Genomic DNA, 576,716 nt, shown 5'->3' on the forward strand with positions numbered 1-576,716 from the left:
ATAGAAAAATAAAACAGTACGTGCTGAATTTGGGGACATGCATTGAAAAAGCAAACTTCCTCATATAAGGATCTCAGTTGACGGCAGAGGCACAACTAAACAGATAGAAAATGTTGAGGCCAGAACTCGACTAAAACATACATATAGGTACAACTGGTAGTGTTCACCTGGGAGAGACTTGTCAGAGAAGTAGATGCTCTTAAGACCCCACCAAAATCCCCTTTACCAACAAGCTGGTATACCCGGCCACTGGCTGCTAACTGCTGGCTAATGACAGTTTGTAGCTCCCCTGTTCTCCAGAAAACTACTTTATCCAGAAGGGACCTGCCTCCTTAATATATTCTGCATATTTCCCAGATCTTAGCCAATAACTGATTGGCACTAGCAAACGTCTAACCTCATTGGCTCAATATATAACACACTCTGGGGTCCCATCTGTGTTCCAAACTGTCCCCAAAAGATCAGAATAGAAGCCACTCCCCAACTGATACTCTCTCTGCCCGTGTCCCCTCCTGCTTTACTGACTCCCCTTCTCCTGTGAGTGTTCCCTTAATAATTCCCTTGACAGGACTTCTTACCTCAAGGGAATCTCATCAGACCAAGCTAAGAGTTAAGGTACATGCATTGCTTTCATATCTGACAATACATTCAGTTACAGGGATGAAATCTTTTTCTCATCAACATTTCTCCCTTCATTTTGTATAAAGGTAAATAATGCCTAGACTACAATGCATTAAAAGTCACTTATTTCTTTGATATAAACTTGGTCTTTTTTCCCCCTATAGTATTTCAGCATGGAAAGTTGACTTAGTTCTCTTTACTTAATTTTCCTTTTTGGCCCCAGCTTCTAGATTTAATCTCAATTAGATGATGTCTCTTAAACAGTCAGGAGATCAAGCATACTCCTGTCAAAGAGGCTTCCTTCTTCTACTCCAGGAGCTCTTGATCTTTATGGCACTAAGTAATTGAAGAGCATCACCAAATGATACTTTGGATGTAGTCTGGAGCCCTAGATAATTGGCGGAGTTCTGCTGACACTCCCAGAAGCTACTCTGAAGAGCATGGAAAGTAGATACTGTTTGCTTTCTCCCCAGAACACCAGCTCTCTGTTCTCCCATCAAAAGAGAGAAGAAACTGGAACAAATTCCCACCACGTGCTTGAACCCCCATCTTGACCTGGTCATTCAAACTATGCATGAAGATTCCTGGGTCAGCCTGACCAGGTGGTGACACAGTGGATAGAGCATCAGACTGGGATGCAGAGGACCCAGGTTCCAAACCCCGAGGTCACTGGCCTGAGTGCAGGCTCATCCGGCTTGAGCACAGGCTCACCAGATAGGGCACGGGGTCGCTGGCTTGAGCGTGGGACCACGGACATGACCCCATGGTTGCCGGCTTGAGCCCAAAGATCATTGGCTTGAAGACCAAGGTCACTGGTTTGAGCAAGGGGTCACTCACTCTGCTGGAGCCCCTAGGTCAAGGCATATATGAGAAAGTAATCAGTGAACAACTAAGGAGACTAAGCAGCCTCAACAGAGAATAATTGATGTTTCTCATATCTCTCCCTTCCTGTCTATCTGTCCCTATCTGTCTCTCTCTCTCTCTGTCTCACACACACACACACACACACACACACACACACACACACTCACAAAAAGAAAGAAAAGAAAAAGAAAAAGATTCCCGTCAAGAAACTCTCTCACCCTGGCCGGTTGGCTCAGTGGTAGAGCGTCAGCCTCGCGTGCAGAAGTCCTGGGTTCGATTCCCGGTCAGGGCACATAGGAGAAGCGCCCATCTGCTTCTCCACCTCTCTCCCTCTCCTTCCTCTCTGTCTCTCTCTTCTCCCGCAGCGAGGCTCCATTGGAGCAAAAATGGCCTGGGCACTGGGGATGGCTCCTTGGCCTCTGCCCCAGGTGCTAGAGTGGCTCTGGTAGCAACAGAGTGACGCCCCGGAGGGGCAGAGCGTCGCCCCCTGGTGGGCAGAGCGTCGGCCCTGGTGGGAGTGCCAGGTGGATCCCGGTCGGGCGCATGCGGGAATCTGTCTCTCCCCGTTTCTAGCTTCAGAAAAAAAAAAAAAAAGAAACTCTCTCAATATAATTCTTTCACTGTAAAATTTCAGAATATTTTACAATAGTGAATGCTAGAGACTGACAAAGCCAGGTTCTTCGTTTCACTGGATGAGAAGTTAAGCTCAGAGATTAGAAATTTCTCCACTGATATATAGACATTACTTAATGATTTTCACGGGGCGGGGGGCTGCCACCAGATAATCATTTCCTGGCTTTCTGGCTTCCTGGCTTTGGTCTGTCTTGCTCAAAGAAACAAACACATGAAAAACAAAACAAAACAAAAACTGACAAATTCATTGTAGGAGAGGACAAGCAAGAAACCTGGTAGCAAAGCTCATGAATGCTGGAGCTCATATACTGTCAGTGAAGATTAAGAATACAAGCCAAGTATACTAGGCACCTGCCCATGCTGTGAAGCTTCATTTCCGCTAGAAGACGGAAGCTCTCATCATGAACTCGCCTCACCTGATACTCAAGAGATAGCCAAATAAAATGGTCAGTTTTTATCTCAGGCTGGTTGTCAAGAATATCTATTCGAAGTTGTAAATCTTACAATTTTAAGGTCAACAATGGAACTTCTGTTCTCCTATAATGTGTCTAACTAAGGAAATAGCATCCCATTTCACATTTTTAATGCACAGCCCTTAAAATATATTTATTCACTCATTCAACACATGTTTTAAGTGAAAGAAAGGGAGATAGTGAGATAGAAAGAAAGGGAGATGTGCCCTGACTGGGATCTACCCAGCAACCCCTGTCTGGGCTGATGCCTGAATCAATCGAGTTATCCTCAGAGCCCAGGGTTAACGCTAGGATCAACAAAAGGGAATAGAAAGAGAAGGGAGAGAGGGAGGGAAAGGGAAGCAGATGGTCACCTCTTATCTGTGTCCTGACCAGAGATCAAACGTGGGCCATCTGCAGGTTAGGCCGGTGCTCTATCCACTGATCCAACCAGCCAAGTCCTCATTCAACACACATTAATGCGTACTTATTCATTATTGAGCACTGTGCCAAGTCCTGGGATTCAGGAATAAAGTTGCTCCCAATGTAGGAGGAGAGTTGACGAATAAATAGCTACAGTACTTGGTGCATATATAGGCTATTATGGAGGCATGCACAGGGGTTCCAGGCACTGCTGCCTCAAGATGATTGATCCCTCTCACTGTACGATGTACGCATATATATGAGTGGCAAGTTCAAAAATTAATTGCATTGACAGTGGGCTAAGTGAAAAGGAGCCAGTCATCAAGGATGCTTGAGTGGGCTTCACAGAGGATGAATACTCCAAACAAGTCTCAAAGAGCACAAAGGAAAGTCACAAGCATAACAGGAATAACTCTGATTTTTTTTTTTGCTATGCAAATTTACAGCTAAATTATGATACACTTATGTAATGTCTTAAGCACCATCAAGCAGTTAAAACAAATGAACTGGAAATGTATTTAACAACATGAAAAAATCTCAAAAACCTAACGTTGAACAACAAAAGTACAGTGTAAAGTGATACATATATGTAATACCAATCATGTAAAGTTTTAAAACATGCCTATTATTAGCAGGTAGGATACATAACTATGTAACTATAGCAATAAAAACATCCCCTAACTTTTGTGAGCAGTATATTTTCAGCAACATGCGTAGGAATGAAAAATACCAAAAATTCATACTTCCACAACATCAGCTACCATTAAGTGACTGTAATATTTTTTCGAGAATGGGATCACTGCCATGCAATTCTACCATTTAACCACAACAACCTTATCAGATAGAAACCATTGTTGTTTCAAGTTTATAGATAAGGAAACTGAGGCACAGAGAGATTAAGTCATTTGTCTTTGTTATGTTACAACTTGATAAAACTAAGTAGGGGACACAATGGTTCATTAGATTACTCTCTTTAACTGGCTATATATTTATATTAGAAGGAAAGGAGGAGGAGATGGTACAGGAGAGGAAGGAAGGATAAGAAAGAAGAGGCAGAAGAAGGGGAGAGGGGAGGAGAAGTCCCCCACCCTCAGTAGCAGGGTAAGAAATGTAGTGAGATGAGGCCTAACTAGAAGCAAGAGAGCAAGCAGGAGGTTCTTTTTCAGCCACAAGATTACAAATATAATCAAGACACTGACTGCCACTTGGTGACGATATACTTAAAATGACTCCAACTATTTTATTCATGAAAAATCTGAGTAACACGCATTAGAATTTACAAAATTCATATATACCCTTTAAACAGTCCCCATAACCCTGGAAAGCACGTAGATTATTATCCCCACTGAAACCCGAGGCTTAAAGGAGCATAACTTGTCCAAACCCCTGTAGCTAAGAGGTGATGACATTACGACTTGGACCCATCCTCTGACTTGAAACCCTTCTGCCTCTCCAACACGAATAGTTCAAAGAGTTTCACTGCAGCCATGCCTACGCTAATTTAAGCTACTTAACTTAAAAAAATGAATTTACATGGCATTAGTCACAGTCGTACTCTTCAAACCTAAAAACCTTCATCTCAGACATCATTTTCTGTCATCCAGATTCTCAGTATTCGCGCTTACAAAAACATCAATATTCACTCCAGCTTTAAAGTGGGAGCTGGTAGGAGCCTTCATTTCATACTCATTTGCCATAACTTTTTGACTTTGAAGTTGACATAATTACCAAATACTCACTTGGGTCCTCTTTCGCTAGATGCAGCCATTCCTGGCCAGCTGAAATCGTAAGTAATATTATTCCTCCTTGAAATACAGTGAAGAAAGAAGTTGGGTAGAGGCGGGAAGTCTCAGTAATAATGTTTGCATCCCCCTGGGTCACAAAGAGGTGGTTTGCACTATGAGCGTATTGACTGTTTATAGCTTCCCCACATGTGGGGGGAAAACCTGCTTGGGTTCAAGCATAATTTCCTCTTCTGAAGTTGTCAAGGTTCCAATGTGACATCATTCTAAAAAAGGTCACAGATCCTTGAACCACAGCAACTTCCTTGGAGCAGAGTCAATAGATAGAACACCCACCTCTGCACAGAGAAAATTCTGCACGATGACTTTGCTTTATGAAAAGACTGCCCTTTAAAAAAAGATCTATGTGAATGTCTTAATAGCCGAAGTTTTGCAAGAAAATTCAATATGTGATTGGATTGATCAAAATTTGGTTATTCCTCAATTTGCCACAATTTGTGAATATTACTGAAACAAGCCACACCTGGGCAGATCCAGCTGGGCTTTCTGTTCTTTTTTTTTTCTTAATATCTGTATTATTCTTAACATTTTGGAAAGATCTAGTATTTTTAGGGGAGGCACTGCTTTATGCCTCCTCTGCCTGGACATGGCCAGGAGCTCCCAACCCTCTCACCATTCAGACCCCAACAAACCAGGAGCACGGTCATTCTTGTATTGGGAGAAAAACTAATCTTAATTTCTAAACATTTAAATTATGGAACATATATTTTAAATACAGTTGTATTACTTCCTTTTTATGCATAAGCTGCCCCATATTTTTCTGTATGTTTACTTAGACATTAAAGATGGAGTTGGGTCAGGAACAGTTTGGGATTCTACCCTGCCATTCTCTTCACTGCCATGACTGCTTTGGGTCAATGAGGAGGATTGGAAGATTCTGATGTGAAAAATACAACCAACTCATTTAACAGAGGTAGAAACTGAATGAACACTTTGGTTGATTTAACTCTCTCAGTGCCTTGTCTTCCAAAATCTGAGATCATCACAGGAACTTCCCAAGTTGCCAACAATAAAGGTTTCTAACTAGAAAGTGAGAGAAAAATACTCTTCTTTCTCCCTAATGTCCTATAAAAACTATGGTTTCCAGGGTGCAGAAAGCAGGAACCACAATAAGAACAAGGCATTAGGTGGAGATTACAAAAACACAATTAGACAGTGGTGAAAAGACTAGCCCAAATGGACTAGGCCATTTACTGGGGGACCCAGAGGAAGTAAGGTCAGTGAAATGAATAATTGAGGGCCAGACAATGAATATAACCATATGCCAGAATCTGAATCTGTATTGTCTAAAACAGGGAGCCATTGAGATAGTCTATATTTTATTCATGATGAGGATAATGATCAAAAGGAATAAATACATATGAAAGGAATTATAAAGACATATTCAATAGAACTTGGCAACTAATTATATACCTGAATTATAGGATAGGAAGGGAATTAACATTGGTTAAATGGCTATGTTTTACGACACTTTTGTTCCAAGTACTACTTTAAAAAATACTACCTGATTTATCTAACTTTGATGATACTCATAAAGTTGGAAGAATTATTTGCCTTTAATATAAATATGATAGATAATGAGCCTGCAGTTTGGGTAGGTTAACTAGTTTGCCAGAATTTACACAGCATGAAAATGATTTTCACGCAAGTTGAACTAGATAATTCCCACGTGATCTTTCCAACTCACTAAGGGGTCTTCCAAGGTGGCTTTCAGCCTTGACAGTTCGTATAACAGAATGGTTAGCCGCAAGGTTGTGTCGGGAGTAAGACTGGGTAGTTTTCTATTTCAGCACCACCACCTAATACCCACTGTACATGGGGCACAGCACTTCAACCTAAATGTCATTTGTAAAGTCAGGATAAAAATAGTGCCTACCTCCAAGGGCTATGGAGAGAATTAAGCCCTAGGACAGCGCCTGGGGAAGAGCCTGCATTCGAAAACTCACTGTTCTCATGATCACTGACTGCTTAGTTTGAACTAAGAATGGTGCTGTTAGAGCCAGGGAGTCACTCTCTACTGTGCTACACAAAACTCAAATCCTTTTAGGCCCATTGAGGGACACACACAAAAAATCAGATTTTCATCTTTTAAGTTGATATGATCTTTGATTCCCTGTTAAAGACAATGAGAAAATAAATTAGATCATTCCCTACTAAACACAATGCAAAACTGTATTTTGCATCACTTTGACTCCCTAATTGAAGTTGAAAACTCCATAGTCCTGGACTACCAGAATCCCAAAAGGCAGATGAACAAAGGGAGACTCATACGGCCTGCATCTGAGACTCTGCAGAAATTTCGATCAACTCCAAAGGTTGTTGTAATCCTCTTTTAGTCTTCTCAGGGACAAAAGAAAAAAATCATCTTTAGATAAAAGCTATTCCCATTAGATCCTAGAAAAACCAATATGTAAACAGCAAAGTCTCTAAACAAATAATTTCAATAAAGTAATCTATGAGTTATATTTACCTCTCGCAGTGAAAACATGCAAACATCACATAGGGATAGGGCTGTGTCAGTGTTTTGATATCTCGTTTAGGAACAGTACACATAATTTCAATATCCTCCATTCCTAGACAGAAAGAAGGGGAAAATGTCGTATGACTGGTGTCAGACACAGTGGAGCAACCTTAACAAAAATGTCCTCTATAACAACAATACCGCAAACTGTCAAGAAGCAGAAATAAAGGAATACAGTCTATACAAGAGATAATATTGTCAGTATAAAGAGTTTGAAGTCTTTGATATTTCCAGAGGCAAAAATAAGAATCATGACCAGCAGCCAGAGATAGACCCTTGAAGAATACTTAGTTAAATTGTATGAAGAACACTATAGTCAACAAAAGAAGACGCTAAGATGATAAAGGAATAATAGCAACATGTTGCTTGTAAGAGGGTAAGGTGGCAACAACTTCAAGGACTCAGGAGAAAAGTCCAGAAAAATAACTGAAAAAAGATTAATAAAAGTATACATAAGAATTCTAGAAAATGGCCTTCTTGAGCAGAGTTTCAATAGATATTATGGGAACAGAAAGTACTTTTCAGGAAACTAAGAGGGAAATTGGTAATAAAAAAAAAATTAAGATAGTGAAAAAAACGTGCTTTTTTAAGAAGACTGGCAAGGCAACTAAGGAAATGCCACAGAATTGCCAATACAGTTAAAGAAAAATGTATTTAGACGTTGCAAATGCAAAAGCATTTTCTGCCAGCTCGTCTTCACATGCAGCCAAATATTGATTTCTACCCACCTGTTCTCAAAATGTTCAAAAGAGTAAATTAGTGAAGTGTTAATTAGTGAGTTTTTAAAAATTTATATTTTGATGATTACCATCCAGATTCTATTTTATCTAGGCAAATTGTCAAGAATCCTGCAACATAATGTTTTACAGATTCAGAGAGTAACAATAATGGTGGGGGCATTATGACAATTGGCACCAGTTTGATTTTTTTAAACCAAGTTGCAAGATGTGGTATTTTCAGATAATAATTGGTATTGCTCTGGGTCCTAAATTTGCTGCTAAAAGAGTCTTTGCAAACTGAAGTCACATAAATCTAATTATAATTTAGTGCCAAGAAAGCCTGCTATTTAGAGCAAACATATTTTTTTTTCTGGCTACATCAAAATTTAACGTTAATTTTAAATAAATCTGTATTTTCTCATACATATTTAGAAGCAAGCAGCTGTCGATATGTATGCAACATTTATAAATGCAACTAGTATAGTACTTTCTTTAAACAACTGGTGTTACAGGCAGTATCACATAAAGTGGAACTAACTCACCTTGACCTCCGTGTTTACCTTTCCCATTAGGGCAGGGGTAGTCAACCTTTTAATACCTACTGCCCACTTTTGTATCTCTGTTAGTAGTAAAATTTTCTAACCGCCCACCGGTTCCATAGTCATGGTGATTTATAAAGTAGGGAAGTAACTTTACTTTATAAAATTTATAAAGCAGAGTTACAGCAAGTTAAAGCATATAATAGATAATAACTACTTACCAAGTACTTTATATCGGACTTTCGCTAAGTTTGGTAGAATAACTCTTTATAAAACAACTTACTATAGTTAAATCTATCTTTTTATTTATACTTTGGTTGCTCTGCTACCGTCCACCATGAAAGCTGGAGCGCCCCCTAGTGGGTGGTAAGGACCAGGTTGACTATCATTGCATTAGGGTAACAGCTTTCCTCTCTTGCGTTATTTTGTAGGAGAGAGAAGTCCAACAATAAATGTGCTTCAGAATTTTCTGATATGTTTTGCTAGTTTGCCCTTGCAGCCTTGCTGTCTTCAGAATGCGGAAGCACTTCCATGAAGCCAGACTAGTGCTGGTTCGCTCCTAACAGTGGTTGCAAATGACGACTGTGGTAAGCATATTGCAAAACTCAGAGGTCCGACCTGCGGGCCTGGTTTTGTAGATAAAGTTTTATTGGAACACAGCCAGACTCATTTCATCTATGCATTCTCTATTTCCATTTTTCTGCTACAACAGCTGAGTTGAGTTGTGGAAACAACGACCACATGTCTCCCAAAGCCAAAAATACGTATCGTGTGACCCCTGACCTAAACGACTGGCCAGGCATAAACAATAGCAAACCGCAGGCACGGCGGCGAGTCTATAAGGTGCACTACGGCCGAAGCACCTCGCAATTATTATCAGGTAGGAAACATTTGAAAAAGCCAGAAATTCAGATTTTATACGAAAATTTTGATTTTTAAATGTTAGCTACTAATCCATTTTTTAAAAAATGAGTAATCACTGTAAGACAAACAAAATTAATCTGTTTGGATCTACCCTTTACAACTTCTGAAATAGCCCTTAGTAGCTACATAGTATTTGATAAGTGTGTGTGTGTGTGTGTGTGTGTGTGTGAGAGAGAGAGAGAGTTTCCCATTTAAAGCTGTTGACTTCCAGCTCTCCAAAAACACCAACAAAATAAACTGTTGATTAAACAGAGGTGAATTTTTGCTTCCCTTCAGTACTGCAAGCAAAGACAGAGTCACAGTTTAGGATTACACAATTTAGGATTGGTTGCCACAGTAAGGGGAGGCTTCAGAAACAAGTCTTAAAGAGTAAGCAGTTGTTTGGTGAGCCTGGTTGAAGGATCTATTGTCTTCAAGAAGGGGTATGTCCTCGAATGAGGGTTGGTTGAGTAGTCTATTATTTAGATAACTGGATTTGCAGTGAGTTCTTAAAATAAACAATTAAATTTGTTTAATCTTCCTGGACCAGATTTTCCTGGGATGGTAATGCCATATTACTACAGTTGGTTCTGTCATTGTAGATGGTTCCAGTTCTTAGAATCCCTTGTGGTCACTCTTTGGGCTACACAGAAAGTCATACCATTAAATATGGGAACAGGAGGGATTCAAGTTTTCACAGTTAGGTGAGTTGTCATGGTTAAACTTCACTAAAACATGAAGTTTTAGTGTATGGCCATTTCACCTTCTGGAAAGTATCAGGTTTTCCTGTATTCCTTTGTGGGAACATCTAAGTGGGACAGTGGCCAGGGGCTAGCCTGGCCAGGGGCATCAGCATTTAAGACTGTGGAGATCAGAGAAGTGAGCATCGCAAATGAATGCTAAGGTAATTCTTCCGATCGGAGTTTATACATAGTACATTTCTCAACCAGGAGCCAAGAATGTTCAGAGGAAGCCAGGAGGCCATATCCCAGCCCCAGTCTGATTCTGGACTTTCCTGTATATGGAATAAGGGGGATTCTCTCCTGCCTCAGGGAGAAGGCTGGAATGCTCTCTTCCTTTCTCCACAGTCTTCTGCCCTTCATTCCTTCAAACTTCAGTAAAATTTAATTTTCAAGGAAGTCTTCATACACCAAATTGGGTCGTGGCCCACACACACACCTCCCAGATGGTGCTCAAATACCTGTGACTGTTCACTTGTGTCTTTCTCACCCTGTAAGATTCATGAAAGTGGGGGGAAATCCTGTCCTGGAGATTACCATATTCCTAGCACCTGTTATATATACTTCCTGGGATGCAGTAAGCCTTGGGGGGGGGGGGGTGGAAGAACAAGAGAAGAGGGGGAGGAGCAGGAAGCATCAACTCGTAGTCATTGCTTCCCATATGTGCCTTAACTGGGCAAGCCCTGGGTTTAGAAATAGCGACCTCAGCATTCCAGGGCAACGCTTTATCCACTGCACCACCACAGGCCAGGCATTAAATCTTAATAAATACTTATTAACTACAGGAGAACAAGCTGAAGCAACTGAGATGATTAGATAGATGATGCACACGTTTCATTTATTTATTTCTGGCTGTATTGTTTCCTCTTTTTATTATATATAAAAATAATGGGCTAGTCACCCCAACACACACAAGACCCATTTGGTCACATCGCAAAAGCAATCTCCTCTACTCTAAATTAGACAATTACCGCAGATATCAGAAGCACCTATAATTATAATTTTCTTTTACTCTTGGCTCTTTCCTTCCCGTAAAACACTCAAATAGACTCCTGGGTAATTCTGGGTGTTGTCTAATAATTTCAACCTTGCACATGTCCTGGTTTACATCAGTTGTGTCTTCTTATAAGAGACCTGCACCTCTTACAGCTGATCTTTGGCAGTCGTGTACAATTAGTTGAGCATATTTTCAAATAAACACCTTAGTCAAAAATTGCTATTTCAAAGAAATAGAGTTCTAATTTTAAGCTATTTTATTGAGTGTAGAAATGCAATAGCAACATTTCCACCCTTGTCTCATTGAAAAGTAAAAAGGAAATTAACTGAAATGTAGATAAAGTATGAAAGAGCATACACTTTTTATTATTATTATTCTTATTAAGTGAAGAAAACGCAGAGAAATGTGAGATGAGCTTATTTATCGAAATGTCAAAAATAACTTTCAACACTTGCTGAAAAACCCATTTCTTTGCAACTACTTCAGCTGCCTTTATACTGTGGTTTGACACTTTCCCCAAAACCTTTCTCTATTTTGGATATAAACAGAGTAGAATAGAATACATATCCTTTTTAAGAAATAGATGGTATGGTATATAACCATCCATTGTCATAGGCCATGGAATCCGCAGTCTGTGGCGTTTAAAGGCTTAATGCCCTTCACTAGTTTCCAAGCTTCCCAGAATCCTAGGGGACTGACTTGACAATGTCCCAAAGTCATTAAATAATAAAAACTAAGTTTAATTTTTAAAGTATAGGCATTTTAATATATGTTAGGCTTGAGAGTTCTAGGAGACTAAGCTGTCATGTTCACCTAGTCAAAAAATCCTTTACTGATTATAGCTGTGGCTTTCAAGTGGTGATTTTCTAACGTCCTAGAAGTGTACCAGAAGCCTCCGCAGCTGGAATACATATTGAAGGGGTTAAGGCTTCAACACATGAATTTCGGGGGACACATTCAGTCTATCTACCCTCGTTGGAATAGCTGGATATGCAAATCAGATGTTGGGGGGGGGGCTGCCCCTGCATTGCTGGGGGTAGGTTTTACTCCAAGGTCCTGCACTCTCTCGTGGATCCCAAACAACCTGCCCACGCCTTTGTTAAAAAAAAGTCCTTTTATTAAATATTACCTTGAATTATTCTAACTGAGTGTGCTGTTTCCTGCTAAAACCACAACAAACATATTTAGCATAGAAAGATAAAAAGACTTGGTAATAGATTGGAGTAGAATGTGAGAGAAAGAGAAGTAAATCAAATATCTATATGCTGTTTCATCCTAATCTTCACGAGGAAATGGGGAGAGAATAGCCTCACATAATATCAAATCATTTAACATAATTATCAAAATTATATATAGTTATACATATATATCATTCTTCCCATTTTAATTATTAGAATCTTATACACTTGCAAAGCAATCAGTGATCAAAGTTGATAGACTAAAAGCTAATAAACGCAGGGTACCCTAAAATGCTATAAAAGTGTCATTGAGACATCACTGTTGTGAATAGCCCACCTAACTGGCGAATTAAAGCATGGCAATAAATTCAGCTCTCCAAAAATTATTATTCTACTGGAGCTATTAATAACACTTGCAATGGATGATATGATACTAAATACAACTGGGAAATCTTTAAATGTGTGGGTTTTTAAAAATTTACTGATTGATTTTACAGAGAGGAAGGGGGGAATAGAGGGAGAGAGGGAGAGAGAGAAACACTGATTTGTTGTTCCACTTCGCTGTGCATTCATTGGTAGCTTCTTCCATGTGTCCAACCCAGAGAGATCAAACCTGTAACCTTGGCCTATCTGGACGACACTCTAACCAACTGAGTTATCCAACCAGGGCCCCAAACTGAGAGCTCTTTAGAAGAAAGTGAGCTGATCCAATTTTTGGAAACAGCGAACAATATAAAATGGCAGAAATGAAAGAGAGGAAGCAGTATCTCTATGAACATAAAAATTAATGGTAATTCCTAGAAGGCTCCATTAACCTTAAAAGTAAAACCAAATAATGGTAAAGAGAGGAAATCTGTGGACATATAATATAATGCCTTCAGGATGCCTGAGTTCTGTTTCCCATTTAACTAGACTCCTATATCTTTTCAAATTTATTACTTACTATCTCCAACCTTTCATTGCCTCTTTCATTATTTTTACAATGGGTATATGCTATTTAATTCAGAACCGTTTTGAGTATTACAGAATAGAGTGCATTTCAAGTACTGAGAAACTTAAAACAAGTCAGAATGTATCCTACAAGTGTTGTACTTATTACTAAAATAATTTCTACATAGTTTGTATTGATGTCTTTTCAGTGTATAATTATACAGTATACATCATTAGGGATTGAGACTTCAACATACGGATTTGGGGAGCACGTAATTCAGTCCATATCAGGGAGGTATCTAGCAGCTGAAACCCAGAACACATGCCTGGGAATTGAATACTAAGGAATCTAATGAAACCGAAAAGATTAAATATGGCAGGAAACCCCCACATAAAGTCATGTTGTTCAAAGAATCCTGGATAGAGAGACTGTATAACAAGTGTCCATTGCAAGTGGGAAACAGAATTCTGGAAAACCAGACATGGAACCACCATCTGACACTAAGTTCTACATTGGCAAAACATAACCACATAACCTGCATAGCTGCTGCTTCAATGCTCCATAAATGAGAACTAGGAAAATATCAAGACGATGAAAACGCCTTGAATTTATAAACCATAGAGTAATGTTGAAGAATACACCAAGGGAAGGAGGGAGGGAGAGAAAGAGAGAGAGAGAACACCTAGCTTAGGGAGAAATGTAGATACATTTTCTCCCTTGTAACAAATACTTTTGCCAAAGAATTTAGAAAAATTTTTGAAAAGTATTAATTGGCATGGTGCAATGGAGCCCTTTCAGATTCCATATAAATCTTTATTCAAGGAATGTTTCTTGATGATCAGAAAATATGTGAAGTCAGGCATAAAAATTTATGCAGTATTTTAAGAACTAGGTTCTTTCTTATCTGAAATAGTGGCTCAGAACTCACAGTTTGGGTTTGTCCATTTTCAGAATTCCAGATGAAATAAATTTATCAGTGTACATAATGGAGGGGGGTTAAATTACCACTGGGAACTAGAAATAGAACCTATCTACTTATCTGAAAATTGGAGAGTCTCAACAGGAAGTCATTTATAACAAAGTGAGAAGAACGCTAATGTTGCAATTCCTGAAACCTACCACTTAGGAAATGGTGCCAGTGGCTTGATTGGATCCCCGTGAGCCACTCTCTCCTGAGAATGAGCCAATCACAAACAACTGGATGTATGAAAAGACCCAGGAGTTCCAGCACAGACCACTCGGAGTAAATAGAGCAATGGCATCCTGTAAAACAGAGACCTTGTGGGAAACCAGCACACTCACCCCCGGCTTTCTGCACTGTGGACGGTGGGCAAATGCTGTCTTTTGATCCAATTTACCAAAATGTCAGACTGTACAGCTAATTTTCTTTCCCTGGCACATCTCAAACAACATGTCATTAAAACCTGTTATTATTATTATTATCATTATTATTATTATTTTAGTAGCCATAGAAGCAGAACAAAACTCTCCTAATTTAGTTGAGATCACTTTTTTTTCTACTTCAGATCACAGCAGGAAATGAAATAACAGCTGCACTTTTGCAGCCTTTTGGCAGAATGGAAGTCATGAGACTTCATTTGTATCAATTATAACGGTAACCTCTACCAACTTTTTCCTTTTGTTTTGAATCTACCCTTTCTAGTCTTCATTCTGCCTGTCCTTGATAGAGGAGCTGCACAGCCCCAGGGGCACTTTCCTTGGGAGCAAATAAAAACATGTTCTTATTAAAAGTGAGTGATAATGACCTGGTCAGATAGCTTTGTTGATTAGAGCCTCCTCCTGAAATGCAGAGGTTGCGGGTTCTTTCCCCACACAAGAACAGATTGATGTTTCTCTATCTATCTATCTATCTATCTGAAATCAATTTTTTTTTAAATGGTAAAAGTGACTGATAGTGAAGGACTTCCTTTTTAGGTAGACTAAAGGTTGTAACCAAGAAATCACTTTGCATTCTTTGGGGCCTGAACTTCCCTACTGTTAGATATCCAAATTAATTCAACTGTACTTTACTATGGATAAGGACAGGCCCACCATGAAAACAACACCAACTCACCTGAGCCAAAGAGATCTAACTTTTATCCAGGTGCATTTTAGTGGTTCTTGACTCGGGCATCTGTTGCTGTTGTTTGATTTGGTTTGGTTTCTAAGATTGCTGCATTGTCTAAGTCCTCACTATTCCTGGTGTGATCCGAGAACTAGAAGCACTGATCTCACTCAGGAACTTGTTACAGTGCAGGATCTGAGGCCACACGCTAGAGCAATACATCAAAATCTGTTTTTAAACAAGATCTTCAGGTGATCTGAAGCTTGCCATCATCTGAGAAGTACTGGTCAGTACACCTGTGTACAAAGCACAGAGGGCACTCACTCTCACTTATGCAACACTAGCTGAGGATACAACCTTGGCTGAGAAGATCAGTGTGAATATATAATAACAGTAAATGATCAAGTTAAAGTGATTCACTCAATCAATCAATCAATCAATAAAACACTCCGTATAGGATTTTTGGCTTAAGGACAAACATTCTAATTTGGAATATGAATAATTCTGGTTTGGTCTTGACTCAGTTAAAATTAAGCAACATCTAAATCTGCACATCACCTTATACACATAGCATGAGTGATAAGGATTGGGCTAGTTATAAAATGCGTTACAGGTATACCTCTTCCTGTCGGCCAATAATTATTGACTGCCGACTGTTCAAGGCATTGTTTGGCTTGTGGTACTCCAACTGTGTATAAGCTTCTCAACTGCAATGTGCCAGATATCTGCAAACGCTTGGACTCAACTATGCCTACTTAACACCAAACAACTGACTCAAAACTAAAAAGTGAATTAAAAGGTATAACTGTTTTTTGCATGTCTTTAAGAAGCCTTCTTAAAGACACTGATTGGAAACATTCCAGTGCTGATTGTCTAGATCAAACACAAAAACCAAGATAAAAAAATAAAGACAGCACCCAAGTGTTCTAATGGGCAGTGTCACTTAGCAAAAAACAAAGGGAAACTACTCTTTGTTAGCTCTACTTGAACACTACTTGATTAGAATAGTAAGATTTCTTCATTCCTTTCATAAGGGACACTGGACCAACGCTTATTGTGCTCTGACATCGAAGATCAAGAAATACATTGTGTTAAAATATAAATGCTTGTTTGCAAATTTCCATTACACTTTGTTCTTTCTGTGAAAACACACATTTCTGAATACCAACTAAGTTTTCTTCCCAGCCAATCAGTAGGTGTGTCACTAAGACTGTGTTCCCGGGAAGGAAGGCTGCATCAACAGCTTGTACTTCACTCTTTGATTGAGAACTGAACTATTTAATTAGGGAATCAGGAGTGAGGCAGAAGAGTTTGAAAGAGGAGAAAGAATAAATATTAGGAAGGATAATTGAGTTGGCCACGGATTATCATCAAGTGCAAGAACTTCCTTTATCTGGTGGGTCCATCTTCCAAGTGCTCATAAGAAATCCTGAAATGCGGGACTCTCCTCTCCACCTCTCTCCACCTGCTCCCATCCCCCATTGGTCAAATGCTTGCTCTATGCATGTTAGCCTCCTCACACTTCCGGGTCACGCACATGTAGTGGGAGCAGGTCCCACTGCATGTCACCACCCAGCAGGAGCAAGGGTGTCCCATAGGAGACAGATGCTGTCAAGATGTGCCTGCATGAAGTTGATCACCTCAGCAGGAGTTAGGTAAAGCCCACACAGAACTGGTCACTGTGGCTAGCTGGCAGTTGGACTAGGAATTCCTTGACTCATCCATCCATCCATTCATATTCCAGATTCTGTTCTCAGTCTGGGAACACAAAGACTACAAGGCAAAGTTCCTGCCCTAAAAGAAATTGCATTGTAGTATGGAAACACACATTTAAAAGCTCGTGTTAAAACGTGTTGAGTATTAAAAAAGAAAATATATACAAATAAAAGAAACTCCTAAGCCTGTCTGCTGGAATCTAGATATTCATTAAGCAGAGCCAGAACTGAACTAGTAAGGATTAACCGGGCATGTAGGCTGGAGGGAGATGGAGACTGAGTCTGAGAGAGGGATTATGGCATTGACACAGCCAATGAGAACCCAATGTTGTTGGAGCTTCAAATATGATGAGAGGATGGGAGATAAGGCCAGGCAGGTTCCCAGAGACCAGATAATCATTAATATTCCATGTCCGATGAAGAATGTGCAATTTATGCTCAGGGTAATGGGGAACCATTTAAAAATATAATTGAACAGGAATAGAATTGGTGAAATGTACACGTTGAAGAGAGTTATCTTACTGAAGTGTGGAGAAACCCAGTGTAAGTGGACCAGAAAAAAACGACTAATAAAATTCTTGGGCCTCTATGCTCCCAGCTTTATATAATTGTTGAAAAGATTGAATGAGACCGTGGATGTGGATGTCAGAGGAAACTATAAAACATCAGACAAACGGGATGGAGGATGAGATTGAGGTGGTAACAATGTTGTACTGTATGTTTCTGCTGTCCTTCTGCCATGGACAGTCTTCACGCTATACCTGTTGGTCCCCCATCTCCAGCAGATTGGGGCGGGTCATTCATAAGTATGGAAGCGCCCCAACTGATTCTGATAAATGCTATTTATTTCTTTGACGATCCGACACTCTTTACACACCAGCACAAACATAGCCACTGCGTGTTTCTTCGTGGTACTGAAAAATGATTTAGTCTGGAGGTTATCCAGGGTGCAGTACTCTATTAATTCCCTAATGCAGGATGAGATCTCCAAAATCCAGCACATGTGGTCACCGTAAGCCTGGCAGTACTCAGCTGAGGGCTCAACAAGAAAAGACGACAACAGGTTGATTTGCAGAACATGCACCTTTCCTTTGGGGTCTGGTTAAAAGTATTCCACCCAAGTTTTCCGGCAGTTGTAGTTTAAAATCTTCCAAGTCTGCTGAGACATCATGTCATGTTCCTCAAACCAGATGGATTCTGCTCCTGAGAGGCTTGCACGATTTTTTATTTTCTTCAAAGGCTCAGAGGAATCAAGACTGGCAGGAAATAAGCAATTAGTGTTCACATTTCCACTCAGGTGCGTTCATTCACCTGAGAGGAACCCCGGGCGCGCTGTGCGGGAGAGCCAGATGGACTTCCACCTGATTTCATTTCACTGGACTGCTTTTTCTGTTCGGGGACTACACTGTGATTTTCCACATTTGTCTGGTTAGGCTCCAACAGTTTTGGGGTCTAAACAGAAAGCATCGGTCTCTGAATAGCAATTTGGTAATTCAAACTTAAGCAAAACAAAATGTGGAGATATGTGAGTATTTTAATATTTTTAATTATTATTTAAAGGTTCAGAGCAAGAGGTTTGTTGAAATCTATGAAATCTCTTTCAGCAAGCAAAATCATGCATAAATAAAACACCAGAAGAAGCAAATTTCACAAATACTGAACAACATATGGTGTAGCTCCATAATAATTTCAAGCCCTTTGTTTTAATAAATCTTCATCAAATTATGCAGATCTCTTGGGAAGGGGTGATTGTGCTGGGCCCTGAGCTAGGCCACGGGTCCATTTCAGAACCGCAGCAACTGAAACTTAGTAGAAAACTATTAGCTTGGGTCAGACCACGCATTTTCTATGTCTAACGTAATCTCCACATCTCTGACAAGTAGACCCATGTACAAAAGCCTCTATAAGCAACGGATGAATAAGAATTTCTACTAAACTGGCTCAGAAACATATGTGCCTTTATCTCCTATTTGTTACCCACTTTTACCAAAAAAACAAAAAAACTCAATTAAAAGAAAGAAATGGTTAGAGTAATTAGAAGTTGAAATAGACACATTGCAGTATAATGCAAAATCCTAGCCTGGAAGTCAGAGTATGTGGTTCCCACCTTGGTTTACAGGACCTGTGGGGAGAGAGACGCTTTCTGCCCGAGAGGCTGCCATTAAGTCTCGGTAAACTTCACAGGTGTGAATCTAAGCCTTTAAGCAAGGACACATTAAATTCCATTTTTAACATTTTCTCTGCAGCAGCTTAATTTGGACCTTAACCTCCTGTTTCACCAGATTGGCGAGAAGCAATTTCAGACAATCTGGGGGTGACCCTGAGTATGCAGTTCTTGGGTCTGGAATGGCAGTTTCCAGAAGTGTGGGATTAGTCAGCCATCCACATGGGCTGGCCCTGTTCTGAGAAGCCCCTTCCTGCCATTTCGTTTTGAAAATCTCCATTTTGATTCCAGCCCACTCTTGAGACAAAGCAGTTTTTGATTTTTATTTTTTCCCCACTTGCTTGTGATCTCTCCCTACTGGGGCCATTTTTATTTTCTCAGGGACCTTCCTCTATTCCCTCTTTCTTTTCAAGATGCCGGGGAGAGGCTTGTCTGTCAGCCGGCATTTAGTGGGGAGGGAACTCTCTCCCATGTGCTGCTGCTCCCTGAGCCCTTGCTGGCTTTCTCTGAGATGTCTCACATCCCGCCTGGTCACTCGGCATCCAGGGCTGGTGTCCACTCAGGCGTGGCTGTTCCCCTGTGGTCATTTGAGCATCTGCTGGCACCAGCTGCTGATCCATGCCCTCCCTGACAAAGCCTCCAGTGTTTACGCCCCCCCCCCCAATGTTGCCTTTCTGTGCCAACCCCAAGCCTCTGCCAAACCACTAGTTCTCTGGAAATGTCCACAATTCGTTTGGGACATGGGCACTCTGCCTGCTTTCTTCAGACCTTGCTGGGAATCAGCCTTCGGGTCCACACATCTAGGCACCTTTTTGATCAGAAAGCAGATGACCATAAAAGAAAATATTTCTAGGAGGGTTTGTAAAATATTACCCCTGTTATAGTCATATCTGAAAATGTTACTCACACATATACTTACCTTATCTGAGCCTCAGTTTCCCCCTTGATAAAAGGAAAGGTTTGTATACACATACTTTTGAGATTCCTATTATTTATTATATTCTCTATTCATAAATCCTATGCCTAGGTGGGATCTGGGATGAAGTCCAACAAACAGATATGTCGAGAAAGGTCCAGACAGAAACAGACAACAGGTGGAAACAGAGAAGAGCAATTGGTGTTAGGGACAGTGGAAGTAACCAAGGCTACTTGCAGAAAAGCTTTCAGGAAAGGCAGCAGGTACAAGATGAATAGATGCTACCTTGAAACTAACTGTTGGATCAAGAGGGCTTGTCAGGAGTAACTAAGAGCTCAAATACCAGACCAGGACTTAGATACATAATGTCCATAGCTGGGGAGTAAGGGGGAATGGAGCAGAAAAAGCCAGGTTACCCTGCTACAAAGAATAAAGTAAGTGACAGGTCACTACTCAGGACTTTAGCACAGTAAACAAGACAGAAGTCAAGTTTTCAGAATTGGGACACATGATCGGAGCCAGAATAGCAGCAGCAGGAATAAAGAGATTCTGAATTCCAAATGTTAGGTTAAAGCTCCTTAACTCCTTCCCGCTGAGGAATTAGTTCGAGAGGCTCTGATGGTCTGTCACCGGGAAGCAAGGTCAAGTAACCCAGGTAGGATGAGACTTAATTCACAATATATTTGGGGGATCCCACTGTTAATTCTAATCCAAGATTTTTAAAAAACCTGTGCCTTTTTAAAACAGAGAAACATGTGTCAGGCATCTAGAAGACACTCTTCATTGCCTCATATCACAATGATAGTCCACATACATGTGGAATAAACTGGAAATTTTTGTTTTGAAAAATATAAGATTTTTCATGGTATTGTTACTTATAAACTTTCAAAATTTCAGTGAGATATATGGAAAATTGCATGAATCATCAAATTGAATTATTGCAATGTAAACACACCTACATCAGCCTTACCCGGGTCAAGAATAGAATGCAACCAGTTACTCAGAAGCTCTCCTTGTGCCTTATCCTAATCATTTAAAATGTGGTTTTGAAAATGTATGTCGGGAAAGGGACTTGTTCCCATTAAGAATCAGAAACAGCACGAGGGACCTACCAAGAGAAGCCACCTTCGCACCAGAACCATGAAGAAGGCAGCCCAAGCTATCAACGAGAAACACCACACCTGGGTGACAACTTCCGCACCCACATGCACGTGTGCAAGGAGACGGCCATCATCCCCAGCAAAAAGCTCCAAAACAAGATAGTGGGCTACGTCACACATCTGATGATCTGATTCAGAGGGCCGTGAGAGGCACCGCCACCAAGCTGCAGGAAGAGGGGAGAGAGAGGAGAGAAAATGACATGCCCAAGGTCTCAGCCCCGTGTCAGGAGGTCACTAAAGCTGATCCTGACATGAAGGAAATGCTGACGTGCTTGGACCTTGGGCATCTCTCCAACCTGCAGGTCACTCAGCCTACCATTGGGATGAACACCACGTGGAGCCGTTTGACTCTTCCTGCTGCACTATATAGTATTATTAACAAACTGTGGATGACCAAAAATAAATAGATAAAAGAATCAGAAGCAAGTCTGAACATGCTTGAAGAGTACAGGAATCAGGGATGAAGGGCCATTCCGAACTAACTGCTCTACCAAAGCCAGGCTTCTAAGGGTACGCAGCTGGAAGGCAGAGTGGACTGATGTGGATGAAAGATAATCTCTTCACGAAAAAGTGTCCTTCTGTCAAACTTGCTCTTTGGTTTATGATGTGCAGGATAGACGAGCAAGATGGCATCATTGGAAATTGGATTTAGGTTAATTAAAAATTTATACTGTACCCTTTTAGAATAACCATGAAAAATTTAAAAAGTAGTACAATTGACACATTAAAAGGAAAGATAAAGTGAAATCATATAAAATGTTCAATTAAAACCAGAGAAGTTAGGGAGAAAACAAAAACAAACAATAATACAATGAATGCAATAGTTAAAAACATGGTGAATATTAATCCAACTCTATTAGTAATCTCTGTAAGTGTAAATGGTCTAGACCAGGGGTAGTCCACCTTTTTATACCTACCGCCCACTTTTGTATCTCTATTACTAGTAAAATTTTCTAACTGCCCACCAGTTCCACAGTAATGATGATTTATAAAGTAGAGAAGTAACTTTATTTTATAAAATTTATAAAGCAGAGTTAAGGCAAGTTAAAGCATATAATAATAATTACTTACCAAGTACTTTATGTCAGATTTTCGCTAAGTTTGGCAGAATAAATCTTTATAAAACAATTTACTCTAGTTAAATCTATCTTTTTATTTATACTTTGGTTGCTCCACTACCACCCACCATGAAAGCTGGAACTCCCACTAGTGGGCAGTAGGGACCAGGTTGACTTACCACTGGTCTAAACAGACCAATTAAAAGACATAGATTGTCAGACTGAATTTAAAAAAATGAACTCTACATTGTTTCTAAGAATCCCATTATAATGCAATAATTCAAGTGCTCTAGAGTTCAGTTCTTCTATATCCTTGCTAGTTCTCAGTCTATTGGTCCAACTATTAACACATAGATGTTGACATATCCAACTGTAATTGTAGATTTGTCTAATTTTCCTTTGTTCTGTCATTTTGGCTCCATGATTTTTGAGGTTCTGTTGTTTGATATTCATAAATTTTGGGTTGTTATCCAAATCTTGTTCAACTACCCTTTTATAATTATTTGATGTACCTCTTTGTCCTAGTAATTATCTTTAGTCTGACATCAAGGTTGTAGTATATTAGTATAGTGACTGTAACTTTCCTTTGGTTAGTGTTTACATCATGCTTTTTCCCTCCATTTTTTTAAAGTTTAACCTACCTACATAATTACATTTGAAGTCAATTTCTTTTTTGGGGGAAGAGGTGGTTAATGTATGCATTTTAGGAGAGAGTTAATTGTCACTGAAATCAATGTCTTAAAGGTAGCATATGATTGGGTCACATATTTTCAGGTGAGATATAATGAACATATAACATATTGGTTTCAGGTGCACAACATAATGACTTGATATTTGGGTATGTTGTGAAATGATTACCTCAGTCAGTCTTATTAACATTCGTCACCATATATAGTTACAATTTTTACTTGTGATGAGAACTTTAAAGATACACTCTTAGCAACTTTCACCTATACAGTGCAGTATTATTAACTATAGTATCATCAAATCCCTAGAGCCTGATTATTTTATAACTGGAAGTTTGTATCTTTTTTTAACCAATTCTACCAATCTCTGTCCTCTTCAGCCGGCTAGGGAGCTGTCCAGTGAGTTTTTATTTCATGTATTATATACAGGTATTTCAGGTCTAAAATTTCTATGTTAGCAGTGAACCCTTCTGTTCCAGTTGTGCCTTCAGATAACACAATTCCCAGCCAACATCCTGAGTGAAGCTTCGGAGCGACCATGAGCTATAACCACTCATCTAAGTCATTCTGGACTCCAAGTCTGTGAGACAGTATGTTCATTGTTTTGAGCCACTGACTTATGGTATAACTTGTCATGCATCAGTAGATAATCAATATATCCTTTATGCTGCCTATGCTAGATTTTACACAACATATATTAGGAGGAAGGACATCAGGGATTTATTTCATTGTACCACTTATATCAAACAAATCAATCTTCAAAAAGATTATGCCCAAATTGTATAAAAATTATATCAATTCACACTAGCCTAAGAATTATTTTGCCCTTTTCTGATAGAGGAAGCCTATATACCCAAAATACTTGTCAGAGATAAGGTATGAGTTAAGAACTTAAATTTGTTTATGCAATGACCTATATTATTAGATCATCTTGGAAATATTCCCAAAATGTCAATACATTTCCTTGGCCAGAACCACTAGATAACACCTGTAACTCAGGGATGGACCCCTGGCTTTTTAATATCTCTGGGTTTAAACAACCTGTAGCTACAATGTCTCCTTCTTACTTCAAGAAACTGGTATCCAAAGGCTTCTATGGGAAAGCAATAGATTTTTTATTTAAGGGACATGGGAATACAGCTTATCAGTGATACTGTCATCTGCTTCAGGTCCCTATCCACTTGGAAAATTACCAAGGCTTTGGAACAACAACAAAAAGTGCCAAATAGCCAATGTTTTTTTCAGATTGAGCTCTTAACCCCCAGTCCTTAAGGGACACCTGCGACTGTAAACGTGAGGACTCATTTCACTGAACAGTTAAAATAGCCAACTCATATCACAAATAATTACAGTCGCTTTTTCTACCACAGCCCACCTGTCCAGGCAGAGAACATTAATAACAAAATGGTCAAATGTGCAGGCCACCAAAAACTGTTTTGAGAAAGCTCTGAGGAATCTGGAAATCAGGACTTCTAGTCTGAAGTGTTCAAAAGCACCTGTTCCTAGCATAAACTGTCCAGATGTAAGGTGATCTTATAGTTCATCGTGTGACTGAAGAGATGATATCTGATTATTCTATATCTATGAAGTCCTGGTGCTGCTTCTGTCATTCAAAGTCATACAAAGGAAATATAATTGGTGTGTATCCATGCACTGCTGAGACAGGTGGAAGCACAGCAGGGAGGTAAATACTGACATTCTCTCCCATGAATACCTTCAAAACAAAGGTCAAAGAGAAGGTGCTAAGTGAAGTGAATGCAGATTAGGCAGAAAATCTGTTTCAATACAATAATGAAAGAAATACGCATTGTTTTTTCAAGTATAATTTTTTCTTCCAATTTATATATGAGCATCTGCTTAATTCCCTATTCCTTGCAGCCTACCCTACCACATTAGCTTTCTAATGAAACTTAATAGCTTGATAAAGCATAATTGGCCACAAGGAATAATTTGTGGTTTCTCTTTTTGTTATCAGAAATTACTAATCTTGCAATCATAAAGGAAATTAATAACATCTTTGGAGATGGCCTAACCCAGTTTAGAAGGAAGACACTTTAAGAAAAGCAACATTTAAAATATGAAGTTATTCTTGCAAATTTACAAGAGCTAACTAGAATTTCCATGGGTTGAGTCATGAGTTTTAATAAAATCTTCTGGTTGACAAAAGAGGAGACTATTTTGCAAAGAATAAAGAAGTCAATATGATTTTATCTTAGTTTATACCATTCTCTTTCTTTTATGCAACATACAATATTTCTCACTTCCTTCCTAAATCACTTCACCACCCCAACATTTATAACAGAGAATAATCTTGGTTCTTTCACTCACCCCTACTATGTTCCTTCTCTTCCATCAAATACAACCTCCTTTATCTTAGCATTATCTTCCAACTAGTACTTCCACAGACTCTGATTAGCCTGATTTAGGTGAGGTCCAGACCCAGACTTACTTCTTTATATATCTTGTAATCCTTTTTTTTATTTATTTATTCATTTTTTAGAGAGGAGAGAGAGAGGGACAGAGAGAGAAGGGGGGAGGAGCAGGAAGCATCAACTCCCATATGTGCCTTGACCAGGCAAGCCCAGGGTTTCGAACCGGCGACCTCAGCATTTCCAAGTCGACGCTTTATCCACTGCGCCACCACAGGTCAGGCCATATATCTTGTAATCTTTTATTGTATTCTAGACATTGTATATAAAAGGACAGTGAAGAATGAAATATAATATTGTTTTGTTTTCAGAAAATGAAAGTTTTTTCCTATGCCTGAAGGTTATGATAGAGGAAGTTTGAGTGTTCACATTATTCCAGGAGTTGAGTTGAGTTTGGTCTGAGCTGCAGGTCTAATTAGAGTAAGTTCACAAGCCCAACCTCCAACTTCCTGCAACAGCTATCAGAAATCAATCTCTTTAATCTTGACAGTATTTGAAATGAGAGTGGTACTGGGCCATATTTTTAGATTTTTTTTTTTTTTTGGTTCATCACAATTCAAATGCAGAAGTCATTATCTGAAAATGTGTAAGCCAATGCAAAAATAAAATATCAGCTTTCTAGCATCTCCTCTATACATTCTTGGAAAAATTGTTTTGTGAGAAAAAGATATAGTAAAGGAATGCTATTTGCAGACTCGGTCTGATTACATACAGATTCCATTTTATGCCACCACATGGCCACTAAAAGGTTCACCTTCATCCCTGAAAAATCTCATGTAACGTCAGATTAATTGCTCCATTTGGGCATATCAGAACCAAGCACTTTCCCTTGGGTATGAATCTCCCTGTTCTTCTGGAAGGGACTTCTCTCTCTCAAGAATTCAGTTCATCAAGGTTTCATTGTTTACCTCATAACCTGATAAAGCCTGATTTTCATCTTCTATGTTTTTACTTCTTACCCCCGTGGAACAAAAGCCTTTTTCAACTAGAAGTAGCAATCATCCTAGAGATGTTGATTTACCAGCCTGTGTAAACCTTACTCTGGGAAATCTGCTAGGAAATTGTTTGTACCATAGACCACATTTAAAGAAATCTGTTTAAAGTCGTAACTAAGAGATTGTCTTATATTATCTTATATTAGTTACAGGCTGAAGTATGCATGCAAGCCAAGTAACCAGCCACGAGGAGTCCTTTATAAAACATCCCTTCTTGGTTTAGATGGACTTTATCTCAAATGTTATCAATGCTCACTCAGAGCTTATTTCTTTTCTTATTTCTATTGAAAACATTGAAAGAACCCTTGTTCTAAAATAAAATTTAAAAATGCATACTAAAGGAGTCTTCTATTATCCCTTTAAGAGGTAAATGGCTGTTTTTAAAAAAATTAATTAATACATTTTGTCTGTATTATATCCAACAAGAAATAGGCACTGTCTGTCACTGTCTAGCACTGAGTGGATGCTCAGTGAATATTTATAATGAATAAATGGTACTGCTACTCTTGTTCCTTCCCTTTGTCTTTATTCTAATTCTTCTCTTACCTCCCAAGTTTATTTTTCCAAGTTCTAGCCAGAATAATATTTCTATTTCTTTCAATATTTTATTAAAAAAACCTTTCATAGTTTTTTTTCCAATTTAATCAAGTTAAATTCCCAATGTGACTATCAAGGTTTTCTACAACAGAGCCTCCAGTTATACTTCAAACTTACTTCTTAGCATGGATCTTGGATGTCAACAAAACTGAAACAATGTTCTCTGGGTTTCCTTTACTTTCCTACTTCTACATGATTACGTCTGTACCCAACAGAAAAAATTTTTTTTTTGTATTTTTCCAAAGTTAGGAGCAGGGAGGCAGTTAGACAGACTCCAGCATGCACCCAACCAGGATCCACCCAGCATACCCACCAGGGGGCGATGCTCTGCCCATCTGGGGAGTAGCTCCGTTGCCGCTGGAGCCATTCTAGTGCCTGAGGCATTTGCCATGGAGCCTTCCTCAATGCCCGGGCCAACTTGGTTCCAATGGAGCCTTGGCTACAGGAGGGGAAGAGAGAGACAGAGAGAAAGGAGGGTGGAGAAGCAGATGGGCACCTCTCCTGTGTGCCCTGGCCTGGAATCAAACCCAGGACTTCCATAAGCCCGGCCGATGTCCTACCACTGAGCCAACTGGCCAGGGCCATAAACTTTTTTTTATTGCTCTCTTTACTTGTCAAAATCCTAGGTATCCTTTAGTACTCATCTCAAATGCTACCATCACCTGATTCAGGAAACTGGTTATGATCCACCTCTCTTTCCTTAGCCTTCTTATATTATATAGCTTGTATATAGCTAAAATATTTGCTTAATTTCATACTACGGTAATAAAATGTTTGTTTCTGAAACCAGAGTGTGAGGTGCTTGAAGGCAGGGGCTGGGCTCACTCATGTCTGTATTGCGCAACACCACATCCCAACCAGCAACAATTACAGTGCACTTTGTTTGGCACGTTTTACACAAATATTTCTGTAAGATATGAAAATCCTATACCTGGGGTGATATGGGTCTCAATGAGTTTTCATGTTCTCAACTTACTCATTTCATAGACAAGATGAATGAGGCTCCAGAAAGTTTAATGAATTGAGTTGAATTTCACCAGATGCAAACCAACCTGAACATGAACTATTAAATTGATATTTACTTGAGTCTATGTTAGATAAGACTAAGTATCACTTAAGTAAAAAATCACACCCCACAATTTTTTACTATTTTCCATGTGGTATTTAGATTCACCAAGTAGACTATGCCACTTAAATTTTACTCTGAATTAGACAGTCCTAGCAGAGTCAATCAAGACAAACTTTTATTCTTGTCAATGGGTCTTCTGGGTAAAATTGCAAAGTTTATAGAGCACTGATTTGACTAAGACATTTCAGGACATGCATTATTACCCAATTATACATCTCGCAGTAGTAGGCAGTTTTATATATTCTCCTTCTAAGCCTTTTAAAGAGTTTTTAAAACATGAATTCGTTCATTAAATTTAACACCAAATTTTAATTCTGAACATATTGTGTCATATTTTGACCCGCATAACACTGCCTCCTCGCCAGCAGTTGAAAGATATTGTTAATGCCATAAAACTTGGTGTTTACATACCTTTGTGTCTTTCTTCAAGAAATATCAGTGCCTCTGGGCTGGGTACTCAGGAGAAAGGCGATGTGTGAAGAGGATGGAAGGACTGGTGAGTGACTAGCTGTGAAACAACAGAGAGTATAGTTCTTACCTGTGCCATACACCTCTACACAGGCTCGCTTCAGAAGCAGGCAGCCTTATGAACAAACTCATAAATGATTCATCTTCCACTCTATTTTGAATTCAGTTTCAGCTGCTCTAAAGTTGTTCTTTTATTTGGTGGTGGAGCAGCCTGGAACTCATCAGAGACAACCAAGGTCAGCACTGAAAAAAAAATCCACGTGCCTCTAGGTACCCACTCCTGTCACCTCCAGCTCTGCTGGGTATCGCCACACTGACTTTCTAACAAGTGGAGTCGCACATGAGCCATCTGTTTACATGTGGGTCTGAGGCCAGATGTTGCCCAGTGGAACCAGAACAGTTTGGACTCACTCTTCGGCATATGAAGTCAGTGTGAATCTGCACCCTCAGACTCCTGAGCAGTTACTCACAGGGAATCACAATCAGCCTCTTGGAATCTGGACAGAAACTTCTTCCAAATCAGGACTCTCAATAGAAGGGCAATTTTGAAATACTGTATATATAAATGTATATATTCTTGTTAGTCTGGCAATTATGGGGGGCATATATATCATTCGTTTTCAGACAAAATTCTGAGAAAACTGGAAATTACATTTGGTACTGGTCAATAACCAAGTATCTTCCCAAAATTAAAATTAAAAAAAAAAATTCTTTGCACTGTGACCCATAAATATTAATGGATTCATTACTTGACTTCCCAAACGTTATTCAGCATGGTATAATTAAAAGATCAATAGTTGGGGAATCGAAAGAAGTAATCAGAAAACACAGCTCCAGAAACACTTAAAGATGAGAAGAAGGAGGAGGAGTGAACAGTGGACACTGAGCTTGAGTGGCAAGAAGTACTGGAGCAAAGCAGAGAGCTGTATCCTGGAAACCAGGCAGAGAAAATACTTCAAGTGAAATATTATCAAGGTGAGGTCGTTGGGATAAAAAATATAAACTGCACAATGGATGCAACATTTAAGTCTCTGGAGGCCTTCACATAACCAATTTGAGCAGAGGGGTGAAAATAAAAGGGTGATTGAAGTGGACTAAGAAGAGATAGGAAAGTGAAGAACACAGAGTTTTAAAGAATGGGGCAATGAGACGGGAGCTGAATGGATGCATAGAACTTAGGGAGGGTCTGGTCAAGAAATGAGATGTTCAAGCATGGCTGCATGGTCTACTAGTTACCTACTGCTGCATAATAAATTATCTCAAAGTATAGCTGTTTAAAACAATGGATATAGCGTCCCAGCTTTCTGTGAGTCAGAAATCTGGGAGCAGCTTAGCTGGGTAGTTCCAGGTGATGAGGTTGCAGTCACAATGTGGGCCAGCAGCTGGGAGAGGGGTTGGGGGACTGGGTGAAAAAGGTGAAGGGATTGTTATAAAGTAATCCTGGAGAAGTAGTACAGCCCAGGGAAGATAGTCAATAATATTGCAATAACTATGTATGGTGCCAGGTGGGTACTGGATTTATTGGAGTGATCACTTTGTTAGTTATATAAATGTCTGATCACACCATTGTACACCTGAAACTAATATAATATTGTATGTTAACTGTGATTAAGAAAGAAAAAATGTGAATGGATTAAAAGTATCTAGCTCTTTAAAAACTGCTGGCCAGGAATACAGTCATTAGAACGTTTGGGATAGAGGACTGCTTCCAACTTACGCATGCTGCTGTGGACCAGAGCTTCAGTTCCTTGCCAGGTGACATACAGAGTGACAAGACAGCTGGATTCTTCCAGAGCGAGTGATGAAAGGGGGTGGAACCTAAGACAGACTTCTGAGTGTCTTTCAGGACGAATTTGAGAAGTAACATCATCTTCCATCTGCCATGTTCTATGGGCCACAGAGACGAATGCCTGTTCAACTCAGAAGGGGACCTTACACAGGTGTGAACACCAGGAGACAGGAAGGTGGGATAGTCACTTAGTCTCAGAGATGAACTAAAAATGTGCCTACTTATTTTTTGTTCATTAAAAATTTCTTGAATTTATCATTGGACTTTGATGTTATGATGAAATCTTTTTTTACTTTGCAACTTGTGGAATAGAAAGACCCAGGCCCTGGCCAGTTGGCTCAGCGGTAGAGCGTCAGCCTGGCTTGTAGAAATCCTCGGTTCAATTCCCGATCAGAGCACACAGGAGAAGCGCCCATCTGCTTCTCCACCCTTCCCCCTCTCCTTCCTCTTTATCTCTCTCTTCCCCTCCTAAAGCCAAGGCTCCACTGGAGCAAAGTTGACCCAGGCAATGAGGACGGCTCCATGGCCTCCACCTCAGGCGCTAGAATGGCTCCGGCTGCAATGGAGCAAAGGCCCAGATGAGCAGAGCATCGCCCCCTAGTGGGCATGCTGGTGGATCCCGGTTTGGCACATATGGGAGTCTCTCTGACTGCCTCCTCACTTTTTTTGTGTGTGTGTATGTGTGTATGTGTGTGTGTGTGTGTGTGTTTTGTGTCTTGAATATTTTTTTTTATAATTTTATTTTTTTAATGGGGTGACATCAATAAATCAGGATACATATATTCAAAGATAACATGTCCAGGTTATCTTGTCATACAATTATGTTGCATACCCATCACCCAAAGTCAGATTGTCCTCTGTCACCTTCTATCTAGTTTTCTTTGTGCCCCTCCCCCTCCCCCTTTCCCTTTCCCTCTCCCCCCTCCCCCCGTAACCACCACACTCTTATCAATGTCTCTTAGTCTCACTTTTATGTCCCACCTACGTATGGAATAATGCAGTTTCTGGTTTTTTCTGATTTACTTATTTCACTTCGTATAATGTTATCAAGATCATACCATTTTGCTGTAAATGATCCGATGTCATCATTTCTTATGGCTGAGTAGTATTCCACAGTGTATATGTGCCACATCTTCTTTATCCAGTCATCTATTGATGGGCTTTTTGGTTGTTCCCATGTCCTGGCCACTGTGAACAATGCTGCAATGAACATGGGGCTGCATGTGCCTTTGCATATCAATGTTTCTGAGTTTTGGGGGTATATACCCAGTAGAGGGATTGCTGAGTCATAAGGTAGTTCTATTTTCAGTTTTTTGAGGAACCACCATACTTTCTTCCATAATGGTTGTACTACTTTACATTCCCACCAACAGTGTATGAGGGTTCCTTTTTCTCCACAGCCGCTCCAACATTTGCTATTACCTGTCTTGTTAATAATAGCTAATCTAACAGGTGTGAGGTGGTATCTCATTGCAGTTTTGATGTGTATTTTCTAATAACTTAAGAAGATGAGCATCTTTTCATATGTCTGTTGGCCATTTGTATTTCTTCCTGGGAGAAGTGTCTGTTCATGTCCTCTTCCCATTTTTTTATTGGATTGTTTGTTTGTTTGTTGTTGAGTTTTATGAGTTCTTTGTATATTTTGGATATTAGGCCCTTATCTGAGCTGTTATTTGAAAATATCATTTCCCATTTAGTTGGCTGTCTGTTTATTTTGTTATCAGTTTCTCTTGCTGAGCAAAAACTTCTTAGTCTGATGTAGTCCCATTCATTAATTTTTGCCTTCACTTCTCTTGCCTGTTTAGTCAAATTCATAAAATGCTCTTTAAAACCCAGGTCCATGAGTTGAGTACCTATGTCTTCTTCTATGTACTTAATTGTTTCAGGTCTTATGTTTAGATCTTTGATCCATTTTGAGTTAATTTTAGTACAGGGGGACAAACTGTAGTCCAGTTTCATTCTTTTGCATGTGGCTTTCCAGTTTTTCCAGCACCATTTATTGAAGAGGCTTTCTTTTCTCCATTGTGTGTTGTTGGCCCCTTTATCAAAAATTATTTGACTATATATATATATATGCGGTTTTATTTCTGGGTTTTCTATTCTGTTCCATTGGTCTGAGTGTCTATTTTTCTGACAGTACCATACTGTTTTGATTGTGGCTCTATAATATAGTTTGAAGTCAGGTATTGTAATGCCCCCAGCTTCATTCTTTTTCTTTAGGATTGCTTTGGCTATTCGGGGTTTTTATAGTTTCATATAAATCTGATGATTTTTTGCTCCATTTCTTTAAAAAATGTCATTGGAATTTTGATGGGAATTGCATAAAATTTGTATATTGCTTTGGGTAATATGGCCATCTTGATTATATTTTTTCTTCCTAACCAAGAACAAGGAATATTCTTCCATCTCATTATATCTTTTTCGATTTCCCTTAACAATGGTTTATAGTTTTCATTATATAAGTCCTTTACATTCTTTGTTATGTTTATTCCTAGGTATTTTATTTTTTTTGTTGCAATCGTGAAGGGGATTATTCTTTTGAGTTCGTTCTCAAATGTTTCATTATTGGCATATAGAAAGGCTATTGACTTCTGTATGTTAATTTTGTATCCTGCGACCTTACTGTATTGGCTTATTGTTTCTAGTAGTCTTTTTGTGGAGTCCTTCGGGTTTTCGATGTATAGGATCATATCATCTGCAAAAAGTGATACCTTTACTTCTTCTTTTCCGATATGGATGCCTTTTATTTCTTTGTCTTGTCTGATTGCTCTGGCTAGAACCTCTAGTACCACATTAAATAAGAGTGGAGAGAGTGGACAACCCTGTCTTGTTCTTGATTTAAGGTGCCTCCCCACTTCTAACTTCAAAAAATTAAAGAAAAAAAAAAAAGAAAGAAAGAAAGACCCAGCTGAAACCAACCTGAAATGTCTTTAGAAAATGAGGAGAAACAAACCTTAACTCTTTTAAGGAGCTAAGAAGGTAGAAGGAATATTAATTTTTCCAGCATTCAGACAGAATTTTCAAAGTGAAAAAATATGGAATTTTCAAAAGTTAAGTATTACATTTCTTTTATATTCGGCTCCTAGTCACATTTTGGAGTACAATCAGAACTTGAAAGTTGTAATTTTAACTTTAAGATGGGACTTAAGTCTTCTCTGGTTTTTTTTTTCTCTCCCCCTTCCTTCTTAGTCCTTCTAGAACAATTCATTCCAAACGCTACTGAGTGGAGTTCAACAGGTAGGCCTTCTGTTGCCTGGAGAATGCGGTAGAACCTAGTGCGGGGGTCAAAGCCAGTGTGAGGTAAAGAAGGAATCCACAGCCTGACCAGGCGGTGGCTCAGTGGATAGAGCGTTGGAATGGGACGCGGAGGACCCAAGTTTGAGACCCCGAGGTCACCAGCTTGAGCACGGGCTCATCTAGCTTGAGCAAAGCTCACCAGCTTGGACCTAAGGTCACTGGCTCAAGCAAGGGGTTACTCAGTCTGCTGAAGGCCCGCGGTCAAGGCACATGATTGATGCTTCTCATCTCTCTCCATTCCTGTCTGTCTGTCCCTATCTCTCTCTCTGGGAGGACAAGCAGCCATGGCCCAGCGTTCCTGGGCCCTGGTAAGAAGAGGACCAGCCACACCTGGTAGAACCCAAAGCGTAGTGGCAAACCTCTGGTTCTGCCCTTGGTTTTGCACCAATTCATGCCATGCCATGAGGTAAGTCACTGCATCACTACAGCTTCTGCAGATTCTATCTCATCATGTGTAAAATGAGAGAGGGTTAAGGGAGACAATCCCTAGTGTTCCTGTTAGACATCTGAATCAATGATATTTGTTTTCTCATTTTTTTTCCAACAATTTAAAAAGCCATGGAGGCTATAAGTCCGTGAATCCTTCCTGTTCAGTTCTTGGCTTCCCTTTGGCTGTGGACCCAGAGCTGATAAAATATAGGTCTCTGCAATCTGGTCTGAGGATGAGCCTCAGCCTCCCTGACCCACTCCTCACCTCCTCCTGATTCCCAAGTAAACACATTTTTTCTTTTCAATGTTACTGCTCAGGGCACGCCTTCCTCTTCAACACTCTATGTTATCTTTAAACCATTTCCAAACCCACACTTACAGACATCATGACATTTATAATCAGCACTTAAGCACCCCTGGCACTTCCTTCATGTGGGCTTTGGGGACAAAAAATAAATCGCTAGATGCCTACTGGGGAGTCATCCACATGGAGTGTCACACTCTCCTCTGCAGCAGCTTTTCTGGAAGACTGAAGAGAATCCCTCGACCTCCCTCTGCTTCGTCTTAATAATTTAAACACTGAGGAATAGTCCAACCTTCAGGAAGCACTTCGAGGTCCTTGGATAAATGAAAATGCATTTGGTACTGAAGATGATTAGGATCCATTTGCGAAAGAGACCCTTTACTCTCTGTCTGTAAGTGAGCTTCTGCCTGCCCTGAATTTCAGCCTGTCTACAAGCTGGCTCTGCCCGACAGAAAGAACTTCCTGTCATCTGTGCTTGTTAGAGATTAGTTTGCAGACATTTTGTGAAAAGCATGCATAATACATACTGCTAAATACAATATTTATCATAAAACAGCTCCAGTGATTAAAGAGCATTACCCAACATCATTCTCTATTGTGTGACTTCCCTCTCCATCAATGTCCTCAGAGTAGGCTGCACAGCCCTAACCACTGAGTCATATCTAGTCTAACTGCAAAGCCAAGAACGGGAGTTGGCTCAATTTTACAAGCACATCACGGTGTTCTCTGAACAGATTTGTGTGATAAGCCATAAGGAAAAACAGAGGAGACAAAAATATATATTTTATTATTTATTTTTTCCCCATCAAAGAACACCCTGCTGCCCACTGCAATCGCAAGTCAACTCCTGTCTCATGGCCTTGAGTTAGAAGCAGGGGAAGAGATATGCTTAGTTATAAGGAACATTAACCAGAACCTCATCTTCCTTTTCCTAATATACATGCTCCCAGGATAATGAGATTTTGAACAAATTACCCTCCTTATTTCATGAGTGCCATGAATTCTGGCAGGGTTTATTTTGACAGCTATTTTATCAGCACCGTTAACTCTAAAACCTGTCAGAACAAGTTCTGTCTCCCTTCCACTAGTGACATTCCGCCAAGAGTCAAAGGAGCTTTGAGCAGAGGGGAGGAGATACTGGAACCAAACCAGCCAGAGGAGCTAGAGAGCCCTCATCCAAGGGACTGATTCCTCTTCTGGACAGCATGTTGTTTCTCTCTCTCCATGCTCCTGGAGAAAAGACCTTTCAGACCAGTTTGTCCTTGAGCAAATGCCTCCCTCCATGTTCTGTTCAACACACAAATGACAAGTACATACTAACTCCTTTCTCTACCTTGACTTCAAGTATCATTTTCTTCTTTAACAATATTGTTGTTAAAGTCAGGTCTTTTCCTATATAACCCCTCTGTTGAGGCCAGCATGTGACAGCAGCAATATTATATTGGAGAAATAATGTGGTCTCCAAATGGGGACAATACCTCAAAAGAGATTGGCACAAAGGTATAGACCAGGTGGCAGGGGAGACACAGGATGGAAAACATAGGAGAGAATGCAAGACAAAAGCCCCCTTCCTAAAACGTTACTAGAAAGTGACTCTAGAAAGAAAGTGATGGGAAAGATAGGAATATATATATATATATATATATATATATATATATATATATTATTACTACATACTATCATAACTATATTATTATTTATATACCTATTATATATATATATTTCTAAAGTGATTTATAGCCTGTTTGTGCCATTCTTCAACCTACAAACAATATATAATGGGAATATTTCCACATTAAGTCACAAATATCTACTTCATTTGGTTTGACAGTTTACTAATAGTCAATCGTATAAATCTGCCATAACTAATTGATTGACCCAATCTGGATCATGTAGGCTATTTCTAGTTTTTACTACTGTAAATAATCCTACATGTAATTACTTGGTTCCTTAGGGCAGTGGCCCCCAACCCTTTTTGGGCCACGGACTGGTTTAATGTCAGAAAATATTTTCACGGGCCGGCCTTTAAGGTGGGACGGATAAATGTATCACGTGACTGAGACAAGCGTCAAGAGTGAGTCTTAGACGGATGTCACAGAGGGAATCTGGTCATTTTTAAAAAATAAAACATCATTTAGACGTCACGGAAATGGCGCCGTGAGAAGCGCGTCCGACAGCTCTCCCCTAAATCACAACAAATTTATCAACTAGAAACAGAAAAATTTATCCTCGGAGCATTCCGGAGTTCCACACAAACTGAAAGCAAAAGGACTGTTATCACTTGAATCTGAGAGACGAGGGTGTGGAGGAATCTACCACAGCGACGCTCATTCAAGCCGCCAGGAAGTGCGCCTGCGTGCTATCAATAAGACTACCCTCAGATGCCGATAAGAAAGAGGAAATCGAATATTATGGATACAAAAGAAAGAGAGGTAACACAAATAGATGTGGAAAAATCTATGGAGAAAAGACTTAACATATTGGAAGCCTTGGAGCTAAATGACAGAGAATTTAAAATAGAAATGTTAAAAATACTCAGAGATATACAAGAAAACACAGAAAGGCAATATAGGGAGATCAGAAAACAACTCAATGAACACAAAGAATATATTACCAAGGAAATTGAAACTATAAAAACAAATCAAACAGAAATGAAAAACTCAATTCACGAGCTGAAAAACGAGGTAACAAGCTTAGCTAACAGAACAGCCCAGATTGAAGATAGGATTAGTGAAATAGAAGACAAACAACTTGAGGCACAACAGAGAGAAGAAGAAAGAGACTCAAAAATAATAAAAAATGAGAAAGCCCTACAGGAATTGTCTGACTCCATCAGAAAGAATAACATAAGAATAATAGGTATATCAGAGGGAGAAGAGAAAGAAAATGGAATGGAGAATATACTCAAACAAATAATAGATGAGAACTTCCCAAGCCTGTGGAAGGAACTAAAGCCTCAAATTCAAGAAGCAAACAGAACACCAAGTTTTCTTAACCCCAACAAACCCACTCCAAGGCACATCATAATAAAGATGACACAAACCAATGACAAAGAAAAAATTCTCAAGGCAGCCAGGGAAAAGAAGAGTACAACATATAAAGGAAGGCCTATTAGATTATCATCAGATTTCTCAGCAGAAACTCTACAAGCTAGAAGAGAGTGGACCCCAATATTTAAAGTCCTGAAAGAGAGGAACTTTCAGCCAAGAATACTATACCCATCAAAGCTATCCTTCAAGTATGAAGGAGATATAAAAACATTCACAAATACAGAAAAGATGAGAGAATTTATCAACAGAAAGCCCCCACTCCAGGAAATACTAAGGGGGGTTTTCCAACCAGATTCAAAGAACAAAAGAAAACAACACCACAAGTAACAGCTCCACCAAGAACACAATAAAACCAAACTTAAACTGTGACAACAAAGGAAAAAATGGGGGGAGAGGATGGAGATTAAGTGCAGAAATACTTATAAGATAGGGTACTACAATGAATATGGTAGGTACCCTTTTCATTACTTAATGGTAACCACCCTTAAAAAAACCACCACAAAAACACTTGACTTAAAAAAAGTAGCAACAGAGGAAAGAAGTATGGAACACAAACAAACAAAAACAAATGATAGAAAAACAAAAGAGAAGAATCAAACTAGATACAAAACTAACAGAAAGCAATTTATAAAATGGCAGTAGGGAACCCACAAGTATCAATAATTACACTAAATGTAAATGGATTAAACTTACCAATAAAAAGACACAGAGTAGCAGAATGGATTAAAAAAGAAAATCCAACTATATGCTGCCTACAAGAAACACATCTAAGCAACAAGGATAAAAACATATTCAAAGTGAAAGGCTGGAAAACAATACTCCAAGCAAACAACACCCAAAAAAAAGCAGGTGTAGCAATACTCATATCTAATAATGCTGACTACAAGACAGAAAAAGTACTCAGAGACAAAAATGGTCATTTCATAATGATTAAGGGGAAGTTGAATCAAGAAGACATAACAATCCTTAATATATATGCACCAAACCAAGGAGCACCAAAATATATAAGACAGCTACTTATTGACCTTAAAACAAAAACTAACAAAAATACAATCATACTTGGAGACCTCAATACACCGCTGACGGCTCTAGATCGGTCATCCAAACAGAGAATCAATAAAGATATAGTGGCCTTAAACGAAATACTAGAACACCTGGATATGATAGACATCTACAGGACACTTCATCCCAAAGCGACAGAGTATACATTTTTCTCTAGTGTACATGGAACATTCTCAAGAATTGACCATATGTTGGGCCACAAAGACAATATCAGCAAATTTAGAAAAATTGAAATTGTACCAAGCATATTTTCTGATCATAAAGCCTTGAAACTAGAATTCAACTGCAAAAAAGAGGGGGAAAAACCCACAAAAATGTGGAAACTAAACAACATACTTCTAAAAAATGAATGGGTCAAAGAAGAAATAAGTGCAGAAATCAAAAGATATATACAGAAAAATGAAAATGAAAATACGACATATCAGAATCTCTGGGACGCAGCAAAAGCAGTAATAAGAGGGAAGTTCATATCACTTCAGGCCTATATGAACAAACAAGAGAGAGCCGAAGTAAACCACTTAATTTCACACCTTAAGGAACTAGAGAAAGAAGAACAAAGACAACCCAAAACCAGCCGAAGAAAGGAGATAATAAAAATCAGAGCAGAAATAAATGAAATAGAGAACAGAAAAACTATAGAAAAAATCAATAAAACAAGGAGCTGGTTCTTTGAAAAGATCAACAAAATTGACAAACCCTTAGCAAGACTCACCAAGGAAAAAAGACACAGGACTCAAATAAATAAAATCCAAAATGAAAGAGGAGAGATCACCACAGACATCATAGAAATACAAAGAATTATTGTAGAATACTATGAAAAATTATATGCCACCAAATACAACAATCTAGAAGAAATGGATAAATTCCTAGAACAATACAACCTTCCTAGACTGAGTCATGAAGAAGCAGAAAGCCTAAACAGACCAATCAGCAGGGAGGAAATAGAAAAAACTATTAAAAACCTCCCCAAAAATAAAAGTCCAGGCCCAGACGGTTATACTAGTGAATTCTATCAAACATTCAAAGAAGACTTGGTTCCTATTCTACTCAAAGTCTTCCAAAAAATTGAAGAAGAAGCAATACTTCCAAACACATTTTATGAAGCCAACATAACCCTCATACCAAAACCTGGCAAGGATGGCACAAAGAAAGAAAACTACAGACCAATATCTCTAATGAATACAGATGCTAAAATACTAAACAAAATACTGGCAAACCGAATACAACAACATATTAAAAAAATAATACATCATGATCAAGTGGGATTCATCCCAGAATCTCAAGGATGGTTCAACATACGCAAAACGGTTAATGTAATACACCATATCAACAAAACAAAGAACAAAAACCACATGATCTTATCAATAGATGCAGAAAAGGCTTTTGATAAAATACAACACAATTTTATGTTTAAGACTCTCAACAAAATGGGTATAGAAGGAAAATATCTCAACATGATAAAGGCCATATATGATAAACCATCAGCCAACATCCTATTAAACGGCATAAAACTGAGGACTTTCTATCTTAAATCAGGAACAAGACAGGGTTGTCCACTCTCTCCACTCTTATTCAACGTGGTGCTAGAAGTTCTGGCCAGAGCAATCAGACAAGACAAAGAAATAAAAGGCATCCATATCGGAAAAGAAGAAGTAAAGCTATCACTTTTTGCTGATGATATGATCCTATACATCGAAAACCCGAAGGACTCCACAAAAAGATTATTAGAAACAATAAACCAATACAGTAAGGTCGCAGGATACAAAATTAACATACAAAAGTCCATAGCCTTTCTATATGCCAACAATGAAATATTAGAAAACGAACTCAAAAAAATAATCCCCTTCACGATTGCAACAAAAAAAATAAAATACCTAGGAATAAACATAACAAAGAACGTAAAGGACCTATATAATGAAAATTACAAAGCATTGTTAAGGGAAATCGAAAAAGATACAATGAGATGGAAAAATATTCCTTGTTCCTGGATAGGAAGAATAAATATAATCAAAATGGCCATATTACCCAAAGCAATATACAAATTTAATGCAATTCCCATCAAAATCCCTATGAGATTTTTTAAAGAAATGGAAGAAAAAATCATCAGATTTATATGGAACTATAAAAAACCCCGAATAGCCAAAACAATCCTAAGGAAAAAGAATGAAGCTGGGGGCATTACAATACCTGACTTTAAACTATATTATAGGGCCACGATAATCAAAACAGCATGGTATTGGCAAAAAAATAGACACTCAGACCAATGGAACAGAATAGAAAGCCCAGAAATAAAACCACATATATATGGTCAAATAATCTTTGATAAAGGGGCCAACAACACGCAATGGAGAAAAGAAAGCCTCTTCAACAAATGGTGTTGGGAAAACTGGAAAGCCACATGCAAAGAATGAAACTCGACTACAGCCTGTCCCCGTGTACTAAAATTAATTCAAAATGGATCAAAGACCTAAATATAAGACCTGAAACAATAAAGTACATAGAAGAAGACATAGGTACTAAAATCATGGACCTGGGTTTTAAAGAACATTTTATGAACTTGACTCCAATGGCAAGAGAAGTGAAGGCAAAGATAAATGAATGGGACTACATCAGAATTAAAAGTTTTTGCTCAGCAAGAGAAACTGATATCAAAATAAACAGACAGCCAACTATATGGGAACTGATATTTTCAAACGACAGCTCAGATAAGGGCCTAATATCCAAAATTTACAAAGAACTCATAAAACTCAACAACAAACAAACAAACAATCCAATAAAAAAATGGGAAGAGGACATGAACAGACACTTCTCCCAGGAAGAGATACAAATGGCCAACAGATATATGAAAAGATGCTCAGCTTCATTAGTTATTAGAGAAATGCAAATCAAAACTACAATGAGATACCACCTCACTCCTGTTAGATTAGCTATTATCAACAAGACGGGTAATAGCAAATGTTGGAGAGGCTGTGGAGAAAAAGGAACCCTCATTCACTGTTGGTGGGACTGTAAAGTAGTACAACCATTATGGAGGAAAGTATGGTGGTTCCTCAAAAAACTGCAAATAGAACTACCTTATGACTCAGCAATCCCTCTACTGGGTATATACCCCAAAACCTCAGAAACATTGATACGTGAAGACACATGTAGCCCCATGTTCATTGCAGCACTGTTCACAGTGGCCAAGACATGGAAACAACCAAAAAGCCCTTCAATAGAAGACTGGATAAAGAAGATGTGGCACATATACACTATGGAATACTACTCAGCCATAAGAAATGATGACATCAGATCATTTACAGTAAAATGGTGGGATCTTGATAACATTATAAGGAGTGAAATAAGCAAATCAGAAAAAAACAAGAACTACATGATTCCATACATTGGTGGAACATAAAAATGAGACTAAGAGACATGAACAAGAGTGTGGTGGTTACCAAGGGTGGGGGGGGGAGGGAGGACATGGGAGGGAGGGAGGGAGAGAGTTAGGGGGAGGGGGAGGGGCACAGAGAACTAGATAGAGGGTGACGGAGGACAATCTGACTTTGGGCGAGGGGTGTGCAACATAATTTGATGAGAAAATAACCTAGACATGTTTTCTTTGAATATATGTACCCTGATTTATTAATGTCATCCCATTACCATTAATAAAAATTTATTTAAAAAATAAAAAAATAAAAAATAAAACATCGTTCAGACTTAAATATAAATAAAACATAAATAATGTAAGTTATTTATTCTTTCTTTGCGGACCAGTACCAAATGGCCCACAGCCGGTACCGGTCTGCGGCCCGGGGATTGGGGACCACTGCCTTAAGGCACATGTGCATCTGATAGAAATAAAACTGATAGAAAAAAGCATAGGCACAAATCACCCTCCAAAAATATTAAAGACTTTCAACCAGTTCCAAATAATGCATGGGATGCTAACTTCCTAACATTCGTGTCAGCAATGAGCATTATTCATTTGTAATCTTTAGTTTTTTGTTTTTTTTAAATTTTTTATTTATTTATTCATTTTATAGAGGAGAGGGAGAGAGAGAGAGAGAGAGAGAGGAGAGACAAAGAGAGAGAAGGGGGGAGGAGCTAGAAGCATCAACTCCCATATGTGCCTTGACCAGGCAAGCCCAGGGTTTCGAACCGGCGACCTCAGCATTTCCAGGTCGACGCTTTATCCACTGCGCCACCACAGGTCAGGCCTAGTTTTAAAACATAGCATTCATCATTGTTTATATTTCTCTGGTAATAAATCAGAGTAAACATTTTATCCCATGTTTGTTGGTTAATAGCATTTTTGTATGTGGGTGTGTGTGAAATACTTGTTCTTGTTTTTTTTTTAACCAATTTTCCCACTAAGGTATTGATTCTTTTCTTTGTTATTTATAAGCATTTTTCTCTACTAAAAAAAGTAACCAAAGTTACATATTATTCAATTATTTTTCCCAGTTTGTCAATTATTGTTTAACTTCGTTATGATGGCTTTGCCGTGCAGTCTTTAAAAAAATTATATAGTAAAATCTCATAGTTTATTTATTAATGGTTTCTAATTTTTTTTCCCAACTAAAGTTATAGAGAGCCCTTGACTTTCTAATTTTCAGACAAGCTGGAATTCCCTATGTTTCACTGTAGCCCCCAAACCATCCTGCCAATGATGAACTCAGACATTCAGTGTTTACGACATTAACTCATAAACATTTCATTTAATTATTATGTGGTTTGCATTCCCTATGAGCCAAGGTCAGCTTGAACAGCATAGCTATCTTCAAACTTGCAGGAGTGTTTATGCAGTTAATGACTATTTCACACTGTTTTGGTTTACAAAGATTGGTCCGATAAGACAACATTTTTCCACCCAATTAGAATGGAGATCCCCACCCCACCCCCAGATTATTAGGTTATCTAATGCTACCGGCTATTGCAAACAACCCTGAAACATCAGTGGCTTACCACCATGAAATTTGACTTCCCCTTCATGTCCCAGAACTATACATTTTTACCCAATGATTCTGCTGTGAGCGGTTGCTCACTGGGTAGCTTTGCCTTCCCAGACTCCCTTGCAGGCAGACGGACAGGAGAATGAGCGAGTGTGGAAGACCTCACCAAGATTCTTCGACCAAGCCTTCAGATAGTCTGTATTTTTTCCCCCAGGTCCCATCCAGATACAAAGGGACCTGAGAAACTTAGTCTTCCGGCATTTCCAAGAAAAGGCAACGAGACTGGCAAGGCCTACTAGTTCTCATCACACCCTCTGACTATATATACACATGCCTATTGTTTTACTTTTCTATACTTGGTTGTATAAATATTTCATACACATAGATTATTTATGAAAGAATGGAACTATAAGAATAAAAATATTTACTTGCTCATCTCTATTACTTTTATGGTTCTGCTTTTAATATTAGATATTGACTTAATCTGGAAATTGTTTTTGTATATGGATATATTTACAATGTAAAATACATACTTAAATCTACTTTAATTTTTTTAAAAAAATATTTATTAAATAATTTATTTAATTCATTGATTTGAAATGTTTCACTTATTGATTATTAAAATTTTTAAAGCTCGAACAGATTCAATTAAATGCCCACTCTACCTCAGGTACTTTTATGAACGCTTTGAAAAGTTAAGCTATTTTATTCTCAAACAGCCCTCTGAAGTATTCCTACTACTATTCTTATTATAAAAACCAGAAAACTGCCTGACCAGGCGGTGGCACAGTGGATAGAGCATCGGACTGGGGTGCAGAGGACCCAGGTTCGAGTCCTCAAGGTCACCAGTGTGGTGGAGCGCAGAGCGCATTCCTAGCAACTGCAGCTGATGCAATGCTGTGAGAATACTCCAGCTCCCAGAAGCCTCCTGGGCACACCCAGGAAGGAAGCTCCTCTGCTATAAGGAAGTGACTCAGTGCCAACCACACAGCTCCCCGATCTTTTCAGCCATTGGCTTCAAGGAACACGCTGTAACATCCTATTGGCTGAACCCATGTATATAAGCTAGTTTACTTCCTGAATAAAGTGGATCTGCGTCACTGAACCTGGTCCCTGGAATCGAGTCTTTGCGTCTCCATCATCCTCACCCCCAGCAGGACTTGTCTACACACCAGCTTGAGCAGGCTCATCTGGTTTGAGCAAAAAGCTCACCAGCTTGGACCCAAGGTTGCTGGCTTGAGCAAGGGGTTACTCAGTCTGCTGTAGCCTCCTGGTCAAGGCACATATGAGAAAGCAATCAATGAACAACTAAAGTGCCACAACAAAAAACTGATGATTGATGCTTCTCATCTCTCTTTATTCCTGTCTGTCTGTCCCTATCTCTCTCTCTCTCTCTCTCTCTGACTCTATCTCTGTTAAAAAAAAAAAAAAGACCAGAAAACTACAAACTATAAAGGTTAATGAATCACCCAAAATAATGGAATTAGAAAATGGTAGAGCTGGATCTGAACCCAACACCTGGCTCCACGACAAGTTCTTAACCACTCTGTAGTGACTGCTCTCCAGACGTGGGTGTTTAACTGGACTCCTGTTGTCGTCACTTCATAGGTGGGACAGACCCCCCCTACACACCCACAACCTAATTCAGGAGTTGAGACTGATGATAACACACACACACACACACACACACACACACACACACACCACTTCCCAAGAGGACAGGAAAATATTTATTTACAAAGTAAGGTTTTCTGGAGAGAGCATAACAAGCTCCAAACAGATCCAAGAATGGCTGGAGAGGACAGGGAAAGAAGGCTGGCTCTAGGTCTGTATTAGTTCGCTGAGTCTGCTCTCACGGAGCATGACAAACTGGGTGGATTAAACTCAGAGACTCATCATCTCACAGTTCCAGAGGCCAGAAGTCTGAGGCCACAATATTGGCAGAGCTGGGGGCTTTGAAGGGAAGAACCTGTTTCCAGTCTCTCTCCGTGGCTTGTAGCTGGCTGTCTTCATGGTCACACGGCTTCCTCTCTGTATGGCTGTCTACAACCAAATATCCCCTTCTTATAAGGGGCCAGTCATTCTGGGATAAGGGCCCGCTCTCCTAACCTCATTCCCACTGACTGCCTCTGTAAGAGTGGAAGAGCTGCTCCTGTCACCAGTCCAGCATAAACACGAAGTCTCATTTTTTTTATTACAACAATTAATTTTCACTAAATGATTAAACCATTCCTGATCCAGCACCACTACATTGTTTTGTCTACTATAACCTAAAAACAAAAAAACTGAACAGTTTAATGGAACAAATCCTACTTAATTATCCCTTTTCTCAAAATTCAAAAACTACCTTATAGGTCTAATGCATTTATTTTTCAAGATGAATTAATAAAACCATCTGGTCAACATCTTTGATCAACAAATAGGTGATTGATTAGATTGGTATAGCATTCCATTTACATTTAAATATAAGGATAATTGACATTTTTAAGAGTATTGGTCTGCCCTGGCCGGACAGCTTCGTTAATAAGAGTGTGGTCCCGAAGCACAGAGGTTGCTGATTCAATCCCTGGTCAGGGCACATACAGGAACAGATCAATGTTCCTGTCTCTTTCTCTCTCTATCTCCCTTTCTCACTAAAATCAATCAATAAAAAAAGTTTCATCCAGACATATTGTACTTTTCTTAATTTTTTCAGCTCTTCCTTAGGAGCAGATAGCCTGCAGGGTGGTCTCCAGTGAGCTGCACCTCCTGATATTAATGCTCCGCTGTAGTCTTCTCCTGTATTCCATCAGAGCCCTTCTGAGCTATCCCAGAACATAGCACAGGTGACAGCGTGCAACTTGGAAGACTTTGTCCTTGCTCTCTCTTGGGTTACTCATTCTGAAGGGAAACCAGTCACTATGCTGTAAGGATATACCAACAGTCCTACGGAGAGACCTAGTTAAGAAGGGACTGTGGCCTCCTGTCAACACCCAACACCAACTTGCCAGCCACATTAAGTGAGCCATTCTTGATATCAGATCCTTTAGCCCCAGACAAGCCTTCCAATAATTATCACCCTAGCCAACATCTTACTTGCAGCCTCATAAGAAACTTTGAGCCAGAAATTATCCAGCTGAGCTTCTCCCAAATTCCTAACCCTCGGAAAGTGTTAGATAATAATTGTGACAGATTTAAGTTTCTAAGTTTTGTGATCATATTTTTATACAGAAACAGATAACGAATACAGTACTTTAGTTTTATAGTTTCCTCAGAAATGTCATCTACACATCTTAGTGAATTCATTCTTTGATATATGACTTTTTATTTGCAATACCCTGAAAAGATAGAATGTAACTATGTCATGTCATTTAGAAAAATCACTCTATTATACTACTTTTCAGATACTACTCTATACAGGGTGGGTAGCAGTAGGCTTACAGTTGTCAGTACATCAAGCAGAGTTTATTCTTGTATGATTGTTTGTTAATTATTTTATTATTTTTCATATAAACAACTGTAAACCTACTTTTGTCCTACCCTGTATTTGTTGTGATGCTCAGTTTTCATGACAAGTTACATGACTTGAGTCACCTACTTGTCAAAATTTAGGATAAACAGTAAAGACAGAGAATTCTCTGTATTTTAGATTCATAAGAGTGTCTGCCTGTTTAATGGAAGTAGATGACGGGATACATAGGTTCAGGTTGAAAGAAAAGAATAAAGTATATTTATTCCAACAGCTTTCTCAATCCCCAGTTCACTACCTTGTAGCCATGATGTACCCATTCATTCCATAAAAGGCAGCAGGAGCATTGGCCAGAAAAGGTAACAAGCACAAACCTAGAAAGAAACATTACCCTTGGCATCCTATCCAGTGTTTCCTTTAAAAGAAAACACACCTCTTCATGATAGGTTCTTAACATCTAATAATATACTGCTCACAAAAATGAGATCAGGGATCAGGGAACGTGCAGCTACTCCAGTATTTTCAGCCTTTTGTAGAGTGCATTTTCACCAAGGAAATAAAAGTTGGTTTTGTATCTCATTCGCATAATTGAACAACTTTCTTTGATTTGTCATTTGCTTTTCTGATGTTCTTGTTTAATAATAAAAAAAAAATCAGCCTGACCAGGCAGTGGCACAGTGGATAGAGCACTGGACTGGGATGTGGAGGACCCAGGTTCAAGACCCCGAGGTTGCCAGCTTGAGCGTGAGCTCATCTGGTTTAAGCAAAAGCTCACCAGCTTGAGCCCAAGGCTCGAGCAAGGGGTCACTCGGTCTGCTGTAGCCCCCCCGGTCAAGGCATAATCAATGAACAACTAAGGAACCACAATGAAGAGAAATTAATCAATGAACAACTAAGGAACCTCAACAAAGAATGTTTCTCATCTCTCTCTCTTCCTGTCTGTCCCCATCTGTCCCTCTTTCTGACTCTCTCTGTCTCTCCCACAAGAAAAAAAATCAAATTTTTTTTATCGTTTCATATTCATTTTGAAATATTCCCTAATTTTTGTTAGCAGTATACATGACACCCACACTTGAGCATCAAAGGTACTGCTACTACACCCAGCTTGTCCTGGCTTCTCGGTGACAAGGATGTCATTTAGAACTGGTCACATGTGCTTTTCCCAATATCCTAAGTGCATCCTAAAGTCCTTGCTCAGACCACTGTAGTCACGGAAGAAAATTCTAGAAGCACTCCATGTCTGTCAGTGTCCTTAAGGAGACAGAAACTACATGAGAAATATGATCTAGTGAAAGGCGGTGAACTATTTAGAGGGGTAAAGAGAACTCTTAATAAATGCCTTTGAATAGCAAAGGCAGGGAACAGCCACCACCTCTAGGGCTGAGAGAGTGCTGAAGAAAAGAACAAACTTCGAAACATCTTTCCTCCCTCAAGACTGGGATTCAGATCTCTCTGTGGCTGTGACGCACTGAACTGGAAAGGTGTTTGTTGCACTGCCAATCAGTGTTAGCAAGGCGGAAATGCTTGCTAGATTACCAGCAAGATTCCCTGGGATGCCACGGTGGTGGTAGTGGCAGGGGTGAGATTCACCCTCAAGCTGCCCACCCCACCACTAGAGGAGTGATGGCATGCCATTGGAGCAGGAAAAACCCCACCAGAATCAGGCAAAACCTGGCCCTCTTGCAGCGTTCCTCCAGCGCCCTCTACTGACAAGGGCTAGCAATGTTCTAGCTAGAAAAGGAAAACTGCAGTTCAGCCCCAGCTCCAGTTATCACTAAGAAGGACAAACAAAGGTGGATTGGAATTGAGAGGCAATAAGTTGACGATTGGCATTCACGCTAAAGCACAATGAAATGCAGAACGTTAAAGAGCAATAAAAAAATAAAAACTGCCCTGGCCGGTTGGCTCAGTGGTAGAGCCTTGGCCTAGTGCAGCGGTTCTCACCCTGTGGGTCGTGACCCCGGCGGGGGTCGAATGACCAAAACACAGGGGTCGCCTAAAACCATCGGAAAATACATTATCTTATTTAAAAATGTATTGTATAATAAATAAATATGTATTTTCCGATGGCTTTAGGCAACCCCTGTGTTTTGGTCGTTCGACCCCCGCCGGGGTTGCGACCCACAGGTTGAGAACCGCTGGCCTAGTGTGTGGAAGTCCCGGGTTTGATTCCCAGTCAGGGCACACAGAAGAGGTGTTCATCTGCTTCTCCACGCTTCCCCCTCTCCTTTCTCTCTCTCTTTTTCTCTCTCTTCTCCTCCTGCAGCCAAGGCTCAATTGGAGCAAGGTGGCCCTGGGTGCTGAGGATGGCTCCATGGCTATGGCCTCAGCCTCAGGTGCTAAGAAGAGCCTGGTTGCTGAGCAACAAAGCAACACCCCAGATATGCAGAGCATCTCCCCCTAGTGGGCTTGCTGGGTGGATCCCGGTTGGGGCACATGTGGGAGTCTGTCTCTCTGCTTCCCCTCCTCTCCCTGAATAAAAATAAATAAATATAAAAGAAGAACTTTTGGAAAAACAACAGAACTCAGAGCATAGCTGGCCCTGGACTCTACGTTACGACTGGGAATTCAAATAGCTCATCTTAATTCTCTATTATAATCCTCCTTCACGAGCTTTTCAACCCTAATATTTTCATTTTATGGGCAAGGTGTCGGACTCTGTGCACAAGATATTTCCTCTCTCTGCCTTCAAAGTCACATTCTCGGAGAGAGAAGCAGTGAAGTTCGGGGTTCCTGGGAGACTCCAATTCCCTGAAAATAAAGCTCTCATGAAATACCAAATTATTTTTATCACAATTTCTATTTTCCTTTCATCTCCTTTCATTCTGCAAAATTAAATACATCAGCACGGATGCCACAGAAAAGGGACTAATAATGAATTTTTGACCCATGGGAAGCAACCTAGAGCCCATCCACCCTCACTCTGCAGTTGCTGACACGTTGAGGGTGGGCGGGGCCACTGCAGTTCCTGCTCGCGCTTGGAGAAAGCACTCAGGATATATATTTTACCTGGAGGGCATAAGTCTATGATCAGAACTGCTCTGGGGAACAAATTCTTGCTTCTTTCTTACTTCTCTTTGAGTCTTCAGCATAATAAGCAATTTAATCAGCTCAGCTCCATTCCCATGCTTCAGATATTTGCATATTAGCGCCACTTCCCTCCCTTCTGCCTTATTGAAATTGGCATCTACCAGGTCTCAAGGCGGAAAGGCAGAGCCAAGCACCCTGGGCCAATGACGGCGCAAATCCGGCGGCCAGCTCCATAGCCTAAGTTTGGTCTCTGACATCTGTCCTTCAGATCTGCACTTTACCGGCTGTAGAACATCCGTGCCGATTCTCTGGCATCCAAGACAAATCTGGTGGTAGATGTGCTTTAGTATTGTTCATGAAATGGCTTAAATAAAATTTCTTTAACGTAAGTATCTTTCCTGCATAATAAAGCATTTGACAGGCCAGGGAAGAAGGTGAGAACATCACAAATAATTGCAGTAGTGATGTGATACTTGCAGAGTTTATGTTACTATGTTTGTACACTGTATTCAGACAGTGAGAAATTGTGCCTAGCAATAAGGTAGACACTAGATTAGAAGTACCACTAAAATAAAAGTAAAGAGATCAGGCAGCAGTATATTTGCAGAAAGAAACCAAACAGTCTAAAGGGCTTAGCGATCATGCAGTGATCTATCTCCCTTAGCAACTTCTAGAAGTGTCAACTCAGAATTACTGTGAAAATATTGAACGATATTATTGACTTTAAAGATCTCCTGAGTAAAACATACGAGAGACTGTTCTCTGGTCACAAAATTCATTCTCTCACACAGACTGCTGATACCAAGGTGTGGCCATGAGAGTAATTCTCATCAAAGGAATGTGATAAGAAGCCATTACCTTTCAGAGGAGGCTTTTTGAAAGTGGGTGTGCCTGCTTCCCACCCTACTGCTCCTTCCATCAGCTGAACACAGGTGACAACGTGGCCGTAGACCCGTAGACTGGGCAGGTCACCCCTGGGCGGGAGCCTGGGTCCCTGCCCCAGGGAGAATGTCAGACTCCTCCTGACCAAACATACCTAAACTTGTCTCTCATGGGGGAAAAAATAACTTTAACTATAGATTTGGGGGTCTCTGAATATTATGTATTTCTTTATATATTACCAAAAATAGAAGAATCATTGTTAGGTCAGTTAAAAGGCCTGGAATTCTGATCTTATCTTCCCAAACGCTATTTGATCCTTGTCAAGACAGCTAATCTTTCTAGCCCTAATTTTATCTGCCAAGAGTGTAAATTTGTTAGATATGCCCACAGAAAACGTCTTTAGAAACATTTAAAGTGCATGTCTAAAGTATGGCCAAAAATTTTGTCATATCAAAGAAAATAAATAATGCATGTTTGAGGCAGTTTTAGGATTCAACAGATGACACTTAGAATTTTGATCACATTTGGGCTTTTGGCACATGCCAGCAACTTCCCACTGACATTTATTCAAAGTGACTAGTGACCTACAAAGCCACCAAAATATCCATCAAGGCAACTGAAACATCACGCTTCATACTATAAACACTGTATGGCCACGTGAATGATGCTTTCAAAATTCAGTGTTCTCCATAGCACGAAGTACTGGGCTCCATGCTCAGCACATATTGATTGAATTTAATTGGCCAATTAGTAAGTAGCAAGTAGCATCCATTTCTCTTAACCTAGATTCAGTTGGTTAAAATCATAGATTTTACATTCCTGTCTGTACTCAATGCCATTTAACTTGGTTGTATAAGTAATAACCTTGTAGCTTTACTAGTATTAAATCCAATGGCTTTTCTTTAACCATTTTCTTTTTTCCCCTTATTTTAATATTTGTTTTTGAACCTGCAGAGCATCTCTTTCCAAACTTATATATTTTTTATGGTTACAGCAATTCTGCATAAGAGTAGCATACCTCTGACTATTTGTACCTATTTTTCTCTTTCGGTCATTGTCCCCTCTTTCTTTTCTATGGACTTTCCTGTGAGATTGCCTTTTTCCCCTCTCCTCCACTCTTTTATCACTGAGATGGTGATACCCACATTTTTATCTCTAGTTATGGCAATATTCCTGACATCTCAAATCCTCAGTTGTTTAGAGAACGCCCATTTTTTCCTCGCCATCAATCAATTTCTACGTGCCAACATCTTTTCTTCCTTCAATCTGGATGGATACTCTCTACAGATCCTTTTCAATGAGTCAGTGACATCAAATGCTGCCAATTTTAAAGCAATCATTGAATTAGCCTTCTTCTTAATTATCCTCATTAATTTTTTTGCCAAGACTTTTCAGGATTCTCTGTAAAGTGCCTATAGAATTCATCTCCTTTTATTGCTGTGATCAGAATCTCAGCCCGGATGCTCAGTCTTCAAGCGTAGGCTTGACTATTCCAGCCTCATTGACTGCAATGCCAGGGGTCCCTCACCCCAACCCAAAATATAGTTTATCAGTGGTTCCCAAACCTTGCCGCCCACTGAAATCCTTGAAGAGTTTTTAAGAACACACCTGCATCAGAGTTCTCCCTTAGAAGTTCCAATTCACTTTGTCTGGGGCACAGTTTGCATATTAGGATTTTTAATTATACCAAATGATATTAAGATGCAGCCAGTATTGAGAACCACTGAGGTATCCCATTTCTAGGCTATTTTTATTTTGAGAAAATTTCTTTGGTCCTGTGGTTTTAGCAAATCAGATCTGTTCTGTCATTTTATTTTTCTAACTATTAATTTCTGCCCATCTATGTATAGGTAAACATCTTAATAAATTTTCATCTCTCAGAGAGGGTTGTGAGGTCAAGGGCATGTTATGATATTAACACTGATTTGTTCACATGTACATGGATTGATTTCAGTAAAGAGGGTGTCACATGACACAGGAAAGAGAAGGGTTAACTATAGGACTAGAGTCTTCTAAGAGGATAGAGGGAATTAGAGAAATTCAGATTACAAAGGGAAGAGCTAGACTCTTCCAAGAGCAAAATGTTTCGGACTGAATGAATTTTTAATTGTTTCTGGCTGCGAGACTGAGACAGCATTCTGAGCAGAACCCCATGCGTCGGGGCTTACATTGGAATCATAGATCAGTTTCTAGCTGCTACATCCATTATTGGCAAGTGCCCTCCTAGCTGGAGAATGTGTAGCTATTTCTTAATTTTATTGCAGAAATTACTGTTTATTTCAGGCTGTGAAGGCTAAAGATAGAGAAGAAAAAAAAAATGCCATCTATTTTCTGCAATATTTGCCCAGAAATTGTTTAAGGTAACAGCAATGGCACAATTATTTAGCTTCCTATCTTTCTTCAGAAACTCAACCTTGAGCACCACTATCATGCAGGCAGCATGGGTGATGAATATAAAACTAAAAATCCTACCTCTTTCCCTCTCCTGCTTTCTCTCTCTCCCTCTCCTTCTCTCTCTCTCTCTCCCTCCCTCCCTCCAAATCAACATAGCTTAAATAATATTGACTTGAAAACCAAACAGAAAGTGTTTCCCTCCTCTCAGTGTTTTCTCTAAGGGAAACCTAGGATAAGACTTAATTAGAAAATATAATAGCTTAAATGTTTAATTTTTTAACTAGGTCCAAAATGGTATGACTGTATTGGAGTAATTTATTTCTGACCAGCACTTCCAAGCTCATTTTCCTATTAGTAAAACTGAGTTGAGATATTATTGACTAATTAAAGAAATTAACTTATTGTTTTCATAATAGTATTACACAATCATCAACCACACTTGAATATGGATTAGGAATTTTATGTTGGTTTATTAATAGGCAGTAGAGGATGCTTTGTTGGATGATGTATAAAGCCCAGAGAACAACATGGCTGCCAGGTGTATGCATTCCTTGGCCAATTAAAAAGCCTGACTTTTTAATCTGAACAAAAGGACTGTATTTTCCCCCCTCAGAACTGTTCCTTAAAATCCAAGGGACAGCTTGTTTCTCTCATAATATTTATCCAAATTCTACAATGGAACATTGGAGAAATAACAATATAAAATTATTAAACCTGATCTTGCATATTAAACCTGGCCCTTAAGAGTGTGAAACCATGAAATAATTATCAATTCATCAATTTTAAATTATCTCTAAAATTTTTGCCTCACTAAAGAATTGTGAGGTTTAAATAAGTCTACATTTATGAAAGCATTTTAAGCAAAGCTATATTAAAAAAATAATATTTGTTGTATTTGTCAACATCATCATCATCATCATCATCTTTATCATCATCCTCATTATTTGGACATCTCCCAAGGCTTGAATCCTCGTTTATGATCATTAAAAAGAATGTGAGATGGGAGGGTCTGTAGCGGGGTGTCGAGGGTCTTCTATTGAGTGGGACACTTGAAACCATGTCAACACAATAAATTAAAAATAAAAATATAAAAAATAAAAATAATGTGAGAGGAATGGCAGCATGAAAGATACCCTTGATCTCTCCCCTTGAAATTTCAACAAATTAAACAGCTATAACTCAGCAAAGGAACCTCATAGGCTTGCCTGAAAAGATCCGTGCATCAAATGGACTAAAGACGGGAAGGGTAAAAATAAAGGGTGGAAGATAAGAAGCACTCGGAGGGGCTCCAGAAAAGGGAAAGGCCCAGAGCATCTGGATTTTCACCTGCTGGGGCTCCAAAGAGGGGAGAAACCCAGAGTGATTGGTTCTGCCAGGAGGGGAGGAGAGACTGGGGGACAAGTTGGAGAAATACCGGACCAAGCAGCAGTGGAGCAAGGGATTACCGCCAGTGATCAATGGGTCAAAGACCTATATACTGAAAACTACAAGGCATTACTTTAAAAAATTAAAAAAGACACAATGAAATGGAAAAGTTTTCTATGTTCATAGTTTGGAAGAATCAAGATAGTTAAAATGGCCCTATTACTCAAAGCAATATACAAATTTTATACAATTCCCATTCAAATCACAATGCCATCTTTTAAAGAAATAGAGCAAAAAACTCACCAGGTTTGAATGGAACCACAAAAGATCCCAAATAGCCAAAGCAATCCTAAGTAAAAAGGAATAAAACCAGAGGTACCATACAACCTGACTGCAGATTATATTACCAAGCCAGGAGAGTACAGCATGACATCAGCAGAAAACAGACACAAAGACCAAGGAAACAGATTGGAGAGCCCAGAAATAAAACCACATATAGATGGATGAATAATCTTTGACAAAAAAATGAAAAATACACAACGGAGAAAAGAAAGTCTCTTCAATAAATGGTGCTGGGAAAAGTGGAAAGCCACATGCAAAAGAATGAAACGTGACTTCAGTTTGTCCTCCTGCACAAAAATTAATTCAAAATGGATCAACGACCTAAACATAAGATCTGAAACAATAAAGTACATAGAAGAAGACATAGAAACGAAACTTATGAATCTTGGCCATAGAGAACATTTTATGCATTTGATCTCAAAGACAAAGGAAGTAAAGGTAAAAGTAAATGAATGGGACTGTAGCAAACTACAAAGCTTCTGCACAGCAAAAGAAACAGAAAACAAAATAAGATGGCAGCCAAGCAAATGGAAGTTGATATTCACAAACAACAGCTCTGACAAGGGATTAATATCCAAAATATATAAACAACTCACAAAGCTCAACAACATAAAAGCAATAGATCCAATTTAAAAAATGGGGAGAGGACTTGAGCAGACACTTCAAACAATAAATAGATATGTGAAAAGATGCTTATCTTTGCTAGCTATCAGAGAAATGCAAATCAAAGCTACAATGAGATATTCCTCACATCTGTTAGATTGACTGTTATCAACAAGACAGGTAATAACAAACGTTGGAGAGGCTGCAGAGAAAAAGGAACCCTCATTCACTGCTCTTGGGAATGTACTCTGATACAGCCATTATGGAAGACAGTATGGCAATTCCTCAAAAAATTTAGAGACTGACCAGGTGGTGGTGCAGTGGATAGAGCATCAGACTGGGAGGTGGAAGGACCCAGGTTTGAGACCCCCAAGGTCGCCAGCTTGAGTGTGGGCTCATCTGGTTTGAGCAAATGCTCACCAGCTTGGACCCAAGGTCGCTGGCTCGAGCAAGGTTACTCAGTCTGCTGAAGGCCCGCAGTCAAGGCACATATGAGAAAGCAATCAATGAACAACTAAGGTGTCGCAACGAAAAACTGATGATTGATGCTTCTTATCTCTCTCCGTTCCTGTCTGTCTGTCCCTATCTATCCCTCTCTCTGACTCTTTCTCTCTGTCCCTGTAAAAAAAAAAAAAATTAGAATAGAGCCATATGACCCAGCAATTCCCCTACTGGTTATCTACCCAAAAATACTCGAAAACATTGCTACACAAAGACACATGCACCCCCAAGTTCATTGTAGCATTATTCACAGTGGCCAAACATGGAAACAACTGAAGTATCCTTTAATAGAGGATTGGATAGAGAAGATGTGGTACATACATGCAATAGAATACCACTCAACCACAAGGTATGATGATGTATTGTCATTAACAACAACTTGGATGGGCCTTGAGAATATTATACCAAGAGGAATGAGTATTCAATAAATCAGAAAAAGCTAAAAACTATATGATCTCACACATAAGTGGGACATAAAACTGAGACCCATGGACATAGATGAAAATGAAGTGGTTTCCAGGAGGAAGGGAGTAAAGAGGGACAAATATACAGTGATGGAAAATGATTTGACTTTGGGTGATGGCACACAAAAATCAACTGTTCAAATGCTATAGAAATGTTTACCTGAAACCTCTGTACTCTTATTGATCAATGTCACCCATTAAATTAAATTTCTAAGCTAAAAAAATAATGCCTAGTATAACATTTATATACATTTTTATAAAACTGGATAGTAAGCAACTTGACAGTAAGTTAAAAACAGCCCTTATTTTTTATTTTTACTCTCCTCTACATGTACTTTCCCATGAATGTGTATTGAAATGTTTATTAAATGTTTTATAACTTTGTTCCTGCATTTTAAAAATGCTTCCTATCAGCACAGCCCTCAATTTTAAAGTCGCTCCCACTTCCTGAGCTGTTACTCTGAGCTAGAAACCATCCTGAGCATTTTAAATGCAAAGGCTCATTTAATCATCCCAATAGCTCTATAAGGTACGTGATAACCTCTTCCTTTAAAATGAGACCTTCCTATGATAGATAGATAGTTTCTGATTCTGAAAAGACTGTGCTTTCCTTTAAACATTGGAAGGACAATGAATGGCTCGTGGCCCCACTCCTGGGGGAGGTGTCCTATGAAGCGATTTCTATTGGGACATCTTCCCCATCAGTTACCTTTAACACTGCAAACTTCAACTTCCTTCCTTAGCATGCTGTGTGACGTTTTCACGAACCTCTTAAGAAAAAGCTGAGCTGTGAAGTTGGATCATTTCAAACATAAAAGGATGATTTTATCAGCTTCAACCCAAAGCAGCCTGATGCGGACATGAGTTTACACCAACATGCACTTTGGAGAAAATGGTTCCGGGAACCAGAATCCGGATCTCCAACAGAGCCTAACACAGTGTGAAAGAACAGGCTCTTGATTAACATCCACTGAATTGAAATGAATCAAGATTGCTAAAGTAGATAATAGCAGAAAAGTCAAAGCAACAACTGACAAGCAGGTCATTGGAGAAATGAAGACAGAAAGTAAATTGCCCTCCATTGCAGAACGAGTAAGTGTATTAAATTGCCATGGGTTATGCTCTGCAAATGTGCTTAATGATGAATAATTTGAGTTGTTTCATCACTTACCAAGAGAAGAAAAAGATGAAACAGTACTCAGAATAATTTTGAACAGAAAAGCCTTTTTAACAAACCATATCATGCTTTGTTAAGGGGGAAAGTTGGGTGAAAACACACAGAAGTTTTAAAATATTCATCAAATGTAAAACATTAATAGAATAGTTGACAGCATTTGTCCTCTCTTCTTTGGCCAACCATTCCTTCCCTTAAATGACAAGACGATGTCGGTGGGGTTGGTGAGCAAAACATGCGATTTCAAGTCAGATCAAAAGTTCAAATGTTCTGTTCCCCTGACCTTGAGAATCAAGTTACTTACCCTCTCTGATGGTGCTTTTCAAATTTGAGGGTGCACAGAATCAACCTGGGATACTTGTTAAAATGTGATTTCGGACATTTGTCCACAGATATTGATTAGTGAGTATAGGATAAATTCCTGGAACCTGATTTTTTATTAGGAACCTCAAGGTATTATAACACTGATGACCCAGAACTCTTACTTAAAGAATCAGTGCTCTAAGAATAGATCATTCTTGATGTCTAAGGAGGAAATGACCTGTATGATGATGGAATTTTGGACGGGTAGGAGGGGAAAGGGGACTGCAAATGAAATAACATATGTAAAGTTATCTGGTACTTTTGAGGGGCTAATAAATGTTGTCAAGAGCAGTAAAGTAGCAAAATATAAAATTAATGTCCAGAAATCAGTTGCATTTTTATATACCAATAATGAACTATCAAAAGGGAAATTAAGAAAATAATCTCATTTAAAATTTCATCCAAAAAATACTTAGGAATAAATTTCATGGATTCAATAATGTCATCTCATAAATCTATATTCAGATTTCCCCAAATGTCCGTTATATCTGGTTTTTTTCCCCATCAGTCCATATTCCAATCAAAGTGTATGCATTGCATTCAGTTATATTTTTTAGTTCCCTTTAAACCAATTAATCTCCTTTAATCTAGAACAATCTTTTATGAAATTGACATTTTTAATAATTTAAGTCAGTTGACTATTAGATTGCCCATATTCTGGATTTGTCTGATTACTGATTAAATTAAGATTAAACATTTTTGGCAATAATATTACATAGGGGATATTGCGTAATTTCTTTTGAATCATATTAGAAGACACACGCTGTCAATTTGTTCCACTAATTGGGTGCTAAATCCTACTATTTGATCAAGATGGCATCTGTCAGATCTTTAGATTATGAAAGTACTCTGCCCTATGTCATTTATTTTTTTCCATGTCATTTAATAGGCAATCAGTTAAGGTGATATTTTGAGACTATAAAAATATCCTGTTCCCTAACAATCTAAGTAATTTTAGATCCATTAATGAGTCTTGTCTGAATTATTATATTTGTCATACCAAAATGGTCATATGCTAACACTATCATTTCTTCAACATCTATCAGATGAAATTCTTCTATAAAAAACTGTATTTCAATCTTCCCTTCCCATTTTTTTGGTATCATTATGGATTCGTGTATGTTTTTTAATCATATTGTACCTCATTTCTATTGTTATTTTTCATGTATAAATTGCCCCAAATGTGACCAGTAGAAGATTTATCCATTTGATGTATTATTAATGGTTTTTGAACACTTCCTTACTTTCAGGCACCAAAACATTCCGGGGTTCACCTTGAACTTTCTCTGCCTCAATCCTGGAAGTACCCATGTCTCAAAGGAGCCCCACTCCCTTTTATTAGGTATTTAGGGACCCATTTTTTTTAATGAAGTCATTTAATTCAAGCTTTTCAAACCTAATTTTAAGAACAATTTGCTAGTGGGCCACTTTATTATTTTAATATAATTTCAAGATGGTATTGATTTGACACTCAAACACTGATTGAACTGTTTCAAGAAGAGTGGTCAATGTTGTCTAATTTTTCCGGTCTGTTCTATAAAAGGTTAGCAGCCAAAATATAGGGTGGAAAAGATGAATTTGTTTATTACCTGAGAATAAATTATGAGTTTATACCTCTCTACTGATGAGCTTCTTCAATTTATGCCATAATGTGCAGCATTATATAAATACAGTGTTTTACTGGTCCATCAGTTTTCTTTTTCCCTAAATACCTCTAGTATCTTCTCAAATTGTGCTCAGATTATTCTATTAGCTCAGTATACTGTTCTAAGCAAGGGATTGGCAAATTGAAAATGAAAATTAAATTTAAACAAATACATTTATCGACATGTTACACATTTATCATATTTAAACTTTCCATCAATTAATTTTGGTTGACTTTCCATAGTTAAGTCTTGTTTTAATGTCTCTCAGAAGAGTATAGATTTACTTGATAGAGATACCATATATTCTGGGTTAAGATTATTGCTATGTTTTCATCTTCTTTAGTGTAATTGTTAAACAAAAAATTTTAAACCCATTACATTCTGCAAATGGTTAAGTTGTTCAGAGTAACTACTGACTTTGTGCATTCGCTTTGTATCTAGCTGAATTTTCACATTCATTCTAGTAGTACAGAAGAGTACACTTATGGAATTGTGTTCCATCGAGATACTTTTAGCATTTTTTTCGAAAGGCATTTCTGTAATGATAGAAATATATAGAGAAGGCCCTTCACGGCCTATTTATAAAAATGTAATATTTTATGATCTGCGTGTATTGGGTTTTATTCCTGTCTTCATTTGACACTGTCTTCTCATTCCACTCTGCTAACTTCCTGTTGTTTCCTGTATTCTTGTAGGTCACCCTAAATAATTCAAGAGCAAGCAAGAATTAATTTCTTAATTATGATATTGCTTTTTATCATCAGAAGTAGATTTTTATCCTTTTTAAATATGCAAACAAAATAGAAGATAGCTATCTCCTGTTTAATACAATCCCAATAGTAAAATGGACTTTTCACCTTTACAAACTATATTCCAATGCAATGCATGACATTTTTCTCCAGTTTGTTGATATTCTGATTTTGTTTATAATTTTTTGATGAATGTAGGTTTATTCTTTATGAGTCAATCAATGTATATTCTATCAGTTTATTTTTACTGCTTCATTGGCTTCAGCCTTATAAGATCCTCTCCTGGACAGTGAAGGTTTAACTCTTAGACCAAATCTCAGTTCTATAACTTACTCTGTGAACTTGGGCAAGTTGTTTAACCCCTTTATGTCTCAGTGTCATGATATATAAAATGGGGTCGTAAAATCATTGTTAAAGTTAAGATGGCATAGTGTACTATGCATGCTATAGATTCACATTATTTCTTAATTTCTTCATTGTTAGGCTCTTTATTTTATAGTCATCATAAAGCACAGATACTGCCTATCCCTACATAAAAGGAAAAAGTTAGGAGTGCCAAGGCTTATAACCATTCACTGGAGGGACCAGGATTAACCACCCTATTTTATTAAAACTAAAATGTAAAAAATTCTTTATGCACTATTAAAGAAAAAGAAAAATACGTACTATTAATCTTCGATATGCTTTCAATTAAGAGATATATTTCCAGTTCAAAGTTGTTAAACTGGGGGGGGGGGCTGCATCTTAGGATCTACAATACTCAGTAAGTTCAATGCCCCTTCTTACCTGTCAGGCCCAGAGCTAGGGCTCTACAGGTGCTATTCTGCTAAACCTCTCAGGAATGGCACCATTATACCCATTTCACAGTTGAAGAAACTTAGGTTTTCCAAGGTTAATTTAACATCTTCGTTCAGGAATTATCACTTAAAAACTTTGCAGATACAATGACTGTGCTAGATGCTGATATATAGTGATGGAAGTAAATAGCAAAATCTTTACCCTCATTTAGGAAGGACGCATACCACTGAAGGGAGCGGCGGAGGCCCGTAATTGGAGCAGGAAGATGTAACCTAGACTTGGCCCTCAGGGAGGTCTTTCAGAAAACATGCTGTTTAGCTGAGACCCAGTGGTTGAGTAGCTATCCTCCAGAAGAATGTAGCAAGAAAGGAACTGGAAAATAATCAGGTAATTATTAGGGGTAAATAATACGGGTAATTCGCTCAAGGAAGCCAAGAGTGGAGCAAAGTCAGTCAAGTCCGACTGACTCCAAACCACGTGCAAGTTCACTTACCAACTTTAAAAGCAAAGCACGCTGCTCACCTCTGCACCCTTCTGTCTGCCCTTTGCCCAGCATATTCATACAGTTAAGTCGATTAGCATCTAAGCCTGACTTCATGGTGAAAGGTACAGGGCAAAAGGCAAAGATTAAGAGCTGGCATAGCTTTCTTTTTTCTTTTTCTTTTTTTTTTTTTTTTTGTTTTTTGTTTTTTGTATTTTTCTGAAGCTGGAAACGAGGAGGCAGTCAGACAGACTCCTGCATGCACCCGACCGGGATCCACCTGGCACGCCCACCAGGGGGCGATGCTCTGCCCATCTGGGGCGCTGCTCCATTGCGACCAGAGCCACTCTAGCGCCTGAGGCAAAGGCCATAGAGCCATCCCCAGTGCCCGGGCCATCCCTGCTCCAATGGAGCCTCAGCTGCGGGAGGGGAAGAGAGAGACAGAGAGAAAGGAGAGGGAGAGGGGTGGAGAAGCAGATGGGCACCTCTCCTGTGTGCCCTAGCCAGGAATTGAACCCGGGACTTCCGCGCACCAGGCCAATGCTCTACCACTGAGCCAACTGGCCAGGGCCTTTCTTTTTCTTTAGGTAAGAGTCAAGAGTGTTACCTACCTCTTCCCCTGCCACCACTAGCACTTCTGCAGTCTTAATTGCTGCCAAACTATCCAAGGACTACCAATGTGCAGCACCCAGAACAAGCCATCCAACTTGTTGACCAAGAGATAGCCGTGGAAAGGGCATTCATCAGGTTTGTATGTGCTGCATCCCTTCAGAATTTACTAGAGGCCCCTGGGTCCCCACACAAAGCCCGAAAGGAGGCATAACCTGAGAGGATTCAAAGCGACTGCAAGAACTAGAATAGAGACTATTCCTGCCTCAGGGGCTAGTCTCCCAGATGAGTGGGCACTCCTAGGAGGAAGAAGGACCCAGTGAGTCCTGAAGAACTAAACCAGCTCTTTAAACATCAACCGTGCCTTTGGCGGTGGCACATCATGGAAACGTTATCCTGTGCTTTTGTAATTAAAAGAACAAGAGAATCAGGCAATATATGCAGACACATTCACACATGTACCGGCAGTACTTTTTTATATATAAAAAAGTAAGATGTTGGCATTCATAACTTGGTCTGATTTTAAATGCCTTTCCCATTTCTTTCCTATTCCTGTCCACCTTTCCCCCTCCTCTGAGAATTTGCTATTTCCTACAGAGGGGGCACATGACAAAGGATGCCAAGTATAAGCCTACAGATGTTGTGGAAGAAAAACAAGAAGAAAAAACAAAGGCTTACCACTTCTCAAAAACATATACACATTTTCGCCTGACCAGGCGGTGGTGCAGTGGATAGAGCATCGGACTGGGATGCGGAGGACCCAGGTTTGAGACCCCAAGGTCACCAGCTTGAGTGTGGGCTCATCTGGTTTGAGCAAAGCTCACCAGCTTGGACCCAAGGTCGCTGGCTCAAGCAAGGGATTACTTGGTCTGCTGAAGGCCCACGGTCAAGGCACATATGAGAAAACAATCAATGAACAACTAAGGTGTTGCAATGCACAACAAAAAAACTAATGATTGATGCTTCTCATCTGTCTGTCCCTGTCTATCCCTCTCTCTGATTCTTTCTCTGTCTCTGTAAAAACAAACAAACAAACAAAATATACAGATTTTCAGTAGATTGGGTCATGTGCATCAAGCTACACATTTATACTTATTTGCATTTATTTTTACAACACTGCTCAATGGTGATGAATCTGTTTTTTTTTTTTTGCCAACAATGAAGGGAACATTAAGATATTTGATCAGATGTATCAATGGAGGTTATTGAAGGCACCTGTGGTGGCAAAGAAAGCCCTGGACATTAGTAGTGTCATCAGTCTTTGAGAAGGCAAGCAGTGTGATGGGTAGTAGTTAAGAGAACGGGGGGGGGGGGGGCAGGCAGGCTCCTGTGGTATCAAATACCCTCAAGAAGACAGATCTATAGGGACTTGGGTGACTTGCATTGTCCATGTAAGACAAAGATAATTTTGACTTACTCTCCTATTTCCATCTGATTCCACACTTCAGTTTAGTCTAAATGAGATCTTTTGTGACCATGAGTTTCTCTTTGTGCATGATACTGGCTGAAAACACCAGGGACATATTTCTTTGAGGTATCATTTAGGTTACTTTGAAAGTTATAATATGTAAATTACATGGTAGTTTTTTTTTCTGACAGTTGTCCTGCCACAGAAATGACCAGTGATAGAGTTACTAACTAGGATATGTTAAAACCTATCTAGGTCAGCCTAAGCAGGTGGTGACACAGTGGCTAGAGCATCAGACTGGGATGCAGAGGACCCAGGTTTGAAACCCAAGGTTGCTGACTTGAGAACAGGCTCACCAGCTTGAGTGCAGGGTCGCCAGCTTGAGCATGGGATCATAGACATAACCTCATGGTTGCTAGCTTGAGTCCAAAGGTCACTGGCTTGAGCCCAAGGTCTCTGGCTTGAGCAAGGAGTCACTTGTTCTGCTGTAGCCCCACTAGTCAAGGCACATACGAGAAAGCAATCAATGAACAACTAAGGTGCCACAATGAAGAATTGATGCTTCTCATCTCTCTCCCTTCCTGTCTGTCTGTCCCTATTATCCCTTTCTCTGACTTTCGCTCTGAAAAAAAAAAAAAAAACTACCTAGGTTGAAAAAATAAAAATAACTATAGATAAAACACAATAAGTGGATTCCCAGTAGCTGATTCAACAGGCACAGCCAGGTCTGCCACCAACGGCGGAAATGCCATTCTCTCAAATCAACAGCTAATTGAACTTATGCCAAATAGATTTCATTCTAAGCAATTGTGAAACAAATGCATCTTGATCCTTTTAATTAGTTCAGTAGCATCTTTTTCTTAGTTTCAGAGTGAAATACAATTCATTTCTTTGTGTAAAAGCTAAGAGATAAGGGTTTCTTCCCCCCTCTAATTCCTTCCTAATAATCAGAGTTGCATAAAAACGTAAGTGAAGTAGAACTGCTTGCTTTGAACATCTGGGTTATGTGAAAATGTCATAGAGTTTCTATATCTAAAGATGCTTAAAGTAGAAATACCACCTGGCCTAGATTGTCTGAGCCCATAAAATAGGTGCTATATTCTATTCATCATGAAATGTCCCCATCATTATTATCAGGGGCTTCTACATGATAGAAGCATAATACATGTTTTCTGGATGCAGAATATGGAATTCTAAAGGCAGGGAACTAGATAAAATGATCCCTAGTATTAACTTTGACTTCTACAGTTTTAAAACAGTAACAAGGAGAGTAATTTTTCACATTCAAACAAAACAATCATTAAAAATAAATTTGTGACTTGATTAAACTTTGTCCAGCTTATCACATAAAAAATCACAAATGTGGTCCACTTTTGTCTGGGTAAACATTCTGACCAATGGGAATTTTAATCTTCTTTCTGTCACCTTTACAGGCTCAGTATCTTTGGACTGACACCTGAAGGCGGCAGGGACCGCATACAAAAAGACCTCTGAAACTCAGTGGGCACGTTGTTCTGTTTTGATTGTGAAAAACAATGGACATCATTCAAACACTTGCATTCATTATGCAGAAAGACATTGCTGGAAAGAAAACATTAAAACCACTTCCATCAAAACTGGTATTTGTTGAGGGAATCATGGCACAAAATCAACAATAGTTTCCTTTGATTTATTCGCTGCAGATGTGCAGAGCTTTAAACTTAGTCCAAACGGCACTTTTACTGCCATTGTGGTGCAGTCATTATTCTCAGTATAACAGTGCACTCTGCAGGATTTCGTTTCTAAATGCAAGATGTGCTAATTACGCCTTTGCGACAGAGAAAGGTGGAAGAACAGCAGAAGAGGGAAAGAGAGTAACGATGAAGAAAGAGAGAGAGCTTGAGGAAAAGAAGGCACAATCAGAAAAGGATTTGTGGAACAGGGGTAAAGAATCCCTGAATATTACCTTGCCTAGCTTGCCAAGATAATAAATACCACTTCTGTGGGAGAAGAAAAGGAAGAGTTCTTTCGACTGCAAAGTACCTGTGTCGTTTATGTTAGGAATCTGAGGTGGGCAGGTTCCCTACAAAGAAAATGGTCAGTGATCTCTGAAGACAGCTATATAGGATAGAAGCTTAACAAATGAAAAGATTCTACAGATCTCGTGCAGGGATTTCAAATGGTTTCCATTTGGATTTTGTTGTTGTTGTTGTTGTTCAGCTTTACTGAAGTGTAACTGACAAATAAAATTATAAGCTATTTAAAGTGTGAATCGTGATGATTTGATATCCGTATACACAGTAAGAGGACTCCTCCCATCTAGTTAACACATCCATTGTTATATGTGAGAACATTTCATTTCAATTATATAAAACAGTATTTTCAACTCTAGTCACCAGGCTATGCATAGATCCTCAGACCTTCTCCATCTCACAGCTGAAAGTTGGTACCTTTTTACCAATCTCTCCCTATTTACCCCGCCCCCTAGTTCCTGCCAACCATTTTTCTACTTTCTCTTTCTTTGAGTTTGATTTTTTTCTTTTATGATTATTCCACGTAAAACTGATACCAGGTGGCATTTGTCTTTCTCTGTCTGGCTTCTTTCACTCAGCATATTGCCCTCAGTGTCCGTTCACGTTGTCACAAATAGCAGAATTTCCTTCTCTCTTATGGCTGAGTAATATTCAGTTGTATAGATACTGACACTTAGGTCGCTTCCACGTCTTCGCTGTTGTGAGTAATGCTGCAGTGAACGAGGAAGCGCAGATATCTCTGAGAGATAATGATTTCATTTCCTTTGGATATATACCTAAGAAGTAGGATTGCTGGATCATATGAAGTTCCAGTTTTAATTTTTCAGGAACTTCCACTTTGTTTTCCATAGTGGCTTCACCAATTTATAATCTCACCAACAGGGCATGCGTGTTCCCATTACTCCACATCCTCACCATCATTTGTTATTTGTGGGTTTATTGATGATAGCTATTCTAACAGGTGTGAGGTGACAGACATCTCATTGTGGTTTGGATTTGCATTTTCCTAATGATTAGTGAGGTAACGCACGTTTTATGTACCCATTGGCCACTTGTATATCTTCTTTGGACAAAATGCCTATTCAGTTTCTCTGTCTGTTTTTAATTTAATTCTTTGTGTGTGCGTTGGGCGGTTCTTTTGTTTTGCCACTGAGTTGTGTGAGTTCTTTGTATATTTTGGATATTAAGCCCCTCTCAGATAGTTTGAAGCTATTTTCTCCCATTCAGTAGGTTGCCTTTTCCTCTTGCTGACGCTTTCCCTTGCTGTGCAGAGCTTTTCAGTTTGATGTAGTCCCACTTGTTTATTTACGCTTTTGTTGCCTTTGTTTCATGTCAAATCCAAAATCTTTGCCGAGATGTCAAGGAGCTTATCCCCCTATGTTTTCCTCTAGGGTTTTTCGGTTTCAAGTCTTACATTTTAGTCTTTGATCCACTTCAAACTAATTTTTGTGACCAGTGAAAGATAGGGCTCCGATTTAATTCTTTTGCTTGTGAATACCCAGTTTTCACAACACCGTTTCTTGAAGAAACGAGCCTGTTCCCCAAACAGGTTTCGTCTTGAGTGTTAACTTCCGTCGGTTAGCGTTACCTGCCGGAGACGTGGGAGAAAGGCGGTGGCAGCACGTGGGCCGAGCACTTGCTGTCCTTGGAGATGGTGAACGAGTAATGCATTGATAGAGGATTACTGTTCAGCTTCCAATCCTATTATTTTACCGTGTCCTGGGGCAGTGTCTTATACTTCATAAATACATGCTAGAATAAAACTCAGTACACAGAGCGGAGGGAACGCGGACTTGGAAAGACAGTCAGGTTTGCAGAGTGTATCCCCAGCATCGATCTCGCCCAATCACTATAGAGTAGAGGAGCCTCCAGTAGCGTGGCGGAGAGGAAAGAGAACCAATGAGACGGTCATTCACGTCTGGCTTCTCCATGTAGTTCCCTCACCTTTAAACGGAGGTTTATAATAATCATGATGCCTAGTGACTACAACAGTGCCCACCTTGGAATGTGGCTTCGCTGCTCCTCTGTCTGGACTGGCCTCGTGATTCACTCTGGCCAATAGGAAGGCAGCAAAAGGAATACTTATGACAGTGAAACTAAGCTTTAAGGTACCTTGCACTTTCTTCCTTCACTGCCTTGCAATCCTGAGTCCCGTCTACTTCTACCGTGAAGGTCAAGCTAGCCTACTAATTGACCTTAAGAGTCCACAGACAGGAAAGCCAAAGTGTGTCAACTGGCTTCAGCTGCTGTGTGTGTGGCTGAGAAGCTCTTGAAAACCCTAGCCCCAGTGGAGACATCAAATGACAGTGACCACATGAGTGATTCATAGTAAAGCCAGAAAAAGAACCATGCAGATTACACATCCGCAGAATTGTCAGAAATAATAAACTGTTATTGTTTTATGCCACTAGGTTTTACAGTGTTTTGTTACACAGCAATAGATAACTGGTACAGGACAATGCCTACTTTCTAAGATTGTAATAAGAACTGAATAAGATAAGGTATTGTATAAAATGACAAAAGCCAGGAGATACTCAATAAAGAGTGGGTAGCATTATCAGCTTCCTCTTACGGATGTGAAATATCAGGCTTACCACAGCTGAGTGAATTATTCAAGGTCACATAGCCTTTAATTATGAGGCAATGTAATACAGAAATTAAAAGCAAGAGCTTCCTCAAAAAATGAAGAATAGAATAACCACATGACCCAGCAACCCCTCTACTGGGTATCTACCCCCAAAATTTGAAAACATTGGTACATGAAGACACATGCACCCCTATGTTTATTGCAGCATTATTCACAGTGGCCAAGACATGGAAACAACCAGTGTCCCTTATTAGAGGACTGGATAAAGAAGATGTGATACATATATACAATGGAACCATAAGAAATGATGACAAGCCCTGGCCGGTTGGCTCAGCGGTAGAGCGTCGGCCTAGCGTGCGGAGGACCCGGGTTCGATTCCCGGCCAGGGCACATAGGAGAAGCGCCCATTTGCTTCTCCACCCCTCCGCCGCGCTTTCCTCTCTGTCTCTCTCTTCCCCTCCCGCAGCCAAGGCTCCATGGGAGCAAAGATGGCCCGGGCGCTGGGCATGGCTCTGTGGCCTCTGCCTCAGGCGCTAGAGTGGCTCTGGTCGCAATATGGCGACGCCCAGGATGGGCAGAGCATCGCCCCCTGGTGGGCAGAGCACCGCCCCTGGTGGGCGTGCCGGGTGGATCCCGGTCGGGCGCATGCGGGAGTCTGTCTGACTGTCTCTCCCTGTTTCCAGCTTCAGAAAAATGAAAAAAAAAAAAAAAAAAAAAAAAAAAAAAAAAAGAAATGATGACATATTGCCATTTATAACAACATGGATGGACCTTGAGAACATTATACTGAGTGATATAAGTAAATCAAAAAAAGCTAAGGACTGTATAATTTCACACATAGGTGGGACATAAAACTGAGACTCATGGACATAGATAAAAGTGAAGTGGTTTATCAGGGGAAGGAGATATGTGTGTAGGAGATGTGGGGAAGGGGGTCATGTAAGAGGGTGGGGGAAAGGGCATAAAAAAGGGACAAATATAAGGTTATGGAAAATGATTTGACTTTGGGAGATGGATATACAACATAATCAACAGTTCAAATACTATAGATATGTTCATCTGAAACTTATATACTCTTATTGATCAATGTCACCCTGTTAAAGTTGTCTAAATAAAACTTAAAAATTAAAAAAAAACAAGAGCAAAACTACAGTGACATATCCTGGCTCTCTCATTAGTATGAGACCTCTGGTAAACTGTTTATCTGTAAAATGGGGCAATAACTATACTTGGCTGATAGGACCGATATGAGGATTGATGGAAATAATGCATGTATATCAATTAGCATAGTGCCTGGAACATAAGATGCACATAATAAAGTGATATTTACATTTTAGTGAAGATTTTCATTTTAAAATATAAACTATCAAAGAAGTTTTTAATTGCTCCTTTAACAAATGGTACCACCGAGTAGATTCTGTGGGCCTTGAGGCCAGCCTAGGGTTTCCTCCCAGTGTAGTACAGAGACAGGCACAGGAGCACATGACAACCTGTAGTTACAAAGTCCACATCACACAAAGGGGAAGTTAGGGTTATTATACACAGTGACCAAACGATCCAACAGGCAGGCATGGGCAAATACAGTTTTCTAGAATACAGCTATGTCTCAGGGATTGGTGTTTAAACGGGTAAAAAGCAACAAATAAAGAAATGAGCTTAAACCAAGAAAGTGGGAATTAATCACTCAATGAGTTACCAATAGTCTATCTGAGGTAGAAAAAACTTACGGGCTTCATACCTTCTTCACAAATGCAATTCTGGGCATGTACTATTAAGAGTTAAGTCCTGTGTTAATTCAGGTTGTCTATGAATCTTAGATGCCAAGATGAGATAAAGTCTGCAAGAAGTTATTAGGGAAATACCTGTGTGAGAGGGAATGCTTGGAGAGCCCTCAGACAATGACGCAAGTCAAACCCCAAGGGATATATATATAGAGAGAGAGAGAGAAAAGTTTCAGTAGAAGCATTCTAGACTGCCATGCTCTTTAAGGAAGGCTTGTCAAGGTCTTTAGTGATTCCTTGAGCCAAAATTATTATCAGAGAAATCCAACTTCTCCCAGGAATGGGTCTGCCTTAGTACCCCTGCCAAGCTCAGTCATTGGCCAGAAGCAGCCAAGCATGACCTCGGTACAGATGTGGCAGTAGATTTCAGATCACAGCAGCTGATACTCTTACCTCCAGTTATTACACCGTCCATAACTGGAGGTTCTTGAGGAGCAGTCTCATGACTGCCACAAGCCCACTAGAGAAAAGCTGGGCTGAGCAGGTGCTATGGCCACCAGGAAGTCACTGACATTCTAGCACAGCAATTGTGCTTCAACTACAAGTGTAAGGATGACAAACAAGTGATCAAGCTACTTGGAAATCTGTTCTTAGTCTCACTGGAGGAGAGAAAGTGTCAGGGACTAGAAGTGATTTGTCTCTTCTGAGATATTGGTTTTACTTCCACTGACATATCTTTTTGCATAATTGATAGACAAAGATCTGCCCAGGGTTGGTTGAGTACAGTGTGAAAATGGTGTCAGTAAAATTCAAATGGATCCTCTGACATCTCTGCTAACGAGAATAACTGCTGCTCCACAGAGAGAGGTAAAAAGAGGCTGAATAGATGTCTGAAATCAAAGAATCTTTATCATCATCCATATTTCAAAGAACGCAATTTCATTATGATATGTACGGGGATTTATATCTCTGAAAGTAATCAAAACGTGGCTGAGCTCCGCAAATGAAATTAGATGGTATTTTAATATTGACAATGCAAACCCATTTGCAATTTAATTCATCAATTTAGTATACTTGTTTGCCTCAATCACACCCTCTTAATTTTCTTTTTTTTTTTTCCATTTTTCTGAAGCTGGAAACAGGGAGAGACAGTCAGACAGACTCCCGCATGCACCCGACCGGGATCCACCCGGCACGCCCACCATGGGGCGACTGCTCTGCCCACCAGGGGGCGATGCTCTGCCCATCCTGGGCGTCGCCATGTTGCGACCAGAGCCACTCTAGCGCCTGAGGCAGAGGCCACAGAGCCATCCCCAGCGCCCGGGCCATCTTTGCTCCAATGGAGCCTTGGCAGCGGGAGGGGAAGAGAGAGACAGAGAGGAAAGCGCGGCGGAGGGGTGGAGAAGCAAATGGGCGCTTCTCCTGTGTGCCCTGGCCGGGAATCGAACCCGGGTCCTCCGCACGCTAGGCTGACGCTCTACCGCTGAGCCAACCGGCCAGGGCCTTAATTTTCTTTTTTAAAGGAAGTCGATGACTTCCTTTAGTCCCAGTGAAAACTTAAGTTAACAACCAGATAAAAGCTGGTGAAAACGCATATGCTGATTTCCAGATTATACTATCCTGTTATTTCTACCAAGTTGGACATTTAATTCTTTAAGTATTTATTAAGAATCTACTATATTTAAGCCCTTTCTCAAGGTATATGTGGAAATAAAGAAGACCAAACCAGAGTCTTTCTCCTCAGGAAATTACCAATAGTAATGACGCCCCTTGAGGGCAGAGGAGACGCCTTCCGTCGCTAGAACTGTCATATACTGTGCTGCAGGTTGTTCTCTGCCCAGAGGTGTGCAGCCACAGGAGGTGAGTAGAGGTCTGAAATCGTCCATGCTCTGCTCATCAAGTTATACAACATGACACAGAAATGTCTTCCAAGAGAAAGGGTGCATTTTTCTAATCAACACAGTTTCCATATGACTAATGGAACCCTGAAAATAGTTTGGAATCATAAGTGTGTTCAGTCTGCAGCACCAAATAGAAATACAATATTGAGTGAGTGAATTATTTATGCATCAGAAAATGCATTATTGTCTTAATACATGCTATAGAAAATAGTTTCTCTTAGAGATCCAAATATGGAGAGACTGCCATAAGTGATATCATTCTTGGAAAGACTATCTTTGCAGAATCAGTCTCAAATATACACAAGGATGATTCACAATAGAGATTATTGCAAAGGTCAGAACAAAAGACACTGTGGACTTTGAATGGAATTTGGATGATTTCTGAGACTCAGCAAAATTACCGTCGGAGTGCATTTCGCTCATTGTCATATTCAAGCAGATCTGTATTGCTCTAATATTCATTGATTAGCAACCAGAAAGGCAAGTAAGTCCTAAGTTAGGAAGATAAGGTCTAATTGAGGAGAAATGCTTGTCAAAAATCCATCTACTATGAAGTAGATCACCGGCTAATAATCACCTATAGTAAAATAGAAAAGAAAAATGCATTCTCCAGAAGTCCAGGGGAAGGCTGCTGGCTAAATGAGGCTCTCTCCAAAAGAGAAGCAGTTAGGGCTGGAAACTGGGTGGGATGAGTCTCACGGTGGGAAAGAGAAAGACAGCAAAGCATGAGATGCAGCGTTAATGATGGTAGATGTGTTTGTGGAGGGAATTTCTAATCGAGGATCTCGGAAATAAACCCCCCTCAATGTGATTGCTCATCACATTTATTGCTGCATGTACAATCAAATTAAGTATACATGAGGGGTCTTGTGGGACATTGTAGGGACTTTGGCTTTTATTGTGAATGAGATTGGAAGCCATCAGAGGGGTTTGAGCAGAAGAGTGTAATAAAGTGACCTTAGAATATATATATATGGCTGATTCAATAATCCAGGTGAGAGATGGTGACGATCAAGACAAAGGGCTACATATAAATGTGGTATGTTAGGCACAAAGCCCATATCAATGCATTGAGTTAAAAAAAATCATATTTGAAATGACTTTATATGCAACTGTAGTTCTAAACCCATCCATCCACCCATCTCTCTTCTACCCTGACCTTCAAAACCGCAGACTATTGTCCTCACCTGAGAACTTAACTTACTTGAGCCCTTAAAAGTGATCACTTCAAGACTTTTGTTAGATATTTCACACCTAAGAAACCAGACAATGTAAAGTCACCTTTTCCATTTTTTTTTTCAACAGGGCAAAAGAGGCATAATTTGGAGAGGGTCAAGTGTAAGGAACAAATGGAAGGAAACAAACACGGCCCTGCATTATGACATATTGTCCAAACCAAGACCCTTCTGAGGGATAAAAATTGTGTAACTTTTGACATAATTCATTGACTATCAGATTGGTTTTATTATGTTGCTGAACCTTTAAAATAATCCTATTCAAAATTATTTTTAAAATATAAATCTTTCTTAAAATTAAAATAATATATATCCATGTAAATGCATTATATTATTATAAAACTTTATTATATTGATAGTTGACATTTTAAGTAAAAAACAAAGTAACATAAGTTGAATAATAATTTTGGCATGGATTAATTTATTTGAATCAGAAAAGAAAAATTTTAATACCATCTTCATTAAAAAATAGTTACAATTAATTTATTCTAAGTAGTATATACATTTTGTTATTTTCATATCTACAGCTTCCATTTTGATTGGTAAAACAGCATATTTTGTTTAGATGCAATTATAAATGATGTATGCACCACAATCAATTCCGAGTACATTTCTGCTCTATGGCCTCTTAATTTAACAATTAAGCATTATGCTGTCCTCCAATAAAATCTGTGTTAATATTTTCTCCACAAAACAAATATTTTACAGATGTTGACATATTTAACTATGTAAATTTATTATAGCATTCACAATATTGTCAGATGTTGTGACTTTGACAGCATAATTTTGATTCCATTAATTATGATGTAAAAATAAACTACTACTAAATTTACCTAAATCCATTTTATACTTGAAGTATTTATTGACACTGAGGAAGAAAATCTGATACCATTTAAATCTTTGCAAAGTTCTTCTGCTAATGAAGATAGTATTAACGATCATTAATATGCTTTTAATGTGTTCACAGGAAAAGTGGGAATAAACAATAAAATAAATTAATTTAGAACCATCATTTCATCTAAATGAAAAGTCATGTTTCACAGAATAAAGCATACGTGTACTTTCTTTTTCTTTTTTTTTTTTAATAATTTTATTTTTTTAATGGGGCGACATCAATAAATCAGGATACATATATTCAAAGATAACAAATCCAGGTTATCTTGTCGTTCAATTATGTTGCATACCCATCACCCAAAGTCAGATTGTCCTCTGTCACCTTCTATCTAGTTTTCTTTGTGCCCTTCCCCTTCCCCCTTTCCCTCTCCCTTTCCCCCCTCCCCCCGTAACCACCACACTCTTATCAATGTCTCTTAGTTTCACTTTTATGTCCCACCTACGTATGGAATAATGCATGGTTTTTTCTGATTTACTTATTTCACTTAGTATCATGTTATCAAGATCCCACCATTTTGCTGTAAATGATCCAATGTCATCATTTCTTATGGCTGAGTAGTATTCCATAGCGTATATGTGCCACATCTTCTTTATCCAGTCATCTATTTACAGGCTTTTTGGTTGTTTCCATGTCCTGGCCACTGTGAACAATTACTTTCTGCAGCTGAATATTTTCAATAATTGTATTTTTGAAGAAGATGTGGATGCTTCTTGAGCTTATTTTTGACTCCTGGTTTTTATGAGCTCATCAGTATTGTGATAACCCCATAAGTGAATAACAGTTGGCAACAAAATTTTATAAAAATTTTATATACCTTAAAAAATTTAAAGATCATATTTAATTCTTATTAAATATACACATTTTGCTTCAGTTCATTGCAGCCAAGAATTTATTGTAAAATAAAAAAGCATAGTGAAACAGTAAAATAAATTTTTATAGAATTACACATAAAGTAAATGACAAAAATCACTGTAGAAACAGCATGCTAACAACTTTCTGTTTTCCATACATATTTCACATATCTATCCTATAATTTTGTAAGCTTCCCAATTGTATCTGCAACTGGTGGCCTTGTGCCTTATGTATCTTGCACCCTGAGTCAGAGCCACAGCAATCCACCAAGAAGCCAGCAGAAATAGCAGCAATAAACAGTCCCATCACCAATGGAAAGTTAGTGTTAACCGTCTCTAGCTTCTCCTAAAAGAGTGTACTTTCATATACCAACAAGAACACTTCCTGCTGTCATTCAAAGAAAGGAGTTAGGATGTTAGTTTGGGAAGAGCCAGAACTAAAAAATAGATCATCACTGGTCCATCATTCATATTTAACTACGTGTTAAAGTAAGAACTCTGTTCCCTGCACCTACATCTCACACTTGATATGGCAGAAGCTATATCAAATAACCAAATGCACACTGGTTATTTTAATGCAGCCATCAGTAATAATGCTATGCTTGAAAAATGAAAAATCTAGAACAAATGCTAAATGAAACTGGATACCATGATTATAGCCACGAAATAAGACTGCCTCAGGCAAAACATGACGGACAGTCATTCTAATTATAATGTGAAGTATTATGCCTACTGTAAGAAAAATCATCTCTCACTGTACTAGTTAGAAAAATGTTTCTCTTGTGCCTTAAATATTCAGATGGAATGCAGTATCTTTGCTTATAGGACAAATTTGTCCTGCAGACATTTTGTCGGCTTATACCGAGTTGTTCTTAATTTAAATTTCTTGAAAAAAAAATAAATTGGGAGATTTCACATAGAATTGTGGTTTCTTTTAAAGAGAGAGGAAGGAAAGGAGAGGGGGGGGAGAGAAGGAGGAAGAAAGATCTGATAACTCTAAGCTTGAACTTACACAAACTCAAAATCAGATGTAATGTACAGGGCCATGTTTTCTAACAGTCTCAAAGAGCAGCCCTTACTTTGTAATGGAATTGTGCCTACGGTGATATAAATGTGCTACCCCTTGTAAATGAGCAGCTACTGAGGGTCTAATACCTACGAATGACACTTTTAGAAAAAATGAAGTCTTGGGTTTGCCACAATCCTGATCTGACTGACCCAATCAATCTATTTCAATATTTGGACAGATAAACAATTGAGTTTCTTACCTCTGGTTCAGACTACACTCTTCCTCAGAGTTATTTCTTCTTGTAAGGTAAGTATTTCTCTCTGTCTGAGTTTTATTTCTAACTATTGGATGACCAAAATAATGAAGAGAGAAATCTGCAACTTCCACTGGCAGATACTACTCAGGGGCATGACGTCATACCACCGTGCCTGGTTGTGTGGGTTGTGAGTAATAAAAGCACCCAAACGCCATTACCCTTTACCACACTATTCAGTAGGATCAAAGAGACAAGGCCCATGGGTTTTGCCCTGCTAGAGACCTTAGAGCCCTTATTCTAAGTACTATTTTAAGCCAAACAATTTAAATGTTGGCACATATGCTTCTTGTGGGTAGGCAAGAGCACAGTTGGTCTGAGCACAGCAGATATTAGAAGAAAGTGGTGGTCCGAGAAAGAGAAGTGTCCAGAACAGGGACACAGAGTGAGGAACAGAAAGCATTCCAAAGAAACTCCTCACTCAGAATAATCCCTCATCCCTCAAAATTCCTTGAATGCTTTCCACTACAGGAATGGTACTTCACCTCGACTGCTTTTTATCCCCCTTGGACTATCATTTCCTGTAGTTAGTACAGCCTTTGAGTACAGTTGGGTACACCCAGGAAGGCTTGCGTAGTGGTGTTTTGAACAACAAAGGGAAGGAGGAGTACAAGCTAGTGTGATATTCTGGTGCCTGGGGGGAGTGCCAAGAATACTGTTGAAGGGGTTGTGTCAGGGAGATCCGAGTGGTGTTCAGCGAGGTGACACTGGGGACACCTGACATTGAATAACAGCATCTTATGAATAACTCATGACTCAAAAAAAAATGAACTAAATGTAAGAGGAGACTCATAAATAGATCAGCAGAAATATATATATAGATATATATATATGTACACATATTCATAATATAAATATATAAATATATAGAGAGAGTTTGCCTTGCCAGGAACTTCTTCTGTAAAATAAAACTCATTATCAGGTGTTGGAGCCTTTATATCTTTTTTTTGTGAAGTTCCTGGGCACTAAAACGTTGTGCCTTGCATTTTCCCAACACCTACATAGTCAATGAGTTACACTATGTGCTCAAGTTCGACGCCATAAGCGTTAGACTAGGCATTCTCTTCGCCAGTTTAAAAGTACACCCTTGTCTGAATGGCTGGAATGCATCTTGGCAGATCAGGTATATTGAATAATGTCAATACACAGCTTGTTAAAGCAGACAATGGATGCTCAGAAGGTGTCAAACAAGAGCAGAACTCAGCCTTTCTCCTGACCCAGGTCGCTTAAAGCTGAAGCGTGATAGATTGGGCATGTCCAAAGTGGAGCTGTCAAGCTTAGAAGGTTTAATATTGAATCTTTCCTTACAGATCTCAAACAAACTAATAAATCCAGGCACTTGCATTCTCTTGGGTTATAAAGTGCTTGAAAAATAATACTTATTAAGCTACTAAAAAATGCCCTCTGAGGTAAGGGAGCAAGTGAAATTATTACCTGATCATTTATTTTTTTCTACAAATGCCCGTGCAATTGAATAGAGTTTGTTTCCATGGTTTTATTCTAAGGATGCAAATAAATTTCCCTTTGACGATTATCTTCCCTTGCTTAGCTATGGATGTGTCCAGCATTGTGTTAAGAAGTAGTCGAGGCCATTTCAAGGCTAAAAGTAGAGTATTACAATCCAGTCTGGCTAGGGAGGAATGGGATGAAAACGACAACACAGACGGCGGGGTTGGCTGTGAACGGGACTTCCGAGTATGGCGCAGGTCTGTGGCATCCGTCTCTTTGGGGTCATGTTCACTGTAGTGGATGACTTTGCAAGCTGAGCGCGAAGGTACTGGGGGATGTTCCAACTAAGACAGAGCAGTAGCTAGGCCTTTCAATGCAGAAACATTTGCTCCAGAGAAAAAGGAATGTGAAGACTACGTAACTAATTTGAAAACAAAAAAAAACACACTTAAATAGCATTTCTGAGGTCTACCTGAAAAGACATTTCCATCTAAGAATGGTTTATATCTTTTTTCTTTCAACCTGCAGACCATTTTTATTGTAGACTTTGCAACCCACTCGGGATCACACTGTGTACTTAGAAAAACGGCCTCACTTTGTTCTGAGCAAGTAGTTCAAGATCTCAGTTCTAGTTTTCATGTGAGTGGAAGGATGTTTAGGAGTTTAGTTAGGAAATGAGTAGTCAACACTAGCCTCCTGAACACCTAAGCCAGTGGTTCTCAAAGTGTGCGCCAGGGCACACTGGGGCACCCTAGAAGATTTCCAGGTGCGCCCTATGGTATTCCAGAGAAATATGTGCCTGTTGGGGACCAAAAAACCAACAGGGTTTTTTGAGTTTAGATTTTTGGGTGGACAGAGGTGTGAGGAATTGGCTGTAAACTGACAGTCTGCCCAACCCCCCACCTCACTTGCCTGATTAGGTTGCGAAAGGCTGTTAAACTATGGTGCTGGATTGTTTACACTACCCCCCATGTTCCCTGGAAAGACTGGAGGCAAGTTTCTTCTATCTTTTCTTTGGTGTCAAGTTAAGATGATATGTATGGTGGGGTTTTGCTACACTCAACACAATTAAGAGTAAAAAGAGAGGAATTCTCAATGTATTGATGAGGAAATGAGAGTTTGCCTTTCAAATAGATGCCCAAACATTGAAGAAATTGCTAGGACACATCAGGCTCATGTTTCTCATAAACACAAGAATGAAAAAACTTAACACATTCATGTGAGGACCTGCCGAATTTACTAAATCTTACTAAGAATGTATCTATATATATAAAAAGATAACTTTTTTGTCATTTTTTTATTTTGTAACCCCTCTTTTTTACGAATTCTAAAAAGCATAACTCAAAAAAATGTAACATAAAAATGTTTTTTATTTGTCAGAGTAAATTTAATTTTGTCATATTTATTTTGTTTAATTACCATAAAAGCATGCTTGGACTTTATATTTTTTTCTTTAATATTTGACCTAATTATTATAATATATTTCTCAGAAATTAGTATATAATGCACCTACAATTATTTGTAGGATTTTAAATGCACCCCAACTTCAAAAAGTTTGAAAACCACTGACCTAAGCAAACAGTGAACTCCACCTCCAAAAATGACAGATTGAGCCCTGGATCAAAGAAAAAGTGTGTGTTTTCACATGTGTAATAGAGGAAGCTAGGGAAAGATGAGAAATGAGTTGGGGAAAACTGGATTTCTTTTAATGGGTTCTGTGCTTGTTTCTTGACAGATGCCATCTTGATGGAAGAGGCTACATGGTTTTGGAAGGTATACTATTTCATTCTTCAGTGAGGCATGATCTTATGTCTGCAGTCCACCTAGCCCAAATAACACACACACACACACACACACACACACACACACACACACACACAGAAATATGTATTCCTGCTATTCCATGCAGCTTTGGTGGCCTCTGGCTTTCTCTTTGCAGACTCTCTAGATGAATAGATGGCCTGCCAGCAGCCAGTGATTGACTTGTTAAATAACTCAAGTCCCCCTGCCCTGGCTGCCCAAGAGCCTGTGCCACCTGATTACCTTCACCCTTCTCGGTAGAGCCCCATAACCTCCCCCACTCACCTCCCTGGGCTCTTTCTGCATTTTCCTGATGGTCCTTTGATCTGGAGGACTTCCTGTTTGTTTTCTCATCTTCCCCCTTGTTGCTCTAAAACCAGCCTCACTGGGTCAAACCCCTCACTTGGGAGGGAGTTAGTTCAAGTTCTTGAGAAACTGCACCAGCCTGTCCTGCAGCCTGCATTTGGTTCACCATAGGAAGCCAACACCAGTTCGTTGACACAGCCATTCCAGTGGTGTCATGGGTGTTTCCGCAGCCTAGGACTGGCGACTACTAACAAGTCCTGCTCAACGCCACCCATCAGTTCCCAAGACCTTGCTCTCAACATCGACATGGTCATCTTTGGTACAGCCATCACTGTCTTCAGGCTCAGCCTCATCACCTGCTGTCACTTCATCAGCAAAGTGCAGGACCAGGCACAGAGGGAACCACATGGGTATAAGGAGGTGGTGCTTAAAGGTGATGCCAGGAAGTTACAGTCACACGGGCAGACCTGCGCAGTCTGTCTCCGCAAGACTTCAGGGGAAAGATGAGTTGGACGTGCTCCCTTGCCAATGTGCTTTCATCAGATGTGTCTGGTGGAGTGGCAAGAAGTACACTGTGTCTATGTGTGATAAGCCTGTGGCTGCTCCCTCAGAGGAAGCATCCGGTTCCTACTGGATGAGCTGATGTGAGTGCTACCTTTAAATCAGGGCCTGGAGAAGACCTCTTGCCTCGGGGGTGCCGTGCCCCTCTGCACAGTTGCAATGAACAAGGCTGTTGGGGGGTAGTGGTCATGCTTCCCAGAAGGGGACATAGTACAGGGCTGGTCTCCCACCATCAGGGTAAGACCAGACTTGCCCCATCGTCCTGCCTCCTGAAGTCTTCTTCCCTGCTCCTCGGTCCTGAAAGCATTACCCATCGAGACCAATGTATCCTGGTACTGGAAGATCTTCCTGCCTTGTCCTTTCTGTGGGGAAAGAAATCCACCCCTCTCTGGCCAAGAACTTGGAGCACACGGTAGAGATAGAGACGAAACTGTATGACTCATAAGACCCTAGAAGGCATGAGATGGGCTCTATCTTCCTCTCCACTCCACTCCTTCCATAGGAAGGTTAGAAAGGAAGTAAGGAAGAGAAGATCAAGGAACCAAGTGCCTCCAGTGGAAGTAAGGGAGGTCGCATTGGAAAGTAGGAAGAGCAGAGACATATAAAAGCAAACTCAGTGTTTACATGGGACCTACGGAAACAAAGGCTGGCTGGCCAGTCTGCTGGCTACAGGGTGACAGAGGGCCAGTCCCCTCTACCTGCCAAGATCTGAGGTGCTATCCATTTGCTCTTCTTCCTCAGTTCAACTCAGAGCTTCCTGTTCCGTGGTGGGGTCTGAGTGCCCCTCCAGAGGAAGGGCTTATTCTATGCTCAAGTGGATTTCCAGGGTTTTTTCTAATAAAGCAAAAGGGGCCTGGGGGTAGGGGTGTCTGAAGGTTAAGGTTGCAACAGATACCTTCTTCCCCTTTGTAAATGGTATTTTTACATTTCATCCTCACCATCTCAGGACTTGTATATAGAATGGGGGGAGGGGCTTCCTGTGGAAGTTAGAATTTTCTCGATTAACACCCATGTGGTAGGTTATCCCACCAACATTTCCAGGCTCTGATGGTGTTACAAACTGCCGCCCCACCTCTCCCCCACGATGCAACCATGATGGGACAGTCCTGTGGGATGAAGGAAAGAGAAGGACTAAAACAGTGTATCACAAATGCCAGTAATTTCCAAGCCTCTTGTCAGCATTGGTACCAAAGACATGCACCATTGGAATAACTATTCATACAGTACTAGCCTTGAAATTGATTCACTGTGTTTACTTGGCCTGCTAAGCAGATAAGCATCATAGTATAAAGTTAAGGCATAAATAACATTTTAAAGGATTATTCAAAACCATAACTGATGCAATGATATAATAATCCACACGCAACCTAAAAATCGCCGGAGTCACACTTCAGCACTTTGGAAAACAATGTGACTGAAAGGAATCCCAGCTGAGAGCTGCTAGGATTTTAGACAGAGCCCCAAATACCTAAGCCTGGGCTGAATGAAAAGGCAGAAGGAAAGAATTCCCATTGCCGACTCACTCTTCTCATGTAAATAGGCATCATTTCTCTCTACCTCGTCACATCCTTGTTACTAGCAAATATTATTCCAGAATTGGCAGCTGTTAGAAGAAACCCAGGTTGGGAAGAAATAAAGAAGAAAGCAGATACCTGATAGCTGGACAGGAATTGCCTGGTTTTCTGCTCTTCCTGTACTTCTGGGTTGAAAGGCTAATATCAAAATTTGTAGTTATAAAAATATCCTAATTATAGGATCTTAAATTGTATTTGTCGCCACTCCAAGCCTTCGCTTTTGTCTTTCTTTTAATCTCCTTAATGTATCATAATTATGTCTTCAGCGTGGGTCAATTATCTCTGAACTAAGAAAACAAATTACCATCATTACCTCTGATTATTCTTTCCCTTTCTTTGATCCTGTTTTGTGCAGCAACCAAAATTTTGTGTTTATTCAGCCTTTCTCCTCCCCGGTTGCCTGGTTGGCAGAGCTGAGGTGCAGACGAAAATCGTTCCCCTGCCAATTCCAATCTGATCCTTTCCTTTAATCCCCCTCTTCAAAAGCTCCTGGCACTTGCGCATTACCAAAATATGTCCAGATGATCTTATCATCAGTGTAGCTCTTGGCTAACACCGCCTTTTAGTCATCGTGCCCCTGTAATGTTTTCCTTCCCTGCCCTGAGTCCTTTACTGAATCCAAATTAGTACACAAAGGCCCATTCAACGTGCTGTACACTAATGTCTTAAAAAGCTACTGCATTCTAGTGTCAATAATCCTGAGATTAATGGCTCCCAAGACTTATGTGACACAGGAAATTAACAAGGCTGGATAAGAGCAATGATCCATAAATTATGAAGGACCTCTCCACTGTGGTTAGAAAAATAAATATAAATGAAATTAGCATTTCCTTTGGTTGAAAAAGGAAGAAAGCAAGAAAGGGGATGAGAGACATTATTGGATGAAGTAACAGGCCCTAGCGGGGTTCCTCAGTGCATAGAGCATGGTCCCAGCATGCCACAGTTGTGGGTTCAGTCCCAATCAGGTTACGGAGAAGCAGTCAATGAGTGCACAACTAAATGTAATAACTAAGTGGAACAATGAGTTGATGCTTCTCTCTCTCTCTCTCTCAAATCAATGGGAAAAACTTTTTTTGAACCTGCGTGTGACAGAGACAGAGAGAGAGAGACAGAGAGAAGGACAGATAGGAACAGACAGACAAAAAGGGAGAGATGAGAAATACCAATTCTTCGCTGCGGCACCTCAGTTGTTTATCGATTGCTTTCTCATATATGCCTTGCCGGGGGGGGGGGGGGACGGGGGCTGCTGCTCCAGCAGAGTCAGTGACCTCATGCTCAAGCCAGCAACCTTGGGCTTCAAGCCAGTGACCTTTAGGCTCAAGCCAGCGACCATGGAGTCATGTCTATGATTCCCACACTCAAGCCAGCGACCTTGGGCTTCAAGCCAGTGACCTTTAGGCTCAAGCCAGCGACCATGGAGTCATGTCTATGATTCCCACACTCAAGCTAGCGACCTCACACTCAAGCTGGTGAGCCTGTGCTCAAGCCGGATGAGCCCACAATCAAGCTGGCAACCTTTAGGGTTTTGAACCTGGGTCATCAACATTCGAGGCCAATGCTCTAAGCACTGCTCCACTGCCGCACCACTGGTCAGGCTAGAAGTACATTATTAATGCCAGGGCATAGATGCTTGGTATTCAGCTTTGTCATGCAGCAAGGTGCAAGTGGGAAAAGGGGTTTTACAGCAGCAACTGTCTCTAATTTCTGCTGGCTGGAGCCCTGTGTGTGTCATATCCGTCATTCCCACCACATCTTGAAGTCTGCTCTGCTTTTTATGAGGTGCTTTTCCTGTGCTGATTATTCCCCTTCATTTCTTATTGCCCTGAATCAACAATCAGGGGAAAAGTAAAAAACAAAAACTATAGCCTACTAGGACACCTACCCAAATAAGTACAACTATATGTGTTTGCAGGCAACAGGGTGGACAGAGTCTGCTAAGTGTTTGTTTATATAACTGTTACGTTTGGAGCCAGGGATGGGATAACTATTGTGCTGGAACAGAACTGAAATGATTTATATTTGAGAAGACTATCATTATTCTCCAAAGGAATCTTATTTTAATGATTAAAGCTATGATGGTGGGAATAGAGCATAATCAGAGATCAAGAACCCAAGTTAGAATTCTCAAATTCCTTGCTCCACATAAGAAAGTTTGAGATCTCAGGAGTGCTGTGAGTCTGAGGGTTCTGACTCCAGCTGCATTGGGGGTTTCTGTGAGGATGCCCTGAAATAAATAAATAAATAAATAAATAAATAGTGGTATAGATTTGACCAAGGAAAAGTAGCTTCTTGGGGGTAAAAGAGAAGGTCCATTGGTCTTCCTTTGGTAATAAGATCAAGCGTAGCAAAGTACTGAAGGAACTGTGAATGCCACTGCTGATCTGGCCCTAGCCCCTGCCTCCTGGAACACGGAAACATTTACAAGCTGGGTTAGGGGTCCAACCAGTAGTTTAGAACGGCAACTTTCTCCGCTCCACAGAGAATAAGTGACTTTGCTAGCAGCATTTTCTAACCCGGGAAACTAGCTAACTGAAAAGAAATTTGAACAATAGAACTCTTCACACTGACTCTACAGAGGTATTCTGCCAAATCAAAAACTTCAAAGTTCAATACATTAATGAGCTCCTAGAGCCTCCAGAGACCCCTTGCTGGTCAGAAAGAAGATCTATCAAAGTACCTTCTCTTTAATTTAAAGTGAAAATTGATGTTATGGCTCTCTAATATAATCACGTTAATTTACTGGGAAATATGAAGAGATTGCCAAGAGTAGGAGTGATCCAATTATAGGTTTACGGGAGTCTGCATTTCCTTGTTTTTGTGAATTTGATTCATGAAACACCTTCACTTTCCTACAATTGAGATATTTATATAGGTTTGGGCCTTATAAATGTAGCTAAAAAGGCCCAGAGGTGAAATTAGAGTCCTTTTCTGGGAAACAGTAAAATTGATATACTAAAAATCTAATTTAAATGTTAGCATTTGAGTTACAGCTACTTCTAATAAATACCAAAAGTGTGAATCACTTGGGACAGAATAACCCAAGAGAATGCTACTCAAACACAGCCCTCTCCTTGAAGGGCTTCTGGCTCTATTTTTTTTTTCTGAATCTGCTAAGGTAAAAAATATCCTTATCTCATGTTTTGTTCGATGGCATAAATGAGTTATATAGCTTCACTAAGCTCCTATCAAGTAGAGAACATTAAAGTCATTTGGGAGCCTGGTTTATTGTCTCAACCTGGGCACCAAAGGTGTATTGAAAATGCTCTGCTGCCTTATGCTTCCAGGACAGATATGAATATAATTAGGAGAGGACTCTAAAAAGTTGGGCCCTTCGTCTTAGAGGAAAAGGAGACAGTAACATGCCTTGCCTTATAGTTACTGCTCTTGTTCTAAGAGAGACAGTATTGTGAGGTGTTTTAAAATAGTCTTTGACACCAGGAGAGCATTTCTGAATATCCATTCTGCATTCGCCTCTTCTGTGACTTCAGGAAAGTTACTCAACCTTTCTAAACCTCCTATCTTCATATAAAGAAGAGACAAAAATAGCCAATATTGCATAAGGCTATTGTGATGGTTAAATGTAAAGAATACAACACATTCCCTAGCACAAAGTAGCCACATTAATTGTTATTATTATTTATCTGAATACTAAAAGCAGGGCTACAGTTAAGTGCTAAAAATTTCACACCTTTCAGTGCAAGCCAAATATCCCTTGATTAAATCTCAGACCCAATCACCCCAAACAAATAAGACTTTGGTGAAAGGCCAACTCCGTAGAAAGTGTGACGAGAAGTTTTTGTTCTCTTATTAGTAAGAGTGAGAAAGTTGTTTTTATTCATTTTTGTGATCGGGCTGAGTATCCAAGAGCCCCAGGGCATCTGGCACAAAGAACTAAAAGTTATTATTGAAAGCTGAAAATTTTTGATGAAGCTAATAGCCAAAGGCAGATCAAGTCCACATAGCATGAAGCCTAAAAGTAGGGCACTGAGAAAAGCAGGCCTCAGATAATATTCAAGCCTCAAACCTCTGGCAATAAATAATGGAGTGGGTCACAGTGAGTGGGGAAGAAAGCAAGCCACCCAAAATGCTGATCTGGGCCCCTATTTCGGAGAAAATGTCTATCAGTGGTCACTGATTCTGAGGTCATTCCTGTCACTGGGAAGTCAGAAGCCAATTGCATTTGATTGAAGAGCCCACCTAAATGGGCAGCTTGCATTCATTCATTCCTTTAGCCAATTTTTGAATTCAAATTGAATATCAATTCAGTTCATTGGTGTTACTTGAATGCCTACTCTTGTCCTGTGGTGGGGGGTGGGATACAAGGGAAATTAGGCGGTTATTATAACAACCCAAGTGAATGACAATATCTTTTTAGATAAAATACAACAGATAGTACAGGAGGTCTTGAGAAGTGATCGGATTAGGAATCTATCTTAAAGGTACCACTGAAACAATTTTCTAATAGACTAAATGTGAGATATAAGAGAGAGCAGGAACTCAAGACGCCTCCAAGGGAGTTGGCCTGGCACAATGGTAGGATGGAGCTGCCAGGCATTGAATCAGTCCTGTGGGAGAAGCAGCTTGGGAGCTCAGAAACCAAGAGCTCTGTGTCTTCAGCCATATGAAGTCTGAGATGACTTTACACATAAGGTAGTTGGAGGCATGAGAATGATTTTAAGAGAGAGGTCTGGCCTGTAGATAAAAACTTCTGAGCTGTCAGAGTTCAGATGGCTTTGAAAACCCTGCAACTGAGAGAAGTAACCTAGGCCAGTGGTCAGCAAACTCATTAGTCAACAGAGCCAAACATCAACAGTACAACGACTGAAATTTCTTTCGAGAGCCAAATTTTTTAAACTTAAACTATATAGGTAGGTGCATTCCTTATCGAGGTAGCGCCCGCACGTGGTATTTTGTGGAAGAGCCACACTCAAGGGGCCAAAAAGCCGCATGTGGCTCGTGAGCCACGGTTTGCAGACCAGGGATAGGGAGTGAGTATGGAATCAGAGGACAGAGAGAGGATAACACCTGCACCACAGGAGTAACATCTGCACCACAGGATTCAGGAAGAAGAGGATCAGTAAACAGAGAAGACTGAGAAAGGATGCTAAGAAAAGTAGAAGGAAAACTATGAAAAGGATAGGTCCTGGAAGCAAAGTGGAAAAAAATGTTTCAAGAAGAACAGATCCACTCTTTTTAATGTTGTGGATAAATCTAATATGATGAGGAATAATCATCGTACACCGGATTGGGCATCACGATGATCATGAAGGACTATGGCAACACTCCGTGAAGAAGAGAATAAACCAGCTATTAATGAGCATGCAAGAGTGACTGATAATCGAGGAAATGGAGATAGCAAATATATATATATTTCTTTTTGAAGTATTTTTTTAGAAAGAGGAGAAAACCCTGACAAAGAGATCAAACCACTGGTTAGTTTCCCTAAAAAGTACAAATGATTCAGGATCCTATTGGATTCCAGAGTAAAACCAAGTTCACAACAATTGAAAGACCAGCTGTTGCCCTGGGATGGTGGAAAAGGACAGAGATATATGAAGACCAGATCTCAGAAAATTTTTATTGAAGCAGGGTGGAAAATTATGATGTCAGGGTCAGAAAAACAACAACACATAATTGCATTTAATCCTGGAAATAATCATATTACCTCAATATAACAGATCCTATGCATCTTTCCATTTAACACTGGGGGATTGTTGAATATTTATAGAAGTCCTGCTGAAGGTTCAAGATGTGTGGCCATTTGCATTTTTGCTAAAGAGAAGACTAAATGTGTCTGCTGCTGTCAGTGTGGTGGGAGGGAAGGACCGCTGAGTCCCACCATCCAGCTTCTGCATCTCACTCGGCCTTGTGTTATCAGCTGTCATATGAATAATGTGTGTCAAGTCACAAGTAAGTCCCTTAATAGTCTCTGTCATAGTTTATAGAAAAGGAAAAAAGCATTATATTTCCTGATAGAGTAACAGTATATTGAATGGAAGCCCTAATGTTGAAAACTATAAAACATTCCCTTATTTATTTCTCTCTACATGGCTAAAAATCTGAGCACCATCATTAATGATCCAATAATTATCTGGATTAGAAAATAAATGAATTGACTGGCCTGGCTTGTGGTGGTGCAGTGGATAGAGCATCGACCTGGAACACTGAGCTTGCCAGTTCGAAACCCTGGGCTTTGCCCTATCAAGGCACGTATGACAAGCAATCAATGAACAACTGAAGTAAAGCAACTATGAGTTGATACTTCCTGTCCCTCCCCCCATCTCTCTGTAAAATAAATAAATGAAATATTTTTTTAAAACGATGAATTGACTGATTCAGGAGAGACAAGTGGTAATAGACATCATTCAAGCTCATAGGGCAACTCCTAATTTATACACAAAAATATCAAGCCACGAGTTACTGTTTTGTTTTTTGTGTGTTTTTTTTTTTCAGAATCAGAACCACTTTGTTGGTGGCAAAACAACAGATTTTCAATTAAATCCAAACACAGACTTATAAGACATGTTTGTGAGAAAAGAAAAAGAATCCAAGCACACAGCAAACACAAAAACATAAGAAGGCACAAGAATAAGAACATGATGAAGAGAACCAGGGCGACAGCAGAGATGAATGTGGGATGGGGTTTTGGAGTTCAGAATAATTGAAGAGGCTGGAATGGCTTGATCTATAGTGACTGCACATATTTTTCAACAGAGAATTAGTACAAAGAAGATGACTCCGTGCTGCACTAAAAGATAAAAACAGTGAAGGGGTTAAGGACAGATAGGTAGTTACAGAATAGTTACGGGGATGTCAAGTCCAGCATAGGGAATAGAGTCGATAATATTGTCATAACCATGTATGGGGCCAGGTGGGCCCTGGAAATATCAAAGGGGAGTGTTTTGCAAAGCATGTGATTTTTCTAACCACTATGCTGTACATCTGAAACCAATACAAAATAATAGTGAATGTAAATTATAACTGAAAAACAAAACTTTTAAAAAAAAATAAATAAAAGATAAAAGGGACAATGTAATCACTGTAAAACCTTCCATCACCTTCTGCTTCTGGTCTAGATAAGGCTAGAAATGTAAGTGGTTATTGAATGGAATAGGTCAGAGAATTTTCATACAAGTGAACATTTCTTTCCCTTTCTCCTCCCATCCCCCTTAGGAACAGGTTTAGAAGGGTGGTCCCATCCCTCTCTCACGCTAGCTAAGAGACAGAAAATAAGCGAGGTCAATACTGGTTTAATGCTCCTGAGCGAGGAAAATTCAAGGGCCTGCCTGCCCTATGCTTAGACAGGGCCAGAGTGAAGCCGGGGAGAGGGAGACCCGAAGAGTGTGCTATACCTCTCCAGAAGTCTGGGGACACAAAGAAGCACACGTGAGAGTCACTGAGGAAGCCACTGATAGGAGGCTGGCTGGATCAGCCTTTGTCTATACAGTCAAGAGAGGGATATTTGAATTTGGACAAACTGCTCTTCCATGATTTGACAAGATGAGATGATGAGTGCCCTAAGGACCAAGTAACCGTGCCTGGGTTGTCTTGATGGGATTTCAACAAGGAGGACACCCCATTAAAATAGGAGAAGCAAGCAGTAACAAGAATTCTGCTGCAAGCAAATGCTGATAGGGGTGTCAGGAGGTGAACCAGAGAGTGCATCTCTACCAAGGACCTGTGCCTGAGAGGTGTCCCCATAGGGGCCCTTTGAAGAACCCTTTCCTATATCCACAGGAGAGCCAGTATCTGGGTGTCTGCTGTAAGTCAGTACATGTACGGTCACAAGAACAATACAAACAACTGAACAGAAAGACTTCTCTCCTACCATCTGAACTGTTCTTGTTCTGACCTCAGAGGAACCAGAGGGAGCAGGAGCTAAGTTTCAGGAGACGAGTGACAACACAGCTCCTGCCACCTTTCTCCCTTGGCAGCCCTGCTCTAAGATAGATACTCCCTCCTTATGAGAAAATATTGCACGTCATGAGAGAGGCAGACAGGAAGCTTGAGAATGCAGAGGGGATATTGCAAGTTACTTGTCCTTTACCGGCGACCTCTTCTGTGATTTGAATAGAAGTGCTGAAAAACAAATGGTGAAGAAACATGACCCTGTGTTCAACATCCAGTCCCCATCAGATGAAAGGTAATGTAATTGGAAAAGCAGGTTTTGCACACTGGGGCAGTGGAGGAAGGCTCAGTCAATTCTAAGCAGATGCTCATAACTCTGGATATTGACCTTAGATTACAAAAACGTTGATCAATTGCACCACACTTCTGGCTTTATTGAGTGTTTCCAAAAGGGTCTGGAGAAATGAGAAGTCAGTGACAACCATTATACAATATTTCGAAGGGGCCAACCACATTGTCATTAACTGCCATGGCAGCATCTATTATTCTACAAATCCATCCACACCCAGGTGGCTATTTTTCTTCCGATTGCTGCTATTCAGTGAGGCTAAACAAGAAGACTAGTTCACTTTTCTGGAACTTTAAACTTCCAGCTGTAGAGGAGGACCTGTTTGTGATTTTCAGTGAATACTGGTGGTGATTATGTTGTATGTCTACCACCAATTAGATATCCATTCATTCCTTAAGTGCGTGTCATCCAAAAACATCCATTCACCAAGCAGCATTTATTAAGAACTACATTACTCTTTACTTCAGCCTACAACTCCCCAGTAAATTGTAAGCACAGTACATCATATTAACTTGTATATAGAGATATGTACCCAATTCCCAATGTTTATTAACTACTTATTATGAGTCTGTGAGGCAGTAGTACATCAACGTATTTATCAGAGATTCATGTTTCCCTTCTGTAGGTGGGAAGAAACTGCCCATGCGGGTCTCACATTTCCCAGCCATAATCAAATACGTGAAGGGCAAAAGTAGGTTTACAGTGGGGCCACGTGATCCGGTCAATGGAAAGAGAGCGTAAGTGACATACATCACATCCAGGTCTGGACTGTAAAATCCGTTCTGATATTCTCCATTAACCTTTCCCCTTCCCTCTCAAGCATCTATCCCACCTGTGGATGGATGGATAGATAGATTAGATAGATGATAGATAGATAGATAGATAGATAGATAGATAGATAGATAGATAGATGATAGATAGATAGATAGATGATAGAGTTAGAGATCGATCAACCAGGAGAAATGAAAGTAACACATGTTGATGATGGCAGACGCTTCATCAGCCTGGGCCCATGAATTACTGTGTGGAGCAGAACCCAACCTCTTTTACAGAGTGGAAAATAAACTTCTATGTTGTAAAACAATTGAGATTTGGGTTTTCTTCAGTTAAAGAAGCTCCTGTTACCATTATTAATACACCAAAATGCACTCATTCTAAATGCTCAATGTGATTAATCTTTAAGCCACAACAACTTTATGAAATAGACACTGTAATTATCCATATTTTACCAATGAGGAAACCAAGGACCAGAGAGAAGATGCCATTTGCTCAAGGTTACAGAGCTACTGAGTAGTGAAGGCACTTTATTATTGAATAATAATAAAGAGTGGAATCATTTCAGGCCCTGACCTTGAAAAAGTTTCAATTTCAAGATACAAATGAAATAAATGTGCAAATTACTAAATATAAAAATTAAAACCCTGCCTGACCAGGCGGTGGCACAGTGGATAGAGCATCGGATGGGATGCAGAGGACTCAGGTTGAAGACCCCGAGGTCGCCGGCTTGAGTGCGGGCTCAGCTAATTTGAGCAAAACTCACCAGCTTGGAACCAATGTTGCTGGCTTGAGCAAGGGGTCAGTCGGTCTGCTGTAGTCCCACAGTCAAAGCACATAGGAGAAAGCAATCAATGAACAACTAAGATGTCGCAACAAAAAACTGATGATTGATGCTTCTCATCTCTCTCCGTTTCTGTCTGTCTGTCCCTATCTATCCCTGTCTCTGACTCTCTCTCAGTCTCTGTAAAAAAAAAAAAATTAAAACCCTAAACAAGAAACAAATTCACATATGCATGTTTCCAAAACAAATCTCCCCAAGTAAGAAAAAAATGCAATGATAATTCAATGATCAAAAAGTTAAAATAATTTTAAAATACTATGACTTGGGAAAAAAATTAATTCAGAAGCAATTAAATGGTAGAAAAAATATATTTGAATTAACAGAATATAAATTTTAAAACAATATCATTTTAATGCTTTCTAAGAGTTGAATAAACATCAAAAGTGTTTTTATAATCTTTTAAATTCAGTTTTATTCTAATAAAAGTAATTTAAGCTAATTAAACCAAGTATTGAATATTAAAAGTTTTGTTTTGTTATATATTCACTTGCTAATAGATGTTTATCTGCTTCATTTTTAAAAGGGGAGAAATTTGAGTCAGCTTACAGAGAAGTAAGCAATTGTATAATATAAAACCTTAAAACGTGAGATAATGGGTATAAAAAAGAAGTGAACCAAAAAAAATAAGTCAAGACATGATTGATACCAAATTTATATTATCCCATCTAACACATTTTCACAAATGGAGGTACACATTTACATTTGATTTCCCTAGGCAGAAAAAAATAAAATATTATGATTAATTACTTAATTTACAATATTACTGAGGGGATACCCAGCCTTGCTGGGCTTGGAACAGGCTCCGCCTCTTTAAAAAAACAAAAACCCACTGTTCTCAGTACATAAGGAAAACGAAAGCATTACCTCTGGATGGAGTGACCAGGTGTGACTTCAAGTTGCCATCCCATTGAGAAAGGGATGAGCAAGTCACTGTACACAAGTGTGCGGCATCAGGAAAGGGCATCCTTGGAGATGCAGAATGAAGGGCACTGAACGACCTAGAAGGTAGGAGGTAGAATAAGCCCAGGACAAGAAGCCTCAAAAAATAAAAAACATGCCTACAAAGTAATATGTGCAGGATGATTACTCTATGGAAAATAGAGGTATATGTGGAAAACAGGATATTGAAAAGTATGAGTGATGGGTTTTATACAATATTTTTATTTTTCAAAAAATACTGTAATAGTGTTTCATATTTTTGTACCAAAAATTAGACCAAAACAGTATGTGTGGAAGTACTAGCTATCATTCAGAAAAAAATGAGGAGATTAAGTGGAAAAACCCTATGTACCTGTGGACCAGAGTATTGAGGATATAAAATAGGAAGAGAAGAGAGTCACAGTTCTTGAAGGAAGCTGTTTATAAGACGTATACAACCTGAAAACTCTTCACTTCCCTTCTCACCTACTTACCGTGCATTAGCCCAGATCAGAGAGGGAAAACAGCGCAGACTCCTGGGACAGATGTTGAGTACTGACTGTATCAGCTTTGTGCTTGGACCTGCAGATACATACAGCAGTGAACAAGCAAACATTCTCCTTTCTCATACAGCGCTTCCAGAAGTTGTTTCTATGCTATGTATAGACGACAAATTCTCAACTAAAGTCTGAACTTGATTTGACTTGGGGTGATGGGTGTATAATATAATCAACAGTTCAAATGCTATAGAAACGCTCACTTGAAACCTATATACTCCTATTGATCAATGTCACCCTGTTAAATTTAATTTTCTAAATAAATTTTTTAAAAAATAAAATAAAGTCTAAACTTTCTGCAATGACAGAAAAAAAATTAGATTAAGAAATGCAGGAAGAAAGAACTAATAAAGATATGATATAAAGAGAATACAAACCCCAAAAGTAGAATACAGAAAGGAATGCAATCATCCTGTTATATTTTCAACAGTTGACTACAGTCTATAATTCTGTGCTTATCTATTTTAAAATTGCAATAAAATGGGCAATTTTCTAAGAATACAAAAGCAACCAAAACTGTCCCAAGAAGGACAGAAAACGTAATAAATAATGAATGTAGAAGGAAATGAGAAATGTTCAAAATATAATTCTAGTTCCAAAGATTGTTATAAGTGATTCTTTGCAAATCTTTAATTAGCAGAAAATCCAAATGCCACTTAAACTATTGTTGTACAAATAAAGATGTAACTCTGCACTTCATTATACAAAGCTAGCAGAACCTTGACAGCAAAATGTAAGAGAGCACAAAAACAGCGAAAGTTTAGACAGTTATTATCTAAAAATGCAGATAGGAACATTCTAAATAGTAAACTGAATCAATAAAAATAATATGACCCCATTGACTTGATTATATAATGCAAAAGCAGCTTAGTAAGAAAATCTGTTAACAAAGTTTATTATATCAGTAGGTAAAATAGGTAAATCATGGAACTCTATTGATACTGATATAATATTTGATAATGTTCAATATCCATTTCTTTTTTTTTTTTTTTCTGAAGCTGGAAACGGGGAGAGACAGTCAGACAGACTCCCGCATGGGCCCGACCAGGATTCACCCGGCACGCCCACCAGGGCCGAAGCTCTGCCCACCAGGGGGCGATGCTCTGCCCCTCCAGGGCATTGCTCTGCCGCAACCAGAGCCACTCTAGCACCTGGGGCAGAGGCCAAGGAGCCATCCCCAGCGCCCGGGCCATCTTTACTCCAATGGAGCCTCCGCTGCGGGAGGGGAAGAGAGAGACAGAGAGGAAGGGGGGGTGGAGAAGCAAATGGGTGCTTCTCCTATGTGCCCTGGCCGGGAATCGAACCCGGGTCCCCTGCATGCCAGGCCGACGCTCTACCGCTGAGCCAACCAGCCAGGGCCCAATATCCATTTCTGATCATCTTAATACTTTAATCATGTAAAGAATGAGACCTATACGAGTGGATAAGTGTCATTTTTAGTTGTAAAAGTCTAGTCATCCTCTTTATAATGGAAAGACAATGTTGCATGTGGTTATTACTACTATTTGAAACTATTGTTTTCTAAACAGAAAAATAATATTTATTTATATGAAAAATAAACATAGATGTGAGAAAGAACAAGATCAAAGCAAATTATTGCCTTCAATATTATTATCCACCTGGAAAATTTAAAAGACTCTATTACCTATGCAAACTAAAAGGAGTTGTCAGGTACAAAATAAATGAAAAATAGGCAATTAGAAAAATACCTTGTTTATAATGCAACAAGAAATATAAAGTACCTAGGAATTAATTAAAAACTAGAGAAATATCGATCGAATATGGCTAAAGCTAGAGCTCTTCCCTGGCAGATATAAAGGAAGTCTTGAATATCTGGAGACAGAAACGATGCTTATGAATAGGAAGGCTTACTATTAGACGTCAGTTCTCCTCTTCCCTCCCTATCACCCTGAAATTGTTATGGCCATATTAACCAAAATTCCAATGGCGTTTGGGAAGAGAACGTCAAATACCTTTTAAAGTTCATCATTGCACACATTGTTTTAAATCTTCCTGTGAGAGAATGTCTAGTGATCATCCATATGTGGATCTTCCCTCCTGTTAGGCACATGGCAAGATTACACTTCTCCACCATTCACAGTTAAGCCAAAGTCATGTGACCAGTTCTGGCCAATGAGTGTGAGAGACAATAACCGGTGTCACCTCTGGACAGAAGAACTTAACTGTCAATGTGACACCTTCCAACTTTCTTTCCCCACCACAGGCATTCTGGAGGAGCTTTGTACTGAAAATTCAGAGCAGCCTAGACTGCGGAAGGGTGGCGTAGAGGACAGCTTTCCTGAAGAGGCCTCTGAACCCACAACAGATTCCCTGTGAAAAAAATTAATTGTTCTGCCTTAAGCCATAGAGATTGGAGGTTGTTAATACAGGATAACCAAGCCTATGCTAATACAACTGTCATAAAAGAATAGAAAAGTGGACCACAAGTTGCCATGAGATCATAAAAATGTACAAAGGCTGTTATAACAGCAATTTAAAAGAAAAACATAGAACGACCAATAAATATATGAAAAATACATACCATATGTCACTACCAATTGAGAAAGTATAGATTTAGAATGTTATACCATTTCACATATTTATTTAATGGATAGAATTAATAAGACTTATGAAATTAAGTTTTGGTAATTCTGTGAGAAAATAGAAACATTGTTTTTACAATCATACAATTTAATTTTTCTATAGCCAATAAAGTTGAAAATTAATATAACCTCAACCCAGCAATTCCACTATAAGCGCTGTAAAAAATTTTACGTGTTCAAGGAGATATGTACATGCATTATCATTGCAAAACTATTGGTGTTAGGAAAAAGGGAGAACAATCTATTCCTTAACATGAATCTTTTTTTAAAAAGTGTTCTGTTCTTTAAATGGATCTCTATATGTATATGCCATTATAATGTCACCAATCTAACATTGAGTGAAAAAGTACATACACATGCATACACGCTTCCTATTATTAAAGACAAAGCAATGAACTAATGCAGACAGATCTGTTACTGTGGCAACAGCAAACCCACGTGTTTTGTCTTAACTCAACAAACAATAGAAAATCCTTGAAATTTATTCCTCATCATCTTTATTGAAAGCATTTCCTGAGCTCTAATAAATCACGAACAGCACTGTTTCATTGCTATAGGGTGCAGAGTATGGAGACAGCAATTTGTTTTTGTCCTTCTGAGGTTATGAGTTAAATAAGAATGTCAAGACCAGCTGAGGGATAATGATGGGCCTAATATATGGCAATATATCGATTGAGTGAACAAAATACCAAGAAGAAAGTAATGAAGGTATATACACTAAGACATTACAGATGTAGGTTTAGAGAAATTTTAGATATGTACACAAATACAAATTGTGTGTGTGTGTGTGTGTGTGTGTATAAATAGGCATATCTGTTGTTTACAGAAGCTAGTATTTGGAACAATTGATCTTGACACTCTCCACAAACAAACAAAAAAACGTATGAACATAGTATGCCCACAGCCCAGAATTTGAGAGAAGAGACTTGCCTTAGAGATATTCTGGTCTAGTCTTTCTCAAAGTACACTACGTATAACAAATTACAAGACAGACTTTTAATTGACATATTAAGCTCACCAGCTTGAGCGTGGGGTTGCTGGTTTGGGCGTGGGATCATAGACAGGATTCCATGGCTTCTGGCTTGAGCCCAAAGGTCACTGGCTTGAGCAAGGGGTCACTGGCTCAGCTCATGCCCCCTGGTCAAGGCACATTTGAGAAGCAATCAATGAAAGACTAAAGTGCCGCAGCTATGAGTTGATGCTTCTCATCTCTCTCCTTTCCTGTCTGTCCCTGTTGTCCTTCTCTTTACTCTTTCTCTCTCTCCTTAACTTAAAAAAAAATGTTTTAGTTTAAGAATGGGTTGATCTATACTATCTGGCTCAATTTCTCTGTAATCTAAAACTGTACTGAAAATACTTAATTAAAAATGGTTTGGTTAAGAGTAAAATATTGATTCAGTAAAATTATATGTGACCCACAGTATGACACACATCATAAGGTAAAATACAAAGTACCACAGATTGAATGACTAGTACGGGTTCTGTAGTCGGCAGTTGTCGCTGCGGTCAGTATTTGTGACGTTGCCTTTTAAGACAAACCTCTACACCAGGGGTCCCCAAACTTTTTACACAGGGGGCCAGTTCACTGTCCCTCAGACTGTTGGAGGGCCGGACTATAAAAAAATTATGAACAAATCCCTATGCACACTGCACATATCTTATTTTAAAGTAAAAAAACAAAACGGGAACAAATACAATATTTAAAATAAAGAACAAGTAAATTTAAATTAACAAACTGACCAGTATTTCAGTGGAAACTATGCTTTTCTCACTGACCACCAATGAAAGAGGTGCCCCTTCCGGAAGTGCGGCGGGGGCGGATAAATGACTTCAGGGGGCCACAGTTTGGGGACCCCTGCTCTACACCATTCCGTCTCGCTGCCCAGCAGACAGGATCATCTGCTTTCTGTCTCCCAGGAGCCTCACAACCACGCCTCCGCATCAGATAAGGTCAAGTCAGGAGGCAGAAACCACGGCAGCAATTTAACCAGGAATTTAACATCAAGAATGAGTAAGGAGCAAAGAGTGGTCAACCACTAGAAGGAGTTCAAGAGGGTTCTAGGGCACAGTTGCACTTGAAGGAGCAATTGCAGGAAGGAGCTACATGTCCTGGAGAACAAATAAGGAAGCCATTTTGAAACTGACATGAGTCCCTTCCACAGGCTGAGATACAGGCCTCCGAGGAAAGGTGTGGCCAGCACAGGAACAGGAAGCCCATTTGCGGGAAATCAGACTGACCAAGGACCCCACTAAAGCTGTACCACAGGAGTGCCCAGCAGCTAATTGGAGGGAAACTGTGCAGAGGGTGACGACTGCAGATAAACCACGAAGGGGGCAGAGTGGGCGTAACCCCAACTATTCCCTGCGCATGCGCGCACGCGCACGCACACCCCGCTTCCCGGTACACTGGCTGCCACAGCACACTGGAAGAAGAAAATAACTCCTTTCTTCCTGCTTCGGGCTGGCAGAATCACTCCAGCATGCTTGATTGTCAAAGTCCCAAGGCTGTGCCATCTGGCAAAAGGAAATAAATGGGCCCAGCTCTATTACCACAAAGCGCAAAGAGGAAGGGTAAATTTCAAGCTAAGAGGCAACAAATAACTGGAACAGTCCATTTAAAGATGTGATTCATGAAGACCCACTTCCCCTTCAAAAAATGAGAATAGGCTATGAGAAAATTCTTCGTGCACAATGAAAATGTAGCCTAAAGCTTTGTAAAAGTCTGACTGGGTTCTCTGAAATGAGAAAAACATAAGCATTTGTATGTAAAATCTACTATTTATAATATTCACTCCTTGTCAAAGTTTTCTTAGGGAACGCTGGAAACCAGAAGAAGTTCTAAAAATCATTTAATTCCATAAAATTTTCATGGCAAACGTTACTTAACACAAAATCAAAAGATTAAAAGATAGACTTGAAAAATGCAAACTATTTGCAATACTTATGAGACAAAAAGTAATTATCATTAATTTACAAAGCACTCCTTAAAACTGATAAAAATGGGCAAAATTTTTAAGAGGCAGTCACAGAAAATGAAATACAAGTGGCCAATAAAGACATAAAATATACTCAAACAGAATAGTTGATTTAAAAAATACAAAAATTTTTAAAGGTGATATTTTTCCCTCCAACTGAAAAATTTTAATATCTCATAATGCCAGGTAGAAAATAAGTCTATTCATGCATTGTTGAAAGGTATAACTTTCAACAATTTTTGAGTAGCCTTCTGGCAGTACGAATTAAAATTTATAATGCAGACTTCCTTTGACCAAGTAGTTCTACCTCTGGAAGTGTATTGTTAAGTAAAAATAAAAGATAGAGACATATGAATGTTTATGAAAGCTTTATTAGCAAGGAAATAGAATATTTGTAACATCTCTCAATATGAGAAGGGTTGGCTAAATTATGACACATTCTGGGCATGGATTATAATGTACTCATTTTTAAAAACTGAGTTCTATTTTTGAGTGTTGGCTGGAAACTGCATACATAAAATAGAGTGAAGTGAAAAAATATTAGAACAACTCACATTGTGATCCTGCTTCCATAATAAAAATATATATGTCTTTGATACAATCTGGCATAGGCAAACAAAAATATATAGAATGATAAGCCTGACATTTTTTTTAACAGTGAATATACTGGAGAGGGTAAAATTGGAGAGAGAGAAAACACAATGAAATTCTAACCTAAATAATTTCTATATGCTGAAATTATTAAACCAAGCAAATGTTACCTTTGTTTAAACAACTGATATTTAGATATACACACTAGCATTGATGCTGGCCTATGAAACTTTAACCCTCTTTTTCCTTATGGCTAAGGAAAAATGAGCCAATTTAATCTGAAGAATAATAATTTAAAAATCGAGCTTGGTGATGCACGAGGTCCCGAGTCCTCCCATATTATATAAGGTGTGTGGGAGGCGTGCTGTCAGATGGAGGCAGGGAGGGCGGCCGGCTTCGGGAGGAGGAGACGTGGGCTGTGTAAGGCTCTATAGGATGGACACAGATGGGCAAAGCTGAAGGACAGTTTTCTAAGCAGAAGTGGAGTAGGCAGGGAGTTCTATTTTCATGTTCTTCATTCACAAGAAATAGTATCATCAAGAAAGAAAAAAAAATGCAAGCCACCTTCATCCTTCGAGTACAGCGGAAGGAGCAGAGGATGCCATCTGCCTCATGCACTGTCACAGGAAATTAATTTCTGAAGATGTTTGCAAGCTCAGATTTCTCCTTCGAACTATGCTCTTGAAAATCAGAGGCAATTTTTAATAATTTTTAATAGAGTGGGTCAAGGTAACAACAGAGAATACGAGTAAAGCCCAACTAAGTTATAAAAAGCAATGACAAAGTCAGCCCAAAGAGGAGAGGACCCTTCTGGACATTATATAAGGCAATCAAAATGAGATTGACAGGTTACAGTGATATTTGAGGTGGGAGATTCCTTTGGAAACAGCAGAGTGGGGAGAGGGGTGCACGGGGAAGGCACATTGACTGGGTACTGTGTATACCAGATGGTGAACTAAAGCTCTTTAAACACACACAACTTTACAATGAGTATTATTAGCCCTCTATTTTAGAGATGAGAATGAGTATTATCGCACCTCTATTTTAGAGATGAGAAGCTTGGCGGGGGGGGAGGGGGGAATGGGGGTGTTGACTTGCACTTTTTGTAGTAAATGGCAAAGCCAAAAACCACACCCAGTTCAGATACCAACCTCTATGGTCTTTCTGTTCCAGTGGCTCCCAGACTAGTTTACTGTCACAGAAGGACGTTAGCGAAACGGATGCTTCAAATTCTGCAAATCGCTTGCATGCCAACTATGTGTCAAGAATCATCCTATTTGCTATGGAGAATCTGAAAGAAACACGTGGCAAGGAGGTTGCCTTGAGGAAGTTTACCATGATTTATTTAGGATTTTTGACCCATATACGTGGCTGGCTTCCAGCAGTATGCCTACAGGATGCAACCAGCTAATACAAATAAAAACAAGTGAGGCCAGCATAGACTGTCGAATTAATATGGCCCAATGTAAATTAAAACTAAGCTTTCCAAGACCCATCGTACAAGACCCATTTGAATAAGAAATTATTATCCCCACTACTGCTACACTGAACAGCTTAATTTGACCTATTCTTAAGGTTGGCAGGAATAAATGGTATTTTACAGTAGATTACCTGAAATTTAATGCCATGTTTCCACTGTTAGGGCATATTATTGAAATTACAGACTCCATCTAACTGTGAACTGGTACAGACTCACCATTATAGATTTGGCTATGTTCTGGTTAGTGCCTTTTTCAACAGACCTTCAACTGTAGTCCTTTCACTTTTGAAGGGACATAATATACCTAACTCCAGTTACCATGGGGTACCCCTACAGCTCTTAATCACACATAATCTGTGCAGGCAACATCTAATATGGGTCACCACACAGAGGCAAGGTTTATGGTGAGACTGTGCTTCAGCGCCCCCTACCTGCCTGGGTGTGCATTTTTTGTCGTTTGCCTGACATGCTGGAGTTGCTCAGCTAGCTCTGGGAGTGTTTCAAAGAAAATTGTTTCGTATGCAGCTGTAGGGTCAGTGTGTCCATGGCAGGAGGGAAGTTTAGGACCGTCCTGTCCTCTGAGTCCATGTGGAACCAGAACTGAGCATTCGGAATCAGTGTAGTGTTCACGCTCCAGCCCCGGTTCAATTTCTCGTGGTCTTAGGGACACCCTCATGAAATGTACAGTGCTTTGTCTCCTTCCGTTTGTATTACAGGTTTCAGGGGATTCAGTCTTCATTCCGGGGATTAAGTGTTCAGTTATCATATAGACTTAAGGACTGAGTCTGAATCAAATTATTTCCAGAGGAAGTGTTCTTTTCTTCCAAAATGACCTGCAAAATGCTGGGTGTGGCTTTATGAGGCCGCTGGTATGTCTCCGCAGTCTGGGCACTGAACTGGGGCTTTTTGTGAAGGGAACTTCCCACTGAAGGATTTGGGTTTCCTGTATGCTTAGGCCACAGCTCTAGGAAATGTTAACAGGAAATTAAACAGAATGTGGACTTTCTATTTTATATTAACATGACACTTCCCCCGGGCAACATGCTAAGGAGGTAACTCTTAAATCACATCATAACCAGTACCTGTAGAATACACGTAAGTCCTCTGGGAGGTCTTGAGAGGGACACAATAAATGCAAGTTCATTTCACCTGCCTTCAAGTAGCTTATCATCTATTCCTCCATTCCGTCAATGCATTCAAAACTGTTTTAAATTATCATTGAACTGTTGATAAATTACCATGTGCTCAGCTCTCAACTAGCTAGGGAAACAGGTCACAGAGAAAACTTTCTCTACCAGGCAAAAAAAAAAAAATTTATATTTATATATATATATATATATATATATATATATATATATATATATATATATATAATTGCAATATTAACACCAGCATTTTATTACTAAAGTTTGTGTCAAATAAGTGATCAAGGTCAGAAGGATGATGAGAGTTCATAGGCAAGAACAGTCACAAGCAACTGGTCAGCGAAGGATTCCTTGGGAAAGACACCATTTCCACTAGTACACAAAGAGGAATTCTATTGAGTATCATGATTTTTTTTGGCATCTGCTCCTTCCCAACCCAAATCTTTAAGTAAACTCCTTTCATCCTGGAAGATCACTACACTGCACGCATACCTCTTTCTATTGTGCTGTGCTGATACTGTGAGGGTTTTTACAAATTGAAGACAAGACTTTCCACCAGGAAAACGATAATTTTTTGAAGGCTCAGATGATGCTTAACGTTTGGGCAATAAAGTAATTTTCATTAAAGTATATACATTTTTTTAGACATAGTGCTACTGTACATTTATAGACTACAGTATAGTGTAGACATAACTTTTAGAGGCACTGGAAAACCAAATAATTTATGACTCTATTGCAATATTTACTTTGTTGCATTATAGCCTTGTTGCACATTCACTTTATTGTGATATTTGCTTTATTGGGGTGGTTTAGACCCCAAGTACAATATGAACAAGGTATGTCTGTGTATGTTTCTCCATGTTGATTTCACCTCCTACCAGGAATCCTGACTGCCAGGAATACCATCCACAGAATTTTAGACTCGGAAGAGATCGTTTGAACATGGAAGAGATTTTTTAAAAAAAATCTATTCTTGGCATTGAAGCAGAAACAGGGGCCCAGAGGCTGGTCCACTCAGCTCCCCCTCCTTACCCTACAGCAAGAATCATGACACCTTCAAAGAACTTTACCACTTCCTTTACAACCACTGATCTCGGCCAACTCCCTAACCAAGAGTTTATAGCAGAGAAGTTAAATGGCCAACTGCTGTTGGCTAGACCACGAATTAGCTATGCCTGTTAAGTGAGATTTTCCAGTCCAGTGCTTCTGATGATGTGGTAGGCAGTGAGAAAGGCATGAGCAGAGCCAGGACATGGGTCAGGTACAGGTCACCAGGGCAGGAAGCCCCGGGTGCCTAGCAACAGGCAAAGTTGGAAAAACAAGGGCCTCCTCTCAGGGTAACCTTTCCTCCCCTAGCAGATCACTGGCCAAGTGGTTTAGACCCCCTGACCTTTCACAGCACTGGGCATGCAGTTCAGACCCTTCCCTGACCTCTCCCGTTCTGGCATGGTGCTAGTCATGCAGGTTAGACCCTCTTAGAAAGGAACAGACAAGGGGACCAGACAACACTCCTTAAGCATAAAGCCCCCAGGACAATGAGGTTCTGTCCTACATCAAATACATCTAGGCCCAGAAAAGCAACAAAACCAGACAAGTGATACCATGTCTGACATCAGGACCAGCTGCATTGACTAAAGACCCCTGTCCTGGCACCGACCAACCAGTAAAGACCAAGACCCTGAAAGGACACACCTGGAAACCTGATGAATATTCTATTGGGAACCTCCCCCAGCACCTCCAGAGGACAACCCAGCTGGCTCTCTCTGTGGAGCAAGCCTCCTCCCCCCCCCACCCTTCCCTCAGGCACATTTCCCTTGTCTCTCTCTCTCACTCCCCTAAGCTCCAAGGGCCCTTCTTTTGCCTCCCTAACTTGTATCCTACTCCCATTTCTTCTATGACTCTTCTACCTCTGTGCCTTTCTAAATAAGTTTTCTCTTCTAGTTTGAGTCTTGACCCTGAATTCTTTCCTAGCCAGAACGCATATACCGAGGTTGCTGCACCGAGAGCTGGTGTGACCTCACTGATCTAACACCTGGTGCTGCCAATAGGACCACTCCTAGTTTATCATCAAAATAAATATCATTTCTAATTTACCCGCAGGAACAACTATATAATTTGCAACTAGTGTTAAGAGTGTTAAGAAGAGGACAGAAGATCATTAAACAAATCAGAAGGTCCTCCTGGGGATGGAGCTCTGGGTGACCACATAGATTGCATGCCCACAAAGCCAGCCTGCTCTCCCTTTTTATTTTGATCCTAAAGATGGAGGCAGAAAATAGGGAACTAGACAATGCCATGTTTAAGTAATTTCTAATTTCATTCACTGTTTGCATTCTAGGAAATGTGGGTGAGTCATTCGGGCTGTGCTCTCTGGGGAAGAGGCTGGTGGCATGGCTTCACTAGAGTAGATTTGACAGCATAGTTCCTGAAAGTTCAATTTCAGCCCTCAAGGAGAAAAAAAAAGACAACTGTCCATCACTGACCCATATTCTCCCTCCTTTGCTGTTATTAAGCTTTAGTTTTATAGATACTGTTCTCAACTATTTTATGGGAACTGAAGTCCTGTAGTCAGAGGCAAGGTAAAATATTGCAGCAGCCAGGAGAGGTTAGCCTGATTTTTTTTTAGGTGAAACAGATTGGCAATGAAGGGCTTTCAGAGTTCTCTCTTTCTCTTACTGCCTTTCTGAAGTCTTCTCTAAGTGCAGTGAGCACACTAAACCCTAGAGACTTATTTGGATGCAGGTAAACAAAGCTCTCCCCTTTTCCCAGCTCTTCCTACCCTTCCACTCTTTCTGGGCCTCAGAGTTACCAATCCAACAAAAAATCTCCAACACCTTCAAACAGCAGAAGGGGTAAGGTGTCTAGATCCCACATGCAATATCAAAGTCTATAACTTGTAACCCTTTGTTTCTGATGTTTCATAGATTCCATTGCTTCTGGAGACATTTCATTGAAATATACATCTAGTCTCAAGCAACAGGTATCCCATATTTAAGCTAGAATACTAGAAGACATAGGTTTCCATTCATTCAATTCTCATAAGGAATGGAACACCTAGACCAAATTTGATGAGAAACAACCCAGTGTATTGAGCTTTTAAATCTCTTGTATGCTAGAAATTTGAATGACCCTAAATGACTTCCATAAAGAAAGTACTGCTGAAAGCCTATAAAGTTCCTGGAATTTGAGATAAGACTTATGTGCCCTGTGTTCTTGCTGAATAAAAAATATCAGGAGTTGCATTCTTAATAAGGAACTTCCATTATTCTTAAGAGTGTTTCTTAAAGCAAGCTGATTGCCAAAGAGAAAATAAGATGGACCAGGTCATACAGCAAAGGGCTAGTCCAATTCCAAAGAGTATAAGAATGATAATTTGGATCTAGTGCAAGGTAGCTACCACTTCAGTTTGTTACCACATTAGTAAACAATCCCTGTAAAAGTATACCTTGTGGACAAGTCCTGCTGGGGGTGAGGATGACAGAGACGCAAAGATCCGACTCCGGAGACCAGGTTCAGTGATGCAGATCCACTTTATTCAGGAAGTAAACTAGCTTATATACACAGGTTCAGCCTATAGGGTGTTACAGCGTGTCCTTCATAGCCAATGGCTGAGAAGATCAGGGAGCTGTGTGTTTGGCGCTGAGTCACTTCCTTATAGAGGGTGAGCTTCCTTCCTGGGTATGCCCAGGAGGCTTCTGGGAGCTGGAGTGTTCTCACAGCATTGCATCAGCCACAGCTGCTAGGAATGCACTCTGCACTCCACCCACAGCTCCCCCTTCTCTTTTAATTAAGGCCAATTGGACTTGATGAATGACAGCTTGCTGTTGTTGTAGCTTCTGAATGCTATGCATTATGCAATGGAACCCTAGTAGAACTAAAACAACTATAATACCTATTATACTATATGCTAATAGATTAGCTGGATTAAACAATGAGGCAAGCTTCTGTAATGTTTGACTAGTTAGGAAATAGAATGGGGGTCTTAGACAGGGGATTCCTCCTAGGGGTCAGGATGTCATTTCCTTCCCATTGTGTTACAGAGACCTTCTAGGTGCCATTAAACACAGATTCATTTTTCTTGTAAAAAAATGAACATAGGTCCATGCATGCCCCCTTCCCACAGAGGTCCCAGTGTCCAAACATGGAAAGGATGGCTTGCCATGGGCTGTGTACTGCATATGGTTGCATTTCATCTCTCAGCCTACGATGTCAAACTCTGAGGTTGATGATCTGCGCATTCGGGCCAGAGGCAATGAGGAAGTCTCTCCAGGGAATTCCTTCTCTTGGAGTGTTCTTAGATGTTCATGATACAGGAATGGACAATGAGGCGACCCTGGGAAGGCAAGGTTAGCGGGGTGGGCACAGCTGTTGGTCGCTAGGGGAAGGAGGGCTTGTAGGTCAAGTACTGAGTACTCTTTTCAGCAAAGTCCCCCGTAGTATGATTTCAAAGGAGGACCCATCCCTCCGAGGGGATGGTGTTATTATTCAGAGTAAACTTAAGTAGCATTGGGTCACTGAGGTTACCCCATATAGTGCTGTTCCACTGTTGGGATTCCCAGTCACTATTGTCACAAGGGAGACTAAGGGAGCAGTTACTGGAATATACTGCTGGAAACTGTGGGCTATTAACTTTAACAGGCATAATTATGCCAGGGTGGGGAACAGCAGCCCAGACATGGGGGTCCACTCGCGTCTGGGAGTCAGCAGTCACTATAGCACACACAAGCAAGAACAGAACACCAGGGCCTGGGGGCCCATCAGGGGTGATTCTCTGGGCCTGCCCCGCCAAAGCCTCCACATCCTCCCAGGTGATGGGGAGTGCCTGCCTGCCACAACGTCTTCTTCTGGAGCGCTAAGGACCTCTTCCCCTCAGGCGTAGTCGGTGTGGAGAAGGCCAGGACTGTGGCTTTGGACAGGTGAAGACTGAACCACTTAGTGGGTGCCCAAGAAACCCTGTCAAGCAGGTTGGGGGGTTCCTGAGATCCAAATTGGCTGAAAAACACAAGCATAACCTCTCCCTTGCATTAGAAGAGGGTGTGGTCCCCGCCACTGTGCCATGGCTGGGTCCTTCCAGCTTCATTTCAAAGAGAAGGGCAGGGGAGAGAGAGAGCGAGAGATACAAGACAGACAGACAGAAAGAAAAAAGACACATGGGGGCATATAGGCTGGCCCATGGGTCTGCAGCAGCAATTAAAGCTGGGGTTGAAAATGACATCTTAGAGGCTGGGGTGGGGCACTGAGCCCCAGCAGGAAATGTGGAAGTAGCGACTTCTGCTTTTTCCTGTGGCAGAGCTGATGGCGCAGTTAGCAACTCGGTTGGTTTTGTTTCTGCGTGCTCAGCCACGATTTTGTCAAACTCAGAGGCTAAACTACTTTACTCCTCAGTGGAGGGGGGCAAATAGGAAGGTAGGGGCTCCTCTGAGAGAGAGGCAGCCTGCAATATCTTTGGCACTGGTGGAGGGTCCCCAGGAGGAGCACTGGTCAGGCAGGTATGTATCGCTAGCAGGGCAGGAATGAGGCCAAGAGGGAAGGTTTGTCCCCCATGTACTTCGGCCAAATGGACACACTGGAAAGCTCGGGCCCAAGTATCGGGGTCCCAAAGAGGCGCATCCCGGAGCCAAGGATTGAAATCTGAGAGGATTTCCCAATAGGTACAAAGATCCTTTTCACTAACTTTAACTTGCCTACTCTGCAATAGGGCATAGAGGGCTCGAGCCTGTGGGGCTTGAGAGTGGGGGCAAAGGTTTCCCATTGCAGATGGTCACTCACCCATCCCTTGAATGCCAGTTAGGTCCCTGCCCCACGTTGGACACCAGTTGTGGACAAGTCCTGCCGGGGGTGAGGATGACAGAGACGCAAAGACCCAACTCCGGGGACCAGGTTCAGTGACGCAGATCCACTTTATTCAGGAAGTAAACTAGCTTATATACATGGGTTCAGCCAATAGGATGTTACAGCATGTTCTTCATAGCCAATGGCTGAAAAGATCGGGGAGCTGCGTGGTTGGCACTAAGTTACTTCCTTATAGCAGGCGAGCTTCCTGGGTGTGTCCAGAAGGCTTCTGGGACGTGGAGTATTCTCACAGCATTACATCAGCCACAGCTGCTAGAAATGCACTCTGTGCTCCACCCACAATACATGAAATTAAAATGCGAGAAAGTGGAGGCAGCTTAACAATGCTTTCTTCTTCTTCTTCTTCTTGTTCTTCTTCTTCTTCTTCTTCTTCTGGGAACCAGCAAAGCTTTGTGATCTAGGAACACATAAAGTTTAAAGAACTCAGAACTAGGAGCTTCAGATCAACTACATATAGGGAAATTCCTTGCTATGCCACAATAACTTATTTCCCTATTCCTTTCATTTCTGGTTCATCATTCAGATGTCATAACTAGAAAAGTGTCTTCAGCATTCAAAATGTATACCTAGATAGACTGCAGACAGTTTCTTTAATAAACATTATTGAAAAGATTTAGGATAGCCAAAATAATCAGTGGAGAACTAGGCTCTAAGAAGTTCTTGATAGTAGGACTACACTAAGATCACCAATCAAAATGCTCACATCAGTATGATGCTCTTGGCCTTGGCTGGTTGGCTCAGCAATGGAGCATCAGCCCGTTGTGTGGAAGTCTGGGTTTGATTTCCAGTCAGGGCACACAGAAGAAGTAACCATCTGCTTCTCCACCCCTCCCCCTCTGCCTTCTCACTCTCTTTTCATATCTCTCTCTCTCTCTCTCTCTCTCTCTCTCTCTCTTTACCCCTCCCACAGCCATGGCTCGAATGAGGATGGCCCTGGGCACTGAGGATGGCTCCATGGCCTCACCTCAGGCACTATAGTAGCTTGGTTGCCAAGCAATGGAGCAACTGCTCCAGGTGGGCAGAACATCAGCCCCAGATGGGGGTTGCTGAGTGGATCCCTATCAATGAGCATGCGGGAGTCTGTCTCTCTGCCTCCTTGCCTCTTACTTGATTTAAAAAAAAAAAAAAAAGTATGAAGAAGCTCCAAAGGTTTTTCCATGTTTCCATAGCACCACCAGTCTCACAAGAGAGAAATTCAGTTAGCCAGCATCAGAACCTACGCCCACTCCTGGGATGGGGAACAAAAACAACATTGATGTACAGTACCACCAGAATGACAAACAATCAGAGAGCAGTTGTTATTGAAAGGTTACTTTAATGCCACTATAAAACAAACAGATATTGGGCTGGGTAACATGCTGAGTTGCTGACCAAGCACCAAACGTCTACTACCCAGTCAGTGCAGTACATTATTATTAACTTTCTTCCTCATTGTGTTTCTGCTCAAATGCTCCTGTGATGGTCACGCAGCCCACCAGGAGGCGCCACCCCACTTACAAGGACAATGAGACAACGTACTAATGTAGCTACGTGACTTGCTCTGCCTTTATGACTGTGACCCCAAAGAAAACCCACTGGGTGACCACTGACTTGTCCCTGGAAATAAATCCAGTGCTTGTCCATTTTCACCCATGTTTTAGCTGAAGAGTTTCAAGAGTCGCTCATCTCAAAGGCTTGCCTACCTCACTAGAGAGCCTTCCAGAAAGAAAAAAGGTCTTTAACCTCAACTATCTACAAATATCTCCCACTAGCTATGCCAACTTCTCCCTGGGCTGTCTCTTGAAATTTAACACAACCAGTTTAAACCTGCCTTGAGAGTATAAAAGATAAAGAAAGAGACAGAGGAAAGGCTGAAACAAAGGGGGGGAGGGCGCACACGTTGTGCACATCTGGGGCACAGTTATCTCACCTGCATCGACGCAACCACCACAAAGCGAAAACATTAGCTAAGACACAGTATGCCAGGGGCCGATGCGACTGATCCCTTTAAGTGAAATGAATGAACTAATTAGTGTTCTATTGACCGGGCTGGGAATATTTACTGGAATATGATAGAAAGATTATGGCCTTTGAAAAAAATCAGACTGAGATTTATATCCCTGCTCCTTTATTAACTAGACAAAGGAACATAACCCCTCTGAACCTTATCTGATAGCTAGAAAATGACTTTATTTTGTCCCTATTCAATGACAGGATATATGTAAAGTGCCTGGTGCATAATAGTTGCTCAGTAACAATCATTCTCTTTTCTGTGTCTGCTGTAATTAAAGGGATAGTATCTGGTGCACACATAAAAGTTGACTTCTCTACACTTCTTCCCTCATGAAATGAGCATTTATTTTTCAAATATGGACTATGCCAGATACTGTTCTGTAATGGCAAACAAGACAAAGTCCTTTTCCTCGTGAAGATTACATACTGGGGGAAAAGACAGTGACAAGTAAACAAATTAATACAAAACATAGAGAAAAACAGTGATGAGTGCCATGAAAATCAGCGGGTAGGATGGTAACTAGCTACCGAAATGGGATAGTCAAGAATGGCCTCTCTGGGCCCTGGCCGGTTGGCTCAGCGGTAGAGCGTCAGCCTGGCATGCAGGGGACCCGGATTCGATTCCCAGGGCACATAGGAGAAGCACCCATTTGCTTCTCCACCCCCCCTTCCTTCCTCTCTGTCTCTCTCTCTTCCCCTCCTGCAGCCAAGGCTCCATTGGAGCAAAGACGGCCCGGGCGCTGGGGATGACTCCTTGGCCTCTGCCCCAGGTGCTAGAGTAGCTCTGGTCGCCACAGGGCGACGCCCCGGAGGGGCAGAGCATCGCCCCCTGGTGGGAAGAGCGTGGCCCCTGGTGGGCGTGCCGGGTGGATCCCGGTCAGGCGCATGCGGGAATCTGTCTGACTGTCTCTCCCCATTTCCAGCTTCAGAAAAAAAAAATACAAAAAAAAAAGAATGGCCTCTCTGAAGAGGTGATATCAGATAATACTATGAACGTATCTTTAAGAAGCTGACCTTGGATGGATACAGAGAAAGGTCATCCAGGGTAGGGACCAGCGAGGGTTAAGGCCCTTAGGTAGCAGTGAGCCTAATGTTTTTGAAGAACAACCACAGGTCGGCATATGTGACACTTACAGAGAGTGGGCCGGGCTGTTGGTAGAGAAAATGAAAAAGCTGCCTCTTATCAGGACTAGGTAGCCTCTGGCATGGAGCTTCAATTTTATTCCAGTACAGGGGATTGAGTTATGACAGTCTTGACCTACGACGTTTTGAGTTTACAATGCTCACTCCTATAAAAACTTTAAAAAATTGAGACGTGAGTGGTTTGGCTTACGCCATTAACGTCATACTTACGAACTATGTGGGTGAACTAGTTTGTGCACGTGGCGGAAGAATACACAGTACAGTACAGTATATTGACGTCCTTTTTCTTTTTCTGTGGCTTAGTTGTGTTCTTATGTTCTAGATTATGATTTTACAACTGTGTTAGGATAGGTAAGTGACTTAGGCTAGGATGTGTTTCGACTGACACCGTAATTATGGTTATGTCACTGTCACAGGAACAGAACGTGTCATAACCCAAGGACCTCCTGTATAATGAACAACAATGGGAGGGTCTTAAGAGAGTCACTGCAATGACTTAATTTCTGACTTAAAAGAATCACTCTGACTGCTACGTGGGGAATAAATTCTTGAAGACCATTATCATTTGCCAGTCTGTACATATTTCCATTCTAATCACAATCCTCTGGCTACAGCCTAGGTGACCCGTGAATTTCTTCAAATGTATATTGGACATAAAATCTGGAATGTGATCTCACCAGTCTCAAACAGCGTGAAACTATTTACCTCAGTTGCTCTGTACAAGGTAAGTCTAACTAATCTAAGGTCACTGTCATTTTTAAAAATAACAGCTCAATGAAAAGATAAGTAAGAGTAAATATATGGACTTTTGCTTGAAGTAATTTTAAATCTGGGAAAAATATATAAAACATAGATTTTCAAGATACTGTGTGTTAGAACAGGATAATGATTCCTAAGAAAAAGAAAACGAGGAAAGTGAGCCCTGTGATTGTTCCAGATTACTGCCTGCGGTCTCCAGACCACTGAGACAGGGCCAGAAGTCAAGGTGACAAGAGTTCTCAGACCAAAGTGCCAGAGAAGAGAGGAGAGCTGCACACAAATAAAGCTCTGGAGAGGTGTAGCGCCCCCTTGAGGCTTCCACTGAGAACTCATCCATGCATGCAGATGAGGAAACTGTCCCAAACCAGAGAAAGACCCATTCAAGAGGACTAGAGGGAGCTGTCTCCAGAGCTCCCATGAGGCCACGACGTGTCTGCATCCCCACCAATCAGAATGGAAGAAGCTTATAACGCGCTGGACATTAGGTAGAGCATTGAGAAGGGTATTGGTCAGTAGTGGAGAAAAATAAGTCATAGACTAAAGGATGCTCTGAGTCTACCTTAAAATTTTTAAAGCAAACACAAATGAATTAAAAATTATACCTATTTTTGTCAGATCGGCAAAAACTATATATATTTTGGTGCACCATGAGTTGAAAAAGTTTGAAAATTGCCGGTTTAGAGGTTTTCCCTAAAATTCTACTTACTTAAAATCAAAAGTTAATCGTCATTCCTATACATTTTCTGAAGAGTCCAAAACTGTGGAGTGCCCAGATTTTAACATGCCTCCCAAGGTAAGTGTTATTTCTGTCCAGTATTTTAGTTCCATTCAGTTCATATACATTCATCCCCTCATTACAGATTATTTAGATGAAGACACATCTTTACTGATTCCTTTGATCAGTATTTATTCTATAAACTTACTATTTGTGGGTTCCATTTCCTTTTTCCTAACATACATCTCTTGGAAGTTCTTTCAGCGAGGATGAGCGAATGGTGAAATCCTTTAGCTTCTGTTTTCTGAGAATAACAACCGTGCCTTCACCACAGGCGCAGGGGGGCTGTATAACACCTTATTCTCTCAGTAACACCAGCAGTAGGTAATATCCTTAGGTTACATGTAAGAACATATCACTCAGAAAGGTTCTCTTAACTTTTCCACCAGCAAATAACAGATAATCCAAGACTCGAAGTAGATCAATCTAATTCTAAAGTTCACCCTGGTTTCCCCATGTACTGGGAAAGGAAGTCGGAGTTGGCATCAGGATGGGCAAGGGTGGAAAGTGAATGCAGGAGTCTCCTAGCACTGTGGCTGCAAGCACGAGCATGTTACAGGGTAGGCATTGTCCCTGGAACGGACTTAGAAAACTTCCTGGGCCTTGATTCAAGTGTTTTGTTGTTGTTTTAAAAGAGAAAATTGGAAAAGAAGCAGGCTGTGTTTTTAAATTCACACTTTCCCAGATTCAGCTCGCTCTTGGGCTATCCTACAATCTCACATTAAAACACACAGTTCTAGCTTCCAAATGACTCCTCCAGCGGATGATAATACCCAAAGCCTTTTTGGTAATTAAACAGCCATCAAGCACTTGCTCCCACCTTGCCTAGTTTTCCCTATCTTGTACCACCGGGAACAATTCATTTGCTCTGCTTAGAGACTTCCTTCTGGTTTTCCCAACACATTGGCATTCTCTGGCATGCCTTTTGCGTGTCCGGATGAATGTCACAGACTATGAAGTCATACGCCTCTTAACAATGGGGATACATTCTGAGAAGTGTGTCCTCATTGTGTGGACATCATAGAATGAGTGTATTTTCACAAACCTAGGTGGTATAACTTACTAGAGTAACTGTATGTGCTATATTTGTATATGACAGACAGCGTTATGGGTTTGTCCACACCAGCAGCACCACAACCACGTGAATAACTCACAGCCTGGCATTACGACAGCTACAACATCACTAGGCAATAGGAATTTTCCAGCTCCATTAAATGATCTGGGATCGCTGTCATCCGTGCTCTCTGCCACTGCCTGAACCATCAGTATGCGGGCTAGAACTGAAGTGTAATTTGCGGAGGGATGAAGCAAGAGGTCTGGGACAGGAAAGTAGCCCCAAGGCTGGAGCCACGTGTTCCCGGTTCTCTATTAACTAACATGCATCCTTTGCAAACAGCGGACATGGGCCGTTTGTATTCCCAGGTCCCGAGCTTCCGCTCGCACAATCCTACCCACCAAATCCTTTCAGCCTGCCGGAGTCAACGCCACGCAACTCTCAGGGGAACCCAATTCTGTCCTCACCTCCAAGCTAGCTTTCCTCCTCGGAGTCACGCGACCCCTCCCACCTCGGCACAAATCCAGCTCAAAGTACTGTCTGTCTACTGTTCCGAGCTTTATCTCTTCTTCCCACCAGGCTCCCAGCTCCTCGTGGGCAGTGAACATTTCTTTTTAAACCCTCGTGGTTAGCGGCACAAAATGGACAGCCTGGCGGGAGCTCGCATGAACTCATGCTAAGCGACGCTATGTCCTTGTGCATGAGCTACAGGTGCTCACCTGCTGTGGCTCGGCCTCCTCATCAGGATATGTGAGCATGTGCAGTAGAGACAACAGGACTTTGAAATCAAATGGAAGTAGGATCCCGTCTCAGGCTATTTATTGCTCAGGTACCCTGCAATCCTGGGCTATCACCTCACCCCTCTGACTCTCAGCGTCTTCATTCATAAGACGAAGCTTCAAGGATCGCTGAGGTTTAAATAAAATGATGAGTGCGAAAGCGCCCCGCTTTGGGCTGGTGCACAGGAGACGCCGCCAACGTGTCCGTGTTTCTCGTGTCTCCAGGAGAAAGTTTTCTTGGCAAATACCCTCTCATCACCCCAGGTTTCTAAAAGACAATAACCTCCTAGAAAGCGCTTTATGCAAAGGCATGCTCAGTTTCCATCCCAGATCTTACTGTGATCCTGTTCCCTGAAATGCAAAGCAAGGAACTATGAGAGGGCTTGTTCAAATCTCTGCATCGGGTGATTCTAATCAAAACGGAAACTTGAGAACCATGGCTATGAAATGAACTTACATCGAGCCCATTTTATTACAGTCAAGATGCTGGTGTTTTAACTGGGCAAAATGACTTCCTGTTCAACGTGATCTTGAAAAGTGATTCTTTCTTCCCGGTTGTGCTGCCTGTCACAAAACACGCTGCATTTGTCCCGCAGCTGTGAATTGCAGGTCATCAAGCTCTTAAACCATTTTGGGAAAGGAAGAGCAAAAGGTTGGAAATATTCAAAATGTGCCCCAGTCGGGGAAAAACCAGTTCTTTGTATAATCCCAGAATATACTATAATTCAATACTTAATGTGAATTAACTAGATCTGCACGTATCCATCAACGTGGATCACTCTTAAATGAGTCAGAGCATTTCAGAACACTTACATAGATTAAAAAACAAACAAACAGAAAACAGTATTACATATATAAGGTTTTTTGTAGGTGACAAAAATAAAAATGCCAGGAGTGGAAGGAGTCGTGCAAAATTTACAGTAAGGAAGACTAGGCTTGGTGAGATACAGAGAGATGTCAATTTAAAAGACAGAGTGGAAGTAAAAAGCTTATCAGTTTTGCCTTTATGAATTTTCTACAGCAGGGACATGGGCATTAGGAATATTATGCTCCATGCATCTTGCTGTTTAGGTTTTTTCCCCAAATTAAAAATATATATATTATTTGAAATTTCATGTCCCAAAACATTACGAGGGTCATGTAACAGCCATAAAGCAACTAGTGACAGAAAAAATAAAGCAACATAAAACAGCAGAGGAAAAAATATGAGTCAGCTGTGATTTCTGTAATTACACTGATTGAATTTTGTGGTTATTTGGGGACAGGAGGCTCCATTTCCATATGTGACAGTGTCACAAAACAGCAGCTTGAGGTTTCAAGGGCACCTTGCTTTTGATAGAAACGTCTCTGAAAGGATTTCTGGGGAATAATCTTCCCAAGGCTTGTTCCAACACCTAAAACTTTCAATCAAATCACATCCCAGCAGGACCGCCTACACTTCACAGTTATCCTGTCTTATGACCCTCGAGACACAATCACCAGTCACCCTCATTATTGATGAGTGACACTTCGTATTGCTGGGAACAGCAAACTGTGAGTGATCTAGCGATGAGCCCCTTGAGCCTAGGACGTGGCCTTTATTTGCCCTGAGTTTTATGGACGTTATTTTAGCTCATTCTCACTGCACTGCTGCAAACAGGGTAATCTGAGGTGTGTGTGCTCCCACCTGTATTACAGGTGAGGAAACGGAGACTTACAAGATTAAGACCCATCCTCAACATGGAGCAGTTGCAAAAACGAGGCTCCTTGGGTCTTCATATGAACAGCACAAACAATTCCTCCCCTTTCTCCAGCTAACAGAAAGTGCACAGGGTTTGGTAAGAGCAAAACAAACCATTTCAGAAAGCAAGAGAGCAGTTATTTGTGTCTTAAGGGGGAGTGAGGTTACCAAGAAGTAGGAAGCAGATCGCCTTTGGGGGACAGTGTAGTTCCTATTGTTCTTAATGACTACAGACATTCAACACGTCTGACACGACTCTAACATTGGCTGGAAGCTGAACACAGGGTACTGCCTTGACTGAACTCGCCCTCTTAGCCTGCAGTCTGCCAGCCCTAGAAATCCCCCCCAGCCAGGCCTCAGGCAAGAGCTTGCTGGGGTTCCAAACAGCCTCCCCCATGCACCTGCGATTTCAGCTCGTATTTGAGGCCAGCCACACAGCTAGGGAGGGGAGAGGCAGAGATGTGATGTGAACGCCAATCTTCCAGCCCTCTGATGCCCACCGTCCTCCCTGCATACCAACCGACCTGTCCTCCTTAGACACTGGCAGGCACAAAAGGACCTCAACATGGGCCTGTAGCCAGAAACTTTAAGGAATAATCATCGGGGATTAATCATAAACCTACTCCCTTTTATCTCCTTCTAATTCTCTGTGGGATACTTGGAATTGATGGGACTTCTGTAACGTTCGTTAAGAAAGCGCGCCCCTCCCCCCGCACCCCGTTTCCCCAGTCTCCGCATCTGTGCATGCCTGACCCGCTCACTTCCCGGAGACGGGAGACAGCGGGCCCTTTGGTTGGGACTCCACGGGTGCGCTCATTTCCTGATAAAATCTCAGCGAAATAAAGACAGAGGGGAAACTGGGACGCAGAAGCTCGGGGGAGTCGGCTAGGCAGGCGGCTTTCCCACCGGCCCTTGAAGGCTTTGGAGAAGGAGGCCTAAACGGAACTCGCCCATCTGCAAACGCTGCCAGTCATGCGGCCTGAGTTAGGGGTTCCAAGTCCTGCAAGAAAGCCCTGCCGCGAAGTTTGTCAATTAATTCCTCGAGCCCAAAGGGGATCTGAGAAAAGATTAAGCCATATGTTCCCCGTTTGTTCACACTTAATTCAGCAATATGGTGTTCAGAAAGTCAGAGTTGGGGGGGGGCGGAGAAAAAGCAGAAAGAAACCTTGGAGTGCCTTTTTACTATCATGAAAGATTGATCTGCTCTATACTGGTCCAGTAGAGATTATTTTCCCGAATGGAATTCAGGTCTAAGCTCCCTTCACACCTTAAACGCAAGGGTAAGTAAGTGGTGGGAAGCAGCGGGCTTCTGGCTGGCTCTGGACACAGCTCACGCTTAGGGGGCCGGGACACTGAGATCTCTGCACTGGGGGCTCCAAGCACTCCCCCTGCCGTTGGAAAGAGAACCTACAGGCTAAGCGTTTAGGTCAGGGCTGATGACATCACATGTACTGCTCACTTTCTCTAGTGCCCCCCACCCCAGTTCTAGGTGGGAGTTATTCTGTTTCACCTGATGTTTCCAGCTTGTTAGATCGACAGTATTGGCCTGATCTGTGGGGGTGCCGCGGATAACGCATCGACCTGGAATGCTGAGGTCGCTGGTTTGAAACCCCGGGCTTGCCCAGTCAAGGCACATATGAGAAGCAACAGCTATGACTTGATGCTTTCTGCTCCTCCATGCTTCTCTCTCTCTCTCTCTTTCTCCTCTCTCTAAAATCAATAAATAATTCTTTTTTAAAAATAAAATAATAAAGAAAAGATCGAATGTATTGGGCAAAAGACAACATGGACAAGGAACTTTTCAGCGCACTGCTCTTATAAGAGGTAACGTGCGGGACTTGAACCCAGTGCCGGTGCCGCCCCATGATTTTCCTTCACCTCACCTGTCCCCCAGCTCCATCCCTCCACATCCCTGACAGTCCTTACGTTTCTGAAGGCTTGACAGGAACCACTGACAGAGAGTTCTGTCTCTATAAGAAATTGAGTCAAGGGAAGAAACCCTGTATTTCTCCACGTTAGAAAGTCTAATACTTCCTTTTGCAAATTTCCAAGATACGAAGTTTCATGTAGAGGGTACTAAAATGGGAAATTTTTAGAAAGACTCTGGCTCCACTGACTAACTTCCTGGAGGTTGACTGTGAGGAGGGCGGAGGTGGCACATCACACGTCTTTTTCCTAAATTTATATACATCCTCCCTTTGAAGTCGAGAGGCTCTGAGGAAGCCTCAGAAACACACAAAAAGGAGTGAGACTACAATACATGGATGGAATACTGGGACAGTAGTGAGGGGCATGATTATGTACTGGTATGGTTCTCCCTGAACCTCCCCTGCCCCATTCAATAGCAGAACAAAATCACACTGATCACATCACAACAAAACTGCATATCCCCACGAACCCTAAAATATAAACAGGTAGGGAGGGATGGCTTCAAGGCAGAAGGCCTTGTGATATCAGCACCCGTGCAGGATGAAGCAGAGGAAACCCACTGGGCACCTGAGGACCAGAGAGTCCCAGGGCTGTCAGCAGGAACTCGGCAGACAACACGCAGTGCTGGCAGCTGTCCCCAGTCAAGGGGGTGGGACAGTTCCTTGTAAGTCATCTGGGTACAAGGATGAGGTGGCAAGGTCTGAAAATGCTGAAAATAATACGGGCACTATGAACTCTCAAAACTAATAAAGCCCCCTTCCTGGACAGAGCCCCACAAGGGTGAGAAGCCGCTGGAAGGACAGTCCCATTGAACAGGGCAGGGCCACCAGGGGCACAGGAAGAAGGAAACACGCTGATAAAGGTGGGGAAGCCACACAGAGGAGGCTGTGCTCAGAATGAAGACCCACTTTCAGTCTGAGAAAAAGGAATCGAAAAAGGAGCTCTAGAGAGATGGGATTCCAAAGGCTACCTCAACCCAGCCCTTCCTCCTCAACACTGAGAAAAACCAATTTCACAAAAATGTGAGCAACCCAAAAGCATGGAGGTAGAGTGTCAGACAAAGTTGTCCTAAGCACAACAGAGAAGAGGGGGAAAAGAATATTCCTACAAATAATAAAAATGCATGAGAAAGATACATTTGCAAACTAAGCTAAAGACATTAAGAATATAAGACACAGAGTATAACATAAATAAAAATAGGTAAACAAAGATGACAGAACTCAAGAAAAATGTTAAAATAAATCGCAGAAAACCATCTCAGAAATGAAGACTACACTGACTAAATTGGTATGACCATAGGAGTGAAGAATCACTAATGACAATGGCAGGTGAAAAAGAAAAAAGTAACAGATAGGAAACAAAATATTTTAAAAGAAGAACCAACACACCTATGCTAGCTTTCTATTGGGATGTATCAAAAAGACCCTAAACCTGGAGGCTTTAAACAATAATAACCGTTTATTATCTTAAGGTCAGACACAACATAAGTAGGATAGATTGTTTCTGCTCCATGGCATCTGGGGTCTCAGGTGACACTGGAAGCCTAGCAGCTGGGGTCATCTAAACACTTGTTCACTCACATGCTTGGCAGTCAATGCTGGTTATTGCTTAATTGGGACTATTGGCCCAGCCAACATACAGTCTCTCCAGGTAGCTTGGACTTCTCTACATGGGGCTGGCTTCCAAGGGTAGGCATTCCAACACAGAGCCATAGAAAGCTGCATTGTTTTTATGACCTAGCCTCAGAAGTCATGTACTATCACTCTTTTGTAATCCATCAGTCAGGGTTGTAACAAGGCATGGCCCAGATTTAAGGAGAAGGAACAGAGACTCCACCTCTGGCTGAGAAGCATGTGAGCTATAATGTGTGTAGAGCATGTGAGATGGAATAAATATGCAGGTGTGACCATCTTTAGAAATATACAATACAACACAAAGGTCTCATGGACTCCCTAAAGAAGTAAACCAGAGCAATAGAATAAAACAGATATTACTAACTTGAACTGAAGAAAACTTTTTTAAAAGTATAAATAGGCCCTGGCCGGTTGGCTCAGCGGTAGAGCGTCGACCTGGCGTGCGGGGGACCTGGGTTCGATTCCCGGCCAGGGCACATAGGAGAGGCACCCATTTGCTTCTCCACCCCCCCCCCTTCCTCTCTGTCTCTCTCTTCCCCTCCCGCAGCCAAGGCTCCATTGGAGCAAGGATGGCCCGGGCGCTGGGGATGGCTCCTTGACCTCTGCCCCAGGCGCTAGAGTGGCTCTGGTCACGGCAGAGCGATGCCCTGGAAGGGCAGAGCATCGCCCCCTGGTAGGCAGAGCGTCGCCCCTGGTGGGCGTGCCGGGTGGATCCTGGTCGGGCGCATGCGGGATTCTGTCTGACTGTCTCTCCCCGTTTCCAGCTTCAGAAAAATACAAAAAAAAAAAAAGTATAAATAAAAGAGTGGATAATATTATAATATATTCGATAAAGGTACACAACCCACTTGAGAAAATCAGTCTAGAAGGACCCAAAGTGAGACATATTCTAGTAAAGCTACCAGACTAGTAAGAAAAAGAAAATGGTTTGGACATTTATGCAAATCAATCAATTCACCTATAAGTTAAATAAAATTAAAATGTAATAATATTTTTTATACCAATGCATTATTCCAGATAAGGGAAAGTTATTTTAAGTTGCAAAGGAAAGAAAATGTGAGCCAAGAAGTTTACACACAAATAGACTGAATTTTAAGTATAAAGCTCACGGCTAAAATTGTTAGGAGAATGCTAGAATTTAGGTTCAAAGATTCCTTGTGTCTTTCCTGGAGAATTACTAAAGAATACGACATCCTAAATGATCCAAAAGACATTGACATAAAGACTGTGGACTGATACAGAAGAAATAGTCTGTAAAACACAGATAATGGTTGTACATTTGCCAGTCTATCACAGAATTAACTACAGTATTAATTGGTGGAACTGTTACCTTTAAAAACCAACTTCTATGGCTTCCAAAAATGAACTGAAGATTGCTCCTCCGCCCTTGAACTTTGCAACCTGAAAAGAATCTGAAATTCCAGCAATGAGAGCTTATGTTCTATTTAACACAATTGTTACTAACTTAGATCATGTGGTTAAGATTCTAAAGCTAATATTCTCTACTTGATTCACCTTTCTAACTAAAATGAGTGGTGCTTTTATAGGTATCCTAAGGATTCCAAATTGTATAGGTCATAGTGTGACATCTTAATGTGGTGCAGAGGTTTTGTCAATAAACTCAAATTGACATGAGCAACTAATTAATGTTACTAAAGATAGGAACACAACAGTGACCATTTTTCAACTGACTCTCAATAAAACTTTTATTTTTCTATCCTTACTTGAAATATATATAGTCCCCATTTCTTAAAATTATACCAATATTATAATAAAAGGTACCGTTATGCATATTTTAAAATATTCTAGAAATATACTTTAACATTTTTTAAAAAAAAATTTAAGATGTTTGTAGCAAAATGCCCAATTTCAATTTGATATGCAAGAAAATGAACAACAGTGTTTATTTAAGTTCCCTCTGTCTTAGATACTCTTCCCTCAGATTTACACATAGCTCACTGTCCCTCCTCTTCAAAGTCTTTGCTCCTAAGGGGGAACTTCTAGATCACCCTACTTAAAACTGAATTCTCCATCCCCTCCCTCTGTTTATTTGTCTTCATACTATTTGTCACTGTAACTCAACATACATTTGCCTGTTTTTCTCATTGCTTCATACCCAGTGCCTAAAAAAGATCCTGGCATATAGAAAGCGCCCAATAAATATATTTCAATGAAAGAAAAAATATATATATAAAAGATACAAAAGGTTCTACATGATCTTTGCAACTAAAAGTTAATCAAGCCCTGGCCAGTTATCTCAGTGGTAGAAGTGTCAGCTTGGTGTGTGGATGTCCTGGGTGAGATTCCTGGTCTGAGCACACTGGAGAAGCAATCTTTTGCTTCTCCACCCCTCCCTCTCCCCTTTCTCTCTCTCTTACTCTCTTTTTTTCCCCTTCCCACAGCCATGGCTCAATTTGTTCAAGGGCATCACCTCAGGCACTGAGGATGGCTCCACAGAGCCTCTGTCTCAGGCACTAAAAATGGCTTGATTGTGAACACTGGCACCAAATGGGGTTTGCCAGGTAAATCATAGTCAGGGCGCATGCAGGTGTCTGTCTCTCTTATCTCCCCTCCTCTCACTTAGGAAAAGAGAAAAAAAAGTCAAATATCATATTGCAAAACACTTTTTGCCTTCAAAGACCTAGAACCCTATTCTAGTAGTTGGCAAACCGCAGCTCGCGAGCCACATGCAGCTCTTTGGCCCCTTGAGTGTGGCTCTTCCACAAAATACCATGTGCGGGCATTACCTCGATAAGGAATATACCTACCTATATAGTTTAAGTTTAAAAATTTTGGCTCTCAAAAGAAATTTCAATCATTGTACTGTTAATATTTGGCTCTGTTGACTAATGAGTTTGCCGACCACTGCCCTATTCCAAAACTAGAAAGGATTCTCTTCTCTTTGTTGTACAGATGAAGAAACAGATATTCTTTTTTTTTTTTTTTTTTTTTTTTGTATTTTTCCAAAGCCAGAAACAGGGAGGCAGTCAGACAGACTCCAGTATGCGCTCGACCAGGATCCACCTGGCACACCCACCAGGGGCGATACTTTGCCCATCTTGGGGCGTCGCTCTGCCACAATCAGAGCCATTCTAGCACCCGAGGCAGAGGCCACAGAGCCATCCTCAGCACCCGGGCAAACTTTGCTCCAATGGAGCCTTGGCTGTGGGAGGGGAACAGAGAGACAGAGAGGAAGGAGAGGGGGAGGGGTGGAGAAGCAGATGGGCACTTCCCCTGTGTACCCTGGCCGGAAATCGAACCCGGGACTCCTGCACACCAGCCAACGCTCTACCACTGAGCCAACCAGCCAGGGCCAGGAAACAGATATTCAAAGATGCTACACTGTTCACTCTGTGTAAGTGGGAGACTTACTACGAGTCAGTCTTTAGCTACCAAATCCAGTGCTCTTGCCACTGTAATAGTTCATTTCTAGTGATACATTTAGTCAGTGGAGTCCCATGATGTCACAATGAACTTTATAAAATAAGGTTCAGGTAAAAATTAAAAATAAAATAATTTTGAGAAAAAGAAAAAATAAAGAACAAGTGAGGCAATGTTGGCCCCCAGGGGACATTTGGCAATGACTGGACTCTTCCTTGTTGTCACAAATGGGAGAGCACCACTGGCCTCGAGTGGGGAGACGATTAGGAGGCTAAACCCCCCACAATGCACGCAACAGCTCCCACAACAAAGAATTTTCAGGTTCAACATGTCAATAGAACTGAGGTTGAGAAACTCTAGTAACCTGACACTTGATTAGTCTTTCGTCCACGGAGCAAGACTAATGCACCATGAAAACCAGTATAAAGGGATAGAACCATTCTTATCACATTACCTTAAATCATTTAGTTCATTGTTTTAGCTCCAAACATTATTTAACCAATGTACTTTGCTTACAGATAAAACCCTTTAATTGGTATTTAATTACTATTCAATTCTTTTTCTTGTAATTAACTCATTAAATGACTAAGTAAAAACGACACTAAGCAAATGAGCTAATTAGTGTCTCATTATCGGTTACTAAAGATTACTACACATGACTTACAAATGGCTAGCTTCTTTACTACCGCTGGGAATTTCAATAGCTACCCTTACATAATTGACTGCAATTTATATAGCAGGGTGTATCCATAAACTTCATGACTGTTAGAGCTGAAGCAAGAAACTTCCACCGCTTCTTGGGGAATGAAGTGCATTAGCAAAATGTCCGTTACCACAAGCCTCCATCCTGTCACCGAGCCAGGGATGAGGACCGGCATGTTAGAGAAAAAGCAGATGGCAGAAGCACTACACTAAGTAGGCAGGGAGGCTTGGGCTTATTCAGCCCTGGAACGCTTGAAGGGACACCCTAACACATCAGAGGTCAGGAGCCAGAGTCCAACAACTCCAGAAGGTAGGTTTCTTTAGTATAAACTTTCACTTATTATCATCAACTGTTTTTCAGGTTGAAGTTACTGGGTACAGAGAGGTTCTGCCAAACACACACGGCAAGTGAACGGGAATTGAAACCAGCAGGCTAGCACCACAGTTGGTCTCTCCATCACTAGGAAACGATGCCTTGTCTCAACTGTACCGCAAACTCATTAGACAACGCCTGCCAGTGCATTTGAAAGGGATATATTTATTTCATTGCTGAATTTATCTGAACTTGTAATTCCAAAATGTGGTCGGTTACATAGGCACACCCCTGGCTTCAGACAGGCTTTACATCGGAGAGATACTTTAGAGCCAGCCAGGTCTGGGTCTGGGTTTCCACTCTGCAGATTACTCTTTTAGTAAGATACTTAATCACTCTCAACCTCCGTTTTCTCATCTGTAAAATGGGGATAATGCTTATCCTAAAAGATTGTTATGGTGATGAAATAAAATCTTACCAAACATTTACACTAGGACTCGGTATGTATGTAGTAGGTGTTTCCAGTCACTTTCATTGCTCTAGCAAATAGCAATCTGAAAAAATTCTACTGTCACTTTTTTCATTACCATGCCCAAATTAAGAGTGCCATAGCCTCTAAGTCCAAGGCTACACAAGAGAAGTTTCTTGCTTCTATACAGAAGTTTCCTTTACATTTCATACTTGGGTGGGTGGCACTCTTTGTAACTGAGAGAGTGGGGGAAAAAGTGATAAAAAATAAAGGGCACAGCCATCTTTATGGAAGCTGACCTGCTCCTTCTTCCTGTGGGCTCCAAGACAGAGCCCATAACCCACTACTTGTTTACCACCCAGCACAACTGGGGGTTCAGTTACTCTTTAGAAATATTGAACATTTTTAAACAAATGGAAGTAGTTTATGGTAGGAGACAATGAAGGTTTTCTTCCCATTCCACAAATATTTACAGAGCACTAGGCAGAAGAAAGCAGGAGACCTTGGAGACCCCAGCCTCCCCTGGGACTCAGCATGAGCAATGCTGTGTGATGCGCTCCGCCCGGGACAGGATGAAAGAGCAGGCGCACAGCGCCCTCTTCAGATCGGGGCGTCACAGGCACTCCCTCCGGAGTGCTCCCTCGGCTGAATGGTGACGTGAGTGCTTCCCGGAACCTAGAGGCAGGAGAGCACGGTGGTGAAGAGCATGGGGCGTGGAAGCCCAGACCTCACCCTTACTCCCTGTGTGACCTTAACTGCTCTGTGCTGCGGCCTCCTCCTTTTTATAGGGAGGCTCGAAGACGTGCCGAGCTCAGGCCACTGCTGAGAGTGCTGAACGCTTCAGTAAATGTGGAATCCTCCGAGGTATACCCGGCTCATAATTAAGTGCCCGGTACATTGTAGCTATCATTTCTCATCCTTCCAGTTTACACTCAAAAGAGCAGGGAATGAATGGCATGTACAAAGGCTGTGAGACATGAGAACACGGAACCATCTGGAAGACTGGAGCACAGCATTTCTACGCAGATAGAGCCCGTATTACGGGGGAGGAGCCTGAGCACTACTCTAACAATGACATTTTATCACGATGACCGTGGCGTATAGATACAGAAAGACGTTTAAGCATGGGAGCGATTGGAACTGATTCCTACAGTATTTCAGCAAGATGAGTCTGTCAACAATGCGGAAAGCAGGAGAGCTGGGGGCAAAACTGGCGGCGAAAACACCAGTTACAGTGCTCGTGCCCTTACTTTCCTAGGTGAGGATGTCAAGGGCAGGGCCATGAGGATGGGCAACTTAAAAGTCTCGTATGACCTTCCATAAGATGGACCTTAAATATCTTAACCAAATATTGGGCTTCAAAGTGCAAAAAGAAATGTGTTTGAGCATTTTTTCCTCAGGGTTGGACAATGTCACCATTGTCACTCTCTGTTCCTTCCTGTTCCTCAATAGACATTTCTTTTCCGAATGGTCTTGGAGATGAGGCATTCTAAGTGCTTGTGGATGTAGAGAGAGAAGAGTGCAGAAGAATCATTTGTCTCCGCAGCCAGGCTGCCGTCTACTTCCACCCAGACCCCTGAGTAAGACGCCAGGGGAAAAAAGACATCCATTCATCCATTGACTCAAATCTCAAGCGTGTCATATTGCCAAGTCCTCCTCTCACACGTCATAATATCTCCATGTACCGTAGTTTTTGACAAGGGGTAGGAGCAAACTTCCTCTTTATCTCATCCTTTCCACTGAATCATGCCTTTTTGAAACATGCATCTCAAATTACCCACAGTGTGGATTAGTCCTATTTGCACAATGCGTGCTACTAATGAGTTAGGTTATCCCTTATTTCAGAGAAAGAACTAATTCATCAAGGTTGAGCCGCTTTCGAACCCCCTAAAAAGTAAAGATGAATGTGATTTCAGAGTCATGTATCTTTAATGTGCAAAGCTAAATTTGTTGGCATAATTCCTCTGGTATTCTTGGTGAATGACTCCAGGTGTGATGATTAAGGCCAATTATGATGGTGTCACTGTCAAGATTTCTTTTTCCTTATAAAAACTAAGGGATACCTGACCAGGTGGTGGCACAGTGAATAGAGCATCAGACTGGGATGCGGAGGACCCAGGTTCGAGACCCCAAGGTCGGCAGCTTGAGCGCGGGCTCACCAGCTGGAACGCAGGGTCACTGTCTTGAGCATTGGATCATAGACATGACCCCATGGTCACCAGCTTGAGCCCAAAGGTCACTGGCTTGAAGCCCAAGGTTGCTGGCTTGAGTCCAAGGTCGCTGGCTTGAGCAAGGGGTCACTCTGTCTGCTATAGCCCCCTGTCAAGGCACATATGAGAAAGCAATCAGTGAACAACTAAGGAGCCACAATGAAGAATTGAGGCTTCTCATCTCCCTTCCTATCTGTCTGTCTCTATCTATCCCTCTCTCTGACTCTCTCTCTCTCTCTGTTTCTGTCCAAAAAAAAAAAAAAAACCCTAAGGGAGGATTACATGTCTCTTCCCCTAGAGGTCCCTAATGAAGCTTGTCCTAACTGCAGCTGTTAAGGCAAAAGTCATCTCTAAGAAAATGTGTGCTTATCAAAGTTTCAGTGGTAGACTTAAGAAAATCAGATCCTCATGATCTATAAAGTTATAAAATTAGGGCCCAGGGAGACAGTTGCATAGCTTATTCTCTATTCCCTTAGCTCTAGATGAGACACTAAGTAAAATGGCGCCGTTCCCTTTGGTGGGAAGGTCATCTGTCTGTAACACGTCTCCTCCGCGGGCCTGGGTTATTCCAGCTGACAGGGCAGAAAAGAAGCTACTTTCCTCTTTTTCTCACCATTCCACCTGGGCACCTGCCAAAAATGCACATTTGGTCAAGAAGCGCAGCCTTTCAAACCAAAGGACCGTTTATCTTATCAAGGGTATTCAAGGAGCTGCACCTTCCGGCTGCACGTTCTAAATAAGTTTCCTTAGGGCCAGTGGGACGATGACACAGGACAATGAATTTGCCAAGACTGCCTCTCTCTAAACACCTGTTTCAGAGATTGATGGCCCTCAGAGTTCAGAATGTGAAAACAATCTGAATATGTATGCCAGAAGGACTTTAAAAATCTCTTTTTTTTTTTTGGAAAGAGAGAGGAGGTGAGAGCGGGAAAGAGAAGCATCAACTCGTTGTTCCCTAAGTTGTGCCATTGATTGCCAACACTCTCTTCACTGTGCCACTGGCCAGCGCTCCATTTTTCCCACTTAACAAACCCAGTGACATGAAATGACTCCCACGGGTCATACAGCTAGATAAAGGCAGACCAAGGATTAGAACTCAATGACTGCCCATTGTCCAAATAACCTCAGTGTCTTATTGTTCTGAAATATACTCATCCTTCCAGCTCTCCTTTGAGAAGATGATGATTTGCATTTTCTTCTTTGATATTAAGGGGCAGGGGATACTTGAAGTATTTAACTTCTGACTTGCAGGATTGTTGAGACTTGAGCTATACAGGACAGGAGTTTACAAGTGGCTGAGTCACTACTGAATTGTTTTATTGCTGCAGATGATGCGGCCAAATGCCCCAAAGATGGACATTTCCTGTTTAAAGGAAGAATCTCAGCCATACAAAGGAAACGGCACCGAGTCCCCCACGCTCCTGGGGAGCGTGCTGGGGAGCATGAACCTGGGCCTTTTCCACAACTCTTCAGGAGACTGGAGGAGCAACAAGGGAGAAGAGCATCTACAGATTCAAACTCCTGTGCCTCCTTCTCCCAATCTTCTAAAATAACCAGATGTACTTACCGGTCCTCTCCTAGCTCGGCATGGTATTTAGGTTAGCGGGGATTTGTGCTAAGGGCCGCGTGCTTAAAAGGACTTACAAGCAGACCGTTTGGAGAAAACTTGATCGTTTCGGGATCTCAGTCAACTCCAGCCCACTAAAGAGAATGTTCTTTCCCTGTTGGAATCTCAATTCCTGCAACAAGGAAAAACTCTGTGAAAGTCAGAACTGCTTTCCCCAAAGGGGCTCTTTGTGTCCTCTGCCTATTTCTGTCGGGACCATGCATCACGGTCATTGGAAGCGGGCCAGGGTGGGCTTGGGGAATGAGAGGTGAGCAGTGCAAGCTCAGTGATTTAAAGTCTCTGAAAAGCCACTTGGAGATTTCTGCTGCTGTTGGCAGGGAGTTAGGGAGATTCCTGAAGCTAACCAAGTAGCCAAGAAGTGGCTTTTTACATTTCTGTTGAGAGTACTTTAAAATGAAACAATAGCGAACCCATAGTCTGAGAAATGTCTGTTAGACCTCATTGTTTTTTGAATATAAATAATGGAATCTAGGTTATCACCAAATCTGATGAACTTTCAAATAATAGCTATTTCATTTAAAAAAAAATAAGCTTTCTATAAGTAAAAAATCAAGACGGAAAGAATTCTCCTTGCCACCCTAGAACACTAGCCAGAATGGGGAAGACCAGAGATATCAAATTACTGATGCAAGGACCTGAGAGAAAATATTTTAGGGTTTGAGGACTTGAACTGTCACAACTACTCTATTCTGCCACTGTGGTATATCCAGACAGTACATAGGCAAATGAGCTTGTTATCCTCCAATAAAACTTTACTGATTAAAGCAGGCAGTGAGTTGAAGTTAGCGTGTTGACTGGCCATAGTTTACCAATGCCGGGTATAGACCTTGATGCCCAAGTTTGGCTAGTTAGAATCCTAGGGCATCAAATTTCAAAATGAAACCTCCAAAGGAAAAGAAGTGGGTAAAATGAGGATAACTTCCTACCATATGCCATAGAAAACTTTAGGAAATTCCTTGACTTTTTCTTGACCTTCTGGACTTTCTCCAATAAAATTCAAGGATTTATGGGTGAAGGGGCTGCTTTTGATCTAGTCTACTTTAAAGCAGTGGTCCCCAACCCCCGGGCCATGGACCGGTACTGGTCCGTGGGCCATTTGGTATCAGTCCGCAGAGAAAGAATAAATAACTTACATTATTTTCGTTTTATTTATATTTAAGTCTGAATGATGTTTTATTTTTTAAAAATGACCAGATTCCCTCTGTTACATCCGTCTAAGGCTCACTCTTTTTTTTTTTTTTTTTTTTTTTTTTTTTGCTTGCATTTTTCTGAAGCTGGAAACAGGGAGAGACAGTCAGACTCCTGCATGCGCCCGACCGGGATCCACCCGGCACGCCCACCATGGGGCAATGCTCTGCCCACCAGGGGGCGATGCTCTGCCCATCCTGGGCGTCGCCATGTTGCGACCAGAGCCACTCTAGCGCCTGAGGCAGAGACCACAGAGCCATCCCCAGCGCCCGGGCCATCTTTGCTCCAATGGAGCCTTGGCTGCGGGAGGGGAAGAGAGAGACAGAGAGGAAAGCGCGGCGGAGGGGTGGAGAAGCAAATGGGCGCTTCTCCTGTGTGCCCTGGCCGGGAATCGAACCTGGGTCCTCCGCACGCTAGGCCGACGCTCTACCGCTGAGCCAACCGGCCAGGGCTAAGGCTCACTCTTGACGCTTGTCTCGGTCATGTGATACATTTATTCGTCCCACCCTAAAGGCCTGTCCATGAAAATATTTTCTAACATTAAATCAGTCCGTGGCCCAAAAAAGGTTGGGGACCACTGCTCTAGAGCATCTTAATTTAAGTGTCAACAATAAAAATGGGATATCAGAAATGCAGGGGATGGCAAACCAATGATAAGTCCAATCCATCTTCATCTCCCAAAGGAAAATCACAATGCGTGTTATCAGTGTGTATCACGGAAATGGTGATGATGTAAGACTGTCTTTGGAATGAGAGACTAACACATCTACTACCATTCCTCAATCCTCTCCCGTGAATCGCTTTGTAAATTTAAAATGAGGGCATCCTCAGCAATTCTCAGATGTTTTAACCCCCCAAGTCTTCGAGTTTTTATTGAAGGAATTATGTCTTTAAAATCCACCCATCATTTATCACTTTGTTTTATGCAGGGGAAAAGAGCTGCCTAATGTCCATATGTGTTGTCATTTGTTAAAGGCTTTCCTTAAGTGTGACGATAAATCAGTCTCCAGCTGTGTGTCAGCAACACTGTCACATGGAGAAAAGCAGGCTTGGCTGCTCTTCATACTTTGCTTTTCTCTTAAAGTGGACTCATAGATTCATAAACCTCCGAGGGAGCCTTGTACGTAGCGGGCTTCCTTTTGCCGCTATAAAGGAACTTCTCTGCTGCCGTGGTTTCCCTTAGCAAGAAAACCCTCCACTGCTTTGTTCGCCTTCGCTAGTTATAATGCTGCTAGCTGACTTATTCTAAAGAACATCAAGGGTTTTTTTTCCTATAGGTGTAGTATTTAAATACTTTTTTAAATACAGGTTTAAAATTTTTTCAATGGACAGAATAGTCCCATGCAAAAGAATGCAGTTAGTTTTCTCTATTTGTTAGAGAAGATACAAGTTTGGGTGGGTTCCTATATTACAGGGGAAAAAATAGCCTTTCTTTGCCCCATTTCTGATCATTTCATCATCAGCTTATTCTGGATCCTTCCATCACAGCCAATTTCCCTGTGTTTGCCCTGTAAACAGATTTCTCTTCTTGCCTGTCTGGTCCCCCTTTAAGGTAATCCTTTGACAGACATGCGCCCCACCACCCTCCCACAAAAGGCCATGCAGGGTATAGGTCTGTGCTAAGAGGACACAAAAGCGACCCCCTTTTCTACCGCAGCCAGGAGACATCTGAGAAAGGGATGGGATTCAGAGCTAGCAGGCCTTGATTCAGACACAGCTCTGGCTGCGAACATTTGATTCTGAGCCTCATCTGGAAAGAAGAATCGTCGTAACATCTATGTCCGAGTTGTGAGGATATAAGAAGATAAAATGTAGAAAGGCTCTGTAGACTGTCCAGTGTGGATCTGTGATTGTTAACCTGATAGCCTTCCTTTGCTGGACTGGGAAAGTTATCTCCTGGATATAACCTACTCCTCTTTGAGCCAGATTGCCTAGGATAGGATCAGACATCAGAGAGGTGGATCATCCTCAACATCTTCTGGTAAGTTTCCTGCTTCCCACAGCACTGCCTGATTGATGAGCAAATCCCACTTTGAATCCTGAAGTCAATCATATGTATTCCCTGAGGACATTGCCCTTGTTGGGACAGACCAGACTTTTTAAACACAACTTGATTGAAATTAACTAATCAACAGTACATAAACAAAAAGACGCACAAATGTAAAATCAAAGTCATCACACTTAATAATCATGGGTTATGAATCCCATTGCAGTGAATACTAGGCATAGTACTAAACAGAATATTTTTTAAAACTAATCAGAACAGAGTAAAAATTCCGGCTATGTTATTAGCTATACAATATTGAAAAAGTTCAGCCTGACCTGTGGTGGCGCAGTGGATAAAGCATCAACCTGGAAACACTGAGGTTGCCGGTTCAAAACCCTGGCTTGCCTGGTCAAGGCACATATGGAGGTGATGCTTCCTGCTCCTCCCCCTTCTCTCTCTCTCTCTCTCTCGCCCCCTCCCTCTAAAATGAATAAATAAATAAAAAAGTTCATTTTCGTGAAATCATTTCCTCATCTTGAAAAAGAGGTAATAGTATTTTTTTTCATGTTGTATTACATGGTTCTATCTCCCCAAAACAGCCAAAAGATTCACAGGTTTAGATTTAATCAAGATGGGCTAATCCAATGCTTCCTTCTGAGAATTTGGAAATTTTTAATTGAGAGACAAAGATTTAATGTCTTTGGAGTGGAGTAATATTGATACTGCTGCTCTAAAGAAAAGACCACAATGCTCTTGCTTCTGAGATACTAGGGACTGTTTCTTCCCGTGCTCCCCTCCAGGCGTGCTTAGTTCTGCCTTTGATCCTGTGAGATACATAAGGATCCTTCCAATAATTATCTGTGAATTTGTTTTTTTTTAATGTGTGGCCTTAGTAGCACCCATAAGTTACTTTGTGTTTCTTGTAATCAAAATAATTTGAATCAAAAATAAATAGGTATTAGGAAGGAGAATGCTATAAGTAAAAAATTCTGAAGTAAGAAACTGGTACAGTAGGAGCAATGGCCCTCCCATGATCCTCGACTGTGAAGCCTACTGTGCAATGTCACAGCAGTTGACTCAACAATTCTTGGTTACCCTAGTTCATGTAGCTTGGGCGGCATGTGATCCTGGCAGGCACTTGGATCATCAGATTTTAGAGACTCAATGGAATTGATTAATTCAGGATAGGCTCATGACCTAAGCTGATTCAATAAATCAACTCTAGGGTTTTTATTGGAATTGTCATAAAGACTCATTCTCTCTGTCGGTTAATGAGGAGAGGGAACATCCCTTCTTGACACCCTAAGCAAAGTACCTGCCTAAGAAGGTAGCAACACAGAGGAAAACATAGCCAAGAACTGAGAAGAATAACATGCTTCAGAATTTGGATCCAACTTGGCCTGACTATTACCTTGATACAAGTCCTTTGATATTCTAGATAGTTCTATAACAGTATTAAAAACTTTTGGCCACTGATACAACACTGGTTGGTGCAACTTGATGATACCTTAGCAATCTGAGTGTAGGTACAACTGCTATGTTTGAAATGAGAGTGTGTGGTGATTTTTATACTATATATTTGGTATGGAGAGATGCATGGCAATTCGGCTCTCATATGCCATACAGAACTCAATCACATTGCCATACCTAACGACAAAAGGAGCTGGAAATGGTAAGCTTGTTGGTACTTAGGAAGAGCAGACAGTGGAAGTTGTGAGTGCTAATCTCACACTCTCTTATTAACTACAAAATTCATCATCTTATATTATATGAAGAGATCCCCCCCCCATCTACGTACTTGCATGGCTTCTGGGTTATAAACCCACTATAAAACCTAATTAAATAATCTATAATCTACTTAAGTACAGGACCCTGTTGTCCTCTGAATCAGAGCCCTTATTTGTCATTCATGTGGGACTTTCTAACACACTATATCTTGGATTAGTGTCATCTTTCAGATCATCAAATAACTCTTCATCTGGGGAGGGCTCTTCTTTATTCGTACAATGCTTAAATACAATGGGTGCTCAATGTGTGCCAGTTGAATCAATAGAGCTCGTCAGGTGCCCAATTCCATCTAACTTAAAGCATTCTAGTCCAGAATCAGTGGTGGTTTCTTAAACATCTCCCAAGGTGCTGCCAGTAAAGTGTAGCCTAGCCAGAAGAGTTATTCTAAATCTTTTCTCCTTTCCTCGTTCCAATCCAGAGACTCCCACTGACTAATACAGAGCTTAGCATATAGAAAGCACTAATTACAGATGTAGAAAGATGACTGAATAATTTATTGAACTAATAGGCTACAGACCAGGGAATTTGATAAATCAAGTACATTTGCTCTTTGGATCATTCAAGCATTTGGAAATCAGTAACTTCAGTTTTCTTTTATTCCCTTATTCTCTTACAGGTTCTTGGCCCTGACCATAAATGGGTCTAACTGACTCACAATGGTCTGTCCTATCTAACAGTGGAACAGGTAACCTTGTAGATGAAAGTCCTCAGCTTTAGTCCCAGATTGAACATTAACTCGCTCTGTAATTTTTTTTAGCAACTCCATAGATCCTAAGGCTGCCTCAGTCCCTCCTTTGAATCACAGCTCTTTTTTGTCATCCATTTGGGACTTTCTCACACACCATCTCTACCAGCTTGCTATCTTGTATGAGTGTCATCCTTCAGACTGTCATATAACTCTTCATCTGGGGAGGGCTTTGCTCCTCAAATTGCTTGTAAACAGCACAAGAATGCAGCCCATGTGTGATTTTCTTTGTGTTTCGCACTGTCTAACAAAGTCACCTTTGCCATACTCAAAGGAGGAGTATGATAAATGGTCCTGAGATTCACTGATGTATCCGTGCTACACTCAGCAGACCTGAGACCTGGCCATGTGCCCGGGTAACACTGAGCTACACTAAGTCACAGTCTTTGCCATCTGGGAGCAGCACCTAGTGAGAAAAGGAAGAGATTAAACCAATATCTAAAATGCAGCACCATAAGCATCATAAAAGTGGAAAAAGGGATCAAGGAGTGCAGAAGAGACCTGGCTAGCTGGCTCAACAGTAGAGCGTCAGCCCAGCATGCGGAGGTCCTGGTTTCAATTCCCGGTCAGGGCACATAGAAGTGACAATCTGCTTCTCGCCCTTCCCCCCATCTCCTCTCTCTCTCTCTCTCTCTCTCTCTCTTTCTCTCTCTCTTCTCCTCCCACAGCCATGGCTCTAATGGTTTAAGCAAAGTTGGCCCAGGCACTGAAGATGGCTCCATGGACTCGCCTCAGGTGCTAAAATAGCTCGGTTGCTGGGTAACTGAGCAGCGGCTCCAGATAGAGAATTGCCTGGTAGGGGCTTGCCAAATGGTTCCTGGTTGGGGTACATGCAGTTGCAGGAGTCTGTCTCTGCCTCCCTGCCTCTCACTGAATAATAATAATAATAATAATAATAATAATAATAATAATAATAAAAAGGAGTACAGAAGAGAGGTGAAGAAAATTAACTGCCTCGGTTTTTTTAAAAATGCCAGCTTCACCACTTATTACCTGGGTGACTTTGGCCAAACTACTGACCCTCTCTGACCCTCAGTTTCCTCATCTGTAAAATTTTCACAACATCAGTATCCATCTCACAAGGTGGTAAAGAGAATTAAATGTGTTAACATACGTAAAATGCTTAGAACCACGCCTGCTCACGATCAACATTCTAATAAATGGCATCCATTACACTCATTATTGTTACTTCTTGTCCTTGTTCCTTGTAAAACACAATGGTATAGTAAATATGCCTACACTGGAATATTTAGATCAGGATTTTTTAAATACTTTTTAAAAGTGAGATGGTTTTAGAAGTGTTTTTAAAGGCACTGTATAAGTCCAAGTACTATTATTTATTACAGAATGGTAATTCTGTTGTTCTATTCTTATAGCCCGGGTGAATCGCGTATATACAGTACTTACCAGGGCTGCCTGTCCTGACCAAGTACCTTGCATTCATCCATCATTGGAATGGATCTAATGAGTATCAGAACCACTCCTTTCCACGCTATTATTGCAGCACGCTGACTCCTGAGATCTTCCAGGTGCCAGCAGGGCTTGACTGCTGTTCCTTTGGGTCGCGGAGACTCTCAAGTCACACTCAAAGCTGTGCTGTTTATAGAACTGGCAGGCCAGTGACATGGCCCTATCTATTCACACAATTTTATGGTATAGAATTAAAGCTGGGGGAAGAATTTAACACACAGAGACAAGTCAAAGACACAGGGGGGAATTAGATTTGAGAGAGAATTGCTTGGCATCTGTCTCCCTGCTGGCCAGAGGGACCGGTTTCAAAATACTTTATAAAGATAGAAAATAAATCCTGAAGCTACAAAGGAAGGTCTATTGAAGGATGTGTGAAATTCTGGGAACAAACTGTGCTTTTGCAGGACACCAAGCCCATCTCCAACCCCGTGTTCTGCTGCCATAAACCCAGGATGCCTTGCGTTCCCTCCACCAGGGATGACAGCTAGCCCTGTGCAGCCGTGTTTCGTGTCGGAGCGGGTGGCTACAGAGCCACAGTCAGGAGCCGTGATGAGAATGCATGTGGACAGAGCAGAGCGGGAGCACACATGTGCATGAGCCCAAAGCCTGAGGACTCCCGGGGAACTAGGGGAGGCTCTGAAAGGGATTCTAGTTCTGTAACATGGGAGTGAACGGTCTGCATGTCCCGGGAGCCAACAATCTCTGCAGAAGCCACATTCCGACTCTCTAGTGAGAACGGGAGTGCGTTTCAGATCCGCCGCTCTCTGTCCCAGAACCATCCCTTCTGCAGACTGTCTTACTGCCCACTCTCTTCACATGCAGGCCTCTACCACCATAATAGCTACTTACGGGCCAAGAATCAACAGAAAAGAAGGAAACTGTAGACCTTCGTATCCCTCTAAATCACTACAGGGTCCTGTAATTCTGCTGTGTTCTGTAGCACACGCATACAAACACGTACTCACACTTCCCCCCAACACACACACACACACACACACACACACACACACACAGCTCTTCCTTTATGTCAGATAAAGTGTGTGCTTAATCAGGTAACATTTAGTAAAAATAAAAACAGAAAGGATCATTAACCAATGTCACCCCAACAAACTTAATACAATTTTTAAAATAAAATAAAAAAACAAAAGATCATGGCCGTGGCGCCTGCGCACTTGGCGAAGAGCAAGGCCAGGGAGTGAGCCGCAGGATGACCACAACGACCGAGACCGACCGAGGTGGGGAACAGAGCCCCGTCACGGCCTCCGCGCGCCTCTCCCAGTCGGAATCCCTCCATCCCCAAACGCTAGGCAGGCTTAATTAAATCCATATTTTTCAAGCACTCCAATCTTTTTTAATGTCATGATTTTTCATCTTTTGCATCTGGGCAAATACTCCCACTTTGGCACAAGAAGGAGAAGGCAGGTTCCAGAAACGCTTCTGCTGCTGAGGGGCGACCTCGCCGCCTGAAAAGGAGGGTTTCACAAGTTGGTGAGGCCACCTCCTTGCCCTCCCTCTTAGTGGCACGTGGCATTTCCTCAAGCGGTTTCATCCCTTCCACCCTTCCCCCCCCCTGCCCCGCCCAGTCCAGACCAGATTGTTCAGAGCTCTCTCTCTGGACCATCCAACGCCTGGAACGTGGTTCGTTCAATGTGCCTTGGAAGCATCCGGGACGGTTGCTGCGACTCGAGCAGATTTTTAAATAGAAGGCCTTTAGTTATTCGCATCAGCATCCCCCAGTGACCTGGGCAACTTTGCTGCTAAGAGCGATTTCTCTGCTTTATCCAGCAGTGCGCTTTTATGCTGACTACCCACACTGTGAGCAAAAAGAGTCCTTCCAAGCACAGCCCCAAACAGTGGATAACAAAGGATTTAGCTGTGGTCTTACAAGATTAAGAACTTCTAGACACTCAGCTTTAATTTGGAATTGTGTCTTTATTGGACACAAGAGAATTTCTTTAAGTTCTTGATTATTAAAGGTTTGGCCTCTCTCCACCTGGGCCCAAGATATTCCAGGAAGGATTGAAATTGACCACTGTACTGAATGAGTTCTTTTTCTCTCCTCTCGGTTCCTGCAACATTTCATTCACGTTTACCTCTAATTTTATATTTACTCGGTGTCATAATTGTTTATGTCTTTCTTTTCCTCTAGCCAGTGAGTATCTTAAAAACAATGTATTTCAGTCATTGTTTTTTTATCCCCAAAGCCTAACCAAGTATCTGGCAAGTACCTAATATGTACTCTTTCTCTCTTTATATATAGATATGTTGTTGGACTGGGGTTTTATGTGTCCATGACAACCATTTTAATGCCCTCAGGCACTGGTTGTACTACATGGTCTTATTTCTTCTCCGTTTATACCTTATGTCCACCTGCTCTTTACTCCGTGCACTACCACAGCCCCGCCACATAGCTCTGCCTGAAACCACAAGGGGACGATCGTTCTAAAAAGGGGGACAAGGAGAAATGTTTAGAAGGAGTTTGTAAATACGGTATCAAGGTTTCTCTACTTCATTACCCATACTACCCATGTTTATTCAAGCTCAAACTCTATCCTACTTGTACTAATCAAGAAAAACCATATCATATACCATACATAATTCAAAATAGCAGGTCATCTAAATAACTCCCTTGTCCTTTGGGGGAAAATGTCATCCAGAAGCAAGAGCCCTAAATTTAGAGACATAAGGCTAAAGTCACACTCCTTAACATATAAGCTGGTTCTAGATAAGTCACTCAACCTTCCTGAGACTCAGTTTCTTTACCTGCAACACTTGACCTTTCTAACCATAGGACTGGTGTCTGGGTCATTCGAGTTGTTCCATATTCTGCAGATCATAAAACAAGAATTACCTCTGAGATCAGGTCAATATTACATTTGGAATGAAGTCTCTGATGGTAAGAAGCAGTAAATTGGCATCAGAATAATAGTTGGTGCTCTGCCAAGGAAATATTAAAATAAGTTGACAGTTCCCAAGACTAAAGCAAGTGACCATGCGTGCGAGGAGGCAGCCTAGCCACATCTTAGGTATGGGTCTCACTGCCTGGGGTTACAGAAGAGCCGCGGCTGATCTGCCGCGCGGCTGGCCCCTCTGCAGATAATCAGGAGTTGACTGAATGACAGGAAGGGCACAAGACGCCACCTTGCACTGCCGTTACCCATATGGCTGAAAACGAAGATTGCTTGTGCCAAATGCAGATCCAATTAAAACTTGGAAAGGTTGCTCCATGATCAGATTTGCAGCCACAATTAAATATGTGAACTGTGAAGAGCTGCCAGGCTTGCGTCCCTGTTTCTGAAGGTGGGACATCTGTTAACATTAGTGTGGACACGAAGCATGCGGGGGGGGGGGGGGGTCACAACAATTCTGCTTCAAAATGAACATTCCAAATAAACTGGACTTTATTTTAACACTCTGAATACCAAGCCTGCTATAGTTTAATGTGCCTCGGTTTCCTTGGACCTCTCTTATTTTTTTTTAAATATAAATGACTTTCCCCTGGACATTCTAATTTCCAGAGTCAAAGCTTTTAAACATTAGAATTCATATGTGACTATAATTTAAACAAGGAAGGTGACTCATAATTAGAATTAAGAAGCTTTAAGGAGGACCCTTGATACTTCCTATGGAGCTCGCAGACAACGCTGGAATTCTGTGTGCAGTGATTCGATCACCTCAATATGGGGCAGTAAAGATACAGGACTCTGAAGCATGCAATTAAGTAATAATTTAATGTATTTGCATAATATGTTACAGACAACGTGAACTTTCACAGCTTCTAATTGTTTTAAACCACATGGCAATCTTATGTATTCCCATTTTGCAGAAAGTAAATTAAAATTCTGAAGTATTAAGTGAAATGTTGATAATCTCACAACCAGATTGTAGAGAAAGAAGGAATAGAAGCCACGTTTCCTAAATCCTACTTCACATATATGTAATTAATTAAAAGCTACATAAATTTACGTCACTAGATCCATCAAGAGCTACATGTTTTCATCTAAACAATTCTGTCAAGATTATGAGACTTAAAGAGTAAATTAGAATCCATGTTCCACCCTATTAGAATGACACCCTAAATTGAACAGTTTGAATCAGAAGCAATGCATTGACGTGGATTTGCAACACCCTATGGGTTCCAAGTGTACAACTCAATACAACGTCACCTGCACAGGGCATTGTGTGCCCACTGCCCCAAGCAAAGGGTCCTTCCATCCCCACTCGCCCCTACTTTGTCCACATCCACATACCCGTCAGCACCCTTTCTGTCTGGCTGTCACCACACTGTTGTGTCCCTGTGTTACAAACATTGACAAATTCTGCATCGGACTATGAAGAAAGCCAGAAAGCACCAGCACGCTGAAATTTACAATACCAAAAACGAAGAGGAGTGCCGTGCAAAGAGCTCTAAGAGGAAAGGTCTGAGCCAGAGCCCTTGTGACACAACACTAGTCAAAGCTTTTCATTCATTTTAGCAGCATTTCCACAACAGGAAGAAAAGATGCTGCTGAAGTAGAATCACCTTAAGGTCCTTTCAGGGTTCCCATGAAGGACATGGAACGGGAATCGCTAGCTTGTTCTTTCCTGAGGGATCGTCAGGTCAGAGTTTAAAGGACTCTCAACTCAGGCAGGGTTCACACTTACCAACATTTTCCCTCTAGTAATTCAGCCCCAGACATTTTCTCGAAGTAAGCCCTAAATGATAACAAACTTAGGCAAAGAAGCAAACAAATTAGCCCCAGAATTAATGCCATGATAGCAAGAGAGACCTCAGGACAGCAATGTATGCAAGAGGATTCTCAGAAGAGAACGCAGACTGCTAGGGCTGAACGGCTGATCATCTGTAGTACTCCAGCCTGCTTTTTCAAAACTTTACCTGCTTGCTCCCATAATTCGCAATCTAAGGTTCCCTCATCAGGGCACCGTGGCCAGTGCTCTTGTACAGCAGCGTGGAGCAAGTGTTGTAAATTTCTAACGTAAATGCGCTGCTGCTAAGTGAGCTCCTGACCCACAAGGAAACCTTTCTCTGACCTACATGCGTCAGTCCCTTCCTCAAGGCAAGTAGGGGCTGTTCCTTATCTTAAGGTGACCAATCATCCTCCTTCAGGGAGGACAGTCCTTTTGTAAGTTCCATCCTCCCTCGAAAAGTGTCCTCCTACATAGGTCTTCTATTTTGATATTGGAAGACTAATCTGTAAATGTCCGTATTCGATCAATGCAGAGTTGATCCATTGCGTGTGATGTGATGTATTTGTATTTGATATGACAATTCGTCAAGGATCAGTACAGTGCGGCAAGATGCGATTATGAGACGCATGCTCTCCGCAGGGGAGACCTTGCGAGAGCGCGATATACCGAGCGCACAAATGCCTTTGTGTACCTCTTACTGAAACTTGACACAGCACATACGACATTGTAGACTCACAATTATTTCTTTCTCAGTGAATATGCAATCATAGACAGGTAAGCACAATTCACTTAAAATTCAATATGAAGGATATTTCTTGTTCAGATATTTCCAATACAGCGGTACCTTGAGATACAAATTTAATTCATTCAGTAACCGAGCTTGTAAGTCAGTCAACTCGTATATCAAACTGCTGATACTGGACCCATGTGTCAACACGCCAACTAGCGGCAGCTTCCCAAATCACAACTCATATCTCAGAATTTCGCTTGGATCTCGAACAAAAATATGGACCGAGTTACAGCTCGTATCTTAAAAAAAAATTCATATGTTGGTCTGTTCATATCTCAAGGTACCACTGTATATTGTTACAAGATGATATATTGACAAAAAATATTCATTCAATGGATATTTTCTTACAATTATTATTAAAAATTAATAGGCATGTAAGCATAATTACAATATAAAATATTACAAATGTTTTTATTATGCATTTATCATATTATAGTGTTATTGTTACAATGAATAAAATGTTTTTTTATTTATGATATTGTTTTTCTTCAATTTATTTTTGTCCTCCTTTTAATTATAAAAATGTTGGTGACCTTACTTATCGGGATTCTTCGTAAGATGTAGCAGCCAAACTATACTTCACGCCCGGATTCCACACGATCACGTCAGGGATCACCACTTGTAGTACTCCAGCCCACTGGGAACTTCTGGTGTTGTGTGGAAAAAAAACCTACTCAAGACACAAACTTATGTCAAGAGGAAGAGAGAGAGAGGCCTGTGGAGAGAGGCAAAGAGAGACCTCCTGAATTTTTTGCTCCCTTAGCTTTTTTTTTTTTCTTATTTTTATTAATTTTAATGCAGTGACATTGATAAATTAGGGTACATATGTTCTGAGAAAACATCTCCAGATTATTTGACATTTGATTATGTTGCATACCCCTCACCCAAAGTCAAACTGTCTTCCGTCACCTTCTATCTGGTTTTCTTTGTGCCCCTCCCTTCCCCCCACCGCCTCTCTCTCCTTCCTCGCCCCCTCCCCACCCCTCCACCCCACTCCCTGTTACCATCACATTCTTGTCCATGTCTCTGAGTCTCATTTTTATGTCCCATCTATGTATAGGTTCATATAGTTCTTAGTTTTTTCTGATTTACTTATTTCACTCCGTATAATGTTATCAAGTTCCATCCATGTTGTTGTAGATGATCCGATGTCATCATTTCTTATGGCTGAGTAGTATTCCATAGTATATAAAGCTTTTTAATCCACTCGTCCTCTGATGGACACTTGGGCTATTTCCAGATCTTTGCTATTGTGAAAGGCATTCAAGTTAGAAAAGAAGAAGTAAAACTATCATTATTTGCAGATGATATGATATTGTATATAGAAAACCCTAAAGTCTCAGTCAAAAAACTACTGGACTTGATAAATGAATTCAGCAAAGTGGCAGGATATAAAATTAATACTCCCTTAGCTTTTATTATCAGAAGCAGAACAGAGGTAACAGGATTGCGAGGGAGGGAGAGCAGGTGACAAGGGGAAGAATGATTAATGGTTGTTTTGCTGACATGGAGAAAGGGCTAAATTGACCAGACCATTCTTTTCTTTTGCTAATTAACAAACACAAAGGAAGGGGCAATCCAGAACCTCTAGGCTAATTTTCTAAAGCCCTTTCACATGCGTTCCTTTGTGTCTGCACAAATGTTGCTCACTTACACTTTCTTAGTGTTTGCATCCAGAGATATTCACTCAGGGCTTTTAACTAAAGTTCCCCAATCCAAGTCATAGAGCAGGGATCCCCAAACTACGGCCTGCGGGCCACATGCGGCCCCCTGAGGCCATTTATCCGGCCCCCGCCGCACTTCCAGAAGGGGCACCTCTTTCATTGGTGGTCAGTGAGAGGAGCATAGTTCCCATTGAAATACTGGTCAGTTGGTTGATTTAAATTTACTTGTTCTTTATTTTAAATATTGTATTTGTTCCCGTTTTGTTTTTGTTTTTTTACTTTAAAATAAGATCTGTGCAGTGTGCATAGGGATTTGTTCATAGTTTTTTTTATAGTCTGGCCCTCCAGTGGTCTGAGGGACAGTGAACTGGCCCCCTGTGTAAAAAGTTTGGGGACCCCTGTCATAGAGGGTTCAAGGTTAGATGGGTGATTCCCTACAATCATTAAGTAGTCATTTATTATTTTTTTAATTTTATTTATTGGTTTTTGGAGAGAGGGGTGGGGAGAGAGAGAGAAAGAGAGGAAGAGTAAGAAAAAGGGGGGAGAAGCAGGAAGCATCTACTCATAGAAGTTGCTTCCTGTATGTGCCTAGACCCGGTAAGCTCAGGGATTCGAACTGGCAACTGTTCCAGGTTGAAGCTTCATCCACTGCGCCACCACAGAACAGGCAGTGATCATTTAATTTTATATGAACGGTGGCTTAAAAGTAAGAAGGTGGAAAACTGAAAATTGAGAGCACTGTAGAATAGTTTGAAAAGTCAGAATTTTCCAGAGAGGGCTTTTGGTATTTCCTAACCCCAAAGCAGAATGTTATAAAAGTCTGTGGTCTATAAAGGACCTTTGTACACATGACTCTGTTTGATCCTAACTGAAGCTTTGTAAAAGAAAGGGTGTAGCTCTGGCTGGTTGGCTCAGTGGTAGAGCATCGGCCTGGTGTGCAGGAGTCCCAGGTTTGATTCCCAGCCAGGGCACACAGGAGAAATGCCCATCTGCTTCTCCACTCCTCCCCCTCTCCTTCCTCTCTGTCTCTCTCTTCCCCTCCCGCAGCCAAGGCTCCATTGGAGCAAAGTTGGCCCTGGGCGCTGAGGATGGCTCTGTGGCCTCTGCCTCAGGTGCTAGAATGGCTCTGGTTGCAACAGAGCAACGCCCCCTGGTGGGCGTGCCGGGTGGATCCCCGTTGGGCGCATGCGGGAGTCTGACTGCCTCCCTGTTTCCAACTTCAGAAAAAAATAAATAAATAAAATTAAAAATAAAAAAAAGGGGGGTGTTATTTCCCCCCATTTACTAGATGAAGTGGAGGTGGGAGAGTAAGGGTTTGCCCGGTCAGACATTGAGGAAGTCTTTTATGCATTTGAAGCCACCAGAGCACATGTTAAAAGTCCACAAAATACACTGCTCACAAAAATTAGGGGATCAGGAACATGCAGATACTCTGGTACTTTCAGCCTTTTGTGTAGTGCATTTTCACCAATGAAATAAAAGTTGGTTTTGCATCTCATGTGCATAATCGAACAACTTTCTTTGACTTGTCATTTGCTTTTCTGATGTTCTTGTTTAATTAAAAAAATGAAATACTTCTTTTTTTGTATCGCTTCATATTCATTTTGAATTATGCCCTAATTTTTCTGAGCAGTATATATAACTGTTGGACAGATAAAATATATTATGCTCACTTTGTAAAGATGGCGCTGCCCACGTAGAAGCCTGTCTCCCAGGTGATGATATTAGTTGCCCTTCTTGCTTGGAATGGGTGTGATTGTATTAATGTGTGTTGGGGGAGGGCTTTTGCACCTAAAGGTTTTAAAAGAAAGAGAGATCATGTTGTTCTGGGAGAAGAGTGATTACATGCTAGGAGAAACCCATGCTGTTGGAGAGCAAAGAAAGGCCTTGTGGAGGAGGCCAAGAGAAGCAGCCAAGATGGCAGAATGCTGAAGGAGAAGCCAGTTTGTGCAGAGTTTGTGCAGAGAGAAGGAGATGGGGAACAGAGGTGAATAAGGCTAGTGAGCTAGAAACCTTTGATTCTAGGAAACTCAGATAAGTCAGTAGCTTTGTGAGCACTGAATGAGTGGGTTTTGGAGCCCAGTGTGTGTGTTTTACTTGCCCGCTGGTGCAAGCTAGGATTAAAGGTAATGGTCCACCAGTTCTTGGCTCCGTTGTTTCATTACCATCTGTCCGAATCAGATGCAAACCTGCACAGGCCAGGCGGCTGTGATGGTGATCGTGGCTACTGGCTTTATATCATAATAACTATCTTCATATGCTTGTTTCAGATAACCACCTGTAAAGCCAGTAGCCACGGCCACCATCACAGCCACCTGGCCTGTGCAGTGCAGGTTCACATTTGATTCGCACAGATGGTAATGAAACAATGGAGCCAAGAACTGGTGGACCATTACCTTTAATCCTAGTTCGCACCCAGCAGGCAAGAAATACACAGAGTGGGAAACCACTTCCCTTTTCAATCAGGGCTCCCAAAGCCACTGACTCATCCGAGTTTCCTACAATCAAAGGTTTCTACCTCACCAGCCTTATTCACCTCTGTTCCCCATCTCCATTTCTCTGCACAAACTCTGCACAAACTGGCTTCTCCTTCAGCAGTCCGCCATCTTGGCTGCCTCTCCTCTCCAATACTAATTTCAGGAACTGAGAGAGCAAGTTCCCAGTCTACCCCATTTTATAGTGTAGAAATCCAATCCTTTAAGCCAATATACAAATAAGCAAGTCTGATACAAAGTCACTTAGTCTGAGGCATAAATGGGATTCCTCATAAGAATGCACCACCCCACATCATGCAACAGTCAAGGGTGTGGTGAAAAGCTTAATGTTGAGAAGATCTTAGTATCAAAAGGGTGGGAAAGGCTTAGTCTTAAAACTAAGCCTTAGGCTATAAGGACCCTGCCTGCTTACAGCCTGTCCCCCACACCCAATGCAAACTGTAAGCAAGCAAACATATACATCATATATGCAAACTTATTTGACCCACACCACCAAAATTTAGTAATTCAAATCTCCTAGACTCCACCCTGAAAGGCAACCAGATTAAAGACCTAAACATTCAAGAGCATATGTGTCCATAGAGATAGTGTTCAGTCTTCCCAAGCCTCTTGCAAGTAGCATGTTGGTCAGAGTTTAGTTTATGACAGATAAATTGTTGTTTCAGCTATAATATGACATAACCAAACTGTAAATGACTAAATGAATTATTGGGGGGGGGCATTTTCTTCTGAGTTTATTTACTGTAAGTAACCTATTACAGTCAGGTGCAATTTATAAAGAAAAATTTCTCTAATATTATATGAACTTTCTATTTCACGTCTTGTGATATATCATTTGTTAGCCTTTCTATGTTTTTCTTCACTAACTCTTACAAGGCATCAAAACTCAACTCAGTTCTGGAATAATTTTCCAATCTAAAAATCTGTGTTTCTATCACAAATTGTAAATTATTGATAATTTTCTGTTTAAGCCACTGGACTCAAAAGTCCTGAAGGTCAGAGGACTATCTGTCTTTGAGTCTTGTTCTTCTGTCACTTACAGGTGCTTCCTAAGTGAGGATGAATGAACAGGTAAAAGCCTGAATTGGATAATATAATCCAGGTAACTTACTGGCGAATATACATTTAACACTGTATTATTACTTTTTGAGTTGTTTGGCCAATATTGTAGAATGTTCAACTACATTCTACATACAGTAAAGAGTCTATACTTTATGTTTAAATTAAACACAGACTGCTTTCTTAGGGAACAGAGACTCAAAATCAGGTGTTGGACAGGATCTCCAAGAACCATCTGGTCCAACTCATGTCTGCAGACAAGTGAGTGTCTCAATAATGCAAGGGATTTCCTGTTTTATTTCAAGCTTTGGGTTTCTTCCCCCTTAAAACATAAGAAGAATTTCTGGTTTCCATCCAGGAGAATACCGCTCCTTTGCCCTGACTCTTCCGAGAACAGGCTCCAAGAATTCCCGGAAAACAGCCACTTACATAAATGTGCCCCTACATTCATACTGGCTCCTTCATTCTTACACAGGCATAATCTCTTCCCCTCTCACACACACTGTCAATGACAGGATAGAAGGGCCATTTCACACTGTTCAAAATCCCTGCCTCATTTTTCAGTGCTGAAACGATACCATGCCCTACAGCTTTTCAGACACTCATTCTTTTAAAAGCACTGGCTGAGCCAAGTTCACTGACTGTAGGTTTAATAAACTCTCTCCCGGTGCTGGTATCTTTCAGCCTGTCAACTTTAAAATCCCGTTTTGAGCAGCATAGATCACTGCGGAGACAGACGTGCACTCACAAAGAGAGACAGTAGGAAAATACTGGAATGCAAAGACTGCAAATGAATGGCTCAAAGGCTGTCGCTGATGAAGATAATTAATAGCACCGTTATAAATAAGATCACTTTATGCATGCCAAATGAGATGCCACCATTAGGAAGAGATTGCTTACATTCTGATACCTTCAAGGGCAACAAATGCAATCAATGTACATTAAAAATTTCACAAGATGTCCGTTTAAAAATTCTTAGATTTCCTACCAAAGCACTCAACCCTTGCCTACAACTCGCAAGATATAAACAGCTCTATCAGTGAGTGGTCTTGTTCCTTGTTTACTTATTTTTATTTTATTGTCACATAAAAATCAGGACCAGTCTTAAGTCCAATCCTCCTGAGAGACGGCATATTTCCTTCTTTCTCTCTTAAATTTGATCGCATTCTCTATTTATATAACATACTTTGCAACCTGCCCACATACTGTCATGAATTGCCTCCTAATTGTATTTGTTTAAATGTCTTGTCTCAGCCAATGAGATTATAAACTACTTGAGGGTAGAAATAATGACTTATATTTCTCTTGTCTAAGCCACAATAGCTGGCATAGTGAAACCACAACACAGGTGCTGCCGATAAATTCTTTGATATGAATAAAACAAGATACTTGGAGACCGAGAAAGTTTGATTCTGCCATGCCTTCTGGACTTAACAGAAATGCTATCTCGGAGCTTTCTTGACTCATGCATTATTGATTTTTACAGGTGGCACCTTTCACTAAGGAGATACGGGGCACTAACAGCCAACCACAGTGTGTTACTTTCATCAGCAACAATTTCGGTCTTATCCTAATCAGAAACCATTGTGCAGTTCAGATGGGTCCCCTAAATGACAATCATCTCCCCATTGTTAAATGGTGAATGCACTATAATATCATCAAAGCAGAAAACGGTCCCAAAGTTGTTATCGTAAGTCATCGTGCAAAAAGATCAAGCCAAATTACCTGCTGGTGCCTAATCTTTCATCAGAAAAGAACTTCGCAGAGACTTGAAGTTGAGTAAATCACCATGAGGAACTGTAAGAACAAATCACCCAGGGCGATTTGATAGCCTTCTGTCTTCACACACATGAAAAAAGATCATTTTACAGTCATGATTTTTATATCAAAATCTGGGCTCTGTGGTTCTGTTAGTTTGAGTAATATTCTCCATCTCCCATCAAAAAGAGTGTCTCTAAATTGATTCAGGCCGAGGTTTTCCCAGAAGTACAAGATATGTAGGGATATCGATCATAGGGGTAGATATTACATGTTCTCTGTACCTTCCTCTATGTTTTTCTGTGAACCTAAAATTGCTTTAAAACACTAATGTCTAATTTATTTAAATACACACACATAATACCAGTGCTTAAAATTCCAGTGGTCCTTTTCTCTTATGTCATTGTCACCCCTTGTCCCCTTCACAGATACACATCCTGTAAGGAGTGGCAGCACATCACATCCCCAATGAAGGTCTCCAATGAAAGCAAGAGAGAAGATCACAACGAGAGAAGGGGAGACTGCAGGAGAGCAGACAGCACCAGTGAGAGGATCAACTTCTCCAAGGTTTTCCTGAGACGGCAGGAAAAGATCTCCTTTGTTAGATGAAATCCTAGCCATTGCTGAGGTTGTGGGGCGATGGGTCCCTCAGATCATTGCTCCCAGGCCTGGAAATGAATAAATTGTTTTGGAAACACATACTAGCCAAAAACTAGAACTTAACCCTTTGGGTAGTACAAACGTTCATGTATGTCCTTGTGCCTCCTGACCGTCCAGAGTACGATTGTACAAAAGTTTTTATTTTAAAAATGTGTAAGGCAACATGTAAAAAAGGCAAATGTATGTTCTTCTTGTTTCCATAAGTTGGTTATCAAACCAAACATGATTTTAAGTTAATAAAACTGTAACTGTAACTAATTTCATTTTTTGAAAAAAAACTCACTCCCTGGGTGTCGGCGAACATGAAAAATACTCACTCCTCAAAGGGTTAAACAAATGCCTATCACCAGGGGAGTGCATTAATGCATTTGGCATAATAAAGGATATTATAAGGTAATAAAAAAAAATGAGCAATTGCTATGTGCAACAACCTAAAAGTCTGTGACAAGCATAATAATGAATGAAAAAAGATAGACACAAGAGAGTCCATTTATATAAAGCTCAAAACTAGGAAAACCTATTGCACAGATCAAGTCAGGAGAATGGTTGATTTCAGAAGGGCGGTAGTGGCTGACAAGCATGAAGAGGACTTCCAGGCGCTGGTAAGATTCTACATCTTAATCTGGGTGGTGATTACAAGACTGTGTTCACTTTTTGAAATGCATCAAGCTATACATTTATGATTTGTGTTCTGTTCTTTTTCTTTTTTTACAGTGAAAAAAATAATTATTTAGAATTAGCGAGCTGGACTCAGTTTAGATGATCCCAATTTTGTTGGCATCATGCAGGGGTCCCCAAACTTTTTACACAGGGGGCCAGTTCACTGTCCCTCAGACCGTTGGAGGGCCACCAAATACAGTGCTCCTCTCACTGACCACCAATGAAAGAGGTGCTCCTTCCGGAAGTGTGGCAGGGGGCCAGATAAGTGGCCTCGGGGGGCCACATACGGCCTGCGGGCCATAGTTTGGGGATGCCTGATAGAGCATCATAGTTGGGAGCCAGTCGAACATCTGCCTTCTTCTTTCCATCAGGGCTGATCGGGGTGTTGACCTTGGCCACGTCAATGTCACAGAGCTTCTTCACAGCCTGTGTGATCCGGCGCTTGTTGGCCTTGACAACCACAATAAATACAAGTATATATATATATATTTTTTTCTTTTCATTTTTCTGAAGCTGGAAACAGGGAGAGACAGTCAGACAGACTCCCACATGCGCCCGACCGGGATCCACCCGGCACGCCCACCAGGGGCGAAGCTCTGCCCACCAGGGGGCGATGCTCTGCCCATCCTGGGCGTCGCCATGTTGCGACCAGAGCCACTCTAGCGCCTGAGGCAGAGGCCACAGAGCCATCCCCAGCGCCCGGGCCATCTTTGCTCCAATGGAGCCTCGGCTGCGGGAGGGGAAGAGAGAGACAGAGAGGAAAGCGCGGCGGAGGGGTGGAGAAGCAAATGCGCGCTTCTCCTGTGTGCCCTGGCCGGGAATCGAACCCGGGTCCTCCGCACGCTAGGCCGACGCTCTACCGCTGAGCCAACCGGCCAGGGCTATACAAGTATATATTGTCTTCTATCTTCCTCATGGCTGACTCGGCAGTCAGGAGGAACTTGATGGCGTAGTGCTCAAACTTGTTTTTCTTGGGTGTACTCTTCCAAGGATATTTAGGCTGCCTTCTAGAGCTGCAGTGTCTTTGGCCATTGGAACGTGGGTTACCTGCAGACTTTTATTTTTTGTGTGGCTGTGGACATGATTTGACACTGTTTTCTTTGCCTTCAAACCCGATATTTTGGCTTTGGCTTTGGCTCTGGGAGGGGCATGGGCTCCCTTCCTCAGCATCATCTTCAAGGAAAGTCAGTGTTCTTTTATGTGTGTTCTATTTTAGGAGTTGCTTACAAACTGTATAGGAGTTGAGCATCAGGGCCGACTTTCAGCACAAGATGTCAGAAAATGCTCCCTGAGGTGACATACAACCCAAGATTCGAAGGATTTCATTGTTTCATTTAAGTTCTACCCATTTCAATATTGATTTTGACCTACAACAGAATTAAAATTTCATGTTGAAAAAGGGAGAAGAAACATATTTCTATTCCACAAAGAAGCTTCAATAAATCGATCCTGTTTTCAAACTGGTAGAATCACCTTTTTCAATATTAAGTGAATAAATCACTTGGTTAAGGAATGTCCTGAAGACCCAGAGCTGAGGCTAAAATAAGATGTAAGAACAAGGCTAGTCCAAATTGAACAGGTTTGGGAATTGGGAAGAATGGATTTGGGTCACAAATGAAAGATATCAGACTAAAGGGAAGAAGGTCACTAAATAGCTCATTACATGGGAGATAAAGCCTAGAACCTGAAAAATAGAGCCAGGGTCTCTGAGAGGAACCCTCCCCTCACACTCTGGCTATTGGCTTGCAAAAGATTTTATATGATCCAGCAAAATGTAGGGAAGAGATGAAAAATAAACTCCCACAGCCTTCCTCCAAACCTCCTCAACACCCCCCCCGCCACTGCGTGCATGCACACGCGCACACTCATACACACACACACACACACACACACACACACATCCCATATTTCCACTGATTGGTAGCAGTTGCCTAGAATACAGCACCCAGAAGATTCTGAGACCATATGCAGGCTCAGCAGAATAGAGTGCCAGGATGACCCATTTGTATTTATTACAGGGATTTGAGGTGACCAATTCAAGAACCTCCTAATTTTATCACTGAAAAGTCCTACATTCTAACATTACAAGCAAACCAGGATGTTTCACCCTCTACCAAGACATGGTTACCTGATTTGCCTTCTATGGCCTAGTTCAAAAAGCCTAGTACCGGGAGAAAATTCACCTGGCTTGGTTATCTCTTTGTACAACCAAATTATTATATACCTTGGAAAAACCACTTTTTCATTCAGAATCTCAGGTTTCTCTTAAAGTGCAGAAAGAAAGATAGGGTTAGAGCGAGTACTGAAGGAAACACTAGTTATAAAATAAAGAACACTGCAAGTCCATATACAGAAGCAACCTAAGTGCCCATCAATAGACAATTGGATAAATAAGATGTGGTCCATACATGTAATGGAATATTACTAAGCCATAAAAAGAATAAAACCTTAGCATTTGTAACAACATGGATGGACCTAGACGGTATTATGCTAAGTGAAATAAGTCACAACAAGAAATACAAATACCATATGATTTCACTTATCTGTGGAGTCTAAAGAACAAGATAAATGAACAAACAAAACAGAAACCGACTCAAATACAGAGAACCAAATGATGGACTCTCAGTTAATACTATTAGTTCACTGTTCTTTCTGGAACAGCGAGTTTTAAGCAGGGCCACAACGAGCACCCTTAACATGGCCAAGCTCCTGTCAATGCAGCAAGAGGATGTGGACAACCCTATCCGAGTCATGTTTTCAAATACTGTTCTGTGACGCCTTATTAACACACATCAAAAAAGGGCTCCAGGACAAAATCCTTTCCAGACACTCTGGATTAAACCAAATTAAACAGGCTCTTTCACGTGAGTCTTTTCAGGGTCTTCGATGTGCCTACATGTGATAAAACCATTTTAGAGAGGGGTGTCGGGAGCAGCTCTCAAATGTATTTAACCAGGAAATACCCCACCCCGAAGATGATCTCTTAAGCACTCTTTTGAATACATCTAATAAAGGCAGACCCATCCTCATGAAAGGAAAAGTAGTGCAAAGATCATGTCTGATGATCAATGCGTCCACAAACATTTCCTCCTCAGGATGGGAAATTGTGGATGAGCAACGATCTGAGAGTCAGGACCTGGGATCAGGCTCACATTGGGATCCTTACTGGGCATTGCGACCCTGCCCCCTCCTGTACAAGGCAGGGAATGAACGAGGATGTCTCCGCATCCCCTCCCAATATTCATACTTTTTGAAATTATTCCCTCGGAGGCCACATTATTCAAATACATTGATGTGGGAAGTTAACTACAGAATACCTTCACCATTTTGCTTTTTGGCTCCCTTGGTTATTTTTATTTCATTGTCATCTTCATTTCCTTTTAAAATGCTTCTCCAGTACAGTACCCGTGTCATAAAAGTATGCATAAATTATGCCACCGGTTTCTGTTGCTGACTCTACTTTCTGCTCCTGTGAACAGGGTCCCACGTTTCTACGTCCCGTGAGGGGCCTTCCCCAGCCGAGAACAGTTCCCATAAAGCACCTCCACTGATGGCCTGAGCAAGGACACAAACCTCCCAGCACCAGGGACCAGTGGTTCCCAGCGACCGTGCACATAATGCACTCCTAGATCCTATTTCTTCCTAATAAAATTGCAATGAGGGCAAAAAAAATACAATAAAAGCATGATGTGAATCAATTCTTATGACAGTAATTGTAATGAGGAGGGGAAATGGTACAATTTAGACATTTGACACCCAAAGCTCCACTTGGTAAAAATCTAATCTATTTTTCATTAGCGTTTTTTCTCAGGAGCTCCCATGGGACAGGCCAGAAGCCCCCTCTCCACACGCAATCAGATTAGTCCATCTGGCCTGCTGCTATCTCTAAGTGCTGTCCTCTCAACAACAGTCACACACAGACAGACACTCGAGTGACATTTTTTAGGTTTATCCAGGAAAGAAAATATAGTCCATTGTGCTGAAATGGCATGTTAACAGGGCAGGCAGAAAAGGGATTGCTTTCATAAAAACTACGGGGTGAGTTTTTGATGGTATCTAGTTAGAGGACCTAAGAAATCCCAAATCGTGCCCTATGACCTTCTTACCAAGCAAGATTTAAAAGAGCTCAACTCAGAAGGAATTATAGCATGCGCTTAATAAAATTTATCTCGTTTTCAACTGAGCCTCACCCAACATTTCTGATGTACAGAAAAGTGCTGGTGATATTGGGTTAAAACACAGAGCTCAGGTTCAAGGCCTGGTCGGGGTCATCTGCTTCTTACACGTAAAACTGGATCAAATTTGTATCCTCCCTCCCCTGGTTCAGGGCAATGGCCAATATTCAGGTGGGAAAAGAAAAAGAAAGATGGCCGATAATATCAATTGACCCTTCTCGGTATACGCGTTTCAAGGACTGGAGAGGTGGTGACCAAATTAAGCAATCTGTCCTTACCTGCACAGGGACCCTGCCCATTAGTGAATCTCATTCAATCAGTATCTTGGGCTTGAAGTCATTGGTCAGCAAACTAGAGGGTGAAGGCCCAATCTAGCCCACTATGTATTTTTTTAAATAAAGTTTCATTTGAACAAAACCATTGCCATTCACTTGCATATTGTCTGTGTCTCCTTTCACTCCAGTTAAGAGTTTTCACAAAGCACATATCCTGCAAAACCCAAAATAATTATTTCCTGGCATTTTACAAAAAAAAAAAAGGTCTGTTAATCGCTGCTCCAAGCAGTCAGATTTACAAATTACCCTCTGGTGGAAAAGCAAGAAAGAGGCCACGAAGTAGCAGAGCAGAAGGGGCACTTTCTTCCTACTCAACTCTCACTTCCGTTTCTGTGGCCGCATTGGATTTGATATTCAAGTCTATATCCAGTCAGGGATGTGGCCCCTCCCTCAGACTCCTCCATGAAAATACAGTGCTGCCTTGACATACGAGCACTTTATTTTTTTTTTTTTTTATTTATTCATTTTAGAGAGGAGACAGAGAGGGACAGAGAGAGACAGAGAGAGACAGAGACAGGAGGGAGGAGCTGGAAGCATCAACTCCCATATGTGCCTTGACCAGGCAAGCCCAGGGTTTCGAACCAGCGACCTCAGCATTTCCAGGTCGATGCTTTATCCACTGCGCTACCACAGGTCAGGCAACATACGAGCACTTTAAATCACAAGCAATTTGAGAGACGAGCAGTCACTCGCGGGATTTTCTGCCTTAAGTCACGAGCGGATATTTGAATTACAAGTGTTGGGCAAATGAGTTTATAAAATTTGTGATTTTTGAGTTTGCTCACTTTTATTGTTAAATATGGCACTGGGTAGCTGTCTGTGAAATTGCTAATTACCTCCCTGCTTAGGAAGGGTCATTGTTATGCTAATGTCCCCTCCCCCTCCACCAGCATATTTGCCTGACCTTGAAGGTAAATACACTTCATAAACCAGTTTATTTCTTTACATTCTCTCTTATTGTGTGTGGGTGTGTGGGTGTGGGTGGGTATATATATATATATATATATATATACCCACCCACACACATATATATATATATTTGTTATTTATAAAGTACATTTTCTTATTTAAAAGTATACATAAGAAAATATTTGTGTGGTATTTAGGGGTCGGAACAGATTAATTGCATTCTCATTCACTTAAATGGGGAAATTCTATTTGACACACGAGCAAATTGAGTCACGAACTCGGCCATGAAACTAATTAAACTCGTGTGACCAGGTCCCACTGTACAGCATACCTGGGTCTATTTACTCTCTCTTCCTCACCAAATGATGTTAGTGAGACCACAGATTGTTTTTACTTCTGTAAACTACCCTCAGAACATAGGCGAAGACTGTATTGTAAAATTATTTACAATAACGGACAATGCTTTGGGGGAAAACCTATATAGAAAACCATTGGGAAAGGGCAGACCCACGTGACAGAGCGTGGCATATTTTCAAAGAGTATATATTATTTATAGTAAAAGTCCAAATAAAAAGTGGGATACAAAATGATCTAATCAGTGTTTTCAAAACTTTAAAAGCAGTCACATGTGGCCACGTCTGCATCACAGGTTAAAGGTAGTTTTAGTGTGATGAGATTTCTTTCTTTCTTTGCACTTTCTCAATTTTCCATAATAAGCATGAATTGCCTTTAACATATTCGAATGGATTTGAGGCACTGGTCCAAGTAGCTCCTTGAAGGGTCCAGAGTGCAGTGAAGCAGGGGGGCATTAACTCTCCATCACTCCTCCATCAGTCCCACCAAATATCTGTAAACTTTAATTTTAACAAAGGGCTCCAGAGCTAAGAAGAAAGAAGAAAAAAGCTGCTTGATCAGGAAGTGGCGCAGTGGACAGAGCATCAACCTGGAATGCTGAGGTCCCAGGTTCAAAACCCCAAGGTTGCTGACTTGAGCACGGGATCACCAGCTTGAGCACAGGATTGCCGGCTTGAGCAAGGGAACATCAACATGACCCCATGGTTGCTGGCTTAAGCCCAAGGTAACTGGTCGCTGGCTCAGCTGGGCTCCCCTCAGTCAAGGCACATATGAGAAAATAATCAATGAACAACTAAGGTGCTGCAACAATGAGTTGATGCTTCTCATCTCTCTCCATTCCTGTCTGCCTGTCCTTGTCTGTCCTTCTTTCTCTCTCTCTCTTTTTCCAAAAAAAGAAAAAAAAAAAAGCTGAACTGTATCATTGTTTAAAAGTCTTCTTGAAGCCCTCGCCGGTTGGCTCAGTGGTAGAGCGTCGGCCTGGCGTGCAGAAGTCCCGGGTTCGATTCCTGGCCAGGGCATACAGGAGAAGCGCCCATCTGCTCCTCCACCCCTCCCCCTCTCCTTCCTCTCTGTCTCTCTCTTCCCCTCCCGCAGCCGAGGCTCCATTGGAGCAAAGATGGCCCGGGCACTGGGGATGGCTCCTTGGCCTCTGCCCCAGGTGCTAAAGTGGCTCTGGTCACGGCAGAGCGATGCCCCGGAGGGGCAGAGCATCGCCCCCTGGTGGGCAGAGCGTCGCCCCTGGTGGGCATGCCGGGTGGATCCCGGTCGGGCGCATGTGGGAGTCTGTCTGACTGTCTCTCCCCGTTTCCAGCTTCAGGAAAAAAAAAAAAAAGTCTTCTTGAAAATTCTCTCTAGTAGTTTCCAAAGCCTTCTCTGCTAGTGCATGGGTGGACAGGAATGTATTTGTTTCTGGAGTCTTGGATTAATGATAAAGGGGAGTGCTGTGAGAGTTCAGACCCTGGTGCTCCAGTGCTTTAATCCTGAGGGAATGGAGCCGGACTGGTATAGAATTCAGAAATGCTGGTGTCTTAAAATGGTAGAGTGAGATCACAAGAATACCTTTCCTTCCTAGGCATCTCAAGAGGGAAATACGAGGAAAGTGACGAGCAAAATTCATCACTTCTTGACCCTTGAATCCCTTCCCAAGACAAAGTAATGATCACTGCCCTGGGCTGTTAATATCTAGCAATTGTTATATCTGGAAAATGGACTGTCCTGATAACTTGCTTGTCAGCTTCCTTTTTTTTTCCTTTTTGCTAATTCTTACCAACATTTTCCTATTGTACTTTTTCACTTTACGCTTTTTAATTCCCTCTATGACAAAAGAAAAATATGTTCGAGATACAAATAAATAAGACCCTCAAGCAGAGGTCCCCAAACTTTTTACACAGGGGGCCAGTTCACTGTCCCTCAGACCGTTGGAGGGCCGCCACATACAGTGCTCCTCTCACTGACCACCAATGAAAGAGGTGTCCCTTCCGGGAGTGCGGCGGGGGGCCGGATAAATGGCCTCAGGGGGCCTCATGCGACCCACGGGGGGATGCCTGCAAGTGTTGCTTTGATTAGGTAGATTTGCTTCAATGAGCTGTCCAGGCTAATCCTCAGCAAAGCCACAGATAACGAAATGCTTCCTCTGGGTTGACAAGTCAGTGTCACCTAGAATTGAGAAGCAATTTACCTCCACCAGTCCCCTCTGTAGGTAACTGTCGCCTTGGGAACATGCCAGCTATGCTAAATGCCATTTCCCTGCACTGGGCTCATAGCCGACTTCAGAAAGTGGCACTGCGGCAGTCTAGGAAGGGAGGTCCTCCGGTTTCATGCAGAAAGCAAACGAGATGTTGACCATCAAGCCATGCCAACTATTTTCCCAGGGCTCCCATTGGTCAGTCATGATGAATACTATCTGCATACAGATACGCACGCACGCACGCACATGCACACTTAACTTTAGACTCCCTTCCCCCATTCAAGTTTTAACACTTATTCTTACCGTGAGTACTCAGTGCTGATACATCAGGATTTCTCAATAAGGGTCACCTCTCTATTCTAAGACCCTAGCACACAAAGGGAAGTTCAATAAACATTTGTCCAAACAACTCAGAGATAGATTAGCTCAAGAGGTTTGGTCTGGCTGACAAACATCCTTTAGTAGAGCCTGCTATCTCCATTCAGGTCCAACGTTAGTATCTTAAATGAGCTTGCCCACAAGTGAACGAGAAAAGAATCCAAGTGGGCGAGAAAGAATCCAAGGCAGACGGTACTCTTGAGTGCAAACATTCGGGTAGAATTAGGATGATTCATCTAAGAATACAAGCAAGGCTGCAGCTACGGGACAAAGGTTCAGAGGCAGGACTCTGGTTCCTAAGATGACCACTCAGGTCAAAGATGAGCCCCTCCTCCTAGATGGTTTACAGGAAAGGGACTTGAAAAAAAATGAAGACAGGTGTGGAACCTCGGTCCTTTGCCTCCATACCTAGAAGACATTACCCTGGTCCTGTGGGAACAGAGCTGGTTATTCCCTCTGCCTCTTGACCAGAAGGTCAGGTTTCTTCTGGTGTTAGAGGGGACTGAATCAACAAAAAGGAATCAAGTATTATAGACCCAGAAAGGAGAGGATGCAGAAGTTAATAAAACAGGCAAGTGTGACGCTTGCTCCATTAATATGGACTACACTGACATTTAGTTGAAAACTGTTGAGTATTCTTGAAGATAATCAATATCCCCCTTATTTACCATAGCTCAGTGGATTAATTCCATTAATCCCTTTTTATGGACCACTTCACTTCCCGTACCTATTTTTCTCAAGAAATAGACATATACCATAAGACCTTGGCTTCTCAGAAAAAGTCCAGAAACTAATAGGTAAATGGACTCCGAGTCTCATCAATTCACTTACTTCAACATTTGACCTACTTTCCCGTGTTATTCTAATGTCACAACAAAACATTAAAGTAGGTATGTTATTCCCACTGCTACTGATGAAGAAATTTAAGTTTAAAATGTGTGTAGGGAACAGCTGTAGAGCTTGGATCTGAACCCAGAAAGATCTCTTAGAAGCCAAAATCTACTTCTCTAAAACTGTTGGAGTCTGATTAACTGGCCACTTGGAACGTTAAATACTTTCAACTGAAAATTAGAATAATTTAAAATACGTGCAGGGAAGCAAGCAAGGAGTCATACGGAAAAGAAGTCAATATGAACCCAAGGGTTTCCACAGCCTCACAATGGATGAAAGTAATTCACTGAATAAACCACACAGGTTTCTCTCCCCCACTCCAGCCTCACCTCCTCTTTGCAATTTTGGTAGGATGAAGCTACCTCAAGGCATAGTTAATACAATTTATATTAATAAAATAGCATCATAGTATGCGAATTGTTATTTTTATGATAAGCACCTGAGATTCTGTGTTTGCATTCCCTGTTTATGTATTTATTTTTTAAAATATTTTATTTTGCAATTCAATTGAATGGGATGACACTGATCAACAAGAGGCATGGATAGGGCTTCGGGGAACTTCTCTATAGCCTTCAAGCTGTGAACTAGGCTGCGTGCCCGCCGCCCGAAGTCAAAGCATTTCCGTCACCATATATTCGTCCCTCTTGTCTCCCCTTCCCTACCCTCTCCCCCAGGTAACCATTTCATTTTTATTTATGTCCATGAGTGTCAGTTTTATATCCCACCTATGTGGGATATACATTAGTCCCTCTTTATTTACCTAACCCCTTCCTTTTGGTAACCACTTATTGTGTTTTAATCAAATTGAATGGGCTGATGGGGATGAATAGGATCATATAGGTTTCAGGTATACATCTCTAGGATACACGATCTGTATATATTATCTTTAAAAAATAAATTTATTCTTTGTTCATTATTTCTTTAAATGTTATATGGTATTTCATTCTAATGGGAACACGACTCTTGCAGAAACCAGCTCTGAAATGTCCTCTTGCTAATATCACTTGCATTAGAAACTCAAATAGAGAGTTTTTGCTGAAGTTGCTAAGGGGATCATCATATGAAAATTCCAGTAAACACCTGAATTTCAAGCCAATGGTAGAAAGCTGTACTGAGAAGTGTGAAAGTTACCTCCTGTTTAAAAATATCTCAATGTTTTTATAATTAACTTTAAGAAATGAAGAAGAAAGAGCATGGAGAAAAAACAGATATAGGGGGAATTTCCTTCTCTCAAAAGTGTAGCTTGACCAGGCGGTGGCACAGTGAATAGAGTGCTGACCTGGGACTCTGAAGACCCAGGCTCGAAACCCCAGGGTCACCGGTTTGAGCACAGGCTCACCAACTTGAGGGTGGGCTTGCAGGCTTGAGCACAGGATCACAGACGTGACCTCATGGTCGCTGGCTTGAGCCCAAAGGTCGCTGGCTTAAACCCAAGGTCAATGGCTTGAGCAAGGGCTCACTGGCTTGGCTGGAGCCACCCCCAGTTAAGGCACATATGAGAAAGCAATCAATGAATAACTAAGGTGCCACAACGAAGAATTGACTATTCTCATCTCTTTTCCTTCCTGTCTGTCCCTGTCTCTCCCTCACTGAAAAAATGTATAAATTCATAAAGGCAAATCTAACAGCTCTATAGGTCCCTCACAGTGTTCAACATACAATGAGAGCTCAGTAAATATAAAATAAATGTATGAACAAATCATAGCAGTTCTTAAGTAGAAAATGCTAGTACAGTATGTAGCAGAATGGAATTTGAATCCAGGAATTCTACCTCCAAGGCCTGAAATCTTAAACACTATGCTATGCAAAGCACTTTATATGCATTATTCCATTTAATTCTCAAAACAACCCTATAAGTTCTCAAAGCAACCTATAAGATAAGTCCCATATTACAAATTTGTAAATTTGGAAAAATTAGGCAACTTTCCCAAGTGAAAAGCCAGCAAGTTGTTATCGAGCATCAAATCACAAGTTACCGACTACAGAGCTACGCTGTTCATCAAAACATTCCATACTGCCTGCATTCATTGTACAAGTTTATTTGTCTAGTGATGACTAATTACAACAGATTTCATAACATTTGTGCATATCATTACATTAAAATCTAACATTCTGGACAAGGGAGGTGTATATGATGTGAGATGAAGATTTAACTGTATACTCAGTTTTTACATATTTGAGATCAGGGTCATGTAACCTGTTCATGGATCAGTCTGTCTACCTCAGTGCTAGTAGCATACTTTCTAAATTCTTGTGAGTTTATGGAAAAAAGAACTTTGACTGCTGAGCATCACAGAAATCGTTCAGCTTTCTTTGTGCCATGACTTTTTTTTTTTTAATAATTTTATTTTTAACGGGGCGACATCAATAAATCAGGATACATATATTCAAAGATAACAACTCCAGGTTATCTTGTGGTTCACTTATGTTACATACCCATCACCCAAAGTCAGATTGTCCTCTGTCACCTTCTACCCAGTTTTCTTTGTGTCCCTCCCCCTCCCCCTTTCCCTCTCCCTCTCCCCCCTCCCCCCTGTAACCACCACACTCTTATCAATGTCTCTTAGTCTCACTTTTATGTCCCACCTACGTATGGAATAATGCAGTTCCTGGTTTTTTCTGATTTACTTATTTCACTTCGTATAATATTATCAAGATCCCACCATTTTGCTGTAAATGATCCGATGTCATTTCTTTTTTTTTTTTTTTTTTTTTTTTTTTTTGCATTTTTCTGAAGCTGGAAACAGGGAGAGACAGTCAGACTCCTGCATGCGCCCAACCGGGATCCACCCGGCACGCCCACCAGGGGCGTCGCTCTGCCCACCAGGGGGCGATGCTCTGCCCATTCTGGGCTTCGCCATGTTGGGACCAGAGCCACTCTAGCGCCTGAGGCAGAGGCCACAGAGCCATTCCCAGCGCCCGGGCTATCTTTGCTCCAATGGAGCCTTGGCTGCGGGAAGGGAAGAGAGAGACAGAGAGGAAGGTGCGGCGGAGGGGTGGAGAAGCAAATGGGCGCTTCTCCTATGTGCCCTGGCCGGGAATCGAACCCGGGTCCTCCGCACGCTAGGCCGACGCTCTACCACTGAGCCAACCTGCCAGGGCACCGATGTCATCATTTCTTACGACAACAAAACTCCAAACACGGCACGAGGAAGTATACACATATTTCAGACCTCATAGCAGTTCCCGTCGGCCGGCAGTGGAAGGAAGGGAGCCTCTGTGGGACTGAAGCCTGCATTGGCTTTCTTTTGACCCCTTGTCAACATCTAATCTTCGACAAAGTGACATTTGGTTATGCCATTCAGATTCCTAATGTAGGACAGAGAGTTTATCATCCTCAGTCAGCTCCCCGGGATGAGAGGAGCGATCGGGCAGCGCAGGTTTATTAATGAGAGCAAGAGCAAACGCTGCAGGACACGCTGCTCAATCCTTGTACATTTCCAGTCATTATTTCTTACTCACTCATAAATTTGGTTTTAACAGAAGGCACATAAGCATGCTTCTGCTTTTCTCTTATCATCTAATAAAAGACCATTTCCCAGGCTGGACTGTAAATGAGGGAATACAAGCCTTGCTCTCTTATACCAGGATTTCTCAACCAGTATTGTCTATTCTCCTTTTTGCAAAATGATGAACATTTTCTAAAAACACTGCGTAAAACAGCCTTTGCCCTTATGTTTACAAAAACTATAAATGGTGTTAGGGAGTCAAGTTTATTCTCTGAGCTTTCTGATAAACATTTCAGAAAAGAAGAATCTCTCCCTTAGCAGTCTACAGATAGACACCTTGTGGGGACCCTGGCTTGCAGTGATAGTTTGAATGTCACCAGCACGGATATGGGTCACCATCCTCTTGGAAACAGGATCTTAGCAGTCAAAACACTTTCACCTGTGCTTTCCCTGCACCCAAAGCTTTAAGCCCCTTCCTCTCCCCCTTCCCCCTTCCTTGGAGGCTCTAAGTCTTTTTCTTCTGGTAGTTGTAACCTAACATCTTCCTTCCCTGACCGATGTTTAGTTTTCCGCTCCCACACTCATAAACTTCTTTCACGCGGTACATTCCTCATCTTCTTCCCTACTGTTAATTTTTAGCTTTCTGCTTATTCAGATAGAATCTATCCTTCAAGAATGAGCTCAAGGGCCTGACCAGGCAGTGGCACAGTGGATAGAACATCAGATTGGGATGCAGAGGGTCCAGGTTCGAGACCCCAAGGTCGCCAGCTTAAGCGCGGGCTCATCTAGTTTGAGCAAAAGCTCACCAGCTTGAACCCAAGGTCGCTGGCTCGAGCAAGGGGTTACTCGGTCTGCTGAAGGCCCGTGGTCAAGGCACATATGAGAAAGCAATCAATGAGCAACTAAGGTCTCACAACGAAAAACTGATGATTGGTGCTTCTCATCTCTCTCCATTCCTGTCTGTCTGTGCCTGTCTATCCCTCTCTCTGACTCTCTCTCTGTCCCTGTAAAAAAAAAAAAAAAAAAGAATGAGCTCAAGGAAAGTCATTCTTTACTTCTCTCACAATGGTTGCTATTAGCTTATAATCACACTATATTTTACTTAGTTATTATCTACTTTTGGATATCTTAGAATACTAGAACTGAAAGGAATCTTGAAATTATCTATTCTGCACAAAAAAAAAAAAGAAGAAGAAGAAGATGAAGTAGCCCTGGCCAGGTTGCTCAGTTGGTAAGAGCATCATTCTGATACACCGAGGTTGTGAGTTCTATCCCCACTCAGGGCACATATAAGAATCAACCAATAAATGCCTAAATAAGTATAACAACAAATCAATCTCGATCTCTCTCTCCTCACCCCTTTCTCTCTCTCTAGAATAAATAAGTAAAAACTTTAGGCCCTGGCCGGTTGGCTCAGCGGTAGAGCGTCGGCCTAGCGTGCGGAGGACCCGGGTTCAATTCCCGGCCAGGGCACACAGGAGAAGTGCCCACTTGCTTCTCCACCCTTCCGCTGCGCTTTCCTCTCTGTCTCTCTCTTCCCCTCCCGCAGCCAAGGCTCCACTGGAGCAAAAGATGGCCCGGGCACTGGGGATGGCTCTGTGGCCTCTGCCTCAGGTGCTAGAGTGGCTCTGGTTGCAACATGGCGACGCCCAGGATGGGCAGAGCATCCCCCCTGGTGGGCAGAGCTTCGCCCCTGGTGGGCGTGCCGGGTGGAACCCGGTCAGGCGCATGTGGGAGTCTGTCTGACTGTCTCTCCCTGTTTCCAGCTTCAGAAAAATGGAAAAAAAAATTTAGTGAGTATAGAAAACTAGGAAATATAATAAGCACAGAAGAAGATACACAGAAGTTCTAATATAGCAATAATTATAATGCATTAAAATGGACTAAATTTGGCCTGACCTGTGGTGGCGCAGTGGATAAAGCGTCGACCTAGAAATGCTGAGGTTGCCGGTTCGAAACCCTGGGCTTGCCTGGTCAAGGCACATATGGGAGTTGATGCTTCCAGCTCCTCCCTCCTTCTCTCTCTCTGTCTCTCCTCTCTCTCTGTCTCTCCCTCTCCTGTCTAAAATGAATAAAGAAAAAATAAAGAAAAATTAAAAAAAAAAGAGCTATGCTTATTTTAAAAAATGGACTAAATGTGTCCATTAAAAAAAGATTGGATTTATTTTTAATTTCAAAAGGGACATAAAAGTAAAATTAAAGGTAAAAATATATAGCAGAAAAACACTTTTAAAATGAGTTTGCATAGAGATATTAATATCAGACAAAATAAACTTTAAAGAGAAAACTTTAATCAGTGGTTGACACTAATATTGATAAAATGTCAACTCATCCAGAATATATAACAGTTCTAAAGTTGTATCCTAATATAAAATGTCTTAAAATATACTGGCAAAAAAACAATTAAATTACAAGAAAAAAAATTGAAAAATCACCCTCACTGTGAAATATTTCAATACATATTCCACATTACCAATAAGTCAAGAACATAAAACAAATAAATATACTAAAGATTTGAGCAATATAAAAAAACATGATTAATAAACATATGTAAACCAGCACCTATCAATTTTAAAACATACATTCTTTCTATGCATACTAGGACAATTTACAAAAATTAGTATTTATATATATCAACCATAAGTTAAGTCTCAAGATTTCAAAGAAGATATATAGATGATGTTTTTTTTACCTAGTGCAATTAAATTATAAATCAATAATAAACAGAAAAAATTAAAAAATTTCCATATATTTGGAAATCTAAAATACCTCTTTCAAATAAGCAAAACATTGGAAAGGAAATAATAATGCAAATGTTAAAATATACAAAAAGTATTACATAGCAAAATTTCTGGAACATAGTTAAAGTGGTATTTAGAAAATAAATTTAACTTTAAAATAAGTTCATATTATAAAAGCAAAAGTCTAAAATTTATGAGTGAAGCATAATTAAATTATAAAAAAGTAATAAACTTCAGAGCAGAAAATAAATGGAATAGAAAACAAAGTCATTAAAGAATATCACCAAAGACAAATTCAACTATTTAAAGAGATAAGCTTGATAATTCTCTGGAAGATTAATCCAGAAAAAGAAACAGAGAGAAGAAACAAATTAAAATGTGATTAAAAAGGAGGCATAACTATAGTTATATTAGAAACTTTATAAATGGTAAAAAAGCACTATGAACAAATGTATGCCAAGTATCTTGAAAACTTAGATGATATGTAAATACACTAGCAAAATTAAAATAACTTAAAAAAAACCTGATTTGGGAAGTAGTAGGATATTGCCATAACTATTCTGAAATTTCCAGAAAAATTCCAAACTTGCAAGAAATATATAATTTTAAAATTATACAAAATCTTCCAGAAAATAGAAAAATAAGAAACAGTTTTATAGGATATAATTCCTACAAATGTTCATCAGTTTCTCAATTTTGTCATGTGAAGAAATATGAAATAGTTACACATAAGTCAGTTTGCAGTAACTCTCTGCCCTTGGAATATTTTTTTCTTCATATTTGCTTATCAACTTTATCCTCCTCCATGTTTATACACAGACATCTGAAATTATATCATTTTATTAAAGCTGCCAATCTAAAGTATACAAATCAGTATCAATTCTTAAAAATAAACTCAAAGATTGAGAGTTAAATTACAGCTATTTTTGATGATGTCAAAATAATGATGATGTCAAAGTAATGGCAGCGTGAAAGATACCCTTGAACTCTCCCCTTGAAATTTCAACAAATTGAATAGCTCTAACATGGTGAAGGAACCCCATCTGGGCTTCCAGGCTCACCTGAAAAAATCTACACATCAAACTGACTAAATGTGGGAAGGGAGGAAAAGGGGGGCAGGAGCAAAGAGATTGGGGGCAGGTAGAGAGATATTGAACCCAAGTGGCAGCAGAGCAAGGTGTCACTGCCAGTGTTCCCACAGTCAGCTGGCAGCCCACACTACAGACAGGGACAGAGACAGAGAAAAAACAGAATACAGCTCCCCAAACTCTCAGATCTCGCTTCTTCCCCTCACTGGGTACAGAGTGGCAAAGACATACTCCACAGCTAGTTCTATAAGGCTACTCTTTCCCCTGAAGAGTAGAGGCACTTTGTTTGGTTCCCTGGTCTATTGAGACATGGAGAGGAGCACGAAGTGGCCTAAGATCATGAAGGTGAAGCTGTAAAGCCCTCACACACACCTCATCCATCATCACAATTGCAGCCCACCTCCATCATCTGGACAGCAACATCTCAGGGGAGTTCAGCCCAAAAATTTTCCAGAGCTAAAACTTGAAATCCAGTGCCACCTTCAGAAAAAAACAAAAACAAAACTGTCAGAAGTGCAATTTTTAAATCTCTTTTTTTTCTTTTGAATTTTATTCTGTTTTTTTTTAATTATTTTGTGGCTGTTTTGTTTTTAATATTATTATTATTATTTTGATTTTTGATCTTTGTGTTTTGTGGGGTTTTTCTTTTCCTTTTTTCTATTTTTATTTTTCTATTTTTTTATTCTATAATTGGTTTTTGTTTGATTTTTTTTATTAAATAAATTTTTACTTAAATGGGGTGACATCAATAAATCAGGGTACATATATTCAAAGAAAACATTTCCAGGTTATTTTGTCATTTAGTTCTGTTGCATACCCATCACCCAAAGAGAGATCGTCCTCTATCACCCTCTATCCAGTTTTCTTTGTACCCCTCCCCCTGCCCTCCTCAGTCCCTCCCCCCACTCCTCGTAACCACCACACTCCTGTCCATGTCTCTTAGTCTCACTTTTATGTCCCACCAATGTATGGAATCCTGCAGTTCTTGTTTTTTCTGATTCGCTTATTTCGCTTACCACTCTCAAATGCCATCAAGGCAGAAGAAAACTAATATCATGGCTACTGAAGAAAGAGATGCCATTCAGAAAGAAAATGAAAAATCTCCAGAAAGCATTCTCAATCTCATGGAAACCTTAAAGTTAAATGATAGAAATTCAAAATCGAAGTTCTGAAAATACTCAATGAGATGAGAGAAAACACTGATAGGCAAGCTAATGAACTTGCTAAACAAAGTAATGAAGAAAATGAGTACTTCACCAAGGTACGAAAACTTTTTTTATTTTTATTTTACTAGGGTGACATCAATAAATCAGGGTACATATCGTCAAAGAAAACATGTCCAGGTTATCTTGTCAATCAATCATGTTGCTTACCCATCACCCAAAGTCAGATTGTCCTCTGTCACCTTCTATCTAGTTTTCTTTCTGCCCCTCCCCCTCCCCTTTTTCCTCTCCCTCTCCCCTCACCCCCCGTAACCACCACACTATTATCAATGTCTCTTAGTCTCACTTTTATATCCCACCTACATATGGAATAATGCAGTTCCTGTTTTTTTCTGATTTACTTATTTCACTTCGTATAATGTTATCAAGATCCCACCATTTCGCTGTAAATGATCCAATGTCATCATTTCTTATGGCTGAGTAGTATTCCATAGTGTATATGTGCCACATCTTCTTTATCCAGTCTTCTATTGAAGGGCTTTTTGGTTGTTTCCATGTCCTGGCCACTGTGAACAATGCTGCAATGAACATGGGGCTGCATGTGTCTTTACGTATCAATGTTTCTGAGTTTTTGGAGTATATACCCAGTAGAGGGACTGCTGGGTCATAAGGTAGTTCTATTTTCAGTTTTTTTGAGGAACCACCATACTTTCTTCCATAATGGTTGTACTACTTTGCATTCCCACCAACAGTGAATGAGGGTTCCTTTTCTCCACAGCCTCTCCAACATTTGCTATTACCTGTCTTGTTAATAATAGCTAATCTAACAGGTGTGAGGTGGTATCTCATTGCAGTTTTGATTTGCATTTCTCTAATAACTAAAGAAGATGAGCATCTTTTCATATATCTGTTGGCCATTTGTATTTCTTCCTGGGAGAAGTGTCTGTTCATGTCCTCTTCCCATTTTTTTATTGGATTGTTTGTTTGTTTGTTGTTGAGTTTTATGAGTTCTTTGTATATTTTGGATATTAGGCCCTTATCTGAGCAGTTGTTTGAAAAATCATTTCCCTTTTAGCTGGCTGTCTGTTTATTTTGTTATCAGTTTCTCTTGCTGAGCAAAAACTTCTTAGTTTGATGTAGTCCCATTCATTTATTTTTGCCTTCACTTCTCTTGCCTTTGGAGTCAAATTCATAAAATGCTCTTTAAAACCCAGGTCCATGAGTTTAGTACCTATGTCTTCTTCTATGTACTTAATTGTTTCAGGTCTTATGCTTAGATCTTTGATCCATTTTGAATTAATTTTAGTACAAGGGGACAAACTGTAGTCCAGTTTCATTCTTTTGCATGTGGCTTTCCAGTTTTCCCAGCACCATTTGTTGAAGAGGCTTTCTTTTCTCCATTGTGTGTTGTTGGCTCCTTTATCAAAAATTATTTGACCATATATATGTGGTTTTATTTCTGGATTTTCTATTCTGTTCCATTGGTCTGAGTGTCTATTTTTCTGCCAATACCATGCTGTTTTGGTTGTCGTGGCCCTATAATATAGTTTGAAGTCAGGTATTGTAATGCCCCCAGCTTCATTCTTTTTCTTTAGGATTGCTTTGGCTATTCGGGGTTTTTTATAGTTCCATATAAATCTGATGATTTTTTGTTCCATTTCTTTAAAAAATGTCATTGGAATTTTGATGGGAATTGCATTAAATTTGTATATTGCTTTGGGTAATATGGCCATCTTGATTATATTTATTCTTCCTATCCAAGAACAAGGAATATTCTTCCATCTCATTGTATCTTTTTCGATTTCCCTTAACAATGCTTTGTAGTTTTCATTATATAAGTCCTTTACATTCTTTGTTATGTTTATTCCTAGGTATTTTATTTTTTTTTGTTGCAATCGTGAAGGGGATTTTTTTTTTAGTTCTCAAATGTTTCATTGTTGGCATATAGAAAGGCTATGGACTTTTGTATGTTAATTTTGTATCCTGCGACCTTACTGTATTGGCTTATTGTTTCTAGTAGTCTTTTTGTAGATTCTTTGGGGGTTTTGATGTATAGGACCATATCATCTGCAAAAAGTGATAACTTTACTTCTTCTTTTCCGATATGGATGCCTTTTATTTCTTTGTCTTGTCTGATTGCTCTGACTAGAACCTCTAGTACCACATTAAATAAGAGTGGAGAGAGTGGACAACCCTGTCTTATTCCTGATTTAAGGGGAAAGGCTTCAGTTTTGTGCCATTTAATATGATGTTAGGAGGATAGGATACTGAAACTTTAAAAACAGAGATGAAAACCTCATTATATACTGCTCATAAAAATTAGGGGATATTTCAAAATGAATATGATGCTATAAAATATTCACTAATCTTTTGTGAGCAGTGTAGAAGAAATGAATAAGTTCCTAGAACTATACAATCTTCCTAGACTGAGTCATGAAGAAGTAGAAAACCTCTGTAAAAGATTGGATAAAGAAGATGTGGTACATATATACAATGGAATACTACTCAGCCATTAGAAATAATGTTATATTGCCATTTATGACAACATGGATAGGCCTGAGAATATTATACTACATAAAATAAGTAAATCAGAAAAAGCTAAGAACTATATGATTTCACACACAGCTGATAGATAAAACTGAAACTCATGGACATAGATAAAAGTGAAATGGTTACCAGGGAGAAGAGGATATGGGGAAGGAGAGTAAAGAGGGACAAATATATGGTGACAGAAAATTATTTGGGTGATGGGCACACAACACAATCAATAGTTCAAATGCTATAGAAATGTTTACCTGAAATCTATGTACTCTTATTGATCAGTGTCATCCCATTAAATTCAATATCTAAATTATCAAAAACTCTAAAATAAAAAAGAGTTAAACTATACTTTTTTAGAGTTTTGAAAATCAAAAGTAAAATATTTTCAAGTCTTTAGAGAAATGATTGTTTCCTTTATTTGAAGTCATCTAAGAAATCATAAAGAGAATTGAAGACTTGTGTGACCATCTAAAATTAGAAGTCATCTGCATTAAAAAATAGTTTAAGTTAAAAAGAAAACCAAAACAAATATATGTAGCAAGTTGTTAATTTATATTACATGAAAATATATCAAGCCATCAATGGATAAAATGGACATTGTTAGGAACAGTTTACTCACATAATAGGTCACTATTCAATCTCAGTATTCATAAAATGTAAAGTCAACCTTTAGTTAACAATTTAAACCTATTAAATTGTTTGAATTACTCAAAATTTTTAAGTATTCACACAAAAATGGCAGTATTATGTTGACCTTGGGACACCCTTATGTACTGGCGGTAAGGTTGTATAAGAATTTTTTCAATCTAGTATAAAATTCATCCTAAAGAAATAATAGAAAAAAATGGCAACAAAAAGCTATTATCCATGAAAATAGTGCACTAATATCTGTAACAGCAAATACTTGAAAATAATTTAAATGCCCATGTAAATGATGGCACATTAAGTTAATTGAATAATGTAATATTATACTGCCAAAATGTTACTAAGCAACTTTTAAGAAAGTCAGTGATGAACATTATGTATCATCATGAGAATATTAATTGCATTATGTTAAGTAAAAGCAGATTATAAATCATATTACTAAGAACAACTACATAGAAACATATACTTGTAGATTTGAAAGCACATCTGAAAACTAGGAAATCGATGATTGGATATAGTGATTTATATTTTATTGTTTAAACTTTCATTTTGTTGTAAAAGAAATCCTTTAAATTAATTTTAAAGAAATTGTTTTAATGAGCAAGAGATGATGCAGGCTAGCCTTCCAAACCCAGAGACTTCAGTGTAGACATTTATCACCGTAAATGGATTTGAAAGATGACCATTAAACTCCAATGGATTGATTTAACTATAATGGCAAAGCATTTGGCCAGACTTATATGCTTTTAGTAGCTCATCACTATAAGTAATTTTCCAAAACGTTTTTCCCTTTTCATTTAATCAATCAAATTCATGTACAAACCAAAGAAATACCCACAGACCCAGTGCTGTTCTCATAAGAGATAATGTGAGTTCCGTGATTCATAGGGTGCAGCTACAGCTCCTCAACGAGCGTCTGTTTGCTCGCATTCCGCACATAAACTTTGAATTTTAATATCTAGATTATATGACTAAATTTAGCTGCAATTGAAAACAACCAAGAATTTCCTTCATAGGTGATTTGGTCATTAGGCTAATGACACAGACATGAGGGAAGCTACTAAACATATTTGCATTGAACTTACTTGTTCTATGAGGATGACACTGTTGTCCAGCCCAGATCAAACTTCTTGAATATTACTAGGGACCAGTAACTTACAGGGACCTCTTCACTTATCCTGTCCTCTTCTCCTCACCTCTAGTCCTCTGCATCACCACATGGGAATCCTTTGAGCCCTCTGTTTGGAGTACAGGAAGGAAAGAAACTGAGGTACGGTGACAAGAGAGAAAGAAGTGCCATTGCAGAATAGGGCACTATGTGTGGAGAAGCTTCACTTAGCCACCATTTGACTTTTGGGTACTTCCACATATAGTAAAGAATATGCTTTACACTTTTTATAGTAGCTGCTTCAAAACTGATGGGAGGGTGGCAGCCTTTAGCTTCAATGTTGGAAAGTAAGTAACTCCTCATGAGATCATCACTGTTAAAACTGAGACACAATAATGACAATAATAGCTAAGATTTGTAGCACAAATGACACTTTACAGAATGCTTTGTATATATTTCATTTCATTCCTACAGCAATTTTGCACCCAGAAAAAAAAGTTATTCTCATTTTGCAAATGATAAAACACAGACCCAGATAACAGATGGACCAAACAATGGGATTGATATGTAAGTATCTTTATGTGAAAAAGATGTATGTTAGTCCTCCATAATTTTGACTTATCTCAAAATCATGCAGGTAGGAAGTCGTATAGCCAGGATTCAAGCAAAGATTTTCTGACTTAAAATCTCATGCTCTTTTACGAACAGGCAGGGATACTCTTGTTGGGGAGGTGTGCCTTTTTCTGACCTTTGGGAAATAAACATCCACATGTGTCGGAATGTGCAACAGGATAGATGTCTTGTCATTTGAGACCCAAAGGCTATAGCTGCTTCTGTGCTCTGTGGAGGAAGTAGGGAAGGGGGGTAGAGAGTGTGGCTTAAGTCATACCAGTTGAAAATTAAATCGCTACATGCTTACTAAGATCAGGGAGAAAGGAAACAGAGGCTTTAAAGCCTCTGCCAGTTCTTCTGCACTAAATGGTTTAGCTGACCCTTTATTTCATTTTAGATTACTCTTCATTTTAGCAGAGCCCATGAATGGGTCTTTGGACATATAAAAACAGACCCAAACTCAGTAGGAGGGGGGAAAGATAAATTATTCGGTACAATAATGTGAGGAAAGATGCGTCCAGAGGGGGCAAGGAGACTGTGCGTCCTGATGGACAGGTTCTTGAAAAGTTGTTTGGAGGTTCCAGCAGGAGAGCAAAGCTACTCGTAGACCCTTGACTGGAGAATGGTCCTCTCCTCTCTCGGGAAGGTCGCCCTCTACAATGGAGCATGCAACTTCGGGAGGGACACACATGCAGCGGTCAGGGAGGAAGGGGACACCTGCCTTGGCAACCAGATCAGCTGAACCAACCCCAGCGATCAATGGGGTGACAGGTGTCACAGCCAGATTGCCCTCACATCCAGACAGTGTCTTAAAAGCACCTAATATTCAGCTTTAAGTTTTCTGTCTTTAAGGCGGTAACCCCTCCATCATCCTGGACCTTCCCAAAGGCTGAACACACACACACACACACACTCTCTCTCTCTCTCTCTCTCTCTCTCTTGCAGATAGTCATACACACATGCATACACAGACACTCCTTGCATAAAGGATTTGGGGAGAAAACAGAGAAAAGTTAAATTCCATGTTTGATTTACTGTGTAGCAGAAATAAGAATCATAGCAGAAAAGTTGTACCTGGATTGAATTATCAGTGTGGAAAGGTGACCATGAGAACATAAATCTCTCAGAATCTATAAAAATGTGTGGGAAGATATCAGATTCAGCTCAGAATTGAAATCTCAAAGGACATGTTGACGTCACAACCACTAACTAAATAATATACCTTTATATTGAAAAGATGCATATGAGCCTGCCATAGTTTGGTTCATTGATTTATTCAGCAAATATTCACTCAGTGCCTGTCAACTGCCAGGCATTATTGCTAGATGCTCAGAATGTCCAAGAGAGGAAGACAGATAGAGCTCCTTTCCTTTTCTCAATAATGGAATGGTTTAATGTGAGAGGAAAAATAAAGAAATAGGCCATTTCAATTCAGTATGGTAAAAACTAAGAAGAAATTCACGGCGGCCTGAAAGTACAGAGAAGAGTCGCCTAACCCAATCTCAAGAACAAAACTTTGAAATCACCTTCAGAATATCAACACAGCCAAGATGGAGCAAGCTTACTGTGCAGGCTCTCGCTCCGGGCTTACAGCAATGATAACTCCACAGACTATAAAAAGCAAGTACCTAAGAATTCTTAAAAATAAACAGTGTCAGGGAACTGAAACAACAGTGTTAAGTCCCCTATTTTCTTCCTCCTTTTCCTCCTTCTGTGTAGCTAAGGCAGTGAGGAAATCCCCAGGGTTCTCATTCATTCTCTCTCTTCTCCCTCTCTCATTTTTTTCTCTTAAACATGCCCAAGGCCAAGCCAAGTCCCAGAGCTGCACTGTCATCACAATAGGGATGGATGAGTGGCCGCTGAATCCCCAAGAGAAAACACATCTCTGGCTTAAAGAAACGGGGAATAGAATATTTGTGGTGCAGAGTGTAGAGTAATATCCTTGCTGTTTTCCTCTCTCTCGTCTTCTGGCATCCCCTGATGGGCAGCCCCAGCTATAGGGAACTACAAGACTGCAAGCGGCTGAAACCCTTAGTATCTGCGGCAGGAAGACCTAAGATAGAAGACCCCCAGGAGTTAGGGAGTGCAAGCAGGGCTGGAACTAGGGTGAGGCAACCTAGGTACATAGGGGGAAAATTTTAAGAGAGCACTGGCTCTCAGGACTCTCACCACATTCAGAGCGAGCGCCTGCCTCCTAAAATTTTGCTCCCTCAGCTTCTCACCCTTAAGAAAAAAGTCTTGAATGGAGTCAGAAAAAACTGACATCTTAGATAAAAGGAGAAAAGTGCCTCAAATGAATATGGATTTCTCATTAGGAACTTTTGAAGCCAGAAGACAGTGGAGGGGGGGGGGGAAAACATCATTAAGGTAGTGAGAGAAAAGAACCATCAACTTAGAATTCTGTATCCAGTGAAAATATCCTTCAAAAATAAAGACAAGCATAAAGACATTTTAGATGAAGGAAAGCTCATGACGTTTCAGATTTAAAAAATCAATCACCAGCAAATCTGTTCTAAAACAAATGCAATAAGAAGTTCTTCAGCTGGAAGGAAAATGACATTAAAGAGAAACCTGGACTTTCAGGAATGAAGCAAAAGCAATAGCAATGGCATATACCTGGGCAAACAGAAGAAAACTTAGGAGACAAAGATTCTATTCAGAGTTGACTGCAAAGAAGTACAAGAGAATTTGGAGATACTGGAACTGTTCTGTATCATGACTATGATGTTGGATACATGACTTCATTCATTGTACAAAAATGCATGGCCTGTGGTGGTGCAGTGGATAAAACATCGACCTGGATCGCAGAGGTCACCGGTTTGAAACACTGGACTTGCCTGGTCAAGGCACATATAGGAATTGATGCTTGCTGCTCCTCCCCTCACTTTCCTCTCTCTCTGTCTCTCTCTCTCTCTCTCTCTCCTCTCTAAAATGGATAAATTAAATCTCATAAAAATGCATAGAACTATACACCACAAAGAGTGAATTTTACTGCATATAATTTTTTAACAAACACCTTCCGTACACCTTGAACACACAGGAAAGTGAAAGACCCTTGACATGTGAACTCCAGCAAAAGTAATTAGGTAAGATGCCAAAACACCAAGTACCTAGATCATTATGAGAAAGCTAGGGACTATATTTTGTAAAGCCTTTCATAATGGCATGTATGGAATTAACATCCAATGGTTCCGTACCTAGTTTTTACCTTTAACTCAAAAATTATGTGATATAATCAAATGCTAAGCCTCATCGTGCAGAGAGCACATTATACATAACCCTCTTAGAATCAATGTGCTTCTGAATAAAACATTTGCAGGCACTTAACAGAAAGGTGGTAAGTTCACTGACTTTGTTATTACTACCATAACTAAGGCAAAATATAGCTAGCTGAAAAGGTCTTGCCAGGATCATGAAGATTTCTTAATTATCCGAGTTTTTGTAGCAAGCTAACCTGACGTTAAACTCCCCTTGTCATGTTAAACATTTAATCAGAGGGAAACTCAAAATGGAACCCTGGAATTTGAGAAATAAAAAAGGTTTTCCAGAATCAGGCCATGCCCCACATTTGACAAGTATGAAATATAGGATCTTACCTTAAAGAATGTGGGACACAGAATTCAAACTCTTATAATGATTGCAGACAGTTTTAGGCAAGAAGGTGACGTTTAAAATATCTGTAGATGCTATCGGCAGAGCTAAAGAAATGACCTTAATAATTTTAATATGTATGAATCCAGCTCCACCTATTTCTTGGGACTGTGCTTTAACAATGGGTGGGTTTTGTTGGAGGTTGTATAATTCTTGTTCTGTAAACTGACTTAGACATCAGGGTGATGATTTTCTGAAAGCAAGCAAGGGAGACAACAAGCCCACATCCTACCACCTAACACAACGCTACCTCTCCCTCCCCACCCTGCCCAACCCCAGCTTTGCCTGCCCCAAGGAAAGAAAGAAGGTGCCATTTTGCTGGGTCACAAGAAACAAGCACATCGAAGGAGAATGGCAGGCAATCTAAGAGCATTTAAGAAGACTTCACAGATAATATTCATTTCCAAACTTATCTTCTCTCTCTCTCTCTCTCTCTCTCTCTCTTTTAGGTGAGAGGGGAGATGGTGAAGCAGACTCCCACATGCGCCCCAACCAGGATTGACCTGGAAACCTTGTCTAAGGACGATGCTTGAGTACAGAGCTATTTTTAATGCCTGAGGCTGTCACACTGGGACCAACTGAGCTATCTTCAGCCCTCAGGCCATGCTCAAACCAATCAAGCCACTGGCTATGGGAGAGGAAGAGGGAGAGAAGGGAAAAAGGGATGGAGAGAGAAGCATATGGTTGCTTTCCCTGTGTGCCCTGACCGGAGATCGAACACAGGATGTCCATATGCCAGGCCAACACTCTGTCCACTTAGTTACCAGCCAGGACCTTATCTCTCTGATCAAAGAGAAAAGTTAATATGTATCCAGAGGAGTGAAGGCAAAGTCCAAAGTGATCCACTACGGGTATAGAATTTCCTTAAAACATTGTTATTTTCAAAACCCATGCAAAGGTACGTGTGCTACTCCATAACTTATCACCGATGGTTTTAGTATACAAATAAAATTTCCACCAAAACCAAAATTACCATTCTAGGAAAGTCGCCAAAACTTGCTAAATATGAGTAATGTTTATCTTTGATCTCTTTGTGCCATTCCCCTGAACAGACATGTGGCAAACACAGAAATGAAACCCATACAATAACGAGTGGAATTGGAACTTTTCTGGACCGTGGATGCAGGGGTAGGTGCGGTACACGTGTTCACACAAAAGGAGTAACAAAGATCGTCCTTGACCTCACAATGTTTCATCTTCTTCTCTGTCAAGGGAGTCCTTCTTCAGTCTACCGGAGACTGGTGACCTTGAAGGAACTATGACAACTATCAATATTCATCCCATAAAACTGTAAATTAATTTTCCCAGAAGAGGGGACGGTGAGAACCAAAGAATTCTGGCAAGTCAGAAATGGCCCTGAATGTAGACATATGTCAAAGCCTCATTTATTCATTGCAGAAAATTGGGAGGGAGCTTTAAGACAAGTGATTACTTTCCTTCCTAAAGAGAAAGACAAGTGACATTTAAGAACCTCCCATGCACAGAGCACCTGCACTTGGTATGTTGCATTCGATCTCCATTCATCCTATTAGATCTCAGTGTGCCTGTGTTCACACGTGTTCTAGGTATAGGACCTGAACCTGGGCTGAAAGTCGACACAGCAATTGAGGAGAGGAGGCAGGGTTTGAATAACCTGTTCTCTCTTACAGCAGAACCTGTGTACCTACTACCCCATGCGTTCCCTGATTCTTCCACAAGATCACATTTGCGATCACTGGGCAGGTGAAATAACAAGCTTCTGCCCTGCATCCAATTCTCTGGCTTCAGAAATAGCTTCAAAATCAAGATATCATGTAAAGCTGCCCATTGTGATTGTCTTCCTCACACTGTTGAGAGAAACCAGTTCGGTATTAGATAGGAAATTGCAGACACACATACCACATGACCGGTAATTCCACTTTGGGATATAGCAGGCATCCCCAAACTAGGACCCGTGGGCCGCATGCGGCCCCCTGAGGCTATTTATCTGGCCCCCAGCTGCACTTCTGGAAGGGGCACCTCTTTCATTGGTAGTCAGTGAGAGGAGCACTGTATATGGCGGCCCTCCAATGGTCTGAGGGACAGTGATCTGGCCCCCTGTGTAAAAAGTTTGGGGACCCCTGCTCTAGAGACACACATACAAATGTTCAGCAAGGTCCCTGTTTAAGAATACTGATAACACCATTGTTTGTCATAGCCCCATGCTGGACACAACTCAGTGACAGATAAATAAATCACGGTAATTCATACAGCTCCATTCAGACAATGGCATGCATGCATAAAGACAAATAAATTGATTAGACACACAACATGAATTCATCTTTCAAATAGGATGAAGACAAAGGAACAAGACACAAAAGAACTGTTACAATACTATTCATGTTATACAAAGCTGAAAAACATGCAAAACTAAACTATATTATCAGAAATGCTTGCATAAATGGTAAAACACTTTTAAAAATGCAAGGGATTCATTATCATCAAATGAATGATAGGAAATGCTCTAACAGGAAAAAGTGCAGTCTGTTGGGGAAGAGAACCTCTGAGTGTTGGAAACAGCAGATGCCTTGACTTGTGTGGTAATTACAAAGCACTCACTATAATTATTATGTGCTTTTCCATGTGTGTTTAATTTCAACATTGTTCAATGTTTACAAAATTAAACACCAAAAAAACTAAAACTCTTGGGAGGTCATTTCACTCTACTTAATTCTCAGGTACTTTAAGGTCCAAGTTGCAGATGAGAATAAGAAAGACAGAAATGGGAACCATCAAGTAAAACAGTTTCTAAAATTATTCAAAGGAAATAAATATAAATGTAAGAGTACGTAAGACTTCACATTTACTGGGTGACAACTACGTGACATGATGCAAGCACACACGCACACTCACACACATGCAGACGGAGGCTGAATAGAAGGGGTACACCCACCTTCTTTACCCTGGAGAAATCATTGTTAAGGTGATTATATGTTATGGATGCTTCTACACAAAGATGTCCAAGAGGCTAAGTTTCCAGGCATGTTTTGAAGAAGGTGAGCATGTCTTGATCATGAAAGATAATAGTGCATTCACGATGGGGAGGTACGTGACACAGAGGTGGCAGGAGGTAGCAAGTAATAGTCAAAGAAGACCGAGTCTGGAAGACTGACTTGGCTGGACCAAACTATAATATAAAAGAGCATCAGGTGATATTTTTAATATGCATATATAACAGAATACATTAAAAAAAAGTCCTGAAAAGTCAATAGGAAAAAGATAGACACCCCCTACTTAAAACATCAGAAAAGATTTGTATAGATATTTCATTTTAAGAAGGATATAGCAAATAGCCAATAACATGAAAAAGTGTTCACCTTAAGGCCTGACCTGTGGGGGCAAAGTAGAGAAAGCGTGGACCTGGAACGCTGAGGTCGCTGGTTCAGAACCCGGGGCTTGCCTGGTCAAGGCACATATGGGAGTCGATGCTTCCTGCTCCTCCTCGTCTCTCTCTCTCCCTCTTTCTCTCTCTCTCTCTTCTTTCTAAAATGAACAAATAAAATCTTTTTTTTAATATGCTCACCTTAACTAACTAGAAAAAAAAAAGGCAGAATAAAAGCAAAATGGATTACTCACCTAATGAATTGACTAAAATTAAAAAATAATTTAAAAAAAATTTTAAATACTGGCAAAGAGATGGAACAATGGTAGGCATGGATATTAGAATAACTTGGGGAAATATTTAGTAATATCTACCAAAGTTAAACATACCTACACACATACTGTATTTTTCGCTCTGTAAGACGCACTTTTTTTCCCAAAAAAAGTGGAGGGGGAAATGCCCGTGCATCTTATGGAGCGAAAAATATGGCATTTTATTAAATATTTTAACACACCATTTGGTTCAGAATATTTTTTTTCTTATTTTCCTCCTTAAAACCCTAGGTGTGTCTTATGGTCAGGTGCGTTTTATGGAGCAAAAAATACGGTACACACCCTATGACCCTGTAACCCTACACCCGAATGGGCACTCAACAGAAGTAAGTGCTATGTCCATCACAGACTAGTCCAACAATACTGATAGCAATTTTATTCATAATAGCCAACAGCTGGAAATGACCCAAATGTCCATACATAGTATAATGAGTAAATAAATGTGAAATGGTTATACCATCAATTAAACAGCAATGAAAAAGAACAAGCTACTGAAATATATAACCATATGGATGAATCTCACAGATAGAATATTAAATGGAAGAAGTCAGGCACTAGAGATTACATGTTATATGATTCCATTTACTTGACATTTAAACACAGGTAAAAAAAAATCATCTATGATGATAAAAGTTAGAATTGTGGTTAGCCACTGGAGTGTGGTTGTATTGGAGGAATGAATCCTTCTGAAACCCAGAAAATGCTCTATGCCCTGATCTAGGTGGAAGCTACATGTGTTTATATAGATTATTGAGACCAAAATTAAAAGTATTGAGGATGGCAAAAAGGATAAATTATTTTCTTCCCCATTAAGAAGGAATGCCCCCAACCTCAAGTGTTTATGTAGATCATAAAATTATTAAAAATTTTTAAATAAAGTTTTTCTTAAATCACATACATTTTCACTCATAATCCAATCCTAAAACGTGAGCATTTACCCATATCCCCTTGTAATATACACTGTTAATGTGAGGAGTCGTTCTGGACAGAAATCCTGTAGAGGAAGAAGTCAGGATTTGGAATCAGAGAAAACAATTTGAAAGCCTGATGGGCTTTTATTACCTAATCTCCCTCCATCCCCACTGGGTTTCCATTCCCACATTGTTTCACCAACAGAAACTCAATTTTATTTGAACTTGGCCATGTGCCCACCGTAGTGATAAATTATGATTGATTTGAACCAATCATGACAAATCTGTTCCCTGCTTTCCCAGCCTTCCTTGCAGCAGGAAGTGGGATCATGTGACTCAGTTCTGCCAGTGAAACTTAAGGAAAAAGTCATTGGAGGAAGGGGTGCTTCTGGGAAGGCATTCATTTTCCTGACAGAAACAATAGACTCTGCTGCCCTCCCCTTCTCCCCCTTCTTCCTGCCTTAAACCCAGAGGTACCTCTCAGAGCTTTGGAAGCCAAATTTTGTATACATGCGAGAAAGGTCTAAGAACCTCAGAGACATCAGTCATGAGATCACCAAGCCCTGCAACTACTCCTGCAGTCCCTGATCTCTGCACTTCTTGTGAAAAGAGAATAAACAGACCCTCAAATTTCTAGAAGCCATTGTCAGTCTGAATTTCTGTTACTATAGTTGAAAACTTTCCAAAGTAATGACATCTTTGATGCCTTTGGAAAAAAAAAAATCATCAAATTGATATATTTAAATTAGTCATTTACCTTTTGCCAGAAATTTTGATTGTTTAGTTCAACAAACATTTACAGATGGTCTCCTGTGTTCTGTGTGAGAGAATTAATGATACATTTCTTCAAATGAAGAAATCGACAGCATTGCCAATTTTCACTATTAAAAAAAAAATCCAAGCTGAAAACCATTGTGAATATTTCTTTCATTGGAGTTATTTCCATAATAAATAATTCTCTCTCTTTTTCTCTCTCTCACCCACTCTGCTCCCACTAACCATTTAGTTCCTGGAACATACTGAGCCCATTCCATCTTAGTAAAACTTAACTAGAGCTCCCTTTGCCCAGAATGTTCTTCCCCAAGATCAATGTCTAGCTGGATCTTCCGTGTCACTGAAATCTCAACCTAAGTGCCACTTCCTTAGAGTAGTCTCCCTCCCCAGACACATAAAAGCAGTCATCCATCATAGCATCCTGTTTTAATTCTCGGCAAAGCACTTGCCACAATGTCACATTTTTCTTGCTTAGTGATTTATTTCTTTATTCACTGTCTGCTCCCCTACCCTTACCTTACTGCCAGAAAGCAGCCCCATATAAGAACCCTGTTTATTCTAACCATTTTGTACACCCAGTACCTACTGTAAGGATTGGCAAACCATAGCCCGCAGCCAAATCCAACCAGCTGTCTGCTTTATAAATAAAGTTTTATTAGAACATGGCCACCCACATTTTTTTACACATTGTCGATGGCTGCTTTTGTGCTTCACAGGCAGAGTAGAGTAACAGAGATCAGGTGGTACACAAAGCCCAAAATATTTGTTACCTGGCCTTTACAGGAAAAAATTTGCTGATTCTCAGTCTAGAAGAATGCTAGCCTGACTGGTGGTGGCACAGTGGATAGAGCGTTGACCTGAAACACTAAGGACCCAGATTCGAAGCCCTAAGATCATCGGCTAGAGTGCAGGCTCACCAGCTTGTGGTGTCGCCAACTTAAGCATGGGATCATCAAAATGACCCAGAGGTCACTGGCTTGAGCAAGGAGTCACTGGGTCAACTTAAGCCCTGGGGTCAAGGCACATATGAGAAACAATCAATGAACAACTAAGGTGATGCAACTACAAGTTGATATTTCTCATCTTTCTCCTGTCCTTCCTTTCTTCCTTCCTTCTTTCCTTCCTTCCTCTCTCTCTCTCTCCCCCCATCTCTCTCTAAAAAATAAAAATAAATAAAAATAAAAAATACGTGCCTATCACAAAGTAGGCACTAAATAAATTCCCAAGAAACATTAAGATTTGGTCTCAAAGGCTAGAGAAATGTACTGGTTTTCTCGTTCTATAGATACATTTGTTCCTAATGACAGATCTAGTCCCATTTCCTCAGGAGTGCTCTATTCTAAAAGTACTTTATAAATCATAATTTCACACCAAACTTCCAGAAGGAACAATACTCATCTTAGAACACAGTACTAAAATTTAGCTCAACATACTCCTAATTACAGGGGCATCTCACTGGCAGAAGCTAGTGTCTTTCCAGGTTGAAAGGATAAATCAGGCTCAATCTGCATTTCTTCCCTTTAGATGGGCATTTGCTAACCTAAATTATATTGACCAGTGAAATAAATTTTCTATCACAGCCAGTTAAAATTGTTAGATAATGCCAACATCATTGGTTTTCCAAAAAGTAGAGGCTTTATTTCTTTATTTATTTATTTATTTTTCATATTTTTCTTAAGTGAGAAGCAGGGAGGCAAAGAGACAGATTCCCGTATGCACCTGACCAGGATCCACCCAGCATACCCACCAGGGATCGATGCTCTGCCCATCTGGGGCATTGCTCCATTGCAACTGGAGTCATTCTAGCACCTGAGGTGGAAGCCATGGAGCCATCCTCAGTGCCCGGGCCAGCTTTGTTCCAATGGAGCCTTGGCTGTGGGAGAGGAAGAGAGATATAGAGTGAAAGGAGAGGGGGAAAGGTTGAGAAGGAGATGGATGCTTCTCCTGTGTGTCCTGACTGAGACTTGAACCCTGGACTTGAACCCTGGACTTCCACATGCCAGGCTGACACTTTACCACTGAGCCAACAGGCCAAGGCCAGATCCCTTTTTTTTTATTTTATTTATTCATTTTTAGAGAGGAGAGAGAGAGAGGGAGAGAGAGAAACAGAGAGAGAAGGGGGGAGGAGCTGGAAGCATCAACTCCCATATGTGCCTTGACCAGGCAAGCCCAGGGTTTCGAACCAGCGACCTCAGCATTTCCAGGTCGACGCTTTATCCACTGCGCCACCACAGGTCAGGCCAGATCCCTTTTTTAATTCAAATATTTTTCATGCATTTTTTTAAATTACTGAAATAAAACTTTTGCCTAAAGTAGAAAACCAAACACCTATGTCTGTTAAGCATCACTTTTTTTTGATTCTCAGGAATATAACTTTTAATAAGTTTTGACATTAAATAATAAAAGTTTAATATGCATTTGGAGAACAAATTTCCAATGTTATTTCTTGTTACTGAGACCTGAAATTTACCAGGTGAATCCAGGACAGTTCTAACCAAATTTTATCTTTGGCAGGGCGTAGGGGTGGGGAAAGTTGAGAGAAAGGTGGTATGCAAAAAAGTCGTACTGTGGACCCACTAATTGCTCCTCTTCAAGAGCAATTAAGACCTCTGTACTGTAAAAATCTCTGGAATTATATCTCAGGACTTGGGGTCTCCTTTTTTAGATCTATCATATATCTCAAAGACAAACCTGCCTGTTCTGCATTTCTTTTTACAGAATCTGTCTGTGACATCAACCTGATTTGCGCCTTTATCTGGTCCCTTCAGACTGAGGCTCTGATTGGTCTCTGAGCTTCACTCCTAGTTGTTATCTCTGGGTCTATTCTAACTCTGTGATCTGTGGCCCTCAGGCTAAACTCACCCCACACTCACAGGAACCCAGCTTTCCGATTCCCAGTCTGTGGGATCTGGTAAGAGAATTACAATGGCAAATAAATATAAGTATGCGAGAAGCTTATCTAGTCTCAAAGAACAGTTCTATTTACATTTACTGCCGAAGTTCCCTGTCCCATGTGGTAGAAGGAATAGATTCATTCTGCTCTTTCCAGAAGTGTTAACAAAATCAGTAGAGAAATCTAACCAATGGTTCTCTTCCATGCCTGCTCCCTGTGCCTAACCAAGCCCTGCACAACTCCTGGCCGCCTCTGATGACAAGCTCTAGGTATTTCAATTGCATTACTAACAGTCAGAAAGGAGCCCCTCTTGCTTTATGTCTGGCTATGTTTCTCTTACATTCCACTCCCCCCAGCCCCAGATTCTAATCCACACTTCTTCCCATTTTCAGTCAGCTATGTACTTCTGGGGTATCCATAATCCACCCCTCAGGACTTTTCAGAACAATGGTTTTGATCCATTTCTCTGGTTCCTGATATTCCTGATCATCTTAAGCAGCTTTGTCACAAAAGCTTTGGCCTCCAGGGCCGGAAAAACAGACACTGTCTATGTCCCTGATACTCTGAATAAAAACACCACCGACCCTGCCAAGGTGAAGGCCTACTTCCACCGTGTCGAGTTCAAATGCCTTTGATGTCCAGGTGTGCAAAGTAAATGTGGAAAGCAGTGTGACAGCAGACAGCAGGGAGTAATGTGGACTCTGGAACTAGATTCTTGCTCTCCTAAAGGCATTCGAGTTCAAAGCACCAAAAACAAATAGTAGATTGAGAGAGGGAAAGAGAAACAGAGAGACAGATCTGTTAATCAAACAGAACATGTCTGTGGAGAAGACTGAGCTCTTGACACAAGTTTTCAATTCCTGAACTCAACCATTCTTCAATGACCGAGTGAGAGAAAGTCTCAGAAGAAGATCTGGTCTACTTCACCCCAGGACAATAGGTACCTAAACTAGAAATGATTTGGAGGTTCATGTCATTAAAGTAACTATTATATATATAGCAGCCATTTTGAAATGTTCTTTTCATAATCAAGAATATTCCCATAAGCAAAGTGTATTAGCTCATACTGTATAGATAAGAAAACTGAGGCTCAGAAGATTATTCGATCTACCCAAGGTTTGATCTCAGATCTCTCTGCTCCAAAGCCTGTGCTTGTCATTTACAGGGGGTCCTCGGGTTACAACAATCCCAACATGCAATGTTTCAAGTATACAACAGTCACACCCATAAAAACTTAAGAAAATAGACATGAGTGTTTCTGCTTACACTGTTAGTGCTGTACTTTTTTTTACACTTATTTTTTGCCATGTTTTCTGTTGCTACAATAAAGTGTACAGCACAGTGTATTTATGTCCTTTTTCCTTTTCCTGTGGCTTAGTTGTGTTTTTATGTTCTAGATTATGATTCTACAACTGTGTTTGGATAGGTAAGTAATTTAGGCTAGAGTGTGTTTCGACTTGCACCAAAATTCGGGTTACATCATTGTTGTAGAAACGGAACTATGTCATAACCCGAGGACCCCCAGTATATATTTATATATATCATCCTTCCAGCCTAACCTGTGGTAGGGCAGTGGATAAAGCATTGTCCTGGAACGCTGAGGTCACCAATTCAAAACTCTGAGCTTGCTTGGTCAAGGCACATATGGGAGTTGATGCTTCCTGTTCCTCCCCCCTTCTTCTCTAAGATGAATAATAATAATAAAAAACCATCCTTCCAATCTGGCAGGACAGGGCTGTGGCATTTCATGTGACAAGAGTAACACATGTAGTAACACAATCTTCCACAGTTGCGCTGAACCTGACAGAGTTAAAAGACCACGTATGTTCCCAAAGGAATCAACTCACAGAAGCTAAAATGAAAAATCATAGCAGTACTTGTCATAACACGGGAACTGCCAGAATTAGAATTATTAAACACTATGAACTAAGGTCTTCTTATACTATTTATATTCCCTCCTGTTACCACAACAACCCTTCAAAATAGGTATTAAAAATATATTTTTAAATTAAAAATAAAACAGCCTGAGAAAGGTTAGGTAAACTTTCAAAGCCACAGAGCTTTTAAAAGCTGAGATCTGCTTGTTCTACTCTCTCTTACACCAAATGGCCTCTCATGTTCTAAACCTGTGGCTTTGGATTAGGAAAGTATTTTATCCCTTCATTAGGACATGTCAGTATTAAAAACCATCCCTTTCATTCAAATAATCCCTGACAGTTTAAATACTGCTTTAAAATGTGTAATCGCATTTAATCCTACTAATGACTATGGCTAGAGAAGGGAGGTTTCAAATCCTCGAATGACAGGCGGTGAGACCTGTGTAAGGCAGGACACAAAGCCAGGCTGTCTGATTTCCATGGTTCCCGAAACACTGCACAGAAGAAAACACAGAGGTACCTTAACTCAGTTCCCATTCTGCATATGGACAAGAAAACCACATCCTGGGGTGGGGGAGGTGACATGGCTGACATACCTACAATCATTATAGCTGAGAATAAGTCACTCAATTCCCACGGACTTCCGACACATCACGGGTAATAATTATCCCTCGGAATGCAAGATTCCTTTACCCCTCAGCCACCATTGCACTGTCTTCAGCCTCTATTTCAAGTCCTCTGCTTCGATATTTACAACGTTACCAATGGAGACATTGTAGGAATAGAATCAGCTGGTGGACTTCTGAAATACCCTGCTTATTAATACACAGGACAACTTGGATGAATTTCAAGGGCATTTAATGCTGATTGAGGTAAAAAAAAAAAAAAAAAAAGCCAATTTCAAAATGACACAATTATAGGACTGGAAGACAGATTCATGCTTTTCCAGGGTTAGGAACAAAGGACAGGAGCGGAGGGGAGGCGGGTAGCGATGGATGTGATTACTGAGGGGCAGTATGAGGAATTTCCGAGGTTACAGAGCAGTTGGGAATCTTGGTTGTGGTAACGGTACCAGACTTTACATAAAATTGCACTGATCTACACACATACACACACCCCCCAATGAGTGTGTGTGAACTTGTTAACTCTGAATGAGTTCTGTGGATTGTACTCATGCCAAGTGCCTGGGCATTCATTTGGTATACTATATATAATAGCTTATAGGATGTTAGTTACTATTGAGGGAAACTGGGTGAAGGTACACCGAACCCCTCTATATTATTTTTACCAGTTTCTATAAATCTATAATTATGTCAACATTCAAAAAAAAAAGTTTAAATTTTCTAACTTTCATGGGGGACTTGGCTGGGTGCCCCGTGCCCACCAGCCAATGACTTGGGCAAATCTTCTCGACCATCCCCAAATTCCCCTCTGCTCCAAAAGTGGGCTGAGGGTCTAAAAGCGGCCCTCACATGTAACCCAAATCCAAGCAGCTTACTTCTCTTTTTAAAACACATCCAGAGACTCAAGTTCAAATTCCTCATTCACTATGCCATACAGCCTCATTATCGACGGAATCCTGCTTACTCGTCCAGCCTCGTTATATTCCCCTTCCTCCCTCTCCCAGAAGACAAACGCTTTCGTGCTTGAGCTTCTGATTATGCGCTTCTCCCTTCAACCTGGAACGCCTTGCTTCACGGTGCTCAGCTGTCAGTCCTCAGCCGCCCAGCAGGATGGATGGCAGCTGGGGGTAGGAGTATCTCGGGAGGTCTCTTGCCTCCCTCTGCAGACTCACCGGGATCTTTGAAACAGCCCAGCTCTGCTCCCAGCAGGCCTTGCGGCTAAGGAGCAGCATACGGCAAATCAAACGCTTGACTCATCAACAGACCTACGGAAGAGGCTTCACAGCTCTCTCCCCAGCCAGGAGTCCCCTGCCTTTGCCAAGTATTAAATTCACTCACCGATTTTTTTACATCTCTCCTTCTGCGGGTCCAGAAGCAAAGCCTAACCTGAATTAGCCCCAGCAGGGAAGCATGTTGATTTTTCTCTCCCACCGTTTCAGGTGTTTACTACCCACCAAGGTTTCAGAATGGATATTAGATCGTGGCAATGACCAAAGGTAGCTCTAGGACTAGGATATTGAAATAATACATCAGCTAGCCTTGGCTCACATGGGTTACCTCTGAGAGGTTGAGAACAAACAGCTTCATTTGCACACAATTCCAGGGGTTCATGAGCATCCATTTCAGGGGAGAAAATAATAACGGTCCAGCTTCGACTTAACCCACCCTGCAAACAAGTAGGGAGAGGAAAAGCAAAGAAAGCCCTGTGGCCTTCTAGAACTCAGACTACAGCCAGTCCAGTCCCCTCAGTCTGTTTATCCAGAAGACTTCCAGGCATCCCCAAACTACGGCCCGCTGGCTGCATCCAGCCCCCTGCCGCAGTCCTGGAAGGGGCACCTCTTTCATTGGTGGTCAGTGAGAGGAGCACTGTATGTGGCGGCCCTCCAACGGTCTGAGGGACAGTGAACTGGCCCCCTGTGTAAAAAGTTTGGGGATCTCTGCTAGACCATGCTCTGTTCTTTCTGCTCCTACAGTTACATCCCTGGTGACTAATGCCTCCTGAACGAGGTGCAATGCAAACACTTATTCTGAAAGCTTAGGGGAGTGAAAGCATATTAGGTCAATCCCTGTCCCACGGAGCCCACATTTTGATCTAGCCCTGAGCTGATTTTTAACTCAGAGGGACATCCCGATTAACCTTCTCTCTAAAATCTCTTCTCCTCCTAGGGGCACCCAGCTAGCTGGGTCACCACGCAATGCATATGGATAAGATCAAGAACTGTTGATCCTTTTAAAGAACTCAGCAGCACATTAATCTTGGTGAACTCGGAGGGCCTGTGTCAGTGTCAGCTTGACGTTGGTGGTGAAGGGCCACAGTCTTCAGGACACATTTCTCACCTCGGGTCAAGAATTGCTGCGGTCAAGATGGCAACGTAGGATGACCTTGAATTCACCTGCCCCCAAGGACACAGTGAATCTATAGCTACAAATGGACCAATTTCCTCAAACAGACAAACAAACAAAGCTAGCTGCACAAGGACTGCATGGCAGGCTGTGTAATGCCTGTGGCCAAGACCAGGCAGGTCCACATTGGATTCCGGCAGACCGGCGTAGAGGAGCTGCGGCGCCGAAGAGGAACGGGCCATCCGGGTTTAATAGGGTCTCCCAATGGCGGATGAGCACACAGGGAAGGGAAATCGCCTCTCACAGGGGCAGGCAAACCGCAGTCCGCAATCCGCATACACACGTGGCAGGGCCAGGCTCTCAGGCAGCAATCAGGCAAAGTGCTTGCAGCCAGTAAACCAGCCAGCAAGCCTGACACAGCTGCTTCTCCACACAGGCGAATGGGAAATAAAAGACATCCCGGGAGGTAAGAAAGACTGAGACGGGGCAAATCTCACCATAAACCTCACCCGCAGTGAAGCAAACCCCCTCACAACTGAGGAGAACTCAAACCCCGCAGCTCCTCCCTAAGGAGCAAAGGATTTGAACCCCACGTCAGGAGCCCCCCAAAACACCTAGCTTTGAAAGCCAAAGGTGCTGCACCCACAGGCCCACAGGCTATAAGCCACCCGAGAAAAGGCTCTGTAAGTGCGCCCACAACTTGGGCTCACCTGCCCAGGGCCCTGCGCAGAGGCAGCCGACGCGAATGTGCCCAGACTTTCTGTGAACTGGAGGCTTATTCGCTTATCTTAAAGTGTCCGGTGGAGGGACAGGCATCTAATGTCACACACACCTACAGGCCAGTTGAAACACCCTCCCTCACCTTGCTGGGGCCCGGGGGGGGGGGGGCATTTTTGCAGCTGCATCCAGAGCTGCACTTCTAAATGTCCTGGCTCTGGCGGCCAGTGGGTTCCACAAGACTGTCACCAATGGAGAGTGAGTTCTGAACCCGCAAGTGCCCCCAGGGCACAGCAAGGAGCAGCAGGCCCAGGAGGCCAGTCCTGCTGTGTAAGGGGCAGCACTCAGGGCTGATTGTTTCAGGCGTGGAAGTTAAGCCTGGACACAAATACTCTAAAGCATTTGGAACTGGCCACACAAGAGCGTTGTATGGGAACACCGCCTTGTTCTGCAAACCAAGGTTCTGACTCTTCCTTTCATCTTAGGCACTTTTCCCACCAGGTAAGTAATAACTCCAGGGCTTTGTCCTTAACACGCAAAAGAAAAGAATAAGATACAGTTATAGAAGCAGAGGGTTGAACCCAGTGGGTAGAATGCTTCTTTCCTTCCAGCCACTCAGAACTCCTTCCGCCAGTCCCAGCCAGTGAAATCTACTGAGAGAGACATCAAAGCAATGTAGAAGGAAGCCTGGAGGTTACCTGGCCATTTTGATGATCAGAGTTAAGGTATGCACGGATATAGTCAATCTGCATGGATCAAAATACCCGCTGTTGTAGAAATCTGCTTAGAAACACAAGAGTATAAGAAACACAAGAGTATAGAGTGCTTAGTGATTTTCTACTTTGATACACTCAAATATTTTAAACTCTAAATGCTCTAACTGGATAATCTATTGACCTCTAACATGTGTGTGCAGAATTCAATCTCTACCCAACTGGGAAGCGTTACAGCTACTTGTGATTGAGCACAGGCATACCTTGTTTTATTTATTTCCCTTTACCATGCGTCACAGGTGTTGCATCTTTTAAAAATTGCCAGGAAAAACTTTGCAGCTTGCTTTATTGTGATACTCACTTTGTTAACGATGGTCTGGAACCAAACCTCCCAGTATCCCCAAGGTATGCCTGTTTCTGATGAACCACTTTAAATTATAGTTCTAAAGAAAGTATTTTCCAATCCTTGCAAAATAGTTTAATCTAATTAATGACTCAGGTATAGATCCCTTGGAAATGGATTCAAAGTAGAAGAAACCATGGTTTTTATACAAATAACTCTTTTTATTTTCTTCCTGAATAATTGGCAGATGGCAGGTTCAACTGGCACACCAGTGACTATTTGCACCCCCAAACTTAGTGAGAATGTTACTAAGAATTAATGACTTTTGAGAAGAATGGGTTTATTTTCAACTTTATTCACATGCCCCCTTTAGAAGGTAGGGTTGGTCCCCCGATACGCAGATACTCGGTGCTGGGGGTTTTAGAAACCTTAAACTTAGCGGGTGGCCACCTATCAAAGGCTAGATGAAAAGAAGCAGAAACATATACGCACAAGCCAAAATCTATTGAAAATAGCTGCAAGTAAGATGCAGGAAAAAAAAGAGCTTTTTAGAAAAAGGAAAATCCACCGAGATTTGAAGGAAGGAATAAAAACATTGAGGTCAGAAGAGGGGTTAGATCAGACAAAGATTACATCAGGAACAAGGAAGGAAGATCCAAAGTGCTAACCAAAGAGCCCATTCAAGTGTCTGTGGCGTGCTCTTCTAGCTGCACAGGTGGGAAGGACACGACCAGCCGACCTGACAAATCAGAAGGAGGCCGCAGAGGCTTCTGATCGCACGGATGGAGACAGCTCATGGGTCAGTCATCTCAAAATGGGTCACGGACTCCCAATGACTCCTCCGCGCCTTTGTCAAAGTTTCTCTGTGAAAAGTGGATCACACAGGAGCGGGCTCTTGGCTCCGTGATTCAGAACCTCACCAACGTTTTAAAATTTTTAACAGGCTGTGTTCTAAACCCTCTACTTTAAAATATATCCATAGGGTAAAATGCTAGTCTGGTTTTTTAATTTTCCTATCACAATGTTAACTCTTCTACGTGTGTATTTCCCTCTAACGTTTGTGAATCTCCTTCAATAACACAAAATATTTGTGCTTAAGGAGACATTCTTTTTACAGATGAGGAAATTGGGAGAAAAGGTGTCCAACCTTACTCACAGTCACATGGTAAGAAGTGGCAGAGCCAAAATGAGAAGGCACACTGACCACTGAGCCTAGCCAGGCTCAGACTCCCTTTGGATTGCCAAGGACCAATGGGGAATGTTGTTCCTGACATTCTTGACCTTCACCACCAGTGAACTGAGAAATTCCGTGGACATCTGTCTCTCATAGACACTAGCAGAATTCCAAGGAAGATAGGTGACTCTATCTGCAGTATTAGATGTGTAGAGCTACTCCATGCAGGGCTCTGTCCTGACTATTACTGTATTGGCCACAGGATGGCCAAGTACATCAGATGATAAATCACGGCCTGTAGAGCTACATTTCTGTAGATTTTCTACTTAAGGAAACAATGCCTACTCTCTCTTCTGGGCTAGCTCTGAGAGAGACGGGTCTACAACCCCAGAAGGCATTAATGTAGTTTTACTTTCCTCGCTGTATTAGGGTTCTCCAGATAAACAGATGTGTGTGATTTAAGGAATGGATGTGGAGTTAGGGAAGTGAGCAAGACCAAAGTCTTCAGGGTAGATTGGCAAGCTGAAGACCCCAGAAGAAGCAATGTTGAAGTTCAAGTCTGAAGACTGTCTGCTGGCAAAATTTCTTCTTGCTCAGAGGAGCTCAGTCCTTTGTTCTCTTCAGGACTTTAACTGATTAGATGAGGCCCACCCACATTACAGAGGGCAATCTAGGATATTTTCCTACCTATTTAAACCCACAATAATGTCTCCTTCCTTGCACTACTTTGCACAAAAGTATCTATTCTCTAAATCAGTGGACAGTCCCCTCTGATCTGTGGTTTTGCTTTCCTTGGTTTCAGTTACCCTCCATCAACCACAGTCTGAAAAATACTAAATGAGAAATTCCAGAAATAAAAAATTCATAAGTTTTCAGTTGTATGTTGTTACTGAGTAGTGTGATGAAATCTCATATCTCACTATGTCCTGCCCAGGACGTGAATTATGCCTCTGTTCAGCATATTCACACTGAATATACCACTCACCCATTGGTCACTGGTAGCCATCTTGGTTACCAGGTAGACACAATATTGATGTGCTTGGGTACAAGTAACCCTTATTTTACTTAATAATACCTCCATAGTACAGGAGTAATGATTCTAGTAATTCAGAGATGACAAAAAAAAAAGCCATAAAATGATGTATATATAGAAAAAATAAAAAGAAGAAAATAAAGAGAAAGAAAAAAAAAGAAAAGAAAAGAAAGAAGAAAAAAATAGTGTATATATAGTGACGTCAGAGAAATGGCGCTGTAAGGAGCAATACCAATAAATCTCCCCAAAAATTCAACAAGATCTTCAACCAGAGACAGAAAAATCTATCCTTGGAGCCTCCAGCAGTTCCACACTAAATGTAAAGGTATGATTGAGCAAAAAATTGACTAAATATATAATCAACCCTGAAGGAAATAAGATGGAGGAAGAAACACTCCGCCTTCCTCACTAACGTAAATAAGGGCTGCTTTCACTGGGAATTGAGAGTATAGGAACTGAGGCGGGCATAGGGTGTGAATAGAACCAGGCTGCAGCACAAATGTCCGAACCAGGCTGTGGCACGGACATCCAAGCCGAGGAAAAACTATGCTTGTGGCAACTCAGTCAACACAAGCTAACACTTGCGCCAAACCCAGACAAAGAAGAACAAGTGGAGCAGCCATCCACCCTGATCTCCAGGTTGGTGTGCACAGATAATGTGTAAAAGATTCCTCCTAGGCCCTGGCCGGTTGGCTCAGCAGTAGAGCATCGGCCTGGCGTGCGGGGGACCCAGGTTCGATTCCCGACCAGGGCACATAGGAGAAGCGCCCATTTGCTTCTCCACCACCCCTCCTTCCTCTCTGTCTCTCTCTTCCCCTCCTGCAGCCGAGGCTCCATTGGAGCAAAGATGGCCCGGGCGCTGGGGATGGCTCCTTGGCCTCTGCCCCAGGAGCTAGAGTGGCTCTGGTCACAGCAGAGCGACACCCTGGAGGGGCAGAGCATCGCCCCCTGGTGGGCAGAGCGTCGCCCCTGGTGGGCGTGCTGGGTGGATCCCGATCGGGCGCATGCGGGAGTCTGTCTGACTGTCTCTCCCCGTTTCCAGCTTCAGAAAAAAAAAAAAAAAAGATTCCTCCTAGAGTCCCGGGAGTGGGAGCCTGGGTTACCAGACAGAGGGGAAGAGTCAGAGGCCTTTGCATGGACTGTGACCGGAATTTCAGTGTCACTGACCCTGTGCCCTGAAGAGCGGCGCGCGAAAGTGAGATTCCCTATGCTTGAACTTCTCCAGGCAGGGGGAGCACCTCACCCAGCCATACAAGCTAATAGACCCGTGAGGGATTAGCTTAACCCACAGTCTGCTCACCTCCTAACTGACCTATGCGACCCTAACTGACAAGATCTCTCTCAGATCAGCGATCTAAGATAAGAGGGGAGATATTTTTTAGTACCTCTTGTTATGCTATGCACATAGGGGTGAGGGCAACCTCTGATTGGCAGAGCTTGCATACTCAGGGCTTTATGTTAAAAAGAGGGATTTGGCAGCTTGTAAGTCCTCCTGCTTTGCAAACAGTGACTAGGGCATCTTCTATCCAGCCAAAACAGGTTACAAAGTGCCAAAAGCCTGTGGAAAGGGGTCCCACAGAGTGCTGAGGCATTTGGGACGTGCCTAGAGGCACATAGAAAGGCACCTTGAAAACAATTGGCTCCCAGCTCCACTTGATTATGCTAGTGGCTCTGACAGATTGAGCCTTACCCAGAGCCCTGCGCTGAGTGGGGATAGAGTGGGGATTTGCCAGCTCTTTGAGCCTCTTACTCTCCAGGCAGAGGCAGCAGCAACCCCATAGCTGGATCATCAGGCTGCTAATTCAGGAAGGAAAGACTAGGAGAGAGGCTCCGGGAAAACGGTCTCTCTCATTGTCGGAGCCTGCAAATGCTAATGAGCCTCTATTGCCAACAAGACTGAAGCCCAATATATGACATCGCTGTAGAGTCTCATCAGCTGGAAACCTCTACCTGAGCATGCCACAGGGGCAGAACCCGGGGTACAGAGTCACCAACCAGGAAGATGGAGAGAAAAGAAAGAGCAAGGAGATAACCTCTCAAAATCCAGAATAATCCACAGACTTTATAACCTATCCGATTTTATTATATTTGTTTGTTTGTTTCTCTTATCTTGTCTTGATTATTTTCTTCCTTTTCCAATTTGGTTGTTTAATTCTCTGCCGGCCTTACTCTCTCCTCTCCTTGAACAACACTACCCATAAATATTACATCTCTCATTATCTTTCCTTTTCTTCTTCCTTTCTCTCTAAGAGGGTTGCACTCCAAAACCCTTAACTCTCTCTTTCTCTCCTTTTGTTCTTTTTTCTTTTTTCTTCTTTTTGTGTTTTACTCTTTCTTTTTTTCTCCCTCTATATTAGTTTCTTCTTTTCTCCTTTACTTTTCCTCTCATTCGATCCTCAATCACAAACAAATTATTTTATTTGGGACTCAAATTTTTCTTTGTGGCACTTTGGGGGTTTTTTACTTCGAAATTTTTAACTCACTAGCAGTGCTCCAAAACCTGGCTCTCCATTTTATCTAGTTCTTGCTCCACTAAATACAATAGTAATTTTTAAATTTATTTTCCACTTTTCCTGTTTCCCTCTTATTCCTCTTATTATATCTCTTAGTTAACCATCACCTAAAAGCAAATCATTTTATTCTTGACCCAAATTTTTTTTTTAATTTTGTGGGTCTATACCCCCCTTTTTTTGCCCCTTTATCACTTCTCCACAATGCAGGTCCTCCATTATAGGTAGTTTTTGTTCTATTTAGCACAATATAATTCACAGTTCACCACAAGATTTTCTCAAGAAGGAGGGGAGAGGAGAGGAGTGAGGGAAAAAAAAGGGAAATAATAAATTTTTTATTTTTTTAACTTTTTATTCTTTATTAATTCTCATTAGTACTATCAAAAAACCACCCTCAGAGCCCTGGCCAGTTGGCTCAGTGGTAGAGTGTCAGCCTTGCGTGCAGAGGTCCCGGGTTCGATTCCCAGCAAGGGCACACAGGAGAAGCGCCCATCTGCTTCTCCACCCCTCCCCCTCTCCTTCCTCTCTGTCTCTCTCTTCCCCTCCTGCAGCTGAAGCTCCATTGGAGCAAAGATGGCTTGGGCGCTGGGGATGGCTATTTGGCCTCTGCCCTAGGCACTAGAGTGGCTCTGGTTGCAGCAGAGCGACACCCCGGAGGGGCAGAGCATTGCCCCCTGGTGGGTGTGCCATGTGGATTCCGGTCAGGCGCATGCGGGAGTTTGTCTGACTGTCTCCCCCTGTTTCCAGCTTCAGAAAAATACAAAAAGCAAACAAAAAAACAAAAACAAAAACAGAAAACACCCTCAGATGCCATTAAGGAAAAGGAAATTGAATATCATGGATACAAAAGATAGAGAGGTAGCACAGATAGATGAGGAAAAATCTATGAAGAAAAAAATTAATATATTGGAAACCGTGGAGCTAAATGACAGAGAATTTAAAATAGAAATCCTAAAAATACTCAGAGATATACAATAAAACACAGAAAGGCAATTTAGGGAGTTCAGAAAACTACTCAATGAACACAAAGAATATATTACCAAAGAAATTGAAACTATAAAAACAAATCAAACAGAGATGAAAAACTCAATTCACAAGCTGAAAAATGAGGTAACAAGCTTAGCTAATAGAACAGGCCAGATAGAAGGTAGGATTACTGAAATAGAAGACAAGCAACTTGAGGCACAACAGAGAGAAGAAGAAAGAGACTAAAAAATTTTTAAAAAATGAGAAAGCTCTACAGAAATTGTTTGACACCATCAAAAGGAATAACATAAGAATAATAGGTATATCAGAGGGAGAAGAGAGAGAAAATGGAATGGAGAACATATTCAGACAAATAATAGATGAGAACTTTCCAAGCCTGTGGAAAGAACTAAAGCCTCAAATTCAAGAAGCAAAAAGAACTCCGAGTTTTATTAACCCCAACAAAACTACTCCAAGGCACATCATAATGAAATTGGCACAAACCAACAGCAAAGAAAAAATTCTCAAGGCAGCCAGGGAAAAGAAGAATACAACATATAAAAGAAAACCCATTAGATTATCATTGGATTTCTCAACAGAAACTCTACAAGATAGAAGAGAGTGGACCCCAATATTTAAAGTCCTGAAAGAGAGGAACTTTCAGCCAAGAATACTATACCCATCAAAGCTATCCTTCAAATACGAAGGAGAAATAAAAACATTCACAGATACAGAAAAGATGAGGGAATTTATCATCAGAAAACCCCCACTCCAGGAATTACTAAAGTGGGTTTTCCGACCAGATCCAAACAACAAAACAAAACAAAACCACAAGTAAAAGCTCCACTAAGAAAACAATAAAACCAAATTTAAACTGTGACAACAAAAACAAACAAAAAAAAAGGGGGAGAGGACAGAAATTAACAGTAGCAAAGGATGATGGAGTACAGAACTAATCACAAGATAGTGCATTAAAATGAACAGGGTAGAAACCCTTTTCATTACTTAATGGTAACCACCATTGAAAAAAGCACCACAGAAGCACATGATATAAAAAAGATAGCAACAGAGGAAAGAAGTATGGAATACAACCAAACAAAAACAAAGGATAGAAAAACAAAAGAGGAGACTCAAACAAGACACAAAACTGACAGAAAGCAATGTATAAAATGGCAATAGGGAACCCACAAGTATCAGTAATTACACTAAATGTAAATGGATTAAACTCACCAATAAAAAGGCACAGAATAACAGAATGGATTAAATAAGAAAATCCAACTGTATGCTGCTTACAAGAAACTCATCTAAGCAACAAGGATAAAAACAAATTCAAAGTGAAAGGCTGGAAAACAATACTCCAAGCAAATAACATCCACAAAAAAGCAGGCGTAGCAATGCTCATATCTGATAATGCTGACTAAAAGACAGCAAAAGTACTCAGAGACAAAAATGGTCATTTCAGAATGATTAAGGGGTCACTGAATCAAGAAGACATAACAATTCTTAATATATATGCACCAAACCAAGGAGCACCAAAATATAGAAGACAGCTACTTATTGACCTTAAAACAAAAACTGACAAAAATACACTCATACTTGGAGACCTCAATACACTGCTGATGGCTCTAGATTGGTCATCCAAACAGAGAATCAATAAAGATATATTAGCCTTAAATGAAACACTAGAGCACCTGGATATGATAGACATCTATAGGACATTTCATCCCAAAGTGACAGAGTATACATTTTTCTCCAGAGTACATGGATCATTCAAGAACTGACCATATGTTGGGCCACAAAAATAACATCAGCAAGTTCAAAAAAAATCGAAGTTGTACCAAGCATATTTTCTGATCATAAAGCCTTGAAACTAGAATTCAACTGCAAGAAAGAGGAAAAATAAAACACAAAAATGTGGAAACTAAACAACATATTTTTAAAAAATGGTTTTTGTTCTTAAAAAATGTTTTAAAAAATGGGTCAAAGAAGAAATAAGCACAGAGATCAAAAGATATATACAGACAAATGAAAATGACAATACAACATATCAGAATCTATGGGATGCAGCAAAAGCAGTGATAAGAAGGAAGTTCATATCACTTCAGGCCTTTATGAACAAACAAGAGAGAGCCCAAGTGAACCACTTAACTTCACACCTTAAGGAACTGGAAAAAGAAGAACAAAGACAACCCAAAACCAGCCAAAGAAAGGATATAATAAAAATCAGAGCAGAAATAAATGAAATAGAGAACAGAAAAACTATAGAAAAAAATTAATAGAACAAGGAGCTGGTTCTTTGAAAAGATCAACAAAATTGAAAAACCCTTGGCAAGACTTACCAAGGAAAAAAGAGACAGGACTCATATAAATAAAATCCAAAATGAAAAAGGAGAAATTACCACGGATATCATAGATATACAAAGAATTATTGTAGAGTACTATGAAAAACTTTATGCCACTAAATTCAACAATCTAGAAGAAATGGATAAATTCGTAGAACAATACAACCTTCCTAGACCAAGTCAAGAAGAAACAGAAAGCCTAAACAGACCAATTAGTAGGGAAGAAATAGAAAAAATTATTAAAAAACTCCCCAAAAATAAAAGTCCAGGCCCAGACGGTTATACTAGTGAATTCTATCAAACATTCACAGAAGACTTGGTTCCTATTCTACTCAAAGACTTCCAAAAAATTGAAGAAGAAGCAATACTTCCAAACACATTTTATGAGGCCAACATAACCCTCATACCGAAACTGGGCAAGGACGGCACAAAAAAAGAAAACTACAGACCAATATCTCTAATGAATACAGATGCTAAAATACTAAACAAAATACTAGCAAATTGAATACAACATATTAAAAAAATAATACATCATGATCAAGTGGGATTCATCCCAGAATCTCAAGGATGGTTCAACATACGCAAAACGGTTAATGTAATACACCATATCAACAAAACAAAGAACAAAAACCACATGATCTTATCAATAGATACAGAAAAGGCATTCAAGAAAATACAACACAATTTTATGTTTAAGACTCTCAACAAAATGGGTATAGAAGGAAAATATCTCAACATGATAAAGGCCACATATGATAAACCATCAGCTAACATCATATTAAATGGCACAAAACTGAAGGCTTTCCCCCTTAAATCAGGAACAAGACAGGGTTGTCCACTCTCTCCACTCTTATTTAATGTGGTGCTAGAGGTTCTAGTCAGAGCAATCAGACAAGACAAAGAAATAAAAGGCATCCATATCGGAAAAGAAGTAAAGGTATCACTTTTTGCAGATGACATGATTCTATACATCAAAACCCCCAAAGAATCTACAAAAAGACTACTAGAAACAATAAACCAATACAGTAAGGTCGCAGGATACAAAATTAACATACAAAAGTCCATAGCCTTTCTATATGCCAACAATGAAACATTTGAGAACAAACTCAAAAAAGAATTCCCTTCACGATTGCAACAACAAAAAAAAATACCTAGGAATAAACATAACAAAGAATGTAAAGGATCTATATAATGAAAACTACAAAGCATTGTTAAGGGAAATCGAAAAAGATACAATGAAATGGAAGAATATTCCTTGTTCTTGGTTAGGAAGAATAAATATAATCAAGATGGTCATATTACCCAAAGCAATATAGAAATTTAATGCAATTCACATCAAAATTCCAATGACATTTTTTAAAGAAATGGAACAAAAAATCATCAGATTTATATGGAACTATAAAAAACCCCAAATAGCCAAAGCAATCCTAAAGAAAAAGAATGAAGCTGGGGGCATTACAATACCTGACTTCAAACTATATTATAGAGCCACAATCAAAACAGTATGGTACTGTCAGAAAAATAGACACTCAGACCAATGGAACAGAATATAAAGTCCAGAAATAAAACCACATATATATGGTCAAATAATTTTTGATAAAGGGGCCAACAACACACAATGGAGAAAAGAAAGCCTCTTCAACAAATGGTGCTGGGAAAACTGGAAAGCCACATGCAAAAGAATGAAACTGGACTACAGTTTGTCCCCTTGTACTAAAATTAATTCAGAATGGATCAAAGACCTAAATATAAGACCTGAAACAATAAAGTACATAGAAGAAGACATGGGTTCTAAACTCATGGACCTGGGTTTTAAAGAGCATTTTATGAATTTGACTCCAAAGGCAAGAGAAGTGAAGGCAAAAATAAATGAATGGGACTACATCAGACTAAGAAGTTTTTGCTCAGCAAGAGAAACTGATAACAAAATAAATAGACAGCCAACTAAATGGGAAATGATATTTTCAAACAACAGCTCAGATAAGGGCCTAATATTTAAAATATACAAAGAACTCATAAAATTAAACAACAAACAAACAAACAATCCAATAAAAAATGGGAAGAGGACATGAACAGACACTTCTCCCAGGAAGAAATACAAATGGCCAACAGATATATGAAAAGATGCTCATCTTCTTTAGTTATTAGAGAAATGCAAATCAAAACTGCAATGAGATACCACCTCACACCTGTTAGATTAGCTATTATTAACAAGACAGGTAATAGCAAATGTTGGAGAGGCTGTGGAGAAAAAGGAACCCTCATACACTGTTGGTGGGAATGTAAAGTAATACAACCATTATGGAAGAAAGTATGGCAGTTCCTCAAAAAACTGAAAATAGAATTACCTTTTGACCCAGCAATCCCTCTACTGGGTATATACCCCAAAAACTCAGAAACATTGATACGTAAAGACACATGCAGCCCCATGTTCATTGCAGCATTGTTCACAGTGGCCAAGACATGGAAACAACCAAAAAGCCCTTCAATAGAAGACTGGATAAAGAAGATGTGGCACATATACACTATGGAATACTACTCAGCCATAAGAAATGATGACCGGATCATTTACAGCAAAATGGTGGGATCTTGATAACATTATACGAAGTGAAATAAGTAAATCAGAAAAAAAAACAAGAACTGCATTATTCCATATGTAGGTGGGACATAAAAACGAGACTAAGAGACATTGACAAGAGTGAGGTGGTTACGGGGGGGGGGGGGAGGAGAGGGGAAGGGGGGAGGGGCACAAAGAAAACTAGATAGAAGGTGACGGAGGACAATCTGACTTTGGGTGATGGGTATGCAACATAATAGATCGACAAGATAACCTGGACATGTTTTCTTTGACCATATGTACCCTGATTTATTGATGTCACCCTAATAAAACTAATAAAAAAAAGAGAGAAAAGAAATAGTGTATACAAGTGTATCTGTAGTTTCAGACATCCACGGGGGCATGTATCCCCCTGTGGATAAGGAGGCATAACCAGAGGATATTAATAGGGGTGTGACCCACATGAAAAAGGTCTCCTGTTCTCATGAAATCTAAAATTTATACAGGCATCTTTATCTCAAGACTTCTCAGAGCATTTAGTGTGGATAAGTATATTGACACCTTTGAAGAACACAATATAAACATTTCAAATTTAATTGACTCCAGAACCTTTCCTGATGTGGCTCTATCACAGTGTTTGCAGCACACTCTAGCAAACAATGCCTAATTGTTCTGAACTTGTCAGCCTTATCTTTCAGATTAAACCATAAAGTCCATGAGAGGGTAGGGGAGAAAGGATGGAGGGAGGGAGGGAGGAAAAAAGAAAAGAAATAAAAGAAAGTAATTGCCTCTTTTGTATTCCCTATAGCACCAACACAGAGCAGGAAAATATAGCTATTCAGTAAATGTGTGTGTTTTGATAAAATTACTTGAATTCCTCAATCAGCATATATTTTCCATTTTTAGAGTGCCTGCTATATGCTGGGTATTATCCTAGGCACAAAGAAAACCCAAATTAATTAAATTATATCCTCTGCCCCCAAAACCAAAAAATGCAAGTATATAAACATTTGCAAAATAGCCTGACCACAAGCTGGCACAGTGGATAGACTGTTGGCCTGGGACGCTGAGGACCCAGATTTGAAACCCCGTGGTCTCCAGCTTAAGCACAGGCTCACCAGCTTGAACATGGGTCTCTGGCTTGACTATGGGATTATAGACATGACTCATGGTCACTGGCTTGAGCTCAAAAGTCGCTGACTTGTAGGCCAAGGGGTCACTGGCTCAGCTGGAGCCCCCCGGTCAAGGTACGTATGAGAAAGCAATCAATGAACAACTAAGTAGCCACAATCTGAGTTGATACTTCTCATCTCTCTCCCTTCCTGTCTGTCCCTGTTTGTCCCTATCACTTGCTAAAAAAAAATTTTTTTTAATTAATTACTTGCAAAATAGCTAATTAATTACTCTGTCAGGTTGACATTATAGGTGATGCAAAGGAGATAAGAGCTTCAGGACAGGAGGCAGGGAATGGAAAGAGAAGGCTGGACAAGGCTTCACTGAGAAGGTGACTATTGACCTAAAACTTGAGAACTGAGAAGGAATTCTCCAGACGGGCCAGGGGTTAAAGTTCACTCCAGGAAAAAGCAAGGGCTCTGTCCAAAACTATAGACATAAAAACAGAACGGCTCATTAACTGACTCAGGTGAATTCTGATTGGCTGGCGCATCCAATGCACGTGCGGACGTGAGGTCTCCGTGAGAGCCGGAGAAGAGGAAGTCGGGGAGGCAGGTCACGGAGTGCCTGGGGTCTCACCTGACCTAGTAATAAGTTTTAACTGTTCTTGAGGCAGTAGGGAGCCAGTGACAGATTTTGGCGGTCCTTGAAAATGTCAAGGAAGTTATTGAGAGAAAGAGAAAAGCAGAGCCACGTACAGAGTTCCCAACTAGAGAGCGCTGCTGCTAACACATGACATCTGTGTTTCCTCCAATAATTGACATAAATCCCTAGCATCGGAGTTTGATGATACCGTAGTCTCAGCACGATTGTCATTTCCCATTTCACATAGCCCCTTCTGGAATACTCATGTCCCTCCAGTATGAGAAATTACTAATTAATATTTGACTATTTAAAAAAAGATTAAGCAAAAGCTTTGGGAAACTATGAATGATATTATCATAAACAGATCTCATTTGGAAGCCCCATGATATCTGAAGAAGAGAATTATATCAATAGCATCTTTGGGGATATTTCAGGTTTATTATTTTTAAAAATTATTCCTTAATCTAAGAATATATCAAAAAGAGACTTGGGTTGAAGCGTGCTCTGTAAGATAAGAAATATGATTCTAGCAAGTAGTAACAGCAGCCATTAATAAAACTGTTCTTGGGGAGAACTCAACATATACTTTCTAAACATGTTAAAATGTTCAGATAGTCCTTTAAGGCTTCATCTAGAATGAACCTCCTAACTAAGCTGCTCACTTGATATCATTTACTCGTGATGAGTTTCTGGGATGTGAAATAATGTCACTGTCTCTTCCCTCTCCCCGCAAGCCTCACCGACTTGAGCCCTCCCTGCTTCGGACCACTGTGTTACCACGTGTGCCAGGAGTAACCAAAATATACAGGTTGTGTTTGCGAAGTATCATAATTCCACAAAGAACCATTTTTTTTCTTGAATGTATTGGGGTGACATTACTTAATAAAATTATATAGGTCTCAGGTGTACATGACCATTCATCCCCATGTACCCGCTTCTACCTCCTCCCACCCTCGTCCCCTCTGGCAGCCACCATCACAGAGGACCTTCTGTTCCCTGCATGATGGAATAAGAAATAACGGAAGTGTGCCAGATACAACGAGGCTCTCAGCCACTGGCCATATTTGGTCATCCTGTGACAGCAGCTGTCTTTCCAGGGAGAAGGGTGACCCACTCCAGAAACGACAGCAGGAAAAGAGAGATGTATGAACTCTGAGAGATCCTCTTTTTAAAAAATACCCAAACAAAACAGGAAAGCAGTAAAGCTCAAAATGATCTGCTTGTTCCCAGAGAAGGCAATAAATAAAGGACAAAGCCCCTGGCTCATCTTGAGGACTCTGGCTTGAAGACAGAAACAGGGACAATCCCACAGGCAAGCTGAGGGGCTGATGCTCACGGGGAGAACCCAGGGGTGCCAGGTGTCTGCAGTCAGCTCCTCATCCTGCACCACAAAGGGCTGTGGTGGGCCTCAGGGGTCAAGGTCTCCTTTTCCGCTCTGCAGTAAAAGCAGTCATATTTATCAACCCAAAGCACCATAGTGCCCCCCCCCTTATCCACGAGGATACATTTCAAGACCCCCAGTGGCTGTCTGAAACCACAAAGTACCAAAACCTGTTTCCTAAGTTTTCTCCTGTATTTACATATCTGTGATAAGGTTTAATTTATAAGTGAGTCATACTTGGAGATTAACAACAATAACTAATAATAAAATAGAAAAATTGTAACAGTACTATACTATAATAAAAGTTATGGGAAAACGGTCTCCATCTATCTCTGATAACCAGTCTGATAAGCCAGGCGGCTGCTAAGGGACTCTTGGGCGGGTAGCGTGGGCAGCATGGAGATGCCGGGTGAAGGGAGGAGTCACGTTCTGGGCATGAGACTTCATCCCACTACTCGGAATGGCACGCAATTTAAAACCTATAAATTGTTGATTTCTGGAACTTCCCATTTAATATTTTAAGACCATGGTTGACCGCAAGTAACTGAAGCTACAGAGAGAGAAAAACTGAATAAGGGGTGGATGGCTTATCCTCGTTTGATTTTTCTCCCAGTGATTTACAAATATAAAAGCCATTCTTCGCTCTCTGGGGGTCCGGCCAGATTTGGACAGTAGGCCATGGGATGCCAACTTCTGCAATGAACCACGCTTGGGAGAAGGTTTTCTGTGAATAATGGTGTTGAGTAGATGACATGAAATCTATAAATCAGAAGGGAAGGCAAGCTCCATGCAGGAGAAACGTTTTCTGTCTTGTTTTCTAGCTTTAGCATCTAACTCAGGGCTTAGTGCATAATGCGTGCTCATGAAATGTGCTAAATAATGAATAAACTGAACCCAGATCTGTCTAAGATCAGCTCGGTCCCACCGCTACACAGACACACGGATAGCACAGAGCAGAGCCTAAGAAGTTCTCCCCAGGCCATGTAAGCAAGAATAAGCCCTCTGCGTGCTGAGTGCCCTTCTGGATCAGGAGTCAGATACTTGTCTGCCAAACTAATCACCTGCTTTCTGGACCCTGCTTGAAACCCCCTGAGGCAGACATCTGCCTGTGTGCACAGACGTTATCCCTACAAGTGCGTTTGGCAGTACATATCCTGTTCTTTGAAAACAGCCCAGGTTGAGTAACTTGAATCCTAATGTTAGTTTCTTTTAGTGAAGAATCTTCTCATAGAGATACCTAGCTAATGAAAAGATACAGGCACAAATATGTAGATAGATGATAGATAGATAGATAGATAGACAGATAGATAGATGATAGGTGATAAATTTACATATATGTACACACATACGTGTACACATAGCTACATATACACAAATATATATATATATACACACACACACTCACACATACATATTTTTTCTTTGCTCTGTCATTCCCTCCTCTTTAGCATCCTGCTATCTTGTCTTTCTGACAAACAGCCTCTGAACCATGTAGCCTGATGAGTCCTGAACAGGTGAGCCCTTTCAGACCCTCTCCAGGGCCCCGGCAGCTGTTGCTGGCTGTGGGGGCAGATAACCCTGGGCTTGAGGAATGACAGGATTTTCCTGGTTCACTCCCTTCTTTGCTAAACTCTCTGCTCCACTCAGACCCAGGGTCTGTGTTTTCAAAGATCACTCAGGGAGACAGAGCCAGGAAAAGGCACAGAATTTCCATTACAAAAATGACTCAAGGAGCAAACGCTCCCAGGGCTTTTTCCCTCTGAACTCACATCCCTGGCAGCATAAGGCACTTGGAGTCCAATCACACACTGCGCTGGGTCATCATAGCCCTCCGCCCACCTTTTCCGGCTTATCATTCATTGCACACTCTTTTTGATCCGCTACAGCCTATATATAATTTAGGCACACTGAATTTTCTGCCATTTTTGAACAACGCCTTTGCCTCCCGTTTATTGATCCGCTCATTTTGCAGCCTAGGACCCACCCCTCTCCTACTTCTCCCACCCCCATCTCTTTGTTCTGGAGCCCCGCCCATCCCTCCAGGCTGGACTGCGATTCCTTCTTCCAGGAAGCATCCCAGCTGTCCACGTTGCCACTCATGTCTCCAGGTCCCACCACCGTCCATTTGACTTCATTTCTTCTTAGGTGGCAACATCTGCCACATATAATGGGTTTCCGTGGAGAGAGCATGTGTTCTAGAGTTAGACAAGATTCCAATCTTATCTCTGCCAATTACTTACCAGGGGATCTAGTGACCCGTCTGTTAACTACTCTGTTTTCTCATTGGTAAAATGCCTAAATGTTTCCCAGTTTGCTCAAATAGCAAATGAGGTAAAGAACAGAAAGCGCCTGGCATAGACAGATACCAGTTTTCTCCTTTATCCCATTCCATGCCGCAAAGACTGACTTTATCTACACAGCTTCCATAGTTGCTCCCCTCCGAGTGTTCTCCATAAAGGATCTGGCCTCGGGATGAAAGTGATTAAATGCAAATACCTGTAAATAAAGTGACCAATCATCCTTCTTCAGGGAGGACAGTCCTTCTTTTGTAAGTTCCATCCTCCCTCGAAAAGTGTCCTCCTGCATGTCCTCCTTTTTTGATATTGGAAGACTAATCTGTAAATGTCTGTATTCGATCGATGCAGAGTCGATCCATTGCATGTGATGTGATGTATTTGTATTTGACATGACAATTCGTCAAGGATCAGTACCGTGCAGTGAGATGCGATTATGAGATGCATGCTCTCCACATGGGAAAACTTTAAGAAAGTGCATGATATACCGAGCATGCAAATGGCTTTGTGTACCTCTTACTAAAACATGACATGGTACATACAGTGTTGTAGACTCACAATTATTTCTTTCTCAGTGAATATTCAATCATAGACAGGTAAGCACAATTCACATAAAATTCAATATGAAGGATATTTCTTGTTCAGATATTTCCAATATATTGTTACAAGATGATACATTGACAAAAAAATATTCATTCAATGGAAAAGTACTCATTTAGATAATATTATCTAAATAAGTATTTTTTCTTACAATTATTATTAAAAATGAATAGGCATGTAAGCATAATTACAATATAAAATATTATAAATGTTTTTATTATGCATTTATCATATTATAGTGTATTATTGTTGCAATGAATAAAATGTTTCTTTTATTTATGATATTGTTTTCTTCAATTTATTTTTGTCCTCCTTTTCATTGTAAAAAAAGTTGGTCACCTTACTGTAAACAACCTCTCAGGTGACACAAAACTAGATTCACTTATAGAGTAGAAGGAATCCTAAAATAGCATTTATTGCCTATATATCTTCAAATAAAGCAGTGTCTGTCACTGGAGAGCCATGTCTGCACATGGACCCAACCTAATAGCATCACTGGCCACTTCCAACTGCTAACATTCTAGGCCCACAAAGCTGCTTTAGGAAAAGATCATTCTCTCTCGTTGAGTGATGTTCAACCTTTTTCATCTTGTGGCACACATAAGCTAATTACTAAAATTTAGGACACTAAAAATTATAATTTTGCTAATCTGACAAAATAATAGGTATAATTTTGATTTATTTATACTGGACGGCTGTTGTGTTGGCTGTTGCCATTTTTTTACTTGACAATCTAAGGGAAAAGAGGTCAGTGCCTGCCCCTGACTAGTTAGTTGGGTATTGCGTGTTTTAAAAATTCCAGCAGCACAGCAGTGGGCCTCTTCTGGAATACGGGTTGAAAAATCACTGCTTTATTTTATATCCCTTCAGTGGGCTGGCTATACCCATAATCACGGCGATAATGCCTTGGTTTATAAATAAAAAAAAGAATTTCTGAAAGAAACAATTAAAAAGGCATTCACCTTACACAACTCTCCTTACATTTGTGCATTGCCAAATCTTTGCTGTTTCTGATCTCATCTTTAATTCTCTCTGACCATAATACAGCCCATTGCAAAGTCATCGTGATATTAGAACAAGTGTAGCTTCTCCCATTTTACAAAATGGAAAATTTAGAGTCATGGTGGTCATGAAAACACTATGGCGACGTGGACACGGACCCCTCTACCACAACCAGGAAACCCTAGAAGCCAGTCAGTGCAGTCCCCTGGTAAAAGGTAGGTTTGAGCTTGGCCTGTGGTCATTATTCTCAGGACACAGCTGGCCTGCACCAGACTGAGCTGGAATGACTGTGGATATGAAGTGCTTAGAGTTGGGTATTTTCAATTTCTGAGAAACAGGGCAGGAGGAGCAAGGCAGGAGCTGACAGCCCCACAGGTTTTAAAAAAAATAATAATAAAAGCTTTCAAAGAGGAGATTTACTCCGGAACATGATCACATTGAAAAATCGAATCTCCTCAGGCAAGGCAAACTGTGTGCTAGTAAAGGTCAGTTATTCCTCCAAGATCAGAGTTGTTGCAACCCACTATTTGTTTTAAAGTGAGTTCCTTCTTGTTTGTGTTTGGACATCCTGGTCTCTCTCATGTAGGGAGACTATTAAAGGAGTGGGAGGGGGGGCAGAAACATCATTTCCTACGACCCATGTTTGGGAATATTAAACGGCACTTGGCTATTTAAATATGCTGTTAGTACTGAATTCAAAGTGTATTATCCTGTACCTCCGTTGATGTTGAAACACTTAGCCAAATGCTCAATGCCCAGAAAATCTATGTTGGACCTTAACAGCTGTGGCTTAAAATAGGAAATGTCAGAATTTTTTCACTAATTCCTGAGTTAACTCTTGGTTATACTGCATAAAGTAAAGAATGCATAACATAGTCCCTGAATAGTAGGGGAATCGTTGAATAGTAGAGAAGAAAGACTAGGAATCTTCCTAGGTGGTTTTCAGAAGGGAGTTTAGATCGGTTAATGAGAATAAAAGGCTACGGGGACTATGGGTTCTGCAATCAGTTCCACCGAGGGTTTGAGGTGTTCCCCCTCTGACAGGCAATGCTCTGACCCCAGCTGGATGTCCCCCAATTTAACTCAAATCTGACACTATCTACCTGAAGACACTGTCATATCCCACAGGTTAAGGGCTCAATCCTCCCCTTTCCCACCAATTTAGAAGCCAGTCATAAGTCCAGGTTATCACCTGTGCTTGTCACCAACTGGCTATAGATTGGAGGATCCAATGACACCATTCTTGGGTTTCATCAATTTGCAAGAACAGTTCACAGAACTTAAATGTTTTACTTGGTAAAGAGCCAGGTTAATGACTATAACATTATATATTCACCATGCAAGACCGTGTCATAGGGGGTATACACACCTCACACCATTTCATCCTCATACTAGGTAGGAACCATTGTATCCACTTTGTAAGGGGGTTGAGGTCCCAGAGTTGAATGAACTTATCTGAGGGGCTACAACTTGGGAAGAGGCAGAGATGTGAACTCCATTTGTACACTGCCTAAGGCTCAGTACTTACCAGCATGCTGGTAATACTTCCAGAGCCCCAGGAGGTCCGAAACAAGGGAATTCCAGACACCAAAGAGGTCAAACGGGCCAAAGCCAAGAGTAGAATTAACTCACCAACCAGACAACTTTTAAATACGAACTGCAAGGGCAGAAAGTGAAAAGGTGGGAATTTTACAACTTGTCCTGGATTGCCAATGCCTTTACTTGGACATTCCCTTCGTCTTCCCTGCAGCCTGATCCACAAGTCATAGTTTTAGGGGAAGTTTCTGTTCTCCTTTAATTGGCCCAGGGACCCTTCTAAACTCCCTTATCTGGACTGTCTCTCTCTACCCTGCAAGGCCTATTGGTTCCAGTGGGGCTGACAGTTCCTGTAAGAGATGCCACTCCACTGACCCTAGCTGGAAACTTGAGCCTACAGATCAGCCCCTGCCTTCTCAGATTTCCTGGCCCCTGGAGCCATCCATCGCCCACACTGTGCCATTAAGATGGGATTAAGACCCACGCAGGAGGTCGTGTCTTCTGAAACCTCAGTAACGCTGTGGGCTGAGCAAAAATTCTGATTCTGAGATGACATTCTAACGATGGTGAGTTCAAGACCCCTCATGCTTTTTTCTTTGGTTTCAAAAGAGGCCACAAATCAGCCTTGTCAAACACTCATACAGATTGTATCTGTCAAGTGACAGATAAAAAGAATCAGGAGCCTTTTTGGCTACTTACGCTTGTGTGGAAATTTGCACTGCTCACCCCCAGCCCATCTCTGAGAAACCGTTTCCCCTCTGCCCAGAAAATACCGCAGCCCTCCTTCTCGGGTTCTGTGTATTGGTTCAGTGGGTGGGCCAAGGCTTTGCTTCTCGGACCAGCCTGTCAGCTGCCTAGCTCTTCCTGGTTTCCCTCGGACTCCACATTTTGCTCAGAGAGTGTTTACCTGGTGCTTCCAGACCAGGTCAGTTCTCCTTCTCTTATTCCCTGAACTCTCACAGCCTCGTGGCATTTCTCTTCTTTAATGTTTAATGCTATGATGACTGTTACTGATTAGGACTAAACGTTAACCCGGGATGCCCAGGGAATAAATGTTTTTATTAAGAGTACAAGAGAGGAAAAGCCATTCTGAAAAATAGAAAAGATTCCCGTGATTTCCCTCTTGAGACTACTTGAGCAGAGAGCAGGGCTGACTTGTGGTTATTATTTGATCAGCTAGAGCTAATCTGTGTGGATGCCTCCTGCCACTTCCCACCGTTCACGTGTGATTTCTCATCTGCTAATACATAATGCATAGATCTGGATGTAGGCACTTCAATTGTCCTGCCTCACGGAAACAAAGCCAAACGAAGTGTAACGTTAGCCCGAGACTTCAGGAAAATGGGGGAACTGAAGGCTCAGGTGTGGTTTGAAAGCATGTGGGGAATCCTCAGAGAGGAGGGAGGCAGGGAAAGGGGTGCAGAGAACAAAGAGGAAGGGAAAGAAGGGGCAAAATTTCGTTTCTTGAGGCCAACATAACCTGGGCATCTGAGTCTAACGACAAAGATCCATGCAAAACAACACCCAGGCGATTCCCGGAATCCTGGCTTCCCTGTGTTAAATTATCAGATGCAACAAGATAGGTATTTAGCTCTATTGAGCCAAACTGAGGATTGTCATGAACACACCCTGGAGAAATTGTGAGTGAAAGGGTGTTCTGGGGAAGATTGTCTCTGCCATGCTTGAATTCCTTAGTTCTCAAGAAATCTGAAAATTGACGGCTCAGACACAATGTCTCAATATCCATGGGGGGTTAGAGGATGTGAAATTGGAAGGGGCAGGAGGTACTCTTGAAGGCTGGCTGAATGGTAACTACTGAGAGCTTGTGAAGCTAGTTTAAATGCATCTCACTCCAGAGACTGATTTTTAAGTCTTTGAAATTATACACTATGTTCTTCCAGTTATTTACATATAAAAATGGTACTGATGTCACTATTTTTCAGAAAATAAAGGTTCTATAGGTGAATTTAATCCAGAATTTTATGATTTAAGATACTCCTACAAAGAAACTTTGTATACCACTAAGAATTCCTACGACAGAGCTCAGGGGCTAGCGTGTAGTAGGCACTTTAAAAATGTTTAAATGGGGCCCTGGCCAGTGGCTCAATGGATAGAGCGTGTGGAAGTCCCAGGTTTTATTCCTAGTCAGGGCACACAGGAGAAGTGACCATCTGCTTCTTCCGCCTCTCTCTCTCTTTCTTTTCTCCCTCTGCCCCTCCTGCAGGCAGTGGCTGGAGTGCTTCTAGCATGACCCCGAGAGCTGATGATAGCTCAGTTAGTCAGAGGACTACAGCCTCAGGCACTAAAAAAAGCTTGGTACTTGAGCATCAGCCCCAGATGGGATCCTAGTTGGGGTACATGCAGAAATCTGTCACACTATCTCCCCTCCTCTAACCTAAAAATAAATAAATAAATAATCATTTTTAAAATATTTAAATGAAAACATAGATGAGTAAGTGAATCAATGAAAGGTATCATACGCATTCTACTATAAAGCATTCTATATGCATGTTTGTGTAGGCAGATAGTAACTTTAAAATATTTTAAAATTAGCCTGACCAGGAGGTGGTGCAGTGGATAGAGCGTCGGACTGGGATGCGGAGGACCCAGGTTCGAGACACCGAGGTCACCAGCTTGAGCGTGGGCTCATCTGGTTTAAACAACGTTCACCAGCTTGGACCCAAGGTCGCTGGCTCGAGCAAGGGGTTACTCGGTCTGCTGTAGCCCCACAGTCAAGACACATATGAGAAAGCAATCAATGAACAACTAAGGTGTCGCAACAAAAAACTGATGATTAATGTTTCTCATCTCTCTCCGTTCCTGTCTGTCTGTCTCTATCTATCCCTCTCTTTGACTCTCTCTCTGTAAAAAAAAAAATATATATATATATATATATATATATATATATTTTAAGAACAATTTTTGCAAACCTTTTCAATGATTATGACCACTTTTCAGAATTTGATTGTGAGTTCACCTTTCTCTGAATGGAGCGGATACCAGATGAGAGTCTTGTATTTGTCAGTAGAATACAGAAAAGATAGGTCCCCACTGTGTGAGCTCATCACCTGGAGAGCTGTAATCTGTACAGTTGATACGAGACTCAGCTATAAACACGCAGTTGATATGAGATTCGGCCACATAACACACAGTTAAGAAAATTCAAGTGAGGCAAACATCAGCAGGTGCAAAAGGGTCAGAGATACTGAGAGTAGAATACCTGGGGGAAATTCTGGATGGTTCAGAAGATACAAAAGCCAAATTTTCTCTAAAATAAAGATTGCAATTCGATGGTTGCCTGTAACACTCAATCTCTACATGTTTGTGAGACGGAATGCTGCGATGATGCAAACAGACATGGCAGACATCTGGATGCCGCCACCTGGAGCAGCTGCCAGGCGTTGACCGCTTAGGACTATGCAGTTTGTGTGACTCCTTTAACACCCAACACAGCCTAAGAGATCAGTGTTCTCTCCATTTTAAAAAATGTATTTATTTTTATTTAGACAATTAAATTTAACAGGGTGGCATTGGTCAACTAGTTTTGAATGAGAAAATAACGCTGCCTGACCAAGGCTGTGGCACAGTGGGTGGAGCATCGAACAGGGATGTGGAGAACTGAGGTTCGAAACCCCAAGGCCGTGGGCTTGAGCACGGGCTCATCTGGCATGAGCAGGGGATCACCATCTTGAGCAAGGGGTCATTGGCTTTAGCATGGGATCATAGACATGACCTCATGGTCACTGGCTTAAAGCCCAAGGTCACTGGCTTGAGCAAGGGGTCACTTGCTCTGCTGTAGCTCCACGGTCAAGGCACATATGAGAAAGCAATTACTGAACAACTAAGAAGCTGCAATGAAGAATTGGTGTTTCTCCCCTCTCTCTCTTCCTGTCTGTCCCTATCTGTCCCTCTCTCTGACTCTCTCTCACTCTGTCTCTGTCAAAGAAAAAAAAAAAAGAAAATAATACACAAAAAAAGTATCTTTCCAAGGTGGCAGAGCCAGGAGGAGACCGTGTTGGGGTTCATTTGCTGGCTTTTCTGTTTGTTTGGGGGTTAATCCCTTTACCTTTTTCACTCCAGGTTCGGGATTTGAACCCAAGTCCATTCTTCAAATCTCAGCATTTGTTTTCAGAAGGACAAAGGAATACAGAAAAGGGATATTCTGTTAGCACCACCAGACATCAGTTTGACACATACCTTCATATCCCTGGTGCCTGTGCAAAGGTCCTATGCTGGGTATTGGGGATATGAAGTCCCTGTCCTTGTGAAATGTATAATCTAGGCGTAGGAAATAGACACAGGCACAGTGAAACATAGCACAGAGACCCAGGGGCTGTACTGGTGAGACAGTAAGGGAGTAGCTGCCTATGTAGAGAGAAAATTAGAATGATTTTTTTTTTAATCTCGGGTGATCTTAACTGGCACAATCAATAATAATATTAAGTACTGAGGTGAGCACAAAGTACTATGCCCAATGGTGTAACTTTCTAATTCTGTTATTTGTGATTTGTTTCTGTACAGAATTCTATCTGATTATAAAATATTTTATGAACTATATGACACCAAACATGAGGCCGTAGGGAAAGATGTTTTGCAAAACCAAAGCAGAAATGCAAAAATATCTTTAATATCACACTGATAATTATCACAAACAATAAAATGTCATCATTTTACTTAATTTAATTAATACTTCAGGAGATACAGGATGGTATAGAGTTGATTTTGTCCTTACATAAAATAAAAAAGAAAATGGCTGTGATTTTCAATATACCATTATGCCACAGGCTAATGTAGTTATAGATAAATAATAAAAAAAATGCAATATAGGTAAAAAAACATAAACTATCATATTTTATTGCAACAGAAAATATGCTCATGGCATTGACTGGACAAAAGAAGTCTATGAATACCTGAGTACCTAACGAGGAATCACATGCATAATAATAATATCTAAAGGTGACTCTATGAACACAGGGAAATTCTCATTTGGAAAAGAACACTGTGAATCCAGTTTAGAAAGATTTATTTTACATATATGAGAGACTTATCTTGAAGATATTTGCATAGACATCAATTTAAGGAGAGTTTTGAAGCCATGGAGAATTTTCTCTAGGTTTTGTAAAGAATAATGGTTCTTGTTGAAGAAATTTCGGCAAAAATTCCTTAGGTAGGCACAGAAAACATAAACTACCAAAAAAAATAAGAAAATATGATTTCATCAAAATTAAAAACTTTTTGAAGAACACTGCTGAGAAAATGGAAAAGAAACTAGGAGGGAATATTTGGCGACCACAGATCAAATAATGAACTGATATCCAGAATATATTAAAAACTCCTCCTTCACATCGATAATAAAATATAATCTCATTACTAATAGAGATTTGAATACACAGTTCATCAAAAAGATATACAGATGGCGAATAAGCATATAGGAAGATGCTCAATATCTTGTGATTTATTACATACCTATTACATAGTTATTACATAACTAATAACATCATTAGTTGTTAAGAAAATGTAAATGAAAACCACAGTGAGATATCATTACTACACATCTGTTAGAATGGCTAAATTAAAAAGGCTGAGCATACCACGTGTTGGTGAGGGTGTACAGCAACTGAAATACTGATACACTATTAATGAGAATGTAAAATAGTCCACCACTTTGGAAAATATTTTGCTATTTCCTAAAAAGCTAAATGTATACTTACAGCATGACCCAACCACTCCACTTTTAGATAATTACCCAAGAGAAACAGAATTATATGTCCACGGAAAGACTTCTTTATGAATGTGCACAGCAACTTTATTTGTAAAAGCCAGTTACTGGGGGTTGGTGTTGAGGGTGACGGTCACCTTGTGAATGAATACAATGTGTGGTATATTCATACTATAGGGTATTACTTAGCAATATAAAGGGACAAACTACTGATACAAGCGACAGCAAGGAGGAAGCTCAGAAACTTGATGCTGAGTGAAAGAGGCCAGATGTTAAAAGGTACGTTCTGCAAGATTCCATTTAGATGACATTTTGCAAAAGGCAAAACTAGTGTAAAAGAAACACATTGGTAGTTACCAAGTCTCAGGTGGGGAGTGGAGACTGACTACAAAGGAGCATGAAGAAAGGTGGGGTTTTTATTGGAGGAGGGGGAGATGGAACAGAACATTTGCATATCTTGATGTGGTGATGGTTATACAATTGTATACACAAGGGTGGGCAAAAGTAGGTTTCTGGTTGTGAGTCCATAAAACACAAAGTGCATTCTTGTATTATTATTTATTCTTGAATTAGATATTTTTCCATACGAACAATTTTGAACCTACTTTTATGCATCTCTGTATCTGTCCAAATTCATAGAACTGCACAGGGTAAATTTTCCTGCATGCAAATTATATCTCAATCAACCTGACTTTAATGAAAGAATATATATATATGAAATACTTATTTCACTTTTCTTTAAATTTTAGTAATAGAAAAGTATTTTGCACCACCTGGATTCCAAATAGAATTGTCACATAGTCATGAAATATTTATTCAACAGTACAAACAAAACTGCTACCTGAATTTAGTAATAAGTGTGTTTTTATTTTTTTTAAAAATAATCAACCATGAGCTATTGAACCTCAAAATTTTCTCACCTGTAAAAGACTGAATGTGGGTTTTTCCATTACATATTTTACAGTGAATCATTCTTAGCTAATCTTTTGTCATCTTTTAAAAAGCCACAAATACTTACACTTAATTTTAAAAAGCCCCTAATACTTCTAGAGTATTAAAAACAAAACAAAACAAAAAAAAAAAAAAGATGTCTGATCTAGATCGAGATCTGAAGTGAACTCCACTGGCTACATTTCCGCTTTCTCACAATGAACACAATAGAGTAATTAGTGGGAGCGCCCTTTGTGTGATTTTAATTTTAAGGATTATTTCAACAAGTGTGCGTGGCAGGCTAACCCTGGTCTGTAGCACGCTCTCTAATGAGCAGTAATGAAAGAAGAATCATCCTTTCCAGGGTGATCCTCCGGACGACTGCCTCGAATGCACCCCCGGAAAAGCTGACATCCGTGCTATGATGCCAGCTCACCACGTGCGGTCTGCAACTCAGCAATAACCTCTGACTTTCAAACAGTCCAACTTCCCATTCTGTGTCTCAGCTTTCTGGCCTGGCACATGATAGATATACTTATCTCTCGGTTTCTTTTCATCTCATTGTCTGGAGGATTTCCCATGAAGGGCTCGCCAGTGTGAGATTTAAGGGGCAGATGTTTCAGGCACGGGTGGAATGACTCTGGTCATTTCATTTTCTTTTTTTGTTTGTTTGTTTGTTTGCAGAGAGCTCAAGGAGGGACTCATATCTGGGGAAGAGCTGCAGCGGTCCTCCAGAGCAGCTGATGCCCAGCGTGGCACTTGGGTAACACATCAGTAAATCTTCACAGAGCACCGTGCATTCATCTATTAATAGCAACTCAAAGAAGGACTCTAATGGCCAAAGCAGAGTGTCTATGGAGTAAAGACGAACAAAATAGACGAGAGAATAGCATTATAAAGAAATTTACTGGTCATGTTTTCTCCCTGACCCGCAACAATAAATTCTCTAGCCTCAAAATTAAGAAGAATGCTTCGCAGTGAAGTAATTGTGGTTGGAAGAATTGGCAGGGTATGGTGGGAATTGAAGGACAGAGAACTTCCCGAGCAAGCCAGATGTGTACGGAGGGGTGTTCGGTCCCCACTGGTACACAGAGAATCAGTACAAACAGCAACTGCCAGCTTCTAGAATGTCAACAACAGAAGAAAAACAATAGAGCAGCAATGACAAGAAATGTTACCTGATTTTAAAAAATGTAAAAGCATTACACAAGTCAAAGATGGTGGGGGGAGACAGATAATTGTCAGTTGGCTAGCTTCTTTCAGGTCTAGAGTCTCACCTGTTAGCATGCAATGGGTGAGGTCAAGCACAAAGCAGGTGCTGGTGGTATTGCAGTAAGCATGCTGGACTTAGAATAGAAGGATTTGCACTTGAATCTCCATTCTGCCACTGGCTACAAGGGGGACCTTTGGCAACTTATTGAACATCTCTGGAATTAAGTGAGCTAATGGATGTAAAGGCATCTGACATTAGCAGACAGCAAGTAGACTTTTGCTGGACCTGTTCATCTGTTGTGGAGATTTTCATGCATGCAGCTCAGCCGTATGTGATGATCATTTCTCTTTAAATTCTCTATTCTAAAGAGCTTATAGGCATAGGACCCATCAGTCAAGGTCTCTCTTAAGTAGACCCACCCAAGTGGGGTCACTTTCTCTGTTGAACCTCAATACTTAACATATACAGCCTGCACTTGTGTATACTTGCTGATAAATTACTTTGTCAACATTCTTATGTTTGTTCATGTGTGCATGCCCTGTCTACTCAATTAGGAGTATCGACTTATTGAGCCATAAGGCAGTTTAGAGAAGAGTTTAAGCCAAACTCTTCATTGTACAGGTGGGAATATCCAAGTCCAGGGAAGACCAGTGACTTCGGTGATTTAAGTCATACATTGATTGGTGACTGAGTCAGTATTGAGACCAACTTTTCTTCATTCCCTGGCCAATGCTTCCTTTTCCCACATTCTGATCACAAACTATTCTAAAATAAAGCATCTAAGGACAAGAACCCATTTTTTCTGTTAATTGTTGTTTACCCCTAAAATGCAGTACTCAATCATACAACCCAAATGACCAGGGGCATTTGGAACTTTTGAGGTTTACACATTTTGGTGTGTTACATTCCAAAACACCAGAAGTATTCTTCAAATGATCAATTTATTTTATATATCCCATTCTTTTTTCATAAGGTTAATGATATTATTTAGCTATAAATACCTTTATGGTTTATAAAACACTTTCACATCTATTGTCATATTCAGTCAGTTTGGAAACTCTGTGGAGAAGTCAGAGTAGGTAGTACTATCCCCATTTCACAGCTGAAGAAACAGAGGGCCAGAGAGGTTAAATAATTTTCCTAACTACACACAGCTACTCATTGGTGGAGCTGGCACTCCAAACAACTCAGGTTTTCTGGCTTAATAATCCAGTACATTCCCACTGTAGTACACTGAATTACCCTGATAGGTACACTTCTAATAAAATATTAACTTTGAGTATAGTGGATATGTTTAGGATATGTTTGGAGGACCCACAGAGCTTTACTATATGTTGGGCAGATAAAATATATTATGCTCACTTTGTTAAAGATGGCGCTGCCCACGAGGAGGCCGTAGCGCAGGTAATATTAATGTGTGTTGGGGGCGGGCTGTGGGCAGGCAGAATCCTTGTAGCCTGGGGCTTGATTTTGGGATTAAGCCTTTCCTATCCTTTTTGATGTGGGGTGGTACAATCCCATCATGCCCCAGATAAGTGACTTTGTATTAGAGACTTCCCTATTTTGTATATTGGATTAAAGGTTTGGATTTCTACACTATAAAATAGGGGCAGAATGGGAGCTTGGGCTCTCAGTTCCTGAGATTAGCATTAGAGAGCAGAGAGCAGAGAAAGGCCACGTGGAGGAGGCCAGGAGAAGCAGCCAAGATGGTGGAGTGTTGAGTGAGAGGCCAGTTTGTGCAGAGTTTGTGCAGGGAGAAGGAAGGAGATGGGGAACAGAGGTGAATGAGTCTGGTGAGCTAGAAACCTTTGATTCTAGGAAATTCGGATAAGTCAGTAGCTTTGTGAGCACTGAATGTGAGTGGGTTTTGGAGCCCAGTGTGTGTTTTTACTTGCCCACTGGGTGCAAGCTAGAATTAAAGAAGATGGCCCATCAGTTTTTGGCTCCGTTGTTTCTTTACTGACTGTCCGAATCCAATGCGAACCTGCATGGGCCGGGCTGCTGTGAAAGTAGCCCTGCCTATTGGCTTTACACTATATAAGAGGTAAAAGAAAGGAAGAGATCAAGGGTAATGCTCAGGTTTGGGTCCCAATCAACAAGAGCAGATTATAATGCCATTGGCTGAGGTGAAGAAGATTGCAGGAGGATAATATTTGGAGGAGGAGGAGGAAGAGGAAGAGGAGGAGAAAGAGGGGAGGTGAAGGAGGAGGAGGAGGAGGAGGAAGAGAAAGAGGGGAGGTAGAGGAGGAGGAGAGGAAGAGGAGGAGGAGGAGGAAGAGGTGGAGGAGGAGGAGGAGGAAGAGGTGGAGGAGGAGGAAGAGGTAGAGGTGAAAGAGGAGGAGGAGGAAGAGAATCCATGACACAGTAGGAAACTAAGTCTGTGGTGTCATAGAATTAAGTGAACAGAATTTTTCAATACAAGAGAACATCTGCTATTTTGAATGTTTCCCAGGGGTCAATTAAGACAAGACAAAGAAGTGACCAATGGACCTTCCTAGACCATAGCTGACCTTGATTAGAGAAGCTTCTAGGCAGTGACAAGAAAGAAACCATTTAGAATGGTTTCAGAAGAGAATGTGAGGTAAAGAAGTCAAGAAAGCAAATGTAACAACCTACTATGTAAAGGAGGACAGAGAAATGGGAAAAAATGGAAAGGCCATTTGAGATTGAAGCAGGTTTGCACATTCCAGGCAAGAAGAGAGAGTGCCTGCCCCAGACAGCTCTACCATATAGCAGAGAAGTCAGGCAAGAAGAAAATGATACCCCCAAATCTAACCAGTGACCATTGTGACAAATGCATGGAACTTTATAACCTCTACTAAGCACTTACGCTGAGTAAGGTTCTGTGTAGACGTACAAAACTAATCAAAATGGAAAAATGAATGCAGTTAGGTAATTAAAATAAATGCTGGTCTGTGTTATAACTCTATAGTAGAGGTACAAAGTGCTTGGGGATCAAAGAGAAAAAAGGAATTGATTTTTGTCTGAACTGTTGCTAATCTGCAAGAAAGACAGAGGATTGGGACTGTTTCATTGAAGTATTGAAAAGCACTAGCTTCTCATATAGAGGGGCAAGTTGGCGAGAGTCTAATTAAGAGAATGGTGAGTGAAGCTATAAAAGTGGAAATATCATATTCAGCTTCAATTACATTCTGAAGAATAATAACTGAAATTATGTAATTCCTGACTTTTTAAGTACTTTTATATTTTTGTTTTCCATCTTTATGGAAAACAGAAAGGTTGGATGTCTGCCAAGAGAAAAGGGAAGAGAGGAGAAAATAGAAAAGGAAATCTAAAAGGAAAAAAATGGAATTATTGAGCAACTGTTAACCTATTACATGCCAACCTTTGCTGTGATACTTTAACATCTACCATCTCATCGGATCCTTGGCCAATCTTGCTGGGCCACCTTTATCATAGTATGACTTAGAAATAATTATATAGCAAATTATATAGAGTGTCTTCTAAAGATGTCTGTAATGATTTTATTTCCTAAATAAATAAATAAATAAATAAATAAATGGAAGATTATATCCCTTCCATAGTTATTAATTGAGCAACTATTATTTGCAAGAATCTTAACTGGAGAGGAAAGGAATATATTTTTTATTCAAAGGATGTCTAAACATTGAGAGTACAAGCGGTATTCTGGTACAGTGATTTTCAAGTCCAGCTGTACATCTGAATCCTGGGGGATTTGTTTTTAAATGTAGCTTCCCAGACCCCACCCCCAGAGTCTCTGAGCCTCCGGATCAGACAGGCAGGTAGAAAGCTGCAGAGGGTGAAATATCCCCAGGTGAGTTTGATGTGCAACCAGTTGTGGAAAGCACAACTCTGATACAGGCAGTTCTCTTCCACATTATGTTTGCATAACGTGATTAGGCTACAATAAGATTGAAAAATTAGAGAATGCTATGTGCATTGGAAGGACAAGGATCAGTACAAAGGGTGGCCAGGAACTTACAATAATACCTTTACGGAGGGAAAACATTCTGCCGCCCACATGGTATGGTAAAAGCACGTTAGCTGACATATTGAAGATACTGTGCTCGAGAGACAACGAGTTTCATTCTGCGGTAACAATGGACAGAACAAGTTGGAAAGGAAAAAAAATAGAAGATGCTCTGCTAAAGAGGATGCTGGTGGTTAAAGAGAAAGAAGCCATTTCACACGAGAAATTCAAATGCTGGATCTGCTAATTTGAAGTTTCTAACTACACACTTCATCTATGGAAACACCCTCAGGATTGAACATTTGCAGGAAAAATAAAACCCATTTTGTTTCATTTCAACAGTGTTTTGCTAAACCTTTTTTCAAAAATAACACCATATTTCTTTCAGTAATGCAACAAATGTTTAATAGCAGAATAGATTGTCATCTCTGCTTATGAATAGGTATCATAATAAATATGCAAATATGCAAGTGTATGCTAGAAATAAGCATAAGGCGCACCTAATTCTGCTCAGGAGACCTTAAAAGATTGTTAAGACTTATACCGAAAAGTAGGGGGCAGAGTTTTTGAAAAAGCACCATTGCATTTGTTTGTCCTTCCCTTTTAGGTGTTATTCCATTATCTTTGTTTATTCTACAATCTCCCCACTCTACTAATTAGAAAGTTCTTCTTGAATGCTCTAAATCCCTTTTGATATAATTCCAGTTTATTCCCGAGAGGCTGATTTTGTTGGCAGGAATCCTGCTTACAGACATAGCATTTGGGTATTGGATTTCCCTGTAGAGGGAAGTATTGCCAGGTGACTCAAGTCTCCTTCCCTATCCTCCACTCATTATTCTCCTCAACAATGAGGCTGGGTAGCCTTCAAGGAACAGGCGTGCTAATCAGGGTGATAAACTGCCCGCTATGCTTTTAGGGGCAAAGTGTTTTCCCTTTCTGTAGATTCGTCTCAGGTACCAAGCACAGCCAAGGCTGTTTGTTGTTGTTGTTTGTTTGTTTGTTTTTAAGTGAGAGGAGAGGAGATAGACTCCCGCAAGCACCTCGACCAGGATCCACCCGGCAACCCCCCATCTGGGGCTGACCCTCAAATCAACCTAGCTATCCTCAGTGCCTGAGGCTGACGCTTGGACCAAACAAGCCAGTGGCTGCGGCAGAGGAAGAGGGAGAGAAGAAAGAGATGGAGGGGAAGAGAAGCAGATGATTATTTCTCATGCATGCCCTGACCAGAGATCACACCAGGGATGTCTACACGCCGGGCCAATGCTCTACCCACTAAGCCAACTGGCCAGGGCCCAGGGCTGCTTTCAGATGGAAGGAGGTTGACCAGCTCTGTCACTGCTGATGTTCCCTTTACCTAGGGCTAGACCAAGACCAAGATAGGGCAGCAGTGAGGGGCATCTTTGCATCAGTGCAAAGCGATGTATATATATATTTTTTTCACTAGAGCTCTCTTAGCCTGGCTTTTTCTTGAAATAATAGAACAAAGTTCCAAAATTGGAAACAAACTTAAAGGAAAAAAATTTGACCATTTTTCCAGCTTTGGCTTTAGGCTCTTAACTAAGCCCAAAAGCCAACTCTCCATAGTTTTGCTCTCTCTAGAGTTTTATAATGAGGTTTGAGGCCAAACCTGCTAAGAATAAGGGTTCTGTATACTCTGTTGGGCATCTGTCTTGTTTCTGCCACCCCAAGGAACTCCACTCGGGTGTTTCTGGGTGACACAGCCCGATATCATTCTCATTCTGTCTCTTTCTAGCACCCCAACTCACCCTCCTCAGTCCATAGGAAGTCCAAGTCCAAGCTAGGCTCAGTCTCAAGTGTTTTCTTCTTAGAATGCTACTCTAGGTAACTAAAGATATTCCGGGTTCTGCCTCCTGCTTCCACGTAGCACCTGGTCTGAATCGATTACCAAAGAGCCTTCAGGAGTTTCTCCCTAGCACCTGCCTATTAATTTGCTACGCCCAACCTACCACATGCCAACTCTTTCCATGATTTCGTAGATCAGTAATTAAAATCCAACAGAGAGCTCCGAAATTAATGAAGACAGGAAGCAGCCATCTAAGAAGCATGGAACACAGTTTTCTTTAAAGACAAGACAAGCTTCATTACATAAAACAAGGGTAAACCTCAGGCCTCTCTGTCCGTCTGGGCATCAGCGAGTCCCTGAAGTGTCTTTTCCTGATCTGTAACCTCACTGTGAAAGTGCCAAAGAGAAGGTGGCCCCATAGTGGGCATCAATACAAGGCACTGACTGTCTGACTTCTTACAATATCATCCTGCTTACAGAAAAAAAAACGGGGCGAGGGGAAGCTAGAGGGGTCAACTATCTTTTCTTCTCCAGACCTTCATGCTGTGTGCATGGGGTGTTCTTTTAAGTTTTCTGGACCCTGAGCTCATGGGCATAGTGAGGGGGAAGCAGGAAGGTACAGTGTTCCATGCTTTGGGATCAAATGTATCTGCTACTTACAGCGAGACCTTGGGTAAGGTATCGATACTCTGCGCCTCGACGGCTAGAGCACGGCAAGTGTGCAGATCTCAGGCGTGTTATTATGCGGTTGGATCCCTTATAGAACAATAATGGTGATAATGATGATGATGATGATGATGATGTCTGTTTTTTCTGTTCTCAAGCAGGGATAGCTAAGAGATTCATATTGATAACTACAATATACTCTCAGGTCTGTAAGTTGCAGTCCCAAAAGCAGGGCGCTATGTTTTGTGCAATGATTGGCAATTGGATTAATATACTCTCAGATCTGTAAGAAACAGTCCCAAAAGCAGGGTGCGATGTTTTATGTAATGATTGGCAATTGGCTTACTGTTTTTGTTAATAAGAATGAATCAGAGATACAAAATATCCTTCAGCATAGCAAGGAAAAGACATATATTAACAAATCCAAGCATTCACCTCTTTTAAAAAGAATTTATTAAATTTATTGTGTTGGCCCTGGCCGGTTGGCTCAGCGGTAGAGCGTCGGCCTAGCGTGCGGAGGACCCGGGTTCGATTCCCGGCCAGGGCACACAGGAGAAGCGCCCATTTGCTTCTCCACCCCTCCGCCGCGCCTTCCTCTCTGTCTCTCTCTTCCCCTCCCGCAGCCAAGGCTCCATTGGAGCAAAGATGGCCCGGGCGCTGGGGATGGCTCCTTTGCCTCTGCCCCAGGCGCTAGAGTGGCTCTGGTCGCAACATGGCGATGCCCAGGATGGGCAGAGCATCGCCCCCTGGTGGGCAGAGCATCGCCCCTGGTGGGCGTGCCGGGTGGATCCCGGTCGGGTGCATGCGGGAGTCTGTCTGTCTTTCCCTGTTTCCAGCTCAGAAAATGCAAAAAAAAAAAAAAAAAAAATTTATTGTGTTAATAAAATTATATAGGTTTCAGGTGTATAATTCTGTATATATTGTATTGTGTGTTCATCACCCCAAGAAATTCAAAATATCTTTCTACCCTGAAGAGCTGCAAAGTGGTACCTCCTTTCCTGGGCTGTGGAAGAAAAAGACAAAAAAATGTCTTCCCAAATCTGTTATTTTAAGATTGGCAGCCAGCGAAGGGGACCATAAAACACTGTCAGAGATGACAAAAGTTGAATTAAATCCCAGAGACAGTTAAGAGCCATGTGAAGGACTCCTCTCTGGCCAGGGATAACCGGACATAGAAGCGTATTGATTAATAATGTACCCTTCCTTTAAACCTGTTCCCAGGCAGCCCAAACATCCTGGGCCGCGCTCAGGTGGGAAATATGCAAAGCTTTGCCTGAGATCCTCAGTGGAAGCCACAGCTGGAACAAAGCAGACTTGTCACGGGACAGCTTCCACCATATGGAGCCTCCCGGCCTCACTGAGCAGCATCGTGGGCCTGAAGGGGATACACCGCCCTGCTGGCTCCCCGTCCAGCACCCCCAGAGAAAAGATGTGAGTTTTCAAGGGAAGTTTTACTTAGGTTTGCTCAATCCTTTCAAAGACTAGGCAAAAAAAAAAAAGTAGAAAACGAATGCGTAGCCAAATTTCACGATAAATATTTGATGTACAGCTCTGGTCACTGACTAACAGGCAGAGGAAGGTGCTCACTACGCTCTCTGAAGTTATCAGAAACAGAGTTTCACGGAAGTTACCTCTAACAACGGGAGATGAGCTGTGAGGCCACCGTGGAAATTGTAACAGAAATTCCCCCCCAAGAGCCCAGGAATGGTTAGCCTGAAGGTGGAATATAACTTAAAACCTTTAAGATTTTTTTTTTCAGGACACTCAATTCCCAAAACCCACTCTGGTGTCAGAAATTCCAAAAGTTTGACAACCTCCACTCATGATCATCTCGAGTTCTCTGCTATTGATATCATTAGGCGACTACCCTGCTCTCTATTTGGATATCATTTTTATATCTTCTGGCTTTAGTTCACTGACACATTTTGATTGCTTTTGGTTTCTGCGGCGGCTGACCCTAACTCTTCATCCCTTCCCTTCCCAACCATTATTGAATTTTATCATACAGAGGCACAATGGTGGCCTCCTCAGCCAGGGAGAGCAACTGTCTAGAAAATGATAATTGCAATTGCAATTCAGTCTAAGCTATTATCTATCTGTGTGTCTAACTATCTATCTATCTATCTATCTACTCATCTGTCCATCTGTCATTCTATCTATTCAGCTATCTATCTATCTATCATTCTATCTATCATCCATCCATCTATCCATCCATCCATCCATCCATCCATCTACCTAGAAACACTGACTAATACAAAGATCATACCAGTTATTTCCCAAGTCAGCTCATCACCTTGACACTAATAGATTTGCTACCCTGACTTCAGGTGCCTTTCCTGGTCCAATTAGCTACAATGATGGAATCAAATGATTTAGAACAGGGACTAGCAAAATAGGACCATGGGCCAACTCTGGCCTGCCCTCTGTTCTTTGTACTTCGATTCATTGAGGCATTGTCTCTGGCTGCTCCTGCACTGGAAGAGCAGGCAGAGTTGAGTAGTTGCCTGCGAAGCCTACAATATATACTGTATGGCCTTTTACGGAAAGTGTCTGCTCATCCCCGATTTGAAACAGGGACAAGTGTCCAGAGCAAGGAAGTGCTCTGAAAGCGGCTATAAGTAGGCTTTCTTAGGAAGGGCTCAGGACCATAGCAGGTGTTCTGAGGCCACAGGCCTCAGGGAAGCTCATCTTTAACTTAAGAAGTCCTTGGGTCTACATGCACACTATAGACTGAATAAATAGGCACACATTCAAATGCACATAGATTGTTTCATTGTGAATAATATATAAATTAGTTCACCTTAAAGTAATATTTGTTGGCCCTGGCTAGGCAATTCAGGAGATAAAGCATTGTCACAGTACGCTGAGGTGACAGGTTCGATCACCAGTCAGGACATGTAGGAGAAGCAATCAATGAGTGTACAACTGAATGGAACAACAAGTTGATGCTTCCCTTTCTCTCTCTCTCTCTCCATTCTCCCTCCCTCTCTATTCTCCCCCTCTCCCTCTCTCTCTCTCTCTATCAATGGGAGAAAAAGATTTTTTTAAGTGATATTTGTCAGCCCTGGCAGGGCAGCTCAGTGGTAGGAGCATCCTCCCTACATGCCAAGGCTGCAGTTTGATATCCAATCAGGGCACATGCAAGAATCAACCAGTGATGGGTTAGAGTGTCATAGAGTTTGAATTCTGATCAGGGCACATATGGGAAGTAACCAATGAAAGTACAACTAAGTGGAACAAAAAATGAACACTTCTCTCTCTCTCTCTTCCTCTGTCTCTCTGGAATCAATCAATAAGTAATTAAAAAAAAAAGAATTAACCAGTGACAGCATGAATGGGTGGAACAGCAAATTGATGTTTTTCTCTCTTTCTCCTTCAGTCTGTCTCTCTTCCTTCCTCTCTCTCTCAAAACCAATTAACAAAAAAATCTTTAAAAGTAAGTTTTGCTATGTTTTGGGAAGGAACGTGGTTGGGCATTCACCTTATAAATTGGGGCGAAGACTGATAGGAATACTGTGGTTTCTCCTGCTCCCTCCTGGCCACTCTGAGGCTCATCCTGGTCCATTTTTCAATAAGAAGTCACTGTGATCACTAGATGGAAGGACCTGATAAAAAGTGAATGTTGTATCTGCACAAAGAAATCAACTCTGTCCACTCAGTTATGAGCTCATCCTTCCTCGATTGTGAGCAGGTGGTGTGCAGAAGTTGGCTTTTCCCTCCGCCCCGCACCACTGATTCCAAGCTCAGTGGCTGGCACGCTGGGGGTTCCCATTCTGTGCTTGTGAAGTGAACAAGTGGAGGTTGCCCTAGGTTCTCAGCGCTCAGTTCACAAAGCTGACACCGAGGACCCTTACCTGTAGAGAAAGTGGGCACGCCTTTCTAACCGCTATCATCTCGGGAGAGGTGGAAAAGCACTTACAGTAAAAGTTCTCCCTGCTAAGGGTCAGGCGCAGAGTTTGTGAGGTCCAGACTTACCAGAGCTCCGTGCCCTTCCTGGCCATCGCATTGTTTGTGCTCGGGCCTCCGCTGGCAGACCTGGCTCTAAGCCAGTGCTGCCCAGACCTTTCATCTAGGCTGGCAAGCAGCCTCCACGCCAAGTCAGTTCCCACGCTGAGCTCCCGCGATACTGGGCGCACACATTTATTCACCTAGACTGAGTTGCAACGATCAGTTACTGGACAGGTTCTCTCACCAGCGGAGGAGTTCACATTGCGCCAGTGTATGATAAAATTCAATGACGTGTGAACAGTGAAGGAATGAATGACTAAATGGGCTAATACGGATATAAAGTATAGGGTTCGATCCTCTCTTTCCCTGACCATCTCATCTGGGCTCACTGATCATGACACACTTCCTCTGCTACACCCTCTTTCAGCCTCATACCATTCCTAACGGTGTAGCCTCTCCAAGCAGCCTCTAACTAAGTTTCAAAGTTTGTCATCCAGAAGTTCAAATCCCGGACGAGACTTTTATTAATCCATCCCCTCCTGCAGCCACCTAATTACTGATGCATGTCCATCTTTTTAAACAACCTCTTCCCGTTAGGCCCCTGTCTGCCTGCTAAAACCTGGTAGTATACAAAGTTTTACTGCCAAGGTGAGTCCCCAGGTTGGAAACAGTGAGCAGCATCAATGTGCCTCCCTGCAGGGAAGCTAGCCCGCTAGCCCGTAGCAGGAAAACACCCGAAAAACACAGCTCACCGCGGTTTCGGCTTGGGGAGCCTTCTTCCCAGCCCAGCGAACATTCTGCCAGAATGTGGCTGCCCAGTGAGGCCTCTGGGAGAATTTTATAAGTTAATCAAGGCTGCCCTCTCATGGTTGAAAAAATAATACCTGTATAAAGTAAGATGCTTTCTCTTCACACACACAAGAAGTCCAGGGCACTCTATGGAAAATATGAGTACTACTTTTATCTTTTTCAAAGCAGATAATTTAAAGTACACTGCAGTCAACTTCTAAGATCAGATGAATAAATAAAAGTATGAGTGAAAAAAATACATTCACAGTTTCAAACCTGCCCTAGACTGAATTATCATCTAGAATGAATTATCATCAAGAAAGCACGACTGGTCCCAGAATTTAAAGGCAGATGAAATAATTACCGAATACCTGGGATTTCTTTCATAGGGGATCCACTGTAGAGTTTGGTTGCCTTACCAATAACAGTGGTTCCATTCATATATTCATTCACTGAGCGAATATCTATAAAGTCTTTACTGGGGAATTTCAACACTTCTAAAATACTCATATATATATATAGTTTAACATTTCCGATGCATTTTGCAAACTGTGGTGTGTTATAATTAGTCTCCAGGAAGCAGCAGAGACGCGGATATGGTTCTCATTGCCTGGGCATGTGCAATCTGCTTGTTACTGTGGGTACCGGGCTGACAAGACCAGTTAATGCAGGGGTCCCCAAACTACGGCCCACGGGCCGCATGCGGCCCCCTGAGGCCATTTATCCAACCCCTGCCGCACTTCCAGAAGGGGCACCTCTTTCATTGGTGGTCAGTGAGAGGAGCACATTGACCATCTCATTAGCCAAAAGCAGGCCCATAGTTCCCATTGAAATACTGGTCAGTTTGTTGATTTAAATTTACTTGTTCTTTATTTTAAATATTGTATTTGTTCCCACTTTGTGTTTTTACTTTAAAATAAGATATGTGCAGTGTGCATAGGGGTTTGTTCATAGTTTTTTTTATAGTCCAGCCCTCCAACAGTCTGAGGGACAGTGAACTGGCCCCCTGTGTAAAAAGTTTGGGGACCCCTGACTTAATGGGTCACTCCCAAATCTAGGTAAGGACCATGTGGGGAGGGAGAACGAGTCTTGTTTGTCCTCTGAAAGACCTTTCATTGACACTTCCCAGTAAGATTAAGATGCTTGCAAAATGGGTGTCAACAGCTTAGAATAAAATAGTAGAAGACCATGGGAAGGCACTCTAAGAAATGCTGCATCCCCAATGCCTTTGATGGTGCAAAGATTGACACGGGGCTGAAAAACACGTTGACACACTGACATCCTTCATCAAGGAGGGAGTCAGGAGAGTTGGATGATTCTCTTTGTTCATTTATTTTGCTTATATTTACCTTCTCATAAATGAAAGGGAGTCATATGTGCCCCCCAAATCAAGGTCTAGTACATCTCAAAGAGTTATTTATTTATTTATTCATTCTGAAAAATATTTTATCAATTAAATTTTCAATATATGAAAAGGCCCAGGAGAAAATCATCAAAGAAAGTATTAATGACATTGGAAGAGGAAAAATTGCAAGAAATTCTCAAATGAAGGATTCAAAGGGAAAAAGAAGAAACAGACATCAAGAAATTAAACTTTCAAAACCTAAAAACACAATCAGTGAGAAAATATACAGATAGAAAATTAAGAATATAAGAGTAATGTTAAGCCTAATCCGAGGGACTCGAAATATTGAAGACATGAACAAAATCTGTCGATTCCACACCAAAGCTTTATTGTCTAGCTTGGCCAAGCGGCGGCAACTCCAACAGAAATCTGAGGGAGAGCGCGCCGGCCCTTTGTTCTACCTAGTTTTTATAGTTTTGCAAGCGGGAAGTACAGAAGCAAAAATTGCAATTAAATGCCCTTTACCACTATTGGTTATAGTCATATGCCCTTTAACATGGTAGGACCATGTTCAATTTGCAAGCCATACATCATTTTGGAGAAAAGAAAATTTATAAGTCAACATAATGATAGAAAGATGTCTCTTTACATATTAAAAGACATTCCTATATTTTCTAATGTTTATCCACCATCTCTTTGTCCAGAGTCACACACATGCATTCACATGAGAGAGGTAGTTTCCGTGGGAACAAATGCCCGCAAATGGCTTATTACTATAAGAAAAAGTTTATTTTGGCTTTTCTCTTCCTGCACCTGGCTAGCCATTCACCCCTTTCCCCACAGGTGTGGTGGGATGTCAGGGAATCCATGTTTTCCTTCCCTTTGCATTTACAATACAATGCCAAGGGCCATCCTGGTTTTATGCCAATCACACAGTACAGAGATTATTCACAAAATTTCTCTGCACACCTTAACCCAAATTAATAAAATGTTTTTTAAGCCTTTTACAATATTAATATTGATTCTGTAGCTTTTGGTACTTTACAACACCTGCGGGTGAGGTGGCACAGTGGCTCCTCAGGGCTCCTCAGTAATACTTTTTTTATAACTTTTTTAAATTTAGAAATTAAATTTAATGGGATGACATTGAACAGTAAGAATACATAGGTTTTAGGTGAACATCTCTATAGCATTTGTTTGGTTTTTGGGAGAGGTATTTTGTGACAGAGAGAGAGGGACAGACAGGAAGGGAGAAAGTTGAGAAGCATCAACTCTTCGTTGCGACACCTTAGTTGTTCATTGATTGCTTTCTCATATGAGCCTTGATGGTGCGGGGGCTACAGCAGACCCAAGTGACCCCTTGCTCAAGCCAGTAACTTTGGGTTCAAGCTTGTTAGCCTAGCTCAAACCAGATGAGTCCATGCTCAAGCTGGCAACCTCGGGTTTTCAAACATAGGTCCTCTGTGTCCTAGTCTGATGCTCTATCCACTGAGCACCACTTGGTCTGTTGCATTTGAACTGTTGGTTGCATTGTGTGCCCATCACCCAAAGTCAAATCATTTTCTGTCACTGTATTTTTTGTCCCTCTTTACTCCCCTTCCTCCCACACCCTCCCTTTGGTAACCATTTCACTTTTATCTATGCCCATGAGTCTCAGTTTTATATCCCACCTATGTGTGAAATCATATAGTTCTTAGCTTTTTCTGATTTATTCATTTCACCTAGTATAATGTTCTCAAGGTCCATCCATATTGTTGTAAATGGCAATATGCCATCATTTCTTAAGGCTGAGTAGTATTCCATTAGACACATGTACCACATCTTCTTTATCCAGCCCTCTATTAAAGGACACTTTGGTTGTTTTCATGAGTTGGCCACTGTGAATAATGCTCTGATGGACATGGGAGTGCATGTGTCTTTGTGTACCAATGTTTTCTAGTTTTTTTGAGTAGATATGCATTTGCGGGATTGCTAGGTCATATGGTAATTCTAGACTTAATTTTTTTTCTTAATTGAGAAGTGGGGAGGCAGAGAGACAGACTCCAACATGTGTGCCAACCAGGATCCACCTGGCAAGCCCCATATGGGGTGATGCTCTGCCCATCTGGGGCCCTTGTTCTGTTGCTTGGCAAGTGAACTACTTTAGCACCTGAGGTGAGACCATGGTGCCATTCTTAGCACCTGGGGCCAACTTGCTCCAACTGAGCCATGCTGTGGGAGGGCAAGAGAGAGATAAAGAGAGAGAGAGGTGAGAGGGGGAGTGGTGGAGAAGCAGATAGTCACTTATCCTGTGTACCCTGAACAGGAATCAAATCCAGGACATCCACATGCCAGACCAGCACTCTACCATGAGCCAACTGGCCAGGGCCATAGTCTGAATTTTTTGAGGTGCCACCATACTGTTTTCCATAATGGCTGTAGCAGTTAACATTCCCACGAGCAGTAAATGAGTGTTCCCTCTTCTCCACAGCTTTTCCAAAACTAGTTATTACCTGTCTTGTTGATAACAGCCAATCTAACAGTGTGGGGTGGTATCTTGTAGTTTTGATTTGCATTTGTCTAGTAGCTGGCAAAGATGAGCATCTTTTCAAATATCTGTTGACCATTTGTATGTCTCCTTGTGAAGACAGATATATGAAAGATGCTCATTTACTTTAAATTGTAGTTGACATGCTGTATTATTTTAGTTTCACATGTGCAACACGGTGATTCATATTTATATACTGTGCAAAGTGATCACCACAAGTCTAGTAACCATCTGTCACTATTCATAGTCATTACAATATAATTTCTATATTTCTTATGCTGTGCTTTACATCCCCGTGACTTGTTTTATAAGTGGAAGTTTATACTTAATTCTACTCGCCTCCCCACTGACAACCATCAGTTTGTTCTCTGTATCTATAAGTTTATTTCTGTTTCATTTCATTGTTTATTTTGTTTTTGGATTCCACATATAAGTGAAGTTATATGGTATTTGTTTTTCTCTGACTTATTTCACTTAACATAGTACTCTCTAGGTCTATCAATATTGTCACAAATGGCAAGATTCTGTTCTGGGTTTTTTTTTTCCACTGAGTTATATTCCATTGTGTGTGTGTGTGTGTGTGTGTGTGTGTGGTTGTGTTTCACATTTCTTTATCTATTCAGCTACTGAGGGACCCCTATCACAAGGTTATTTAAATAATATAAAATAAAAACTCAGTATGTCATAGTTTAATTCTAAACTTTTTATCTTTTAGTAGTCCCTAAGATAATAGTGCATCTTGTAACAAAAGGAATTTTGGAGTCAATGAACTATGAAAAGTACCAGCAGTATTGCAGCCACTGAGCAATGCAGTGATGAAGAAAGCAGATCTTCCTCTGACCTCACAGATAAGGGGGTGACAACTGTGACGATACAAATAGTGAAACGAGACCATTTCAAATAGTAGCAACTGAGGCCTGGATATATTTGATGCAGGTAAGCCTTTCATTGCCCTGGAGGCTTAATGCGTAAGGGCTATTCTCCAGCCCCTTTCTTCATTCCCCCTCCAAGGTGGTCTAACCCTCATGACTAACAACATGCTAGGGGAGGAAAGTTCAGAGGAGGGTCCAAATTGCATGGCCAGTGTAATACGAAAGGTCAGGGGAACTAGACGCGTGACCAGTGACATGCTAGGGGAGGAAAGGTCATTGTGGGGGGCGAGCTCTTGTTTTCCCAGTTCCAGCTGTTGCTGGGCACCCAGGAATCTCCACCCTAGTGATATTCTGTACCTGGCCCATCGTCCTGGCTCTGCTCACGTCTGTCTAACTGCCTACCACAGTACTAATTAGAAACTAAATGTGTGACGAATATAATTCTAGTGCATGCTAATAGGACCTTCTTTTCCCAAACAGGTAACACCTGCATATTTAAATAGTGGCTTTTAGGGAGATATTGCCAAGCCTCAAAGGCTGTTTCCTAATGGAAATTTCAACCACCTGGTAGGCTGAAAGGGGAAAATTATAATTAGTTAATATTTACTGAGCTTGATTATGTGCCAAGCACCATTCTAAGTCCCATGCGTGCATCATTTCATTATTTTTCAAAACAACTCTATGAAACTTGAGTTCTTTTTATCACCTGAGAGCTGGGATTTGAACCCGGGTGTTCTGACTTGCAAATCTGAGCCAGATTTCCAAAGGAACGCACAGGAATTGAATTACATATCCCAAGTGAGTTAAGTATGACCTGGTGAGGTCATGACACCTACTGAAAACTGCCTAGCTTAGTTATAAACGTATCAGTTCCCTAGTTTATTTTCATGTAAAACTTTGGTAGTAAACCTCATTGGAATCCTTTGAGATGATAAATTTAACCAACAAATGGCCTTTAGTCCCAGATCTCCGTGGTGCTTCTTCATGTTACAGATGACGAGGGCAGCTAATGAATGCCTTTGCGTGGTTTAAAGTTCAATATTGAAGGGTGTAAAGCCAATTGCCACGGCCACCATCACAGCCGCCTGGCCCATGCAGGTTCGCATTAGATTTGGACAGACAGTAATGAAACAATGGAGCCAAGAACTGATGGGCCATTAGCTTTAATCCTAGCTTGCACCCGGCGGGCAAGAAATACACACAGTGGGAAAACACTTCCCTTTTCATTCAGTGCTCCCAAAGCCCCTGCCTTATTCGAGTTTCCTAGAATCAAAGGTTTCTGACCTCACCAGTCTCATTCACCTCTGTTCCCCATCTCCTCCCTGCACAAACTCTGCACAAACTGGCTTCTCCTTCAACATTCCGCCAGCTTGGCTGCTTCTCCTGGCCTCCTCCACGTGGCCTTTCTCTGCTCTCCTCTCTAATACTAATCTCAGAAACCAAGAGAGAGCAAGCTCCTGGTCTGCCCCACTTTATAGTATAGAAATCAAAACCTTTAATCCGATATACAAACAAAAAAGTCTCTGATACAAAGTCACTTATCTGAGGCACAATGAGATTCCTCATGAGAGTGCACCACCCCACATCAAAAAGGGTGGGCAAGGCTTAGTCCTAAAACCAAACCCAAGGCTACAAGGATCCTGCCTGCCCCCAACACACATTAATATAATCACACCCATTCCAAGCAAGAAGGGCAACTAATATCATCACCTGGGTGACGGGCTTCCACTTGGGCAGGGCCATCTTTAACAAAGTGAGCATAATATATTTTATCTGCCCAACAAAGGGTAAATGTTTGAAGTCAATCTGTTACCAGCTGGAAGATCCTCGACCCCTCCACCCCTCAAGATAGAGTGAAGGAAGAAAGCAGATTTGGAAAGAAAGAGGTTTATTAAAGACAAAATTAAAAGGCTCGGGACAACAAAGATGCTCACACTGGATGAAAAGTTGTGTGATTCTCCAAATCACTGCGGGGGGTCTAGCTTATATGGTCTCAGCCCTCCTCCCCCTCCCCCTCTCCCTCTCTTCTCCATCCCCTTCCCCTCCCCCTCACCCCCCCTACCCCTTCTCCTTTGGTAGTCTGGCACTGAACATGCACATGCGCAGGGGAGATACCTCTGTCCAAGTACTGGGCTGGCACTGTTTTGCGTGGGTGCATTGAGGGTATTTCTTTGTTGGGAGGAGGGTGTCTTTATTTGGGTGGGCTCGCTCCTATCTGAGCAGGCGCAGGAAAGCTAAATAGTCTAACCTGCGAGGCAAGTCGCTTTAACATTTTTCTGCTTCCAATCAGGTGTGTATCTTTTGGGTCTGACTCAGGGTTCAGTGCCCTCCTACAAATCCACAGACTTCTATTTGACACTGTGGGATGAGGAGCAGTGGGGCCGGAGGCTGCAGGCACTCCCCCACCAAGTGACCTGATCCTTGTGCAGCAGGATGGAACTGGAAAGCGGCCTAAGTTTTGGAATGAGGCAAACAAGCCCAAATTCACCTCCCAATTCCGAGTGGCGTTAGGCAAGTCCGTCAGTAGAAAGGGAATCATGATTCTTAGTTTATAAGAGTATTGTGAGGTTTATTGAAGATACCAAAGCACACTGTCCAGTGGCTGGCAGAGTAGGAAGTCTACACTGTTAGTTACCCTCACCCTCTGTGCCTTGTCCTCTCTCCCCTTGGGTCTCCGAGTTTAGCGAAAGCCCGTTGAAATGGAACAGAAGAGTCCTTGGGGGTGGGGCTAGGGCGGAGAAGTGCTCTCCTGTGAAGCTGACAGAGGTGATGGCGAGAACAAGAAGAGAGGGGAGGCTGAGCTTTCAAGTTAATTTCCAGAAGCAGGGGTTGCCAAGATTTAATATAGTAAAATAAATAACTGGAAATAAAGTTAACATCTATCTTTGTACATAATGGTTTTCAAAACTAATGGGCGCAGGAGAGGGTCAATTTTAAAGATAATATGTCTTTAGATGGACAGGGTCTTGGTTATGTTCAGGAGAACCCAAGCTGCAGTCCCACCCATTTCATCCCTAACTAGCATTAAGGCTTATGATGTATAAGAACTGCTGGATGAACAGTGTCCATAAAGGAACAAAGGCAAACAGATGGAGCGAAAGAACCCAGGGGGATTGGAATTGACCAAAAGGAAAGGCTTGGGGATAAATTCAAACTTTTTTTTTAATGTGGGAAATTATGGTACCATTAGTCCATCAGGGAAACTTTAAAAATCTTGATGCCCGTGGTACATCCCAGGGTCCTTAAATCAGAATCTTGAGGGTGGGCTCCAGGCATCAGTACTCTGTACTGCAACCCAGGTGATTGTAGTACATCAATAACCTTGTTTGTCAAAACAAGGCAGTTGGTTAGGATATTGAGATAATGGAGGAAGGGGTGAGTATAGTAATTCTAGCTCTGCTGAGGTCAGGGTTCCAACCAGGCATGCCAGAGGGAATTAAGAACTAGATCACAGCAAAGATAGAGCAGCTTAAGATTCTGGAGGGTGTATGGCCACTAGTCGCGGCCATGACAGCCGCCTGCACGTGCTGGTTCGCGTTAGATTTGGAGAGACGGTAATGGAATCGCGGAGCCAAAAACTGGTGAGCCATCTTTTACTCTAGCCTCGCACTGGCAGGTGAGTAAATACGCACAGCGGGAAAACACTTCCCTTTCTATTCAGGGCTCCCATAGCAATTGACTTTCTCCCGGTTTTCCTAGAATCAAAGGTACCACTAGCCTTACACACCTCAGTTCCCCATCTCCTTCTCTCTGCACAAACTCTGCACAAACTGGCTTCTCCTTCAGCACCCCACCATCTTGGCTGCCTGCCTCCTCTGCAACAATGTGATCTCTGCCAAAATGGCCTCCTAGCTCCTCCTTTTTTAAAACTTTTCAGTGACAATCCCTCCTCCAGCACACATTAGCATAACCAAGCCCCTTCCCAAGCAGAAAGGTAATTAGCTGTATCATGTGATAGCATCATCACATGGACAGTGACCATTTTTAACAATAAAAGTGAGCAAAATCAAATAACACAAATTTTACAAACTTATTTGCCCAACAGAGGGTCATCAATACATCCAATAAAGATCCCTTATGGCCTTTTAAGTGCCTGGATTCCAAGACAAGAAAATAGGGCCTGTTCCCCTGAGAGGCTTATAGTGAGGAGGTAGCAAACAGATTTCTAAATAAAGAAGTAATATAAAGTGTTGTGAGCTCTAAAATGGAGATCTGTATGTAGGACAAGAGAGGAGGGCTCAGTTCTCTTGGGAGTGGTTGGAAAAGGCTTCATAGAGAAGGAACAAGAAAAGATAGACTTGGGAACCATGGAGTGTCTTCCGATCGTTTAGCAGGCCTGGGAGGAAAATTAGCTGGATGAAGATCATGAGAAGTGGCATTCAGAAATGTAGGATGAAGTACTCGGAAAGGTGACGGAGGGGGAAATGGCTAATGGGAGGGACATCACACACCACAGAGAGGGCAAAGAGGGTGAGGCTGAGAAACAGCTGTTAGATTTGATGATCACATCGATATGGAAATTAGTCTCCATAGGGGGGCCGCTGGGGGAGAAAGTGGGTGGTGTTTGGGACTGGAACCATTGAAAAAAGAGGAGGATAAAGAGAGGTCTAGAGAAAATACTGTGGGGAGGGTTGGAACAGCATTTTTAACCATTAAAATAGAGAGGAGGCACCTGTAGTGGGAAGAGTTTGGGACTCAGGGTTCAGCTATGATGTGGCATCCTTTTAGCCTGGAGCTGGATAGCCTTGTCACTTCCCTTCTCTGGCTGTCATTTCTTTTTTTCATCTATATGAAGATGGGGATTAGGCAGGATAATAAGAAGCTAGGAAAATTCCCTGGCAAGTGGAATGGGGACACTGAGACAGATGCTGAACAAACTGGCCGGGGAATTTACAGCCAGATACGGAAGGCCACGTCCCCAGAGATAACGTTTAGGCTTCAGTTGTATTTCAGCTCCAGGCCCAGAAAAGCAGCAAAGCCAGGTGGTGACACTGTTACCAGAACAGGCCAGAATTCATGTTGTCTGTCGCCCTTTTTTTGCCAATTTCATGAGAGACAGTGACCGAGTAGGTATAAAACTGTCTTTAATTCAAAATTGCAGCAATTTGAGAAGGCAGGGGACTCCTGTCCAAAAGAACTGCTTTAACACTCTCCGGGTACTGGTGGCTTTTCTAGGGTTCAGGGGCTGTTAGTGATGGTGTAAGAGGCAAAAAAAAAAAAAAAAAAAAAAAAAAGTCCATGCAATTAGTCATGTAACAATATGCAGGAGATGGGGGTTCAGCTGCAGGCATGTCTCCTCTGCAAGTTCTTTTGATGTAGCACAGGTTCAATTAGCATAGTCCTATCTGATATCCTTGGTAAATCTTCAAGGCAGCCAGGGTCAGGTGTCTCCCAGGCCAGCTGGGACCCGGCGCCTCTGGGACCATCTGTCTCTGGGAATTGTCTGCGAAAAGATTCCCTGTTTTCTTAGAACACACAATAAAGATTTAAGATTGGTGAACTAAGTTTTTAATTAATTTATAGGCCTTAACTTTTCACAGTAATTCCTGGGTCAAGGCTTTATAAACAACCACTGTGATTTAAACTCCCCTAATTGTCAGGTTCCTCCCCGTGTAAGCTTTCCCTGACATTCCTGCAAAGGTAAAACTTTTTGCTGCATTTCAAAGGCCAGGGAGACATTAAGAGAGAGTAGTAAGCAGATTAACTATTTTCTAATCCTTACATATCTCCTATTTGTTATAACTAAAGAAGCTACTATTACCAAAGCCAAATTTTTTATTTTGGGGCTCCCCTGTCAACACCAGGACCAGCTACAGTGACTAAATTTCCTCTGATCTGCTGCTGACCAATCACTAGAGACTATGACTCTCAAAGGACCTGGAAACGCGGATGAATACTCTATTGAGACCTTCCTTAAATTTCCAGCGTCTAAAAGCCCTTAAAACAAAAGACCCAGCACAAGCCCTCCCTCCCCGGGAGCATGCCTGCACCTTTCCCTTCCTTTTCTTCCCCCACAGGGGTGCATCTCCTAAACACTAAGGGTCCACAAGAGACTTGCAACCAGGCGAGCAATGGGCAGCAGCAGCTCCTCCAGCTCATCCCCTGAGCCTGTCTCCAAGGCCCCCTTTTCTCTGACTTCCCAGTGAGCTAAAACAGCCCCGCCTGGGCTCATCGCTCTCCTAGAACACTTCTAGAAAGCCAAAGCAGCCCTGTCTAGGCGCCACTGTTACTTTTTTTTTTTTTTTTTTTTTTCATTTTTCTGAAGCTGGAAACAGGGAGAGACAGTCAGACAGACTCCCGCATGCGCCCGACCGGGATCCACCCGGCACGCCCACCAGGGGCGACGCTCTGCCCCCCAGGGGGCGATGCTCTGCCCATCCTGGGCGTCGCCATATTGCGACCAGAGCCACTCTAGCGCCTGAGGCAGAGGCCACAGAGCCATCCCCAGCGCCCGGGCCATCTCTGCTCCAATGGAGCCTTGGCTGCGGGAGGGGAAGAGAGAGACAGAGAGGAAAGCACGGCGGAGGAGTGGAGAAGCAAATGGGCGCTTCTCCTGTGTGCCCTGGCCGGGAATCGAACCCGGGTCCTCGCACGCTAGGCCGACGCTCTACCGCTGAGCCAACCGGCCAGGGCCGCCACTGTTACTTTGTAAGCCCCTCCTCACCTCACTTTCCCCAGCTTTAATCAATGTACACTCAAAATCACCTGGGCTTGTGCTGTGAATTCTTTCCTGCACAAAGTCAAGAACCCACACACTTCCGGCTGGCCCTAGGCAGATCTGCTAAGGGCCAGGTACCCTTTTCAGGAACAGGGATAGAGACTGATGTCTAAGGTCATAACCAGATCTGACAATCTAAGAAATTTCACAGTAAGAACAGAATTAACTGACAGGATAAATATGACTCTTGGCTGTATGAAGCCTGGTGATGGGTCAACTTCTGACTTCTAGTCACGTGTACTAGCCATGCTCAGTTAGTTGTCCTGGTCTCCAGGCACATGCCATAGAATCCACCAATTTAAAAGTGTGAGTCAATCAAGGGCACCACCTGCCATCTATGGCTTTACCCTTGAGAGGCGCACGGTACAAAGGTCAGTCACAGTTTCCCGAATCAGTCTTTCACTAGCAAGGTGGTTGTGTAAATTTACTTACTTTGCTTTTTCTAATCTGTAAAATGACACCATCCGAAACAGCTACTTAACCTGGATAAACAGGTGGGGAGAATATTAGTTACAGGTAGGACTAATCCTATTATGATAAATACCATCACAACAAAAACGTTTCATTCTGGAATTTAGAATCCCTGGTATCAGCTCACTTAGAACAAGAAAAATTAGAAATAACAGAATTAGAGCCAAAAAAAAAAAAAGTTACCAGTTGGACGGTTTTGCAATTGGTTTTGACTTCTATTTTAAAATATGTACTGTAAGACTAATGGCATAAATTAGTCTTTGATCTCTTTATCTCTCTTGTCCCCATTTCCAGGGCCAAAGAAGGGTTTGTGGAACTGGGCCCAAGTTCACAGAAGGAAGCAAGTTCTAGAGGCGGGGATCCCATCCTAGGGCTAACTGCCATCACGTGGAGACACCCTGCTCTCTCGCAGGCCCTCGCATCGCTGGAGATTAACAGCGGTAACCAGATGTTAATTGATGCACAGGAAAAGGAGATAAATTCCACTTCTTAAAGGGAAGCTGGAAAGGGGTTGGCGGCTTAAGCCAGCCAGGATTTACATTCCAAAGCTGTCCTGAGGCCAAACACACTCTGCGCCCAGTACGAGACAGACCCTTCCCTCTACTCGGCAAGGCTGGAAAACGCAGCTGCCAAGGGGGAGGGCTAGAAACCCAAAGTTTGCAGGGCGGTGCCCTGCGGTCCCTCAGGAAGTAAAAGTCATACAAAGGACGCCGGCTCTGGGAAGGCCCCTATATTCAAAGCCAATCCGTTACCTGCAGCTTTAAAGGACAAGGGACACACCTCCACTTCAGATCCCAGGGACGAGGGTGGCGGTGGCAGTAAATATGTGTAGCTACTCGATTCATTCCGTGGTTAAATATGTATTTTGTGGGTGCCAGACACCGTCCTAAGCGGTTTACGTCCCTAATTCTCACGATAATCCTGAGATTTGTGTTATTAACCCCCTATTTCTTTCGCTACAAGGGGGAGCAGGAGGCGCCGAGAAAAAGCAGCAGTTTGCCCAGCAGGCGGCGGGATCCCAGCTGCAATCTCTAATTCCCAGGCTGTGGCTCCAAGGTCCTCGGCTCCGCGGGCGCGACAAGCCCACCTGGGTCCGGAGCGAGCGTCCGGTGTCCCTTCTACAGTTTCCACGTGGCGGCCGCCGCCCACTGGTCCCACCTGGAGCCGGTGGCGCCTCCTTGCGGGTCCGCGGGGCGCGAGGCAGGTGCGCCCGGCGCCCGGGAGCCCCGCCCGGTGTCCCGCCCCGTGTCCCCGCCCCCGCTCCCTGTGCCTGGGCCCGGGCGCCCCGCAGTGGCGGGGCAGGTCGCCCAGCCTCCGCCTGGAACCCGGGAAACGCTCGGGCGAAGAGGAGGAGCCAGGGACACCGAGCGGGTGGAGTCGGAGCCCGAGAACCGTGGCGGCGTCTTTCCTGGGCCCGGCTCTCTCGGGCTACCATGGCGTTTGGAAAGAGTCACCGGGATCCCTATGCGACCTCCGTGGGCCACCTTATAGGTAAAGAGGCGCGGGGGAAGACGCCCGGGCAGACTTTTGGGGACCGGGGGACTCTTCCCGTTTGACTCCCTTCTAGGCCTGCGGAGGACAGTTGGTCCAAGTTTGAGAAAATCCCTTCCCCCCTGCAACTTTCCCAGGGTGCCCGCATACCACCCGGCTCCATTGAGGCATTTTTTAAATGTCTGACTCTTTAGAATTCCCTTTAAAATCTGCCTCCCGGTGTATGCCTCCTGGGGAGTGGATCCTAACAGGTGAGCCACACGTGGGAGTCAGGTGTGGAGTGTTTGGGCCTCTCCAAGGAGAGGAGAAGAGAGGGCTTAAACTCCTCTGCCAGGGTTACCCCAAAAGTGTCTTCACCCCCAAGGCACAGAATTGTTAGGACCGGTTTACAGAGGACTGGAACGGTCACGGAGGTTACGTGATGTAACCTCACTGTGAGAGGCAGCGCCCTGCAAACCAGTTCTGCCTGGCGCCCAGCCCTTACACCCGGAGTTATTTTTCTGGGTAAACAAAGAGATTGAACGTGCTGGGACCTGGAGTTTAGGAAGTGGGAAGCAGAGGAGCCATCTGGAGTCACCAGAGGCGTCTCAAGACACCAGGGACCACGCAGGTATCTGCCTAACGTACTTCTCGTGTGGCTATATCTGACCATTGTCTGCAGAAGCCAGTGACTTTCGGTTCCACCAGCACCAGCTCCAGCTCAGTTCTCCCTCTTCTCCCAGATGCCTCCTTTGGGAACCAGGTGTGGCATCAGTGCCTAAGATGCCAGGCAAAACATGGTAGTGTCAGAAACTTAGTGTAGTGAGGGGATTCAGATTTGGAGAGTTTGGGCTGTACCTTAATTAGCTGCCCTGTGACACGAAACACACAACTTAACCTGAACTTTTAGTTCCCACATCTTAATAAAATGGTGGGGATAACTATCAACGAGGAGGAAATAATTTCTAAGCAGTTGCTGGCTATATCCCTATTGGATATTAAATCAACTCTGAGCAGAGATGGATTCAGTTGCATATTCCTACCTAGGCTGTTGAATTCTTGAAGGCTGCAGACATATGTACTGACGGACCGCTTGAACCTGGACAAGGCAAAGCTTCAACCCTCAGGGAATGCACAATTCTGTAGGGAAGATGAACACAATTATGTAGTAACTATAATATGGTGCCCATACAACACAAGAAAAATGTAAAACACTCCAAACTTATGAAAAGGGAGAAATGAACTCTACCATGGGTTTTGAAGGGTGAATAGGAGTTTTATAGGAAGATGGGTGAACGCATGGAATGAGGAGACAAGGAATCTTACAGAAGGAATAATGATAGTATATGCCAAAACAACACAAGCCAGGTCAGGTTTGGCCATTGAATGCCAAATTCAAAGAGTTCTCTTCTAAATGGGAAGCAGTTTCCCCAACCAAACCTGTATTCTTTCTTTTGCTTTGCTAGCCTTTCTAATTTTCTCATCACTGTTCCCCTAGACCGGGTATTTTTATGCTGAGGGATCTTCTTTCTTGTAGGAAAGATGTCCAGCTCCTTCAGGTTGAGTGTTCCATTACCCTTCCCAGACAGCATTTTGTATTCTTAAGGAGGATGTCTGGAGAGGAAAAAATATCTGAATGTTTTCGTTGGCCTGGTGCCACTGGTTAGTTACTACCGGTGCTAGGAGTGACCTTGCTCTCCTGCTAAAGGACACAGATAGTTTCAGTACTTCGTCTCTCTTTTTCTTAATGCCCCCTCCCCCAGGAGAATAAATGATGTTAAGAAACAAAAAGTGCCATCTAACGACTTTGATTTGAATGCCAGCACCTTGTACAGGCTGCATAGCTTAGCATACTTCTCTGAGCTTCTGTCTCCTCATCTCCAACAGGAGGTTCAAGGAAACGGTAGAAGCCAGAATTCTGAGCACTGCACTTCACCTTGTACGCGGTGCTCAACAGCTGCTCGTCCTCTGAGAACAGGCCGGTGGAGAGTGAGCAGTCCCTTTTCAGCCTCGCAGCCCAGCCCGCTCCCGGCTGTTCCTGCCCTCTTTTTGAATAGGTCACTCATTACTGTTGCTACAGCAGCACTCTGAACTTGGGTTCTGAATGAATCCTGAATTACTGGGAACTGCTCAGGTGAAAAAACATCTCCTTGCCCTTTGGTAATAAACTTAATGGTCCTTACGAGCAAAACTCAGGCAGGTATTTTGTTGTTGTTCTTTTTTTTTTTTCCCAGGAAGACCAGACATTTTTTAATTCTGTTGTAGCTCAGAGTCAACACAACAACTTTTTCTTTGCAGAAAAGGCTACATTTGCTGGAGTTCAGACTGAAGACTGGGGCCAGTTCATGCACATTTGTGACGTAATTAACACTGCCAACGATGGGTGAGTACACACTGTGGTTCTTGCCTTTGCCTCTGATAAGAAGCCTCAGAACGACAGTGCCTTTTCTCTGGCAAACCCTTTGGTTTTCTTGTTGAATAGTGTTTTGCTGGTCCCCACTGCCGTTTGAAAACATGTCAGGTTGAAGTATTAGAGCTGCTTGTTTCAGCATGTGCAATGTCTTGAGAATCCATTATAATTTCTCTCCTCTTTTCCCTTTCCAAGGAATTTGGCTCGAATTCCTTGTTCTTTAAGAAAAAAACATTTTTTTTTAAAGAGAGATTGTTTTCTTTTGTAGGAATTTCCCCTGCTCTGATTGCCCATAATTTTATGTTTTTCTAACTGAAAAATATTATCAAGAATCTGTGGACTCCTGGGGTGACATGTCTTGGGCAGTTGTCATTATTGTCACCAAGAAGTAACCTAGCAATCTTTCCTTCCTCTCCCTGTCACAAGACAGTTTTTTTTTCTCTCTGAAGGCCAACTTGTCCCATGTTCGTGCTATGTTCTTAAATGACGTACTATCTTTTGTTATACTTTTAAATGTTAAAAGAATCGAAGTTTTTTTTTAAATTGTTAAGGAGGCCAACTGATTTGGGAATTTAGTCTGAAATACAGATTGTTCTGAGGGCTACAATTCGGTTAATTTTACTGTGTATGTTAAAGTGATGTGATGGCAGAGATTTTGTGTAGTTTATGTTGATGGAGAGCACCTCACAATTATTGATTATAGCAGTGGGAAGTGGCTATGGTTAGTAGTTTGTTTGTTTATTTTTGTTTTTTTCTGAAGTCAGACAGACTCCCGCATGTGGCCGACCGGGATCCACCAGGCATGCCCACCAGGGGGCGATGCTCTGTTGCAATCAGAGCCATTCTAGCGCCTGAGGCAGAGGCCACAGAGCCACCCCCAGCGCCCGGGCCAACTCTGCTCCAGTGGAGCCTCGGCTGCGGAGGGGAAGAGAGAGACAGAGAGAAAGGAAAGGGGGAGGGGTGGAGAAGCAGATGGGCACTTCTCCTGTGTGCCCTGGCTGAGAATCGAACCCGGGACTCCTGCACACCAGGCTGACGCTCTACCACTGAGCCAACCAGCCAGGGCCGGCTTTGGTTAGTAGTTTAAAGTGTTGATGGTCCTTTCTCTGTAATCTTGCTTACAGTATTTGGTTCTTCCCTGGACCCTTTCTTCATTGGTAATGCTAATTTCTTCACTGATAATACCAAAGGGAATTTCAAAGCCATTTTTTTTTTCTCTTAAAACGGTATTTAAACTTTTCCAAGACTTTAATTCTAGATTTTATGTAGGATTTTTTTTAGAAATATAGGAAAAAAATCTATATAATATTGCATTTTATAGTACGGGGGTCCGTGGGTTATGACAGTCTCGACATACGATGTTTACAATGTTCACTCCTATAAAAACTTAAAAAAATTGAGACATGAGTTTTTCGGCTTATGCCGTTAGCCTCGTACTTAGGGACTACATGGGCGAACTGGTTTGGTTGCGCAGGGCGGAAGAAGACGCAGTGACGCGGCTCATGAGTGAGGGGGTTGGCATCCCCCAGTACCCTCACCCACGCCATGTTAGACTAAAAGTGCAAGTGTTCTGTTTGTGTTAGACTAGGGTGTGTTTCAACTTACACCAAAATTCAGGTTATGTCACATTGTAGGAACAGAACTGTGTCGTAACCCAAGGACCCTCTGTCGTGACAATACCATGGAACCATACATATGTAATATTCTAGAATTATTATCATGTAATAGAAATCTATTCATGCAAACGTAACAAAATTGGAAGATAATATGTAAAAAGGATTTGTATTTTTTTCCAGTTTTATTGAGATATAATCGACATATTCCATTGTCTGAGTTTCAAGTGTACAGCATAATGATTCGACATACATATATTACAAAATGCCCAACACAGTAAGTTTAGTTGACATTCCTCACTTAATATATAGTAGTTAATGAAAAGTGTTTTTCTTCATGATGAGAGCTTTTACAGTCTACTCTCAGCAACTGTCAAATACAGTATACCCCAGGGGTAGTCAACCTTTTTACACCTACCGCCCACTTTTGTATCTCCGTTAGTAGTAAAATTTTCTAACCACCCACTGGTTCCACAGTAATGGTGATTTATAAAGTAGGGAAGTAACTTTACTTTATAAAATTTATAAAGCAGAGTTACAGCAAGTTAAAGCATATAATAATAATTAATTACCAAGTATTTTATGTCGGATTTTGCTAAGTTTGGCAGAATAAATCTTTTTTTTTTTTTCCATGTGAAAATTTATTTATTCTTGTTCAATTTACATTTTGCAGCCCTGGAACTAATGCAGCAGTTGAAAGAGTTTTTTCAATTGCTAATGATTTTTGGAGAATAAATCTTTATAAAACAACTTACTATAGTTAAATCTATCTTTTTATTTATACTTTGGTTGCACCGCTACCGCCCACCATGAAAGCTGGAACGCCCACTAGTGGGCGGCAGGGACCAGGTTGACCACCACTGGTAGACCCTATAGCAGTGCTAACTACAATTACAGTCGTCATGCTGTTGATTACAGCCCATGACTTGTTTAGTTCCGTTCACTGGAAGTGTGTGCTTTGTGACCATCTCAAAGTAAATTTTGACCCTCTACTTAATACTACATAGTTCTTCCTTTTGTCACATAAAATTGTAGCATATCAGAGGTGGACCTAGTTTGTTGTAATTCCTCCGACATCCTCTGCCTATAGGATACTCGGGAAATACTAGTAGACTTCATCAAAATGGTTATAACCTTTCTGTTGGAAATGACATGGGCATAAATACATTGTACATCAGGGGTCCCCAAACTACGGCCCGCGGGCCACATGCGGCCCCCTGAGGCCATTTATCCGGCCCCCCGCTGCACTTCCGGAAGGGGCACCTCTTTCATTGGTGGTCAGTGAGAGGAGCATAGTTCCCATTGAAATACTGGTCAATTTGTTGATTTAAATTTACTTGTTCTTTATTTTAAATATTGTCTTTGTTCCCTTTTTGTTTTTTTACTTTAAAATAAGATGTGCAGTGTGCATAGGGATTTGTTCATAGTTTTTGTTTGTTTGTTTGTTTTTTCTGAAGCTGGAAACGGGGAGAGACAGTGAGACAGATTCCCGCATGCGCCCGACCGGGATCCACCCGGCACACCCACCAGGGGCGACGCTCTGCCCACCAGGGGGCGATGCTCTGCCCCTCTGGGGCATCGCTCTGCCGCGACCAGAGCCATTCTAGCGCCTGGGGCAGAGGCCAAGGAGCCATCCCCAGCGCCCGGGCCATGTTTGCTCCAATGGAGCCTTGGCTGTGGGAGGGGAAGAGAGAGACAGAGAGGAAGGAGGGGTGGGGGTGGAGAAGCAAATGGGCGCTTCTCCTGTGTGCCCTGGCCAGGAATCGAACCCGGGTCCCCCACACGCCAGGCCGACGCTCTACCGCTGAGCCAACCGGCCAGGGCCATAGTTTTTTTTATAGTCTGGCCCTCCAATGGTCTGAGGGACAGTGAACTGGCCCCCTGTCTAAAAAATTTGGGGACCCCTGTTGTACATGGTACTGCTTTCTAAATAATCCTCTTATGTAAATTTTTGTGTGAGTGACTGGTTAAAATTTAATTTTAAATAAAAAATGTTCAAAAATACATTTATATGAGTGATGCATGAATCTCAGAGAAAATTTATAAAACGTAAATAAATATAAAGTAAAAATCACAAATGACTCTACCACCCAACAAACACCTGTAGGGAACATTCCGGTGTATTGAATCATAGCCCCCTCCCTTTGCTACTAACATAAGACTCTTTGTTTCCATATCTTAATTATTCTCCCATTAGCCACAGAGTATTTCTTAATAGGGACTAACTACCACAAGTTATCTATTCATTCCCACATTATTGGCTATTTAAGTTTCCAGTTTTTATTGTCAACAGTGCTAGAGTTTGATTGTCACAAGGGAGGAGGGTAGTTGCAGCCCAGATGTCTGAGGACACGGGATTGAGAAGTGTTGCCTGGGGTCCCGTGCCAGAACCAAGGCCCTGGTCTTCTTAGCAGCTCCTCTTTTCTCAATGCATGTTGCTTTTCAGGAACTGTTCTTTGCAGATACGCGGAAATTGATGATTACCTTGTATTCACTGCTGTAGGCCAAAAGATGCAGTAAAAGCTTTGAAGAAAAGGATTTCCAAAAACTACAATCATAAGGAAATCGAACTTACCTTGTCAGTAAGTACTTTCATGTTATAATTAAGGACTCTAGGGTTTCCCAAGCTAAAGTCACATTTTGATTCTGGGATTAAAAAAAAAAATACGCACACACACATACACACACACATTCTGAGATAATTCATAGGTTAGCCAGAAGTTATTTACAATTTGAATTAAAACTCTTTAGTGAGAATTGCAGAATCAAGAGAGTTTAGTTGGTTATAATAGAATTTAATTTGGTGTAAAGAGTGTTAGAAAATTAGTGTTTCCTAGTCGGGAGATGGGAACTGGTAGTTAAATCTGTAGATACTGAGCTGATCACAAAGTGTGTGTCTCTGGTTCACATGGGTGGGAATTGAAGTCTTGAAAAATGCTTCCTGGCTGGCTTTGAGTTGCACTTGAACCGCCTTGGTGGCATTCTGAGGTGCTGGCCCTTTAAGTTTCCACCAAGTTCTGGTGCTTGTTACAATTGGGAAGAAGCTCTTTGTTGATTGAAGTAATTTTCCTATCTGTGCACCATATTGTCTGTGAATTGGATATGGACACTTACTTGACCTGTTACCATTTTCCCTCCATCCTTGGCCATGTGACCTCTTCAGTCACTTTGGTGAGTTGCCCTTTCTACTTTGGAATGTTTTGCCATCCTTGCCTGCTGCCTGAGAGTGAGCCGTGTGGCTTTCTGATTCTCCCGCATGCCTGGGGACCTCAGCCCAGCCCAGCCCAGGCCACGCATGGTTATGGCACTCATCGGCCGATGTCACGCTGCTCTTCGGGGCTTTGGGAGTGTTTGTCAGGAGGGCCGTGGGGCAGAGATGAGCACAGCTCCCCTTTCCTGGTATCATGGGAACGAAACCTCTCACATCTTGCTTCCTTGGAGAGTAACTGAATGAGAAAACGTCTTTTTTTTTTTTTAAGAGAGGAAGACACAGGGATAGGGACAGACAGACAGGAGGGAGAGAGAAGCATCGATTCTTCATTGTGGCACCTTAGTTGTTCATTGATTGCTTTCTCTTATGAGCCTTGATGGGGGGGGGAGCTATAGCCAAACAGTGACCCCTTGCTTGAGCCAGTGACCTTTGGACTCAAGCTAGCGACCATGGGGTCATGTCTATGATCTACGCTCAAGCCAGCGACCCCGCAAGCTGGTGAGCCCGAACTCAAGCCTGCGACCTCGGGGTTTCAAACCTGGGTCCTTTGCATCCCAGTCCTGTGTTCTATCCACTGCGCCACTGCCTGCAGGTGAGAAAAAGTCTTAATGATGCTCTCACTAAAGAAAATTTTCAAGTTGGGAGCTGAATCTAGTTTTAGAGGCATTTTCCTCTTTCATCGTTTTTTAACTCCTCTCTGTCTATCACCCATAGCAGCCACCTCAGGGAGATCACAGAATGGCGGGGACCCTGGAGAGGAACAAGGAAGTTCAGTAGAAATATCTGTACAATGGAGCAATGATGGAATAAACCTTTGCCCAATACCTGATCGATGCTCTTGACAACCCTGCCAAGTGGTTGTATTATTAACCCCATTTCACAGATGGAGAAACTGAGACCAGTGAGATTAAGTGATTCTCCCCCAAGATTTAAGTGCCATTGCCCTCAAGTTCTAGATGCCTTGCCCTTGCCCTGTGCCATCTTGTTTCTCAGAGCAAATCATGCCTCTTTCAAGAAGGGGGCACTGTGTTTTTTGTTTTGTTTTTTTCATTTGCTCAGGCATTTTATTTATTTTTTTTCAATATTTTGTGTTTCAGGTATACATTTGAGTGGTTAGACCAGGGGTCCCCAAACTACGGCCCGCGGGCCGCATGCAGCCCCCTGAGGCCATTTATCCGGCCCCCCGCCGCACTTCCGGAAGGGGCACCTCTTTCATTGGTGGTCAGTGAGAGGAGCATAGTTCCCATTGAAATACTGGTCAGTTTGTTGATTTAAATTTACTTGTTCTTTATTTTAAATATTGTCTTTGTTCCCATTTTGTTTTTTTACTTTAAAATAAGATATGTGCAGTGTGCCTAGGGATTTGTTCATAGTTTTTTTTATAGTCCGGCCCTCCAACAGTCTGAGGGACAGTGAACTGGCCGCCCATGTAAAAGTTTGGGGACCCCTGGGCTAGACAGTTGCCTACTTTGCACAGTGTTTCCCTCGATACTTCCTTTACCCAGCTCGATCCATCCATGTAGTTATCGCGATATTAGTGACTGTATTTCCTGTGCTTTACTTTATATCCTTGTGGCTATTGGGTTTCTTTTGTGTCTTCAAGTCCTTCACGCCTGGGGCAGGACCCATAAATCGATGCTTCAGAGGTTGAATTAATGATTTAAAGCCCCACTCTCAACACCACCTCTCCTCGTCCTCAAAAGCACTCAGTAGCTAATGGGAGGTACCACAGAATTTGGGTAGAAACGCACGTGACTTTGGAAAGAAGCGGACCCTAGACTATCGCCAGGCTGCCGAAGGTTGGGAAGCTTGAGGCAGGCAGAGAAGAGCAGAGGATGAATTTACACCACTTCCTGTCTTAGCACGTGGAATCGTTTCACCTCCTCACAGAAGGTGATTCTCTATCCTGAGTTTGTCTCCTCTCTCGTCTACGTGCCGTCTCTGGGGTTGTTTCTTCTCTCCGTCTCCGGACCTTTCCCCGTCGCGGTTCCTCCCCTCCGTGGGCGACCAGGGCCCTTCGCTGAGGAAGCTAGGTTCTTCCAGAGAGTTCTTTCTTCTGACCCCTCTGACCCCCCTTTGTGCTTAGGGCTCCCACTCTTCCTTCCCTTCCTGTGGTCTGATCTCTCAAGCCTCACTGCGAGCTAGTGCCTGTGCCCGCGACCTGGTCCAGCTCAGGGAGCCGGGCTGCCTCCACCTCATCATTTCCATGCCAGTGCGTGAGAACCAACGCATCTCAAACCTGTGCCCAGATAAGGGGGAGAGTCACAGGTTAGGGGGGCAGCAGAGGAGCCTCTCGTGAAGGTCAGAGTTCATCAAGGTCCCTGCTTCTTCGATTATTCTTTAAATAAGCCTTTGACTCTCGATAGCTTCTTGCAGATTTGCCCAGACTGGATATTTAGCGGCCTAATCACCTCACCCCCTGCACTGCAGAAGTGTGTTATTTTAGGCTTCAGAACTGACTTCAGTCGTGTTCAGCCAGACTTGATGGTGATGGAAATTAGTCATGGAGGAAGGCACCCTTCTAACGTGTGTCAAAAGCAATTACATGTTTACCAATAAAATCTTTACAAGTGAGTCCTCATCTATGATGATATTTCCGATGTATTTCTGTGAAGTGATGAGAGCGTGCCAGAGTCAATTACAGATGTTCTTTCTCTCACTCGTCCTTTGGGTTCTCCATGGGCGTGTGAGCCCGGGTCAGGTCCCCCCTGGGCTGTGACTGCACTGTGACTTCCTCCCATCACTTGGTGGGGTGGTTTTGTCAAGAAGCCCATAGTGTTGTTTTATGAAAAGCATTTTATTACCAGGATTTATAACTCTTCAGCTCGTCTTTTCTTGAGTGAGTCAGTTCATCTCCGCAAGATGCAATTATTATTGCACGTTGGAAAGTGGTTGAACGGGTTCCTGGGAATCAGTTAATTAATAAGCCTCTGTGGAGCTCCCCCTTGGCGGGGAGCTGTGGGGACTTCAGAATTGGTGTGAAACTCGTTTGTCACTCCAGGAGCTTGTAGAGTGAGCTCAGCACTCGGGTGGCTGTTCCTCGGACCTTGGGGGTGTCTTTTCTCAGCCTGGCTGTCCCCGGGGCCTGGGTTTCTGTGCTTGGTTCAGACACCCTGAGAACTAAAACCGCCAGCGAGCTCTTTCTCTTCTAGTTTCTCGGAGGAGATAAGAGAGTTACCTATGGAAGCAGGTGATCAAATAGTTACCATTTAAACAAACAGATTAGCAACGGACTCATAAAAAAATCAGTCTGACAGCTGTGGAGGTTTGTGGGGGGGTTGGGAGGGCTGGTGAAATAGACAGCCATTTGGTGATTTCCAGAGGGAAAGGGGGTGGGGGAGGTAGAGAAGGGGAAGAGGGGATCAGTGATGATGGAAGGAGACTTGACTGGGGCTGGTAGACTCACAGTACAGTATACAGATGATGTGATAGGATTGTAGACTGGAAACCTGTATAATTTTAACCAATGTCACCCCAATAAATTCAATAAAAATATTAAAAAGTAGTTAGCATTTATTGGAGTCCTTCTCTGCGTCAGGCTGTTCATACGCGTTCTGGTTCACCAGCCTTACAAGAAGGCGAGTTATGGCCGGCGAGGATATGGAGCTCCCTGTGAGGATGTGCTGTGCAGTCAGGCGCGAAAGTTGGCACACTCTTGAGCCTCTTTGGCGCCCTGGCTCTCGGTTCTCTGTCCCTCCCCAACTGTGGTTTCCTGGTTCAGTGATTTCCAAAGATAGGTTATTTAAACACAATCTTCACACATATATTGCACCAAAGCCCTATTTCAAAATGTGTAAAAGCAACATATTTTAATATTTCAAATTTGCCCAAGCAGGTGTTATTGGTCATCTAAGCGGGCTGGTGACTTTAATAAGAGATGAGGCAGAAGCAAGTAGTCCTAGATCCCAGCCGGAAAACATGCAGGGCATGATCTCTCATCTCCAGATGTTCCCATTCCCAGAGTTTCCTGTTGACTCTTTGATTCTGTACAGGTGTCCTCCTGGGAATGTTACCTGTTAATAATAAGATCTTGGAGCTCCAAAGCTAAAAATTGGTTTATGGACTGTTGAGCAAGAAATCCACCAGTCATTTTACTGTGAGGGGAAGTCAGGCTTGGTGCCTGTCCTGCCTAAGATTGCCTAGCCAATTGGATGCAGTAGTTCTATAAATTCCCATTGAAAGAGGGGCATTCCTCTCTGCAGCTCACCTCCTAAAAACTCTTAATAAATGTACCAAGCAAAAGGTCTTTGGTTATTCACCTCTTCAATGTATCTTTCCATTACAATAGAGTCATTCTATATGTTTTGCACTAAAATAGATTCATCCTCGCATGATTTGGATTTTGTTGTTCTCTTCCTTTGCCTTGCCAGTTCCCCCTGCCCATGCGCACCTTCTGCGTTTCCTGACTGCCTTTGCTACGCTGCCCTTAAAACTACAGCTTTCATGCTTTCTTCGTGTTGTATTGCCACTCCAGTGACGGGATAAATACAGACATTGGTGTCGAGTCCGTTTCCAGGGCTCTTTTCCTGCAGAGATGATTATGCCTGTCCCTGTCACCTATCCATGATCACAGAGAGGTGACCTCTCGATGTCACCCAAGAGCTAGTAGCATGAAAACTAGAGGTTTCATCTTGTTTTTAGGTCACTTTTAGAGATCAGCATTCTGCGTGCAGGTCTTCAGCCCCAACTCCATCTGCCCTGTTTCTTTATTGAAGATTGTTTTTCCTGTTGTTGTTTTGTTTTTTCAAGGCAACTAATGACCCCACTAATCAACAAACTGGTTGTGTTTTTCTGTCCCAGTTCTTCACTGACATGCCACCTTTCCAGAGACTGCCCTCTTTTGACTTTACACTTTACCAATGTTATGTTCTCTTTGTTTTAGTTTTCTTTTTTATTTTTTTAAGTGAGAGCAGGGGAGAGAGACGCCTGCCTGCACCCTGACTGGGATCCACCCAGAAACATCTGTCCGGGGCCAACTCTCGAACCAGTCGAGCCGCTGGCTGCAGGAGTGGGAGAGAAACAGATGGTCACTTCTCTTGTGTGCCCTGACTGGGAATTAAACCTGGGGCATTTGTACCCCAGGCTGACACTCTATCTCCTGAGCCGACCAGCCAGGACCACGTCCTCTTTGTTCTATGCTTGCCCTTTGGTCCCCTTTGTGGACTGTTCTTTGGAGCTGGGGACTTGGATGAGTGGTTAGGTAATGAGACTAGAGCTTTCATGAATGAGATTAGTGCCCGTAAAGATGAGTCTAACAGGTGAACCCCACTGTCCCAGCCGTTCCCCATCTCTGCTAAGCGGCCAGATGCTCTCCTGAACTCTAGCTGGGCATGCGCAGTTCCCAGCTAGACCTCTCTGCTCGCACATGTCACCATCGTTTCTGTCTTAGTCATCTCGCGTGGCTCTCACAGATGTAGGCTGGGGGCTTAAATACCAGAGCTTTGTTTTTTACCGTTCTAGAAGCTATGAAGTCCAAAATCAAGATGCTGACACTCCAGTGTGGGTTGAGGGCCATGGTTATCTCGTGACATCCTCCTATGGCCAAGAGAGGGATCTTCCATCCCATTCCAGTTTATTTTTATAAGGGCACTGATCTCATCCTTCAGAGCTCTCCCCTCAGGGCCTAATTAGCTATCAAAGGCCCTACCTACCTCCAAATCCCAGGGCATTAGAGATTAGGAACTTCAACGTATGCATTTGGGAAGGTCACAAACATTCATTTCCTAGTACTTTTAAGCTCAGGATATCTAAATTTGAACCATCATTTTTTACCCTTGACTGGTGGTTTTCAACTGCCGGTCCGTGGACAGGTGCCCTTCTGCCAGAAATTTCAAGGTCATCTTCATACAACATCAGTCGATTAACTTTTCCACGGACCAACTCCACTCCGTGGAGCAGCGTTTGAAAACCACTGCACCAGTCATACCACCCCATCCTCTTCCAAATTTCCTTTAAGCTGCCATTGATCTCATGCAGAATGGCAGCAACGTAACTTTCAATCATCTTTTTTTGTTTCTTTTTCTTTCTTTTTTTTGGACAAAAAGCCAGTTGTTGAAAGTTCTTTCTTCCTAATTCTTTCTCTCTTTAAATTTTTTTTAAGTGAGAAGCAGGGGGGCAGAGAGACAGACTTCTACATGCACCCCAACTGGGAAGCCCCCTACCGGGCAATGCTCTGCCCATCTGGGGCCCGTTGATTCATTGCTTAACAACTGAGCTATTTTAGTGCATGAGGCAAGGCCATGAAGCCATTTTCAGTGCCCTGGGCCAACTTGCTCCAACTGAACCATGGCTGTGGGAGAAAAGAGAGATAGAGAAGGAAAGGGAAAGGGGGAGGAGTGGAGAAGCCAATGGTCACTTCTCCTGTGTGCTCTGACTGAGAATTGAACTTGGAATGTCCATACGCCAGGCTGACACTCTATGGCTGAACTAGCCAGCCAGAGTTGCCTTCCTAACTCTCAAGTCTTTTCCTTCTTAGTACACATTATCATCCTGGTTTAGGCCTGTCCTTGTGGGTCCCATCTGGATTTCTCTATCATTCCAGGTCCTTTCCCCTCTAATTCCCCTCATAGAGTGCTGCTTCAAAAACCTTTATCCAGGCGGTGGCACAGTGGATAGAGCATCGGACTGGGATGTGGAGGACCCAGGTTCAAGACCCTGAGGTCGCCAGCTTGAGCACGAGCTCATCTGGTTTAAGCAATAGCTCACCAGCTTGGACCCAAGGTTGCTGGCTTGAGCAAGGGGTTACTCGGTCTGCTGAAGGCCCGCAGTCAAAGCACATATGAGAAAGCAATCAATGAACAACTAAGGTGTTGCCACAAAAAACTGATGATTGATGCTTCTCATCTCTCTCCGTTCCTGTCTGTCTGTCCCCATCCCTCTTTCTGACTCTCTATCTCTGTAAAAAACAACAACCACAAAACAAAACAAAAAAAAAACACCTTTCCTGAGTACCACTTTGTACCATTAACCTTTCTCTCAAGTTCAGGACAGAGATGTGCTGGTGACAGACTAACAAGAACCCTTTAGTAGCTTTTCAGTGCTTTCAAGATAACGTACCCACTCTTCACGGCCACACTGATTTCTCTATGGTCTGAATGATTCCCCTCCAGACTCTGTCTACCCTGCCTCCTCTGGGTCCCCAGTTTGCCTCATAAAGAAGGCTCTACAGACCAAAATACTCATCTTCTTCATAACCCATATGCCTTGTCACCTGTGTATGTGTGTGTGTGTCTGTAAATATATATAAGTATTATTTACACATATAAAATATAGCTCTACATGCATTTGCACTTAACTATTTTTTGAAGCCCAGTTTTGGGACCAGCCTTTTCCAAAAGTCTTAACCTCCTGACTCTCAGTTATCACATCTGTCTATAAGGGTTTATAACTTAGGGTGACTGTGTAATTTATCATCCAGACCAGAATACTTTTGACAGGGAGAGGGGATGTCATCATTAATAAAACCAGGACAGAAGACTATTGTTTGAGCAAGTTGGCCCCAGGCGCTGAGAATGGTTCCATGGCTTTGCCTCAGGTGCTGAAATAGCTTGGTTGCTGAGCGACAGAGCAGTGGCCCCAGATGGACAGAGTTCCCTGTAGGGAGCTTGCCAGGTAGATCCCAGTTGGGGCATATGCAGGAGTCTTGGCCTCCCCACCTTCCCATCTCTCACTTAATAAAAAGAAGAAAGAAAGAAAAATTTACATCATGCCTTATACTTCCTCACATTCCCAGAACCTAACATTTTGTCTTATGTTTTAGTAGACACTAAATTCTATTTGTTAATTAGAATGCTGGTAGTAATTGTTACTTAGCAGATTTTTACCTTCTATGTAGGAAATGGTTTTACCAAAGAAGTTAACTGTTTAATATTTCTCTCTGATTTAGCTTATTGACATGTGCATGCAGAACTGTGGTCCAAGTTTCCAATCTCTGGTTGTGAAGAAGGAATTCGTTAAAGACAGTCTGGCGAAGCTGCTGAATCCCAAATACACCTTGCCATTAAACATTCAGAATAGGATTTTGAATTTCATCAAGGTAAGGCTCTTGTACACCTTATGGGCTGGTGAACTGCTACAATTAGAGAATTAATTGCATACCAATTGGTTTAATGATCCTTTACAAAATCTACAGTTGAGCTAGTAAGCATTTTACTGTTTTATTTTCTGTGTAATAATTCTTTGGCATTGGATAGTGCCCTTTTTTGCCCCTCTAAAATTTTGTAGTCATTTTCCTACTTGTTCTTTGTTTCTGTTTTATTCACATCAGGTAGGAAAGAGAGTGATGTGAACATTCAGTTTGCAGATATAAAAGCTATGTGCAGAGGAGATAACTGATGACTTCCAAAGTTATCTGGCTAAAGAGCTACTGAGGCTGTTGCAGAATGTGTCTGTTCATTCTGGGTTGAATACAGCAAAAAAGTCACCCTATTCCAGGGTTTGGTTAACATGTTGAGGCACGGGAGTCTGATGATTAAAACTATTTTATGTTATTATTCTAGTCTCTGCACATGGCATTCACCAGAAGCATTCTCTGTCTGAGTAAGGCCCATAATTGTCCACCTCTCACTTTCTGTCCCCAGCTTACGGGTGGTGTTGTGTTTGTGCTGTTGTTCTCAGACTTGGTCCCAGGGTTTCCCGGGAGGCGTGGATGTCAGTGAAGTGAAAGATGTCTACCTGGACCTGCTTAAGAGAGGTGTTCACTTTCCCCCCTCTGATGCCGAGGCTGAAGCCGCAGAACGAGAGGTAGGACATCTGCCTGTCACTCACGTGGACTGTTAGTATTGGATCTCTCCCCATTGCAAGGGGCAATCCTAGCTCTATTCAATTTAAGCAAAAAGATGAATTTATTACAAGGCTGTTGGCAGTAGCTCCTAGGATAACTAAGCCCCACGAAGGTTGGCGTGAGCTGGGTCTTTTGAATGACCGTGAGCCAAGCACTCCGATGCCTGGTTACTTGTCTGCTTCTCTGTGACCGTCTGACGATCTGCTTTATTCCTTGCTCTCATTGTAGACCAGCTTCTTCCATATAGTGGATAACGTAGCTCTCCCATTTTTGTGTGAAAGCTTTAGTTTTTTATGAACCTGGGAGAAGGAGGCTCCCTGCACCAAGCTGGGTCAGTTTTCTATTTCTGCACAAACAACCGAAGTCATGCAGAAGCATGAGTTGATAGCTCCCCATAGAAATCACGTGGCTATCGTAGATGAGAGGGCTGCTTTCAAAAGCAAGGGTTGGCGCTAGGCAAGGGTCTTCACCCGAGGTAGTCTCATACTTGCTTGCTGACACTGTCTGTAAGGGACTTTCTAGGTCCGTGATGGCGAACCTTTCTATAAAAACCGCCCACTTTTGCAGTGCTGGTCAACCTGGTCCCTCTCGCCAACTAGTGGGCATTCCAGCTTTCATGGTGGGCCAATTGCAGCACCATTTGGTTGCTCCACTACCCCCACCATGAAATATGGAAGGCACACTAGTGGGCGGGAGGGACCAGGTTGACCAGCACTGCAAAAGTGGGCGGTTTTTATAAAAAGGTTCGCCATCTTGGTTCTAGGTAATCACATGTGTTCTCATGCTGGCTAATGCTTTTCAGAGTTTTAAACTGTTAACACTTTGGGTGGCTGATGATAACTCACCTCCTAACTTGCTGTAATTTATATAAGGCAAAAACAGTAGCTCTTCTTTTCGTAGATTGGTGAGTCCTGTGTCGGTGGAATAAGTAATACCAGGAGTCTGGCCTCCATAGAGGCTCTGTCCTGAGGGCCGACCAGCTCTTCTGCTTTGTGGCCATTAACCTTCTGCCTCATTCTTCTGTCTCCCGTGAGCCTACTCACTGTACTTTTTGTTCTTTCTTTCAATGCACAGAGGAAAAATGGACTAGAACCTGGCTGCTTGCTCCAAGTGTGATTTTGGGCGTAATCTTCAGTCTATCCTAGACTAACTCAGAATGCCATTTTTGCGAGATTTCAGGTTTTCTGCACGTCCATGTTGAGAGGCACTGGCCTGAAGCCCTGTGCTGGGGCTGTCTCCCCAAGGGTGGAGATGGTGCACTGAGTCAGGGAGGCTTTGTTGGGGAAAGCAGATGCCTTGCCCACTGTGGCTTTAATAAGACTTGACACGAATTGATTCACCATTAAAAATTTTTTTTTCTTTATTGATTTTAGAGAGAGATGAAGGGGGAGAGAGAGAAAGACAGAAACATTGATCTGTTCCTTTAGGTGCCCTGACTGGGGATTGAACCAGCAACCTCTGTGCACTGGGACAATGCTCTCACCAACTGAGCCATCTGTCCAGGACCATCCTGTGTTTTTAACAACCCAGGAGAAGGCAGCATTGATTTCACTGACAGTTTGTCTTGTAGACCCTTGGTAAAAACCAAACAAAAACAAGAACAAAAGAAACTAAGAGCATTTTATTAAGAGCCAGTTCAGTGACTAATCATAACAGCTCTGGACTACTTCTTCTACTGTGGGCACACCATTTGCTTAGCACTGTCCTCAAAATGCTGAGCAGGGTGGACACTTGATGATTTACTCTGGGCTCAGACCCTCTAACCCGGACTTTGGTTGTGAGAAAGCGAGTGGGTCAATCAAATGAAAAAAAAGTGGGCGTGGGGTGTTTCTGTTAATAAATGTGAAATAATATTTCCATATGTCATATTAACAGGCTGCTCAGATCTCATCACGTCCACCACCTTCTGTTCCTACTGCACCGGCTCTTCCTTCTGTGATTGTTCCCAAGAACGCGACTATTACTTTGGTCCCAGAACAGGTAACAATAGCAATGACTGATTTTTTTTTTTTTTTTTTTAGATGCGAGGAGGAGAGATAGTGAGGCAGACTCCCACATATACCCCATCTGGGATCCACCCAGCTTCCCCATCATGGGCTGATGTTCGAATAGCAAGCTATTTTTATTAGCACCTGAGGCTGATGCACTTCAATGGAGCTATCCTCAGCGCCCAGGGCTATGCTGGAACAAATGGAGCCACTGGCTGCTGGAGGGGAAAGGGGAGAGAAACAGATGGTCTCTTTTCTGTGTGCCCTGACTGGGAATCGAACTTGGGATGTTGATATGCTAGGCCAGTGGTTGGCAAACTCTTTAGTCAACAGAGCCAAATTTCAACAGTACAACTATTGAAATTTCTTTTGAAAGCCAAATTTTTTAAACTTAAACTATATAGGTAGGTAGATTCCTTATCAAGGTAGCGCCTGCACATGGTATTTTGTTTGCTGACCAGGGTGCTAGGCTGACGTTCTATCCAGTGAGCTACCAGCCAGGGCCAACAACTAAATTTATTGATGCCTTTTTCTAAGTTTGTATACAGTGGATTTGTTCTTTTTGACAATGTTATAAGGTGGGGGTACATTATTCCCCTCATTTGACAGATTGATTACACAGAGGGGGGAGTGGAGCTTAGTGATACTATATGACTTATCATGGTTCAGTTCTAAGTGACTTCATCCCATGGATTCTATCTGACCCTAAAGCCTGATCTCTTAACAGTTCTGCTTGGCTGGTGGCTTTTGTGTCTTTGTGGAGGAGTGTGGGAGTTGGGCTGTGAAATGGATTTTGTGTCAGCCAGCTGATTTTTACTGTTTTTGATAGGACTGCCCAAGGCACCATTTCAGCAACCTCAGTAAGTGGTAGCCTGATGACTGGTATTCATTGTACTAACCAAATTACATTTACTTGTTTGCCTCTATCTACTTATCAAAGGTTCAGATGAGCAAGTATCATACAGGGTTTGGCAAACGCAGGTTTACAGTTGTGCGTATGGAAAACAGCACGGTAATTAATACATAAAAATACACGAGGCTGGTAATTAATACATAATAATACACGAGGCTGTTTCATGGACTCACGACTGTGAGCCTCCCCTTGGCCCACCCTGTCTGGAGCCCTTATCCGTCCTGCTTCCAGGGAACTATCATGGGAGACTTGGTGGTCGTAGTATTCAGCTTTGTATAAAAACCCATGCAGTTCATTTCTCTTAGAATTTAATCCAGGAAGAGAGAAAAAAAAAAAGTGTTTCCCTCTTGCGTCTTCCTTGCCTACTACCGGAAAAACTGTAACACCTTTGTCTATTTGTTTATTTATTTATTTTCCGTCGGTTGCTAAGAAACCTAGAATCACATTCTCCATTTCGTCCAGACCCTTGGTTCAGTCACCCTTCCCCTTCCCCATATTGTTCCTAATCCGATTTCCCCCTTCATTTTTAGTGTTCCTAGACCTTATTTTTTGGATTTATTACAAGAGCTCTTTGAGCCCTTTTAGGTGATGGAATTGATGACGCAGCTGTAAAATGTATGTTTGTATTCATTGCAATGTAAGTTGGAAACGATTAAGTTTTGCAAAAGCATTTTTTCTTCCAGCAAGTGTCCCCCGAGAGCAGGAAACGAGGTGGCCGTTCTTCGTGTGTCGCACGCACTGACTGGTGGCCGTGTTGCTCTCTGCAGATTGGGAAGCTGCACAGTGAGCTGGACATGGTGAAGATGAATGTGGAAGTGATGTCCGCCATACTGATGGAGAACGCTCCCGGGTCTGAAAACCGCGAAGACATGGAGCTTCTGCAGGTGGGGTGTCGTTTCGGGGACATTCGGCCCAAGTGTCTCTTAAAAGGATCCTCTAAACTTAGAGCCTTGGAGAGGGAAGACACCTTCACGTTGTGTAGTCCATCCTCTGCCTCGTCCGTTGATGTCTAAACTTAAAAACAAGGCGCAAGGTTGACTTTTCCGGAAATGCAGTAGTCTCACTTAGCCACGCTCCTTGCCCTCTTGCCACAAATAACTCACTATCATTTAATCATTAATCGCCGTGCTCATAAACCGTTTCTTAATAGTTTTCAGTGTGTAAAAGTTGCCTCTGCATTCAGCCGTTCAGCAAACATTGAGTGCCTACAATGTGGTAAGGGACTCAGAAACAAATGAGGAGGCTGTCCTAGTCCTCAGGGAACTTACGTCTAGTGATCATGATGGTTTTGCAGTACCAGGTTGTAGATGCCAGGATAGAAATTTGTGTGGCGTACAGCGGGGTGAGGGTTGGGAGCGGGCAGAGAGGTGAACTTTGGGGGAAGGTTTAGGCAGAGTCGGTACTTGGGGGAGGAAAAGCGGATGGTGCGTTTGGACGTGTATGAGCGGGTGGAGAAAGCCACGGGCAGCTCCTTGTCCCGGAGCGACGGCCCTCCGACCCTCTCTGTGTCTGCACATCTGTCTCTGCCTCTTCCCCTCTACTGCGTTCTTCTAATGACCCATTTTAAATTTTAACACACATTTTAACAATATTAATTTTAGAAGCAGTTGGGGCGGGGGGAATCCGTTTCTAAATCGTTCTTCCCCAGTAAGTTAAGAACCTTACTGTAGTTCTGTTGTATTCTTCTTGGATGCCAATTCCATTTCTCTTTGTTATCTTTCCTTCTATTTCTCAGATTGTTAGTAAATAACACTTTCCTTGATCGTGGCTTCTGTGGGAAACAGACTGTAAGGCTTTCCTTCATCAGCACTGCTTCCTGTTTTCCCCCAGATATGCTTGCCCCTTGAATCTCTCCAAGCAGAGGAATGGTTCCCCAAGTCGCCCTTCCCTTTTCTCTGTGGAGTCTCCTCCTCTGGGTGCGCGACTTTTGCTCATCGCCTCTTTCCCGTGCCTCCCTCAGCCGTTGGCTGGATTGCCGCTTGTGAGCTCATTTTCGCTGCAGAGACCCTGGCAGCGGGTCTGCGCTCCCTGTACTCAGCGCTCCCTGAACTCAGCCCTCCCGTGCCGAGGGGCAGGCACCGTTGCTGCCGCTTGTGCGCGATACCGTGGGCGGAGTATGTGGGATTGGCCCGGGTGATGCTGGGTAGGAGTTGCATGCGTCCTGCTTTTCCTGGATGCTGTCAGCCACGGGACATAGTAGCCGATGTTTCTATCCCGAGCATTGCTCCCACTAAAACGGATGGCCTGTCTCAGCTATCTGGTGTCAGGTGGGGCGAGAGGCGTGAACAGGCGTTGTCCTGTCTGGTTGTGTCACTGCAGCACCTCAACCAAGCTGTGTGGCAGCTGCCCGTCAGGTCATCTCCCTCCACCCCCACCGTCTCTGGGCACAGAGCATCCCTCATTTCCCTTCCCCACTCTGCTGCAGAGCACATCGTGGGCAGTCTTGGATGTCCTCTGACCCAGGAATCGGCAAACCGGCCAGTGGTTCACATGCAGGCTGGATCTGGTTTTGTTGTCTATGAACTCAGAATTATTTTTACATTTTTTAAAGGGTTATTAAAGAGAGGTAGAGAGAGAGGAAAGAGAGAGAGAGAGAAAGAGGTGTGATTTCTCCAACTATATCTCTGCAAACCTTCTTAGGGAGACCAGTTGGGAATAAGATCTACCTCTTAAGGAACTGCTCACCACCCGCTGCCGTTGTTGATGGGTTTGAGGTTGTGATCTGTCTCGGGTACATAGGGATGAGAAGAGGATTTAAAAGCACAGCTCGGGAGCTTAAAGTGCCAGGTGAAGACTGCTCAGATCGGGCCGGAACAGGTGGTGGAGGACCTTATGCTCCGTGCCAGAGTGGACTTGACCCACATGGCAGAAGAAAGTCATTAAAGGGATATAAGCCGAAGGCCTAGAAACCAGATAAAGTTATAGAAAGATTCCTCAAAGTGACACTGAGATGCCACATTCTGGGGAAGCAAGACAAATCTCTCGGAAACAGTGTAAGACGGCATTTCCTATTCGTCTTCTGTAATCTATGGGGGAAATGACGTCTGTGGTCAGATATGTTTACAAAACCAAGTGCCTGCTGTATTTCTCATCTTGGAGGCTCATAAAACCCATTCGTATGGTAAAGGCTGTCAGGGTCTTGGTTTCACCCAACACTCACTTAAACAGATGTGACCAGAGAATCCCCATCTGCCGAGTGTCCGTTAACATAGAGAACGTCAGACAGAGCCCGGCACCCTGAGAGAAACAAGTCAGGATTTCACATCAGTGGCAGTAAGTAGGTTATTTTTAGAATATTTTACTTAGGGAACAGGCTCATCTTTTTGCTAAGGATTCTTGGAGCTCTTGGCCTTGGGGCAAGTCGTTTACTGTCATTGGACTTGGTTTATGTATGTGTAAAATGAAGAGTTAAGAGGATACTCAGTAAACAAAAATAATAGCCTGTTTAGATAGGAGGTTAAAATTAATCATTCGAGTTAAAAAAAATCTACAGTTGAAGGTTTTTACAGATACTGCTGTTCCACAAGCATGTGAAACTAACATCTAAGATTAAGTGTCACAGTAAAAGGGTAAGTATGTGGCAGATGCTCTTCAAAGAGCTGCCACGTTCCCTTTGAATCTGGGAACCCAGGGTTAAGTTTTCTGCCACCGGTGGACACGGCAATGCCTTTTTTGTGTCAGGTCTGTGGGTGCAGATGTTTGATCGAGTTTTGCAGGGATATGCTAATTTGTCGGTTGCGGTGTGGGTGCCTGGACTCAGGGCTGTGTGTCTCCTTGAATAGTCAAGAGTCCTGGTTGTAAATCAACATTAGAATACTACTCATGGCCGATTCAAGTGGAATGGTAGCTGGCATCAGATCTACTTGTTTACAGAGCCTACTGAATATGTAACTTTATTTTTCTTTCTAAGCCTTTTGTTAAAAAACACATAGAAATCTAGTGTGGGGACTCTTCTTAAATTCTTTTGACAGATAGAATATTCTTTTGAATATTTCTTCTTGTAATTTAAATAACCTCGTGAAGAAAACTATTTCTCTATGCACAACACTTCTGCTACCCTGTGGTTCCCTCAGTTAAATAACCCTCCCAGGACCCAGAGTTAGCATAGACCTCACAGATTAAGGGCTCAGCCCCATAAGATTACCCCCCCACACACACACACACTCCAGACACCAGTCACAAGTAGTGGGCCCCGAGGTTACCCACACCTCTGTCTGATTTGGCTACTCAGGGGATTCCCACAACCCCCTCCTCTGGCTCAGTAATGTGCTAGAATGGCTCACAGTATCCAGAGAAACTTCATACTTCCTGTATTAGTTTATTACGAATGATACAAATGAAGAGCCAGACAAAGCGGTCCCGAGGGCTAGTTCTGGAAGGCTCGGGAGCTGCTGTCCCCGTGGAATTGGGGTTTACCGCCCTGGCTGGTTGGCTCAGTGGTAGAGCGTCGGCCTAGTGTGCGGAGGACCCGGGTTCGATTCCCGGCCAGGGCACACAGGAGAAGCGCCCATTTGCTTCTCCACCCCTCCGCCACGCTTTCCTCTCTGTCTCTCTCTTCCCCTCCCGCAGCCAAGGCTCCATTGGAGCAAAGATGGCCCGGGCGCTGGGGATGGCTCTGTGGCCTCTGCCTCAGGCGCTAGAGTGGCTCTGGTCGCAATATGGCGACGCCCAGGATGGGCAGAGCATCGCCCCCTGGGGGGCAGAGCACCGCCCCTGGTGGGCGGGCCGGGTGGATCCCGGTCGGGCGCATGCGGGAGTCTGCCTGACTGTCTCTCCCTGTTTCCAGCTTCGGAAAAAAAAAAGGAATTGGGGTTTACCCCCCCCCCCGGAACCTGGCTGGGTTCACTGACCCAGAACCCTCAGAACCTGTCTAGTGAGAGGTCTTGTGGAGACTCCATTCTGTAGGGCATGGTTGACTTCATCATTGGCTGTCCCTGATGAAATCCTCCCCTGCTCCCTCCCCCCTCCTTGGAGGTCAGGGATGGGGTACAAGTTCCAACCCACTCTTCACAAGGTTGGTCTTTCTGGCAGGCTGCCAGGCCCCCTCTTCCAAGAGTCACTTCATTAGCATAAACTCTGGCTGGGTGGCCAGAAGCTTATTCTGAATAACAAAAGATGCTCCCTGCCCAGACCAAGGAAATTCCAAGCCTTTCAGAATTTCTAGGGTAGGAACTGGGGGTGCAGACCGAATGGATATTTCTTATATAGAAATGTCCTAGCTCACTACGGTCCTCTAAAAGAACTGGTGCAGTCTGTGGGCTGAGGGAACAAGGGGGCTGTCTGCTACGAGCATCTTAAAAATGAAACCAGCAACGACAGACTATGGAGACACAAAGGAATGGCTTTAGTACATTCTGGGGCTCGCTCACACAGTTCTTTGACATCGGTGGGTACAGAGGAGTTAATAATGAACATTTACAGCGTATAGAGACGGTATTCAGGAAACAAGAGAACAGTGACGGGTTCTGTGGCCTGGGGCCTGCGCCTTTGAGGGGTCTGACATTGCAGAGGTCTGTTAGCCTAGATGTATGAGTAAGAGTGACGGACAAGGCTCTAGACTGGGTTATTGTCTCTTGTTCACATTTCCTGGTCTGCAGGTTGAGCTGTTGGAGGAGCTGGAAGAGCCTTGGGGAGGTAGAGGGGAGTCTTCCCCACAGAGGGGTCACATGGATGCACGATCCATTATGAACTCTCATCTCCACCCTCTCTCTCCTGCCCCCACAGCGAACACTGGGACTCAGTGTTTCTATTCATGTTTTGGTCTCTCTGGTGACCGGCCCCCACTCTGAAGCTAGCTGGGAACCCACCAAGAATCACCTCATCAGAACAGAAGAAGTTCTTGTCACCCAGGGATTTAGGAACGCTGTGTCAGGAACTGGGGCAGAGATCAACATGTGTCTACTTCTTATTTCACATACAGGGAGTAGCCATTTCAATGTCCCAGCTGCATATGGGGGTCTTTGATCGATCTCCCGTTCTTGTTCAGGTGCCAGGCTTTGTCAGCTGTTTTCAAGGTTATTGGAGATTGTCCTTGGTCATCAGAGATAGGAGCCTTTTGAGCCCTTACACCTTGATTGACTCTCATACCTTTGGATCTCACTGGTTTTTCAGACTGAGGGTTTCTCATACTTCTTGAAAGTTTGGGCAGGCATGTTAAAACATTTTTATATCATATCCAATACTTTCAGGCATTTTGTTTTCTGGAAGGTTTGCAGAATATCTAGCACAGTGCTGTGCTGGAAACCAAAAAAGCGATTTAGCTTTTTTAAAAATTAAGGAAGGTGTGAGAGGATACTGCCTTCTAGCTTTGACTTGCATTTCCCTGACGACTAAGGAAGCTGAGCATCTCTGCGTAGCTTTTTAAACGGTACACCAAGTCCTTGCTTGAAACTCTCCAGTGGCTTCCCAGAACGTCTGGAATCAAACCTAACCTCCTTACTCTGGCCACAGAGCCCTCATTGATCTGATCCTGCCAACCTCCTTCCATCACACATGCTCTTCTCCTCGGTCTAGGTGTATGGGCCACCTTCCTATTATCAGACACACTGAGTTCATTCTGGCTGGGCAGCTGTTCCGTCCTTGACCCCCCCCCCCCATCTTCTAATGGCCGGCTTAGTCTTGTCATTCTCATCCGAGTGTGTTACCTCCTCCAAGATGTTTTGTTTGGCTCCCCAAGCTAAAGTCAGCCCCTTTCCTGTCATGTCCCCTGTTCATTCTCCAGCAGGCACCCCATCACGTGGCTTGCATTTTTGTGCAGCTGTCTTTGCCTTCTAGGAGGGGTGCCCCGCAAAGCTGGTCGTCTTCAGTGTTCCAGTTCCGGCTCCCAGAAGAGTGCCTGCCGTGGGGTGATGACTCCATAAATATTTCTTTAATTGGTAAATGGAACAGACCTCAATTTCACGTGGTTTAAAATTAAAATCTTTATCGTTGGCGTGAGTTAGGGGTATTAACCTTCATTTATCTTCAGTTAGATGACTGGCTGCCTGAATAACATTTTCTGGGAATTCGTACCTTTGTGTTTTCCTGTCTTATAGCGTTTATCAGTTCAACAGATAGCGTGCTCAGTTTGGGTAATTTGAAGAGTCTGATCAAGTACTGTTTAGTGAGAGAACGCAGGATTCCGAGAAAACACAGTTGCTAGCTCAGTGCCCTGGGCTGTTCAGTAGTATCCCTAAACAGGCAGGAGGGAACTCCTGCTGGAACCCGAAGGAAAGAATTGTGGAGAAGCCGGCCTTGAGAGGAGCGGTGTCTTTGGTGGAAGGCTCGAAAGGAATCAATATCCAGACCTCTTTGCTCCTCATTTCTCCCGTTTCCGGCCGGTGGGTCCTGTTGGCTGACCGCAGTCAGACGGGAAAGAGGAGGGGACCTGGTGATGTGTTCCCTGCAAGCCAGGCCCCAGGGCACAGAGCAGGGCCGAGAGGGTGGACCATGCACCCGGAGGACAAAAGAGAGGTATTCAACACATCAGAGAAACCTCTACTCAAAAATTCCTGGGTCCTTTTTGTTTAGACATTTGACCAGTGGTCATTGTCTTCGTGCAATTTAACATTACAGCCAACCTCTATACTTGGAAATGCTTCCTGTTTTGTCTCTTGGTGCTTCCGTTCTCGCAGCTGTCCCGTTCGTTTGCAGTCCGTTCCCTCTTGTCTCCTTCCTCCCGAGACCCGGTGTACTTACCTGCAGCCGCGGATCTGGTCTGCAGTCCACACGGAACAATAGCTCCTGAAGCTGTGTTAATTCACGGGGGGGGCTCCTGCGCCTCCTTAGACTCTTAGTCAGTAAACTTATTTTCCACAGTAAACACCTTTCCTCGCTACTGTGTTGCTTGTGGACTAAGAGCTTCGTTACTAGGGGAAGACTGGGTTGGTTTTAGCTCGCCAGACTGGAGTACAAGGATTCTGAGGCTGCATGCAATCTAGTGAGTGTTTGTACGATCAGTTCAGAGCATCCGCTCCAGGCACAGGAATGAAACGTTGCCGCACGTGTACTTGGATTTGCTTGCTTGGCCTTCCGCACTTGGCTTTGGCCGGCGTTCCTCGGACCCGGACTAGCTGGCTTCCTGGTGCCTCCCATTGTGGTCTTTCTTACTGTGTTTTTGTGCAGCCCCAGTGGGACAATGACAACACAGGACATTTTCATCTTGGGCGGAACAAAGTGAGCTCTGATTTTGAAGGGATGACTAGGGAGAGCCTTACTCTAACTTCCTAGAGATGCTTAAAATCTTGTGAATGTCAAAAGTGATTCTATGAGAGTAATTTGTAAGCTGTTAAGGGGGAAAAGAAAAAACCAAGAGGAAAATAAAAAGTCATCGTCTCCTGATCACTCTTACTGACTTTGCTATTCAGAAGCTTATAGGAGTGAAACGGACTGTCGGTGCCATTGGGACTGTCTCTTCTTTTAGAAAGAAGGCTGTGTGCTCAGAAAGGGGTTGATTTGCTTGTGCAGTGGCAGGGGAGGGGGCCGGAGTGAGAACTTCCTTCTCCTGAGCCTGTGTTCTGTCCATTCGGCCATGGTTCTTGTGTTGAGCCCAGGACTAACTTGCTAGCATGGACGGCTAACCTGTTGTCTTTTGTGCGGGTATGTGTGAGCTCTCCAGCTAGGTTGGAAGCAACTTGAAGGCAGTAAGCAAGTCCTAAATTTCTAAACCCATACAACAGTGCCTGTTTAGAGTACAGTCTATGCTTTGTTTGTATGCTGAATGAGTTCATGAAATGTCTCTTGAATAGATTGGTGCTCTCTGTTGAAGAATTAATGATTTAGGACAAAAAAAAAGGGCTAAGGATTTACTGGAGACAAAGGCTTTTGGTAAGCCCAACGGTTAACAGTATTTATCCTTGGGGCAAGGTCGAAAGGGTGCTAATGATTGGAAGACCCTGAGGATTGTCTTGATGAATTTGCATGCATTCAGCTGGAGGCCTGTCTAGGTCAAGAGGCACTGCGTGAGCAAGGCCGGCTGAGAAGTGTTTGGTTTTAGGGTGGGGGTAGTTTTTCTCCAGAGCTGATAGAGACCTTCTCTGGGTCTCTGGCAGGCTGGGTGCGGTGCCCCGGGGGAGAGGAAATATGCTGTGGGCTGATAATAGGGGCCTTGCCATTCAGATAGTATTGCTAGAGAAGGCTTTCGAATAAACACATTTCTTCCTGTTTTCACTTTTTTAAAAGAGAAGTCCAGCCACCTCTCCTTCCCTGTGTATTGAGCTGCCTTGTGCTGATGAGCGTGGGACAGTCAGAGGCAGAGTGGAGGGTGTGGAGGGATCTCCCTCTTTAATTCCTTAATTCCTGAGCGCTCGGTGGAGGAGCAGGGGCCATCTGGAAGCCAGAAGAGGAGGCTGCTAATGAGCTCCTTGTTTTGCTCCAAAGACTTTTGAATCGATTGTTCAATTCCCTGTGACTTCGAAGCCTGCCTCCGCTTTGATGCAGTGTGCAGGGAGGCTGTCGCAGGGGCTCCGTGCTGGACTTACGCCCCAGCAGCTGCTCCTGTGTGGGGTTTTTTGTTCACTTCCCCCGGCTTCCCACGTCCCCGGCGCTGCAGGTGCCTGCGGTGGGGAACGTCTGACCCGTCCCTTTGGTCCACGGTGCTTGATCTGCACTGTTTCCCTGTGGCTGGGCCCTCCTCTGAGACAGACATCAATTGCCGAGATCAGAGTGGGCTGGCTTTTGAAGACGTGGTTTAGATTTCGCTTTGCAAACCTGCTGAGAGCAGTGGGCTTCCTTTCCTGTTTCCATTCCATCCCCCTCCCCTGAGGGCACGGGGCCAGCGGCTTCACATGACCAGGGGCTATTGAAGTTGCTTGCACATTCATTTCAAATTAATTCCTATATCTATCTGTATCTATATATGTTTGTCACAGGCCTCTAACAGCCATTGTATTTCCTTGATCTTGACATTGCTCTAGCAAGGCTGCCGTGAGCGAGAAGAATAATTTCTGTGCACTCAGGAAGGTGAGGACAGAGGAAGGGTTCTCATTCACCATGGGCGTCGTATTAAATGCTGCTCTGCGTTCTTGCTTTTGTATCATATTGGGACCTGGGTGGTGGTGTGAATATCATGGAGGATATTAGTTATCCAGTTGAGCTTCTAGGAAAACCTCTTTACGCAGCCATAATACAATTATTGATGACCCACTGTATGCCAGACATGGAGGGGGGGGCTTGAATACACCATTTCCTATTCTTACAACAACCCTACAAGATAGTTGGTGTGATCTTTGTTTTATAGATGGGGGGGAAGCCCCTAGAGCTAAAATGTAACTCAGTCGCATGTCAGGCATGTATATGTGAGAGGCTCTTTGGTCTTACTGAGTCTAAAGTCTCCTCTCTTTGCTCTATACCTGGGGGGCCATAAGCGAGCCAGATCTCGCTTGCCACCTGTCTTTGTTTTATTAGGATGTGACCACAACCATTTGTTGACCTTTAGTCTCTGGTTGCGTTCATGTGATAATGCCGAGTTGGGTCAGCTTGACAGAGAACATATCTGGGCCGCAAAGCGGGAAACAGTTTGATATCTGGACCTTTAAGAAAAAAAGTTAGTGGTATGGCCGAAAGGGGCCGAGTATTTATTTAGCAAACAGGACCGTTTTCTGGCCGCTCGCGTTGCCAGGTACGAAACCCAGAGTCTGTCATCGATCTGTTGGTCTCACTTTTCCCCCACTTTTCAGTTCCTTTTGTCTTGTAAATATTTCTGTTATGGTTTTGTGGAGAGTCCTGGCTTTTACCTCTGAGTCTAAATGCCAGCTAGTAATGGTTTGATTTATTTATTTAGAGATTTCCTGTCAGAGCCTTGTAATAGATGGTTTGAGATTCCAAATGGTTTTGTGCAGCTTGGGTTTTGCAGCGGGTCTTTCTTGAAGGGGGAAATAAAACACCCAGATAATGTAACCGTGCAATGACTTAGCAAGTTCTGCTGCTTTCGTTTGGGAAGGGGGAACGTCCCTGTGTTTTCACCGGCTGTTCGTCTACTATTACACGGGCAAGTTCCAGCCAAGGTGCGTCTGGAGAAATATTACGGTTCGTTTTATACTCCTTGGGCTTATTTGGAGGCTCGGCTAGGAGGAAGCAAGTTGGAAGGCAGCTGTTTCCAAATGTCAGTGTGTATAAGAAACAGTTGGGAGGCTTGTTTTCCAAAAATGTAGGTTCCCAGACCCTCGGCCTCAGAGATCAAGAATCACAGTAAGTCCGCTGTTGCTGTTTCTGGTGCTTACGGACAACGGCTGGTTCGGGACCGGAGCCGTGGCTGACTGTCGTGATTCTAGGTCATCCAAACAGAGATAGTGTCCTAGGCTCATTCTCTAATTCTGGCTCCATTTATCTTAGACCCTAATACTGTGGCTGCAGAGCTCAGGTGTTTATTTGAGTAAACCATCACAGGAAAATCGTGTTGCTGTAAGTGTGTTTGAACTACTTCTTTTTTGCACAACCTCCAGTGACACTCGCATTTTATGGGATAGGCCATACTTTGTAGCTCTGCGGTTCCTCATGATGCCCGTCTCATTGGATTTTAATGTCAACCCTGGGGGCAGATGTGGCAGGTAGTATAATTTTCATTTATCAAATGAGAAAATTGAGATTTAGGAAACAAGTGATTTTTTTCCCCTCACAGTACAGCTAAGAAACAGTCTGTCTAGAATCCCCACCCTCTGCTTCCGGTTTCTCGTCCTGCGTTCCATGGCGTGCACTGATTTGTCCTTATGACCCCCATTCTGATTTTGAGAGGAAAATATAATCCTTTATAATTCGTGGCCTTCTGAGAGGAAGGATGCGCTGTCCGTAGTTAAATACTTGGTAATGTATCGTAGGTGGGTCACGGTGGAGGGAGGTGATCACTGGTGGATATCGGTTGGTTGGGGAGTCCGATGTCTTTGTAGAACACTGCTAAACATAGAAGAGGAAATCTGTCTTCTTTCTCTGACAGAAACTTTATAAGACGAGTCGGGAGATGCAGGAGCGGATCATGGACCTGCTCGTGGTGGTGGAGAATGAAGACGTCACCATGGAGCTCATCCAGGTGAATGAGGATTTGAATTACGCCATCCTTGGATGTGAGAGGTAAGCAGATGGGAGGTACACCCCCTCCAGCCCCGCCACCAAGTCCAGTTTCACTGCCAGTCACTCAGCGTTCTTGTTAGAGTGCCTACAAGGTGAACGCTCAGGAAGACCAAGAACAAGTTCAGAACAAGGTCACCTTCCTCCCTAGATAGAGGATCATGGTCCTGGTCTTCGGGCAGCTTGTTGTGTGGCTTGCCAGAAGGCGCAGTGCCGGGAGCATTGCTGGACACTCACTCAGGCTGCGCACTCCCCTAGCCTGTGAGCGGGACCCGCATTCATCACCTGATGTCTGCACCGAGCACACCGTGGGCTCTCAGACGCCTCAGTACTATACACAGAGCCTCTCTGTCAAAGTGAGGCTGAGCCTGGGTTTGAAATGGACGAGGATGTGGAAAGAGAAGGGGGAAGGGGGGAGGATATGGAAAAAATATCCTATGAAAAGCCAGGCAGTCAGTGAGGAAATTTTTTATATGAACATAGATTTTTAAAATATTTTTTGTTCATAATAAAAGTACAAAGGGAAAAATTTGAAATACTCCTAATTTTGTCACTAATATTTCAGTTTGTCCTAAAATTTTTATAGGTATGTTCATAAAGGGACTATATATACTTTTGTTTCTTCCTTGGTTTTATTCCCTGCATAACATGTCTTAGTGTGACTTGTGTTTTTAAATGCTTTTGGGAAACCATTATTATTATTATTATTGTTATTGTTATTGTTATTTTGAGAGGAAGGGAGATAGAGAGACAGACTCCTGCATATGCCCCAACCAGAATCCACCCGGCAACCCCTATTTGGGGCCGATGCTTGAATCAACGAAGCTCTCCTCAGCACCTGGGGCCGACGTTCAAACCAATAGAGCCTCTGGCTGTGACAGGAAAAGAAGGAGGGGAAGAGAAGCGGATGATTGCTTCTCATGTGTGTCTTGACCGGGGATTGAACCCAGGATTTCTGCATGCTGGACTGATGTTCTACCCACTGTGCCAACCAGCCAAGGCCGAAACCATTATTTTTAATAGCTGCATTGTGGTCCCTATTTCTCTCCCAGTTCACTTACTAGGCATGTATGTTGTTCCTATCTCATTTAGTCATTCATCAGAATAGTAGTTCTTTAATCGTATTGTAGGGAAACACCTTACATTGTAAATCTCTACCCAATTGGCAGTTGAAATAAGTGCTGTGGAATGAAAGTATAGGAGGTCTGTGGGGTGAGCATCACATCGGGACCCAGTCCATGTTGGGAGAAGGGAACTTCCCTGAGGAACTGCCCTGTAAGCTGAGAGCTACGGGACAAGGGGGAGTCGGCCGAACAAGGGGCAGACTGGAGGAAGGCGCCGTCTGGGAAGCTCTGGGAAAGCACCGTAGACCAGGGGTCCCCAAACTTTTTACACAGGGGGCCAGTTCACTGTCCCTCAGACTGTTGGAGGGCCGGACTATAAAAAAAAACCTATGAACAAATCCCTACGCACACTGCACATATCTTATTTTAAAGTAAAAAAAAAACAAAATGGGAACAAATACAATATTTAAAATAAAGAACAAGTAAATTTCAATCAACAAACTGACCAGTATTTCAATGGGAACTATGCTCCTCTCACTGACCACCAATGAAAGAGGTGCCCCTTCCGGAAGTGCGGCGGCGGGGGCTGGATAAATGGCCTCAGGGGGCCGCATGTGGCCCGCGGGCCGTAGTTTGGGGACCCCCGCCGTAGACCTACACCGGGGGAGAGAACGTGCACCCAGAGCCCCGCCCCAGAGAGCTGCAGTGCTGCGCTTTGATTGACAGGCGGCCTGTTCCTCAGTCTGAAAACATTGCTACAGACAGTCTCCTGACCACTGCTTTCCAAACCTGCCCCCGGGCTCTCCTGCCTCAGAAACTCCGCAGCCTCTGAGATCCCCACACGTTTCTAGAGCCGTGTTTCTGAGTACGAGTGGTGTTGGCATTTTGAGGGGGACAGTGTCTCTGCCCCTACTCACTAAATGCCATTGCGTTCCTCCTAAGAGGCCTTTGGAGACACCCTTCGGGGCACCGTTTCCGACGAGAATGATTGGGATTATGTCCTGGTGCAGCGGCTGTCTTCCTAGCCAGCTGATGAAGAATGAGACCAGTGATAAAATCGCCCTGGGTCAGAACTTGGTGCTTTCAAACAAGTTGCTTAACTTTTCTAAGACTTAGGGTTTTGGGGTTTTTTCCTGTTTGTGAAAGAGGATAGTCCTACTGCTGGGGAGGGTTTTCTCTTTTTGTGTTTGGGAAATGAAACGAGGTGATGTATATAACAGCACTGGCACCCCTACAAGATTAATGTCTTCCTCGTCCCCATTAACATCCCACTGAGCCTTTTAATTTTATTGACTAGATTTTTTCCCCCGCTGAGTGTGAATGAACCAAGAGAATCAGGGAACTAAAACCAATAGCTGTGACATCAGCCCTTGGCCTCACTCTCTTGTGCTTGCCGCCCGTCAGACAGCAGCTGTTTATACAAAGAGAGGACGGGGCGCCCCCAGAGGCCGGGAACCCCGCGATCGGTCTTCTCTTAGCTCTGAACAAACTCAAGACCCTTCGCCCTCTGTTTTCTGCGGCAGAAGGTCTTTGTCAGCGGAGAGACAGCTAAGGAGAACCACATGGTTTTCGGCAGAGTGCTGCCTTCTGGTTTTCATCGTGGAGAATTCTGTTCCAAACCAGAAGACCGGTCACTCAAAGCTTCCTCTGCAGGGGACTTGTGTTTATTTGGTCCAGATATCGGGCGGTTGGATTACACCCGCGAACAGCTCTTTCAGATTCAGCTTTGAACTGTGTGTGTCTAAAGCAACTGCAGTCCATTGTGACACAGAAACACTAAGTCTTGAGATGCAGCAACTCCTGCCCCTAGAAAAGATACATCTGGCATGTGAGTTTGCTACCACAGCTGTAACAAATTATCAGACTCTGCCTAAAACAACATAAAGCATCTTACTGAGTTCTGTGCGAGTGGGAAATGGGTCGTCATCAAGGTGTCGGCAGGGCTACGTTCATTTCTTTTTTGGAGGCTCCAGAGTCTCCTCCTTCATTTCCTGAACTTTTGCAGCCTCTAGTAGCTTCCTGCTTTCCTCGGGTCATGACCCCTTTCCTGTGTCTGGGAAGCCAGCATCAGCTGGTTGAGTCCTTGTCACATGGGGTCACTCCTGCTTGTCCTCTCCCTCCCTCTTCCACATTGAAGGGCCTCTGTGATTACGTTGGGCTCATCTGTATCATCACCAGGATGCTCTCCGTAGTAAAGTCAGGGCGCATGCGAAACTGATCGATATTTCTGTCTCTCTCTGTCTTCCTTCCTCTCTAAAATCAGCAACTGAAATAACTGTTTAAAGTCAGCTCACTAGCTGCCTTTGTTCCACTTGTCATCTAACCTAACATATTCACTGTTCTGATGATTAGGATGGGGATATCTTGGCGGGGGGGGGGGGGGGGGAGGCATCATTCTCCTTGTCACAGCCGGTCCTTTGGTTCCCAAAGCTTCACACCCATCCCACATGCAGAATAAATTCACCCATTCCATCATCCCCAGAGGTCTCCACTCATTGCATCCAGGGAATAGTTATGGAAATAAGGAAATAGACATTCCTGTAAGCATTACACTGGGCTTGAGCCGTGAAGGGTGTTCATACCCAGCAGGTAACTAACTAGCATACAAGAAGTAAATGCTGTAAGTAGATGGAAGAAAAAAAAACACACACAGGTGTTTCAGAAAGGGAAATATCCTTTAAACTAAGGGCATGTTCCCAGTCACTGTAAGCTTTTAGACCAGGGGTCGGGGACCTTTTTGGCTGAGAGAGCCATGAACACCACATATTTTAAAATGTAATTCTGTGAGAGCCATACAACGACCTGTGTACGTTACACATTATCCAATAAAAATTTGGTGTTGTCCCAGAGGACAGCTGTGATTGGCTCCAGCCACCCTCAACCATGAACATGAGTGGTAGGAAATGAATGGATTGTAATACATGAGAATGTTTTATATTTTTAACATTATTATTTTTTTTTATTAAAGATTTGTCTGTGAGCCAGATGCAGCCATCAAAAGAGCCACATCTGGCTCACGAGCCATAGGTTCCCGACTTGTTTTAGACTTTAAAGTATTTAGATTCACGGAGTCAGTGAGTCATAGTATGAATACCATGTTTCTATAGCATTTCTTAGTTTGCAAAGCATTTCCACATTTCTCCACCTGTATTACCTGCAGATGCCTTGCCCCTGAGCATAACCATCTGAGGAGATGGTTCAAATAAGGCAGGGGTCTCAAACTCGCGGCCCGCTGAACAATTTTGTGCGGCCCGCAGACTAATCCATGAAGTTCAAAATATTTTGGATAAAATTAAGTAAGCCTAGGGGCCTACTTGTATTTTTCATTTCTCTAGCATCCTAGCTAGATATTAGCTTAGTTAACAGCAGTTGTTATGCGAACTACAGTTTCTGGTCGTTTTGTGACACTGAGTAAACTGCATGTACGATTGTGCTTATTGTACTGATTTTTTTTTTGTTTTCAACTGCAGTGAGAAAAGTGTTGCGTAACAGTTGCCTTTTGTAGACCTAGTGCGGCCCGCCGAACGGCTGTGATCTTGCTCTGCGGCCCACATGCTGAGTTGAGTTTGAGACCCCTGAAATAAGGGTTAGGAAGTCAGATCCATGGTCATATAGCTATTTGAGAGTAATGCTGATACTTGGACCTTAGACTTTTACCTTCAACTTTACTATTCTTTCAAATCCATTATTTTACTTGTTTGTTTATTTATCTGCTCCTCCTTTACCTATAGTGTACCAGCAGTATAAACTTTTTAAAAGATATAAAAGGTCAGTATTGTTTAAAAGATATAAAAGGTATCAGATGTCTTGTAAAAATGAAGATAAACAGTGAAAATATGACAAATGACTTTGAATTTTTATGGAAAATTATAAGGGCAAAATTGGTAATAACTTAAATATTTGGGAATAATAAGAATACTTAAATATATGATACATTCATAGGGTAAAATATGCAGCCACTAAAAATTGTATTTTTTTTTAATTTTTTTACAGAGTCAGAGAGAGAGTCAGAGAGAGGGACAGACAGACAAGAACGGAGAGAGATGAGAAGCATCAATCATCAGTTTTTTGTTGCGACACCTTAGTTGTTCATTGATTGCTTTCTCATATGTGCCTTGACTGCGGGCCTTCAGCAGACCAAGAAACCCCTTGCTCGAGCCAGCGACCTTGGGTCCAAGCTGGTGAGCTTTGCTCAAACCAGAATAGCCTGTGCTCAAGCTGGTGACCTCAGGGTCTCGAACCTGGGTCCTCCACATCCCAGTTCGATGCTCTATCCACCGTGCCACTGCCTTGTCAGGCTAAAGATTGTATTTCTGAATAACAAAAAAATGCTTGCAAACCTGTGGTGGCACAGTGGATAAAGCATCAACCTGGAATGCTAAAGTCGCCAGTTCAAAACCCTGGGATTGCTCGGTCAAGGCACATATGGGAATTGAAGCTTCCTGCTCCTCCCCCCTTCTCTTTCTCTCTCTCTCTTTCTCTCTGCTCTAAAATGAATAAAAATAATTTAAAGAATACAGAATTATGTAAAGTGTAATTTCCACTAAGTGTAAAATAGATTAATTTACAGAAAAATGTATTGGCAGGAAATACATTGTAATGTTAAGGACTCTTTCTAGGTGTTAGAAATGATTAGGGACCATTTCTAGGTAATGGAACTATTATTATGTTTAATACTTTCCCATTTTCTGGCTTTCTCCAAAGGGCATTATTACCTCTATACTCTGGGAAAAAGTTATTAAAGTACTTTATTGGGAATTAAGTGGTGACAAAGCTGATTGTTTTTGTTCCTAAATACTTGCATATTAATTTATTAAATATTGTAGCATTTTCATGTCCATTTTCTTTTAAATACTTATATGTTGCTAATTCAAACAGGTTTATTAGAAACCAACAGAGGATTTTGGAGCAAAATAACCAGAAGGAAGACGCCAATGTAAGTGAGATGTTATAAAATACACAGTTGAGCAGTTGACAAATTATACAATGTGGGGCGAGGCTTACGTTAAAGTAAGTCTTCAAAAAGAAAAGCTATTCCTTAATGACTGGGGTGCTTTTGGTGGTGTAGAGTACTTGCCCTAATAACTTGACATTATTAAGTTATTAGTAAGAAGTCAGAAGAAGATGCTCTAATTCAGCAGGAACCCACGTAGAGGGTGAGATGTGACTGGTGCTTAATTTGCCTGTTGCATGGAAATTTCTCCCTCAAGATGCATCCAAGTAGAATCTTCCTTTCTCCAAAGGAAAGCTTCTGGGGAGAAAAGGCCTAGGTGATAAGCGACCTGACTTTTTTTTCCAAAAGATCTTTGCGTTTGCTTTGTTTTCAGACCACCAGTGAGCCTTCTGCGCCATCCTGTGATCTTCTTGACCTAAGTCCTAGCCCTCCGGATCGCACGGCCACTCTGGGGGAGCTCAACGCCGTGAACACTCAGCTCTCGAACTTAAGTGAGCAGGCGTGTGGGCCTCTGCGGCCAGCGGAAGAGCTCAGTGGGAAACAGCTGTCCCTGGTTTCACGATTCTGTGCAGCCGGCGAAGGGCTGAAGTCAGTCTGAATATCAGAACGACGTCAGGAGATGTCGTTACTTGTGGGCAGATGGTCGTGTCCGACCCAGTATGGGAATGAGCTGAACCTGGGGAGAGGAGGCCCTCGAAACTCATCCCACTGGCTTAGAACCCTCTAGAATCCACATGGCCCGCTTTAGAGAGGTTGTTCCATCCCATGGCCAGAACTCAATAAGTCTACTCAGAACACACACACCGTTGTCTTTGGGTTTCGCTGCCATACTACAGCATCAGGTCAGGGATCACCTGATGTAGAGAAATTTAGGAATTACGAAGTCTTATGCACACGGTGTTGAAATGTAGAGGAGAAAACACAGGCTTTTGAATCGGAGGAGTCCGAGTTGAAATCCCAGTTCTGTCCCCCTTAGCCCTTCCTACCTTATAAAGTAAGAGCAGTGGTTACTTTAGTGAGTCTCCGTGAAGGTAAACGACCAGTGTGTGTAACATGCGTTGTTGGCTGGGGGTTACCCGTCTTACCCATCTCATCTCCTACTGTCTGGATTCCCAAAACGTTTGGGTAAATTACAAAAGAAGGATGTCGAAATTCAAACGCTGAAGTCGGGACAGTTCTCTCTAAAGTAAAATCAGTTCGTTTTTTCTCACATTAGATTTTTCCAGAGTGAAAATACTTGGTATCCCTGCATTTGTGGTTTCCTTACAACTTCCTTCATTTCTGAAATGTTGGCGGCTTGCTGATGTAGAGCGGCGGGCTGTGTGGAGTCCCTTACATTAAAGAGTTATCTGACGTGCTCAGAAGGGGGGAAATGATTACTCTCTTTGGGGTGTCTCACTGGAGATGGGAAGTTAAGAATTTGGGGAGGTCAGGGTGGTGCTCTGTATCTATAATAGATTTTACATTTGAAGTTGGTAGAACGAGACACATAAAATCCCTTTCATTCTCGGCTTGCTTGGGATTTTAGAAAACCCAGCACAATAACATTTGTTAGCTTTTCAACAACCTCTCTCTGTGGCAGAGAATTTCTCTCTTTCCAGTTCCCCTCTACGCGGCTGTCAGATTTCTGTTCAAGGGAATTCCATAATTTTATGGTGACAGAAATCTCTCTCTTTCTCTTTCTCACTCTCTCTCTTTTTACTGTGGAAAACAAGTTACTGACAAAGTGTTTTCAAGCCAGACAACAAGTCCATTTTGTGTTCCAGGTGTCGGGTCTCCAAGTCCTGTTATAACGAACAGCTTGCAACCCAGTCATCATCCACAGGTGGATCTGCTCGCCTTGGAAAATGCAGAAACGCCCGTGTAAGTATTTCATCCTCCAGAACTCGCACAGTGAAGTGTGACATGATAGGAAAACTAGAGACTTCGGAACCAGGCAGACCTGAGTTCAGATTTCAGCACGACGTCTTCCCACGAGCTCTGTGACTGTGGGTAAGATTCTTACCTCGTGAGAGCCTTCATTTTCTTCTGGGAGTACTTCTTAGGAATGGCCTCACCAGTTAATGCAGGGGTCCCCAAACTACGGCCCGCGGGCCACATGCAGCCCCCTGAGGCCATTTATCCGGCCCCTGCTGCACTTCCAGAAGGGGCACCTCTTTCATTGGTGGTTAATGAAAGGAGCACATTGACCATCTCATTAGCCAAAAGCAGGCCCATAGTTCCCATTGAAATACTGGTCAGTTTCTTGATTTAAATTTACTTGTTTTTTATTTTAAATATTGTATTTGTTCCCGTTTTGGTTTTTTACTTTAAAATAAGATATGTGCAGTGTGCATAGGGATTTGTTCATAGTTTTTTTTATAGTCCAGCCCTCCAACGGTCTGAGGGACAGTGAACTGGCCCCCTGTGTAAAAAGTTTGGGGACCCCTGAGTTAATGAGTACTCACTGTGTGCCAGGCGTTTTGCTAAGCTGTTTTGTTTCATTTAATTGCAAACGTTCTTGGGCCCTGGCCAATTAGCTCAGTTGGTTAGAGCATCACCCGGACATGCCAAGGTTGCAGGTTCAATCCCTGGTCGGGCACATACAAGAATCAACCAGTGATTGCATAAATAAGTGGAACAACAAATCAGTGTTTTTTTCTCTCTCTCTCTCACTTTCTCCCTCCCTCTCTTACTCTCTCTCTTAAAAGAAAAAAAGGTTCTTGGGTCACTGCTCTTACCATTCCCCTTCTACTGGAGGAAAGGCTGAAGCTTAGGGAGTAGACTCGCCCGGGTTAACATAGCTGTGAGGTAGCACTTCTAGCAAATAGTTGCTTATTTTACTCGGTGATCTCATGGATCTCACACTTCATTGTGCTTGAAAACCACATGGGTGGCTATTGAAAAGTAAAATTGCTGGCCCCCAGAATTCCGACTCAGCAGTAGAGGCAAAGTCAACCACCCCAGTGTCTACAGTCGTGAGCTTTTTCCACCCCTCCATGTTTGCAGTTTAATTTGTTCGTCACAGAACAAACGAGTGCTGGAATTCTTCATAACAGAAAGGACCCTTGGAAAACAGTGATGATGGGGTGAAGTATAGGTCATATCTGTAGCCCAGTTACTCTCAGGCAACAGGCTAAGGAGAATAAGAAGTGCCTGTTAATTGCCTGCTCGTGTTCCTGCTGGGCCTGAGGCAGGCTCCCCATTAGTCACGTTTCACAGATGAGGAAGCCAAGGCTGAGGAAGATTCTCTGCCACAGGATAGCGAACTAGTGCATCAGCAGGTTCAGGTTCAGGTGGGTCTGATTTGAGAGCCTGCTCTCTTTTTTCTTTCCGCACTTTCGTTTTTAATTTTTTTCTTATGGTAAAATTGACACTCCGCCCTTTTATTTATTTATTTTTTTGATGTGCATACAGTTCTATGAATTTTAATTTTATTTATTTATTTTAGAGAGATTTATTGATTTTAGATAGAGGGGAGAGAGAGAGAGAGAGAGAGAAGAAATGGGAAGCATCCACTCGCAGTCGTTGCTTCCTCCCATATGTGCCTTGACCAGGCAAACCCCGGGTTTCCAGCCAGTGACCTCAGCATTCCAGGTCGACGTTTTATCCGCTGCGTCACCACAGGGCAAGCCAGTTCTATGAATTATAACATACACAGATTCAGTAACCACCACTACAGTCAGGATACAGGGTTTTGCATCAGCCCCAATGGCTCCCTGTGCTGTCACCTGACAGTCACGCCCTCTTCCCACTCCCAGTCCTCCGCAGCCATCAGCCTGTTCTCTGTCATCATAGTGTTGTCTTTTTGAGAATGGTTTCTCAATAAAATTACACAGTATGCAGTAGTTCCCGAAAAGGTTGTGTAAAACGGGCATTTGCTTATATGTTTTGAAGCTCTGTTATTACATGCACTTTAAGATTGTTCTATCTTCTTGGTGAATTGACCCTTTTTTTAAAAATTTTTTAAAAATCTTTATTGATTTTACAGAGAGAGGACAGGGGTAGTGGACGAGAAATACCAAACTCATAGTTGCTTCACTGTAGTTGTTCATTGATTGCTTGTCATATGTGCCTTGGCCAGGCAAGCCCAGGGTTTCGAACTGGCGACCTCAGCACTCCCAGTCAACACTCTATCCACTGCGCCACCACAGGCCAGGCGACCCTTTTACCATTATATAATGTCCCCCACCCTTGTCTCTTGTAATTTTCTTTGCCCTGAAGTCTACTTTGATAATGAATGTGGCTGCTCATTCTTTTGATTAGTGTTTGTGTGGTGTAATCTTGTTCCCTCTTTGTCATTGTAGTCATATCAAAATATTGGAGATGAGTTTCTTGTAGATTCCATATAGTGGTGTCATGCATTTTTATGTCTTCTCATGATTTCTGCCTTTAATTGGTATGGTTAGACCATTTCCATTTAATTATATGTTTGGGTGAAGATCTACCATTGTGTCATGTTTTCTGTTTGTTCCTTTTACCCTTCTGTTTCCTGTTTTCTGCATACTTTTGGATTATTTGAATGTTTTCAGTATTACATTTTGTCTATTGTGATTTTGGCTGTGTCCCTGATAGTTTACATACGGGGTGGGGCTGCTTGCTCTGGGGATTGCAGTATACATAACTTTTAAGTCTACTTAGAACTAGTATTTGACCGCTTGAAGTGAAATGTAGAAACCCCTCATCGTATAGATCCCCCATGTAAATGATAGTTATTCATGTTACACCTCTATACATTGAAAAAAATAACTACCAACCAGATAATATTATAATTTTTGCTTGCAATCCACAAATATATTTCAAAGAACTCAAGATGAAACAAATAGTCTATTATATTTACACAACATTTACCTTTTCTGTTGCTCTTTTATTTTCTTCTGGTGCAGTTTCTGTTTTCTCTGAAGAATTTCTCTTTGCCAGTTTTTAGACCAGGTCTGTCAGCAGTGAAAATCTCTTCATTTTACTTGGCTCAAGTATCTCTTTATTTCATATTTGTTCCTGAAGGATATTTTCCCTGGATATAGAATTCTGGATTAACAGTCATTTTTCCCAGCAGTTTTTAAACATGGCTCCACTCTCTTCTGGCCTAAATGGGAAACCTACCTTCATTCAACTTGTTGTTCCCTATAAATACTGTATTGTTTTCTCTGACTGTGCTTTTAAGAACTTTTTTTTTCTTGCTAATTTTGGACAGTTTCGTTATGATGTGACTGAGCATAGATTTTAGTTTATTCTGTTTTGGGTTTGCTGACTGTATTAGTTTCCTGTGGCTACCATAAAAAAAATACCGCAAACTGGGTGGTTTAAAACCACAGGACCTTATTTTCTCATAGTTCTGGAGGCTGGAAGTCTGAGATTCGGCAGAGCCACACACCCTCCTGGGCTTTTAGGGGAAAGCTGTTCTTTGCCCCTCCGTATTCTGGTGACTGTCGGCATTCCTTGGCTTGTGGCCGTGTCACTCCATGTCCCGCCTTTGCCTTCACATTGCCCGCTGCTTGCTCTAAAATTTCCACTGATTTTCTCTTTCGGACTCACTTGTCACTGGATTTTGGGGCCATTCGAATAATGCAGGATGATCTTGTCATCTCAAAACCTTAACTTAAATACATCTGCAAAGATGCTTTTTCCAAATAAGTTAACATTCACAGGTTCCTGGAATTAAGACAAGGAGATTCATATTTTGGGAGGAACCATCATTCAACCGACTCCACTGAACTTCTTGAATCTGTGGGTTTATGTCTTTCACCAAATTTGTGAAGTTTTCAGCCTTTACTTCTTAAGATATTTTTTCAGCACCACACACTTCTTGCTGCCTTTTTGGGATGCTTGTTGACATAAATATTAGATCTGCTGTCATTGTTTGTTCATTACTTGGACAATTTCAGTTGATCTATGTTCAGGTTCACTGATTATTTCCACTGTCATCCCCATTTGCTGTTGAGTTCATTCTGTAATTATTTTAAAATTTCAGTTATTATATTTTTAAATTCTAAAATTACCATTTGACTCTTCATATCTTGTGGTTCTTTACCAAGACTTCTGTTTCCACTTTTTTTCTTTCTTTTTTTTTTTTTTTTTTTTTTTTTTTATTTATTTTAGAGAGGAGAGGGAGAGACAGAGAGAGAGAAGGGAGGGAGGAGCTGGAAGCATCAACTCCCATATGTGCCTTGACCAGGCAAGCTCAGGGTTTTGAACCGGCGACCTCAGCACTTCCAGGTCAACGCTTTATCCCACTGCGCCACCACAGGTCAGGCATCCACTTTTTTTCAAGAGTGTTTGCAGTTGCTTGTTGAAGTGTTTGTGTCAGAGCTCCTATAAAAACTCAGATATAATGGTTAAATACAAAAGAAAAAGAAATCTCAGATAATTTCAGCATCTGTGTCCTCGTGATATCAACATCTGTTGATTTATCTTCTTTTGCTATTTGAAATGTTCCAAGTTCTTCAGGTGTCTAGTAAGTTTGGATTGTGTATTGGACATTTTGAACATTATGGCGTACTTGCTCTTATTGAAATCCTATTGAGAATGTTGATATTTTGACATTAGTAGACAAACAGCCTTGTTAAGTTCATGCTGCAGTTTTTATTTTTTATTTTTATTTTATTTTTATTTTTCTGAAGCTGGAAACGGGGAGAGACAGTCAGACAGACTCCCACATGCGCCTGACTGGGATCCACCCGGCATGCCCACTAGGGGTGACGCTCTGCCCACCAGGAGGTGATGCTCTGCCCCTCCGGGGCGTCTCTCTGTCGCGACCAGAGCCACTCTAGCGCCTGGGGCAGAGGCCAAGGAGCCATCCCCAGTGCCCAGGCCATCTTTGCTCCAATAGAGCCTTGGCTGCGGGAGGGGAAGAGAGAGACAGAGAGGAAGGAGAGGGGGAGGGGTGGAGAAGCAGATGGGCGCGTTTCCTGTGTGCCCTGGCCGGGAATCGAACCAGGGACTTCTGCACGCCAGGCCGACGCTCTACCACTGAGCCAACTGGCCAGGGCATACTGCAGTTTTAACCTGTCTTCTGTGTACTGCGGTTCTGTGCAGCCTAGTTTTCAGAGCCTCTGCAGCACTATTCAGCTCTGTCTCACATGTACATCACTCAGTGGTCCGTCTTACATCTGGACGGCAGGCTGTGTGCTCAGTCCTCACGTCTTTGGCACCCAGGATTTCACAGACAACTTTATGAGTTTGTTTCCCCAAATTTGTCCCTCTTGGTGGTTTCTCTGGTACTTTGCCTTCCTGGGACTCCTTTTCTTGGTGGCCCAGTCAGAAATGTGTGGTTTGCTCTGCCATGCATTTTCTTCACTATGCTGGTGTCTGGGAGCCAATGGCAGGAGGGAGAGGAGAAAAGAAACAAGGGAGGCTCACCCTGTCCTCTTGGGATCACAGTCCTACTACCTGCTGAAGAGCAAGGCTCCCCCACTCAGAGTTAGTTCCAAACCCCCACAGGTCCCTGTTACCCCGATGTCACTGCAGCCACCTCGGGATTGCCGAGGGTCAGGGGTATGAGAGCAGAGAAGACGAGAAAGGTGGGTGAGGGGTCAGCACTCTCTGAGCACACTGCCCCTTGGGGGAGAACGAGGGGGCTTCTCCTAGCGCTCGGTCTGTCCTCACCGCCCACTGTTGGGTCTGAGGGTACATCACATTCAGGGAATACCAGAGAGAAAAAAAACGATCAGTTCACCCATGAATTCAGAGAGACTCAAGTTCTTGTCTTCTTTCCAAGTCACCTGCAACTGTTTACTTTTTAGTCCTCAAGTATTAGCCCTACGTGTTCACTCCGTCCAGGGTTTCTGGTTGCTTTTAGTGGGAGAGACAGGATGCAGTCTGTTTACTCCATCTTACCCAGAACCAGAACCAGAACCCGAACCCTCCCTGCTTCCTTGCTATCCTCTACTCTGCATCACCTCTCGTCCCTCAGGGGATGGTGGTGAGGTGGCGACTGTCCGGGAGAGTGGACGGCTCTGCTTTGCCTGGTCTGGGACTCACGCCCTGGAGTCTCGGGCTGCCGTTGCCTGGACAGTGCTGTCTTGACTGCCTTCGCTATCTGGGCATCATGACCTGGTGGGCCCTGAACCAGATGGAATTGTTTTGTAAAATTAATACTTTTGTCGAGTTTGAAGGTGCATTTTACTTTTCATTTTTAGACCAGGAAAGGTCATCTTCCTTTGTGAGTTTGTGTTCTCACTGTGGGGTAATCATGCTGTGTTATCGCACTATCCTAGGTTTGCCGAGAGGACCAGCCAACCCCTCACCCCTGATGATACCTACGAGAGTGTAAGTAACAAGCCTTTCCCTGGCAGTGCGCCCAGCCAGGCTATCCTGGTAAAAAGGGTCTCCTGGTGGTTAATTCTAATGATTTCCTCAGCCTCTCTTTGTATTGATGATAGAGTAAAACAGCCCTTGTTGGGACTTTTCCTTACTGTCTTTTACATCTTTTATTTATTTTTTTAATTATAGTTGACATACAATAATATTAGTTTCAAGTGTACAACATAGTGATTAGACAGTCATTTAACTTACAGGATGATCACCCTGATTAGTCCCACTCCTATCTGACACCGTCCATAGTTATTACACTATTGTTGACTGGTCTCTATGCTGTTTTACATCCCTATGCCCATTTTTTTTTCTTTTTCTTTTTAATTTTTATTTGATTTTTAAATTTTTTTCGCATTTTTCTGAAGCTGGAAACGGGGAGAGACAGTCAGACAGACTCCCGCATGTGCCCGACCAGGATCCACCCGGCACGCCCACCAGGGGGCGATGCTCTGCCCCTCTGGGGCATCGCTCTGTTGCATCCAGAGCCATCTTAGTGCCTGAGGCAGAGGCCACAGAGCTATCTTCAGTGCCCTGGTCAACTTTGCTCCAATGGAGCCTTGGCTGCGGGAGGGGAAGAGAGAGACAGAGAGGAAGTAGAGGGGGAGGGGTGGAGAAGCAGATGGGTGCTTCTCCTGTGTGCCCTGGCTGGGAATCGAACCCGGGACTTCCGCATGCCAGGCTGACGCTCTACCACTGAGCCAACCAGCCAGGGCCCCATGCCCGTTTTTGTAACTGGCCATTCATACTTCTCAGTCCCTTCCCCTTTTCCTTTGTCTCCCTAAACCCCTCCCCTCTGGCAACCCTCAAAATGTTCTCTGTTTCTCTGAGTCTGTTTATTATTTAGAATCCACATAGAGGTGAAATCATACTGCATTTGTCTTCTTCTGTCTGACTTATTTATAGAGGAAGTGATAAAGAAGTGGTGGTATAAATATACAATGGAATTTTACTCAGTCATAAAAAAGAATGAAATCTTGACATTTGAGACAACAGGGTTGGCCCTAGAGGGTCTTATGCCAAGTGAAATAATTCAAACGGAGAAAGACTTTAAAAAATTTTTTTTTTTTTGTATTTTTCTGGAGAAGCAGGGAGGCAGTCAGACTCCCGGATGCGCCCGACCAGGATCCACCCGGCATGCCCACCAGGGGGCGATGCTCGGCCCATCTGGGGCGTTGCTCCATTACAACCTGAGCCATTCTAGCTCCTAAGGTGGAAGCCATGGAGCCATCAGCAGTGCCCGGGCCAGCTTTGCTCTAATGGAGCCTTAGCTGCGGGAGGGGAAGAGAGAGACAGAGAAGAAGGAGAGGCGGAGGGGTGGAGAAGCAGATGGGCACTTCACCTGTGTGCCCTGGCCGGGAATTGAACGCGAGACTTCCATATGCTGGGCCGACACTCTACTGCTGAGCCAACTGGCCAGGGCCAGTCTTTGAAATCTTTTAAGATAAACAAGTTGAGTCTTCCTTCTGTTAGTAAGGTGAGCAAGGGCCAGAATTCCTTCCGTGTTGTTCATATCAGCTGTTTCCACTTCTTTCCTCCCATCCTCTGTGACTGGCTTCACACGGCCTCCCGCCCTGACCCCTCCATCCTCTCAGTGAGGGCAGCAGTGGCCCCCACGGGACCCAGCCCAGCACTGCTGTTTCAGCCCGCCTCCTACCTGATGTATCAGCAGCGAGGGACAAAAGCAGTCACTTCCTCCTTTTTGCACACGTGGCTTTCAGGCACCCCTCACTTCTGGTTCTTTCTTAGTCTCACTTCTACTTCTGTCTCCTTTGCCGGCCCCTCCTCCTCACCTGGCCTTTCAGTGTTGGAGACCCCACAGCTCAGGCTTCTGACTTCGCTGTCTGTGTTCCTTCTTCTGTGGCCCTTTGGTCTCCTGCCTTGAAATAGCACTCAAATTCTGACCGCTTACGGTTGCCATCTGCACCCGTTCCCCTAGCCCAGAACCTGTCTCCCCTTCCACGTGCCGTCTCTCTCTCACTTCCCAGCGGGCTCCCCGCCTGCCCTTCCTGCAGCCCTTCCCTCCCCTAGCCCAGAACCTGTCTCCCCTTCCACATGCCGTCTCTCTCTCACTTCCCAGCGGGCTCCCCGCCTGCCCCTCCTGCAGCCCTTCCCTCCCCTAGCCCAGAACCCGTGTCTCCCCTTCCACGTGCCGTCTCTCGCTCACTTCCCAGCGGGCTCCCCGCCTGCCCCTCCTGCAGCCCTTCCCTCCCCTAGCCCAGAACCCGTGTCTCCCCCTTCCACGTGCCGTCTCTCGCTCACTTCCCAGCGGGCTTCCCGCCTGCCCCTCCTGCAGCCCATCCCCTCCCCTAGCCCAGAACCCGTGTCTCCCCCTTCCACGTGCCGTCTCTCGCTCACTTCCCAGCGGGCTCCCCGCCTGCCCCTCCTGCAGCCCATCCCCTCCCCTAGCCCAGAACCCGTGTCTCCCCCTTCCACGTGCCGTCTCTCGCTCACTTCCCAGCGGGCTCCCCGCCTGCCCCTCCTGCAGCCCTTCCCTCCCCTAGCCCAGAACCCGTGTCTCCCCCTTCCACGTGCCGTCTCTCGCTCACTTCCCAGCGGGCTTCCCGCCTGCCCCTCCTGCAGCCCATCCCCTCCCCTAGCCCAGAACCCGTGTCTCCCCCCCTTCCACGTGCCGTCTCTCGCTCACTTCCCAGCGGGCTTCCCGCCTGCCCTTCCTGCAGCCCTTCCCTCCCCTAGCCCAGAACCCGTGTCTCCCCCTTCCACGTGCTGTCTCTCTCTCACTTCCCAGCGGGCTTCCCGCCTGCCCCTCCTGCAGCCCTTCCCTTTTCAGTACATGACGCCCCCGTTTCAGCTGCTCAGGTCCCAACCTGGGAAACTAGTGCCTGACCCTCTACCTTGGTACTTTCTACCTTCAAAATATATCCACCACCAGCCAGACACTACCTTCCCTTCTACACCCCCACCCAAGCCACCGGCTGGGTAGTGCAGTGGTCTCCCCGAGGAGACCTGCTGCAGCCTTCCCCTCCTTCCCCACCCCACCCCCACTCCCACCCAGTCTGTTCTCAAAACAGAAACCAGAGAAATCGTTAAAAAGTAGAGTCAGATGATATCATTCACCACTTATCTCAGGGGTCGGGAACCTATGGCTCGCGAGCCAGATGTGGCTTTTTTGATGGCTGCATCTGGCTCGCAGACAAATCTTTAATAAAAAAATGTTAAAAATATAAAACATTCTCATGTATTACAATCCATTCATTTCCTACTGCTCATGTTCATGGTTGCGGGTGGCTGGAGCCAATCACAGCTGTCCTCCAGGACACCACCAAATTTTTATTGGATAATGTATAACATACACGGGTCGTTGTATGGCTCTCACGGAATTACATTTTAAAATATGTGGTGGTCATGGCTCTCTCAGCCAACATAGTTCCCGACTCCTGCCTTATTTGCTCTACGCCCACCCATGATTTTCTTCCTCACTTCACGTTACTCAGCAAAAGCTTAAAATGCTGATCTCACTCCCCCCACCCTGACCTCTCACCCCTGCCTCAGAGCATATGACCTGTGTGTCCATGCAGGTCATCACAGGGCCCACTCCAGAGTCAGGGCTCCACTCTCTGCGGGCAGTAGTAAGGCATCCCCTGACCACTACGATCACAGCGGTCCCCGCCCCACCTACCCCGGCCTTTCTTGTCCCCGTGACCCTGCTTTATTTCAGAGTCCTTGCCACCTGACGTCTGTACATCTGTGGACTGCCTGCTTCATGAGGAGAGGGATTTGGCCTGTCTCAGTTATATTTCGATGTATGGCACCTGGCAGCTAGTAGGTACCCAGGACATTTTTGTGCGACAGAGAAGGAAAATTTCAAGAAAGATCTAACTAAGACTTTTCATCTTGGTTAGTCTCTTTGAAAATGCCATCACTTTATGCCTTTCTATAGAGTCAAGATGTATGTTTTGCTGATTAAGGCTGAGATTTGATATTTAGTGTGAAACAGAATTTGGATTGAGCTCTAGATTCCCGCTTTTGTTTTTTTAAGCAACATTTTTCATTTTACATGGTCAATAAGGGGCAGTGAGCGTGAAGCCAGACAGAAAAGCAGTATATTTTGTATGTGTTTATTAACTAAAAAACTAAAGTAGGCGCTGGCTGGATGGTTCAGTTGCATAGTGTCATCCCAGTGCATCGAGGCCACGGGTTTGATCCCTGATCAGGATACGAACGAGAAGCAGTCAGTTAAGTTCACAACTAAATGGAACAACTAAGTGGAATGAGTTCATGCTTCTCTGTCTCTTTCTCCCTTCCTCTCTCTCTCAAATCAAGGGAAAAATTAAAAAACAAACAGCTAAAGCAGTAGTTCATAATTCCTAATTCTTGTCCAGTTGAAAGTAAATGGTTCTTGAAATAGTGCCACTTGGAAGCCTAGGCCTCTGAATAATAAAAAAGGAAAACTTACTGTAGGACATTTGTTTGAATGTGCACTCTGCTTTCTTCAGTTCCCGGAATATTCCAATGCAGCCGTCCTGCAGCCCGTGAGCCTCCGGACCATCCCCGCCACACTGCCGCACCAGGGCCTGCCCGCCTTGCCCGGCAACCACCCAGGTACCTCACGCCCTGCCATTTGCATCGAATAAGCAACAATGGGGAGAATACAGGAGTCTGCAGAGACTTATTGGTAATTGACAATAAACGGAGAGGAAAAATGAGTTTATTTGCATTTTTAAGTTCCATGAAGTAAATGTAGGGCAAATACTATTATGACTGACATTAGGAAACTGTAAAAATGTTTGTGTTGCACTAAATGTTATATTTTAAACACTGAGGGTAAATGAACCTTTAGCTGAAGTTTGAATCTTTTTTTCTGTTTTGAAAGAGAGACAGGAAGGGAGAGAGATGAGAAGCATCAACTCATAGCTGCGGCACCTTAGTTGTTCATTGATTGCTTCTCATATGTGCCTTGACCGGGGGGCTACAGCAGACCGAGTGACCCCTTGCTCAAATTGGCAACCTTGGGCTCAAGCCAGTGACCTTGGGCTTTAAGCCAGTGACCTTTGGGCTCAAGCCAGCAATCCTACATTCAAGCCGGATGAACCCACGCTCAAGCTGGCAACCTTGGGGTCCCAGGTCAACGCTCTGTCTACTGTGCCACCACCAGTCAGGCTGAATCTTTTTGATGTATAGATTTATTGCACATGGGAGTGGCATTAGGACACCAATGTATTTGTTTCTGGTTGTCAGAATTTGTTAGGATCTTATCTTTTAATCATAAACAGAATACTAGTTGTGCACATATCCTTGAAAAGCATGCTTGTGTGTTTACTGCCTTATTTATGTATTTGCCTAAAGCGCTGATGAAGAATGATCTCCAGCCGCCCAATTACTACGAAGTAATGGAGTTTGATCCCTTAGCTCCGGCTCTCACTACAGAGTAAGTCATTCACAGAATGATTGATATATTTTTTTTTTGTCGGGGCTCCCTTTGGTAGCAGCACTAACAGGGCTTGCTTATAGATTTAACTGAGTTTAGATCCTGGCAAAAGTTGATGACTTATTAAGAATGACTGCCGAGGTTTTATGGCAGCTGGTGCTCTTAACGGTCTTACGTTCTCGGCCCCGTGACTGAAGAATGAAAACGCAGGGGTTGCACATTGAGGATTAACCGAAACCTCACACACGCCACCGGAGTCCTCGTGGGTGCCTGGGCAGAGGTCTGGTCCTCGCCTGCCAGAGATTCGGAAACTATGTCACTGATTAATGACACAGTAGCATCACGTTGATGGGGTATTTCAGCTGTTCTTTGGTTCCTAATCCCCAAAAAGCTCCTGTAAGAACCTGTTTTTAGTCTTCACTACATATAACAACAGTGTACTTAAAATGGATCAATAGAGCATTCGTGTAAAAATTACTTAACTTGAAATCCTCCAAGCATTATTATTTTATGATTTCCTATTGGTCAAGTGTATATAAACATTTCTGAGATAGTAGGCTCATTAGAGCTTTAATATACTTTGATAGACTGAAGTTTACCCCCAAAGTTGTTAACAACGATGAAAGCAAGTTTATGGACATCACTGTTCAGAAACTGACAGCCTGCGGGCTGTACCTCTGCCGACAGCCATGTTTGGTTTGACCTGTGCAGAATTCAAAACACGCAGTTAAAAATTAACTGCCAACAGTTAGACACCGGGGTATTGCAAAAAAATGCTGGGACCCCTGGATTCTTCTAGATGCCGTGCTTGCGTTTTTACATGCCGGCCATGGGCTGGGGCTGAGAGGTTGCTGCCCTAAGGTTCAGCAGGCTCTGCAGCCGACTGGCCCACCCCACCCCGACTCCTGTCACCTGGCCCCCGGCCTCCATTTGACCTGCCTGGAATGTGGAGGCATTTGAGGTTCGGACCGTTGGTTTAAACCCTCAGTGTAGTGATCCATTTTGGAATAATTAATGGATAAATCTTAATAGACTTGGGTGTTTTTTAAATATTTTTTCCTAACAGGAGTTGAGATTTCCATAGGTCATTCTGCCTGATAAGTTTCTCTAGGTCATATCACTGAATGTATTAGTGGTTTAAGGAATTAGAAATTGGTTAAACTATGTATGCTATCTGGAAACTGAACTTTTAAAAAAAAAAAAATCAGTCTCTGCATCCAAATAGAAACCAGACAACTTTATTATATCCCACTTAATTATGATGTAAGTAGACTGGCCGTGCACAAGATTTAGATGAAACGTAGTAAAAAGCTGGGGAAGAGAGGCTTGAGAATTCTCTACTACTGTGGTCCATCCTTTCTGGTGGGCAAGAGTGTCTTCGTTCCTTTGAAAGTGTCAAATCCAGGAAACCTCTAAGGAAAAGCACAAAATCTTCCAGAGAAGTTTTGGAATTTTCACATCACTGCTTGCCCATGAACCCCAGGTTAAGAATTTCAGGACAATGAGCACAGTATTTCTGAGGACATGTAGATACACACACGAATCACTCATTTGCCAAATGCATTGAACACTGATTGTGTGAGCGGGACCGAATTGATCACGTGAACAAGAGCCATGCGACCTGTTCTCACAGAGGTTAAATCTAGTGTGGAGGCAGAAATTAAATTAGCAGCAAATGTGTCATTTATGATGGGTCAATGGTGTGAAGGATATGGTGACCTGATACTGTCCTACAGGAGGATTAAAGAAAGCCTGAGGAAGTGGCACTCAAGCGGAGACTGCAGTTTAGTCAAATGACAAGGTGGGGAATCAGTGTCCTCGGCCCAAGGAAGAGCTGGCACGAAGAGCCCGAGGAGAGGTCTGGCACGTGCAGGAGATGGGAAAGCCAGAGAGGAGAGCCAGGAGAACAGGGCCCAGTTCTCAGACGCAGCAACTGCAGTTTGGAAACCAAAAGGCGGGGAGTGCAGGACTGTGATGAACATCACTGAGGATGAGGAAGATGGAGACTGAAAACCAGATAGTGGGTTAAGTAACAGGAAATCATTGGTGATGTAGTAAAAGCCATGTTGGTAGAGGGATTGGGACAGAAGCCAGGTCTCAGAGCACTGATCAGGAACAAGACAGTACGGGCAGAAGACACCCGAAACTGAAGCAGGAGGGGAAGCTGGGGAGTGTTCTGGCAGCTAGAGTGACTGAGCTGATCCCTCTGGGCAGGCTTGGACCCAGGGACTGTTGTTGATGCTGGAGGGGCTGGGAATGCAAGCGAGGGGGGAGGGGAGCGAGGGGGGAGGGGGACGAGGGGGGAGGGGAGCGAGGGTGGAGCGGCAGGCAGGCAGGGAGAGGTTACAGACTGGGTCCAGCAAGGGGGCGCTGGAGGAGGGGTTTGAGAAGCCAGGGCTCCACAGGATCACAGAAGTGGATGATGGCGCAGAGGGAACCAGGCTTGAAGGTTCTGTGGTGGGAAGATGAGGGAGTCTCCATATCAAGGGATGTCATTTATTAAGAAGTGAGGTTTCTGACTCAAAGAGTGAGAGGAGGGAGTTCGGAGACTTGAGGAGAGTGAAGGGGGCTGAGATAAGTTTTGTGGAAAATGAAGACAATATTTATCAGGTAAACTTTTTGAAATATCTAGACCATGCTGGGGCTTCATGATTCTGATGACCAAGCCTTCATAGTGATGTGGTTTTTATAAGATTTTTCTTCAGCCATATGTTATTATGTTGTGTATATGAATGTTAGGTTTATAGATGTATTTTCTAGCCACAGACATATAACACACACATATATATAAAGAATTGAATGAAGGATGTCACAGAAAAATTATTATATGTTATATGTAAAGTACAGAGATGACATCTATAAGCTAAAGGTGGCTCAGGAGTTTGGACTGGAATAACATAGGTTAAAAAAAATTTTATTTATTCATTTTAGAGAGGAGAGGGAGAGACAAAGAGAGAGAGAGAGAGAGAAAAGAGACAGAGAGAGAGAAGGGGGGGAGGAGCTGGAAGCATCAACTCCCATATGTGCCTTGACCAGGCAAGCCCAGGGTTTCGAACTGGTGACCTCAGCATTTCCAGGTCGACGCTTTATCCACTGCACCACCACAGGTCAGGCCAACATAGGTTAAATAAGCTGAAATCAAGCCTAACTGGGCGGTGGTGCAGTGGATACAGCATCGGACTGGGATGCAGAGGACCCAGGTTTGAGACCCCAAGGTTGCCAGCTTGAGCGCACCAGCTTGGACCCCAGGTCGCTGGCGTGAGCAAGGGGTTCCTCAGTCTGCTGAAGGCCCGCGGTCAAGGCACATATGAGAAAGCAATCAATGAACAACTAAGGTGTCGCAATGAAAAACTGATGATTGATGCTTCTCATCTCTCTCCGTTCCTGTCTGTCTGTCCCTATCTATCCCTCTCTCTGATTCTCTCTGTCCCTGTAAAAAAAAAAAAAGCTGAAATCAATGTATCTTTTAAATGTTTTGAAACCAGAAAAAGCTGAACAATTTTTCTTTTAAAACAGAGAGCAAATGGTCCAAAATTTAGCCATATTTTTCATTAAATCACAATGAAAATGAATTATGTAATAAACATTTTTAAGACAACGGCAATTGCAGCGTTAGGATCTAAGAAAGCTGTAATGGTAAGCGTCTGGGCAGTTTTGTTCTTATTCTCTGATACAGCCTGAACAGCTGGTGCTTTGAAACTGACGTCCCCCCCTTTGCCTCGGTGGCTTGTTTGTTTCAGACCTATTTATGAAGAAGTTGACGTTCAGCACCGCAGAGGCACTGAAAATCCTAGTGACTCCTGAGGTAAAGGCTTCAACTTACACAACCTTCATTCCACATTCAGGATTTGTGTGATTATCACTTTTTCTATTAGTATTTATATTTTATAAGGGCCATCTGAGTCTGACACTTTGATGAGTGAAACATTATATAGGTTCCTCCAAATCAAATTCAAATGAACTATTTTTTGTTCACTAATGAAATACACTCTTTGCGACCTTGTTAATTAAAAAATAAATCTTGGGAATGCAGAAGTTGGTTTATGTATAGAAATATTGATGCCAACAAGAACAGCTGATGAATAAAACGTTCTTGGCACTGGAATCAGACATCTGTCTGTTATACGCAGTTAACACCCGTTTGCTGGGACTGGTGAACCCGTTCGCTGTTAGCCCAGATAAGTCGGGGTTATTTCCATCAGCTGGACTAGTCATCCCATTTCTTTATCAATGGATGCATGGCCACTAAGAGCCCATTACCCTTTTTTACCGTGACCCTCACTCTCCCCTCTCCGTGGAAATGGTGCCTTCCCGCCTTCCTTCCTAGCATGTGGCTCGCTGGGTACCAAGGCCAGGGGAGAGCCGGAGAGGATGGTGACGGCTGACCGTCTTCTCTCCGTTCCAGGTGGAAGGCAGCGACCAGCTCACTAGCTGCAGTAGGGGTAGCAACTCTAAAAGGTCCAGCATTGAGGCCCAGAAGACAAGACGCATCCAAACCATGGTGGAACTCTCCTCCACAATAGTGCAATTTAAACAGAAGAGGAACAGTTCCGGTTACATTTACAGCTCAAGCTCTATCCCAAAAGCACTTGGTTGTAATATATGGTCACTTAAAACTTCAACAGAAGAAACATTCAGTGTTCTGAGGCCGGCCAGAGCGTCTGTGTTTCCCAGGCTTTCCTGCATGGAGAAGTCATCACGCAGCTGTGATGGGGAGACGAAGATCGTGTCATCACTAAGTAACTGAACAGATGTAGCAAGAAATGTGAGAAACTAAGTCTGTGATTCAGGAGGACGTGCCAGTGCCTTCATTCAACTCAAGTCAAATATAAAAGTCAACTTGTACTTCTTTGTAAATACTATTCATGTTTAGGATTAGGAGTTGTACAAACCTTCATCTTGTGGTGTGTATTTCAGGTCACTAGACGCCACATCAAGTTGCCTTTAAATATGACTCTTTTTAATACTAGATGTTCCCTCCTTTTTCTATTTGGAACAATGACTACTGGAAAACATTCAGGATAATTTATGTACTTGTTTATGTCATAAATTACAATGACAGATAAATTACTATTAAAACAATTTAATACATCTTTTGTACAGAGTTGGTTCATTGCAGAATGCCTGCAGTCAGTGATCTGCGCACGTCCCACACTGACAGTCTAACGTTCAGGGACTTGGAATTATCACAGGGAATACCAGAAGCCTAGGAGACACTTGCATTTCATTTCACTTCCACGATACTAAAATTTCGAAGTACTTTTTCAGTACTTTGAATGTAAATTGCCCTGGATCTTAAAGGAGAAACAGTCACATCTGAAATCAAGAGTATCATCTTTGGGCAAACTGTGAGGGCTTATGATTCCTCTTCCATTTTGAGTTTTTAAAAATAGCAACTGTACACAGTGAAAAAAGTAATAACTGTTTTAGAAATATAGTCAATAAAGGCCTAAGACAATACTGGGTCGGGCATTAAAAAAGAAATTGCTACAAGCACAAAGTGCTAATAATTTAGAAAGTGAATTAAGCTGAGCCATCATTTTATACTTACATATTTAAGAAACAAAGCCGTTTCTTTGAACAGGTTTTGAACAGTCATACATTCTAAACAGGCATGTGGATTCTTATGATAAAAAGCTGTTCTCTCGATTTTTAAGTAGGGCAAATCAATTGCGGAGTAAACATCACTATATAATATTTAAAATAGGACACATAAAAGAGAACGGAATACATTGTAGAATACTTCTCTTCCGAGAAGACAAGATGCATGATTTTTCAAAAATCACCAGTTTGAAGCCCGACTAGTGCCGACCTAACTATAGCCCGGCACTGGCAACCTGTGACCCTCCTTTGCTTCGAAGAAAGTGTAGGAAAGAGTGATGAGGTCCACATTCACCATTCTGGGGTCCTCGGCAAATTCAGGATCGATGTAGAAAAACACTGGCATATCTACTTCCTCTTGTGGGTTCAGCCTTTGTTCCTCAAAACAGAAGCACTAGAAGTTACAGAGAGGTATTCGTTTATTAATACTTCTGTTCCATGACCTGTAATAGAAACTGATGAGGTTCTGCTTGGCTTTAATAGGCACACTTTTAAACACAATCTTTAAGTTCTGTGATAGGGTAACAGCATCTATCTCAGACTGAGTTCTGCTTTAAGGATGGATGGAGAATCAAAAATTCTTCTCATATTAAAAACAGATTTCCATTTGATTTGGCTCTAAACTGCTGCGCAGCCGTTACAAGCAATGAAAAAAATAGTTTGAGGTTTAGAAGAAATGAGTTTTCAGAAATCAGTATCTACTAAAACACTGCAGTAACTTGAGTATTAAACGGTTTTATGTACTTTTATCATATTCCATAGTTCGCATTTAGTTGTACCTGTATCTTATTGAAGTACTGTCCTGCTTCAAATGGTACTACGTTGTATGTAGAGATTCCGATGACTGGCTTATCGGTAGGATTCTTAGCTTTATAAAACGCCAATGCAGTCTCTCCAGGCACTACCTGTTAAAAAAAATATATAAATGATCAAAACTAAATCTCACACAGCTCCTTCCCCACTAAGTCCGTCATATTATTTCTCTTATCCATCAGGTAATAATACCCAATCAAAACTAATGTTACAGTTGGCAAAATAGTGCATACTACCCAGGAACATCTGATTTTCCAATTGTATTCGTACATATCAGTGAGGAACTGGTGCTCTATCATGAATACTTAGTTATGGTTATAAACTGTCTTCTTGTATATAGTATTTGAAGTCTTCAAGCAATAATCTGCAAATTAAAATGTTTTCAAGGACAAGCCAAGCCTAATTTCTTAACATTCCTAAATATAAAATTAATTAAAATTCTTTTAGGTTACCAACATTAAACTCAGCTTAGAGTAAATTAAACTCATAACCAGAGTAAAACTGAATAAGACTTTCTTTTAATTGAACTTTTTATTAACCAAAAATAACTAATTTGAGAGAATAACAGATAAATTGAAGGATTAAAAAAAAATCAGTTTCTGTCATTTGTCCCAATTCAACCACTGATACCTTGTATACTATTATGTGACTGGAACTAATATTCAAAAGCATAACCTATAAAATCCTCAATCATCGAAGAGATTCTGTCATGCTTACTAACCTGGGAAAGCACTAATAATGGTTTTCCAATAAAAGTAAGAATTACACTTTTCTGGTTATTCCTCAATTCATGAGGTAATTTCAATTAAACTTGTCAAGACCTTAGAAAACCTGCAAAGTACTGTCCTTCTGAAGTAGAATAAGACTAGTATGATTTCGCCTAGGTTCTCAGATTTATGTTTTAAGGAACAGTGATAATTTTGATTGAATTACTTTTCACTGTACACCATGATTTTCAACACTTTTCCTACCCAATCATTCATACTTGAGGGAAAGTCCATGGTATAGAATAGCTACTTCTCTCAAGATTAGACCAGAGAACTTCCCAGTGAACTCTTAATACGATTCTAATAAAAACATCACATTTTCCTTTGTTCCGAACTGATTTTTACTATAGTACCATGTAACTCAAGCATATTCTGTTATATTACCTGTAAGGCACTGCCAAAAGTAATCTGTTGGAATAAGATAATTATAGTGATGGAGTGTCAGTATTTTGAAATTAAGTTTAAATGAATGTTTCCTAAATTGTGAAACAGCTTAAGTGACAAAAGAAATTTTTACAGTGAAAAAAGTGATCTGTTAGCCTGACCTGTGGTGGTGCAGTGGGATAAAGTGTTGACCTGGAACACTGAGGTCGCCAGTTCGAAACCCTGGGCTTGCCTGGTCAAGGCACATATGGGAGTTGATGCTTCCTGCTCCTCCCTCTTCTCTATCTCCTTCTTTCCCTCCCCCCCCCCCCCCCCCGGAAAATCAAATAAAGTCTTTAAAAAAAAAAGAAAATTACTTAAAAAAAAGTGCTCTTTCAGTAAGTGCTATAATCACGCACATATATTTCCGTTTGCTGAGGCCGGAAGTTCCACTGGAGGCTGGCATGCACATCTGCATTAAAGGTGACTTTAATGATGCGGTCCCTAACAGGCACCATGTTTTCGATCTGGTCTGCTGCATGGCCGGCTGCTACTGAGCCTCCCAGGCCAGTCGCCTAGAAAGAAAAAGTGTAATACATTCAATATTACTTTTAGGTGACGATCCATGTATTGGATAAAAACAGTTTAAAAAACAATGCAGGAACTAAGTTTATAACTATCACTGACCGTCTCCTATGTGACAATGGTTTTACCACTCTGGGTGTGTCAAGGGGCCTGTATCTGTTCGAGTACTATTTTTTTTCAGTAATCACTCGGTTCTGTGGCATGGTCAAAGATGACTCATTTGGAAGAGAGCAGACTCTCCACTGTTAATACAGCTTAGAATATTTGGCTTTTCATTAAACATACTTTATTGCTGGTATTTCATGTCAACTATTAAAAGACAAAATTTACCCACAATCCTGTCACTTCGGTAAAACTATTGAAATTGTTCCATTTCTCACATTCCTGTTGGGTCCTTTTCCGTGTCACCACTTGGGCAGCTCCGGTTAGTTCGTAGCGTCTCTCCTGTAAGCTGCTCTTCTCCAGCAGTGAGGATCTTCCCATGTTGGACAGGACTTTGTCATTGTTTTCTGTACTTTCGGGGTAGTACAGCTTTTACAGATATCCCTCAGAGAACTTGATCCCTTGGGCTACCGAATCGACTAACCCTAAAGCCCCCGAATAATCTGCACACGACACTTCTTCCCTCTCTTCGCTGCCCTGACTTCCTTTATCATCGGAGATGCTTAAAAAAACAATCTTTACTTCCAGGTCATCCCTCTCCTGAGGCATGAAGTTGCCAGAATTCTGGTCTCCGGATTAATCTGTTACTATACTAGGAAAAAAAAATACCAAATTTGAGGCTAGGGGAAGGCTCACAGCAAAATATAGTACTGCTATCTTCTCAGCTAGCTTCACTCAACTGCCATGCAAGATTATTGAATGATATAACCCAAAACTATGCAAGCCTTATCCTTAAGGAACAAGTATATTCTTCTGCCCAAGAGGGCTATAATGCTTAAGTTTTAGGCTATAACTGCTTTTCCTGAAGAATCTGAGTCATTTGAATAAAGGTTCCTCAATGTATTCTTTCTGACAGGTAGTCTTGGAATACAGATTGTTTCAAGTTGTAAGTCTGATGATTACAGAAAATATGTCCTGGTCTCGGGTCTAGTTCTGCCACTACTTAGCTCCAAAAACTAAATAAATCTTACTTTCTTTGGCCTACATTTTCCATATTCATAAAATAAGATTGCTGTATTAAGTGGTTTATATAACCCTTTATTTTTGCCTCTACTGTTCTGAATCCACAAGTGAAAGACATTGGAGCACGTCACTACTTAACATCAGACTGTGATTTAAGTTCAAGATCACAAATTACAACTTTTTATTTTTCTACCCTGCACTTACTCGCGTGTGCACAAAATATTGTCATTCACTCAGTTTGGGGCAAGATTTCTCAACCTAGTCACTAATGACATTTTAGGTTGGATCATTCTTTTTGCTTTTTCTGGAGGCGGGAGGGTTGTCCTATTTCATGTCAGACGTTTAGCAGCATCCCTAGCCTCTATCCACACCAGGTAACAGCAGCACCCTCCCACCTGATCTCCCAAGTTGTGACAATCAAAAAATGTCTTCAGACATTGGTAAATATTCCCTGAGGAATAAAACTGACTAAACCACCCCACATCCGCCGCGATCTATGCCCCTTTTTTGGGATTCAGTTCCACTTATTTCACTACCAACTGGTGGTGATTCATGCACGGTCCAGGCTGGCGGCTGATGAAAACTAATTCATATCTACACTCATCCTCCAGAAATCAAGTGATCGCACTTTCCCAGATAAAGGCTGACATTAGGAGACTTAAGCGCCCTTTTGACTTCTGTTTAAGTCATTCTAAAAAATAAAGGCAAGTTAACATCCTTAAGCTCACGGGAAGTAAGCTAGGCATTAACACCACAGGAATCCAAGATTCTGAGGCATCTTGAAACTATTTCTAACGCCTGACTCCCACTCCAAGAACATTCTGATTTAATTGGTTAGGGATGTAATCTGGGTGTCAGGGTTTTAAAAAGCTCACCAGGTGATTCCCATGTACAACAAAGTGTCAAACACCTACTGAGGAACCCAGTATGTACCTCTGAATTGTGGCATGTTTTTTGAACAAATTCCTGGCCCCTACCCTGACCTGCTAATCAGAATGACTGAGGGGAGAAGAGCCCCGAACATGTTTAGTTAAGAAGCTACCCTGGTGAGCCTACTGCCCAGCCAAAGCAGCAAACTACTACTTAAGAACTAAGAAGAACATAGTATAAAAATAGGTGAAGTTTGCCTTTCCCAGTGGTTCTCAAAACACCAGTTTGCATCCAAATCAGCTAGAGGACTTCCTAAAATAGATTGCTGGGCCCTGCCCCCTGAGTTCCTGACTCAACAGTTCAGGAGTTGGGCCCAAGAAATTACACGCAAGTCCCCAGGCGATGTTGATGCTGCTGGTCCACCACTGCATCCCGGACCACACTTGGAGAACGATCGAGCTCCTGATCTATCAGGGAGCCCAGAATAAGCACATCGCACTTATCTATGTATTAACGGGGGTGGGGTCCTTAAAGGCCTAACTCATGCCTCTGAGCGTGGATAAAAAGCTACTCCCAAGGTAAGCACAAGTAACAAGCATATTCCCATTGCCAGGGTTAACTTTCGCACATCAGCCATGTGATCCACGCAATGAATGTGTTCATGTGGATCACATTTTAAAAGCGGGTATGTGTGTGAGCAGCAGGAGTGAGGCGATTGCTGGAATCCCGCGTGCAGGCTGTGGGTGGACCTTTAGGATGAGGTGTAGGTCAGGCACGTCACTTTGCAGCGTGGCTGCTATAAGCACCATCCCTACAGAGGGTTAGCTTCTACCTGCAGCTCTGCCGCTAACTCTTTGGGTGACCTTGGACAAGTCGCCTTTTCGAGCCCGTTTCCTCTTTGGGGCGATCATCTCGGACGTCCCTGCCAACACCGCACCGCCCAGCGGGCAGAGCCGGCCCCTACCTGGCAGTAGAGCCGATAAAGGGGTACGGCGGCGTAGGACGCCCCCAGCATGCCCACGGCGACCGCGGCCACGTACGTGAGGACGGTCTTGTTCCGCCGCCGCCATTCCTCCTCCTGCGCGCGCGTGTACGGGTTCGTGCTCTTCGGCCGCCGCGCCGGCTGCACGGCCGGGTCTCGGGCCAGGCTCGGACGCCCCCATGTCCCCAGCCCCCTCTCAGCACCCCCTGCCCCACTCTTCCCCGGCCTGAGACACTGCTCTACCCTCCCAGTCCCCGCGAAGCTGGAAGGGGGCCCAGGGGGCCTCCAGCGCCAGCCACAAAAAGCGACGCGCCTCCATTCCGGACGCCAGAGCCCTCCCATAGCTCCGGGAAAGAACGCCCGCCTGTCAGCAGCGGGAGGTAAGGTCTCGCGAGCTCTACTCTATCACGCGATATCTGAGTTGAGCCTGTCGCTGCCTTGGCTACCAGGCTCTTTCGGGAGGCTACACTTGAAGTCGAGCTACGGAGGCCGGGTTGCCAGGTTACGGGTAAGTTCGCGTTTTGCTTCAGGACTGTTCCTCCCACTTTGCTTCCCTTCGGTACCTACTTAGCTTACTTTTAGGGAAAAGCCTTTCATTTCTCGGCGTGCATTCATCATCACTTGGGTTTGTGTCTCTGATCTTCCTGAACTCCATCAGCCTTTGTCTCGACCTAGCGGCCCCCAGCGGCCGTTGTCCCGCGGTCCTTGTACCTGGGGTACTCTGGCCGCCCGCCTGCTACTTATTGCCCTAGATCTGAGCTCCGCCTGTCCTAGGAAACCTTCCTCTGCTAACTAATCGCAGCGCACTTGAACACTCACATGTGCATTTTCTCAGCCCCTGGGAATCGGCTTCCACGGCTCTGATGCCCCTTAACTACTTGCCCGGTGAAAATCACCGCTTGCGGAGCGGGAGATTCGCTTTCAATCGGAAGTTTGTTTCGAGGAGAGTGACCAGGATATGAGGACCACTTAAGGGAGGACTGGAGGAAATGGGCATGTTCATTTTGGAAAGGACACGTGTTGGGGATGTAGGAGTCTTCTTCAGTCATCCCCTAGGACAAACTAGGATCGGGGCGGGGGGTGCGGGGGGAACGCAGAGCCGATTTTGCTGCAATGGAAGGAAGCATCCTCCTAGGAACGTTTAGTGGTTAAGCGATCAGATTCAGAGGTTAGGTCTGGGTTCAGACCCGTGTCTTCACTTTGGCTTTATGTCCTCAGGCCAGTTATTTGATCTGAGACTTGACCTTATTTATAAAATGAGAGTTATAATAGTCAGAATATGCATGTAAAGTGAGTTTCACAGTGCCTGAGACATAGTCAGAAATTAGTAAATGTTAGGCTTTCTTTCTGATGGCCAGAGCTGCCTGAGAAGTGACATGATTTTAAGATATTCAACATTTCTTTTATCTCACTCATACTGTGGGCCAGACCTTGTTCAACGTACGGGAGCTACAGGACAGAGAAAGGCAAACCAGATCACTTTTGTAATGGCGAGTACTTTCTTCTGATAGCTCAGAATATAATCAAATAATAGGTACGTAAATAAGGGAATTTCACTAAGAATCTGTACAGTGAAGACAATGGAATAAAATAGTGTGATTTTTTTTTTCTTTCAAGAGTAAAATTTTTATTTTAAGGAACTTCATGCTGCACATTTTCAAAGAGAGCCACCTAAGAAAGCCAAAATGTTATCCTCCCTTCATCCGAGAAGTAAGAAGGGCATAAAATTTCTTTTTAAATCATGACACTTGGAACTGTGGCACCAGCATCCAAAATGAGGGAAAAAAGGCATTTACTATAGAGTTCAGATTTCCTGGGTTGGGGTTCTTCCCATGGGGTATGAATATTTCATATTTCAATTAATATGACCAAAACAGGAAAAAACAAAACTACCTAGTGGTTGCTGAAAAGGGAGGTTACGCTCTTGTCTTCTGTGCAGGCATTCCTGGAAAAATTGCTGGAAAAGTTAGCTGACATTATCTTTTTATACTTTTTTCAACAACAATAATCGTAAACTTTCCAATGTCTACATCTTGGGGATTAAAGTCTTCCACTTTCTTGCTTGGATGTGCCTTTGGTGTTGGTAAGGTCGTGGTCTGCTTTTTGCTTTCTTGTTGGAATGGTCATTAATCATGTAGGTCACCTGCCAGTGGTGAAGGGGCCTGAGGAGCCAGGTGTTACACTCAGCACTGCTCTCTCTGTTGGGTGTCCAGGGCAGGGCTCTTCCACGGGGCTTCCCTGCCTTGGTCTCTTTGCCATCTTGTGAAGGGGCATTAGGAGGAAGGGGATGACACCAATAGTTGTAGGGGCGCTGGTATCCACCAAGGCGAGTTGATGGCTGGTTTGGACCACTGGCCTCTTATTGATTCTCTGTATGTCCGCCTCTCCTGCAGCTGCGGCAGGTCGTGGGCGAGGAGGTCCCCTGCGGTACCGTGAAAGATTAGTTGGATTTCGGCGACCCGGTCCCTGGAGTTGAGCTCCCTCTGGGACCCCATCCTTCATCTCTCCAATCTCACCAGCTCTGCGGGGAGGTGTCTGGCGTGTGCTGTAGTAGCCACGTCTGTAAGGGCGCTGGTAGGCAGCGTAGCGGCTCCCGTCCACGGGGCCTCGGGCTGGGGCGGTCACGCTGGCTGCTTCGTCTCCCTCCTCTCCTCCACCCGCATCAGACGCTACCGCTTCCCCATCTCCCGCCCCGTGCAGATATTTCCGTGGGTGGTGGTCTTGATGGCAGTCTGATGTACAAACACATGCTCTTGGGTGTCATTTCGATTTATAAATCCATACCCATATCTGCCTTTGAACCAGTTGACAGTGCCTAGGACTCTGGTGGCGAGAACTGCGTTCTCCGCGTCTTTCCAGCCCGCGGGGGCTGAGGGGGCGGGGCCAGTGGGCCACGGGGACTTCCTGTGACCAGGGCGGCGGCGCTGGGGCCCGGGCCTAGGTCGCGCCGCCGCCCACGGGGCGCTTGGCTGCAGGGTCCTGGGGGACCGCGGCGGCCGCCTCCCCCGGAGCGTGCGGCAGGGTGATGGAGGTGGCCGCCGCCTCGGCCGCCCCGCTCATCCCGCCTCCTTTGCTCTCTCTCGGGCACCTCGGCGGCGGTTGATCAGAGGCGAGCGCGGCTGGTGGTCGCGGCGGCCGGTGCGGAGGTCGCGGCGCCGCCCGCAGCGGGACGGCCGGGTGGGGTCTCGCCGCGGAGGAGGCTCGAGCTCTGGGGCTGCCCTCTTCGATGATAACAGTGTGCTTTTAAATGATCAAGAGAAGGAGGTGTAAAGTCAAGTCTTACTGAAGATGTGACATTGGAGCCTAGTCCTAAATGATGATTAAGAACTATCTATACAATGACAATTCCCAGCCCTGCAAAAGCCCAGAGGCAAGAATGAGCCAGATACATTGAACAAAAAGGAGGCCAGTAGAGGGATTGCTGGGTCATATGGTAGTTCTATTTTTAGTTTTTTGAGAAACTATCATACTTTCTTCCATAATGGTTGTATTACTTTACATTCCCACCAACAGTGGATGAGGGTTCCTTTTTCTCCACAGCCTCTCCAACACTTGCTATTACCTGTCTTGTTGATAATAGCTAATCTAACAGGTGTGAGGTGGTATCTCATTGTAGTTTTGATTTGCATCTCTCTAATAGCTAATGAAGATGAGCATCTTTTCATATATATGTGGGTCATTTGTAGGGGGACAGGGAGGAGAGGGGGGAGGGGAGGAGCACAAAGAAAACTAGATAGAAGGTAACGGAAGACAATTTGACTTTGGGTGATGGGTATGCAACATAATTAAATGGCAGAATAACCTGGAGATGTTTTCTCTGAACATATGTACCCTGATTTATTAATGTCACCCCATTAAAATTAATTAGAAATAAAAAAAGGCTGCCAGTGTGTTCCGAGCACAGAGAGCAGGGAGGAAAGTGGTAGGAATCCGGGTCAAAGCACGTGTGCAGGGGCCCAATGATAACATAGCCTTTTAAGCTGTGTCCAAGGGTTTGGGTTTTATTCTAAAATTAATAGGAAGCTGTTGGTGAATTTGAAGCATACAAGTGATACGATCTGATCCACATTTTTCTTGTTTATGTGGTAGAGAATGGATTAAAGGGAAGGGGGCGGGGCAAAAATAGAAGTAGGCACTTGCACTAGTCCAGGTGACTGAGGATGGTCACCTTGAGTGAGTAATTCATTAACTTGTGATCACAAGGCCAATAAAATCCAAGCACCTTCTGACTCTTTTCTCCTCTGGCACACAAATCTCAAGATTCTATGATTCTACACATTTATTTGTGTTGTTTCCATGAGAATGTTTGAAAATCCTGTTCATCTCTGTCTCCCTTAGTTCTTATTCCAGATTGTCAGCTGTTTCAGGACAAGATCTGTCATATTTTAAATTGCTGACAGCATAGACTCAAACTCCATGCAAATGTTAATGTCACTGAAAGCAAGAGGACATTGCCTCCAACATCTGTCTAGTTTAGGCAACCCTTTCATGTAGTAAAGGTAGTCAGTAGTACATATAAATGTCAGTCACAGTGTCTTTGTCTTGGGTTCTGTTTTTTTATTGTGTTTTGTAATTGTGAGTGAAACTATTTCTTTCCAAAGTACAGTAATCTTGATAGTAATAAAGTGTTGGCTGCAATTTCTGTGAGTCTGAGTCTGCTCGTGATAATGCATAAATCATTATGATAATTAATGCTAAATAATGGAATGGGAGCACCCCAACCAAGCCAAGGCTAGTCTAACCCAGTTCTGCCCTTACCGGTGTTGGTTACAAACTTAAAATATCAGAGGCCAGACTGAGATTTACAACTTGACCTTTAATTTGTAATGTCATTCTTCTGCAGTAAATAATTAGTCCTGTGAACTCTTTCTAGTTAGCTGTGTCTAATTTTACATCGTAGGTAAAATAGGTTTTTTGTTTGTTTTAATACAAATCACTTTTGGGATGGGAATGCAAAATGGTGAAGGTGGAAAAGAAAGAAAAAAGAAATTTTGATAGCCACACAATCTTTTCTTATCTGATTATTGTTTTTCAGACTTTTTGAAGACTTAAGGATTAAAAATATGTGATATTTTTAAAATTTGGTTTCTGATTATTTTTTTGCATTTTAAATGGATAGTATAAATTAAGGAAATTGCACTTTAAATCTTTGTACATTAGTCACTGAGCTGTATTTCTGAACTGTCTAATAAAGTTACTGGGTTCATATGGCAGTATGAAATACTTAACAATTAATCTCGCCGTACAAATAGCTCTTTATTTGGTAGCAATACATTACACTATTTTCTCTGTATCGAAAAGAGGAAGAGCCATGCATTTGAATAAATAGTAAGAACAAGTTAAGTATAATTTGTTTGAGACTAGGCTAGACCAGTGCTGTTTCCCAATTAAAATAGTTCACACTGACAGCATGAAGGAGCCTCCGTAAGTCTTGACAGCCTAGTTTGTAATTCCCGGCGTCTTCCTTTAAGCCACATGTCTCAGGGTCTACTCCAGTTAAAAAATTTTGGATAAGTTTATATGATGGATAGATAAGATAAAATGAAAACAGAATTCATTCCTCAGTAGAAGGCATTTTTTTTTTTTCAATTAACGTTTATCAAGATCAAAGTCAGCTTCATGGGTGTATGACCTATGCAGCTGTACAAGGCTGTTTTAAAAAGGGCCCCTGGCTTAGTTGGGCCCAGTACAAAGTGGTTTAATGCTCTGTTGTCAGCATCTTGGAATAATGTTTTTCTTTAAAACAGGGGGCCTTGTATTTTCCTTTTGTACTGGCCTCAATATACATATTATATCCTAAATGAACTAACTGATTCATATTCTTTTTTTCTTTCTTTTTTTTTTACAGAGATAGAGAGTCAGAGAGAGGGATAGATAAGGATAGACAGACAGGAATGGAGAGAGACAAGAAGCATCAATCATCAGTTTTTCATTGTGACACCTTAGTTGTTCATTAATTGCTTTCTCATATGTGCCTTGACCGCGGGCCTTCAGCAGACCGAGTGACCCCTTGCTCAAGCCAGTGACCTTGGGTCCAAGCTGATGAGCTTTGCTCAACCCAGATGAGCCCACACTCAAGCTGGTGACATCGAGGTCTTGAACCTGGGTCTTTTGCATCCCAGTCCGACACTTTATCCACTGCACCACCACCTGGTCAGGCTGATTGATATTCTTATGTAATTCTGGCTAAAGCACAGACAACCTGTATGGAATAAACAGAGGTTAATGGGAAGGAATAAAAAGGCAAATTCAGGTCTCCTGAGAAGGTCAGGTTGTATGCAATAAGATGAAGCAAAAATCCAAACTCCTTTCCATGACCCATAAGACCCTCGTTAATCTAGACCCTGCCTACTTCTCCACCTTCATCTCCAGTCTATCTCTGCTTGCATTCACCATGCTCTGGCCACACTTCTTTCTGTCTGTAAAGATCCCAGATTTAGGCCCTGGCCAGTTTACTCAGTGGTAGGGCATCAGCCCAGCATGTGGATGTCCCCAGTTTGATTTTCGGTCAGAGTACACAGAAGTGACTATCTGCTTCTCCAGCCCTCCCCTTTCTCTCTCTCTCTTTCTCTCTCTCTCTCTCTCTCTCTCTCTCTCTCTCTCTCTCTCTCGCCCTCCTGCAGCCATGACTCTGTTGCTGTGGGAGCAATGGCCCCAGATGGGCATTGCCCCCTAGTGGGCTTGCCAGGTGGATCCCTGTCAGGGCACATGTGGGAGTCTCTCTGTCTCTCCTCCTTTCACTAAAAAAAAAAATTTTTTTTAATTCCCACATTTATTTTGCTGCCTTGAGACCTTTTCTCTTCCTAGAATACATTGTCCCTCAGTTTTTCTCCTGACTGACCTATTATTTGGAGCTTGGCTGAAACACCACTAGCCAATCTAAATTGGCACTCCTCTGTCCAATCATATTTGATCATATCACCTATTGGTATCTAGAAATTATTTCATTTTGCTAGTTCCCTTTTTTTTTAATTGTTTTTCTCCCAACACTAGAATGGAAATACTGTAAAAGCAAGGACCTCAGGTTGTTCAGTTGTAATAACACATGCCTGTGCTGAGTAAATGTCTGGTGGGCGAGTGCATGAATGTGGCAAGCAGAGAGGAGTCAGGCAGACAGTCCAAGGAAACTTCTGAGAGCAGTGAGCTGTTGCTCTGAGGAAGATCTCGTGTTTCAAGTAGCCTCGGACTCCTTTGAAACTTTCTGGTATTTCCACAGGGTGGGGCTGTGTGTTACGGCCAGATGCTATGTTTCCATCAACAAGACAGGGGAGCAAGCATTCCTGAACTGTTTAGATTCCTGAAAGGAAAAAATGCACAAGTAGCGAGAAAATTGCCTTTGGGTACAGAATAAAGTAAAGTTTAAAAAAACATAAAACAATGTGGTAAAAGGATCCTTTGATCTCTTATATCTTGATTTCCTGAAACTTGAATGTCATTTAAAATAGATCAATTAAGGGTCCTGGCTAGGTGGCTCCTTGGATAGAGTGTTAGATCAATTAAGGGTCCTGGCTAGGCGGCTCCTTGGATAGAGTGTTGTCCCTGCATGCTGAGGTCATGGGTTCCATTCTCGGTCAGGGCATGTGGGAGAAGCATCCAATGAGTGCACAGCCAAGTGGAACAACCAGTTGATGCTCTGTCTCTCTCCACCTCCACCCACACCCCCTCTCACATCAATGGGGGAAAGAAAAGATCAATTAAGTGAAGTATAGTCCAGGGAAGTGAGTTATTCCTGATTTTTGCCAGTGTTCTTCAACAATTGTAGCATTATATAAATAGCTAATGCTATCTGGAAGAATTTTTGATATTATGAAGTGTTCAAATCACCGATTTCTTTTTTTGTGTGAGAGGGACAGATAGGGACAGACGAGAAAGCAGAGAGATGGGAAGCATCAATTCTTCATTGTGGCTCCTTAGTCTCCTTAGTTGTTTATTGATTGCTCTCTCATATGTGCCTTGACTGGGGGGCTGCAGCAGAGCGAGTGACCCCTTGCTTAATCCTGTGACCTTGGCCTCAAGCCAGCGATCTTGAGCTTCAAGCCAGTGACCATGGGGTCATGTCTATGATCCCACGCTCAAGCCTGTGACTCCGCGCTCAAGCCAGATGAGCCTGCGCTCAAGCTGACAACCTCTGGGTTTCGAACCTGGGTCCTCCACATCCCAGTCTGACACTCTATCCACTGCGCCACCGCCTGGCCAGGCAAATTACCAATTTCTAAAGACCTGGGTTTTTTTGTCTTTTCAAGTATAATTCTGAATCTATATGTCTAGCTTTACAACAAGCAATATTTACATTTTTAATATTACTTCCAGTGAATCTATAAATAGGAGGTGTTTCTAACTAATCAGCCACAGAATCCACACAGATGATCAACTGGTTACCAACACCAGCATGCCCTACTCCTCCCTTAATGTGAAATGTCACTGCACAAGTACTCTTTTTTCCCCTCAGATTCCTCCCTGATGCCCTGATAGTAGGCTACCTCATTCCATTCATGGAGTAGACTGATGTTAGAGGTTTTAAAAAGATATTTAAAGAGAAAATCCTCTCGTCACAAAATAAATAAAAAAACCCAAAAAACTGGGGAACTTATAATTTAATACACCTGGAATAGAATTTTTTGATCTATAGAGCCGAAAGAACCTTTCCACACCATTTTATGAATGACCTTGTCATTCTACACATGAAGAAACTGGGCAAGGCCCTGGCCGGTTGGTTCAGTGGTAGAGAGTCAGCCTGGCGTGCAGGAGTCCCAGGTTCGATTCCCGGCCAGGGCACACAGGAGAAGCGTTCATCTGCTTCTCCACCCCTCCCCCTCTCCTTCCCCTCTGTCTCTCTCTTCCCCTCCCGCAGCCACGGCTCTACTAGAGCAAAGATGGCCCGGGTGCTGAGGATGGCTCTGTGGCCTCTGCCTCAGGTGCTAGAATGGCTCTGGTTGCAGCAGAGCAACGCCCCAGATGGGCAGAGCATCGCCCCCTGGTGGGCATGCTGGGTGGATCCCGGTCGGGCACATGCGGGAGTCTGTCTGACTGCCTCCCTGTTTCCAACTTCAGAAAAATACAAAAAAAATGAAAAGAAAAAAGAAAGAAAGAAACTGGGCAGCAGAGTCTCTGCGTGGCCGCTGAAAGTCACGTGGCTACTGGGCAGCGGAAATGGAACTCGGACTCGGACACCTGAACTTCCAGACCAGTGCTCTTCCTGAAGCAGGATTCTTTTTTTTTTTCAAGGAGAAGGTTTTTTTAATTTTTTATTTATTGATTGATTTTTAGAGAGAGGGAAAAGAGAGATAGAGAAAGAGAGAGAGAGAGAAGGGGGAGGAGCAGGAAGCATCAACTCCCATATGTGCCTTGACCAGGCAAGCCCAGGGTTTCGAACCAGCAACCTCAGTGTTCCAGGTCGACGCTTTATCCCACTGCGCCACCACAGGTCAGGCCCTGAAGCAGGATTCTTTCTTTTCCTTTTCTTTTCTCTTTTCTTTTCTTAATGAAAGGTAACTTGACTATAGGAGAAGAGAAAAATGCACACAAGAAAGTTCAGATTCTTTTTCCTTATGCGTTACTTTTGCAAAAAAGTTTCAAATATCAACTTTAAAGGTATTTACAAGGATGAATTGTTTTTTAACATATGACCATTTACTGTGGGGTAGACTTTGTTTTTTTTATAGAAATCATATACTTTATAAATTCTTATAGTTTACAAGAAGCTTAGAACATTGTATTAACAGAAGACAATGTATGTTACTGCAAAATATTATAAAAGTGATACAATTTTGTGGCTCTTAAACATTTAAAAAAAATTTAAAAGAAAAAAAAAAAACCTCAACAGAAATATCAAGACAGGGCTGGCTTGAAGATTTTCGATATTCTATTGGTTCTACTTGGAGGTCATCTCTAATTATCTAATACACATAAGTGACAACTGTAGAAAACTGAATATCCATCAACACAAGGGAAGAAAACATGTTGGTTTCCAAGGCATTATATGATCCTGGCAGGACCTGGGTTAGTATAGAATTTATTTTCATGCTCAGATGGTTCAAATGTGCCCTGCAACAGGGCTAGGCTGGCTATATCTCCCCACGGAATAATCTGATGTCCATGGATCAGACCAATTTTGATCTGCCCAGCAGTCATGACTTTCTGCTTGGGATAATTCAGATTCTTATCAAAGTCTTCTCTCAGAATCTGAACATTACCGGCCAGAGGCTTGAGCTAGTTAAACTCTCTTTGGTGCAAAGCTTGCCAGTGCAGAGAATGAGCTGGCTCTCCTGGTAACAGCAGGATTTGAACTTAGCCAGCAAACTCTTGCAGCTGTGTGGGATGTGCAGGTCTCCTGATACCAACACCAACATCCTGTCACTGGGCTCCGCCCAGTGCGCTTTCAAATATAAAAGCAGGGGCAAGGAGAATTCCAAAGTTGGGTTTTTTTTCTTTCTCTTTTTAAGCTGAACAATTACAGGTGAAATTAACATTAAATACTGGAATTAATTCTTCCAGTTATTCATTCGCATTGTGAGTTTATACTGTTTGTAACCCTTTACTCTCATTTTAGTGGGCTTTTTTGAGGGTACACAGATATAAGCCGAGGTCAGGCTGCCATTTTTAACTGAAAATCAGATTTTTAAAAAATCTGATTTTATTGCCTTGACCAGGCAGTGGTGCTGTGGATAGAGCATCAGCCTGTGATGCTGAAGACCTAAGTTTGAAACCTCCATGTCGCTGGCTTGAGTGCCGGCTCACCAGCTTGAGCTCAGGGTCACTAGCTGGAGTGTGGGATCCTAGACATGAGCCCATGGTTGCTAGCCTGAGCCCAAAGGCTGCTGGCTCGAGGCCAAAGTCTCTGTCTTGTGCAAGGGCCCACTGGCTCAGCCTGAGTCCCCGGGGCAAGGCACGTGTGAGAAGCAATCAATAAACAGCTAAAGTGATGCAACTGGGAGTTGATGCTTTCATCTCTTTCCCTTCCTGTCTTTCGGTCCGGTCCCTGTCTGTCTGTCTCTCTCTTGCTAAAAAAAAAATTAAAAAGTTTGACTTTATTAAGATATAATTGATTTACAACACATTTAAAATGAAACAATCTGGTAAGTCTTGACATGTATATTCATTTGGAAAACCATCACTATTGCCTACTATACCTATGAAGAACCAGGTTCAGAAAAGCCTAGCAGTCAGATCGGAACCCAGGTGTATCTGATGTCAAGGTGCACGTGCCAGGTCCTGCAGCCAGAATTCCAGCTGGGAAAACAACCATTGACTATTTCTTGTTTGTGTGGGGGAAGGATACAATCTCTGTGACTCTGGCTACTCATTTCTTTAATAAGAGGGTTGTCCTAAATGACCCTAATATTTTTTTAGCTTTAAGTTTGTATATTTTATTCATATTTCTTATGCAGAGGTGGTAAGTCTCTATTCAGATATTGTTTTTTTTAATTAAATGTAACCACTATTCTAATTTGCACAGTGGAGCTATAAGGGACATTAAAATAATTTTTTTCTTTTGATAGGAGAATATTGAAGAAGCTTGCAGAGTAATATGAGTCTGAGTAATCTAGGATCTGTAGGAGGTCCCTCGAGATAGTTGGTAAGACAATAGGAATTTCTATTTTCTTCAACAGTGTATGGTGTTATTATTATTATTATTATTATTATTATTATTATTTTGCGAGAGAGAGACAGAGAGACAGGAGGACAGATAGGAACAGACAGACAGGAAAGGAGAGATGAGAAGCATCAACTGGTAGTTGTAGCACTTTAGTTGTTCATTGATTGCTTTCTCATATGTGCCTTGACAGGGGTGAAGGAAGTGGGTGGGCTCCAGCTGAGCCAGTGAACCCTTGCTCAAGCCAATGACCTTGAGCTTCAAGCCAGTGACCTCTGAGCTCAAGCCAGCAACCATGGGGTCATGTCTATGACCCCACGCTCAAGCCAGTGACCCTGTGCTCAAGCTGGATGAGCCCATACTCAAGCCAGTGACCTCAGGGTTTTGAACCTGGGTCCTCAGCATCCCAGGCCAGCACTTTATACACTGCGCCACTACCTGGTCATGCGAATTGTATAATTATTTTGCAGACATTCTGACTGTAAACATCCTGGCCTGTCCTCACAGCGACATTTCCCTCAGTCTTTCATTATGTGCTTTTTAAGCTTGCTAACGGAAGAAGCTATAATGGTTACCAAAGCTTACCTGTATTCTTCAGCTCTGTGAGAAAATGCAGGTTTCTTATAGATACAGATGTTGATAATGATATAGTCATATTAGTATACCTTTATCTGTCTATCTACAGAACTCTCTTTACATTTCGCAGATACTATGAGCAATGACTAAATGACATAGCCCCAAACAGAGTACATCTAACATCTATATACCCTATATACCGTCACATGTTGTTTATGTGCAAAGTGTCTGTCATGTTTATATGCAAAGTTTGAAGCAAATTTGACTGTTCTAAAACATGACTTTGTTTTCTACTTCCCCAGTCGTAGGAAAAGAAGAATTTGTAGACTCTGCATCAAGGTTTTCATTGGCACGGCTGTTAAATGCAAGGCTCCTGGGGTGAAACCATGAATGAAATCACATCTGCTCTAGTGCCCGCAGGTCCGATTGAAAAGTGAGTGATAAATTCAGTTCAGTACGTTTCGAACTGTCATAGTTTGAAATACATAGACTATTAGTGAATGAATGACTGGTGGAAAGTTTTATGCAGCTAACAACCTGTGGTCGAGGACAGCGATAAGAAGAAGTTGATTAGTAATCACTTTCAAAGTCTGCATTCTCTTTTCTATATGACGAGGTCTGCAACAGTATCTGTTCTGCTTCCGCCCTTGTCCTTCACTGGTGCCCTCATTCCTCCCACAGATGGTCATTTTTATTCTTGGGATGTTTCTCTATGCTTCCTTTTGCATAAATAAGTAAATATACATATACATAAATGTTATATACATGTGTGTGTGTGTATGTACATACATAGTTATGTGGTGTTGTTTTTCTCAAAGCGACTTATTCTGTACAAGGTTCGACTATGCATTAGACATCTGCTCTTGCTTACAGAGTCCACAGGTGTATCCCAGCTCTTTGACTCAGGTTTACGGGGCTTCTGTGGAGAAGGGTGTCGGGCCAGCTGAGCTCAGGGTCTTTCTGTGACGCTTCCTCCTGGGGGCACCGGAAAGGCACAGTCTCCACGGGACACTAGGCAGCCTGGCTGTGTGGTGTGCAAAGAGCTTCACGTCTTGGTGCTGAACAGCTTGACTCTCTGGGACAGCACAGAGCTTTTCTAAACTACTGTCCTTAGTGCCACTCAAGCCCATAAGAAAGAGTCATAGGACTGAAGTAAGATGTCCCCAAACACCTAGGCTCCAGCTCCCAGGCTCCTGTCGCAAGCATATTTCTAACAAAATTGTATATACTGTTCTGACCTTGCCTTTTTTTATTTTTTGGAATGAGGCAGGGAAAGAGAGAGAGAGGAACATTGAGCTATTCCTGTATGTGCCCTGACCAGGGATCAAACTGGCAACCTCTGAGCTCTGGGTCGATGTTCTAACCAACTGAGCTATCTGGCCAGGGCGCCATTTTTATTTTCATTTAAAATTATATTCTGGTGGTCACTTCATATCAGTTTATAAAGAGCCTCTTGTACTTTTTTCTAACTGTATGCATTCTGTTATGTGGATGTACCATCGTTTATTCAGCCAGTACGTTAGTGACGGGCATTGAAATTGTTTGCTATTTTTGGTGGTTATAAATTATGCCAAGATCAAAAGGGTCAAGTCATGTTGTATTTTTTGCCAGAGTAACTTTGGTATAGATTCTGAAAAATGGGATTGTTAGAGTAGAGTGTAAATTTATAGATTACCCAATTCCCTTTTTAGGGGAATTTTTATGTCAGAAACTAAGAGAGCTTTTTCTAAAAGCTATAATCCACTGTAGCATATGTAGTAAATAATTGTTTTATATTAATTTTTATTTTTAAAAATTATTTAATTTTTCCATTGATTTGACAGATAGGGAGAGAAAGAGAGAAGGAGAGGAAGGGAGAGAGAGAGAAAAAGAGAGGGAAGGGAAGAGAGAGAGAGAGAGAGAAGCGCCAAGTCATTGTTCCATTGAGTTGTGCACTCATTGACTGCTTCTTGTATGTGCCCTGACCAGGGACCAAACCTCTGACCTCGGTGCACCAGGATGACGCTCTATTCACTGAGGCACCCAGCCAGGGCCAGGAAATAATTGTTTTAATAGCAGCTTCAGTTCGTGAGATGTTCGAGGGTACCTGCAGGTCCTCTATTCGGCGGTGGCATTGGCACAGCCCTGAAGCTCATCCTAGCACGTTGTGCCTCTGGCATCAGACGGAGGGGATTCGCGTTTCTGTTCTCTGGTTTTGTAACCACAGGCCACTGAGTTAACCCTCTCAGATTCTGCTTACTTTAGAAAAACGGGTCCTGGCCGGTTGGCTCAGCGGTAGAGCGTCGGCCTGGCGTGTGGGGGACCCGGGTTCGATTCCCGGCCAGGGCACATAGGAGAAGTGCCCATTTACTTCTCCACCCCCCACCCTCCTTCCTCTCTGTCTCTCTCTTCCCCTCCCGCAGCCAAGGCTCCATTGGAGCATAGATGGCCCGGGCGCTGGGGATGGCTCCTTGGCCTCTGCCCCAGGCGCTAGAGTGGCTCTGGTTGCAGCAAAGCAATGCCCCGGAGGGGCAGAGCATCGGCCCCTGGTGGGCAGAGCATCGCTGGGTGGATCCCGGTCGGGCGCATGCGGGAGTCTGTCTGACTGTCTCTCCCCGTTTCCAGCTTCAGAAAAATACAAAAAAAAAAAAAAGAAAAGAAAAAAGAAAAACGGGGGTAATAACCTTAGGGATTTTATAAATACTAAATTGAGTGGCATAATGTCTGTGTATTATTTAGCACCATACCCAGTACATAATAGATAAGCAGGCAGCCCTAGGCCTTATTTATTAACCAGTACCAGTCAATGCTCCGACCAGAGTGTTCAAAAATATAACTTGAGGGTATACCTTTCACAGGATTCTTTTGACAAGTTCTTTTCTAGTGCACTGCTCTTCCATCTGACAGAGATGCCACCGAGAGCAAGTGCTTTGTACCAAGCAGATACTCTTTCCAAATTCATGGGATAAACTTTTTTTTTTTTTGCAACTCAAATGGAGGTTGTAGGATTTTGCTTTAATGACCACAGACCTGTCTTTTAAAGTCACTGATGTAACTCATTTAAAATATTTACTACTGGAATTCTTCAATGTAGTCTAAAAATCAATAAAAGCAAATCTTTTCTGTCACTTTAAATAAATGTTTAAGTTTATCTCAATAATATTTTTAAAGTATTTTTTCTTTGCTCTCCAAAGAAATAAGCATTATTGTTGTAATTTCTTTTATAGTTTGGTTGTTTCGTAGAGAAAATGAAAAATACAGGTAAGAAAATCTATTTGATTGCTTTTGTATCACCATACTTTTTAAAATGGAGTTGCTAGTATATACTGAGTACTTGGAGTTATCTAGAGCTAAGAGTTTGATTTAACAAGTAGTTTGAAGAAAAGGGAGGATCTCCAGGCTAACCTGTGAGTGGTAATTTACTTTCTCTTAGGGACCCTGCCTTTCAGATGATTACAGTTACCAAGGAAACAGGCCTGGGTCTGAGGGTCCTCGGAGGAATTAACCGGAATGAAGGTCCCTTTGTGTATATTCAGGAAATCATTCCTGGTGGAGACTGTTATAAGGTAAAAATGAAAATAAAAATAATCCTTCACCAACTCCCCTCCCCCCCAAAAAAACCCCAGTCCACTAGGAACGAGGTTTGTTTTCCTATTTCATTAGCATGTTTTTAGTATTAGCTGAATGTCCACCCTGACCATTTCTCAGTGAAAGATACAAAGGAACTGGAAAACAGAGCTTGACCTTCAAAGAGCTTTAACCCAATGAATGAATATGAAATAAATGTGAAAATAACAGACTTCAAGTTCTAACTCAAGGGTATATATTTTTAATTATATGCTGTTCAACTCTTACCCTATTTTCGGTTGAGAGAAATTATATTTGAAGACATGTAATCTATCCACTGCTCTGAGTTTGGATTAAGATGAATCGCTTAACCTTGAACTCTATTCCTCTAGCCTCTCCTAAATGCAAAACAGAGAAAACAAAAACACTGAGCAGATACATAGATACAGACAATGGGGCAGCAAGTCCCAGAGGGAAAGGGGGAATGGAGGGAGGGGGAGGGGAGACAAAAGGGGTGGAATGGGAACGAAAAAAGACTGCGTGCGACATGAAGGGTACAGTGTGGGGGGTTGAGGGGGTTTTATTGAGTGGGACACTTAAAACCATGTCAACCAAATAAATTAAAAATAGAAATTAAAAAAAACCCACTCAGCAATAAAATTCATTCATTTCAGAATTTACTATAATTCTTGTTGTTTGTTAATTGTTTCACTAATTAGTTGCCCACCTGAGAAATTAGACTTAGAATTAAGAACAGAAAATGTCCTTTTTTAGTAATCAGGAAGTCTTACTCTCCTGTTCAATGTGAGAAATACGTAAATGATGAGTCCCTTTATCCTCTGGTTGCTGGAAGTTCAGACCCAGATCTAAAGCCAGCAACTTCGCTCACAAGTGGGTTCCTGTGTCTGCATTTTCATTTATTGGATTTTATTTGCTATTTTTATTTTACTAATGTGATTATATATATCTTTTATTCAAAACTGCCTTCAGTGCTTTTTGGAAATATATGGGATATAAAGAGTTTAATAAACTCTTCTATTAATACCAAGATGTGTAGTATGAAAAATGATTCTCTTATCGTTAGGTTTGTTTCTATTGTTGTTTTCTTACTCTGCTTGTTTTGATTGAATAAACAGTCCTAATCTTATCCCCATTCCCACCCCAAATACTTGTTTAGCAAGCAGGTTATCTATTCTACTGGATTTTTTTTTTTGTTAGGAAAACATCAGCTTTACTAGTAACTTCCAAAATGATAGAAATAATTTTGTTTGGGGCTTTTTGAGATAATAAGGTGTCTTTCAAATACATGAATTGTATTATACAATAAGTTTGTGATATTATAATGATACAAAATTTGGCTGTAGAATTTAAATTATTGGCCCTGGTCAGTTGGCTCAGCAGTAGAACGTTGGCCCAGCATGTGGATGTCTCAGCTTTGATTCCCAGTCAGGGCACACAGGAGAAATACCCATCTGCTTCTCTACCCCTCCCCCTTTGCCTTCTCTCTCTCTCTCTCTCTCTCTCTCTCTCTCTTTCCCTACTGCAGCCATAGCTCGATTGGAGCAAGTTGGACCTGAGCCCTGAGGATGGCTCCATGGCCACCGCCTCAAGTGCTAAGAAGAGCTCAGTTGCTGAGCAACAGAGCAATACCCCAGATGGGCAGAGTATCACCTCTTAGTGGGCTTTCCCTGTTGGGGCACGTGTGGTAATCTGTCTCTGATTCTCACTGAATTAAAAAAAAAAAGAATTTAAATTATTAACCAAATAAGAACACATTTAAATGCTAAGTTTAAACAAATTCAAACAAAAAATGAAAAATTTCTTGTAAGAATTAGAATGTTTAGTACTACTTTAGATTTGAAGCTGAGGGTGAGTGTGTTCCGTATAGCTAAAGTATTTCCGGACTGCATTTGATATAAGGCAATAGTGGATTATGGTACATAAAAAGTGATAAGACTTTGCTTTTAAGACAAGCATCAATTTGTGCTTTTAGATTCCCATGAAAAATATTTGTAATTAAAGTAGTAATGTGATAACAGTGGTGCTGAGTGCCTCGTCATTAGCTGTCAGTGAGAGCAGACTTAAGAATTTATGCTTATAATATATAGTTTCTGTTACTGGTTTCTTGGAATTCAGTAGTTTGAAAGGGTATTAAAAAGCAAAACCGTGTAATGGACTATATTGTGTGCTTACCACTAGAGAGCAGCATAGAGTCATTAATGTTCTTGGATTTGTACATGGTCCTAAGAATAACCAAGAGAGGTGTAGACAGAGAAGAATAAATAAATGTGCAGTGATTACGCTTATTTTGGTGTACTTCCTTATGATGGAGAGTTATGTGCACATTTACTCTACAAATATGAATGGACGCTATTTTATTTTTAGAAATTTTAAATGAATGATGATAGCATTTACTGTGTTCTAAATATTGTGTCAGAATGTTAATAAACTTCTAACCTGCCCAAAATGGCTGTATAGCAGGTGTATTCAGCACCGGAAACACAGGCTGCAAGGTTGTCCCTGTTAAGTTGTTAAACTGAGCGACTGTTAATATTTTTTAAATGCATATGAGTGCTTTGATTTGCTCTAATTGTAACATATTTGTTTCAAAACTAACAATATAGGCAAATCTCACACTTATAGATGGATCGTATTCCGTTTATATCCCTAACTTCGCCTGTTAGGGCACTGTTGGGACTCGGAATCTAATTAATCATGGCTGGCTGCCGCTTCCCCCGCCGCCGCCCCACCCCCCCCAGAAATGTTTTTCATCCGGCAAATACGAAATGCAATACTGGTTCAGTAACCAAAATATCACACATCTTTGGAAAAGATATTCAGAGTTCAAACTTGGGATTTCTTGAAAACAAATTTCCATAAGAGCTAGAAGCAGTCTGTAGGTTGAAAACAAATATACTAGGACCTGAGTGAAGGACATGTGAAAAGCCCAAGTCCCTTTTCATCTCACCAGCTAGTCCGTATCAGTCTTGACATTCAATCTTAGACCTCTTTCCGGCCTAGCTACTCCTTGGAGCTTCATACCCACATATCCAATTGCCTCATCAACATCTCCACTTGGATCTCTTAAAGGCACGTTAAATTTAACATATTTGTGACAGGACTCAGGGCAGTCACACCACACCCTCATCTGCCCATCTCTCCCCAAACAAACCTTCTTCCCATGGTCCTGGTCTTGGTGAATGACACCTCCTAGTTGCACAAAGTCAGACAACCTAAGAACATCCTAACTACTACCGCTCCCGTACACCCATATCCAGTTCATTAGCACATACTGTTGACTTTTTACTCTCTAAATATTTCCTGAACCCTCCTGTCTTCTTGATCCCCACTATCACCGTAGCTTAAACTCATCAGTTTCTACATATCATGACAGCTTTGTCTACTTATATGCACCATGCCTATTTTCCTCCCAACCTGTCTTACTAATACTTAGTTGCCTACAGGACTGTGTATCGTGGGATTTGTGCTCTTCTCTGGCTCTTCATCTGTATGTTTCCATAGTGGGATTCTTTTAGCTCCTGGAGGGACCCAAATCCTTTCTCATCTCATAAGCTGATCCCTGTGACTTGGAAAAGCCCCCACTCTCCCACCCATGCTTTCCAATTACTTCCAGATACCAAAGACCACTTTCTTTTTTATTTATTTATTTATTTTTATTTATTCATTTTAGAGAGGAGAGGGAGAGAGAGAGAGAGAGAGAGGAGAGACAGAGAGAGAAGAGACAGAGAGAGAGAAGAGGGGAGGAGCTGGAAGCATCAACTCCCATATGTGCCTTGACCAGGCAAGCCCAGGGTTTTGAACTGGCGACCTCAGCATTTCTAGGTCGACGCTTTATCCACTGCGCCACCACAGGTCAGGCCAAAGACCACGTTCTAAGAAATGTTTTCCTTGCGCTCCCCCTCCCCCTGGTTTTTTATCCCTATGTATGCTTCTACATCCTCTTCCTTTTTTTTCATATCATCTATATCACCTATCTCAGTTTGTAATCATAAACTGGTATCTGTGATTGTTTTATCAATTCTGCCTGAAACACAAGACTGTATGTTTCTTACATGCAAGGAACCCTACCTGATCTTATTCACAATGAAATTCTTAGACCTCAATGTGATGCCTGACATGCTGATTGCTCAGTTCATATTTATGAATGAATAAGTGATGCCTTAGTCTGTCACGTCTCTGAGGTTTATTGATCTGCCTGTTTACCACTTTACTGCCACCATCTGGGCTCAACACCAAGGTACATCCTCCCTGACCCTTTGTGTCAGATTCTGGATAACACTTTGAAGTTGTTAAATGTTTCTAGTTGGTTTCTTTGTTTTTCTGCTAATAAAGTAAGGAAATCAGGCAGAATTCCAATGCTTTTCTTCAAGCTTGATGATACATTATTTTCTTTCTCGGTGAAATCGAGATGGGTCTGACAGTCAAGGTCATACTATAATTGGCAGCATTTTTTTCTCATAGCGATACTTACAATAATGGCATATCTTACAAAATCTATGTCATCTCAGATTTAATAAAATTCAAGACTTTTTTGGAGGGATGTCAGACCCCATAGATACAGAGAAATATCACAGAAATATAGGTAATGATGGTTAGTCATTGTTCCCAAGGGATTGAAGCAGGGCATTTTTGACTCAGAGGAAGTCTGCTTGCAGAACACGCGGGGCATGTCACGGGAACCAGGGCCAAGGCCTTTCAGAGAGCTAGGACCAAGGCCTCTGATTGGCCAGGGGTAGAGAAAGCCATCCCATTGGTGGAGCTACGGGCGCAGCAGTCAGGAGGGTTCACTTTGCAGCATCACTCTCTCCTCCTTTGCCATTATTATTTCTGTTAAGGTCACCCCAGTTTCCTCTGTATCCCGGACGTTGTTCGTGTCTTGTGGACTTGTGTTGTACCCGTCATTATGCTGGGGGAGACAAGCATGGGAAGGACACGGGTCCGGCCCGCTGGGAGAACCCGTGCTGCTAGTTTGCGGGTTGCTGAATTAATACGCTCTAATGGGAGGAAAAAGTATAGAAGGGCAGTAAAAAATAAGGACAGTACAACGTCAGCTGCAATAATGTAGGTAAGGAAAAGAGCTTTGCAGCAAAGAGAAAAGACCAGTGAAGTAAATCTAGGGAGTTGGGGGAAATTGACAGTGCAGATAGTGTTTGATTGTGGCTGTGAAGCTTTAGTGAGAGTTCATCAGATAGAGGAGTGGCAGGGCGGGTGGTGTCGTTCTAGACAGAAATTAGTATGTGTAAAAGCATTAGGGCTCGGAGAACATCTTCTGAAAATAGAGTGAAGATGTTACATGCCGGGAAGGAGAGGTGGATGATGAGGCTAGGAAAACGTCGGTTGCAGCTAGTTGTTTATTTTGCTGGGTTTGGGAAGTTAAGGAGTTTCAACTTTTCTGCCAGTGGTTAGTCATCTCGGGTTCCTCATTGAGGAGGAACAGGATTAAGTTTGCTGTTGGTGTGAAAATTGCCCGTTTGCAACTCTGGTTCGACTCACCTGTATTTAACAGAGACAGTGTGCTAGGATTTTATATATATTATTTAATTATGACATCAAATTTGTGTGATAGCTCTTTATCCCCACTTTAAAGCTAAGAAAATGGAGTCTCGTGGAGGTTAAACAACTCCCTTAGATTCACAGCAATAACTGGGGATGAGAGGAAGATGCGTCCAGTTGACAGTTTGTGACAGTCTGAGGAAGGATTTGAAGCCATGCAAGAGCATCCTTAGCACGTAGGAATAATGAGTGAGTTGAATCAGAGTCTGGCAGTATAGATGGTTTCTGCTGAGGTAACGTGTCATCTCGAAGACTCTAATAGTCTTTACCATCAGAAATGAACAGAGTTGGTAGTTTCTGGTAAAGGTGCGTAAGAGGTCAGGAATACATTATTGTTTCGACATCTTTGTAAATGTCAGCGTGAAAGACTTCAGGCTCCAAGGCCGGGCACGTGGAAGCGCCGGGCGTGCCCCCCTGCTGTGTGCTGTGTGGCTGCCCTGTCACCACTGAATCAGAACCCAGACAGCGTGGAAGAGACCTTGACTTTCGCACCTTCGCATACACATTAATCCAGCTGGGGCAGAATTCACTGGTTCTGAATGCCAGACATTTGCAGAAATAGCTTTGTTTTAGTTGGCAGGTTCTGACTTTTAAACAGGTTCAGAAATTCACATATCAGCTAAGATTTTATTCTAGGAAGCAAAAGGAGAAAGATAAAAAACCACTGCTGTGAATACTTTTTAGAAAGAAAAAATATATAAACACCAGAAGCCATGGTCGGAAGGCATTGTTCTTCCTCTCTTCTCTGACTCTCGTCCTGCTGCAAAATGCTACCTCACTGCATCCATCGGCATGTTTTAATGCACGTTGCACTGCCGTTGTGAGAGTGCGTTCCAGTGTGCTGTTATACTCTATAGCCTGAGGAGACGGTAGGGGTCGTAGGTCATCCTAAACCCCCTTGCCTACTTCTATTTTTTGTAGCGTTTTTCTCTGCAGCCCTGACAACCAGCTGTGATCTCTGTAAGCTACTTAGATGCAGGCGCTGCCTCCGACACTTTAGAATTCAGTTCTATGTTCTTTGTGGAGGAGATAGTACACCTCCCTATCCTTTACCCCCCCCCCTTCATCGTTTCTGAACATCTAGCTAGCACATCATAGAACTCATATTTGATTCATGTCTACCTATTTGCCAAACTGTGGACTGTTTCCACTTCTGTCCACTGCCTCTCAATTCCTGCCCAAGTGGAAGACAGTTGAGTAGCCATCTGACTATAGTCATTCTTGTAGAATTCCCTCTTTTCAAGAAAGTTCAATAAAGAGGAACTGTTAATACCAAGAATGTTTAGATTAACACAAAGTAGCCTAATACTATCTACCACCTCATTTCTAAAAGGACTATTTTTTCCTTGTCAGTGACCTTTAAATAAAATTATTTGTTCCAATGAAGCAGGGATTTCTTCATTTTCCCTCTCTTCCCCCCTAACTTGTTACCGGCTTTGGGATTCAAGTCAATAGGAATGTAGTCAATAAATTCCCGTTACAATCTATCTTATTAAACTGATTCTGATGAGGACTTTTTTTTTTTTGCCAATTCCAAATGGTCTATAGCTGGATTTAACCATGACATTTATTTACCTGTATTAGTTAATTAATTTATTTTAAAATTAGATGAAAAATTCTCTACTTGACCCTTCCTTTCAATATCAGATTTGGAATATAGAACCAAAATATACTTTAGCTAGTTAGGCACATTGTTGGGCAAATGACATGTTTTCTTTTTATTTGGGAGGGGGGGATGGAAAATTTATTTTCTTTTTAAATAATGTAATATTTGGCACACACAAAAGGAAATTGGAGCTATATCTATATAACTTATGAAGCATAAGAATAAATTGACCACCTATGATTCCAATTAGTGTTCACCCTCTGATTTAAGAAGTAGAAAGTTTAAGCAATATGGAGCCTTCCTGTGTGCCTCCCCTGCTCACGCTCTCCACCCTCCCTCCCAGAAATAAGCACTCTAGAATTGTGTTTATTCTTCCCTAATTTTTCTTAGCCTGATTTATTTGCTGCGTCCAAAAGGTTGTTCTTTTTGGTTGTTCCATTTCACTTTAACCTAGAGTGAATGAATGACTGTCCTCAAACTAAAATTAAGCATATTAAATTACTTATGTCTATAGGTGTCTAAGTATACTCTGGGTATACTTGACTTAATGTTAATCAAACTCTGTAATAAGATTTGGGCTGAGGCAGTACAAAACTGTGTTTACAAAATCTTACAAAATCAGCTCTTTTGTGTTTCTGTTCATGTAGAATCCATATGGTAAATACTTTCTCCATATTGCTTGTCTTTCCCAACATTACTATTGTGTTTTACTGTCCGTACATTAATCAAGTGGACAGAGGAAAACATCACCTGTGAATATAGCAATTGTGTGTTATGATCTCTGACTTTGCTGGTTATAGTTATTTTATATTTTATATATTTATAAAATCTTTTATATATTTATAAAATCCCTAAATATTTTATATATTTATAAAATCCATATTAGATTTCTAATTTTATATATTATTAAATTAAATTGCCTTTTTTGTTTTAATTTTTTATCATGTTTTTAATTCCAAAGGGTCATAGAGTAATTATGTGTTTAACGTATACAGGATTTGAGATAATGTTTCGACACTATTTTTTTTTTAAGTGAGAGGAGGGGAGATAGAGAGACAGACTCTACATGCACCCCAACTGGGATTTACCCAGCAACCCATCTAGGGGGATGCTCTGCCCATCTGAGACCATGCTCGCAACTGAGCTATTTTTACTGCCTGAAGAAGAGGCTTCAGTGAGCCATCTTCAGCATCCAGGGCTGATGTGCTCGAATCATTCAAGCCATGGCTGTGAGGGGGGGGGGGGAGGGAAGGCAGAGAAGCAGATGGTCACTTCTCCTGTGTGCCCTGACCGGGAATTGAACCTGGGGCATCCACATGCCAGATTGACACACACTATACTGTTCAACCAACTGGCCGGGGCCACTAGAAAATTTTTTTATAAATATTTTATATTTATTTAACTATTTCCCTGAGTGTTCAGTATTCAGTGTAAGAAGTAACACTAAGTATTTTTCTAAAGAACAAAAATAACTTGCTATTTTTGCCTTGAAATAACCATAAATCACCATTATATATATATACACTTTAGTTCAGATCAAAGATTAGTTATCTATGGGATATATCTTAGATGAGACTTTGAAATAAAATATTCCTTAGATTTGTGGAATTTACTTAAATGCTATCAGGGTGAAAATGTAGCCTTTTAACCATATAAGCTTCTTCCTTAGTAATTTAAATAATGTTTTCAGTCTTTGCACAAATGATAAATTCAGAAGTATCTTAGGAACTAAAAATGAAGAGAGCTCATTCTTCTTTCCCCGTCTGAATTGAGAGAAAAGACAGATGGAGACGGAGAAACTTGCCTCACAACCACATTAAATCTTGTAGCTCATATGCTCTGTCCTGTTCAGCTAGACTGGTCTAGGCAGAGCGCGGACTTCACCAAGACAGTGCCAGACAGCCGGTTGGAAGTGGTCATTATTGGTAGGACATGACTAAAGCTATTTGCACCGCCAATTAGGCCTGAGTCACAGGAGAGATGGAGGACCCAGTAAATAAGATGCTTGATCATGATCTAAAATATGGGTAGTATCAATATAATTAAGATTTTTGGTTGAATTTTTGAAAATTCGTACTGTGGAATAAACCCGGTGGTTTGGTGGGATGAAATCAGGTGCAGGAATGCTCAGAGAGAAAGTGAAGACGTCTCATATTCTGAAGCGTTCTAGGATTATTTGCTCTACTTTATTACAGAGTCATAGTTGTAGCTGTTTCATAGCACCGAGTGTTTAAAACAGGTTTCTTCTCCTTGTGTACCAGGTTATGTTTCCAAATGTTCAGGATTCCTTAGTGTGCAAGTTTGCTCAAGGTATACATGAACTGTTCCTTTGCATTCACATGTATTAGCAAACCAGGCTCCAATCAAAAAGTTTTTGTTACTGAGATTCTTTTTTTTTTTATTTTTAAGGTAAGAGGAGGGGAGGAAGTAAGGCAGACTTCCACATGTGCCCCGACTGGGATCAACCTGGCAGCCCCATCTTGGGCCAATGCTTAAGTACCAAGCTAATTTTAGCACTTGAGGCTGCTGTGAGTGTACCAGCCAAGCTATCCTCAGTGCCCACGGCCACTTTCAAAGCAGTCAAGCCTCTGGCTGCAGGAGGGGAAGAGGGAAAGAAGAGGGAGAGAGAAGAGGGGAGAAGCAGATGGTCACTTCTTCTGTGTGCCCTGACCAGGAATCGAACCTGGGACATGCATACGTGAGGCCAACCTCTATCCACTGAGTGACAGGCCAGGGCCATATTGAGGTTATTTGTCTAAAATTTTATTTATACTCTTTTTTTAAGGCTTTATTCACTAAAACATTAATTATATTTATTAATTTTTTACAAACCACCCTCATTGGTTTCTTTATGAACGTTACTCTTTTCATTAGGATGGACGTTTGAAGCCAGGAGATCAACTTGTCTCAATAAACAAGGAATCTATGATTGGTGTATCATTTGAAGAGGCAAAAAGCATCATTACCAGAGCCAAGCTGAGGTAACTCTTCTATGCATCGCATAAAATGAATTATTTCACATGTCTCCTTAAAATAGTAACTTAAGATGTCTTAAGTATCTTAGACCGTAAAAGAAATATTTTGAAATAGTATGTGAAACATGATTTTAGAATTCAGTTGTACTGTATCCATAATATAGTTATGAAGTGATTTCTTTTTCATGCCAGGTCAGAATCTGCTTGGGAGATAGCATTCATACGACAAAAATCTGACGGCAGTCATCCGGAAAGTCCGCCCCGCGCATCCCTTTTACAAATGGCAGTGGAGCGTGGACCCCAAGCCTCGACGTTTAGTCTCCTTTCTGCTCCCCCTGAAATACTAATTCCAAGGACCTCATCCACTCCCAAAACTACAGACGCTGCCTCACCTTCTTTTAAGGTAAATCAAGGAATCTTAAATTTCCGTTTATTTATGCACTCCGTAAATCCCCTCTATGTTTTTTATAAAGTATTTGTTATAGATATAAGAGAATTATAATTTTGGAAATACAGTTTGTTAGCAACCTGGTATTTCCTTGAAAGATCTTTTAAGATTTTTATGCTGTGCTGCCAATAAATATAATATTTCCAAGTCAGTGTGTTTTCTGTCCAGCAAACCATGATCAGGAATGGCATCATAAAGATACACCTAGAAATCTCCCAAAGCTATGTTAGGGCCCTGGCCGGACAGCTCAATCTGTTAGAGCATCGTCCCTAGCGCAAAGGTTGCAGGTTCGATCCCCGGTCAGGGCTCATACAGACCCAGATCAGTGTTCCTGTCTCTCTCTCTCTCTCTGCCTCTCCCTTCCTCTCTTGCTAAAATCAATCAATAGGAATTTTAAAGAACACTAAAGTAAGGATGTCATATTTATTTTCAGACAGTCTTTGATAGGGTTCAATTCATCGTGGTTTGTTTTCTGCTCGATCGAAGACAGGGGTTGTTTCTTCCTGGTCCTTAGCCTCTTTCCCACGCGGTGAGGCTCATCTTAACCCTCCGGGGGGGGGGGGTGGACATTGTTCCTCGCGTGCGCGTGCTACAAGCTCATTCACCCTCGCAGACTCGAGCAGAAGGGGGATCTTCCACATCAAAATCAGTACAATTAATAACCAGGTGCTACAGTACCCTAATAAATCAGTTACAAATATAGTGTATGTTCTTTAAAATTTTGTTAGCTATCAAGTAAAATGGGAAGCTCAAGAAGGCCTTCAGTCAGTGAAGTATCATTTGTTAAAGGTACATACTAATCATAGAGGGTATAAGATTTCCTGTCAGCCCCCTCCTACTTTTTCATCAGGGGTTATAATTAACGTTTTCAAAGACCAGGTACATGACCTTATGTTTTATTGACCTCGGATGGGAGAGCTGAAAGCAGTTGTTACCTTTAATTCTGAATTGCTTTGTCTGAAGATGAATATACCAAATTTTTTAGAGGTCTTTATATTTTTTGGACTATTGCTTTAATCGCTTGCACTATTCTTTTTATGTTAACATGAGTCTGGTCTTTGACCTACTTTAGAAAATGACATTTCATGTTCCTCGTTTTGTTTCATAGTTAAAAACTGGATGCAAGAAAACAGAACAGACTCCAATTACGTCTTTCGACCACAGCCCTACGGATACGTGTAACACAGGTAAATGCGCTTTTAGTTCCTCTTTCCTGGTATTTTTCCAATTACCCTCTCTCAGTGAGGAGTACATAATGTGACTTAATAGACTTTAAAGAAGGATGCATTAAGTCTTTTTTCCTTCAATGAATAAAAGAGCAAAATGAATGCATTGTGCAGTGGTCCCTGTTAGATTATGACTTTTATTGGAAATTTTCCTGAACAAAGGGTTGAAATTTTCAAAGATGCATTATCATAACAGTGTCTATGAAGCTGTAATAATCAACGAACTGTTGAAACCAAGTAATGAAAACTCTTTTATAAATCAAGATTAGGTTGCCTTGCCCTTTCAGTGAAATGCTAGTGAGGTATATTAAATGTACCTTTCAGAGAATTAATGGAAGAGAGCATAGCTTAGGAAATATTTTATTTGGGGGGAGAAGAGAGTATATAGATATAAATTAGAATGTTAGTATTGTGAATTCAATGTTACTGTATTTAATGATCATGAAATGATTTACCGACTGTTTAAAATAATAAAAGATTGTGTAAGTTACCTATAGGAAAAAAGATGTTTTATCAGGTTGTAAAGTGAACATTGCCTCAGATATGAAGAAAAAATTCCTCCTCGTAAATTATCTCCAAAAGTTAAACGTGACAGTCATAAAACCTATACAGGGCAGAGCCAAAGAATGTTTATAGCTAGCTGTTCATGTGGAAAATAGTACAATAATTAATAAATCATAGTAATACAAGAGTAAATTCTGTTTTGCATACTCACAACTATAAACCTACTTTTGCCTCACCCTGTACTTATAGAAAAGAAAAATTACTTACATATGTCTGAATTATAGTGCAGATTGTAACCTATTTCAATTTTTAATAACATTATTTAGATTAGAATTACAAAATAAGGAAGAGTTAGTATAAATTACATAGTGACCTAGTCCAGTGGTCCCCAACCCCCGGGCCACAGACCGGTACCGGTCCATGGGCCATTTGGTACCGGTCCGCAGAGAAAGAATAAATAACTTACATTATTTCTGTTTTAGTTATATTTAAGTCTGAATGATGTTTTATTTTTAAAAAATGACCAGATTCCCTCTGTTACATTCGTCTAAAACTCACTCTTGACGCTTGTCTCGGTCACGTGATACATTTATCCGTCCCACCCTAAAGGCCAGTCCGTGAAAATATTTTCTGACATTAAACTGGTCCATGGCCCAGAACAGGTTGGGGACCACTGATCTAGTCTGTTTGGTGACTCTAACAAAATACCACTGACTGGGCAGCTTATAAACAATATTATTTCTCCCACTTCTGGAGACTGAAAGTGCAGGGTCCTGGGGCCAGCATGGTCCAGGTGGGGGGGGCCTTTATCCGGCTGCAGGTTCTTCATTATGTTCTCAGGTGGTAGAGGGGGCTAAGGAACACTGTGCGGTCTTTTTTTTTTTTTTACAGGGACAGAGAAAGAGTCAAAGAGAGGGATAGACAGGGACAGACAGACAGGAACGGAGAAAGATGAAAAGCATCAATCATCAGTTTTTCGTTGCGACACCTTAGTTGTTCATTGATTGCTTTCTCATATGTGCCTTGACTGTGAGCCTTCAGCAGACGGAGTAACCCCTTGCTCAAGCCAGTGACCTTGGGTCCAGGCTGGTGAGCTTTGCTCAAACCAGATGAGCCCGCGCTCAAGCTGGCAACCTCGGGGTCTCAAACCTAGATCCTCCGTGTCCCAGTCCAACGCTCCATCCACTGTGCCACCGTCTGGTCAGGCAGTGGGGTCTCTTTTATAAGAGCAGGAATCCCATTCATGAGGGCTCCTTCTCATGACCTAAGCCCCTCCCACAGGCCCCGCCTCCTAGCACCATCACCTTGGGGGTTAGCGTTTCAATGTGAATTTTACAAGGGTGCAAACATTCAGACCATTGCACATAGCTACCATCTTCTCAGGAATTTGTAGTAGATTTCACACTCATTTCCTCTGATTTGGAGCAGTGCTTACAAGTACTGCTGTAGCAGTCTTAGCCACACATAATATGCCTTTTTACTGAGTGTGATTTGTTGATGCTTAAAAATTGTATCAGTTTATTTCTATTATATAATTAATTTCCATTTTCTTGATATTATTACTTTTTTGTTTTAAACTGTGACCCCATATAAGAAAAAAGAAGATAAAGGAAGCAAACGATAGTGAGGAAACATTTATGTAACATGTCTTTAATTTTGAAAGTAATGAAACTGCCCAATGCCTCTTTGAGCCTTTTGCTTATTTAGTGAACATTTACTGAGTATGTTATAATCGCAGAAGGCATTGTTCAGTAGGAATTCTGAAAGAATGATGATATTCTCTATGAGATAGTTAATAAGATGTTGTGAAAGAAAACACGAGGTTAAAAAATCTCCATTATTCAGTTAGAAAAAGAAGTGTGTGTGTGTGTGTGTGGTTATTTTATTGAGTAACTACTATGTGCAGTGTTCTGTGCTAACTAGAGCAGGGCAGGTGGCTTTAGTACCGTAAGGAGCACTCGGTATGCTCCTGTGTGAACAGGGTGGTCTGAGGAAAGAAAGCGGGACGTGCCTGACTGGTGTAGGGAAGCACAGTGGTCAGTCACCAGGATCTGAATGGAAACTTGTGTTACTGGACCTTAAATGCCAGGTTCCTGAGTGTTTTCATAGAGAAGAGCACTGAACTGCATACAAGATGAGGCAGACCGCCTGACCAGGCGGTGGCGCAGTGGATAGAGCATTGGACTGGGATGCGGAGGACCCAGGTTCAAGACCCCAAGGTCGCCAGCTTGAGCACAGGCTCATCTGGTTTGAGCAAAAGCTCACCAGCTTGGACCCAAGGTTCGTGGCTTGAGCAAGAGGTCACTCGGTCTGCTGAAGGCCCGTGATCAAGCACATATGAGAAAGCAATCAGTGAACTAAGGTGTCGCAACGAAAAATTAATGATTGATGCTTCTCATCTCTCTCTGTTCCTGTCTGTCTGTCCTTGTCTATCCCTCTCTCTGACTCTCTCTCAGTCTCTGTAAAAAAAAAAAAAAAAAAAGATGAAGCAGACAGGTTATCAAAACAGAGCTTGTACACGGGGGTTCGACCAATAAAGAGAAATTGAGCTCTCCGAGGGGTTCCTGTGGATGGCTTACGTAGGGCTCGTGGGTGGGTGGAAAGGTTGGGAATGAGGATGAGGTCAACTGTGCCACCATCGTCATTGTCATCATTGGTGGTGCTTGATCCCGGGGTAGTCACAGGGTATTTTCCATTTCAGTGGACCACACAAAGGGCCTGTAAAATAACAATAGCACAAATATTCTGGTTGCCATTTCATCAACAGAACAACTATGTTGCAGATCATGATGTTAAGAAGGATATTGTCAGCGTACATCCTTTCCTTTAAGGATACGGTTATTGAAAGCAGGGACTTATAGTCAGGCCTCTATGATGGAGTTCTTTCATCAAGGTGGAGTCCAGTGTCACCCTCCCCTGTCTCACTTCAAGGTTCAGATCTCTGCTCCCGCCTTACTAGTTGTGTAACATTGAAGCAGTTGCCTCGTGGGATTGTTATGAGTATCAGACAAGATGATGTGTGTTGTTCCCATTGTAATTGGTGCATAGTGTAAGGGCAGCAACTGTTGCTGTTATTGTTATTATTATTAATATTACAAAATCTGCAGATTAGAGTGTAGCTCAGATATTCCAGGGCATGCATGTTCTTAGAGCAGAAGTAGAAGCTTTTTCATCCTTTAATTCAATTTTGCATCTTGCCCCCGACCCTAAAACTGGTACACAGTAGCAGATTTGCCACACTATGCGAAAATTCTTGGTGGAAGTCACATAAAATTCAGATCTTGAGGGAGGTGGTAAACCTCAATTGATAGATGAAGGTAGGAGCTCATCTCAAAAGAAGGAAGCACCAGGAGCAAAAGCAAAGAACTAAGGGTGAGCTCAAAGCCAGGTGACCCTGGGAGGCAGGTCTGAATGGAGCAAAGGGGTCCTGGAGTAATGAAACACTTTTTGTGAGTTTCCATCAGCGACTGTCAGAAACAATGCTAGGCTTGTAATAGAACAGTAATTGAATGAACAATGTAGATGAGTGAGTGAGCTGTATGTAAAGCATATTACAATACAATTAAACTGGAACATTTTCTCAGATAGAAATAGCGTTGACTTAGTCCCATTTTCTTACTTACACATAAATATAGTTGGCCAGTTTCTGGGGCGAAAACCAAAGTCAACTCTAAATTATCTCTAGGTAACTTATATACATTGTGATGTATCTGTTATTAGTACTTAATTATAGATTGTTCCCAAATTAGATTCTTAACCATGACATCTAGCTTCCTTTAGCCAGCTGACATTTATTCAAAAAGCATAAATGAGTTTTAATGTTAACCTGAACAAAAATAAACTTAATGAGACAAGTCTACCCCAGTTCCCATCTGAAAATCATTCCAAAGTATAAAACTGCTGGTTAGACTTCTAAAATCCACATAATACTTGAATATGTTTTTAAAAGTATTCTACTGTATAAATTTCTTATTTCAGAACCCAGGGTCATTTACTATTGCCATCAGCTGAGTAAAGCATGAGCTCGTACGTGAGCTTAAAATTAAGCATGCTCAAGACGCTACTAAGGAAATCAGTCAAGAATCGCCAAGTAAAGAAACACAATCGTTCCTTTGACTTGAGAATAATGGGAGCCTTCCTTTTCCTGCACTGAGGCATTTGTAATTGGAGCAAAGCAGGAATAGGGGAAAATGGCCAGGAAGAGTTCAGAGTATTAACCAAATAGGATTCATTCCACCGTTATAAAACATTCCCTCTCTTTGGCTCCTAAAAAGAGACACAGGAAGAGAAGACCCAAGAGCAGGGGTCCCCAAACTTTTTACACAGGGGGCCAGTTCACTGTCCCTCAGACTGTTGGAGGGCTGGACTATAAAAAAAACTATGAACAAATCCCTACGCACACTGCACATATCTTATTTTAAAGTAAAACAAAAATGGGAACAAATACAATATTTAAAATAAAGAACAAGTAAATTTAAATCAACAAACTGACCAGTATTTCAATGGGAACTATGGGCCTGCTTTTGGCTAATGAGATGGTCAATGTCCGGTTCCATATTTGTCACTGCTAGCCGTAACAGGTGATATGACGTGCTTCCGGAGCCATGATGCATGCATCCCACGTCACCGGAAGTAGTTCTGTACGTGAGCCATGCTGCGCTTTGTGGCGCCTCCACATACAGTACTCCCGGAGCACAGGATGAGGATGGATCCTGTGCTCCTCTCACTGACCACCAATGAAAGAGGTGCCCCTACCGGAGGTGCAGCGGGGGCCGGATAAATGGCCTCAGGGGGCCGCATGTGGCCCGCGGGCCGCAGTTTGGGGGCCCCTACCCAAGAGAATAATAAGCCACACTTTGAGAAATCTCACTCCCTTCGAGAAGAGCAATAAACAGTTTGAGGCTGGAATGGAGAGATGCCACCGGCAAATGAGGAGGCTGCCTCTGGGGGCTTCTCGGGGCACGGGGCTCTGAGTCACCGAAGCACAAAGCACCTGGCTGTACGTGCAGGTCCTCCCAAGGCTTCGGCCGGACAGTAAAGGTTTAAGGGGAGGTTGGCTGAGAGAAAGTGAGATTTCGTTCAGCCATGATGCATACTAGTAAACGGAGGGTTAGTATAATTTTACATTAAATCCCCTATCTAAATACAATGTCTCTGTATCAAGATCCAGAGTAGTTTTCTGAGTTTGATTTTACCTTTACAATTCCTGTAAGTTGGTCTGGTTTTTTCTCGTTGGGTTACAGGTGAGAAAGCTGACAGTGAAGGGTAGTGATGCATTTAAGAACACTGGCTCGGGGAGTCACAGGAGAGCAGAGCCCTGACGTGGTCACCTGCTAGCTATGTGATCTCGGGCTAGATTCTTAGTGTATTGCTTGGCTAAAAAGTAAGCATAAAGAAGAGCTAATCTTGAGTTATTTCCACTGTCACACAGCAACGTTTTAAGCTCAGATGTAGGAAAACACAAGTGACAATGTCTGCCTCGGTGTGTGTGCATGGTGTGCGTGTCCCTGAGCCTCCCCCTCTCTCCCTGAGCTCTCTCGTTCTCAGCCCCTCGCCAAGTGCACACTTGAACTCCAACCGAGTCATGCACGCCCAGGGTTTGTCTTGGTCTGAGACCGTAAGTAGGATAGCTTGAGTCCACCCAGTGTTAGTGTGCCTTGATTATAGATAAGTCAGGCACCACACTGAACGTCATTGTCAAGCCTCACAGCCCCAGCTTTAAAAACGAAAACTGGAGTTTGACTTACCTGCTGTTTGGTCTTTCACGCCACGCCCCTCCACCTTCCTGTTTACACCGTACTTTAGGTTCGGCGGAGAATTTCTCTTAATGTTAGGGAACCAAACAGAACCGAATCGGGCAAGGGTCTCCCCACCTGTTTCCCAGTAAAGCCAAACACTGAACATCGAGGTTTGCAAGGGAGAGATTAGAGCTGTTTTATTGGCAGGGCGCCAAGCAAGGAGAATGGGGAGCTGGTTCTGCCATTAGATTAAAAGAAAAAGGAAAAAGTACGTATGGTATATTTTATCCCATGGCCAACAATCAAACGTCACACTAACAAAGGGAACTTTGTTGCTTTTATCGAAATCATAAAAATTATTTTATACTAAAACTGTCTTTCTCAGCATTTGGTTCCATTTGAAGCTAAAAGTCCATAGCCATTTTTTTATGATCTTGACACACATAAGTTCTATTCCAGACTTTACATAGAATGTTAACGATGTGTTAAAGGTTTAGAGGAAGACTGTTTATTTTCCTATGCACTTCTTATGTTCTTAAGAGAATGCAAATCATTTTGTACTTAGAGACAGATGCTCTGAGAAATTAAAAAAAAATTAAAACACTGCATAAAGATGTGACATTTTAAAAAGTTTTTTCTCTTCCTCTTGTTTCTATGCAGAACTAGTCAAATATCATTTAAAAGTGTATTTAGAATAGTGACAATTTAGATGTAAGGAGTGACATGAATTAGAGGACTTTGTTTTCTAAACTTTGGCATATTAAAACAAATAATGTACCTCAAGTCCTAGCCCCAGGTGTCACCTGCTGTCTTATTCATTCAACAAGGACAATGAATTAATCTAAATGATCAGGGTAGATCGAGAAGGCGCTAAATAATGTCATATAAATTCCACTCGTGAAAAGTCCACTTATGCTACTTGAAACATAACCTTAAAACAAAAAATAGAATTTTTAGTTCAAGAAGTTGCAAGTCTATTATAGTTTATGTGTAAACTTGAAACAATTTGCATTTGTGAGTTTTCCTATCATACTTCCAGAACTCACATAACAAAACCACTTTTGCCAGCCAAAGAAATATCATGATCTTTTTTGAATTTCACAGACAATATTACTTGCTTTGAAAGGAAAAAAAAAAAAAAGGTTTTTCATCTTACAATTAGTAAGGCATTGTGATAACAAGGTAGTAGCGGTAGGATATTTGTTTGTCTTTTAAATTAATATTTTTCCATTGGACTTAATGAATAATTGGCCACTCTTTTTATATCATCTATTTTAAGGGCTTAAGTAAAGCTGGTTTGTATGATACATTTTAGATTTAACGAAAAAAACCATGAAAACTAAAGTGAAAACTGCCAACTGATTAGCCAGAATTATTTTTGAACAGCAGGAGCTCAGAACACATCCTGTCAAATGAAAATTTCTATTCCAATTAAATTTCCAATTAATGTGCACCCTGTTGTCTCTTAGACGCGGCCCCTGCCCGGACTGATGATTGTGGACTACAAGGAAGGAAGGTTTCCCTGGATTTCTCCGTTCGCCTTAAGGCAGAGAAACTGGAAATGGTAAATAGCTTGCAATTTCCATTTTTCTTCCATAAAACAACAGCAAGGAAGGAGCCTCCTTCTTGGAGAGGAGAAACAACTAGAACCATTCGTTTCTGGAAGAGTTATTGATTTGCAATTAAATGAATGGCAGTTTGGATTTTAAATTCATTCATTCCTGTTTGAGTTGGGCAGTTCATGTTGTCCATGTTGTATTTCTAGTACAAAAGCAAAATAAAACCTTTTGTTACTCAGTTGACATTCAGATGAATCTGTTCCCTTCTGTGTATAAATAAGACAAAGGTGGTGTTTTACAATGGAGACTCCAACGAAGTGTGGAATAAATTATGACAAAGTCTAGTAGACTTCACATGTAATAGCAGTAAGTGCAAGTAATACTCCATTTGTTCAATTTTTTAAAAAGTGAAGGGAAACCAAATCCTAGAGGACAAGGTAGCCAGAGGCTCACTAGCTGTTAAGATGGTAAGAATAGACTAAAGCACAAAGCAATCGTCCCGGGAGAGTAAACCACTGCAGGCGTCTCTACGGAAAAGAAACTTAAGGTGATGAAAAGGAAAAATTAAAAGTAGAAAAGCATTTTAAGACTGGTTCTTGTCAGGTTACCTGGGAGCTGATAGCAAAAATGGGCTATGTCTTTTATTTTTTAATATAAAAAAGGGTTTTGTGTTCAAAGTCCCCAGCCTCTACTTTCCTGTTGTATTTTGCGGATGATAATGTTTTGCATTTTAGAGGAGTATGAGAATGCATAGCTAGAATGAATACACAGTGCGTTTATTCCCACATTGTACCTGTGTGTGGTCCTTTCACAGCGCCCTTTGCATTGCCAATCTGAATCGTGCCCATTGTTCACATTCTGACTCGGTTCCATCTGCCTTGTCCAGACCTTGCTAACTATTATAGTTAGGGCAGTATTGCCTTATTTTGTACCTCTGTACATCACTTTGTAGTTCCCTATTATCTTTTCTGTATCTTGTTTTGTCAATGAGATAAAGCCTCTTCATAACAGTGCTCTGAATTCCAGCCACTGTTTGAATACCCGGTCTGTGCTCAGTGAAACTTTCTGATTGATTAGACACTTGAGATGTCCTTTTGATATTTCCAAAATCCTGAGTATCTCTTGCTAATTTGTACTCTCTTTATTTTTGATTAAAATATACTAGTTAAGGGCAAAGTTTGCAATCAGTTAATATTATCATTTTTTTAAATAAAATGTTTGAGGCTTAAAAATATATCTATCAATAGCTAAAAATGAATAGTTATTGTTTTTTAAATGATATTGGTTTAATATACATTTCTAGACACTAAAGATGAACTGCTAACCATTTGTCTGGATAAATAGAAACTTACCCAGCTAAGGGCCACCTAGCAACCTTTATTCCTTTACTTCCAATTTTTTAGTGCATGATATATCTACTGCTCACAAACAGTAGGGGACATTTCAAAATGAATATGAAATGATAGAAAAAAGCATTTGATTGATTTTTTTTTTTTATTAAACAAGAACATCAGTAAAGCAAATGACAAGTCAAAGAAAGTTGTTCAATTATGCAAATAAGATGCAAAACCAACTTTACTTCATTGGTGAGAATGCACTAAACAAAAGGCTGAAAGTACTGGAGTATCTGCACGTCCCTGACCCCCAAATTTTTGTGGGCAGTATATATTTTTAAATCTCTAATTTTCTTAAAGATATAAAAAGCATCTAAATCCAATCTAAGTTATTTGATTACTGAATCAGAAGTCTAGTTTGGGTTTTCCTTTTAGCCTAAGCAAATCGATTGTTTTTGTAGAAAAATAAAACAGCAGTTTTACAGCAAAAGATGCCCGCACTCTATTCAACGTCCCGGCTTTTATTCAGAATATTTTTAGTGACTGTATTTAGTAGAGCATTCCTTGTTTTCAGAGTTTGAAACTGTATTTCTCTTAATAGAATTTTTTTCTAAAATCCAAATCAGTGTCCCACTACCCAGTTATTTCCTAAGTTGCTCTCCTTTTCTGGATAGTTAGCTATTAAGATAATAACATCTGGGTCCTTCTGTTTTAGTTGCTACTTTATAGACAAGTTAAACTTTCTCATCCATTCCATTTTTAACTTTTCTATTCAGTAATACATAAAGATGTGGTCAAGTATTTAAAATGTAAAAAAATTAACATGTAATAAAATTATATCTTTATTTTTTATCTTCTATAAATATATTGCATGTAATATCGAGAATATAAGTGATGTAAAAGATTTCACAGGAAAAGGTTTTGACTGATTATGTAGTTATTAATTAATTGCCCTGCTCAGTCCAATTTTTAAGAAAGGCCTGGGGAGTTAGGATTTGATGAAGGACAGTGCCTGTCAGGACGTAGGTACGAATGGCATTTCTTTCTGAACTCCTCCTTGTTGTTCTTGTGTAAGTAGACAGTCTTATATCAGATACTCCTGGAAAGTGATTTCTAACACTGAACTAGTTTCTTTTTAATTCATTGTCTGAAAAAATGATTGCCTCTTTCAGTGAATAGTCTGAAAATGATTTTTATATACAGATATTTTAAAAATAACTTCACTATAATTATTTAGGGATCTGCTTTTCAAAGTATTTTTATAAATACTATGTGTCTCATTTGATTTTAACATTGAATTTATGAGTAGGTGCGGTAAACATAGCAAATAGAGATACTATTTACTAATTGGTTTGAAAGCACCCATACACTATCTATATATTTGTTCCTGGGCAAGATGCTTTGGGATACAGATGCCATTTCGCTGGTATTTACTTTACCTCTTGCCATTTCTGTAACATTTGAAGAAAGCTGTAGTGAGCAGAGCATACTCAATGTCTGATTATAGTAATGAGATATTCTTTGTTATTAGATTGGGAAGATTGTGACTAATATTGTACAAAAGTGACATCTTTAAATTCTTCTCTCAGACATCAGTAAAAGTTAAGGACAGTTCTTATTCAATTAATACATTTGCATTTTTAAGGCTAAAAGATTAAATTATTATTATTATTATTTTATTCAGTGAGAGGTGGGGAGGCAGAGATAGACTCTTGCATGCACCCTGACCAGCATCCACCCGGCAAGCCTCTACCTGGCAATGCTCTGCCTTCTGGGCTGCGGCTCTGTTGCTTGGCAACCAAGCTATTCTAGTGCTCATAGCAAGGCTGTGTAGCCATCCTCAGCACCCAGGGCCAATGTTGCTCGGACCACTGGATCCATGGCTGTGGGAGAACAAGAGATAGAAGAAAGGGGAGGGGTGGAGAAGCAGATGGTCACTTCTCATGAATGCCCTGACTGGGAATTGAACCTGGACTTACACACCCAGGCTGACTCTCTACCTCTGAGCCAACTGGCCAGGGCCTCAATAAATTATTAAACCTACTCTTTCATCAAAAATAAATTACTTCCAATTTAAATTCATGAGCTTGTCTCACTGACATGCTATATTGGAGTAGAATAAATTTTACATTCAAAAAAACTTTGACCTATTATAAAGTTTAGTTCTAAACTAAACTTTACACTTTTCAATTTACACTTACACTTAATTTCATTTTGCAACTTTATTATTGCTTAATATCATATAATAAGAATCACCATATATTGAGTAACATCTGTGATTGGTGCTTTATTTGCATTGCTTTTATAAAATTAGTTTTGTAAAAAAAATAAAATAAAATAAAATTAGTTTTGTATCTTTCCATGAAAATATCAATTATGCACAAAAACAATGATATTATACCTGTATAATTTAAAGAATAATAAACACGTGGAACCTCCACCCAGCTAAGAATGACAGTTCTTCTCCTTATCGTGTACCTTCCCTCGCCCCAAGAGGATAACAACAGCATTCTATAGTTTGAGTTTACCATGTACATGCTTTTAAAAGTTAATTACTAAAATATTGTGAAGTCAAAGAGTTTGTTTACATCTAGCTTTACTTGAGATGTTGCCAAGTTTTCATTTCTGTGTCTCCAGCTCCTAGAAAAAATGGTTGGCTCATCGCCTATGCTCAGAAAATGATTCTTGGATTGGCAAATGGTTTTCTAACGTGGTTTCTGTCCACTTCCATTCCCTCTTTTGTTATGTAAGAGTTCCCATTGCTCCCTGTATGTTATATACATTTAGTCTAATGATAAAGCGGTTAGATTTATTTTATCATCTTGTTTTAAAAGTATTCTCTGTTACTCTTTTTATCCCTCTCTTTGTTTTATTCATTGGTTTGATTCTGTTGGATTATTTGGTTATTTTGCATTTTATTTTTCTTTTCCAACTTGTTTAGAAATTATACCCTTCTCTTGCTATTGTTTTAGTGATTCCCTTATATTTTTGACATTCATATGTAACTGAATCAATATAAAAGTTACTCAGAACCTTTACCCTTCTTTCAAATGTTCAAGGCACTTATAATGCGTTAGCTCTGATTAGCCCCTTCCCAGCTTTGATGCCTGCTCTTCCCCAGTATTTAGTGTTAGTGGACAGTTTTCTTCAAGTTCTCTTTGTTTGCAGCCATCTGCTGTTTCACTCATACTCACTGAGTTTCTAATTTGTTATTATCTACTCAGTGTTTATAATAATAATATCTTGTTCCTAACTTTTATTTATTTATTTATTAATTTATTTATTTATGATTTATTTTTTGGTGACAGAGAGAGAGAGAGGGACAAATAAGGACAAATAAGCAGGAAGGGAGAGAGACGAGAAGCATCAATTCTTTGTTGCAGCATCTTGGTTGTTCATTGATTGCTTTCTCATATGTGCCTTGACCAGGGAGCTACAGAAGAATGAGGGACCCCTTACTCAAGCCAACAACCTTGGGCTTCAAGCCATTGACCTTGGGCTCAAGCCAGCAACCATGGGGTCATGTCTGTGATCCCACACTCAAGCCAGCAATCCCCCACTCAAGCCGACAACCTCGGTGTTTCGAACCTGTATCTTCTGTGTTCTAGTCTGGTGCTCTGTCCACTGCGCCACAGCCTGGTCAGGACTAACCTTTATTCTTGATTCATCTTTCGTAACTCCAAAATGCAATATGTCTGTTTATGTGTGTATATCTACCTATATCTCTATCTATCTATCTATCTACACACACACACACACACACACACACACACACAATGAATTATTATTGGACCAGCTAATGAATGATGTTCTGATACATGCTACAACATAGAACTAAATGAAAGAAACTAGACACAAAAAGCCACAAATGGTATGATTCTCCTTGTATGAAATGTCCAGTATGGGCAAATCCATACATACAGAAATCGATTAGTTGTTGCCTGGGGCTGGGGGGACAGGGAAATAGGAAGTGCTGCTAATGGGTATGGGGTTTCCTTTCAGAGGTGATAAAATTTTCTAGAGTTAGTGGTGACTGATGTACAACTTTGGGAATATTCTCCAAGCCACTTAACGGTACACTAACAGGGTGAATTTTGTGAGATGTGAGTTATGTAGCAATAAATCTGCTATTAATAAAACAGTCACTGATTGATATGTATAAGATGGCACCATTTATATTCTACAAACATCAAACCTTAAAATATTTTAAAAACTATTCATAATATATATTTATAAAAATATGAAGTAATGGTGTAAAAAGATGCCTGGGAATTGTCCAGAAGAAGCTCCATAAGAAGAAGAGAATATTAAAAACCATAGGAAGAGAATACTAAAAAGTGAGAAGTTATGCCAAAAATTAGGAGAAAACATTTGTAATGCACATATCCTATAAAATGCTAAGTATGTAAAGAACTTTACAAATCAATCAGAAAAAGACCCACCAATTCTACTCCTAGGTATTTACCCTACAGGAATTTTTACCCACGTGCTGTAGTAGATATGTACAGGTTTATTAAGCCTTTGCGTAGTATGAACATTCGTGAACGTTCTCACTCAGAGGGTTAACAAAAAACTCACTACTCAAACGGTTAATTGCAGGCTTGCTGGGAAGCAGAAAACCCCATTGTCCATCTATCTACAGGAGGATGAATAAATTATGGCATGTTGATCTAATTAAATATTATATTTGTCAGTAAAATTGAATGCATTAATATTATAATAGCATATAACCACATGGATGAATGCAGGAGAAAAGCAAGTTTCAGACGACAATCTATAGCATTTTTATGAAGCTGAAAACCATCAGAATAAAATACCATGTTAGGGGTATATGTGTGTGACAAACCATTTTAAAATATAGTATGGAAATTTTTGTGTTGGCAGTTTTATAATTTTAAATGGATTCATGGATGTTTTATTTTATTGTCCTGCTTTAACATATACGTGTTTGTTACATACAATCTATGTTTTTAGTATACATTAAATATTATATAATAAAATGTTTGGGAACACTAATCTCAATGTATGATTGTTATCTCTGGGGAGAAGTTCAGAAGGACCTTTAAAACTGATATAAACGGCCCTGGATGGTTTGCTCAGTGGATAGAGCACTGGCCCAGCATGCAGATGTCCTGGGTTTGATCCCTGGTTAGGGCTTCTCTTCCCCTCCCTATTCCCCTTCTCATTCCCCTTCCGTCCCACAGCTAGTGCCTCAATTGATTCTAGCGTTGGCCCAGGGCGCTGAGGTTTAGCTCAGTTGATTTGAGCATCAGCCCCAGATGGGAGTTGCTGGGTGGATTTCATCAGGGCTTATGTGGGTGTGTCTCTGTATCTGCCCTCCTCTCACTTAAAAAAAGAAAAAAAAAGGAAAAAAGGAAACTGATATAAATATACTTAAATGTTAAGCTTTAATATACAATTAAAACAATTTTAAAAAACGTGAAAGATCTAAAATCTACAGAGCAGAAAGCTGTGCTATATTGATAGTTTTAAAAACCATAGAACACTCTATATACTAGTGTAATTTAATTTTTGCAAATAATACATGATTTATATATTTTTTATCTATAGTTGCTATTATCATAGAAAAAGGTCAGAAAAATTGTACAATAAGCTGTTAATAGTTAATACTGTTTGTCGATGGAGTTGTGGTTCCCAAGGACAGTGATGTGAAATTTTGCCTCAGGGGACATTCGCAATGTCTGAAGATATTTTTGGTTTTCACAATTGGGAGAATGCCACCAAATTAGGAATCCCTAACAAAAATTACTTCTTAAAACTCTGTGTATGAAAATTTAAAACATATTGCTAAGTAATTTCTGAGTCAAAAATATTGCTAATCAACATGCAAAAGAAGTTTACTCTCACTTGTAATTAGGAGAATTCAAATTAACAAACAACATACTATTTCATATACAACATACTGACAATAATTACAGTGTGAAAATATAAACTGCTGTTAAGAGTGTAGAAAAATGGCAATGTTTATATACTACTGGTGTGCATAAATGGTTTGGTAGAACCAGTTTAGAGAGTTATTTTACAATACCTTATAAATTTGACTATGTATGACTCTACATTTCCTCTTTTAGGGATATACTGTAGAGATGTCTGTACACAAAGACATATATAATGTCTTATAATGAAAACCAAATTGGAATAATTATAAAAGACCATCAATCAAGGAATGGCTAATAAATCGCAATCTATTTATGCAGTCGGGATACCATTTCAAGCCAAAATAATTGAGCTCGTTTGCAAACTGTTGAGAAACTGTGAAATCATAATATGGAAGAAAAAAAATAAAAATAATCTGTAAGAATATCCTTTAGTACTTAACTATGCATGTAAAATTTTAATTACACAAGAGTGCATATTATTAGAGGATTCGTGTGTTAATGGCATCAAATTATGGACAGGAAGGACGTATCAACCTTAGGACCGTGGTTCCTGTTGAGGAACCATGGAGAAAGCTTTCAGCTAAGTTATTAATACCTCTGTCTTAAAAATAAATATAAATTTCAAACAAACATTAATGAGGATTTGATGTTAGCAAGTACATGGGTGTTCTTTGTATTATTATTTTTATTTTTTGGAAAATGTGGAACATTTTTGTGACTGAAAGAAAAGAACACCAAAGAATTAAGGATCATTACTCCATCTTATTCAAGGAAGGGTGGGCCTAGAATGGCAGACTAAGCTCTAGACTAACTTTTGAAGGAATTGTTCCTGATGTTCTTCCTTCCTCCTGTCATCTTCTCTCACTGTGTCCCGCCATCTACACACTAACCAGTGTGTTTTGGACATAGTGTATGTATCTTGTACATACTTTCATTAAATTACGTATTGTAATAATTACATTCATTTACATGTTATCTTCACTTTACAGACCATAGTAGTGACTATATCTTATTTGGGCATCCCTGTGCCTGACGGATAGTAAGCACTAAATAAATATTTAATAAATGAAATGATGAATGACTGAACAAAGGTAGAAGAAATTTATAAAGGATAATTATCAATATTAAACTTTACCTATGTTTTAGCTTTGATATGATTGACACAGAATATGTCCTTGCCAGAATTCAATAACAGAACATCCAGTCAGGGCCTGTGCATTAGCTAAAATTAGCTTTTACTATATATATATATATATATATATATATATATATATATATATATATATATATATAACTAGAGAACATAAAATAGCAATGGTCTCCATTAGAAATCTATTTTGCTCACACCAAAATAAGCCTGTAAGAAGTTAATCTGAGACTGTCACGGAGGTTCTACATCCGACTGTCTCTCTGCTCCAAAATCTTTATCAAGGTCACCCATGAACCATGACCCAAGTGCCTACTTGAAATCTAGCAACCAACCTTCCTTCTTTCTTTCCTTCCTTTCTTCTTTCCTTCCTCCCTCCTTCCCTCCCTCCCTCCCTTCCTTCCTTTTTTCCTTCCTGTTCCCTTCCTTCCTTCCTTCCTTCCTTCCTTCCTTCCTTCCTTCCTTCCTTCCTTCCTTCCTTCCTTTTTGTTTTAATTAAGCCCAAAGAGAGATGGAAAAGGGGACAGGAAGTGCCCACCCCTACTTTTGAAAGAATTCCCAGAAGTTCCTTACAGGACTTCGCCTTATATCTCCTTGGCCTACGCATGACCACATGGCCTCAGCAGCCTGCAAAACAGGTTGGGGACTATCTTTTAGTTGGATGACAGTGTTTCTAGCTAAATATTGTGGTTCTATTACTAAAGAGCAGGGACAGAGTGGACATTGGAATACAACTTACAGTCTGAATTTTTAATCAGTTATGGTTGCTAAAAGCAGAAGATAGAAAGTTTTCAGAGAAAGCTTTCCAGTTTACTATTTAGGTAAGCCTCCTCATAAGCAAGTCAAAAATCAGAATACTCTGTATTTAATTCAGTTTTCATCAACTTTATTTTTTATCTCAAGTGAAAGATATCAACAAAATACCCATTCTTTACAGCACTATTTATAGAAAATAATGTTACAGATTGAATAAGATTTGCTTGCCATTTTTCTTCTGCCGTTTCACAGATTTTAAACTAGTGAAGAGTTTGAGCCTGACCTGTGGTGGCACAGTGGATAAAGCATCGACCTGAAAATGCTGAGGTCGCCGGTTCGAAACCCTGGGCTTGCCTGGTCAAGGCACATATGGGAGTTGATGCTTCCAGCTCCTCCCCCCCTTCTCTCTCTCTCTCTCTCTCTCTCTCTCTCTCTGTCTCTCTCCCTCTCTCTCTCCTCTCTAAAATGAATAAATAAAATAAAAATTTAAAAAAAGAACCTAGAAATTAAAGGGAATAATTATTTAAAAAAAAAAGAGTTTGAGTTTAGGGTCTAAGACTATGCTTATAAGTTTAGTATGAACTACAGTGCTAGCCTGGGGGTGGGTGGGGGGCAGAGGTGGTGGTGGAATTGGGAAGGTGGTATTTTATGGGAAATTAATCCATACAGAGTCAGCAGACTTTCTCTGGGTATCTCATTCGGGTCACGGTTTCTGATATTGATTCTTTTCACTGGGTTGTAAAATGAAGTTCTAATGAAAAGTTTTATTCTTTTGAGAGTTGAAAATTTGCTTCATGTGGGTTTTTTCCTTCCAGGCTCTACAGTACCTTGGTATTCAGCCCACAGAGGAACAGCAGCAAGCCCTGAGACAGCAGGTGAAAGTAGACCCCAGGGGGACGGTGTCTTTTGGAGGTAATATTAGGCACATTGTGTTATGTCAGCGATTTCCAGCCGATGCGTTGTGGCATACAGGTGTGCCACAAGAATTTGTAACCATGCAATAGCTGACTGTTTACTCAGGGGTGCTGACTTCTTTTCCCTTAGCTGGTCAAAAGAAAAAATGACAACAGACAACACAATAGTCATCCTGTGTGAATGAATCAAAATTATGCCTATTTTTTAATTAATTAATTTATTTATTCATTTTTAGAGAGGAGAGAGAAAGGGAGGGAGAGACACAGAGAGGAGAGAGAGACAGAGAGAGAGAGAGAGACAGAGAGAGAGAGAGAGAGAAGGGGGGAGGAGCTGGAAGCATCAACTCCCATATGTGCCTTGACCAGGCAAGCCCAGGGTTTCAAACCGGCGACCTGAGCATTTCCAGGTCGACGCTTTATCCACTGCGCCACCACAGGTCAGGCATGCCTATTTTTTTAATTATGCCTATTTTTTTTTTTTGGTCAGGTCGGCAAAAAATTTAATATTTTTTTGGTGTACCGCAGAATTTTAGTGTGCCATGAGATGAAAAAGGTTGAAAATCTCTGCGTTTGATTCATCGCATAACCTTATTTAAAGAGTTATTGTGACTCATTTTCATGAAGGGTTCCTCTTTAGACGGGGAGAGAAAAAAATAAGACCTCATCTATTTCAAAATTTTTCTATCAGTATTGTAAAGACTCAGCCAGAATTACTGGTCAGCAGGAAGGGAGAACTTTCTCAGAATCTTTTGGCTCAAAAATATTGTCATTCTAGCACATTTTTTCCCCTTCTTGCATAAACATTGTTTTAGTAACAACAATAAAAAAGTACAAAATATGGAAGTGTTAAATCCTCGATGGTGATATTCTAATATTTTTTAGCTAATGTTACATGATAAATATTTTTATGATGCTGTATAACTATTCTTATTAAAGGTAGCGTGATGTTGATGTTCTTAGTCGACACGCTGTAATTTTAAGCCGTTCCTCTATTGGGAATTCTCATGGTTTCTCAGCGGTTGATTTTATAATTAATTCTGTAGTTAACATCATAACTTTTGTTTTCCTTTTTCTCAGAATAAATGCCCATAAGTGGTTTTTGGTCTTTGATATGTATCGATAAATTATTTTCCAGAGATGTTTTTTCTGCCCCTAGTAATATTGGAATGTAACAGTTTTTTGCATCCTTGACAGCATTTAGTATTTTTTATTCTTACGCAGCAGATGCAACATGTATCATTTAAAAATTTTTTATTGATTGATTTTAGTAAGAGGAAAGGTGACAGAGAGAGAGAAACAGGAATATCTGTTCCTGCATGTGTCCTGATCAGGGATCGAACTTGCAACCTCTGCACATCAGGACAATGCTCCAACCAACTGACCTATCCTGCCTAGGCTCAACATTGTATCATTTTAAAAAACATCTGTAGTGCTAAAAAAAAAAAGAATTTCACTTCTTGGTTTTGAAGTGATAAAAAAAAAAAAGATACATTAGCTCTCCTCTCTTCTTGAAAATCACCTCAAAATAGCAAGGACCATGAAACACAGTTGCACGTATACTAAAACCACTAGGAAGGACAGGAAAGAAGTGATTCATAAGCAGAGGCAGGTAAAGCCCAAGTAGCTGAAGACATAAGGAAATCCCAATAGGGAGGAGCTGACTTGTCCCTGAAAAGGACCGACAGCATCGGGTACTTCCAAAGGCTGGGTGGAGGTAGGGCGTGTACAGCAGGATTGTTGGAAGTCAGTATAAGGAGCAATTACCCACGCTGTTCCCTGCCCCTCTCAAGCACTCCAGCAACTAGCACTCCCTTACACTTGCAGAGGAGAATCAGTGTATTCTCTTGAGAAATGAAACCAGAGAGGTTTGGATCTATAGTTGCAGCCAGGGGATTTGGGGGTCGTGTATGGTGGTGACTTACTGCTCACAACACGCTTCCAGATCGCTCAGTGGAGTGAGTTCGCAGCCATGCTTCTACTGAGGTGGGAGACTGTAGGAGTCTCTGAAGGTGCCCGACAAACTGTCAGCTTGGCCACCTGATTGCTCTAGGGAGGAATCCGCCAGTTGACACGGCAAGTGATGTGCACAGAATTTTCAGTCAACATTTTGATGCCTCCTTCTTCTCTAATATGAACTCTCAGCCAAGAGCCAATGGGCATTTGGAGGCACCCTCCAAAATAAAATATAGAGCCCTCAGCTATCAGACAAATAGAAAAAAGGGAATTCAGATAAAGCGAAATATTGCAAGAGTAGAAGAGAACTTCAGAAAAACTACCATGTATTTCTCCATGTATAAGATGCACCTTTTTTTTGAAAAATTTGGGGTCTAAAAACTGGGTGTGTCTTATATAGTGGTTGTAGATTTTTTTACTTGCATTTAAGAAATGTGGCATTTCAAATGCCATAGATGGAACTGAGGACGAGGCAATATATGAAGACTGATTCATCATCAGACACAGATGAGGACAAGCTAATGGATGGGAGTTTTGACAGTGATGAGGAGTTGTATGAATTTTATAATGAATAAAACTTGAGTTCAGTAACTTTATGTAATACATATTTTTTTCAAATTTCGGGCCCCCAAAATAAGGTGCGTCTTGTACATTGGAGAGTCTTATAAATGGGGAAATACAGTATAACTAACATCTTTAAAAAAATAAGCCAAGATAAGGCACCCATGAAATAAGAGTAGGATATTATAAAATTGGAACAGAGAATTAGAAAACAAGCCTTCGATGCCTGACCTGTGGTGGCGCAGTGGATAAAGCGTCAACCTGGAACTCTGAGGTTGCTGGTTCAAAACCCTGGGTCAAGGCACATATGGGAATCGATGCTTCCTCCTCCTTCTCCCCTATTCTCTTTCTCTCTCTGCCCCCCCAAAATAAATTAAAAAATAAAGAATTCTTGGAAATTAACAATATAATAGTCAAAATAGTAACATTTCAGGATAGATAAACAAATAGGTCACACTTCATGTCCAAGGAAGGTTATCGTTTGCTTGGGCTGCAGCAGGCAGTGTTATGTACCAATCAAGAGTCTATGCAGGGCCCTGGCCGGTTGGCTCAGCGGTAGAGCGTCGGCCTGGCGTGTGGGGGACCCGGGTTCAATTCCCGGCCAGGGCACATAGGAGAAGCGCCCATTTGCTTCTCCACCCCCCCACCCTCCTTCCTTTCTGTCTCTCTCTTCCCCTCCCGCAGCCAAGGCTCCATTGGAGCAAAGATGGCCCGGGCGCTGGGGATGGCTCCTTGGCCTCTGCCCCAGGCGCTAGAGTGGCTCTGGTCTCGGCAGAGCGACGCCCCGGAGGGGCAGAGCATCGCCCCCTGGTGGGCAGAGCGTCGCCCCCTGGTGGGCGTGCCGGGTGGATCCCAGTCGGGCGCATGCGGGAGTCTGTCTGACTGTCTCTCCCCGTTTCCAGCTTCAGAAAAAAAAAGAGTCTATGCAGCCCTGGCCGGGTAGCTCAGTTGGGTAAGAGCATCATCCAGATATGCCAAGGTTGTGGGTTTGATCTCTGTCCAGACACATACAAGCATCAACCAATGAATCCATGAATAAGTGGAACAACAAATCGATGTTTCTTTCTCACTCTAAAATCAATAAATTAAAACAAACAACAGGACATGCCTCTGAGTCAGACCGTAAATGGAATCCTGTGCTGTTACTTATTTGCCAACTGGCACTGGGGGATTTCAGATAATTAACTTGGCTTAGCCCCAGAGGCAGATTAAGGTCAATAGAGGCTCCAGGCGCAGAAGAAAATATTGGGCCCCTTAAAAAAAAGAGAGAGATGGGGAAAATAAAAATATATGTTAACCATATTTTTAAATAAATAAAAAGTATTATGTACTGTTAATGTTAAAATTACACATATGAAACCAAACTTGGTGTCATTAGAAAAAAGTGTCAAGTTGGGGTTTTGCGGGGCCCTTCAGAAGTCGGGGCCCAGGGCACACCTGGTGTGCCCGCTGTTAAATCCGCCTCTGCCTAGCCCCAAACTGTAGGATGGAGCAGATAAGAGGACCTGACTCATAAAATTCTGAGGATGAAATTGCAAAGCACCATGCCTAGGATATAGAGGCGCTACATAAACATTAGCTGCTGCTATTATTATTATTATTATTATTATTATTATTAAATCTTGCGTTCTTCCAGCTAGAAAAAAATGTGAATCATGTCATTGTCCTAAGTTTCAGAGAAATTTCTACTCATAACTTAAGAGTTGGAGGAATAGCTATGCCTGTAATATATATTTGCTGTATTATTATCTTAACTGATTTATTAACTTCAGCAAGTTTAAGTGAAGTAAGTTAAAACCAGTTTATGTCTTACTTTTTATTTGAACTTTCATTTATCTGTCACTTCAGTTAATACAATTTTAAGGCAACTTATTTAAGTAAGTTCAATTTTAAGCATTAGTTATAACACGTAGCTTCAAGTTCATATAGAAAAAGATAAGATTTATTTAGATGAGGTTAAACGGCATTTTCTTACTGAAATCTGTTCCATTTTAGATTTTGTCCAGGTTGCCAGAAACTTGTTTTGCTTGCAGTTGGATGAAGTTAATGTTGGAGCCCATGAACTTTCCAACATATTAGACTCACAGGTAGAGTATGTCCTCTAGAATTATCTCCATTGTACTTAAATCATAAGTCTTGACTGACATGTGTCATGTACGTTGGCTTTTTTTTTTCATGTTTTACTTGTTTTTTTTTAAGTATGCACAGAATCGCTGCTTCTTGGATAAATTTATAAAATACAGATTAATTTAAAATCAAAAGTAAAATTTTGTCTTTATCTCCTGTCACTATATCCTCAAGCTACTCCCATCCCTGATTTTACTGAAGAAAGTACTCATATCATAGGCATATACCCTGTAAAGTGTTACAGTGAACCATCCTCACATAATCAGCATCCAGATCAAGAAACACAGCATGAGAGAAATATGTCATGAGGACCCTGATGCTCTCTTATCCCATCTTTCTTCCTCTCTAGAATATTTCTTGCCTTAAAATTAACTTAGTCTATTCATATAGCTAGACCACCTTTCTTTTGGTTGGTGTTTTGGTTTGATTTTCAATGATTATAAATATTTCTCTTTTTTTTAAACTGTTATATAACTTTTTAAAATGTATCAAATTGGATCTTAAATACTGTAGCTTTTGATATCCATAATCATTTATTTAAAAGAAAATTCATGTATTAATTCTTATTCTCAGAAATTTATCATCTTTCCTTTTTCTGTTAACTCTTATTTCTTTTTTTTTTTTTTTTTTTTTTTTTTTTTTTTCATTTTTCTGAAGCTGGAAACAGGGAGAGACAGTCAGACAGACTCCCGCATGCGCCCGACCGGGATCCACCCGGCACGCCCACCAGGGGCGATGCTCTGCCCATCCTGGGCGTCGCCATGTTGCGACCAGAGCCACTCTAGCGCCTGGGGCAGAGGCCACAGAGCCATCCCCAGCGCCCGGGCCATCTTTGCTCCAATGGAGCCTTGGCTGCGGGAGGGGAAGAGAGAGACAGAGAGGAAAGCGCGGCGGAGGGGTGGAGAAGCAAATGTGCGCTTCTCCTGTGTGCCCTGGCCGGGAATCGAACCCGGGTCCTCCGCACGCTAGGCCGACGCTCTACCGCTGAGCCAACCAGCCAGGGCAACTCTTATTTCTATTCCACATCAACCTAGAATGTTATCCTGATATATTACAATTTCAAGCTTACAGCATACTTGAAAATCTTTTATGATCAAGCTATCATTTTCTTATAAAAATTTAAATAAATTAAAATGTATTTGTTTCAATTCACTGTATTCATCAGCTCTTACATGTTAAAATTTTATTCTGAAAATTTTAATATGTAAGAATTGAGTTGCAATTATACTTTTTATTGGTATATAATTAACCCAAAAATAAATATAATGTAATATTTTATCAAATATTTTTTAAATTTAATTTTTAAAATATAAATTCACATCTCAGTTGATAGAAGGATTGTTTGCAATCCAGGTCAGTGGAATAAGATTTCTATATTCACATGGGCATTTCTGGACTCTCTATTCTACTGGTGATTTTGGCTTCATAAGTTTTCTTGTTTGTTTTTTTTTCTTTTGGTGAGAGGAGGAGAGATAGTGAGGCAGACTTCTGCATGTGCCCTGACAGGAATCCACCTGGCAACCCCACTTAGGGCCGATGGTCGAATGCTGAACTATTTTTAGTGCCTGAGGGCAATGTGCTCCAATAGAGCTATATCCTCAGGGCCTGAGGCCCCACTCAAACCAGTTGAGCCACTGGCTGCAGGTGAGGAAGAGTAAGAGAAGAGAAGGAGTAAGTGGTGGTGCGAGAAGCAGATGGTTGCTTGTCCTGTGTGCCCTGGCCAGGAATCGAACCCAGAACATCCATATGCTAGCTGATGCCTTATCTACTGAGCTACCGGCCAGGGCTAGCATCATAAGTCTTAATATCTGCTAAGGCCCATTCTCCCACCTCTTTCTTTTTTGTAAATATTGCTTGGCTAATCTTTGCTCTTATTGTGTCCATATATGTTCTAGCAAAAATTTTGATGTATTGAATTTATATATTATTTTGGGAAGACTGAATATCTTTATAAATTTGAATATTTCTATCTGTAATCATGTTTTGGCTTTTTGTTTATTTCTATCTTTTTGAATAGCATATAGTATATTTGATATATTTTTTTCAATATAAGCTTTATTAAACTTTATTAGATTCATTTCTAGTTATCGTATACTTTTCGTGAGTATAATAAATCATTCCTTTTCTTCTATTAAAGCTTTATATGTATAGAGCAGTTTTAGAATCACAGCAAAATTGAGGGAAGATACAGACATTTCCCGTATTTTCACTGCCTTCGCACATGCACCGCCTCCCTTCAGAGACTTCCTGTGCCAGAGTGGTACATCGGTTACAGTCGATGAACCGGCACCAGCCATTTCCAACCGGTGTGCTGCCAAACGTTTTAAAACATGCAGTACCTGACTACTTACTTGGGGGTGCTGACCTCTTTTCCCTGTTAAAAAACAACAACAGCCAACACAACAATCTCTGTCTGCTGTGAAAGAATCAGAATTATACCAAATATTTTTTTCACGTCAGCAAAAAGTATAGAATTTTATTAATTAGTTTATGTGTGCTGTGGGATGATAAAGGTTGGCAATCAGTGCCCTTCACTGAGACATCAAATCACCTGAAGTGCGTAGTGCATATTATGGTTCACTCTTGGTGGCTTTGGACAAATACATAATGATGTGTATTGATCATCATAGTATCATACAGACTAGTTTCACTGCCCTACAAATCCCCTGTGCTTCACCTGTTCATCTCCCCGCACCCCACAGTCTCGCCCCTGGCAACTAGCGATCTTCTTATTGTTGCCGTAGTTACACGCCTTCCAGAAGGTCATTGAGTTGGAACCATACAGTATGTAATAGCCTTTTCAAATTGGCTTCTTTCACTTAGTAATATATAAAGCTAAGGTTCCTCTATGTCTCTTCATGTCTTTTTAGCACTGATTAATCTTCCATTCTCTGGATGTATCACAATTTATTCATTCACCTACCAAGTTGTGACAGTTATGATTAAGACTGCTTGCAAACATTCATGTGCAGAGTTTTGTGTGGATATATTTTCAAACCCCTTGAGTAAATACCAAGGAGTGCAACTGCTGGACCGTATGGTAAGAGGGCGCTTAGTGTGTAAGCAGCCACCGAGCAGCCTTCCCAAGTGGCTGTGCGGTACCGCATTTCCGCCAGCAATGAATGACGGTTCCTGTTGTTGAGACTGAGAGTTAGTTCCCCAAGCCCTGGTGGCTGGGCAGCTCTCAGATCACCCAGGTCTCCCAGGAGGGAGCTGCTGATTTTTCAGAACTGATCCTGTAGCATTTAGGGGTAGGAAAGCTGGAGGTGTGAGAGCACAGTTTTTCTTCCAGTGATTTAGATGGTGTAAGTTTACCTGCTTAATATTGACAGTGAAGCATTGTCTTCTTACTGCCAAACAGTTCTCAAAGCTGCCATGCCCGTTTGCTAGGAACAGCAACAGTGATTGGGTGGCTAGCCCTAAGTGAAGTGGGGAATTCAGAGCACTTTGGAGGAGCATGCGAAGCTCTCATAGCAGCTGCAAAGAAGTACTCATGCTCCAAAGCAGTAATTTACTTCCTTCTCGCCAATATGATTTTAGGACAGATAAGACGGTATTCAGCCTATGATACTTTGCCAGCAAAAGCAAAGTGCTGACGGTAGTTGTGCAAGGTCTTCCGCTAGCCGATAATTTACTGTCTGCAGCTCAGAGTGTTGGGAAATAGCCATTTATAAGATTTCCTTTGTTGTATTGTGCTCTTCAGCATAAAGAAGATATCCTAATAAAATGTTGGCTTTCTTGTTTTCTTTCCCCACAGGAATCCACAATAGGAATACATTTTATTTCACCCCACTCACATGTAGAACTGAAACAAAAGTCTCAAAGAATTACTTATCTTTTCTGCATTGTGGCATTCTTTTCTTTTTTTTTTTTTTAAGTGAGAAGTCGGGAAGTGGGGAGACAGGCTCCCACATGCGCCCTGCCCAGGATCCACCAGACAACCCCCTTACAGGGCAATGCTCTGCCCATCTGGGGGAGCTGCTCAGTTACTCAGCAACCAAGCTATTTCAGTGCCTGAGGAGAGGCCATAGAGCCATCCTCAGCACCCCGGGCCAACTTGCTTGAACCATTCAAGCCATGGCTGCAGGAGGGGAAGAGAGAGAGGGAGGGGGAAAAGGAGGGGTGGAAAAACACATGGCCGCCTGTCCTGTGTGCCCTGACTGAGAATTAAACCTGGAACATCCTGGGACATCCATACACCAGGCCAGTGCTCTACCACTGAACCTTTTCCTCTGCCAGGACTGACATTCTTATTGAATAATCGGTTCTATTTCATTTCATATCTGGTGTTACAATTCACTAATGGGTCATGTATCACAGTTTGGAAAATACTATAAAAATCATTGCTTGTCAAGCAGCTCACCAGAAACAAATAAAAAATATTTCACTATTTTGTAGTATAATTTTCAATTTTTTTTTTCTTAGTTAAAGACAGTATAAACCCTGGCCTGGTAGCTCAGTTGGTTAGAGCACTGTCCCAATACATTAGGTGTGCAGGTTCAATGCCTGGCCAGGGTACATGCACTAATCAACCGACGAATGCATAAATAAGTAGGACAACAAACTGATGTTTCTCTCTCTCTCACTCCCCTTCCTCTTTCTCTAAAAATCAATAAAATAAAAAATAAATTTTATTAAAGTATAATACCTCATCTGAAATGTATCAATTGACCTGCTGGTTAAGGACACTGACAGGCTGTGAAGTTGGGGAAATCCCACCATGGCTACCCCTCAACCATTTTGTCACAAACAAGAGACTCATATTTTATAATCCATCTGTTAGGGATGCTTTTTTTAAAAAACTCATATGTTTCCTTTTTTGGCTTGTCTTTTTCTGAACTTATTTTTCAAAAATATTTTACTGATGCATAATGGACACACAGTCAAGTACAAAAACCTCAAACATACAACTTGATGAATTTCTACTAGCGTCTCGTGTATAATCACCACTCAGAAGGCTCCTTCGTGTCACCTGTCCAATCAGCTGTGTCTCCACTTTTCCAGTAGGACCACTATATTGATTTTCATCAGCATAGATTACTTTTGCCTCTTTTTGAACTTCATAATAAGTAAAATGATACATTATGTGCTCTCTGTGACCAGCTTCTTTTTTTTGCTTGTCATTTTTTTTTTTTTTTTTTTTGAGTCATAAGATTTCCTGAGATGCTGTCTTTGAGAAAGGGAGATTTGCTGAGTCATTATAAATCAGACTTACTTTTGTTTCGTTGACAAAAAAACTTTTGGTTTTGGAATAAGATGTCATTTAGAACCAAAAATATTTTTTTATTAATTTTAATGGGGTGACATTGATAAATCAGGATACATATGTTCAGAGAGAACATCTCCAGGTTATTTTGACATTTGATTATGCTGCATTCCCATCACCCAAAGTCAAATTGTCTTCTGTCACCTTCTAACTGGTTTTCTTTGTGCTCCTCCCCTCCCCCAACCCCCTCCCTCTCCTCTCCCTCACCCCGTAACCACCACACTCTTGTCCATGTCTCTGAGTCTCATTTTTATGTCTCACCTATGTATGGAATCCTATAATTCTTAGTTTTTTCTGATTTACTTATTTCGCTCAGTATAATGTTATCAAGGTCCATCCATGTTGTTGTAAATGATCCGATGTCATCATTTCTTATGGCTGAGTAGTATTCCATAGTATATATGTACCAAAGCTTTTTAATCCACTTGTCCACTGACGGATACTTGGGCTGTTTCCAGATCTTCGCTATTGTGAACAATGCAGCCATTAACATGGGGGTGCATTTCTTCTTTTGAAACAGTGCTATGGTGTTCTTAGGGTATATTCCTAAAAATAAAATGATCTTACTGTGATCCTAGTCATCATTGCTATATAAAAAATTTACATATTGCTGTACCTACTGCTGGCACCAGGTACCATGGAGAAAAGTCAAGGTTGGAGCCAACACTTAGCAGTATTCTAAACTTAGAACGGCAGACTCTAGCTTACCTTAAGATGATGGGTTTACCCAATTAATTAAATACCATAAATGACTTGTCTCAAAATCACAGAGAGAACGCTCTAAATTCCTTGGTGTAGACTTTTCATAATTTAGGTTCTTGCCAAATCAATTTAGTGGATTGCAACCACCATTTCAACAAGTGAAATAAAATAGAATGGAAAATATTAAAGTGAACTGTACGGGATAAGTGTGAACAATGTTTCACTTAAACTGGGTCATGATGTAAATGACATTTCACATGGTGTTGTGTAGCAGTAAATACTTTATAGCCACTCTACTATATACCCATCTGTAATTGGTTAAATATATATTGAACAGTTAAGATGTGCATGGCATTGTGCTAGATGTTTTGGTACTTGTTATTAAGATAAATAAAAACTATAATGTCAACTGTAATTTTTAAAAAATGATAAGTTAAAAAAAAAAGATAAGCAATAAAAAAAAAAAGATAAGTAAAAAACTCCAGCCTGTTCCTCAAGGAACTTAGGGTCTAGTGTAAGGAAAGTTATATACACAAATAATTATAGTTTAAAAATATATTGTATGATAAAACCATAATAATAAAAGAGCTTAGAATATTCAGGGAAGGTTCATGACAGAGTAGGCATTCGACTGAGTCTTGAATGGTAAGTAGGATTTTATCTGCTCAAGAGGTGAACAGAGAGTGATAAGAGGACTTGTGTGAACAACAACAAAAAATATACACACAGCGTGATGGTAAGCAGAGAATGGTCTACTTTTTAAAACAGATAATCTGGTGCATACGGGTCAGTGAAGGAAGTTAGGCCTGCAAGGGTAAATATTAAACTTAGATGTTTGTACTTTTTAAAAATATGTTTATATTTTTTTATTTTAGAAAGAGGAAGGGAGAAAACGAGAGAGACAGAAACATTGATCTGTTCCTGTTATGTGCCCTGACCAGGGATCGAACCAGCAACCTCTGTGCTTTGGGATGATGCTCTAAGCAACTGAGCTATCTGGCCAGGGCAAAGTTTGACTTTTTTTTCTTTTTTTTTACCAATGGTCAATTAGGAGCCGTTATGGAGAACATGACATAATCAAAGTCACAGAGAGAATGCTATATTTTAGAAATAATAATCTTATGATAGTGTTGGTTCTCTTGGACTGGGATGAAACTGTGGTAGGTGGTCCGTGTAGGGATCAAAGGCGAGTCCAAATACAGAACAAAAGATCAGTAAAGGAGGGAGTGTGTAGTATGGTCAGATGACTTGAGGAAATGCAACAAGTTATTAAACTGTATTTCCTTCGGAGATGTTCCGAGGGCTCCTTAAGCATATGAAGGCGTTTGGAACTCTGCCGGAAAGTTAATTTTTCTAAATCCTGTATTTCTCCATCTTATGTGGCTGCAGGAGACGCTGTGTTCACCACCACCACCCAGTTCAGGTTTTGCACAAAACTAGTTAATATCCTTTGGAATGCACATTGGGAAGTATCGTTACATTTGAAAATGTATTCAGAATTAATCTAAAACAATATAAAAACGAAGTCTTTGAGCGTGTGTGTTGATACTTACAGAAGAGCGGAGCAGCAAGGGCAGGCGAAGGATAAGACATCATGATCGTGTAAAGTATGGACCGTGACCAGATAGGTGCGCAGAAGCAAATGTGTCAGGACAAAAGGAACCGATCCTGTGTAGGAGGAATGTTTCTCCCCAAATTTGAAGAATGGCCCCTACCTCGGCTATTGTAGGATTTGGAAAGTAAATCTGAATTTATTAATATCCACCATGAATCTTGTTGAATAGTTAGTAAAAATCACAAACTAACGTGAGACCTCTGTGAGCATCTTGGATGGCCATTATGGGCTGTGCGTGAAATCTTGGGTGAACTACTAGCCTTTTGAGCTCTCTTCCTCGTCGATACATGGAAATGAGGTTTTAGCAAGGATTCAATATTGACTATATATAGTCCTTAGCAAAGTATCTGCATGTAGTAACTTCCCAATAAATGCTTATTATTATTTGTATTACTTTTTTCTACTCTGCCTTTGATCACTTTCGCTACTTAATCCTTTAAATCATGTTGTCTGTATTTTTAGTTCTGTTATAACTTCCGCATAGAAGATTGCTATAATTAGACCTGGATTTTTATCATTGAGATTGTCATTGTTTTTTACATTGCAATTAACTGTTAAAGCATTCATGTTAAAAGTAAGAGAGATTGTCAGCTCTGCTATTTTTTGTTGTTGTTATTCATTTATGCATGAATTATTAATATTATCTTCAAGACACAGTTGCTGTGCAAAAACCTTTTTTAAGCCGCTTGGCTGCTATCCTACATTGTGTTTAATTAGAACATGATGTGTGATCAATTAGTGTACTTTACCAGGTTTGTGTAAACAGCCTTGGTTTGTCATGCCCAGCATTCTGCGAGCCTTAAAGACCAGGTGTGTGGAGTGGATGTCTTTAGAATATAGTTTATGTCAGCAATTTTCAGCCTTTTTTATCTCATGGCACACATAAATTACAAAAATTTTGCAACACATCAAAAAATAATATTTTTTGACGATTGACCAAAAGTGTAATTTTGATTCATTCACACTAAGAGCTGTTGTCATTTTTTGACAATCTAGGGGGAAAGAGGTCAGTGCCCCTGACTAAATAGTTAGAAAATATGTATATATTTTTAAGATTTTACAGGGGTAGGAGAACAAGAAGTATCAGATCATTGTTGCTTCACTTTTGTTGTTTATTGATTGCTTATCATACGTGCCTTGACCAGGCAAGCCCAGGGTTTCGAACCGATGACCTCAGCATTCCAGTTTGATGTTCTATCCACGGTGCCACTATAGGCAAGGAGTGTTTTAAAATTTTTTGCAGCACACTGGCAGAAAATCACTGGTTTATGTTCATAGTTCATAAATGAGTCTTTTTGGCCCTGGCCGGTTGGCTCAGCGGTAGAGCATCGGCCTGGCGTGCGGGGGACCCGGGTTCAATTCCCGGCCAGGGCACATAGGAGAAGTGCCCATTTGCTTCTCCACCCTCCCCCCTCCTTCCTCTCTGTCTCTCTCTTCCCCTCCCACAGCCAAGGCTCCATTAGAACAAAGATGGCCCGGGCGCTGGGGATGGCTCCTTGGCCTCTGCCCCAGGCGCTAGAGTGGCTCTGGTCGCGGCAGAGCGATGCCCCGGAGGGGCAGAGCTTCGCCCCCTGGTGGGCAGAGTGTCGCCCCTGGTGGGCATGCCGGGTGGATCCCGGTCGGGCACATGCGGGAGTCTGTCTGACTGTCTCTCCCCGTTTCCAGCTTCAGAAAAATACAAAAATAAATAAATAAATAAATAAATAAATAAATAAATGAGTCTTTTTAACATTATAAACATAGTCTTGGGATTTGGACTTTTAAGGAAAATTATATTCTGAAATAAAAATCATAAAAATGACAACAGACTATTAATAGCTGATAATCATCTCAATTCTAAGTAACAACAGAGTAAGAGTAAGCATCAGTGGGTGAAGTTTGCCCAGATTACTTTAACATTCCCTTTTATAAAATCAAATGACTCCTCAGCCTCGTCAAAAGGGATTTTTATGTTATTTTGCATAATTAGCATTGATTGCCTAATATTTCTCTTATATTTAATGTCGACAGCTTGTCGCCTGTGACTCCTTAGAAACAGAGGAAGTGGAAAGGCTGACCCGTCAAAGAGACGAGGCCCTGAGCGAAGTGGACGCCCTTAAGGTAACCACCCCCGGGTTTTCTGACATCTTCTTTGGAAAAAAGAAAAAGGAAATCATCTTGTGTTGAATTCTGAAGTCTTGGGGCTCAGTTTTATTTTTAATTAAAGAATAATAATATCAAATACCATAATATTGGCCGGTATTGAATATTAATATCAAATAATTTGATATTTATTTCTTCAATTGAAATTTAGAGAGTTCATTTTGTTAGTCCACACACTGTTATGTATATTTCACAATATCCATGTAAGATTCAGTGTGAAGAGTGATGTTGACTCGTACCATCTGATCTGGCTACTTCTCACCCCACTTCTTTTTCCCCCCCCTCGCATTGGTGGCAAGGACGAGGAGCCAAGAGAGCAAACCATGACAATTGTGGGTCCTCCGATGTTCACTGGGAAATAAATTTTCTCCCGGGGTCATGGGCATGCTTCAGGGACATCTTGTTTTGCTAATGTAATTTGTCCTTAAGGCAATATGATTTAGGGGAAGAAAAACACAGTATATCCCAAATATACTTTTAAGGTTTTGATTCTCTCTATATGTTTTCATTCTGTGTTTAGTAGGATATTAAATTTAAGTTATAGTCTGATCTTTATAGAACGCCATTATGTTTCCCAAATCTTCAAGAAAAACAAGATAGCTACTCAATTTACCATTGATTCAACAGAGGAATATATTTGAATAATGGTTTAAATTATTTTCTTAAGTGATATTCTATTGTCTGTTTAATTTTTATTAAAGCAAAACCATTACACCCATAAAAAGAAAGATATTTCCTTGCTACCTTAGTTTTTAAATTCCAACCTCTAGAGGAAGCCATTGTTAAACATATCTTGTTTATCCCTTTACAGACTTTTTTTTAGATAGCCAATCATTTTTTTTTTTGTCGAATTCCTCAAATGAGTGAGATCATATGATATTTTTCTTTCTCTGCCTGGCTTATTTCACTCAACATAATAGTTTCCAGGCCCATCCATGTTGTTGCAAAAGGTAATTTTCCTTCTTCTTTATGACCCCATAGTATTCCATTGTATATATGTTCCACAGCTTTTTAATCCACTTGTCCACTGATGGACACTTGGGCTGTTTCCAGATCTTCGCTATTGTGAACAATGCTGCCATAAACATGGGGGTGCATTTCTTCTTTTGAATCATTGATGTGGTGTTCTTGGGGTATATTCCTAAAAGTGGTATGGCTGGGTCAAAAGGCAGTTCCATTTTTAATTTCTTGAGGAATCTCCATACTCTTTTCCACAGTGGCTGCACCAGTCTGCATTCCCACCAGCAGTACAGGAGGGTTCTCTTTTCTCCACATCCTCGCCAGCACTTACTCTGTGTTGTTTTGTTGATGAGCGCCATTCTGACTGGTGTGAGGTGATATCTCATTGTGGTTTTACTTTGCATTTCTCTAATGATTAGTGATGTTGAACATTTTTTCATGTGCCTATTGGCCATCTGTTTGCCCTCTTTGGAGAAGTGTCTATTCATTTCTTTTGCCCATTTTTTTATTGGATTGTTTATCTTCCTAATGTTGAGTTTTACAAGTTCTTTATAAATTTTGGTTATTCACCCCTTATCAGACATATTGTCGAATATGTTCTCCCATTGTGTGGTTTGCCTTTTTATTTTGTTCATATCATCTTCAGCTGTGCAAAAGCTTTTTAGTTTGATATAGTCCCATTTGCTCATCCTGTCCTTTATTTCCCTTGTGCATGAAGATAAATCAGCAAATATGTTGCTGCGAGAGATGTTAGAGAGCTTACTGCCTATGTTTTCGTCGAGGTTGCTTATGGTTTCATGACTGACATTCAAGTCTTTTATCCATTTTGAGTTTATTTTTGTGAATGGTGTAAGTTGGTGGTCTAGTTTCATTTTTTTGCATCAGAACTTCACCCACTGATGCCCAATTTTCCCAACACCATTTGTTGAAGAGGCTGTCTTTACTCCATTGTATGCTCTTACCTTCTTTGTCAAATATCAATTGCCCATAAAGGTGTGGGTTTATTTCTGGTTTCTCTGTTCTGTTCCATTGATCTATATGCCTGTTCTTATGCCAGTACCAGGTTGTTTTGAGTACAATGGCCTTGTAGTATAACTTGATATCAGGAAGTGTGATACCTCCCACTTTATTCTTCCTTTTCAAGATTGCTGAGGCTATTCATGTTCATTTCTGGTTCCATATGAATTTTTGGAATATTTGTTCTGTATCTTTGAAGTATGTCATTGGTATTTTAATAGGAGTTGCATTGAATTTATAGATTGCTTTGGGTAATATAGACATTTTAATGATGTTTATTTTTCCTAACCATGAACACGGTTTATGCTTCCACTTGTTTGTATCTTCCTTGATTTCTTTTATCAATGTTTTATAATTTTTCGAGTACAAGTCTTTAATCTCCTTGGTTAAATTTACTCCTAGGTACTTTATTTTTTTGTTGCAATAGTGAAGGGGATGCCAATTATATTTTTAAATAATGAGTGTGTGTGTGTGTGTGTGTATAAAACATATTACCTATATATATTTTTAACTTTTGCAAAATCATGTAATACATTGCACACTTTTTTACAAATTGCCTTCTTCTTTCTTTTTGTTAACATTGTATCATGGGCTACTTTTCCAGTTAGTAATACACAGATCCTGTATGTCAAATTCTTTGTAATGGCTCTCCTATCGTCACATGGTTCCATCCTAGGCTATTTAGTCAGTTTCTTAATGATGAACAGTTAGGCTATTTTCAGTTTTCCATTATTAAAAATAATTCCATCATAAATAACTTTGTAGGTACATCTTTGCATGATTGTATAATTGTAAAAGTATAAATTGAATAAATTTCTGAAAGTGGAATTGTTTTCTCAAAGGTATGGACAAATGAAATTTTATGTATGTTACCAAATTCCCTTTCAGAAGGCTTTTACCAATTCATGTTTTTTCCAAATATATGTAGGCATCACTCCATTACTAAAGGAGTTTTTTATATATTCCTTAGTGTAACTTAGAACCCACTGTTTTCCCACATTTTCTGGTATGACCATTAAGAGTTATAAATATAGTTTTAAAAACAAATTCAGTTTTAAAAAACAGAGTGACAATAGTTTCCTCATATCCTCTTAAAAAATATCTCTGCATAAACCATTAAATTTTATGATTCAATGGATTTTTCAAGGCTCTCAGATCTTTTTCATTTTCTTAATATTTACATTGCTAAATTTAGTGATCTATTTCAGTTTTATATTTGAATATCAGCATTAATTATTAGAAATGTAACTTAAAACTCTATTTGAGTAACATTTCAGCAAGCTTCCCTAAGGAGCTATTCAGTACATCAAAATTCATATTTAAAGTTTATGAAATATAACTGAATATGTATCCTAATGTGACATAATCTTTTTTTCTTTCTTTCTTTTTTTTTTTTTTTTTTTGCATTTTTCTGAATCTGGAAATGGGGAGAGACAGTCAGTCAGACAGTCAGGCATGCGCCCAACCGGGATCCACCCGGCACGCCCACCAGGGGGCGATGCTCTGCCCCTCGGGGGCATCGCTCTGTCTCGACCAGAGCCACTCCAGCGCCTGGGGCAGAGGCCAAGGAGCCATCCCCAGCGCCCGGCCATCCTTGCTCCAATGGAGCCTCGCTGCGGGAGGGGAAGAGAGAGACAGAGAGGAAGGAGAGGGGGAGGGGTGGAGAAGCAGATGGGTGCCTCTCCCGTGTGCTCTGGCCGGGAATCGAACTCGGGACCCCTGCACGCCAGGCCGACACTCTACCACTGAGCCAACCGGCCAGGGCCTAATCTGATTTCTTTTTACCTCAAACCCTATCTGTGGGCTGAGTTCCACTTGCGTCAGCGGTACAAAGCAATAAGCGTTTTACTGGGGGTCGTGTTTGTGCTTGAGATTTCCTACCTGGATCACACACACACACACACACAGAGGTGGTCGAATGAAGTTCGTGAAGTGTGTCGGTCGCCTCTCATTGCTTCCCAGTACCTCGGGATAGCTCTCATTTTTCTGTCTGACTTAGAGTACAAATGCAAATGAAGCCAAGATCACTTAATATTAATGCCTGATCTGATTGTGTGAGAATGATGTCTCAAAGTGCTGTGGGCTTTATTTAACTTAAAGCCTTTCTGCGGAGTTCCTGCCGCTTACTGCTTTGCAAAGCTGAATGGAAATAGATAGGTTTTCCATTTACAGATGCAAAAAACTAGGACACAAGAGTGAAGGTGACTTGCTGGAGCATTAAAGCACGGGAGGCAGCAGTCTCCTGGCTCCTGGGCTGCGGCGGTGTCATGAGGTGGCTGTGTTGTGTCCCACCGCAGACCTCCATTTCATCTCTCAGACAGGGAGGGGCTGACGGATCCCAGACAGGGAGCACTCCTTGTAAACATGGCAGGGGTACCGTGAGTGCTTACTAATCAGTTTAATGGTCAAGCAAGTCCTCTGTTCCAGTTCATGGTAAAATGGTTCCTACATTATTCTTAGTCTTTCTAATTTGATCAGTAAAATGTGGATTTATTTATGATATACTTAAAAGTCAACATTTTAGGGGGTATGCTCAAAGTTCAAAGATGAGAATATTTGATTGGCATATATAGTATATTAGTCTACCTTAAGAATGATCATTTCAGATTTTGGTTACACCAGTCATATGTTTATTTTTTATGGATGATCTTCCAAGAATAAGCTAAATTAGGAAAATGATATTCAACTTGGTTTCACTCCTTTATTACAGGAAGAGGGACTTTTAAGTTGTAATAATAATGCCATTCAGTTTGGAAACTCTCCGGCAATGATAGCTATTACTGAAAATTTAGTTAATATTCATACATTTTGAACCTGATTGACTTCCCTGGGACCTCAGATTTTGAAGGTTTACAAAATGGCCACAGTAACAGAAAACACCTTTTCATCACAACTGTACTGTAAATAACAAATCGCTTTTAAGTGGTATATACAAAGCCAGGAAGTGACGGAACTCCATTTTCAGATCGTAGCAGTTGGTATTTGGGGAATTTATGCACTTTGAAACAAAGCCCTAAAAATGATACTCGGTGATACCTTTATAACAAGTCATTAATTCAGTGGTTTTTAAATATAGGAAAAATTGTTTGAATCGGAAAGGCAGAGGAAACAGTTGACAGAGGAGCTCCAGAATGTGAAACAGGTAAGTGCATGTATTGTGATACGTGTTTCCTGTGTGTGTGTGTGTGTGTGTGTGTGTGTGTGAACGCACAAGGCAAAAGTATGAATCATTGGTGCTGTATAATACCCTAGAGCACACGGGCGTGGGTGATGCAGGCCGGCCCTGGCCTGCTGGGCAGCCGCTGCTGCTCAGGACACGTAACAGCTCCCCTTCGTAAGTGCTGTCTAAACCTGGTAGGCACGGGCTGAAATGGTCATTCTCATTGCTTTTCTATTCTGTTCTTTCTCTCTTCTCTTCCCTTTTCTTCTGTTACTCATACCGCACGTTATTAAAGATAAAAAGCAATAAAATAAATAAGTAACCCTGCCAGGCAGAGCACATTTCTCTTTTATTTTTTTGTAATAAAAGGTAAAAAAATTTATTTTCACTTTGCGTCGATCTTCAAAGAGTTTTCGGCAGCTCACGACAAAACAAATGCGGTGACATTGTAAAAGAGATGCACAGCTCACAAGTAAAATCATAACCAGAGAGAAAGTTCGGAGAGCACTGTTAGAGACCAGCGGCAAGCACCTGGTTTTGAACCTCCCCAACATTATCCCCCCTTGAAAACGTGAAACCAGCAGTGTAGCTGGCATCAAACAGGACCTGCACCTGCAGTCTAGTACGACTGTGTGGCAGAGGGTACCCAGCCTTCAGAGGACATGTAAAAACGATTGTTAAAAAGTCCAACAAAGCCCTGCAGGTTGGCCGCCACTGACGCGTGGAGCACGAAGAGCAGAGGAGATGGGACTTCGGAACCCTGAGGGAGGGGAGGGAGAAGCAGAATTAGATGACGTGCGAAGAAAGCCAGAGAGAGAGAGATTAACGCCAAAACTCAGAACAAGGTCGTGCTGTGGTGGTCCTCAGGGCTGGAGGGAGTGTGTGTGGCCAGAGGGGGCAGCCTGGCCCGTCACTGCATGTGGGGGAGAATCATAGGAGCGGGGGGGGGGCCCTTGAAGGCCAGGCAGTGAAGAGAAAGGACACTGTCCCTCACCAGGACTGGCCTGTGTGGACACATCACACAAAAAGACTGGTTAGTTGCATCAAGAGGGGGGGAAAATGGCTTGAAACACAGAAAGTAATCATTAAAATAATGTATTTTGTGTGTGTGTGTGTGTGTGTGTGTGTGTGTGTGTGAGAGAGAGAGAGAGAGAGAGAGACAGAGAGAGAGGGAGGGAGGAAGGAAAGGAAGGAGGGAGGGAGAAAAAGAGAGAGAGAGAGAGAAAGGAAGATCTAAAAGGAGAAAATGAAGGATCTGGTATAAATGATGAGAAACAAGGCTTACCAAACCTCCTCCATCCATCCCCCCCCCACAACCATCAACAACATGATCCATGAAAGAAATCGCACAGAAGAGGGTGCTGTTGAATAGAGAACTCTTTTAATGAAAGAAAAGGGCTAGGGAGAAACATCTGTCCCCATTACTGCAAAACAACCAACTATAACAATCAGATGGTATGAAATAAAGCATCCCTCAGACAATATGAATTAAATGTGTTCCTCTTCAAAACATCTCAGCCATGGAGCTGACAAAAACTGTGCTACGGTACTCCAAACTCAGTGTCCTCAGCCAAGCACTTGGCAATAAGAACCAGAGACTCAAAAAATTACGAATAGAAATTGACCCAAAAAAAGACAAACCCAGAAGAAATGAAGTGAGTGTTGATAAACCTTAGGAAAGAAAGAAAAGGAAAAAAAACAAAATTATATCAGAAAAGAAAACTAAATTACAAGTTGCCCAAGGAATAATGGATTCAGACGAAAAGGCATTGAAGAAAACCAGGAGAACGAGAATGACAGAAAAGAGTTTCCTGAGGTAAATAAAAGCATCTGAACAGCGCTAATATTTAGAACCATAGTGCAAGAAAACTCTGCAGAAATAAAAGAAGACCTGGAGCCCTTGTTGGGCACTGGGGAAATTTAACTTGGAAAGAGCAACTGTAGGGCATATCCAGGAAAACTATTAGACTTTAAAAACAGAGGGAAAAAGACACATGCCTCCAAGTGAAAGATCAAGTAGCTTAGAAAGGCCAGCATCAGCCTCCTCACAAGAACATGCAGACCAAGGCAGCATTGGAGCAACATTCTCAAAAAGCTAAAGGAAATAAAGTTTAAACCGAAAATCTTATCCACATCACACTGACCTGCAGATGTCCAGGCTGGAGAAGGACAGTCTGGAACACTGTACATGTACGTGTAGTGTTCCTGAGGGCACCAGGCGAGGAGGAGTTTCAGCTAACCAAGAAACAACTGCAGTAACTCTGTCACAAATTCCCAAACAGTAAGCATCTCATATATGTTCATTTATAGCTTAGGCTAAAATAAGAGCGAGTTCATGAGTAAAAGAATAATGTGGAAATGTTACATGTTTGGCAAAATTCAAAAGATGCAATTTATTTTAAAAATGAGAGGATAAAGGAGAGAAGAAGGGGGGACGTTGAATATGATTATTGTCTTCTTAAGTAAAGGGTAGTAGTGATTGAATACCATGTAAAACTGACATCAAGTAGTGAAAGATTAGGTAAAAATAGAGAAGAGTTTAGGCACTATAAAAAGTGGTAATACAAAGGAAACCCCTAGAATGAAAATGCAAGCCTTCCTAAATACCGAAAGAATATTTTTTTAAGAAGCAAAAGGGACACGTGAAATAAAGAAATGCAGTAAATATAATGTACTCCAAATTTCATCAGCATAAAAACACTAGGGCACAATTGAGACTGAACAGGATAGTCAACCTAATTGACTTGAATGGGATTAACACCCTTCTGAAATGAAAAAGGTTTTCTTTGGGAAATATAGTGTACCAGAACTGACCTCAGTAGAAATAGAAAACTCAACAGACCTATATCCATAAAATAAATAAAGTTATCTATAAACTACCCTACAGAAAAGGACCAGGACAGATGTTTTTGTAGGGGAATTTAATCAAACCTTTGGCATCAATCCCCAAACTACATAAATGGCTGCAGAGTATAAAATTATGAAAGAAAATTTCCAAATTCTCTTCTTGAAGCAAGTGTAGCATTTGATGCCTAAACCTGATAAAAATAGCACGCATACACACACACTCACACACACACACACACACACTCTCTCTCTCTCACACACACACACACAATGCAGTTAGGTTAGAAAAAAGTAGGGGCAAATGAATTAGAAAAGAAAAATAAAACTGTCTGTGGATGACATGATAATAATTCAGGAAACCCTAGACAATCAATGATAAAACTAATGAAATAAAAAATTCACAAGCTAGCAAGATATAAAATTAATGTGCAAAACAGGAGTCTTCACCAGTGGAATTGACTCACACTTATGGTCAATGGATATTTGAAAAAAGTTCACAGAGAGTTTAGTGGGGAAGATGCTTGTTACAAGACATGATGATATCACAGGGGAATGTGTATGTAAGAAATAAAAAAATCTCAACCCCTTCCTCATGTCACTCTTAAAAGCTAACTCTGAATGGATTGTAGATCTAAACATAAGTAAAACTATTAAGCTCTTGAAGAAGCTTTTGTGACTTTGGGTGAAGCTAAGTTATCAGACTGTATGCCTAAGATAAGAAAATTTTACTCTATGTGAATTCTTCATCAACAACGCTATTTTAGAAAATAAAACTATGCCTATACAATTTTTCACCCATCAGATTAGCAAAAATCCAAAAGCCTGATACTGCTCTATTACTGTTTAAAGCATTCATTCTCATACTTTGCTGTTGGTTGTACAAAATGGTACACCCATATGAAGAAGATTAGGCATTTCTACATATTTAGTTACTCTTTTTTTCTTCCCATCTACTCTTCAACCTGGCAATCTCACTTCCAGAAATTTACCTTGAAGCTATACCTCCAGTAATATTAAAATACATATGGACAGTATATATTGTAGTATGACTTATAATTAGAAAATATTGGAAACTACATTAATCTCTAAGCATAAGTAATTGATTGAATGAACTGTAGTACATGCAGGCAGTGGAGTACTGTGCTACTTAGGAAAGAATAAGAAAGAGCTCTCTTAGGTAATGTGGAGTGATTTCCAGGGGATATTATCAAGTTTAAAAAGCAAACTACAGTCCCTGGCCGGTTGGCTCAGTGGTAGAGCATCGGCCTGGCATGCAGGAATCCCGGGTTCGATTCCCGGCCAGGGCACACAGGAGAAGCGCCCATCTGCTTCACCCCTCCCCCTCTCCTTCCTCTCTGTCTCTCTCTTCCCCTCCTGCAGCCAAGGCTCCATTGGAGCAAAGTTTGCCCGGGCGCTGAGGATGGCTCTGTGGCCTCTGCCTCAGGTGCTAGAATGGCACTAGAATTGCGGCAGAGCGACACCCCAAGATGGGCAGAGCATCGCCCCCTGGTGGGCATGCCAGGTGAATCCCGGTCGGGCACATGCGGGAGTCTGTCTGACTGCCTCCCTGTTTCCAACTTCGGAAAAATACAAAAACAAAAACAAACAAAAAAAACTACAAAGCAGTATACATAGTATGCTATCTTTTATAAACAAGAGATTTTTAAATCAAAGTGTCCCTGGCCGCTTGGCTCAGCGGTAGAACATCGGCCCGGCATGTGGAAGTCCTGGGTTTGATTCCCAGCCAGGGCACACAGGAGAAACGCCCATCTGCTTCTCCACCCCTCCCCCTCTCCTTCCTCTTTGTCTCTCTCTTCCCCTCCCACAGCCAAGCCTCCATGGGAGCAAAGTTGGCCCGAGTATTGAGGATGGCTCTATGACCTCCGCCTCAGGTGCTAGAATGGCTCTATTTGTCACGGAGCAACTGCCCAGATGGGCTGAGAATCGCCCCCTGGTGGGCATGCCAGGGGAATCCCAGTCGGATATATGTGAGAGTCTGTCTCTCTGCTTCCCTGCTTCTCACTTCAGAAAAATACAAAAAAAAAAAAAGTCAAAGAAAGGGTAAAGGATCAAACAATGTACTTCATTATCTATAAGGTGGGTGCACACTGGGTGGATAAGATATAGGAAGGAGTGACATATACCTCTCTGAGAATACCATTTTATGTAATTTTTACTTTTGGGTGCATGTCAATAGTGTATACATTAAAAAAATAAAAAAGGAATCAGTAAATATAGGAAAGGCGAAATGAACTTAAAACTACAAGTGTCTCTCAACTGAAAGACACTCCAATAGCACATCTAAGACTCAGGTACCACTCGCCACTAGAGAGATGACCGATGTCAGGAGTGGGGGAGGCTAAGCGCAGGGTGAGCCTGGAACATGTTATACCAGAAAACGAGAAAGTGCTCAAGGTGAAGGGAGGGCGTCACAAGAAACCAGCGCGAAGGGCTCCCATTGGCCAAATCTGGAAGTACTTGAGACCAAGATAATTAAATACAGTAATGAATTACAAACCGTTGAAAAATAAGGAATTCATTAGTAACTAGATTAATTATTCAGAAGAAAGGAGGGCCCTCTGCTTGTTTTGGTCGGTTGAGTGCCAGCTGGTAACAACAGAGTGCGTGGCTGCCAGATTCCGGAAGTCAGCATTCTGCATCTGTTTAGAAAAGGCTGGATCAGACGAGAATCAGCTGCTCAATCAAGGGGGAAATTTTGATGGAGAGCAGAATATTTACAATACTAACATGGTTTTAAAGTTGCTGTCTAGAAACTGCTTATTAATTGCAAGGGGAAAAATAGTAATTACACAGTAGTGAAATCAGACAGCTCCATCACGGGTGCTAGAAATTGATGTCAAATGGACACGTGTGACTCCGAATGTGACACCCTGAAAGGGACTGAACAGCCCCCTGTAGTAGTATGGCTGAAAATGGAGAGCTTGAATCTGGCTGTGAAGAAACATTCGACAAACCTAAAATGAGGGGAAGTTTTGTGTTGTTGTTTTTTTTAAATAAAAAGATATGTGTGGGATGTGTGTGTGTGTGTGTGTGTGTGTGTGTGTGTTATTGTTGTATTCAGAAATGTCAGTACTCTGAAAAAGGTGATAAAGGTTCCAGACTAAAGGAGACTCAGCAGCTGGAAACTAAGTGACAGTCCTGACCCTAGACCGGGTCCGGCACTGGAATGGGGAAAATGCCATAACGGATATAATTGCATCAATAGACAAAATTGGAATATAATGGTACATTAGAGTTGAATCAATGTTGGATTTTCTTAAGTTGGTAATTGTAATATGGTATGTAAGAAAATACTGAAGTGTTTAAGGGTAAAGAGCCATGATATATGTAAGCTACTCCTCAAATGGTTAAGAAAAAGAAATAGGTATGTAAATTTATTTCTGTATATTATATCCACATCATATATATATACACACTCTATGAAAGAGTGATTGAGAATATGCAAAATCTTAGCAATAACGGCCTTTAAATATCAGTGCCTTAGAAGAATACTTAATTTCTCATTCATGATCATGTTGGTAAATTAGGTAAGTCTAGTGGAATTAGGTAAATGTGGTCAGTGGGTATAAAGATGTTTTTTATACTGTTTCTCTTCTTGTAGCTCTTCTGCACATTTGAAATTATTTCCAATTAAATAGTGTTTTAAAAACCCTCTAATTCTTAGCTGATTTTCAGACCCATATTTTATTTGTTATTTTTGTACTTTGGTTGATATGCCTTCTCAGCTCTTTCAATTCCGCATCTTCGATACTTTCATTCATTTTCTATAGTCAGGCCGTTTTTACCTTTTAGTGTTTTTTTTTTGCCTCCTGAAAGTGGATATTTATAAACCTTGCATGTAGAATAAATTAGAGGGCTTTTCCTCCTACATTTAATTAATTTTTTTTCTTTTAAATGCTTGAAACTTAAAAGCTTTAAAATATACTTAATATTAGTATACTTGAAAAAATAGTTGCATCATGAGCTGATTAAAACATGAATCTACAGAAAAATAATAGTGTTGCTTTCTGTTCTAGCAATACCTACTTTTTCCACATGAGACCCTTCCATATTTATTTCTCTGAATAGATTAGTTTCTATTACTAAGGAAGGTCAGATCGATCCACATGAATAAATAATCTAAATTCTGTATCAGATTTTAATAAGATTCGATAGGAAAAGATGGGACACAGATAAAAAATAAACAGGAGAATCTTATATGACAAAAGGTGAATTGGCATAAGGCACAGTGTAGTAAATAATGAGCTTTGGACAGAATGGTGTAAGTCTATACTCTGACCTTACCTTTTGCTCGCTTTTGACCTTGGGCAAACAAATTCACCTTTCTAAACCTCACTTTCCTAATCTTTAAAATGAGTTTGAGAATAGAGTTGCCCATAAGAGTGTAAGAAGTATTAAATAATATGCATATTATAAATGTATATGGCACATAGTAAGACTCAACAAATATGAACTGTTATGGTCAAGAAGAAATATTAGGTGCTGAGAAAGAGGTGGAGATGATTTAACTATTTGATTTAGATGGAGAAAACCTGATTCTGGCTGACGGCTAAGGAGACTTTCTCTAGAGAAGGTAACACATGAACTGGACCAGCTATAGAGGGGAGGAGCATCCCAGGCAGAAGATACAGCAGGAAACTTCTGATGTGAAAGGAAAGGTCTTTACTTCACAGTCAAAGTAGCCTCTCTGTTGCTAACTTCACTATTACTTGTTGATGTGTTTGCGTCTTCATTTCTAAAATATAATAGCATTGGTCTTATAATTTGTTCCTGATAGGAATATAGTAAGTTCCTAAAAATAATAGTTTTGATTTATATTCTTTTACCATCATTATTAAAGGTCCAGGAATGTCAGGAAACCATGGACAGATGAAAGGGATAGAAAATGACATTTGGGGGGCGGGTATGTTGAGGTTAAAGCATATAGATGCTTAATTGCCAATCTAAGATTTTAGACAATGGACTGCCATTGATGAGATTTGACAAGAGCAACAAATGGTTAACTTGCTCCATGAATAATCAGACCCATCTGTTTCCTTCACATTCTGCATTCAACTTGGCCCTGCTTTTTAAAAACTGCAGGATTTTGCCACTTTTACGACTTCAGTGGTCTAGCCACCATCCTCTCCTGCCTGTGTGGCCTTTTTAGCCACCCACCAGGACACGCTGCTTTCTCTTTCCCTTGCCCACCCCCATACAGACTGATGTGATCACAGCATCGAGAAACATCCTTCTGAAACTGAGGTAGAACTCTCCAGGACTTTCCGTATCACTCAGAGTGAAAGCCAAAATCCTACAAGGGGAAACCTGCAAGTCAATTTCAAACCCTCCGAGAGCCAACTTGATCTGCCATCCTGTCCCCGTCTGCAGCCTCCTCTAATGCAATTGCTTCATCTTTTCCCACTCTTCCCCCTCCCTTCTGCACTCCCCACTGACCCCCGGCCCCTCTGACCTGCCTGCCCCTCCCTCTGCACTCCCCACTGACCCCCGGCCCCTCCGACCTGCCTGCCCCTCCCTCTGCACTCCCCACTGACCCCCGGCCCCTCCGACCTGCCTGCCCCTCCCTCTGCACTCCCCACTGACCCCCGGCCCCTCTGACCTGCCTGCCCCTCCCTCTGCACTCCCCACTGACCCCCGGCCCCTCCGACCTGCCTGCCCCTCCCTCTGCACTCCCCACTGACCCCCGGCCCCTCCGACCTGCCTGCCCCTCCCTCTGCACTCCCCACTGACCCCCGGCCCCTCCGACCTGCCTGCCCCTCCCTCTGCACTCCCCACTGACCCCCGGCCCCTCTGACCTGTCTGCACCAGCACCCCACTACCCTCCAGCTCTCCCTGTGTGTGGACAAGTTTCTTAGCATGACTGATTGCTTTCTTTCATATTATATATTTGTTACGTTTTTGCCCTTTATGTACCCCCCCACTAGAGGAAGATGTCAATATGCTGGACTGATGCTCTATCTGCTGAGCCATACAGCCAGGGCCCCCCAAAATGGTTTCTTCTCTTATGCACAAAATCCCAAGCCATTTTATAGCTAGCCAAAATTACAAATGCTGAACATTTACTTCTGATTTCATGTGACAAATTTCCTTGGTTCTCATTTAACTGTCAAAGAGAAAACTTCTTAACAAGTTTACCATGCATTTGCAGAAACCAAAACTTTTAGGCCCCAGCCGCTTGGCTCAGTGGTAGAACCCAGGTTTGATTTCTGGTCAGGGTATACAGTAGAAGTGACCATCTGCTTTTTCATCCTTCCCTCCTCTTCTCTCTCTCTCTCTTCTCCCACAGCCGTGGCTCAGTTGCTTTGAGCACATTGGTCCCGGGTGCTGAGGATGGCTCTGTGGAGCCTCCAGTCTCAGACACTAAAGATAGTTCAGTTGTGAGCATTGCCCCAGATGGGGAGAGCATTGGCCCAGATGGGGGTTGCAGGGTGGATCCCAATCAGGGATTGTTTCTCTGTCTCCCCTCCTCTCACTTGGAAAAAGAAGAAAAAAAAATTATACAACAGCCAGCTTTGTAAGTTGCAATTGCATTCATTGTGAAATTTGCAACATACCTTCTTCTAAGCTCCTCTTATTATCCTGGTTCTAGTACTATCTAATTCATCTCTACTTTATTTTGATTCAACAATATTCTTTCACTTTAAATTTAAAATTTTTTCTATACCTACTTTTTAAAATACAAAAACATTAGGTATAGTCTAATAAAAATGAATATTTCAATTTAATTACCAATTATGATTTACATATGTTACTGTAACTTACGCTGTTTACATAAAACATTGAGATAAGCACACTGTTACACTGATATATAAACATTTTAACTCAGTAACAGCAGCCAGATTGGTTATATGTTTATGTATACTCAAATGACTCACATGCCTGACACAGACACTACAATTTAACAATGCTATCTTAAACAATAACATGATTAACGTGGAAGACAATTACACCAAAACAATAAAGAGTTGTGTAATGCAACAGTATTTTACACTTAGTTTTTTTTTTAATTTAAACGGAAGCCAATCAAAATTAAATTAAAATTAAAACTTTCTTCATTCAACTAACTATATTCCAAGCACTCCGGTGGCCACGTGCTGATTGGATGGTGCAGATCTAGAACTCCTTCGCCTTGCTACCAAGTTGTGCTTCAGAACCAGCAGTGGCAGCAGCACCTGGAACTTAGAGATGCAGTCTCGGCTCTTACCTCAGACCTGCTGAATCGGAACCTGCATTTAGCAGGTGCTTGCCTGACTTATTTGCACATTAAAACTTGAGAAGCGCTGGCCCACATAATAGGCAATGGAGGATTTGACTGGGTACCGGCCGTAGAATGATAAAGGGGTCTGTCTCAGTGAAAGGTACTGTGAGGGTAAAGTCAGCTGGACCAACGGTGATAGGAAGTACAGTGATCACCAGAGAGCAGTCAAGACTTTGCAGTTTGGTGGTTGAGAGGCTGTACTGATGCTATGAACGAAATAGGAGAAATGAGATTCAGAGTAAAGAAGTGCTAATTAGTAGTATTATTTAATGTATGTTTTCCAGTTTTAGCAAAATAATTAAAAATATGTTTGTTTGTGTTTACAAACCCACATGCATACATACTAATACGAGTATTCATTTCAGAAATACACACTTGCTATAAAAAATATGCTACCCAAACTCAACCTTGAAACGGTCCATTTTTAAGCATATTTACCATGTATGCCAGAAGTTTCTCTTCTGTATGTACCATGCAGTTGTTTTGGTGATATGGACTTATTGTTGATGAAAGAGTTCATATGCTTTTGTGAAAATAATTACCTCTCCGTTTTTATCGAGGAGTAATATCTTTTCTCACAAAAGATTACAAGTAGGGAGTATGTCTACTTCTCTTAAAACTTTTAAAACCAGTCACTTTAGTTGTATGAAATTTGGCCAAGTTTCTCCCCCCCCCCTTTTTTAGTCTCCTTTTGAAGATCTTGACATGAAATCAGTATAATACTAATAATTATACCATATGCATACAAATCCTTTAAATACACTACCTAATTATTAAAACACTACTAGATTAATTTTTAATATATACTGCTCACAAAAATTAGGGGCTCTTTCAAAATGAATACGAAGTGATAAAATAGCCCCTAATTTTTGTGAGCAGTATATTTCACAATGATTACCAGTTACTTCAAAAGAAAGAAGACACAGTTTAATATCTTTTTGTTCACTCACTCGCAAACGTTTTATTTACTTTATTTATTTTTACTGATTGATTTTAGAGAGGAGAGAGAGGAAGGGAGAGAGAGAAACACTGGCTCGTTGTTCCACTTATTTATGCGTTCAGTGGGTGATTCTTGTAGGTGCCCCGACTCGGGATCGAACCTGCCTCCTTGGCATATTGGGAGGACCCTCTAACCAACTGAGCCACCTGGCCAGGGCTACATTCGCTATTTTAAACTATGGAAATTAATTTACCTTTACTTAGTGTGTTGACCCTGAAGAAAGAAATGAAAACCAAAAAAAAAAAGAGGGAGAAAAGGGCAATTGGAAAAAGGAAGGAGAGGAGAGGGAAGAGAGAAATATAAAATGAAAAAACAAACTGTTAAGGGTTCCTTTTCACTGGAAGAATAAGGTACACTACTTTTTTAACCAGGCGTGGCTACCAGAATTTTTTACTGACTATTTTGTGGAGAGTTGCCTGTACTATTCTCTAAAATATAAGTATTTTTGATAAGTTTTTAATGACTTGCAGAGTAACGCAACTTGACTGTTCAAAATCATGAGCACGACTTCCCATAAAGTGACACTTCTGGTTATTTTTTTTTCAAGTTTTAACAACTTGTAACAGGCTCGGGCTGTCTCTCACACTTCAGTTGTTGTTCAAGTTCCTTTCAGCGTAGTGTTATGACCTAAGGCAGCAAGAAATCAGTGAACAGTCCAAAGCCAGAATAGTTAGCTTGTCTGAACCCGTCTTTGCCCTAAAGAAACACAGGAAATTGTTTATTTGGCAACTTCTCTAGATTCAAATAAGCCCGGTTGTACCTTGGCCTCCCTGTGCAAAGGTTGGGTTGAATGCTTGAGGAGGGCCTGGAGCCCCGAGGCGGAAACGCCCAGTCCAGTCAGCTCAGGATTCTCTGTGGCTAGTTGAGGTTGAACAGGAGCAGACCCACAGCCAGTGTAGCCGGCACCTGAGCTAGCTTGGTTTATTGATTAAGCAACGAAGGAAACTTGAAGGGCAGAACAAATATACTATCTCTAAAAGGACCAGTGTATGTGACTACTAAGGAAGTCTTCACGGTTTTACACTTCAGAGATTGTGTTCCTTTGTGCACTTGTTAAACAAATTGTAAAGTCTGATATTCAGAATTGGTATGAGTTTTCACACCCTTTTTATTCTTTAGCGATCTGAGCTTTTTATAGGATTTCAGTATAGTAAATATTCTAAGATGCCTATCCTATCTTTGGAGGGAAAAAGAAGAAAAAATACATATATTCGATTTGTCCGTCCTTACTGTTATAAAAGGTTTTTATAGTAGACTGTTCCTATGTTTCCATTTCAGATGGTCACTTGTGACCTCAGGATACCAACTTCTATGTTCTATTAAAAACGCTCTTTACAAAGATCCCTGTGACACTCTTTTTATAGCTAGAGCCACCTCCTTCCAGTCCCCTTTCCTACCACCTGGCAAACCGCTAATCTGCTCTCTATAATTCTGTCTTCTCAAGAATGTTTTATAAATGTTACTCTATACCAGGGGTTGGGAACCTTTTTGGCTGAGAGAGCCATGAACACCACATATTTTAAAGTGTAATACCGTGAGAACCATACAATATGTTTAACACTAAATACAAGTAAATGTGTGCATTTTATGTAAGACCAACACTTTTAAAGTACAATAAGTTTCTGAATTCTTTTTAATGTTGTTATGCTGTTGCTAACCAATGATGAATAAAGTACTCCTTACCATTAATATGACTTCTGGTGCTGCATGGTTTTGCTGATGGCTTTGTAATCTGGTTGATACGTGGTGAGGTTAAGCTTCATGCAGGCGTTGAGATTTCCATTCGTTAAATGTGATCGTAGGTTGGTCTTAATGTCCTTTAGATGTGAGAAAGACTGCTCACATGCAAACGTAGAGCCAAACATTGTCAGTACAGCAATACTCACACGCTGCAGTGTGTGGTATGTGATGGGAAGCGCGTTCCAAGTTTTGACAATCAGCTGGTCCGCAGGTTGAAGTTTTTTCATTTCTCCCCACTTGTGTTTGCTCGCCAACTCTGCTTGCTGTCATGCAAGTCTTTCCAAATCTTCATTCAGTGACTTGAACTTATTCACCTACATGTCTGAGGCCTCAGGTCAGCAGCTTATAGCTCAAAATCTCTGATGGAGACACCAGGGATGTAACTCAGGTCGGCGCTGTCCACTGCACACTTGTGTGGATGGGTGATGAACTTAAAAAGATGAGTGCGCTCATGAAATTCTCCAAAGTGCGCTTTGAATGACTGCAGGAGATTAGATGTGAAGCCCGCTAGCTGCTGGAGATCAATGTTGAGCAGGGTCACTTGCTGTGCATGCATCTTAAACTCTCCCAGTTTTTCAAAGTGTAGTAAACTACCTGTTTCAATGTCAGCAATGAAGAGTTCCAGCTTGTTTTCAAATGTAAACACTGCTTGTTGAAGGAATAAGACTGTATTTCCAATTCTTGCATTTTCACATTGAGCTGGTTCAGATGTTCAGTCATGTCCACGAGATAGTAGAACTTCAGGAGCCACTCAGTGTTAGCTAACTCAGGATGCTCGATGTTTTTCATTTCAAGGAAAGTCCGGATTTCGCTCAGACAAGCCGCGAAACGGCTGAGCACCTTCCTTCTTGACAACCAACACACGTTGCTGTGCAGAAGCAGACCAGGATAATTATTCCCCACTTCATCCAGCAGTGTTTTAAACTGGCGATCATTTAAAGCTCAGGCAACAATAAAGTTGACCACCCAAATGACCAGCAACATCACCTCACCAAGCTAGCTGCTCACCACACATCTGAGCACAAAGCGCCTCCTGATGTAGGATGCAGTGAAAACTTAGGATGGGTCTCTTTTCATGTTCATGAGGAAGTGCTACAAATCCTGTTTTTCCCCACCATGCACGGAGCATCATCAGTACACACCAAAATAAGTTTATCCATCGGTAGATTTTTTTCTTTAGTGAACTCAGTGAAAGACTTGAATAAATCCTCCCCTCTTGTCTCTTTCATAGGCAAAACAGCAAGATTTTCCTCACGTAGTATGTCACCAACAGCATACCTTGCAATCATGCTGAACTGGGATAAATGGCTTACATCTGTTGACTCATCCAAAGCAAGAGAAAAGAATGGTGCTGCATTTATGTCCTTCACTTGTGTTGCCTCAATTTGATTTGCCATCATGATGGTACGATCATGAACAGTTCTTGCCAACAGAGGCATGTCTTTTATTCATTTGATTATCTTGTCTTTATCCGAAAAGTCATCAAAAAGTTCATTGGCAACATCAAGCATGAATGTTTTGGCATACTCCCCATCTGTGAATGGCTTTTTATTTCTCACAATTGCTAAAGCACCAGCAAAGCTAGACGAATTCCAGTCACCTTGTTGGGTCCAAACACGGAGTTGCTGCTGACTAGCTTGCACTCTGCACAGTAGCTCTTGACATGCTTTCTTCCTGCTGTCCCCCACTGGATATTTTGATGCAGATGTAGTATGGCGTGTGTCGAAGTGCCGCTTTATATTTGACCATTTCATGGATGCAATTTTATCATTGCATATTAGACACACTGCAGAACCTGCTCTCTCCACAAAGGCAAATTCCTCTGTCCATTGCTGCTGAAAAGTACGATACTCCTCATCTTTTTTTCTTTTAGCCATCTTCTTCTTCAAAAGGGTTTCTGCAATTAGCTAGCTGACTACTTGATTAAAAGGAGGGAAGTTTACTTCCTGACCTCACAAAGACCCATGTATGTTATACATTATCCAATAAAAATTTCGTGTTGTCCCGGGGGACAGCTGTGATTGGCTCCAGCCACCCGCAACCATGAACATAAGCAGTAGGAAATAAATGGATTGTAATACATGAGAATGTTTTATATTTTTAACATTATTATTTTTTTTATTAAAGATTTGTCTGCGAGCCAGATGCGGCCATCAAAAGAGCCACATCTGGCTCGCGAGAATAGGTTCCAGAGCCCTGCTATATACTATGTCACTTTTAGGAATTGGCTTTTTTTCATTCCACTTAATTCTCTTGGAATCCACCCAGGTCATTACAGTATATCCGTAGGTTGTTCTTTTTATTGTCGAGTGCATATAAAAGTGTGAAATCAGATTAAGGTCAGTGGATTGAATCTGAAGTTTTCCTGGTTGTGATATTCTACTAGAGTAGTGTCAGGCTAACCACTGTAGGAGACTGAGTGCAGTATAGGAGTCTCTGTATTCTTACAACTGTGTTTAATCTGCAGTTATCTTTAAATGGTGTTTTTAAAAAGAGTCTCTTTGAGAAAAGAAATGATAAAGTTCTTATAATGATATATACATCAGTAAGAGAAACATATTAAAGAAACTTGATTGGATTTTATTTTTCAACAGTTATCTCCATTATGTGAATCAAAAATGACCATTCTATACCGTTAGTCTTTGCTCAAGAAGCTGCCTAAGTTAAAGATAGCAGGCTTGGAAATGGAACATGAGGGCAGCCAGCTGGCTCTGCTGTCTTCTGCTGTCTGGGCAGACAGTTCAGTCTTAGCCACACTGAGTGATTCAGTGGAGGTGAACGTAGCATTCTAAGCAGGCACTGGCAAACACAGATGGCTATTTCAGAATCCCATTACCAAATAGTTGTCTCTTTTTCAAATAGAATTTTTTTTTTACCATTTTAAGAATTCTGAGAGAACCCTGGCCAGATAGCTTGGTTGTTAGAGCACATCCAGAAGCTCAGAGGTTGCCAGTTCAATCCCTGGTCAGGCACGTACAGGAATGGATCAAGTTTCTGGCACTCGCTCTCTCTCTCTCTCTCCTTTCTTCTTCCTCTTAAATCAATAAAAATAAAATTAATTAATTAATTAAAAGAATTCTGAGAGAAATTTTATTATTCCATTGAACCAATTTTAATTGTGTTAGATTCATTAGAATTAGAGAATTTTCAGTATTGGAAGAATTCAGAAGGGAAGTGGTCTCATTCTTCATAGAAACCTTGCAGTTCATTTGATCACAGTATTTTCTGTGGTTGGTTGGCTTAGTTAGAACTGATGCCAGGGTTCTGGGTTCTATACCATGAGCCACTTATTATCTGGCTGTTTGGGGACCATATTCAGCATTCCTTAATTGTCTCACACATGCCTCTAGTAACTTAGAAGGGAGATTTAGCAAGGAATTTAAGAAATATTTAATGCTTATTTTGTATGCATGCACTGTGAAAGCTAGACGGACTCTCTACAAGGCGCTCTCAATCTAGCATGAAGAGGCAAATAGAGCAAAACCTTCCTTTTGTACAAAGCATTTCACAATAGGCGCCGTACAGCTGGTGATTTGGAATAGGCATGATTGTATTCCAAAGTAGGCATGACTCCCTATAATTTTCCTTATTTAACTAAAAACAAACAAATACCAATAGCTAAAATTCCATTAGGCGGTTGTTAAGAGAGCACCTTGCTGAGTGTATTTTAAACATCTCCATGTTGGAGCAATATATATTAATCTGGCTGACAAACTAGTAAATTTTACCCAAGGAGGAAGTAGTGATAAGGCAGTTGATACTATAAAATTCTTATCTTGGCAGCTTACTGAGAAACCCTTTTTGGTATCCTTACTTCAACATGGGACTCATGACATTGTGTTATATGATTTATATTCACAAACTATTTTAGAATTGAAAACAAGACTTCTCTCGTTGTACCTAAGCCTACAGAAATAAATCAGCCTACTTGAAAATATACTTTGATTTCTTGTTATCCGTGTTAGTTGCCAAAGATTGTCAATGACCGGCGGTTTCAAACTGTGAATTCCATCACAGTTCTTCAGTATTGGAGGTGCTGCTTTCCTGGCATGATTGTTAGTGACATTCTACCAATCTTGACCGTATGTCCCTTACATTGTGTCTTTTCACCACCCCTGCTTTCTCTTCTTCAGTTCTCTTGTATTAACTAATAACTTCCCTCTTTTCCCCTCACATCATTTTATAAGATCTCTTTATTGTAGTTACTAACCCTACCTTTACCAAATCTGGTGTAAATATCTTCGCCTATGTGCAGACTGACTTTGTAATTTTCTTTTTTTGTGACAGAGACAGAGAGAGGGACAGACAGACAGAAAGGGAGAGAGATGAGAAGCATCAATTCTTTGTTGCGGCACCTTAGTTGTTCATTGATTACTTTCTCATATGTGCCTTGACCAGGGGGTTACAACAGAGCGAGTGACCCCTTGCTCAAGCCAGCGACCTTAGGTTCAAGCTGGTGAGCCCTGCTCAAACCAGATTAGCCCGCGCTCAAGCTGGTGACCTCGGGGTCTCGAACCTGGGTCCTCTGCATCCCAATCCAACACTCTATCCACTGTGCCACCACCTGGTCAGGCTGCCTTTGTAATTTTTTTTTCAAAGGTTTTAAACACAGGTGTGTTTGTGTTACTGAATCTCTTTTTCTATGATCTCTTCTTTTTTAAAACTTAAAGATCTTTCTTAGCTAGATTTCACGTACACATTTACGTCATCATTCTTTCATGTCTATCTTTACATAACCCATCTAAGAAATTATTTTATTTGGTGTATGGTATGAGGTGAAGGTGTACACTTGACACTTTTTCCCCCCAAGTAGTTTGCTGTCGCAACCACTTCCTGTTTTGTGGTATCTCCATTATCGTAGACTAAATTCTTACATAATCTAGTGTCTGTTTGGGACGTCTGGTCTTTCCAGTTGCCTTGTCAATAACTATTTATTGGGTGAATGAATGTTTTCTCTACCTCTGCCTTGGCCAGTCCCAACTATGGTGGCTTTAGCTACGCCTAAGGCCTCAGGCCGTGCCCCACCATCCTCCTCTCTTTCTCTTTGCTCTTATTGTTGGTTTTCAAAATTTATTACCAGTTCGCACTGATTTTTTTCTCCCAAGTTAATTTCAGAATCTTATTTATTATTTAGATTTTATTATAGCTAGATTCAAATTTAGAACTCTTGAACAAGTTCTTCCAAAACAACCAAAATCTGCTAAGATTTTGATTCCAATAGGATTAAACTACTAATTTAAAAGAATACACTTCTGCCTTGAAGTGAAAGCTCCCTCAAACCCCAAACCTCAGATCAATTCTAAATGTTTTTTTTAATTTTAGTTAATTAAATTTTATTTATTTTACTATTTTTTAAATTTATTTTTTAATTTATTGTGTTGATGTGGTTTTAATAAGTGCAAAATTAGCCTTTGAGCTATAACAGGTTTTGGTGAACAGAGCTAAAATTCTGATTAAGAAATTTCCAAAACCATAAATGTTCCCATTTGTTGCATTTATTGCCAGAACTAGAGTAGTAGGAAAATAGATTTTCTTCTATGTCATCCTTCACTAAACCAGAACATGTATACATTGTCAAAGCAAGGTTTTAAAATTAGTAATCATAGTGAATTAAGTTCACATGGTAAAATTTACCAGATAGATGTCCTTGTGTGTCTGTCTTTGATTAGGGAACTTCTGTTTATAAACCGAGATTGAAAATTGTTTCTTTAATATATATATTTCTACTGTTCAGAAGCAGAACTCCATTCTGCACCTATTGGAGAATGAGGCAGCTGCAGGTGAAGACGTTGACAGCTCTTGGGAGGGTTAATTAGAGCTAATTATAATTTCATTGACCTCCTTTTGCTCCACAAAACTTAACCAAGTCTTCCTTTGCAAAATGAGCACTTTGCTTTTTCATACAAACCAAAGAAAATTTTTGTCCCTTGGATTTGCAAATATCTATCATTTTTACACACTATACAAAGAAGTGTCAGCACATAAATCTTTGAGTCAGGGATATGGGCAGGGTCAGAAAGGATCTTCAAGATTATATTGTCCTTGCCTGACCAGGCGGTGGCGCAGTGGATAGAAGGTCCAACTGGGATGCAAAGGACCCAGGTTCGAGACCCCGAGGTCGCCAGCTTGAGCACGGGCTCATTTGGTTTGAGCAAAGCTCACCAGCTTGGACCCAAGGTCGCTGGCTTGGGCAAGGGGTTACTCAGTCTGCTGAAGGCCTGTGGTCAAGGCACATGAGAAAGCAATCAATGAACAACTAAAGTGTTGCAACAAAAAACTGCTGATTGATGCTTCTCATCTCTCTTCGTTCCTGTCTGTCTGTCCCTATCTAACCCTCTCTCTGACTCTCTCTCTGTCTCTGGAAAAAAAAAAAATTTTTTTTTAATTAAAAAAAAGATTATATTGTCCTTTTGGGAGCATGCACTGTATTTTTAAAAATTCAGCTTATTGGGGGGGGAGGGACACTGGTTAACATAATTATACAGGTTTTAGGTGCCCAATCCTACAATACATCTCCGTATACCACATTCTGTGTTCACTGCCCCAAGTCAAGCCTTCGCCCATCACCATTTATTCCACTATGCCCTCCTCCACGTCCCCCACAATCCCCACACTGTTGTCCCTGTCCTTGAGTTTTTCTCTCATTTCTTTGTCCTTTTTCCTCAGTCCTTCCACCCACTCCCCGAGCCGCAATGCCTGCCAGTTGTCAGCCTGCTTTCTATGTAGAGCATGTACTGTATTAACTTATGATGGAAAAATGTAATTTTTAAGGAAATATAAACTAATGTGCATAATTTTTAAATCTTTGAATTTTTAAATCTATTTAATGAAAAACCAAGAAATAAAATTGTCAAACTCAATAAAGGGTAACTGCCTTTTTTCAACCTTGATATTTTCTTCATTTTACTTGGTTTTGACATAATCTCATTTGCTTGATAAATACTACAAAGGGATTTTTTGGTTCAATTTAGATATGAAGGGAATTTAATGAAATAATTTGCTTTTTATTGTGTGGTGTTATTCATAGCATGCTTTATTATTATAATTATTTAAATAAAATATAGTTCTATTAATATTCCCATGAAGATGAAACCTTTTATGAACTTTCCTGTGAAAGTTTCTTACCTAATAAATTTCTCCAGGGCAATTATTATAGTAGATGAAAAACAAAATAGTCATTTTCCTTGTTCTCAACTCAGTTATATCTCAGATTTATATTAAGTGGAGCACCTGTTCTTATTAGCTAGAATTTTTACTCTCAGACTGTTCTAATATGGGCAGTCAAGACCCTTTTCTTTTAGAAAGTTAAATAGTAAAATATTGATATTTTAATGATAGTTCAAGAAAACAGTAGGAGGTACTAAGTAGCCTGCAGACAACAGATGTCATAAAAGGTAAAAAGAGGGGGAAATCATTGTAAGCTGAAGTGGTCTGGAAAGATTAGAGAAGGGAACAGGAAGTACATTTTGAAGGATAGATGACAAATGATATAGAATCAAAGGGGAGCCCTGGACAGATAGCTCGGTTGGTTGGATCATCGTCCCAAACTGCGGAGGTTGCTGGTTTGATTCCCAGTCAGGGCACATACAGGAGCAGATTGATGTTCCTGTCTCTCTCTCTTGAATCAATAAAATAAAAAGAAACTTTATTGTTAAGAAAAAGAAAAGAAAAAAGGGGAAAATGTGTGCACATAGGAGAAGGAATAATGTGCTCAAAACATCTTAGAGGTAGGAGTTTAATCTGGGAAGGTTGTAAATTAATGCACTTGGATATGGTAATCATGTGAGAGAGTGGACTGTGCTAAGGCTGAAAAGGTTGGTTGGGAACAAGCAGTGAAGAAACTCGAAGTAATGGATATTGAGGATGTATTTCATCATGTGCCATTCTATCATGTCCCATGTACTTCGGCTTGTTACCTAAGGTGGAACTGAGCAATATTTTAGGAAAATTGGTCCTTCAGAAGTGTGCAGAATACATTATAGTGAAGAATACATAGGCAGGGTGATCACTTATGTGATTTTCATACTCTGTGTGAGTTGATAAAGACATAAATCCGTAATGTGGTAGTCAGAGTGGAAATTAGGGAATGACTGCAAATATATCATAGATGGAGACTTCACAGTGCTTAATAACTGGCTAGGCCAGGTGATGGAGTCGTGGGCTGGATGTACTCATGGAGGACGAGTGAGGAAGGCCAAAGGAGAGAGCACACGTCAGAGGCGTGTATCAAGTTCTGTGGATTAATTTTCTCTTCCGAGTATGTCCATGCTCAAGGGCTGAGTTGTAGATTCATTTATAAATATCTTCAAATGACTTTGAGATCATCCATTGAGAAGAATGTTATACATATTTCACTCGATCTGATACCTAAGTTAAGGAAACTAGTTATAACTTACTCTGAACCACTTTTCTTTCAACAGCCCTCTTCCTGTAGTCACCCTAATCTTTTTCACAAGCTGTAATGGGACCTTAGACCGAGAAAGATTTCCCAGTGAGTGAATGTAGGAAGCTGATAAGAGAAGTACTCTTTGGGGCTTCAGAGCATAAGTTACATTCCACTAAAACATATATCTCTTTGAAGTCTCCCTTTTCTCCTGTCAGCCATTGACATTTTGAGAGATTTACCAATTAGCTTAGAAATTACAGAACTTCTAAGCTCAGTGATGTGGATGTGCTAGCCTAATTACAAATGTGCAACTGCTCTTTGTGACTTTCTCCTTCTCCCTTAGGGAGACATTACGACTCAGAACTAGGGAAGCAGAGATTTTACGTGGTTGTTGCTAACATTAAAAAAGATGTGTGCACATTATGTTTGCAAACAACTGCTCTAAATTTCAATAACTGATATAACTAATTGAATGCCTCAGAATAGTCCTTAATAAATCAGTCTAATATTGCTCTCTAATCGCATAGGTGATTATGTATGTTTTTCAAAAACAGTTAAGAGGAGTGGGAAAAGAACTATAACATGAACTGCTGATAGCTGTTTTGATCTTATAAGAGCAGTTATTGTTATTTCCCATGATGCAAATAAACTGAGTCTTAGAGAACTGCACCACCCAGTTCTACCATTCTGACCTAGGTATAGCTCATCTAATGCACCCCCCCCCTTTTTAATTCTATATCGTGGTTTCTCATAGGGAAGAGTGCTGTATGTGGGAAAGCACACAATATTGTCTTCTTTCTGAGCTCATACCGCCTTTTGTGTGAGTTTATAATGCCCTTTGCCTCCACTTAACCATGTACCTAAGGTAAAAGTATTTGTAACTTACAAAGATTTCTATTAGTATGAATTCTGTTTTCAAAGAATTTGGTCCAGCCATCCCTGAAGATATGCTGTGAAATTATGAGATAGAAAAATTCTCATTTTACAATGGGACGCCATGAGTTCAAAGCATTTCCTCAGTGTCCCTAAAAAAAAAAAAAAAAGGCAGAGATTCGACTACATAATTCAAGTTCCTTTTAGTACATTTGCTTATACTGCTTATATTAAAAAGAATAATACTTATGTTGATTTTTCTGATTTACATCTTAGTTTCTTTTTTATTTTCTAATGCTCTAAACTGAATTTCTCTGTACCCACGACAAAGTAAATCAGTGAACTGGCTGCAGCGTTTACCCTGATGGGATTTCATGCGCATGGCAGGGTACTGGGAAAATCCTACCTCAGTCGTTACTGACATCGGAGGCTTTGCAGTGAGGTATTTATTAGAAGATGGCCCGAGAGGAAAAGCAAAAGTGTATTTATGTGATCCTATGTTGCTAAATACAGCACACTGCTGCCATCTCTTCTTTACTGCTTCCTCTAAGCGTCAACAGTTCGATGCGCTAATCTTTTAAACAGCTATTCAGTGGAAACTGGGCTAGAATTTCACTCAGGGGTCACATCTACCAACCTGACAGTTATACCTTTAACAAAAGAAATGGCATGAATTTATTCAGCATCAAAACCTCTGCATCTCTTACCACCTGACTGCATTTCACACTGTATCACAGTTCTTGCACTATAATGGCTGTATCAACCCCATCCAGAGTCTTCATTTAATTAACTGGCATACTTTGAGCAAAAATAAAAGTGCTGTTTTTACAGAGGATTAAAAGCTGCATGAAGAGAGTGCGAAGGAGATAAATCATCAAATTAGTTATCCTTCATTGCAGCTATGGAGAATTCTCTATTCCTGTTCTTTCTCTGCAATGACAACATATTTCTTGTCTAAATTGATTGAATGGAAAATGGAGGGCAATGTAGCCACCTCGAATGTTTCTGTGTAGACTGTAATGGCCACATCCTAAGTTCATGTGGGGTTGGGCGCTGAGGATATTGTCATTTACAGTGATTTTTTCTTAGCACTTTTTATAGCTGGAGAGGTAAGTAGCATGTCATAGTAGCTAAGAGCATGAACTTTGTGACTAGGCTTCCTGGGTTCAGATCCCAGTTCAGTTACATACTAGGGTTGGAATTCTGAACAAGTAGCTTAACCTGGCTGAGCTTCAATTTCCTGTCCAGTAAATGAAGATAATAATTGACTTAGCTCACACAACAGTATGAGGATTAAGTGAGTTGATCCATGCAAATCAGAGCAGTGCCAGCACAAGAGGCCATTACCTCCCGTGCGCATGACAGCAGTCTGATATAAAATTGATTCAGCCACAGCACCGGGGACTCCTGATCACCTGTGCTAAACTAACTAAATGTGACTGATATGGCTCAATAATATACTAGTAAATGTTCTTTTATTTCCCCAGACATTTCTTTTTTTCTTCTTCTTTTTTTTTTTTTTTAGCAAGAGACAGAGACAGGAAGAGAGAGAGATGAGAAGCATCAACTCTTAGTTGTAGCACTTTAGTTGTTCATTGATTACTTTCTCAGATGTGCCTTGACCATAGGTACTCCAATTGAACCCATAGGTACTCCAGTGACCCCTTGTTCAAGCCAGTGACCTTGGGCTTCAAGCCAGCAATCTTGGGCTTCAAGCCAGTGACCTTTGGGCTCAAGCCAGCAACCATGGGGTCATGTCTGTGATCCCACGCTCAAGCGATAACACCAAGCTCAAGCTGGTGAGCCTACACTCAAGCCAGATGAGCCTGTACTCAAGCCAGCAAGCAACCTTAGGGTTTCAAATCTGGGTCCTCAGTGCCCCATCTCAATGCTCTATCCACTGCACCACCACCTTGTCAGTTCCCAGACATTTCTTTTTAAAAGTGACCTTTTATTATAAGACAATTACTTTACAAAATAAGAAAATAAAGTCCTGTGAATCGGCCTGACCTGTGGTGGCGCAGTGGGATAAAGCGTCGACCTGGAGGTTGCCGGTTCGAAACCTTGAGCTTGTCTGGTCAAGGCACATATGGGAGTTGATGCTTCCTGCTCCTCCTCCTTCTCTCTCTCTCTCTCTCTCTCTCCTCTCTCTCTAAAAATCAATAAATAAAATATAAAAAAAATTTTTTAAAGTTCTGTGAATCAAGGGGATAATAGGTTTAGCTTTTCAAAGCATGGTGTTCTCATCTCAATTTATGCTGAAAGGCATCAAGACTTTGTCACATAGAAGTTCTTTTAAAGAGATCCAAGATGGAGGCAGAGGAGGTAGATATTACACTCACCTCCTCCCAGATGCAAATTGGAATTACAAGTAAAATATAAAGCAATCAACCTAAATAAACAACTAAAGACTAGCTGAAAAGGAGTCTTATAACCAAAGATTCACACAAGAAGCCATATCGAGACTGGTAGGAAGGGTTGAGATGGAAAAAGGTCTGGCCTCACTCCCATGGGCAGCAACTGAGATTCCAGGTTTACATCTCAGCTGCAAAGGTTCCCCCTGAGAAGCATGGGCTCTCAACCCCAAGCTGGGCTCCCCAGCCCAGAGCACCAGAGCCAGAAAGAGGCACCCACATCACATCTGGCTATGAAAGTCAGTGGGGATTCTGTCCATCAGGGAGAGACAGCTAGAAACACAGGTGCTGTCTTAAAGGGACAATGCACAAAATTTCATTCACAGCAAATCAGCCTGGACCACAGTGGCGGGAGGGCGGAGCAGACCAGAGTCGTGGGAGGAGAGACTGGGGCTAGCGGCTCCGGGGAGAGAGCCAAAGGGGCGGCTGCCAGAATTCACTCAGGGAGCACCCAGCTCGGGGGTCAAGGAGACTGCACCCCTGGGTCCCACGGGACACCTACTGCCTAAGGCCACCCTGCCAACACTGGAAGTCATGACAGATCTACCTACACACGGAAACAAAAGCAAAGAGGCAGCTAAAATGGGGAAACAAAGAAACATGCCCCCAGGAAAGAACAGGAGAACTCTCCAGAGAGAGGGCGAAATGAAATGGAGACAAGCAATTTACCAGACACAGGTGCGGGGTTTTTAAAATTGGTGATGAGGATGTTCCAGGAAGTTCATGTGAACTTCAAAAAGAGATAGCAAGAATACAACAGGACATAGCAACCATTAAAAGGGCCAGTCAGAAATGAGGAATTCAGTATCTGAAGTGTAGCACACCACAGGGAATAAAGAACGGGTTGGATGAAGCAGACAATAGAATCAGCAAATTGGAAGATAAGGTTGCGGAAAACACCCAATCAGAGCCCCAAAGTGAAAAAAGAATTTAAAAAATGAAGATAGTTTAAAGGAACTTTGGGACAACATAAAGGATAACAATGTCCACATCATAGGTGTACCAGAAGAAGAGAGAGAGAGAGAGAGAGAGAGAGAGAGAGAGAGAGAGAGAGATATCAAGGGATCAAGAACTTATTTGAAGAAATAATGACCGAATACGTCTCTAACCTGGTGAAGGAAAAAGACTTAGATGAAAGCAGTGGTTTTCAGGTGCCGGTCCGCAGGTCTGTACTAGCCGGCCAGGAGTTCCATGCCGGTCCACCAAAGAAATAATCACCCTCATGTTGTGTGAAGATTACCACAGACAACAGTATGGTGATTACCAGATGTAATTGGCAGGGGGAGGGCGAAGAAGAGGGTAAAGGGGATCAATGGTGATGGAAGGAGACCTGACTTGGGGTAGTGATCACACAATACAACTATACAGCTGATGTGTTATAGAATTGTAGACCTGAAGCCTCTATGAATATATTAACCAATGTCATCCTAATAAATTTAGTATTAAAAAGAAAAAGATGTTCTTTTGCATGGCATGCCATTTCTACCAGAGCCCGGTCCTTTCTTTCCCTCCTCTGACCTTTCTTATTCATGCGCCCGATAGGAAGCATTGACTTAGTCAGAATGTATCTCTAGTGTCCTTTCTCAAATGTCCCACATTCCTCCTTGTCTCTCTTCCTTCGTTTGCATTGTTCGATTTGTTTAACACGCTCTTCTCTCTACCTCCAGATATCTAAGCCACACCCAATGTTCTAAGTGGAGGCAGAAAAGGGACCAGTGTCTCTTACCCCCTTTGTATTTTTTATCACATAACATGATTGTCTGGGTACAGTATCTGCTAAGCAAAAGTTGTTAATGATGATGAACTCCTCTTAGCTCTACTTCCGAACTACATTTCGAATCTAACCACTTAACACTATGTCCACTACTGTCACCCTTGTCCAAGCCACAGTTACTTTTTCTCCATTCCCTCCCCTTTCTTCCTGCTGCACTCCTGCCATCCGCCTCCAGTCCACACTCAACATCGCAGCAAAAGAAATCCACCTAAAATTTAATTCAGATCCTATCACTTCTCTGCGCAAAACCCTGCACTCCCTTCCCATCTCACCTGGAATAAAGCCAAAGAGCTTACAAAGCCCTTGAGGATGGGATGGGCCCCTCCTCCCCCAGCCCAGCCTTGCCCTCCCTCCTGTGGCCGCTCTGCTCTCACATCCTGCTACACCCCTCCTGCCCTGCTCCTCTCTGCTTCCGCCACACTGTCGTCCTTGCTGTTCTCTGAAGATGCAAGACATCCCACCTCCAGGCCTTTGCACAAACCGTTCCCTCTGCCCGAAAGCTCCGCTTTGGGAAATCTTCATGGCTCCATCCTTCCTGCAGGTCTCCAATTAAATGTTTTCTCAATAAGATCTTCACTGACAGCCCTGGCCGGTTGGCTCAGTGGTAGAGCGTTGGCCTGGCATGCAGAAGTCCCGGGTTCGATTCCCGGCCAGGTCACACAGGAGAAGCGCCCATCTGCTTCTCCTCCCCTCCCCCTCTCCTTCCTCTCTGTCTCTCTCTTCCCCTCCCGCAGCCAAGGCTCCATTGGAGCAAAGATGGCCTGGGCACTGGGGATGGCTCCTTGGCCTCTGCCCCAGGCGCTAGAGTGGCTCTGGTTGCGACAGAGTTACGCCCCGGAGGGGCAGAGCATCGCCCCCTGGTGGGCAGAGCATCGCCCCTGGTGGGCGTGCCGGGTGGATCCCGGTCGGGCGCATGCGGGAGTCTGTCTGACTGTCTCTCCCCATTTCCAGCTTCAAAAATACAAAAAAAAAAAAAAAAAGATCTTCACTGACAAGCTCTAACTTACTATCTCTCCAAACTCGAGTGTAAACCCTGGCGGGGAAGAAGGGAGTAATTTTTTGTCTACTTTGTTCAGTGCTCAATCCTCAGTACCTAAAACAGACCTTGACATGAAATAAGTACTTAAAAAAATAGTTTTTGACTGTATGAATGAAAATTTGATCCTTAAAAACATGTCCAGCTTGACCAGCTGGTGACGCAGTGGATAGAGCATCGGACTGGGATGCGGAGGACCCAGATTCGTTACCCCGAGGTCGCCAGCTTGAGCGCGGGTTCATCTGGTTTGAGCAAGGCTCACCAGCTTGAGCCCAAGGTCGCTGGCTTGAGTCCAGAGGTCACTGGCTTGAGCAAGGGGTCACTCACTCTGCTGTAGTCCCCAGCCCCCCAGTCAATGCACATATAAGAAAGCAATCAATGAACAACTAAGGTGCTACTAGGAAGAACTGGTGCTTCTCATCTTTCTCCCTTTCTGTCTGTCTGTTTCTATCTGTCCCTTTCTCTGACTCTCTCTCTGTCTCTGTCAAAAACAAAAACAAACAAACAAAACAACATGTCCATATTCCTAACCCTCCCCTCACTTCAGATCATATTTAGGATCAAATGAAATCCAGCATCCTATAATAGCTCTGAGATATTAAAATTGCTGAAGTTAAATATTAACCATGGCAATTGGAGCAGAAAGTTCCATTGCAGGGAAAAGAGATTTCTGCATCAAGTAAAGAAAAGGAAAGGTTTACAGTATAGTAACTGCCCTGTTCAATTATATTGGTGTCCTGGGAGACTGGTGTTGACCCAGCTTCAGGGCACGTTTTGAGAGAGCCAGTGGTTGACCACCCTTCCTCTGCCTAAGGTGGAGAATATAGCTCATATATAGTGTTGTTTTTATCATCTAGTGGCAGACTGAAATGGTGAATCGAGCCTGTTGGGCAAATGAGCTTGTAAAATTTGTTTTTGGAGTTTGCTCACTTTTATTGTTAAAAATGGCACTGGGCAGCCTCACCTGTGCTTGCTTTCAGAGCAGGGCAGTTGATTGCAAAGCCTGGATTGCATTCCTGCTTGGAAGGGGCCATTGTTTTGCTAATGTTTGCTGGAGAGGTTTTCTGCCAGAAAGTTTTGAAAAGAGAGCACAGAAGGGGGAAAAGGAGGAAGAAGCCATGTTGGCAGAGTGAGAGCAGAGAATGCAGGGTGCTGAGGGAGAAGCCATGTTGGCAGAGTGAGAGCAGAGAATGCAGGGTGCTGAGGGAGAAGCCATGTTGGCAGAGTGAGAGCAGAGAACGCAGGGTGCTGAGGGAGAAGCCATGTTGGCAGAGTGAGAGCAGAGAGAATGCAGGGTGCTGAGGGAGAAGCCATGTTGGCAGAGTGAGAGCAGAGAACGCAGGGTGCTGAGGGAGAAGCCATGTTGGCAGAGTGAGAGCAGAGAATGCAGGGTGCTGAGGGAGAAGCCATGGTGGCAGAGTGAGAGCAGAGAATGCAGGTGCTGAGGGAGAAGCCATGTTGGCAGAGTGAGAGCAGAGAATGCAGGGTGCTGAGGGAGAAGCCACGTTGGCAGAGTGAGAGCAGAGAGAATGCAGGGTGCTGAGGGAGAAGCCACGTTGGCAGAGTGAGAGCAGAGAGAATGCAGGGTGCTGAGGGAGAAGCCATGTTGGCAGAGTGAGAGCAGAGAATGCAGGGTGCTGAGGGAGAAGCCATGTTGGCAGAGTGAGAGCAGAGAATGCAGGTGCTGAGGGAGAAGCCATGTTGGCAGAGTGAGAGCAGAGAGAATGCAGGGTGCTGAGGGAGAAGCCATGTTGGCAGAGTGAGAGCAGAGAGAATGCAGGGTGCTGAGGGAGAAGCCATGTTGGCAGAGTGAGAGCAGAGAATGCAGGGTGCTGAGGGAGAAGCCACGTTGGCAGAGTGAGAGCAGAGAGAATGCAGGGTGCTGAGGGAGAAGCCATGTTGGCAGAGTGAGAGCAGAGAATGCAGGGTGCTGAGGGAGAAGCCATGTTGGCAGAGTGAGAGCAGAGAACGCAGGGTGCTGAGGGAGAAGCCATGTTGGCAGAGTGAGAGCAGAGAGAATGCAGGGTGCTGAGGGAGAAGCCATGTTGGCAGAGTGAGAGCAGAGAACGCAGGGTGCTGAGGGAGAAGCCATGTTGGCAGAGTGAGAGCAGAGAATGCAGGGTGCTGAGGGAGAAGCCATGGTGGCAGAGTGAGAGCAGAGAATGCAGGTGCTGAGGGAGAAGCCATGTTGGCAGAGTGAGAGCAGAGAATGCAGGGTGCTGAGGGAGAAGCCACGTTGGCAGAGTGAGAGCAGAGAGAATGCAGGGTGCTGAGGGAGAAGCCACGTTGGCAGAGTGAGAGCAGAGAGAATGCAGGGTGCTGAGGGAGAAGCCATGTTGGCAGAGTGAGAGCAGAGAATGCAGGGTGCTGAGGGAGAAGCCATGTTGGCAGAGTGAGAGCAGAGAATGCAGGTGCTGAGGGAGAAGCCATGTTGGCAGAGTGAGAGCAGAGAGAATGCAGGGTGCTGAGGGAGAAGCCATGTTGGCAGAGTGAGAGCAGAGAGAATGCAGGGTGCTGAGGGAGAAGCCATGTTGGCAGAGTGAGAGCAGAGAATGCAGGGTGCTGAGGGAGAAGCCACGTTGGCAGAGTGAGAGCAGAGAGAATGCAGGGTGCTGAGGGAGAAGCCATGTTGGCAGAGTGAGAGCAGAGAATGCAGGGTGCTGAGGGAGAAGCCATGTTGGCAGAGTGAGAGCAGAGAATGCAGGTGCTGAGGGAGAAGCCATGTTGGCAGAGTGAGAGCAGAGAGAATGCAGGGTGCTGAGGGAGAAGCCATGTTTGCAGAGTGAGAGCAGAGAGAATGCAGGGTGCTGAGGGAGAAGCCATGTTGGCAGAGTGAGAGCAGAGAGAATGCAGGGTGCTGAGGGAGAAGCCATGTTGGCAGAGTGAGAGCAGAGAATGCAGGGTGCTGAGGGAGAAGCCATGTTGGCAGAGTGAGAGCAGAGAATGCAGGGTGCTGAGGGAGAAGCCACGTTGGCAGAGTGAGAGCAGAGAATGCAGGGTGCTGAGGGAGAAGCCATGTTGGCAGAGTGAGAGCAGAGAATGCAGGTGCTGAGGGAGAAGCCACGTTGGCAGAGAAGGGAAAGAGAAGGTGTGCAGATGGGGAACCAGCGCTGAGGGGCTGTTGTGAGCTCCGCCGAGACTGGTGAGGTCTTTGATTCTAGGAGGAACCAGAGAAGATTCTCCTGGTTGTGGAACCGGATAATGCAGGGGTTGGAAACCTATGGCTCATGAGCCAGATGTGGCTCTTTTGATGGCTGCATCTGGCTCGCAAACTTTTAATAAAAAAAATAATAACGTTAAAAATATAAAACATTCTCATGTATTACAATCCATTCATTTTCTACCACTCATGTTCATGGTTGCGGGTGGCTGGAGCCAATCACAGCTGTCCTCCGGCACAACACCAAATTTTTATTGGATAATGCGTAATGTACACGGGTCGTTGTATGGCTCTCACGGAATTACATTTTAAAATATGTGGCGGTTATGGCTTTCTCAGCCAAAAAGGTTCCCGAGCCCTGGGATAATGTGTCAGGGCTTTGTGAGCTCTGAATGAGTGAAAGGGAAGTGTTTTCCCTGTTTGTTCCCCTGTAGTCGTGCCGGTGCAAGACTTTAATAAAAGAATGGCCCACCATTCTTTGGCTCCACTGTTTCCTTACCCTCTGCCCAAATTCAATGGGAACCTGCATGTACATGGCCACGAAGGCTGCGGCCCTTGGCCTTACAGAGCCCTAAGCTGGGAGTCAGGCAGACCTGGGTTTAAATTCTGGTCTTCTGCGTGTCCTGGGATTATGTAACCTCCCTGAGCCTTTGTTTGATTATGTATAAAATGCTTTTTAAATAAATCTTTTCTCTCACTGTTGCTATAAAAGTTAAATGAGAGAAAACTCATCGATCACCTGAGACACAACATGTGTTTGATAAATGTCATTGCTTCCGATAGAAATAGCTATATACTTTGCTACTGAGTGCTACCTTTGGCTCCAATTACAAAAGAGCAGGAGCAGATAGGCTGATGTCTAGGAGTAAGCCGTGGGACCTGGGGCATGGACCCCCGGAAGCTCCACAACAGCACTGTAGGTCTCTAAACGGCATCTGATGAAGCTTCAAGCGCCTTCCTGGAACAGGGGCCTTACCGCCTGCTGAGTTCTGGGGAAGCCTACTCCCTTTATCTTTTGAACCAGTTCTTCTTCTGCTATTTTCCGTTTTTGGTTCCCTTCGACTTCCCTTATTTTCACAATGTTCTGCTAGGTGTGTGATGTTGGAAATTCCATACCACAAATCATCTCAGAAATCAACAAAGGAAAAGTCAGATTGGGTAGCTGCTCTATATAACAAAATAATATGAATATTCATTTTCAAACTGAGATATGAGGAGCCTGTATACATATATTAAGTTTGGGAATTATAATTTCCATGGGGAGGAAATGTTTTGTTTAAATCACTGAACTATTTTTACATGTTTTATTCCCCCCCACCACCACCACCTCTGCCCCCAATGACATCAATTTTGACATCTTTAGGAAGCCAAAGCCGTCGTGGAAGAAACCAGAGCCCTGCGGAGCCGGCTTCACCTCGCCGAAGCTGCGCAGAGACAGGCGCACGGCATGGAGATGGACTACGAAGAGGTGGTCCGTCTGCTGGAGGCCCAGATCGCAGAGCTGAAGGTTCAGCTGGCTGAGTATTCTGACCAGAATAAAGTAAGCAACACAGTCCCCTCTTCTGGTTACCATGGTTTCCCTGCCGTTGTCATGTATCCTGTTTTCATTTTCTTTTCATCTGCACTTCGAAACTAGGTCAGTGTTTGTCTTCTGTTATTCAATGATAGGGTGATGTTGGGGCCAGTGTGGAAGTTGGGGGCCTCCCTGGATTCAGATTGCTTTGGGGTGGAAAAGCGTGCCACCCAAATTTGTTCCAGTTGTTGGTCAACATTGTACAGCCTAGGCATTAGGTCCTGGAATTATAAATGTTTAACACTCAATTGATACATTGGTTTTCTCCTTTGTTTCTAAACTTGTTAATTTGTCTCGTGGGGATGGGAGGAGCAGAGTGGAGAGATGAGTTTTGCTTCTTGATTAAAGCATTCAAGGAAGTGTGAAAGGTAAGTAGTTTTGCCCAAGGCCCGAGATAATTAATAGAAGAAGCTGATTTTTAAATTTAGTAGGTTCAAATTTCAATAGCAAAATGCTGAATGCTTTTGAGAAGGCAATGTGAACTTTTATGTGAATTATGTGATTTTTTTTTCATAATATGTACTATAATCATTGAATGGTATTCAAAAATTATACTAGACATACATTTTTACTTCACTAAATAAGGTAGAGAATTAAATAAATTGAAATAGATATTTTATAACATCATAGAATTTATTTATGAACTTAAGTGTTTAGATTTCTAATCCAGTCATGTATCAAGAGGACATAAAGCAACTTTGAATTATTTGTCCCTTTGTTTAAACATAAAAGAGCTAAATATTTTAAATATACCAAGTAAAAATGAAACCAATTTAGACAAGCTACATACAGAAGAAAATCTGAAATTTTCTCAGGTTAGCTCTTAAGTTACTAATATATTCCTCACTTTAAAGATAGACATTTAAATATTTCATATTTAATTTGGGAATGATCAAAATATTAAACATACTTTGTGGAAGGAAAATATTTTAAAAATAATTTTTTTCAAAAATAATAGGACATTTAAGGAGTTCTGATGAATAAGCTAAGAACTATATGATTTCACTCATAGGTGGGATATAAAACTGAGACTCATGGACACAGACAGCAGTATGGTGGTTATCAGAGGGAGAGGGGTTGGGAGTTAGAGGTGGGTAAAGGTGGCCGTGATGGAAGGTGGTTTGACTTTGGGTGATGGGCGCACAATGCAATGTATAGATCAGTGGTGGTCAACCTGGTCCCTACCGCCCACTAGTGGGCGTTCCAGCTTTCATGGCGGGAGGTAGCGGAGCAACCAAAGTGTAAATAAAAAGATAGATTTAACTATAGTAAGTTTTATAAAAATTTATTCTGCCAAACTTAGCGAAAATCTGATATAAAGTACTTGGTAAGTAATTATTATTATATGCTTTCACTTGCTGTAACTCTGTTTTATAAATTTTATAAAGTAAAGTTATTTCCCTACTTTATAAATCACCATTACTGTGGAACCGGTGGGCGGTTAGAAAATTTTACTACTAACAGAGATACAAAAGTGGGCAGTAGGTATAAAAAGGTTGACTACCCCTGCTCTAGATCAAGTGCCATGGAGATGTACACCTATAACCTGTGTGATCCTATGGACCAATATCACCCCATTAAATTTAATTTCTAAATATATATAAATAAATACAGATTTGTTTTTTTAAGTGTAGGTTATTTTGAAAAATTTTTTTACAGCTTTAAGCTGAGAAACATTTTTGTCCTAAGTTGTCTGGTATTAAAATTAATTCAAAAAAATTTTAGCATAACAGGGTCTTAGTCATTTCTCTTAACAATACCCTTAGCTAAGCTATTAACCTAAAAACAACCTAAAGAAGAAGAAGAAGAAGAAGAAGAAGAAGAAGAAGAAGAAGAAGAAGAGGAGGAGGAGGAGGAGGAGGAGGAGGAGGAGGAGGAGGAGGAGGAGGAGGAGGAGGAGGGGGAGGGGGAGGAGGAGGAGGAGGAGGGGGAGGAGTGGGAGAGGGAGGAGGAGGAGGAGAGGGAGGAGGAGGAGGGAGAGGAAGAAGAGGAAGAAGGAGGAGGAGGAGGGAGAGGAAGAGGAGGAGGAGGAGGAGGGAGAGGAGGAGGAGGAGGGAGAGGAGGAGGAGGAGGAGAGGGAGGAGGAGGAGGAGGGGGACAAGGAGGAGGGAGAGGAAGAAGAGGAAGAAGGAGGAGGAGGAGGAGGGAGAGGAAGAGGAGGAGGAGGAGGAGGAGGAAGGAGGAAAAAGGAAGAAGGAGGAGGAAGAGGAGGAAGAAGGAGGAGGAGAGGAAGAGGGATTGTACATGGACAACTTAACATTTTCAAAACCCAATACCAGTGGAGAAAGAGAAAGAAGCTTTTTTTAAAAATTGTTTGAGATTGCTTGAAGGGACACGGGCCAAGATTTCACAAGATTTATATTCAATTTATATTCAAATATTTATTTTTAAGACATTCTTTTTGTAACAATCTTTTTTTAAAATAATTTTCTTATATTTTCTATTTATTTACTTATTACCTGTTCGCTTAAGAAGTCAAACATTACCAATACTTTTGAAGACCCACAATGTCCCTTCCCAGTTATACCCCCCTCCTTGGCCCTCAGAAGTGACCCCTTTCCTAGTCTTGTGTTAGCTATTTTCTTGATAATTTTACAACCTATGTAAGATCCTTCAAAGCTATGTTGTTTAGTTTTGACTATTTATATAAATAGAAACACATTGTGTGTTATTCTGCCTTGCTTTTTTCTCTCAACATTTGTTTTTGTGATTCATCTATTTGAAATTTATAGCTAGTTTATGTCTTTTTATGGCCTGTTTGTACACCATTGAATGGATATACATACTGCAGTGTATATATCCATTCTGGATTTGATGGATGGTCCCATTGCTTCTGTTTTCTTCTATTATGAGCAATGTTGTTATATATATATATATATAACAGGATATATATATTTGTGTGTGTGTGTGTGTGTGTGTGTGTGTGTAACAGTTTCTCTTCGGTTCACATCGTGGAGTAGAATTGCTAAGCCGAATGACTATTGTACAATCAACTTTACTAGGTAATGTCCAATGATGTTTGAAAGTGTTACTTTTACCAGTCTGTCCGGTGTGATAAGTGTATCTCATAGTGGTTTAATTTGAATTTTCCGTTTGCTAATGACTGAGCTACTGAGATCAGCTAGCATTGGCTCAGGAGAGCTGCCTGCACATCTCTTCTCTGCTCCAGGGTTAGTGACATCAGGTTGGTAGCTTGCAAACAGCCATGGCAGAGCTTTTTACACCCCAAACGCTGTAAACCAGGGCTTTGCCCCCGGCATATATTCATATATTTATTAGGGATTTGTGTTTCTTTGTGAAATGGTTCTTTATAGCCATTAGGTGTTTTCCCATTGGATTGTCCTTTTCACATTGATATGTAATGATCATTTATATGTTCTGGTTCCTAGACCTATAATGTATTATATATTGTAAAAATCTTCTAAATTTATGACTTTTTTTACCCTATGGTGAAATGAACAGGTTAATTTTCATGTGATTACACTTAACAGTTTTTCCTTCGTGTGTCTTCTTAGAAGTCCGTCTATTCCCCAAGATATAAAGATATTTCTGATATCTCTTTTTCTAATTTTTAATGATTATCTTAGAAACTTTAACATTCTATTTTAACTGTCATCTGTTTGCAATCAGTTGGCTCTAGGTGATTTTAAAGTCTCTTTACCCTTAATATTCAGCAGTTTGACTCTGAAGAGTCATGTGTGGACTTAATTATTTAGAGTCATTGAGCTTCCTGCCATCTTTTCTGAGGAAAAATATCTTTTGCCATTAAAAAAAACAAACTCTAAACTGTTATCTTCAGTCATTTTTCTTTCATTTTTTCTGGTCTTTCTTGAGTAGCTCAGATTTGATGAATGCAAGATCTTATCATTCTTTTCTTTTTAGCTCTTCTCTCCCTTTTATATTTTCAATTATTATCTTTCTACTTCATTATGAGGAGATTCTTTATCTCTGTCTTCCAGTTTACCTATTCTCTTTTCAACTGTATCTATTGGATAGTAAGCTCATAAATTGCATTTTTATTTTGAAGATTGATTTTTTCATGTCATCGGATCTATTTTGATAGTTTCTTATCCTTTCTTTATGCTTTCAATTCCATCTTAATTTTTAAAACATTTTAAATATTACTTTGTATTCTGTGTCTGATCACTCCTGTGTCTCTTGTATTTGTCAGATTGTCCTTGTAATTTGTTTTCTTCAGTGGACTTTCACTTATGGTAGCTTATCTCCCAAGGTCATGTTCTTCAATACAATATATGTAAGAATTGCTTAAGATGTGAGTTTAGAAAATACCCCTACAGAGAAGTTTTGTATTTTCTTCTGCCAACATAGGAGCAATTTAAACTAAATTCTCAGCTAATGAATTTACAGATTACGCAAGTAATATAAATTTCGAGCTTCACCCTACTTGAGTAGAGGCTTATTCAGGGGATACTTTTTAAAATCTCCTTCACAGAGCCAAAGTCAAAACCCTGTTCACCTTGTGAGTTTGTTTCTTTCTCGTTGACCCATTAAAGTTCTCTCATTTGCCATTTGTGCCCAATGAAACCCCAAACTGTAGACCACCAGTGCTCAGTCTGTACCCTTTGAATAAATTATACTACAGTGCACCCTTATGCCACATTCACTTAGAGTTGCTGCTACTCATCTATGTGGACTTCCTGTGCTGCTCATGGAATCCCACACTTCCCCGCCACCCCTGCTTTACATTGGATTGGATTGGATCAAATGGATATGTATAGCTTCAGCATTTGTGGTTAAGCCACACTGGTAGTGGTTTCTGTCAGCATCTGGTAAGCCATGTTGCAAAACAAACAACCTGTAAACTATTTTAAATGTAATTTATTGTAGGAATCATAACGTTATATGAAGCTTATCCCATAAAATTTGGAGCACCCCTCTGCAATTTAAGTTACTTAAAAAAACTGAAAGTAGGAGCATTAATGTGAAATGGAAGAAGGGTGTAAGACAATCTTTTCTGATATCTCTGTCCAGGAAAGTGTTCAGGAGTTAAGAAAGAGGGTCACAGTGCTTGACTGCCAATTGCGAAAATCAGAAATGGCTCGAAAGACCTTTGAGGCATCCACTGAAAAGCTTCTTCATTTTGTAGAGGTAAAATTTCCTATTGCATTACTTTATGTCCATTTTTAAGAACTGTATAGGCAACTAACATACATATAACTGTCAGTGTTTGGTGGCTAGTGAAGCATTCTGTGGGCTCTCAACAGCAAGACTAACTTGCAATCAGATTTAAAATCACCTAGATAATGAAAAGACCAGCTAATATGTAGATTGTTAAGAGAAATGATTGAGACAAGGTAATGTGACCCCAAATATATACTTTATTTTGATGAACACTTTCCTAATAAAACTCTTGGTACTGTATATACATTATTTGATAAATATTTACTAGTTATAAAGAAATGTTTCTATAATTACTATATTTTTTGAGCAGAATTGCATGTTAATGTAATTGATTCCCCCCCATCACATAACAGAAACACCTTTTTAATCAATGGAGGGGGAAACATGAAGGAGGATGTGATAAATATTAATTAAGCCAAAAAAGACATTAAAAAAAACTACCAAACTTGCAAATCGTTTTACTATTTTGTTTGTTGCTAGGCTATTCAAGAAGTATTTTCTGATAATTCCACTCCTTTATCAGCCCCGAGGTAAGAATATTTGAGTATTTTCTAGAGTATGGTCACTGATTACAGTTGCATCTGGTAATTGGGACTAAAATCTCTTAATGTTAAGATGCTCCATAACTCCTATTTGATACTGTTCTCTTATGGTCTTGAGGAAATAGACACAAGCACATGTTTTTTACTCCATCTCTGTGGAAGAAATTCCTGGAGGTCGTTAGCAAACCACTGTGATCTCGTACTCCAAAGCTGAAGTAGGAATCACCTGCCTTGTCCTGGTTAGGAATTCTGTAAAGGTGAGATTCACTTGAAGTTCTTTCCGCATCCTGCGTAGGAGTAAACATTACTATACTAGTCACAGGTCCACTGCTAAAGGTAAGTCTCAACCTAGCCTGTTAGTTGTTAGAGCAAACAGAAGTTTCTATAACATGCTCATGCAATCAATTTCTTGTATTTGCAGCATTCAAAGATATAAATTTAAAAATGTATTTGGAGAATATGTACCTTGATTTTGTTATTATTCGCAGTTTGTTTCTGATTTAAAGTTTCTTACTAGGAGCTACAATCATACTAATAACATTTATTTCAAGCTGCTCATGGTCATGTTGATGCATGATCCAAAAGAAAGATTTCCGTTTGTACATTTTCAAAGCAATTTTTTTTTCATCTTATAGTAGCTTACCCTAGTATTCGACTTCTAGCAATGTATGCTTGCAGAAACATAGGAAAATTCTCCCTTTTGCTATGAAAACAGCAATTTAATAAGTGAAGATGATTCATTGTATTCCTATTATACTTTACATTTCCACAGCATTTTCCTTTATTTAGAAGAATTCTTATAGTAGTGCACTTTTAAACTCATTTTATTGTCATTTTTATTTCTTCTTCTTCTTCTTTTTTTTTTTGGTGTGTGTGTATTTTTCTGAAGTTGGAAACGGGGAGGCAGTCAGACAGACTCTCGCATGCGCCCGACCGGGATCCACCCGGCATGCCCACCAGGGGGCAATGCTCTGCCCATCTGGGGTGTTGCTCTGGTGCAACCAGGGCCATTCTAGCACCTGAGGCAGAGGCCATGGAGCCATCCTCAGCACCCGGGCCATCTTTGCTCCAATGGAGCCTCGGCTGAGGGAGGGGAAGAGAGAAACAGAGAGGAAGGAGAAGGGGAGGGGTGGAGAAGCAGATGGGTGCTTCTCCTGTGTGCCCTGGCTGGGAATTGAACCCAGGACTCCCGCAGATCAGGCAACGCTCTACCACTGAGCCAACCGGCCAGGGCCTGTTTTATTTCTTCTAATGAAGGAATTTGACATTTTTGTTATCCACGCTGCTTATGATGTAAGATAAAATTATGTGAATTCCATGACGATTATTTTCAGTAAGGATGTTAAAATATGCAGCCATCTGATTCCTCTTGTGTGAGTTAGGTGTGTCACCTACCCCCAACCCCAAGGTCTCTTTGTGACCTTGAATAAGAATTCAAAAGTTTTGTTATTAAGAATGAAGGTTAAAATGACTCCTTACAAGCCAGAGTCTGCTGTGCCTTAAACTGGTTCATGGATAAAAGGTAACTTTAAAAAGTGACATTAAGCAGATTCTTACCGTGTCTGAGAAAGCTGAGCACTAGCAAAATTTGGTTCAATCTTTTTAATATACTACATCTTCACTAGGGGATATTTGTCTCAGTCATTCAACACCGAATAGAGGCTGTGTCTTTGAGTTTAAAATTTGATGCTTCCATTCCTCCCTGTGAATTAATCCCACCATGCTTAATAGGACGGACAGTAGGTGATGATGGTTTTGTCATTAGTTGAAAATGGTCTCAAGTAAAAGTTTTAGCATAATGACTTTTTGCAATAAAACGCTGCATTCTTAAGTAGATTTCAGTGCATTTATTTCAGGTGACATTTGCATTTTTAAAAGTAATAGAAATGCTCAAGGCTGTTAGATTTAGGGGCACAAATGAAAGTGCTTAAGAGATCATTTTATGAGAAAATCTACAGAATGCAGTGATAGTCAACGTTATTAGAAGTAGCAGTAAGTGTGTTTTTAATCAATGTATGTTTATGTGCTTAACTTGAATTTTTACAAAACCACATAAAAGGCTACATCATCTTAGCATAATAGAAGCCCTCAGAAAATAAGGCCAGTGAATGATTTCGGAGGTGGACCATCCTTCTAGTTCTTCCTTCTTATATATGGGGGCAACCTAATTTTTAAAATATGCCTGTTTCTTATACAATAAAGAATTGGAAGCAAATAATTGTTTACTGTGAATTGTTTCATTTAAGGCTGTAAGAGTACAATGTTCCCAGATAGAAACATATTTTTGTACAAATTTATAACTAATAAGAATTCAGATTTAGCAAAGATAGATGTGACGTATTGTGTACTAAGTTCAACTTGATTTCGTTGCCCTCGTAGTGAGAGAAGAGCTTTGCTGGCGTCTCAGACATCCCTTCTGTCTCCGGGAAGGAATGGGCGGAACGTCCCCGCGGCGCTCACACTGGAGTCCAAAGAGCTCGTCAGATCTGTTCGTGCCATGCTCGATATGGATTGTAAGTTTTCTGAATTTCCTTTTACTTTTTAAAAATTACTTAAGGGGCGAAGTGCAATCAGAGCTTTGAAGAAAATTTACAGCATGGATATGTACACGGCCCAGTCCCATTGAAATATATGCTTAAAATAAGTGGATTTTGTTTTATGTAAATTGTGCCAGTTAATTAAGAAATATAGTTTTTATTTTATTTTATTATTTATTATTTTTTTAGTGAGAGAGATAGAGAGAGGAACAGACAGGAAGGGAGAGAGATGAGAAGCATCGACTCACAGTTGTGGCACCTTAGTTGTTCATTGATTGCTCTCTCATATGTGCCCTGCCCGGTGGCTCCAGCCAAGCCACTGATCGCTTGCTGAAGCCAGTGACGTTGGGGCTCAAGCCAGTCACCCCATGCTCAAGCCAGCGACCTTGGGGCTCAAGCCAGTGACCTTGGGGTTTTGAACCTCAGTCCTCAGCATCCCAAGTTGATACTCTGTCCACTGCACCACTGCCTGGTCAGGCATATTTTATTTCTTTTCTTATTGGGTTTCTTGGGGTGACATTTGTTAATAGTGTTATATAGGTTTCAAGTGTACATTTCTATGATGCATAATCTGCATTGTGTGCCCATTACCTAATAGAGCTCTTAAATTATTGAGGAAAACACTCATTCCACCAATTTAGGAGCCCAAGAAAAATTCCCATGAAAATTATACTTTTGTTCATTATAGGATTGTTCAGTATGCATTAACAAAATTTGTTGAGTGCCTACTGTCTTATGAGCACTGTGCCAATTGTCAAGAATGCTAATCTCATTTTCTTTTTAATAATAATTTATTTAACAAAACAAAAGAAGAACATTTTAAGTTTGGCAGTTTAATTGTGTTTATTGGCTGACTCCAGTGAAACTGATAGCTAAGCGATAAAAATCTTAATGCATTAATAGTAGGGGGAGAATGTTTGTTTTATTTAAATGCCCCAAATGGCTTCCGACAGAAGATAGTTGATTAACACATTTTTTACTTCCATCCAAAGTCTCTTTGAAATGGAGCAATAAATAAAAAAAATAAATCCACCACAGCACCAGAAACCTGGAAGGGGGGAATCAACAGTGAGAAATTTTTGAATAATATACAACAGATGTAATAAGATCGAAGGGACAGCCCAGCTGAGCCAAAGACCCCAAAGCACAATAAATAGGAAAGACAAGACTGCTGAATCAGTGAGTTCAGCAGAACTGGGGAAAGTCCCCAGTGTCACAGGCAGGGGAAACCAGGAGCAGACCCTGGGGTGAGCGGCAAGGCCATTAATTACGGGGCTGTGGAAGAGCTGGACCAGTTCCCTACTCTTCAGAGCTGCTTGCTCAGGCGTTAGTTCCTCAACTGGGACCATGAGGATACCTCTCTTAAGGAAATGTGTGGTCTGTCACTGGACACCACCCGGGTCACCACTGAGCTGGGAAGAGAAGCAGGGCAGTGCTCTAAGTAACTGCCAACACCTCAAAGACAGGGAGCTCCTTGGGTAAAACCTTGAAGGACTGGACCTTCCCATCCATTCCTCCTGCTCTCTCTGGGGTCCTCTGCCTCTTTGTGGGCTTGGACTCCCTTCTTCCTTGTTGATTTTCTGTCTCTTCCCTTGCTGTCACTCTGTCTGCTGATTGTTGTGCTGGTCTCTGACATTTCACTCTTTCTCTACTTTGCCATTCTTAATTTTTCTGTGCTGGGGACCAGATATGAAATACATGTAATATAATGTATAATAGAGAGATATAGATAGATAAAAGTCTTTGTTAATTAAATATAAAAATAATGTTTTATGTAAAGTCCTGAGCAGTAAATGGCTTAATTTGGTGTCTGGTAGTATTTAAAAATCTTTTAGGGTAACTTTTTACTTCAATACTATGGTATAGAAGATTGGAAACCATGCCTCTAATAGTATCTGCTTAATTTTTTTTGGAGGGGGGAGATTTCTATAGCCTGCTACTTTTTTAAAAAATCAAAATATATTTCAAAAACCCTGCAAGAACTCTTTATGTAAAGAAATCTTGTAGGTTTTAAGGGGGAATGAAAAAAAAAACACTCCTAAATATATTATGTGTAAGCTCAGAATTTAATATATTGGACATTTTTAAGTTAGAGTGGGAGCAGGGGAGAGAACCAACTTCACTGACATAGCCCAGTGGACATTACCATCGTTAATTTTAATTACCTTGCTAGCATTAACCTTTATATTTGTCAGATCTGATTATTCAAAGAAAATATTTGAAATTCAGCAGAACGTCTTTGGAAGAAAAGTGAAAAACTCCATCTGCACTTTTTATTCATTGCAAGATTATACATACCTTGTTGTTTAAAACTAGCAAATAGTTTTTATGCTTTTTTTTTTAGAAATATAATCACCAATGTTGGCATATTTTCCCAGTACTTTTATAATTTATGTGACATATCTTTTTAAGTTTTAATAATTCAGGTCATCTCAGGTCATTTTTCTTTCTTTTTACGCAGTAGCGTTTTTTACATATGCAGTGGAAAACAACATTGCTACCATGAGATAGGCAATTCAGCCATAACCTTCACCTCATTTCCTTGGCCATGGCTGACTGGTTATTTCAAGTTACAATTTGAAATTTTCTCTTGGAAATTGCCTCCCCTTTCTTCCTAATATAAGGACACTCTAAGATGTTATACTATTAGATTTCTTCGGAAATGAGAATAAGATTTCTTAGGTCTTAAAAACAAGCTTCTAAGGAATACCTGCTAGACAATTCTGAACCATTTTGGATTGTGGACTATAGGAAAATTTGAAAAAAAGTCCTCCTTCCAGAATTGTGCAGTTTTACAGTTTTTGCATTCGTTTTCAGGGGTTTATGGACCCCAACTTAAAACCCCTGATGCAGAGTAACGGAATATGAATGCGTCGCAAATGTGACCACCCAGCCCTCAGCAGAGTACCTTTAGCAGCAAAGAGGTTTGTGAGTCAGAGAGGCAGCCCGGAGTAGCAGTTTGAATGCACTCAAACAAGGCTCCTGAGAGGCTCTGACGCTCCCGAGAGATAGATGCTCCAGAGAGCATCCCAATGAGTCATCCGACTTTCCTGGGCAAATTACTTATCCTCGGAGCCCGTTTCTCATATAAAATGCAGGGATCATATCGAACGTGGCAGGATTGGGGGGATTAAATGGAGATGCACATCAAGTAGCTAACAGAGCACTTGGTAATATAAAAGGTTCCATAAATGGACATTATCACAGATGCTAACCTGTTACCACATTATCATCATCGTTTAAAGCAATTAATTTAAATGCACTTTTCCTCTGTGCTGAGTGCTAAATGATTACTGTCTAAGGCTTCTTTCGATTTGGATCCTTTTGAAAATATGGTAGATGAGAGCTTGTCTGAATATATAACATTTCATGTTATGATGGATATTTTGAGTTAGAATATGATCATCGCAGGAAACTACGGCTCAATGTTTGAATCAGCACCTCAGCTTTCAGTGGTTTATTGCTAACTGTGAGAAAGCCGGGGTCTGTTCTGCTCCAGCCCCTCCCCCGAGATGTTTCTAGACAGAGGAGGCATCTTCATCCTTTTCTGGAAGGCTTGGAGGTGCTCATATTGTTTCCCATCCGTATTTACAGGGTCAGTAGTGTAATGCTGCAGTGTAACCTTTATTCAAAGTAACTAATCGTTTTGAACTGTCATCTCTTTTGATTGACATCTAGATTGACAAAATAATTCTGTAACAAAAGCAGGAAGAGGCAGTTCTATTTTTAAAATGCATAATAAAAGAATCTAGCAAGATCATCCCTTAGGAGTTCTTTAATGAAAAGGGAACTTACTGACTTCTTGATTAATTGGTAGCATAAACATAGGCATCTACCTGCCTTCAGGATTCCCGTGGGAATGATGAATGCAATATAAAAATAGGGTAACCTCTTCAGAAGCACTCGCAGCAGTGGTGGGATTCAAATAATTTAACAACTGGTTCTCTGCCCCAATGACCATTTTATCTCATGCATTTAATACTTAATACTTAAATAAAACAATAAAAGAGGTATACAAAACTAAATTATGTTAGAAGAAAGTTTTAAAATATGAATGAAAAAATATTAAATAATCCTGACCAAAAAAACCCAATAAAAGTGTTATTTAAACTATTTCCATATTGCTTCCTGATTGGCGTCTTCACTTGCAATTTTTATCACCTGTGGACGGAATGAACATGACTACGGGCACTTAGAATACACTGTTGCACAGATGAACGTTAAAAAAGAGTAAGGAATGTAAATTTGTGATTTCCACATTGGGCGGCTGCCCAGGCACCCACCTTAGAGAGAACCTCTTGATGACAAGTGCCATTTTAACAGCCGGTTCACCGAACTCAAAAAATTAGGTATCGGTTCTGCCAAACCGGTGTGAACCGGCCGAATCCCACCACTGACTAGCAGTCACGGGCAAATGCCCCCACTTTTCAATCCAGGGCAGGTAGGAGCTCCTAGAAGGGGAACACGAAGGACCAGTCTGTCCCGCCCCCTCTGCTGAACAACAGTAGCGATTACAAGGGACCCTGGCAGGAGGGCACCCTTGACTGCGTTCCAATCGAAGAGGAAACAAAGTCACAGACTGCCCGGAAGGTAGAAAGACTTTTACTCTTTTATCTTGGGGAGTTAATGGCATTTTTTAAGTTCTCAGGGTTCACACAGGCTCAGTGTAAGCAGAAGGCCCCTGGGGTTTGGTCCTTTGGGCAGCGTAGACACACTTCAGATCGGACCTGCACTGGGGCGTTAGGAAACTTTCTTTTCTTTCTTTCTTTCTTTTTTTTTTTTTTTTTTTTGTAACAGAGACAGACAGAGAGAGACAGAGAGAGGGATGAGAGAGGGACTTATAAGGACAGACAGACAGGAAAGGAGGAATGAAAAGCATCGCTTCTTCGTTGCAGCTCTTTAGATGTTCATTAACTGTTTTCTCATATGTGCCTTGACCAGGGGGCTACAGCTGAGTCAGTGACTCCTACTCAAGCCAGTGACCTTGGCCTCAAGCCAGCAACCACAGGGTCATATCTATGATCCCATGCTAAAGCCAGCAACATGCTCAAGTTGGTGAGCCTGCGCTCAAGCTGATGAGCCCGTGCTCAAGCCGGTGAGCTCGGGGTCTCGAACCTGGGTCCCTCTGTATCCCAGTCCAATGCTCTATCTACTGTGCCACTGCCTGGTCAGGCAGGAAACTTTCAATGTAAAGGGAGTCCAACACAGTGGCACCTGCACCTAAGGCCAAATCAGTCTGCACATGCTCCTCTGGTCCTCCTTGCTTCTCTACCCCTCAGATCACTACATTGTCTTGGTACACGCAGCGCGCATGCACATTGGCCAGCACCCAGCCTGAGCTTGGAAAGGGCCACTGCAACAACCTAGTGAGTGCCAGGGCAACCAGGGGGGCCACACAGCCTTTCAAAGGTTAAAAGCCAATTCTGAAAAGAGTTCTCTACAGTCAAGCTTTTATAAAGAGAAGTGCATCTCACACACACACACACACACACACACGCACGCACACTTCAGCCAAGCTCTTATAAACAAATATATACATAAGTAGACCAATATATGGTGATGGGAAAAATCCACGGTATAAAAGCTAGAAAATGTGGCTGTCAGAAATCAGAATAGGCTTTGGAAACAAGATGGGAGTGATCCCATGCCAAAACCTCCCCTTCTGCTCTTATACTTAGCGGTGACATTTAAAATTGTGTTTGTATGTTTAAAAGATTAAAACCAAGAAAGGCACGTCTCCCTGCACCAAAACAGAGGGTAAAACTGCAAAGACACGTGGGCTCTTAAGCTTCAGAGATTCGCGGATTTAGATGAGCAGCTAGAACAAAGGTTGCTCTACCCACAAGGGCCCAGAGGACGCCTGAGCAAAGGAAGCAGAGATTCTTCCATAGAGAATACACCTTCTTTTCTTAAGTTGCACACACACACACACACACACACACACACACACACACACACTCCTCCAGTTTAGGAGCCATCTGGGCTTGGTCCCTAATTCAAGTTGAAAGTCTATATTCTCAACCACTACAGGTGGGAATATAACTTGTCGCAACATTCTTGGGAATCAATTTTGTGATATACTTCAGGAGCTTTTAAAGTATCTACTTGAAAAGTTTTTTGGAAAATTAAAAAATGTAATAGTCATATATCTTAACTTAATAACCTCACCTATTGGTTTGTTTTTTGTTGTTGTTGTTTTGTTTTGCAAAGAAAGTAATAAGAGATGTGCATAAAAATCTATATATAAGTATTTTCACCACAGCCCTTCTTATCATAGAAATATAGGTGTTCAACTGTTACAGATTCATTGCCTAATTATGTAATTCTTACTCAGCCATTTGAACATAAGGAAGATCTTTTCTCCTACCAAGCAATGATCATCTGATTACCTATGTTTGTCTACCTGGGCCTCTTTTTTTTTTATTTTTCGGAGACAGAGAGAGTCAGAAAGAGGGATAGACAGGGACAGACAGACAGGAATGGAGAGAGATGAGAAGCATCAGTCATTAGTTTTTCATTGCAACACCTTAGTTGTTCATTGATTGCTTTCTCATATGTGCCTTGACCGTGGGCCTTCAGCAGACTGAGTAACCCCTTGCTCAAACCAGCGACCTTGGGTCCAAGCTGGTGAGCTTTTGCTCAAACTAGATGAACCTGCGTTCAAGCTGGCAACCTCGGGTCTCGAACCTGGGTCCTCGGCATCCCAGTCCGACGCTCTATCCACTGCGCCACCATCTGGTCAGGCTACCTGGGCCTCTTACATCAATTCAGGTGTTCCTGTCCAAAATTAGAAATATTTTAGCTTTTGAAATTAGAATGCCAGTAATAGCTGCCTTTTGGCCTTTATAGCCGATGCTAATTAGAAGTTGTTTAGGCAGATGGGGAAAGGTTTTACAGGAACAGGGAGAACTGTAGCACTGCAACATTTGCAGGCCTTTGTCGTTTCTCTGCTGCGTCCAAAACTCAGACTTGATGCAGCGCCTTCCCATTGTGCTTATTCTGGGTCTCAAACTATCATTATTGCTTTTATTTCTCCTGAGCGTATTTTTATTAACATGAACTTATCAAATGAAGAGCCATGTATCTTTCGTGAAAGTCAGTTAGACCAGTGGTTTTCAGCCTTTTTACAGTTGGGGACCAGTAAAAAAAGGAGAATTATTTTGGGGACTGCCAAGGCTGAAATCACCCTGAGCACAATGGATAAAGGGTCAGCCTGGAATGCTGAGGTCGCCGGTTCAAAGCCCTGGGTTTGCCCAGTCAAGGCACGTACAGCAAGCAAGCAATGAACAACCAGAGTGAAGCAACTCTGAGTTGATACTTCTTGCTCCACCCTTTCTCTTCTCTTGGTAAAATCAATATATAAAATCTAAAAAAAAAAGAATGAAAGAAATAAAGGAAGGAAGGAAAGAGAAGGAAAGAAAGAAAGAAAGAGAATGAATGAAGGGAGGGAGGGAGGAAGAAAGAAAAAGAAATCACCCTCAGCATAAATGAATTTGACTAAGATCATTGGGTCCGTAATCTTCATATAGTATCAGACTGGTTAACTGGCAGATCAGCACAAAATTTTTGGCAGACTGGTCCATGGCCCGGCAGTTGAAAAAGCTAGACTGTTTAGAATGGGCATTATGGTACATACTTCTCCATAAAATAATCATGCATACTTACGTAGCTTATTCTGCTGGAATTTGGGGAGATGTTCCAAGCATAAGGGAATAAATAGCTTATGTGATTCTGTAGGCATTAGAGAGACAATTTCACCTGCTTTTCTAAGACAGACCTGTTCTCTAGTGACTTGATTATTCAGAGCCAGATAATAACCACTGTAAATATTTGTGGTGTCTCATGATGCAAGGAAAATGGTAAACTCACATATTGTCTTGTCTTGTTGGAAATTAAAAGTAAGTCACTGCTGTAATATTCCATGAAGATCATATAGCAAATTTAATGCTTGGCTGATTTAATTTTGTTTTAAATGGACAAATTATGACTAGCTTCAAGAAAAAATAAGTGTCTTCCCTGGTATAATTTTATTCCCAGGAATAAAAAGTGAGGAAAAATATATCGCTTAAGAAGAAAATGTAATCATTTAGATTCATTACTTATTCTTTCATGGATTATTTATTATCTACAGTGGGCCAGGCCTTAACCTAGGCATTGAGATAAAAGCATAAACAATGTCCTTGGCATCAAGTTACTTAAAGGCAGAGATGGACAAGTTACCAAAAAGGTAAATAACAATTTCAGACAACGATGACTATTATAAAGATAATAAAACCAGGTGATGTGTAAAGGAATGTAAGTGGGGATGTTACTTTTCTTTAAAGGGGTAACATTTGAGCCAAGATCCGTCATGGAGAAAAATCTCTGGGAAGAGCTTTGAAGGCCAAATACAAAATCCCTGAGATAGGAGCAATCTTAACATATTTGAAGGGTATCTGACTCATCGGAGGAAGCCAGACAGTAACATGAGATAAGGTAGAGGTGTAGACAGGAGCCAGACCATACAGGGCTTTGAACGCCATCCTCGGGAGTTTGGGTTTCATTTTATGTTTGTGGGAGCCAGTGATGGTTTTAAGCAAGAGGAATAGTATGACCTGATATACATTTTCAAAGATCATTCAGGCTTTTCTTTGAAACCGAACTGTGAGAGAGAGTAGCAAGCTGTGGTAGTGATTAACATAGGAGGCGGTAGTAGCTTGGGCTAGATTTGGGGTAGCGAGGAGCAAACATTTCTTTTTAAAAAGGGAGGGTAGTAGTGTATCAGTTAATGTGTGTAACATTTGGAATACCTGAAACTCAGTACCAGTGTGTAAACTTGATGTTCACGTGCATCGTGGGTCCACAGGTCTCTGAAAGTCCCGAAGCACAGAGCGGTTCTCTGTCATCATCGCGGATCGTAAACCACCTCATGTTTCCCTGCTGATCCTTCTGTACAGTAACTAACTACTGGGTATTTGCCTTTTTCCCTCTTATTTCTCTGCATTGACTAATAGATTTTATTTCAATTTTAGTATTTGCTTTTATTTTTTTTTTTACTTATTTTTGATTAAGTTTATGGGAGCAACTCTGATTAATAAGATTGTATAAGTTTCAAGTGTAGGTGTCTATGTTACAGGATCTGCATATTTCACTAAGTGCCCGCCACCCAAAGTCAAACCAGCGCCCGCCCCTAAGCATTCAACCTCTTTTACCCTTTACAACCCCACCCCCCCGGCCTCTCCCCTCTCCCCTCTTCCCAGGCTGTTGTTTGTGTCTGTGAGTTTTAGTTTGTTTTCCTTGTTTGTTCATTTGTTGCTTTCAGTTTTGTATCTGACATATATGAATGAAATCATATGGTTCTTTTCTCTGACTTATTTCGGTTGGAATGATATTCTCAAGCTCCATTCATACTGTTGAAAAAGGCAGTATGTCATCTTTTCTTAAGGCTAAGTAGTAATTTTATAGTATATATGTACCACATCTTCTTTATATAATCCTCTATCAGAGGACACTTTGGTTGTTTTCATATCTTGGCCACCATGAATAATGCTGCAGTGAACATAGGGATGAATATATTTTTGTGCATAAATGCTTTCAAATTTTGGGGGTAGCTCCCTGAAGAGGGGCTGCTGGGCATATGGTAGCTATGTTCTTAATTTTTTGAGGACTCTCCATACTGTTTCCATGGTGGCTGTGACGGTTTACCTTCCTACCAGCACTGAATGAGGGTTCCTTTCTATCTACAACTTCTCCAACACTTGTAATTACTTGTCTTGTTGATAATTCTAACAAGTGTGAGGTGGTATCCTGTTGGGCAAATAAGTTTGTAAAATTTGTGTTATTTGGGGTTGCTCACTTTTATTGTTAAAAAATGGCCGCTGCCCACGTAAATTGCACTGCCAGCTGAAACTGCTAATTATCTTCCTGCTTGGGAAGCGACACTGTTATGCTAATGTATGCTGGAGGAGGGGTTTGGTGCCAAAAAGTTTTAAGAAGAGGGAGAAAGGAGAAGAAAGAGACCATTTTTGCAGAGAAGGAAAGCCAAGATGGAGGGGAAGGAGAGAGAAGCCAGTTTTGCAGAGCAAGAAGCCATGTTGGCAGAGGTGACTGAGCTGGTGGGAGCCTTTGATTCTAGGAAAAAGCAGAAATGATTCTCCTGGTTGTGGAACCGGAGAATGTGCGAGTGGATTTTGGAGCCCTGTGTGTTTTTATTCACTTGCCGGTTGTGAGGCTAGAATAAAGGAACGGCCCACCATTTCTTGGCTCTGCCGTTTTCTTACCATCTGTCTGAATCTATTGGGAACCTGCACGAGCCTGCCCATGAAGGCTGCAGCTACTGGCCATACATACCCATCGGAGTTTTCATTTGCATTTCCTTATTAGCTAGTCAAGTTGAGCGTCTTTTCATATATCTGTCGGCCATTTGTATGTCTTGGGAGAAACGTCTGTTCAGGCCACCTGTCCATTTTTTAACTGGATTATTTGTTTGTTTGTTTAGTGTTGTGTTGTATGAATTCTTTCTATATTTTGGACGTTAACCCCTTGTTGGAGCTGTTGTTTGCAAATATCTCCTTCCAGTCAGTCGGCTGCCTGTTTGTTTTGCTGCTGTTTCTTTTCTGTGCAGAAGCTTTTGAGTTTAATATAGTCCCATTCACTTATTTTTTTCCTTTCCTTTCTTTGCCTTTGAAGTTAAATTTATAAAATCTTTGCTAAGACCAAGGTCCATAAGTACCTATTTTTTTTCTATGTAACGTATTATTTCCGGCCTTATATGCCATTTTCATTAAACAAATTCCTGGTAATTGAAATGCTGAAATTATTTAATAATACCAAATCTGTAATAACCCTCCTACTATTCTCTGTTGGTACATAAGAAGCAAACATAATACAGTTTATCAGTCATAAAGTCAGAAAGTCACCACATTTCTGGTATTTAGTGACACCAACAAACGTCTACTGTGACTAATTCCAGAGCTACCACATGGTATGCATTTTCACAGATCATTGCCAGGAAAGTATTCCAGATATATACTTTAATAACTTATAGTGCCAGCAGCCGTAATGTATGAAGACTTAGCTAGATGAGCGATATGTAATTTCTCCCACAAGGCAGGAATACAGTTGTCCAGAGGATTGCAAAGAGGTACAATATCTAGGGTTTAATCAAGTAAAAGTCTCTCCACTTAGGACTAACATGGTGAACAGACTGTAACAGAAAAAGATTTCTAACACAAAAGCAGAAAAAATACAAGGACTGCTATAAAAGCCACAGAAAGCATTCCTGGTAGAGTGTAGTATATTGTCTGTCTTCCAAATACAGAACTCCCATTCTTTTCACAATTAGAACAGACTGTAGTAGTAGAATATCTATAAAGTGTAGTTCATGCTTCAACCCTGTAACTGGACAAGCGAAATGTAAATGATGCCAGAAAGAAATATTTTTCCCTCAAGGCCTGAGAATGTCCTCATCCAGACTGAGTGCATTTGGGGGGGGGGGTAGTGGAATAAGTGTTCTTCAGAGGTCATATGAGGACAAACGTCAGGCAAGACAGCAGCAGTAGCAGTTGTGTGCAGTAGCAACTTTAGTAAAAGTTAATAAGATAAACTAGTTCAGTTTAGATTCAGAACTTCCTGCCTCTAACAACAGAATATTAATTGCTATTACAGATAATATTTTTTAAACTAATAACAGATATAGAAGGTTTGGAAATTCTTATCAGTTTTACAGTTTAAAAGTACTCTTTTATATCAATATGTCTGCACAGCAATCCTGAGAGATAGACATTATTATTTCTTTTCTTTCTTTTTTTTTTTTTCTTTTTACTTTTTTGAGGAAGGGAGATAGTGAGAAAGACTCCCATACGCTCCCCAACTGAGATCCATCCAGCAACCCCTGCTGGGGCCAAAACTTGAATCAACCAAACTATTTTTAGTGCCTGAGTCTGACACACTTCAACCAAGCTATCCTCTGTGCCAGGGCCGATGCTCAAACCAACTGAGCCACTGGCTGTGGGAGAGGAAGGAGGAGAGAAGAGGGAGAGGGAGGGGAAGAGAAGCAGATGGTCACTTCTCATGTATGCCCTGACCAGGGATCAAACTCAGGACATCCATATGCCGGGTTATGCTCTATCCACTGAGCAAACAGGCCAAAGCTGGCATTATTATTTCTAATTTAAAAGATATAAAATGATGAAGGCTTAGAGAACTTAAACAATGTACGTAAGCCACAGGCTTGGAAAGGACAGTGCCAGACCCTAACTCAGACTTTTTAGTCCTATGGCTTTCAGAGGGTTACAGTTGTCATTATGTCACAATTGAATTGGAATTATTTTTTTCTCTTGGGAGTATATAAAATGGTGGGGCATCTTATGGTCAATGGTATCTTAGATCTGATAAAATATGTGATCTGTCTCTAAAGTAGAAATACAATCTTCTCCCTTTAAGAATTGAGGGATGCCCTGGCCGGTTGGCTCAGTGGTAGAGCGTCGGCCTGGCATGCAGAAGTCCCGGGTTCGATTCCCAGCCAGGGCACACAGGAGAAGCGCCCATCTGCTTCTCCACCCCTCCCCCTCTCCTTCCTCTCTGTCTCTCTCTTCCCCTCCTGCAGCCGAGGCTCCATTGGAGCAAAGATAGCCCGGGCGCTGGGGATGGCTCCTTGGCCTCTGCTCCAGGCGCTAGGGTGGCTCTGGTCACAACAGAGCGATGCCCCGGAGGGGCAGAGCATCGCCCCTGGTGGGCGTGCCGGGTGGATCCCGGTCGGGCGCATGCGGGAGTCTGACTGTCTCTCCCCGTTTCCAGCTTTGGAAAAATACAAAAAAAAGGAAAAAAAAGAAAAAAAAATTGAGGGAACTACTATTAAAGTGCTTTGTAAAATGTACAGCACTATGTAAATATAAGATTATGTTTAAAGTTAATTTTTGAAATTTTAATTAGAATGATTGACCAAAATTGACCTCATCTTAACTAATTTTCATGACTTACAAATATTTAGAATAAAGCAACAGAGTTCATTGGTTCAAGAGGCTTTAATAATTTTTTTTTTTTGACAGAGACAGAGAGAGTCAGAGAGAGGGGCAGCGAGGGGCAGACAGACCGGAAGGGAGGGAGATGAGAAGCATCAACTCTTGGCTGCGGCACCGTAGTTGTGCACGGATTGCTTGCTCACTGAGGGCTTTCTCATGTGCTTCAATGATCTTCAGCAGGAGTGGAGGACACCCGTCCCTCTGACGCATTGGTTCCCCAGAATTCCGATCGGGTCTGTTTTTGGTTTTTGTTGTTTTTGTTTGTTTGTTTGTTTTAGAAGCTCTGTTTGTTTTTTAATTATATCGGTTACATCTGAAATTTAAACCATCTTTTAAAAGTAAAAGAAAAAGCATCATGGAAACCTCACAGTAAGAAATAAAAGCTCTCTTTGCAATCATTTATTTACATAACAATGCAGAAGGAGGGAATAATAAAGGAACCCAGGTTAAAGACTTGAAAACCACCAAGGATATGGAATCAGGAAATGAAATTTTAATAACATTTTTCACAAAGCTGTGACCTTCTGCACTTATCCAGCCAGCATCACCAATGCGATTAGCAGTGATGAGGCCTTTCGAGGATGACGCGACGCTCTGGGTGTTTCTCTTTTATTCTCCAGTAGCTCCCAGATGCTCGTGAAAGGCAAAGTCAGAGTAGATGGAGGGAGCGTTGCGAGGGAGAAAATCTGCTGCTGGCACAAGATCTTTTAAACCTTGAGTTAGCTCCTCAGCTGCACTTTGCTCCTTTTGTAAAATGTAAAAGTGAGCATTACAGCTCGTATGTTATAGGATAAAATGAAGTAACACTTGTGAAACTGTCTTTAGTTTTTACAGAAGAATTACTGTATTTCCCCATGTATAAGATGCTCCCATGTATAAGACGGCACCTTAATTTTGGGGCCCAAAATTTGAAAAAAATAGGTATTACATAAAGTTATTGAACTCAAGTTTTATTCGTCATAAAATTCATACAACTCCTCATCACTGTCAAAACTCCCATCCGTTAGCTTGCCCTCATCTGTGTCTGATGACGAATCAACTGTCTTCAACAATGAGCACAAAAACAAGTGCAAAACACCAGGAAATGCAAGTAAAAGAACGCTACAACCACTGTTTAAGATGCACCCAGTTTTTAGACCCCCAATTTTTTAAAAGGCACGTCTTATACCTGGGAAAATATTGGTAGTTGTTTGCACCCTGTACGGCCAGTATCTGCCACCATCATGGCCATTCATGTGCAGGTTCTCATTAGATTCGGGCAGACAGTAAAGAAACAGTGGAGCCAAAAAATGGTGGGCCGTTCCTTTATTCAAGTCTCGCACCGGCTGACAAGCAAACACACAGGGAAATCACTTCCCTCTTCATTCATTCAGAGCTTCCAAAGTGGAACCACATTCTCCGGTTCCACAACCAGGAGAATCTTCTCCGGTTTTTTCTAGAATCAAAGGCCTCACCAGTCCCAAAGCCCCTCACCTCTGGTTCCCCATCGGCCAACATGGCTTCTTACACAGCAAAACTGGCTTCTCTCTTTTCCTGCCATCCTGGCTTCCTTCTTCTTCTCCTTCTCTCCTTTGAAAACTTTTCTGGTGCCAAAACCTTTCCTCCAGCACAATGGCCCTTCCCAAGCAGGAAGGTAATTAGCAATTTCACAGATCACATACCTGGCGCTGCCCAGCGCCATTTTTAACAATAAAAGTGAACAAACTCAAATAACACCACTTTTACAAACTCATTTGCCCAACACACCCTAAATGCTATCTTTATCAAAAAGGTAGAGTCATTTTTACTTATAGAGAGGCAGAATGGTAATGTGAGGAGACCACTTACTACCAGGTTCAAATACAGCTCTGCCACCTAATAGGTTTGTGTTTGGGGGTTCCTCTCAGCCCTCGGAGTCTCATTTTCTTCATCTATGAAAATGGAGTATCACCAACTCACTGTTGCGAGAATTAAATAGAACGGATCTGAAGTGGCTAGCTTATTCAAGATAATGTTTATAACGTGACTCCTATCTGGTTGGTACTTAATATATATCATCATTGTAATTTTTGTCAGCCCGTTCTTATGGTCTTTAACACACAAACCAAACCACATCAGTCCCCAAGTCAAAGCTCTCCAGCCACTTCCCATCACACTTAGAATGAGAAGCAGATTCTCCACCATGGCGTACAGGGATGTTGCTTCCAGCCTGCCGAGCTGTCTGACTCATTGTCCTTCGCTCCTCCCTGCTCACACCGCGCCAGCCACGTCAGTCTCCGCGTCGTTGTTCACACGTGCCAAACTCACTCCCACCCCATTGCCGCTGCACCTGCTCTCCGCCTCCCTGGAATGACCGTCCTTCTTTCTCCTCTTCCTAAGACTCACTCCCTCACTTCTTTGAGGCCTGTGCTCCAGTGTCATCTTTTCAAAGAGGTTTTTCCCAGCCACTCTAACAGACTAGTCCCTGTCACCAGTAAGTGCCACTCGTGATTTCTCTACTCAAATTTGTTTTTTCTAATAGTGCTGATTGCCGCCTGAGACTGTACCTGCCCCACTGGAACAGAAAATATGGAAGGCGAGGTCCTCACTCGTCTCATTCACAGCTGTAGCCCCACGATCTATGACAGCAGTTATTCAATACATGTCCCTTGAATAACTAAATGAATAAGATCAGAGGGGTAGATTGTATAGGACTACACAACAGTAGTTGAAGAGAGAAACGAAGAAAAGTTAAAAGGATGCTGAACTTTCGAGCCTGGGTCATTGCACGAGGGTAGAACCTGTGGAAGTCACAAGTAACTCAGAAAGCAAGACAGATTTGGAGAGAAGACAGACAAGTTCTGTAGAAAACACTCGTAGACATTTAGAGGGAAATTGGGAAAGAGGTCTGGATCGGAGGTGTTCACGGGATGATTCATGTATAGTTCTGATAGCTGAAGCCCAAATATCACAGAGAAAGGATGGAACAGGAAAAGTCCTTCGGGGACAGCTCAGATGAAAAGGGGCCAGATGGAAGGCAGTCAGGATGTTAGGAGGAGAAATGAGGATCGATTATCGGGAGGTTAAAAAGAAATACCGAGGGAGATGAGAATTTCACAGAGGGGGTGGTAAGCAGTGCCCACGGCAGAGGACGAGAGGACAGCACGGAGGAAATGAATTGGCTGTGATCGTAAGCATTAGTGACCTTTAAGAGTAAGCAGCTTCCGTAGATTGGTGGGGGCAGAAATACATTTTACACCAGCACCATCTTGAATGCCAGTTTAATGCTTCTCCCCTGATTTTCACAAGGCATATTTCAGTATCTCTTAAGACCTTTTTGGTCATTTTGTAAATATCATTTATGTAACTGTAGTGTGACAGGTGTAGGATTAAGGGAAAAGGTATAGGAAACTGAACAGAATCTGTACCGATCCTGCAGCATATGGTAGGAGTTACTTCACTTGCACAGATTCCTGCCTGTGCCCAGGCTTCTGTGACTTCCCTGGGCGAGACGCCATGGGCCCCGATGGCTGTCAACCAAGGGTCGTTCCAGTGCGTGTGCAGTGTTTTCTAAGCTGAGAAGCGCTAAGGTAAAAGGGAGAGATGTTACCTAGGCCAGCAATACATTTATTTTACTGGCTGCTGGCATAAAAATGTGTTAAACTTTATTTGCATTGTTTTGAAAAGATCTGAAAAGAAGGACTAAGCAGGAAACTTTGTTTATAATTCACCCCTAAGAGACGGTCCCTGTTTACATTTTCACTAATTCCTTTCACTCCTGTATTTCCATTCTTTAAAACTTCTGTAACTTCTGTGTGGTGATATATATATATATATTATATATATTATATATAATGATAGAAGGAGTACGGTGGCCCGTGGGATCAAGAATCAGATTGTCTGGGTTCAAATCCCACCTCTGCCTCTTATAAGCAGTATGAACTTGATGGGTTTCATAACCTCTGGGCCTCAGTCTTCTCACCTATAAAAAATAGTAACAACTAATTCTTTTATGAGCTCATTTTGTCTGGACATCTGGTACTCAAAACAGAGTTTAGTCCATATTCCTTCCACCTTTCCCGTCTTCTCTGTTCTATTTGCCCCTTCCCCTGACACTTACACTCGGAAGACTGGACACTCCTTGCGTCATTTTATAATTCTCCCGATGTTCTGTACCTTTACAATGGGTCTTAATATGTTGATATATTTTACAGATGTAGTCCAGGCTGGGAGCCACCGCTCCCTGTCAAGGCTGGGCTAATAAGAGCAACTGAGGAACCCGGTTAGGGCTTAGATGTGTCTGTAATGGTCTTCCAGCTGCACTGCACTGCGCCCCCACATTAAAGTCAAATATGACCTGGATCTGTTCCGAACTAGAAAAAGATAATTAACTAACTAAAGCATTTGATTGTCTGTATCAGAGTTATTATCCTAAAAAGCCATTAACCATGCAATGATAATGAAATCGCTGGATGGGCTGTTAACAGCAATATGCCCCTTAGGGCGGCCGTATTACAACTGTGTGTGCCGTGTGCAGACTATTGTGACAGAAATGTTTCTCAGACTAGGCTGAATGTGAACTATTTAAGTAACAGAGGACCCAAGGCAAAACAGTCTTCTGTTTACTCCAGGAAAGGAAGAACATTTATTTTCAGTGTCCTGAAAGAAGAGCGAGATTAGCCTCTTGGTTGAAATAATTGGTCCGGTAGCATCAAGACAGAACGTGGTCATTAAAGATTTAGCAACACCTCTCTCGGAATCATAATTGAAAACAAAACTAAGCGCTGATTTCTCCCCATTGAACTCAGCGAGTCCCTGGGGCATGACAGTCATAATTCTCAGATTTCCCAGAGCCAACCTTGATTTTGAGTGTTTTGGCACCTTCTTAATTACTCTCCACATCAGAAAGAAAGATGTGTGAAGTAACTATTGTATAATATCCTTTCTTTGTGAGCGAGGTTCTGGTCAACCTTAGCCTTCACTGAGAACATCTTCGCTCTGCCCCCGTGCTGTGGTGCAGGTTGTAATGCGAAGGAGCACCTGTCTTTATCTGTAAGGTACAGACAAGGTTCTCTGCAGCGCGTTGCTACGCTTCGGGTTGGAGAGTTTTTATAAACATCAAAATGCTATTGTTTTATCGCTCAAGAAGATGGTGAATTGACATTAACTTAAGGAAACAGACTGCTTGCAGGTTTTTCTAAGTATCTTGCAGTAAATCAACCTTCAAAGACTTCCTTAGGAAACACATTTGCTCTTTTTAAAAATATAAATGCAGTTCATTAAACATCATTCTTAAATCATCTAGCTCTTTTTTTCCTAATCCAAAGATAAGGAAAATATGCCAGTATGTGATATGACTTCCCAGGGAGCTGAGCCACACAGCGTTTGTGTGCTCCTGGCCCAGCCACGAAGCCAGTTTCCTGGGCCCCTGTGTGTTTTCATTGTCAGGGGTTGACTGACGAGGAAGGTGGCGTTTGTGTGGCATCTTGACCCAGCTCAACATCTTGAAGTTTCCTTTCAGAGAGTGGCTATGTCGTTCTTCCTGAGTAGAAGTGAACATTTTTGGGGGGCATTCTCTGAATTTTTAACTCCACTCCCTTTTTATTCTTTGGAGTAGAAACCATTGCTTGTTCCATTTTCTCTTGAATGAAATGCAGTGACACAATTATATTAAAATAAGCTTTCACTAGAATATTTGACTCTGTCTACCCCAGTCACAGTTTCTCTAAAATTATTTACTTTTTAAATTTTTCTTTTTATTTTTCGCTTACAGTTGGCATTCGATATTACATTCGTTTCAGGTGTACGGCATGGTGGTTAGACACTCATGTAACTTACGAAGTGACCCCCACCACCATCAATCCCAGTTTAAATAGTTAATTTCCTTGGCAGAGCTCTGCCAGCTCTGAATTTGAAGCTCCGAGTTCCAAAGCAAAGTGAAGCCGACCTCAGTAATGAGAACATTTGTTAGGATGTGGAGATGTTATCTTCCAGAACCTAGAATTTCTTTTTTTTTTTTTTTTTTAATTTATAATTCAGGAGTCAAATCCGAACTAATCAGAGATGACATCTGTGCTGGTTTAACCAGGGTGGGAAATGACAGGGCAGCACTTCTTGGATTCTGTGCTGAATTGTTAATGAAGATTTTAGTTGAGTGTTTAGGTCTTTTACCTCGGTCTAGCTAGGTGGTTCGATATAGGAGTAAAGACACGCCAGGAAACAATGCCTTGATTGTTTACATATAAATGAAAAGCTCTGAGCCACATTCTTATGACTCAAGGACTAAAAGTTTAGTGAAACATACACACTTTTAAATGTAAGTTTTAAAATGCTCAAAGGAAATGTTTCCATTTTCCAAAGACCTGATAAATATTCTCACAACATTGCTGGGGAGTAAATTTGCATTTGCGGACATAGCTTCAATAGTTTATGGACAAAGTTTTTCGTGGTGTTTGTGTTATTTCTAACGAACATCAGTGCCTAAATCACAGCACACAGATATATATTTACCATAAAATACATTCAAAGCATGACAATCTGTGAGACCGGGCAGGGCAACAAGGATGCTCTCTTTTCTGTTTAGTTGTTGACTTGCCGTGTGACCTGTGTGACATGTCGAATTTCCCCATCCCTGATGATGCTTCAGAAACTTAATTGGTATTTAAAATAGTTTTGAGATTTCCAGATAAAAGATTTCACGCAAGCACAAATATTATTATCGGGCTTTCTGTCTAGTGGTTGTTCTTTATTGCACACTGACTATAAACTTCCTTGAATATGAAGGTATTATATTCGGACGATGAAGAGGCCAAAAAGTATCATTATGGTGATAACTAATTATAATGTAAGTTAACCATGTGTAATGACAATGTAATCCATTGTTAACTTTTGTTTCAACATGATTTTCCTATTTGAGCAGACTTCAAAAAAGCATTGGGCCTTTGTGCTGCTGTCTGTTACAGCAGTGCTCTGTTATGTGACCTAGATTTCAAGTCTGTAGTATTTCCTGTGAAAAACCCTCTCTGCATACCTACCACTGACAATAAAATATGACTCAGCTACAGAGAGGCACGAACTGTGTTAAGTTTTTAATCAAAACCTTTTATTAATAAAAAACAAGTGCATAGTGCTATTATAATACAGATGAACTAATAAGCTAACTATAATTAAGAATCTTTCTAGAGGGGATCTTTTCAGAAGGTAAACATTGTGAGATTCACTCTTAAGTTTGTTTGTTTTTTTAAATATGCTTATTTGTCTACATAAAGAAATGTGTTTCTGTGTCTGATGTAATCTTAGAACTCTTAGTAGGTAGCATCTGTGACTCTTTAATTTGATACTGTACTAAACAAATACTTTTCATCTATTCTCTTCAGAGAATCTTTTCTGCTATTACAATCTACTATTAGAATCTTACTCTTTTTTAAAAAAATAAATATTTATACTCTGGAAAGCAAACAGCTGTCCCGTTCTGTCATATAATAAATGATACAGCAGATTGCAGCCATAGGATAATATATGGTCTTTTCTCTTGGATTAGCCCTAAGTATAAAAAAGACTAGTTATGAAATTTTTCCTTTGTAGCCATTGATATTTTGATAATAACCAAAGGTCTTAAGGTGCCATCATGCTATAACCTTACTGTCAGGAAACTGGGCAAATTCCAGGTCACCTCACTGAAGGTACACCATGCAGTCAGGGCTTCCCGGCCAGCACGCTGTCCTCGACTAGCCCGCACAGCACTCATTTCAGAGTTAACGCATCTTAAAGAAACAGGTCTATTCAAATTAGCTGTATTAATAGTCAGAAAATAAAGTTTTAGTTATATCTAAATAATTTCAAAACATGTATTGCAAGTGAAATACTGACCCATCTACCAAACATTTTTGTTTTCGAAAGTATAGATGGTGACATTAGGTGAGCAAAACAAGTGAGCGATTGATTGGATGTAGTTGAATTGTTATCATTGTCTGGGAGTATTACTATAAAGCATTCCTCTAAGGGGCCATTCCCTCTCTCAATCATGTTGTCACTTTGGTTCCTCCTTCCCCTCCCCCTCCCCCTCCCCTCCCCCTCCTTCCATCCCTCCTCCCTCCCTCCCTTCCTCCCTCCTTCCTTCCTTCCTTCCTTCCTTCCTTTCTCCCTCCCTCCCTCCTTCCCTCCTTCCTTCCTTCCTTCCTTCCTTTCTTTCTTCCTTCCTTCCTTCCTTTCTCCCTCCCTCCCTCCCTCCCTCCTTCCTTCCTTCCTTTCTTTCTTCCTCCCTCCCTCCTTCCTTCCTTCCTTCCTTTCTTTCTTCCTTCCTTCCTCCTTCCCTCCCTCCCTCCTTCCCTCCTTCCTTCCTTCCTTCCTTCCTTTCTTTCTTCCTTCCTTCCTTCCTTTCTCCCTCCCTCCCTCCCTCCTTCCTTCCTTCCTTTCTTTCTTCCTTCCTTCCTCCTTCCCTCCCTCCTTCCTTCCTTCCTTCCTTCCTTCCTTCCTTCCTTCCTTCCTTTCTTCCTTCCTTCCTTTCTCCCTCCCTCCCTCCCTCCTTCCTTCCTTCCTTTCTTTCTTCCTTCCTTCCTCCTTCCCTCCCTCCCTCCTTCCTTCCTTCCTTCCTTCCTTCCTTCCTTCCTTCCTTCCTTTCTTCCTTCCTTCCTTTCTCCCTCCCTCCCTCCTTCCTTCCTTCCTTCCTTCCTTCCTTCCTTCCTTCCTTCCTTTCTTCCTTCCTTCCTCCTTCCCTCCCTCCCTCCCTCCTTCCTTCCTTCCTTCCTTCCTTCCTTCCTTCCTTCCTTCCTTCCTTCCTTCCTTCCTCCTTCCCTCCCTCCCTCCCTCCTTCCTCAAATGTTGCTCAGCCCCAGCTATGTGTCAGACACTGTGTATGGAGTAGGGGAATAAACAGACACGCCCTTTGGAGGACACACATGGTGGGGATCATTAGACTTTTTAAAAAGTTGAATTCTACACTCACAAATTATGGTAAGTTCTTATTCTACAGCATAAGAATAGAGTGTTATATATTTATTCAACAGGCATTTTTGAGGGCCTTCTCTATGTTGACATTTTGCTAGGTTCATGGTAGAAACAATATGCTTCCCTTCTCAAAGAGCAAGAGCTGATGGTTTCGTTGGGGAAAACAAACAATAAACAAGAAACCCAATAAGTAGGTGACTTCACACTTGGCAGTGCCGGGGCTGCCGCAGTGCAGCGCGCGTGTTGCTCTGACAGAAGCGGAGGGACGGCAGGGACGGTCTGCCTCCACGGTGAGATTGGAGACCTGAACAATGACTGGCAGCCAGCCCTTGATGGAGCAAGGAGAGAGCATCTCAGGCTGAGGCGAAGAGCTACCTCCTCCAAGAGATGGCGGGAGAGGAGGCCAGAACAGGCGCGTCCAGTGAGACGGGAAGGTTTCAGCAAGGATCAGTGTTTGAGAAATAAATAAATCAAAACTTAACTTTTGGGAACATTAGGTATAACTTCCCTGGGACACTTCTACATAGAGATGTTATTGGGAAGTTGTTGCTTATGCTAGTCTGAGATCAGAAAAAAAGGGGCTAGACAGGACAAATTTGAGAGTCGTCGGCATATATAGGGTTTTTAAAGGTCTGAAAGTCATGCTGTCCCTTAGGACTGTGGTCGGCAAACCACAACTTGCGAGCCACATGCGTCTCTTTGGCCCCTTGAGCGTGGCTCTTCCACAAAATACCACGTGCGGGCGCTACCTCGATAAGGAATGTACCTACCTATATAGTTTAAGTTTAAAATATTTGGCTCTCAAAAGAAATTTCAATCGTTGTGCTGTTGATATTTGGCTCTGTTGACTAATGAGTTTGCCGACCACTGTTAGGGTAACAATGTAAGTAGAGAAATGAAGAGGATTTAAGACTGGGCCCTAGGAAGGCTGAGAGGTCCATTGAGAAAGAAGAAACTAGACTGAAAGGAGTGGCCAGAAAGACAGGTGGGAAATAAGGCAAGCAGAGTGTGGGAACCAAGAGAACGGAATGGAGATTGTCAGAGGAGACAGTAAAACTCTTTAAATGACTCTCAGTAAATTCTAAAAGACTGCATATCCATTTTTAGAACCAGTTTCTCCAAAAAGTAGAAAATATGGCCCTGGCTGGTTGACTCAGTGGCAGAGCGTCGACCCAGCATGTGGAAATCTTGGGTTTGATTCCCAGTCAGGGCACACAGGAGAAGCAACCATCTGCTTCTCCACCCCTCCCCTTCCCCCTTTTCTCTCTCTCTTCACTTCCTGCAGCCATGGCTCTATTGATTTGAGCATGTTGGCCCCGGGCACTGAGGATGGCTCCAAGGAGCCTCAGCCTCAGCCACTAAAAATAGCTCAGTTGCGAGCTGCCCCAAATAAGCAGAGCATCGGCCCCTGATGGGGGTTGCAGATGGATGTGTCTCCCCTACCATAAGAAAGAAATAAAAGGGAAGGAAGGAAGGGAGGGTAGGAGGGAGGGAGGGAGGAAGGAGAATGAAAAAAAGAAAGAGAGAGAGAGAGAGAAAGAGAGAAAGAAAGAAAGAAAGAAAGAAGAAAAGGAAAGAAACTATCTCAACCAGGTTAACCCACTCACTCCATTCTCTCTGAAAAGCCACTGCTGTGCACAGGTGAGGTCGGCTCCTGACAGGCCAGGGACGTGACTGCTGCCATTTAAAATGTATGCTCAGACTTGGCGGTATTTGTTTGCAAAATGATTAATGCCAGTTATACTCGCTAGTATAAATTAATTGTATAATTTGTAGTTTGATAAAATATGAACGTGGAAAGGAAATGTTGTTTTTACAAAAACTAAGTTGAAAGCTGTAGAGAGATTTCACTAAGGTGAGCTAATACTGCCCCTGATTGGATGTGAGGGAATCTTCCGGAAAGATCCTGGGAAAGTGAAAAAGTCAAAGGAGAGTTCTGCTCTTAGATTGTTTCATAACTGTTCTTCATTTTCAGTCCACTTTAAAGAAATCGAAATTGGAAATGATAGCTGATACATTTTTTACTGTGATTTCTGCAGAAAGAACACAGAATCCTAATCAGAGGATCAATCGACAAAGACAAGAGTTTGACCTAATAAAGGTTGACAAATGTATATCTATTTATGCCTGGTTTAAAATAAGGTATATAAAAGTATATAAAATAAAAATATATCTGCTACCTTATATCTGAGATATATATATATATATATATATATATATATATATGCTACCTTAACTGATGGTTAATCTTCTACTGTACCCAAGTATCTTCGAATCCAGTTCTAGCACATGGCAAGTGATACAAAGATAAAGTTTGACTCCGCCTATGCTCATTACTAAAATATATTAATAAGGTACTAAATAGAATCTTATAAGTATATTCCTTTTTTAATGGTTTTGCTCCTTAAGTACTGCAAACAAGGAAAATGAGTCTTCGGATATTTTGAATTGTCTATGCCTTTGTATTTCTCAGTTTTTATTATACTGATAACTTTTAAGGATGTATTTGATTACTCGTTAACTCAAACCAGCATTATAATCTCACTTTTTCCCTTAACATCTAATCACAGTTAAGGTGACTAATGCGTACCTCTCGAGGAGAAACTATAAGTTAAAAGGGTTTCCCTCCTTATTTTGTGAAATTCTCTTTTCAGTTACTTTCAGACCTTTCCCAAGATACTTAGAACACCTGGGAAAGACAAATTTTAATGCAGCTGCACTTTACATATCGGTTCTTACTGTTCTGTGAATTTATCTGCAAGCATTTAATTTTTTAGCAATAATATTTTCAAAATAAAGTTCCACATTTAATAGAGTCAGTAACCAATGTGGGACGGCAAGGGATTAAAGCGGGTAGGTCATAAATAAATTTTTAAAAAGTATAATAGAAGACTGAGGTCCAGCGGGTGTTGGGCAATAGAAATGAAGCACTGAAGATTCCTGGGGGGTTATAAATTACATTCTTAATGTAAATTTGATGTATTGTATTTGAAATACGTATATGTGCATGCACACACAAATGCCTGATAACCAAATACGTGTTCATGGCCCCTGCCTGTCAATGCTTACATGCCACCCACTGCTCATTACGAGGCAGCTTCTCCGCCAGCACAACGCTTTGAGGCATAATTGTCCCCCAGCATCAGAAGTTAAGTCTTTGGGCCATCAGATAGATACAACAGGAAGACATATTTTGGCTCAATTATGATCAAAAATCATGAGCAAGGACCTTGGACAATTAGACCTCTCCAAAAATGTGAAATTCTGCATTTCTCATCGCTGGAGGGCCTAGACCAGGGGTCCCCAAACTACGCCCTGCGGGCCACATGCGGCCCCCTGAGGCCATTTATCCGGCCCTCGCAGCACTTCTGGAAGGGGCATCTCTTTCATTGGTGGTCAGTGAGAGGAGCATAGTTCCCATTGAAATACTGGTCAGTTTGTTGATTTAAATTTACTTGTTCTTTATTTTAAATATTGTATTTGTTCCTGTTTTGTTTTTTACTTTAAAATAAGATATGTGCAGTGTGCATAGGGATTTGTTCATAGTTTTTTTTATAGTCCGGCCCTCCAACGGTCTGAGGGACAGTGAACTGGCCCCCTGTGTAAAAAGTTTGGGGACCCCTGGCCTAGACAAACCCTAAAAGAGGTGTAGAGATATGGGATGAAAATGCACTTCTGAGATCCCTTCTGTGCGCTGGCTGCAGAGCTCTCCCTGGACTAAGCAAAGCTCCAGGGAGTCCGTGGGGGCTGAAGTGCAGCCAGCGGGTGCTCTGATAGGGGGACTAAGCAGCCAGGAGGAAAGAGTGCCTTTTTGTATTTTGCAGAAGGCCTCGCCGCCTTGCAAGCTCCACGCCCTCAGCGTTGCACAGCTCAGAGGAGGCACGGTTTTCTAGCCCTTGCACGCAGAGGGAACGGGTTTTCAACCCGGGACAGAAACTCTGTTATCTGGTTTTCACCCTGACCACAGGCACGCAGTGGCTCCGTTTTTATACATGTTAGTCTTTCCTTCCTTCCAACACTAAGAGTCTGTGTAAAGCAAATGAGAAGACACGAATTCAATATTCAATTCAGGAAAGAGTATTTTGGCTCAGTACCCTCAAGGAGTTAGCAGCCCACGGGAACAGGGGAATAAAACTAATTGTGCAAATTATCACAAAGTGCAGTCGAAGATATTAAAGATGTTATGAATGGTACCAAGTACCAATGGAGGGAAATCCTTTTAAAATCAGGAAAGTGTTTATGGAGAATGAATTAAGATTTGGCTTTGAGAAATTTTGAAGGTCACTGATGGCCACAAAGAAGTTGGGGTGCATGGGAGATACAGGTAGACCCCTCATGATTTTTAAAGCATTCAAAGTATTATGAGCTGCAAGATTGAAAAAGATATCTCTGTATTTATCTGACTATAAGCAACCACAGTCTTGAGAAAATATCTCGACATGAATTATTAACTACAGTGTGTCCGTAAAGTCATGGTGCACTTTTGACCAGTCACAGGAAAGCAACAAAAGACAGTAGAAATGGGAAATCTGCACCAAATAAAAGGAAAACCCTTCCAGTTTCTGTAGGATGATGTGGCAGCATGTGCGCATGCGCAGATGATGACGTAACACCATGTGTACAGCAGAGCAGCCCACGGCCATGCCAGTTGAGATGTGGATGGTACAGAAGAAAGTTCAGTGTGTTCTGTGGCTCGCTAAATTTGAATCTGTGACCAAAGTGCAATGTGAATATTGGTGCGTTTATAACAAAGCACCACCACATAGGAATAACATTACTCTGTGGGACAAGCAGTTAAAGGAAACCGGCAGTTTGGTGGAGAAACCCCATTCTGGTAGGCCATCAGTCAGTGACGAGTCTGTAGAGGCTATACAGGATAGCTACCTAAGGAGCCCTAAAAAATCTGTGTGTGAGCCCACATCGAACTGCACTGAATAGGTATGAAACTGGGAGAGTTTTCCTTTCATTTGGTGCAGATTTCACATTTCCATCGTCTTTTGTTGCTTTCCTGTGGCCGGTCAAAAGTGCACCGTGACTTTACGGACACACTGTATATACCCATTTGTACTGATGCTTTAGGGTTCCCAAGAGCTCAGACACTCTCATTCTGGCCAACCTGGTACCATCATACCTTAATGAACCTAGTCCACCTTCCTGTTGTCTGTCACATTAGGAACTGTAAAGTGAGAGCCCTGGCCCGATAGCTCAGTTGGTTAGAGCAGTGGTCCCCAACCCCCGGGCTGCGGACCGGTACTGGTCTGTGGGCCATTTGGTACCGGTCCGCAGAGAAAAAATAAATAACTTACTTTATTTCCATTTTATTTATATTTAAGTCTGAACGATGTTTTATTTTTAAAACATGACCAGATTCCCTCTGTTACATCTGTCTAAGACTCACTCTTGACGCTTGTTTCGGTCACGTGATACATTTATCCGTCCCCCCCTAAAGGCCGGTCCATGAAAATTTTTCTGACATTAAGCTGGTCCGTGGCCTAAAAAAGGTTGGGGACCACTGGGTTACAGCATCTTCCCGAAGCACAGAGGTTGTCAGTTCCATCCCTGGTCAGGGCACAACCAAGAACAGATCAAAGTTCCTGTCTCTCTCTTTTTCTCTCTCTTCCTCTCTCCTTCCCTTTCTCCCTTCCTCTCTCACCAAAAAAAAAAAAAAAAAAAAAAAAAAAAAATTAGTAAAAGAATTGAAAGGAGACTGTAAAGTGAGACGTTTGCTTTTTCTACCCCCTGTATCTGGGGTACCACACACCCCAATATGGTCAGGAGATAGGAGGGAAAGTCTGCTTGGGAAGTTCTCGGGAAATTTAAGTAATGGGTAAGAATACAGGAAGCTGGGGCCACCTCTTTATTCTTTCTTCCTGCCTTCCGTATGGATATAAGGTCTTTCTGCAGATGCAAGGTCGCACTAACGATGTAAGCATAGGAAGACAGAAAGAACCTGGGACCTCAATGTTATTGCAGAGTAAGCTTCAGCCTCCTTAAAAATAAACCCGTGTGTGTTTGCCCCCCAGAGCCAGACAGTCTGTCACTGTCATTGGAAAGCACTCCTAACATGCCACATTTTCCCCCTAAATTTCTCCAGGCAATATTGCTTTTAAAAAATCTGTAGTAGGTGAGCCTTAATTACTTCTTGGGATGTGAATATTCAACAAACCATTTTTGAACATTTATTATGCACCAAAGACCATACTGTGTGGCAGAAAGTGATACAAAGATAAGTAAGATCTAGTCTTCTTCCTCAGGGAACTCACGCTTTAAGTAAAAGAGTGATAAGGGCCGTGATAGAATCTGGTACCAACCGCAGAAGACCACAGGGCAGGGGATGGTGAACTCTACCAAGGAAACAGGGGGAGGGTGCACGGAGGAAGCCCCATTCCGGCGCTTCTGGATTCTGAGAAGTTTCAGGAGGCAGAGAGGAAGGGGAGGAGGGACTCCAGGCCGAGCTCATAGCCTGGACACCTGCAGAGATGCGTGAAGGAGTGTGGTCTTGGTCCATACAGATGGGGAAAAGCAAAAAGTGGAGAGTAGTTCGAACATTGTAATTTTTCTTTTTTTTTTTTTAAGCATGACTATATTAAAATCAAGATAGATTTTACTTCTTGTAACTACTTGTATATAATTCATAGAAGGTAGTTCATTTAAATTTCGAGTTTGAATGTATAAAAATGTTAACAAGAGCCAATCAAAAGTTTATCTCTCAATTGTAAACTTACATATTTAGATACGTGTGTTTATGGATGACTTCTTAAACAAATTAAGATATTAAAATAAGAAGGGGAGTACTTAAAGTAAAAGAAGAAACCTATAAGCACCATTACAGCACTTATTTAACTATAAATAAAGTTTTTACCTGCAAGTATTTTATCCAGTCATTAAGATGTATCCTTAGTGATCATTATCTTAAATCAAAGTGTACTTGAAAGGAGGAACTAAAACTTTTTTAATTAGAAAATCTCAGAGAATTTACTAATCTCTTCTTTGGGCTACTGTTTTATTCAAGTGCGTGAGAGTTAATATTCCTTGTGTTTATCTGTTATTCCTCCTTTTGTTGTCGTCGTTGTTATCATTAATTAAGGCAAAGACACAGTTTTGAAAAGTTGCTCCAACTCCAACCCCAAAGCTTGTATTGTCCGGGGACCCCAACTTCCAACATAGCCCTTTGTTATCAGAATCACCAAATATAGCAGCTTTTCTCTTTGTCTAGTAACTTGTTAAGATAATCAAATGGAAGGGGAAAGAAACACTCTGGGGCCTTACACGCTACCTGGGACAATATCAAATTAAAGGGGGAGTTGGCAGAACTGGCACCTGACTTACTCGGAATGGTTGTCTAGATCAATCACACCAAATCAATATGTAGAAATAAAAATAACTCTTCAGGATTGCATGCAAATGCTTCATCCTGAATATTAGAAATTATTATCATCACTCGTCAAATGAGTGATAACTCTCATATGTCTTAGCTTTATATGACAGGGGTGACCTTTGCAAAGTGCTGCGAAGTGGAGAGAGGGAACAAAAGAGAGCTGGTGTACAGAAATAAAATATTGTGACCCAGTGTGGCTGGAGGAGAACAACTGGTTACAACAGCAAACGCAGTAACCCAGAGAGCGAGAGAGGGAGAGAGAGAGAGAGAGAGAGAGAGAGAAGGGTAGGGTAAAATGAGAACTGTGACTTGAAATTCTAATGGATGATACACTCCTAACTGTATTCAGTGCTTCCTAATTTGTGTTAAGTAAAATATTTTTTATTTCACAACAATTCGTTACTCCTCCATGCCTCGGCCGCGCTGGGTTGGGTCAACCTAAACATATGGTCATAAGATCCCAGCCCAGGTCACCATGGACAGATGCTGTCAAGGGTGTTTGGGTGAAAAGGGAGATCAGACCCACGGGCTAAGATGGAACTCAAGGCGATAGGGCAGTTGGTGAGGTCAGGAGGTGTGGGCATTGAGAGAATATGGATCTGGAAACTGAGTGCAAATAAGGGATATGTGTTCAGACCTTCCTTTCACATGCGCGCGCACACACACACCCACACACACGTGCACATGCATGGACGTAAATTCAAAAAATAAGAAAGGCCCTGGCCGGTTGGCTCAGTGGTAGAGCGTCGGCCTGGCGTGCAGGAGTCCCGGGTTCAATTCCCGGCCAGGGCACACAGGAGAAGCGCCCATCTGCTTCTCCACCCCTCCCCCTCTCCTTCCTCTCTGTTTCTGTCTTCCCCTCCCGCAGCCGAGGCTCCATTGGAGCAAAGTTGGCCTGGGCACTGAGGATGGCTCCATGGCCTCTGCCTCAGGCGCTAGAGTGGCTCTGGTCACAACAGAGCGATGCCCTGGATTGGCAGAGCATCGCCCCCTGGTGGGCGTGCCGGGTGGATCCCGGTCGGGCACATGCGGGAGTCTGTCTGACTGCCTCCCCGTTTCCAGCTTCAGAAAAATACAAAAAAAAAGAAAGAAAACCAATAGGCTGAAACTGTTTTAGAAACAGTTTTTTTTGTTTGTTTGTTTATTTGTTTGTTTTATCTTTTTTTTGAAGCTGGGAACGGGGAGAGAGAGTCAGACAGACTCCCGCATGCGCCCGACCGGGATCCACCCAGCACGCCCACCAGGGGGAGATGCTCTGCCCCTCTGGGGGGTCACTCTGCCGTGACCAGAGCCACTCTAGCGCCTGAGGCAGAGGCCAAGGAGCCATCCCCAGCACCCGGGCCAACTTTGCTCCAATGGAGCCTTGGCTGTGGGAGGGGAAGAGAGAGACAGAGAGGAAGGAGGGGGGGGGTAGAGAAGCAAATGGGCGCTTCTCCTATGTGCCCTGGCCGGGAATTGAACCCGGGTCTCCCACACACCAGGCCGATGTTCCACCGCTGAGCCAACCGGCCAGGGCCTTAGAAACAGTTTTCCTCCAACCTCACAACAGGTTTAACTCACTGTGCTGAGGTTAGCCCTCAAAACAAATGTATTTTTATTGTCCTGATCAGCAGATTTATTTTTCTGAGCTTACACTGTTTTAAAGAAGAGTATAATTCACCTCTGTGTAGTCCAGCTACAGTAATTCCGTCAAGTCACCTGATCTGCCAGTGCAAGTTTGAATCCATTTTTATAGCAGTATTAGTCAGGTTGTGGCGCTGCAACAAAATACCACAGATTTGGTGTGGCTTAAACAACAGAAATTTATTTCTCACAAGTCCAAAAGCTGGAAAGTCCACGATTAAAGTAACAGCGAGATAGGCTTTACTGTGTGGTGTAGACAGCCGCCATCTCTCTGTGTGCTCACAGAACCTGCCTTTTGTGCAGACGTGGGGAGGAAGGCAGTGAGGGGGCGGGTGCTCCCTGGTGTCTCTTTTTATAAGGACAGCAATCCTGTCAGCTTAGAGCCCCACTCTCATGACCTGAATTAACCTGACTTGCTTTCTTAGATGTCCTGACCTCCAAATACAGCCACACTGTATTTGCGGGGTAAGGGCTTAAACATACAGATTTTCTGGGGACACAAACATTCAGTCCATAAAAAACAGCAAACTGTTAAGCAGGCAGTCCATTAATAATTGAGAGTTAAAACACTATTTTTATTTGAAAAAAAGAGGTCTGAGGACAAATATTTTACCGTCCACACAGAAGTTGTTCCCTTGGTGTTATGACATAGCAGCAGCGTGGATGATCACTAGATTAGAAGTGACATTACTGTTTTTCCCTATAATTGACTCCATGACAAAGCTTTTTAACCTTCTCTGGTGTCAGTCTCCAATATGTAACATCGGACAATTGAATAGATTCCTAAGATCTCCTTACACTGAAGAATTCTGTGCCTCCACTATGGCTGACGGACTAACCATCCTGCGAAGTCCAGTTATAAACCCCAGGCAAAATATAAAACCAAACACCAAAAGCCTCTGGAGAGTGAAAAAAATCAGAGAGATTCTGGGCATTAGTCAAAACTTGGAAGAAGGGACTAACATGAGATAAAGTTCTTCTTCATCCACTTTTATGCTGAGGACAGGATCCAGGGCTGGAGTTAGAATAAATCAAGCAAGGTCCCCAAGGTGCCTCACTCTTAAGGAGGCTCTTACTCTTGAGTGTTGACTCTGCACTTACATGAGCCGGAGAATTAGTGCCTCCTTAATATTCTGCACCCTGGATTCCTCACTTGCCTGCCTCACTCGAGGCCTGCTGAGAAGGACCCAAGGCGTGGTAAAATTCTGATAACATGCGGAACTAGAAGATGAAGTTTGAGGCAACCACTACTGCTGGAAAGTGAGGGGGTAAATAAAGCCCAGAGGGGAGACAGCCAGATACAGAGACCCTCAAATTCTGTGTATGGACTTAGCCCAAATGGCCAACTGACCCTAAACTACACAAATACAGGGAAGGTTATAACAGCTCAGCTGGGGGGGGGGGGGCACTGAATTGAGATTTGAACCACTTCCCAAGAGATAGAGCTTATAGCTGGAGTCCAACCTAGTAAATTTCCCGCTAAAACAAAAATGCCAACACTCTTCAGAGTAATATAACAGAACGCAGAGTTTCTACAATAAACTATTCATAGTTTCCAGATTAATCAACATGACTCAGTGCAAAAAGAAACAGGAAAATGTGGCCATTCTCAAGAGAAAGGTCACTGAGCACAGACCGACTCCTCAGAGACCCAGATCTTGGAACAAGGGCTTGAAAGCACTTATCACTGTGTACAATGAAGTAAATTAAAATATATTCCCAATGAATGAAAAGCTAGACTATTTAAACCGAGAAAGAGATATCATTTTTTTAAAAACAAAATGGAAATTCTAGAAGTATAAATTAGAATATTTTTAAAAATTAGAACAGTGGTAGTCTCTGGGGGAATGGTGGTAGGAATAAACTGGAAAGGTATCTCTCTGACGTGATGGTAATGTTCCATGTCTCGATATGGTAACTCCTGCGTTACCCAGGTGTAGACATTTGTCAGAATTACGTGAATGTACATTTAAGATTTGTGCATCTCATTATATGTAAATTTTACATCAAAGGAAAAAAATTCTGGATAGACTTTTCTGCCGAAAAAAATCCCTAAATAAGAGGCCTGCCTATAGCCTGATCAAAGAAAGAGACGCTGGCACATGACTATTGTGTTTGAAATTCATTCAAAGTGGTTATTGAGTGAGTATATTCCATAGTGATAAGCCTTACAGATAGAAGGAACAGTATCTGAAGAAACACAGAGAAGCAGAAGTTAGTAGTATGTTCTAGGAAATAGCTCGGTGACCAGACCCTAAGTAGGCTATTATGAACAAAGCTTCTGTGAACGTTCAAGTATGTGTCTTTCTATGAATGTGTGTTTTGAAAGGGTCTTGAATGCCACGCTCTTGACTTTTTGAAAATATTTAATTGGTAATCAACTATATACTGTGAGAACTAATATTCTTTGCAGAGGGTAGAAAAGTAAAGTTCAAATCACTTTTATTTGCATTTCTAACTCCTTGATGTAATCGATATTGAGTTTATCTACATGCAAGCTATTATTTGAAATTTTTTCCTGCTCTAAGATGTTTTTATTGTTCTTATTAAATCATTTTTAAAAATGTATTTAGTAAAAATTTAAACAAATCTTCTTAAAGACAAGTATGTGAAAGTTTTATTTTTATGATGTTTTTAAAATTTTACCTGCCAGTAAGATAACCACACTTTTAGAAAAAATTTTGAAGACAAGAATGCTAACAGCAAAATGCTGCATGATTAGGAATGAGTGATGTTTAGAGTTGTATTATTTATGCTCCGGGTAGGAAACATAAGTGATCTTGACTTCATTTCATCTGGTCTGTAACAACATTTCTAAAGTTGCATGGCTGTTGGTCCTTCACTACCCTGTTGTCAAAATCCACAAATAACAGTTGTACAAATATTTGTAAGAAAGTTTCCCCGGGGAGTACAAAGACCTTATAAGAACAGTAAAATTTCAAATATGTGCAGGATTCACTGAACCATCAGCCTTCCTGGGAGGCCCATTTCTGCAGTCAATCAATTATTTCTTGAGGGCCCAGGATGTGTGCGTGAGGCACTGTTCTGGGTCTGGCCACCATTCTGCCAGGCCTTGGACAGGAGACATGCAATACATGTGAGCAAGAAAACGCTGAGACAAGTTACTGACAGACAGATCCAGGGTGTGGCACGGGAGGAGCCAGAGGCACTGAAGGGAAGGTCACCATGTTGGAAAAGTGGGAGGGAGAACTTGACCGGCTCTGCCAGGATTAGCTTGGGTGGGATTCCAGATCAGACTGAGATCCGAGGCCACCACCCCCAAACCCACTTTCCCTGCCCAACTGGACTGGGCCTCAGTTTAACTTGCCATGATCCTTTTTGTGTATTCTCTCTCTCGTCTTCTTTTTTTTTTTAATGTAGTCTGTAATGATATACACAACTGTCAGATTTCATCACCAATTTAGTTAGGTGCGGTAAGCACTTTCTTTTTATCTCTTTATTATCTTTTCCTGTCTTCTAGCCTCTTGTTCACTTGCTTCCTTCCTTTTTTCTTCCCCTTTCTCCTTTTGTATTGTTTTCTTTCCTTTTACCACAGAACTGTTTTTTAGTTTTCTGGATTTATTGGCGTAACAAGTTTTTAACATCATGACTAGTTTAAATTGTAGATTATGTTGATATTTTGTACATCTTCTTTAAAACACTAAAGTTTGTTATGAAGTTCTTTTTATTTCTATGTGGCCTTTGACATATTTTCTTCAGTGACATTTCCCTTCCTAAGGACAAAAAAAAAAAAAAAGTGCCCCCCTCTGATTTAGACAGCACCTGAAATTAATAATATGAGCAGTGTGGCAATCAGAGTTCCAAGATGGCTCCCCACATTCTAGGCCCCGGGGCACGCTCCCCTTTCGCCAGTTATTCAATCCAGTATGAATCTAGGTGCTGCTGTGAAGAGGTTTTGCACATATAATCAATTGACCTTACGACGGAGATTATCCTGGTGGGGCTGCGCAAGTCATATAAGCCCTTCCGATCTGAGTCTAGAAATCAGACGGGGGAGTCAGACTAGAAGCCTGAGAAAGCTGGTGACATTCCACAGAGATAGGCATGAGATCACCTGAAGACCTGTACTGATCCCTCTGTCCGTCTGACCTGGTGACCGAGCTGTTCTTCCTGTTCCTTAGATCAAGTCTGGCCAACCTGTTACTCTCAGGTGACCTTTTAGTTTAATAGGAACAGTCGCATCCCTTTTGGACTACCCCATATGTTGCCATTCCTCCAACCAGTGGAAATCAAGCTTGCCTGGCAACAACTTGACCACGACTAACCACGAAGGCAGTGCTGAACAGCGGAGAAAAGAGAAGGTGCAATTTATTTTATTCACTTGGTAGGTCCTTTAATTCACCTTCAGCACCTGCTGACCCCTTAATATCTGTGTTATTATATTAAAACAGCTGGGCTTTAAAGAAATCCTGTTTACCCTTGTACACTAAAAGGAACTAGGACACACACACACACACACACACACACACACACGATCACGTCTTTAGGCTGATCATGCAGAGAGAGGTCTCACTCCAGCGAGGAAAGCTTCGGCAGTTTTGTGCTGAGTTATAGGTATTAATGTTATTGATCTAAAGCAACACAGACCTCAATAGACCATTCCTCCAGCATTGTATAAATACCCGGGACAACTGCCACATTCGCATCTTCAGTCTCGGTCATGAGATGAGAATGAGCAGAGTTGTAAGAGAGAGAACTGGAGCTGGCTTCTTGAATGGTCTGGACGTCGTCGTTCAGAGAAAGGACCCCGTGATTTTAACTGGGAGTGAAAGAATTCTGACTGCAAAAACACTGAGTTTTGCATCTGTTGGGAAGAGAACTGTAGAAAATGAATATTAGCTTTTTGCCTCTGCTAAGTGGATATTAGGGTAGTATTTATCTGCCCCAGAATAGTGACCACAAGGCAAAGAGGACTATGAACCACCAGATGACCTCTAGGAATAGTCATCCCTCGTCACATCGCGGTTCACACTGCGCGGTCTCACTGAAGCACGATTTTAAAATTGTGTTTACCTGTATCTAATTTTGTATTGTGGATTTTTCACTATATCGCAGGATTTTGCAGTATATAGGTATTTTTATATATTTATTATTTTAATTATTTAGAAAGTGTTTAAGAGCATAGGAAGTGTTTATAAGAGTGTGGGAAAGGTTAGTAACAGTGTGGGAAAGGTTTATAAGAGTGTGGGCAGGGTTTATAAAGCTTTAAAAAATATATAAATAATAAAATAAATGTAAGGTCGCTACTTCGCGGATTTTTGCCTATCATGTGTGTGTGTGTGGGGGGGGGGGGTTCTAGAACCTAACCCCCGCAATAGACAAGGGACCACTGTATTTTTGATCAAGTTGTTTCTTTAATATATTGCAGCTTTTAACTTGCTCGGTGAGTAACTTCTAACTAGAAATAACATCTAATTATGTCAACATTTTAACTTATGAATTTGAGACATATAAATAAATACAAAAATATAAAATTTTCCTACATTATATAGATCATTTGCTTTTTTTTTTTTTGCTTGTTCAAATGATGTTTTGTAACCATGTGATAAAAATCAAGTTATAGATCTAGAATTAGGTCTGTTAATAAGTGTTTTTACACAAGTCTAATTTTAATGAGTGTTTAAAGCATAATTCTGGAAATCTACACAGTTTTTAAGAAATTATTTCCTTAGAATTATTCTGAACATATAAAACTCTGCATCATTTTGTTATTTATAGGTTACAACCATCTTTAGTAGACTAGATCCCTCCCTTTCTTCCGTAGGAAAACTAGCTGTCACTTTTTAAATTGGCACTGCCGTTCAGACCTACAAATTAAGTCAAACATAAAATGTCTCTAAAATAGACTGCTTTGTGTTGGAGCCTAAAAATTACTTCAGTTCCTTTACAAAGACTGTTTCCCTGGGGAATAATTCAGAAATTGAGGTGCTGGGAGTTTTGTTTTCTTTCTCGTTGCTGTTCTTCTTCAAAAAGTTGGCCGAAAGTATTGCTCGACCATTGAAAACTGTCGTTGGCAAGGCAAGCCGGAGTTTGGGAAGTGGCGGGCAGGGCCGTGGCTAACAGCACAGGCTGCAGCCAGATTGCTTGGGTGCAAATCGTGACTGGACCACTCGTTAGCAGTGTGATGATGGGCGAATTTCCTAAACGTCTTCATTCCTCAGTTCCTCTCTGTAAAATGAGGTTAATAACACCTACCTCAAATAGTTGTGAAGAGGGTACAATGAGTTAATATTGATAAAATACCTAGGAGAATGTCAGGCACATAGAAACCTCGATGTAAAGATTTGATAAATATGTACTTGACAGGGCAATGATTCTCCACATCCTTAAAAGCTGATACCTGTTTCCTGTCATAAACCTATTGGACAAAATGATATTTTAGCCTTTGATTCTTGGAACTTTCTATCTATTAGGACCAAGGAGCTAAAAGGTGAGTTCTACCATGGTTATGTTGGAACTGGCTGGCAAGAGCTTTGTGAACTGATTGTCAAACATGGTCATTTTTAAAAATTAAAATGTTGAAGGTGAAGGTTGAATTATATTAAAAGAAGAAGTTCTTACTCAGAACTCACCATTTACTATTTATTTTCCTATTATCTTTGTTCTTGTGGTTATTTACATCTAGCGTATCTGGGAATACTACATCACCGTGTGCCACTAGGGACTGCTCCCCAACTCTGTAGCCAGTGGCATCGCATTAATCCTTTGAAATCGGTCAGAGTAGGAGTGTTTGTTTACGCGGTGAAGTCAGCAATGATACAAATTAGGGCTCCCTGCCAAGAGCTGGTTGTTAAACATTTACCATCATTCTCAGTGAGGGTCAGAGTCCCGGCAGTCTCTGTTGTCCTTTTTGAATGTTGTCATGTGTGAAATGGAGACAGATTTCTTGTATGGAGGAGAGCTTTGTGGAAAACATGCCTACACATTAACAGGGATTTTCCCTGTAGATACTTTTCCTCTACTGAGCATCCAGATTACTCTGTATTTCTAGAATCATAAGTGATGAAGAATAACTGTTCTTTTCATTACTGTGAATAATGGTCTTCTTTTGTATATCATTGTATAGTAATATATTGCCTCACAGGAGTCTCATGACAACCCTGTAAGCTAGGCAGGATCCCTGTTGTTACCGTGACTATGTAGATGAGAAAGTGGAGACACCACAAGATTATTACTTTCCCGTAGTTATTCAACTTGTCATTGAGGAACATTACACGTAGATTTATATTTTCTGACTGCAAATATAGTAAAAATTTCATTATGTGATGAATTCCATATTATTTAGACTATTGAAACTATTGAAATCTTTCTCTCTTCCACTCAAAATATAGGATGCTAGAAGTGAAATGTACTTGAGTTTTCATAACAATTAAACTAGCAAGTGCTTTCCAAATAAATTTGACTCTGAGCTCCATCTGTGACTGATGGTATTGTCTTTCTGTATTTTATTCTTAGAATTTTTATTCTCCAGATTTCTCCTCATCCCAACACCTGCCATCATTCATGTGAACTTTTACTTATCAATCCTTTTTGTCCAGTGACCATTTTTTCCACAGTACTGTTCCTACAATGAACCTTGGCATCAACAAAAAGGGTTCAAACTCGTAAATCTCCCACTCAGACCTCCCCTTTTCCCAGCTCATTGCAGCTCTATTGTCCTCAATAAAATCTCCTATTGCTGTCCTTCGCTGTTGTTTTTACTTGCTTCTCATCCAGTTTAAAGTCTAGTCCATTGTCCCAATCATTCTTACAGATGCCCTGAATTCATGTGGCCCTCTCCCCTTCCACCAAAGCAGTTGGCAGATTCCAAGCCTCAGCAAGCTCAATCGCCCATCTTCTACATAATATACACAAGCAATGTGCATTGCTAAAGTAATACAGCCATAACTCACTAGCTTCCACGAGATCTTTAATGTATAGTATGAGTTATTTGAGAGTTCAATATTTCACCTATCTGTGGATCTGGTTCTGTTGGTGGTTTTATCTTTTGGCAGCGGATTTTTTTTTTTTGTTACGTGTCAGACATTGAAGGTATCAAACTGCAGAGATGGAGACAAACGTAACTGAAGCCCAGGAATGGGCCTGACTCTTTTCCTGTCCGGCCATCGGGGGTGGGGCTCATTGTCTCCTCTGTGGCCAGATGGGTTTGCACTTTGTCTCCAGAGTTCACCACGCACGTCCTCCTGTGGCCGTCTGTTGTTCTTGCACTTCTTCTGTGAGGTCCAGGGGCTGGAGGGTTGTCTCGGTGTCCCTGCACCGTCCCTTGCGGGCAGGGCCCTGCGCCCGTGTCTGCAGGTGTGTAATGTCCTTCAGGGGTAGACAGCTGTCTTCACACAGCACAAGGGTAGTGGTGGACCTGGGGGGGGGGGGCTCTCGGTTTTCCCACTCCAGTCTCTGCAGGCCCTGCACACCAGAGTCTCAGGGGTGACAAACAACGCCACCTCCTACCCAGTGCCCAGGTGGCTTTCCTGTCCCTCTCCTGCGCAGCATCGTCTGCTGTGCCCCAGTGCAGGATTCTAGATTGGAAGGCTTCCTGCACACCTGCTGCAGTGACTCGGGGTCCAAGCATGGTGAAGATGTGGGGGTTTTCAGCTCCCCCACCCCAGGCTGGTTTCCCAGCAGTCATGGCAAGGATGAGGGATGTGACCATGTTTGCCCCTCCCTCAGGAACAGGTAACTTTTGCCCCCTGTCACTCAGAGCCCTGCCCAGGATATGGGAGTATCTTGCTTCTCTCCCCTCCCCACAACAGCAGCTGGCTAATCTCAGAGGAAGGTCCAGGGCAGCTGCAGGTGGTATCCCTGACCCCTCGGCTGTCGATCACCAGCTGGAGTTCCGTGGGTGGTGTGCCTGGTGCGTCCTGGAGCCGTTGCAGCTCCTGCTGAGCCCGCGCTCCCCCCCCCCTCCCGGGGGCTCTCCGGCCTCCTGCCCACGCCCAGCCTTGCTCCTGAGCACAGAGCTGTTCAGGGAGACCGGGCTCTTCCTGTGTCTAGGGCCCCGGGGAACACTAGCCCATACATAACCAGTGAGGGAAATGTGTCCACTTCCTGGATGTTTTCCTCTTGCCCGTTATGGCGACGCCTCTTGCTCCCGTGCTCGGCCAAGAGAGAGAGTTCATCTGCCCCGTCCTTCCCCGGAGGGGCTCGTCAGCCTTTGGAATTCAGTTTACCCGAGAGTCAGCTCAGGTGCAGAACTCGGTCTCGGAGGAACTCAAAGGATGGATCACCTTTTTAAAGTTGTGCAGCTTTCCCCTACATGTGGTGGGAGAGACTTTCTCCTGCATTGCTCATCGTAACCAGGAGCAGATCTCCTGATTCCTTTCTGGGGAACTCTCAGACACATTTGCCACGCAGTCCTATCTGCCTGTGTCTCCAGCCAGATCTTCTCTCACTCTCCCCTCCCCCTTCACTGTCCTCCCCCTCCCCCCTCACTGTCCTCCCCCTCCCCCCCTCACTGTCCTCCCCCTCCCCCTCACTGTCCTCCCCCTCCCCCCTCACTGCCCTCCCCCTCCCCCTCACTGCCCTCCCCCTCGCTGCCCTCCCCCTCCCCCTCACTGCCCTCCCCTCCCCCCTCACTGCCCTCCCCCTCCCCCCTCACTGCCCTCCCCCCTCACTGCCCTCCCCCTCACTGCCCTCCCCTCCCCCCTCACTGCCCTCCCCCTCCCCCTCGCTGCCCTCCCCCTCCCTCCCTCGCTGCCCTCCCCTCTCCCCTCGCTGCCCTCCCCTCCCCCCTCACTGCCCTCCCCCTCCCCCCTCACTGCCCTCCCCCTCCCCCCTCACTGCCCTCCCCCTCCCCCCTCACTGTCCTTCCCCTCCCTCACTGCCCTCCCCCTCCCCCCCTCACTGCCCTCCCCCTCCTCCCTCCCCCCACTGCACTCCAGGGACAGTGATTGCAAATCTTATATGCACCAAGCTCTTCCCCAGCCCCACAGCCTTTGCACTTGCTGTTAACCTGACCTGCAGTGTTCTTCATAGTACTTATTTCTATTTTTATTGATGTCTTTATTTATGATTATTTCTTAAAGCGCCAGAAGATCAAGGTCTACATTTATTTGCCCACCATTGTATACTGAGCAGCAAGTAAAATGCTGAACACATGATAAATGATCGCTAACTATTTAACGAATAGGCCAACATGACAAAGAGAATCCTGGTGCATAAATAGACTGAGAGGCCTGACCTGTGGTGGCGCAGTGGATAAAGCGTCGACCTGGAATGCTGAGATCACTGGTTCAAAACCCTGGGCTTGCCTGGTCAAGGCACATACAGGAGTAGATGCTTACTGCTCCTCTTCATTCTCTCTCTCTTTCTACTCTTTCTCTCTAAAAAAAAAAAAAAAGGAATGAATAAAAGCTAAAAAAAACAAAAAACAAAAATCTCCTAAAAAAAGATAAACTGAGAAATTTTCATGCGAAACTGTATGGAAATACCATGAGTTTGTTTTTGGATATGTGACACTTAGGTGACAGCCACTATTCTAAGTTGAACATGTACAATACTGTTACTTGGCAAGATACTTACAAAGACTTTGGAGTCATCACCAGAAAGTGGTAGATTGGAAACAGATGATCTCTGATGGAAAGAACATTACATGAGTGTTCATAGACAAACACTCCCAACCAGAAACAATTTCAAGTAATTATAGTTATTATAAATAATTTTAAAACAAATATGAAAAGAAAAGGAAAAATAGAGGCCTTATATATTTGCAAGTATAAAGATATAGAGAATGTAGAAAAGAAATTAATGCTTTGGAACAATAATGATTATTGAAAAGTATTTAGATAATACATTATAATTATGCCCCAAATTACTTATTGTGAAGAAGAGAAAACCTTCGCTAATGGAAAGCCCAGTTCATCATAATTATATAAGCTGTGGAAATCAAAAGTGCTTTTTTTATATAAAGTAGGCTACTTGGTTTTTGTATATTCTGTTCTTCCAGTGTATAATTGGACGTTGATTGTGTTTTCTATTACTGAAATACCACGGACAGATAGTTACTATAAATTTAGTCTCCGAGTCTGTTTATTATAGATTATAATAACTGCATGAAAAAGAAGGAAGCATTCGGTCTTCTAAAATGAAATGCTTATTTTTTTCCAGAACAGAATTTGTCCTAAAATATGTTTACACATACTATTCAACACACAGGAATATCTTGATAGCTACAGTCATCAAGTAGCCATTTGATTTGAGCTGACATGAATTGGTACCTTTAATAAGTCTTTTGTGAAGTTATAGTCCCCGTTCAATAATTGTAGAAAATCTGGGCAGGAGTTCTATTCTGATGGCATAGGGGAGGTGAGTCAATGTCAGTCTTGATCTTCAAATGAGCCTGTGGATTAAAAGATACTACCCTGGCCTGGCCAGGTGGTTCAGTGGATAAAGCATCGATGCTGCACACCAGAGATCATGGGTCTGACACTCGGTCAGGGAACATACAAGAAGCAACCAAGGAGTACACAACTAAATGGAACAACTAAGTGAAACAATGAGTTGATGCTTCTCTCTCTCTCTCTCTCTCTCTCTCTCTCTCTCTCTCTTATATTCTCCCTCTTTCTCAAATCAATGAAAAAAAATTTAAAAGATACTATCTTTAAAATATACATTTTTTTTTCTTCTTTTCCTTAAAATCTATAAATTAAGAAATGAGAAGGCCCCGGCTGGTGGCTAAGTGGATAGAGCATTGGCCCGGCATATGGACATCCTGGGTTTCATTTCCAGTCAGGGCACACAGGAGAAGCTACCATCTGATTCTCCCACCACTTCCCCTTCTCTCCCTCTTCCCCTCCCACAGCCAGTGGCTTGATTGGTTTGAACATGGCCCTGGGCACTGAGGATAGTTCTGATTGAAACACATCCGTCTTAGGCACTAAAAATAGCTTGGTACTCAAGCATCAGCCCTGATGGGGTGGCTGGGTGTATCCCAATTAGGGTGCATATAGGAGTCTGCCTCACTTTTCACTTTTCCCCTCCTCTCACCTTAAAAAAAAAAAAAAGGAAGGAAGGAAAGAAAGAAATGAGAAGTACAGATATAAGTGTGTTGGACAGACAAATCATTTAGACAAAAGTCTTAATAGTATTAGGATGACTTGTGACTTAACGTTTAGCGTCTTTGCCTTATTAATCAGAAATCCTGGTATTTCTGGGCATGTTTTCCGTGAGATCAGGGTTTTTATGTTTAGTTGTCAGATTCTTCGCTGCAGAGGCGGGGCTTATCAGAGATGAATGAAGTCGTTAACACAGACGCAGAAAATTGAAGACGGGAAATCCATCTCCTTGCCCTGGGGCAGCGGCAGTTCATCATGGTCCGGCTGGTGGGCACAAGCTGGCAGTGGACATTGGGAGATGTATAAAGTGTCACTTCGAGGGCTTTTAAGAAGCCAAGTCAATTGCTTATGCTGAATTCCCAGAAGTGCACATTTTCTGCCTAAAATAGAAACATTTATTCCTTGAGAGAGAAAAGAAACTCCTATACGGTCTGTGTTTATCTAGGAAGGGAATGGTTAAGAATTTTTGGCCAGAGTCTTCTTTTCTACAACTTGTGTTAAATGACTGGAGCTAAATGTAAAATAAAGCTTGTTTTGTTTTCCTACATTATAAAAACACCGTCCTTAGAGTAGGTCATAAAGAATATTCTCCACAAAGCAATGGTTTTAGAGTAAGGTTTTGTTTCATTCAAATAGTCCCTGTTCCTGCACTTTTGGTCTGCCTCTTGCTGCGACGTGGCTGAATGGAAGCCGGTGGTTTGTGTGACAGCCAGGTCACTTTCTAGAGAGGCCTGCACATGGGGTCCGTTCTGTAATGCATTAATTAGTCTGTCTTAAACCCATCCAAGGAGCCATGGTACACCAATGTCAAGGGCTGGTCCAAACGGTCAGTGAAAATCCTCCGCAGTACTCAGGGATGGAGCGGAAGGATGGGAACCACCGTGGTGTTCTGCGGGGTTCTAACTGAAATATGAGAGAATGTGGCTGCCTCAGGATAGGCCCGTTCTCTCGTGTGATAAGGACAAAAACGTACTCATTTGCAGAACTGCAGGTGGATCATTGCTTGCTTACTTCAGTCTGTGTTTCTTTATAGCTGACTATTCTCAATCTCATGTCCGCAATCAAAGCTAAGTTTAGCAAAATGGCCATTTATGGTTAGTGCACAGGATTATTAATTAACAAAACGTAATACCACCATCCATTGTACATTCCTTGGCTGAAGTTTTGAACTGCAGCAGGGATTCTGTCCTGTCCGAGAGCTCCTTCCAAACCTGTGCTTGCCTGGCGCTCGTGCACCGTGCCCTGTGGGGCCGAGTAAAAGCATGCAGAGGGAGCCGATTATAGATACTCTCCAACAGATGAGCAAGGATGTCTTGTCTGCGCTCTGCCTCCAGGCAAAAACCATCCCCTGCGCCAAAAATCTTCACTGGTGTCCTGCTGACAGAAACGCTCATCACATGCCAATGAGAAGTTATAATCCAGTTAATGCAACCAAAGCAGATGGACGGCTCAGGGTTTATTCATTATGTTCTAAAGATGCTGAGTTGTGAAAGCTCCTCTGAATTGTTTTAACGCCTTCTTTCTAGAAGATTAGTCGGTACGGGAAATTGTACTCGGATCCCTGCAAAGATGCGGGAAGTTGGCGTCTAGGAACTGAAGTTATCTTCTTCGTCTTGTTGAGTGTATTTTTGGTTTCCTTTCTCACTAGGTCTACCTTACGGGTGGGAAGAAGCTTACACAGCAGATGGGATCAAGTACTTCATCAAGTAAGTACGAGCATCTGAACCGAGTAAGCAGATTTCGCACATCTGGAGAGAACCTGGGAGTTGCAGAGCAATCAGCAAAACTGAGCAGCTCTCTTGGAGGTTACAGAAATTAGAAACGAGAAATGAAGGCTCACCATTTTCATCGCATGTGACTTAAATGCTAGTATCAGATGGCATTTGGGGGGAAAGGAGGGAAAGAAAGCCTTGATAATAATTTGAAGGGAAATGTCAAAATATATGAACAGGATCAGCATTTACACTGAAATATTGACTGCCTGGACCCACTTCTGGCTTCAAGTGTTAATATTTATGGAAAGTTAATCGGATGAAAACGCCACTTAAAACTTAATAATACTAATCATGATGAACATTTTCAATGCTTAACACTGTACACAGTTCATTTCTCCGCAGATAGTTTGTGAACGTTTGCTGTGCACCAGGCAGCGTTCCACGCCTTGTCCATTGCGTAGTGAAATATACAGACTATATTCCATATCCCCGGTATCAGGGAATTTACATAAGATGGAGAAAGACAGGAAATAAGTAACTGAAGAGATCGTTGAGTCAGTGAGACAGTATATGAACAAACCTTATCAGAGTGGAATCTCAGAACAGCCTCTTAGACATGAACCTTATTTTTCCTGTTTGATAGATGAAGGAAATAAGAGCCTAGAGTAGTTGACAAAAAATTCATAGTCACTAAATTACTGTCCAGTATAGAATCAGTCTTCGGACCCCAAGGTTCTCTGTACTGTGGCAGACTGTCGCTGAGAGAGGCCTCTCTTTGAAGGAGTACGTTTTCTAGTGCCAAGCCGGTGAGTTCTCCCCTGGACAATGCAGTCTGGTGTACTTCCATTAGGGTTGGGGCCATTCCTTTCACGGCAGAACTGGGGTTGTAAGGACAAAAGGGGACTCCTGACAGGCTCCTAAGATCCCAAGAGACTCCTTAGATGTCCTTTTTAACAAATAATACTTGTGGTGCCTTTGGGGTGGGAATGGGAGAGTGTCCTTGCTGTCCTTGCAAAGGTGTGAGTATTTTCCAAAGCAATATCCATGTTGGAGATTCTCAAGCTCTATGACTGTACACGGGTGGGTTCCTGCATTTCTCTTCACTGCAGTTTCTCATTTAAAAAATAAGAGAAATATTACCTACTTTATAAAGGTGTTAAATGTCAAGCACCTTCCGTAGAACTTTGAACACAGGAGATGCCCAATAAGTGCTCATGAATTTTCAATATGGAGAAATTGTCTTGGAAAAAAAGACCACGAAAAATCACATGACCATTCACAACACTGAATTCAAAAAGCTTCAGAGTTGATAAGATTTAAGGAAACACCAGGGGTCAACCTGTCAAAGTATTGTCACGATATTTTTTTTTCTTGCAGTCTCGAGCACAACGTAATTAATAAAGCAAAGGTGTAGTTTATAACCCGGGAAGGAGAAAGGGACTTCTGGAGGAGAGAGGCCAGGAGTCCATGCGTAGATGACACCTGGCACCATACTGGTTCGCTTCCAGAATCAAAACTCTCCGGGAAGGAAAGTTGCACTCTGCTATGCTGTGTTAACTGTTTCGTTCCTGGAAGATTGAATCACTGTGCTGTCAGGGTGGCAGGAAATGAAAAACCATATTCAAATTTTCATTGGGTTTCTTTCTCACATTAACTGTGTAATGAATAAGGGGAAAGATACGGGGTTGGGAAAGGCAACAAGCATCTATTGGGCATCCGCTGGTGTTGAATAGCCAGGCGTGTGTTAGGGGCACTTCTCTATGCATCGTACCATTAAACCCTCTTCGCGATGTGGAAAGTGGGCATCTCTCGGCTCTTCCTAGGATGGTATTCTGATGGTGGTGAACTGCATCCTGCCCTCAGCCATGCCTGTCTTCTAGAAGGTTTCCAAAGCAATGCATAATCAAAGAAAGGCAAACTAGTGTTCATTACTAGCTGGGGTTCTGAATTCAAAGGCATTTGAAAAATGTCAGTAAATGAGTCCTGACCCTGTGGGGAACTCTTAACTTAGTCTTAGCTGACCGTGTATTCTAACCGAAAAGGGAGTGTCGGGACCTCACGTGTCACATGAGGCAAAGATACTAAAGGCACAATCGGCGATACCGGGGAAAAGGAGGGAGCAAGGGATGGCCAGCCAGAGAGTAAGTGTGTCCATTGCCTGGAACCCACCTGGCATAAGCTGCTGTCCTTGGCAGTCAGGGACAATGGCCTTGGACTCGGCCCCTACCAGAAGGGAGAACAGCATCCAAGGAGAAGAGAGAAGGAATAAACAAGCCCTTTGAATGCCCTGAGAGCTATTCACGGCTTCTATGGAAGGAATAGAGAGAGGCGCTACCTCTTACAGTGCACTCTGGTCTAGAAAATATATCCCTTGGGGTGTGTTTTGGAAGGCCATTAATTATTTTCTTTGACCTTACTCTTGACTCATAAGGAAAGCAGAGAAGAGATAATAAGATAGATTTGGTCCCCGAAGGACAGTGGTGGGTATCACTGTCTCACCATTACAGTCGGAGAAACTGTGGAAAAGAAGTTAAACCTGTCCGGGCCACCCAGTCGTACAGTTAGAGCTCAGACGCAGACCCAGGGTCGCCTGGCTCCAAAGTCACCGCGCATGCGCGCGCACGCACATGCCGCGCCACCTCCATCATCTTACTTTAATCCAGTATGTTTGCAGGTGACTAAAGAGACATTTTAAACAGGTCTTCGTTTAGGAAGAGCTTTATACTTTGTCCATTTTAAAATAGCAGATTACAAACTTAGTTCTAAGAATCAATAGTTACCTCCTAGAGATCAGAAAGGTCAAATAGAAAAGATAAGAGAATCTCGCACTAGACCGCTGCTTCCTTTACCCAGCCTCAGGGAGGGACCGGGTGCTTTTGGTTGTTGTTCATTTGGTTGGTTGGTTTTTGTTTTATTTTAGTGGGTTTTTTGCTAGATATTAACCCTATTCAAAACCCTACCCTTATTTTAACTTAACTACTCTGAATGGAAGTCTTACTTAGTAAGTGTTACATACCTTCTTACATCAAGATTGCTGAGTGCCTGACCAGGTGGTGGCGCAGTGGATAGAGCCCCGGACTGGGATGCGGAGGACCCAGGTTCAAGACCTCGAGGTCGCCAGCTTGAGTGCGGGCTCATCTGGTTTGAGCAAAGCTCACCAGCTTGGACCCAAGGTTGGCTGGCTTGAGCAAGGGGTTACTCAGTCTGCTGTAACCCCCACAGTCAAGGCACATATGAGAAAACAATCAATGAACAACTGAGGTGTTGCAACAAAAAACTAATGATTGATGCTTCTCATCTCTCTCTGTTTCTGTCTGTCTGTCTGTCCCTCTCTCTGACTCTCTGTCTCTGTAAAAAAAAAAAAAAAAGAAAAAGAAAAAAAAGATTGCTGAGCAAAAACAGCTTATTACGCACATCAGTCTTATACGTAATACGGTGAGCCCTGCGGGCGGATATTAAGCTGCAGAAGCTAGGATTCAGACTCAGCTGTCGTCTCTGCTCTCAACGCGCTCATCTATCCCTTTAGCCCGTTTTCTTTTTCAGCTTCTACCACCTCACCCCCTTCCCAGGAGCGGCTTATTTGAAGAGGACAGGATGCCGGAGAATCAGACTAATTTGAACTGCTTGTAGGTAGTCCTTGAGCGGGTGTCTGCAGGGGTTATACGTGAGTCAGGTGTGTAAGTTCTAGTAACAGGTGGGTTTGATCAGGAAGGTCGTGTGGTAGGGGGGTAAGAAGAACCTGGGTTTGCGTGGGAGAAACGGGGTTCAGATGCTGGTATCTTCTTGGAACAGTTGAATGACCTTGGACACGTGTTCTTAACCTCGCTGAGCTTCCATTACCACGTTTATAGAATGGAAAGGCTATTAGTGCCCCCCCCCAGGCCAGGATTCCTGTCCAGAGTGAATGAGCTCATTGGGGAAAGAGCCTCCCAGAGCCTCTGACCCGAAGAAGACAGTTGCAGCAAAGGTGAACCTGCCTCAGTTTCCCCCCTCACTGCAACATTCCAGTGGGAATTACTTCCTGGCCTCTTAGCCACGTGCAGATAGGTGATGTCACCAGATAAGTCATGTCTGCATAAGCAAACATCCATTCTGTGTCTTTCCTGGAGCTTTTTTGTTTTGTTTTTTAATATTCTTCCTCCCACTACCTACACCAAACAAAATTTGAGAACCCGGAAAGCCTGTGTGAGTTTTTGAGGGCGGAGTGGTTCATTTACCGGGTAAATGTGCTTTGGAGGCAAGAAATAACGAGTAATGAACTCAGGTTATTGCCTCTGTCACCTGTACTTAAAAAAAGAAACAGTGACTGAAATCACCCTTCCAGAACACCGGAGAGAGGATGGGCTGTAACACAGAGACTTTCCCTGAGATTGACATCTGTCACTGTCTTCCCAGAAATTGGATTGTTACATCTGATGGAAGCCAAGCCTCAGGCAAAGGAATAACTGTCAGTGCTGTCCCGAGACAAACGGGGCCTTAGGTCCTCATTGAATATTCCTCTCCACCTGCATATCCGTTGCCCCGTTGCCCAGCTATTAATGCCTTGTAGTCACCTACTTCCGTTCTGACACAGGAGAAGAAGGTGTTTTACCTGGTGTAAACAATCTTATTCAAAGTTTTGGCATTGCTAGATGTTTTATAGAATAAAAACACTTATGACTCTATGCATGTGTGTATACTAATACGTGTGTGTACACATGCATATGGGCAGGGCTTGCTCACTTGGTATATATTTATATTATATATGTGAGCATTCAAGGGGAAATGTTCTCATTTTCTCCTTAGAAAGTTGTGCATGCTTAAATTTAATGACACAATGTCAATTATCTTGACGGTGCTTTAATGAAGTTATCTGATGAACTTGACCGTTTTTCTACTTAACTTCTGATCCTCCCTTTGAGGTTGTATCCCATTCCGGAGTTATAGCAGTCTGGATATGATTCCACTTCCAAAGCTCATGGACGTTACGTAATTTAACAGAATCACTATGTGAGTTATGTTTGATAGTTCACTTTAATGTAGAAAAGTGAATTTATATATTACAGATGGGACAGCGGATACAAGGCTTTCATTGTCCTCTTTTGTTTTTTTACTGAAAGATTCAGATTGACTCTGATCAGTGATCGTGATTGTACTAATTCCCTGTTGCTGCATAATAAATTTCCCCCACAGTCTGCAGCTTAAAACGACAAGTATTTATTTTCTCAGCCAGTTTCAGAAGGTCAGGTGTCCAGGTGCGGATTTGCTGGGTCATCGTGGCTCTCTCTGGGTTTCTTGCGAAGTGCAGGCGAGCTGTTAGCCAGGACGGGGAACTGCAGACCGGCATGCGTGGTGGGGCTCCGGCATTGGTCCCGAGCTCACTCACGCAGGTGGCTCTTGGCAGGAGCCTTCGTTCCCTCCCACCACACGGCCTCTCTCTGTAGGGCTGTAGGGCTGCTCTCACTGTGACAGCTCGCTTCCCCCAAAGCAAGGGAGGCAGCAAGACCAAAGCTGCAGTGCCTTTTCTAACCCATCTCAGAAGTGAGTGACATGCCATGTGCTCTTGGTCACACACACCAACGCTGGAGCAGTGTAGGCGGCCACCACACCAGGGTGTGGACGAGATCGCCGGGAGCTAGCCCACAGGATGCCTACGCAGCTCTCTGCCGCGTGATGCAATATGTATTGAACATATTTTAATATATCATCTACACAGCTATATAGACAATATGAAACTCTCAGTATCAGGTACTTGCTTCCAACATTAAATTATACTTTGGTGATTTTTTTTCAAGTAGGTATAATCATTTATTTTTAAAAGTCACTTAAACTTGGTTTATAATTCTCCATCTGCTCCTTTGTGTTGGTGTGCCTTTATCTCAGTGTCATCTGGGAGTCCGCGATTTCTCAACCAAACAAGTTTCTGGCAAGAGCAGAGAAGGCAAATGGGTTTCAACTCACTCTCCCAAGAGTAGTTGTTAAGAATTCTGAGGCCATCGTCAACCTCACTGATGAATGCCTTGATGGAACAGAGAGACTGTTGTGCAGTGGAGGGAGGTGAATAGGCTTGCAGGACACAGGTGACAACTTTGCAGTCACTGGTCCTCTAGAGCATATTGCTCACACAGGAGCTGGGCCAGGCTGAGCAGTAAGAATGCAAATGGTAGGCTGGGATAACCAAATACACCATGGTAGCCCCACCCCCCAAAGTCCTTAGGAGATAGTCAGTATGTACAATAAGATCTTTGCTTTTATGACCCTAAAGGATGACTGATCTCCAGTAGACTTAGTTTTCCTTATTTCTCTCCAGTCAGAGTTCACTAATGACTCTTAAATGATCGTCTGAACTGGGGTAGGACATCCCATTCGGTTGTTCCCAGGTAGGAGGGAATGTGGATCCCAACCTGTAGATGAATAAAATCGTTATTGTCAGCCTACTATGTTAAAGATTTTATTTATTGATAGAGAGAGGAGAGAGAAAGGGTGTGGGGAGGAGTTGGAAGCATCAACTCCTAGTAGTTGCTTCTTGTATGTGCCTTGACCAGGCAAGCCCAAGGTTTCGAACCAGTGACCTCAGCATTCCAGGTCGATGCTTTATCCACTGCGCCACCAAAGGTCACGCCTACTACATTAATTAAAGGCTTAAGTTTCAGTGTGCCATCTCATTTAAATAAATAATAGAAAACCCAAAAGAGAAAAATCGGAGGTTCTGTTTTCTTACCCCCACCTTTATTTTGCGAGGAGAGCCTATCATGGGTCATTCTAATGTAATTAGAAATTAGGGGCATGTGAGAGGGGGAGTGGAGAAGAAAGGACAGTTTCTGTATTCGAAATAAAAATCTACTATTTCTGACTCTTCCTAAATCCGTGGCAGATTATTTTAACTCTGTGGACATTGTCAGGAGCCCTCCTACTGATGACCTCATTAATTTCACTGCTTTGATTTTTGAGCAGTTAAGAACCACCCACTGACAAACTGCTAATGGCTGAGGCCCACTTGACGAGGTGTCAGGGCAGCTTCTGTGCACCTAATGTCAGCCTAGAAAAGGGCCCCTCGCTGTCTTTCGCACATAGGAGAATGCCGAGTGTCTCGTCAACCAGAATAGAGTGAACAAACCAACAGAGGACCCGAGAGGAAGTAAGGATCCTTTCAATAGTTTTAGTCCCCAAATACTTCTTAGTTAAGAATAACTTGTAAGGTATTGAGACCACTGGTTTGGATGTAACCATCCATGTGACAACTGCCTCAGAATATCCAGTGACGAGCACAGTGCCTGGTACAAGCAGGGATCGAATGAATATTTATTAATGAACAAATGCCGTCTTTGGCAATTTGGAGAAGCAGTTGGTGAGAAAAGAATATGGGCTTTAGTACCAGACAGACAGAATCTTAACATTTACACCATCACTGTCGAGTGTGACCTTGGTATAATAGGTATTATTTCAATTGTCTGTACTCCCTCTCCCCATCCAAAAGCAGGGTAGTGGCTTGAGTCTCTCAGGATCGTTTTGATAATTGAATAAGACAAGGGATATAAAGCCTTGGCAAAATACCTTGCTCACTGTGAGTGGTTAGCAGATGGCAGTTCCTCTCCCTTCCTTATTTTAGGCCGTAGCTCTTTGCCAAGGAAGGAGTTTTAAACGACAGTGTCTGTGCAGGCACACGTCGAGGCCAGTAGCCACCACCTACACTTGGGCCACCTTCAGGCCTGTCGGAAGCCCTGTGACAGGAGCAGGGAGGCTGGGCTGATCAGGAGTCTGAGACAGCTCGCACTGGGTTTTCTATAAATATCTGGGAAGGGTGTAGCGATACGAAGCACTGTGTGAGCAACTGTCATTTAAGCGAAAGGCCGGCCAGCTGGCTGGGGTTATTCGGAATGGCAAAGCCCACGAAATGAATAAAACATCCAGAGCCAGACAGCCAACCTCACACTCGTCCCCCCACCGCACCAATGGCAGGTACAGCGGAGGCAGGAAGTATGTTTGCAGCATTTCGTGGGGATGATAGAAGCCAATGTTCTGGGACAGCCTTTCCGAAGTACTTTGGAAATTCATCACCTTTCTGGAGTTATACTTTTTACTTAGCCAGATGTGGAATTCTCTTTGCCTCCACGATCTTTCCTTAAATTTATCGGCAAATACTGAGCTTTTTGTCAAAAACTGTTCCTTAAAACTTTGGTTGCTGTGCTAGTCTGCTGGGGCCACCATAACAAAGTACTGTAGACCAGGGGGCTTACACAACAGTAGTTTATTTTCTCATAGTCCTGAAGGCTGGAAGTCCAACATCTGGATGACATCAGGGTTGGTTTCCGATAAGGCATGTCTTCCTGGGATGTAGACAGATACCTTCTCACTGTGTCCTCACATGGCCTCTTGTCTGTGAGTTTATGGAGAGAGAGAGAGAGAGAGAGAGAGAGAGAGAGAGATATCTGGTGTCTCTTCCTCTTCCTGCAAGGACACTAGTCCCATTATACCAGGCCCTCACCTCCATGACCTCCAATAACCCTGATTACCGCCCCACGGGCCCTATCTCCAGGCGCAACCACATCAGAAGTTAGGGCTTCAACATGTGAATTGAGGGGGGTGGGGCACAATTCAGTTCATAACTGTTACTTTCCATAAGACCTCTAGCACCTTTCTTTTCTCTATCCAATAACCTCCATTACAGTGCAGCATATGTTCTTTATTCCTATACATTTACCAAACTTTAAGCAAACTGCAAGAATTAATCCCAACCAATGCCTTTTCCCTTAGGCTCTAGTCTTTAGTGGAAGAAACAGCTGATGGGAAGGGGAGTGTGACAAATAGAAAAATGGCTCTCTGTAGATGCCCACACATCTGTAGAACCTCTGAAAGCATGAGGTGGCACAGTAAAGGGGCATAAAGGTTGCAGGTGGAATTAATGTTGCTAATCAGCTGACAGTAAGGAGCGTAGTCTCTATTACCCAGGTGGGTCCAATCTAATCACATGATTCCATAAGAGAGTCAGAGAAAGAGACGGGACCGTGAAAGCAGGCACTGAGGTATGCTACGTTGCTGGCTTTGAAGATGGGGCCACAAGCCATGGAGTGTGGGTGGCCTTTAAAAGCTGGAAACGCAAGGGAACAGTGAGACCCTCCCTGGAAAAGGAATGTATCCTTGCCAGTGCCTTCATTCCAGCCCAGTGGAAACCCATGTCGGACTTCTGAGCTACAGAACTATAAGGCAGTAAATCTGTGTTACTTTAAGCCACTAAGTTTGTGGTAATTTGTTGCTACACCAATACAGGGAGTTAGAAGTGGAGGGGCGAGGGTGGCAGTTATGGTGGACCCAGACTGTGTCAGGCACAGAACTAGGGATTGATACACGTTGTCTCTTCACGCACTATTGAGGGCAGGTATTAGGGATTACACATTCTCTAGAGCAGAAAGCTGAGACACACCGTAACCGAAGCAGGAAGTTCGTGGGCAATCTGGAGTGTCAAACTGGGTCTGCATAGTCCATGCAAATAACAATCCTGGTCTGCAGTTAAGCCCTGGCTCTGCTACTGGGGGAGGTCAGTTGCACTCTCTTAGCCTCAGTTTCTTCAGTTGTAGAGATTGTGGAGAAAATAAGGCTCATGACATTGGTATGCAAAGAAAATTGGGAACCTGGTGTCAAAGCACATTCTACACAATGAGCACCTGATGTAGAGTTCTCTCCAGCAGCCCCAGCTGGGCATCCACATCAAATGAATGATCACCTAGGATACTGAGGGGCTGCAGATCTTGGATCACACCTGGACTTTGTTTCGGAGCCTCAGCATTAACCAGGTGCATACTGCTATGAGAGTCTCCATCCTCCTGTTGAGCATCAGGTGCTTATAAACGTGGCTTTGGCTGCATTCTGAGTCACTTCAGAGGCTGAAATTTCCAGCAGAGTAAAAAGCACCTCAGTAACAGGGAGTCGGGGTGGGGCTTTGCCAGACCACTGACATCATGCTATTTGTCTTCGGTTGGCTTCTATTCTCCAACAGTTAACACAAGTTTTGTTTCACACACATGAGTATTTATTTGATGGAAATAATTATAACTTAAAGCCAAATAAACTCTAGATTGAATTGTTTGAGATATCGATGATTCGATTATTACCTACCATCAAATGTATGAATAGACCTTCTCAAGTTACTTGGATATGAGAATATTGGTGAAGAGGAGGTTAGCAGTCCTGGGGATTTGGCAATGTTTTAGACTATTTATATAGATCAGACATTTTTCCTGATATAGTTGAGTCTCTGTACTCATATTTTTGAGTTATTCAAGTCAAATCTGGGTCAATACATCTAAAGACTGTTCTATCTGGCCCTCGATTATGAATAATTATAGATTACGAAGTCTATCACTTTTGAGCATCTTTTACTCAGTAGTGTAACAATATAGTAATATGTGAGTGGAATGTCTAAGGGATCCAAGCATTGGACATAATTATGGACCCCCACTTCCTATGAGCCTGACACTGGCCAGTAACATCCAGGAGGACACTTCTCTGTGCTCCAGAAGCTGACAGCCCAGTGGACAAAGCAAGGCAGATTAAGAATACTTGCCACGTGGTGTGAATAATGTAAGATTGCTGAGGAAGCAGCCCTCCCACAAGTACTTTCTATTCATACTTAATCAAATTTTTATGACTTACATGGCAAGCGCTTTAAAATGCTTGAGGCGTATAATCTATGACCCTTGACTTAATTAGTCAATGCATCTTGAATTATTTCATCTTGTAAAGCTGAAGACCCCTTTCTGGGTGGTCATTTAATCCATCCCAGAACCTCCATACACGTTGTTGAAAGCCACGGGGCCCCAGAGGGGAGCGAGCGTCACAGGTGGTGAAATTCTCAGAGCAGGTTTGGATCCAGATCCCGGCTCTAATACTTGCTGGCTTCATGGCCTGCGGGAAGTTAATTCATCTGTCTCAGTATTAGTTTCCTCATGTAAAAAAATGAGGGAAGTAAGTCTAACTCTGTCTCGCCTTTAACATTTACTAAAGTTGTAAAAGACAGTTGAGTCCACTTGTTCACAAGTCCAAGTTGGCACCATTGGAAACAATCAGTTTGTTAAGTTCACCACGGGAGAAGTATAAACTTTATGGTGTGTGTTTGGTTTTTATCTCATAAGTGAAGGTCTCTGCTTTATAGCACTTGCTGTCAGGGGGTTTTTGCACTTACCTGTTCTGGAGTCTATAATACTGATAAAACACCTCCAACCTTGGAGATGGTCTCAGGAACACTTCAAAGTCCCCTCCAGCTTTGTGACTTTAGACTGTACAGTTCTTCTTTAATACAATATATGTTTTTATATTTTTAGTGCAGTCAGTTTAAACTTGGATAGAAAAATAATATTAGAATAAGTATAAAGTTGAAATTTTATGTTTCAAATAACTAGTTTTTTTAAGATTTCAAATTTGATAATTAAGAAAAATATGTTTAATCAGATGTTCATTAAACTTACTTTATTGGATAAATTAAGTGAAAGCCATTACTATCTTAATAAGAACATTAAAAATTTAAGTAGATTCTCTACTACATGCTCTTCTACTTGTAAGTAGGAGTTTAATGTGGAAATTTTGGCAAAAGTCTTGCCAAACTTGATTCTAATTAAATTTAGTTTCATTAATGTATATTCTGACAGAGTGTTTTGATTACTGATATATATTTAACATAACAGAAAAATATACATTCATTGCCTGTTTTCTGTATTTTTCAATAGAAAAAAAGCTCTTTTGTTTGTAAAAGTTGTACATATAATTACTGAGACAGTAATATTAGATATGGCTTCATTTTGATTCACTCTCGTGCTTGACAGTGGTTTAGAGTGACATTATCCGCTATACTACATTGCTGCCTTTCTGTATTTGAAAGTCAGCGTGGGGATTCCTGGTTGATGAGTTGTTTATTTTCTCTTTAGATGGTGCTTTTGAGATCTCAGCACATTCTAGCTCATGGCCCTACCATTCCCTAGTGCCTCGGTGTCCTCTGCATTCAGTTAGTGTGGACTCTGGCTTCTTAAAAAAACCCTGGCCCTCAAGACCCAAACATCTACTCTCTTACCTGGCATTGGTGGGAACTAGTCACATGCTCACATAAGGTTCAGTGGGAGCTGGGGAATGTAGTCTCTGCTGGGTAGCTGCCTCCTGTTAACAAATCTGCAGCATGTAACAATTATACCATCTACGAAATTCCATGTAATTGTTTATTAGTGTGTAATAGTCCAGTTGTAGGTATCAGTAGGACAGGTTTTTTCAGTTCTTCTGTATTTTTTTTTATCACATCATGATCAAAAACAGTAGCAGTTCTTAAGAGTTACCCAGAGCTATAATCTGTGTCTGCCGTATACTTTCTTTCTTTGAAAATTAATTGCATCAGCTTTGGACCTGGGATGTTTGGCTCTGTACAAAATTACCAACAATCTAAACCTCTGTATATTATTTAACAAAATATAATGGATAGTTCCATACTTTTTCAGGTATTTTCTTTTCACTGTGCTAGTTTTACAAGTCGAGTGAGATAGCAATTTTTTACATTTTTATGCATAAGTATTATGTTACTGTAGCCTTTAATTTGATAGCTCAGATCTAAAGTGGGATTTTTTTGTCATTTTGTTTTGTTTTGTTTTTTGACAGAGTCAGAGAGGGATAGATAGGGACAGACAGACAGGAAGGGAGAGAGAGAAGCATCAATTTTGCATTGCGGCACCTTAGTTGTTCATTGATTGCTTTCTCTTATGTGCCTTGACCCGGGGACTCCAGCAGAGCGAATAAGTCTACAGCAGAGCAAGCAGGACTAGAGTTTGCTCAAGCCAGCGACCTTGGGCTCAAGCCAGCAACCTTGGGCTTCAAGCCAGCAACCTTTGGGCTCAAGCAGTGACCATGGGGTCATGTCTATGATCCCGCACTCAAGCTGGTGAGCCTATGCTCAAGCCAGTGAGCCTGCGCTCAAGCTGGCAACCTTGGGGTTTCAAACCTGGGTCCCCTGCGTCCCAGTCCAACACTCTATCCACTGCGCCACCACCTGGTCAGGCTGAAATCTAAAGATTTTTAAATGAAGGTCATGTGCCATATAGCAACATTTGGTCTGTGCCAAACCACATAGGTGATGAGGGTGGCCCCATAAGATTATAATGGAGCTAAAAATTTCCTATCACCTTATGTTACAGCTGTTGTAATGACATGGCACAACACATTACTCCTGTGTTTTTTGTGATGCTGGTGTGAAAAAAAATGTTACTGGTCTGTGTATTTACTATAGTATATGTTTATCATTATTTTAGAGTTTACTCTTCCTACTTCCAGAAAAAGAAGTTTAGTGTAAAACAATGCTATGGGACCCTGATGGCAGCCTCATAACGCCTCATGTTTACCATTTGTCTTGATGGCCTCATTTTCTCTTCTGCTTGATTTAATCTCATGTGGTTTTGTGCAGTAACGTCTGTACAGGCTCATAGCCTAGGAGCAACAGGCTATATATACCGTGTAGCCTCGGTGTGTAGTGGGCTAGACCATCCGGGGTTCTGTGAGTGTGTTCTACAGTGTTCACACATCGCCAAGCTTGCCCAATGATGCCTTTCCCAGAATGTATGCGCCCATAGTTAGTTAGTGCAGGGCTGTAATTGGATTTTTAAATTTTCAAAGGATATCTTATGTATTTTTTATAGACAGTACCATAAATATATAATAAAAATAAAATTTGTTTTCAAAACTATAAAGATTTGGATAGGATCCTGCTAATATTTGATCAGAGCCTCACTGGATTTTCAGACCCCCAATTAGAAAATCCTCAAAGTGTTCTGAGAAATGCTCATTTTGATTTTAGCGGTATATTTCCAGAATTGTGTAAGAGGGGAGTCTGTATATCTCAGTGGGAACAAACCACTTGTGACTTTCTCTTAGACACATTTGGAATGTATACTCCTATTACTAATCTGTAGTCTTTCTCATAACCACTATCTGCCAAGATTACACGATGCCTCCCTGTTTGGTGACTTTTCAAAATTTTATTGACATGATTCACTTTTTGTTCTTACCATCCAATTTGTTTTAAATTAGGATTCATTTTTAAGTATGAATCTTTTATTGTCATTAGTACTTGCATTTTATGGCCAGTTGTAAAATTTTCTAGTGTTTACAAGTTACTGGTGCTAGAAACTGAGTGAATTAATATGTATTTACTTGCTCTCATTTTCTAGTTCATATGACTATTCTCTACTTAAGAGTACCTGCCCCAAAAAGCATTGGAAATTAGTTACTTTGGCTCATTATTCTGCAGCTTTATCTTAAACATGATTAAATGATACTTACAAACTTGCTAAATTCATAATGCTGTATAAACAGCCCCATCTACAATGGAATAGTAACAAAAGGATCTCTTTCATCATCCCAGACGGTTCTAAGAATGAATTTCTCTAAAATGAGTGCACTTTTTATCTTTAAACCTCTTTTCTCTTAACATGCTGTCCTACATTCATATTTTGAAAGAAAGTATTTTGTGTGCTAGGAGGTATGAAACATAAGGAGGGTAATTATAATAAAATTTAAATAATTAATTTACTTTTTTTCCCCCAATAAAATAGAGCATGTTCTGTTGTTTTTTTTTAGAAAAAGCTCTAAAATCTACCTTTTAATTTACTATTATTATAAAAGAAAACAACCCAACACTGTCATCTTCCCCAAATCAAATGTTAATGTTTTCCAACAACAGACTTGGCAATCATTCAGAGGCAAGTGGCGTTCTGCTTTTTAGATTTTCAAATATATCTGAACGCTGTTGAGTGCTCCCGGAACCAGTCCGGGGTATCCTCTGCGGGGACGTTTGCCAGAGCTACTGGACGTTCCGATGGAAGATGCTCGTGTTTCATAGTCAGCCTCATTTATTTTCCAGACCTCTAAATTTTTCATGCTAAGTAGCAGCATCTCACTTTATGAACCGTGGGGCCTTCATTAATTAAACAGAGTCAACAGGGCTGATTTATTCTGTCTCTTCTCAGTTGAATTGCCAAGCACATAAATCAGAGAGCAAGTATTTCTAATACCAGAATGTTCTCCAAGCCAGTACATCAGGGATTATCTCATCATACTGATTATGTCAAAGCTCTTTAATTACAATGCTCACTTGGACATAAAAATCGAATGGTAAACACACAAATGTCCCATTCCATCATCACAGGAAGAATTCCAAGTTTTCCTTACAATAATCAGAAAAACCTAATTATCAATCAAACTAGCCATGGTCATTTATTGAATATGTACTCATTGCCAGGCACCTGGCATGCATCACCTGAGTCTTAGAAACATTGGCTCTGGGTAGATTTACCAAAGACCCAAGGGTGAAGTGTGTACTCGAAGCATAGAACACTGTCTCTCTGCTGGTCAAGGTTTATTTTTTTTTCTAGGGAGTAACTGTTATGATTGCATTTTGGGTATTGAGGTATGTTTTGAAAATGTACAGAAAAGCATATTGTGAATGTAAGATTAATCAAATATTATGGCATTATTTTTGTATTTGGAGTTACCAAATGTTGATTTATTGATAAAATGTGAAGGTTAGTGGCAAGGATGATTTCCTCATGGAACTTGCTAATATTTATTGTTCAGAATCCATAACTACCTTTTCTTCTTAGACATTTTGCTTTTGATTATTTTAACTGATCTATTTAATAGACTGTTCATACATGGGCAGTCATAATATTTCGAGCATGTGAATATTGTTGTTGTTTTTTTTCCAAAGTCAAATGGGAAAGTGTGCGCCTGAACTTGGCCCTCGGGTAGTTGTTCCTGTTTCTCTTCCTTCCCTTCCTCCCCGATTAGAGGACATTGTAGGGGAGGGAGGCTTTATAGTGACTGAAAGTCTCTTTTTTGGACTAACATACTGTGGATGTGCTGATGAGTATTGAAAGTACATGTATCGCAGGTCTGAAAATTAGCAAAACCGTCTCCTCAGGCTTTTTCCTCCTCGTTGTAAACAGGTACTTTGTGCAGGCCCACGTGTGCTCATTTCTCCTTGCAGCGGTATTCTAGCCCGCTACGTTACACTCGTTTGTATTTATTTAAAACCACTTTCAACTTAGGCAGCTTTCCAGCTTTATAATGGCCTTGAAGTGAAGGAAACTTGTGCAGATCCAAAGACGGTAGTAAGCTCAGCCTCCGTCATTAGAAGTTCCATGAAACCATCTAGAGGTGATAGTAACGTGGGTTACTGTCAAGAGAACAATGGTTCTTCATACCACTTAACCACACGCTGAGGGTTTTCAGCCATGAAGATGTCCGGGCCTTACCACCTTCACCTTGATTCTTAAACAACCTCAACTCTTTTACCCAACCGTGAACCTGTTAGTCATCGTCTTCCATGGAAAGATGCATTTTTAATATTTGAACAGACAAGGTGAACCATTTACACCGGGCCATAAGGATAGAATTTAGAGTATGGGGCTGAGACCAACCAAATGCAGGAATGACAGTGAAAGTGACCATTCGTCCCAAGTCCAGCAGTTTCAGTCATTGTCATTGACAGCCAATAAAGCAAGTGCAATATTGTGATATTTCCCGAATTGTGTTCTATACAACACCAGCCCCCCGTGTGTGCTGATAGGGGCATGCTAGTTTGAGAAATATTACTTACTCTCAGAGAGTCAGAGGACACGGTATTCTATTTAAGAATTTGGAAAATCTTAGAGTAGAGGAGCCTACCTATGTTTAGCCTGGTGTCTCTCAAACTTATTTGACTATAAAATTCTCTTCTTCATGTAAGATTTATTAAGACCCTTGGAACACACTGGAAAATTCAGGAAATACTTTCAGACCCCCAATCATGTTTGACCCTCCAAAGTGCCAGCCCTCAGAGGGGATTGCTCTGAGACCTGATGCTACTTCTGAGGTTGAGTTGGGATAGGGTGGGGGTGGGGGAAACTGGGCGAGGATGGATGAGGGCAGTGAGGGAAACCAGGGCTAGAAAGAACAGCCAAAGGTCCTTCCCTCCCAGGCAGCTTGGTTGGTTAGAGTATCATCCAGATGCACAAAGGTTGTGGGTTTGATTCCTGGTCAGGGCACGTACAGGAACAGATCAAAGTTTCTCCCTCTCTTTCCTTCTCTCTCTCTCTCTCTGCCTCTTCTTCTCTCTCCCTCTCTCTCCCTTCCTCGTTTTCTAAAATCAATCAATAAATTTTTTTAAAAAAAAGAAAAAAACATCTAAGGAAAAGAAACAAATCATCCCAATTCCAGGAGCTGTCTGTCCAATGCTCTGGAGCTAGGCAGGTAGCAGTGGATTTAGGAGATCCATTCGGCTACAGGTTGGGGGTTGGATGCTCGTTCTGAGAAATGCCATCTGCCAAGTAGGAGCACACTTTGTGATGTGTCACTGCTACCCAAACATGCCCTCCGTCTTGCTCGCAGCCTTCCTTACCTCTGCTCATGCTCTTCTCTGAAGTGTCTGGTCGTTCATTCTGAGGCACCATAAAATCCGAGAGAACAATCAGTCCCTGCCCGCAAGGAGCTTCGTCTGTAGCAAGAATGCTTAAAATATATGGACATTTATCTATAGCATAATAAGAGATAAGACCACGGGCCCTGATCAGAGGAATGCAGAGGATTTTGTTCTGCAGAATTAGTAAACTAGATTAACACGATGGAAGAGGGAAGATGGTAGCAGAGAAGAAAAGAAAGCACTGTAGAAGCAGGTAAAAAAAAAAAAAACCAAAATATCTTATACTGCGGAGTGTGTATTTGATCCAGAAGGTATTGGTTGGCACTGAATGTTCAGCAAGTGAGCCTCAGGGTGTGATCTGTCATTAGGAAGATCTCTTAGCTGCAGTGGAGCATCGATTAAGAAAGAACTAGACCAGAGGCAGGGAGACAAGCAGTCTCAGTGGTCCAGGCAGTAGCAGTGGAGGAAGAGAGGAAGAGATTCCAGAGCTGGGGCAGCAGGCAGTCACAGAACTTACTGCACAAAGGAGTGTCAGGTAAGGAAAAGCCAGCGACCAGAGGTAAAACACTCGCCTGCGTTTCTTGTTAGTAAAGAAAAAAAAAAAGTTTTTGTTGAACCTTAAAACACATCTAAGACTTACTGAAAAGGTTGGGTCCAGTTGCACTGCTCCCTACCACAAGGGACCGCAGGAGGGCAGAGCAGTGTCCCCAGGATGAGTGCTTGCAGGGATGCGTAGGACCGGCTCCCGGTTGTAATCGCGTTCCTTGTTCTCCTCAAGCCACGTCACCCAGACCACGTCCTGGATCCACCCCGTGATGAGCTCGCTGACCCTGTCCTGCGCAGAGGAGAATGAAGAGGATGGCTCCAGGGAAGCTCCTGACCAGAAGAGTTAACGGTTTTCCGTGGGAAGCTGAGCTCCGTGGTCTTCCAGCATCTCGGTCTACACGGATGGCCGAGACGCCTTGTCTGAAATAGAAGTAAACACACACTACGTACGGAACTTGCAAAATGGACACTCTGCATATGGGCTATTTTTGTAAAATGTTTTGCTATAACTGTATGTTTACTGGATCAATTGCCACTACAGTAGTTCTTTAAGAATAATCTAGTCCTATTTTTCAAAATCATATATAATTAGATTTATATATTATGTATACCTTTTTATATATAATTAGATCTTTGTGATTTCTTTTTATACAGTTCTTTATGGAGTGTCTGATACAATGGTTTCTGCAATTAAGACTTATGTCAGAAAATGATGTGAACATAGTGAAATACTTCATTTATTTGATAATTCGCTAACCTTTTATATTTGTGTCTTAGGAAGGTGATTTAAGCAAGCCTTTTGATCTTTTTAAAGATCACAGTTAGACAACTATCTCGCAGGCTAGTGAATATTGTTATGGGGCTTTCTGATTTACATGATTCTTTCTGACCCTGTTACATTTGAGCCATCGGACATGCCCTTGCTGCACACCCGGTGGGTCATTGTTATTCCTGTATTTCAGTTATGGAAATAGTGGTTCAGAGGAATGAGGCACCTGTTCTGAAGCTGAGACTCACCCTGGAGTCTTCTGATTCTCTGTCCCTGCCCGTTTCCACGGCACCCTGCTGTCCCAGCAGAGGGAGGTCACAGCCCCACACACAGGGCACCGTAGCTCTGTTGACGCAGCTGAGCTCCATGCTGTGCACTCTGGCGGCTGCAGAGATGCAGGAGGCTCCCCTCAGTTAGACATGGCCCCCATATAGCGCCACTGTGGTCCCATGACCCCTCCCCTTCTCCACCTCCAGACCCCCACCAGGTAGGAGCATGGTTTTGTGATGTTTCGTAGAGCTTCTCGCAAGCTTTGTCTCACATTTTCCCAAAGTAAAGGGGCTGGTTCCTGGCAGGGTTTACCCAGGGTCGGTTCCCCTTGCCCGAGGGGGCATTTGAGGGGAGCTGATGCACAGAGGGCCACCCAGAAGCTCCTCTGCTCTCAGAAGAGGCATCCTTGAACTCTTCCACTCTGAGTTCAAGGCTGACTTCACCCTTGCTGATATCAGCTGCCAAGCTAATTTTGTCTTATTTTATTTTATTGTAAGAACGCTACATAGTTTCTGTCAGGAATGAGCCATCGACTTAGAGTGCTAAAGATTTTCCTCTCGGTTTAATGATTTAAACCCTGGGCTGGAAACCGGGGCAGGGGTGGGGGTGGGGTGGAGTGGGAGGAAGTCATTTTTAATGGCCTGTAATAAAAAGACACTTATTCTTATCCAGTGTTGTATTTTTAGGTGATATACTTAGAAAGAAAGAAAGAATCAGTAGTTAATCAGAATAGTTGTTCCCACATCACACCTGACAATGCAGAGAAGCCACTGTTCATCACTTTGGCCTATTCTTCTCTCTTCTCTCCCCCTCCCCCCACCCTACGGAAATTCCTCTCCATTCTAGTGCCTGAGGCGTAGGCCATGGAGCTGTCCTCAGCTCCCGGGCCAACTTGGCTCCAGTGGAACCCTGGCTGCAAGAGGGAAAGAGAGAGACAGAGAGGAAGGAGAGGGGGAGGGGTGGAGAAGCATATGGGCACTTCTCCTGTGTGCCCTGGCCAGGAATCGAACCTGGGACATCCACACACCAGGCTGATGCACTACTGCTGAGCCAACCGGCCAGGGCCCCATCACTAATATTTGATGAGTGTTTTTACTCAAAGGAAATCGTACTATTAAGCAGCTTTCCTTTGACTTAATACATCAGGGTCATTTTTTTTTCATGTCAATACATAGATTAGTGTTATATTTCAAATGGCAGCATAAAATATCACTACCCAGCTGACACTTCTGTAGGCAGAAAGTATTGATGAACACTTGGGCTGTTTTAAGTTTTCTGTTACTAGCAATGAATGTCACAGTGCACATTTTTATATCCCTTTCTTTTATTTATTAAATCCTTTCCTCATCTATTTAGGCACTCTTGTGCCAATATGTCTACAGTAGGAACAGATTGATAAACTAAATTGCTATGTCAAAGACAGGTTCATTTTTGATATTGGTAGGTATTCATAAATTTTCCTCCCTAAAACTAGGATCAGTGGACACCACCACCAGTAGTATGTGAGATCTGCTTTCCTCTAGATGACAGGACTTTTTCTGGTCCTAAGATTGCCAGTAACTTTTCTGATTGTTTCTGTGCTTACAAGATTAGTTTTATTTCCATCGTTGCCTAAGGACCTGAAACTTCTCATTAGTAGGTTGTTTTTGTTTGTTTTGTTTTAAAAGCAGAGACTGATTCACTCTAAGGAGGGGAGTCTAGCAGTGACAAATTCACTGTATGTCGAACCCTTGATTGCTCTTAGCTTCTTACCTGAAAATATTTACCTTTCCTACTTTATATATAATGGTTATGCAGACCAACTTTTAAATGAGCTTACTTGGGTGAGAGCCCTTTGCAAAGTGCAAGAGCACAGTACGAACACACCTACAAGTTCTTTGAGCCTCAGTTTCCCTCCGTATAAGGAGGACTGTAATTGACCCCCTGCCTTTTCCCACACCAATTCAACTCGGCAGCCATTTCCAGGGCACCTGCTAAATGCCAGACAAGATGTAAGGTCCTGAATAGTACCAATTCCCAAGTCAGGAAGCTCAAGAAACCCTTTTCCTTTCTTTTTTCATTTTTCCCTTTTCCAAAACCCCTTTTTTCCCTCAGGGAAAAGCAATAAGAAGTTAGGGGTTTGTTTAGTAAGAACCCCTGAAAAGAGGCCCCATATCACTCTTAAATTTGAGTAACCCCCCAAATAATAACACCCCTTGAGTAGAAGTGAAAGAAAAGAAACATACTGTAAGAAGGGTCTCTCCAATAATAAATGCCAGGCAGCTGTGAAAATACAGGCAAATGATACTTTCATGAAGTGTTTGCAAAATTAGAAAGTGTTATTCTTTAGATTCTAGGGGGCAATGGGGCATTTGTATTTTCTCCGCCTAGCACAGTGCAACATTTTCAAGGGTCAACAAACTAGCATTTTACAGCATGTGGAGCTGGGAGAACTGAGCTAACATTAAGACAACTTACATGCTCTACTGCATATAGCTTTTGAGAAGATGGAAAGAACTTGAAACAGGTTATGCCTGCGGAGCCTAACTTCAGACACAAAATACCCCAATGCTTTAACCACAACTGTCCATGTGTACAGCACAGCCTGCAAGATGACTGTGTAAATATTAAATACAGTTTGTATTTGCTTTCTTCGTATGATGTTTACATTTAAATAATATTGCTTTTGTGAACTTTTTTTGGTTTGATTTTTACTCTTGCGCGGGGGTGGGGGGGATTACTCAGGGAAAATACAATCAGATGAGTAGCTTACATTTCCCATTCTCTTCACCACCCCCCATCCCCGGATTATTTTGTACCATTTCACCCTGGTTGGTTTTACACTATTTGTCAATTGGGAATGATATTTTGTTTATTGTCTTCCTTAACAATAGGAGCAATAATGGGAGTAAGTAAGCCCCACGAAGATAGGGCTTTCCCTGTCTTATTCGCCACTGTGTCCTCAGGCTCTGTCACAGATCGTAGGTGTTCAGTGCCTAGTCATCGAATCCAATGTGTAATGTGTTGTACACAACGAAGACTTCCCGGGTTAACTCTCACGCCTTTGCACTTATTGACCCACTTACTCACTTACTGGAGTGCTACTGGATGTGCGGCACCCCGCTTAGTCCTGGGGATACACTGCAAAACGGACTTCGTGATCCTAGCCCCACGCGATTTATGTTCGGCTTAGGGAAGGAACACTCAGATCATGCTGAGCTTTCCCATTTCTTCTCCTCCTCCCTTTTCCTATGCCCTACATGAACTTGTAGAGCATTTCATGTTCATTGCCTCAAGAAAGAGGTGTGACATCAGAAAGCAGAGGGACACATGTTCTTTGACTTTTGAAAGCCTGGCTCCTTAGAGTACTGGAAAGGATTCATGATTTGGAGCAAAGATTGGAGAGCACACATTGTGAAAAACAGCTCCCTGTGGAGGAAATCATTCTCCTGGCTTTGGGAGGAAAGCGAGACCAAAATGTGGGTGGGGCTCAAAAAAGGGGCGTGGCCCCACCTTCTGAGGCCACCCTCCTGGGACCAGCACAGCCGTGATTGTATTTGTTAGTTCTGAGAGCAGAGGAGGCCCACTCCTCCCTGTACCTTAAGATGGAAATGACCACGGGGTGTGTCTAGGGAGATGGGGCTTTGGACAACTTCAGTCAGCTCTCTCCGGCCCAGTGTCCAAATTAGGAAAGCAGGTTGATGTCCATGAACCCAAAAGGGTTGCAGGAGCAGCAGGAAGACCCACTGGTGCTGAGTGAGGGTTTCCGTTCAATCCACAGGGCCTCTCAACGACATCTGAGTTAAGTTCTGATGCTGAAGAATGAACAGAACGGAACTGCCGGCCGGCCGAGGTCGCTGTTGGTCACGACCCTGACATTTCCTTCCTCGTGGAGGGAGCCCCTTTAGGGTCATACTTCTGGGCTGTCTCTGCCTCTGAGCTCTCAAGCAGTGGCTTACATGCTCAGCAACTTTGGAATCAAAAGCAAGACATTTGCTGTGTCTAGAACATTCCTTAAATATATTCCCTTTTCTCTGCATGCCGACATTGCCTGTGTGATTTTCAGGTCTTTCTCCTTTATACCCTGGATGCTTGCAATGCAGGCCATCTCCCTTCTGCCCTCCCCACCATATTTCTGTCGGAATTCTCTTTCTGAAACGCACGTTTGATTCTGCTGCCGTCTTGCTGCTACTCAGCAGTCCCCAGCACCGGCCTCTCTGCTGCCTCCTGCTTTCTCTCGGGCCTCCATTTCCGTCCTCGGCACTCGCTCAGACTGTTCTCCGTCCCGGGAACCCCGCCTGCCTCATCTCCTCATCAGATTCCCTCTCATCCTCAAAGATCCCACTCTCGATTCGCCTCGTGTATGGCCCGTATCCGCGGCCACCATCAAAGCTGCCTGGCCGACACAGGTGGTAATGAAGCAACAGAACCAAAAACTGGTCTTCCATTTTCCTTTATTCTAGCTCACACCCAGCAAGCGAGTAAATACAGTCACACTGGGCTCCAAAACCCACTCGCTCAGGGCTCACAAAGCTACTGACTCATCCAAGTTTTCCTAGAATCGAAGGCTTGCACCTCACCGATGTTATTCACCTCTGTTCCCCATCTCCTTCCCCCATTCCACCATTTTGGCTGCCTCTTCCACCTGGCTTCCCTGCCTGCTCCAGCCTGGGCTCCTCCTCCCTACAAGAACTGGCCATTCTCCCTAAAATGGCCTCCTAGATCCTCCTTTTAAAATCTTTTGGCACGAAAGCTGTCCCCCAACACATTAGCTGTCTTGCTGTCTTCCAAGCCAGGGCATTCAGCCACCCCATGTGGGCAGCGGCCATCTTTAACAGGGCGAGCAAATCCTATACCTTACCTGCCCACACCTCCTCTGTGATGATATTGCCATGCGCTGCCTTCCCCACGCCCAGTGGGCACACTCTAGATGCCATGTCTGCATTCTCCCTGCACGTCCAGCCCCTCTTCCCACCAGGAGAGGCATCACTAACCTGCTTGTCCAAACACACACTGGGTGACTCCATTTACTTGCTCATTTATTTTTATCTAGTGAGCCGGATTACTGGATCTTAACAGTTTGGGATCTCCGTCTGGTGACAAAAACCAGAATTCCAGTTAAAGGCAACTACTAGTCTCTCTCAACGTGGCTGGCCCACTCAACTCCGGCCCGGAGGGGAGTAAACTCCGGGGAGCTGGGAGGGAACTGGGGAGTAAGCCACTGGCTCAGATACTCTGGGTTCTTGTTCGTCTGCTGTTGCATTGGGGTGCTCTTGTCCAGAACTCTGGACGGTGAGGAGGTTAAACGAGAGGAGACACACTTTAAAATCCTTCCCCGCCCCATCACTGCAAACCTTGATAAGGCCTCTATCATACTATGTTTGCAATTAATTTGGACGGGAAAGAGAGATGTGTGTCTCTCCTGCTAGCCAGGGGTCTCAAACTCACTCGGGCCCGCGGGCCGCATGCGGCCCGCCCACCAATTTTGTGCGGCCCGCAGACTGGCCCGCAGACTAATCCACGAAGTTTGATTAGTCTGCGGGCCGCACAAAATTGGTGGGCGGGCCGCGAGTTTGAGACCCCTGCGACGCTGACCCTTTACATCAGTCCATATGTTATTTTTTTATCCCTTGCACAAGACACACCATAATAATATTCAATGAATGTTTACAGAATAAATTTTAAAAAGTGATTTCTTGTTTTCATAAAACTCCTTAGGCCATTTCCTGCTTCTGGCAGGGAAAAGACGAAGCCTGTGGAAAGGAAAACGGGGTGGAGTTTAAGCAGGGCCACACTCACGAGTTCTAATGTTGGAACCACAGGCTGAGCTTTGCTGAAGACAGAAGCTTGTGCAGGGCGATGTTCAGCCATAAACCAGGGTGGCTGCGGTGGGGGAGGGGACAGTCCAGGCTCGACCATTGTTGATTTGACCCGAGTTTTGAAAAACACAACAAACAGTTTGGTATGGGAGGGCAGATGAGACCGGAAAGCAAAATACAAGGTGAGCGCGTTTCCAGGCAGCAGCATTGGAGCCTCCATTCTCAGAGCTCAATTAACCGCGCTGCTGAGGAATTGGTTTGGCGCGCGCGCGGAGGCGGGCGGGGGGGGGGGGGGGGGGGGGGGGGGGGGGGCTGTGTATTGCCACCGTACTTTGAAAGTGCAGATGTGATCCCATCCATCACTAAGTCCCCTGGAACTGCCTGACGGCTGCTGTTTCACAGGAGAGAAATTCATTTTTCATCAGCAAAACAGGGAAAGGGAACACAGGGAGATGAAACAGCCGGGCAGGTGATCAAGTTACCTTGGCACAGGGACAGTTCGGGTCAGGTGTTTCCCTGCCATGGACTGTGAGCAGATGTTGGCGGGCGGATCCTGTCTCTGCATACTGAGTAGTCTGATCACTCAGGGAAGTACTCCGTGCATTTACTCTGATGCCAGCTTTTTATTTCTGCATGTGATCCCATGGGTTATATATAGTTTTATGATTACCGCAAGAAAATTTTAAAAGCTTGCACCAAATTAAATGCATGGAGTACGTCTCTGAATGGTGAAAGGGCTCAATATAAGGGAAATCAGAAAGAAATAGGGTGTGTGTGCATACACTGTTGTGTATGTGTACATGGGTGTGTATGGGTGTATATATATTTATATATACCACATGTGTACACGTATACACGTGGTGGAGGAATAGGATATATTTAGTAGACTAAAGTCTACAAAATTTCAAGAATATGACCAAGGTGAGTGGTTCCTTACTCACCAATGGAACACCTAGTATGAATGACAGATGGTGAGAGGTCATGAAGCTATCTCTGTTTTCCCAGTATTGCTGAGATTGCTCATTGATTATATTCCTGCTCTCTTTTGGAGTATCATTTCTGATTAGTATTTCACCAAATTCAAGACTCCATCAATTATAAGACTCATCATTATTTTATGTATTCCTAAATATGATAAAATGACATTTAAAATAAGACATAGTACTTTGAATTTTGTGTTACAGCCCTTTAAGTAAACCTAATAGCTTTTTATTTATTTATTTTTATTTTTATTTAATTTATTGTGTTTACATAGATTCTAGTGTCGCCCCGATTGCATCCTCCCTCCTCCTTATTCCCCTCAACATATCCTTTGCCCCCCCTCCCAATAGCTCCCTCCCCCCTTCCCTTCAGGTTTAATTCCGTTCCTCAGTTCACATTGTTCCTTGGATTCCTCAAATGAGTAAGGTTATATCATATTTTTCTTTCTCTGTCTGGCTTATTTCACTCAACATAATAGTTTCCAGGTCCATTCATGTTGTTGCAAAAGGTAATATTTCCTTCTTTTTCATGGCCCCATAGTATTCCGTTGTATATATGTACCATAGCTTTTTAATCCACTCGTCCACTGATGGACACTTGGGCTGTTTCCAGATCTCGCTATTGTGAACAATGCTGCCACAAACATGGGGGTGCATTTCTCCTTTTGAATCACTGATATGGTGTTCTTGAGATATATTCCTAAAAGTGAGATGGCTGGGTCTAAAGGCTGTTCCATTTTTAATTTTTTGAGGAATCTCCATACTGTTTTCCACAGTGGCTGCACCAGTCTGCATTCCCACCAGCAGTGCAAGAGGGTTCCCTTTTCTCTACACCCTATCCAGCACTTATTATGTGTTGTTTTGTTAATGAGCGCCATTCTGACAGGTGTGAGGTGGTATCTCATTGTAGTTTTAATTTGCATTTCTCTAATGATTAGTAATGTTGAGTATTTTTTCATATGCCTGTTGGCCATCTGTATATCCTCTTTGGAGAAGTGTCTATTCATTTCTTTTGCCCATTTTTGATTGGATTGTTTGTCTTCCTGGTGTTGAGTTTTACAAGTTCTTTATAAATTTTGGTTATTCACCCCTTATCAGACATATTGTCGAATATGTTCACCCATTGTGTAGTTTGTCTTTTTATTCTGTTCTTGTTGTCTTTAGCTGTGCAAAAGCTTTTTAGTTTGATATAATCCCATTTGTTTATCCAGTCTTTTATTTCACTTGCCTGAGGAGATAAATCAGCAAATATCTATATTGCTGTGAGAGATGTCGGAGAGCATATTGCCTGTGTTTTCTTCTAAGATGCTTATGGTTTCACAACTTACATTTAAGTCTTTTATCTATTTTGAGTTTATTTTTGTGACTGCTGTAAGTTAGTAGTCTAGTTTCATTTTTTTGCAGGTAGCTGTCCAATTTTCCCAACACCATTTGTTAAAGAGGCTGTCTTTACTCCATTCTATGCTCTTACCTCCTTTGTCAAATATCAGTTGTCCATAAAGGTGTGGGTTTATTTCTGGGTTCTCTGTTCTGTTCCATTGATCTATATGCCTGTTCTTATGCCAGTTCCAGGCTGTTTTGAGTACCATGGCCTTGTAGTATAACTTGATATCTGGAAGTGTGATACATCCCACTTTATTCTTCTTTTTCAAGATTGCTGAGGCTATTCATGTTCTTTTTTGGTTCCATATAAATTTTTGAAATATGTGTTCTATATCTTTGAAGTATGTCATTGGTATTTTAATTGGTATTGCATTGAATTTATAAATTGTTTTGGGTAATATAGACATTTTAATGATGTTTATTCTTCCAAACCATGAACACGGTATATACTTCCACTTGTTTGTATCTTCCTTGATTTATTTTATCAATGTTTTGTAATTTTCAAATTACAAATCTTTAACCTCCTTGGTTAAATTTACTCCTAAGTACTATATTTATTTTTTTGCAATAGTGAAGGGGATTGTTTCCTTAATTTCTCTTTCTGAGAGTGTATTGTTGGTGTATAAAAATGCCTCTGATTTCTGTGTACTAATTTTATACCCTGCCACCTTGCTGAATTCATTTATCAGGTCCAGTAGTTTTTGACTGAGACTGTAGGGTTTTCTATATACAGCATCATATCATCTGCAAATAATGATAGTTTTACTTCTTCTTTTTCAATTTGGATGCCTTTTATTTCTTCTTCTTGTCTGATTGCTATAGCTAGGATTTCCAGGACTATGTTGAATAAGAGTGGTGAAAGGAAGCACCCTGTCTTGTTCCTGATCTTAGGGGGATTGCTTTTAATTTTTGCACATTAATTGTGATGTTGGCTGTGGGTTTATTATAGATGGCCTTTATCATGTTGAGGTATGTTCCCTGTATTCCCACTTTGCTGAGAGTTTTGATAATAAATGGGTGCTGGATTTTATCAAATGCTTTTTCTGCATCTATTGAAATTATCATGTGGTTTTTCTCCTTTCTTTTCTTTATGTGATGAATCACATTGATTGATTTACAATATTGTACCATCCTTGCCTCCCCAGAATAAATCCCACTTGATCATGATGTATGATTTTTTTCATGTATTGCTGGATTGGTTTGCTAATATTTTGTTGAGGATTTTAGCATCTAAATTCATCAGGGAAATTCACCTATAATTTTCTTTCTTTGTGTTGTTGTTGCCTGGTTTTGGAATCAGAATTATGCTCTCCTCATAAAAGGAGCTTGGAAGTCTTCCTTGCTCTTGAAGTTTTTGTAATAGCTTGAGAAGGATAGGAGTTAGTTCTTCTTTGAATCTTTGGTAGAATTCACCAGTGAAGCCATCTGGCCCAGGGCTTTGTCTGTTGGGAGTTTTTTGATAACTATTTTGATCTCGTTTGTTGTAATCGGTCTGTTTAGATTTTCTGATTCTTCCAGATTGATTTTTGAAAGATTATATGTTTCAAGGAATTTGTCCATTTTACCAACGTTGTTTAATTTTTTGGCATACAGTTCTTCATGTTATTTTCTTACAATCCTTTGTATTTCTGTTGTGTCAGTTATTTCTCCACTGTCATTTCTGATTTTATTTGAGTCCTCTCTCTTTTTTTCTTGGTGAGTCTGGTTAAAGGTTCATCAATCTTGTTTACCCTTTCAAAGAACCAGCTCTAGGTTTCATTGATCTTCTGTATTGTTTCTTTTGCCTGTATGTCATTTATTTCCACTCTGATCTTTATTATTTCCTTCTTTCTACTACCTATGGGCTTTACTTACTGTTCTTTTTCTAGTTCTTGTAGATGCAGGGATAGGTTGTTTATTTTAGCTTTTTCTAGCTTCTTAAGGTATGCCTATAGTACTATGAACTTCCCTCTCAGTACTGCTTTTGCTGTGTCTCATAAATTTTGAGTTGTTGTGTGCTCATTATCATTCATTTCTAGGAATTTTTTTATTTCTTCTTTGATCTCATTGTTAACCCATTCGTTATTTAATATCATGCTATTTAGTGTCCATGTGTTTGAGTATTTTTCAGTTTTTCTGTTGTAGTTGATTTCTAGTTTCATGCCATTGTGATCAGAGAAAATGCTTGATATGGTTTCAATCTTCTTAAATTTGTTAAGACCTCATTTGTGCCCTAACATGTGATCTATCCTAGAGAATGTATCATGAGCACTTGAAAAGAGTGTATATTCTGCTGCTTTAGGGTGAAAGGTTTTCAAGATATCTATTAAATCCAGTTGATCTAGTGTGTTCTTTAAGTCTGCTGTTTCTTTGTTAATTTTCTTTCTTGAGGATCTATGTAGTGGTGTTATTGGGGTATTGAAATCTCCTACTATTATAGTATTGCTGTTGATCTCACCCTTTATATCCATCAAAGTCTGCTTTATATATTTAGGTGCTCCTATATTAGGTGCATAGATATTTATAATGGTTATATCTTCCTGTTGGATTACTCCCTTTATCATTATGTAGTGAACTTCTTTATCTCTTACTATATATAGTAAGAGAACTTTGTTTTAAAGTTCATTTTGTCTGATATAACTATTGCTACCTCGACTTTTTTTATATCCATTTGCATGAAATTTTTTTTCATCTTTTTACCTTTAGTCTATGTGTATCTTTTCTTTTGAAATACTTCTCTTGTAGACAGCATATGTATGGGTCCTGTTTTCTTATCCACACAGCTATCCTGTGTCTTTTGATTGGATCATTTAATCCATTTACATTTAAGGTTATTATTGATATGTAGTTGTTTATTGCCATTTTGTTCTTTAAAGCTATCTTCCTCTTTTACTATATTGTTTTCCCCCTTTGTTCTGTTTACAACAGGCCCCTTAACATTTTTTGCAGCATTGATTTGGTTGTAATGAATTCCTTGAGTTGTTGTTGTTGTTGTTGTTGTTGTTTTGTTGTTGGGTTTTTTTTTGTTTGTTTGTTTTTTGTCTGGGAAGCTTTTTATTTCTCCTTCAATTTTAAATGATAGCCTAGCTGGATAAAGTAGTCTTGGCTGTAGGCTCTTGTTCTGCATTACTTTGAATATTTCTTGCCATTCCCTTTTGGCCTCAAGTGCTTCCTGTTGAGAAGTCAGATGTCATCTGTATAGGGGCTCCTTTGTAGGTGATTGTCTTTTTTTCTCTAGCAGCTTTTAATATTTTTTCTTATCTATTAGCTTTAGTATTTTAATTACAATGTGTCTTGGTGTGGATTTCTTTGGGTTTCTCGTTAATGGAATTCTCCGTGCTTCTTGAACTTTGTGTGACTTTTTCCTGCATCAATTTAGGGAAGTTTTCAGCTATGATTTGATTGAACAAGGTTTCTATCCCTTGTTCTTTCTCTTCTTCTTCAGAAACCCTTATGATGCAGTTGTTATTTCTCTTCTTGTTGTCACAGAGCTCTCAGACTTTTTGAGTCTCTTTTCTTTTTGCTGCTCTGCTTCTGTGCCTTTCTTTATCTTGTCCTCTAACTTGCTGATTTGATCCTCAGCTTCATCATCCATCCTTCTCTTAATTCTTTCCATTTTGGTCTTCATTTCTGATATTGTATTTGTCATGTTTGACTGATTCTTTTTTATTATTTCAATGTCCTTTTTTATATTTGCTATCTCTTTTTTAATTATTTTTATTTACTTATTCATTTTAAAGAAGAGAGACAGAGAGATACAGAGAGGGGGGGAGGAACAGGAAACATCACCTCCCATATGTGCCTTAACCAGGCAAGCCCAGGGTTTTGAACCAGCAACCTCAGCATTCCAGGTTGACGCTTGATCCACTGTGCCACCACAGGTCAGGCTTATTTGCTATCTCTTTATTTAGGATTATGTTCATCTATTGCAGTTCTAAGATCTTTGAGCATCCTAAAAATCATTATTTTAAACTCTGCATCTGGTAATTTGTTTCTACATGACTCATTTAAGTTCTTTTCTGGGAATTTCTCTTGATTCATTTGGGTTGTATTTCTCTGCCTTCCCATTCTGTCTGTGTATGAGAAGGGTGTGGCCACAGTCCAATGGGTGTGGCCTTTGTGTTCCCTAGGTGTGGTCTGTCTGCAGGCCCACCACCCCCTCTACGATACCTCAGGCATTTGGGTATAGGCGTTGCGGGCACAGGTCCACTGTGGCAGTCACTGTGGTTTCCATCTCTCCTCCACGGGTGGGGTTGTGTTCACGTGCTGGGGCTACAAGCCCTGGCAGGCCTTGACCTTCACCCCATCCCCACGGGCAGGGTGCACTCTCGTACCAGGCTGCAAGCCTTGACCCTGCAGGAGGGGCCACGCACCTATGCTCAGCCACAGGTCACCACCCCTTCCCAGATTTCACCCCGCCCCTGCAGGCAGGACTGTGCTCTCAACGGCCACAAGACCCAGGTCCAGGGGCAGGGCTGCATTCCCACGCTCAGCCACCAGTTTCTGCCTATTCTCCGGCTTTTGCTCCCCCCCCCATGGTGGGGCTGCGCTCACGCACCAGCCCGCAAGCCCCAGCTCCTAGGCTCCCAGCAGGGCTGCACCCCCCTGCTCAGCCACAGCTCTCCACCGGTTCTCCGGCTTTCGCCTTGCTTTTGCGGGCAGGATAGCAGGCAGGATCGCTCTTGCTCACCCGGCCTGCAGCCCAGTCTGACTGCTTTCATGTGCCCCTTCCACCTGCGCTGGGCGAGACTGAGCTCACCGTGGGCCTTTGGTCGTGGCCGGCCTGGGTTCCGCCCTTGCCAATGGGACCGCGCTTCCGCGTCCATCCGCCCCCCCCTGCCCTCTGGCTAGCCCTCAGCAGTGTGGGTGGGGGTGCTGCAGCTCAGACCCTAGTACTCAATACTGTATCCTGATGGCTCCCTCCTTCTAAGCAACTCTGCTCTGAGTGCTGTGGTAGAGCTTGTTTGGCTGGTGTCCTGCTTCCCTTTTTTGGGGGGGAGGGGTTCTCTTTAATGGAATTCTCTGTGCTATATTGCTGGTTCCAGGGGAAATATTCACTTTAGATTTGAGGAATGACTCAGCCCAGGGGTTAGGGTGGCTGTCCCTCAAAGTGTTTCTCCCTGTGCCTTCTAGATTACTCTCTCTTCCTGCTACTCAGGTCCTCTCACCTCTCCCTGTCCCCAAGAGTCCCAGGTGAGTGGTTGTGAAAGAGGTTGTCTGCATGTTTCATTTAAGAAGAATCCTGGGTCTGAGAAATCTGTCTCTTTATCACAAACAGTATTGTATGGCCAGTATCCATGGCCACCATCACAGCCTCCTGGCCCATGCAGGTTCGCATTAGATTCGGACAGATGGTAAAAGAAACAATGGAGCCAAGAACTGGTGGGCCATTGTTGGGCAGATATAATGTATTATGCTCACTTTGTTAAAGATGACATGAGGAGGCCGTCGCCCAGGTGATATTAATGTGTGTTGGGGTGGGCTAAAGGCAGGCAGAATCCTTGTAGCCTGGGGCTTGGTTTTGGGATTAAGCCTTTCCTACCCTTTTTGGTGTAAGGTGGTACAATCCTATCATGCCTCAGAGAAGTGACTTTGTATTAAGAGACTTCCCTATTATGTATATTGGATTAAGGGTTTGGATTTCTACACTATAAAATGGGAACGGAGCGGGAGTTTGGCTCTTGGTTCCTGAGGTTAGCATGAGAGAGAGAGAGTAGAGGGAGCAGCGGGAGAAGGCCACGTGGAGGAGGCCAGGAGAAGCAGCCAAGATGGCGGAGTGCTGAGTGAGATGCCAGTTTATGTAGAGTTTGTATCTGAGATAAGGAAGGAGATGGGGAACTGAGGAGAATAAGGCTGGTGAGCTAGAAACCTTTGATTCTAGGAAACTCGGATAAGTCAGTAGCTTTGTGAGCACTGAATGTGACTGAGTTTTGGAGCCCAGTGTGTATTTTTTACTTGCCCGCCGGGTGCAAGCTAGGATTAAAGGCTATGGCCCACCAGTTTTTGGCTCCATGGTTTCTTTACCGACTGTCCGAATCCAATGCGAACCTGCATGGGCCAGGCTGCTCTGATGATAACTCTGGCCCTGGCTACTGGCTTTAAAGCCATCATCTTTAATCCTAAAGTGGGCTCCACACACAGTGGGCTCCAAAACCCACTCATTCAGTGCTCACAAAGCTACTGACTTATCCAAGTTTCCTAGAATCAAAGTGTAAAGCCAGCAGCCAGGGCCAGGGCCACTATCAAAGCAGCCCGGCCCATGCAGGTTCACATTGGATTCGGACAGTCGGTAAAGAAACAATGGAGCCAAAAACTGATAGGCCATTTCCTTTAATTCTAGCTTGCACCCAGTGGGCAAGTAAAAACACACACTGGGCTCCAAAACCCACTCACATTCAGTGCTCACAAAGCCACTGACTTATCCGAGTTTGTGTTGAGTTTGTATCTGGGATAAGGAAGGAGATGGGGAACTGAGGAGAATAAGGCTGGTGAGCTAGAAACCTTTGATTCAAAAAGGGTGGGAAAGGCTTAGTCCTAAAACCAAGCCCCAGGCTACAAGGATCCTGCCTGCCTACAGCCAGCCCCCAACACACATTAATATAATCATGCCCATCCCAGGTAATCACCTGGGCAATGGGCTTTCACGTGGGCAGCGCCATCTTTAACAAAGAAAGCATATCTGCCCAACAAGTATCCTGACTTGTTTTGCAGCTAAATACTCTCCGTATGCCTCTTCTAGTCTTTGGGGCTGCAGGCTAGGGCTTTGGTCTTGGGGCCCAGGGCACTCCCCTCTTCGCTAAACTCTCTTACCACCATGCAAGTCCCTCCGGGCTGCTGTTCGCACCAGTGAGCTGGGAAGCTGTTGGTCAAATAAGTTTGTAAATATGATATATGTTTGCTCGCTTATAGTTTGCATTGGGTGTGGAGACAGGCTGTAAGCAGGCAGGATCCTTATAGCCTAAGGGTTAGGTTTAAGACTAAGCTTTTCCCCACACCCTTGACTGATTGCATGATGTGGGGTGGTGCACTCTCATGAGGAATCCCATTATGCCTCAGATAAGTGACTTTGTATCAGAGACTTCCTTGTTTGTATATTGGAGTAAGGGTTTTGATTTCTACACTATAAAATGGGGGGGGGGGGCAGATCGGGATCTTGCTCTCTCTCGGGTCCTGAGATTAGCATTAGAGAGAAGAGCAGATAAAGGCCAGGTGGAGGCAAGGAGAGGCAGCAAAGATGGCGGAGTGCTAAAAGAGAAGCCAGTTAGTGCAGAGAGAAGGAGATGGGGAACAGAGGTGAATAAGTCTGGTGAGGTAGAAACCTTTGATTCTAGGAAACTTGGATAAGTCAGTAGCTTTGGGAGCACTGAATGAGTGGGTTTTGGAGCCCACTGTGTGTTTTTACTTGTCTGCCGGGTACAAGCTAGGATTAAAGATGATGGCCCACCAGTTTGTGGCTCTGTTGTTTCATTACTGTCTGTCTGAATCCAATGCAAACCAGCATGGGCCAGGTGACTGTGACGGTGGCCGTGGCTACTGGCTTTAAAGCAGCCCTCTCCATGTTTTCGCTTTTCCTACCAGTCTCAGTGTAGCTTCTTCAGTGTTCCTTGGTTAAGGAGTCCTCTTAGTTTAGTCCAAAGTTGATTTCTCCAGATGATAGTTCTTAAAATTAAGTTCTAATCCACTTTGGTTCTGGGAGGTGGAAGTTGGCACGTCCGCCTACTCCATCGCCATCTTGCTGCCCCCTCTAAGAGCTTTTTAATCATATACTTTTATCATGTGTACATATAAAGGAAAGCAAATACAAATAAATTGTGATATTCCTAAAACTTCAGTATATCTTCTTCTGAACTCTTCTGAATCTCTTCTTTGAATCAGAGTCACTGTTTACATTTTTCACAATAACATCCTTTCTGCCGTCAAATGAAGCAGTTCTTAAAGGAGAGCTTCACCGCTCTTTCTGGGAGTTTCCCCCGAGTTTTTTGACATCTATTCTGCAGTGCTGATTCCAACATCTTCTTTAATCTTTTCAAAAGGATGTAATAGAAGATTTTTAGACAACAATCAGGATTTCTATTCCTTCCTCAAATAGTCCTTAAATGCTTTACTCACTGAACATTAAAGGAGTAACTGTTCATTCAGGCCACAGGAAAAAGAACCAAGCTCATCCATGCTTCGGCAAAGAAATATATCGTACGGTTGCCTGGCCAACATCATTGATGGTAAGACACATCTTGTAATCTGTTCTGTTCCCCTGAGGTGAGTATTTGCGTGGGTTAAGGGGAAGAAAAGTAGGAAAGCTTCACCTGTGGTGGTGCATTGGGTAAAGCGTCGATGTGGAACGCTGAGGTCGCCAGTTCGAAACCCTGGGTTTACCCGGTCAAGGCACCTATGGGAGTTGATGCTTCTTGCTCCTCCCCCCTTCTCTCTCTTTCTCTCTCTCTTTCTCCTTTCTAAAATGAATAAATGAAGTCTTAAAGAAATAAACGTAGTTTTAAAAAAGGGAAATAGAAGCAACACAAAGGAAGGGAGGAAATGGACAAGGGTGTGATGTCAAGCAGAGTCCAGTTGAGGGGTCATGGGGTAACTGGCGCAGTTGCACAGGGAGCTCTGGACACGGTGCAGTTGCTACCTCAGCTGATCAAGTCAGAGGGCAGGGAGCTGGAGTATCTGTACCCCTGCACCATCAGCCATGGCTGTGCGGCGGAGGTCTGAGAGGGAGAGGGACATTTCCAGGTACTGAGCTTTGTGTAGACACAGTGGGTTCTCGCAGCCCTCCAACAAAGACGTGCAGGTGCTGAGGTGAGGATTGAACTGGTGTTGATGAGGGTAGTGGAGGACTCAAGAGCACTGACAATGGCAGTGCTGCATCCCAACTTCAAAGGCACTTAAATGCAGAAAATGTGTATCTTCAAGTCTGTGAAATATGGTATCGGGAATCAAACTCCCCTGTACCTGGCTCATCCCATAGCACCCTGAAAATTGAGTTAAAGATGACATGCTTTAACAAGTGCAAACAGAAAGGCCTTTCTAAAAGATGACTTAATTCAATCAAAATGGTTTTGAAAGCTATTCCTAAAAATCCCAACAGAAAACACTTGGAAGAGATTAAGTGATTGGTCCCTCCCCATGCAGGGAGCTGAATGTCTTAGCTATCCAAGAGTGATATCTCCAGATTATTTATTCTGTGAAGTGAATCTCTAAAACTAGACAAGTCCACCTCCTCCAATAACCTTCTCCAGAGCTCTGTTCCTTGCCAATTTCAAAGAAATTAGAAACAAACCTTTCCCCCTGGGATGAACCTTCCCCAGAATTGCTTAAGGTATGATAAAAACAAAATAGTTTTAAAACACAATAATACTCTATGCTATGGTACATGACAGATAGTCTCAAGTATTCTTAGAGGGTCTATAACTCACTACAAATGTTTTAGAAAGCAGTCTCGGAATACCTATGAAGAACCTTAAAAATGTTCAAACTTTTGACCCTATGCTTCTATGAATTTATCCTCACAAATAGTCACAATTTTAGACCTCCAAAAATTTGTATTGAAAGATTTTCTGAAACATTATTTTAAAAACCATGGAAATGTCTAGCCTGACCAGGCACTGGCTCAGTGGATAGAGCGTCAGACTGGGATGCAGAGGACCCAGGTTCGAGACCCCGAGGTCGCCAGCTGAACCCAAGGTCGCTGGGTCCAACAAGGGGTTACTCAGTCTGCTGAAGGCCCGTGGTCAAGGCACATATGAGAAAGCAATCAATGAACAACTAAGGTGTTGCAAGCGCAATGAAAAACTAATGATTGATGCTTCTCATCTCTCTCCGTTCTTGTCTGTCTGTCCCTGTCTATCCCTCGCTCTGACTCACTCTCTGTCTCTGTAATAAATAAAAATAATAATAATAAAGACTTAAAAACCATGGAAATGTCTAAATAAAATAAAAAAACCTAACATGATAGAAAGTGTTTAATAATATTTAATAAGCAAGTATTATACTGCAATATACCATTAAGTGGAAATAAAAGAATACAGAAATCCATAATCAATGTGATACCAACAGCATTTTATATATAAATACTGTATATATAAATAAATTTTTATATAATTTTATATATAAATACTATATATAAATAAATATAAAAGACCTGAAGAAAATATTAGATGATATTATTAGTGATATTTATTTTATGCATGATCTTTTTCTGCATTTTAAAAAATCTCTACAGGGAGCATGTATTTTGTAAAAAAGAAAAAATGTTTCCCCTTACATTTTTTAGAATTTTGCTCTAGAACTTCATAAACAATTTAGTAAAAGTTTCTACTCTAATATTTTAGGGGCTGGAAAGATGAATAATTGGGCTGTGTCTGTTTATGAGGCCTGACCTTTATTCTCGATAATTAAATTGATTGTTGTGTTGCATTTAATACATATGTCTACCACTTGTGTGGTTAGCGTTACTGTATTTGGTGCTTATTCAGGTTTTTTGTTTGTTTGTTTTTTTCTTGCTAGAAATGCTAGAGTTGTCACAGATGTGACATTTCCTTTTTCATTCTCTGGGGAAGGCCAGGCTCGATGGCAGAGTAAAGACTGAGGCCTTTGCTGGTATTATGGATGTCAGTTTAAATAATTCCCGGCAGTATCATCATGTGGACCGTCCTACAGGGCACTCAAGTTTGCCATCAATATCCAGGTCCTATTTTCTTTCCATTGAAAACATTTTTTGCAGCAAAAATAGCAATAGATTCTAGCAGAATCGAAACATCATTAGGTTGTTGTTTTAACATTAACTCTTAGTATAAGGTACAAGGATTCTTCCTTGGATATTGTGCCTGGTGCAGACTCTGCCCCCAAAGCGATAGGTGAGCCTCTAAATAACATCTTATTTTTAAAAAATTATATAGAAAATGACACCTCCTGACGCTCATAGAGGAAATGTTAACAATTAAGCAGAGAGGGGAAATTTTATTGCAAGCCTTCTGGATATTCTTGTGTACGTCTCTTATAAGGCAGCAATCTGGAGCTGTCTTGAGACTTACATCCGAGAGTTTCAAGTTTCCAGAAACCATCCCTGAGGATTTGAAAACCGTAATATTACCTGTACCAAGTAGAGTGTTTTATCAGTCAGAAACCTGCAGGGTGGAAGCTGCTGCAGACATTCCAAATAAAGGTACTATTTATCTATAGGCGGTGAGGGTTCACGTGCAAGGGATAATGAAGCACCCAGAAACCAGCAATAGTTGGAAGCCAATTTGTACCTTTAGGACTGAGGGAGACGGGAAGACATAATGTTGCCGCAGACCACTGGGAACTGGACCACAGAGGAGAAGTCCCCCGGCTGGGGCTGAAGGTGTGGAGAGGCATCAAAGCCGGAAGAGGCAGGAAGGGAGGGGTTTATCCTGACCTTGCTCTCCTGCCGTTACCCGGCTCCCATCGCTAGACAGAAGCCTAACCAGAACACCCAGCAGGACAGCCCAGGGCAGCAGTCCCCAGGGCTCCACTTCCCCCTGGGCCTGAGGGGCTGAGGGGCAGATGGAGGCTATTGGCATAAGGAATAATCCAGTGATTCCTGACTAGGGTGCAAGTAAAGATCTGCTCGGTGAGAAGTAACACGGAATGAGTCCATAACCCATTCATTCCTTGGTGGATGATTCCTGCCCGCCCTCGAGGGGCACAGGTGCTGCCAGTGGGCAGAATGCACAGTTTTTCTCTCCCAGGCTTCCAACCCTGCAGGAAGGGCAGATGGACCCAGCAGAGGGGTGGAAGAGGGCAGGACAGAAGAAGCACATAATGGAGGAATATAACCCAGACACGAGCAATCAGTGAGGGCTTCTTGGAGGAAGTTACATCTAAAAGGAGATTTAAATAATTAGTATGTATTAGCTAGACATGTAGGGGAGTGAGAAGGTGAGAAAAACTCATGAGTGATGGCAGGGAGATGAGAGAGGGCGTGAGACAAGGGGGTTCAGCACAGACAGAACATAGCTCTGGGGGCGGGCAGTGTGATGGCGGCAATGGGAATGACCCAGAATAAGTCTAGAGAAGTGAGTAGGCCAGATCTGGAAAGACCCTGAAAGCCACTTTAAGAGTCTGGACATTATTCTAAGAGCGAGGGCAAGAAATGGAAAGATTTGAAGCAGGACAATGGCATAATCAGATTAAAAAAAAAAAATAGGCTCTCCAAGATGTGAAGGACAGATGGACAAGGAGCAAGGGTGGAGGGAGCTTTCTCTGACTGCCCCTCCTGTACTGAGACCCTGGCCAAGTGTCTCCACACCCCTGAGGCTCCCCGCAAGTCTCCCCGTACGGCAGAAGCCATCAGGGCTGCCCAGCCTCCCTGCCTGGCTTGCGGGTGTGAGCAGGCTCTGCCAACGGTCGAGCAATGCCGTGCTGAGAAGAAAACGTGCTGCTGCTGTTCTATTTCCCAAGGAAATCCGCAAAGTCCACGACCGCCTCCCAGAGACAGAGAGGAAATCGAGAAGGAAGCCACGCCCTTCCTCTGTGTGGCACGTGACCGCTGTTCAATAAAGACGAATTGATAAAAGCAGGGCTTTATGTTGTTTTGTTCTCATTTTTTTATTTTTATTTTTTCAAACTAGGACCACAGAGGCAAAACTAAATTAGTGCCATCTGCCTGTAAAAACCCCTCTGACGTCTCTTATTCTGATGGAAGATGACAATGGTTATCAGAGCAGAAGGAACATGCTTGAGTGAAAGGAAATACCAAACACCTTTTGGGAAATCAAGTGCCTCCTGGTGACGACCTTTGCAGCTGCCCAGCTTCCGCAGGTATGGCGGCCTGGATTGTGTAGACAGGAGTCTGCCTGATTCCGGGGGCGTGCCTCCTCCTTCTCCCTGCCTTGTGCAGAATTTTCAATGTCACACTGATCACATTTCCCCCCAAGGATGACATGAAATCTCACTGGAGCTTAGGGGTGAACAAATGATCGAGTTGGGATGTTAGCGATGTATTATGTTGGAGGGATTACATCCATTCCCCAAGCTGCAAAGCCGCTGGGTGTTGTAACCCAATAAGAAATAAAATCACATGCTCCTGTTTCTGAGTTGCTACCGTGTACCCCACCCTGTTCCAAGTACTTCACACCTATCGCCTCTTAATTCCACTGACAGTCCTTCACCGGGGGGCATTATCATCCCCATGTAACACATAAATCCAGGTGAATTCATTGGCCTCCTCAGCGCCACGTGACTTGCAGATGTGTGCCTGTCTCCCCACTTCCGGTATCACCTAAGGCCTCGGCAAAGTTACTGAGCTGCTCTGAGTCTTGTCTGCAAAATGGCTATTATAACAGGAAGACCGAATTCGCAAGACCACAGAGAAGTACATTAAAATGAGATGTTCCGTGTGGGACTTCAGTGCCGGGCGCCCTACCAGTAATCAGGCCCTGTATAGGGGTGCACCAGAAAAACAGGCCCAATAGGACGTATGCACAGCATGGGGCAGCAGTAGGCTTACAGTTGTGAGTACACGAAGCAGAGGTTTATGCAATCTTGGTCCCTGAGAGATCCCACCACCTGCAAGCTGGAGACCCAGGACAGCCAGAGGGATGGGGGTTCAGCCTGGGTTCAAAGGTCTGAGAGCCGGGAGAGCCAAGTTCCAGTCTACAGGCAGGAGAGAACTGGTGTCTCAGCTCTACAGCAGGTAATGATGAAGAATCCTTTCTTACTCGGCCATTTATTCTTGTCAAGCCTTCAGTGGAGTGGATGAAACCCACCCCCTTTGAGAGATCCATCTGTTTTACTCAATCTCCTGGTTTAGATGTTACCCTTATCCTGAAACATCCCCACAGACATGCCCAGAAATAATGTTTAACCAAACGTCTGGGCACTCCATGGCCCAATTAACTCGACCCACAGAATTAATCATCGCACTCACTAGATGATGCTCCGTTAGCAACATTGTTGCTCTTGTTGTGACTGTACACTTGGCATGCTCTGTCTAGTGACTGTATCACATCGCTTCCAAACCAGAAACAGCCCTCAGTCTGATGATAATGAAATCAAAAGACACAATTTTTTCTTCCCGTAGGAAAAATTTCAACATCTTACACATTTAATTCATGGCAAGGGTTCTAACCACTGGGACTGTTTTCCCTAAAACTCCTGGGAAAAGGTGGGAATCTATGTTAGTAATTCAGAAGTAGGCGAATGCTACCTCACGATTCCTAGAGCACACTTACACGCAAGTAAAAGCCTAATTAACTGCTTCTTTCCAGCCCTCTGGGATAGCACTGTAAGTATAGGTAACCAAGCAAAGAAAAGATTAGGTGATAAATTAAAAGAAGCCGTGTCTTTGGGCTGAGGCATCTCATTAGTCTCTCTCGTATCATACTAAATAACGAGAAAAAGTGTTAAAATCTTATAGCAAATATATATATGTGATACTATATATATAATACTATAATATATATAGTATATAATACATATATATACATATGATACTAAAACATGATATATATAATATATATGATACTAAAATGTGATATATACACACACATACACATATGAATGATACTAAAAATGTTCCAAGGCATTTTTCTGTACACAAACCTGTATCTCCTTGTCTAAGATGCTTGGTTTTCTACCCGCCAGCTCCACACGTGACAGTGGACTTGGTGAGAGCCGAGCTTGAAATGCAGCCCTGCCGCGTCCTGGCCACGTGGCCTCGGGCCCCGCGCTCATTCACCTCTGAGCCTCCAGACCTCCCTCCATTCAGCGTAGATCCAGTTCTGCCCAGCCCTTGGGAAGGTTAAAGGAAACGCCAGGTTCTGTGTCTGGTGCTTAAGACCCCCCCCCCTAAATGGGAGCTTCCTTTCCACTCTCCACCTCCCACCTCGTTAAGGGAAAAAGTAATCTTTCATCAAATTACTATCATCTTTAGATGACTGAAAGCTGGCATTTTTTCATTCTCTGTGTAAGGAGATCTCTAGAACTAAAGGAAGCATCCAGTCCACTGGCCACCAAACCATATTCCAATGAGCCCCTTTAGGGACGTGGAGTGAGGAAGTGGGCTTGCCACCCCTGCCCACCCCTCCATGCAAATGGCATTCCTTTTACTTGCTTTATGTATGCATTCTTCCATTTCAGGTTTCATTTTACAAGAATTCTTCAAAGAATAATTGCAAACCACCAGTCCAATGCAACTTCATTTTATTTATTTTCATTCTTTTAATTTATTGATTTTAGCAAGAATGGAAGGGAGAGAAAGAGATAGGAACACTTATCTGTTTCTGTATGCGCCCTGACCGGGGATTGAACCAGCAACCTCTGAGCTCCCAGACAAGGCTCTTACCAACCGAGCTATCCGGTCAGGGTATAATACAACTCTATTTAGAAGTGAGGAAATGAGGACTCTGAAAGTAAGGCAACCAACTCTCTACAGCCATTTGAGATGGAATTGAAATCAGAACGTATGTCCTTAGACTCCTAGGTCACTGTGCTTTCTGCCATTTCAAGTGGAAACACCTCACTGTGATCAATGTGGGAATGGAAATGTGGTGTGGAAAGAGAGCCTCTCTTACCGCACAGAAGCTTAGTGTTCGCCCAGGTTTACACTGAGGGGCATTTCCCGTAAAGAGACTCTAGACAAGAGGAGAGAGAGTTTTAGTGGCAGCCCAGAGGTGATGATGATGGATACATAGGCTGTTCCATGGAGCCTGTGGAAGTCCAAACCCCTCTTCTAGGTTCTGTTCTAAGCCTTCATCTTACATTATGTCAACTGAAAAAATAACCCACCTTTTGCTTTCTACTGCAAAAGCTGAGTTTATCTTATGGAAGCGTGGGGAAGGGAACGTGGATAAGCGGTAGAGGTACAGGTGTTATACCAGTATGCTCATAACTTCTATCACACTGTGCCTTAACCTTTCCCCTTGTTTCCCCTCACCTCTTTCAACCAGGACTACCACGTAAAACTCCAAATTCATCTCCTATTCTGCAAAGTTATTCAGTTTGGCTTCCCCTCTTAAATATCCAAATCAGATTTTAAAAAGTCTTCATGCTATCAGTAACCATCCTTCTCAGAGCAAAGTTGTGACAACAGATAGAAAATAATTTTGAATAAGACCAGAATATTATTATAATAATATAAGAAAAAATACATCTGTAATAAAATCAGATTAGAACAGTGGTTCTGAATTTTTCGTGCTTAAATTTCACCTTGCCACTAACTTGCCGAAACTCAAGAAAATGATATATATATATATATTCACCTTAAAACCCACAGTCAAAGCTTGGACCTAATGTTTCAACTTGGTTCTGTTAGGCAGGACAAAGAGGAGCCAATTTCACTTAAATAGCTTTTGAAATGGTAAACTAAGTAGTTCACCCAACAGTCTTACTGGGAACAACTAGAAAATATGGACCACAATTTATTTTAATCTTCTTCAAGTCACTGGAGACCTAAAAATGCAATGAGAACTTATGAGACTGAGCTCTCAAAGATGATGGAAACCAACAGAGGGAAGTTGAACAACTGAGCCTCTTTTACCTGGAGAGTGTCTGCTGAATTGAGAAGAGGTGGATGATAGTCCGAGTTACTGAACAGAAATCTTAACAGATTAATTAGAGTTAGATAGACAAAATGGAGTCTTGGGTCTACCAAAGGGGCACTGATCAACTTTTGGAACTATAAAGGCTCAATATCCTATAAATAAGGATAAGACGGAGGAAGATTAGCCCTTTAAAAAGTTTAAGGCAAGATTCAAATGATTCCAGTGCATTAAGTTGGATTAACATGACTGTGGATTGCTAGTGCCCCTGGGTGTCTTTCATAAACAGATGTAAATCCTCTTTGAAGAAAGAGAATAACGTTGTAAGCCTTTTCCCCCTAATTTTCATCACAAAATATCCAGCACACAATCAAAAGGAACAAGGCACATGAGATGACAAGTCAAGAAACACAAGAACTAAGACAAAATGCAGAAAATTGAAAAAGATCCAAGGAGTTCTAAAATAATAAAATTACTTATTAGTTATAGCGTTTAGAATAAAAATGCTTAAAAGGCAAGATTCATAATCATGGCAGGTAAATGGAAGCTTAGAGATAAAGAAAGAATAAATATCAATAGAAGAGTAAATATATATATGATTAGAGCTCAATGAATATTGACTCTATAAAGCAATAATATTGATGTCTCATAGGGCTTAAAATATTTCTGAACTAATATGCAGCAATAATAGTATATGAGTTAAAAGAAGGGTAGAGTTCAAATATTATGAGGTTTTTGCCTTGTATGGAAAGAGGGTAAAAAGTACCAAACAACACTAGCCATTGACAGGTAATAGATACATGTCATAAAATCTAAGGTAACCACCTGTTACAGATGGAATGTTTGTGGCCCCTAAAATTTATATGTTAAAATCCTCCTCCCAACCCTGGCTGGTTGACTCAGTGGATAGAGTGTCAGCCTGGTGTATGGATGTCCTGGGTTCAATTCCCAGTCAGGACACACAGAAGAAGCAACCATCTGCTTCTCTCACCTCCCCTTTCTCTATCTCTTCCCCTCCCATAGCCAGTGGCTCTATTGGTTCAAGTGTGGCCCCAGGTGCAGAGGATAGCTCTGTTGGAGTGAGCACATCAGCCTCAGGCACTAAAAATAGCTCAGCATTCGAGCATCGGCCTCATATGGGTTACCAGGTGGATTCTAGTCAGGGCACATGTGGAAGTCTGTAACACTCTCTCCCCTCATCTCATCTCACCTTAAAAAAAATTAAAGTGATAAACACAAAAATTTACATTAAAATTCAATTTGTTAAAATTAATACAAGAAAAATAGAATGTCTAAATCATCCTGTAGCATCAAAGAAATTGAATTCATAATTGTAAACTTTCCTCAAAACTCAAGACCAACTAGCTTCACCAATATATTCTACCAAACATTTAAGGAAGTCATAGCCAGTTATACACAAACTGTTTCAAAGACTAGCATAAAATGGAACACTCCCAAACTTATTTTGAGGCCAGCAACATCTTTATGCCAAAATATGACAAGGACATTAAAATAAGTGAAAGAAAATCACAGGATGATCTCAGTTCTGAAAATACAAAAATTATGCACAATGTATTAGCAACCCAAAGCCAGCAATGTTTAAAAAGATTAATACATTATAACCAAGAAAAGATTATTCCAAGAAACAAGATTGTTTTAATGTTCAATAATTGACCACATTAAGCCACCACATGAACAAAAAAGGCTAATTGTCATAATATTCTTATCTTTGCAGAAAAATCAGTTAACAGAAGTCATCTCCAACCTATGATTAAAAAATCTCATAACAAACTTGAAATAGAAAAGAACTTTCTTGATCTTATAAAGCAGCGGTTCTCAACCTGTGGGTCGTGACCCTGGCGGGGGTCAAACTACCAAAACATGTCATTTGACCCTCGCCAGGGTCGCGACCCACAGGTTGAGAACCACTGTTATAAAGGATATCTATAAACAAATCCACAGTGAAAATCCTACTTAGGGGTGAAATATCCTATGATGCTCCATTAACTCAAGGTTTCATAATACAACTCAGAATGGCATGGCATGTAAAACTTATGAATTGCTCATTTACTTCTGGAATTTTTTGTTTAATATTTTTAGACCATGGTTGGCCGCTGGTAACTGAAACCACAGAAACAGAAACCATGGATGAGAAGGAATTATTGTACTATCATGTAAGTACCCTCCCCGACATAAAACATTCTCTGTATTGGTTTGTCTTTCTTCTCTTCAAAGCTATATCGTCTCATTCACATGGATGTCAGGGAAAAAATAGAGCGAGATAAGATTCCTCAGAATTTCTATTAGAGGTCCAAAATAAAAAGAGTTCATTCTTCAAATCAAAAGGAACAAAGAAATCACAAAAGGTAACCTTTCCAATGAGCCTCAGAGGCAGTGGAAGAATTCACTGATGGCTGTCGCTGCCTTAGGCAGATAGAGAACTTTGCACATCTGTTCCAGACCTCTGCTGGAGCTGCCACCCTGCCCCCCACCCCCAGGAAGTGTGTTGCCATTATGAGTGCACGCTGCCTGGCCGCCTTCCCTCTTCAACTAGCTGTACGCATGAGTAGGCTGCACACTCACTCATAGGGAATGATTGGCAAGAGAAAACCAGAGAAGCGCATGCCCATGCATGTGCAGATCCCTCGCCCAGAAGATGACTTATTACATTAGAGCTGATCAAGCTGCAGAAGGAACCAAGGAAATTCTTTTATGCTGTTAGGAACATGCACAGCCAAGTATGCGCTGAGCCGAGCTCCTCCCTTGGTTCTTGCCAAAGGGCTGATGTGCTGTACTGCTTGCTTTTTTTTTTTTTTTTTAACTCCAGAGCTGTATGGAACCCATTTTTAGAATGCCAGACATATTCTGACAAGTCCCAGATCTCGCAAGCCAACCCAAACCTGGCTGGACTCGGAGATGGATGGTAAGCTATCCGGGAGCTGGCCCCCGCTCCGCTCTGGATGGAGTCAGGAAATCAGGGCCCGCCATGGACAAACCTGCCGCCCAAGGTCACGAGACTGTAATGAGAACGTACCCCAATTCCCTCCGCAGGAGGCTGCCAAGAGCCCCAAGGATGGAGTGCTCAGAGAAGGGGGTGGCTGTGGGGGACCAGCCCTCCAGGGCTGTCAGTCAGCGATATGGAGGGACTAGGAGAGAATGAAAACCCTCAGAGGGTCGAAACCTCTCAGAACCATCTTTAGGTCAGACAGACCTCTCTGCTCTGTTGAAGGGCCCAGTAGGACCAAATCACTGTAGTGAGCTCAGTGTTAAATGTGCCAGGGCGCTGTTCTGAGCTCTATATTCATTCTCTCATCTCATCCTCATGATGTCCCCATGACAGGGGCTATTGTCCCCTCCATCTGACAGATGGGCAGACTGAGGTTTAGACAGGTTATGCAACTAGCCCAAGACGCAACAGCAGTGAATGTTAAGGTCACAGTGGACACCGCCTCTCCATTGAACACAACTCATAGGCTAACAAGGTGTCTAGCATACCATAAACATTCAGTACATAATTATTAATGAAAAAAACTCATGAGTGTTGAATAAGATAGGTCGACACTTATTATAAGGTCAGCCCTAGTTTAATAGAGACCAGGCACTAATCAGCTGTGTGAATTTGGGTAAATTGCTTGACTTCTCTGGGTTGCATTTTCCTCATCTCAAAAAAGGCATCTAGAGTAGATGGCCTCTGTATTATATAATACGATGAATACATCATATGGTGAGCCAGCATTTAAAATTAAGCTATCCGTCTGGTCTAAACTAGAACCCCCCGGTGTAATTTTGACCCAAGTCCCAAGCAAAAAAAAAAAAAATGCACAGGGACTAGAAACACACATCTTCCCAGAGCTCCATGCGGCCTGGTTGGAGAGGACCTCGCTGCCGTTAACAGAAGAGCCCTTTCCGCAGTCGCTGCTTCCTTGTCGATGGCTGGGTTGTCCTGTTTGTCTCTGTCAAGAGCGCTGTACGCACTCCTGATTTTAAAGGACTCCGGAAAGCCGCCTCTCTTTGCTCAATTTGATGGCTCTCTCCTGACAATGGAAACGCAGCGTTCTTGTCCACAAAATAACCACATCAGGACAGGAAAAGCCTATTCAAATCTGCTCAGAGTAAAACTATGACCTGAATGGTTTCAGACACACCTTTTCTCTCCTTTAAAAAATTCCTTTTTTTCTCTCTCTTTTCTTAAAGGCAGTAAATAGGAGTGCATGGGCAAAAGTTATCGAACAATAGAATCGGGTTTTTTTATATTTACTCTTACTTGTCCTGACTGAACGCAGACTCGTTCTTCTCTACACAGTCGCCATCACGGCTTTCTTCTCTAGAAAGCCTTCCCTGCGTCCGGCAGGCAGACATGGGTACTTTTCATAGGAGTGAACTATACTTGAGGTCAAGGCCCAGGATTTCTTCTTTTTTTTTTTTTTCTTAAGCTGGAAACGGGGAGAGACAGACAGACTCCCGCATGCGCCCGACCGGGATCCACCCGGCACGCCCACCAGGGGCGACGCGCTGCCCACCAGGGGGCGATGCTCTGCCCCTCCAGGGCATCGCTCTGTCACGATCAGAGCCACTCTAGCGCCTGGGGCAGAGGCCAAGGAGCCATCCCCAGTGCCCGGGCCATCCCTGCTCCAATGGAACCTTGGCTGCGGGAGGGGAAGAGAGAGACAGAGAGGAAGGAGAGGGGTAGGGGTGGAGAAGTAAATGGGCGCTTCTCCTGTGTGCCCTGGCCGGGAATCGAACCCGGGACCCCTGCACGCCAGGCCGACACTCCACCGCTGAGCCAACTGGCCAGGGCCAAGGCCCAGGATTTCTCTTCTTGGTATGCCCAGTGCCTCGGGTACACAGGGTTAGCAAAAGTAGGGTCTCAGTCGCATTGTGACATTCTTTTGAGTTAATAAAGCTGTTTTAATAATCATGACCTGTATGTCTTTTTCCAGATGAACATTTATAAACCTACTTTTTCCCATTGCAGTATATTTGGTGTATGAATATTGAAAGGATGCTTCCAATACTCAATTAAACCATTAAGAGATTAAATAAAATGTAAATAATGAGAATATATATTTTCAATGATGTTTATCAGTAAATCTACAGCCAGACAATAATTATGCCGATGACCACTTTTCCTCTTTTGACTTTATGAAATATGTGAGTTGAACAGGTCCTGTGTAAAGACAAGGCAGTGAGAGGTGGTTTAGCTCAGAGGGAAGAGGACGTAGGTATTTCTTGAAAACCCAGATATATTTGCATCAGCGCTTACTTTGGGCCTTAACCCAATTCCTACCAGTGGGTGAAGGGCACTTCACAGTGGAAGGAGGTCTGCTGTGGCCCAGGGATGCCTGTGTGAGTTCACACACATAATAGACTTATACTATGTCACCTGTTTCTCAGAAGATATTATTTTAATGGGGTACAACAGTGGGGGCTCCTTCTTATTGTTCTTTTCCAAAATACCAAGTAGTAGTTCCTCAGCAACTTTTACGTAAGTCCGTGATGGCGAACCTTTTTATAAAAACCGCCCACTTCTGCGGTGCTGGTCAACCTGGTTCCTCCCGCCCACTAGTGGGCGTTCCAGCTTTTATGGTGGGCGGTAGTGAAGCAACCAAACTGCCCCGCGATTGGCCCACCATGAAAGCTGGAACACCCACTAGTGGGCAGGAGGAACCAGATTGACCAGCACCGCAAAAGTGGGTGGTTTTTATAAAAAGGTTTACCATCACGGACCTAAGTAATACCTATTCCCCATGGATATTTCTGGGGCTGTTGCTAGACCTGCTATCATTGTCGATCTTGAGCCTCTCTTTTGTGCTGGCCTCTCCCCATTGTTACTGGGTCTATCTCAGTTTCTAGTCTCTCATTCTGTTACCCTCTCTCATGCGCTTGACCATCGAATGATGACCTGGAGGAGTTACAGTAAGTGATGGTTCACACTTTGCACTCTTCATTGTTCTGCCCTCTGAGCACAGGCCAACTCACCACGCTGCCTTTCAATGCAATAGGCAGTGACAGCTCATCTTCATCATTAATCAATCAGCACGTGATCACTCACGGCTCCAGTGGGCTCCGGAGGTGCTAGGCTTCAGACTGACCTGCCTGGAAATGAGTCACAAGATGACTGGGATGAGAGAGCATGGCACCAAGGAATAAGAGAGAGTAAATCAAAGTGCGCTCTTAGAAGTGATAATGGAAAGAAAATAGGTTCAGTGCTATGAAGTTGTGGGGGAAAAAATGTAAAACATAGTTATTTCCCTCTAGGAGGCTTTAAAATCTTGTTGGGAAATTGATGATGAGAATAACTACACTCCCGCTTATTGATGGTGGAGGTTAGTTAGTATATTTGTTTGCTTTTGCTGTCTGGCACTCATTTCTCTTTCTGCAATTAAGGGAGTGAAGGCGACCTGTGCTTCACTGGTCATTGTCTAATGAGGCTCCCAGCTAAGATGTCCTGGATTCATCTGTTAATGGGCATGCATGTGGCACAAGCCCAAAATCAAAGACCCTGGAATTTGAGTTCTGAGCAGAGCGACATGACTGAACGTAGTTGGAGCTGCTGCCCTGGGCGGCGGTGCTGTACGACACTGCTCCAGCAGTTCTTGCCAAAGCCTCTCTGTCTCTTGTACTCTCCGCGTCTCGTGCCTCACCTTTCCCTCTGATTATGTGAGCACTCCCATGGACGTGCCGTAGACTCCTGCTCTGCCTAAGTTGGCCAGAGAGTTGTCTAAGTGAAAGGATTCTAATTCCTACAAACACCTGTGTTTGACTAGGTGCTATGTGCTATGCTTTTAGGTATTATGCAATTTAATCATCACCAACACCCTAATACACAGGTGCTGCCGAGTGCAGAAGAGAATAATCTCTCCCTGTCTGAGCTCTGTATGAACAGAGGAGGAAAATGTGCCAAACAAATGATCTTTGGTGCTGAGAGAGCACCTATCTTCAGTTGAATGGGTTTCCCAGGACTGTACCCCAGAGGTAAATACACTCACACAGGTAGCTCTGGACCACCACAGGCCTCCTAATGGAGGGATGATCCTCTACAAAATCTATGGCATGGCTCAGCAGAGAAGTAGACTTTCTTTATGGGCGATCATTCTCAAGGAGAAGAAAGAGAAGAACTGAGCCGAGCATGATCCATTTGTTTTTTCTGAGTCTACAAATCGAGTCACGTACTCCACGCCCCCTACCCTCTCCAAGGTGCCGTAAGTAAAGGGAGGGAAGACAGGGCTCTTACACCTGTGCGCTCCTTCTGCCCGGAAAGAAATGCCTGAAAAGGGGGGAGGGGATCCCTCTTCCCAAAAGTGATTTGCCTGCATTTTTAATCATCATAACTATGTCCCAGGAATCTGCTAAACATTTTATATGGATTACCTCACTTACTCTTCATAATCCCCCTCCCTGAGTGTCTACTAGTAATATGCCCATTTTACACATGAAGATACTCAGGCTTAGAGAGGCTAACTACTTCACAAGAGTGAAAGCCTGATGTGGGTTTGTGTACAGCCAAGCCTCCTGTCCCTGGTTCTCGTGACCTTGATGCGCTTGAACCTAGAACCTAGAGGGATACTTGTTTACACATCTATTCATCTATTCCTTCCAAATAATCTGAGCCCCTTTAAGGTGTGTGTGTGTGTGTGTCACAAGCATCTGCCTCCATTCCTGGCAAATAGGAGGTACTCAATAATTGGCTGATGAATAAATAAATACATAAATAAATAATAAGTGAATAAATAAATTAAAGCATGGATGTTCTAAGGATAGCCCTGTCCGGTGCTACAAAGAGCCCTGTTTGAGGTTTGAAAACCCACAGATGTTGGTTAAGTCACTCGGCTCTGCAGACTGACATAGAAACAGCCAAGTCACAGTAAGGTTATGATGCAGACTCTGTGTGCATTCCAGCACGTTGATCATACACCCAGCCGACGAGTCTCTTTATCAATCATTCTTAATCTAATAAGCCAGGTCCTTAGACCTGTGGGTGGCGAGCTGGGATGCCATGTCCCAGTGGTTCTGAAACCCAGTTGCATGTTCAAAGCACCTGGAACACTCTTAAAACAGTGAGACACTTCAGGTCCAACCAATCAGATCAGAACATATCGGGTAGATGGGAGGACAGGCATGATTGAAAATAAATGAATAAATTAAAAAATGAAACGACCCCCCCCACACACACACACACACACATAACTCCCCAGGTAATTCTAATGTGCAGACAAGGCAGAGGACTGCTCCGGAGATCTTCACTCCAGAGACTTCCGTAGGCGTAGGAAAATGTGATTCCCCGCAAAATGAGTGTGACCAATGGAGCGTTTCCTACGTTCCATAGACTGGGCGGGAGAATGGACCGCTCTTCCACCCAGAGGGAGCCCAGCCCATCACTTGTGCCAGGGAACCCACAGTGGAGAATTTTACCTGATTTCTTTTAGGAATGTACACAGCGACAGGAAAGATCATTGTACGGAGGGGGGGGGGCTGTCCCAGCCCAGGGAATGCCAAACCCTTCCATTTCCCCCCACCTCTCTTCCGGGTGGGACCTATGTCGTGCATGAGTATTCTGTGACCACATTGAGCTAAAGACAGAGGCCTTAAACTCTGTTTTTAAGTCCTTTCTTGACAAGGGATTCTCACATAGGGGTGTATACAGCAATATCATCAAGAAGAATTTAGAAATAAAAATTTCTGGAGAACCTATGTTTTTGTTTGTTTCTTTTTCTTTTTTTCTTTTTTTTTCTTCTTTTTTGCACTTTTCTGAAGCTGGAAACGGGGAGAGACAGTCAGACAGACTCCCGCATGCGCCCGACCGGGATCCACCCGGCACGCCCACCAGGGGCGACGCTCTGCCCACCAGGGGGCGATGCTCTGCCCCTCCGGGGCGTCGCTCTGCCACTACCAGAGCCACTCCAGTGCCTGGGGCAGAGGGCAAGGAGCCATCCCCAGCGCCCGGGCCATCTCTGCTCCAATGGAGCCTCAGCTGTGGGAGGGGATGAGAGAGACAGAGAGGAAGAAGCAAATGGGCCCTTCTCCTATGTGCCCTGGCCAGGAGTCGAACCCGGGTCCCCCGCACGCCAGGCCGAAGCTCTACCGCTGAGCCAACCGGCCAGGGCCTTGTTTGTTTCTTTATTGTAAATTCCATGAGTGACTTTCGAGGTTCAGTCCTCGTTAAGCATAACTACATGCTTTACATGAACACCAGAATCTGGTATAAAATTGATTCCCCAATTCATTGAACTTAAAAGGAAGTAAGAAAGATCAGTATCATTTTCTGACTATACTGAGTTTCTGCTTTGGGGTGGTTTATTTTGAAAGACATTGATTCCTAAGAAAACTAAACAGGCTTACCTAGAGACCGAGTGACTTACAGCTCCATCCAGGACATGAACGGCAAGTAGGCAATGTCCTGTGAATAATGACAGCATCTGTTCTGAGTTTTCCACTAGAAAACAAGTATTTCCCATCTAATTCCCCCAATTCACTCTTTGGAGTATTAGAAATGCTGTGACAGGGTCTGTCTTTCCATGTCAATGGACTGGGTGGGATGTTTACAATTACTAGAATTAATTTATAGAAATATATAATGAAAAATCTTTCAAAAATAAAAATAAAGAGACTTGGAGATGCTTGTGGACTTTGTGATGCGAACATCACTTCTCTGCCAATGGCCATGTGCCATGCTGTTTTAGGTCTGCATCTGCTGCTGGTTAGCAAAAATTCCATTCACAGCTGTCCAGCTGAATCAAATGTCCAATTAGCATTTCTTGCTCAGTGACAGGATTCTGCCCAGAACAAAAATTTTAAAACAGAAAGCACAACAGAACAGAAAGTTTTATTCATATTCTTGCTGGTAACAGGGCTCTGAATTCTTGAGTGTCTTAGGACAAAAATCTATGGAAGTCAACAAAGTCCTCGAATGATATATTTGCTTCCAAGATCCACATAAGTTCAAAGAATTTCAGTTCATTATATGCATGCCTTCCTGATGAAAAGCCTGGATTTGATTTTTCCTTTTCCTCAATTTTGAACGGCCATCATCATCGTGAGTTTGCCATTTACTACAAATGGAAGATGGCGTGACCTTTCACTAATAAAACCATCTCTTGTGTTCCATTCAAACATCTAAGGCAGTGGTAGTCAACCTGGTCTCTACCACCCACTAGTGGGCGTTCCAGCTTTCATGGTGGGCAGTAGCGGAATAACCAAAGTATAAATAAAAAGATAGATTTAACTATAGTAAGTTGTTTTATAAAGGTTTATTCTGCCAAACTTAGCAAAAATCTGACATAAAGTACTTGGTAAATAATTATTATTAAATGTTTTAACTTGCTGTAACTCTGCTTTATAAATTTTATAAAGTAAAGTTACTTCCCTACTTTATAAATCACCATTACTGTGGAACCGGTGGGCGGTTAGAAAATTTTACTACTAACAGAGATACAAAAGTGGGTGGTAGGTATAAAAAGGTTGACTACCCCTGTCTAAGATAACAAAAAAATGAACTTAACCTAATCTTCAGATTTCCTTTAGTGGTGGTAACCACAATTTATTTTGTACTTATATGTTCAAGGTACTCAGCCAAATAACTAGAATTCTAACTCTCAAAGACTCACAGTAGAATAGGCCAAGAAGGTATTTTCTCCATTGTTTAAAACTTCTGCAATTGATTTACATTTCACATAAAATAAAATTACCAAGGCCTAGAATAAGTTTGCCTTTAGCTGTATCCCCACTCTCAAATTGTGCCTCTCTTCCCTTAGCCCATATGCCCCAGACACACTGGCCTAATTTGAGTTCTCTCTCTTGGTAAGCCAACATCTTTCTACCCCAGGGCCTTTGCACATGCTGCTTCTCTGGCTATCTTCCCTATCCCTGTCTTAGACTTTTACCTCCTCTGATAGTCCTTGCTCAATCATCTCTATCTAGCCCTATCTTCCTCCTATAAAACCTTTCCAATTCCTTTCTTTTTTTCTTTGTACCACTTATCACAGTTAATCATTTATTTTTTATTTGTACATTTTTTTTTTGCTTTTATTTCCCAGTGGATGGAAATCTCCAGAAAAACAGAGCTTACGTTAGTATTTCCACTGCCTAGCATAGTGCCTTTTACTTACTAGCATCTCAGTAAATTTCTAGGAGAATGAGTGAATTAATAAATGAAAATTAATATTTTTATTCACAATGTGACCTGACCATGCTTTACAATGGGACAGATAGCTTTCTTTTCAATCACTGGTAACAACACTATGTTAGGGCCTTTCTCGGTAATAATAACAGCTGCCATTTGCCTAACGTTATAAGTCACAAAGCACTTCCTTGTGCTTTTACCGCTATCTTCCCTATATTATGGGGGGGGGGGAGTACACAGTTTCTACACTTTCTTAGTTGCCCATGTTCCCAAATGAATAAGGGACAAAACTCGGATCCAAACCCAGGTGAACAGGCATTTAGCTGACTGGTCCTCCCCCCATGCCTCCTTCCAGCCTCATTATTCTCCATCTTGCAGTGAAGTTACTCCTGCCAAAATCTGGGGATGATTTTTTTGGTGGAATTTACCCTGAAGGAGAAATACAGTTTGATTTAAAATTTGATTGAACGTACAGCTAAATTAATGTGCTGGAGGGAATCCATTTTCTAGGAGCGGTTTCAGTATTACGTTCTCAACAATGACCAAACACAATGCATAGGTTATGGTTTTGTTTGTGCTACAAACAAAAACAAAACCATAAAAAAAAAGAACCCCAAGACAATGGTAGAAGACAAGTAACAGAGCCCATTCTCTCTAACCCACCGCTAGCCAATTCAGGATGGACACAGGCAGGAGAGGCATCCAGAATGTTTTTCTCTTTGGAGAACGATGTACACACACTGTGCTTTAATGGAAGTCCCGCGATGGTCAACACTGTCCCCTCCACTGTCGTTTCCCCACCCCACGGTGGATTTTTATGACAAGCCTCACTGTGAACGCTGCTGCCCAGATGTTTCCATGGCAGCGTGGAAGCTTTGGCTGCGGAAACCAGCTTCCCCTCCACGGTCGCCCTGGTATTTAAAGCAGTAATTACAAGAGCAAAAATTTAAAACCAGCCAAGTTTTATGGGTATTTCTTTTACATAATAATTGTACTGCTTTTATTCAAATGTATGTTCATTTTTAAATTACTTATTATGTTTTGTTCCAGCAATAACGATCAAAATTAAGGAAGGTGAAAGTGAAAAAGGAGGAAGGGGTGAGGAGGGGAGGGGGGAGGAGGAGAAAAGGGGAGCTGTCTTCCAGGATGGCAGTATCTGGCGTTATTAATGAGAATAAATTCAAAGATTCAATTTCTTTTTCAATATTAAGATGTTTCGTAATTACAGCATTTCTCATCCCCATCAACTTCCAATTCCCCTCCCAGCATGCCTAGGACATCGGAACACATTGCAGGGAAGAAGTCTGATCGAGATGCAGCTGCTCAGGTCACAGTGAAGGGACGGCTCACAGCACGGGCGGGCGGGGAAGACCAGGGCGGGCCTCCCTGGGAGAGCTGTTCTCTCTGGATTTTGCTACCTCAGCAGTTCTCCTCTCTCTTTCAAAATTCTGAGCAGAGAGCCAAGCTGCAAGGCTGAGCGTGCGTGAACACAGCTGACCGTTGTCATCTAAGGCATCTTGCAAAAAATGTCATCCGAAGCCTAGTGTGTGATGTTCAGAGTTCTTATTATGCTGCAGAGTCGTTGGCATACATGATAAACAATTCACACGAAAGGTGGGATTATATTTACATTGTCAAGTCAAGATGTTTCTTTTTTCTCCTTCATTCTTCAGTATCATTTGTATTCGTGTTGATAATTTACCTTGAATTTGTTCAGTATAATCAAGACATATATAGATATGGACACCTCCACACACATACACACACAGAAATGATGACATAGTCAACCCAAAGACCAAGACAAATTATGCCCTTGGCCCAAGCATCTTCACGATGACTCACATCTCTGCACCAGCAGTCCTTCAGTCTCGGGAATACCTGATCCAAATAGATATATAATTCTCACCCCCGAGCCTAATCTCTTAGATGCCTGAGAATCCAATGAAATCTAAACAAGTATCAAAAAGCAAGACTTGTGGCTGGTGCTTATATGTGGATGAGCTCATTTAAATTTTTCAAGAATCTAGCCATTCTTACATTGCACATTTTTTTCAAAATAATCACAGAAGTTGAAGTTTAAACAATGACTTTAGGTTAAAAAAAGTAGTAAGTGGTGAAACTGACCAGGAGTCCAGACTCCAAATTCTGTGCTCTCTCCATGGCAACAGAGAAAAACCCTACTCTATGAAGTTCCGCTGGAGATGGAAATTGTTGCTTCTTCCCTAATCACATCCTCTCTTCTTCCAAAGGCTGGGTACATGCGTCAAGATTGTCCAATCCTGGTACTGCATTTCTTTACTAAACTAAGTGGCCCAAGGGGTGGCCGTAAGGGCCAAGCAACGTCAATCAGCATCCATCTCTGGAAAGTGACAAGTGGAACAGAGGAAAAAGCTTTCTTTCCCACTGCATTTGCTAAGCTGGGACAATGCAATTCTGGAGCTGCTTGGAACTGTATTCCCTGGGTGCGGAGAGGAGCTCATCTGCTGTAGTTGAGAAGGAGGCAGAAAGACCAGATGGCGTGCTCTTTCACTTTTTTTATGCTTTTGCACAATATGCTTCTCTGCATCTAGAACACCTGTTTTGCTTTTTCATTCAAAAAGAAAAAAATAGAGCTGAGTCCTATCTCATCTCAGGTGTAAGTTCCTTTGGGAGCGTGTCTCTTTTCCCATGTTGACTTAGATGCCCCTGTCTGTGCTCACGTAGCCTCTTGTGCTGACACCCACAGTTGCAATCACTGCCTTCTGTCTTTCTGCAAGATGAGCTCCTCATAGAGAGTGAGTGTGTTATGGTTCTCATTGCATTCACATCACTTAGGAAAGTAACAGGTACATAATATACTGCTCACAGAAATTAAGGGATATTTCAAAATCAGGGAACATGCAGATACTCCAGTACTTTCAGCCTTTTGTGTAGTGCATTTTCACCAATGAAATAAAAGTTGGTTTTGCATCTCATTTGCATAATCAAACAACGTTCGTTGACTTGTCATTTGCTTTTCTGATGTTCTTGTTTATTTTAATTTTTTTATTTATTCATTTTAGAGAGGAGAGGGAGAGACAGAGGGAGAGAGAGAGAGAGGAGAGACAGAGAGAGAAAAGGGGGGGGGAGGAGCTGGAAGCATCAACTCCCATATGTGCCTTGACCAGGCAAGCCCAGGGTTTCGAACCGGCGACCTCAGCATTTCCAGGTCAATGCTTTATCCACTGCGCCACCACAGGTCAGGCTCTGATGTTCTTGTTTAACAAAAAAAAAGTCAAATGCTTTTTTTTATCGCTTCATATTCATTTTGAAATATTCCCTAATTTTTGTAGATGCTCATGGTTTGTAGAAAAGATGGATGATAGTGGATCTTAAGTGCATCTTAGTTTGAAAACTGTTTCTCAAACTCCAGGAGCTGTTGAGAATTGTCCTTCACAAAGAAAGAGAGGGAGAATTATCTCCAAAATTCTGAAATTTCAAATCTTCTGAAATTCTCATAGTTAAAACTAGAACCAGTGAAAATTATAAGCAAATGTATCTTAGCACAATATAAGAAAGGAATTCTATCAATCACATAGTTTTAATATTTTGTCTTTGGTATTATATGCCATATAGACATGTTATTGTTTTTTTGTTACTTATTATGATGTTGATAGCACTTCTTGAAAACGTAACTTCAATTCTTGGTCATTTTGGGGAAATCTCAGTCAGTATGTCTTCAAATATGCATCTGCCCCATTTTCTCTTTCCTTTGTTCCTAGGACTCTCGCTACATGTATGCCTGACCTCTTCACCATGTCTTTCTACCCTCCTGTTTGCCCTGCTATTCTCTTTCTGTATGATCTGGATATTTTCTCCTGAACTCTCTCCAGGTCACTAATTCTCTCTCCAGCTGTAGCTAATGTGATGTTAAACCACCCAACTCTTAGTTTCAGTTACCATATTGTTCATTTCTAGTCTTTATTTGCTTTTTTTTTTTTCATAGACTCCAGTCCTATGCTGAAATTTTTCATTTTGTCATCTAATTTCTTGAACATATTAATTATAGTCAATTTAAAGTTCATACCTGAGAACTTCAACATTTAGATGATCTGTGGGTCTAGTTTGATTTTCTCTTTTTCTAATTTGATTTTTTGATAACTTTTGTCTCTTTGTCTGACTCATTATTTTTTTATTGAATTCTAAATATTCTGGATGAAAAATTACAGAGATAATTCAAGACTACAAAAGATCTTATGTTCATCAGAAAATATTTGAGTTTGCTTGTGACAACAGTTATAATAGGAGTGGATAAACTTTGATCACCTTAGTCCTTGATTGCTGTGCTTCAGTTTCTGTTAGAGCTAGGGTTGGTTTATTTCTGGCTACTTGTACTTCTAAAGTACAGCTCTTTGAGGATTTCAATGGAAATCCCTGGATACTTAGTTACCGAGGCCAGTCTTCCTTGGTGGGCCCTGTACTCAATTTTTGGCAATGCCCCCTCCATTTGAATCAAAAGAAAACTTTCATTAGCTTCTCAACCTTTCACCCAGCAATTGACACCAATTGATCCCAATTCTTGGGATTTCATTTGCTCTGAGTTCTTGTTGCTTTGGTAGCTGCCCAATTCCTTCCAAAATGTTATATATACATACACACAAATATAATATATAATATATAATATAAATATGTAATATATATTAAATAAATATATATAATCTTTCTATATATGTATATCTGTATCAAAACCTATATCTACATATATATTTCTTGCTATTTTAGTAGTTCTCCAATACTTTCAAAGAGATTTAAAGTATATATATATATAAAGTGCTGGGAGCACTATATATATATACTATATATATATATATATATATATATATATATATACACACTTTCCAGTAGTTCTTAACAGGGGTATTTGTCTGGAACAAATTAGTCTACCACTGCCAGATGTAAAATTCTGCTGCAGTATTTGTAGGGTGGTTTGAGATTGACTGGATAAACCTTAAACTTTACCTGGGAAAGTAGATGCCAGATAATAGCCAAGGAAATATTTTAAATGATAGGAATCAGTTCATACTATAAAGTTTGAGTAATAAAACTATATGATGTTGAGATAAGAATAGAAGAATAGGTTCATGTAACGGACACAAATGAAGAAATGTTGGTTATGTTATATATCTATTTTGTACTGTATATAAGAAGAAGGCATTCCACCTCATGTAAAATAAATGCCAGGTGATTAAAGACATAGAGTTCAAACAATAATAATACTGAAGTAGAGAAATCTTGCCTAAGTAACACACAAAGTAAAAAACAAATAACAGATTATCTATACTAAATAAAATTACTGTGGGGTAAAAAATACCTAACTAGTGTCAGAAGATGAACAGGGAACAATAAACAGGTAAACAATAGACTTGGAAAGGTATAAATGGCAGACATTTAGAGACAGAGACAGATATATAGACAGATAGATACTCATATATATATACATATATGTATATATCCACATATACGTATACATACACATATAGAGAAAGAGAGACAGAGACAGAAACAGAGAGAAAGATAGAAACAGAGAAAGAACTATAGCACAGATCAATAAAAAGATAAAAAGACAAACTACCCAATAATAAAATGGTCAAGGTGTATAGACAATTTACATTAAAAGAAAAATTTGAAAAACCTATTTAAAGATGCCTTACTTCACTACATTTAAAAAAAAATCTGAAAAACAAAATAATAAGTTTTTTAATCATTCAACTTAAAAGAATTTATATACATTCTTGGCAAGGGTGTGAGGAGACAGGAGCTCTTATATACTGTTAGTAGGAAGATAATTGATGCAAATTTTATGAAGGGCAACTTGTCAATATTTATCAAGCTTTAAAATATGCATACCACTTCATTTATACAAGTCTCTCATATAGAAATATTGGCGCTTGGGTAAGAAGAAGCATTCTGAAGCATTATTTCTAACAGTGTAAAATTAGAAGCTATCAAATGTTTTCTCTGTAAAGGAATGGTTAATTAATGTTTGTACATCCATTAGATAGCATACAATAAGCCTATTAAAAAGTGCAAGGCAGTTATATTCTTACTACCATCATAGACTGTATATTGATTAGTGAAAAAAGCTAGTTATAAAAATTTTATACTATGATGTCATATGTATCATTTGTATGTATCTGTGTGGCTTATTATATTAGTTGAACTCAGTATCCAACAGAAAATGGTCATGAATTAATTTCCATGTTTCCCCTTCCCAGTCATATGATATTCTAACAGACATTCCCCACAGACCCCTTCTGATCACTTGCAGACAGGAAAAAGTATAGCCAAGCTAGACCAGAACTTCAATTTTACATACAACTGAAGACTTCTCCCCTCTTCCCAACTCAGGGGGAAATGGAGATGTTTCTGCTGTTCTCTCCTTCCTTCCAACCTTGACCAACACGGCTGAGTCATGGAAAAGAAGGTTTTAAAGAAAAAGAGCCAAATGTCTTATATGACCCCTGCTGGGAAATCCTGGTGTCCTGTCAATGACCTCTGTCACGGCGGGCGTCTGAATTCTAGCTCTCACGCGGGTACATTTGTGAGCCCTTTGGAAACACATACTAGAAGCTCCAAAATGAGTCTAGGGAGTTCCCTCTCCCCTTCCTCCTGCAACTTCCCAAAGCAGTTTACCCTGCAGTGGCTCACGTCTGGGCTCCCAGCACTCTCATGGACCACTCTTTGGGGCAGGCTTCCCTCAACAGGAGTCACGGCCAACAACTCTGGACACACGATGCTCACACAGCCCCCCACCCCCACCCCACGCACCCCGTGGACAACTTGCCGAACTGCTGACTCGCTCAGGCAGCCCAGACAGATACCTGTCTCCAGACGTGTCCTGGAAGACAGCGGTCACCAGTCCCTGCGCGCAGGCACAGCCAAACCCCTGCAAACACACCTCAGGTGCTCCGGACCCTCCCACCTCACTCGACCTCAGTGCCCTCACTAAATGCCCATCTCCATAGACCTTCAACCAGGGAAGAGGACCCCCTGGCCTCCATTCTTATAGGCATGAGCCATCCATGTAGGGAGCCTCCTTCCTGAGCCTGCCAGATAGGAGGGGGAAAGCCAAAGGCAGCTCTCTCTACCCCTACAAATCCTTTTCAGAATACTTCATTTCCAGTTAACGCCTAGCTACTTTAACCTCAGCCGCGGTGATGTCACTGGTCTCATTTGGCTTTGTTTGAGTAAATCCCCCGTGACTTTGTATCATTGCCTCTTTTTTAGAATATGGGTTGCTTGTCGCCCGTTATCTTCCTCTTTGGTGTCCTAGCTGCAGATACAGAACAATAGGAAATACCCCATTTCGCCTCCTGTCGCATTTACACGACACTCACTGTCTAACGCACACAGATATGTGTGTGTCTATCAGCGTCCACCGACTGTGAGCACAGAGAACCCTGCGGTGGACTTAGGGAGGGGGGGCAACTTTCACTTTCCTTCTCTATTTCTGTATTATTGGATTTGCTTACAATAAACATGCAACTCTTTTATAACTAAGACAACACTAAAATGGTCACGATGGTAATAACAGTAGAATATTGATACTGTCTGCCCTCTTTATGTCTCAGAGTGCCAGGCTGTGTGCGGGAAGCTTTATTAACATCATCTGTTTCTCTCCTCCCATCAGCCCCATGAGGATGCCCCGTTAATAGGAAATGATAAGGAAACTGAGGTTCTTTGAGGTCAACGTGGCTAAGCCGGGCTGGGCTCAGACACCAGAGTAGTCTGCCTCGGGAATCCACGGCGGGTCTTCTAAAACGTCCTGATCCATCGTAGCCCTTAGCGGAGTGACAGGCCGTGACACACTGAGTGTTGGGTGACATGTCTGCAGAGCAAGACCTGCCTCTTTTCATCAGCACCGCCCGGCCCAGTGGCCGAGGCGTGGCACCTGTGTAGGAGATGCTCAAACAATGCTTGTCGATTGGATTGAGAGATCATGTCATTTACCGTTCAAACCAGGACACCTCTGATAGTGGGCATGAGTGTTCCTTATAGTTACACAGGTCCAGCGTGTGCAAATGAGGACTATTCTGAAGGGGGCGGGGAGCCTATATGGTCACCGTGTTGGTAGAAGGGAGGGAGAGGAAAAGGGAGGAAGGGAGCAAAGGAAGGGAAGAGGGTGGGGGGAGGCTGAGGGAAGAGGAGGGAAAGAAGGAGGTATTTTCTGACCTGGCCCGGTTCTGAGCGGTGAGTAAAGCTGGCTGCTCCACCAGGCGTGGCATGAAGCTTGAGAATGAAGACGGACCTGGGAAAGAAGGAGCGTCTGTGTGAGTGAGTCTGAGTTATCGTCAAGTCTTATTAGAAGGGGACGGATGGAAAGCTATCCGGAAGGAAGAGAGGCCACAGGTTTTGAAGGGAATGAGCCTGTTTATTTTTAACTCTCGGCAGACAAACAGTGACGGTGCGAGGAGACCCAGTGATTCATTAAAGAAGAAACGCCTTAGAAACAAAGTTCTCTCTACCAGGCCGGGTGGGGCGGCGAGCTGGGGAAGGCAGGTGTTCCCTGTCCCCGGCTGGCCCAGCAGAGTTCCTGGTCCTGGGCTCTCAGCTGAGACAGGAGCAGGGCCCGGAGGGAGGGCCTGGGCTGGGGGGTCAAGACTGGGACAGTCTACCTGGGCCAACGGCTGAAGCTTCTCTGAGTCTCACCTTCCTCATCCGCCCACTGGGGATGCGAACCCTCATCTCGTCCGCAGGGGAAAGTTGGTGAAGGAGCTAGGGCGGGCACACCCCGTCCTTACGGGGCAGTTGTTCTTAAACAGCCGTGGGTCCGTCCATACCTCCGACCGCTTGTTCCAAGTGAAGAGTGAGCCGCCGGGGGCCTGGTCAGTGCCCTGCTATATCGCCACTCCTGCTGGTGATTCAGACAACGCTGCAGAGCAGTGTTTGTGCCCTCCCCCCAAAAAATTTATATGTTGAAATCCTGTCCCCAGTGTGATAGTATTAAGAAGTGGGGACTGCCCTGGCCGGTTGGCTCAGCGGTAGAGCGTCGGCCTAGCGTGCGGAGGACCCAGGTTTGATTCCCGGCCAGGGCACACAGGAGAAGCGCCCATTCGCTTCTCCACCCCTCCGCCGCACTTTCCTCTCTGTCTCTCTCTTCCCCTCCCGCAGCCGAGGCTCCATTGGAGCAAAGATGGCCCGGGCGCTGGGGATGGCTCTGTGGCCTCTGCCTCAGGCGCTAGAGTGGCTCTGGTCGCAACAGAGCGATGCCCAGGAGGGGCAGAGCATCACCCCCTGGTGGGCAGAGCGTCGCCCCATGGTGGGTGTGCTGGGTGGATCCCGGTCGGGCGCATGCGGGAGTCTGTCTGACTGTCTCTCTCTGTTTCCAGCTTCAGAAAAATGAAAAAAAAAAAAAAAAAGTAGGACCTTTGGGAGGGGCTTAGGTCATGTATTTTTGTTATAGCAGCCCCCAGGGACTAAGACAGACCAGGCACGTGGTGTTAGTATTATGCTGCAATATCCTCAGGGCTGAGAACCAGCTCCAGCTGGCCCAGAATGTGGCTTACACACACACACACACACACACACACACACACTCTCTCTCTCTCTCTCTCTCACACACACACACTCATATCCCCTCGAGAGAGGAGCCCCACCCTGTGGTCAGTCCTAGACTTCATTCTGTGGGATTCAAGGCATCATCAAAAAGGAAACTGAACGTACGAGGTCCAGCCCGTCCGCTGGTGGGTAGGTCCACACGACAGGTCAGGGGGGGAGTTATGTGTGTGAATGTGTGCACACACAGGTGCACACATGTGCTATGTGCGCACACGTGTGTGTGTTTAGTGGTGGTCGAGGAGTGAGACAGAAAGGACTGAGGTCATTCGGAAGATGATCTGACTTTGGGTGACGGGCACACAACGCCATCCACAGTTCAGATACTATAGAGATGTTCACCTGAAACCCGTGTGCCCTTGTTGATCAACGTCAGCCCATTAAGTTTCACTGTTTTAGTAAAGGACTGAGGTCATTGATGAACCGCAGGTTACCTCCCAGGCACGCTGACCCCCTGCATTTCAGATGTCCCCTTGTCCTCAGTATCCAGCAGGAGGAAAACAGAAGCGCCAACACCCCGTAGGAACCGAACTTTTCTAAGGGCATTTTCTGTTGTTAAACCTTCGTGAGAAAAGCCCGGGCAGAGGAGGAGAAGAGCTTTAGGAAGCTCATTTTCTGCTCCTCGACTTTTCATTTCATAGCGATTCCTATTCAAAGCCGGCACAGCAAAGAACTGCTCGCTCTTTATGGAGTGATGTGTTTGTTTTGTTCACTTTAAATTGGGTTGAAATGAGACCTCCGAAGGAGGGAAGTCGTTAAAATCCCGATCTGTGCTGCGGGCAAGCGGCCATCGAAAGGCCGGTGTGACTCCCTTTGATGGGGCTCAAAGAGAAGTAGCGAATGCCAGGAAACAGGCTGAGGGCTTTGCTGCCTGTGCCAATGGATAATGTTTTCATCGAATTACAAAATCATAAAATTAGAAAGGTAAAGAAGAGATTAATTCTAGATAGGCAGATTTCCCTCTACTTAAAATCTAGAGACAATGCGTGTTTTCTTCTAGTATTTTCAAACCCATAAACACATAAATGTGTGGTCAAACTAGCATCACAGCTTGTGCTGAAAGTTGGATCCTGCTGTTTCCCACTCACTCTTATATTATTACCATTTCTCTAGTCATTACTTGAAAACAAGTTTGTTGTGTGTGTGTGTGTGTTTATTTAAATGGACTGTGTCGTCTCCATCATCGATCAGGCATAAATCATTCACAAAGTGTCCCCTGTTGTCCGTTGATCACCACTCTGAGTAACATGTAAGAATTAACCATGTTTAAATTTAAATTTAGGGTTCAGTTATCTCTTCACATTTTAGACATGGAATCTCTATATTCAGAGAAGTGCTGATTTTTTTTTTTTGAAGGTTTGGGGAAACTTGTAAAGTGTGCCCCAGGATGGCTCTCACTGTGTGAGAGGGAACATGGGTTAAGATGTCACCCAGCCGCCACCCTCCTTGAGCGCCCTTCATTTCCATCACATCAATTCATGCGACCTCTGCACATTTATATCAGTGTTAGCATCTGAATAATTAGATATGTTTCTTCTTAATTTAAGGCTATTTGCCCTTCATGTAGTTTGTTTGCAAAATGGGTTTTCCAGTTTGTCATACACATTTTAAGTTTGGTTCTGGTGTTGGTGACAAACTCCTCACATTTTTAGGTAGTCAGCTATAACAACCTTCTTTTTATTTTATTTTTATTATTATTATTATTATTTTGTATTTTTCTGAAGCTGGAAACGGGGAGAGACAGTCAGACAGACTCCCGCATGCGCCTGACCGGGATCCACCCGGCACGCCCACCAGGGGTGATGCTCTGCCCACCAGGGGGCGATGCTCTGCCCCTCCGGGGCGTCACTCTGCTGCGACCAGAGCCACTCTAGCGCCTGGGGCAGAGGCCAAGGAGCCATCCTCAGCTCCCGGGCCATCTTTGCTCCAATGGAGCCTTGGCTGCGGGAGGGGAAGAGAGAGACAGAGAGGAAGGAGGGGAGGGGGATGGAGAAGCAAATGGGCGCTTCTCCTATGTGCCTTGGCCGGGAATCGAACCCGGATCCCCCGCACGCCAGGCCGACGCTCTACCACTGAGCCAACCGGCCAGGGCAACAACCTTCTTTTTAATGGCCTCTCCCGTTATTTTTATGCTTCAAGTCTCATCTAGCCTTAATTAGTAAACTATCTGCCAATACTCTTCTTGTTTTCAAATTCTAAAAATATTTAATCCACCTGAGAGCCGTCCGCTGGGAAGTATAAAAGAAGGAGCTACCTTGAACTTTTAAAATAGATTTATTAGCTCAACCTTAGTTTCTGACTAGTCCCCGCCCTCCTGTCTGTAGAGTCCCTTCCATCAGCACTGAGCTTCCTTCCTCTTCCAGGCTCTCCGCTCTCTTTCCCCGCCCCCCTCTCTCTTTCTGCATCGCACCTAAAAGTGAAGGCAGTTGGGCAACAACCTGTTTGGATATCTGATGCTTCACGGATATTTTCAAACTTTTATCTATCCTCTCTCCACTGTGCCTTCACGTTTATTCTTTCAGATGAGATTCAGAATCCATTTGAAAAGCTTCCCCACCAATTTAATGCCCCCACTGAAGTCATGCTGGGCCTACAGTGACTCGGGAGTGCTTGTTTTCTGTGCCCTAGGACTCGGGAGCACGGGTTTCTAACGCAATGCTTTAATCCGCTATTTGCTCTAGCAGCAGGTATGTCTTTAAGTCAGCCCTCAGGAGGGAGCCTCCATTGCCTTGTCTACAGACCGGGTTACAACTAAACCAGCTCTGTCGGATGCATAGCCCCCTGTTTAAGATACCTGTAAAGGAGGCTTAACTCAGTTCAGTTCAATCCAATTCAGTTCAACAGTTTGCGAACAGACCCTTTGCCCACAGGGTCCAAACTTCAATAGCAGATATTAATTATCAGGCCTGTAAAGCTTATGGGCGCACAGAACGTAACTGTGTAAAAGTTTTTCTCTAACTCATTTAATATTTAGCCAGAGCCTGCATTCTGTCTAACACAGAACACATAAGGTATTCAATCCAGACGAACGCAGCCAGTGAATGACGTGACTTCCTTTCCAGGCACTTCAGGCTACAAGTTAATCAGGGTCCTGCTCCTCCCACACTCAAAGTGGCTCTAACTGTTCGGGAGCTTTGATGGAGTTGGCTGTCTGGTCCGCAGCTTTCCTGACATAGCCATTGGCATTTGCTGGGGTGTGAGGCACGTTGTATAAACTCTGGGATTATCTGGGGCCCCTTCGGTGTCCGCCAGCACATACCCCGCCCTGCCTTGCCTCCAGCTGACAGGTCCCGGAGATCATCCTGCTCGTTCTGATGGCCAGGCTCCCTAAAGCGTTGCTACCCCTCAAGTTTTACCCGAGGAAGAAGACACAGAGCTCCTCTAATCTTGCGTATCCCCCCCTTCTGTTCTGCTGTCATCTGCCCCTTCCAGGCATATTCAGAGGCGGAGGGCGGGGCCAGATCCAGGTCTGGGGCAGACTGGTGGCTGGGCCCCCTGATCCTTCCCTGACGTTCCTCTGCACCCTGGCTGTCACCGTCTGTAAGACACTACAGAGAGAATTAACTCTCTCCCTGGCTTCCTTCAGAGCCTTAGCATCATAGAATTGTATCCTTGAAACCTATATTATTTTATTAAGCAATGTCATCACTCCAATAAATTTAATTTAAAAAATATATATATAGCCAACATGTGCTCCCAGGGCTCTGCCCATGGGGGACTTGGGGTCTGAGCAGCGGATGTGGAAATTCATAAAGAACCAGGAATGGATAACAAAGGAGATGGGACTGGCACCGTGGGAACCAGCAGCTTTGCGCAGGAAGCCCAGGGAGATGTTGTTTACCGCAGTCTGCCTGAGGGTGGGACAGAACCGAACCAACAAGGTGAGCTGGGTGCTTCGGCAGGTGTGAGAGCTGCTGGTGAGCTCTGTTCTCCTTTCTCTGGAGACATAGCCGGAATGAATGAAGCTTCTGCAGGAAATCCAGGACTTGGCACCAAATCTTGTTATGAAGATGGTTGGCTTTAACAAGAGGACACTGAGGGACCCTTCAGAGCTAGAGGGACTAGTGAGCGAGGAAGCATACGGGAAATGCCTAAAATCTATTGAGGAGTGAATATGGAACCCCCAAAATCAAGTAGTGTGAAACACCTTAATCCAGCATAGTTGTCTTAAATTAATGGTCGATAGAAGTTTTTTAAAATAGCAACTTTTAGTAGCCCCAATGGAAGATGAAAGTACCTCCGTGCTCCTGGAAGAAAATGCCCCCTCAACTTTCTAATGATCGCAGATAAACACAATAGGTGTCTTTTTCACAACACCCTATGATTTTTAGGTGAAGCTATAGTTTCAATATTTAGAATTCCTGAAATTACCTGTAAAATCTAGTTATGAAAATTAAATATTTCAAGGGCAACATTGTTATCTTAACCCTTCTATAATATTGTAACTTGCTCGCTCCACTCTCTGGATTTGGGTCCAAACACTGAATGATCTTCCCACTGGAACTAACTGGAGTGGAGAAAGGTGTTTGTGAGTTGTCCCAGTGTCCAGTGACAAACAATGCCATCTTGGTTCTGCAGTCCACTGAGTCTGCTGGCGCTCTTTTATAGAATGACGTAGCAGCCTTGCAGGAAAACCAGAAAGTTAACAATAAAACATGCAACATCTTCCTTAAAAATAACAGTAAATAATAAAAAAAATAAATAAGTAAAATAAAATAATAAAAATAAATAAAAGAAAAACCAAACAACCTCTATCTTGCTTCCCCACAAAAATAAAAGGCCTTAGATTTCAAGATACATGCCTCTCCCCTGCGTCTCAAAAGTCTATTTGAAAAAATTAAAATGGAAAGAAAAAATAATTTGCTTCTAAGTTCTTTGTGTCTTCCTTTAATGACCGCTGTCAGAGGAGATTCATGCTGTGAAGTCGATGGAGATTGGGTCATGGTGTGAAGGAAGGAAACAAAGTTGCATATGTGTGTTTCAAATCTTCAGTTATCTAACAAAAGTCACCACATGTTCGCCCACTTCCTCTCTACTCCGAGCCAACCAAAGGGAGCCAGTGGTTCCACAGCTTCCGAGCCTGGGGCTGGGGAGGTAGACGCTACAGCAGAGACAAATCATGTCCATTAAATAACAAAAAGTGCACTTCAAAGCCAGTGAGTTGATGGAAGTCAGCCAGGAGAGATTTCTTCCAGATCTCTGTTCTCCTCCATCAGACGTACCTCTGGAGACAAAGGGGAAAAATAAAGGCAATCTTACCCTAGTGAAATGATTGGTGGAATCAGGACCAGCTTTAAGCATTTAGAAAACTATTTGTTTACATGCAGTTTTAATTGGAATAATTTGACAGTGTGAGACGAATGACAAAGGCAATTCTATTCCCCATGGGTCCTATGTACTGGACAGTGAATACAGTTTAACTCTGTAATGAACAAAGCCCAATTAGTTTGCCTCCAACCTGAAAAGAGTTTGGAATTGTCAGAAATTGTGAACTGGGGAGTATAAGGTCCTGCTTCTATTCATTAATCAATTTGAGGCATCTTAATTAAACTGGCCTTTGAGCTATAAGAAGGTGAGTTGCGGCCCTGGCCGGTTGGCTCAGCGGTAGAGCGTCGGCCTAGAGTGCGGGGGACCCGGGTTCGATTCCCGGCCAGGGCACATAGGAGAAAGGCCCATTTGCTTCTCCACCCCCACCCCCTCCTTCCTCTCTGTCTCTCTCTTCCCCTCCGGCAGCCAAGGCTCCATTGGAGCAAAGATAGCCCGGGCGCTGGGGATGGCTCCTTGGCCTCTGCCCCAGGCGCTAGAGTGGCTCTGGTCATGGCAGAGTGATGCTCCGGAGGGGCAGAGCATCGCCCCCTGGTGGGCAGAGCGTTGCCCCTGGTAGGCGTGCCGGGTGGATCCCTGTTGGGCACATGCGGGAGTCTGTCTGACTGTCTCTCCCCGTTTCCAGCTTCAGAAAAATACAAAAAAAAAAAAAAAAAAAGAAGGTGAGTTGCAACTGTAAGGTCTAAGTTGAATAAAATTCTCCAACAACTACAATATAAGTAAGAGATTTAATTTCTGAATCTTTCCAAGATAAAATAAAAATGGAATTATTTTCTAACATACCTTCTCTGTTTGAAGGACTAACGTGTGGAGAACTAATTAGACTTATTTTGGGTTCTTGTTCCACAAGGCAGAATTAGACTTAAGTTTTCAGAAGGAAGGTATTTTAAAATATAAATTTACCCTCATGTCTCTTCAATCGCACTGTTGTAAAAGGACATGAGATGAGAGAGGTCAAACCACTGCTAAGGAGACAGGCAGTAACCCGCAGTGGTTTGGATTGAATTCATATCCCCGGTAGAATCACTATCCCCTAACTGCTCTGGTCTCTAGGGTTCCTTCGTTTGCTTTTTGCTTCAGGCTTGCTGGTCTGTCATCCTGTGACCTCAGTTTGCCACACGATGGCCTTGACCATCAGAGCTTCCTCTTCGCCACCACTGCTATAGTCTTAGGCTCAGGACTCTCACTGCTCTTGCTTGACCCCCCCCCCACTGCCATTGAAGTAGGGGAAGGTCCTTCCCAGAAATATTGTATTAGAACTTCTTCACAAGCAACCCCAAAGAAGAACCTGGCTCTTGATGTTCCCATTCACCCATTCAACATGTATTCAACAAATATTGAATTAGCGTCTACCCCATGCCAGACTCCAGGGTTAGACCTGGGGCGGGGGGCAGTGAAGAACAAGACAGTGTGTGCTCAGTACCACCCAGTGAAAGCAACCGTAAATCTGGAAGATTCGCCACAGTCTGCATATCCCCCAGGAAGCCGTGTAGTATGCTGGTGAAGAATGTCTTTAGAGTCAGACATCAGGACCTTAGCCTACCTACCTGCCTACTTGCTTGCTTACTTACTTACTTATTCACTTGCACAATTGCTTTCTTAAACAAGACATTTTAATTTTCTAAGTCTTGGTTTCTTCATTTGTAAAATTGAGGTAATAATAAATTTTCTTTTGTCCCTTTTTGGGGGGATACACAGTGAGACCACATTTTCCATCCTCTCCCGAAGTTTTAGGAGTGGCCATATGGCCGATTTCTAGCCAGTGGACCATAAGCAGAAGTGATGTGCAACTCTTCCAGGCCTGACCCATAAAGAGTTCCCATATGCAACCTTCCAGCCTCTCTGCTTCCCCACGGGCGGGGTGTGGCAGCGCTCCCAGCATCCTGGATACCTGGACGACTGGGTGAAGCAGACCCCTTTACTCACCTGTGATCACCTTAGCTTTGTTTTGTGAAAAAGAATTAAATTCTATTGCATAAATTGCTATTTCTTTTATTTCTAAAAAAAATTAAATTATACACCCTGCCTCATTGCCTCAGTGGCTAGAGCATCAGCCTGGCATATGGCTGTTTCAGGTTCAATTCCCAGTCAGGGGACACACAAGACAAGTGACCCTCTGCTTCTCTCCCCCTCCCTCTCCCTCTTCTCTTTCTCTTCCCCCCCCTGCAGTCAGTGACTCAATGGGTTCAAGCATTGGCCCCAGGTGCTGAGGATAGTTCAGTTGGTCTGAGTGCATCAGTCTCAGGTGCTGAAAATAGCTCAGTTGATTCTAGCATCAGCCCTAGATGGGGTTGCCAGGTGGATCCTGATCAGAGGACATGTGAGAGTCTGTCTCACTATCTCCCATCCTCTCACTAAAAAATAATTAAATTGTATTGAGTAAACCATTATCCACCTAAACCAATATACTTGTAATTGTTTTGTTGTAAGAAGTAGAAGAGTCCATAAAACATAAAGGATAGCGCCGGACACATAGGATGTGCTTAAAATTTGTAGCTACTATTTTTATTCTGAGCTAGACAAGACTTCTTTGAGGGTGGTGCAGATTTGAGGACAGCAAAATTGACAAGTCAGACTCAGCTGGCATTTATTTTATTTTATTTTTTGCTTTTGTTTTTGATCACATAACAGTAAGCATTACAGAGGATATAAATCATGATGCAGATATGCTGGCATGAGTGAGCATGTCTCTAGTACTGCTTTCGTCTCTCAAGTGTTATATACCCAAGGTCAGTTGGGCTCAGCAGCCCACACAGAGTGAGGGGGTTGTCCAGTCAGAAGAGCCCAGAACAGCACACTCCCTGTCTTCTTCCCTCTCGGCCTGGGTTGGGGGGGAGAGGAGTGAAGGGCTACATCGGATCATTTGTCTAAGATGCCATCTGAAATTAGGTTTCTGTTTTCTTGCTCACTATAGTTATGTAATGTTCTTACTTATGCAGTTCTTCCGTAGCATTTCACTCGGTCTGCTGGAGGCTTTGGCGCAACAGGACAGACTGTCACCGACCACTTCCTACCGTCCTCCTCCCAGGGTGCAAACTCCTCACTTTCCAAACGAACACGTGTTCTAATGTAGCTTTCTTGCCCTTGAGAACATAAAGCTAAAGCCCAGGAGGGAGGACACAAACTTTGGCCACAAAAAAGGAAACCTATATTACAAGTGAATATATTAAAATATTTATCCATCAGCCACGTGCCGATGTCTCTTTACCGTGACCCTGCGTTATTTTTTTCATGGAATTTACAAATATCTGAAATTTCATTCTTTTTATTTGCTTAGGTATGACCTACCCCTTCCCACTGATGTAAACTGTATGAGGACAGAGACTTCACCTGGTTTGCTGCTGTAATCCAGCATCCCGGACAGTGTCTGTCAGGAAGTAGACACAAAGAAGCATTTCTTTCCAAATAAATAAATGAGTTTGTTGAATGCATGGACGTTTGTCATAGGATAGTTTTTCTGAGTCTCTTCAATTCTAGGAGACTGATCAAAGAATATATATCCTGACCAGGTAGTGGCACAGTGGATAGAGTATCGACCTGGGACTCTGAAGACCCAGGTTCAAAACCCCGAGGTTGCCGGATTGAGCTTGGGGTCACTGGCTTAAGCATGGGATCAGAGACATGACCCCATGGTCACTGGCTTGAGCCCAAAGGTTGCTGGCTTGAAGACCAAGGTCACTGGCTTGAGCCCAAGGTTGCTGGTCTGGCTGGAGCTCCCTGCTCAAGGCATATATTAGAAAGCAATCAATGAACAACTAAGGTGCCGCAACTATGAGTTGATGCTTCTCATCTCTCCCCCTTCCTGTCATTCTGTCTGTCTCTCTATCTCTCTTTTAAAAAAAGCTTTCAGACTGGTCCTGGCTGGTTGGCTCAGCGGTAGAGTGTCGGCCTGGCGTGCGGGGGACCCGGGTTCGATTCCCGGCCAGGGCACATAGGAGAAGCGCCCATTTGCTTCTCCACCGCCCCTTCCTCTCTGTCTCTCTCTTCCCCTCCCACAGCCAAGGCTCCATTGGAGCAAAGATGGCCCGGGCGCTGGGGATGGCTCCTTGGCCTCTGCCCCAGGCGCTAGAGTGGCTCTGGTCGCAGCAGAGCGACGCCCCGGAGGGGCAGAGCATCGCCCCCTGGTGGGCAGAGCATCGCCCCTGGTGGGCGTGCCGGGTGGATCCCGGTCAGGCGCATGCGGGAGTCTGTCTGACTGTCTCTCCCCGTTTCCAGCTTCAGAAAAATACAAAAAAAAAAAAAAAGCTTTCAGACTAAGAAAATAGAATTACCAGGCCCTAGGCCAGATCTGGTACCAAGGTCAGGTGACTTTGTGGGTACCTTCTTATATACCCATTTATCTCGATAACTGGACTCTGTAGGCAGTGACTCTACACAACTGCAGAAGCATTTGGGAGTGGCAGTTGGTACATCACCTCTGTGGAGATGAATCTAGCTTACTGTCACTCTGTTATATTGCCATTCATTGTTCCCATTTCTGGTGTCAGGGAAAGATCAGAGCCCTTGGGATTTCTTAGCCTAGAGGAGAAAATGCCAAGATGAGATATAATCTGCTCGCTAAAACACGACTTGTCAAATTCATCTCATATCTTTTTTCGGTTAGGGTCATTAAACTGATGGATTTGGGGGAATGTTCTGCTATGAAGGACTTTGTGGGGGTCTCGCAGTTTATCCTCAGAGCCAAGAAGGGAAATGGGAGATGAATTGGCATATGATTGAATGAAGCTTCGGCGGAGAATGCAGCAGGGGCCTTTGGTGATGGATTTCAATGGATTGGGTATGAATCCCTGGCATAGGCACTGATCAAATCTGTGGATCACAGACAGAGCTGAGGATAAGAGCTAAGACACAGGTGACAGAATCAGGTCCTGTAAATATCCTATTGAGCTGTAGCAACGGACTGAATATGGCAAGACTGAATTTAATAGAGATAAATATCAAGGCATACACTCAGCTTCAACAAATCAATCACACCTCTCACCCAGCTAAGTTCCTTAGAGCAGCCAAGCCACTCTCAGTAGCCTAGAAAGTGCAGTCCCGGACAATGCACACGGCCCAAGTCTAATACCGTCTTGCCCAACGTCCTGGCTAATTCATTTCTTGACCCAGTCTGTTACCTCATCTCCGGCGCCCTTGCCTTTGTTCTTTGGTTCCGGCTGAACACTTGCCCTTTGGTTCTGACCAGGGGCTTCCCACTGCTGCTGTGATCTCATTTCCTGTCTTCTGGTTCACACTGTAGCCCCTGTGAGCCTTGTCTCTGGGACCCATACTACTGGCATCTCCTCTGACCGTAGATAGCTTCAGGACAGAACGCTTCTGGTATTGACCGATATTGGTGCACTTGAACAAATGCAGGCCCTTCGCTTGCTGGAAGTGCAATGCAAATTGTCTAACCACAAGTAAGGCTATGGTAGACTTGAGTCGTATTGCTGAATTCACGATGCCTAAAATTAGAGAGCTTGTTGCCTCTCTCTGTTCATTCAGTGAGAGACCACATCTTGAGATAAGACCTGCCTCTGTGCCTTGCACATGCTTGTGAATCTCAAGATACAAAAGTGAGGGACTTAAAGCCATATCCTATGAGTGAATGCTCCCCCTTTATTCCCAGTGAGAGTGAAGGCAAGGAATTGCCTTTGTTCTTTGTTAAACACACACACACACACACACACACACACACACACAACAAACTTAGCTAATTACAAAAGTATACCCGAAGCAGAAGACAAACACAAAAGTATACATATCTTCTTTTTTTCTTTTCTTTTCTTTTTTACAGAGATGGAGAGAGAGTCAGAGAGAGGGATAGACAGGGACAGACAGACAGGAACGGAGAGATGAGAAGCGTCAATCATTAGTTTTTCATTGTGCATTGCGACACCTTAGTTGTTCATTGATTGCTTTCTCATATGTGCCTTGACCGCGGGCCTTCAGCAGACTGAGTAACCTCTTGCTCGAGCCAGCGACCTTGGGTCCAAGCTGGTGAGCTTTTGCTCAAACCAGATGAGCCTGTACTCAAGCTGGCGACCTCGGGATCTCGAACCTGGGTCCTGGGCATCCCAGTCCGAGGCTCTATCCACTGCGCCACCGCCTGGTCAGGTCATATCTTCTTTTTCATTCATTCATTCTTTTCTCTTTCTTTCTATACATATATATAATATATATATATATATACACATACATACATATATATGTTTATAAGATGATTCATACTTTACTGATTCAGACCTTTTTATACTTTGCAATATACTAAGATATTTTGATAATTAAGTAAATACTCCATGGCAGGTTTGTTGAAGAATGGATGTTAGAACTTTTCAAAAGCATAAGGAGGAGATTTTTGTTTTTAAACTTTAAGAAAATATCACATATAACACCATGCTAATTTGGAGACTTTTCACAGGAAAACCTAAGTGATCAAAAGCAAGTCTACTTAGTTGCTTCCCTAGCTTGAAGTTCTCTGACTGGCGAGCCTTGCCCACGTGGTCATACGTGCACAGTGAGACCGGCAGTAGTTCTGTATGCTTCTCTCATCAAGGGCAACCAGACGTCTTGGAAAGCATTTCACTGTCCCCAAGTTTTCTTTGATGATGACTTAATTTTCTAAGAACCAAAGTGCATCAGAATTCAGCTGTGTTATTCAAGATCTGCTCTAATATCTCCCTCTCGCTCCCCACGTTGGGCACTCCCCCCCTTTCCACAAGACAGGGAGGTGCCCTCTGTTTGCCATGCTCCATCCCTCTCCGTGAGTTATTTCCGGTGGCAGCTTTGAGGCAGTCCCAAAAGAATAATAAACACTGTAGACCGGCTCGGGAAGGCTGGTAATTCCTGGTGATTTCAGGCTGGTTTCCAAGGTGCCAGCAGTAGTTGAGAGGGGAGACGGAGTCCTCAGGGAGTGCCACCCACACACCATCTTCCCCAGTTCACTCCCAGGCCCCATACTTCATCCCAGTGTCTCTCTCGGGGGAGGAACGGAAGCAGAGGTTCACTGTGACCTCACTTGGAGACCCTGTCCTGTCTCTATCTGATCCTGGCTTTCCTCTCATGAGACAGCAAAACCTAATCCACCAAAGCTACCCATGTGGATTAGGGCTCACTGAGTATTCCAGGAAGCAGGGCCACCCGAGGTCACCTCTTCAGATTTTGGAAAGTGAAAGAATTCAGACACTTTCAGAGTGTGCACCCAAGCCAGCGGAAGTCCTACCACACGCTGTTCAGACGTGGTAAGGTCCTGCCTCTGGGCCTCCCTCGCCTCCTGCTGTGTCCCCTGCATGGAGCGCACTGTCCTGTGTCTTGATGGCTTACCTTGCCGCCAGGGCCAGCTCAGAGCCACCTAGCACTCGGAGGTGTCCGTGGTCTCCCCTTCACACGTGTGCAGCTCGCTGGGCACCCCTTCCGTTCTCTCTTACGGCCCCTCTCTCTTTCCCCTTCCGTCATACTTACACGTGTCCGGGCATTAACTCCGCCACTGGGCCGTGGGCTTCTTCCTGGACAGGACAATGACTCACCTTTATGGCGAGTCACTCAACAGATGAATGAAAGTGGTGTCATCCTAAAAGCTGCCAACTTCCCGGAGCCCAGGGCAAAGCTGCTCACTTCTGTTGCATCTGGGACACTTCCTAAGCGATCCCTCTTTCAAGGCACACTTACTTCCTGCCACCCTCTGCCACCCCCACCCCCCTACTGGACTGAGCTCTACCGCCCAGGATCAGGGAGAGAGAATTCCGGATTCCTTCCTAGCAAGTCCTTCCTCCAAGCTCCGCTAACACCACCCTGACCTGCAGGCAGAGAGAGGTGCTAGGCGGTGGCCCTCAACAACAGCTCCTCCAAGATCCTCTATTCCCTCTCCAGTGTAAACCCACCACTGGGACCTCTGTCCGGCCACCTTAGCGGGAGGTTTGACCCCACCCCCGCCTGTGTGCCCCCTTCCCAGTGGGGCAGTGGGGCAGTGGGGCACAGCGGGACGTGCAGGAGCCAGGAGTTGAAAACCCAAGTCTGCCCTTAGCTTTCTCCGACTCCGATCTCTTGAAGAGCCATTTGTCCTCTGGATTTCTTTGTAAAACCCATCCGTGCCTTCCAGATTGTTTCCGGCTTTATCACCCTCTGTTTTAGAGCAGTCTTCCAGGAAAATGAAAACCATCATCATAAACGGAAAGCAGAGCTGGCCTGGTTGAAACGGAAAGGGACGTGGCTGAATCGCCCTTGCTTATTTTCTCTTCCCCCCTTTTCCTCACCCCCAGCCGCCCCTTCGGCACCTCCAGCTGCCCCCCGGGACCACGCTGGGAAATAGAATAGGTGGTTGCTGCGGAGTCCTCCTCCTCCAAGTCCCTGACCTCATAATGCGGTCATCACCGACTGCCCAACACCGAGGGCAGCACAGGGTCATTACCAACAAGAGGAACCCGAGATCTGCCAGGGACACGATCACTCATGTGCGCAGGTGGCCCACATACCAACTTCCCAGGCCTTACTGGGGGGGTTGGGAGGATGCTTAAGGGCAGGGACTGTCCTCTGTCCCCCCCATGTGTTCTCAGCACTTAGCACTGTGGCCGGATCACAGCTGTCACTTCTCTTTCACCTTTGATGCCTCTCAGTAAGTCGGAGTTGCCTCCCTGCCTCTGCTGAGGAAGCACCCAGTTCTACCCAGCCTCACATCTAAACCAGTTTTCGTGTATCTGTTTTGTTACCGTGCTACAAAATACTTGAGGGCACAGATAGTATCTTATTCCTCTCGGTATCCCAACCAGGCAAAACGTACGGAATAAGCCGTGAGTGGAACATTGGGAGAATCAATCCAGAGGCGTTCAGAAAACAGCCGCCAAGCCAGCAGCGGGGAGTTTAAGGGGCCGAGGACAACACGTTTTAAAGAGGGGTCAGGGCTAGAACTCAGGGCCAGACTCAGGCGAGCAAAAGGAAGGCTCCAGAAGGCAGAACAAGGCAGAGGTCCTCAGTGTGAGCTCTGGTGTCAGAAAGGCCTCGGTTCTGGTGGGCAGCAGGGGACTTTTCTGTGCCGAAACGTGTTCTTTGTCAACTTGTGTGGATAATATTACTCCATAAGATTCTTTTGAGGGTGAACAACCTAATGCATGGAGAGTAGTTAGTATGATGCCTGGCACATAATAAGCTCTCAAATGTTAGCTATTATTATTTCATAATTTTTGTATGCAATTTCTAAAACATTTTCCCAAACCAGTGGCAATTCCTCAGAAATATCTGGTTGGGGCGCATGCAGGAGTTTGCATATCCATTTCCTTTGGAGGCTGTGACAGTAGCTATTGCTGGGCAATGTCACAGTATGTTCAGGCTGCTATAACAAAATACCACAGACTGGGCAGCTTAGAACCAACAGAAATTGCCCTGGTTAGTTGGCTTAATGGTAGAGTGTCAGCCCAGTGTGTGGAAGTCCTGGGTTTGATTCCCAGTCAGGGCACACAGAAGTGCCCATCTGCTTCTCCCCCACTTCTCCTCCTGCAGCCATGGCTCGAATGAGCAAGTTGGCCCCAGGCACTGAGGATGGCTCCATGGCTTCGCCTCAGGCACTAAAATAGCCTGTTTTCTGAGCAACAGAGCAGCAGCTCCAGATGGGCAGAACATCAGCCCCAGACAGAGGGGTTGCTGGGTGGATCCCGGTTGGGGCGCATGCAGGAGTTTGTCTCTCCATTTCTCTGCCTCTCACCTTATTAAAAAAAAACAACAACAAATTTAGTGCTCCTATTTCTGGAGACAGAGTTGGAGTTGCAGAATCAAGGTGACAATATGGTAGCCTTCTGGTGACAGCGCCCTTCCAACACATTCATAGCCCAACATGTTCCCTCAAGATGCTCTCTGGAGTCTTTTTTATAGGGGTTATAGGAGCACTAATCTCATTCATGAAAATTCCACCCTCATGACCTACGCACCTCCCAAAGGTCCACCTCCTAATACCGTCAGCTTTGGGGGTAGGATGTTAACATATGAATTTTGGGGAGACACAACCATTGCAACTATAGCAGGCAATGGGGTATAGAAAGACACTGGTGACACACAGGCATGACTGATCTCTCTCTCTCTCTCTCTCTCTCACACACACACACACACACACACACACGCACACCCCTTTTCCATTTCCAGGTGTCCCTCTGGGAGAGTTCTGCAAACAATCTGCTGTAGTCAGCACTCTCAGCCGGGTTCCCCCAGGGACGATTCCCGATTCCCCCGATTCCCGAGCTGACAGGAGCGGGGAGGCCCTCTAATCACTATTTCCCTTGAGAAGCCCTGGGGTTGCTCAGCATGAGGAAAGCCTACACTAAAATGTTGTGCGTGAATTGATAAAGTAACTATTATTAGTGTCTGCAAAATGTCCTCCTTCATGTATCTATGCTCTTGAATTTACATGTCCCTAGTTTTGCTAAGCTGAATCCACCCTTTACACAATGAAAGTGTGTGTGTGTGCATATGAAATCCATATATATCCATATATCCCACTTCATAAACCTGGTTTATAAAGTCAGTCCATTTTTCTATTAATGATAAAAGCTAGACAATGGTAAGGTTGCACTGTGTTCGTCCCTGCCCTAGGATCACCTTCACTGTGATTCTAGATCGTTGGGACCATGAAATAAATTCCTGACGGGAAAGTGCTTAGACTAGTGTCCGGCTGTATTGTCAGAGGATGGCAAGCCCTCAACAAACAGTACTTACTATTGTTCCTACCGGCAGAAGGAGGCCAGTGCTTGCTGATCACCGAGAAAGGCTCTTGACCACTGGCTGTTTCTGCCCCAGTGTCTCCGAGAGAAAGTGCCTGGAGAGGGAGCATGAGGCTCCTCCCTCAAGCACTATGCTTGTCCACAAGCTCCGCTGTCACGGTCCCTGCTGCCGCTCACTTGGGGATGAGAGGGCCAGCCTCGAATGCATGCTTTCTCCTCCATTTGACAATCAGGGTCACCCACCACACCGCCTCTCCTTCACTGTGACATTTTGGTATCCTGTTCTGCCTACTGGTTTCAGTCAGTACTGTCTCAATCATCAGAAAACTTCAAGTAATATTGAACATCAAAAGGGGGGAAAAAGAAAAGGGAGTTTCCAGCCCTTTTAAAACTTGGCTTGTTATGCAAATGTGCTCAACCCCACCTAATAATCTTTAAACTCTCTGTCCCCGGGGAATGGATGGCTTTGTCACGCGAAGTCTCCCAATTCTCACACAGTGGGCACCTGGCCCTGACCCCTGTGTTCCTAGCTCTGGGCAGAAGCCTCTGTGGACCACTCCTCAACTTCCTGGCTTCAGGGCCATCCCTGAGAGGGTTATGAGGTTCTGGGGGAGTGGGGTTTTTTTGGTCTTTTTTTAATATCTGAGATTTAAACATTCCTCCTTTCGCTGCCCCCAACTGCTTACGGCCATGCCTGGCTTACGGTGTCGGGGAACCGGGGCTGACCTCAGAAGACCCCGCTCAGGAGTCATGTCCTGCCGGAAGCCCTCTCCTGACCACGCCCTCCCTCCTACCCACTGCCAACTGTGACGGACAGAGTCACCCACTCTCTGTGTCCCCTGGACCCCCAGCGACTTACCCTTGCTCATTGCCCTTACCTGCTTACAAGCTTGTCTCCTCCTTGTCCCCAAATAAGCTTGGATTTTCTGGAAAGCCAGCTTTTCATTGATTTTTTTGTTTATTTTCTTCACAGTCCCAACAACTAATGCATCCTTGGTCTTAATCGTGTTTGTTGAATTATCACATGAATACACAGCTAATATGTCCGTGTCGCATCTAGTTAATAACTTGAAGTCTAGAGTATGATTTGGGCTGAAGGAAAAAAATGATGGATAAGAAAGATTAAAAAAATAAATAAATAGGAAAAACCCCCACGAATCAGTATGTGGGTGTTGGTCAGAATCAGCCTCTATTGCTGACAACTATTAAAACTTCTTTGATGTGTCTGAGTCGAAAAGTGTCAAGCAGACCCTTGCAGCCCACAGGACAAAGACAGTGGTAGATCCTTCCTGCAGAGCTGCCCATTGCGAGAACCAACGGTGAGGCCTCCTTCCATTTGCACCCTCGTCCTGCTCTTGCCCTGGAGTGCACACCTTGATCTTGAATTGACAGCTGTTGAATATTTGACAGTGAGCCGGAGGAGATCCTTCCCCTTAAGGCATGAACATGCCAATTACTGGCACGCTCTGTGTGCGTCGCATGATGACACACATGCCACAGGCATGCTGCTGAGCTTTGGAAGCCTTGGCATCTTCCATCCGGCACCCTAAGCCCTAAGGCAGGACGATAGGGGGAAGTCCAGAGCAGGACAGGAAGAGCTTGGCCTATGCCACGAGGTGACAGTAATTGGCAGGCTGACCTGTGAGTCCATGTGAAAGGCACTTGCATGCCCTCTGATATAACTAGAAAGGGTGGGCGTGTGGGGGCAGGAGCCACTGCAGTTTGAATGATGATGGTGCATCTATAACCGCACAGGATCTAAACCCGGAGAACCTGGTGTTTTACATTCCCAACATCATCTCTCACTTCTCTCCAACACAACCTCCCCCCACCAGTAAGTCTTGTCTCTATTCTTGAGAATACCAGACTCATTTGTACCTCTGACTCCTTTGCTCGGATAGTGCCCATCATCCATACAGTCCTTCCCTTCTCTCGTATTTATCTGACCTACTCTGAGCAATCTTTCAGGGCCCTCGACTTTATTAACTTTTTCAGCTGATCTCCACCTTGTGGTCCCTTTGCTGTGACTATCTGCCAGGCTGCTTTGTCATCTACTTAGGCTCTTAATCGCATGCTGTCTCCTAGCATTATTTTCATATTTTCCAAGTGCCTGTCCTGTCCGCCTAACTTGACTCTATTCCCTTTCAGTTCAGGGTCTTGGTCATGAATGTCTTGTGCCTCCACATGTACTAGGAGTCTAATACTTATTAGCTGGGAGGATGAAGACAGCGCCGAAATACGGTATTTGGCTACTTCCTTTATATGGTTCTGCCAAAATGACATGCCTTGATGTCTCACCATAACTCAAGTTGTTTCTCTAGTAACGGAGATAGATTTTTTTCCCTGTGGACATTCCTACTCTCTCACTGGGCAGGTGCACAGTGCAGGGAGAGACATAAGCACACTAGCTGCATAGTTTAGGGCAGGCCAAGATCATCTGTCACCAAACCCACACCCGGAAAGGGGCGGGAATAATAGCAACAGTCGGAACAGAAGTGGTGTGAGGGGGGCGATGATTGCCTCAAATCCAAACCCCATTTGTTTGTTTGTCATCTCTAGCTCCCCTCAAAGCACAGGGGCTAACAGAGTCACTCAAATGAATCAGCATAATCCCATCTCTTGCTTGGGTGTGAGCAGTTGCCCCAAATCAGGTCGATGAGTATGGGACAGGTGTTTGTTTGCTGCCTCTGGGAGGGAAAGCATTTTCATGAAGTGAGACCTGCCCAAAGCTTTAGCTGCAGCTGACACCATGAGAGGCATGGCAGAGGGATGGAAAGAGACCAGGTTCTGGTGACATTGTTGAAGTGCTGAATCACACTATCCCTGAGGTGTATCCTATCCTGGTTCAGTTAAAGGAGTTTTCTGTTCAAACTTTGTGGAGTTTCTGCTACTTGCTACCAAATACATTCTAATGGCATACATACAATAACCAGAATGACAATAATAGCTGCATTACAAATCCACAGAGTAATTGGGAGGGGGAAGCTTCACTGCAGGTGTAAAATTGCTTTGTAGGCTTTGTCATACACGTTCGTTGCTGAGAGTCCTCCCTTTAAGAGAGAGAACTTTGAAGATGATCTTCAAGATGCCAAGGACTTAGCTTAAGAGTTAAAGTTTTTCTCTTAAGAGTTTATCAGAAAACTTGAAACTTGACAATCCAAGCTGAACATAATAGGAAATGTGGTAGATTCCATACATGACAAAAATTTTAGAAGGAAGTGATTTACAGAAAACCTGGTGCTCAGCACAGAGTAAACACTAAACAACTCGTTTTTACATTTTATTTTTAAAAATAACCATACAGGGTACAGAATTTAAGAGTCACAAAAGTGTGTAAGTGTGGAGTCAGTCTCTTCCCTTCCTCTGACCAAGTCACCCATATAAGCTTCTTTTACATTCTTGCGCATGTTTCTAGAGCTATTTTATCCTTACATATATGTGTATATTTATATTTTCATATATAGTTACAAATATGTATCACATAAACGTTAGCATGTCATAATACATGCTGTCCTCTATTTTATTTTTAGATCACGATGAATCTCAGAAGTCTCTTCATATCTGTGTTTATAGAGTTGTCTGTCCACTTCTTAACAGCTGCAGAGAATGCCAAATAATAGCCGATCATAATTTCTGTTTCTGTGCATTTGACCGGGTTTGCTGTCGGGCATTTAGAGAGAGTTTCCCACCGTTGGCGATGTCAGTGATGTAACGACTGTCCTTCCAGGGTGACATTTCGCAGAAGTGGGAGCCCATGTGCAGAATAAATCCCCGGTCTCGGAACTGCTGACTCAAAGAGCACATGTAGAGTAACTTTGTTTTCATTTTTGAATTCATGAATGTTGAATTCGGTGAGTGCGTGTGGAGCGCCTCTCCAGACCTGCGGATGACCGGGGTGAGGACTGCGGGCCGGCTGCAGATCGCGGTTCCTGGCCGGCTCTGCCACCCGCACGCGCAGGTCCCACAGCCCAGGCCCACCGGGGCGCGTGGCCGCGACCGCGCGCAGCGGGAGACCAGGACCCAGCACGTGCGATTCCTCGTGAGCCTCCCCGCCGGCGCGCAGATGGCGAGTACGCATGCGCCTGCCGCTGGGGGAAAGTAGGTCAGACTCCTCCTCTCACGTGACCCGCTCCCCTTAGCTACCCCGGCGCCCGTCCGCCGGGGCGCCGTCGGGATGCGCTCTGCAGCCAACGTGACGGGGCGGACGCGGGTGGGGGCGGGCCGGCCCGCGAGCGCCTGGTGCCCGCGAGGATTTGCCGGTTCTCCTCCCTACGGAGCGCTGCGCTCCGAAGTCGGGCGGGCAAAAGGGAGCTGCTGCGCAGGGTCCGTCCCGGAGTGGGGCTGGCAATGAATGGGGGAGCGAAGGACCTCACCTCCCGGGCTCCGGCGCCCGGGGCGCCCGCCTGCACGCTCTTTGAAGCCATGCTGCTTGAAAGAAGGGGCCCCGCGTCCTGGTTCAGTGTAAACCGAACCACGCCGACCGTTTGCAGTCCCGTTTCTAGCTAGAGTAACTCAGTCGCTCAGGGAAACAAACTTATGAAAGGAAATGGTCAAGAATGTTGCTGGTTCGCGGAGCTTCGCAGGGATATTGCAAAAGCCACACTTCTAATCTGCTTCCACCCAACTCCCCCCGCCCCACACACATACACACAAAGACACTCCCCTAGAAGGACTTTAAGCGGATGTCTCATCTTCCACGTGCGAGTCCTCAGAGACTGGTGGCCGCAGCTCAGAATCAGCCAAAGCCTGAGTTTTAGATATCTGGAACGATTTTACTTCATGTCCCACCCCTTCTGATTTTTAACAGGCGCTTACTCAGTGAATCGCAATCCCATGGGGGAGACGGAGAAGCAAAATCAGTGGGTCCCAATGCAGTGGGTTACAGACCCGTTCGCATAGGTGTGCACTGGTGCTATGCAAGCACATTGGAGGTGGGACAGCCAAGCGCAGAGTGGGTACCCCGAATCTTGAGGGCGAAGTGGGAGTTAGCTGGCAGAAAAGTAAGGCTGAGGGGGTGGGAAAGTTTTCCAAACAAAGCGAACCACTAACAGTTACGTAATATTTCCCTCCAGGAGTTCTTTACTATAATTGTTTTTAGCAATGCATATAGTTAGAATGTATAGTGTTTCCATTGTATTGTTCTAAGCCAGCCTTTAGCAAACATAGTTATGCATAATGCTTTCTTTCCCCTCCACTTTTAAATAAATCGCAGGAGTGGGATTGCTGTATAAAAGATACAAATATTTTGTAACTTTTGATAAAACACTGTAAATTATTCTTCAAAAAAAAAAGTTGTACTAATTTGTAGCAAGGTGGCATTTAAATATTTAGCATCCGGGCAGGAGGCAGTCCATTATTTATTTCAAATCAGCGAAGCCAGATGAGATTATACCATAAATTATAATACAGCATTTGGTGTGTGTGTGTGTGTGTGTGTGTGTGTGTGTTGTGTGTGTGTGTGACTCATGATACAATTCTAATTAAATTCAAGTTTGAAAAATGGAAACTAGCAGATCAATGCACTTAATGCTTCCTGGAACCACCTGGCATGTACGTGTGAGTGTGTGTGTGTGTGTGTGTGTTGGGGGGTATGGGAGTGAGATAGTCTAAAGTGGCACCAAATGTCTGTCTCTGCTCACTGTGTATTGGTGGCAACAGAGAAAGTGACTCCACACCAGCCAGAACAAGCCCAGGCTCTCCACGCTCTCACGGCATCAGAACAGCAGCTAAATCGAGGAGGCCCCGAGTCTGACCCAGGAGGCCACTGTAACTTGCAGGAGGAAGGCTGGTCGAGTGTTTGGTAACATTTCAAGAAACTTAAGTTTCCCAGCTCGGTTTCTACTGGCACTTGGAGAAAACAATACTGTGACATTCAAAAAGATGTTTAGGCTGGGTGAAAAGGGGGAAAGGATTAAGAAAATGAAACAAACAAAAAAACACCCTCACAGACGCAGGAGACAACACTATGGTGTTTACCAGAGAGAAAGGGGGGTGAGGGAGGTAGAGGAGGGTGACAGGGGTACAAATGGTGACGGAAGGAGACTTGACTTGGAGTGGTGAACACACAGTGCTGCGTACAGATGATGAATTATAGACCTGAAGCCTATGTAATCGTCATAACTAAATTCACCACAATAGATTCAATTTAAGAAAGGACATTTAAGAAAATGGTAATTCAGGTAATTTATATGGACAATTACAGCAGAACGTATGTATTTTGCTCTTCGCCTGTGTTAAGCTAGATTATTAAGGAAAACTGAAATGTCATGCAGTTAGATTTTGCACCAACATGGCTATAGTTTGTGGTTGGTTTTCTAACATCCACTGTACACTCTGTATACTGAATGACCTGATGCTTTAGGAGCGGCGATGGGGGATGGGCTTACTTCCCCTCAATTTCAGGGGTTGTCCATAATTGAGCTCACAAGTCAGGGTAGTTCATTGTCTTTTTTTTTCCCTGAAGTTGGAAAAGGGGAGGCAGTCAGACAGACTCCCACATGTGCCTGACCAGGATCCACCTGGCATGCCCACCAGGGAGCGATGTTCTGCCTATCTGGGGCATTGCTCTATTGCAACCAGAGCCATTCTAGCACCTGAGGCAGAAGCCACAGAGCCATTCTCAGCGCCCAGGCCAACTTTGCTCCAATGGAGCCTTGGCTGCAGGAGGGGAAGAGAGGAAGGAGAGGGGGAGGGGTGGAGAAGCAGATGGGCGCCTCTCCTGTGTGCCCTGGTCGGAAATCGAACCTGGGACTCCTGCATGCCAGGCCGACGCTCTACCACTGAGCCAACAGGCCAGGGTAGTTCATTGTCTTTTTATGAGGAGTAAGACCATTAATGCAGCAAAAGCAATTAGAAGAGTATTGGGCACACAGTTGGTGCTCAATGAACATTTGTTGTTCTTATTATTAATGTAACAATGGGTGGTTCAATCAGAGGAAGCCTGAACTTGTTTCAGGGGCTATATGATGCCATTCTTTCTCCTTGGATAAAGGTTAGGAAGCATGGGCAGCTAGGGATGCCATCATTCCACCTCGAGGGGAGCCAAGCCAACCACACACCTGATAAACAAGAAGGGGCAGAAGAGGTCACGCCCTGATCAAACTGTACCTGCAGCCAGAAATATCACCTCTTGGCGTTTCCATTGTTTGAGCTAAAACACATCCCGTTTGTTACTCTAGTCCCCTGGTCAGCAAACTGCAGCTTGCGAAGCACATGCAGCTCTTTGGCCCCTTGAATGTGGCTCTGCCACAAAATACCACATGCGGGCACTACCTCCATAAGGAATGTACCTACCTATATAGTTTAAGTTTAAAAAATTTGGCTCTCAAAGGAAATTTCAATCGTTGTACTGTTGATATTTGGCTCTGCTGACTGATGAGTTTGCCGACCCCTGCTCTAATCACTGAAGCTGGGTTTTGCTTGTCTGTTTGCCAGCAGAACCAAATGATCAAATCCAATGATCTGATAGACTTGTTTTCTAGGGTTGCCATAATAAAACACCACTGGGTGGTATCACTGGGTGACTAAAACAACAGAACCGTGTTTCCTCACAGTGCTGGAGGCGTGAAGGCTGAGATCAGGTGTCAGCAAGGTTGGTTTCTTCCGAGACCTCTCTCCCTGGCTTGCAGGTGGCCGTCTTCTCTCCATGTTTCCACATGGTCTTCTCTCTGTGTGTCTCTGTCTTAATTTCTTCTTCTTCCTTCTTTATTTGTTTGTTTGGAGAGAGAGAAAGGAAGGGAGAAAGAGAAACATCAACTTGTTCCACTCAGTTGTGCCACTGATTGCTTCTCTTATGTGCCCTGACCGGGGCTCTAACCAGCACCCTTGGGATCAAGCCAGTGCCCTTGGGGTCGAGCCCCGAGTGGGGCATGAACCGGCGACCTTGGAGTTGAGCTGGCCTCCTTCAGATTGTGCTAGAAACATCAGGATTGGTTACCACCACCCCCACACACACACCCACACCACCCCCAGCTCGAGTAGGTGACCTCGGTGCTCCGGAATGTCACTCTGTCCACTGCACCACCAGGCATGGCTGAATTTTCTCTCCTTATAAGGACACCTTTCATAATGGATTAGGGACCACCCTAATGACCGTGGATTAACGAAATTACCTCTTTAAAGACCCTATTTCTAACAACAGTCACATTCTGGGATGCTGTGGGCCAGGGCTTCATAATATAAAATTGAGGGGGAGAAGCATACAATTGAGTCCATAGCATCCAACAAGGCATTAATGATAAAATATGGATTATTGAAAATCGGATCATTATACTCTTACTCTAGTTCTCTTCTCCGAGATTTTTGTTTAGGGTGTGTGTGTGTGTGTGTGTGTGTGTGTGTGTGTATGTGTTTGTGTTTGTGTGGAGGCTGGAGAAGGAAGAGAAGCTGGGAGTTCAAGAGCATCCTCTGAGCCTAGATCCATAAAGACACATGCAGTGAGGCTCTGGCTGAGTCTATTCTCAACTCTCCTCAAATCATAAGTTGCACAGATGATGGGAAAGCCAGTGTAAAGGTATCTCTGGTTATTTTACTCTTTGTGAAGATGGGTAACTTTTCTAACAAATCTGTTTCAAGCTAATCCCTCTCTTTTCTTCTTTTCTGCCTTCACACTTCTTGGCTAGACCATTCGTTCTTTATTGAAGAGTAGAACTGCATTGCTAGACCGAGTTGAACAGCTGTTCTGTGTCCTTCCTAATTTTAGAAGGGCCCGTTTAGAAGAGAATGGAGATGTTGGTTTGCATGCCTGGGTTGGCCACTGAATGGCCTCATTTGTACTGTACTGTAGGGAACAGGCGTGTGACAGATGTCACTTCGTTTGTACTGTACTGTAGGGAACAGGCGTGTGACATTTGCCCACTTTGGGCTCAGTTTCTCTAAATGTAAAACCAAGCAGTTGGACTCCATGATTTCTTATTTCCATCTACTGATTATACACAAGGATGAAAAAAAGGATTTTCTTTCTTTCTTGGGCTTTGTTAGTGAAAAATCCCATTCTTCTCAAAAACTCTCCTGAGCAGGCAAGTGGCTATTAAACCTCGGCCTCATCAGGCGTTCATGACAGATAGTGAAGATGCATCTCTCTGGGAATGAGAAGGTCCTGATCGGCCATCTTTGAACATCCATGAGTGTTCATTTCATTGTGGAAGGGGAAGTGACAAGGAATTGTTTGTGGTGGAAGCCAACATTTGAAAGAAAATAGGTGGTCATTGCTGCCCAGTGACCCATTGGAGGGAAGGCATGCTCCAGCCATTGGTTCTTAATCAGGGATGCGTCTCAGAATCACCTGTGAGAATTGTACCATACCTATGCCCGTGCCTGCGTTCCTCAGCAGTGTGAAGCAGGGAGTCTGCGCAAGGGCCTGAGTCCGTGGCAAGTTGTGCAGGTACAACGCTCCGCCAGTTCTGAGCCGAGTCTTTGTTCCAAACCGTCCCCTCCTTCCCCTCCAACCATTCCTAGGTCCAGTGATGCTAACACACCATCGTTACAGGTACAGTTCACACTGAAGGAACCATACCCGCCACCAGGAGGGACAAACTCTTCTTCCAAAGTTCCATATTAGGAGTTTTAGTAGGTTGTAAGAAAAAAAATCTAAGTAATTCATAAATTTTTTTACCTGTTTTACCATTCGATCATTTCTGAAAGTTATCATTTCTGAAAGTAGGTGTAGTGTTCTTCTACAGAGCTGAGGTAAACAACTACAAAACCTTGTGCGGCATCTGCAAATAGACGGAGAGGAGAGCGGTATTTGGTATCAGCGTTCTTTGTTCAATCGCTGAGGCACAGTCTCCGGTTACAGCTCTAAAAACAAGAGGCTTGATGCCGTCCACCCTCGCGGGGGGTTTTATGTAAGGGAATTGTGTTTGCTTGCTGAACTGTAAACGAAGCAGGTCCCAGCCCTCCACTCCTTCAGGCCTGCATCTCCGGGGCTGCGTGTGGAGCTTGTTCTCACTGCACTCCAGTGAAGAGCCTTCGAGGGGAGAAAAGCACGACTCAACACAGAGAAAAAGAAAGACTTTCCTGTTTCTGCCAGAGGTGCAGCTCTCGGAGCTGGGGAGTAAGCAGGCACTTGGGAGTCTAGCAGAGCTGACTCAGTCCCCTCCCCCATGCCACAGCTCAGTCCCCCCCCCCCCCATGCCACAGCCCGTCTACTCATGTCACTCTGTCACCTCGCCTTCTGAGCATCAGTCCTCCTTCTCTGCGCTGTAGCAAAGGCCACGCTCACGGGGCAGGGTTGTTACGCGGATCGGAGTCAAGAGGCCGTGTATAAAGTGTGTGGCATGGAATAGGTACCCTCAAGTGGTTCCTGGCATCTCCATCATTATTTTCTTAAGGAAAAAAAAATAGGTAAAAATAAGCAAGACTTTACTTTTTCTTCATTGCTTCCTCTTATTAAGGGGAATTCAAAAGGAATTAGACTAAATTTGGAAAGCTTCAATTTGCCTGTTGGTAATCAGGGATGCCAGCCCTGAGGTGGCGGCTTCTCTCCAGATGAAACACACAAGATGGCGAGCAGTAAGGCGTGGGCGACATTTCCAAGGGGAGCAAAAGAAGCTCTTGAGCTCCCTTTGAACCTCACAGTAGCTGTGAACTGGTAGCTTCACTTGCAATCTAGGGAAAACTTAAGCGCTGTCTAGTTGAGTTGCTGCTACAATGTGGCACCACCTTTTGCAGTATGGGGAAAGTGAGTTCAAATGGGATATGTAGTAGTTACAAGATCTCTATTCTTACAGGACCTAAGATTTGTGTTTACAAAGCAAGTGCCTGTAAACTGTACCCTCCTTGTTAGGAAGGAAGGGAAATAGGAACTGGAAGCCTTTCAAAAACACTAATAACCCGTTCAAGTCCTGAACTTGGTTGGGGCAAATTCTTGCATAAACTTGCATAAACTTGAGTGTTCAGGAAAGTGAAAGCAGGAAAGAAGGAAAGAAGGAGGAAATGAAGAAAGGAAAGATTGTGATTTTAATATCAAACATTCAAACTCAAACAGAAGTATAACTACCATGAAACATAATTGCCATAAATCTTTGTACCAAATAATATAACATAAAACATAATATGGTTGAAATAACATAAACACTGACAATTTACCCAACTGTAAATAGAGAATACATATTCCTCTTCTGTGTGGAAGCCTGTTTAAGGTCACCAAACACTTGACGCATGATCAGGTATGGACACAGCAGTAGCCCTGGGTAACTCTGAAGGTGGGCTGCAGAGTGGCCTTTACCTCTTCGTGTGTTTTCATACTATTTGAATACTTTATAAACAATATATATCATTTTTATAAGAAAAATAAGATTCCTTTTCATTAGAAAAGAGTAAACCTACTGTATACTTACTGTGTTGCAGGTATAAGTATTAAGCATGTGTCCTGATATTTTATTTCATCCTGACAACAACCCCTGAAGCAGTTTGGCAAAGACTGATGGCTTCTCCCTTCCCTATACACCTCTTATCTCTCCTTCTCCAATAAAATGAAGTTTTAGGTGGACATGTACTGCTCAGGTAGAGACTACATTTCCCAGCTTCCCTTGCTACTAGGGGGGTCAGCTAATTGGATGAGAATAAAAGTGATGAATGCATCCTCTGGTCCTCTTCCTTCTTTTAACCTCTCTGGACCCTAGAGTATGGAGCAGTGGACACGTGGCAGGCCATCTCTCACCAGGCCAGTGAGGAGATTCCGTAGGAGACGGGGAGTAACCAAAGAGAGAAGACCTGGGTTCCTAATACCATGGAGCCCAGGTTAGTCTGGGATTGTTAGTAACTAACAATTGTGAGAAGGAGATATAAACTTCTATCTAGTGTAAACCACTGTTAATTTCAGATCTGTTAAAACTGCCCAGTCAATAGTCTATTATTATTTTACATTGTTTTATAACCATAAATATTTTAATTTTATGTTTAATAGATTTCAAGGCTCCCCAATAATCCTTATATGCCTCAACATTACTACCTTCATAAATTCTTGATTCTAATTATGCTCGATGGCCGCAATGATGTCTTTTCATTCCGGAAGGGATATATGTATAACGTCTCATATTCCCAGAGTCCTTTGTATTTGAATGACAATAGATTGATTTTAGAATGTCCTTTTCCCCTTAAGTCTCTGGGGTTTGCTTTTTGTTGTTGTTTTCTATTGGGCTGGAGGGAACTCTGATATCAGCCTGATTGTTTCTTCTTTTAAAACCTGACTCTGGCTCTGGCTGGTTGGCTCAGGAAGAGCATCAGCCTGGCATGTGGATATCCGAGGTTCGAGTCCCAGCCAGGGCACACAGGAGAAGCAACTATTTGCTTCTCCACCCCTCCCCCTTCCCTTTCTCTCTGTCTCTCTCTTCCTCTCCCACAGAAAAGACTCCATTGGTTCAAGTGCATCAGCCTGTGTACTGAGGATGGCTCTATCGAGCCTCCACCTCAGGTGCTAAAAATAGCTTGGTTGGAAGCATGGCCCCAGATGGGCAGATCATCAGCCCCAGATGGTGGTTGCCAGGTGGATCCTGGTCTGGATGCATGCGAGAGTCTGTCTCTCTAGCTCCCCTCCTCTCACTTGCAAGAGAAGGAAAAAAAAAACAAAACACCTGACTCTTCTGCTAGGGTGCTTTAGAATAACAACTTCACAAAGTTTATGTGACAGCATTGGTCAATATTTAATCATTTTAAGAGCACATTATAGATCCTTCAATGTGTAGATATCTGACTTCCATCATTCCATTTTCTTATTATATCATTTAATTTTTTCTTTTTATTCTGTTACCATCTTCAGAAACACCAACTGTCTATCTTATTTATGCATTCAACAAATATTAAATAAATATTGGCCACCACTCTTAATCTTACTATGTGCCAGATATTGTTCTAGATGCCAAAAGTAAAGTAATGAGCAGGGTGAACAAAGTTTCTACTCCATGGAGCATATCATTTAATGGGAGGAGGCAGAAAATAAATAAGCACACAGAAAACTGAACAAGATCATTTCCGATAGAGATACGTTTTAAGAAGGAAAACCAGGACGATGTGACAGTGTGACTACCACCACACAGTGGATCAAAGACAACTGAAGTGTTTGAGCTAAACTGTAAATGACTGAAGAAGCCATTCATCCAAAGGTCCTCAGTCCTGTTTTCTTTGTCACACTTCACATCCAACCTCTCAGAAAATCCTGCTGAGAGTTTTTGCAAGTAGATTTTCAAAATATATCTTGAATCAGACCACTTTCACCACCTCGGCTGTTACCACTCTAGAGCAAGCTACCTTTATCTCTCAACTTTTCTCTGTTTCCACTCCTATACGTGCCCTCTAGAATCTGTCTTCCTCCAGTGCCCATAATAACTTCTCAAAAATGAGTCCAAGTTTCCCCTGCTTTCCACAAACCCCTACCATGGCTTCCTAGGACAGAGAGGGCTAATTTCTATCAGAGACAGTTTATTTCTTTTTCCTGTACTAATGGAATCACACAGCTCTAGCCGGGCACATTTCACAGCTTCTCTTGCAGCTAGTTTTGGCCATGTGACTACATCTGGCCAATAGGATCTGAGCAGAAGTGGCATGAACAATTTCTAAGTTGTGCCCTTAAGAATAAAAGGGCCATTCTTTCCTTCTCCTTCTCCCTAGTCGGGTTGGTTGGCATGTGGACCCAGCTGGTGGTGAGCTACCCTTCCTCCGTGTAGGAGATGGCAAGCTCTGGGGGGGGGGGGGTAGAGTGGCAAGACGTGTACTTCTGGTCACTGTGGACTGCTTACCCTCAGACTGTGACATGGGAGAGAAATCAACTTCTATATTAATCAAATCATTGCTGTGTAGGGATGTAAGCAGAAGTGATGTGTGGTACTTCTGGGCTCTATATTAATCAAATCATTGCTGTGTAGGGACGTAAGCAGAAGTGATGTGTGGTACTTCTGGGTCTTGCCCTTAGAGGGAAAGATTACTCTGCCTCTTCCTGACTTTGCCGTCCAGGATGCAAACACAGTGGCAGCAGAGGGAGCAGCCACCTTGCGTGTTGGAGTCAGGAACGGAAGCATTGTCTTGAGAATGGCAGAGCCTCTGACTCATCCTGAGCTGCCTGTGATGGACGGGTCTGAGAGAGATACACTTCCACCGTGCGCTCGGGCTCTATTAGAGCATCCTACCTAACTGATCAATTTCTTTTCACACTTAAATCTGAAGTCTTTAACATGAAGGCAAACATGCCTATCCCATAGGGAGACTTATACCTAGCACAGTATTTGGAACAAAATATATACTAAAAATATATCAGTGCCCTTCCCCTCCCCAATCCCTCATTCCCTCAGCACATCATTTTAATACCTGGAAGCCCTAAGCTCAGTGACAAAGTTTTAATGGGAATCTAAATACCTGTCATTAGTAAAGGTTTTCTTAAAAGGATAGCATCACTAGATATGTATGTCTCTCTATATTTTTGACATTAAAAAGGTCTCAGAATTTTGGGGGGAAATGGGGCAGCTTTGGTTTTATGCCTTGTAAATGTTACACGTAGCTCTTTGTCCAACCTGTGCCTTAATTTCCTCACTCTTCTCAGTGAACCTCCAGCCTGCGTTCATCGACTTCGGTGGCTGATGTGTTCAGTGTGATGTGTTAGCACATCATGGTGGTACTAGATTTTTTTCCTTAGACAGTTAAGACCTGGGAATGGCAACCCACTGCTAGGGTACTGATTAAACCGGGCAGTAGCCAGAGCCAGGATTAGGAAGTTTGTGGAATAATGAGGGGAGGCCTTGTCTTGCTCCATACCCACCAGCTACTGCCACTATAGGGAGAGAAAGGCAACCAGTGGGGTTTCTACGAAATACCAAGAATGAGATAGATGCTTTACACACATGGCTTCCTTCATTCCGCACAAGATCCCTATGAAACAGGAGAACCTCCGTTTTATAGATGAGAATGCTGAGGCTTAGGAGATTTGACCATTTATCCTAGAATGCTGCACAGGCAGTTAATAAAGCCCAGTTCTGGTCCATGTCTCTCTGTGTTAATAAGTCATCTTCCTCCTCTCCCCACTACTCTGTCCCCCAGCCCAGGCTTCTGACAATGTGATAAGAAGGCATAAGCTCTGGACTGACATTGAGGAAAGGCACTCTGGGTTCGGTGACCTCCTCTGGCAATGGTGGGAAGCTGGATTGAGTGAGAAGGTCCCTAAGGTTAATACGCAGGCTCTTGCAGGAAGAAGGCTGCCTGCAGCCGGTCTGGGAAAGACCCTTAGTGCTGTGCAGTCGGTATATCGGGCTGACCTCTCTGCTCTCATTACTCACCTCCACCATCGTGCCCCCCCCAGCTCCCCTGAATCCCGCAGGGTAGCTGAGGATTATCTGCTCCATTCATTAGGTATTTAGTGAGCCGCTCTGGGTGCCTGACCTCTGTGTTCTGGGTCACACTGATGAACACAATATGTATGATGTCTCATCTCATGGAGCTTACACTTTAATGGGGGCATAGGCCATACACAAACAAACAGAATTACACATTTTTAAAATTATTAAGAAAAAAAGACTTTGAGAAAGAGACTTTAAAGAGGGCTGCCAAGGTAGGCATACATGGGAAGGTGCCCTTTGAAACTGAGCAATACGGGCTGAGACGGAGGCTGGTAGTTCCGGGGAAAGTGGCAGGAAGAGCTCCATGTGCAAAGACCCTGGGGCTGCAAAGAATTTAAGGTTCACGGAGTGGAAGCTTGAGTAAGTAAAGCTGGAAACATACTCAGGGCCAGAATCTGTTTGGCAAAGCCAGAAAACTACATAAGGAGCTCAGATGTTAACTGATATGCAACAGCAAACCAGACAAGGATTTTAAATTGCAAAGCGAAGCGATCTAGCACCCCCTCTCATTTTTAATTCAAGTGCCTTTTGGGGGTAAATTTTAACAAAGCGTAACATACACGCAGAAAAATCCACATACGGTAAGCATTCGGCTCAATATATTTTAACAATGTGAAGATCTCTATTTAACCAGCATCCAGATTAAAAAAACAACAACAACAACAAAAAAAACCCAGGACATTTCTCCGAGCCCTGTCTGTCCCCGCACGTCCTGCTCCATTCACTGTCCACCCCATCTCCCGCCGAAGCGGCTCCTAGCAGCTGGCAGGCATGATGCGCGCGTCCTCAGGAATTTATGAGCTGGTTGTCAAACACAGCCGCTATTTAAAATACGTCTACGAAAACTTCCAATTAAACAAGTTACATTAAAAGCCAAGGCATTCTAGAAAATGCAAGCAAAAGTATAGTCACAGAAAGCAGAGCTGTGTGGCCTGGAGACGGAGGAGGGGCGGGAGGGGTGGGTCACAGAAGGGCCTGAGGGGATTTGGAGGCAGGTGGCTATGTTCATTATCTTGATTGTGGGTGTGAACAGATGTCAGAATTTATCAGATTTCACACGTCCTCATGTGTCCTTTATCACACATCAATTATACCTCAATAGACCTGTCAGAAAGTGCCCCAAGCAAAGCCCCCTAAATATTTGTTGAAAAGCTAAATGAATAGACTAGGAAGACAATGAGATGGTGGAAATCTCAAATGTGGTTGGGTGTGTGAAGTCATTTTAATCCTGTGTCCTCAGGTGACGTTAGCTGTTGGGGTTTCGAATTTGTATGGGATTGAGGAGCTGGAAGGACCACTTCGCATGCAGAAAAACGTGATACATATTCAGAACTCACCGCTTTCTAACACTTGACTGCATCTTCCTATTATTCACGGGCTTGAGGTTAGTTATATCTATTGCGTTTGTCACGTGCAAATCCTGTGCAATGTTGTGCTCCAGCATGGCTGACTGACCCCCAACTCCGTATTCAGTGACCGCCCATCAGTAACTGGAAATTGGCCAGGATAGGAGGCTTTACACCAGGGAAACCAGCCACTCCTACAAACCATGACTTGCTGTTTTTGGATAGCCAATTTGGGAACATTTATCAGCCTCTGCTCCCCAGAGTGGCCACTACTAACCCAGCTGCTAAAGCCATAGAAAGTCTGTGTGCAAAACAGGCCCTTCTGGGCCTGGTCTCTTTGGCCCCACCCACATTGTGATTGTGGGATTCACCCACGTGGTCCCGTGGATGGCCTCACAGAGGCGGGAGTGACTAGCAGGGGTGCAGCGTGGGAGAGGTGGACACCAGTGAAATTTGGCCAGTGGTGACGTTCATTATCTTGACTGGGGGGTGTAAACAGATGTGCTCTGAGGATAAAATACGAGAATGGAGTTAGAAGGGGGAGGGGGCAGAGAGCTTTGAAACCCAGTGTGATTGTCTCCAGTTCTGATGTCAAAAAGGGTCACAGCTTCTGGAGAGGTTCTAGGGAGGGACCCGCTGTGGAGGAGAAGGGATTGAGGGCTGTCTGAAGGATAAAAATGTCTAAGGAAGGAGCACCAGCTAGAGGATTTGTAACCGATAGTTGAGAGGATTAGTTGTGCAGGAAGTGACCGCACCATAAAGGAGCCGGGGCTTGGAGACCAGACAGGTTGCGGCCCTGAAGTTGAAACGCCGGACCTTTGCAAAAAAAAAAAAAAAAAAGATATTACTGTAGATCCTTGGTTTCAAAGACTTCTTTGGTTTGAAACAGGATGGGGAAGGTGACCACACACAGGAAGAGAAAGAGGAGGAGTCTTATCTCGATGCTAACATTATGCTAAGAGACAGGGAGGAGGAGACCTGGGAAGGATTATAGGGAGGCGGGTTTTTTTTTTTTTTTTTTCTTTTCCCCAATGTTTAATATTCGACAAAATTCTGAATGGGAGGAAAGAGGAGATACGTCCATTCTTTTGTGTTTGTCCATTCATTCACACATTTATTAGATATGTTTCAAGCAGGAGGCTTCCGGGCGTGTGACGAAGAGGCAATGTCTGAGCCTAGGATTGAACTTTTACAGTGAAAAGTCGTATGTTGGCGTCTGGAAAGGAAAGGATTGGACACTCAGGGGGCAGGGGTGTGGTGGGAGGGGTGGCACGCACAACACAGAAGCGGCACCAAAGCCAGTCCTTCCGCAGCAACACGTGGAGAAGGAAGGGCTCCGTGGGGCGGACCGCACTACGATTTATTTCTTATATTTTTAACTTCCTAGTATCCGAGCGCAAAACTGTCTAGATGTCGCAGAAACAAGTGTCAAGATAAGTTCTAAATCTAGAATCTAGTGCAGCTGTTGGGCAGATAAAATATATTATGCTCACTTTGTTAAAGATGATGTTGCCCACGTGAGGCTGTTGCCCAGGTGATATTAATGTGTGTTGGGGATCGTTGTAGCCTGGGGCTTGGTTTTGGGATTAAGCCTTTCCCACCCTTTTTAATGTAGGGCGGTACAATCCTATCATGCCTCAGAAAGTGACTTTGTATTGAGACTTCCCTATTTTGTATATTGGATTAAAGGTTGTGAAGCTACACTATAAAATAGGGGCAGAACGGGAGCTGGGGCGCTCTGGGTTCCTGAGATTATCATTAAAGGAGACAGCAGAGCAGAGAGCAGAGAAAGGCCACGTGGAGGAGGCCAGGAGAAGCAGCCAAGATGGTGGAGTGCTGAGTGAGATGCTAGTTTGTGTAGAGTTTGTATTTGGGATAAGGAAGGAGATGGGGAACAGAGGTGAATAAGTCTGGTGAGCTAGAAACCTTTGATTCTAGGAAACTCGGATAAGTCAGTGGCTTTGTGAGCACTGAATGTGAATGTGATTGGGTTTTGGAGCCCAGTGTGTGTTTTTTACTTGCCCGCCGGGTGCAAGCTAGGATTAAAGACTATGGCCCACCAGTTTGTGGCTCCATTGTTTCTTTACCGACTGTCCGAATCCTATGCGAACCTGCATGGGCCGGGCTGCTCTGATGGTGGCCCTGGCCTTGCCTCCTGGCTTTACAGCAGCATTTTTACAGATGGTCCCAGAACCACATAAGTCAGCATAACCTCTCTAGTGATTAAACGGTGCCCCCCCCACACACACACACAAAAATACATCCACGTCCTAACCCTCAGTACCGGAGAATGAGAGCTCATTTGGAAATAGGGTCTTTGCAGGTGAAAATGAGGATCTCCAGGTGAAATCATCCTGGGTTTAAGATGGGTTCTGAATCTAATGACTAGTGTCCTTACAGGAGAAAGAAGAGGGATATGTGAGACCCACGGACATAGAGGCAAAGGCCCCATGAAGGCAGAAGCAGGGACGGAAGTGATGCAGCCACAAGCCAAGGAATGCCTGAGCCACCTGAAGCTGCCAGTGGCCAGAAAGGATTGTCTTCTGGAACCCTCGGAGGGAGGGTGGCCCTGCCAACACCTTCATTCCAGACTTCTGGCCTCCAGAATCATGAGGAAAAAGCTCCCGTGGTTTTCAGACATCCCGTTTGTGGTCCTCTGTGGGAGCAGCCCCGGGGAACTGCACTTCGTGACACAGGCAGGAACTTCACCCCCATCCCCAGTCACTGGATGGGAATTTTTAGCCGCAGGTTCAGGAATCTGCAACTTAATGAACTCCTTTAAAGTTTGCTCAAGTTCTACAGCTACTGATGAGGAAGAACGGAGCATGGCTTCTGTCTTTCAGGACTGCAATGGCCCAATATCTCAAGTTTGTTTGTTTGTTTGTTTTTCTTAAATAGACAAAGAAATCCCATAGACCGCCTGCCATTTTCTTAGCAAAGAACCCAGGCTTGTGAGGCAATGCTCTGAGATACCCAGATTACTGGTTATCGGAGATGAATATCGTATAATTACTTAAGCACGGACGGTGTAGCCACTGGAGACATGGTGACTGGGCTGACAACATGGTGACAGGCCTCACTGGACGGGAACCCTTCTGATTCAGCGTGTGCAGGAACTGAGAAGGGAGGAGAGCTGAGTGAGCAAGGGTTAGTCCGGGCAGGTCCACAGAAACCCAAGCTGGAGAGGTCAGGAGAACCGGGGAAGCATCCACAACAAACATGATGAGCGCTCAGCTTTGGAGAAAGGCATGCAGGCCGAGGAGGAAGGACTGAGCCTCCGAACTCTGTCCATAGTATCCTCCACTCCGTCAAGGGGAGGCAAGGAAAAATAGTCGAAATGTGTGAGTTCGAGAAAATGATGCTAGGGCAAGCTGTTCAGGACCCTTAGATGACGCGGGCTGATGACTCGGAATGTTGGTGTTGGCCCCGTGAAATCTATGGAGTCCCACCTTCAAATAGGTATCGGATGACTTCTGTGTGGCGAGTCAAGTCGTGAGGAGCGTCACCCTCCGGCAGCGGCGGGGGACATGGATGAGGAAGCAGGAGTTCCAGGACTGCCTTTTTCCTGGGGTGCCGGGAAGTCCCCACCGAGGGCTGGCAGCTGAGCTGAGCCCCAAGGGCTGAGACAGGCATCGATCAGCTGGGGGAGGGAAGCGCGCCTGAAACGGGAAAGCACAACTCCTATTTATTGAGCTCCTGCTTCGCGCCAGGCACTAGTGCGAGCTCCTCCTGTGTACGCATGCGTTTAATCCTCGCTCGGAGGTCCGTACAATTTCTGTTCTCATCTTAATGGTTCAGGAAAGTGAAGCACCAAGAAGCTAAGTGTTTTGCTCAGTGTCACCCAGCTAACAGACGGGGGACCCAGGATGTGAGTTGAGCTCTAGGGCCCTTGTTCCAGCCGCCACCTAAACGCTGGGTGCTGCCTCCTGCTGGTGGGGGTAGGGTACAGGTGGAGGTGGGGGGCCGGGCAGGAGCCGGAAATGAGTCTGGAGATTGATGCTCCCCTGGGACGCGTCCTCTACCGCATACCATGTGTTTTATTCTACAGATAGCGAGGCAACACCGAAGGCTCACAGCAAGAAAAAGATCAAATTGAATCGGTCCTTTTGGAAGATAATTTTGATGGAGGGTTATTTGGAGTTGGGAACGAAGAGGGCCAAGTGCGGAGACAGCAGTCAGTAAGGAAGCTGCACAATTCTCTAAGGGAGAGCTGAGAAAAGTCTCAACAAAGGCGGTGAGTGACAGGCTGGGAGGGAGACGGTCCCTCTGAGAATCCTTAGGCTCTGTCTTTGAGGTTAAATACTGCATTTAGTTCTCAAAAAAGTCACACTAGAGGATGAGGAAGAAAACAGGGTCCAATCTGCAGCTTGTAGCTTGATGGTTTAGCAGATTATTGCCAGTATGAGGGGGGGGGGATACAAAACAAGGAAGAGTTGGTTTATTTGAGGGTAAAAGAAAAGAGGGATTATATTAGAATTATAATGCAAAGAGAATCAGATGCTCAGATATATGGAACTTACTGTGTGACTGTGATATCCAAGCTTACTCGATTGAATCGGAAAATCAGACTAGCCAGGCCTCGTGCTTTATATTTTTTATTTTCTGTATATTATGATGGTTTGATATCTGTACAGTCTTTCTGGCTGGGGTGGCAAGAGGGGAGAGCACCCCTCTCAGGACGAGGCAGGCCTCGGAGATAAGAACGGACTCCGCTGGGAGCATGCCTTTGATAGGCAGACTAGCCGGCCAGGGGGCGTGTTCTTCTCTCTGACCACAGGCCCCAGGAGGCAGTGTTCTTTTGCCTTAATCACCCCAGCACCAGATGCCTGGCAGCTCGGGACCACCCACCACAATTTTTCAAACTGGCCAACCCTCAACTCCTTGTCCTGCCTGCCCTTTCCCTCGGACACTGTAATGTAGGCCTTGGCCTGGGCTCTCCCGAAGCCCGCATGCCCCTTCTGCTTCCTGACCAGTGCTGGTGTTTCCCCACGTGGCCCTAGGTGGTGTGCCACGTGTCCTCTTCCCAGGACCTGAGCCTCTCCTGAGACTCGTCTTGTGGCCACCACTGACAGGTCATCACCTAGAGCAGAGTCGGGAACCTATGGCTCGCGAGCCAGATGTGGCTCTTTTGATGGCTGCATCTGGCTGGCAGACAAATCTTTAATAAAAATAAATAAATAACGTTGAAAATATAAAACATACTCATGTATTACAATCCATTCACTTCCTACCGCTCATGTTCATGGTTGCGGGTGGCTGCAACCAATCACAGCTGTCCTCTGGGACAACACCAAATTTTTATTGGAGAATGCGTAACTTAACACGGGTCGTTGTATGGCTCTCACGGAATTACATTTTAAAATATGTGGCATTCATGGCTCTCTCAGCCAAAAAGGTTCCCGACCCCTGCCCTAGAGAAACACAGGACGCAGATGAATGCGCCAGCTCTATCCCTAAGGAGCCTTCCCACGGTCACAGACTACACTGTCACCTCGTCCGACCTCACTAAGGGTGGGGGGGAGATGAAAGAATGAGATTGTCTCGTAAATCCATTTCTCCTCATGGAGAAGTGGTTCTCAGTAGACATAGGGTATAATCCTCAAATATTTAAAGCATTTTATTAGACACCCTCCCTCCAGCTTCAGTTTGGATAGGACACTTGCACTCAGAAGGGTTTGGGTTCAATTTGTCCATTGTTTTGCATTTAGCTAGCATTTATATATAGTTAGTGAAAGTTGAGCCCAGCACTTGGAAACAAGGTGACTACTCTCTGGCAGGGAAATGGTAAGAATGTAAACAGAAGGAATGGCTGAAAAGACCACTTTGTGTATGTGTGGGGAAGAGACCTGGCAGCCATCAACGGCCAATCAAGGCCTGTAAGGGAGGTGGGCAGTGTCGGGTAGTGCTGGTTCAATATAGAGGGCCCAGCGTTTCGGCACTTTAGCACTGCTGACATTGAGCCAGATGACTTTTTGTGGGGTGCTGCCCTAGGCATCGTAGAATGTCAGCGGCATCCTGGCCTCTACCCACTGGATGCCAGAGATGGCCCCCCCAGCCCTGAGTTGTCCCAAGCAGAAATCTCTCCAAACATTGTCAGATGTCCCCTATGGGAGGGACAAAGTCTTCTCTTTGTTTTGAGAACCACTGAGAAAAACTTGGTTTGGATTCCGGTTTCTGCTACTCATGAGCTGTGTGACCTCAGCATGTCACTTAGCCTCGCAAAGCTTGAATGCCCCCATCTGTAGAAGGAAGAAGGCAAGGGGCACATGACTTCATCAGCCAAAGATTCCCTCCCTTTGGGACCTGCTCTTTCTTCCGCTCTGACATGTGGTCCCAGTAGGGGTGGTCACATTCTAACTGTCCCCAGGCCAGTGCTAATTAATCCAGAAATGGACAGCTCATCTAGGTAGGCTCATCTGAGCCTTTGACTGGGATTTCTTTTTTTATATATATAATTTTTTTAATTTTAGAGATGAGAGAGAGAAAGAATGAGAGAGAGAAAGGGGGGAGGAGCAGTAAGCATCAACTCCCATATGTGCCTTGACCAGGCAAGCCCAGGGTTTTGAAGCAGCAACCTCAGCGTTCCAGGTCGACGCTTTATCCACTGCGCCACCACAGATCAGGCTGACCAGGATTTCTTTTAAACAAAAACAGAGAGTATTAGTCCCTCTCCAGTGGAGGAAAGCCAAAGATGTCAAACTCCTGAACTGCGGGAACTCACACGCCCCAGAGCACGGATGAAGCCAGTTTGCAGAGAGAGAATGAGAACACTCGGAGAGAAGCAAGTGACAGTGAGAAGGCAATGAATGGGCTTCACCCCCCCCCCACTGCCCCATTTGCCTCAGGCCCTGTGACTGCTTCATGACACAACCAAGACTTGTCATCAATAAGAAGTGTTAATACCTGTCTCATAGTGTTATTCTGAAGAGGCACTTCAATGATGCGTGCAAAGCATTTTGCACAGGGCCTGGCCTTGTCAGTGCTCTGCAAACAGTAGTTGTTATTGTTACGATTACTGGTATTATTCTTCCTCTAGTCAACTTTGCATTCCAGAGAAGTAGGCAGTTTGTAGTCCCGACTGTGCCATTTTGTGCCTGTTACCCTGTCCTGGTGTGTCCCTCCCCCCCCCCCCCCCGCGCCCACCCCAGCTCCCTGATCTACTCCTGCTCTGTCTGCAGAGCCCCCGCTGAAGACTTCCCTAAGCCCTAACGGCATTTGTTACTTCCCTGTTCACACTCCCTTTCTATCTGTCAGTTCTACAAATCTCCCTGAGATGGGTGTCTGGTTAAGTGGCTGTCTCCTCACCTCACTGCCAGGAAGCCCAGACTTCGCTTCCTTCTTGGCTTGAATCCTCAGCACCCAGCACAGCACGGACCCAGGAGAGCGCTCCGGCAGTGTCATGTGCAATGAAGAGGGGCAGGGTGTCGCTTGCTGAAAGCCCATCAGTCTCCACGTTCCCTGTCCGACCAAGAAGAAGCACTGACAGATGGGGAATAGTGTGCGAGGAGCCTCGTCACTATGGGGTGCAAGGAGTCAGGAAGGCTGCCCCAGCCCTGTGCAGAGGCCAGCAGCTGTGACGCCTGTGAGATGTGACAGCAGGAATAAAGGACCTGAGAGTGTGTGTCCGCGTGAGTGAGGAGGTCTGAACCCTCCTGGGGCCAGGCAGGACCCTTTCTCCCGCTTCCCCCGCTCCCCCCGCTCCTCCGAGTTCCAGCGATGGAAATGTCTACATCCGCACCGTTTCTCGTTTGGAAAGAAATCACAGGGAGGCTGTGTGCACCCGGCTGGCACTGCCTGATGTCGTTAAAGCCGGCCGACTCACTTGCCTCCCTCCGATTCCGTGCTCAGCAGAAAGCGTCCATGGGGAGTATCCCCGCCAGGCAGGGAGCACACTGGCCAGCCGACACAAAGTTTGAAGCGCTGCTTGAAGTTCAACGTAGCTGGCATGCCCGGCGCTCCTTTCTAAAGGAAAGCCATGCCAAGCTAAGCTGGTTGTACATGATTTGTGCCATGTGTCGGAGTTAAACCAGATGCCTCAGCCTCTAGTAACTGAACCAGTAACCAATGTGCCAACAGAGACATCCCCTTAGAGGCACAATGTCAGCCAATCACTGATGAGATGACTCATGCGAAACCCCACCCAATGCAAGGACTCTGTATGAGGTGGCGGCAGTGTCCGTGGCTCTGAACCTTAGGGGATGAAGACACAGTGGATGGATGGAAGTTGGTCCTGCATTTCTGCATGATGAAAGGCCCTTGTTCCAGGTCCCCATGGTCTGTAGGAGGTGCTGATCATGGAAGAACTTGGTCCATGAGAGCATGTACTATATATTGTACATCATCTTAACAGGGTGTTCGCCTGCTTAGCCTAACAATAAATTCTCAACACCTCAGGACATCTGGTCTTCTGTTTCCTTTGTACCTAAAAGAGCCTGCCGTGCAGCCTGGAAATTATATTTTCGGGCGTGGTTGATGTAAGTTGGTTTTGCTAAGCTCGATCCACCCCGGATCCTGAGCAGGTGGGAGACTAGATTCTGAGTCACGATGATTCCCTGTCTCTAGGACTCAGCTCTCTCTAGTTCAGCTCTATTTACTAGATTAGAAATAACTTCAAGTGCTAATGAACCCACAAATTTCTATTTCTTACCCCTCAGTAAGATATGGGAAATGGGAAAAAACCCCCTCCCTATTCTGGTGAAGGGGCGATTTGGAATTTGCTGTATTTTATTTTTCTCATTGAACTTCAAACTCGGATTTCTTTTAGAAACTGGGGACAACGGAAGGCTGCCCTTGGAGAGAGAGTAAGGTTAGAAGAAGAAAGGGCACGAGTGTTTGGATGAAAAGTAGCCTCTAACATCATGGATTAAATAAATAGATATGCAAGCTCACAGTGGGAACACCTCTGCAAAGGAGCGGAGAACCCAGAAAATGCAAATCTGCCCCAGTAACCAGCGCTCACCTCCCGTTAACCCTTCACAATGTACCGAGCACCTCCAGATGCGTTATCTCAGTTAGGGCTCCTAGCCGCCAGGAGAGCTGGGAAGCGCAGGCATTATTTTACATTTCACATACAGAAAACCGAGATCAGAGAGGCTACCCAAGGTCACGGGACAGAGGCAGGATTTGAACTCATTGGAAGCCCAGTGCGTCCGATGGATGGATGTCCGACTGTACTGCAGAGAGGTGAAGAACACAAGCTTTGGAGTCCAGCTGAGCCGTTTTTAACTCTGAGCTTCTCTGAGCATTGGCTAGCCAGGGGGCCAGGACAAGTCACTGATTTCTCTGGGACTCACTGCTCCCCTCTGTAAAACTGGGGTAAAAGTGCTACATGCCCTATAATTGTTGTAAGTAACACATGAGACACTAAGTATCTGAAGTGTTGAATGCTGCACCAGACCACCATTAGGCACACATTCCTTCTTCTCTTTTGTGCTGTTATTATTTTAGTAGGAATAATAGTAAACACCCGAGGTATGTCTGGCCCCAAAGCTGGTGCTCAACTACCCTGTATTGATTTTTCCCCCCTCTGCCTTTGCCACATATTTTCTTCTTTTCTCTCTCTCTCTTCTACACAATTTCCTCACCTTCCTTCCTATCACATGTACATGAACCTCTGACTTTTAAGCACACACATGCTGGCCTTACTACGTTTTATATCTGCCTGTCTTAGTCTCTCCCACTGAAACCTCCTAGTGCCCCTGGGACCCCGAGAAGGGCTTGGAGAGCCCCCCATGGTCCTTTCTATGAACTGTCCTTTGGAGGAGAGCTTAGGACCCCCAGCACATGGTTTATTGTTGTTGGCTGGCATGTTCCTTCACCGAGCGATAGATCAGAGGGGTCTCCGATAGGTAAGCTCATGAAATATACTTTTTCTTTTTTGGAGTTTTTGGTCGAGTCAGAGGTTTGAGGAAGGAGGAATGGGACAAGCTGAGTTGGGTGTATCCAGCCGAACTTCCATGTGCTGCCTCTCACTTCGGAATTAATTCCCTGGATAAAGTGCCCTTTCTGGCAACAAGATAAACAGGTTCTAGAGGTTTGGCTGGCTGGCATAGAAAGCCCTTCGCAACCACACTGCTTACCTCCAGCCACCCCGGGCTCCCGGCCCTGGTAGGGCACAGTGGCGGGCATTGTGTGCTCAACACGGTTTCACACCCACTGGGAATCCGAAACCCAGACAATGCTTCCACTGCACAGATCTCCCTGTAGATCTGCAGGGCTAGTGCCAGCGGGGCTGCCTCACACCTGCCTCCCGCCCTCCCCGGCTCCAAACCAGGCTCCTATAGCAACCTCATTCTTCCAACTCCTGGAAGGAAAGAGCAGGTGGAAACCACTGGCTGGGCAGAGGCTGACTGCCAGGGCTCCAGGGCAAAGCTGGGCTGGGCTGGCATCTCTTAAGAAGTCGATTCTGAGAACCCTTTCTTCTGTGGTCATTCCTATTTTTAGAACAGTTCCACACCTCCGGTGCCTTCGCTCTCCTTCCCTCCTCGGAGAGGCGATTGGAGGGGTTCCCACTGACTTGTCAAATGTTCTTATAATATTTATTTACTTGGATTTTTCCAACAAGGAGATTTTATTTTGGCCTTCTTGCCTTTTTTTTTCAAGCATAGACAGGTTAGGATAGGAACACTGATATACTGATGGTTGGAACCAAAAGTATGCAGTAGACGTGATTATTTGCTCAGATACATGGGAAGCAAACGGGCCATGGCTTCTGCCTGCAGGCTCTGCTGTAAGTTATGTGGACAGCTTTGGAGAAAGACTTGTAAGAAAACGCATGAGACACTGGAAGTGAACCATTCGCTTTATTTTGTTTCATTTTTCAAGTAAATTTATGTATTGAAATAATTATATTCTGTGGCCAAGTATTCTAGGGACAAAGACTATTATTCACATTGCTTGTTTGTTCTTTCTTTCCCATGGCAGACTGTTAGCTGTGTACCCAACTTCTAGTCTTCTCATTTTCTTTAAATCAAATTTGGCCCTGGCTGGTTGGCTCAGTGGTAGAGCATTAGCCTGGTGTGTGGAAGTTTCAGGTTTGATTCCCAATCAGGGCTCACAGGAGAAGTGGCCACCTTCTTCTCTACCCATCCCCTCCCCCTCCCCCTTCTCTCTCTCTCTCTCTCTCTCTCTCTCTCTCTGTCTCTCTTCTCCTCCCATAGCCCTGGCTCGAAAGGTTCAAGCAAGTTGTTCTCCGGGAGCTGAGGATGGATTCATGGAGCCTCTGACTCAGGCGTTAAAATAGCTTGGTTGCCAAGCAATGGAGCAACGGTCCCCAGATGGGCAGAGCATTGCTGGTAGGGGGTTTGACTGGTGGATCCCAGTCGGGGAGCATGTGGGAGACTGTCTTTCTGCCTTCCCGCCTCTCACTTAATAAAAAAAATAATAATAATTTAAAATAACTTGAATTTATTGGAGTGACATTGGTTAATAAAATTATACAGGTTTCAGATGTACAATTCAATAATTCATCATCTGTTCACTGCTCACCACTCCAAGTCAAGTCTCCTTCTCCCCCCCTTTACTCTCTCCTACCTCCCCTTGAGCCATTCATTTTAGCCATGAACTCTGGTGAACTTTGTTTCGTTGCTGGAGATGAATCAGAACCCAGTAAGCTTAGAAATAGCATTATTCTGTACTTGGAGATAAAGCACACATTTTCCCTTGGGTTCGAAGGTTCTGGTCACACACAGATATATAGTCCAATAGTTTTCAATAAATGCACCAAAGCAATTCAAAGTGGGAAATAAAAGTCTTTTCAAGTAGAGTAATTGGGTGGCCCCTGGGAAAAAACAAAAACAAATGTCAACCTGTACCTCAATACTATACCCCCCAAAATAATTTGAAATGGGTCAGAGACCTAAGTAGAAAAATTAAACTTTTAATAAATTCAACTTTTAGTACTAAAAGTTTTAGAGGGAACTACCTCTAAGAGTGGGGTAGTCAAAGGTTTCTTAGTTTACAGAAGGTAAAAATCATGCAAAACAAATTGGTAAATTGAACTCATCCAATTAAAAACTTCTGCTCATTGAAAAACAATGTTAAGAAAATTATTAGGCAAATAAATTCTTGGATAAAGTGCAAAGAACCTGTATCCAAAATGTAGTTTTAAACTCCTAAAATTCAATAGTAAAACGACAAAACAACCCAATTTAAAAATGGGCAAGGAAATTGAACAGACATTTTATTTTATTTTATTTTCTATTTTGTTTTATTTCTTTCTTTCTTTATTTTTGTATTTTTCTGAAGCTGGAAACGAGGAGGCAGTCAGACAGACTCCCGCATGCGCCCAACCAGGATCCACCCGGCATGCCCACCAGGGGGCGATGCTCTGCCCATCCGGGGCATCGCTCTGTCGCGACCAGAGCCACTCTAGCACCTGGGGCAGAGGCCACAGAGCCATCCCCAGTGCCCGGGCCATCTTTTGCTCCAATGGAGCCTCGGCTGCGGGAGGGGAAGAGAGAGACAGAGAGGAAGGAGAGGGGGAGGGGTGGAGAAGCAGATGGGCGCCTCTCCTGTGTGCCCTGGCCGGGAATCGAACCCGGGACTTCCGCATGCCAGGCCGACGCTCTACCACTGAGCAAACTGGCCAGGGCCAAACAGACATTTTATAAAGGAAGATATACAAATGACTAATAAACCCATGGAAAAGTACTCAGTATCATTTGTCATCAGGAAAACTCAAATTTAAGAGCACAGTGAGATGTCGCTGTCCACTGGAATGGCTAACGTTTTAAAAAATCAACACTACCAGATGTTGGTGAGAACCCAGAGTCCTCAATTGCCGCAGGAAATGCAGGATAATCCACCTACTTCAGAAAACTAAGGTTTTCTGAAACATGCATCTACCCGATGATACAGCAGGTCCGCTCGCATTAGTTTATCCAAGAGAGATGAGCAAATGTTTACAAACTGTGTCTGCCGACTCAGAGAGAACAGGCTGACAGCTGTTGTGTGTGTGTGTGGGAGGGGGGGTTATGGGGGGGGCGTGAGAAGAGGGCTGCATTGGTGAAGGAATTGAGCAAAAAAGAAAAAGAGAAAAATCTCGTGGACGCTACAACAGTGTGGTGATTGCTGGGAGAAGGGGTGGGGGTGGGGGAGGGAATGTAAGGGGATACAGGGTGATGGATGGAGACTTGACTTGAGGCGGTGGCCACACAATGCAGTGTCCAATCTGTTGTAGAATTGTGTACCTGACACCTGGATAATTTTGTTAACCATTGATACCCCAATCAATTCAATAAAAAGGGAAAATATTAAAATAAAAAAAATTGTTGAAATGGTGGGATCTTGATAACATTATACGGAGTAAAATAAGCAAATCAGAAAAAAACAAGAACGACATGATTCCATACATTGGTGGGACATAAAAACAAGACTAAGAGACATGGACAAGAGTGTGGTGGTTATGGGGGGGAGGAAGGAGGGAGAGGAAAGGGGGAGGAGGAGGGGCACAAAGAAAACTATATAGAAGGTGACGGAGGACAATCTGACTTTGGGTGATGGATATGCAACATAATTGAATGACAAGATAACCTGGACATGTTTTCTTTGAATATATGTACCCTGATTTATTGATGTCACCCCATTAAAATTAATAAAAATTTATTTATAAAAAAAATCGTTGTACTTGCCAGTTTCTTTTCTCCGTATCTTTACCTGTGTCATTCCCTTCCATGTTGCCTATTTCCTGTCCCCACCCCTGATTTCTGTGTGGCCATCCTTGATGTCCTGGCTTGAAGAACTTTGCCGGCTCCCTTCCCCAAATGAATCTCTTCATCCTCCAAACCTCTGCGGTTCTCTTTCTATGTTTCTCTTATAACATCATTCCAAAATTGTATCATGGTTACACGTGCCACATCCCCTGCTAGTGTGTAAGTGCCCATCCGAGAGGATCTCTCTGTCTGATTTATCTTTGTACTCCACTTAGAGCTTTCCCAAGTTGTTTTAAACTAGTATGAATGACTGACCAAGTGGGCCTATGTTCATCCAAGGACACGCTGGACTTCTGGACTTCTGGTCAGGGGATTTGGTGCAAGTCCTGGCTCTGCCCAGCAACGTTGGATAAAGTCTCTGATCTTGTTTGCCTCTATTTGAAGGTAAAATAACTGAATGATTGTGCCAGACTGTTACTATGGAGACCTCCACCCCATACACATACACACACAATGAACTATGCCACCTAGCTGCCATGCCCTTGTGTAGTCCCTTCCCACAATGACTCAAGGCTTGGCCACGTGTCTCACTTTGACCAGTTGAACATTAGCATGCAAGGTGTTGGAGAGCACTACCCAGCGGGGGCCTTACCTTGGATTGCTAGCCCGTGGCAGCACTGAGCTGCTGTATGTACGAAGTCTGACTGCTTTGCTGGACAGACCACGTGAAGGAACCATGTGAGGCAGCCATGTGACAACAGAGAGGTCTTGGCACTGCATGGAGCCGAAGAGAAGGCCGGTCATCTCAGCGTCCGAGCTTAGCCCAGCCCGGATTGCAGTGTGATGAGTAGTGAAGTAGCTGTGTTTGGCCACTAGGTTTTTGGGGTTCACAGGTAGGTGGGAATGAAGACAGGGAAATGGCCCTTGCCTCTCCAAAGGGATAGAAAGGAAGTCCCTTCTTCTGTGAAGAACAATATAATAACACCGAGGGATGTGCAGAGTCACGAAAGACCATTAGCTCCATGCCCAGCTTAGACACCTTCTCTGGACCCCCTCCCCTAATGCCAGCACCCATGTCACCTCTATCTATCCATTTGTACTCTTCGAAAACTTTTTATGTTTGTAAATATACCAGACCCTCAACTATAAATCTTGAGGCTTAGAATAGTCTTAGTCAGCGTTTTCTCCCTAGTCCCAGCGTGGGCTCTGGCATATATCGATAGATGCTCAGTAAATGTATGTGGTGTTAGCTAACAGTCTGATGCTTTCGGAAGCTGGCTGAAATCTGAAACATTATAACACCACCACTTAGAACATTACCTTACTTTTTGTTATAATTTTTGAGTGGGGGGGGTAGTTTGATTATATGTCCTTTCATGAGGAAATTGTAGCTCAGAGAGGGACAGTCACTTGTCAGAGTCACTGTGCTGGGGACACCCTGCACCTGTGTGGCACTCCTGGTCTCCTGGCTTCCAGGCGCCTTCTCTCTTACATTGCCCTCCTGGGGGACTCCAGGGAAGAAGAACGCACAAAGACTCTGCCATATTCCATCCCAGGGGCAGCCTTCATGGAGGCCTTTGTATCTGTGATGGCCTTCACATCTCACTGTAAGAACATTTTCTTTAATTCGTGCCCGTTCCTTCTGGCAGACCCTCCTGAGATCATACTACCAGAATCTCGTCGTTTTCTAACTTGACGGCTCAGGAGGAACCCACTTGCCTGGAGCTCTCCAGGCATGACGTCATCATCCAGGGCCCACCCCAGGTTAGGAGGGGGTTCCACCTACCCTGAAGCCAGGGGTGCACAGACCATTTCTGCTATGGGGCCACCAGCGCTTCAGTGGGTGGCAATGAAAGCCGAGACCCCCTTGGAGGAATACTATTTTAATTACCGTGCAACCTTGTAACTTGACCCACGTATGGTCATCTGTCCTCTCCCAGAACAAATATTCCAAAAACCCCATTCAGTGCGTGTGTCTCTTCTGCCCTCATTCAGTGGCGGGCAACTGTGTATCCCGGTTGATACCTCCGTGACAGCGTGGGAAACAGTTCACAGCGTTTATCCCGTGTTCCCCTCTCCACTCTTTTTGTATCTTATGAGAACTTCCAGTAAGTAACAATTTTCAGTGGTTGAGGGTCGAGAGAGGATGAGGAGTGGTGCTAAGCTTGCTGAGGCCAAGAGAAATATTTAGAAGAGTATTTGCCTTCAGTTGGTCTAAACTTGTCGTTTTCTAACTTGACGGCTCATTGGAACCACCGGGGAGCTTTAAAAACTAATGATGCCTGGATGTCAGCACAAGAGGTGTCTGACTTAATAGATCTGGGATGCGGCCTGGGTATCTGGATTTTTTAAACTTCCCAGGTTATTCCCAGGTTGAAAACTACTGAAACAAATTCCTCATTCCTCTTCACACTCTTAAAAAAAAAAAAAAAAAAAAAAAGCAGATTCTTAGCTCAGGTCGTTGGCCCTGGGAATCTGCAACCTGCCAGCTCCGCACAGTCCGGGAAAATTCACGCGCGCGACAACGCTAAACACGCCGCGGCGGCGGGCGGGGCGGGGGGCGGAGCTGCGCGTTGGCCCCGCCCCCTGTACGCCTATCGGCGCGCGGTGCGGGCCCTGACGTCACTCTTGTCAGGGCCGCGGCACATGGGCCGCCGGACGCGCTGAGCCGGGCGCTGCGGGGCCGCGGAGCGCGGGGGAGCAGCGGCCGCCGGCGCGGGGAGGGGGGTGGGTGGGACCGCGCGTGGCTTCGGGTGCTGGCGGGACGGGGCCGCGTTGGCGCGGTGTTTTCTGCCCGTCTGCGGCCGTCTGCATATTTTGTCTTTCTTTTTTTTTTTTTTTTTTTTTGCAATTTTGAACATTTTGCAAGACGGAGGGGTTCAAGGCAGGTGAGAGCATCCCGCACGTCGCCGAAGAGCCGGCGGGCACTTGGCGCGCTCTCCGAAGACCGTCTGCACTGGAAACCTGAAAGTTTTCTGCTTTAATTTTTTTTTTATGCAGATGTATTTATAAAGACATAAGTAATTATTTTTCTTCCCTGGCCTCCAAGCAAGTACTTTTGGGAAAGGACGGAGGAGAAAGCTCAGCAACATTTTGGGGGCTTATTTTTCAAAAGAAAAAAATTTGCACCGCGATGGAGAAAATGTCCCGACCGCTCCCCCTGAACCCCACCTTCCTCCCGCCTCCCTACGGCGTGCTCAGGTCCTTGCTGGAGAACCCGCTGAAGCTCCCCCTCCACCACGAAGACGGTGAGCGCTGCCCTCCGGGCTGCCCCGCTCTGGGAAGGGACGGCGCTCCCGGGGTCCCCCTCCCGGGCAGGGTGCCCCCGCTCGCTGGCCGGAGCATCCAGCTTCCTCCGGCCCCCGGCCCCCTGGCCCCGCTTTAATGACACAGAGGAGCTCGTCCACCGCCCCACCCCTCCTCGAAAAATGGGGACCCCAACCCTCACTGAGCAGCGTTTCCCATAGCGCTGGGGACCCGGCCCGGCATCCCTGGGTCGCGCGCCCGCGGCGCAGGTGGGAGATGGAACCAGACAGGGCAGTGTTGCCGACACTGAGGCTGATCCGCCCGCGGAGTGGAGCCGCCGGCGCGAGGGCAGAGCTGCTCGGGCTGGGGAGGAGAGCCCGGAGGGGTGCTTCCCTGCGGGTGGGGGTTCGAGTCTCGGGGTGGGGGGGCTCAGCGTCCAGGCGGGTGTGGGGATCCCACTACTGTTCCTGTTATTGGTTAGGATTTGGAACTCACGAGGTGTGAGCGCGCGGAGAAGCGCGTTCTCCGGTGGAGAGTAGCCGGGAAAGGGGGGCGAGGGCTGGCGGCGGGTGGGGGGAGCTTTCTCTCGACGGGACGCCGTGCACGCCTCCAGCGCCGAGACTTTCCCGGTGCACTTTCTCGGTGGGAGGGGAGAGAGGAGCAGGCTCACGTGTAACCGCGCAGGAGCCTCCTCTGGCTCGAGCCCTTTCTCGGTAAGTCCCAAACCTTCCCCGGGCACCCTTGGCTGCGGCGGGAGCCGAGGGGTCGTGCCAGGGGGCGCTGGACCGAGCTGGTGCGGCCAGGGGTCGGTCATCCGGGCTGATGCGGCTCCTGGCTTGCTCGATCGCAGTAGTCAGTGCAGACCGCGCGGCTCAGAGTGTCAAGTGTTGAGAGATCATTTGGCTACAGATAGCTTGGGAGTGCTCGCCCGTTCTTTCCTAGCGGGGGACAACCTGTTGCGTGGCAGAAGTTTAGGGGTTCAGTCGGAGGTCTGCAGAGCAGTGCAGCCTTCCTCCTAAGGCTCCTTAAAGGAGCAGCCCTTGGGAGGAAGGTGCTGCCTGCCGTCTCGTTTGCATCCGTGGGTGTCTTAAATCACATTCTCGGGAGATGAGACTGGAGAGGATTAAAATGATGGCCGGGGAGTTTCTGTCTTTCTCTGAGGGAGAAACTCAGAAATCAAATTCCTTAATCCCAGATTCCACCGGCGCGCCGAGTCCTAGCCTGGGGGAAATTCAGAGCGCTGGTAAAAGCCCTCCTGGGGCCACAGGACTTCCAGGCGGAGGAAGCTGCATACTTCCATCATAGCTTGTGTAGAGTAACGCCTTTTCCATTAGCTGTGCTTTTCACAGGTTGCATACGTGTGTAATTTTTGTGAACTGGATCAAGCCTAAGTGTTTGAGGAAGAAAACATTTTGTATTAAAAAAAAACCCAAAAAAGACAAACAATTCCTTTTGTAAAATACAGTGGATGGAGCCCAGTGGCTTTAAAAGCAGTCACATGTGAGCACGGGCTGGGCACTGTTTTCTTCCATGCAGATATGAAACATTGGTCAGGTTCCTTCAGGGCTCAGAGCCTCCATTTCTTCATTATATGTGAGGATAATGGCTGTTTGCAAGTTGAGTCTGTGAGGTTTTCGGAGATAATAGATATAATATATATAGGAAAGACCCAGGTATATAGTAGATAGTCAATACATGGTTTCAAAGGAGTGTGGAGAGTTCCCACTTCACCAAAATTAGAATCACGGACAAGCTTTCCAAGCCTAAAGGGACTTCATATTGTTACTGTAACCAATTTCCTAGGTGCTAGATCATGCCTGGTTATTGCTTAATTTCTTTAAAAAATCACAGCAGTTTTATGTAATGACAAGTGTTGTTTTCCCACTGCAGATCTAAACTCTTTGTCTCTTCACATAGTGCCCCGAGACCGTGCGCCTTGTTTATACCCCAGAGCGGCCTGCAGCCCTGTCCCAAGGACTTGTGCTTTCTTTCCAAAGTAAATAGGAAGATGTTGAAAACCAGGCAGAGATCCATGTCCTGCCTGAACTTTTAACTCTGGATCCACAGGAGCCAGTGGCCAGAGAGCCCTGGTGCTGGTGACCCGCAGTATTGCAGCGGAGGCCAGGAGAGGTGGTAGAAAAACGGTCCTTTCTCTTCGTTAAAGTCCAACTTTCCCCCCTTTTCCTGCAGCATTTAATAAAGACAAAGACAAGGAGAAGAAGCTGGATGATGAGAGTAATAGCCCCACGGTCCCCCAGTCGGCCTTCTTGGGACCCACCCTATGGGACAAAACCCTTCCCTATGACGGAGATACTTTCCAGTTGGAATACATGGACCTGGAGGAGTTTCTGTCGGAAAACGGCATTCCCCCCAGCCCTCAGCAGGACCACAGCCCTCACCCTCCCGGGCTGCAGCCGGCTGCCGCAGCGGCCCCCTCCGTCGTGGACCTCAGCAGCCGGGCCTCTGCGCCCCTTCACCCCGGCATCCAGTCCCCGAACTGTATGCAGAGCCCCGTCAGACCAGGTAAACTCTCCGCAGGTCTCCCTCCAGACCAGGAGGAAGGCTGGAGGGAGGGGCAGAGCGGGGGTGGGGGGGACACGGAGTCTTCATCTAGAGACTGAGCTCGCTCCAGAAGGGGAGCCCCCGCGTATAGGGTGGGGCAATTGTAGCTCTACAGATGTGCATCTGGAAAAGAACGCAGTAATTAATTAATACATAATAATACAGGAATAAACTCTGTGTTGCATAGTCACAGCTGTAGCCTGCTTTTGCCCCCCCCCCCCCCCCCCCGTGTTTCGCTCACCAGTGTGGCATCCCACTTCAGCGAGCTTGTGTACTATCTGGGGAGTGGGCTCAGTGCAGGTTCCATGGTCCTACCCTGGAAGATCTGAGTCTTCTGGGCTGGGGCCAGGGCCTAGGAACATGCATTTTAAACCAGCTCCCTGGGGGATTCTGATGCAGCTGGTCCAGGGACTGCCGTTTAGGAAATACCTGCTCACAGTGAAGTGGTTTGGGCAATTCAGGCATCCGTCTCATCTCCTGTCCCTTTTCTGCAATCCTTGCAGAATGAAATGGGTGGATTCTCTAGAAGGCAATAGTTTGCCTCCATTCATTCGCTCTTGTCTGGCCTAAAGGAAAAAGTGATGTCAGTGAGGGGTGTGCCACAGAGAGCTTTTGTATCTTTTCATCCTGCCTTGTCACTGATTGAGACATTGAATCTAATAGCAGCTTTTATTTTAAGCACGGCTTAGCCCTTTTCAGGGCCAGACCTCATATTTCTCTCTTTAGTATTCCTATAAACCAAATTGTCTTTGCATTTCTCTCCTTTTTTTTTTTTTTTCATTTTTATCTGCTTATCACATTTACTCCACTTTTATCAAAACCCTCAAGGCCACCCGGTTGTCTGTAAATGGTGTTGAAATATGATAAGAAATGTCACCTGAAATGTCCAGTATTTCCAAACCCACCGCTAAATGCTCAGATCTAAAGACAAGTGGAGGCAGGGGTGGCTTCATGCCTTGAGCACTCTGAGGTATAAAATGAACTGGAAGAAGGACCATCTTACGTGCACAGGTAACCAGGAACAGTGCTTCAGCCAGATTAGTTATCAGGAAGGTCGCAGCGCCGAGGACCTTAGCTGCAGGGGAAGACAGAAAGCAGGACAATGGGAGGCTTGTGCTAGAGACCATTCCTGAACTCGATGTCTTCGCCTCGTGTTGAATTTCGGTGACACAGAGCACGGTGAAAATGAAGAATATGATGCAAAGGAGAAAGAGCACCCCCTGCCCTGAAATATTAGCATCAGAGTTCAGCCTCTCCCGTTCATATCTCTCTGTGCTGGCCCCTTCTCTGAAACCTACTTTGAAGGAGATAACTCAGGGCTACTGGCTGGAATAGAATTGGGTCTTAACCTCTGACCACCCAGGAGGCTGCAGAAACTTGGGAGAATACGCCTTTATGTGAACCTGAGCCCCTGTTGCTAACTACATACAGAGCCACTGTCTCCGATTTCTTCCCAGGAACAGACAGTCGGCAACATAAGGAACCATTCAAAGTTACCACATTCAAAACAGCCGGGAACCCCAGTGAGATGGCATAGTTGTGCCTGGTCATTCTGCTCAGCAGAATAAGATGTATCACTTTGTAGCTGTGTGATCTTACAGAGTGATAACCTCTCAGAACCTCAGTGTCCCTTTGTGTAGCATGGTCTAATTTCTATTTGATTGAGTTATTGTGAAAATGAAAGACAGTATGTATAAAAGGTCCAGTGACTAGCACAAATGTTATTAATGAAAGCAGTTATGACCGTTGTTGTCTATGTCAATTTGTATCATTTATTTTAATCCCTGTCTTCCGAAATACCTTCTTAGAGTAATTAGGTACAGTATATAGCTTCTTTTTCTAGAGAGAAATATCAGGAGATTTGGACCAGTAGTTACTGGATTAGGGCAGTGGTTCTCAAACTTTTGAAGTTGGGGCACATTTAAAATCCTACAAATAATTGTAGGCGCACTATATACAAATTTCTGAGAAATATGTTATAATAATTAAGTCAAATATTAAAGAAAAAAATAAAAAGTCCAAGTGTGCTTTTATGGTAATTAAACAAAATAAATATGACAAAATTACATTTATTCTGACATTAAAAAAATGTTTTTATGTTACATTTTTTGAGTTATGCTTTTTAGAATTCATAAAAAAGAGGGGTTACAAAATAAAAAAAACCAAAAAAGTTATCTTTATATATATATATAAAGAGATACATATATATATAGAGAGAAAGATATATATATATATATATATGAGAGAGAGAGAGAGATACATTCTTAGTAAGATTTAGTAAATTCGGCAGGCCCCGGCTTAAATGTGTTAAGTTTTTTCATTCTTGTGTTTATGAGAAACATGAGCCTGATATGTCCTAGCGATTTCTTCAATGTTTGGGCATATATTTGAAAGGCGAACTCTCATTTCCTCATCAATACATTGAAGAATTCCTCTCTTTTTATTCTTAATTGTGTTGAGTGCAGAAAACCACACCATACATATCATCTTAACTTTACCCCAAACAAAGGATAGAAGAAACTTGCCTCCAGTCTTTCTGGGGAACATGGGGGTAGTGTAAACAATCCGGCACCACAGCTTAACAACTTTTTGCAACCTAATCAGGCAAGTGAGGTGGGGGGTTGGGCAGACTGTCAACTTACAGCCAATTCCCCACACCTCTGTCCCCCAAAAATCTAAACTCCAAAAACCTTGTTGGTTTTTTGGTTCCCAACAGGCACATATTTCTCTGGAATACCACAGGGCACACCTGGAAATCTTCTAGGGCGCACCAGTGCGCCCTGGCGTACACTTTGAGAACCACTGAATTAGGGTATTGGAATCCCAGCACTTAAAATCAGTTGACAAGTGTGTCTCAGTGCTCTCTCAATTACAACATATACCATGCTAAAAATACTGTATATTTTCCCAGGAGGCATGCAAATTTTGGGTCCGCACACCTTGGTTCCTAATGAGAAGCAAGAATCGGGGCTTGGAGATTGAAGGCTTCCGTAGAAGTCATGTGTCAGAGCTCGTTAGGATCAGTCTTCATCAGTGACCCTCAGGAACTTGAGCTACCCCAGCCAGGTTTGCAGCCCATGGCGAAGGACTCCTGAGTTTCTGTGAATGTCATTCGTTAGGTTTGTGGAGGAAGGACAGGCATCAGGATCAGAGGGGGCGGTAGGATCCACCAACAAACTCTTCACTTAAATGTCTTTTTTCAATCATGGAAACACAGTTTAAAACAATCTTCCTTGACCTGAAACCTCAGTGATACTCCTAACAACAAAAAAAGGAGAAAAACGAGAGCTCTTCTCCAAATACCAAATGCAGATAAAATGACTGTCCGCTGTTTACACAGCGCGGTGATTATAAGGATGATCAGGCAGAGCCCAGCTCCAGGGGGTGTGCACCTGGTGAGCGCTGTTGGGCAAGCACACCTGAACTAGGAGAAAGTTCTTGATTGTTCTGTGTAATCACAATGGTGACCAGAAGAGAACTAGCGAGTTAATCGAGGAAAGTAAGTCCTCAGAAGGGAAGAGCACAGATGTAGCCTTCAGCGTTCCGGGAATTGGACAGTTGCTGTCTAGAGCCCAATTTCTCAAAGTTGGCAGTATTGATGTTTCAGAGAAGTCCTTGTAGTGGGGCCCGTCCTGTGCATTGTAGGAAGTTTAACAGCACACGCACGCGCGTGCGCACGCACACACACACACACTCACACTCACATACACACTTATACACACACACTTCAGCTGTGACGAGTGAAAAGCTGCCAGATGTGCTCTGGGGGCCAAGTCACCCCGTTGAGAACCCTGATGTAGACTTCCAGTTTGGACGGCAAACTTGGGGCTTAATGCAGGGTCCTGTCGCACACACGGATGCTGTTTGCCTCCCGTAATGCTCTGTGCCCAGACTTTCCGAGAATGTCAGCGGACATGAGGTTTCAAGGAGAAATACAGTGTCAACAAGAGCGTAGTTACACACATGCAGCCTGTAAAACTACGACTCTGGCTTAATCAGGAGACGGTTTCAGAGCAACTTTATTAAACATTTGTTTTCTGCTATTTGCATCTTTTGAGTTATACTCAGTAGCATTGTGTCATTAGAGCCCCTTGTCTGAGTGAAAGGAAATGAAGCCATAAGGTCACATATTATGCATTTCTAGGTCTGCCCCAAGCGCCTTGGAATGACAAGGTGAATGTTCTTGTGAATTCTCATACTACCCACCAACCCCCTTTCCTGTTTTGTGCACCCACCTTTTTTCCTCTGTCTAGCTATATGTTCAAAGAATGAATCAAATATCTGAAGAAATACATACATTTCGTTGAAGAAATAACCCAGGGGTCCTTTGAAACTTCCTGGGTTCTGGGGTTGGTGGCTAAACTTTCTGGGCTGACACCTTAATGCAGGAAGAGTAGTGGTTCCTGGGTGCTCTCGTCACCAGAGGGGCAGCAGCCTGGATCTCCCCAGCCGGCAGAACGGCAGGAGTCATTGTGACCACACCGGTGTTTGCGTTTCCGGTGCTATCAGAGGTGGTTCTCGGAAGGGCCGAGTACTGGAAAAATAAGAATCTGTTTGCACTGAGAATTGAGGAGTTGCTTTAAGGACAGCAGTCCCTTTAGGGAAAGTCATCTATAGCAGATAAAGGCAGAGTTATTTTTACATCACATGCTTGTAAAGCCAGAGTCGAAATTGTTTCCTCTGGTGGCTTTCCTTTGAATAGCTTCAGGGTGTCCTGCACCGTGAGACCCATATTCAGCCGAGAATTGAGCAGGCTCTTTTCCCTAGCACAGAGACCAGCTTAGGATGAAGGCATGTGGGGGTGTGCGGGAAGAAGGGAGCGCCGGTGGGTGGCCCAGAGGGTGGGGAGGTCGGGGAGAACGCACAGGACCTTTGCAAGGTGGAGCTGGTGTTGTTTCTGCTGACCTGCCCTTGTGAGGCGGTTTTGGCCTGGAAGGAACAATCTGGCTGTGGGATCTGAGGAATGACAGAGGGCAGGTCTGCGCTGCTGGTTCTGGGATGATGGGAGGGCCTGCCGAGGCACCAGCATCCTCTTGCCCTGCCCAGACTCAGGAGATGAAGCTTCATTTTCTCCCTCCCAGCACCCTGATCATGTCTGGGAGCGCCGTGATTGACAGTTGCTGTGCACTGTGCCCGGGTTACGGGGGGGGGGGGGGGGGGGCATCAGGACCAAGGAGCTCTCCCAGAGGAGAGAGTTGGCTTTGCTTTGGATGCAGACACATCCTCCTCTGTTTATTCTCAGCGTTTACCTTCTCCACCAAGCCCTGCAGAGGACGTTCTCCTGACTTTGTCACGTTGCCGTGCTCCCAGGATGGTGCCTAGCCTCCCAGCCGGAGGTACTGGTATTTTCAGATAGATATGGAAAACCGGGCAGCCTGCTTGTTAAGAGCGTAGGCTCCCGACACAGGGACTTGGGTTCACACCCCGGACCCACGTTGACTCACTATGTAACTTTGTGTCAACCTGTCAACCTCATTAAGCCTCAGTTTGCTCATCAATAGAATGAAGACCAGGAACAGCCCCTCTCCCATGGGGGTTTGGGCGGGTTCGCTGAGATAACACGTGATGGAGGACGGCCGGTCCGAGGCACCGAGCGCTCAGTGCCCGGCGCCGTTGTGATGACGTCAGTGGCGTGGGCGCAGGGAAGGGAATAACTATTCCCAACCCCGATCTTTTTTTCTTTTCTTTATTCCAGCATGCCCAATATTCTGTGTAGCCTGCTTGACTCTTCTCCTTCGTTCCGGGGAAGGACAAGGACAAGCCACTCCCCTGCTGTTAACCCGGCAACATCGCTGCTGGGTTAGCGCCTCCTGTTCTGCCAGTGTGGGAATAGCCGCCCGCCCGGGGCCCTGTCTGCCAGTGTGGGAATAGCCGCCCGCCCGGGGCCCTGTCTGCCAGTGTGGGAATAGCCGCCCGCCCGGGGCCCTGTCTGCCAGTGTGGGAATAGCCGCTCGCCCGGGGCCCTGTCTGCCAGTGTGGGAATAGCCGCCCGCCCGGGGCCCTGTCTGCCAGTGTGGGAATAGCCGCCCGCCCGGGGCCCTGTCTGCCAGTGTGGGAATAGCCGCCCGCCCGGGGCCCTGTCTGCCAGTGTGGGGAATAGCCGCCCGCCCGGGGCCCTGTCTGCCAGTGTGGGAATAGCCGCCCGCCCGGGGCCCTGTCTGCCAGTGTGGGAATAGCCGCCCGCCCGGGGCCCTGTCTGCCAGTGTGGGAATAGCCGCCCGCCCGGGGCCCTGTCTGCCAGTGTGGGAATAGCCGCCCGCCCGGGGCCCTGTCTGCCAGTGTGGGAATAGCCGCCCGCCCGGGGCCCTGTCTGCCAGTGTGGGGAATAGCCGCTCGCCCGGGGCCCTGTCTGCCAGTGTGGGAATAGCCGCCCGCCCGGGGCCCTGTCTGCCAGTGTGGGGAATAGCCGCCCGCCCGGGGCCCTGTCTGCCAGTGTGGGAATAGCCGCCCGCCCGGGGCCCTGTCTGCCAGTGTGGGAATAGCCGCTCGCCCGGGGCCCTGTCTGCCAGTGTGGGA

General features: G+C 42.5%; 4 protein-coding genes, 3 non-coding genes and 2 pseudogenes across 17 annotated transcripts in view; 6 read left to right on the forward strand and 3 right to left on the reverse strand.

Annotated features, from left to right (window-relative positions):
* Window positions 1-1,701: 1,701 nt before the first annotated feature.
* TRNAA-CGC (transfer RNA alanine (anticodon CGC)) lies at window positions 1,702-1,777 on the forward strand. The gene has a single exon. It is a non-coding gene; the product is annotated as a tRNA-Ala (tRNA).
* A 240,121-nt stretch (window positions 1,778-241,898) lies between these two features.
* TOM1L1 (target of myb1 like 1 membrane trafficking protein) lies at window positions 241,899-298,425 on the forward strand. 4 transcript variants are annotated; one of them, XM_066263998.1, is made up of 16 exons: window positions 241,900-242,110; window positions 244,388-244,472; window positions 248,616-248,694; window positions 257,209-257,358; window positions 257,940-258,065; window positions 259,981-260,085; window positions 261,774-261,890; window positions 272,915-273,048; window positions 278,988-279,045; window positions 279,437-279,554; window positions 280,830-280,926; window positions 287,259-287,310; window positions 291,810-291,915; window positions 292,660-292,741; window positions 296,482-296,546; window positions 297,147-298,425. In XM_066263998.1, exons 1-15 carry the CDS (start codon window positions 242,053-242,055, stop codon window positions 296,543-296,545), a joined length of 1,431 nt encoding a protein of 476 aa, XP_066120095.1. In that variant the 5' UTR covers window positions 241,900-242,052; the 3' UTR covers window position 296,546; window positions 297,147-298,425. The 4 variants fall into 4 exon arrangements, with proteins under 4 accessions (XP_066120096.1, XP_066120095.1, XP_066120097.1 ...); XM_066263999.1 differs by having other exon boundaries at window positions 241,899-242,110; window positions 296,482-298,425; XM_066264000.1 differs by lacking the exon at window positions 241,900-242,110 and having other exon boundaries at window positions 248,559-248,694.
* Window positions 265,424-265,499, forward strand: TRNAT-AGU (transfer RNA threonine (anticodon AGU)). Its single transcript has one exon. It is a non-coding gene; the product is annotated as a tRNA-Thr (tRNA).
* On the reverse strand, window positions 297,805-304,226 carry COX11 (cytochrome c oxidase copper chaperone COX11). Of its 2 annotated transcripts, none has more exons than XM_066264002.1 (4): window positions 303,830-304,226; window positions 300,705-300,860; window positions 299,122-299,247; window positions 297,805-298,736 (listed from the first exon to the last, which is right to left on the reverse strand). In XM_066264002.1, exons 1-4 carry the CDS (start codon window positions 304,187-304,189, stop codon window positions 298,554-298,556), a joined length of 825 nt encoding a protein of 274 aa, XP_066120099.1. In that variant the 5' UTR covers window positions 304,190-304,226; the 3' UTR covers window positions 297,805-298,553. The 2 variants fall into 2 exon arrangements, with proteins under 2 accessions (XP_066120099.1, XP_066120100.1); XM_066264003.1 differs by having other exon boundaries at window positions 298,652-298,785.
* Window positions 304,227-304,258: 32 nt separating this feature from the next.
* On the forward strand, window positions 304,259-475,387 carry STXBP4 (syntaxin binding protein 4). Of its 6 annotated transcripts, none has more exons than XM_066263992.1 (18): window positions 304,281-304,355; window positions 315,346-315,422; window positions 316,319-316,449; window positions 319,429-319,561; window positions 329,617-329,723; window positions 329,910-330,120; window positions 331,274-331,352; window positions 339,103-339,197; window positions 349,145-349,241; window positions 353,753-353,844; window positions 363,478-363,567; window positions 368,663-368,728; window positions 400,619-400,795; window positions 405,821-405,937; window positions 406,451-406,500; window positions 408,892-409,025; window positions 453,675-453,732; window positions 471,924-475,387. In XM_066263992.1, the coding sequence occupies exons 3-18, from the start codon at window positions 316,379-316,381 to the stop codon at window positions 472,036-472,038; spliced, it is 1,692 nt and encodes a 563-aa protein (XP_066120089.1). In that variant the 5' UTR covers window positions 304,281-304,355; window positions 315,346-315,422; window positions 316,319-316,378; the 3' UTR covers window positions 472,039-475,387. The 6 variants fall into 6 exon arrangements, with proteins under 6 accessions (XP_066120090.1, XP_066120089.1, XP_066120092.1 ...); XM_066263995.1 differs by lacking the exon at window positions 471,924-475,387 and adding an exon at window positions 454,448-454,547; XM_066263993.1 differs by lacking the exon at window positions 315,346-315,422 and having other exon boundaries at window positions 304,259-304,355.
* Window positions 305,489-306,907, reverse strand: LOC136327133 (Y-box-binding protein 3 pseudogene; annotated as a pseudogene).
* LOC136322681 (vacuolar protein sorting-associated protein 29 pseudogene) lies at window positions 311,091-314,196 on the reverse strand (annotated as a pseudogene).
* A 48,259-nt stretch (window positions 475,388-523,646) lies between the features above and the next one.
* On the forward strand, window positions 523,647-523,722 carry TRNAS-AGA (transfer RNA serine (anticodon AGA)). Its single transcript has one exon. It is a non-coding gene; the product is annotated as a tRNA-Ser (tRNA).
* A 43,372-nt stretch (window positions 523,723-567,094) lies between these two features.
* Window positions 567,095-576,716, forward strand: part of HLF (HLF transcription factor, PAR bZIP family member) — a 57,908-nt gene continuing 48,286 nt past the window's right edge. Inside the window, exons 1-2 of one of the 2 annotated variants that reach the window (XM_066264005.1) lie at window positions 567,095-567,640; window positions 569,829-570,161. In XM_066264005.1, the coding sequence (XP_066120102.1) occupies window positions 567,526-567,640; window positions 569,829-570,161 (448 nt within the window). In that variant the 5' untranslated portion in view covers window positions 567,095-567,525. The remainder of the gene's footprint in view (window positions 567,641-569,828; window positions 570,162-576,716) is intronic. The other variant, XM_066264006.1, reaches the window with a different exon arrangement.

The sequence above is a fragment of the Saccopteryx bilineata genome, chromosome 2 (genome assembly GCF_036850765.1).
Source record: "Saccopteryx bilineata isolate mSacBil1 chromosome 2, mSacBil1_pri_phased_curated, whole genome shotgun sequence".
In the NCBI taxonomy this organism is placed as follows: domain Eukaryota; kingdom Metazoa; phylum Chordata; class Mammalia; order Chiroptera; family Emballonuridae; genus Saccopteryx; species Saccopteryx bilineata.

What these genes read in the sequence shown, in the direction of transcription:
- STXBP4 (XM_066263993.1), top strand. Translation starts at nt 316,379, where the DNA reads ATGCAAGGCTCCTGGGGTGAAACCATGAATGAAATCACATCTGCTCTA. An exon ending in AGCTTCTTCATTTTGTAGAG is followed by an intron (nt 405,938 to 406,450) that starts GTAAAATTTCCT and finishes GTTTGTTGCTAG; the next exon opens with GCTATTCAAGAAGTATTTTC. An exon ending in TGCCATGCTCGATATGGATT is followed by an intron (nt 409,026 to 453,674) that starts GTAAGTTTTCTG and finishes CTTTCTCACTAG; the next exon opens with GTCTACCTTACGGGTGGGAA.
- TOM1L1 (XM_066263999.1), top strand. Translation starts at nt 242,053, where the DNA reads ATGGCGTTTGGAAAGAGTCACCGGGATCCCTATGCGACCTCCGTGGGC. An exon ending in CTCCGTGGGCCACCTTATAG is followed by an intron (nt 242,111 to 244,387) that starts GTAAAGAGGCGC and finishes TTTTCTTTGCAG; the next exon opens with AAAAGGCTACATTTGCTGGA. An exon ending in CTGATGATACCTACGAGAGT is followed by an intron (nt 287,311 to 291,809) that starts GTAAGTAACAAG and finishes TGCTTTCTTCAG; the next exon opens with TTCCCGGAATATTCCAATGC.
- COX11 (XM_066264002.1), bottom strand. Translation starts at nt 304,189, where the DNA reads ATGGGAGGGCTCTGGCGTCCGGAATGGAGGCGCGTCGCTTTTTGTGGC. An exon ending in TTTATCGGCTCTACTGCCAG is followed by an intron (nt 300,861 to 303,829) that starts GTAGGGGCCGGC and finishes TTTTCTTTCTAG; the next exon opens with GCGACTGGCCTGGGAGGCTC. An exon ending in CTCAGCAAACGGAAATATAT is followed by an intron (nt 299,248 to 300,704) that starts GTGCGTGATTAT and finishes TTTTTTTAACAG; the next exon opens with GTAGTGCCTGGAGAGACTGC.